The sequence below is a fragment of the Mesoplodon mirus genome (assembly GCF_964341445.2).
Source record: "Mesoplodon mirus genome assembly, chromosome: 7".
NCBI lineage: Eukaryota > Metazoa > Chordata > Mammalia > Artiodactyla > Ziphiidae > Mesoplodon > Mesoplodon mirus.
The window spans coordinates 25642389-26194743 of record NC_138983.1 but is presented as its reverse complement, the minus strand read 5'-3'; the positions used below and the strand labels follow the sequence as shown (position 1 = coordinate 26194743).

Here is a 552355-nt window from a genome sequence, read left to right as displayed (position 1 = left end):
ATAGGGAGGGAGAAGGGGGAGGGACATGATAGAGGTAGGGGATTAAGAGGTACAAACTACTATGTATAAAATAAAAAAGCTACAGGGATATATTGTGCCGTACAGGGAATATAGCCAATATTTTATAGCTTTATATGGAGTATAATAACTTTAAATGGAGTGTAATCTATGAAAATACTGAATCACTATATTGTACACCCGAAACTAAGACATTTTTTAAAAAGTGTCTTTTGCAGAGCATAAGTTTTTAATCCTAATAAAATCCACCTTAACAGTTTTTTCTTTCATGGACCGTGCCTTGTTGATATTTTCACCTCTTCCCATGAATCGCAAATGTTATTAATGGCATCTAGAATGGTGAATCCTTTCCAGAAGGTTTTCAATGTACTTTACCCAGATCCATTAGAGGAACCAATATCTATGGCAGGTACAGCTTTATAAAATGTTAAGTAATAAGACTTGTAAGTTGAAATGACTCCTTGAATACATGGGCTACAGAATGGATGTTGTTTTAGCAGGCATGAAAACAACATGAATCTCATGTACATCTCCATCAGAGCTCTTGGGTGACCAGGTGCATTGTCAGTGAGCAGTAATATTTTGAAAGAACTTTTTTCTGAGCAGTAGGTTTCAGCAGTGGACTTAAAATATTCAATAAACCATGTATAGACATATGTGCTCTTATCCAGGCTTTGTTGTTCCATTTATAGAGCACAGGCAGAGTAGATTTAGCATAATTCTTAAGGCCCTGGGGTTTTCAGAATGGTAAATGAGCATTGGCTTCAAGTCATCAGCTGTATTAACCCCTAACAAGAGTCAGCCTATCCTTTGAAGCTTTGAAGCCATGCATTGACTTCTCTCTAGCTATGAAAGTCCTAGGTGGCATCTTCTTCCAATATAAGGCTCTTTTGTCTACATTGAAAACCTGTTGTTTAGTATAGCCACCTTCATTTATCATCTTAGCTAGATCTTCTGGATAACTTGCTGCAGCTTCTACATCAGCAATTACTGCTTCACCTTGTGCTTTTATGTTAGAGATGCCTTTTTTCCTTAAACCCCATGAACCAACTTCTGCTAGCTTCAAACTTTTCTTCTGAACCTTCCTCATCTCTCTCAGCCTTCATAGAATTGAAGAGAGTTAGGGCTTTTCTCTGGCTTAGGCTTTGGCTTAAGGGAGTATTGTGGCTGGTTTGATCTTCTATCCAGACCACTCAAACTTTCTCCATGTCAGCAATAAGGCTGTTTCACTTTCTTATCATTCGTGTGATCACTGGAGTAGCACTTTTAATTTCCTTCAAGAACTAGTACCTGTTTCATAGGGTTGATGCAAAGATTAAATGATATAATATTTAATATGTAAGGTAAAACCCTGGCACATAACCAGCCTCAATAATATTAGCTGGCATTATCATTATTTCTGCATGGCTTCTGGCATCTAAGGAGTCTCCCTCTTTCTTTGCTTCAACTTATCCTCAGCCTTGGCGTCCCATTCAGACTAGGCAACCCTGATTCCTGAGAGTTCATTTTAATCCAATTACTTAAGCTGAAAACCTTGGCTGGCAAATGGAAGGGAGAACACTAGGATTTGCCCTGGTATATGTGCCACATAGAGATTTCCTTGAGTCTCATAGGTATTCAACACGTGCATACGGCAATTGCACACATGACTATATAAAATGGAGAACCGTTCATCTGTGCCTCAAGTGTCATTATCACTACATTATCAGGAAGGCAGTTTTTCTTTGAAGGCAGTAGTTCTAAAAGGGTTATCGCTGTTTTACAAATACAAATACATCATAACATCTTTATTATCCTGAAATAAAATTCATTGGTACAATAACCCATTCACACATGTAATTAAGAAAATGAAGGCCCCAAGTTGAATACAAAAGAAAAATGAAGGGAAAGTATTTTATAATAAAATAAGTATTTCAGTGTATCAATACTCAGGCATGACCACATTATGAGACAATGAGGCAATGGGATATTTGCACCTGTGCCTAGGGTCTTGTGTGTAAGAGCTATAAATGCAGGCTGCTGCAGTTGTGTTTAACTAGTGACTTGAATGTTGGGAGAACTGTGATTGTCAGTGATTTTTTTTTCTGAAATGGTGAAACATTCTTTGTGAAACTCCAAACAAAACAAAACACAGCCTTCCCTCATTTTACCTAAAAGGCGTGTTTCTAGAAAATTCAGTGTGTATTGGAACTGGGGGAAAACTCTGTATTTATATGGAAAATTAAGGTTGGTTCTAGGCTCATGTAATTATGAGCAGATATTTCACTAATATCTGGAGAGACATCAAAAGTTGTGAGGGGAACTTCCCTGGTGGCTCAGTGGTTAAGAATCCGCCTGCCAATGCAGGGAACACGGGTTCAAGCCCTGGTCCAGGAAGATCCCACATGCTGCGGAGCAACTAAGCCCGTGCACCACAACTACTGAAGCCCATGCGCCTAGAGCCCGTGCTCCACAACAAGAGGAGCCACCACAATGAGAAGCCCACGCACTGCCACGAAGAGTAGCCCCCACTCGCCACAACTAGAGAAAGCCCGCGTGCAGCAACAAAGACCCAACACAGCCAAAAATAAATAAATTTATAAACAAACAAAAATCAAAAGTTGTGAGGGACCCAGGATAATTCTTTGAAGTGGACAGCATCCTTGGCAACCATCCATTAGATCCCAGCAGGGCTTCTAATAATTATGAATTAAAGATGAAGCCAAATGGCCCTAGAGAAGTTCCACCTGCTTTGAGAACCACAGCTTTAAAGAAAATGCTATCATTATGTATGTTTTTATTATGTCAGGACAGGGGCACTGAAAAGTTCCCAGAAATTTTGTCTTCAGTATAATAATTATTTTACACCATTTATCACCACTTTACAAATGAGGAAACAGGCTCATAGAAATTCAGCTACTTGTCCCAGGTCACATGGCCAAAGGGGCAGATTTAAACAGTTCCAGCTCTTGGCCTCACCCCACCCTGCTCACTACAACCCCTCACTGGGAATGCATTGAAAACCTGTGGGTGTCTGGCTTGGGGGCCCCATAATGAAATTGCTAGAACTTCAGTCTCCTCTCTTACCTTAATTCCCTGGAAATCTCCTAAATTCTGGTTCCAGGGACTCTGCTGAGCTGTGTTTACCTCTCGTCAGTGACCCTCCCTACCTCCTTTCCATGGCCACTGGCTGCTGTTCAGGTTTTCTGCCAGAGTGACCTGGCTGAAGTGGCAGAAGGATCATCCCATCCCTCACCCTCCATTACTAGGTCACGAAGCAGAGAAGACTTTGCTTCCTGTTGCCTGCAGGGTTTCAAGGAGGCAGCTGCTGTCCTATTTGATTTGGTCTTTACTCTTGGTCACTCTCCCTGGGAGTCTGATACGGGCTCCTGAGGCTGTCTTAGAGGCTCTGTGTCCACCCTCACCCAATAGTGTCCTTCCTTTCCGTATCCCAACCATGCTAGTGTGCTCTGCTTCTCTTCCCCTCCCAGGGACTCCTTGTTCCAATTATATGACTGTATGGGAACTTAAAAGGGGGGTCATCATTCAGCGGCTCCTTAGGGGGAATCTCAGCTCTGGTGGCATATTAACCTCATGCTTCTTCAACTGGAGTTGATTGGCCACGGCAGTAATATCCCTCAAAATATGCAGCGGTGTGATGGAGAAGCAACAGGGTAAACAGGGAGTATCTTCTGGGACCCTCCATTTTTCTGAATGGTAAGTGATTTCAAATATCTGAATCTTAGGATAAATGTGGAGAATAGAATACAAAATAGTCTTGAATGTTTGGGATAAAGTTTGTGATGTAGAGAGATTTCTAGCTTCTAGATGTTCAGTATGCCTATCCTTTCCCCTACCCCTTCCCTCCTCCATCTCACAGTCAGACTATCAGAGCTACACATTCACTTTCCTCTGTCGTAGGGATAGAAACTGGGACAATGTTGGCTTAAGACATCTATAGTGTAATCAGATGTTTATGGCAACAATCTGGTCTTTGCCCCAACTCCTCCATTCTCACCCCCAAATATGTGCATTCTCAGAAGATGCCCTGCTTTACCATTCATTTTAGGGTGCCTTGCTGTGTACCGCAGGGCAGGGTCTGACCTTACTTTATATTTGTTTCATACTGGAACCAAATGCAGTGCGTTTAGTAAGTGCTCAATAAGTATTAGTTAAATGTAAAGCAATTATACTCCAATAAAGATGTTAAAGGCGAAAAAAAAAGTATTAGTTAAATATATGTATGTATGAATGAATGAATGAATGGAATGCTCTATCTCACCATTAATTCAATGCAAATTAAAATAAGGGATGCCGGGCTTCCCTGGTGGCGCAGTGGTTGAGAGTCCGCCTGCCAATGCAGGGGACGCGGGTTCGTGCCCCAGTCTGGGAAGATCCCACATGCCGTGGAGTGGCTGGGCCCGTGAGCCGTGGCCACTGAGCCTGCACGTCCGGAGCCTGTGCTCCGCAACGGGAGAGGCCACAACAGTGACAGCCCCGCTTAAAAAAAAAAAAAAATAAGGGATGCCAATTACTACCATTTTATTTGGCAAATGATTTTCAGAGGATAAAATACAGTGTTAGTGTGGTAGAAGTAGGTGTGCCGTGTAAGGTACTCTGCAGGTTTACTCTACAGCACTCAGGAGTCCTGAGTGGAGAGGAAGAACACCATGCTTATATTCATAGTGAGATTGTACAGAGTGAGACTGTACTGTATTGCTGAGGGGCAATTTGGCAACATGTGCCAATAATATTTTTGTGCTCTTGACTCAATGAATTATCTTAGGGAAACGATGAGATATATGTAAAAAGATTTGTTGATGGCTGCATTATTTATAACGAGAAAACTTGGAAACAATCAAGTATACAAAATATGGTACTGATTAAATTAATTGTGGCATATCCACACAATGGGTTATTATAGAATCATAAAATAGTATCTTCAAAGAATAGTTAATGACATGGGAAAAAATTCCATAATGTGTGAAATAGACAGAGAGAGAGAGAGAGAGAAAGTGAGAGAGAGTTTTATCTTAGGAGAAAAAAGAGGGATTTGAAGGTAGATAAAGAATGATTTTTATATTTTGCTCTGTATATTTCTTTCTTTCTTTTTTTATTGGTCCGCACCATGTGCGATTTCAGTTCCCCAGCCAGGGATTGAACTCGGGCCAGGGCAGTGAAAGTGCCAAGTCCTAACCACTGGACCACCAGGGAACTCCCTGTATATTTCTTTATTGTTTGCATTTTTTACAATAAGGAAGTGGTCATATAATATTTGCAAAAGGATATTTTTATTTAAAAAAAGATGAAAACATTTTAAGCAATAAAGGTATTTTTAAAACCAAAGAAATCAATGAAATGGTTTTAGGAGGGGAGATAAGATTTAGAAAAATAATAATAATATTTTCTAAAGTAAGAGCTCTGAAGACAAAAAGATCTGATAATATATGTTTGACAGGGCTAGGAACTAAATGTCTTTTTTCACTTTCTTTAGTGACTTCTAAAAATGAATGTGTTTTTTTTTTTTTTTTTTTTTTTTTTTTTTTGCGGTACACGGGCCTCTCACTGTTGTGGCCTCTCCCATTGCGGAGCACAGGCTCCGGACCCGCAGGCTCAGCGGCCATGGCTCACGGGCCTAGCCGCTCCGTGGCATATGGGATCTTCCCGGACCGGGGCATGAACCCGTGTCCCCTGCATCGGCAGGCTGACTGTCAACCACTGCACCACCAGGGAAGCCCATAAAAATGAATGTTTTTATAAAGTACATTTTGGTGTGTATGTGTTTATTTTGGAGCCTATTCACTTACTATAATTCTCATGAGTCCACCGTATTTTCTCAGCCATTTCAACAAATAAAGCTTTTTAGTGAACATGAAGCTGATGGCACTAAATATCAGCCATCTAATATTTAGTACTCAAGATACATATTCTGTAAAAATGTGAAACACTTTTTTTTTAAACATTTATTTATTGGCCACACCATGCAGCATGCGGGAATCCTAGTTCCCTGACCAAGGATCCAACTCATGTCCCCTGCAGTGGAAGTATGGAGTCTTAACCACTGGACTGCCAGGGAAGTCTGTGATATACTTTTTTTTTTTTTTTTTTTTTTCGGTACGCGGGCCTCTCACTGTTGTGGCCTTTCCCGTTGCGGAGCACAGGCTCAGCGGCCATGGCTCATGGGCCCAGCTGCTCTGCAGCATGTGGGATCTTCCCAGACCAGGGCACGAACCCATGTCCCCTGCATTGGCAGGTGGACTCTCAACCACTGCGCCACCAGGGAAGCCCTGTGATATGCTTTTAATGGTGTTGAATTATATCACTTAGGAGACTTTCAGCTGTAGATAACAGAATACTTAACTAAAGTTTGGTTAAAACAGTGTTTCTAAGTATGCCACTAGCATTTGGCAGGGCTGTTTCCCCCATGGGAGGATATTTAGCATCCTTTACCTCCAAGCACCAAATGCTACTAGTCATTGATTAAATCAAAATTGCCCTACACATTTCCAAGTGCTCCTAGCTGTGCTGCACAACCCCTGGCTGAGGACTACTAGCTTAAATAGTGAGGACATTCATTATTGTCATATGACAAGAAGCTTGAGAAATGGTAGTTCCAAGGTTGATGCAGTTGCTCAAAGATGTCATGAAGAACCCAGGATCCTTCCATCTTTTTGAACTCTGCTATCTACACTATGTTGGTTTTTCACCTTCAGGTTAGCTTCTCATGGTAACAAGATGGCTGCCTCAGCTCCAAGACGAATGTCCTCAAACAATTGTGTCCATAGGCAGAAAAAGGGCGATTTCTCTTCATGGGTCTCTTTTTATGAGTAAAATAAATTTTCTTTAGAGATCCCTCAACAAACTTCCCAAAAAGTCCCATAACAAGGATTGGGTATTTGCCCATGCTCCCCCTACCTGCAGAGTTGGAGACAGGGAGAGTGTTATCTGGCATTTGCTCCTTCCCTATAGGGAGGCAGGCTCGGTGGTCAAAGTGAATGGCTATTGGTATTCTAATGTCCTCAGACCTCCTGACTGAAGAGAAAGACAGAACTGTCTTCCCAGTCAAGTAAGTCTTTGTGGTCTGGAAAACACTAAAGTTCAAAAACTTACTGCTTTTTGTTCCCTTACTTCATCATATTCCCATTTTTTTTATAGTCAATTGGATTCAACGAGAACTCTGGAAGGAAACAGCATGGGGACTAAATGAATGAGACTTCAGGAGGCCACATTTTAGGCAAGAAGGTTTAATGTCTGCAGCTCATGTTTAACATATTTACTCTAGCTTTATTTTTCTCCCAGGGGTTTGAGCTGGCATAGTTGTAGTAGTATAATAGTGGCTCTGGATTATGCCCTCTGGAATATTCCAACTCTGACAATGGCGGCGATGTGGTTAAGTTTCTTCATCTACAGGCACTGAAAAAAAAACAAATATCTCTGCCCTCCTGGAGCTTACATTTTAGCAGAGAGATATACGTAATATTAAGATAGACTTAATGAAGTATGTAGCACATTAGAAGATGATTACTATAGAAAAATAGGGCTTCCCTGGTGGCGCAGTGGTTGAGAGTCCGTCTGCCGATGCAGGGGACGTGGGTTCGTGCCCCGGTCCGGGAGGATCCCACGTGCCGCGGAGCGGCTGGGCCCGTGAGCCATGGCCGCTGAGCCTGCGCATCCGGAGCCTGTGCTCCGCAGCGGGAGAGGCCCACGTACTGAAAAAAAAAAAAAAAAAGAAAAATAGAGTACGGAGATCTGGTATATTGGGTGGGGGGCAGGCTGCAGTATTGCAGAATGGTCAGAGGTAGCCTTACTGAGAAGGTGACATGTGAGCAAAGATTTGAAGGAAGAGAAGGAGTGAACCATGTGGACATATGGGTGAAGGGTATTCCAAGAAGAGGAAAGCTAGGTCCTAAGACAAAAGTACTAAGGCAGGAGAGTGACTGGTACTGGTATCAACAACAAGGGTATTAAAGTGGCTGTGGCTGGGTGAAGTGATTGAAAGGGAGAAAAGTAGGAGATAAAGTCAGAGAAACGAGGGGAGCACAGATGATATCAAGCCTTTTGGCCATTGTTAGGATTCTAGCTTTCATTTTGAGTATGATGGGGAGACATTGGAGGATTTTAAGCAGAGGAGAGACATGAACTGACAGGTTTTAAAAGGATCCCTCTGAATATTTTTCGTGTGTTGAGAATAGACTGGAGGAGAGGCAAGGGTAAAAGCAAGGAAGTCAGTAAGGTGCCTATTGTAGTCATCTGGGCACAAGATGGCTGGGACCAGGGTGCTAGTGATGGAAGAGGTGAGAAGCGGTCAAACTCCAGACATATTTTGAAGGTAAAATTGGCAGGATGTCCTGATAGACTGCATGTATGACTCCCAGGGTTTTGTCCTGAGCAATTGGAAGGATGAAGTTGCCTTCAACTGAGAGGTGACTGTAGGTAGAGCCAGGTTGGGAAGGAATATCAGAAGTTTCATTTTGAACATGTTAGGTTTGAGACGCTTGTAAGACATTCAAGAAGAGACGTCAATTAGCTGGTTGGCTATACGATTCAATAGTTTTATAAATAACTCTTAACTAAGGATACAAATTGCATGTTGAAGCCTTTAATTCAGTGCCAGGAAAATGGTAAATGCTCAATAATGTTAACTACGATGATGATGATGATGATATTTTCATTACTCACCTCTGAAGGTATTCTGACTCCCAGTTTAACCATTCCATCCCTTTAATTCAGCAAAAATAAAATTGGGTTTTATACTACTCCACCTTGATTTTTATTTATAGCACAAACAAAAAAAGTACAACATTAGAGCAAACTTTTTTTCTTTTTCGCGGTACGTGGGCCTCTCACTGTTGTGGCCTCTCCCATTGCAGAGCACAGGCTCCGGACGCGCAGGCTCAGCGGCCATGGCTCACGGGCCCAGCTGCTCCATGGCTCACGGGCCCAGCTGCTCCACGGCATGTGGGATCTTCCCGGGCCGGGGCATGAACCCGTGTCCCCTGCATTGGCAGGCGGACTCTCAACCACTGCGCCACCAGGGAAGCCCCATTAGAGCAAACTTTAAAAAGAAATTAAAGCCTCAAAATCTCACTTTCTAACTATATTGTTTTTAGTTTTCCTTTTGTCTCATTTTGAAAACATAATTTAAAATAGTTGAATCATGGTGTATGCATACATATGTATCCTGATTACTTCAAGTAACATTATCCTATAAGCTATTTTGCAAGTTGCTACATAGTTTCCATATTTATGAGCTTTAGTGGTTACAAAATAATCCGTATTTACTTGTCCCCTTTACTATTGTTGCTCATTTAGAGTGTTAACCTATCACTCTTATAAGGAGGGTATATTGCCAGTAGCAGAAGTACTGGGTCAAAAGCTATGAACATTTTTATAACTCTCAATATATAATACCAAATTGTGAAAGACTTGTACTAATTTACAAGGCCAAAGGTTGGATTTTTGCATAAGAAAAAAGAAAGAGTAAATTCAAACACATGAAACTAGAGTATTTACAAAATAGATTTCCTAATTTCCTTTTAACGAAACTCTATCCACAGATGTTTTCAGCTGGGTTGCACAGGCTAGGCTCATTTTTCTAGCTGACTTGATCTCTGTGTTACACTTAAATTTTAGCCTCGATTAGAACTTGCTTGCTGCTAGATATGGTGACTGCACTGATATAATCTTTTTGTTACTTATACTAGAATTGATTTAAAAAATCATTTTATAATTAAAAGACTCTTTGTATCATACTCTCTTATTCAGATGTTCTAGTTTTAGGTCTAATTCCAGCTGTTTTAATGCACTGGGGGATAAACAGTGATTTAATCTGGCTCCACCCCACTGCTCGGGCCTAGGTTAGCTATTCAAAGATATTTAAGAGGTAGAAGTAACTGGCTTTGCTGATTAACTGAACATCTAATTCCCCTTCCTCTTTTTTTTAAAATTTATTTATTTGGCTGCACCGTGTCTTAGTTGCGGCATGTGAGATCTAGTTCCCCCACTAGGGATCGAACCTGGGCTCCCTGCGTTGGGAGCGTGGAACCTTAGCCCCTGGACCACCAGGGAAGTCCCTAATCCCCCTCGCTGGGTACTGAAGTAAAAACCAGGCAAGCTGGTTCAGACTTGGGTTAACTATGCCTCCAGGTAACACTATAAGAGCAGGAACAGTAAAAGCCAGTATACTGGTTTATTCTGGGCACAATAATGTTACTTAACAAACTACCCCAAAACTCAGTGGTTAAATCCCCAATTATTGTCCTCCTCTTCCCTTCTCTTCTCTTCCCTCCTTTTCCTTCTTTGATCATTTCGGTGCTGAAGCTATTAGGTAGGGCTGAGCAAGGTGGCACCTATGCCTGGCTGAGTTGGGGGAAGAAGCCATGGCTGCCAGAACAGGGACTGACCAAGGCAGGTGGTGGAGCCTGAGTAAGGTGAAGAAAGTGTCTGCTTGGGGTGTGGTCTACTTGGGGAGTCAAAGCCTGAGCAGGGTAAGAGATCTTCTGCAGGGGGGAGGGGGTGGTGGCAGAGATGGGGGATGGGATACATACAGAGGGTTCATAAAATAATGATATTGAGAATAATGGGAGAATGGTTTGTTTTGAAAAAGGAAGGTACAACTATAGAAAGGGAAAAAAAAAACCACAACTAGAATAAATCCTGTGCTATTGGATTGGGGTTGGGTGTATCAATGTGAATTCATGGTTCATATATATATGTAATATATGTTTATATATATGTGTGTATATATATATATGTATATGTATGTTCTGGAATTAGATTAGATAGTAGTAATGGTTGCACAGTATAAGAATACATTATTTTTTTTAAATGGAAAGAAGGAGAAGATTTATTTGTTTTAATCATATTTTATATTATAGTTGATTTACAATGCTGTGTTAGTTTTAGGTGTACAGCAAAGTGATTCACTTATTTTTTTATATTTAATTTTTAAAATTTATTTATTTATTTATTTATTTTTGGCTGCATTGGGTCTTCGTTGCTGTGCGCGAGCTTTCTCTAGTTGTGGCGAGTGGGGGCTACTCTTTGTTGTGGTACGTGGGCTTCTCATTGCATTGGCTTCTCTTGTTGCAGGGCATGGGCTCTAGGCACGTGGGCTTTGGTATTTGTGGTGAGCGGGCTCAGTAGTTGTGGCTCGTGGCCTCTAGAGCACAGGCTCAGTAGTTGTGGCACATGGGCTTAGTTGCTCTACGGCATGTGGGATCTTCCTGGACCAGGGCTTGAACCCATGTCTCCTGCATTGGCAGGTGGATTCTTAACCACTGTGCCACCAGGGAAGTCCCTCATTTATATACATATACATATATCCTTTCTTTTTCAGATTCTTTTCCCATATGGGTCATTACAGAATATTGAGTAGAGTTCCCTGTGCTATACAGTAAGTCCTTGTTGACTATCTATTTTATATACAGTAATGTGTATTTGTTAATCCCAAACTCCTAATTTATCCCTCCCTATCATGTTTCCACTTTGGTAACCATAAGTTTGTTTTCAAAGTCTGTGAGTCTGTTTCTGTTTTATAAATAAGTTCATTTGTATCATTTTTTAAAATTCCACATATAAGTGGTATCATATGATATTTATCTTTTTCTGTCTGACTTCATTTAGTATGATAATCTCTAGGTCCATCCATGTTGCTGCAAATGGCATTATTTCATTCTTTTTTATGGCTAAGTAATATTCCATTGTATATATGTACCACATCTTTATCCATTCCTCTCTGATGGACATCCAGGTTGCTTCCACTTCTTGGCTATTGTAAATAGTGCTGCAATGAACACTGGGATGTGTGTATCTTTTCCTTTTTTTTTAACTTTTTATTTTATATTGGAGTATAGGTAATTAACAAAGTTGTGTTAGTCTCAGGTGTACAGCAAAGTGATTCAGTTATACATATATCAGTACAATACATGTATCTATTCTTTTTCAAATTCTTTTCCCATTTAGGTTGTTACATAATATTGAGCAGAGTTCCCTGGGCTATACAATAGGTCCTTGTTGGTTATCCATTTTAAATATAGCAGTGTGTACATGTCAATCCCAAACTCCCTAACTATCCCTCCCCCCCGACCCTTCCCCACTGGTAACCATATGTTCGTTCTCTAAGTCTGTGAGTCTGTTTCTGTTTTGTAAATAAGTTCATTTATATCTTTTTTTTTTGGTTCCACATATAAGTGATATCATACCATATTTGTCTTTCTGTCTGACTTACTTCACTCCATATGACAATCTCTGGGTCCATCTATGTTGCTGCAAATTGCATTATTTCATTCTTTTTAATGACTGAGTAATATTCCATTGTATATATGTACCAATTCTTCTTTATTCATTCAAATTATGGATTATTATTATTATTCTTTCTTTTTGAATTATGGTTTTCTCCGGATGCATGCCCAGGAGTGGGATTGCTGGATCATACGGTAGTTCTATTTTTAGATTTGTAAGGAACCTCCATGCTGTTCTCCATAGTGGCTGTACCAATTTACATTCCCACCAACAGTGTAGGAGGGTTCCCTTTTCTCCACACCTTCTCAAGCATTCATTTTTTGTAGACTATTTGACGGTGGCCATTCTGACCCGTGTGAGGTGATACCTCATTGTAGTTTTGATTTGCATTTCTCTAATAATTAGTGATGTTGAGCAGCTTTTCATGTGCTTTTTGGCCATCTGTATGTCTTCTTTGGAGAAACATCTATTTAGATACTCTGCCCATTTTTTGATTGGGTTGTTTTTGGTTTTGTTTTGCTATAGAGCTGCATGACTTGTTTGTATATTTTGGAGATTAATCTCTTGTCAGTTGCTTCATTTGCAAATATTTTCTCCCATTCTGTGGGTTGTCCTTTCATTTTGTTTATGGTTTCCTTGCTGTGCAAAAGCTTTTAAGTTTAACTAGGTCCCATTTGTTTATTTTTGTTTTTATTACTCTAGGAAGTGGATCCAAAAAAGGTATTGCTGCGATTTATGTCAGCGTGTTCTGCTTATGAAGAATATATTAAAAGCCTTTGAAAAGTACCCTTTAAAATGGTGAATTTTAAGTTATATGTACTATATCTCAATAAAAATTATATATGTATATTATAGACAGATAGATGAGAGAGAAATAAATATAGATGTAAATATGTGTACACACATACATACATGTATTGCCCAGCTCTGTCCACTGAGAGAACCTAGTAGCAACAAGCATGTCTAGTGACCAGATCTTGATTTTTAAATAACATCCTCTACTAAAAAGAGTTAGGGCTCCTTAAAGAAATGGCTATTTCTAGGTCTGGCACAGGGAAATTACAAGATGATCTTGGGATAGCTTATTGTGTCAGAGTAATGAAGTAGCCAAGGAATGTTAGGGACATGTCAAAGGATGCAGAGGCCAGCTTGAAGGGACTCCCATTGGCCAAGTTTGGAAAAATTTGAGCATCAAAATAAACAATGAAAGTAACATATTACAATCTATTGAATAAAATACAAAACTGTAAGTCTATATTGATATAAATCATTGAATAAACCATAAGTTTGATGAGGAATGGGACATTTGCATAGTATTCACAAAATATTTACTAGTTATTTAGAGAAAAATAATAAGTTTATAGTGGAGAAGCCTGGCAGACATCACTTAAATCAAGTGATCAAGTTAACATCATTGGTAATGGGACATATTGAAATCAGGTGTCACTGGACAGGATGAAGTAAGAAGAAAACAGCATCACTTCTGTAATGTTCCTGCTAGAGGGGAGGAGGGCATCCACATGGGTATGTGCCCTGATGGGGAGTATGGAAGCCCAAGTGTGGTGACAAAGGCATCTCTGTAGAGGAAGGCCTGGTGCAAGATGTCAGGACGAGGAGAGCATCAACTTTTGGGGTTGACCTGGTGTGCGGCATCAGAGCCCAAGGAAGGTGCAGGGGGGCAGCCTGAAGTGGGATGTTGGAGCCCAAGTGAGCTGAGGAAGTTGTCCATGCAGGGTGGGTGGCCCACTGTGGAGAGGCAGTACCTGAATGGGGAGGAAGGCTTGTGTGTTCAGAAGTGACCTGGCCCAAGGTGTCAAAACCCAAACAAAGTGTCTACCTGGAGAGGAGTCCTGGTGTGGGGTGTTGGAGCCAATTAAGAGGAGCAAAAGCCATGCCTATGCATTTCATATTCAAACTGCAAAAAAACAAAGACAGAGAAAACCTTGAAAGAACCCAGAGCGGGGGAAAAAAATCACCTTAACTATAGAATTATAGTGGAGTTTTCAACAGAAACCACGTAAGAAAGAATTGAGTGGAGTGAAATATTTAAAGTGTGAAAAAATAAAAAATGAAAAACAAATCTATGAACCTAATGAATATAGTGAATGATATAGTGATAATATCCAGTGAAATTATCCTTCAAAAGTGATGGAGAAATAAAGATTTTCTCAAACAAATAAAAACTGAGGGAATTTGGTGCAAGAAGGCTTACCCTACAAGAAATGTTGAAAGAAAATTCTCAGCCAAAGGAAAACTATATAGGTCAGAAATTTAGATCTACATAAAGAAAGAAAGAGCATTGGGGGCTTCCCTGGTGGCACAGTGGTTGAGAGTCTGCCTGCTGATTCAGGGGACACGGGTTCGTGCCCCGGTCCGGGAGGATCCCAGATGCCGCAGAGCGGCTGGGCCCATGGCCGCTGAGCCTGCACGTCCGGAGCCTGTGCTCCGCAATGGGAGAGGCCACAACAGTGAGAGGCTGGCGTACCACAAAAAAAAAAAAAAAAAAAAAAAAAAAAGAGTAATAAGAAAGAGCATTGGAAAAGGAATAAATGATGGTAAAATAAAATATTTTATTTTTCTTTTTTAATTGAGTTAATACTGAATAGATAACACTAGGTTTAAAGCAATAATAGTAAAAATGTATTGAGTGGTTATAACATATAGCCAAGTGAAATGCATAACAGAAATGTCACAAAGAACAGGAGGGAGGAATTAAGAAAACTCTTTTATAGGGTATCTGCACTATACATGAAACAGAACAGTGTGATATGAAAGTGAACTTACATTAGTTATAAATGTATATTGTAAACACTAGAGCAAAGACTAATTTTTTTTGAAGAGTTTAATTGAACAGCAACATTCACAAGCAATGAGCACATCTAGTGCCCAAATATTGGCTTCTAAATACCATTCTCCAGTAAAAGGAACCAGAATTCCTTGAAGAAATGGCTGGTTGCAGTGCTGGTACAAAAGAAGTAAAAGATGCATCTGGACTATATTATGTTGGAATGTTATATTATGCAAGGAATTGTTTGAAGAATAATAAAGACATTTCAAAAAGACACAGAAGCCAGGGTGAATGAGCTCCTAATGGCCAAACTGGGAAAAATTAAGCATCTAAATAAAATAATAGTAAAAAGAAATAATAAACCATTGAATAGGGCTTTCCTGGTGGCACAGTGGTTAAGAATCCACCTGCAGGGGACAGGGGTTCAAGCCCTGGTCCGGGAAGATCCCACATGCTGTGGAGCAATTAAGCCCGTGAGCCACAACTACTGAGCCTGCGCTCTAGAGCCTGCGAGCCACAACTCCTGAAGCCCAGAGGCGTAGAGCCTGTGCTCTGCAACAAGAGAAGCCACCGCAATGAGAAGCTCGTGCACCTCAACGGAGAGTAGCTCCCGCTCTCCACAACTAGAGAAAGCCCATGCGCAGCAACAAAGACTCAACGTAGCCAAAAATAAAAAAACAAAACAAAACAACAACAACGAAAAAAACCCAGAAAACCAAACCACGGAATAAAATGGAAAACATGAGTTCATATTATTATAAATGAATGAATTGAGAATTTGGCAAGGAATGGGAAATGTATATAGTTTCAAGAGACTCCTACAACATGTTAATTACAAAGGGTAAAAGAGTAGCTTCACAGTGAAGTCTAGTAAACACCACCTTTGTCAAGTGACCAAAGTGAATATCAACAGTAATGGGAGGGGCTTCCCTGGTGGCGCAGTGGTTGAGAGTCTGCCTGCTAATGCAGGGGACACAGTTTCGGGTCTTGGGCTGGGAGGATCCCGCATGCCGCGGAGCGGCTATTTTCAAAAGTGTCACAATTATGAAAATCCAAGAAAAATTGAGGAACTGTTTCAGGCTAAAGGAGACTAATGAGACATAACAACTAACTAACTATTGTATGAAATTTTTTGGGAAAAAAAAAAGTCAATCTGTATCTCTGAAGAAAAAGGACCTAAATTGAAATGACTGAACTTTAAAGAGCTGCTAGTCATAAACAACACTTCTGGCACTCTGAGGCATCCAGACTGCTGGTTTTAAAAGACTTTTAATGATAATTTTATATATTAGCTCTCACTGTAGAATGATAATATTGCAATCTTGCTTCTGTCTATAGAGTCTGTTTTAATAGTCAGTTAGCCTTATCATAGCAAAGTTCAGCTACCGATTTGTTTTGGCTTTGTTTACTTTCTCTAAGCTTTCTTTCGTAAGCGTTTGGGGATTTTTAAGTACTTGATTCAACAGGACTTTCTTGTATTGTGATAATATAACCAGAGGTGTAAAGAAATCAGTAAATATTTAACAAAGAAAAGAAAATGAATGAGTACACTATTGGGAAGGGCTTATGTTACAAATACTAAGTTTAAATAAAAGCCTAAATTCTTCCCATAACTCCTGATGAGTCCACAAGAATTTAATAATTGTTTTAGGGAAGGATTTTACACTGAACTTTGTGTGAATGCTAAACTAGAATTTAAATTGCCTTCAGTTTTAATGAGTAGACATTATAAATGTAAAGAAAAAAAAAAGGAAAAAAAGAGGAAGAAGGAATTTTAAAACCATACAATAATGTTGTCTCTCTAACCACAAAGTTGTGCAATTACCTTTTGTTTTTTGGGTTTTTTCAAAAGGAGTGTTGACGACTCAGAGATAATGTGTAGGCAGGGACACAAATTTCTTGAGTAACATATTTAGGAGAGTTTGTTCTCTGAAGTGTTTTAAGTCAAAAGCTGTATATATTTAGATTACAGATGACCATACTAGTTGGAGTCATAAGACTCTTTAAGTCATTGCAGGACCTCATTTCTGGCCCCATTTTTTCACTGGCCTGTAACGACTGTTACATAAGGCTACATAAAATTCAACATTAACAAAAGATAGCAACAAATATATACATTTAGGGAAACTGTCCAACATGGGAGGCACCTGATGAAAAAGGGAACTTGAGTTTGAGGAGCCATTAAGTTTCTGCTTTTTTTTTAAAAAAAAAAAAACAATACAAAATTAGGTGGTAGGCTTCTTTTGCAATGTCCAGAGTGCCTAGTACAGCGCTTGGCTTACAAAAGACTCAATAAGTACTTGCTGACTTTAGAAAAACTTCCTCTGATATGAGTCCTTAGAGACATATTTCCCAGTCCTGATTCCCTGAGGTTCGTATAAAAATAGAACATGACCAAAATGTGATGCAGAAACAAACTTCTGGAAATATGCAGTACCGGGTCATGCTTTTTTACCCTTTCTGCCAGTATCCACAGGAAAGCTACATACATGGAATTGCAGTTCCACCTTATGTAAGTTTTCACTAACACTCTGGAAACAAATGATCAGTTTAGGCATTTAGTTTTACAATTTTTGAACGTAAGAGTTATCTCTCTCTCACTTAGTAGTGCTTCCTCACAAAAAAATATTCTAGAGAGTCTGGGATTTGACTTTCAAGCTCTACTAATATTAATAAGTAAAAGTTTTCAAAAGGATTCTTTAGGCATAGTTTCGTATATTCTCTACAATAAAATTCTATGTAATAGTCATGCACTGATTAGAGAATAATTCATTCATTATTCAAAGATCTGACTCTTTAAAGGTTTCTAGTTTGAGTAAACATAATTTTCATTCAGAATAGAACAAAGCACCATTTATTTTCTTTCCAAGGCACCATTATTTTTATTTATTTATTTATTTTTAAAGAATCAATTTTATTTATTTATTTATTTTTGGCTGCGTTGGGTCTTCGCTGCTACACACGGGCTATCTCTAGTTGTGGCGAGCGGGGGCTACTCTTCGTTGCAGTGCGCGGGCTTCTCATTGCGGTGGCTTCTCCTGCTGCGGAGCGTGGGCTCTAGGCACGCGGGCTTCAGTAGTTGTGGCACACAGGCTCAGTAGTTGTGGCAGATGGGCTTAGTTGCGCCGCGGCATATGGGATATTCCCGGACCAGGGCTCAAACCCGTGTCCTCTGCACTGGCAGGAGGATTCTTAACCACTGTGCCACCAGAGAAGTCCCGGCAACATAATTTATATTTCTACGGCACTGTGGTTCAGAGACTGAGCTCCTGCAGACAACTACCTTGTTTGAAGCCCTGGCTTCACTGCCTGCTCACTGTGTTGTGAATTCAGTTATCTATACCTGTTTCCTTATTTCTAAAAAGGGGATAGTTAAATCTATCCTTAGAAAGTGATTGTCAGGATCATATTACTATATACTACTTAGCACAGTGTCTCTGACACAAAGTAAATGCTATGAAAAGTGTGTATTAAACTTTGACTGAGGTGCAAGGAAAAATGGTTTCAGTTTCCAAAGTGTTTGAAGTCTTAAATCGACTTGCACTAGCACAATTAAGTGCTAAGCTAAAAGATAACATCTCTGTGTTCAGAATGAACTCAGGGTAGGAAGAAATCTGCAACTGAAGTCCTTGGAGGGGATTTTATGGAGGAGTAGAACCTGCACTGGGCTTTGAAGAATGAGTAAGGATAATAACTTAGGACCTTGTGAGAACAGAAGCAACTTTGATCAAACATTTGTTTAATTTGAGGATTTCTTGGCAGTCATTCATATAAAACTATTTTGATTATTTTGTTTATACCAAATATTTATATGTATTTAAACTGCTTTATTTCTTTATAAATGGTAATACATAATCTAATCAGAGAAAATCCAATTAAATGGTAAATCCTTAATTACAGTTCTTTCAGATCTGAAGAACACACTAATTTACTAACTACTAATGACATAGATATGCCTTCTTCATTCATCTTTATGGAAAACTTGTATCTGTTATACCCCTGAAGCAAGTATATAATTGATCTGTTAGTACCAGACTTCACATAAGAATTACAGATGTTCAAAAAAAAAAAAGGATTACAGATGTTCAAAATCAATGAAGATATTGCTGCAAAGTTCTGTTTAGTGTTCAGTGGGCTGTAACATACTATGAACATTCAAAATATATTGTAATTTCAAAAAAGAGACATAGGAACCCAAAGCTGAAAAAGACCTGTTAGCAACGGTTTAGGCTGACTTCAGCCTTCTTTGTGTTAAAACTAGGAAACTAAGTCAATTCTCCCAAGGGCCTAAGTAATCCAGAGAGTTGCGTTAACGCTTCCAGGGGTACCATTTGATGTTGTTGCCTTCTTAATCACCAAACCACCTACAAAGTGGGAAAATTACATGTGTCCTCAAATGTGATTCCTAGGAGCAGGCCCACACAAGTTGAGAAACTGGGAAAGGATATTGCCACAACCTCTGTCAAAAAGCTCCATCTTTTTAAGAACACACTTTGCCCTATTTACGTTCTGCAGTAAGTTTATACAGCTTCCAGAACCATCCCACACTCCCAAGCTTTTCTATCACTGTGGGTACTACTCTTGTGACTCCTTTCCTCTCCAAGTAGTGCTCTGTGCTTCACACTTTCTGCTCATCAAAACTTATCTGTTCTTTGTCTTATTCCTGTAGGGTCTTGCTGCACAAGTTACCTAATTTAATAAAATAATTGTAATAGGAAATCAACAATTGCTTCCCTTCAGTATTTTACTGGAAAGTCTATTGCTAGGAGTATTCAGAACATTGAAAGCAAAGAATGCTCTGTCATTCTTAGAAATTTCTCCTCTAAATGTTGACTTGGATAAATCATTTTACCCCTAGTGAATCATGAGAGGAACAATCACTTTTATAAAGCACCAAAATGCGATGGAGAAGAGAACCACCTAGGCAAAATTTAGATCTGTTGAAATGTATTTTCAGCTTAGAAATCTATTGTTAATTTGCACAACATGTTCTGAGGCAGAATGACTTCCTAAATTTGAACTTGAAGTTGACAGAGAAGCAATCTGACACCTCTGTTGCAACCAGTCTATTTTCAACAGTCAGAAAAACAAACTCAAATAAAACTTATCTCAGAGTTTTGGGTAGGGTACCACTGAAAGAATGATGTCACTTTTCCTTTCTTGTGCTTTTAAAGCTCTATGAGGCCATTTCCTGGGAGATGTGTTCCTTTAGTTACAATGAACATGGGCAGGCAGATAGGTATCACAGGGATGTCTCAGTGTCTGAAAATTTGCAGTTTCTGATAAGAGCCGGAAATTTCTATTTTAAGTGGAGGCTTGGTAAGCAGCCCTGATAAATGTTTACTAAATTGATTTAATTACTGCTGATTTTCACATTCTGCTTTTGAGTTCAATCCTAAATATTTGACAATTTTAGAATGTGGAATTCACAACCAACAAATAAAGAAGCCATCTTTGCAAATTTCTCCGACATTTTAAAAAACAGTAATAAGCATTTTGAATTTATAGGAAGCACTTGTTTCAACAAATTGGGCTGTTGTCTCAATGGGAAGAAGCTTTCTGATAATTGGAGGTCTTGACTATATCACTTTTATGATGAAAAATGGTATAGTGCTTTAGGTATCTTTTGCCAAGAAAATAACTACAGAGTAATACTAAGACGGAATGGACTGTTTGGGAAATGATTCTTCAAAATACAAATGCTTACAGGTAACATCCTTTTAATAAATTAAGTGGCAAAAAAGGAACATACATATCACTGTGGCTGAATAAGTTGCATAATTTTCAAGGTCCAAACAAGAAAATAAAAAAGAGATGAGTGACTATTATGTGTTTGATGTCAGTGAATTAAAATGTATTATAAAGATAGTGAATATACTTTTAATATGCATATTTCAGCTCCTGTCCCCGGGTAACACATCAAGTGAGAATTAGAAGTGCAAGAGATTTATTAGGGATAAGGCCTGTGAAAGATAAAGGAGAGAGAACAGAAGTCAGCTTGTGATGAAGGTCTGACACCTGTGAGAGGAGGGAGGGAAGAACTGAGAAATGAATAGGAAGAACTTTGGGCTGTGGTGCAGCTCTGAGAGTCTTGGCCCTTCCAATGGAGAGCTGCAATACAAAGATTGCCAACCGAGGAGTTCTGTTTCTGTTACCGAACCAAACTTAGGTCTGTTCACCTGATGCGCTGCAAAGCCAATCTGCTGGTGTTGGGTTGTCGTGAAGGAAAGCACAGAGTTTACTGCAAGGCGCCCTACATGGAGCCAAGTAAGGAGACGGGGTAGCTCATGCTCAAAAGACCGGAACTTCCTGGTGGCTTTCAGGGAGGCTTTTTTTTTTTTTTTTTTTTTTTTTTTTGGTGATACGCGGGCCTCTCACTGTTGTGGCCTCTCCCGTTGTGGAGCACAGGCTCCGGACGCGCAGGCTCAGCGGCCATGGCTCATGGGCCTCGCTGCTCCGTGGCATGTGGGATCTTCCTGCACTGGGGCACGAACTCGTGTCCCCCTGCATCGGCAGGCGGACTCTCAACCACTGTGCCACCAGGGAAGCCCCAGGGAGGCTTTTTAAAGACAGTGTGGGGAACTTCCCTGGTGGTCTGGTGGGTAAGACTCCACGCTCCCAATGCAGGGGGCCTGGGTTTGATCCCTGGTCAGGGAATTAGATCCCACATGCATGCCTCAATGACGAGTTCGTATGACACAACTAAAGATCCCGTATGCTGCAACTAAGACCTAGTGCAGCCAAAATAAATAATAAATTAATTAATTTAAAAAAAAGACAGTGTGAGGGAGAGGCTTAAGGGGTGTATAATCAGCTCATGCTCAATTCCCTGATTTGTTGATGATGAGGTAACAGGATGATGTTTGGGGAATCTCAATCATCAACCTTCTGGTTCCAACTGGTGTGGGGTCTACATGCTGGTGGTCAGGAGGTGGTTAACTTTCTCCACCTGGTAGGGTTTTTGGTATCTGCAAAACAAATCAAGGATATGGCTCCGGATATTATCTCTAGCCCTTGAGGAGGAACTAAAGGTCCTTGACTTTGTTTTATGGTTAAACTATTATTATTTTGTCTTGCATGACTATTTTCTTTTGTTTCTGCATTTTCTCACTTCTCTGATTAAATTTGATATTTGGAACCTGGGGAAGGCCTAGGAGGCTAGGAGCTTTTCTACAAACAAGAGGTGGGGGCTTTGGGGTCTGTCCCTGGGAAGGCCGAGCAGGGTCCTGTTCAGTTTCACGTTGGACAGAAATGACCAGGATCCAGGCTCCAAGCTCTGCTCAGTCGTTGGCTGCAAGCTGTCTGGGGAGAGTGTGCCCTGGGTTTGGATGCCATGACAGATCCCAAAGGTGCTGCAGCTGAAGACTCTTAGCTGATGGCACTCTTCAGCAAGTTCTTTCTTGAAAGGATCCCTGCACAGTGCAACTATATGGGCGACACAATGTGCATTATATCAAACATGAGGAAGAAAATAGAAATCCATCTGAGTCAAGTTTTCCCTGTTGACTAATCAGACATCAATACTATTTTGTTAAATTTGCATTTTTTTCTTTGCCAAGATGTGTGGCTTATAAGCCAACATGCTATTCTTTGATTCAGATGACTTGCTTCATGCTTTCCAACTCTGGTTCTGGTTTTTCATCCTATGGATAAAAATTATTTTGTAATGCAAAGCGTCATTTGTCATCTCATGATAATATCTTATTATAGGTAGATTCCATGATTATTGGATTATGTAAGTTTTGAGTATTTATCTGACTTTTACAATATAAAAAATTGTTATTAGGGATGCAATTTTGAAACAAACTTATCCTAAATCTTTGCATTTCTGAATGAGTTTAATCAAAGCGCAACTCAAAGTTCCAAGGCACACTATTTAAAAAAACAAACCATAAACAACCTATTACTCCCTGTAACCATATATTTCTGTGATAAGGAATATTGTGATACTATACAATCAAAACAAAGTATAAAAATTAATTTGAGGAAAAGACAGATATAAGGCAAATGATTATATATAACTTCTGATTTCTGTTTTTCACATTCATCAAAATGGCTTCATTTCTCCTTTCAACTGACTTGATAAAAGTAAATTTAAATGCAAATGAGCTTATAAAATAAATGTATGTCAAAAATTAAATTTATTCTGCATGAAATATTGACATAAAATTGATTTTACAATTTTAAAATTTGGAGAACACCTCTTTTACACTGTAGATTAAAGGGATGTATTTCTTGGGGTGGAATAGAGAATAGGAGCTTTTTCAGGAAATAAAATATACTGAAAAATAAAAGAGGAGAGCTCCACAAGGTGAAATGGAAATTGACCAGTTTCTTAAAGACTTGCCTGGTTCTCTCCAAGCCATCAGTTGCTGCCACATCCCATCTTTAACTTAGCGGGATTCTCATGTGAGTGGGAATTGTAGCAGGCAGTCTCCTCTTCAATCCTCAAATCAATGCTGTCAATTTTTTGTGAAATCAAAGGCATATCCTTCTTAGCAATTGCTTCAAAAAATGGAAAGGACTATACAATGAAAAGTAAGTCTCTCTTCTTCTGGCCCCTACTTACCCAGGTAATTTCCTGGAGAGAGTACAAAACAAAACCCAAACCAAAACAAAAAACAAAAAACAACAACACAACCAAACCCTAAGTTATTAGCTTTCTTGGTACATATACAATAACTACAAAAAAAAATTTCATTTAGAAAATTTTAATTTCTTGTTTATTCTTTCAGAGATATTCTATATATTTGAATATATACATATACCCATAAATCTTTATCTTCCACACTATTAAGCTCATGTTATTCACATTGTTCTAGACCTTGCTTTTTTCACAGTATAGCTTGGTGATTGTTCCAGATTAGTGCCTAGAAATCTGCTTCATTTTTATTTCAATAGCTGCACAGTATTCCATTGTATGGATATGCCATAATTTAACTAACTGGATTCCTATTGATGGACATTTGGGTTGTTTCTAATCTTTTGGTATTATAAACAACAGTGCAAAGAATATACTTATACATGCATTATTTCACAAATGTATATCTGTAGGATAAATACCTTTCTCTTTTTTTTTCTTGTATCAAGTTGTTCTTTTTCTTTTTTTAAAAGTTAATTAATTAATTAATTAATTTAGTCTGCATGGGGTCTTAGTTGCGGCACGCGGGGATCTTCATTGCAGCATGCAGGCTCTTTTAGTTGTGGAATGCAGACGTCTTAGTTGCGGCATGCAAACTCTTTTTTTTTAAATTTATTTATTTGGTTGCACTGGGTCTTATTTGCAGCAGGCGGGTTCCTTAGTTGCAGCATGGGGGCTCCTTAGTTGTGGCATGCATATGAGATCTAGTTCCCTGACCAGGGATCGAACCCGGGCCTCCTGCTTTGGGAGCGTGGAGTCTTACCCACCAGACCACCAGGGAAGTCCCAAGTTGGTCTTTTTCTTAATGATTTGTAGGAGCTGTATATTCATATAAAGGAAGCTAGGCTTCTCTGTATAAGTCCCTAATTTTTCAAAGTTCATGTTAAAAGTGGGTTGAGGGAATTCCCTGGCGATCCAGTGGTTAGGACTTGGTGCTTTCACTGCTGGCGTGGGGTTTGGTCCCTGGTCAGGGAACTAAGTTTCCACAAGCCGCCTGGTGTGGCCAAAAAAAGTGGGTTCAAATCTTTCTATATTGACTTTTCATTTTCTTACTGTGAATGTACATAGTATAAGGGAAAGAGGGAATTGTGTAGCTCTCCAGTGAGGATTATTTGTTGAAGTTTCCTTATTTAAAATATTTTCCTTTATAGTACAGTAAATTATTATCTAAAGGATATATAAAATTTTTACAGTGATGGCCCTATGAAATAAAATAACTTTTAATATTTGTCTACTACCTGTGCAAACTTCTTTTCTATTTGATATTTTGTCATTTTCAGTAATTTGTCTGTTTACTGAATGCCAGCCTTAACAGCATGTTACATTAAGAACTTGAAAACATAGAAACATAAGTAAAGTTGGGCCTTTTGTAACATAATTCCCACAGACAGATGCAAAGCTGTAATACAACCCAGTATTTCAGGAGCAGAGAGAACTATTCTGTAATATTTGATAAGAGTTAAACCCTACTGAACTACAGATGCTTTTGTTGGCATTACAGCAGTTGTGATCTGCAAACCCTTAAAGCAAACTTCCAATGGAGCAAGTTAAATAATATCTAAGGAGTTAGTTTAGTTTTGACTCAAGATTTTTTAAAAAATGAAACCCTTCTATGTCCAGTGTTTACAAATTAATTTCCTTTACTTTTCAGAATTTTTTTCATTTTGACAAGAAAAGAATGACAAAATTGTCATGTATTAAGTGGTGCCATCTTCCTATGATGCCAGTTTTGGAGAACTCTTTAAAGAACAAAAACCTTTATAAAGATGCTTATCTACTTGTACAGAACACAACCCACAAGAGATTTTCTGGACTATTCCCTAATTTGTTGGATTTTTATCAAGTTTCCTGCCTATGCTCATTTACTCACACTTAATTAGTCATAATTCTCCTTTAGAAAAGGCTTGTTTTAAGAGAAGCACAACAAATGTGATATCTTTGCATCTTATAAATATCTAGTCTAGGGTTCCCTTAAGCCTGTCATCTGTTTCCTCATTTCAAAACTTAAAACAGTGTTAGGCTGTGTTTTTAAAATGTTGGGTTTGTTTTGCAAATACAGGAAAAGCAACGCTTCCTAATTTGCTTAGATGGGTGCCCGCCTAATTTGGAATTATATCAACTCAAGATAAATATTGTTGTTGTAACAATAGGAATGATCATGCTATACATGTGTGCATACACGTAGATGCCTGCGTGTGTCTGTGGTGTGAGTGTATATAGTTAATCTGATACAGGATTTTAGAGAATCAGTATGAAAGTCAATTCATTCTTTAAATATTGCAACAGAGAGACTGAACTAAAGTGAACATACCCGGTTCTACTAAGCACATTCCCTTTCTTTTAGTTATTGATTAACCTATTTCCCCTAACTGGAAAAGTGGTAGCACTTTTTGATTCTTTAAATCCTTGAGTTAGGATTTATTAATAAGAATATTTTTCATGGGAGCATGTTATTTCCTAAAATGGTGTTTTAAAATTAGTTACATATTAGTTCAGTCTTTTAGATACTTAATAGTTGCTAATAGTCATCATTTATGTTATAATTGTACTAAAAAATTAGACTACTGATCTAGCCCAAAATTCTATTCTATATTGGAATTTCCCTTATAATTTCTGTGATAAATGGCTTTTTGTTTTTCTCTTAATTAAGAGAATGTATGGGAAAGCACCTCGTACTGTTTCTGGTACAATTAAGTTTTTTCCTAAAAATATTTTTAAAATGAAGACATTTTACCAGTGGATAATCATTAACTTTATTCAAAGATTTACCATAAGGTTCTTCTTTTCCTGATTGTTTATATGTTTTACTGATTATGTGAGTAAAATATGTTTATTTTTATAAATCCAAACAAAACAGAAAGTTAAAGTGCACTATAATCCCACTTCTCAGTAATAATTACTATTAACAATTACATTTATGTAAAATACATATATATTTGAATACATATAAATGTTAATATATTATTTTTTATTTTACAGAAATAAATCATATGTAACAACATTTAAAAACAATGTATCTTAGATATCTTTCTCTGTAAATAAAAGTAGATTTTTTTCTTTCTTAATGCTGCAATGTTTCCATTGTATGGCTGTAACACAGTTAGTTATCCAAACTTTCTAAGACATACATTTCTTTTCCACGTTTTAACATTTCGGAAATCAGGATGCTGCTTATATTTTATGATCCATGATGCTTTAGAACTACTGTCCACTAGGCAGCATTTGTGACCTGGCTGTCTTTGCCTAGTTGTTTTTGTGAGTTTAGTTATAATTGTTCAAACTGCCATCACTTTAATTCAGTTACGTGCATTGTTGGTGCTATAGGCATTGTTTAATTGCTGCTTAAAATGGGAAAAGGTGGCACTAGTATTTTTCATTGAAACAAAAATTTATTGACAGAAAGGCACAGACAGAGCAGCAGGGCATAAATTTGATATTCGGTAAATATTTGTCATTCAGGAAATAACTGTAATTCCATTTTTTTTTTGCAAAGGAACAAATTCTTTATGAGATGGAAGAAAGTAAGCTACTCGTAAATAATGAAGATATGTTTCAATTTATTATGAAGATGTATGCAAAAATATTGCCTATCATAAGCCAAGCAATGCAAATGAGAGCTGGAGAACATGCCAAGTTACTGAAAATTGATGAAATATACTTCAGAGTAATGGGAGGCTGGCATGACCAATTCATACATCTCACAGGACCATTCTTAAGACATTGTGTCATAGTTTAATTGACAGCAATTTTTCTTTCTTGCTGGCCCATAAAATAATAATGATTGTTTTTTACTATCAACCATGGCTAAGATTAGATGAACCACAGTATCTACAATGACTAGGAGGTTCTGTGCTGAAGACTTTATATAAATTTTCTACATACTTTTTTCTGACTGAATTTTTAAGAATAGACTTTGTTTTTTAGAACAGCTTTAGATTTACAGAAAATTGAAAACATAGTACAGAAAGTTCTCATATATTTCATACCCAGTTTCTCTTATTATTAATATTTTACACTGGTATGGTACATTTGCTACGATTAATGAATCAGTATTAATATATTATTATTAACTAAAGTCCATGGCTTTTTCAGATTCCTTTAGCTTTTAATGCCTTTTCTGTCCCAAGGTCCCATCCAGGGTACCATAGTACACTTATTTATTATGTCTTCTTTGGCTTTTCTTGGCTATGATAGTTTCTCAGGCTTTCCTTGTTTTTGATGACCCTGAAAGTTTTGTCAATTATTTTGTGGGCTGCACTACCACTGGAAATGGTCTGATTTTTCTTCATGATTAGACTGGTGTTATGGATTTTTGGGGAAGAAAACCACAGAGATAAAGTGCCATTTTCATCATATTATATCAAGGATACAAAGTATCCATGCAATTTATCATTGTTGATGTTGACCTTGTTCACTTGGGTGAGATAGTGTTTGTTAGGTTTCTCCACTATAAAGTTACTCATCCCCACCCTCACACCTTTAGATACTGTCCTCTTGAAAGGAAGTTACTATGTGCAGCCCACACTTAAGGAATGGGAATTTATGGTCCATCTTCTTGACGATGGAATATCTACATACATTTTTTGATTCTTCTGCATGGGAAATTTGTCTCTTCTCTCCCACTGTTTATTTATTTAATCATTTATTTACATCAGCATAGACTCAGATATTTATTTTATACTCTCTTATAGTCCAATATGATTTTATATATTTTGTTGCTTAAAATGTTCCAGATTGCCCATCGAGAGCTCTTTCAGTTGGCTCCTGTGTCTCTTTGGCATACCCCTCATCAATATGGGTTTTTTGTTTTTGTTGAGCACTTCTTTCCTTCTTGGCATCTAATTGAATCCTTACAACAATTCTAAGAGGTAGGCTTTATTATCTCCTTAGTTACAGATGAAGAAATTGAGGCTTAAAGAGATTAAGTAGCTTGCCCAAAGTCACATAGGAAACAAATGACAGGATTTGAATTTTGCTCTGTCTGAAAGTTTAATAACTTTTAATATATTATGCTGATATGTTAAATTGTAGTAAATTACATATCCTTTTATGAAAAAGAATTCTGCAATCATAATTTGATGGATACATGCATTACTATCTTTATTTTGGACTAAGGGGAGAAATGTATCTCCTGGAGTCAAATACATAACTTTTGGAATCCCATAAGCCTGTGGATGTCTAACTCATAGTTCCAGTTATCTATGGCTCAGGGCTTGCCCACCCTCCTGCGGGAGTTGATTTTCTCTTCTACGGAGAGGTGACTTACTGCAAGCCCTTGTAGTAGAGTATGTCAGGCTGTAATGTTGTTGCATTGTCTTAAAGGAATATATTCCTTTCATTCATCTGACAAGGTTTTATGAGAATCTACTGTTCTGGTGGAGCTTACATTCCAGTGAGAGGAGACAAAATAAACATGTATGTAAGCAAATGAACATGATATTTTTAGAGGGTGATAAATGCTAGCAGAAAGCCAGTGTGACCAGAATGCAGTGACTGATGGGTATCCGGGAGGGGATGAAGTCAGAGAGGTAGGTCTGTGGCCCTTGGGAAGGAGCATTCGTGTCATTCTCATTTCATTGGTTGGCTTAGGAAGCTTTCGGGAAGGAAGCTCCATGGTCTCCCTGACTACCCACAGATCTTACCTCACACCACTCTTTCGCTGATCTCTTCTCCCTGGCCACACTGGCCTGGCTCTTCCTGAAATATGTCAAGCTCTTTCTTGCCTTTGGTTCTTTACATTTCTTATTTGATCAACCTAGAAGAAAAAAACAAAAATCAAAACCACTATTCCTCCACATAATGATGTGGCTCCCTCCTTCATATTATTATTTGGGTCTTTGCTTAAAGCCATCTCCTTGGATGTCCTGTTTAAAAATGCTTCCCCCCCACCCCTACCATCATGTCTCCACTCCAGTCTCCAGGCTCTCTCTATGCCTTTCTCTTGCTTTATTTTTCTTCAGAGCATTTATTGCTACCTGACATTATTTATTTCTTGTTTATATTCTGTCAGCTCCACTACAATGTAAACGCCACACATGGACACAGAGTTTGTCTGTTCTGTACATCACTGCTTCATACCCAGTGCCTAGAAAATTGTCTAGGACATAGCGGGTAATTTTATTAGTTATCTATTGCCATGCAGTATATTACCCTAAAACTCAGTGGCTTAAAAGAGCAAACATTTATTATCTCACAGTTTCTGTGGATCAGGGATTCAGGAGGGGCTAAACTGTGTCGCTGTGGCTCAGGATCTTTTAGGGGCTAAAGTTATCTGAAGGCTTGACTGAGGCTGGAAAGTCTGCCTTCCAAACTCTTTCATATGTTTGTTGGCTAGAGGCCTCAGTTCCTTGGTTTCTCCAAAGGGCTGCTCTCAACATAGCGTGAAAGCCATAATATCTTTCTGTGACCTAGTGTCCAAAGTTGCACACCATTATTTCTGCTTCATTCTATTTTTTTTCTTTTGGCTGTGCTGGGTCTTTGTTGTGGCATGTGGGCTTCCTCTAGTTGTGGGGTGCGGGGGCTTCTCTTGTTTCAGAGCATGGGCTCTAGGCACACGGGCTTCAGTAGCTGCAGCATGCAGGCCCTAGAGCACATGGGCTTCAGTAGTTGTGGTGCATGGGCTCAGTAGTTGTGGCTCATGGGCTCCAGAGCGCAGGCTCAGTAATTGTGGCGCATGGGCTTAGTTGCTCTGTGGCATGTGGGATCTTCCCAGACCAGGGCTCAAACCTGTGTCCCCTGCATTGGCAGGCGGATTCTTAACTACTGCACCACCAAGGAAGCCCTAGGATTCACTTCTTGAAGAGAAGAGTATCAAAGAATTTACGGACATATTTTTTAAACTGATGCACTGATCAATTAATATGTATTGAATGCAGGGATGTATAAGTTGGGTTATACCTCTAAACAATCACTCTGACTGCTGTGTAGAGAATGGACTTTAGTGGGGCAAGAACAGAAGCAACAAGACTGATGACAAAGATGACAGCCAATATTTATGAATTGTTTTTTTGTGCCAGGCCTTGTCCAAGCACTTTGCAGCTATTAATGCTTTTAATCCTCAGAACACTCTTATGAGGTGTGTATCATTCTATTGTCTCCATTTTATAGATGAGGAAACTGAGGCACAAAGATATAAGGAACAGTAGTGTAGGTGAAAGATGATCTGATGCTATTGTTACACCAGCTCTGACTGGGAAGATTTCAAATGCCTCTGTGTTCTCTAATTTGTGATCCCAACTCATAAAAACCCTGAGCACAAGGCATTACAGGAATCTCTAAATTGTTTGAAGACAATACCACAGACATAAAAACTAATAATTATAAATACGTACCATAGATTCTAAGTTTCTTCCAATGATATTAAAGTAGCCCATGATTTATCTCTTTTTTTCAGTAATAGGAGTATGTTGTTATGATGAGGATAAAACCATGGTATTTAAATTTTTATTTTAAATGTTTTGGGGAAAAGAAATAACAAAGTTATGGGGCTTCCCTGGTGGCACAGTGGTTAAGAATCTGCCTGCCAATGCAGGGGACACGGGTTCGAGCCCTGGCCCAGGCAGATCCCACATGCCGCAGAGCAACTAAGCCCGGGAGCCACAACTACTGAAGCCCGCGCGCCGTGCTCCACAGTAAGAGAAGCCACTGCAGTGAGAAGCCTGCGCACCGCAACGAAGACCCAACGCAGCCAAAAATAAAAATAAATAAAATAAATTTTAAAAAAGTGTAATCTTAAAAAAAAAGAAATAACAAATTTATAAACACAGGAGAGTCATGGGTGTATTTACCCTTTTGCAGATTTTATTTTATTTTTTAAAAGCCTGTAAGTATTTTTTAATATAAATTTATTTATTTATTTATTTATGGCTGCGTTGGGTCTTCGTTGCTGCGTGCGGGCTTTCTTAAGGCAAGTGGGGGCTATTCTTTGTTGCGGTGCACAGGCTTCTCATTGCGGTGGCTTCTCTTGTTGTGGAGCATGGGCTGTAGGTGCGTGGGCTTCAGTAGTTGTGGCACGAGGGCTCAGTAGTTGTGGCTCGTGGACTCTAGAGCGCAGGCTCAGTAGTTGTGGCACACGGGCTTAGTTGCTCCACGGCATGTGGGATCCTCCCGGACCAGGGCTCAAACCCGTGTCCCCTGCCTTGGCATGCAGATTCTTAACCACTGCGCCACCAGGGAAGCCCCTGCAGATTTTATAAGGCTAGTTTTTTTGGGTTTTCAGACATTTGAATAAGTGTATCTTCAGCCTCAGAGCTTAGTATATAATTATAAATCACCTGAATTTTTTTTCTGAATCTACATTTATATGTGATACATGATTTCCTATCATATCAATTACATAAAAATGACACTAATATACCATTATTTTAGTTCATTTATATTTTAAATAAAACAAACTATATATAAACAAAGTAGATTTTCCTTTACATGGTTTCAAAATATTCTGCTCCTTGTCATGCAAAGAATGAATAAATTGTCTTCTTCATTTTAAATGAAATTCTGTAGTCTGTTTGCAGATCAGATATGACCTTTACATAGTAATTCTCAGTATACTGATTAAAAAAGAATGCTTGTTTAGGTTTTGTTGCACATTTCATTTAATTTTACTGCAATGTGAACTAATTGAACTCTACATGGGAAAATATATCATTTTTATTTTTTGCTTCACATTTGATTGCTTTCCCCATAATCTCATAGGCCCTCTAATAATTTCCCCTCCTTTTTTTCTTTCCATTCTTTTCTCTGCAAATATGTTTTTTTCCCTACAAGAAAAGGAAAAAAGTATTACTGCATTAACCCCAATAGCAATTTTAGGAATAATGTTTCCTGCATTATTGCAAAGTTGTGAGCTTGTGCTATATAAAAAACAAACTATGGGGCTTCCCTGGTGGCGCAGTGGTTGAGAGTCCGCCTGCCGATGCGGGAGACACGGGTTCGTGCCCCGGTCCGGGAGGACCCCACGTGCCACGGAGCTGCTGGGCCCGTGAGCCATGGCCGCTGGGCCTGCGCGTCCGGAGCCTGTGCTCTGCAACGGGAGAGGCCACAACAGTGAGAGGCCCGCGTACTGCAAACAAAACAAAACAAAACAAAAACAAACTATGGGGGCTTCTCTGTTGGCACAGTGGTTAAGAATCCGCCTGCCAATGCAGGGGTCACGGGTTTGAGCCCTGGTCCGGGAAGATCCCACATGCCGTGGAGCAACTAAGCCCGTGTGCCACAACTACTGAGCCTGCGCTCTAGAGCCGGCGAGCCTAGAGCCCGTGCTCCACAACAAGAGAAGCCACCGCAATGAGAAGCCCGTGAACCGCAACGAAGAGTAGCCCCTGCTCGCTGCAACTAAAGAAAGCCCGCGCACAGCAATGAAGACCCAACACAGTCAAAAATACATAAATAAAAAACAAATTTTTAAAAAACCCAAAAAACTATGAAGCCCTGAAAATACTTGAACAGGGTTCAGTGTTTCAAGAAAAAGACAAGATTAATTGTTTTTAATTAATTTGACTACATAGTAATTTAGACATATGAGTAGTGAGCAAGTGACATAAATAACTATACTTATATGTACTGAAGGCAAAGCAGACATTTTGGGGGTCAATTGGGGATAAGGTAAATGTGAACTTAGTCTGAGCAGAAATTTCAGTTGCTATTTGATTATTAACTGAGAGTAATCCAGACAGTTAGGACTCTAAACTTTCTGGTTGGGGCATACCCCCAGGAAGGACTTCAGAATTTTGCATTTAGGGAAAGACAATTCTCTTCTCTCAGGGAAAACTGCCCCTCTCAAAGTGGAACAAAACTGAAAAGGATGGTCCAGACATAACACTGAATGCAGTAAAGGGAAGTAGAGAGGTTTAAGCTTGGGAGGACCAATCATTTTTGCAGTAGCAAAGGAGGAAGGGAGGCAGAGAAAGGGAATCTTGAGGAAAGGCAAACATTTCCTTTTGTAGCTCAACCCTTCCCCTTTTCTCCCTGACTTCTGGGGCTGATCTCAAAAGGGACATAGACTGAGCAATGTAACACTAAATATGTTCTCCAAGTAGCCTGAAATTTTACTAATAGACATTCTTAAACATTTAGATTCACCTAACATTTTTTCTTTTTTCTTCCAGCTTTATTGACCTATAATTGACATACAGCACTGTATAAGTTTATGGTGTATAGCATAATGATTTGACTTATATACCTCATGAAGCGATTATCAAAGAAAGTTTACTGAACATCCATCATCTCATATAGATACAAAATAAAAGAAAAAAAATTTTTTCCTGGTGGTGAGAACTCTTAGGACTGACTCTCTTAACAACTTTCATATATAACATAGAGCAGTGTTATTATATTCATCATGTTGTACATTACATCCCTAATACTTATTTGTCTTATAACTGGAAGTTTTTATATTTTGATGATTTTCATCCAAGGTGGTCACCTAACCTTCATGTTGAGCCCACCATATACTGGGTTTGCATAATCTATCTCATTTAATCCTAAACTTCTCTGCAAGATAAGCACTATTATATCAAATTTAAAGATGAGGAAAAAGACCTGGAAAGGTATGAAATGCACCCAGAGTCACACAGTTAACTTAGTAATCTCCTGATTCCTCCTTGCCCAGTCTCCTTTTGCCACTTCCTGGGAGGGTCAGAGGACAAGAAAGGGAGGCTGTATCAGCAGGGCTGCTGGGGGTGAGGGGTTGGGGTGGAGGGCATGAGTCACACTGCATACATCACAAACCTGTATGTTTATTGTGACGCCTTTCAGACATATGGCAGAAAAGTGTGCTGCCTCAACAAAATTGATATAGTAAGACAATTTTCTGACAGATGGAAGCAAAACATCATGAGAAGTGCCTTTTCTAATTCCAACAAAGGCTTTATTTGGGCTATTGGCTGCTTTGACTATTTTGAAACATAAAAATTTAAAGGATGGTTTAAATAGCATGCTTTCCTTAAGATTAAACTTGAATTTACTTGGAGGAATGGATATTTTGGTCAAAGAAAGAAGAAGCGAAGCAGCAATCCCACTCCTTGACATATACCCAGAGAAAACCATAATTCAAAAAGATACAGGACCCCAACATTCATTGCAGCACTATTAACAATAGCCAGGACATAGAAGCAATGTAAATGTCCATCAACAGAGGAATGGATAAAGAAGATGTGGTATATATATATATACATATATATATATACACACACACACATACACACACACACAATGGAATATTACTCAGCCATAAAAAAGAACAAAAGAGGGACTTCCCTGGTGGTGCACTGGTTAAGAATCCACCTGCCAATGCAGGGGACATGGGTTTGATCCTTGTTCCAGGGAGATCCCACATGCTGTGGAGCAACTAAGCCCGTGCGCCACAACTACTGAAGTCCGTGCGCCTAGAGCCCATGCTCCGCAACAAGAGAAGCCACCGCAATGAGACACCCATGCACCTCATTGAAGAGTAGACCCTGTTTGCCGCAACTAGAGAAAGCCCGTGCGCAGCAACGAAGACCCAAAGCAGCCAAAAATAAATAAATAAATAAAATAAATTAAAGGAAAAAAAAGAATGCATTTAGTAAGAAATCTGTGATTTGGGCTAGATGCTTAAGGCCAGACAGCTTAATTACAAATCCAGCTCCATTATTTACTGTGCAAACTTGGACAAGATTCTTCATCTCTCTGTGATTCAATTCCCTCGTCTCTAAAATGAGGATAGTAATAGTTATCCTTTAGTAATTAAAAGCATTCAAAACAGCATCTGGCAAATGGTAGGACTTAAAAAATATTTGTGAGGTGCACTTATATCACTTACGAATAGTATGTTCAATCAAAGCCTTTTGGAGGAGTGAACAGTTAACTTTGACTTTGAAGGGTGGTTGGGATTTCAAAGATGGGAGGGCAACACTGATGATCAATGATGGGAGGGGAACACTGATGACAAATGGCATGAGCATGGAGAAATAAAGGTTATCACTGGGGAAAGAGAAAATCACACCTTGGTAGGGTCACAGGGCATATAGGAAAAATGGAAGAAAAGGTTTTATGGAGTCCAACTGCAATGTCCCTCAGCAGCCAAATTAAGAAATACACACATTTTTAATAGGTGAAACAGTCTGAAGGTTTGTGAGCAGGGAAATGTCAAGATGAGAACAAGATCGATGGTTTATTTTATTTGTCTGTTTTGCATTTCCTTAGTTTAAACATTTTTTTCCCAATATAAAAACTATGCTACTCCATTAAATTGTATCATTAGTACATTTAACTTCTGAGAATTAAACTCCAGAAGCTCTGGAGAGGATGGAAAATGTAAACAGTGTGGGTGCTGGCAGGCCTTTCTTCTCCAGAAGCTGATGCAATGGATTCAATCAAACTTGAAGGAGAATGCAACTAGAGATTATCATACTAAGTGAAGTCAGTCAGAAAGAGAAAGACAAATACCATATGATATCACTTATATGTGGAAGCTAAAATATGACACAAATGAACCTATCTATAGAAATAATGTGCCAAGGATTTTAAGGATTCTTCAACAAAGGACACATCATTTGGGTGTCAGGTGAGTGGGTGCGTTAGTGTCTTCACCATCCTGGAGGAAGAAATTAAAGATTTAACAGAAAAACTGTAACAAAGTGATTGCTAGACTCCATCTTAAGAAGATGATGAAACTGGAAAAGCTGAAAATGTATTATCTTCATAAATTTTCTTAAGCGCTCTAAGAGGTGAAACACATGAAACATTTACCCTATGACAACCTACAAATAGCAGATCATTAATATGTACATATTATTGTGTAGGGTTATATGCACAAAGCGATGGTTACTATACCTTGGAAATTCACAAATCAAGGTTGAATTTTGCTGTATGAGATTTTCGTGCTGACTATAGTACCAAACTCCCAAATTAAGATGAGATTTGTGAATTTCCAGATTAAGATGAGGTTATTTTTATCTGTATTTAGTGGGAACCTTTTTTTTTTTTTTTTTTTATTAAGAAAGGAAACAGATCTACAAAGAGTTACTTGAGTGGGCCTTTCTATCATGCAAATGTAGGCACCAGTGAGACAATCCAGAAGGAAAGTTTTTTCTGATCCCATCTGCCCATCCCTGAGGCCCAGGTACACAAAGCTGATATCTAGGGAGAAAGTTGATTATTTGCATAAAGTGGCCAGGAGCTCCGAGGAGGGAGGAGACAGAGGCTCCCTGCTGAACCTCTCCCCTCAGAGATTTGTAGCTGGGAGCTCTTTCTCGTTGACTAGGTCCTCCTCTCCCCACTCCCCACCAAGGCAGGAAAGGACACCTAGGATCTAGAGGGAGACAGCAACTACAGCAACAAATCCCCAGTTTCTTTGAGGAACGGGAATGTGGGTTGATGACTCAGGCTCTGTGACAAAATTCCAAGGTTCTTTTGAAGAGGTATCAGCCTCATCCCCTAAGGCTGGGGAGGGCCATTTCTGCATACTGGAACCTATAGGTGCTAAATGAGGAACAAGGGCAGTGATGAACACAAGGTAAGTCGGAGGAGTACTGTCCTCCTTTGGACTAATTTTGGGGTGTGGGGGTTAGGAAAGACCTGAGAGAGAGAGAGAGAGAGAGAGAGAGGGAAGGGGAGAGGTCTTGGATTTCACATTTGGGTGATCTCAAACAACTGTGACTGTTTGCACTCTGAGTTTATGGAGTGTTTCATACTGTTTACAGAGAAAATTCATTTGTTCATTTTACAAATATTATATTAAGTTACTTTTGTAAGCTTACTGTCTGGGTCAGGGTGAGGAGTAGGTAGAAGAGAAAGAAAACCTATAAAATAGTATCTTAGATCGGGCTAAAACTTAAGGATAAAGATAAGGATAAAAAATGGGGAGTTTATGTATATAGATAGGTGGTTATTGCTGAGGAAGCCTGCATGGAGAAGGGAAATTTGACTAAGGACCTGAAAAGGAGGTGCGTGGATACTTAGGGAATGTTTCAGGCGCCTGAGGTACCTGAATGATCCAGGTACCTGAGAAGGGAAAGTGGCGTCTTTGAGGAATTGTGGGTGGAATGAGGAGACAGAAAGTGGGAGGTGAGCTCCTTGTGGGCCTTATAGACCATTTTAGGTCCATTGTACGTGTTTTTTTTAGCTTATACTCTGAATGAGATTGAAAGGAAAATTTGAAAAATACAGGAAAGTGGAAAGAAGTAAAATAGATGGTTTTGACACCAAAGCCTATAGCTTCTTTGACCATGCTGTGTCTCTCCTTAAATCCTTCAATAGCTTCCTTTGCCAGTAGAATGAAGTTCTAGATCCCAGTCTGGACCTTGCTTCTCCCTCTACCCTCATCTGCTTCTGATTTATCCTCTCACTCTGACTAAAAACTATCAGTTTCTCAAATTTGTACTCTTTATCACATTTTTTTTCTACATGACTTTTGCATAAATCTTATCTTCTGCCCTCAAGTGTTCTCTCTTTCTTTGGGCTAATTCCTATATCCTTTAGATCTCAACTTTAATTCAACCTGTGTACTTGCACATAGTCCTGTGCTTAGAAAGTCCCCAGGATTGGTTTCACACTCCTCTATCACCAACTTGAAATCCTTAATAATTTTGAACAAGGGGACCTACTTTTTCACTTTGTACTGGGCCCTGTACCTGTATGTATGTAACTGGGCCTGTTGATCATCTACTATGCACCACTGCCTCAGTGCTGAGGATACAATGGAGTACAAAAAAGATGTGCTCTCTACTTTTCATATTGGTGGAAGAGGTAGACATTAATCAAACAACCAGAAAATAAACATAAAATGGCAACTGAGAAAAATGCTACAGAGGAAAGATATATGGAAATTTGGCTTAGTCAGAGAAGTCAGGAGATTCTTCCCTGAGGAAGTGAGCATTTAGTGAGTCCTGGAGGATGAGAAATGAACCAGTCTTTCCATGGCTCCCCCCCCACCACATCCCCATTTGATTAGATTCTCCTGTTCTGTCCCCTCTTTCAACCCTGTACTTTTCTTTTATAATGCCTGTTATTATTACTAATTATTTATATGATAGCCAACTTTCTAGAGAGAATATAAGCTCACAGCGTGTCTCACTTTTCACCACTGTATTCTCAGATCATAGCACAGTGCCTAGTACATAGTATTTAAGCAATATTTTTGAATGAAAAGACTATGAAATTTTTTGGTTATCATCCTTTTATTCATAAACTTTTTTAATGTACAATTTAGTAATCTGCATTTTATTTTATTTTGTTATTATTTAAACTATCACAACATTGTTGTTTTTTAAAAAATTTTTATTTATTTTGGCTGCATTGGGTCTTCCTTGCTGGACGTGGGCTTTCTCTAGTTGCAGTGTCGTCGTGGAGCACGGGCTCTAGGTGCGCGGGCTTCCGTAGTTGTGGCACGCGGGCTCAGTAGTTGTGGCTCTCAGGCTCTAGAGCACAGGCTCCATAGTTGTGGTGCACAGGCTTAGTTGCTCCGCGGAATGTGGGATCTTCCTGGACCAGGGCTTGAACCTGTGTCTGCTGCATTGGCAGGCAGATTCTTAACCACTGCACCACCAGGGAAGCAGTAATCTGCATTAAAAAAAAAAACTTAACAATGAGAAATTTTCAATTTTTTAAAACAAATTTCATAAACTGGCTAAATCAGGGGCTTTGAAGAATTATCTGGAGGTTGGTGTTCTGAATGTATTGGAGAGGGAGAGATTGGAGGTAAAGAGATTAAGTTAGGAGACAATAGGTATAAAATGGAGGAAGACCTGAACTAATAGTGTTCATTTACTTATTCAGCTATATTTACTAAGGACTTGTTATAAATCAGCTAGTGTATTAGGCATTCACAATACAATTGTAAAAAAAAAAAGATGACAGGGTCCCTTCCTGGAACTTACTGTGTATCAATGACAGGGCTAGAAAGGAAAAAAAAAAAAATACTTCCCCTTTTCAGCTTCCTTCATAGATGTAGCAATGCTGTAATAAGGAGAATGGAAGCCTTCCATTAGGGGTGACCCAGAGAAATGTTTTGCAAAAATTCTGGAAGTTTGAAGTTCTAGTGGAATATCTTCCTTGTTTCACTGATAGATTTTTCTATTATTGTAACTTTGAGTCATGTTTTTATCCTTTTTTGGTTCTTTTAACTATTTTTAAAAAATCAAAAGTAACTAAATACTAAGTAAAAAGGAATGGCTAATATGCTGCTATCTGAGAGACAGTCAGTGTTTTGTTTTTCTATTTTGGAAACATTTGCAACTGGTTACCCTCCCTAACTTGAAGAAAACTGTTATTCGAAAATGTTATCTTCTACTGCCTCAGGGCATACTATCCTTTTCTCTTTTAAAGGTATTCTTCAGAATACTCTTCTACCAGTTTGAAAAGCAGCAGGGAGTCAAGGTGTGGAATTAAATATGCAGCAATTTGCCACTCCCTTTAGGCCCTGCCTCAGTTACTGCAATAGAAAACGTCTGGGGATAAATACTTGTGGGGTAGATTCAATCCTCCTAGTGAAGATTATGACGGGAACAAAGAGGGCGCTTCCACTCCTCAGAGAAAGGTGTTCCCAAAAGGTTAAACACTAATTCAGGACAAAAAGAAACGAATATTTAAAAAGATTCACTCTGAATGATACTTAGAAGGTCAGTTGTTTGATAGGGAAGAGAAGGAGCAAGGGAGTGCAGACCAGGGCTTGGCTATGTAACCTTGGGTAGGTAACCTAAACTTCTTTGAACCCCTGCTCTACTTAAAGAGTTTGGACCAAGGATCTCAAACGTTCTTTTCATCTCTAAAATTCTATGGTTCTGTGATTCCGTTGAGATGGGCCATTCCGTTGATCTCCTAGTCTCCATGAAGGAGGTAACTAGTCTCTGGGAGTGGAAATGACTACCTTGATGGAGAATTATCAACGCAGAGGTGGGTGAACTTCATATTTACGGGGATTTGGACCATAGAGATGCTCTTGGAAAATTTCCACGCGGGCCTTTCCCCCGTTCTTTAACCTGATTTTACAATTCCCTTGACCCTTTGGGATGGGGGAGCGGGAAGGACCTATTTCAGACTGGGATTGTTCACTTTAAGCATTTCCCCTTATTATTAGACCTTAAAAAAAGAAAGATAGAAAAAAAAAAAAAAGGCAAGAAACAGATCCCAAAGGGGTGGCAGGGGAAACTGATTACGGGATCTCGAAAGGCCTGTAAAATCCGCTTCCGCATTTTCAGCCTTTCTTTGGCGTTAGGATCTTTTTACAATATATATTTTTGGCGGAGTGGGCCTAAGACTGAGGTTCGGAACAGTAAAGGGGGCGCTGGCGTGAGGGAGCTCCGGGTCAGACTCCCGCCGGCCGCCAGGCGGGCTCGAAGCTATCAACACAAGGGCGCGGCCGCGGGCGGGCGGGCCCCGGGGAGGGGCTTCACAGAGGCGCCGCGGGCCGAGCCGAGCGGGGCCGCCCGGGCGCGGCGCGCAGAGCGGCCGGGCGAGCGGTGGCGCTGCGGAGGCGGGACAGAGGCCGGCGGGCGCGGAGGAGGGGCCCGAGAGTGGGGCGGCCGGCGGCAGCCGCCTCCGTGACGACTGCCGGCAGCGCGGCGACCTGAGGAGACCGAGCCGCGGGCCCCGCCGCCGCCGCCGCCGCCGCCGGTCCCTGTTGTCTTCCTTCTCTCTCGGCGGGGGCGTCAGGAATGGGCCCCAACCGCCGCGGGCACCGCACCGCGCGCCGCCCGTAGGCCCCAGCAGTGGGAGGCTGGCCGCCCGACCTCTCACCACCCCTTCGCCCTAGCCAAGCCGTCCCCACCCCAGATCCCCGGGAAGGAAGATGAGGGACACGGGCCCGGCGCTCAGCAGCCAGAGCAGCAGCAGCAGCGGTCGGGGGAGGGTGTTTCGCCGTTTCCTCTCAGCCGCCAGGACAAGATGGCAGCGGCCGCGGAGAGGGGCTGAGCCCGGGCTGGGTGGTGCCGCCTGCTGAAGCGCCTGGCTCCCTGTCCCCGACACGGCCCCGCACCCACCCCGGACATGCTCAGGGCTGCGGCCGCCCGAAGAGGGGAGAGCGCAGGCCTCTAGGAAGGTAAGGGAATAGGGCGAGGGGCGTACCCACCCCGGGGCGGGGGGACCGGCTCCACCGGCCGCGCCTGCCTTCGGGGGGGGCCAGCGGGCCCCTCCCCTGGACCCTCGCGGGCCCGACGCCCCCGGAGCGGCCCGCACCCGTTGCGCGTCCTGCACCCCCATCTGCATCCCCTGCGCTCATGCCCCGCGTTTCCGTCCCGGTCCCGGCGGGGTGGCGGGACCAGGCGTCTCCCTTGAGGCCTGGGCGCCCCGGGACCGAGGCCACAGAACGCGGGGGCCGCGCATGGTTCCTGCGCGCGGTGGCGCAGCCTCGGGGAAGCCGCGCTTGGGCTGGGCCAGGCCGGGCGGCCCCCGCCGCCTCCTGCCAGCGTTGCGCAACGGCTCTTCCCAGCAACTGAAGTTTTGTTTAGTCCCACATGGGGCCTCTTCCCTCACCGCAGCCTAGGCCGTCACTACGGAGACCTCTTGTCTTTCATTAAAGGGGAACAAACACAAACGCACGCACGCACGCAACTTGAGCGCCGCGGCCGATGGCTGCGTCCCTGGCTTTGTGGCCCAGTCCCCAGCGTCGCCGAGCGGCGGGTTTGGAGGGTGTCAACTCTGGGGACGTGAGTGCGTGTGATTGTTGGGGAGGAGAAATGTGATCCGCCGCTCCGCGTCCCCCGCCGCGGCCGGAGGAAGGCGTGGCGGCCGCGCGGCGGGTCTGCTGCCGGCGCCTCTCGTTAGGGTGGCGGCCGCCCGTTTTCCTTCGCGGCGCTGGGAGAACTCGCGGAAAGACTTCGGATGAGCGAGAATGTCTGTTGTCCTGTCGGGAGGGAGACGGCTGTTTTAAAATGGTATGTGGCTCTTGGCCGAAGCCTGTTGTTTCCCAATCTTATCTCTGCTTGAGGAATTGCGCTTGAAGGGTGTGTGCGTAAATTACCTTGGACCTGTTACAGAGCAGTCATAACACGTTCAGTCCTTGAACCGTGTTTTCACAACCTCTTGCTGCCCTGTTAGAATTTAGTTTTTCACCTGCCGTTCGCTGCTTCTCATTAAAAGGAGCTTCTTTTAGCAACAGTGAAGTTTTTCAGATTATCGTCCAGTTTACAGGGAAAGCTCATGGTTGGTTCTGTTGTCAGCTTTGATGTCTCTTTGGTCTAGGGCCAGAAAAGTTAGCTGGTAAACCAGCCTGTGCCTGTGTTTATGCATACCTTCTAGTAGTTTGGAGATGGGGGTGAATTTTTTTTTTTTTTTCTATTTTAGGTATCTGCTTGTTAGGTGTAGCTTCTGAAGTGGAAGGATTTATATTTAAACCATTTCAGTTTATTTCTAAGATTTAATTGCTGGGCGCTCTAAATTTTTGAGAGGTTCTCTTGATCAAATTTTTGATGCAAACTTTTAAACAGGATCTTTTTTTGTCACCCAGCCAAAGACATTTTAATACTGCATTCTCATTTGATTTTTCAGAAGCTAGGCATGCCTCACCATATGTTTGATAAGTCTAGATTCTGCTTATGCTTGCAAGTGCGGTGCTAATTTTATACAGTGAGCCATGATAAGATTTTGATAGGTCATGATTAAACTTAGTATTTAAGTAAACAAAATAAGACTGACCTTTTTTTGAAACATAGTTTTTATAGTTTTGTTAGTTACCTTATGTCTTTATATGCCACTTAAGAGAAATTGAAATGTAACCAACCAAATAAAGTTCCTTACTTTTAAATCAACAAGGTATTTCTTGGTATATTTATGGGTGCATTCCTAAAGTACAGGGAACTCTTATTTATGAAATATAATGCTCACCCTGATTGAGGTTTATTTTTCTTTTATTTTTGAAACTTGTTTTTAATTTGTGTTAAGGTAAAGGTGTGCTGATATATTTGATACTTTGGACATTTCATTGTGCAGTTTTTTTCTTGCATTTATGGGAAAATTGAATAATTTGTTCCTTAATTTTTAATACTCTAGGGACTGTATTTAAAATTTTTTTGTGGAGAACCTTAGATTAAAACTATGTTTTAGAAAGATAAAATGAGCTTGAAATCTAGAACAGAACCAGCCATTAAATATTTCAGATTTATATTTGGACATTGCTGACTATAGTAGCTAAACATGCATATTAGGCAAGCAGATCATAACATGGTGAGCCAGCCTGAGTCTATTGTCATAATATCTTTTCCATTGAATTTGTCATTATATTGCTTATAAACCAGTCAGTGGCTTCTGGGCATGGAGTTTTAGAGTCACATAAAAGTGGATGGTTTTTATGAGGTAATTCTTATTGTAAACATGCTTGAAAAGAAGTTTCAGATCATACTATTTTAATTTTTTCGATCTTCTGTCATGGGGTATCATAAAACGGTGCAAATTACAGAGGTAGATTGCTGTAGCTTGTATGGCAGGGCACATAAGTATTTGTTGAATGCAGGTTATTGAAAGCCCCGCCCCCCCTTTTTTTCTTGCAACTTAAAATAGCAACAGCTGTCAAGTGAACTTTTTGATTGAGCTTCGTTTTAAATATTTGATACATCAGTATTGAGGGAATCTATATGTAAGGGTGGAAGAGGAAAATGTAAATTTCAGAGTGCTAAAATGCTGTTTCCCAAGCCTGTTTCACATCCATTGAATGGAATACTTGTTTGCATGTTATTTTCCATTTGAATATTAGAATGACTTATTCTGGTAACTTTTGAAGTTAACTTTCTTAATATGCTTTTCTGATTGTAGCAGTTCACCACTGAGGGTGATGATATAGTACATTAGAATTGCATTATTAGTGGTTAGTTAATTCAGAGGTTTTAAAAATAGTTTCCATATCAACTTTACATACGTTTGAATTTGGAGATGAAAATGACATGGCAATATTTAGATTTAAAGGTATTCCAAGGAACTGTGAAATTTTTCACATTTAAAAATACTCCTCCAGAATTATTCTTGCCTCTTAACTATTAAAGGACATAAAGTAACTTGCTACATGATTATATTGTTGCTGCCAAAAGAAATCTTCATGTATAATTTCTGGGTTTGCAGCTGTCCTAATTTCCTAATATCTGAAGTTGAAACTCCCAGTGTGGTATGTTTAAATTGGAAGTTACTTTTGATGACAAATTCCTAGAACTTTGTTGAAATCAAGGAGCCTGTCAGTGTATTTTATTACTTTTGAAAAGGTGTTCCCTCCCGCCCCCCACCCCCACTTGCTGAAAGCTGTGTCATGGGAAACCCTTTCTGTATGATACATATGTAAGTCTAAATAAATTGTTTGAAATGTCCTTACTGGTTCTGGATTCAACTGCTTAAAATACATTTTGTCTAGTACCTTTAAGCATTTAACATAAGTTGAACATAGGGATATAGATTTGGAGTAGAAGTTTTGAATCAGTGGAGGATTTTAGGATAGCCAAAGCACTTATGTGACCGACTTGAGGAAATACAGTCCACTTCTTTTGGTTGGATTGGTATAATTAAGAGTGATTTGGGGGCTTCCCTGGTGGCGCAGTGGTTAAGAATCCACCTGCCAATGCAGGGGACACGGGTTCGAGCCCTGGTCCGGGAGGATCCCACATGCTGCGGAGCAGCTAAGCCCATGAGCCACAACTACTGAGCCTGTGCTCTAGAGCCCATGAGCCACAACTGCTGAGCCCACGCGCGGCATCTATGCTCTAGAGCCCGTGCTCCCGCAACAAGAGAAGCCACCACAATGAGAAGCCTGCGCACCGCAACGAAGACCTAACACAGCCAATAAATCAATCAATAAATAAAATTGTTTAAAAAAAAGAGTGGTTTGGGGAAGAACAATTTAATGTTAGTGTGCTGCTTCTGTAGCTTTGTCACAGCTGTTGGTTTGGACTTTATCTTAATCACTGTTAGGACCAAGCTAGAACAGATATTTAGAGGATATTTGTTATACATTTTACCTAAATGTTTGTTGAATTAGACCTTGACTGATTTAGCAGTTCATGCTGTCCTCCTCAGTTGATACTTGGGCCATGTGTCACTACACAAAGGCAACATACTGCCTAGATTCTGAAGCATACCACTGTATGCTAGGGTGTTAGAGCCTCTGCTCTTACTACTTGTGTGGAAATTAAAAGAACAGGATGAGTATTGGAAATACTATATTTTTAGGGTGGCATTTGTAGTTTGGGGACAGCTAAGTCATTAAACTGATTTACTTTGTGTTTTATATTTAGTAGTTAATGCCAAGTCAATACTTTAGAAAGCTGTCTTATTCTAACAGATAAATCTTTGAAATGAAACAAATCAACGATAATATTTTTTACCTTAAATGTATTTTCTTTTGACCCAAATAATTCCTCTAATTTTCTGAGAATTTTTCACTGCGAAGGGAGACTGAATGGGAGGGAAGGTAGGGGGACAGATGAGGTAGAAGAAGCTGGGCTGTAGTGGGGGTGACTTAATTGGATTTGGGAGACTTAGAAATCTGTTTTGATTTAAATGTTCCAGTTGCTAGAAACCAGGGTTCTCTTAGTTATAAGGTCAGTGAAATATTGTGGTAGCTATTAGCGGGGGCTAATCTTCGTTGCGGTGCGTGGGCTTCTCATTGCGGTGGCTTCTCTTGTGTGGAGCATGGGCTCTGGGTGCGAGGGCTTCGGTAGTTGTGGCATGTGGGCTCAGTAGTTGTGGCGCGTGGGCTCTAGAGCGCAGGCTCCGTAGTTGTGGCACACGGGCTTAGTTGCTTTGCAGCATGTGGGATCTTCCCAGACCAGGGCTCGAACCCGTGTCCCCCGCATCGGCAGGCAGATTCTTAACCACTGTGCCACCAAGGAAGCGCCGTCTTTTCTTTTGAAGATTAGATTTCCAGATACTTTTTCATGTTGCATTTTCTTTGCTGCTTTGTCTTTTTTTTTCTCCTTAACCAAAAAGGTTACACCTAAAAGAAGTGGAGATTTAGTGAAGCATAAAGAGAAGTATAATACTTTGCTCCTTTGAGCTCTACTTTTTCCTTTAGGTAAGGATCTAAATTGTGAAAGACTGATTATTTAGTATAACTCTTGGTCACATTGAAAATAAAGGATTGCCAGAGGTGGTCAGATAAATTCTTTATTTTATATAATTATTAATGCTGGAGCACCTTTTCTAATTGGAAAAAAAATTGTTTAGGCTTGATGGATATTGAAATAATCAAATCAACAAAATATGAGTCACTGTCTCCCCCTTTTAAAATTTTGTAGTCATTTATTATAAACTATATATATATTTTGTTTGTTTGTTTGTTTGTTTGCGGTACGCCGGCCTCTCACTGTTGTGGCCTCTCCCGTTGCGGAGCACAGGCTCCGGACGTGCAGGCTTAGCGGCCATGGTTCACAGGCCTAGCCGCTCCACAGCACATGGGATCTTCCCGGACCGGGGCACGAACCTGTGTCCCCTGCATCGGCAGGCGGATTCTCAACCATTGCGCCATCAGGGAAGCCCTATTATAAACTATATTTGATTACATATGGCTTACCAAGAAAATTGTCTTTAGAATTTGATAGAAAATATAAAACTTGGCTGCATTTGACTAGCCAGTTATTTCCTTTTAGAAATTAAAAAGAAGTATTTGATTTACTAAAAACATTAATATTAGTTTTAAATTCAACTTCTTCCTACTTTGTTGTATATTATTCATAAATTAAACAACCTGTTGCAGTTTTTAAAAAACAGAATAGTAAACTTCGCAGAAAATAACTTGCTTAGAAAATGTTTTCTCCCCTATAAAGCAATTCTTTTAAAGGCGTAAAAATTTCATTTGTGTCTATTTTGACTGTGTGTTATCTGTTTAATAATACAATAAGAGTCTTGTAGGTTTGGTAAACTATACTACTTTAGATAAATAATGCTACAGTCTTAAATAGTTAATAAGTCAGATGGACTGATAACATATTGGAAATTGAACCTGACTTTCTACAGACATTTTTTAAGAGTATAATTTAATACTTCTGAGGGCTTTAAATCTGTAATTTATTACAACTTTTATTGAGATTAAATAGGGTACAGTGACTTAAAATCACAATGAAAATTACAGGTTATATGCTAGATAACCTATTGCAGTGATGCTACGCTTCACTACATTCTCAAAACAAAAGAAAACAAACACGTTTTGAGCCAACTTGTAATCAGTTTCATCGGAGACAGTACAAGTATCTCTATAGCATATTAGTTGTAGTTCTGTATTTTAAGTTAGATAAGAATAGTATTGGGTTCAAAAGTATTAGCTTTTTAATCTGGTTAGTATGCTTTAAATATTTTTTTGTAGCTGGATCACAGACTCTGACCGCAAATAAATGAATTTTATTATGGCAGGTAAAACAATGATAAAATAAGTGTTTGAAAACTATTTTATCTAATTTGAGTGCCCATTAAGTGCAAGGTGTACTGTGCTGTGAATGAAGAGAGTAAGACATGATGATCCCTGCTTTGAGGAAGTAAATTTTATTTTTACCAGTTATTTTTACCAGTTTAGTAGTATAATTGCCTTATAGAGACGTGCTGTATGTTAATTTAAATGAAGGAGTTGGTCATTTCTCAAATATGATTAATCTAGTTCTCTTGGTCTCTCAGGGTTTTTCCTTCTGGACATGCACAATTCTTGCATTGCCTGAGAAAGTTGTTAAGGTTTGCCTTTTCTAATTATATTATTACCTTCTCAGTTTGGAGTACAGAGATCTCCAAACCTCTCTTATGCCACCTGTGGAAAGAAAATAGGTGAAAACAGCATATAGATAGAATTCCATTTTACTGTACTTTTAAAAATATTGAAATTGCTAGCTGTAACTTATTTTTGAAACCACTATTCAGAAGGGATATTATTTCTGTAGTTAATTTGTATAAATCAAAAGTCTGTTTAACTTGGGCTCCTTAAAAACAGTCGTGCAAAGGGCAAGTATTGTATTGTGTTGCTCCTATTATAGTTGTATATGATATATTCTTTTTCTTAAAATAAATAAATTTATTTATTTATTTATTTATGGCTGCGTTGGGTCTTCGTTGCTGCATGCGGGCTTTCTCTAGTTGCGGCGAGTGGAGGCTACTGTTTGTTGCGGTGCGCGGGCTTCTCATTGAGGTGGCTTCTCTTGTTGCGGAGAACCCGCTCTAGGCACGTGGACTTCAGTAGTTGTGGCACTCAGGCTCAGTAGTTGTGGCTCTCGGGGTCTAGAGCTCAGGCTCAGTAGCTGTGGCTCGTGGGCTTAGTTGCTCTGTGGCGTGTGGGATCTTCCTGGAGCAGGGCTTGAACCCATGTCCCCTGCATTGGCAGGCGGATTCTTAACCACGGCGCCCCCAGGGAAGTCCTGTATGATATATTCTTTACGAGCTTTGACAATTTGGTAATATTTTGATATTTTATATATGTGTATTTAAAATTGAATTCTTGTTTTTTTGTTTTGTTTTGTTTTGTTTTTGGCTGCACACCCCACGACTTGCGGGATCTTAGTTCCCCAACCAGGGATCGAACTCAGTCCCCAGCAGGAATTCCCAAAAATTGAATTCTGCATGGAAACCTACTTAGGGTGTTAGGGACTATAGCATAATTAGTTTGCCAATAGCTTTTTTTTTTTTTTTTTTTTTTTTACTTGGAGTATAGTTGCTGCCAGTAGCTTTTGCGTAGAAAATAGTTGGAATGCTTGCTTTGTGAGTTGCCCTAAGCCTAGTGTGGCTTTGCTGAAAGTATTTCTAGTGGCTACTTTGTAACTTGTAAAATCTCTTTAAAGTATCTCATATCTGAAGGTATATCTAGCTTGAAATTGTTTCCTATTAATCTGACTGGAAGAAAATGAAATACCTCAATTTATAACCTATTAAAAGGTAACCTAATACCTTACCTTTTGGGGAAGGGTTACGTATAAAATAGTATCTGAACTGTTCCTTGAGGACAGAGACCATGTCTTAAAGGTTTTTTTTATATCTCCTAAAGTGCCTAGTTGACATTGGGGAATCAAATATAATCATTATAAAAGTAATCAAATACAGGCAGTCTATACTCATATCCTTTAATCAAAGGATAGCGTCTTTATTGAGTAGCTTGACAGGTACCTCACCAAGCAGTTGTGAATGTGTCATAGACACATTTGACTTCTCAAAACTCTCCTCTTCCCCTCACTCCTTAATTCTAACAGATGAGTCTCTTTCTTATGTAGAGGTTAACAGGCATGAATTACTCCAAATTTCCAACCCTCTACCTCTGAGCATAACTTCTACTGCTACACACTTTGTGTTTTCACTACACTCAAGAAAAGAAATATCTCCTTCCCTCCAAGATTACTCCCTATTCTCTCTTATGGGTTTCATCCTGAATTATGTTTTTCAGCATCTTGAACCTGTCTGATACTTCAGTTTCCCCCTTTTTCTTGGCCCTTTTTCCTCAGCCTTTTGAAATGGTCAGGTATCTGGCATCCTTAAGCAGCCATCTTTTAAATGTGCCTCCCCAGGTCTGTGGACCTGTACCTTCCCTACTCTGTTTCTTCCACACTTCGTAATGTGTACTCTAGCCTCTACTTGAATTTCTATTCACTTCTTAGCTCTTGGCAGTGTAGCTCTCTGTCCATGCCACTCTAGTGAAGTCTGATTTCAGGTAATGATAATGGCTTAGTGATAATTTTTACTCTTTGAATTTGCAAGGTTTCTATGAATAAATAATATTTTAAGTGATAACATTGTTATAAAATAACCATTTTGGCATATTCATCATGTATAATTAATATGTAATCATTACTTTTATAGCTGAGATTTTATCTAGCCTCTTATGCGGTTGCCTGAAAAATGGCATGAGGTCAGTTTTGGCCAATAAGAAATTTTTAGTTATTATCTAAGAATGAATTTCTCATCAGTAAACTATAACTACTTTTTGGCCATTTTCAAATGATTTAGCATGTTTTTCTTTATGCCATGGGATCAATAGCTAGCCTTAATTTTGAACTTAAAATGTGTTAGATATTACTTAGGCAACTTCAATCTGAACTAAACTTTCTTTTTTAAAAAATTTATTTTATTGAAATATAGTTGGTTTACAATGTGTTAATTTCTACTGTACAGCAAAGTGATTCCACTATACATATATACATATATATATAGTGTTTTTCATATTCCTTTCCATTATGGTTTATTATGGGATACTGAATATAGTTCCCTGTGCTATATAATAGGACCTTGTTGTTTATTGATTCTATATACAATAGTTTGCATCTGCTAATACCAACTCCCCAATCCATCCCCCCTTCCCCCTTGGCAACCACAAGTCTGTTATATCTGTGAGTCTGTTTCTGTGAATTAAACTTTCTTTTTTTTTTTTGAATTAAACTTTCTTAATCATCTTTTTATCTTTTTATATGTTTATGGCATTAAAAAACCTCTTTAGTCAGATAAATCTGAATACGTTTTTATCATTATAATTCTGATACATATAATTGTATAGTATCCTATATGACAGTGTGGCTTTTTACACCAATATAAAAATTTTTTCTCAGTGTGTTTCTTTGGAGCTTGTTGTAGCAGAAATATTTATGTGACCCTTGCTAAATGCATATAAATCTGCAGTTTTAGTTCACAGCTTATTATATCCAACCCAACAATGTGTCACTTTAAGAAGTTAATGATTAGAGATAGTCAGAGCCAAACAGAAGCAGTTCTGATAATTTCTAAGAATTCAGGGTCCTTTCTTTGAGAGTACTTTGTTTTTTTAAAGTGTATTTTTAAAAAATTTATTTATTTTTGGCTGCATCGGGTCTTTGTTGCTATGCGAGGGCTTTCTCTAGTTGCGTCGAGCAGGCTCAGTAGTTGTGGCGCATTTGCTCCGCGGCATTTGGGATCCTCCCGGACCAGGGCTTGAACCCATGTTCCCTGCTTTGGCATGCGGATTCTTAACCACTGCGCCACCAGGGAAGTCCCATCTTCGGGAGTACTTTTGAGAAGCTGTTGGTTTTCTTTACTCTTTAGGGCTTTATGAATTACATTGTTCTCGTTTTTTCTCGTTTTTCTTAAGGATACCTTTTGTTGAATCTCTGCCCTGTCCTCCTCAAATTTTTGTCATGAGAATAAGAATGAGATCTTTATTTTTCTTAACATAGTCTAATTTCTGTTCCTTCTGTTGTTTCTCACTTGATACCATAGAGTTTCCTGAAGCACAGGATTTCTGATGCCATTGTGAAAGATCATCCTCAGTTCATAAGGTATATAATATGACATTTAAATTTTGAAACTCAAAGGTTTCTGCATTTAAAAAGATTTTTGAAGGTACTTCACTAAATTCCTAAAAAGGGACATTTATATAAAGCGGCATATCTGGCAACCAAATATGAATAGAGAAAACATAATTGTAGGGAAGAAGAAAACAGCTTTGGATTTAGCAGTGTAGGTCACATCATGACCATGTAGGGTCTTAACATAATTTGGAAAGAACAAGTAGTTGAAGTTTTTGTTCCAGTTTATTTTTTCAAGCCCTAAAATGTCTTTCATAAAGATTTTTTAAAACTAAAAGTACTAAAATCAGGCTTATACAGCTGTAAATTTTTGTCTTTTCAGCTCTTAGAAATGCAAAACTGTTGTTAGTGTGTGCCTGTGGGGGGGCAGCTACTGTTACCACTTCACACTGGTTTTTAGACTTCTAATTCTTGTAGCATATACATTACTCTGGAGTGATAGTACTCCTTCAGTAGTACTGACTGTAGAATGCTGTACAAAAGAAGAATGTAAAAGTTATTTATTTAGCATAGCCCATAATTTAGAAAAGTTTTATAGAACTTGACCTTTAATTCTGTAAATGTTCATTTAGAACTTTGAACTATTGTATTATCTCTTACAAAAATCTTATATGTCAGCATAATCTTTTCCTTTATATTGCTTTATCAACAGTGGACATTTGATCAAATTATTAATCTACGATTCATCTTCCTATGAATTGTTTCAGAGGTGTTTTAGGTTAGGAGATATTCTTCTGGTAAGGATCATTTGATCTTTGCCTTCTTAATCTTTAATAATTCAGGATTTAAAGGATTTTTATAAGAAATAAAAGTTTTGTGGTGTTTGTTTTGGGACAGATTTCCTACAAAATAGAAAATAATTCATTTGGCTTTCTAGTAAGGGAGTTATTCATAACCTAAAGATGTAAAGCTGTTTAATTTTTCTAGCAGTCCATTGGTAGGTATTGGTATTGATAGATATTGTGTGAGGAATTTAAATAAAGTTTACTTTTGTATGTGTTTTATAAACCAGATGTGAATTATTAATCTTAAAGTTTACTTCAATAAAGAGTGCTTCAGGTGAACTTTTCATTTTTATTCAACTTTTCTGTCGAAATTTCCATTTCTGACTTTTGATTTTTATATAGCTTAAAAAAAAAACCTAGAGAATTATATGCTTTAGTAAGCATAGCTCTTAAGTACTGTTTTTAATTAACTCTTTTCTAGCCTTTCTAAAGTAAAAACTTGAATTAACAGGGTGAATTCTAGCAGCTTTGAAATGTCCAACAGATCACTTTCTGTTCCAAAAGTTAGAATGTTTTGCTAAGTCAGATGAAGCTTGTTATTTAACATGCTGATTTGTGTTATAGTCAACACATTCCCTAGATGCTTTGCTCACAATACTGCTGGAAAATACCCAAGACTTTAGTGTTTTCAAATGTTTTGTGAGTACCTGAGACAGCAGGTTTATTTTATGAAGCTTTACAACTTGGTTCATTTATATGAAAAGGTTTCTTACATGAGATGTTTGAGTGTCAGTAATTTCCTGGATATAATACTGGTAAAATGACCTGTGTAATGATATAGGTATTAAAATGTCCAATGAAGAGTTAAACTTACTATTCACACTAAAAACTTATTTTCTAGTGCACCCTGTCTTTTATTTCTAAGAAGACATGCTGTTTTGTCTTTTATAAATATGCACTTTAAACAAAGTAAGTGAAAAATGGAAGTGTAACTAGATACTGCTTTTTATTGCCTGAATATTGCTAGTCATATAGTTCCATTTTCTAATTCCTATTGTAGAGCCTTGTATAGACTAGTACTAAGGTTCTCTGTCTTTCAAGAATGAAATTGAATTTATTGGACCACATAGTGAAATACTAATTTTAGCCTCTGTTGATTGAAGAAATTGCATAATGACCCAAAGCTCCAAAAACCAATGTGAATTGAGTAATACTTCTTTTTTTTTTTTTTTTAATTTTTGGCTGCGTTGAGTCTTCGTTGCTGCGCACGGGCTTTCTCTAGTTGCGGCGAGCGGGGACAACTCTTAGTTGCTGTGTGCAGACTTCTCATTTCAGTGGCTTCTCTTGTTGCGGAGCACAGGCTTTAGGTGCGCGAGCTTCAGTAGTTGTGGCTCGCGGGCTCTAGAGCTCAGGCTCAGTAGTTGTGGCTCACTGGCTTAGCTGCTCCGCGGCATGTGGGATCTTCCTGGACAAGGGCTCGAACCCGTGTCCCCTGCACTGGCAGGCGGATTCTTAACCACTGTACCACCAGGGAAGTCCCAAAGTAATACTTTTAAATTAAAAGATTTCCTCTCACTGTTTATGAGTACTTTTTAAAAAAAAATTAGTGCTGGCACATGATCCCACGGACTTGTTCTGTGCCTGAGAATTCTGGATTTTAGGTGATTTGGGCCATGCCTAAGATATTCAGCAGTTCATTTCCAAATGAGTAACCCTTGAAGAGCAGCCTTGTGCAAGAAGAACATTATTTTATGCCTGTCACTCATATACTCTTATTTTTCTGTTTAATTTGTCACTTGACAAAAATTCTAACCTACAGAAAATTTACAAGAATAGTACAAAGAATTCCTCTATATATTTTTCACCTAGATTCTTCAAATATTAACATTTTACCCCATTTGCATTTACCTTTTCTCTCTACATCTGTATTTTTTTCCTTCAACTTTTTGTAAGTTGCAGACTTGACGTCCGTATACACCTGATTTTTTTCCTAAAAGCAAAGACTGTTTTGTTTTATGCCTATGTTTTCTGTAATCTGAAAAGTTTCTCAGTCTTTGTGTTGTTTGCTGATATTGACATTTGGAAGAATACTGCCAGTTATTCTGTGGAATGGCTCTCAATTTGGATGTTTGTTTTCTTGTGCTTGGAAGTATCACAGTGACATGTATTCCTCTCAGTACATTATACCAGGAGGCATATGATGTCAATATATCCCATTACAAGTGATTTTAACATTGATCACTTGGTTAAGGTGGCATCTGCCAGTTTTTCCTTTTGATTTGTATGTATCTTGTGGGAATGTACTTTGAAATGTATGACCATGAAGGGTCTTGCAAGCTAACAAACTAGCCATGGCTGCTGGCAGAAGATAGACTCTGAGGTCAGAGCTAAAGGACTTTCGTACTCAGCGATAGTGGTAGTCAGTGTGTCAGTATTTCCTGTTTCCCCAATTCAGTTCCCACAGGGTGCTGCAAACAGGGCCCGGTGACTCCTGCACAAGAGGAGTTGTGCTCCAGGAGGGGAACCCCAGGTTTAGGAAGCTTTTATAAGGGGCCGTGAGCCTGCCTGACATGCGCCCAAGAAGGAGTCATTATCTTTTGTTATCCTGGACATGAAACAACCTGCCCTTTGCTCAGGAGGAAGACGCTATCTCTACCTTCAAGGCTGTTCAATATACAAATATCCTTGAAAGGAGACTGCAGAACAAAGGCATTCAGTGTCCCTGCTTGCAAGACATGGAGAAACATGAGAGATCCATGGTGAATTGTCTCCCAACAATAATATCCTGTTATTCTTGAAACTTTCACCCACTAGTTTTTTTTTTTTCCTTAAATTTTACTGGAGTATAGTTGATTTACAATGTTGTGTTAGTTTCAGGTGTACAGCAAAGTGATTCAGTTATACATATACATATATTCATTCTTTTTCTCACCTGCTAGTTTTTGCATCCATTGATAATTCTTGTTTGAATCAATTATTATGATTGTTGCCAAATAATTAATTTTTAATTCCATCATTCCTTTATGTTTATTAATTGCTTTTCCCTCTTTCCTGACTTATTCTCGACGTCCCTTACTCATGCCCTCTAGGATAACTTCCCAAGTAAACTACCTGAATGTAGGCCTTTTTATAAGAGTCTACATTTAAGGGAACTTGGGCTAAGTCACAAGGTACCTCAAACTCAGCATGTCAAAAATTGAGTTAATTTTTCCTCTCTCATTTCTCCTTAAAAAAAAGTTTTTTTTTGGTTAACATTTGGCTATCAGTTTTTCAAGCCAGAAACATGGTTTTATCAATTCCTTCCTTCCTTCACTCGTCACCAAGTTCTGTGGTTCTATCTCCTAGCTACCTATAGCTAACTATTGGTAATCAATACTCTCTCATTCTATTACTACTGCTTTTGCTCGGGCTCTGATCAACTATTATCTGGATTATTACCCTAGTCTTTCAACTGTTGTTTCCATTTTTTTTTTTGGCCATGCTGAGCGGCATTTGGGATCTTAGTTCCCTGACCAGGGATTGAACTCTTGCCCCCTGCAGTGGAAGCGCAGAGTCTTGACCACTGGACCACCAGGGAAGTCCTCCATTATTGTTTCTTTCCAGTTTATCCATCACAAATTTTCCTGAGTAATCTTTCTAAAATACAAATATGATTATATTGATTTTTCTATTAAAACCCTTCAGAGGCACCTCATAGCTCCTTACTATGGAAGACAAAGTTCTTCATCATCATCTTTCTTTTTAAGGTTTTCTTTCTTCTTCTCAAGGATCATCTTTTTACTTCAGCTGCCCTCTCCACTGGCTGCAAGTTATGTTCTAGAGCAGAGCTTGGCAAATTTTCTTAAATGGCTAGATGGGAAATATTTTAGGCTTTGCAAGTGGCATATGATCCCTGTTGCATGCTTTTTTTTAAACCTTTAAAAATATAAAAACCATTCTTAGCTTGTGGGCCATACAAAAATAGTCTGGGTTGGATTTGACTAACCATAATTTGTGGGCCCCTCTTCTAGCCAAATAAAGCTAATATGTCATATTTTTCATTAGTCTCTGCTCTCATATGTGCTATTGGTTTGTGCTATTGGACTGTCCCTCCTAAATAGCAGGCTTCTTCCCATCATCCTTCAAAATTTAGCTCAGATTAACTTCTTACTGAATACTTCAGTGCTCCTTCAGGGCATATGTTAATCATTCCCTTTTCTTTGCTGCCTGTGTGCTTCACACATCCTTATGTTACTGCCCTCATTAGTGATGTAGCTATGTGTATACATGTGTTTGCCTCTTGCTAGAAGGAGCTCATTGATGAAAAACATACTTCATTGCTAAATCTTCCTGCTCCTAAATGTCTTTACTTGATTTGAATTGAAAGAAAAATTTAAAAATTGAAAGAAAAATGGGATGAAATAGTGTATGGCTGATTGAATACACTAATAAAATATATCTAAAATGGCATTTTTCTAACTTTTAAAAATACAATTAATTAAAGAGGTTATTCTATTCTCTGGTAGATTTTTTCCCCTTCTTAATTAAAAATTAATGTAAATTTAGGCTATGAAAGTACAGAGAGTAGTAGAACCAGTTCCTAAGCAGCTGCCACCCTGGGTGCAAAATAGTTCCTGCAGTTGAAGTCCCTCCTTTTCCCTTTCTTCCTGGCATGTTTATCATTTCTATGCATGATTTTATACTTTTACCACATACTTACTATATCTAAAACCGCAATATTGTTTTGTCTGCTGCTGACTTTAAAATAAATGATACATGCTGTTTTGCAACTTGTTTCTTGTTCTATATTGTTTTGAGATTTATCCACGTTGATATATATATAATTTCAGTTAATTCATTTTGCTGCATGTCTTTAATTCTAATATGCACAATTTTTCCCATGTTTAACATCTTTGAAATTGTGATACATCTTAATCAGTGTCTTACTCTTATAATTGGTATTTTTTCTGTTTTTGTGGTACATAACTGTATGGTGACTGTGCTATAAGCCACAGTCATTGTGTATGTTATATGAAAAAGCCACGCTACTATATCCATCCCTTTTCTGACAATTAGGTTATTTCAAAATTTTATCATTATGCTGCAGTGAACATTATTTTACCTGTTTTGTACTTACGTGTGAGAGCTTCTCCAGGCAGGGTATGTACCTGGGAGAAGACTTGCTAGATTATAGACCACATCCATTTTCAGCCTTGCTTTCTAAAGTGGTTGTACTTCTTACCCTACCTAGTCTCTAAGAGTCTTTGCTGCCCTGCTCCTCTTCAGCATTGGGTGTTGTCCTACCTTTTGTCAGCCTGATGGGTTTAAAATGGCATCTTCCTGTATTTTTTTTTTTTTTTTTTCCTTTGTGATATGTGGGCCTCTCACTGTTGTGGCCTCTCCTGCTGTGGAGCACAGGCTCCGGACGTGCAGACTCAGCGGCCATGGCTCACGGGCCCAGCCGCTCTGCGACATGTGGGATCTTCCCGGGCCGGGGCACGAACCCGTGTCCCCTGCATCGGCAGGCAGACTCTCAACCACTGCGCCACTAGGGAAGCCCTTCCTGTAGTTTTAATTAGTATTTTTCTTATAACTAATGAGGTTGAAAAAAAAAATTTTAAAGCCTTTTGGCTTGTACTTCCTTACCTGTGAATTGCCAGCTTATACCTTCTACCCATTTTTTACTGTGTTTTGCTAAACACACTATGACTTCTTTAGATCTTTTGTCAGTTATGTATGTTGCCAGTGTCTTCTCCATAGCTGTGGCTTATCTTTACTGTATCATTTGATAAATAAAAGTTTTCAGTTTTAATCAAGTCACATTTTCCAATCTCTTCCTCTTATAGTTGGTGCTTTTTGTATCTTGTTTAAAGAAAACCTTCCTTCCTTTCTATCAGAGGTTTGTGATTTGTTAAAAATGTAACATAAATTTTAAACTGAAAGGGAAAGATCCCCCCCCCGCCTTTTATATTTATCTTCTAGAAGGAAATTCTAGCACCTCAGTTGGAGAATAATTAGAGCCTGTGGGTGTGAAATTGTTTAAATGTAATGAGGGACAAATATAGCATTATAAACTTCTCATGATAAATTCACAGGTGGTCATAATAGGATAAAAATTTGGGAAATCACTAACTGGAGACAGTTGTGTGTCTTGTGTGTGTATTTTTTTTTTTAATTAGTGAAGAACTCTCTTTTTGGATGGTGTAGGGTGAAGTGGGTAAACATACCAAAGTGAAGCAGATAGTTATCTGTTCAGTCCGTGTAAGATGTAAAGGAGTTATAAATGGCTTTACCTTTGTAGGCTGTACATGTTAAAGAACAAATAAGGAGTGACTAAATTTTGGATAAACTAACTTGATCATTTAAAAAATCGTATCCCAGAATTTGAATGTACAGTGAAAATTTATGAAAGAGTTTTCCATTGGATTTAATTAACAATTCTTCCATTTCTTCCACAAAATATGATCTGTTTCTTTGATGTTGTCAGAAAAAACATTGGTAGGTTCATATGTATTTTATTGTCATAAATTAAAGTTTGGGTACTAATGAAGGTATCTAGACTTTTCTTTTCCCTCAAGTAATTGAATCTTTAAACTTCAAACTTGCAACCTGAGAACGAGGCCAACCATCTGTTGTCAGGGATAAGTATGGTAAAGGTAGAATTAAAATATATGAAAACATTATTTGATAATCACAGTGGATGTAGCTATGAGACATTAAAAAAGTGAATTTGGGGCTTCCCTGGTGGCGCAGTGGTTGAGAGTCTGCCTGCTAATGCAGGGTACATGGGTTCGAGCCCTGGTCTGGGAAGATCCCACATGCTGAGGAGTAACTAGGCCCGTGAGCCACAACTACTGAGCCTGCGCTTCTGGAGCTTGTGCTCCACAACAAGAGAGGCCGCGATAATGAGAGACCTGTGCACCGCGATGTAGAGTGGCCCCCGCTTGCCACAACTAGAGAAAGCCCACGCACAGAAACGAAGACCCAACACAGCAAAAATAAATAAATTAATTAATAAACTCCTATCCCCAACATCTTCTTAAAAAAAAAAAAAGTGAATTTGATGTAACTTTCATAGATTATTAACTCATTTATCATTTGAACAATACGTTGAAAATTAGGTCAGTTAGTAGGAATTTAAACTTCAGTCCAAATAATACAGGTTTTCATTTGTGGTATCACCATAATTATTTCAGGAGCTGATTTTTTGGGGAAATATATACAACAAATATATACAACAAACTAACGTTAATTTAAAGTTATATTTATGAACTAATCCAAGATAAAATGGTTAAAGGGGCATTACAGTAACAAATAGTAGTGCAATTTATAGCTTTGTTCAGTCACTCTAAGTAAAAGTGTGATATTTGTTTTTAACATTCTTCTCTATATTTGATGCCTTTCAGTTTTAAAGCTCTTAAGAAAAATGTCCTTTTATCCCTCAATAAAATGATGACAAATTTTCAGTTGAAACAGAAATGAAATTCTGATATTGTTTGCATTGTGTCCAGTTACAAGTATCAAAAAAATGATTCTGAATGAAACTTTATTGTAATGTCTTAATATCCTTTGAAAATATTCATGTGCCTGAAAATATCTTAAAAATGGAAAAAATGTAACTTTTTCTAAGTATATTCATGAAAGCAAAATCTTAAAGTCTATGGATAAACCAAGCTGGAACAATTTATTATTTACATGAAACTAGATTATGGACAGTATTGTTACCTTGAGGATTTCCTTCTATCTCCTTTGATCTCTTTGCTTGTCAGACCTTATGAATCCAAGACATAGCCATTTGTACAGAAATTAAGAGTTGTGATAAAGCTGGTGTTTTCAATATCATATAAAAAATAAGTGAAAAGGTTTGAGACGATAATAGCTTGAGGCTTTCTTTATTCATTTAACTGTGTGCTAGACTTTGTGAGGAATGCAGAAGTAGTGTAAGAACGGCATCATTTCTCTTTGGCCCACTACCTAGATGAAGTAGGTTGACCCTGCTGTTTTGCAAAAGATTTTCTGCAGGTTTTTTTTTAAATTAATTAATTAATTAATTTTTGGCTGTGTTGGGTCTTTGTTGCTGTGCGCGGGCTTTCTCTAGTTGCAGTGAGCGGGGGCTACTCTTCCTTGCGGTGTGCGAGCTTCTCATTGTCGTGGCTTCTCTTGTGGAGCACAGGCTCTAGGCGTGCAGGTTTCAGTAGTTGTGGCACGCGGGCTCAGTAGTTGTGGCGCACGGGCTTAGTTGTTCCGCGGCATGTGGGATCTTCCCGGACCAGGGCTCGAACCCGTGTCCCTTGCATTGGCAGGCAGAGTCTTAACCACTGCGCCACCAGGGAAGCCCAAGATTTTCTGCAGTTTTGAAAGTCATTCTAATGATGTACAAACCTCCTTTCTTAGAATGACTAAATTACTTCATTTGCATGTGTTAATAAAAATGCTTTTGTGAAGACCACCTTCCCCAAAGTACTTTTACTTCTCTGAAGAAGTTTTGCCCTTTAATACTACCTCCCCTAAAGTGCTTCACTTCTTCAAAGTTCATCATACCTGAAATGTTTCAGGAAAAAGATTGAGAGCTACTGTATTCAGATTTAGAATTTTGGGTTCTTTTGCTCCTAAGCATCTTTAAAAATATTTTTGTGTGTTACATAAGAGAAGTGTTAATTTTGAATCTGTTTTACTAGAAGGAGAGGAACTAGAATTTAGCAAGGAATATTGGGAGTTTGTGTGGTGGGAGATAATCAGAAGGAGATGGTAGATCAAAGGAAGAGATAATATTTTGAGGACAGAATGTGAAGTGCTGTGTTGATGTGGGCAGGTCAGACCTTGGGGTTTAATTGAGCTGAGGGAAGGAAAGAGGATTATAAGAGGTGACTGGATCCAATAAAGACCAGAATAGGATGATGAGGACTTGGTAGTAGGTCAAGAAGCACTGGCTTGTGTGTGTGGGGTGTTGTTGTTTTATTTGTTTTTTAGCATGCTCACTGAGTTTTTACGAAGTACATTTCAGTCTTTTTGTCTCATGCTAATCATAGCATGCTGAAAGGCAGTTGTAATCATTGCTGAAAGGCAATTAGTGTGTATTTGTGTGATTTGACTAAAAACACATTATTCCATTAGTGAATTTAGTACTACTCTAGCTGTGTAGACATGATACCATTACTGTTTGAACAGGATGATTCTTTAGCTCTTAGCTTTGAAGCTGGTAGATTAAAGGTACATTTGTACGTTTTACCTGATAAAAGAGTCTCAACTTTATTTTTGTTTCCTGTTCCATTCTGTCTCCCTTTAAAGAGTGGTAATAAGTTCACTTTTGAAAGTGAACTGTACTTGTGTCTACTTATTTTAGTATATCCTGGAAACAGAGTTGATAGGTGTGTTCAGAAAAGAAATCTTTTTTTTTTTTATGTTAGAAAAGAAATCTTAATGCAGGGTTTTTATGTAACAGAATCAGTTGTTTACCTTGATCTAGTGTAGCTGTTTGCTGATTTCCAGTTGAATGAAAATATTCCCTAAGGTAATGTTCATTGAGCTGACTTTTTTGTTTGTTGTATTGACAGTCTTTTTTTTAAATTGTGTAGTACTGGCTATGTATTTAATGTTTTGGTCTTTTATCCCTGTTTATTATGAGATAATCTTTTAGTGCCCTGAGCCTCTCTTTAGTTAAAGGAAACATTTTTCCTGTGTTTTTAAAAGGGTTTTGTTTTGTTTTGATTTATTTCTTCTTGTAGATCTTTAGAAATCTTCAATACTGATCACATTTCCTTATTTGTATCTTAATTTAAAACTTGTTTTTAATTAATTAATTAATTAATTAATTAATTAATTAATTATGGCTGCGTTGGGTCTTCATTGCTGTCCGTGGGCTTTCTCTAGTTGTGGTGAGCGGGGACTACTCTTCGTTGCGGTGCGTGGGCTTCTCATTGCGGTGGCTTCTCTTGTTGCGGAGCATGGGCTCTAGGCACGCGGGCTTCAGTAGTTGTGGCGCGTGGGCTCAGTAGTTGTGGCGCGTGGGCTCCAGAGTGCAGGCTCAGTAGTTGTGGTGCGTGGACTTAGTTGCTCTGCCGCATGTGAGATCCTCCGGACCAGGGCTTGAACCTGTGTCCCCTGCATTGGCAGGCGGATTCTTAACCACTGCGCCACCAGGGAAGTCCCTAAAACTTGATGTTCTTAGTAATTTAATAATTTCTATACTTTTCAGTGATGGTCTGAAAGAAGGGGGTTTGTTCAGTGATCACTTGGGAATTGGTTTCTGTAGAGCTTAGTCTTAAGTGTAATGTTTAATATTCATCAGTAACTCAAATGAAAAAATACAAAGTTTACGTGTTATAGCTACTGATGACATCAAGCTCTAAGTGTTAGTGTAGCCAGTATTGATGAAGAATCAGATTTAAAAAATTGGAGATTTGAAAATCACAATAAGATACCCCTTCATACCCGTTAGTATGGCTATTGTTAAAAAAGAAGAAAGAAGAAAATAACAAGCATTGGCAGGGATGTGGAGAAATTGGAACCCTTGTGCACTACTGGTTGGAGTGTAAAATGGTGCAGCTATGGGAAACAGTCTAGTGATTCCTCGAATTAAAAATGGAATTACCAGGCTTCCCTGGTGGCGCAGTGGTTGAGAGTCCGCCTGCCGATGCAGGGGGCATGGGTTCGTGCCCCGGTCCAGGAAGATCCCACATGCTGCAAAGCGGCTAGGCCCGTGAGCCATGGCTGCTGAGCCTGTGCGTCCGGAGCCTGTGCTCCGCAACGGGAGAGGCCACAACAGTGAGAGCCCCGCGTACTGCAAAAAAAAAAAAAAAGGAATTACCATAGTAATTTCCTGGTGGTCCAGTGGTTAGGACTCCGCACTTTCACTGCCGAGCTCACGGGTTCGATCCCTGGTTGGGGAACTAAGATCCTGTAACCTGTGTGGTGCGACCTAAAACAAAACAAAACGAAAAACAAAGGAATTACCATATAATCCAGCAATTCTGCTTCTGGCTATATATACAAAAGAATTGCAAACAAGGTCTTGCAGAGATGTTTGTACATCCATGTTCACAGCTGCATTAGCCACAATAGTTGAATGGTGGAAGCAACCCAAATATCTTTTGATGATGGAATGGATAAACAAAATATGGCATAAACATGCAATGGGAAATTACTTAGCGTTGAAAAGGAAGGAAATTCTGACACATGCTGCAACGTGGATGAACCTTGAAGACATGCTGAGTGGAATAAGCCAGTTATAAAAGGACAAATATTGTATAATTAAACTTATATGAGGTACCTAGAGTAGTCAAATTTGTAGATACAGAGTGTAGAAAGGTGGTTGCCAGGGGCTAGTGGGAGGGGACAATGGACAGTTGTTTTAGTTTTAGTTCTGGAGGTGGATAATGGTGATGGTTGCACAACAGTGTGAATGACCTTAATGCCACTGAGCTGTGCACTTAAAAATGATAAATTTTATGTTATGTATGTATATTTTACCACAGTTTTTTAAGGAAAAAAAGTTAAAAAATTGAGATTTGAACAAGTAGAAGAAGAAAGTTGAGTGAGGAGAATGCAAGGCATTATTTACCTTTAATTAAATGTATTTGTGATATCACAGGATATTTTAAAGAAGAACCTGATTACATATAGGGCTATGTATAAGTTTGGCAGGAAATGATCCAGAACTTTGATATTGGCTAATAAACTGAATATAAGATAGTCAAAGTATTTCTATCTCTGCTACCTCCCTCCGTTTTCAGAAGGCCTGATATTATGTGTAATAAGAAAAAAAAAAAAAGAAGAAACCATATCTTTATGGTTAGTGGTAGTTTAGTTATCAACATTGGTTACATTGCTGTTTTGGTAATTGTAAAAGGATGTGAAGAATTTGAATAGAATTCAGATGAGTCTTAAAGTTTTTTAGAGGCTTGGAAAAATAAGGCCTATTAAAGTACCTGAGATTATTAAGCCTGAGGAATGGAAACTTAACAGTTGCTCTAACAGGAGTCTTTTTTTATTTTAATAAATTTTATTTATTTATTTATTTATTTTTGGCTGCATTGGGTCTTCATTGCTGTGCGTGGGCTTTCTCTAGTTGAGGCGAGCGGGGGCTACTCTTCCTTGCGGTGTGCAGGCTTCTTATTGCGGTGGCTTCTTTTGTTGCGGAGCGTGCGCTCTGGGAGCGTGGGCTTCTGTAATTGCAGCACACAGGCTGAGTAGTTGTGGCTCACAGGCTTAGTTGTTCCACGGCATGTGGGATCTTCCCGGACCAGGGCTCGAACCCTTGTCCCCTGAATTGGCAGGTGGATTCTTAACCACTGTGCCACCAGGGAAGTCCCTAACAGGAGTCTTGACTGTCCTTGGAGTGATTTTATAGGCAGCTCCAGCTCACAAAAGGGTGGTATTTCAAAACTTCATTTCTTAGTCAGTTGGTAAGAACAAATGATAAAGTCATGAAATATAACTGCATTAGTATAACAGTATATATTGCAATGAAAAATAATAGGCAATATGTAGTATTGTACTGAATCAGTGTTTTGGACTATGGACTTCAGCAGCTTCTTGGAATACTAACTATACTCTGTAAAATCCATAAACACCAAGTATAAGATACTCTTCTCAGGTCATGAGTTAATCTGATGGAGTGTGGGAGAAGGGAAAGACTTAATACCTGTGGTAGGGAGTCACAGTAGTCAAGTTGATTAGTAATTTAGAGTTCTTTTCTTGTGGTCTGTTATAACAACTATCTCCAGCATTACCCCCTCATCCACTTCTTCTTATGTGCTATGTAAATTATGTGACATTCCTACCCCGTGTTTATTTTCTAAAGTTTCCTTTGAGATTGGTCCCACAGAGTACAGTGGTTGGTGAGGGGTAATTACTTTTTCTAAGCTTTCTTTAGTTGGCCCTGGTTGGAACCTTTGGGCTGTTTGCCTTCCAGCTTGGCATGTTGGAAAAGAAAAGGTAGGGACAGCTGGATTCAGAAATTGCAGTAGTTTTAAAAAAAAAAATCTCTAGGTCAATTACCTGGATCTCAGCTGTTGTTCACATAACACCTTTATTTAACATGGCATGGATTGGCCTAGCGTGGTATGCATTTTATTCCCTAGGACTTCATCCTGATTTTTCAGACTTGAGGGCCCTGAAGTGGTAGGACTTGAATTTGCCTAGGGTTTTGTACAGATGAGATCATTGGTTCTCAATAGTGTGAATAGTTGTGAATCTGTCAATAAATGGCCTTGGGAACTTGTATACATACAGATACCTGAACCTCACCACAGATTTACTGAATCAGAATTTTTCTGGAGTTTTAAATATATGTTTACTTAACTTTTTGTTCTTAAACATTTTTTAAAATTATTTATTTATTTATTTTGTCTGTGCAGGGTCTTAGTGTGGCACGCGGGATCTTCGTTGTGGCGTGTTTAGTTGCGGTATGTGGGATCTTGAATACGGCATGCAGACTTCTTAGTTGCGGCATGTGGACTCTTAGTTGCAGCATGCGAACTCTTAGTTGCGCCATGTGTGTGGGATCTAGTTCTCTAACCAGGGATTGATCCCGGGCCCCTGCATTGGGAGTGCGGAGTCTTACCCAGTGGCCCACCAGGGAAGTCCCTTACTTAACTTTTTATTAAGGAAAAATGTATACATATTCAAAAGTAGATAAGATAGTATAATGAACCCCTTTTTATTCACTATCAAGCTCCTATGATGAATGATTTATGGCTAATTTCATTTTATCTGTATCCCCATCCACTTTATCTGTTATTTTGAAACATATCCCAGATATATTATTTCGTCTTGAAATTGTTTCATCTGTATGTTTTAATAGGTTTCCCAGATGATTAAAAAACTTTTTTGAACAGGTAATACAGGTACATAGTAAAAAATAAGGTGGTAAAAAGGACGTACGGTGTAAAGTCAATCTTTCTCATTGCCTCCAGTATTCTTGTTATTCTTCTCTAAGGCAGAGAAACCTACAACTTCTTTATATATGTACACGTATTAACGTATGTGCAAAAATATTGATAATATAATTCCCCTTATTAATTAAACACACATGGTAATATCTGTTGTAAAATACACATTTTTCTGAATGTTGCCTTTTTCATGTAACAATATTGGGAATCAGGTTATAGCAGGGTAAAAAGATTGTTTTCATTGTTTTTTTTAAGACTCTGGTTGGTCTGTGTATCAAAGTGTATCTAACTGATGCCTTTTGGATGGATGCTTAGGTTGTTTCCAGTGTTGTGTTTCCTTACAAACAGTGCTGCATGAGTGTCTTGTACTGTATCTGAGTTATCTGATTCTTGATCAGAAAACATATCCATTTGCAATTTTGTTAGGTATTGCCAAATTTCTTTCCCACCATCTATGTATGGTATGTAGGGTTCTCCAGGCTCACCAGTTCCATTTTTAAAATGATTTTCACGTGTCTCCTGTTTATGTTCATGTTCTTCTTTAAATCCATTAGTATATTTATAAGAGCTGTTTTAGAAACTCTTGTTTGTGAGTTTCGTCATCTGTCATTGTGTCTTTCTATGGGTGTGGGTCACAGAAGTGCTTTGAAATAAGGAGAATCATGATAATGTTAAGTTGTTGAAGATGAGGTTGGGGAGCTTCACAGTGTTAAGTGAGTTAGAGAGTGAACTTGATATGTTTAGAAGGAGTTTTTGATGTGGCTTTGCCTCATTAAAAAGATGATAATTGGTGGAGTTTTGAAACCTCCCCTGAGTAAAAGTATAGAATAGATGCCAACAAGATTTGAAGAAAATGGATGAAAAGGTTTGGAACTCCAGGATTTCAATTTACGATTTTCTCTTACACATTGGACAGCAAGTCTTAATTTGTGTAATAAGGTTTTGTAGCTGATTTCTTGCCAAAGCCAGGTCAACTTAGGAAAGTGGTAGGTTGTAACAAGAATTGTTTATGAAGTTGAAGGAGGCATAAATTTATGCCTTTTACCTGAAGTGGCATTGTATTTTCCTGCTCCTTTTACTACACCCTAGGTATGTGACTTTGAACCAATTACCTAGTCCCTCTGAGCTTTAGTTTCCTTAACAGCAAATTGGGACTAAATAAAATACTGCAAATAAAGCATTTGTTCAACTGTTGCATAGTAGGTGGTAGCTCTTATTATTTTAAATATTATATATATTACATATAGTGATGGCAATCTGTTGTTTTTGAGTTAAAGAATTGATGTTTGATTTGTTAAAATAGTAGGAGACTGCCCAGAATATGATACAGATTTTTAAATTGTGGAGAACAGAAATATTTTGAAGTTAATTCAACCAACCAACATTTATTGAAAACCAACTCTATATTATGAGCACTTTGTTTCAGATCTAGTGTGAAAGACTGTTGTATGTGCTGACAGTTACAATGTAATGTCAGGCATGTCATATCATGAATGCTAATTAGAGGAATATGTAAGCTTTTACGAGAGCACTGAATGCCCAGTTCTGCCTGGAGAGTGAGTGGTGAGTGTGGGTGTTCCAGGCAAGGCTTCAACAAGAAGGTATTGTACAATGGAATATTACTCAGCCATTAAAAAGAACGAAATAATGCCATTTGCAGCAACATAGATGGACCTGGAAATTGTCATACTGAGTGAAGTAAGTCAGAAAGAGAAATATCGTAAGATATCGCTTACATGTGGAATCTAAAAAAAAAAAAAAGATGAACTTATTTACAAAACAGAAACAGACTCACAGACTTAGAGAATGAACTTATGATTACCAGGGGGGAATGGATAGTTAGGGAGTTTGGGATTGACATGTATATACTGCTATACTTAAAACGGATAACCAACAAGGACCTACTGTATAGCACAGGGAACACTGCTCAATATTATGTAACAACATAAATGGGAAAAGAATTTGAAAAAGAATAGATACATGTATATGTATAACTGAATCACTTTGCTGTAAACCTGAAACCAACACAACATTGTTAATCACCTATACTCCAATATAAAATAGAAAGTCTAAAAAAAAAAAAAAAGGTATTGTCTCAGAAATTCCCTGGTTAGGATTCAGTGCTTTCACTGCTGAGGGCCTGGGTTCAATCCCTGGTTGGAGAACTAAGATCCCACAAGCCAAAAGAAAAAAAATGTATCACTTTGATTTGAATGTAAAGGAGTTTGCTACAAGAGTGGATGTGGAAAATGACGTTAAGTAAAGAGGACATTGTGAAAACGAACTCTATCTGGCTTACATACTTATTTTTACAATTGATTTTTTTTTTCTCCCTGAGGCAGTTCTGGAGCTTTAGGTTTATGGAATGTAACTACATTTATGTAATATATATTTTCGGTTTTGGTCATTGGTTCATAAATGATATATTGGTAATAGAATGTTTTACTTTTGCCAAATGTGTACAGTTTAAGGATCTGTACCTTTTCTTTTGGAGGGAAAATGGTTGGTATAGTGCTTAGGGCATATCTTGGCCATTGTAGCTTAGCAGTAAATATTTGTTGATTAAATGAATGCACTCAGCTGTTTAGTCCCGACCTTTCATGCAGTACACAAAATATCTGAAGTACTAAGTAACTAAAATGGAACATTGAAAATGTTTTTTTCCTCCAAGGGGAAAAAATCTTAATGGAATTTAACTATTTTTATAAATCATGGACTTGATCCTTAAATGTTTTCTTCATGAGATTTAAAAAATTAAAATTTTGTAGCTAACATGGCCCTTTTTTTCTTTTGCAGGTATGGCCTCACAAGTCTTGGTCTACCCACCGTATATTTATCAAACTCAGTCAAGTGCCTTTTGTAGTGTGAAGAAACTCAAAGTAGAGCCAAGCAGTTGTGTATTCCAGGAAAGAAACTATCCACGGACCTATGTGAATGGTAGAAACGTTGGAAATTCTCATCCTCCCGCGAAGGGTAGTGCTTTTCAGACAAAGATACCATTTAACAGACCTCGGGGACACAACCTTTCATTGCAGACAAGTGCTGTTGTTTTAAAAAGCACCGCGGGTGCTACAAAGGTTATAGCAGCTCAGGCGCAGCAAACTCAAGTGGAGGCACCTCAGATTGGGGCGTGGCGACACAGGTTGAACTTCCTAGAAGGCCCCCAGCGATGTGGATTGAAGCGCAAGAGTGAGGAGTTGGATAATCATAGCGCAATGCAGATTGTGGATGAGTTGTCCATACTTCCTGCAATGTTGCAAACCAACATGGGAAATCCAGTGACAGTTGTGACAGCTACCACAGGAACAAAACAGAATTGTACCACTGGAGAAGGTGACTATCAGTTAGTACAGCATGAAGTCTTATGCTCCATGAAAAATACTTATGAAGTCCTTGATTTTCTTGGTCGAGGCACTTTTGGCCAGGTAGTCAAATGCTGGAAAAGAGGGACAAATGAAATTGTAGCAATCAAAATTTTGAAGAACCACCCTTCTTATGCACGTCAAGGTCAGATAGAAGTGAGCATATTAGCAAGGCTCAGTACTGAAAATGCTGATGAATATAACTTTGTACGAGCTTATGAATGCTTTCAGCACCGTAACCATACTTGTTTAGTCTTTGAGATGCTGGAACAAAACTTGTATGACTTTCTGAAACAAAATAAGTTCAGTCCTCTGCCACTAAAAGTAATTCGACCCATTCTTCAGCAAGTGGCCACTGCACTGAAAAAATTGAAAAGTCTTGGTTTAATTCACGCAGACCTCAAACCAGAGAATATTATGTTGGTGGATCCTGTTCGACAGCCATATAGGGTTAAAGTAATAGACTTTGGGTCTGCCAGTCACGTATCAAAGACTGTTTGTTCAACATATCTGCAATCTCGGTACTACAGGTAGGTGACAACTATTTTTTGGTTATTTGATGTTGAATTTTTGCTGAATGAAATAATTTTGTGTGTGTATGTGGTGAAAAAGACTGCTTTGGATAAATAGAGATCAAGATAAGTTCAGTTTAGGCTTGAGGTTTTAAAAATCTAGGCATACGTAAAAAGGAACGAAATTGAGTTATTTGTGGTGAGGTGGATGGACCTAGAGACGATCATACAGAGTAAAGTAAGTCAGAAAGAGAAAAACAAATACCGTATGCTAACACATATATATGGAATCTAAAAAAACAAAAGGTTCTGAAGAACCTAGGGGCAGGACAGGAATAAAGACGCAGACGTAGAGAATGGACTTGAAGACACAGGTGGGGAAGGGGAAGCTGGGACGAAGTGAGAGAGTGGCATGGACATATATACACTACCAAACATAAAATAGATAGCTAGTGGGAAGCAGCTGCGTAGCACAGGGAGATCAGCTTGTGACCACCTAGAGGGGTGGGATAGGGAGGGTGGGAGGGAGACACAAGAGGGAGGGGATATGGGGATATATGTATACATATAGCTGATTCACTTTGTTGTACAGTAAAAACTAACACAACATTGTAAAGCAATTATACTCCAAAAACGATGTAACGAAAACCCCAAAAAACACAAGAGAAGGCAGGAAAAGAAACAAAGGACAGAGGGAACAAGTGAACTCATATTAAAAAGAAAAAAATTTGGGCATAAAATCTGCTCAAGCAGAATAGAAATTCCTACTGCAAAGTTCTGTGTTAAAGACATTGGTTATTTTTTATTTTTTATTTTTGCGGTACGCGGGCCTCTCACTGTTGTGGCCTCTCCTGTTGCGGAGCACAGGCTCCGGATGCGCAGGCTCAGCGGCCACGGAATATTCCCGGACTGGGGCACGAACCCGTGTCCCCTGCATCGGCAGGCGGACTCTCAACCACTGCGCCACCAGGGAAGCCCGACATTGGTTATTTTTATTGTTAATAGAGAACCTGAAGGAATGATAGGTGATCAGTGACGATTAAACAGAAGTCTAAATATTGAGAAAAGGTTTATAGTAATTTTTGTACATATCTTTGGGCATTTTTCAGCACTTAAGAGAGCTAGCTTTTTAATGACACATCTGATGTAACTGAACATTTAGAAAAGTTATAAAATTCAGATTAGTGATTTTAAGATTTAAACACACTTCCATGGCTGCCTCAAATGTTCAGGCCACTTTTTCATAAGTTTTATTATGGTCTTTCCATCTATGCTTTAGGTAAATGTTGTCTTGGTGTTGGTGCTATGGGTGGAATTTGAAGAAGAAAATAATTTCTGTGTACTACAGTGTCATGATTAATGCTAGCCTGGAGTACAATAGATGGTCTTGAGGGTAGCTAATGATTACTGTGATTCAAAATATTGTCTTTAGTTTGTAAATGTTTTTGAATTCATCGTCTTTTTTTTTTAAATTTATTTTGGCTGCGTTGGGTCTTCGTTGCTGTGTGCGGGCTTTCTCTAGTTGCGATGAGTGGGGGCTACTCTTCGTTGCAGTGCGCAGGCTTCCCATTGTGGTGGCTTCTCTCGTTGCAGAGCACGGGCTCTAGGCGTGCGGGCTCAGCAGTTGTGGCTCGCGGGCTCTAGAGTGCAGTCTCAGTAGTTGTGGCTCATGGGCTTAGTTGCTCGGTGGCATGTGGCATCTTCCCGGACCAGGGCTCGAACCTGTGTCCTCTGCATTGGCAGGCGGATTCTTAACCACTGCACCACCAGGGAAGTCCCTGGATTCATAGTCTTATAATTTGGGGAAATTCTTTTCATTTCAGCCTAAATGAGTTTATCATCTTGATGTATTCTGGAGCCCCACGAGCCCCAGCACAGTGGGCAGATATAGGATCTGCCAATATTGGCCATTATTAATAAGTTAGTAAATAGATGAACACATGCACTTTATTGTTGGAAATTGTTAGAACATGAGGATTATATATTTAGGCCCAACACGGGGTAGTTATTTTCTGGCATTGCATCTGCCTTTGTACTATACCTCTCACCCTGATTAGCTTCTTGCAAATATATGCCTTAGTACCCAGGACAAGATAAAGCAGAAATTAGCTACTACAAAAATCAGCTCCAAACATATGTTCTACCATTAATAGTTTATCAGAAGGAAACCCACATTTATGTCACTTGGTGATAATTAAGTTTACTAAAATATATGTTAGAAATTAGGAATATAGCCTAATTTACCCTTTATATTCCTGATGTTATAATTTTTAGTATTAGAGTGCTAGATACTGTTCTTAAAGCCTTTTATTTATTTTTTAATTTATTTTTTATTTAAAAAAATTTAAAACATTTATTAAAAAATCTGTTTTTAATTTATTTTTATTTTTTGGCTGTGTTGGGTTTGTTGCTGTGTGCAGGCTTTTCTCTAGTTGAGGCGAGCGGGGGCTGCTCTTCGCTGTGGTGTGTGGGCTTCTCATTGAGGTGGCTTCTCTTGTTGCGGAGCATGGACTCTAGGCAGGCGGGCTTTAGTAGTTGCAGCACATGGGCTCAGTAGTTGTGTATGCGGGCCTTAGAGTGCGTACGTTTCAGTAGTTGTGGCGTGCGGGCTCAGTAGTTGTGGCTCTTCGGCTCTAGAGCACAGGCTCAGTAGTTGTGCCACATGGGCTTAGTTGCTCGCGGCATGTGGGCTCTTCCCGGACCAGGGATTGAACCCGCATTCCCTGCATTGGCAGGTGGATCGTTAACCACTGCGCCACCAGGGAAGTCCCTTAAAACCTTTTAGATGGTTTAAAAGGTATTGTAGTGTGGCACTGTAGTGAGTCTTAATTGACATCTCCTGTAATTAGACTTATTTGATCCTCTGTGCTCTTGACAATTTTTTTCAATTTAATGTAACACAAGATTAGCTTTTAGTTAATATTTTTCTGGAAAAATTATTTTAATATCTGATTTAACAGCATGAGAGGAATGGTGTTGTTTCCCTCTTGCCTTTGTATTCTGTGGATTTTGTCTTAGGAGCTTTTAGAACTCAGCTAGCATATTATATAAACCCCCAGGCTCCAGCTGCTTGGGCTCTATTTTTAGTTCACTTGTTAGTAAATGACTTCATTATATTTTGGTCCTGCATTATTCGGCATATCAGATGTAGTTATGTGTGATACCTAGACTCCTTTTCGTTATTTGAAATCTTTTGGATGAGAGTAAAAAGGAGCTTTATTTTTTATACTTGAGATGACCTGTTTATTAAATGTTTCAAGAGAGTAAAGGAAATCCTTTAAAAAGCAATCTAAGACACTAAATATTTTATGATATTGGTTTTTAGCATTAGGTCTTTGCACAAACATTAGCCTCTTTTGGGAATAGAAAAATAAGCTATGAATAATTGCTAAGTACAACTAGTAGTTTCTAATTTGTTTTTATACATACATTTCAAGTAAGTAATTTACCTGAATTTCAGAAGCTATACAGTTGCTAAATTACAGGTTCTGTTTTTAGATAAAAAAATAAATGAGGCTCTTATATGTAAAAACAGTAGTTGGTGTTGCTTGGATAACAAAAATTTAAGAATGGAGTTTATGTCAGTTGGATCAAGAGTTAGAAGAGTTTGTAAATATTATGGTAGATTGGTGAAAATGTAATATAGCCCTTAATCAGCTAGTTTTTTTTTAAATTATATTATTTCATTTATTTTTGGCTGCATTGGGTCTTTGTTGCTGTGCACGGACTTTCTCTAGTTGTGGTGAGCAGGGGCTACTCTTTGTTGCGGTGTGCAGGTTTCTCATTGCAGTGGCTTCTCTTGTTGTGGAGCACGGGCTCTAGGTGCACGGGCTTCAGTAGTTGTGGCACGTGGGCTCAGTAGTTGTGGCACACAGCCTTAGTTGCTCCGCGGCATGTGGGATCTTCCCAGACCAGGGCTTGAACCCATGTCCCCTGCATTGGCAGGAGGATTCTTAACCACTGCACCACCAGGGAAGTTCTCAGCTAGTGTTTTAATGTCTAGTATAACTTTGCATAAAAATAGCAGGTAACCATTATTTTTCAGTATTTGTACTTTTTATTTGGAGCTTTGTCAATTCTGCCTTAGTTTTTTTTTAAAATATTTATTTGTTTATCTATTTATTTAAGGCTGCATTGGGTCTTTTTTTTGAATTTTATTTAATTTATTTTTTTATACAGCAGGTTCTTATTAGTTAACCATTTTATACATATTAGTGTATATATGTCAATCCCAATCTCCCAATTCATCACACTGCATTGGGTCTTAGTTGCGGCATGTGGGATCTTTACTTGCAGTGCACAGGCTTCTCTCTAGTTGTGGTGCGTGGGCTCAGTAGTTGCAGCATGCAGGCTCCAGAGTGTGCAGGCTTAGTATTTGCGGTGCATGGGCTTTCTAGTTGTGGCATGCAGGCTCCAGGGTGTGGGGGCTCTGTAGTTGTGGTGCAGGGGCTCAGTAGTTGCAGCGTAGGCTTAGTTGCCCCATGGCATGTGGGATCTTAGTTCTCTGACCAGGGATCGAACCCAGTCCTGTGCATTGGAAGGCAGATTCTCAACCACTGGACCACCAGGAAAGTCCCTCTGCCTTAGTTTTTGTTATAAACCTGATTAGGCAATAATCAGAAGTGTCTCATACTTGATTTTTTTTTTTTACTCTTTGTTTAAAATAGATTGTATTTAAAAAATGAGGGACTTCCCTGGTGGTGCAGTGGTTAAGAATCTGCCTGCCAATGCAGGGGACACGGGTTCGAGGCCTGGTCTGGGAAGATCCCACATGCCGTGGAGCAACTAAGCCTGCACGCCACAACTACTGAGTTTGCGCCCTAGAGCCTGAGAGCCACAACTACTGAGTCCACGTGCCACAACTACCGAAGCCTGTGTGCTCTAGGGCCTGTGCTCTGCAACAAGAGAAGCCACCGCAATGAGAAGCCTGTGTACCGCAATGAAGAGTAGCCCCTGCTCGCTGCAACTAGAGAAAGTCCGCGTGGAGCAAGGAAGACCCAACGCAGCTAAAAAATAAATTAATTAAGAAAAGAGAAAAAAAATTTTTTTTAATTGCTAAAAAAAAAAAAGCAGGAAGTGAAACTTACCAAATTAAATATTTTTGAGCTAATCACAGTGGGAATACACATAGCCCAGGTTCCAAAGTAAACGATTTGCATTTAAACACAGATTCATGTGTTATTCTATTTTTTTGAACTGTGCAACACAGAAACATAGTAGGGATATCTTAAAATAGACAGTGGATTGTGGCCAGAAATTGTTGACTGCTATAGATGGTGAGGCTGTCTAGCTCTTGTAGTGATATAAGCCAGAAGTACATGCTAAGGGCATTGATTTGCTCAAGGTCAGCATGTTCTAAATTCAGCTGCCTGAGTATGGTTTCTGTCAAGAACACGTAGGGCTCTTGAATGCATAAAAGGTTTTAGCAGCAGAAGGTGCTGTATTTATGAGGTGTGGTGGCAACATTCAGGTCATAAATATCTTTTTCTTCTTTTTTAAATATAGAATTTTAGCCTGTGGTTCTGAGTCATTTCAGAGCATAGAGACAGGAAAGTGGGCTGGAAAGTAACCTGTATAGTGGTTGTATTCTTTGCTACTTATTTTTAGCATTAGTTGTTGAAGTAAATGCTGCTCTTTTCCATGTGACAGTTGACAAAGAGATATGTAATGGTAAAAAACAATTCAGGCTTATCAGTTTTGGTTTAGGGCACTCCCAGCCCCTCCTGCCTTTTTAGACCCTGAAGTATCAAAGACAAAGTTCCTGTAACAAAGTTAAGGCACACAGAATGACCCATAAAAAAATAACTAGTATTTTATGTAGGGTACTTTATAATAACAGAAGATTGTGTATGTATACTGCATCCTTTTTTCAAGTGCTTCTACATATAATTCCTAGTTTGTTCCTCATGTCTCAATCTCTGTGTTCTTAGATAGACGCTTGGTGGAATTCCTATTTAACAAATAGAAAACTGAGGCTTATACAGTTCGCACAGGTCCAAGTTTACAACGCAAGATTAACACAATTTTTGTTGAGCCCTTTTTGTGTGCTGGCACTGTGCTAGGTGCTAGGGATACAGATAAAACATGGTTTCCATTTAATGGGGAAGAAAAATAGTTTGTCTCAAGAAGTTCTAGGGTGGAAGTGTGTGCAGGGTGCTGTGGGAACCCAGAGGAGAGCCCTTAGCCTAATGTGAGGGTTCAGAGAGGATGTCTGGGGAAAGATGACCCTTGACTTGAATGAGACTTGAAAGTAGAGAAGGACTTAGTATTGACTAGTCTTTTTTGTTTTTGTTTTTGGCTTGCGGGATCTTAGTTCCCAGACCAGGGATTAAACCCAGGCCACGGCAGTGAAAGCGCCAAGTCCTAACCACTGGACGTCCCTTCAGGGAATTCCCAGGATTGGCTAGTCTTAAGGAGTGTTCTCTCACAAACTCACCCTTACCTTAGAGCTCAGTATTGGCTGAAATTGCTGGCAGCTTCTTCTCTGTATCATAAAAGTTGTTTTTGCTTAGGAATCTTTATTAGACAAAAAGTTGTCAGCTGGGTTTAGTTTTAACAGAAGTTTTAACAGAAGATTCCAAAAGTCTATAATGAAGTGGTTTTCAGTGCCATACATTGTGGTCACAGTCATAGATTACTACTATATCAGGCCTTCAAATAAAAATTTTGACAGAGCTCTTAAAGTTTTTTTTTTTTAAAAACACCTTTATTGAGCTGTAAATCACATGCTATGAATTTTACCCATTTAAAGTGTACAATTCATTGTCTTTTAGTGTATTCACAGTTATGCACCATCACCACAATTTTAGAACATTTTCCTTACCGCTCAAGAATCCCGATCCCTGCTCCCCAGCACTCTTTAGCCATCTTTCCACAATCTTCCCACCTCTAGCCCTAGGCAACAAAAAATCTACTTTCTGTCCCTACAGATTTGCATTTTCCAAACATTTCATGAATGTAATCATACAGTATGTTTCTTTCTTTCTTTTTTTTTTTTCTTTTGCGGTACGCAGGCCTCTCACTGTTGTGGCCTCTCCCGTTGCGGAGCACAGGCTCCGGACGTGCAGGCCCAGCGGCCATGGCTCACGGGCCCAGCCGCTCCGTGGCATGTGGGATCTTCCCGGACCGGGGCACAAACCCGTGTCCCCTGCATCGGGAGGCGGACTCTCAACCACTGTGCCACCAGGGAAGCCCCTATGTTGTCTGTTTTAACTGGCTTTTTTCCAATTAGTGTAATGTTTTCAAGATTCATCTATGTTGTAGCATGTATCAACACTTCACTTTTTTTGTTGTTGTTGCCAAATAATTCCATTGTATAGATATACCACATTTTATGTATCCATTCATCAGTTGATGGAGACCTCAGTGAAAAGATATGTGAATAGAAAACTCTAATATAGCCCCATGATTAAGTCTTTCATTCAAAATATTTAGTGCCTACAAAGTGTAAAATATTGTGCTGGGTGCTGGTTATACATTGAGGAGCAAAAATATAGACCCTACCATTATGATGTTTACAATCTAATGTGTAGATAACCAAAAAGTAATGGGAAAAGAACAGGGAGAGAGACTAACAGGATACTTACTTTTTTTGTTTTATCTTGGTTTTTAACTTTTTACTTTGTAATAATTTTAGACATAAAAAAGTTGCAAAAATAGTACAAAGAATTATATGCAGATTCTCCAAATATAAGCATTTTACCACCCTAGTTTTATCACTCATTCTTCTTTTCTTTCCCTCCCCTCCCCCTCCCTTCCCTCCCTCCCCTCCCCTCCCCTCCCCTCCCCTCCCCTCCCCCTCCCCTTCCTCCCCTCCCCTCCCCCTCCCTCCCTCCCCTCCCCTCCCCCTCCCTCCCTCCCTCCCCCCCCCTCCCCTCCCCCTCCCCCTCCCCCTCCCCTCCCCTCCCCTCCCCTCCCCCCTCCCCCTCCCCTCCCCCTCCCCTCCCCTCCCCCTCCCCCTTCCTCCCCTCCCCCTCCCCCTTCCTCCCCTCCCTCCCCCCTCCCCCCTTCCCTCCCCTCCCCCTCCCTCCCTCCCTCCCTCCCCTCCCCCTCCCCTTCCTCCCCTCCCCTCCCCCTCCCCTTCCTCCCCTCCCCTCCCCCTCCCCCCTCCCCTTCCTCCCCTCCCCTCCCCCTCCCCCCTCCCCTCCCCTCCCCCTCCCCCCTCCCCTCCCCTCCCCCTCCCTCCCCCCCTCCCCTCCCCCTCCCTCCCTCCCCTCCCCTCCCTCCCTCCCTCCCCTCCCCCTCCCTCCCTCCCCTCCCTCCCCTCCCTCCCTCCCTCCCTCCCCTCCCCCTCCCTCCCTCCCCTCCCTCCCCTCCCCCTCCCTCCCTCCCCTCCCTCCCCTCCCCCTCCCTCCCTTCCCTCCCCTCCCCCCTCCCTCCCTTCCTTCCTTCCCTCCCCCTCCCCCCTCCCTTCCTTCCTTCCCTCCCTCCCTTCTTCGTTGCTGTGCAAGGGCTTCCTCTAGTTGTGGCAGCAAGCGGGGGCTACTCTTCATTGTGGTGTGCAAGCTTCTCATTGCGGTAGCTCCTCTTGTTGCGGAGCACGGGCTCTAGGCACGCAGGCTTCAGTAGTTGTGGCACACGGGCTCAGTAGTTGTGACTTACAGGCTCTAGAGTGCAGGCTCAGTAGTGGTGGCACACAGGCTTAGTTGCTCCACAGCATGCGGGATCTTCCCGGACCAGGGCTCAAACCCGTGTCCCCTGCATTGGCAGGTGGATTCTTAACCACTGTGCCACCAGGGAAGCCCGTATCACTCATTCTTTTTCTGTGTGTGTACACATACAGATACACAGGTATATTTTTTCTGTTGTTACAGTGTTTGAGAGCAAGTTTTAGATGTAAAGCCCCTTTACCTCTAAATAATTATAAGAGAAATGTCCTTATGTTTAGGAATACACAGTATTCTTAAACATAAGGACATTTCTCTTGCATAACCCCAGTGCAATAATCAGAATCATCATTGGTTAATATCAGTATTATTGATTTGATGAACTGTTTGAACTGCTCAGTACTATTTGATTTGAGGAAATGAAAATCAATTTAGTACTAGTAGCTTATTTATAGACTTAATTCAGATTTTGCCAGTTGTCTTACTGTTGACTTTTTTCTTGCCCAGAGTTCAAGTTCACACATTGCAGTATGTGTGTATATGTATGTGTGTATATGTATATATATATATATATATATATATATATATATATATATATATATATGTATATACATATACACATACATACATACAGTGGTATACTACTCAGCCATAAAAAAGACTGAAACTTTGCCATTGCAACAACACGGATGTACTTAGAGGGTATAATGCTAAGTGAAATAAGTCAGACAGAGAAAGACAATACTGTATGATAACACTTATTTATATGTGAAATCTAAAAAATCAAACTAGTGAATATAACAAAAAGGAAACAGACAGATATAGAGAACAAACTGGTCATTACCATTGGGGAGATGGGTTGGGGGAGGGGCAAGATAGAGGTAGGGGGTTAAGAGGAACAAACTGCTATGTATAAAATAAAGATACAGTGATATATTGTAGAACACAGGGAATATAGCCAGTAGTTTATTTATTTATTTATTTATTAGTTTCTGCTTTATAACAAAGTGAATCAGTCATACATATACATCTGTTCCCACATCCCTTCCCTCATGCATCTCCCTCCCTCCCTCCCACCCTCCCCATCCCACCACTCCAGGCGGTCACAAAGCACCGAGCTGATCTCCCTGTGCTCTGCGGCTGCTTCCCACTAGCTATCTACCTTACGTTTGGTAGTGTATGTATGTCCATACCTCTCTTTCGCTTTGTCACAGCTTACCCTTCCCCCTCCTCATATCCTCAAGTCCATTCTCCAGTAGGTCTGTGTCTTTATTCCCGTTTTACCCCTATGTTCTTCATGACATTTTTTTTTTTTTAATTCCATATATATGTGTTAGCATATGGTATTTGTCTTTCTCTTTCTGACTTACTTCACTCTGTATGACAGACTCTAGGTCTATCCACCTCATTACAGATAGCTCAGTTTCGTTTCTTTTTATGGCTGAGTAATATTCCATTGTATATATGTGCCACATCTTCTTTATCCATTCATCCGATGATGGACACTTAGGTTGTTTCCAGCTCCGGGCTATTGTGAATAGAGCTGCAATGAACATTTTGGTACATGTCTCTTTTTGAATTATGGTTTTCTCAGGGTATATGCCTAGTAGTGGGATTGCTGGATCATATGGTAGTTCTATTTTTAGTTTTTTAGGGAACTTCCATATTGTTCTCCATAGTGGCTGTACCAATTCACATTCCCACCAGCAGTGCAAGAGTGTTCCCTTTTCTCCACACCCTCTCCAGCATTTATTGTTTCTAGATTTCTTGATGATGGCCATTCTGACTGGTGTGAGATGATATCTCATTGTAGTTTTGATTTGCATTTCTCTAATGATTAATGATGTTGAGCATTCTTTCATGTGTTTGTTGGCAATCTGTATATCTTCTTTGGAGAAATGCCTATTTAAGTCTTCTGCCCATTTTTGGATTGGGTTGTTTGTTTTTTTGCTATTGAGCTGCATGAGCTGTTTATAAATTTTGGAGATTAATCCTTTGTCAGTTGCTTCATTTGCAAATATTTTCTCCCATTCTGAGGGTTGTCTTTTGGTCTTGTTTATGGTTTCCTTTGCTGTGCAAAAGCTTTTAAGTTTCATTAGGTCCGATTTGTTTATCTTTGTTTTTATTTCCATTTCTCTAGGAGGTGGGTCCAAAAGGATCTTGCTGTGATTTATGTCATAGAGTGTTCTACCTATGTTTTCCTCTAAGAGTTTGATAGTTTCTGGCCTTACATTTAGGTCTTTAATCCATTTTGAGCTTATTTTTGTGTATGGTGTTAGGGAATGGTCTAATCTCAAACTTTTACATGTCCCTGTCCAGTTTTCCCAGCACCACTTATTGAAGAGGCTGTCCTTTCTCCACTGTACATTCCTGCCTCCTTTATCAAAGATAAGTTGGCCATATGTGCGTGGGTTTATCTCTGGGCTTTCTATCCTGATCCACTGATCTTTCTGTTTTTATGCCAGTACCACACTGTCTTAATTACTGTAGCTTTGTAGTATAGTCTGAAGTCAGGGAGCCTGATTCCTCCAGCTCCATTTTTCGTTCTGAAGATTGCTTTGGCTATTCGGGGTCTTTTGTTTTTCCAAACAAATTGTGAAATTTTTTGTTCTAGTTCTGTGAAAAATGCCAGTGGTAGTTTGATAGGGATTGCATTGAATCTGTAGATTGCTTTGGGTAGTAGAGTCATTTTCACAATATTGATTCTTCCAATCCAGGAGCATGGTATATCTCTCCATCTATTTGTATTATCTTTAATTTCTTTCATCAGTGTCTTATAATTTTCTGCATACAGGTCTTTTGTCTCCTTAGGTAGGTTTATTCCTAGATATTTTATTCTTTTTGTTGCAATGGTAAATGGGAGTGTTTTCTTGATTTCATTTTCAGATTTTTCATCATTAGTGTACAGGAATGCCAGAGATTTCTGTGCATTAATTTTGTATCCTGCTACTTTACCAAGATGATTGATTAGCTCTAGTAGTTTTCTGGTAGCATCTTTGGGATTCTGTATGTATAGTATCATGTCATCTGCAAACAGTGACAGCTTTACTTCTTCTTTTCCAATTTGGATTCCTTTTATTTCCTTTTCTTCTCTGATTGCTGTGGCTAAAACTTCCAAAACTATGTTGAATAAGAGTGGTGAGAGTGGGCAGCCTTGTCTTGTTCCTGATCTTAGTGGAAATGGTTTCAGTTTTTCACCATTGAGGACAGTGTTGGCTGTGGGTTTGTCATATATGGCCTTTATTATGTTGAGGAAAGTTCCCTCTATGCCTACTTTCTGCAGGGTTTTTATCATAAATGGGTGTTGAATTTTGTCGAAAGCTTTCTCTGCATCTATTGAGATGATCATATGGTTTTTCTCCTTCAACTTGTTAATATGGTGTATCACATTGATTGATTTGCGTATATTGAAGAATCCTTGCATTCCTGGAATAAACCCCTCTTGATCATGGTGTATGATCCTTTTAATGTGCTGTTGGATTCTGTTTGCTAGTATTTTGTTGAGGATTTTTGCATCTATGTTCATCAGTGATATTTAGCCAGTAGTTTATAATAAGTATAAATTGAATATAACCTTTAAAAATTGTGACTCACTATGTTATACACCTGTATATACTATTGTACATCAACTATATGTCAATGTAAAAAAAATCACACGTTGCGTTATTTGCCACGTATGTCTCTCTAGTGTCCTCTTATCTGGATTAGCTCCTTATTTTCTTTACCTTTCATGATCCTGACACTTTTGAAGAGTACTGGCCAATTATTTTTTAGAACTTCCGTAGTTTGGGTTTGTCTGATGTTTTTGTGTTATGTGTTTTAACTTACAGAAGTGATGTTTTGTTCTCACATATCGGGAGGCACATGTTGTCAGTTCGTCCCATTACTAGTAATGTTAACTTTGATCACTTGACTGAGGTGGTGACTTTCAGACTTTTCTACTGTAACGTTTTTTCTTTGTAATTAATAAGTATCTTGTGGAGAGATACTTTGAGACTATTCATATATACTGTTTCTCATCTTATTTTCACAGACCAATTTTAGCATCCATTGATGAATATGGCCTTTAACAGTTATTAAGTGTGGGGTTGCAAAATGATGATTTTCTAACTTTATCATTATCATTCCTCTGTAAGGAATTCTCCTGTAAGGAAGAGCTTTCCTTCACTCTGTTTGTTGTTGTATAGACTTATAGATTCATATTCAATGGGTTATAATCTATTACTTGTCATTTGTTTTACCGCACAATTGTCCTAAACTGTCTAGTAAGAAGAGCCTTTTTAAGCTTGCTCCTGTATCCCTTCAACATGGCCCTATCCTTCCTTGAGAGCTTACTTGCTGACAGCACAAGATGTTCCAGGCTTACTTTGTACTTTTCCTGCTCCATGCTTGGTATTGGCCATTTTTCTAAGGACCGTTGGTTCCTGTTATTGGAGATAATGGTATTTAGGAAACAAGATCTGGATGCTAGTCCCAGATGTGCTCATTGGTACTAGGGTGTTATTGCTTTTAGGTCCTTTGAGTGGCAAAGCTAGAAGATGTGTGTGTGTGTGTGTGTGTGTGTGTGTGTGTTTGTCTGTCTTTGTGTGTATATGTAATTCTTTATCTATCTTTATATATTAAAACAATGAATTCATACTGACATGTTTAGTTCTGACAGCTCAGAGTTCATTCTGTCTTCTTCCTTTATTTATGATCTCTTCTCTGACATGAAGAAACTTGGCTCTCATTATCCACAATGTTACTTCTTTGCTCAATTCTAGAATGCACTTCAAGTAGTTTTGGAATTGCTAACCCATACCACTGCTAATTTACTAGCCGGAGTATGCATTTATTTATAGTTGTTTTATTCTTTAGCCTTAGACTTGGAGGATGTCTTCAAAGTACTGGGTTCCAAAGTTAGTTAGGTTAGTTCTTCCTCAACTCCCCTTTCTCCCATCTTCAATGTGATTATTATTTATTTGAAATATAATTAAGTTCATTGCATTGTATTCCATTTTGGGTCCTTTATATCCTTGTTTATTTATTTGACTATTTGAAACATTAACATAGTTCTGAAAATCAGAGCAATATTAAAATATTATCTCAGAAGTGTCATGCCCCCTCTTCCGTGACTCCCCTCATTCTTTCTACCTCATTCCTACCCAACCCCTTTTGGTAATCATAATCATTGATTTTTTAATTTATTCTGTGGTGTGTGTGTGTGTGTGTGTGTGTGTGTGTGTGTGTGTGTGTGTATGTGTTTGGCAGCGGGTGCAAGTAAGCAGACAAATGTCTCAGTTCCCCTTTTATAAGAAAGATAACATACTGTAGATACCTGTTTGCGCTTGGCTATTTTCCCTTAACAGTGTTTCCTGGAAATCGCTTCATGTCATTTCACAGAGATCTTTCTCTTTCTGTTTTGCTGCTTAATACCCTTTATTGTGTGTATTACCATAGTTTATTTAGCCATTTTTCTTTTTTCTTTTTTTTTTGGCTGCACCACACGACTTGTGGGATCCTAGTTCCCTGATCAGGGATTGAACCTGGGCCCTCAGCAGTGAGAGCACAGAGTCCTAACCACTGGACTTCCAGGGAATTCCTAACCATTTTTCTAACTATTGTGTATCCCAATTACAAACAATTGCAAAGAATAACTCTGTACATATGTATTTTTGTCTTGTTGGAATTGCATCTTCAAGGTAAATTTCCAGAAGTGGAATTAGTCAAAAGGTAAATACACGTGTAGTTTTGTTAAATATTGCCAAATTCTCTTCAGTAAGGACTGTATAAATTTGCATTCTAATCAACAATATATGATAGTGCCTGCTTCTCTATTGCCTTGCCAACAGAATATGTTGTCATTCTTTTAAAATTTTGCCAAGCGTGGTATATTTGGGGTATTAATTTGCATGTGTCTTATGAGTGAAGTTAAATATCTCATGTTTAAGGATCATTTTAAAATTATAGGGTGTGTGTATGTTTGTGAATTGCCTATTCATATCATTTGCCCATTTTTCTATCAAGCATTTGGTCCTTTGTCCCTCAGATTTTAAGATTTCTTTATATATGAGGGATATTAGCTCTTTATGTATGATATATGTTGCCCTTTTTTTTCATTTTTTATGTTTTTTGCCTTGTGAAAATTTTGTGTGTGTGTGTGTGGTCAATTTTATCAATCTTTTATTGCTTCTGGATTTTAAATCATAGTTAGAAAACCTTTTTTGTACACCAAGTTTAAAGAGGCATTTGCCCTCTTTTCTTCTAGTACTTATTGAGATAGTTTTTTAGCATTTAGATCTCTAATCCATTTCGAGTTTATTCTTGTAATTGGTGTGAGGTGTGGATCTAATGTTCTTTTTCCAAATAGCTAATCAGTTGTAGGGACCTACTTTAGATTGGGTGGACAGGGAAAAAGCTCTAAGGACATGATATATTAAACTAAGATCTGATGGGAGCCTGACATCCACCGTGGTTGGAATGAGAGACCTAGACAGAGGAAAGAGCACACGTGAAGGCTCTGAGATTAGAAAGAGCTTGGTTAGATAAAGAATCCGAAAGCCTGCCAGTGAGACCTCGGCCTGTTGGAGTGGGTATAGTAGTAGAGGTGTGATTGAGGTTGGAGGGTAGCCACAATATGGTTTATGTCTTTATCTCTCTGGCTGCTCTTTCAAGGGGGAAGGGGACAAGAATGAAAGTAGGAGTAGAAAAACCATTAGGAAGGAGGCATTAAAGTAATCAATCCACAGAGAAGAGGTGGTGCCAGTGGAAAGAAATCGATAGATTTGAGATATGTTTTAGTATTAATGTGTCTATTTTGTTTTTTACTAGAATTAATTTTTTTCCCTTGAGATAGATGCTTTGTTATGGTTGATATTTGTTGACTTAAATTGTGTGTGAGTTTAGACAAACACCTGACTTCCATGGCCTCAGCTTTCTCATTTGTCAAATAGGAATGTCATTATGATTCAGAGTATATTTCTATATATATATATATATACACTTAACCTGGAAAGCTCTACTAGACATGACTGCCTGAATCAGAGGAAGTGAAGTAATAGCCTTTAAAAATTTTTAAGCTAAATCATGACATTTTGTTTTTAAAGTTAAGTTATTTTAGGCTGTTTTTATAATTCCCCCAAATCAGTGGTTATTGTTTATCCCCTAGAAATGACTACTTTTTCTTATCATATATTAAGAAAAATATTTAAACAAAAACAGTGTCACAGAATACATTGTTTTGCAATTTGCATTTGGTTAACTGTATGTCTTTGGACTTTTTTTTGTCAATATAAGTTTCTGTAGAGTAATCTTACTCTATGAAACTATTTAAATAGAAATTTCATGTGTGACCTCCATTTAAATACTAATTGAACACATCAACTGTAAAGAGACAGTTATAAGGCAGTAGAGAAAAATGGGATGTCAGACGATATTAAGGAATTACTGAATTTTTTAATGTGTGATAATAGAATTGTGGTTATTATTATTAAAGTACCTCTTAAAGTTTTATATGTTGAGGTTTTTTTTTTTTTTTTTTTTTGCGGTACGCGGGCCTCTCACTGTTGTGGCCTCTCCCGTTGCGGAGCACAGGCTCCGGACGCGCAGGCTCAGCGGCCATGGCTCACGGGCCCAGCCGCTCCGCGGCATGTGGGATCCTCCCAGACCGGGGCACGAACCCATGTCCTCTGCATCGGCAGGCGGACTCTCAACCACTGCGCCACCAGGGAAGCCCCTGTTGAGGTATTTTTAAAAAAAATTTTCTGGGACTTCCCATGGTCCAGTGATAAAGAATCCACCTTCCAATGCAGGGGACGCAAGTTTGATCCCTGGTTGGGGAACTAAGATCCCACATGCTGCAGGGCAACTAAGGTTGCGTGCCACAACTACCGAGCCCTTGCACCTCAACGAGAGAGCCCACGTGCTGCAAACTACAGAGCCCACGCACTCTGGAGCCTGCGTGCCACAACTAGAGAGAACAAACAAACAAACAAACGCCCAGCACGCCACAACTAGAGAGAAGCCCGTGCAACACAACAAAGATTCCTGCATGTTGCAGCTAACACCCAACACAGCCCTCCTGCCCCCCCAAAAAAGTTAAATTTTTTTCTTTTTGCCTGCCCCATGCAACATGTGGGTTCCTAGTTCCCCGACCAGGGACCAAACCCGAATGGTCCCCGATTCAGGGACCTGAATTGGGAGCTCGGAGTCTTAACTACTGGACTGCCAGGGAAGTCCCCTGTTGAAGTATTTATAAATGTAATATACCTGGGATTTTCCAACTACTACCTAGTGGGTAGCCGTTATAATTTTAGAGTCTTTTTGTTGATGCACTGGTAATTTTTGAAGCTGGGTGGTTGGTAGATGGTGGTTCAACTGTACGTATTTGAAATTTTCTATAATAAAAAGTAAATAAATGCAATTAGGTCTTAAACACTTTCAAATTAAATGCCAAAAATAATTATCATAGTTCTTAATATCCATGGAATATACTGGTAGTTTCCTAGAGAGTGGCTTTTTTTTTTTTTTTTTTTTTTGCGGTACATGGGCTTCTTACTGTTGTGGCCACTCCTGTTGCAGAGCACAGGCTCCGGACACGCAGGCTCAGTGGCCATGGCTCACAGGCCCAGCCGCTCTGCGGCACGTGGGATCCTCCCAGACCAGGGCACGAACCCGTGTCCCCTGCATCGACAGGCGGACTCCCAACCACTGCGCCACCAGGGAAGCTCTACCGTAGCTTTTGTAATAAGTTTTGAGATCAGGAAGTGTGAGCCCTCCAACTTTGTTCTTTTTCAGAGATGAATATTTGGGGTCCCTTGAATTGCTTTTATTTATATCATCATTTTCCCCCAAATTTGAGGTCACATTGAGAATTTTTTTATTGATGTATAATTGGCACATAATATTATATTAGTTTCAGGTGTACAACATAATGGTTCAATATTTGTATATGTTGTGAAATGATCACCACAGTAAGTCTAGTTAACATCTGTCCCCATACATAGTTATAGAAATACATATTGAGAATTTCAATGTTAAAACTACCTTTAATATATGTCACAATTTAAGAATGTAGATTGACCAGTGGGTATAGTCAATACATAATGCATTTTGTCTATGTTAACATTTTGATTCATCTTTCCTTTTCAGCTTTATAGTACAATTTACCCTCAGAGCATCCCTTGCCTAGTAATACTTTCTGAACATGCTGTGTACTTTTCACTCCTATTCCTTTGTCTAGGCCTGAATATCCTTCTCTGTTCTTCCTAAGAAAATTGTATTCATCCTTCAAGGCTTAACTTAGATGTTACCTCCTGGATAGTCTTTTCCTGAACTACCCTGTAGTCATTCCTTCTGAGCTATATTTAGCATAGTAGGGTATTTATATGTGGAATAGGCACTCACTGAGCCTTAATTAGGAAATACTTACTCTTACTGTGAATTACTGGAACATAGACTCAAAATTTTAAAGTTGGAAGGGACTTTTGATATCTTCTTATACAATCCCCTACCCATACATGCATAACTTTTAATAGTATCCTAACACATTTATTTGTCCAACCTCACCCTGAGCTCTTTTCAGTAATCACAGGAGACTTCCCTTTTAAAACTAGGTCCTGCTTATACCCATGGGTACTTAAGGTGTGTGGGAGTATTTCATATAGTAGGATAAGTATAATCTTTTTGTGATGTCACTTTTTTGTGGTCTTAAATTTTAAGAAATACTTTTTTGGGGTAATTACAGGTATATTATAGAAACAGATACAGAAGTTCATAGACCTCTTTTAGATGTCTAGACTGTTCTGAGGCCATGAGTTTATTCTTCTCTATGTAGTCTTTTCTTTAAGTTTATATCAAGAGAAATTTTTTTGGGAATTACATGAAGTAAGCCTCTTTGTTTTCAGGCATCTTTCACTGTTAAAAAAATTTCCCTTTTGGTAACTAGAATTCTAACATAGACTCACCCCCACTTACATAAAGTAACTGATTCTGCTAACCATAAGAAACTTGATTAACAAGTGGACTAGATACATGTATTTTATCTGAGGAACATAAATATATCTCAGTTTAAAATCCTGAACTAAGGCTTCCCTGGTGGTGCAGTGGTTAAGAATCCAGCTGCCAATGCATGGGACATGGGTTTGACCTCTGGTCCGGGAAGATCCAACATGCCACAGAGCAACTAAGCCCATGCACCATGACTACTGAGCCCGTGTACCACAACTACTGAAGCCCGTGCACCTAGAGCCCGTGCTCCACAACAAGAGAAGCCACCGCAGTGAGAAGCCTGCGCACTGCAGCGGAGAGTAGCCCCCACTTGCCACAACTAGAGAAAGCCTGTGTGCAGCAAAGGAGACCCAACATAGCCAGAAATAAATAAATAAATAAATTTATTTTTTTTAAAAAAAGAATCCACTTGCCAGTACAGGGGACACGGGTTCGAGCCCTGGTCTGGGAAGATCCCACATGCTGCGGAGCAACTGAGCCCGTGCGCCACAACTACTGAGCCTGCGCTCTAGAGCCTGTGAGCCACAACTCCTGAACCCGCATGCCACAACTACTGAACTACTGAAGCCCACGCACCTAGAGCCTGTGCTCTGCAACAAGAGAAGCCACCGCAATGAGAAGCCCGTGCACTGCAACGAAGAGTAGCCCCTGCTCACCACAACTAGAGAAAGTCCCTGTGCAGCAACGAAGACCCAATTTAGAATAAAGTGTATTAGTATCTTGCTTAGAGGACTGTCCTTGGGCTGTCTGTGCCAAGGGACTATAGTTTAGATAAGGTCTCTTTAAGTACCTAAGGAACTAAACTACTTAGTTTAGTTCCTTAGGTACTTAAAGAGAAGTGAAAGAAGGAGAGAAAAGAGAATACGACTACTTTGCCTTGTACTAAATTCTGTCCGTTTGGAAACAGCTTTGGAATTCATCTAGATATTCTAAGTATTAAATCCTGTAAAGGTTATTTAAGACCCCCTTCAGTTCTTTGTGCCTAGGCACTTGTAACTTCTAATTTCATTTCTTCCCAATTTTCTCCTTACTTCCCTTCATCCTTCCTGAAATGAAATGAAAAATAATATGGTATTTCCCATATAATCATTTCCTGTATTTTGAAGAGCCCATACTTTATTCTCCCTAATAAACTCTTCTAAGATAATCTCTTACTTAATTCTTTTATATAATGACAAATCAGTGCTTATGATTTCACAAATGATTTCAGTAATAACGAAAAAGAAACAACGTGAAAAATATCATAGGATTTGGGTAGAACTAGCAGACTAGGAATTCTGAATTTTAACCCTAATTCTAGTACTGATTTACTTAGTATATGTGACTCGTGAGGAGGCTACTTAACTTTATATATTTGCACATTGATGGTTTAAAGCTGTATTATGATCCTCTTGCTGTATAGGTGTGATGTTAAGTTATAAGATAACTACATAAATGCTAAGTAATACTAGTACGGCGTAGGACAAAATTGTTTTGTAAAAGCTTGGTCACAGTGAGTTTGTTAATTCTGTTGATTTTAGATGTAAAATAGGTAATAAATGTAATGCCATATGAACGGCTAATCAGTAATTTTATGTCAGATTGGAATGACTATTCTAGAATTGAATATAGTAGTTATATAGAAATAGAAATAACTAACAGTATAACAGGTTAAAAAGAAAACTTTCGTGATGGTTTTTAAAATTAAGTTGAATAAAAGCCTGTAATTTCTAAGGTTATCAGTTTTTCCCCTTGTGCTATATAGCTTTGTTTCAAAGGTGTATATAGTGTCATGAATGTACTGTAATTGAATGTAATGATATCATGGATTAGATGTTGGTCCTGACCCCACACACCTCAGAATGCATGTGCCTGTTTGTTTCTGAGTCTTCAGCATTTTCCCGTGAATGGAATTCAGCACCCTGGATGTTATTAACAGAGTGCCTGCTGCCACGGAAGAGTGCCAGTTCAGTGGCCAGTGAATAATTTAGTCATCAGTTGGTGTGGCAAGATTGTATTACTTAGGAGAGAATTTAATATGTGCTAAACTTTGACATTAAAAAGAACAAATGTGTGTGTGTTTTTTTTTGATAGAACAGTGAATTACAAAAAGTTTTGAATATATTTATCTAAAACCAGTGTACTAATTAAAATTTATTTGATTTAATGTTTTTAGAATTATAATAGTTATGGATGCTCACTGTCAGAAAAAATTCAATAATACAGAAGGCTAAGAAGCAAAACAGGAACAGTTTTCCCCTTTATTGTGACTCTGCTTTATAATTTTTATATGTTTTATTCTTTAAACATTTCTCTATGATGTACATTTCATTTGTTTTCTGATAATGCTACCAGGAACTTTCTGGAAGTCCTTGGACACTTGAAGGTACATTTCCACAACATTTCTAGAAGGAGGATTGTTGGGTCAAAGGATATGTACGTTGTGCTGCTGGGCACTGCCAATTTCCTTTCAGAAATGTTGTACCATTCCAGTGCACAGTCTTACCAATAATGTGTGAACGTGTCCTTTTCCTCACATTCTTGTCATCACAAGGGTATTTCTGGTTTTTCAAATTGGTGGCTGTAAATAGGCAAAAAGCAAAATCATTTAAATTTTATCTTCACTCTTCATTACATTTTTTTTTTTTTTGCGGTACGCGGGCCTCTCACTGCTGTGGCCCTTCCCGTTGTGAAGCACAGGCTCCGAACACGCAGGCTCAGCGGCCACGGCTCACGGGCCTAGCTGCTCCGCGGCATGTGGGATCTTCCCGGACCGGGGCACGAACCCGTGTCCCCTGCGCATCGGCAGGCGGACTCTCAATCACTGCGCCACCAGCGCAGCCCTCTTCATTACATTTTAAAAAGTTTTACATCTGTCTTCTCTGTCATACATTGTACTGGTAGATACTCTTTTATGTGGGGAATGAGAATGTAAAAGTAAACAGAGTTCATATAAAAGCAGCATTTACTGACTGCTTAGTACCAGCCACTGTGCCAGAAACTTTTCATAATTACCCTTTACCCTTATAGCAACCATGATAAGTGGTAGTACTGTCTTTATTTGACAACTGGGGAATCTGAGATTCAGATACGTTAAGCAACTTGCGCAGTGGTACACAGCTAATTGCAGAGCTGTGATTTGAGCTCAGTTCAGTCTATCCATTTTACCATGCTCCTTCTTCAGAGATTTCCCATCTTCCTGAAACTCCTCTGCTGAAGGACACCGATGACTGGTTTGTTAATCACCAAATTTGGTAGATTTTTTTTTTTTTGAGTCCACATTTGGCTGGACCTCTGTCTTTCCCTGCTGTCAGTGCTTTATTTTATTGAAATGTTCTGTACTGGTTTCCTAAACACTATACCCTCAGATCCTTTCACTTCTCTGACAAACTTTCTTGTTCTTTTTTTCACCTCTTAAATGAGTACATTCTTCAGGGTTCAGTTTCAGCCCCTTTCTCATTCAATATAGTTGCCTCTTGGAGATCTTACTCTCTCCCATGACTTCAGTTTGTTTGCTTAATATCGTAAATTTTCAAATACCTTCTTGTAGCCCTGCTCTCCCTTTGAACACCTAGTTTGTTTCCAGTTATCTCCTTGGGCAGTCTCTGGATGTTACTAACTCATGTTCAAATGATTCATCTTTCTCCCAAAGTTTTCTCATCCTCCCATATTACATATCAAAATTATTAAAGGAACCATTTCCTTTGTTATTTAGTGTTGGCTGTTTCTGTGCTATGTATCTAATCATTGTATGACCAGATCCTATTGATTTTACCTCTGAAATATCCTCATATGTAAATTTTGCCATGCTCTTCTCACCGCCTTGTTCTGGTCTGGCCTTCTGTACTAGATTAGTAATTGATTTTTTAACCTATAGTGTCTGCCTCTTACTCTTCTTATCCTGCATTGTTAGAGGTGTGTTATGGATTGGTTTGAGAGATCACAGATGTGTGCACACACAGATGTATTAGAAGACTTTTTTTTTTTTTTAACTACTTTGCTCTTTTTTACCCCTTCAGTTCTGATCAGCAAATGTCACAAACTAATGACCTTTTGGAAACCTAATTGTGGTGGCATCAAGATTATAGCATGCCTTTGTCCTTGAAATAGTTGTATACAATTGGAAAAGGCTGATAAAGTAATCAAAAAAAGGGATTAGAATACTTAAAAATGTGTGGGTAAAATGTTGTACTTAGGAAGCATTTGGTAACTTTCAATAGTTTTTATTTATCGTACACCCTCTGATAACACTGGCCCTGTATATCTGTTATGTCAGGAGTCTCTCTGTGGTAAGGAGCTGTTTCATATTGTAGCGGAATGCTCTCTGGCATTATAAAATAAACGTGGATTTTTTCCTTTCCTTCCTGTAAGGCTAAGTTAATCATCAACAGTTCCTAAAGGTAAAAATATTCGTATTAAGGATGTTGGATGTACAAGCAAATAGTTAGAGGTGGAAACAGCTACATAGGCATTTAGTCCAACTTACTTTATAGAAGAGACTAGTGAAATGCAATATGCCTAAATGAGATTTGGCATATCAACATTTATAAATAACTCTTTTACATGTATGTAATGGGGTGTATTTATAGATTTTGAGTAATAACAAAGTAATAATAAATTATTCTCTGAATCTAAGGATATAGCTTCTCTGTAAATGGGAAAACATAATGGAAGAAATTGACAATCAGTGACTGCAAAAGTCATCTGGAAACAGGATATCATTTTCAAACAAAATAGTTTTAGAAGTATTTAGAAGGAATAAACTCATTGAATAAACTCATTTGAGTAATATGATGGTGAAGCTACGTAACATGACAGAAATGTATTTGAATCTTTTCAAGATTTTATTTACTCTAAATTGCTTTTCATTAATATATAAGTCCTTCAGAGAGACTAATATGTCATTGAATTAGTAACAAGATTCTAAACACAATATAGTATTTTGGATATGATGATATTCCTTTTTTAGGGCTTATAAGAAAACTTTATCCTTTTTAGTGGTTCATATGAGACATTAAATACAAAGTGTTTTCAAAGAAGGATAGAATTTAAGTAAAAAAACAAATGAAACATACTTATGTCTGGTGCTAAATAATACCACATTATTTATTCACAGGTTCATAATTTCAGCTCTGCCACTTATTGTGTCCCTTAAAGCAAGTTGTTTAACCTTTCTGAACCTCAGTTTACTCATATGTAAAATAATATTAGCTACTTTAAAGGTTCTTATGAAGGTTAAATTCCATAATGCATGTAAAACAATAGTCTTGGGACATTTTTTTTTTTTTTTTTTTTTTTTTTTTTGCGGTATGCGGGCCTCTCACTGTTGTGGCCTCCCCCGTTGCGGAGCACAGGCAGTCTTGGGACATTTTATAAGTAGAAGCTACTTTAAAAAAAAAGTGTATGGTTTAAAGGAAATTAATAATGGTAACAAGGTGATAAGGAGTCTCCGATAATTATTCTCTGGTGGCCTACATTAGGTATATGTGCTGCTTTATTCTTTGGAGTAGAAACTGTGAAATCTTAGAAATTGTGTTAATATTGGTTAATACAGACATTTTGGGAGGAGGGGTGAACTTACGTTGACGTATAAGATACAGTACACAAATTTTAAGTTTACAGCTTAATAAATTACAGTGTGAACTGACCCATATAACCACCACCCAAGTCAAGTTTATTGACTGTTTGGCTGTCCTAGTTTGTGAAGTTTCTTTTGCCTAATTTTCTTTTTTTATAAATTTATTTATTTGTTTATTTATTTTTGGCTGCGTTGGGTCTTCGTTGCTGCTCACGGGCTTTTCTCTAGTTGTGGCGAGCGGGGGCTACTCCTCGTTGCGGTGCGCGGGCTTCTCATTGCCGTGGCTTCTCTTGTTGCGGAGCACATGCTCTAGGTGTGTGGGCTTCAGTAGTTGTGGCACATGGGCTCAGTAGTTGTGGTTTGCAGGTTCTAGAGCGCAGGCTTAGTAGTTGTGGCACACGGGCTTAGTTGTTCCGCGGCATGTGGGATCTTCCCGGACCAGGGCTGGAACCCGTGTCTCCTGCATTGGCAGGCGGATTCTTAACCACTGTGCCACCAGGGAAGCCCTTGCCTAATTTTCTATTTGCTTGGCTTTCTTATTGTTCATTTGTGGTTTTTAAAGTATATATTCTCTATATGAAACTTTAGGAGAAAAATAACTTCTTCCATTCTGTGGTTTGCTTTTCACTCTCTTAAGGCTGCCTTGGGTGAGTACGTGGACTCTTTTAATACATAATAATCTTATTTTAAAATAGTTTTATTTCTCAAAAATTTCGTTTATAATTAACACCGTTTGTGTCCTATTTAAGGGATCTTCATGTATTCTGAGTTCACTAAGATTTTTTTCTGCTTGTTTTCTTTTAAAACTTTTATTGTTTTACTTTTCACATTTAGCTCTGCCATTTTTTGGGGATTGATTTTTGTGTGTAGTATGAGCTAGGGATTAATGTACATTTTTTTTCCACATGGATATCCCTTAACTGAGCACCACTTATTATTCCACTACATGGAAGGGACAATTTTGTCACAAACCAGGTGACCTTATATGTGTGTATCTGTTTTTGGATTCTTTGTTCTGTTCTATTCATTTGTCTATTCTTATACCAGTATCACAGTGTCATTACCATGATCGATAGTATGAGTCCTTTTGCTTATTCTTCAAAGGATTGTTTCTGGTCCTTTGGATTTCTAGATGAATTCTAGAATGTGTCAGTTCTACAAAAAATACTTTTATTTTTGAAGTACATATATATATATATATATATATATATATATATATATATATATATATATATATATATATATATATATATTTACCCCTGGGAATGCTTGGGGAGTTATTTTCCTTCAGCACTTTAAAAGATGTTATAGTCTGGTGTCCATTATTTCTATAGAAAATTGGCTCCTTTGATGATGGTATGTTCTTCTTTCCCTTCTGGGTACATTTAAGGTTTTTTCTTTGGTTTAAGCAGTTGACTATGGTGTGTGTGTGTGTGTGTGAGTGAAATTCTGCTTGGCCTTATTTAAATCCCCTCCCACCCCCGTATTTTACTGTGAAACTTTTCAAACTTAGAAATAATTTGAAAGGATATACAGTGAACATGCATATACTCACCACCTGGATTCTACAATTAAGATTTTGCTATATTGGCTTTATCACAGATATCCCTGTATCCATTTGTCATTCCATCTTTATTTCATGAGGCAATTCAAAGTAAGTTACAGACATCAGCACACTGTACCATTAAGCATTTAGGCATGCCTCTTATAAAATAGCTCAGTATTTATTTATGATTCTTTGTTTGGAAGTACATGTTATATACAGTGAAATGCACAAATCTTAAGCACTATCCCAGTGAGTTTTGACAAATGCACACACCTTTGTAACCCAAATTCCTATCGAGATATAGAACATTACCATCACCCTAGAAAGTTCCCTCATATCCGTCCCTCCATCTCGGCCCTTTCATTCATATCTACTGATCTGAGTTTTTTCATGACAAATTAGTTTTTCTGTTCTAGAACTTCATGTCAGTGGAACATACCTTTTTTCTAAGGTTTATGTCTCTCAACATGAGCATTTTGTGATTTATTGGTATTTTTGCTTGTATCAGTAGATCATTTCTTCTTATTGATGAGTAATTTTTCTGTCACAAGATTTCCAGGCCTACCTTATACTTTTCCCCACTCAGTTCTGGAATCAGCCATTTCTCCAAGGGGCCTTAGTTCCTTTTACTATGGGAATGGTATTTAGAAATCAAGAATTTGTTTTTTTAACAAGTAGATTCCAGGTTTTTTTGCCGAGACTTTCTATCATTTCATTCATTCTCTTGAACTTTTTTTAATCATTATTTTAAAGTCCCTGTTATTATTTCAATAACTAGGTAACTGTGAGGCTGCCTATATTGATTTTTCCTCCTTTTGTTTCTTTGCATTTGATTATAGTTCCTGTTAGGCTGGTATCTTTTTGTTTGTTTGCTTGTTTGTTTCTTTAGCACTGGACCTTGGGTATTAAGTGTTAGATAGCGTCACTCCTGTGGTATTCCTGCTGAATAGATAACCTGAACCTTCTCGTGAGGAAACATTAACTAAACACAAATTGAGGGAAATTCTACAAAATAACTGGTTTGTATTCTTCAAAAATGACAGTATCATGAGAACCATCAAAATGCTGAGAAGCGCGTTCAGTATTTTCTCCTTATATTGTTGTCTACTCTGAGAAATAAGTATGAGGAAGTTTCACTGTAATTGAGTAAAATTTGCTTTTGGCATTTATTTTGATGATTAAGTTAGGATTCTATGGATGCTGAATTGATATAAAAGGAGAGGATAGGTATCATATCCGAGAGTATCTTTCCGTCTTTAAGGCATTGCATTCTTGTCTAAAATGGAAAATTTGGCTGATTTGAGAATAAAATGTAATTGAGTATGCAACCATGTGAAGAATAAATTTTATTTTTTGGGAAAAAAATGTTGTGGAGCTCTTCCAGATAAGGGGAACTAAAGAGACATGGGTCTGGGAGTTATTTATTTTTAAGAATTGTTTATTGTAAAAGAAGACATTATTGAGACAGTTGACAAAATCTGAATAGTAGCATCACATTAATATTGATTTCCTGGTTTTGACAAATACGCTGTAGCTATGTAAGAGGCTCCCCTTGTTTTTAGGAAGTAAACACTGAATGAAGTATTTAAGGGTAAAGGGATACAGCGTCTGCATCTTAACTGTCAAATGATTCATAAAAATCATATTTGTGTGTGTATATAAAAGGATAATACAAATGTGGTAAACTGTTAACATTTGGGAAATCTGGTTAAGGGTGTATAAGAATTCTTTGTATTAGTTTTGTAACTTTTCTATAAATCTAAAAGTATGTCAACATAAAATGTTATAAGGAGGGGCTTCCCTGGTGGCTCAGTGGTTGAGAGTCCGCCTGCCGATGCAGGGGACACGGGTTCGTGCCCCGGTCCGGAAGATCCCACGTGCCGCGGAGCGGCTGGGCCCGTGAGCCATGGCCGCTGAGCCTGCGCGTCCGGAGCCTGTGCTCCGCAATGGGAGAGGCTACAACAGTGAGAGCCCCGCGCACCACACACACACACACAAAAATGTTATAAGGAAAAAAGTATGAGAAAAATAGTTATATATTTGCTGAGTTAAGTGAAATTTAAGAATTTCATCTTTAAGAAATGGCATGCTCTAGAGTGCCACCAGGTTGTGTAAGAGATCACTCACTTGGTGAGTGATCTAATCTTCTACCTGCTTGTTAATGCATAGGTATGTGGTCTTATGATTAAATAACACATTTGCAATAGTTCATAAAATAAAATGATCTATCTACATGGTGTTGAGGAGCTTGGATTTTCACTGAGACTGTGTAGGTTTGTTTATAAGCCCTCCCACTTGCTGAGAGAACTTGGAAAGTTACTTCTGTGCTTTAGTTTCCTCATGGCTACAGTGGGATAATACAGTACCCACCTCTTAGAATTTAATGAGATAATGAATAGAAAACTCTTAGCACAGAATCTGATTCCTCATTAGAGCTCAATAAACATTTTTGTTATTTTCAATAATTTTGCAGAATTTAGTCATTTATTGCAATTAAATAATTTTTGTTGTCTGATTTAGTTTCAACACACTGTATAGATTATGAACTTCTGTTGGCATCTACTGATGATACATTATGATTTTAAATATATCTCATAGTCAAATAAATTTGAGAAATCCTGTTTTTTTTTTTTTGGTTTTTTTTGTGGTACACGGGCCTCTCACTGTTGTGGCCTCTCCCGTTGCGGAGCACAGGCTCTGGACGCGCAGGCCCAGCGGCCATGGCTCACGGGCCCAGCAGCTCTGCGGCGTGTGGGATCTTCCCAGACCGGGGCACGAACCGGTGTCCCCTGCATCGGCAGGCGGACTCTCAACCACTGTGCCACCAGGAAAGCCCCCTGTATTGTTTTGTACTTCCCTCCTAATCACCTGTAGAATAAAGATTACAGCATTTATCTTATTACCTCATAGAACAAAATATTTGAAAGGGTTGTAAAATACAAATGCAATGTAAAATATTAATAATATAGTCCATTTATATGATCTGTGATAATTATACATTGACTTTTCTACATCCAGTAGCATATAAACCAATATATAAAAAACAGACACTTTCAACCTCAGTTGCTGACATGTTTTTCCTTTATTTTCCACAGATACTTTTCATATTCCTCTACCAAGCTTCTCTCTCTTGATATGTTAATAACAATTTCCTCAGTTTTCTCTCCCGTAAGATGGAATTTTGAGATCTTGCAACTGTTCTTGGTAGATAAAAACATAAAATAAATAGGGCTGTTTGTAAGTGAAATAAATTTCTGACTCCTACCTTTACAAAATATTAGCTATTGATCAGTCATAGATGTGCAAATTATTGATGTATACATCTTTTCGGACGTTGGGCTCTAAGTGATACATTTAGCATACTGGTAATGACCATTAAATCTTTGCTATCACCTATCCTCTACCTCTCAGGTTTACATTTAATAGATTTTGAAGGTATTTATTATTACTGCAGTTCTTTGTACTTGGCGCTTTGATCTGGAGGCGCTTTGATCTGGATCATTGTGCAGCATACTTAAAAGATTAAGTAGCCTTGCAATTACGATATTTTTAATTGTGGTATTTTTAGCCTATGACTCAAGCTACATTTGAATGAGTGTCTATTCTAAGAGCCTGTACTTTGATTACATTTGAACACATTGAATAGTTGCAGTTACAGTCATAAAAGCAATTTGTGTGAAAATCCAGTATTCTGTAGCGTTGTTATTGCCTACAGCAACAAGTTTCTTATCATGGTAAACACTCGTGACTTCAAAAAGAAAATATTTCTAGAAGTGATTGGCTCTTTTGAAATTTATTCGCCTTTCTGAGAGCGTTGAAGTTTTGTTGGTTGCTTTAAAAAAGCACCATTCTGCGGGATATTTAAACAAGTGCTGATTAAGCTGGAAGTAAACTCCCTAGTATATTTTAACAGTCATCCTTCTTTAAAGTTCCAGTTGTACAAATGTTCTTTCATATTTTCATAGATTTTAGTTGCATTATGATTTGGAAGATTCTTGGAGGTATTCCAGTTCCCCTGTTGTACTTCGAGGAGTCTCCTTCGTGATAGCCCCTGCAGACAGTGTAGAGCCTCTCAGGGATACTTCCAGTATTCCTTCCCTCCCCGCGTCAGAGATTCTCAGTAGGCAATTGTTCCTGGTAATAAAAGGAAATAAAAAAATTGAGTTAACACTGATTATGTAGTTTGATAGTTATAGTATTAGAAGAAAACACGAAATTCCTATAAAATTTAGGTGACTGAACAATTTTAAACATTAGTCTTGTATTGTATGAGATGCTTGTTTTAGTAACAAGTATTATGGAAATGTATACTTCTCTGTCCTTTCCAGGTTGATTCCTCAGAGATAATTGCTGATAAAACTTGGATGTGTATCCTTTGCTAGATTTGCTGTGCTTGTATAAACACATGTTTATTAGTGCCTGCATTTTATAACCACTTTAGGTCTTTGCTGTCTTTTGCTAAGTAAAGGGCTTTGCCTTGTAAGAATTTATTGAGTGCCTGACGTTATATTTATTAGTAATCACACCTACTGGATGGTCACATCTACTATTGAACTTATTTTCTTATTGCTTTTGTAAAAGGTTGTTGTAGTCATCTTTTGGAACACAGTATCTGCCAAAATAAGAGCCGTATTTTAACTGAGAAGTATCCAGCAGATGTCTGTGTATTTAACATGGAAGATTATTTATGGTTAAGATGAGTAAATGCTTAAAGATCAGGAAAAGGACTTAGTAAAATGTCAACTATAGTTCTTTTAACATATGTCAACTATAGTTCTTTTAACATAAGTGTATATCTCACATTTCCCGGTTAGCCTAAAAATCAAAGGTGATATATTGAAAGAGAAAAGAACACATTAATGATAAGTATAGCATCTCAGTGGGAGGACTTCTAGTAAGGTAAAAGTCTGATAGTTTTAGTAATCCTAGGAATTATTTATTTGAACACTTAGTAGTTAAAGCATTGATCCTGAAGCCATAACACCTGGCTTTCAATCCCAGCTGCTCGTCACACTAGCTCTATGACCCTTAAGCGCTTAAGTTGCTTATCCTTGTGTCTATTTCTTTATCTATTAAAAGGATTGGTATGAATATCAAATGGGTTAATATTTATAAAGTGCTTAGAGCATTGCCTGGTTCATAGTGCTAGGTAACTGCTTGATGTTACTTCTGTTATTTATTTTAAAGGATTTATACAGAATGAAAAGTAGGTTTAAAAAATGACAGTGAAATACTTTTTTCATTTGATTGTCCTAGAAAGCTAAAGACCAGTTAGCCTCAAAAAAGGCATACAACTATTAGGTCAGTTAGTATTTTCTTATTCTGTGGAAAATAAAACTAGAACATAACTTTAATTGAATTGTTAAAAAATACCTTCGGTGTCAATTTCTAGGTTTTCTGTTAGTTTGGCTTTCTGTGTTTCTTTCAGTTACAAGATTTTATAATTGAGATGGTATGGTATAGAGAAAGGCTTTTGGAATAAGGCATTTGAAATCTCATTTCCATCACTTTCTGGGTAACTTTGGGTAGTGTATCAGTTATCTGTTGCTGTGTGACAACTCCAAAACTTAGTTGCTTCAAAAACGATTTATTATTTCTCATGATTTTGTGGACTGACTGTACTCAATTGAGGGGTTCTTCTGTTTTACGTGGAACATTTTGTTTACCAGCATTTTTGATCTCGGAACAGAACAACAATGCTGAAATCTGTTTTTAGAACATTTTATTTAAATGAGCTAATGTGTTAAAAGTTATTTCTGTGATGCCTGGCCATTGTTAAAACTCAGGAAATGGTGCTGATTTTTATTTAATAGTCAAAACAATTCAACTGTCCCAAATGTAAAGTGGCTAGCATGTAAAAAAAGTCTCTTGGTTGATACTTGTTTGGCTCATGTGTTTGAGTTAACAAAGCTATTCACAGCAGAACGCTAACAGCTTCCACTGGTTGATCAATTCAGTGAACAAATAAATGAGTGAATGCCTACTATATGCCAGACAGTGTTCTCAGTGCTGGCAATATAGCATTGAAAGAATTAAAGCTCTTTCCCTCACGGGTTTTATATTTAGTGGGGGAGGGGAAAACAGATAATAAGCAAACATATATATCAGTTGGTGGCAAGTGCTATAGAGAACACTAAAGCAGGATAAAGGAGGAGAGGTTAGTATATGTGCTGGTGGGGGCTTACCCTTCTGTTTAAGGTGGTCAGGGAAAGCCTTTCTAATAAGATCTTTGGGCAGAAACTCAAAGTAAAATGAGGGGATCAAGTCCTGCTGTTCCCTCTGCCTGGAACCTTCTTCTAGATAAATGTAAAGGTTTTGAGGCAGCAACTATGGTTAGAGACAGTAAGGAGGCCAGTGTAGGTGGATGAGAGCAAACAAATGGGATAATGGTGGGAAATACTAGATACGGCTTCGGGCTGAATCACGTATGACCTTGGAGGCCATTGTGAGGAATTTGACTTTACTGTGAGATGGGAAGAAGCTCTTGGGAGGTTTTGAGGAGAAGAGTGATGCGGTCTGACTTGTGTACTAAATGGATCACCCTGGCTGCTAAGTTGAGAGTAGATGGTAGAGGACGGGGCAGAAGCAAGAACAGTTGGGGAGCGTGCAACGAGAGATGCTGGGGGCTTGCATTGGGGTTGTAGCAGTAAAGGTAAAGCAAAATGGTCAAATTCTGGATCTATTTTGCAGATAAAGTCAATGGGATTTGCCGATAAGTGTGGGAAGTGAGAGAAAGAGGAGAGTCAGATTTGATTCTCGCACAAATTATGGGCCTGAGAAACTAGGAGGATAGAGTTGTCATTCCTGAGATGGGGAAGGCTGGAGGAGGAGTGGGTTGGAGGGAATTATGAACATGTTTTGAACATGTTCCGTTTGAGATATCTAGTAGACACTCAGTAAGAGATGTTGAGTAGACAGTTGGATATGTAAGTCTGGAGTTGGGGAGAGAGGTCTGGGTTGGAGATACACATTTGGGTTTTAAGAATAGAGGTGGTATTTAAAACTGTGTGATTGGATGAGATCACCTAAGGGAAGTGAATGTAGTTAGAGAAGATAGGCATCCAAAGACTGAGCCTTGGGGCACCCCAGAATTTAAAGGTTGTGGAAATGCAATGGAACTGGAAAGGAATCTGAGAAGGGACCGCAGGTGAGGTAAAGAGGAGAACAGAATGGTGTCCTGGCAGTCAGTTGCATACTGTTTAAAGCAGGAGAACACAATCAACTGTGTCAAATACTGCAAGTCAAATAAATCAAGGATGTGGCAATGCAGTGGCTGATGGTGACTTTGACAGGAGCTATTTTGGTGGAATGATGGGGTAATGAAAGCCTGATTAGAGTGAGTTCAAGAAAGGGGCAGAATTGGAGGCAGCTTTTCTTAACAGTGCTTTCAAGAAGGACTGGTGTAAGGGGGAATAGAGAAATGGGTGATGGCTGAAGGAGAGTATATAAACAAGAAAGTTTTTTTTTTTTTTTCAAAATGGGAGATATGGGATAGTTATATATATATGTAGAGAGAAGGAGGGAGAGGGAGAGAGAGGTTGGTGATGAGAAAGAGTGGGAAATTGGTGGAGTGATGTACTTCAGTAAGTGAGCATGGGTGCCTTAGATAGAAGCACTGACAGATGCAAGTGGGCTAGTAGATGTGGTGGTGAGAATGTGGAAGTTTCTTTCAAATCCCCCCCTGCCCCCCAGTAAAGTTGGATGCAAGGACAAGAGTCAGGAGTGAGGATGAGGGAGGAGGTGATGGTTTGAGAAGAGAGGAGGTGTGAATTAGGACAGTGGGAGTATGAATAAATTAAGAGAATGTATATACTGTTTTACATTTTACATAGATTCTTTTACTTAGTCCTTTGGATAATTTTCAGAGCATGCTACATCAGTAAAACCCCATTTTAAAAATGAAAATACTAAGGCTCAGGTAAATTCCTTGCTGTTAGAGGGATTGCTAGGTGTCTGTTGAGTGTTTAAAATCTAGCTCTATTTAGATGATTTGCATTATTTGAAGTCAGTGCTTCCTTACCAGACTCCCAAGATTTGTCTTCCCAGAACATTCTGCAGAGATTTTTAAGTACCACTATAGCAAAACATTCTTATGAATGTTTTTACCCCAGAATTTACCCATGACCTGTGGTTGACCCCCAAATGAGAGATCACATGTTGTGCCATTCCATTTGTATGACATGTCCAGAACAGGCAGATCTAAAGAGACAAAAAAAAAAAAAAGACAAAAAAGAGACAAAAAAAAGAGAGACAGATCTAAAGTGACAAAGTAGATTTGTGGTGGCCTAGGGATGGAGGAGTTGGGGAGGAATGGGGAGTGACTGGTAATGGATATAGGGTTTCTTTTGATGGTGATGAAAATTTTCTAAAATTGATTGTGGTAATGGTTGCATAATTCTGTGAATATACTAAAAACCATTGATTGTACCATTTGAATGGGTGAATTGTATGGTATGTGAATTATGTCTTAATAAAACTGTTATTATAAGAAATGCCTTCTGCATCACCTGCCTCAAGAGAAGACTGTACTGATTTTATTATTTTTATCTTTATTGAGTTTACCATTTATTTACCTTTTCCAAGTTTGTGCTGCATTTCTGTGGTATCTTCTTTTTTTTTGTTTTTTAACATCTTTATTGGAGTATAATTGCTTTACAATGGTGTGTTAGTTTCTGCTTTATAACAAACTGAATCAGTTATACATATACATACATTCCCATATCTCTTCCCTCTTGCATCTCCCTCCCTCCCACCCTCCCTATCCCACCCCTCTAGGTGGTCACAAAGCACGGAGCTGATCTCCCTGTGCTATGCGGCTGCTTCCCACTAGCTATCTATTTTACGTTTGGTAGTGTATATATGTCCATGCCACTCTCTCACTTTGTCACAGCTTACCCTTCCCCCTCTCCATATCCTCAAGTCCATTCTCTAGTAGGTCTGTTTCTTTATTCCCGTCTTACCCCTAGGTACTTCATGACCTTTTTTTTTTTTCCTTAGATTCCATACATATGTGTTAGCATACGGTATTTGTTTTTCTCTTTCTGACTTACTTCACTCTGTATGACAGACTCTAGGTCCATCCACCTCACTACAAATAACTCAATTTCATTTCTTTTTATGGCTGAGTAATATTCCATTGTATATATGTGCCACATCTTCTTTATCCATTCATCCGATGATGGACACTTAGGTTGCTTCCATCTCCTGGCTATTGTAAATAGAGCTGCAATGAACATTTTGGTACATGACTCTTTTTGAATTATGGTTTTCTCAGGGTATATGCCCAGTAGTGGGATTGCTGGATCATATGGTAATTCTCTTTTTAGTTTTTTAGGGAACTTCCATACTGTTCTCCATAGTGACTGTATCAATTTACATTCCCACCAGCAGTGCAAGAGGGTTCCCTTTTCTCCACACCCTCTCCAGCATTTATTGTTTCTAGATTTTTTGATGATGGCCATTCTGACCGGTGTGAGATGATACCTCATTGTAGTTTTGATTTGCATTTCTCTAATGATTAATGATGTTGAGCATTCTTTCATGTGTTTGTTGGCAATCTGTATATCTTCTTTGGAGAAATGTCTATTTAGGTCTTCTTCCCATTTTTGGATTGGGTTGTTTGTTTTTTTGTTATTGAGCTGCATGAGCTGCTTGTAAATTTTGGAGATTAATCCTTTGTCAGTTGCTTCATTTGCAAATATTTTCTCCCATTCTGAGGGTTGTCTTTTGGTCTTGTTTATGGTTTTCTTTGCTGTGCAAAAGCTTTTAAGTTTCATTAGGTACCATTTGTTTATTTTTGTTTTTATTTCCATTTCTCTAGGAGGTGGATCAAAAAGAACCTTGCTGTGATTTATGTCATAGAGTGTTCTGCCTATGTTTTCCTCTAAGAGTTTGATAGTTTCTGGCCTTACATTTAGGTCTTTAATCCATTTTGAGCTTATTTTTGTGTATGGTGTTAGGGAGTGTTGTAACCTCATACTTTTACATGTCCCTGTCCAGTTTTCCCAGCACCACTTATTGAAGAGGCTGTCTTTTCTCCATTGTATATTCTTGCCTCCTTTATCAAAGATAAGGTGACCATATGTGTGTGGGTTTATCTCTGGGCTTTCTATCCTGTTCTGTTGATCTATATCTCTGTTTTTGTGCCAGTACCATACTGTCTTGATTACTGTAGCTTTGTAGTATAGTCTGAAGTCAGGGAGCCTGATTCCTCCAGCTCCATTTTTTGTTCTCAAGATTGCTTTGGCTATTCGGGGTCTTTTGTGTTTCCATACAAATTGTGAAATTTTTTGTTCTAGTTCTGTGAAAAATGCCAGTGGTAGTTTGATAGGGATTGCATTGAATCTGTAGATTGCTTTGGGTAGTAGAGTCATTTTCACAATGTTGATTCTTCCAATCCGAGAACATGGTATATCTCTCCATCTATTTGTATCGTCTTTAATTTCTTTCATCAGTGTCTTATAATTTTCTGCATACAGGTCTTTTGTCTCCTTAGGTAGGTTTATTCCTAGATATTTTATTCTTTTTGTTGCAATGGTAAATGGGAGTGTTTTCTTAATTTCACTTTTAGATTTTTCATCATTAGTGTATAGGAATGCCAGAGATTTCTGTGCATTAATTTTGTATCCTGCTACTTTACCAAGATGATTGATTAGCTCTAGTAGTTTTCTGGTAGCATCTTTGGGATTCTGTATGTATAGTATCATGTCATCTGCAGACAGTGACCCCATGCACTGTGAAAATCCATGGATAACTTCACAGTTAGGGCCCTGTATCTGCGCTTCCACCTCCGGGGACTCAGCAACCACAGATCCTGCAGTGCCATAGTGCACATCTATGGAAAACATCCACCTATGAGTAACACACACACACATGCACGCACACGCACAGGTTTCAACTTTGTTGTGTTTATTCTCGTGGCCACTCATCCTTGACATGTGCGTGCATACCTATTTGAACAGTAATGTAACAGGTAACTCCCGTCACTTGTGTTCTACTTTTTTACTTACCATTCAGACTTAGTTCCTGATTGACCCTAGGGTTTGTAATTTTGTTTACAACTTCATAAAAATAGAAAGTCCCTCACTGATCAACAGGGAGTGTATGAAAGGAAAATTGACCCATTCTGACTCAGGGCAACATTTCCTGTTTTTGAAAGACACACACCCACTTGGTAGTGCTTACATATGTCCAAGTACTGATCCACTGAAGTGGGGTTGCTTTCTTTCTTGGTACCAAACTTTGCATTCTTAAAATACTTCGCCCTCTACCTATTTATGCTGTAGATTTGTAATAATAGACAATTTCCAAACGTCTGAACCTTGTCTCAATCATGGGGCTCACACATTCTGTCTGGTATCTTCTTATTGTCAAAAGTAGAGAGAAGCATGTAGCTATGCACTTGTATGTAGAGGAGTATCATCAAGAGAATCCTGGATAGCTGTACCTTTCATTTTTACTGAGTGACATTTCTGACAGAATCATCAGAATCTGGCCCTTAGTTTTGTCGTTTCAGAAATTATTTGATCAGTGTCCTAGACTTGACCAGACCTGGGTTCTGTCACTAGATTCTCAAGAAACTGAAATATATCAGCATTATGCTAGTTTATTAACTTTAATGAGAAACGTTAGGCAGACTAAATAATCAAGTTGGCCTAAGCATTATATTCTCTGTATTTGAAAAAATAAGTTAGGAGTCATATTATGATCCCTGTTTTCTTGATGGCCATGAAATCATCGCATGAGTTAATAGTTTAATGGCATTTGCAGGGATAACCCAGGGCATCTTTCTCTTATAAGAATATATTTGTTCCTAGAACTTGACATATTGAGTTCCTGAACTGAGACATCCCTTTTCCTAACATGGCTAGGTTTCTCTGCCAGTAATTGAATTTTCAGCTTAAAAAAGTAAATAAAAATGAAATAAAGTAATTCCACTAATAGTTATCTTCTTTTCTGAGTGATGGTATTTCACTATGTTCTTAATTGAGCCATCTACTTCTAACATTCTTTTTGAGTTCTCTAGCAAAAGACCCACAAACCATTCAGAGTTCAGTTTACCCACTTAAACAAATTTTTTTTTAGCTTCCCCACTTTACCTGTATGTTATACCAGTGTTTCAAGGTTTTAGAAAAGTAAAAAAGGATTTGGTCTTAATGAATATTGATAAATTTTATTAAAGGCATATGGCAAAAAAAAGGAAACATGGCATTTTATATATAGATTGCCTTTGTTACCATATAACCTAAGGTTTTGAATTGGTTTGTGGATTTGACACTTGTCTTCTAATTGTGAGTTATTATTTATAGAGTGGTGAACAACAGGTTTAGTTATACTCTCCATCCAATGGACATGTTTAATGTGTGCCTTGCTTGTCTACAAAAATACAAATGATATCTGTTCCCTGCTATATCCTTAGCACCACCACATTATAGCTGCTCAGAGGGGAGTTAAGTTAGATGAGAAAAGAAGTAGAAGAATTTCCTTTAGGTGTAGAACAAAAGATTTATTTTAAGAGTGGTCCATAAATCAGAATCTTTGCTGTGGTCATTTATATACAAAAGTATATTTAGCCCAGAGGAATAATTTGAGAGCCAGTTAAGATACAACCAGAAAACTAAGCTTTATTCATTACTGACAGATGGATATATTATTCTTTAGTGCATAATTTGATTTTAAAAGTTTATTTTATTGTAAGACTAGCCAGCAGAGCTCTGACAGCTCTGGCAGTTTCATCTAGATTGTAAATGCTTAACGGTATTGCTTTCCCACCTTTTTACATGTGATGATACGTATAGAAAATATAATGTTTTGTGGCATGCCACGGTAAACTGGAGAGAATTTAGGCACATTTGACTCAGACTTGGTGAAGAAATTTATTACATTTTCTTTATGATATGTAGTATTATAAAATACGATACCAAAGCTTTTGGGAAGATAGTTGTGGCAGCCTTGGAATTGTGCCATCCTGATCCACTTCAAGAGAACCTCCTGCGAAGAGCAGTTAACTGACAGCCTCCAGCTGTTGTGCCTTTTGGTTATGCCTCAGTGCTCAGCAGAGGCCCCTTTGCTGCTGGGCTGCTCTCAGCCAGTGACCAAACACAGTGGGGGTCCTAGAGCTGTTCTAGTTTGATGGGGAACTAGCCTAGCAGATAATTTTTGCCTGGGGACTCCCCATTGACCCTGCCAAGATTTTCTCTTAACAGCACTGCTGTTGGAGGTTCTTTACACCCAATTCTTCCTTTGCACCTCTTTCACAGGTGTCAGAACTGCTCAAGGTCTGAAGCTCTCTTCACCTATTCCTTCTTCCTGTCCCTGTGTATCCTTCAGAGACATCTTTCCCAAGAAATTTCTTGCACATCTTATCTGCTTCTCAGAGGATTTAAACTGATGCAATAATACATAATGAATTTGTATAAAACTTGCAGTTAAAATTCTTTCTTTTTTTAAAATGAGAAAGTTGAGTTTGCTTCCATAAATACAACTTTTGAATCTTAGATTTGTATTTGAAGTGGTTTTATACAATTCCTAGTCAAGAGTTTGAAAAAATAACTCTATATTCTTGTCACTGTCTTGGCTTGAAACTTGGCTCATTCATTAAATGGTAACAAATGGCAGAAGGAATTCATCACTCTGTCTACTTGACAGAAACTCTTCTTAATTGTTAACCAGATTTCAAATAATTTTGGTCTCTTTAAGTTGAATATCCTAGATACTATCATTTTGTTAATTTTCCTTCATTACCAAATGCAATGTTGAAGTTTTCTACAGTAGCCAATTTCAAGTCCCATGAATTTTTTATATTAAATCTTTCAAAATAATCATAAAGCTCTTATACACAGCTATAGCTCAGTCTTATTAATAAGTCTTCAGGATTCAAATTAGTACATGATTAAGTATCACTAGTGAATCTTATTTACTCCATACTTTTGAAACAGGCTGCCTTTTGCTTTGAACCTTTTAAAGTACAGATTAGTATATACCCTTTATAAACTCTTGTGTCCATTTCTCTTTCTTTCTGCCTAGACTTCTGTTCTTTGAGGCCTAGTTCAAACCCACATTTCACACTGATGCTTTCTTTCCTTTGTGTGAATCAACCTGTGTTGGCATGACTTATCCGAGAAATGTTTACTGAGTGCATATTCTCTGCTACGTTCTGTGTATAAAATAGTGAACAAAAAAGGATAATATCTCTATATTGTGAATATATAAGATTGATAATTTAGTGTAACCTATTTTTTTCTCTTTTTACAATACAGTTTAGCATTTGATTTTCGCTGAATATAACTCATGTGTGTACATCTGTACACTTGCTGAGTATTTTGTCAAAAGAATGAAGACCTTTTATAACTATGTTTTAAGGTTCTTTTATGCCTCATAACATCTCCCCATGACACTTACTTGTTTTTCACAAGTACTTCTGCATTAAGAGTCTACTGAATCTTAAGTATTAATTATAGCAGAGGTGTTTAGGAGTATAGAGTCACTGGACAGATCCCAAATCTATGGTAGAAAACAATTTGTTTATTATCCTTTGAACTTATTCTGATCAGAAGAGCTGTAGGGAGGAGACGGAATAGTTTTCCCATTGGGTTTAACTACTTGAGTCTAGTGCTTTGGTTCTCCACTTTGGCCATGTATTGGAATCACCTGGGGAGCTTTAAAAACTACTGATGCCTACCTCCCATCCCCAGAGTTTCTGATTTAATTGGTATGGGGTGTGGCCAGGACAAAGGGATTGTAATGTGCAGCCAAGATTTAGAACCACTGCATTAGGAGGTAGTGACAGTCAGCACTCTCAGTTAAAAAAAATTAGCAGAAGGGTTATTTTTTTAACAGTATAAAATATACACTGAGGAATCCTGGGAACAGTGCCATCCCAATAGTAATGAGGACCCATATCTCATTGAGGGAGTTCCGACTGGTCAAGTCTGGGAAAATTAGAGCATCAAAATAAGTAATTATAGTAATAGATTATAACCCATTGAATAAAATAGGAATCCATTATACTTACATAGGTAAATACATGAATAAATTGAAATTGATTATTTGTACAGTCTCAAATTGAAACTCCACAAAATACTTCATTACAGAGGGGAAAGGAGAAACTTGATAGTGGAGAAATCTAGCAGATACCATGTTAAGTAGTCAGAGTGAATATTATCAGTAGTGGAGCAAATCAAAATTTTGTACCACCTGATAGCATGTAATGAGAAAAAAACCCCATCACTTTTTAAGCATTTCTCCCAAAGATCTATAACCCTCATCTAATTACAAGAAGACATCAGACAGACCCATACTGAGGGACATTCAACAAATAACTGGCCTGTAATATCTTATGCTAGGGTCATAGTAATCAAGGAAAGACTTGAGGGACTATGCCATATTGGAAAAGACTGAAAGAGATATGACAGCTAAATGCAGTGCATGATTCGGAATTGGATTCTTTTTCATAAAGGACGTTATCAGTGTCATTGGCCAAACTCACAGTCCGAGGCTTAGATGGTGGAGATGTATCAGTATTTGTTTCCTGATTTTGATGATTGTATTGTGATATTGTAGGAGAATATTCTTGTTTGTAGGAAATATGAAGCATGCCATTATTTGGCAAATTACTCTCAAGTGGGTTAGGAAAAAGTATTTATTGTACTGTTCTTATAACGTCTCTGTAAGTTTGAGACTGTGCAGGATAACTATGATTGTATGACTTTGTATTTAGAGAACTCTTAGAACGTTAATTTTCTTGTGGAAAAGTCATGCGAAGTAGCAACATAATTTATCAGGGAATTGTATCTTTCATGAAATAATTTTCCAAATAATCAAAGCTCTTCAAGTGCTAAAATGCTTTTTTAACTGTTTTGATGTATCCTGTACTTTTCTGCCTTTTAAGGCTGAATATATTGAACTTGGTCTTATCTGTTTGGGATAACAAATAGCCCAGTTTTTATTATTATCTTCTGAAGTAATACCCACGTCTAGGTCCATGGTTAGCCTTTGGGGTTTTCTTTTGTTTGGTTTGGGTCTTATCTTCCAGTGTCTGGCTTTAAGTTCTGTTGGTGTCATGGTGCATGTATTTTTAATTTGTCAGTTCTCTTTCTAGTGTGTTATTTCTAATCTCCTGTAGTCTCAAGAACAAGGTCTATGCTTTTCCTTTTTTTACTGTCATGTTAGTAAAACTCAGATTAAGTATAGATATTTTATCATAGCAATGTTGTACTCATAGCACCCCTTGAAGTTTAATTCAGGATTATGGCTAGGTTTCAGCAAGTTCTGAAAAGTGAAGAATTACTATAAATAGTAGATGATTTCGCTCTCATTTTACAAACTTCTCTTAGAATGTCAGATGAATCGGATAATTTTAAAAGAAAACCGCTGATTGATCGATTGATTATTATTATTATTATTTTTAATTTCAGAGCTCCAGAGATTATATTGGGGCTGCCATTTTGTGAAGCCATAGACATGTGGTCACTGGGATGCGTGATTGCAGAATTATTCCTTGGATGGCCTCTCTACCCAGGAGCCTTGGAGTATGACCAGGTAATAGAACTGTCGTGATAACCCAGTAGAATTGGTAGAATGTAAAGAAGAATAATAGACTTACAGGAATGCATTTTCCGAGATACACAATACATGTGAGACTCCTTTTAGAATAAATTGGCAAAACCTTGGATCTAACGGAATTTAAATTCAGGATCTCAAAACAGAACTTGATTTTTAAAGTGTTTTCATAAACAAGGGTATAATCCACAGGCCTGAAAACCTTTTGGGAGAATTTTTTTGGTACCATTTTTATATTATACATATATAAAGGGCTGGACTGTGTCCATTTAAATAATAGTGCTTTGCTTGGGTGACAGACATCACTTGGGTGATGACAGCTGAAGTCAGCCTCTCCCAAGGAATAAAAGTCATCATAGCTACTGGTCTTTAACCAACAATCTTTACTGGTCTTAAGTACCTCAGTCACCCTAACCCTCTTTAGTATTTTTAGCTGTTTTTGGTGGTGCTAAAAGTCTAGCTTAACATTATTGAAATGACTGTCAGTAAAATCCAGCAAATCACCTCATTACACACTTTTCATGGTAGTTTTCAGGTGTGTTCATTAGTCTCTCTAAGCTACTAGACAATGTTGTTTGCTATTTATTTGGTTTTTAATATCAAGATTCTTTTTTTGGTAATTGTTATCTTCTTCACTATTATTTGAAAGTTTCATAGCATCTCCCTTATTAGAGAGATATATATACTCAACTCATATTTTAGTAGAAAATGTTAGTCAGAATTAACAGTGGTTACATATATTTTGTCTGGCTTGTATTTTTATTTAAATGTTATACTATTTAACTTTCAAACATGAAAAAAATAGAAAGCAGAACATTTTAAAGCACACATAACTTGTAGCAACATGCCTGATTTCTAAGGTTTAGCTTTCTGTATAAAAGGGGATATGAGAGGTAGTTAATTTAGTGACTTAAATGTTGCTGAGATGACCCTAAAAGTCATTTAATATTAATTATTAAATTAGATGTTATCATTAACTTTAATCTATCCTCTTCCAATGACTTTCTACCCATAAAATTTCTCTTTTAGGCCAGGTTTTTTTTTTTAATATTCTCTACTTTCCCCCTCCATGTTGAGCATACCTCTTAAAAGACCATTTCTATAAAAATTTCCATACATTCTAGCTTCCTTCATCTTTTTACCCAATCATTAACTTTGACGCAGGTGCCAAACTGTTACTAGTTTTGAAAGAGTTAGTGATCTAGTTGGAGAGTCCCATAATCCCTTAGCTGCTGAAGTACTGAGGTACCTGTCAAATTCTAGAAATATACCTTTGGCTTTGTGGACCACAATTTATGACATGCGTAGTACTCTGGAGCAGGACACCATCTAGTGGCAATATAAAGGTCAGTTTGCTATTGTACTCTGGATTTGGACTTTACAGTTCTAGTGTTGGACAACTAATGTTGATACTGAAAGGGACCCTACAGATTATCTAGTTACTACCCCTTCACATTTTATAAAGGAGAAAACTGAGGCCCGGAAAAATGAAATGACTTGTCAAAAGTTACAGTGGTAATTTAACACAAAGTCCTGACCAAAGCTCAGTTTTTCTAAAATCTGTAATAGATTGCTTTTTTTTTTTTAAACTGGGAGGTGTTATCTGATCCAGATTCACAATATTTTCAGAATGTATATTACTTTAATTCCAAAAGGGTACAGTAATTGAAAAAAATTATTAGCATACAGCATCAATAGCCACACAGTTATCAATTCAGTGTTTTAAAAGGTATTTCCCAAAATATATGAATGCAAACAAATAGCAGTGATGTGTTTTTTGATTCCAATCTTGGACTTGATACTCATTTTCAAATATGATGCTTGCTGTAGAGGTTTTGATAAATGTCTGTTTTCAAGATAAGGACTATCCCTTTATTCCTAATTTTAAGTTGTCTTAAATTGGTTTTGGACTCTGAAATGCTTTTGTGCATCTATTAAAATATTCACGAGTGGGGTTTTTTGGGGTTGTTTTTTACTTTAGTCTATTTATATGGTTGAATTTCATAAAATTTCCTCAACTCCCTGGATTATGACCATCTAATTAAGATGTGAAAGGACATGCCTCTGTCTGTTATCTGTTTCCTATTCTGGGCATCAGCTGCCATGATATACTTGGATATCCAATTGGGGTGTTGTTGCTATTTTATTTTTTTAACTTATTCTTTGCCTTACAGTGGCAGTACAGTGGGCAATAGTAGTAACATTACTAATGAATACTTATCGAGCTCTTTTGGGTGCCAGGAACTGTCAACACTTTAACTCATTTAATGTTCACAACAACCCTGTGAAGTTTTATAGATGAGAAAGCTGAGGTGTGGGGAAGTTTAATAAGCTTGCCCAATAGTCTAACATGGGCAGTCTGAATCTAGAAGCTATGCTATTAGCAGTAGACCACCTCTCCACTACTTCATGGATAATGATACTTTCAAGACACTAAAAGAGTCCAGCTGAACCCTGCTCTAGTCTGCCCTAGCTCCCTGGCACTGGCCCTCTTCCAGACTCCACCTCTACCCTACCACTGTCAATCTGCTATTGCTCTAAGTGGGTTTTCACAGTCTGTATATTGGTTATTCAGATTCATCAACCTCCATTGGTATTCTGTCTCCAGATTTGAGTTCTAGGGAAGGAACCAGCAGCCTATGCTAGTTTATCGTAAAAATGAATTTTTTAATTTTTATTTAATTTTGGCTGCGTTGGGTCTTTGTTGCTGAGTGCAGGCTTTCTCTAGTTGCAGTGAGCGGGAGCTACTCTTTGTTGTGGTGTGCAGGCCTCTCGTTGCAGTGGCTTCTCGTTGCGGAGCACGGGCTCTAGGCGCGCAGGCTTCAGTAGTTGTGGCTCGTGGGCTCTAGAGCACAGGCTTAGTAGTTGTGGCAAATGGGCTTAGTCTTTCCACGACATGTGGGATCTTCCCGGACCGGGGCTCGAACCCTCGTCCCCTGTACTGGCAGGCGGATTCTTAACCACTGTGCCACCAGGGAAGCCCCCGTGATAACATTTTGTACAAATATTTATCTCTCAGAATATATGTTGTACAAGATATTCTTCTTCTGCTTTGCTTTTATTAATAACATTGCTTTTAACAACAGGAGTGTTCGTATATTACAAATACATCAGCATTATTTATAAAGAGTGGAAGCCCAGCCAGTTAATTTGGAAATTCAATTCAACACAAGCACAGAAATTCTATATTTTATATCTCTAGCAACAGCTTCAAAACATTATAAATCTAAAATTGATAGAACCAAAAAAAGACAAAGCCACAATCATAATTAAAGATTTAAAGCACATTTCTTTCAGTAATTGTTAGAGAAAGTAGATAGAAAAATATCAGTAAGGATATAGAGGATTTGAACACATGATTAACCAAGTTGACCTAGTGATACAGGCATAGAGCACTACACCCAATACTACACACAAAACTGCAGGATACATACATTTTAAGTGCACATGGAACATTTACAACAATAAAGACTTTCTGTGAAATATATTGTAACATCTCTTACTTAACCCTTGTTGATATGCCTTTTGTGTAACCTATATTTAACCTTGTAATATTGGTTTTTTTTCAAAGGAGGTGAAAAAGACTTAACAGTATACGTATAGTTAAATACTTCTAGGCCAAATTTGAGTCACTAGGAAAAACTTCAGACTATTTAAATTCTTTATTATGGGCTTCGTGTTCTAGCTCTTTAATCATCTGTGTCATCTCTTAAAGTCTTTCCAAGGCAATTTCTTCTTTGAATTTTGGATTCTGCAACTAGGCACTGACCATGTTGAGAATATATTTTGTCATATGTGCATTTTATTTCCTTTTGTACACAAATGTATTTACTGTGTATGTGTAGAGAAGGCTGCCCTGTGAATTGGTACTGTGCTTGGATCCCTTCCTGTCTTAATTGTAGGTATACTGTCTCATTAGTGCTATATGTACTCAATTTGACTTATATTTACTGGGGAAATATCAGTAACATTCTAGGAAATTAAGTAATATTTTTATGGATGAATGGACAGTATTTACTTGGTAAATGTTGATTGTTCTTGAAAAATGTTTGTTAGAGTTTAGGTAGAATCTTATCCAGAACAGCTGGAAGTCTGAATTTATATTCAGATTTTATTATACTTGGTAATATCAAATTATATCTTATGTAAGAAGAATAAAGCTCACTCCAGGGGTGGGGGTGGGAATCTTCAAAGAATTCTGTTTTGTCATGCTATTCAGGTTTCAAAGAGACCTTCTGAAGTTGGCTCAAGGAAGAGTTCATTTATTTATGTGTGGAGTGTCAAAAAATCCAAGAATGAGCTTTAATATGACTGGATTTTGTGAAGTCTGGAGTTGAAGGTGCTTTTAGATTCAAGGCAACACTTAGAGAAATTAATAGGCTTTGGTAGAATTTCACTCTGGTGCTCGATCTTAAATTAAGTATAACTTAGCTGCTCTTGAAGTGCTTTTATCTGTTCTGATTCTAACTTGCTACTCAGAATTTCTGCTCACTCTTAACTCTGGTTATGTTAACATGGTCATCAAACTCTAGCTCTACCCTATAACCCTTCAGCTCATCCTCCAACAGTATCTGGAATTTCTTAGTTTGCGTTTCCGACACTGTAAATCTGATTTGCTTAGCTTAATTCTAGCTGAGTTCACAAGGCAAATTTATGAATTAATTGCTTCTAGGTCAGGTCCCCACCCTTCATCCACTGGAGACAGGAGGGGCATACAGATGGAACAAGTTCTTTTCAAATGACTGGCAGGCATTACGACCAAAAATAAACTTGGCAGGTTCATTTGCCGTTTTTTTTTTTCAGTGCCATCTCAACTTCTTAGGTATATTAATTGCTCTATGGTATTCTCTTAGCACTTTGTTTTCTTCTTTATAATGGCATTTCCTAGTTTAATTGCAGATTATGTGCTTAAATATTTATTCTACTGAATTTTTTGAATAAATTTTGAAGATTGGCAACATATTTTATTGTTCTGCGTAGCTTTAGCATCTGACCCATAATAAATGCCCTGTGTATGTTTGTTGAAATTGAATTGTTGAGCACCTTTCTTACCATCTGCGATACTCTGATGCAACATCGAGGTACTAAGCTCTTAGTACTTTTCATTTTCTGTTTCCATAAAACAAGGAACTCAGGCACTTGGGGGATATGGGGTGAGGGGGAGGTACTGCACTTTAATGTAACGAGACTAATTTGTAAGGTGGAGATTTTAGTTATCATTTCATGTAAAATTGGGGATACAAATATGCGTGAACATAGACTGTTGTTAGGAGGAGCATAGTCTAGCAGGGAAAACTGACGTGTAAAAATAATTGTAATGTAGTGTTATAAATGCATTAAAATTGTTATGTTCTAGGTGTGATGGTAGCACAGAGGAAGGTGATTGCCTCTGTTTTGGATGGTTAGACATAGCTTTACAGAGGAGAATTTCTTGAATTGAGTCTTGAAGTTGGAACAGTAAAAGTTTGCCATGTGGATTCGGTGAAGTGGCAGGGAGGGGGGTAAGGAGGGAGAGGAACAGGGATGTTGATAAGTAGGGGTTAGAGAGCAGTCTAGGAAAGGGAAACTAACCCATGCAAGGTTTAGCAGGTGCTAGAGGGGGCTGGAGTACAGGAGCATGTAAAGAGCCCGGAAGAGAGAAAGCTGGAGGGCCTGTGTGCTGTGTTTAGAGATTTGGAATCCATCCTGTAGGCAGTAAAGTAATTTTATACAGGGGAGTAATAATCAGATTTGCATTTTATCAAAATGGCTGTTAGCAGTTTCTTGTTCTTAGCAATGTGAATAATGAATTGGGAGTGAGTGGATGGGGTCATTAGGGAGGCAGGTAGACTAATTAGGAGGCTTGTGAGATTGTATAACTCAGAATTGAAGAAGACCCGAAAGAGGAATGGAGAGGAGAGACAGTTATGAAAAATACTGATGAGGTAAAATTGTTACGGTTTTGGATGTTGGGTGATGAGGGCGAGGTACTTGTTGGGCATAAATTTCCGGTTTCTGATTCGGGTGGTTGGTGGTAGTCTCCAAAGGGGGAAATACATGAGGATTAACAGGTTTAAGGAAAATCAGTTTAGAATATGTTCACTTCGAGGTACCTAAAGGCCTGCCAGATGGAGAGTATCAGTAAGCAGTTGGATCTACAGCTCCAGAGCTAGAGATAAATATTTAGACATAGAATTAGGGATAAAACTATGGGCACGTGGGGCTTGTAGAGGGAAAGAAGACAGATAAAACTCTAGAATGCAATGCCATATAACAAATGGAGGAAGGCAGTTAAAGAGTGCCAAGAAGTAGGAAGAGAAATAGAAAAGAATGATGTGGAAATGAAAGGAACAGAGTTTTCAAGTTATTCACTTGAAAATGGCCAATAGTGTTGAAGAAAGATAAGGATTAATATGTGACTATTAAATGTGTCAGTTAATAACAGGACATTATCATTTCGTGAGAGTAATAGTAAAACTCCAGTTGTTGTGTGTTGAGGTTAGAATGGAAAGTAAAATATGGACCACTATTTTAAGGCTTTTAACTGAATGAGAAAAGTGTTTTAAATAGTTAAGGGAGTTTTTTGGGTTTTTTTTTTGTTTGTTTTTAGGCTGGAAGATATTAAACATTTTTGTAGATCGAGGGCAAAAATCTCATACAGAGGGAGAAATAGAAGATTCAGGAGAGGATGGACTAGTTGTATTTGAGGTTTAAAAAAAGAATCCTGTGTTCTCAAACACAATTTCAAGGAGTTAAGCCTCTGTTTATTCCCTGTGCTGCCCAGTTGTTGATCTGGGGAACAGGTATTTGAGGGCCAACTATGTACCAGACACTGTCACGGGTGTACGTGTAAGAAAACAAAACAAAGTTCTTTCCTTCATGAAATTTACATTCTACTGCAGAATGGGGTAAGAAAATACAAAGTAAATGCACAGAATATCAGATGATGAAAAAGCACAGTAGAGAAAAATACAACAGAATAAGTAGAGATAGGGGTACTGAGCAGGGGAGAGCTTGTTCTTATTTATTAGTGGGGCATGAAAGGCCTCATGAATAAGGTAACATTTGAGGTGAGAGCTGAAGGAAGTGAAACACTAGCCATGCAGATGTCTGGGGGAACAGTGTTCAAACAGAAGGATGTTAAGTTCAGAGGTCCTGAGGCTGGAGCTTTTCAGTGTCCTCCTGAGAGAGCCCATCTACACCTGTGTCCTCCTCTACTGGCTCAAACACACATATGCCAGTGATATAGACGCGTCCCCTCCAGTGCTCCCATAGCCCGAATTCACCATGTCAACTTGTCACTAAGTCAAGTAACTTGTCAGTTGCCTGTGTAGATTTCTCCAGTTTCTCCAGTGGTTTCCCAGTGTTACCTCTCAGAGTAAAATCCAAACTTCTTAACCTACTGATAAAGCCCTTTGCCTGCTAGATCAATTTCGTCTCTTGCCATTTCTCCCTTAGTGAACTTCAGTCTCTGAATGTGTGCATGTATTCTTTTTATTTTCCATATTTACTCATATTATAACCTTAGCATAAATCATAATAATTCAGATTTTTTTCCATTCCTTCAGGGCTAACAAACTGTTTGTTCTTTTTGACCCAACTTGAGTATCACCTCATCTGGAACTTTATATGACTACAATTATTTTATGTGTCTCTTCTTTGTCTTTCCATAAGGCATGTATTTATTATACCTGTATTATATCAATATATATTACACTGTATTATAATTGCTTACTTGTATGTTCCCCACTGGACTGATTTCTTAGGGCACACACACTGTACATCATTTAATTCTTGACCTAACATCTAGCTTAGTGTCTGATATAGTTGTTCAATAAATATCTTAATGCAATAAAAGAATAACTCGTCTGTTTTGTAAATTATTTTTCAGATTCGATACATTTCTCAGACTCAAGGTTTACCAGGAGAACAGTTGTTAAATGTGGGTACAAAATCCACAAGATTTTTTTGCAGAGAAACAGATATCTCTCATTCTGGTTGGAGATTAAAGGTAATTCATTTAAAAAATACTTAGAAAAACATTTTCTAAGATGCCTCATGTTCACAGATAATACCCTCTGTGCCTATTTTTCTTTCATTGCATTTTTTCTTCTTTTGAATTTTCATTTTTGACAATCCCCACCACCCCCTTTTAACGAGGAGAGTCCTTTCTGAATACCTTAGCTCATTCTCTAACCTGGCAACACAATTATTAACTCATTTTAAATAGTTGAAAAAAATTTTATGTGTATCATTTTGTGTTGTTTATCTTCCCTACCCAGTTCTACATTTATTAAGCTTTATAAGACAGGGATTGAATCTAACCACTTACTACATAACCCAAGTACCTAATTTATTCCTAGGATTAGTAAATCTTTAATGATTAACTTTAGTTATTTTGTTAAGGAATTTATCTATATGTGTAATATTTTTTGATCTGAACCTGAACTTCTCATTTTTTGTATACTTCTAAAAACTTACATTTAAAATTTTATTTTATTTTATTTATTTATTTTTGGCTGCATTGGGTCCACTCTTTGTTGAGGTGCGTGGGCTTCTCATTGCAGTGGCTTCTTGTTGCGGAGCACAGGCTCTAGGCGCATCGACTTCAGTAGTTGTGGCTTGCAGGCTCTAGAGTGCAGGCTCAGTAGTTGTGGCACACAAGCTTAGTTCCTCCACAGCATGTGGGATCCTCCCGGACCAGGGCTCAAACCCGGGTCCCCTGCCTTGGCAGGTGGATTCTTAACCACTGTGCCACCAGGGAAGTCCCAAAATTACATTTTTGATAGTTATTCTTTTGAAACTACTACTTGCCTTAGAATATTCAATATATTAGGCTGAATGTGCCAGAATTGAAGAAATAAAGGACTTACAAATGGTGGGTAATAAGATATTTTCCTTCTCTGATATATTCGATAAGACACTGGAAGAACATGAGGCTGAGACAGGAATGAAGTCTAAAGAAGCCAGAAAGTACATATTCAACAGTCTGGATGATATAGTGCATGTGAGTACCACAGTCACATTTGTCAATCTTATGCTTAAGGTGGTGGAGTTGAATGCCAAGAATGCCAAAACACGTTAATCATTTTCTACATGACGTAGAATGCTTGCTGTTTTTAAGCTTTTCAAACAAAATTGATTCTAAGGTTTCAGGAACGAAATTGCATTCATCTTTATCAAATATTTAATTTGTATTATTCAAGTATTATTTTCTTTTTTTTGTTTGTTTGTTTGTTTGTTTGTTTTTGCGGTACGCGGGCCTCTTACTGTTGTGGCCTCTCCCGTTGCGGAGCACAGGCTCCGGACGCGCAGGCTCAGCGGCCATGGCTCACGGGCCTAGCCGCTCCGCCGCATATGGGATCTTCCCGGACCGGGGCAAGAACCCATGTCCCCTGCATCGGCAGGTGGACTCTCAACCACTGCACCACCAGGGAAGCCCCAAGTATTTTCTTTAAAAAGGAAAACTCTTAACAGACATGTTTCTTTTCCTTATATCTCTCTAGAAGTGGATATTTGTTTAGTTAAAAAAATTTTTTTTTTCCTGCTTTGAATGCTCTTTGGTACCTCAAAATATTTTTGAGGATTTGTTAAACTCAATTGTTCTTTCTTATTTCAAAATAATTGTAGTTCTTTGTTCTTTCCTGTGTTGTGGGCTTTTTTTGTAAACTGTGAGACTTTAACGTATACTATCTTGTATGGCTTATTTTTATTCGATGACTTGAAATTTTGATTTTGCAGGTGAACACAGTGATGGATTTGGAAGGAAGTGATCTTTTGGCTGAGAAAGCTGATAGAAGAGAATTTGTTAGTCTGTTGAAAAAAATGTTGCTGATTGATGCAGATTTAAGAATTACTCCAGCAGAGACTTTGAACCATGCTTTTGTTAATATGAAACATCTTCTAGATTTCCCGCATAGCAACCAGTAAGTTACTCTAAATCTTTTAAAACGATTCTGGAGAAATGATAATGCTGTTTGTGGTAAACCATTGTGTTAGAAAAATGATTCAATTTCTTCATTAAATATAAGTAAACTGAGTAAAAAGAGGTTAAGCTAACTTGGCCAAGTTCACATAGACAGTAAATTGCAGAGTAGAAATAGGATGCAAATCTAAATCACATTCCAATGTTCTTTTTCCAAAGTAGCATACTGAGGATGACTGAGTGATGTCGTTTTACATGACATTCTTACCTTAATAACCAGGCATATTTATAGTTAAAGGAAGTGTTAAGTTGTTCCTCCCTCAATTTTGAGTCCTGCAAACTCCATTTTCAATTTCCTTTCACAGCATTTGCTTTTCTTGTCCCCTTTCTTTCCCCTCTGTGTTGTGGTAGGAAAGGAGGTTTTTTTTATGGGTTAGTAGAGAAGAGTATATGCCCAAATTGAGAAGGACTTAGAAGAGTTACCTTAGGCAAATCTTGTGAATTCTTTGAACCCCAGTCCTCTTTTTTATAGGCTGAAGAGAGTAAAGCAAGTGACTTAAAATAGCTTCTTTTAGTATTTTAAAAATATTGAATGAAGGAGGTGAAGGAGCAAACTGATATTCGTTATTGTGAATTACAATTAAAATCGATGTTTTTATAAAGCCCAACTAGTCTCCACACCCCCAATACTTAAAAATGTCTAATGGTTTCTGTATATAAGCACTTTGAAAATAACGTAATAACCACATACATGGTGCCATTATTTAGGGATGTGGAGATCTAGAAGTTTAGAAAAAAACTATTTAGAGTAGGGGTCATAAAATTATAACCAAAAAGTGCTCACTATTGCTTTGCCGTCTCAAGAAAATATTCCAGATATAAGTATATTCTTCTGCTTGCTTTGAAATTTGATCTTAACAGGATTTCCTGGTAGAAATACTATTGGAAATATGCAGATTAAGTGCAAGCCATAGACTTTTTTTCCTTTTGGAAATAATTTTTAATCTTAAACTACTCTAAACATTAAAAAAATAATATTACAATTACCTTTCGATTTTTCTTTTGCAGTGTAAAGTCCTGTTTTCATATTATGGATATTTGTAAGTCCCATCCGAATTCATGTGACACAAATAATCACAATAAAACTTCACTCTTGAGACCAGTTGCTCCAAGCAGTACTGCTAATCTGACAGCAAATTTTACTAAAATTGGCACATTAAGAAGTCAGGTAAGAACTTATAGTATTTGATAATTTATGCTCCTCTCTTTTTTTTTTTTAAAAAAAATGATTGCTCATTTGCTTTTGAAATATGCAGAAGTTTCCATGTCAGCAGTTAGAAGTTCCAGTGCTGATGAAGTCTTACTATGGCTGTTCTGTTAAATCTCTAATATTTCAGGGTAACAATTGGAGCATATCTACTTAAATCCATTCTTTTCCTTCACCTTTTATTCTTTCAATATGATCTACCTGCCCTTCTATGTCTCAACTCTACAAAAAGTAGACTTCAGTAAGATCAATTTCTGGGTCCATTTTTATCATAGAATTATGATTTTTTGAAATGCATTTGATTTCTACTTGTAAAGTATGTGTACAGCAATTAGAAGCCTGCTCTGTATAATGAATGCCATGTACGTCTATCGTTTCAGGCATTAACCACATCTGCTCATTCAGTTGTGCACCATGGGATTCCTCTGCAGGCTGGAACTGCTCATTTTGGTTGTGGTGATGCTTTTCAGCAGACACTGATTATCTGTCCACCAGCTATTCAAGGTATTCTTTTATTTAAATTACACTTTGAATTTAGGCATGCATTACTTTAAAATAAGTTTAGGCATCTCTTCATTAAATATACTGCATGGGTTTTGCTACATTTACTGCTACATTTGAATTTAATTTAAGCAGGTCAGTAGCCTTTAGACCAGTGATACTTCTTGACTGCAGCTCCACTGTAGTCATCAGTAACAAAATGGACCATATGACAGTTGTATTTCCTGTAGAGTCTAGCATGATAACATACCTTAGTGGAAATTAATGAACTTGGAAAGGTATGGATTGTCCTATACTGGGTATAACTGCTCCAGATGTTCATGTAAGTACTTATCTGCATGTAATCACTGGACATTACAGTGATTGAGAGCTCAGTTCTTTAAGTTTTGGTCAGAGGATTTCTTTCCTAAAATATTGTAGTCTTGTTCTTTACCCATAGCTTAGTTTGTTTGTTTGTTTGAAGATTGATTTTGATCAAATTGCCCTTATTTAGATAAAAATATCGAATCAAATCCTCAAGTGAGATGGTGACAGAATACCTTTGAAGATGCCATAAATTTTCACACCGAGGAACTTCTTAGTGGCAAAAGGGTGATAGCAGTGAACTTTTTGACTGGAATAGCTAGCATAAAGCCCTCTTTCCTAGGTCCTTCGGTAGCCTTTTGTCCTTGCTAGGCTGTAACATCTAGTCATATCTTAAAATCAAGAGATTGATTCCAAATGGGCCCGAAGTGACTCTTTGAAGCATGGTGGTAATGCTGTATAGTGTAAGTGAGAGCTCTTGATGCTAAGTCGGCCTGGGATCTAGTTCTCTTTCTTCTGTTTGCTCTGCCATCCCAGACAAGTCTGTTAACTTGCTTCAGCCTTTGTCAAAGAAAACAGACTGAATAGATACTATCTTGATTGTTTCCAGCTGTAATATTTCTGGATTCTGAAGGTTATATTTGAAATTTTTATTTCATTTAAGGATGTGAGCAACTTTTTAAAGTTTTTATTTTAATCTTCCCCACAGTGCCTAACAAAGCACCAAGAATATATTTGTTGACTTGCTTGGCTGGTAATGAGAGATGTGAAAACATAGCAGCTCTTTAGCCACTTTGGTTCTACCAGGGTAGCTTTGGTCTGTTATCTGTGACAGTGACCCATGGCTGGTTTGGTAATAAAAATACCTGTATCATATTGTCAGCACTCTTAAAGATGCTGTTGTGTTTCTTTGTTTTTCTTCAACTGTTTATTGTAGAGAAGTTCAAAGAATAATAATGTCCTTTCTCCTAGATTCAACAAGTATTAACATGGTGTATTTGTTCTGTCTGTCTATTACACATACACATACTGTTAATAGTAAGTCATAGACATTTTACTTCTAAATACTTGAGCATGCAAGACTGATGCTTTTTTGTTTTTCAATTAGTTACTACGTAAGTGGTATCTTGACAAATACATTTTCACTTAGATGAGTTTTTAATCTGTACTAATAGATTCTCAGGTTCTAATGATCTCTTCCGTGTACAAAATCAGTTTGGGGGTCACCTACCTACAGTGTGGTATATTTCATCAAGATTTGGAATAGCAGGGATTTCCCTGGCGTTCCAGTGGTTAGGATTCTGGGTTTTCACTGCTGAGGGCCCAGGTTTGATCCTTGGTAGGGGAACTAAGATCCTGCAAGCCGTGCGGCACAGCCAAAAAAGAAAAAAAAAAAAAGATTTCAGGTTTTTTTCAGAGCTACCTTCTGTTTGTACTAAAAGGCTTTGTGGACACATTTCTAAATACAATTGAGCATCATTCTTAAAACATTCAATGAGGTTAGGCAAATCTTTTATCTTTTTATGTAGCTTATAATTAATAAAAGGTTAGTAACCTTTCTGTACATGTGTTAACAACCGCAAGTGCTTCCTAACAAGGATAACAGAAAGAAAAGGAGATATTTTCAGGCTCATTAACTCATCAGATGTGAAGAACAGTAGTTTTAGAATTAATAGTGAGAGAAAGCAAAATATTTGTTCGCTTAAAGAACTAACAGGCGCAGTTGCAGCAGCATAACAGGCAGGCTCTGCAATATGTTGTCTCACTGTTTCTTATCTTAGTATAGTGTCCACTTAGAAATGAAAACTTTCCCTCTAATCCATTTTGGCATCTCTGTAGAAAATCCCAGTATTGACCTTCTTACCTTTACCTCATAATGTGCCAATCCATTTAAAAGAAACATATTTAAATGCTTATTGGGTAGCAGTTATGGTACCATTATACTTCAGATTTTAAAATAAAATTTATGTCTCTTGTCCTTCACTTTAAATTTTTTACCTTGGGTCTACACTGTTTAAGTTCATCATGCGTTTCATATATTTTAGATACTATAGATATAACGTGTAGGTATAGCTATATGGATGCCACATCCCTAATATTGTGCCATGTTTAAAGTACAGAAGACTTAGACAAGCTTTTACTTAACAAATTTGAGTGTAGGTTCTTGTATTTACTAAACAAGCATTTAACATTATTTAGCAATCTGAAAAGCTACTTATTCATCCCCTCTGGATGAAAACTGCTATTTTAGAATCAAATGCATTCCAGCAAAATTCTCCTCTGTTGTACTAGAACAGTCTTTAAACTTTTTGTGTCATGCTTTCCAGGTATCAAGCAAATGTAATCAAAGATTAAAATTTTAGCTAACCTAATAAGCATATAGAAAGTTGGGATCTGAACCCACTTTTGAATTTGATTTAAAAAAAAAGATTGTAGGAGAATTCCTCTTGTCTTAAGGCATTGATTCCAAGGAGAATTTAAGGGCAATCTTTTTTTGGGGGGATTTAAGAATTTGCTCTGTGGTTTCATCCTTATCAAAGTGAGGATGCTTTTTTCTCTGATGAGATTCTCTATTGCTGCAATATATCTACACAGCCTGGGTGTGCTTATATTCCATTCCTTGGAGAATTTGCTGATCAAGACATGCTTTTTGGAAAGGGTAAGAAGGTCAGTTTAAAAAAATAACTCATAGATCTTTGTAGATCTAATTCACATGTAGCTCTTTTTTTTCTTTTTCTTTTTTTTTTAAACTTTTTTTGGCCATGCGCTGCAGCACGTGGGATCTTAGTTCCCTGACCAGGGATCGAACCCTCACCCCCTGCATTGGAAGCGCAGAGTCTTAACCACTGGACCGCCAGGGAAGTCCCTCACATGTAGCTCTGTAGGTGGAGCTCAGAGGGTAGAACACCCTGCCAGTAGGATAAGTACCTCTGTGAAGAACATAAACACAATAAAATTCTCCTTAGAATTACCACTTACAAATATTTGTGCAATAAAAAGTGTAAGGTTATTATTCAGTAGGAAAAAAAAACGATTGTTTTTGAAAAATTTTTTTAAATGGCTGATCACACAAGGTCACTTTTATCCAAAAACTGATTATGTTTAAATGATCTGCCAGCCCATATTGAAAGTAAGTACAATACAATAGACTGGAATTATGAAGTAGTGAATTTATTTTAGTAACTCAGCTTTCTAATCTTAGGAGATATCCCTAAAATCTTGTTAGTCAAAGTTCTTAGTTGGTGTAATACTACTTTACTCTCTTAAAGTTTAGTACCATAAGACTTAATATTTGCAAGGTGCTCTTGCGATGTATGACACAGACATATTAATATTAACAGGATTAACGTGGGTAGTAATCCTGCTTTCTCATTTCCCTAGGGGGTAAGCAAAATGGAACATGTTTGTCCTGGAGTTCCAGTAGCTCTCCACTAGAAATACTAGTAGATTAAACCACAATGATAAATGCTTAGTTGTATCATCATATTAGGCAGAAAAGTTTGTTTTTTGCTTTTCCTTTAGAGGTTGAAATGAGTGTGCCATTCTGAATTTTATTGAATCATGTAAACCATCATGGCCATTGAAGTTGAAGTTGTGATACATTCCTCCTTTGATGACGTGTATAAGATCCTATCATAGTTTTAAAGAAGAGAATACCAAGCATAGCTAAAAGTTTGTATGAAAAGATGAACATTTACCTGCTAGAGGATAAGGGTGTTGAGCCAGATTCACCTTTCCGTGTCTTACCAGTGGCAGAACTTTCTAAAAGGAAAGTAAAGCTATAATAGCAAACTTTAAAGGGAATGGGAAGTTTCAAAAACAAATCATTCAACTTTATGCATTTTAAAATGGTAGAAAGAGTAGCTTTATAACAATTTTTGGAATGATGTACCACAAGGTAGATAGACGGTATCTCACTTTCCAAATAGATTGCTGTCTAATATTATGAAAATTTTATGCAGGGGATTTTTTCATAATTCTAATAAGAATTTTAGCAATTCATAAATTTAAGAGTTTTATAAGGTAACTCAGAGAAAAGTTTTTTCTTTTATTTGAGAACTGTTCTTTTCTATTTCACAGGTATTCCTGCAACACATGGTAAACCCACTAGTTATTCAATAAGGGTAGATAATACAGTACCCCTTGTAACGCAGGCCCCAGCCATGCAGCCACTGCAGATCCGACCAGGAGTTCTTTCTCAGGTTGGTAATAATTCATTATTTTTACATATGTGCTGTTCTCCTTTTACTCAGGTAGAGGCACTAATCCATTTGTGCTGTTGGAAACAATGAAAATGACCTAGATGGGAATTCGATCCTTGTAGATTATTGACTTTAACTTTTATAATTATTAGAAGATTTACTTTATTTTTTAATTATTGAATTTTCTTATTTTTTTAAATTTTTTATTTTTTTAACATCTTTATTGGAGTATAATTGCTTTTCAATGGTGTGTTAGTTTCTGCTTTACAACAAAGTGAATCAGTTATACATATACATATGTCCCCATATCTCTTCCCTCTTGCGTCTCCCTCCCTCCCTCCCTCCCACCCTCCATATCCCACCCCTCTAGGTGGTCACAAAGCACCAAGCTGATCTCCCTGTGCTATGCGGCTGCTTCCCACTAGCTATCTATTTTACATTTGGTAGTGTATATATATCCATGCCACTCTCTCACTTTGTTCCAGTTTACCCTTCCCCCTCCCCGGATCGTCAAGTCGATTCTCTAGTAGGTCTGTGTCTTTATTCCCACCTAGAAGATTGTTATTTTGAGTTAACTTGTATCATACTAGTTTTTCTTTTGTTTTTGGTTTTGTTTTTTGCTGCAACAGACATGGTCTGGTAGAACACAGCAGATGCTGGTACCTGCCTGGCAACAGATAACACCCATGGCTCCTGCTACTACATTAGCTTCTGAGGGTATGGCTGGTTCACAAAGGCTCGGAGACTGGGGGTAAGTTAAAAACGAGGGTACTTCTTTGTGAATAGTTTGCAAAATAGATATGGTAAAGTAGGGATTCAATTTTTCTAAATTTTCTCCCTAGGAAAATGATTTCACACAGCAATCATTACAGCTCAGTGATGCCACAACCTCTTCTAACCAATCAGATCACCTTATCAGCCCCTCAGCCAATTAGTGTGGGCATCGCACATGTTGTGTGGCCTCAGCCTGCCACCACCAAGAAAAATAAACTGTGCCAGAACAGGTTGGTATTGATATTTTAACTTTCCTCTGCATTTTGAAAATTAATCATTAAAATAAATTTTGCATGTACACCAAAGGGTCACTCTGTTGTATTCAAAATGACCTCTTTGATAGCTTTGTTACAAACACTAAGCCAGCTCCCTTCTCAATTTCTCAGAGGTATTTTGGTAAAACTAATGGAATGGGAGCCAGGAAGAGAGGAAATAAATGCTTTCAGTTGGTAAGATTGTCTTTATTGCCCTTTTGATTTATTATCTACCTATAATTTTAGACAGTTTTAGATACTCAGATATCACATTTACCAAAAAAAAAGACTATTTGAATATATGTAAATGCAATCTGCACTCATATTTCTAGAGGTATTTTATATATCACAGACTCATGATCTGTATGTTAGTGTGTTATAATCTTAACAAGTGAAGGTTTGCATTGTTAATTATAACAAGCTATCTTAGAAAAATGTCATGTATATATTTTGATTATAGAAATAACACATTATTCCTTTGATTGCAGGAGTAATTCATTGCAGAATACCAATATCCCACAATCAGCATTTATTTCTCCAAAGATAGTAAATGGGAAAGATGTTGAGGAAGCAAGTTGCATAGAAACACAGGACAATCATAACTCAGAAGGAGAGGCAAGAAATTGTTGTGAAACTTCTATCAGGCAGGACTCTGATTCATCAGTTTCAGATAAACAGCGGCAAACCATCATCATCGCTGACTCCCCGAGTCCTGCAGTGAGTGTGATCACCATTAGCAGCGACACTGATGAGGAAGAGACGTCGCAGAGACATTCACTCAGAGAGTAAGTGCCAAAAGCAGTTTCCTGCGATTTTCTTGCATCCTTAAATAATGATGATGGCACCCTCTGCTGCAGTGGGAAAAAAAAACTTTGTGATTTATTACTTGTCTGTTCATGTCCTTCAGAGTAAACTTCCTGAATAGTATTCAGCATGATTACTATAGCATTTTTCCTGTATTATGAGCTTTAGATTTTTGTCCATGTAGGTCACTTAACTGTTTCATATCCTTAATAAAATAATGTAAATTTTGGCTACTTGGGGAGTATGTTCTCATTTTTGACCCAATTTTCCCTTCCCTCTTTACTTAGATGTAAAGGTAATCTGGATTGTGAAGCTTGCCAGAGCACCTTGAATATTGATCAGATTTGTTCATTAAGTAGTCCTGAGAGTACTCTGAGCACCAGCTCCTCAGGGCAGTCCAGCCCATCCCCTTGCAAGAGACCAAACAGGTAAAGGAATTTCAATAGCAGTACATTATAAATATTAAGTCTACTAAAAAGCCTATGATTTCTTTTGCTGTTGTTTAAATTAGTAAGTACCTGCCAGTTTACCACAGTGACTTCTCTCTTGATCATAATATTTGAACTAGATCACCTTTTTATAAACTCAGGTTTTAAGTAGTAATTTTCTTTACTATTACAGAACAGATCTAAATGAAAAATTGAGGTTCTAATAAATGATTTTTAAAGAATCATTTTGTTTTTGAAAGGGTGAAAAAGCCACATTCTCAACTCCAGCTCCACAGACTACTATTGTAATTTAAATTTGGAATAAGAACATATACTTCAGCAAAATAAAAAGGAATGTTTTCCATAATAAAGTAATGACCCACTGTCAGTAGAGTATTTGCTGATTTTTTTCTCTCATAGTGATTGATTTGCACGGTTTCATGCGTATTTCCTTCCTACCCTTCCTTTTGGCCAGGGACATGCCTTGCCACTAAAGTAGTGAGCTTCTCCTAACCTGCATGATGTACTAACGCATTAAGAGATGAGCCATAAAAATTTCAGTGAAATACATTTGATTTTAGCTTTTAGAAATCTTTTTTTAGTGGAAACAAAATTTGAAAACTTTCAGCTTTAATTTTATTCGTCTTCTCTTTTTTCCATAATCAGGAAATATGGTTTTGAATAGTTTGGTTATAACTAAGCTCTGTGGAAGCATAAAGAAGTATTAACACATCTTCTTAGAACTTGTTTATAATGTGTTTTGGAAGTTGATATTATACATACGTATATGTAAATACACACATACGTGTAAGATGTGTATATATATAAATAAGATACAAAGATAAAAATATATAATTAAAATATACATATAAAAAGAGATGCTTCAAATTGTTAAGTATGAAGTGAGTAGTAAAACAGAATATAAATGCTGTAAAAATCCCAAGGAGTTGGGGGGTGGTAGGCAGGGCCCAAGGGTCAGGGCGAGAAGAGAAATGGGACACTGGCTAGACCTTCAAAGAGGTGGGAAAGACCTTTCAGATAACTGGTTAGTTAAAAGGACCCAAATTATTACTAAAGGCACATATATAACATTAGAATTTAATCTGACATATGCAAGCTGCATGCTTATATGTTTGTACATTTCGTTTCGGTTATCCAGAACAGTACTTCTTTTGTACTGTCTTGATGAAATCTTCTGTAATTTATAAATGGGATTTTATGAACTGCTACTAAGGATCAAGTGGGAAAGGAAAGGAGGGAAAAATAAGTGCCAAGAGTGTGTTCCTAGACAGACAGAATTAGGGTTAGCAGTCTGAAAAGAGAATTAATGTGAGAGTCTAGGAAATCTATGAAAAATGTTTTTTTGATAAGGAAGAAATTGTAATTAGGTATGAAATAAGATTCTTATCAATTTGCTGGGAGTCTGGAAATTATTTAAGTTTAGATTTAATGTTGAAAAACATTGTTCATAAAAATACTTTCTTGTTGTAGTATGTCAGATGAAGAACAGGAAAGTAGTTGTGATACTGTGGATGGCTCTCCAACATCAGACTCTTCAGGACATGACAGTCCGTTTGTAGAGAGCAGTTTTGTGGCGGATACTCATCAAAACACAGAACTGGTAACCTCTGCTGACACAGAAACCAAACCAGCTGTTTGTACTGTTGTGGTGCCACCAATGGGACTAGAAAATGGATTACATGCCGATGAGCATATGGCAAACACAGGTAAACTGAGTCCTCTCTATTTCCCTGATTGGCCCTTAAAAGGTCGTAATTTAGGAACATTAGAGCCAAAAGTCATCTCTGAATTTCCAGCTTGACCCTGCCAAATCTATTGTACAAAGGAGATATCTTCTAATATCACCCAGTCCTTGGAAACCATGAGATCTTTTCTTTTTATTTAATTTTAAGGTTCTCAAATCACTATTGTGTAAAATGTCTAAAGACCTTTCTAATTTTTATATAAGAAGGAAAAAGCAGCTACTTTCTGGTATTTTGTTGTTGCCAGATTCTGTATGCCAGCCATTAATAAAAGGACGATCTACTTCTGGAAGATTAAACCAGCCTTCCGCAGTAGGTAATCGTCAGCAAAAATTGACATCAGCATTCCAGCAGCAGCATTTGAATTTCAGTCAGGTATGTTTGTGAATTTCTGAGTCTTTGGGATTCAAATTCAGCAGTTTTCTAACTGGGGGGAAAAAGATTCTCACACTGTATAAAATCTTAATAAATTTTTCCCTTTTCATTATCCCAAGTGACTTAAAAAGTAATTGGCTTAATAATAGGATAATGATCAGATTATCCATGGAACTTGAATTTTTCAGAAAGATTAGGTTCTTAGGTTCTCTTAAAGTTTTTTAGTGTGTTTGTTGTCTTAGGCCCTTTAAATCAGAATGCACACCAGTGCATTGATGGTTACATTTCTTGTGTGTTAGTTGTGATGGTGAGAGATGCCTTATTGAGTACTTGCCATCTGGTCAGCACTGTGCTTGGCAGTTGTGTTTCCCTTGGGGGAAAGAAAAGATCATAGGTATTGGAGTCAGACCTGTGTTCACATCCTGGTTTTGCCAAATGCTATGTACAGTACCTTGGCCAGGTCTCTTCAACAAGTCTGGACCACAGTTAATGGGAATGATAGCTATATAACTGTAATTAGAATTAAATACCGTCGCGTACGTAAAGTGTTAGTCTTACATGTAATGGGTGCTCCGCAAATGGCGGCTATCAGTAGTGGTAGGAATAGACACTACTAGCAGGGGTGGTGGCAATGTTAATATTATAATAATATGCAGTAATACAGATTAAAGTGCTAATACTAATAGATAGATATAATGATCGATATTTTTCTCCACTCTGTTTATACTTAGTATAAGCTAAGATCTGAGACAACCTCTGTGGGTTATCAGTCACAGAGTATCTTGTAGTTTTCCTTTTCTCCCTTTCTTTTTTTTTTTTTCCCCCCCTTTCTTCTTGACTTATAAAATATGTAATTAATCTTTTGGTTTTGTTTTTGGATAGATTCAGCACTTTGGGTCTGGGCATCAAGAGTGGAATGGAAACTTCGGACATCGAAGACAGCAAGCCTATATCCCTACTAGTGTTACCAGTAATCCATTCACTCTTTCTCATGGAAGTCCTAATCACACAGCTGTGCACGCCCATCTGGCTGGAAATACGCACCTTGGAGGACAGCCTACTCTACTTCCATACCCATCATCAGCTACCCTCAGCAGTGCTGCACCAGTGGCCCACCTCTTAGCCTCTCCGTGTACCTCAAGACCTATGTTACAGCATCCAACTTATAATATCTCCCATCCCAGTGGCATAGTTCACCAAGTCCCAGTGGGCATAAATCCCCGTCTGTTACCATCCCCAACCATTCATCAGACTCAGTACAAACCAATCTTCCCACCACATTCTTACATTGCAGCATCCCCTGCATATACTGGATTTCCACTGAGTCCAACCAAACTCAGCCAGTATCCATATATGTGAAAATTCAAAAGAGTCTATTGAGGAAGCTCAATGATATAAACATTTGATTAAAAATAAAACATGGTATTTAATAAAGATTAACCATGGCACAAGAAAATTATTTTTGAATCATGTAGACTTGGGTGCAATTTAAACAACTTTGAGCTTTAAAAAAAAAACTCACTTTTAATGTGTTTTGCACATTTGGTATAACTTGTCTTTGGTCATGTTATCTTCTTATGTAGTAACTCTAGGCAGGTGACTTATGGGAGCAGAAGTCCAGTTTTGCTCCCGCTATTTTTTATAAAATTGCCTTCTAACTAGTGCAAGACACGTCTATATTTGGGAAGCCATTCTGTGTACAGACTTAGAGCAACAGATGCACATATGTCAGAATTACAGCATACAAATGAATTGTATTATCTGTGTCTTAGTGTATAAATGTTGGGTCACTTACCTAAGAAATTGAGCTATTGTTCTTTACATTTGCATGTGTCTTTTGCATGGGCAAAATGTTGCCTAGACTTTGCTCTTAAATGTTGTTCTAATAATCTCAGCTGCATTGTAAACCGTTCCCACACATAGTGCCTTAAATATTTGAGGTTGTTAATGTTATTACTATATATAAATGTTGAGGACTGCAGCACTTAAAGTTCAGACTTACTCTTTAGTTTCCTTTGATGGAGTAATGTTCATTTTTGGTTTTGTGTGGTATGATTTCAGGTTGTAGCTGTTTTTTCCTTACTAAGAGGGCAGCATGTTTGCTATAGCTGAATTCTGCTGTCTTGATTTTTCAGAATGATCTAGCTTCAAGAAAAGCAAGCAGGTAGTAGTGCTTAAGAAAAATTGATTCAGTATCTAATGGATAGTTGATACCTGTCACAACACAGCATTTTATATACTGTTCAGTGAAACTGCAATACAATCTAAGTTTATTTTGGGAGTGTGTGCTGTATAATTGGATTTAATAAAATGTTTAGAGATGCAGTGCAGTAGGCATGACTTTGAGTAGATAATGAAAGAAAATGCAAAATGCTCATTGATTCATGATGTGGTTTCATCCTAGCTTGGGCAAACCATGCAGTATTTAATAAATAGTAGCAGAATATTTACCATTGAAGCTTGAAAAGATGTGAGTTCTTTGTGTGCAATTTTTCATTTATGCATGTGAGAGGGTTTGTTTTGTTTTGTTTTTAAGTATTTTTACCTTGTAGTACTTGTTTTGCTTGTTGGTGGTGTTTGCTTATTTAATACATTCCGTCAGGGACAGAAATTACATGCTTGTTTTCCTAGGAAGTGCGTCTTGGGTTTTTCCCTCCTTTTTTTTTTTTTTTTTTTTTTTTTGGTGGTGGTGGTGGTGATGTTTAAATGAAGTTGCTTTTACAGCACCAAAGACTTAATCATCCATTTCCTATATAAAAGGTAGCTACTTTTTGCATAGACCTCAAGTATATTGTAGTGTAGAGGTGGAATTTAAAGGAAGGTATTAAGCAGGCTGTGTTTTAGCTTATGGGCAAATAATAAATTGTATCATTTATCTTGAATGTATCATAGATAAGCTGCTATATAACGATTGCCACTTCAGATAGCTGTGAAATTAGGTGATTAACTAGTTGTTATTTAGCCTTCTAATTTCTGTATAAGTCTAATTACATGAAATAGAAGTTGGGGTTTTGATTTTTTACTTTGCTTTTCTGTTTGGAGTGTCATTGTAACTACTGTATTGTAAATGACGGAAAAAATTGCATATGTTATTTTGGGGTGTGTTATTTGCATCAGTATTTTATCTCTATTAATGTTTGTGCTCATCACTGCATATAAAAAAAACTGGGATGTATCAATGTAACTTAATTTTTAATTTTCATACTGGCATTGTAGACACTTGAGAAAGCTGTATCTTGCAGGCTTGACTTAACTTTTTTTCCTTAAAAATCTGGAATATGATCTTATAGCATTTACTGGAATGAACAGTACAAAGCATTTGAGTGTAAAACTCCAACTGTTTTGGATTTACAGCATTTCTTTGATAAATGAATTGCATACCACTAGTACAGATCTAGTACAGCGTTGACAATAAGCTAATAATGGATAAACTTTTCTTTACTCCATTAATACAAGCAGTGTTTTATTTAATAATCATCAATGAAATAAATGTGCCTGAAAATTAATTTTAAAAATTACAGTATTAGATCATAAGATAAAAACCAGCAGTACATTTTTAGTCACACTGAAAATGAAGGACTTAATTTTCCCCACAAGTTTCAGTGTTTTTAGTAATCAATTCTATGCATTTTATATAAATAGAAATATATATATATATTACACATAAAAAGGAGTAGCCTAAGATTAATTTAAAAGATTATTTACAGATGGCAAATTTATGGAGTCACTATTTAAGTAAACTTGCTGCCCTCCACAGCCTTCTAATTTTATTTATCTGGTCCAGCAGTTTACTGGTATCTGCTCACTTGTTGGAGAAGAATCAATGCTGGCAGCGGATGTTTCAGAAACACCAAGTGCAAAGGATTGATTGATGTTTGTACCAGGTACAAAACTGGCGCAGTTTTCTTTCTGTTCAGGGCCATGTTCACTACCCTGAAACATCGTATTTTCTGTATTTCTGTTCCAAGACTGAGATGTCTTGTTAAATTGATGGTGAATGATAAACTTCAATGTTTTCATAATATAATAGTCCTGTTTGATAAAGGCGTACCCAAGTTAAGTACACTGCTCTTAACTGATTCTAATCATGTGCTTTTTATGTGTTTAAGAACATAAAAAAAGATCCAAGATCCTGCTAAAGTCTAAATTTAGCATACTGACAACAGAATTTGTACTCTCTTTAAACCATTTTTACCAGTTTTCTTTGGTTTTACTGCTTTCTTAAATAAAACACTGCATGACTTCCAAGTTGCGTATTTGCATACTACTTTAATTTACAAATTATTTTTTAATCAAATATCTTGATATTTCGTTTCTTTTCCTTCAGGGTGTTTAAATATGTTACTGTAGTAGCAAAACTTTTTCATTTAAAAAATCTCTACTACTAATTTTAAAGTTGATTTGTGTTAAGTAAAAGTTAAATCATACACTGCAAGGTGTAGGAAGATTTGTTTTAAAGAACCCAATGATATAGATTTGATTACTAAGTTTGAACTGTTAACTGTTTAACAGTTTTAGACTTGTGGCTTTCTTTCTTTGGTTTGTTTTTGCTTTTATTTCTATGCTACACTAGTTTGCCATGTAGCAATTGCACTGTGCAATATTACAATAAGGACTGGGAAAATTTTTATGGATGTAATGTCTATTACGGTTTGCGATAGTATTTCTCTCTAGTTCTCAGTGATTTAAATGTGACCAAGCCTTCTGTACTTTGTCACAAAAAGCGGGTTTTCCAGGTGACTATTTTGGTGAGTGTCAAAATAAGAATTTATGGTGTATTACTGTCGATTCACTTTGAATTAAAATATATATATTGCAGCAAACAGCTTGTTGACTTTTTTTCCACCCCAGTACTACTTACAGGGTAGGGAAGGAAGAGGTTAGGAGCATTGAGTTACCTAACTTAACATCATCGCATTTAATTCTCAAAACCACCTGTGAGATATAATATTATCTTCATTATGTAAATGAAGAAAAAGGCTCAAAATATCTAGGTAAGTTGCCCAAACTCCCAGCACTAATGAGTCGTGAATCTGAGACGTGAACCAGGCTGTCTAACCAAACCAGTCTACTTTCCAGCAGTTCTTTTTTAAACTGAGATCTGAGGTAGTGTGCCACAGTACTGTAACCACAGGATGACCAGGGCCTGCTTCCCTTGAATATTGTTTTCTTGAATATTTTTTGAGGTAAATATTTCTGTTCAATATGCATGGATGAAGAATAGGGAATTCACATGTATTTTTAAGATATAAAACATAAGACTTCAAAAGCATGTGGTTTCCAGTAGGCCAATTTAGGCTGTGCCTTCATACACCACCTTATACTTCCAGGATTTAACTTTAGAGAAACATCAGGAGGAAAGTTTCTCAGCGCCCCGCCAGAACATATTAGTGAGAATATGTATTTTCAGTCTCTCTCAGTAAACTTTTACTCGATGTATATGCACTTGGGTGTGTCTGGCTTCTTTTCGTTCAACATTTTATTTCTAAGATATATCCATGTTGTATGTAGTTGTTGATCATTTACCACATTACTGTATAGTATTCATCTGTGTGCGTATGTAATCATTTATCTGTTTTGTTGATAGACATTTGAGTTGTTTTTACTTTTTGGCTATTAGGAATCATGCTACTACAAACATTTTTTGTTCATATCTTTTGGTGTACACGTGTGCATTTCCTTTGGGTATATATGTAGGCATGGAATTTCTGGGTCATAGGGTATACAGATGTTTCACATTATTAGATACTGCAAACAATATTCCAAAGTGGTTAAATTAATTTACACTCAATGCAATGTATGAGAGTTCTAGTTACTTTACATCCTCACATGTATTTTTTGTTTCTTTCCATTTAGTCATGGGTGTCAGTTGTTCAAAATTATGTGAACATTCTAGCCTAAAGTACTGATCCCACATATAGGTGAAATCCAGATTTTGCAATTTTCTTGAAAGTAAATTGGCTTCTTGAGAGTACTAGGAAGTATTTAGCTATTTAAATGGATCTAGGAATTTAAAATATTTTTTTCTAAAGAGATTAAAAAGTCTTTGACCAACACACAGTAAACCATTCAGCCAGTACCTAGCAGAGTGCCTGTCACAGCAGGTATGTCAGGAGTCATTCAGTAATATTTATGAAGCATCTACCATGTTCCAAGCATTCCATGCTAGGCATATGTCAGTGGACAAAGCCAGAAGATTCTTTTGCTCCTACAGATCTTCTTGTGGGAGGGAAAGATTGAAAGTAAGTAAGTTCAGTTAGGGTAAGCAGAATGAAGAAAATAGCCTGATTAAGTGACCTAGAAGGAGCGTGTCAGGATATGCCTCAATGAGAAGGTGACATTTGAGTTGTGACAAGAAGAATGCTAGTCAGCCATGCAGGGGAAGAGTATTTCTGGTAGAGGGAGCAGCAAGTACAAAGGCCCTAAGTCGGATGAGATTTAATATGGACAGAACAGGAAAGTGGCTTGTGAGGTCAGAGAGGAAGTGTGTGAGTGGGCAGCGGGAGCTAGAAGACAGAACCGGAGGGGTGGGAATGCAGGCCTTTTGCCAAACAAAGGAGTCTAGATTTTACTGTGTTATGTTCATGGGAAGCAAACACCATGAACTGGCTATCGTGGAGAATGGTGGCAGGGCCGGAGGAGCAGCTGGAAGACCGGAGAGGAGGTTGTTGAAGTAGTCCAGAAGAGATGGTGGATACTAGTCTTTTGTCAAGACGTTTGTATTACAAATATTTTCTCCCAGTTTGTAGCTTTTCTTCTCATTTTCTTTACAGGGTGTTTGGAAGAGCAAAAGTTTTGAATTTGGATTAAGTCCAAGTTATTTATTTTCTTACAGTTTATGCTTTTTGTGTCCTAAGAAGGTTTTGCCAATCCCAAAGTTGCAAAGACTTTCTCCTTTGTTTTCTGCCAGGAGTTTTAGGTGTTGGCTTTTATTAGCTCTGTGGTCCATTTCATGTTAATTTTTGTGTCAACTTTTTGTTCTAATGGCATTATTTTATCTTACGAGAATCTGTACTTTTCCCTAAATGGAAGTATGATTATTTGAAGTGGGAAAATAAGATGTTAATAATTAGTATTTTTCAATCATAAAAATAATACCTGATTACATTGTACTTGGAAAATGCAGAAAAACAGTTTTTAAAACTCAAAAATGTAAGTGTTGAGGTGGTTAAAATATTGTAAGCAATTTTAGATCCTGATATTTTCTACTTCAATTTATAACATGAGCATTTTGCATGTTTTACAAACTTCAGAAATATTTTGAATGCCCAAATGTGGAATTTAGAGAGGTGACCAGCTTTGTTCTACATTGCTTATTTCCTCGGTGACTATGGAGAATCCAAAGAATTCACTTTTTCTTATCACATCGAATGTTTATACTTACTATAAACCAATTTTTAATTAGAAAAGCAAAAAGAATAGTATAACAAACACACGCACAACCTACACCTAGATTCACCAGTTAACATTTGCCACATTAACTTCATCTCTCTATATGTAGTTTTTAAGTTGAACCTTTTGTGGATAACCATGATACTTGGCCCCTAAGTACTTAAGCAAGCATGCATCTGTTTGTAAGAATAACATTCTTCAGCTGATCACAAAACTGTGTAACACCTAGCAAGATTAACAATTTATAACATCTAATTTCCAGTCCATATTCATAATTTCCCAGATATTTCAAGAGTGTCTTTTATAGCCATGTCCCCATTCCCCCTGTCTAGGAGCCAATCAAGATTCACCCATTGCCATTAGAGAAATGCATATCAAAACCACAATGCGATATCACCTCACACCGGTCAGAATGGCCATCATCAAAAAATCTAGAAACAATAAATGCTGGAGAGGGTGTAGAGAAAAGGGAACCCTCTTGCACTGTTGGTGGGAATGTAAATTGATACAGCCACTATGGAGAACAGTATGGAGGGTCATTAAAAAACTAAAAAGAATTACCATATGATCCAGCAATGCCACTACTGGGCGTATACCCTGAGAAAACCATAATTCAAAAAGAGACATGCACCCCAATGTTCATTGCAGCACTATTTACAATAGCTAGGACATGGAAACAACCTAAATGTCCAGCGACAGATGAATGGATAAAGAAGACGTGGCACTTGTATACAATGGAATATTACTCAGCCATAAAAAGAAACGAAGTTGAGTTATTTGTAGTGAGGTGGCTGGACCTAGAGTCTGTCATACAGAGTGAAGTAAGAAAAACAAATACCGTATGCTAACACATGTACATGGAATCTAAAAAAATGGTACTGATGAACCTAGTGGCGAGGCAGGAATAAAGATGCAGATGTAGAGAATGGACCTGAGGGCACGGGGGGAAGGGTAAGCTGGGACAAAGTGAGAGAGTAGCATTTATATATATACACTACCAAATGCAAAATGGATGGCTAGTGGGAAGCTACTGCATAGCACAGGGAGATCAGCTCGATGCTTTGCGATGACCTAGAGGGGTGGGATAGGGAGGGTGGGAGGGAGATGCAAGAGGGAGGAGATATGGGGATATATGTATACGTATAGCTGATTCACTTTGTTGTACAGCAGAAACTAACACAACATTGTTAAGCAACTATACTCCAATAAAGGTGTGAGAAAAAAAGATATTGCGAATAAGTGTTTTCCTTTTGAATTTTTGAATTTTATTTATTTTTTTATACAGCAGATTCTTATTATCCATTTTATACATATTAGTGTATATATGTGTATAAAAAAAGGATTCACCCATTGCCTTTGTTTATGACATGTCTCTGACTATTTCAAATTCAGAACAGTCTTCTTTTTTTTTAATGACGTTGTTTTGAAGAGTTAGGCTAGAATAGTCTAAAATCTGTGTTTGTTTCTTCATGCTAGTTGTAGCATGAATTTATGTGAAGTACAAGTTGGGTCTAGTGGTTTGATCAGGTTTAGTGTTTGCTTATTTGCAAGAATTGTAGGAGTAGTGCCTTATTGCTTCACATTAAGGGGCGCATAACGTCAGGTTGTCCATTATCGGCTATGACACTAAGATAAAGAGGTTACTAGCAAATCTCTCCATTGTCATATGTGGGGTTGGTACTGTGGCAGTATCAATAGCATTTTGCTCATTGGCTTTAGCGTCCATTGATGATTATTGTCTGAATCACTTATTACATTGGGGGTTGCAAATGGTGATTTTTCAATTATATAGTTCCTTCTACATTCTTTACCTGGCATCATTCTTCTAATAAAGGCTTTCTGCCTTTCCCCCTGTGCTCCCTTCAGTTTTTCTCTGTCTCTCTCACCACTATGGATTCATGGATTTTGCTTTATTCAATAAGGTAAAATTATTAATTATCTTCAGGTCTGTCAAATCCTTTTGACATTATTGCATTAGTCTCTGAATGTTTCCTCATTTTCTGGCCTAATAAGGTGTCTTACGCTCACCTTGTATCTTTCCTGCCTTGGATCTGGAATTAGCCATTTCTTCAAAGAGCCAAGGTTTCAAAGGACCCAGTTGAGTAATGTTTATGATACAGAGGTAGTTCTTTTGTCTTTTGTAGTACTGTCCAATTATGGTGTCATAGGTATTGCTGACCAAGAGAAAAGACTGATCTTTTCTCTTAGTTTAGCTTTAATCCTGTATCCCCATTACTCAACCTCATATCTCACTCCATTTTTGCAGAGAGATGTTGTTTGTCCAGCAAATACAGCCTACCTTCCTTAACCATCTTGTGACTCTCAGGCTTACACACTGATTGCAGTTGACCAGGGAGAAAGATGAGTTTTCACATGCATGGGAAAATTCATCTAATAAATGCCATGTTTACTGCTGTTTCCCCATTGTTTAGCCCTTTTGCCCAATGGCTTTTGAATAAATGTGGACCCTAGGATTTGAGGACCTTATTTATTAGTAAATCCTGAAAATGGTTGTGTTATATTCATGATGATGATGATTAACTTGAAGGAGGTGATGAAGTGAGAACAGGAGTTGTGCTGCTGCTTCATCATAGTCCCCATATTCTTTCATCACTTTCATCATATTTCTTATAATCATCTTGAATGCTTTTCTCACTAACTAAAACTCTGAATGCAAAGGCCGTTTTTATCTTGTATGTGCCATGTCTTTGACTCTATGTACCTGGCCATAGCAGGCACTAAAACGTTTGTTAAATAAATGAATGAAATCAACAAAAATCTGTTGAATGGAATTTAGGAGGCCCAGTTTTATTACCTGTTTGGCTACTCATTTAGGTGGTCTGGTTTTGAGCAAGTTTGGGCTTCCCTGGTAAATTGAGAGAGAGTTGCATTCAAACTCAAAAGCAGCAAGGGCTGGGCAGACTACACAAGTAAGTGAAGCAGACTGAGTGGGGACTGTGGCCAAGCAGGGCAGTAAGTCCAAAGGGAGCAGGACAGGCATGTGGCATGGCACACCCAATGTCTACCAACTTCTAGTTTTCTGAGAAAACAAATATGGATGTCAGTGAAGTATTGGCAACTAATGAAACTTTAAAAAAAGTTATGTTTGTTTTAAATGTGGCGTAGGCCAGACACAAGTCACCTGCAGGCCAGAGATGGTTTGTGGGTAGCCGGTTTGCTGGAATAGTTATTCTTTGAGTTTCCTTTCAGTTTTGACATTTGATCATTCCGTTCATTTCATTATTGCTATATTGTAGTATGGCCAGCAGGGGGAGAAAGAGTACTCTAATAATTTTTCTTTCCAGTTTGGTGGGATAACAGCATTAAAGAAAATAACAAAGTAGAGATGGGGCGGTGTAGGCTATGTCCCATGAACACTGATAATACAAAGTGAGAAATTTCTGACTTTTGTAAATAGAATTTGAAAAAGTGAGAAAGGATTCCAAGCCTCAGTGAATCCTTCAATTAATAGTCTAGTTGGTTTATCGTGGAATCAACGGGAGATATCCATTCATCCCTCCATTCCTCTGCTGCCATGTATACCTGCCACGTAGTCCAAAAATGTGTGGATTATTTCATCTCCAGCAAAGGAAATCAACCTTAGAGGGTTTGCAACCGGAAGGGGAAGGAAATGGTAACAGGAAAAAGTGACTCAGTACCTAGTTTTTACCAGAGCCTTTTATGTACATTATCTTCCTCATGATAACCCTTTTCCTGTGCCAAAATCCCTCTTTATTTTTTATTTTTTTATTCTGCAGAAGAAGGAAAAGGCTTAGAGAGGCTCCGTAATTTACTAATAAAACAACACAGAAATAAACAATGCTGAAAACAAGCCCCTGTTTGACTCTGAAGCTTTTGGATGTTTCGCCTCACTACATTGTCTAAAGCTAGCGTGGTAACTATTTAATAACTGCCTGGGGGTTGTATGTGTATGTATGTACATAAGTGTGTTATAACCTTTATTAATATAAATAATGTATGGCACACAATTGACAAGTGATGATAAAATATACGACACTTTTTATTATAGATCTCATATAGTCAATTGATCCTCACAGAAGGCTTTCACTGAGTTTTGCCAAACTCTTATATGGTTATAATTCAGCCACAACTTGACAAAATCAGGCTATGAATAAATGCTTTATTACTACCTGATTTAGCAAAGAATTGCTTATGTTATTGATGAACAAGGGTGGTTCTGACCTGAATGTTCACTGTTATTTTCTTTTACATTTAAGACCAAAGTGAAACAACAAAGATATACCTTGGTCATATATAATCATATATACACTGTTGGTCAATGACATGAGTGAACTCTTTGCTCAATCTGATGATAGTTTTCAAACACTGGGAGAATATTGCTTTCCCTCAATTTTTGGTGCTATTTATAACATACAGCTACACACACTATATACTTTTAACTGCATTAACATTTTCTTCATCACTTAAGTCTAGAAAATCAACAAAACAATAAACTAAACTCTAATTTGTAGTTGAGTTTGTAGTGTTTGCCAATTTCCATGCTATAAATATTCCCACCATAGCATTTCAAGCTACCTACATGATGTCACTGAACATAAAGTTGGGAAGAGATGTGCACCATTAGATTGTACTTCCATTAAATAGTTAACAATAGACATAAATAACATCAAGAGCACAGAGAATAGCAAAAGGTAGTGAAATAATTAGAGGTAAGTTTTGAAAACAAGCAGTTCTCCCTTTGCACAGTAGTGTGGGACCATAAAAATGACCATGCAAGCTGAAACCATGCAAAGTGATCTTAATAATCAATGGGAATAATTACAATCGTTCCCTCACCTTGAATATTTTTTGTTAAAGCATTACAAGCTCTCTGCTGCTGGTTATAAATGTATATAGGAAAATGAAAAAATAGTACGGCTAATATAATAGAACATAATTTAAGACATTAGAAACATTGAGAATTAGAATTTTAAAGTTTTATTTCTTTGTAAAATACTTATCAAGAGTTTAAACAGTGCTTGCATTCTTCTCATTGTATAACTTATGATGCATCTTTTCTATATCTTGGTGAATTGTACTTTTCAATCATCTTCCAACATTTTATCCTTTGCGCTTTGAATGTCATGAGATATCTCTGGTAACTCCTCTAATGTGAATTCTGTTGCTGGCATCACTTCCTCTCTGGGACATCGTCATCCTCTTTGTCACAACACTTTGCTAGTTTATGTTGATGAGTTTGCCTTCACTAAGTTCATCTGGCTGTATATGTAGTCTCCCAAACAGCGGCGTGTCAGCCTTCTCACAATCAGCTTTGTCTTCTTTGGCTCCATTTACATTTGATTCAAATTTGACTTCCAGAATTATCATTTTCCATTTCTCTGCTGCACTTTCATCTTTTTTGGCCAATTCCCTCTTTCCATTATCCATTTTTGTAAAATGGGAAGACAAGAAGGTAACAAAACTACATACTCTGCTGTCTGCGTGAACTGATGAAGAGATGCGCAGTGATCAATCACCAGCAGTCTTTGGAAGAGGCGATGTGATTGGTCACTGATCATGAAGCGTGTTCATTATTAACCTAGTGATTTATGGACTGAAGAGCCAACAGCGAAGTTTGTAATTTATGCCTTCACTCATAGTAAATATACTGTGGTAACGAAAACTTGGACCACATTGTTGATGGACTGGTGTTATTTAACTAAACTGTGGTAACTGAAATTTGTGCATATCGGAACCATATAAAGTGAGAGCTGCTTATATTTATTACTTTTGTTTTTAATATCATTTAATTGTAAGTTTATGAAATTCAATTTTTAATAATGAGTGTGTTTAACAACAGGTTCACAAAATAGCTGAAAATTTCTTAGCTGACTTTGGTACAAGCCAGATCCAGCACATCACTACATAACCCCATAAAGCATTTAGTACTTCCACTTTCCTCCTTTGTGTGAACAGCAGAGGGGCTGTTACTTGTTCAAGTTTATAGGCAGAATGACATATCCAAGGCTGCTATTCTTTAAACTCTCCTGATAATTTGCGTTCAAATGATCTCAAGGTTTACTATAAGCCTCCAACCTCATTCCATGTCTTCTTGGTATCTGTAAAGAGGATATATAAGAAAAGTTAATAACTTTAAAAAAATGAAACATTTATTTTAGTTCTTCTATTTCATTCCTAATTTTGTTTCTTTCATTAGTAGCAGAGAGACTATTATTAGTCAACTTTCACTAGGTTATACTGCAGTAACAAATGACCCCTAACATCTCAGTAGCTAAAAGAACACAGCCTTATCTCTTGCTCTTGTTATATATAGGTCCCAGGTTGGTGGCAGTTCTGCTCCTAGCTACAGACTATGTATAGTCCATGGATTTTCTTCATGTTTGTATCTGGACTAAAGGAGTAATAAATATTGGACATGCTCTCCTAATGGAAGAGGGAAAAGATGCAGAATTGGACCTTGCAACGGTTCCTAAAGCTTATGAATGGAACTGGCATGTGCTCACTACTGTCACATGCCATTAGCCAAAAAAGTCATATGGCCAAGCCTCATATCAATAGGGAGGGAAAAATCAGGACAGCAAGACTACAAGTCACACAGTAATGTGTGAGAAAGTATAATCTTCTTACATGAAAGTAAAGAACAGAAGCAGATCTGGTTTTTTTTTTGTTGTTTCAACTTGTGAGAAAACAGGAATAGTTTCTCAAAAATTACCAAAGGTCAAGAATTTGATTTCTAAAAATTCATTTGTTGAGATAGGATTAAGCCCTGTGTTCAATGACCTAGTGTCTTGTTACTCCAAGTATGATCTATCAGTCAGGATTAGCATCACCTTGGAATGTTTTAGAAATGCAGACTCTTGGGTGACCTCAGATCTACTTAATCAGAATCTTCTTTTTAACAAGATCTACAAATTTATGTACACATTAAAATGTATGAAACTTGGGCCTAATGGGCATCTCTACCTGGATGCCCTTTCTAGCTCTTGTTTTCTTTCCCCCCAAACCTCCCTTTCCTATATTCCCAGATCTTGGTTAATGACATCCTCAATCACCCCAGTCCAAAGGCTGAATGTTTTCCTCAATTCCCACCCCCGTCCTCCTCCTATCATTAGTTACCCCTATCAGATCCACTTCATCCTTGGCTCAGGCCTAGGAACTTGTCTAAACTAATGCTCTTGTCTGACTTCCTTGCCTCCAGCCCACCATCCTCTCCCAGCTCCAACCAACCTCCTTATTACTTGCTGTGCGGTCTTATTAAAATTCAGTTCTGACTAAGATAGTAGCAGTGGAGATGACAAAAAAATGCTTGGGCAAGGGAGGCAGTGCAAGTAAATATCCAGTCTAACAGCACACTATTCATCAATAAAAAGGAACAAAATTCTGAGAGCAGAGTTCTGCCTATCAAATTCAGTTTCAAGGCAAGTCCTTGACTATTTTCCCCCCAAGCTCCTCAGGAGGAAATCCTGGAGTTGCCATTGTATGCTAGCCTGCTTTAAAATTGTGACTATCACTTTTAGGGTAGTGTCCAAATCTCTTAGGGGGAGATTCTCTGTGATATGTCCTTGGTCTGCCTCACCAAGAGAATCCCTCGGGCTTCCCTGGTGGCGCAGTGGTTGAGAGTCTGCCTGCCGATGCAGGGAACACGGGTTCGTGCCCCGGTCCGGGAGGATCCCACATGCCACGGAGCGGCTGGGCCCATGAGCCATGGCCGCTGGGCCTGCACGTCCGGAGCCTGTGCTCCGCAACGGGAGAGGCCACAACGGTGAGAGGCCCGCATACCGCAAAAAAAAAAAAAAAAAAAAAAAGAGAATCCCTCATTGCTTTCCTCCCCATACTAAGCAGCCATATCAGCATCCTGGTCTTGTGTGAAGGTACCTGTTGATTTATAATTCCATACTTTGGCATGGCTCAGATGCCCTCTTTCTTGCCCCCATTTTGTCTGCCTGACATGTCCCAGCTCAAGTGTCACCTCCTCTGGCATCCTTCCTTGACTCAGGAAGAGATTTCATATCTCCTTCCTTATGTTGTTTTTCACCTATGGCATAAATAATTGTTTTATGATTTAATTTATCCATTGCTATATCCTGAGACCCCTGAGGGCGATGGATTTTGTCTTGCTCATCTTCATAGTCCCAGTGAGTACAACGTTGGGCACATATTAATAGTAGAGATCAATAAAGGTTTATTGAATGAATGGAGGAGTGAAGAAAAAATGATGGTTTAAATCAGACATTGTGAAGAATGATAGGATTGTGTTAACATATAGAAAGTCTCCACTCTCAGGCACTTAACAGGTACTCAAGAATGGAAGACGTTATTACTGTGCATGTTGCCTTTATTATTATTTTTTAATTATTTGGACATGCTGTGTGGCCTTCAGGATCTTAGTTCCCTGACCAGGGATTGAGCCCATGCCCCCTGCAGTGGAAGCAGGGAGTCCTAACCACTGGACCGCCAGGGAATTCCTGCAAGTTGCCTCTAAAGGGGTGATAGTTTCATCTGGTCTGAAGATGCACTTGATTAGATTTTCTAATAAAGTAGAAGTGTTTTTGGCAAACAAAAAAGGGCATTGGTTGGTTGGAGGAGCTGGCATTTATTGCTAGTGGGCTAATATCCTTGTTAGGATATGTATTGTTTGTATTACACTTCTTATAGACCTTTAAAAAATGATAGAACTTTAAAATGAAATTTTAAGTGTAAATATTCTCTCCTTTATGTGCATTGAGAAAGACTTTATATAAAAATAACATCAAAGATTTATTGAGCACTTTGTGCCAAGCTTAGTTTTTTTTGGACAGCTTTATTGAGCTATGACTTACATAACATAAAATTCACTAGTTTTAAGTGTACAATTCAATGAATTTTGGTATAGTTACAGAGTTAATCGTCATCACCACGACCTAATTTTACAACATTTCTGTCACCCTAAAAAGAAAGCGTGTGCCCTTTGCAGTCAGTCACTCCCCATTTTTCTTCCCTCAGACCCCGGTCACCACTGTGCTACTTTCTGTCTCTTTGAGTTTGCCTTTTCTGGACATTACATACATGGAATCATATAATGTGTGGCCTTTTGTGACTGACTTCTTTGATTTATCATAATATTTTCAAGGTTCATCCACGTTGTAGCATGTTTCAGAACTTCATTCCTTTTTATTGATGAATAGTATGCTGCTGGAGCACATTTTATCTGTTCACCAATTCATAGAGATTTCGGTTGTTTCCACGTCTTGGCTGTTGTGAATAATATGCTGCTACAAATATTTGTATTTGTGTGCACATTTGTTTTTATTTATGTTGGGTAGATACCTTGATATCTTGGGTTGACATGTCCAATTTTCTTAAAGAGGAATACTGAGGCACAGAGAGTTTAAAAAATTTCCCCAAGGTCACCAGTTATTAGGTGATAGAGTTAGGACTGGAACCCAGGTTGTGAATCAGTGAGATTTTCAACGGCCAATGCTAGTTGCCACCCCATAGGGCCTGAGGAAAGGGCTTAACGTAGCTAAGTTGGAACATGAAGGCAAAGTGTGCAGTGGAAATGAACTAGCCTCAGAGTGCCAACGCCTGGACCATATCCCTGCTCTGCGATTGGACGAGCCCCAAAAGCAACAAATATTAACAAGACAAATTAGCCCTTGACGGTTAAAAAACTAATTTTCTCCTCCCACTGGAGGATTTGGAGAGCAATTAGCCAGAAGCCAGGGAGTTGAAATGTCATTAATGGAAAACCAGTTCAAATCAACAAACACTGAATCTCTAGGCTGCCGTAGGGGCCACGGCGAGGACTGCGATCAGCATCACCCACCTGGGCACTCGGGGTTGGCCCTAGTGGGTGCTGGCATCACCTTGTTGGGCCTGTTGTGCTGGGCCTTAGAGTGAGCTTTGGAAACTTAGAAACATAGGTTGAAAGATGAGCGAAAAGGGAAACCAAGATGATCCACCTTTCTGCAACAGCCTCCTTTCAGGTGGCCCCTTCTCTCTAGTCTCATGCCTCCTCTAGTCCATTCTACCGGCTAGCTCCTCTCTCAGGTCCCCTCTGTGTGTGCCCACAGCACTTGCCAGGCGAGGCAGACTTGTGTGTTTACTTGTCTCCTTCACTCCAGGATGGGGACAGCGCCTTGCACACCGCAGGGCCTCCAGGACCTACCACAGTTTTGGGCCCAGGAAAGAAGTGCTTCACAGTGTAGACCTGGGCTTTGTACCAGCAGGGAGTGTCAGTAACAGAGATTAGAACTAGAGGAGAAATATCTGCTTATTGCAAAAAGAATGAAACAGGCCCAGGCATTCCCCTCCATGGCAATGGTGGAAATGTCAAGTTGAGGGCCTAAAACCACTGCCCAGGGATTGATCTCCCCACCCACCGACCCCAATCCTGCCTCAAAAATGCTTTGCACAAAAGACACTGACTTCATAAAGCTACATAGCAAAAAATTCACACATAGGTTAAGTCCAAAAGCCCTGTTTAAACAGACTAAAATTAACAAGAGGGTTTATGGTTTAAGAGGGTTGCAATTGTCATATTATATATAACAGATAAGATTGATTGAGTGCTTATTGTGTGTCAAGTGTACTTCTAAATGCTTGAAATGTATCAATTCAATCCTTAACACAACCCAAAGAGGTAGGTGCTCTTACTATTTCCAATGTTATAGACGAGATCTATAGAGATTATGGGATTTGCTCAAAGTTATACAGCTAGTAAATGATAGAGGCAGAATTTAAATCTAAGTAGTCAAGTAACAGAGTCTGTACCCTCACCCATCAGTCAAGGACTGGGATCTCATCAAGCTTCCTGAGCCTGCAGAAAACCTCTCTGGAGCTGCTCCTACTGGATGAGGATAAGGTACAAACTCAGCCTCTCTACATCTGCCTCCAGCTTAGGTCTCCGGCCTTGAAGCAGGATCTCCTCAGGTGCCCTCTGTGCTGCCCTCACCAGATACTTTACTTTTCCTTGAAAAATGCTGCAAACTCCCACGCCTTTCTACCTTACCTTTTGTGGTGCCAGCAAACTCCAAGTTTAAATGTTACCTCCTTTCACCTCTCCTCTCCCTCCAGGCAGAAATAGCCAGCCCTCACCCACATTCTCGCGATGATGGGCGATGTGCATATATGCCTCTAGCGCACACTCACTGCATCTCTCTGAGGCTAATGCCATATGTATCTGCCCCCTAACTAGATTTGAGACTGGGGCTTCTTTTTTTTTTGACATCTTTATTGGAGTATAATTGCTTTACAATGGTGTGTTAGCTTCTGCTTTATAACAAAGTGAATCAGTTATACATATACATATGTTCCCATATCTCTTCCCTCTTGCGTCTCCCTCCCTCCCACCCTCTCTATCCCACCCCTCCAGGCGGTCACAAAGCACCAAGCTGATCTCCCTGTGCCATACGGCTGCTTCCCACTAGCCATCTACCTTATGTTTGGTAGTGTATATATGTCCATGCCTCTCTCTCTCTTTGTCAGACTGGGGCTTCTTGAGGATAAGCATTGTGTCTGCTCTTGAGGCCAGCTCATCAGAGAGAAAGATTCAATGAAACATCAGTCTAACCATCAAAAGCACTGACAAGTAATTTATACCTTATCTAACTCTGGCAAATAATGTTGAAGGGAAAATCCCATTTACAATGCAGAGGATATACTTTGCTATCTCTCAGCCCCAAATCTCTGTCCCCCAAATCTCTCTCCACTTTCTCTACATGCTCACAGAGAACCCAGCTTTGGTTGGGTTTTGCCTCTCTTGCCTCGTAGCCTCTCCCCTTCTGGATCTTTTCTATCTCTTAGGCCAGCAATGTTCTCTCCCTTTCCATATGAATTCAGTCAGCCCCTCTGGCTTCCTCAGTCCTAGCCTCCCTCTCTATTTTCTCCCCACTGCAATGTGCAGAAAAGGACTGGGTTTGGTGGGGTGGGGCAGGGGAGGCTATGACTAGTCAAGGGTTTATATTTCTCTCCATCACACCTGCCTGTGTGTCCTCAGCTGCTAACTCAGAGCCCGCACATCACTGGTGCTCCTGAGACTAACTTTTCTTCCCCTTTTCCTCTCCCTCCCTTTAGGAAAAAGCCCAAATGTGTCCAAAGCCTTCCACAAGTTGGTCCCAATATTCCTTCCCCTCTCTACCTCCTGCTTCTTCCTAACAGAGTTCTTAGCTTCAAACAAGCAGCCCCAGGGCGCCACACATGCCTTTTTCTACCTCCCTGCCCACTTTTGCTCTCTTTTCTCTTTGCCCTCTTTTCCCTCCATGCTCCCTGCTCTTCAACACCTCCGCTGCTCCAAACCTTGGCATCTTTCAGTCCAACTCTGCCTGGACTGCTGGCACCATCACGCCCCATCCCACTGTCCCTGGGATCACCGCTTGTGGCCAGCACCATGCCTCCTATCTTATGGTGTTGTCTGAATCATGACTTTCTCATTAGTGGCTCAAAATGATTTTTCTGAGCTGTTTTATTGCCACAATTACACTGCAATTTTTAAAAAAAAAACAGCAGAAGTGATTTAATTGAACAGCAAGCTTAAATAATAAGAATCCCAAGAAGGTATTACTATATGTCACCAAATTTTACGTGCATGATAAGACACATCTGACTTCTGAGAAGTTACTATGTGAAAAAATGTGTGTCTTAGATGAAATATGGTGTCATTTCTATCCTACAGATGCACAGTAAGTGAGATTTAACACTTTTCCAGGCCCACTGGCTGGCTTGCTGTGCCCTGAATGCCCCAGCCAGCCGTGCTCCCGGGTTTTCACCCTTGCTGCCCCTTTTTCCTGGCATCCTCTTCCTGCCAGGCTTATTCCCTCACCTCCTTCAGGTCTTTGCTTAAATGTCACCTTCTTGGTGACACCTTCCTTCCCTCTATTTAACATTGCAACACTCTGTCCCCGATTTTTTCTTTCACACTGATTTTTCTCCATAGCTTTTATCACCGGCTGACATTTTATCTCTTACTTATTTGTTTATTGCCAGTTTACTTCCACTAGAATGTCAGCTCTAAGAGGGCAGGGATTTTGTTGGTGGCTGTTGTCTTCAGTGTCTAGAACAGTGCCTGACACATAACAGGCCGTCAGGAAGTACTGTTGAACGAATAGAGCTGGAGCTTCATCACATCAGGGACTGTGTTTTTGCTCATCACTTAGATCCCTGATGCCTCTCATAGTAGCTGGCAAGCAGTGGGCCCTCAATAAATATTAATCAATAAATAGGGGATGTGTGAAGTGCCGATGAACTAGGTAACTTGCTTCAGGACATCCAGCTTCGCGAGGAGAAGAGCAAGGAGGCCAGTTCTGCTGATTTCGGGCCCTTGTGTCCCACCGGATAGTGACTAAGTGTCCTATTTTCAGGAAGGTACTTTTATGAAGAGACTTTCCCCTGGTCTTTCCAATGCGCACGGCTTTGCACATTGTGTGGCTGCAATAAATATTTATAATGCGTTTTAACCCAGAGTGTTATTGCAACTAGGCCACAGGCGCTTCGGTTCCTCAGGGGTAAAACGGGCATTCGGGTGTCGGAGGACCCCTCAGAGAAGTAGTGAATAAACAGCACAAAGCGCTTCCCCCATCTAAAGGGCTTTCCAAAACCCAGGCCAAAGGGCTTTCTGACCTCTTCAGCACGTTGACCATGGCTCTTTACCCCGCTTTTCCGGGCCGGAGGACCCTTCCTGCAGATCTCCCCTCCTCTAGCCGAGGGACTGGTGGGGAATGCGAGGAAGGGAAGCCCACCCCTCCACCGGCCTGTACGGATGTCCGCGGCGCGCGAACAGCCGCGAGAGGTCCCCCTCCCCAGCCCGGAGCCCGGCGGGGCGCGCGGGTGCGGGGGGCGCGCGGTGGCTCCACGCGGGGATGCGCGCGCGCGCCTGCCTCGCCTCCCTCGCCCGCTCGGGTGGCTACGTGCTTTCTTTGTCAATGAGGCGCCGCTCTGAGCTGCAGTAACACTCTCGGCCAGGGAGCCGGAGCCGGAGCCGGAGCCGGAACTGGAGCCCGAGCCCGAGCAAGCGAGCGAGGAGAGCGCAGCGGAGAGGCTGCAGCCGGCGGCGGGAGGGAGGGCCCCGAGCGCGCCCAGCGGCTGCCTGCCCCCGCGGCTCGCAGCCTCGCCCCCTCAGTCTGCGGGAGCCCGCCCGGGGGTGGGGGCTCCGGGCGGCGCCTGTCCCACCCTCGCTGCACCGGGCGCGCCGGCGCGCGGCGACAGGCACCGTGGGAACCCCGGCCCGCTCCCGCCGCGGCTCCATGCGGCCCCGGCCCCTGCGCGAGTGAAGCCGCGGCTCCGCGGAGCTCGCTCCTGGCGCGGCAGCACGAGCCAGCGAGTCGCGCCGCCCGGCGCCCCCGCCCTCAGGCGCCCGCGCCGTGGCCGGAGATGCCCGGTGAGGACCGGGGCGCCGAAGGCTGGGCTCCCCGGAGCGGTGCGGAGCGAGGCAGTGGCCTGGATGAGTGAAGCGTCCCCATGGCTCGGCAGGAGGCGAAACCCCAGGGCCCGAGGAAAGATGGACCGGAGGTGCGGGGGCGCAGGGGCCGGATCCGGGCGTGCGGCCTCGGCCGGGCTGGCGGGGGAGCCGCGCGCTGCCCGGGCGTGAGGGGCCCCCGGGCTGCCGGGTCCCAGGATGCGCCGCCGCTGCCGCCGCCACTGCTGCTGCTGGGACTTCTGCTGCTGGCGGCCCTTCCGGAGCACTGCCGGGCCGACCCGGGTAAGCACTTGGCGGCTGCTTTGTGCCCACGGAGGTTTCTGGAGGAACGGGGCTGCCCGTCGGGGCCGGCACCTGACCGGTGGCGGTGGATGGAGAGGTCTTTGCGGTACCGGCGCTAGGATTTTCCCCGCCCTTTGCTGCTGCAACAGCAGGCGAACTGTCAGAAATCTTTCTCCCGGGAAGGCACCGTTGGGCGGGGAAGTAAAAAGAGGTGCATTCGCATTTTCCATCTGGACAAGTGGCAGGTCCTTCCTGGTTGTCCCCAAGGCACTCTTCATTTAGATAAAGATATGCTGTGTTTAGGACACCTGAAAAGGGATGTGTTTTAGTAGGACACACAAAGTGGGGACGTCTACTATGTTTTGGGCTCCCTGACGGATGTCCACTTTGCTTTAACTGCACGAAATGGCCCAGAGAGTTTTAGGCAATTCCCGTGTCGGCGTTTTCCTCTCTGTCTTGACAGGAGACTCCTTTTTCTTTTGGGATAGAGGTACCTAAAATAATTGCTTGCGTCTTGCAAAGGGATCGGGTGTATAATCCACTGTTTGAAGGAGGTTAGTTAAAAATAACCACGCTTGGCTCTTTTGACTCCCAAGAATCCTCAGGAAATAGATTTCTGTAATTTCTTGGACGGTTTTTAAAAATCTGTTGTAACTATTTAGGGGGTATTATTCGGCTAATGTTCTTCAAAACTTCCTGTGCAGTCAGTAATTGCCTTTGAAATAAGAATGATTACTATGGCACTTGTAAAGGGCAGGCTTTTATTTGTGAAATTCGGGGCTCTTGGTACATTTCATTTATCAAGGAATATAGCCCTTGCTTCAGCCGGTATTCTTCTGTACTTCTGTGGTTTTTAGCAAGGATTAAAGAGGACTGTTTTTTTTCCCAGTGTGCCTCGTCCCCCCAATTAGATTAAATCTCCTAATTATGAAGGAGTTCACACTCTTTTAGATAAGAGGGTTTCAGGTTAAAAACATTTCCTGTCTTCAACAGCTTAATTCAAAGCCCGTTTTCCTTTGATTCACTTAAAAGGTCACTGACGTGAGGTGTCTATGTGTGCAAATTGCTCTCCAGGAATTGTCTGTTGTGATCATAGTGGTGAGAAAGTTCAGTAATCTTTGGATGTGTGCCCGGGACCCGAGAAAACCTCCGAAGAACTTTAGCCCCCAGTTTTTATGCCTCTAGCCGTTTTCAGTGATGTGTATTTGATGGTTAAAAGGTAAGTTCTGAGTCAGACACATGTAATTACCTTAGTATTCACTGGATCAGAAACACACTTTGAGTTTTTATTTAAAATGAATCAGATCCTTAATAGTTTTGTAAACAATTTATGAGATACCAACTTTTGGATGTTCTTCATTTGAGGGCAGATACCAAATCTGCTCAACCGTTTGTAATACGTGAAATTTAGATTTTATGTGTTTATCCTATTCGGCCTGATATGTCAGATGATTTCCTCTGATTGGCTTTGATTTCTGATCTCTCTTCTGACATTGCCCCTTGGGAACCTCTGTAACTTTTCTTGGCTCTTCTTTCAGACTGCCAGAGCCCGACTTATGGGACTTCTGTTCTGTATCTTTTGTTTTTAGCCCTGATGTCCTTTTCCTTTATTCTCTTAGTGTGGCGACCCTGGGGATCGCTAGGAAAGATGCTTTGATTTAAATGATGGTAAAAATCAGTAGTCCTCTGTCTTCTTCCTTCTCATTGGAGTGACTCTTTGCGTCCTCTGTGCTTTTTGGGTGTCCTTTCTACTGTCACTCTTGATGACCAATTTCCCGTGGTCCAGCTCCCCTGTGGATCCAGAGTCTACTGCCGGGCTCCATGGTTTCCTGTGTGTTTGCCTCTGATTCAACTTCATGACTTGTTTCTCTCTCAATGGAAGAGTTAAACGTTGGGCTCCCTATCTTGCCTCCTGCCTGCTTTCATTTGTTCTCTGATTTCTACCTGAGGCAGCTTTACTGCAGGGTGAGTGAGTCCTAGACCTGATGCAGGGAGTCCCAAGGGGTTTGTGGAGGAAGCAGTGTCAGGAGGGAGGCAGGAGAATAGGTGACATTTTCCTGAGACCTTTGACTTTCAACAGACTCCCTGGTTTTGAACTTTTTCTGAGGCACAGCTGCTGCTTGATGTTGCCACTCGCTGTAGAGTGAGTCTGAGGCCAGGTTGCATGAGAAGCGAAACGCTGATTCTAAGAACCTCCTGAATGTGCTAGCTTGCTACAGTCATGTCATTTGCATGGTTGCTGCATCTTGTTTTCTAAGCAAGGCTAAGCAGACATTTGCCTTGGCTGACAAATAGGTAAAAATAGGTTGGTTTCTGGACAGTGCTATAGGACCTTTGTGTCCTGGAGCCCCTGCAGTGTGTTCCCAGCCCACCTCTACCCACTCCACCCCAAATTCTTTTTATTTAATATTCCTGAGGAATTGGGGTTCCTTCTCAAGGCTGCTGTCTTGAATATCCTCTCTCGGACTTCCTCTCCTAACTTCCATCTCCAGGAAACCCTTGCTCCCTGACTTCTGTTTTGCATGTGGGAGACTGGTGTGGAAAAGAAGGTTCTTTACAGAAGCAAGCTCTGACATCTCCCCATTCTCTTTTGCCCTCTGAGGCTCTGGGCAGATTGGTAAAGTTCAAATTTGACTTCCCGATCTTCTTAACTACTGATCTTCCATTCAGTTCATGTCAGTAAACATTTCCTGTGTGTCTTTTAGGTGCAGGTGCAGTGCTCATTCCTTTATGTGACCTGGCCTCTCTGGGCCTCAGTTCTCTTGTCTGTAAAATGGGGATAATAATAGCTCCAATCTGATTGGGTTGTTGTGAAGATTCAATAAGTTAATATATCCGAAGTGTTTAAAACAGTGCTTAGTACATAGTAAATGCTCAGTGAATGCTAGCTGTTCTTATAAAATTGACTGAATATTTACTCTGTCCAGGTGCTGTGCTGGGGCAGGGGATACAGACATGCATAAGGGTCAGGCAGTTTGTAGAAACCCCTCATGAATAGGGTGATACATGTCCTTGAACTCTGATACTGTGTGGTCAGAGCAAATAAAATGAAGGCACAGTTAATTCTGGAAGACCGGAAGCTTTGGAGGATGAGTAGATGTTGGCAGGGTTGATGGTGGCATTTCAGGCAGAGGAGAAGTAAAGGTTCTTTACTTCTGTGGCCAGAAGCACAGGATGCTATAGGGAGGAGTACCCTGGACTCTCTCACTGCCCTTGGGCTTTCTCAAGCCCTCCTCACAGGCACTCCACCCCCCTGGCCCTCCTCTGCTTCTCTCACCAACTTGTAAGTTCCTGATTTATCTTTGTTTCGCTCTTGCCTGTTACAATGTCCAGCACAGAGTAGGTACTCATGAAAGTTTCAGCCTTCTTTCACTCCTGTTCCCTTAGTTTGGATGATTCTGTTAGATGTTAGAATAATTATCTCATCTAAGTAATCCACAGAAAGTTGTTAATGACTGCTTTATTCAGGGAATGTATTTGCATTTTGAAAGAACCTCTAATTGAGCACAATATATGGGGGATAATTTTGACCTAGGATGTCATTTTTACCCCTCTCCAACATTTTATACATCATCAGATTGGAGTCCCATTCGAAACAGGTGCAACAGTTCATTTGTTCATTCATTCATTCATCCATCCATCCATCCCTCCATCCATCCATTCATTCAGTGCATCTTGAGTACCTCAGCTTTTTGAGGTTACAATAATGAAAGAAAACAAGCTCCCATTCTCATGGCAGTTAGGAGCTAGCCCAGTGCTTTCCAGACTTTACTGTGCATGTGAATCACTTGAAGATCCTGTTGCAGATTCTGATTCAGTAGGTCTGGGATAAGGCCTGCGGTTCTGCATTTCTAACAAGCATCAGGGTGATGCTGATGCTGACCCCACTTTAAGTAGCAAATGAAAATAAACGAATAAATGTAGGTTGGATGGTGGTAAGAAAAATGAATCAGGGTAAGAGGATAGCAAGAGGCTGATGTCTATGTGCATGTGTACCCTCATGCGTGTGCCTGGTTATCTAGAGTGATGGGGGATGTCCCCCATGTCGAGGTGACATTTGAGTAGATACTTAAAAGTGGATATCTGGGAAAAGGTATTCAGGCAGAGGGGAAAGCAACTGCAAAGGCCTTGAGGAGAGACTGTGTTTGGGATGGTTGGGGAACAGCAGGGAGGCCATGTGGAATTGAGTGAATAGGGAGAAGGTGGTAAGAAATGACGTTGAAGTGGGAGCTGGGCCCAGATCATATAGGACTTTTTGACAAAGTGAAAACTTGGTATTTTACTTTGAATGAGATTAAGCAAGAGGTGACGTGATCTGACTTCAGTTTTAGAAAAATGCCCATAGCTATCATGGGGACCGTAAGGTCGGGACTTCCCTGGTGGTACAGTGATTAAGAATCTGCCTGCCAGTGCAGGGGACACAGGTTTGAGCCCTGGTCTGGGAAGAACCCACATGCCACGGAGCGACTAAGCCTGTACGCCACAACTACTGAGCCTGCGACCTACAGCCCAAGAGCCACAACTACTGAGCCCATGTGTCACAAATACTGAAGCCTACACACCTACAGCCCGTGCTCCACAGCAAGAGAAGCCACCACAATGAGAAGCCTGCGCACTGCAACGAAGAGTAGCCCCCCATTGCCGCAACTAGAGAAAAGTCCGCGTGCAGCAATGACGACCCAATGCAGCCAAAAATAAATAAAAAATTAAAAAAAAAAAGACTGTAAGGTCAAGGGTGGAAGTGGGGAGACCAGGTAGGATGGCTTAGACAGTGGGGAGAAGTGGTTAGATTTGGACATCTTTTGAAGATGGAGCTAATAGAATTTTCTCATGGATTAGAGGTGGGGTGGGAGAGAAAGAGAGGAACCAATGTGGCTCCAAGGTTTTTGGCTCAAGCAACTGGAGGTTGAAGTTGCCATGGAGATGGGGAAGGTTGCAGGAGGCTCAGGATTTGGGTAGGAAATAAAGAGTTGGTTTTGGGTTTGTTAAGGTTGAAATGTTTATTAAACATCGAAGTAGAGATGTCAGATAGCCAGTTGAACAAAGTAGTCTGGAATCCCAGCCTGATATTGGGTCCAGAGATATAAATTTGGGAGCCGTCAGCACGCAACTAAGCAAGAAAGTATAGAGGAGGGGGAGATCTCAGCAATGAGACCTGGGATACTTGAGCATTTAGGGGTTCAGGAGACGGGGGACCAGCAAAAGAGACTGAAGAAGGCTAGATAGGGACTAGCAATGGATGTTGTATTTAGAGATGTGGAGATGTTTGGTGGCCCTAAGAGTGGAGGGGACAAAAGTCTTGTTGCAATGGGTTCAAGAAAGAAAGGAAGAAGAGAAATTGGAGACAGTAAAAAAGACAACTCTTTTAGTCTTTTTTATAAAGGAAAGCAGAGACATAGGAGAGGTGGGTCAAAAGAGGGTTCAGATGGGTTATAATTACATTATATTTGTACTTTCTCACTTTTTTCCAAAAGGATTTTATTTATTTATTTTTTGAATTTTATTTTATTTATTTTTTTTATACAGCAGGTTTTTATTAGTCATCCATTTTATCCACATCAGTGTATACATGTCAATCCCAATCTCCCAATTCATCACACCCCCACCCCCACCCACCGCTGCTTTCTTCCCTTGGTGTCCATATGTTTGTTCTCTACGTCTTTGTGTCAATTTCTGCCCTGCAAACCGGTTCATCTGTAACATTTTTCTAGGTTCCACATACATGCATTAATATACGATATTTGTTTTTCTCTTTCTGACTTACTTCACTCTATATGACAGTCTCTAGATCCATCCACGTCTCAACAAATGACCCAATTTCGTTTCTTTTTATGGCTGAGTAATATTCCATTGTATATATGTACCACATCTTCTTTATCCATTCGTCTGTCGATGGGCATTTAGGGTGCTTCCATGACCTGGCTATTGTAAATAGTGCTGCAATGAACATTGGGGTGCATGTGTCTTTTTGAATTATGGTTTTCTCAGGGTATATGCCCAGTAGTGGGCTTGCTGGGTCATATGGTAATTCTATTTTTAGTTTTTTAAGGAACTGCCATACTGTTCTCCATAGTGGCTATATCAATTTACATTCCCACCAACAGTGCAAGAGGGTTCCCTTTTCTACACACCCTCTCCAGCATTTGTTGTTTGTAGATTTTCTGATGATGCCCATTCTAACTGGTGTGAGGTGATACCTCATTGTACTTTTGATTTGCATTTCTCTAATAATTAGTGATGTTGAGCAGCTTTTCATGTGCTTCTTGGCCATCTGTATGTCTTCTTTGTAGACATGTCTATTTAGGTCTTCTGCCCATTTTTGGATTGGGTTGTTCATTTTTTTAATATTGAGCTGCATGAGCTGTTTATATATTTTGGAGATTAATCCTTTGTCCATTGATTCGTTTGCAACTATTTTCTCCCATTCTGAGGGTTGTCTTTTTGTCTTGTTTATGGTTTCCTTTGCTGTGCAAAAGCTTTGAAGTTTCATTAGGTCCCATTTGTTTATTTATGTTTTTATTTCCATTACTGTAGGATGTGGATCAAAAAAGATCTTGCTGTGATTTATGTCAAAGAGTGTTCTTCCTATGTTTTCCTCTAAGAGTTTTATAGTGTCCAGTCTTACATTTAGGTCTTGAATCCATTTTGAGTTTATTTTTGTGTATGGTGTTAGGGAGTGTTCTAATTTCATTCTTTTACATGTAGCTGTCCAGTTTTCCCAGCACCACTTATTGAAGAGACTGTCTTTTCTCCTTTGTATATCCTTGCCTCCTTTGTCATAGATTAGCTGACCATAGGTGTGTGGGTTTATCTCTGGGCTTTCTATCTTCCATTGATCTATATTTCTGTTTTTGTGCCATGTACTTTCTCATTTTTTAACATTAAAGATGTGTAGCAAGAGTGTTTGATTGGGTGGGCTTTTTTTTTCCAGTTATAGATAATCCAATAAAATATATTTAGACTTTTTACTCTCAATATTAATTATTAGTGCTTCAAAGATACTTGCAAGATGTCCCAAACTTGCCTCCCTTTCCTTCCCATCCTACACACGAAGTAAAGAAGAAGATTTTGGGACTAATGAGTCTGTGCTTTTAATACAGACATCAAACAGAAGTCAGATGTCCCCTCCCTGCCCCTCACCCTTCTCTAAAACCGGACATCACTGTGGAAACTGAGATACTGAAATTCTTCTGAGAGAATCTCTCAGAAGCCTACTTATCTCAAGTCTTGAATTACTAGAATATGATCTGAGAATATTCAAAATGAATGTGCACGTTTCCTTTTTCATTTTCATTAACCTTCAAGCTCTTATTGAAGGCTTTCTTGTGGTTTTCTTTCTTTCTTCTTTCTTTTTTTTAAACAAACAACAACTCCACTCTTCTCCAGACAAAAATGAATAGTTGGAATGACCCTAAAGCATTTTCGTTGCTTGACAACACATTACAGGGGATTTCTAAACGCACAGAGGGACACATTATTCTAGGTCACGGGATGGCTGCCTTGGATGGTGGCTCCCTGTGGGGACTCCAGGACCAAAGGAGCAGCTGGCAATCCAGGTATTGGAAATGTCAGTTATTGTAGCCGATAGGATGGTGGCAAGTGAGTCACACTGATTTGATGGTATTTATCAAGCACCTGGCATATGCCAGGTCAAACTCTTCCCTAAACACTGGAGGTATAGTGGAGACCAAGCCAGGCCTGGCCCCTGCCCTCAAGCAGCCTGTAGCCCAGGACAAGAAATCCTTACTCAGTGGCAGGTTGGTAAGGTACCTCTGGGTCAGGAGGGAGGATATGGCAAGACAGAAAGTACCTGCCTTGTCCAAAGAGGCTGTCTCTGCCCAGCTGCAGTGAGGCTCAGGGTGCTAAAGTTCTGACTTCTCAAGAAAAGCCAGATCTTTACTTCAAATATTGTTTTCAAATGTCACTAACAAATTCAGAGTTTTGAAATGTCATGCTGTACGAAAAGTACTCCCATGAGCCACCACCCGTCTTTTTTTAAGTCAAGTTTAATTAAGGTGTAAATTACATACAGTAGAAGTCACCCTTTTTAGGCGTTCTGCATGACGGGTTTTGACAGAAGCATACACTCACGGTTCCACAACCACAATCCAGACATAGACCATTTCCGTACTTTCCAGAAATTCCCTCCTGCTCCTTTGCAGTCAGTCTTCTCCCCCAGCAGCCCAGTACCTGGCAAGCACCAATCTATTCTCTGCCCATATAATTTTGCCTTTAACTGAAAGTCATATAAATGGAATCATACAGTATGTAATGTTTTGTGTCTGGCTCCTTTCATTGAATGTAATGCTCCTGAGAATCATGTATGTCATTGCACCTCTGGTCCTGTCCTTTTTATTGCCATGTAGTATTCCATTGCACCACAGTTGCTTAACCATTTGCCAGTTGATAGACATTTGGGTTGTTTCCAGTTTGGGGCATAAAAGGCTTTGTGTGGGCAGTTTTCATTCTCTTGGGTAAATACCTAGGAGTGTGATTTCTGGGCCATATGTTAGGTATCTGTTTAACCTTATAAGAAACTGCCACATCCTTTCCCGAAGTGGCTGCATAATTTTGTATTCTTTTTTCTTTTTTCTTTTTTTTTTCTTTTTGTGGTACGCGGGCCTCTCACTGCTGTGGCCTCTCCCGTTGCGGAGCACAGGCTCCGGACACGCAGGCTCAGCGGCCATGGCTCACGGGCCCAGCCGTTCCGCGGCATGTGGGATCTTCCCGGACCGGGGCACGAACCCGTGTCCCCTGCATTGGCAGGCGGACTCTCAACCACTGCGCCACCAGGGAAGCCCGTAATTTTGTATTCTTATGTATGTGAGTTCTAGTTGCTCCTCTGTATCCTCGTGGGCACTTGGTTTTGTCAACTTTTTTTAAAATTTAAATTTCAGCTATTCCAATAATATTTTAGTGGTATCTCGTTATAATTTTAGTTTGCACTTCTCTAATTACTAATGATGTTATTGTTGCATATCTTTACATCTTCTACGTGCCATTTATATTTCTACTTTGAAGTGGCTGTTGAAGTCTTTTGCCCATTTAAAAAGATGGATTGGGGCTTCCCTGGTGGCGCAGTGGTTGAGAATCTGCCTGCCAATGCAGAGGACACGGGTTCGAGCCCTGGTCTGGGAAGAGCCCACATGCCGCGGAGCAATTAACCCCGTGAGCCACAATTACTGAGCCTGCGCGTCTGGAGCCTGTGCTCCGCAACAAGAGAGGCCACGATAGTGAGAGGCCTGCGCACCGCGATGAAGAGTGGCCCCCACTTGCCACAACTAGAGAAAGCCCTCGCACAGAAACGAAGACCCAACACAGCCATAAATAAATAAATAAATAAATAAATAAAAAATAAATAAATAAAAATAAAAAGATGGATTGTTTGTTTTCTTATTATTGAGTTTTGAGCTTTCTTTATATATTCTGGATACAAGTCCTTTATCAGATATGGTTTTTTGCAAATATTTTCTCTCCGTCTGTGTGTTTTTTCTTTTCATTTTATCAACAGTATTTTGCAAAGAACAGAAGTTTTAAATTTTGAGTAGTTCCGGTTTATGAACTTTTAAATTTAAGGCTTGTGTTTTTTGTGTGCTGGGATAGAAATATTTGCCTATCCCAAGTTTACAAACATTCATGATTTCTTCTAGACGTTTTATAGTTTTTGGTCTGTGGTCTGTTTCACGCTAATTTTTGTATATGGTGCAGGGTAAGAGTTGAGGTTAATGTTTTTTTCATTTGGATGCTTTATTGTTCCAACACCATTTATTAAAAGGATTATCCTTGCTCCACTGAATTGCCTTGGTACCATATATTTGTGGGTTTATTTCTGGACTCTAGTCTAGTCTAGTGATCTGTACTTTTTTCCTTATGCCAGTGCAACAGTGTCTTGATTTTTCTAGCTCAGAGTTTCTTAACCTTGGCACTACTGACATTTTGGGCTGGGTAATTCTTTGTTGTGGGGGACTGTCCTGTGCACTGTAGGATGTTTGCAGCATTCCTGGCCTCTGCCCAGTAGATGCCAATAGCTACCCCCCCAACCCCAGTGTGATAACCAAAATGTCTCCAGAAATTGCTAAATGTCCCCTGCAGGATAAAATTTCCCCCCGTTGAGTTCCACTGCTTAAGCTTTATGGTAAGTCTTGAAATCAGGTAGTATGAATCCTCTAACTTTCTTTATTTTCAAAATCTTTTTGGATATTCTAGGGCTTATGCTTTTCCATATAGATCTTAGTATCTTCTCTTCCATCTCTGTAAAAAAAGAGAATTTTGATTGGGATTTCATTGAATCTAGGTCAATTGGAGAAGATTGATAGCTCAACCATATTGAATTTTTTGACCCAGGAACATATCTCTCTCCGTTTATTTAGGTATTCTTTCTTTTTTTTATCAATGTTTTATAGTTTTCAGCATATGAATTTTGTACATATGCGTTTCATGTTTTTCAATGCTTTGGTAAATAGTACTTTAAAAATTTCTTTGTTAGTATATAGAAATATGATTTAAAAAATATTAATCTTGTATCATGTGACCCTTCTAAACTCACTTTAGTTCTAGTAGCTTTTTATAGACTCTTTGGGATTTTTCTAAATAGAAAATCATGTTATCTATGAATAGAGAGTTTTATTTCCTCATTTCAAATCTGTATGCCTGTTATTTCTTTGTCTTGCCTTGTTGCACTTGCTAGAACTTCAAGTACATTGTTGAATAGGAACATTGTTGAATAGGAATGGGGAGAGTGGACATCCTTGCCCTGATCTCCTAGTCTTGGAGGGAAAACATTCACTGTTAAGTATGGTGTTAGCTGTAGTTTTGTTTTTTTTTTTGTAGAGGCCCTTTGTCAGGTTGAGGAAGTTCACTTCTATTCCTAGTTTGCTGTGAATTTTTATCATGAATGAGTATTGAATTTAGTTAAATGTAGAATTGGTAGAATTGGTATTATTTCTCCCCTTAGACCTATGGTCTTAAAAATGAGAAGATCCCTCAAGGGTTTCTTTAGTAAAATAAAAAGTGTCACGTACCTCTAGTACCTTTCCTCATTTTCAGGGCTGCCAGTGGACACTTCCTAGACATTAGAACAGAGTTTGGTTTCAGGTCTAGAATGGCCTGGGTGAGGGGAAATTGTGTTGGATGAATTCAGGAAATGGGTCACCCGTAGCTGACTGTTTGCTGTTTATCAAGTCACTTTTTGGGGCCTTAGTTTTTGCATCTGTGAACAAAAGCCTCAGGATCTTCCCTTCTTCCCTCATTACCCTGGGTATGTGTTTATGAGCCCTAAGCAGATGTTTTGCTGGGTTAGACCAATCCTTTTCTTACCTCTTCCTATATTAGTGGCAAGCCAAGTCACGGGCTCTCATTCTGCAAAGGGAAGAATTTTCCCATGGTTTTCTGTCATGGTTCCAACCTGAAGCTCAGACAAATGTTGGCTTTAAAAATAATAATAATAAATTTATTTATTTTTGGCTGTGTTGGGTTTTTGTTGTTGCGTGTGGCTTTCTCTAGTTGTGGCGAGCAAGTGCTACTCTTCGTTGCGGTGTGTGGGCTTCTCATTGTAGTGGCTTTTCTTGTTGCGGAGCATGGGCTCTAGGTGCGTGGGCTTCAGTAGTTGTGGCACGTGAGCTCAGTAGCTGTGGTGCATGGGCTTAGTTGCTCTGCTGCATGTAGGTTCTGACCGGACCAGGGCTCAAACCCATGTCCCCTGCATTGGCAGGCGGATTCTTAACCACTGCGCCACCAGGGAAGCCCCAAATGTTGGCTTATCTTTAATCTTCATTGGCTTTTAAAAATTGTAAAAGTAATATATACAGTACTTTATTAAAATCAAGTAATGCACAAGGTATGCAGCAAAATGAAAAAAGCCCTGTTGGCTCCATTGCTATTTCCTAGAGTTGTGTTGTCAAGCAAATATGGTAGGTCCTTCCAGATCTTTTTTCATACAAATATTTACATACATATCTTCACTTAATTTTTTTAAGATATAAAGGGTATAATATTTAATGCCTTTCTCTTTTCATTTACCACTGTATTGTGGCCCTCTTTCCATGTGAAGTAAATTTTGTCCTAAGAGAATTTGAACTTCTTCCTGAAACACAGAAAAGCCCTTATTATAAAAGATAACAATTTTAAAACCACAGATTGGATTCAAACCTACAGAGTTAAAATATCATCATTAGACCATTCTTCCTCTTTTCTCTACTCTTTGGCTTCCTTCCCTGGAAAATACTTCCACACATGTTTAAGGAAAATCATGGACCCTTTTAAACACCGCATAGAATGGGGATGAACACTGTGTATAAATCAATTAATGCAGATGTAAATCGGGCCAAGGAGCTGCCTCAAGCTTCAGCCCAAGGTCATTGCTGCACCTGCCATCTGTCCACTCAGGCGAGACTTTGCCTAATGCCTCCTAACCACAAGAGGGGAATTTGATTTAGATTTAGATTTATATATATTAAATCTATTCTTAGCTTGAAAGAAAACCTCCTGACCTCAGAAACACAAAATGGCTTTGGTATTTATGCAGTGCCAGTAAATAGGAAGGTCTAGGATATTTCTCACTTTACTCTTTCGACGTGAAATATGGAATTAAGTGCTAGAATGAAACCAGGACTCCTGGACCTACCCCTCCACTTCTGTCCCTGCTTGTGAATGCTGCTCCTCAGTCACTTGTCTTTTTATTTACCAAACGTCAAGAGTGAACCAAGGGAGCCTGAAGAAAAATGTGTCTGAGAAGAAAATGTGTTGCAATTAATAGTGCAGCTTCTAAGTCCTTGTTGAAAAGAGCTGAACCAAAATATCTCTAAAGCTACAGACACCATTATCAAATGGGAGTCTTTGTTTTGAAAAGAGCAAGAGGATCTGGATTATGAGCATTTTGGAATATAATTGACCTGGATGGAAGTGTATTACAAAATCACTGCCACAGAGCTGTCTTTGGCAGTTTCCTCTTGTTTTATTAATAGTGGAGGTGAACACACGAATCAACCTGGTGAATCCCAGGGAAATTAAACCTTTTTTTGAATGGGATGGAGAATGAGTTCTTGTCTCTAGTCCAGCAAGAGAAATGACATTCGAAACGAGTGTTTCCCCATTCTTTTGGCTAACGTGATATATTTACTATTCCTTACGGGGATACTCATCCTCAGAGTTTGGTACAGCACGTCACAGTTGTAGAAGTTTTCATTCTTGTTTCTTGTTTGAATCTCATATCACTCCTAAGAGAGGGTTGAGGAAGTAATTTGCTAAAGGTCACACAGTGGTCCAGGGATTTTTTCGTTAGTCTTTGATTTAGGGCACAGATTACCTAGCTACTCAACTAAAACTAGCTCAAGTGTGGGGCTCCAGGCCACAGGGAAATCTCATGTGACAGATTTGGAATAGGAATGAAATAACAATGGTGTCACGTGGACAGTATAACTCATTGATAGAAATAAGAGCTAACATTTTTGAGCATTTACTCCTTGTATCAGCTCATTTGATTTTCACAACAACCCTCTGAGGTTGGTTCTGTTGTGACTCCTGGGTTTCAGGTGTGGGGAGTGAGGCAAAAAGCAATTTAACAGTAATGTATTCAGTGTCGCACAGGTAAGTGTCAGAGGTGGGCTTTGAACCCAGGCAGTTTGATTCCATGGCTCTCACTCCACTTCATTATATTGCCTTCCTTGACAGTGAGAGGCTGAGGTTACTGGCTTTGTGTCTCCTGGACCTGGAGGCCTCTCGTCTCTCTTTTCCTGCAGGCTGGGTCTGTCCATCTGCCTCTTTCTGCAGACTGGCTTTCTCTGCTTACCTGTAGCTTCTGGGCTCCCCCATAACTAAACTTTGCAGGCGGCTTTGCTTGTTGTGGTGCTCCCTGCAGCCAGAGCTGACAAGCCTTTTCCATGTAAGTGCCCACCCTCCAGTCTCTGTCCCAGGTCTATATTTCTCAAGAGGGAAAATCAGGCTGCCATAGTCTGGCCAAAAAAGTAAGGAGTCTATCCCTCATCTGATCAGCAGAGGCCAGAGGTGAAAAGGCTGGTGGTTCAAAAATGCCCTCCTAGGCTGAGCCCTCCTTCAACCTTGGCAGTGGGTAGAGTGCAGTTTTAAATTAGGTGTATGGATAGAGCAAACTTCCCCAAATTCGTCTCTTCCCTCATGACAGTAAAAAGAGGCTCATATGCTGGCTTTATGAAAAATGACAATGACAAGTGGCCTGATTGATAGAGTTGACCAATTTCCATGGTATAAATACTGTCACCGTGGCTGATTTCAAGCTACCAATGTGACAATGGATTTGGGAAGAGATGCTCATGGTTGGCTGAGCGCCAAGATGATCCTGTCCATCTACGGACTGGATGCAGGGCAGCTTACACAGTAAGTGCAGGATGTCTCCAAGGAGTTTGAAGTGTAGGCTAACCAACTAGGTGGGCTTATAATTATGTAACAGGGAAGAAGATTTCAAGGAAGAGAGGGTGGAAGTTAGGTTTGGCTCAGGCAGCCTGAAATAACTTGTTGACCTAAGTGTGGCATCTACTAGGCACACGGGGATGCTTTCTAAAAAATTGCAACTTCCTTTGCCTGCAGCATCTCACTTGTGACATATAATGAACGCTTTCACTGACTTTAAGATGCCAGACCTCATTTTCTTGGAGGGGCATTGGTCTAGCACCGAAAGGTATAGTTTTTCCTTGCTTCTCTAAGTCAGCATTTCCACCCCGTTTGCTGGTGTCATTAATGGACTCCTTTCTTCCACCTTCCAAACCTAGAGATGCCGAGTCCACATGGTGGCCTCTTAGACATCTTTCAGCTGTGTACACACGATTAGTTTCGATTGGAAGCTTTTATTTATGACCATAAGGTCATCTCTCAGGTCGTGTAATTATGCTAAAAGCCAAGACCGGCTGGTGACTACAGCCTCTGAGAGCATGTCAGATGCCGTCACAGATCTCAAGGCCCGTCTGGGTGGCTCTTTCCCTTGCACATCTGGAGAGGGGTTGGGAGTCTTGACTTTGGTGCACTGCATACAATTCCCCCATCTTTCGCCCGATGCGGCTCCGTTGTTAACCCTGGCCCACTCTCACAAAGGGTGGTGGTGACCACTGGCAGATGGGGAAGGGGGTGTGGACAGCGTAGATCTCTCCTCAGACATGGAGTTCCGAGTGTCCTACTGATTGATGGCAGGTCAGCGTCTTTACCTATAAAAATAGCACAGTTAATTTATTCTTTTAATTTCCCCAGGGATGTAGCAAGGGAGAAATTTTACAAGATTCTTCTTTTACGTCTCATTGGAGGTTTGCCCTAGTTTGTGGATATGTTGACTTCTGAATAAGAGGACTAACATTTGCGAAACAGCTACGACTTGTTAGTTGGTGGATCAAGAGTTTTGTATAATTTAATCTCACAGTGACACTGAGAGATAGTTCTTGTCCATTTTGCTTGGAGGAAGCTAAGATTGAGAGAACATTTATGAACCTGACTTGCCTAAGGGCACTGTTGCTTGAAAGTGGTGGGGATGGGATTTGAAACCAGATTAGACTACAAGGTAAATATATTTTCAGCTATACTCTGCCGGCCGTCCCCCCGCCCCGCCCCATTTTATTAAATTTTCAAGCATACAGAAGAATTGAAAGTACTGTACAGTGAACAGACATATACCTACCACTTCGATGGTACTGTGAACATTTTGCTATTTTTGCTTTATCGTTTATCTGTCCTTCCTCTATCCATCCATCAGTTCATCTTATTTTTTGATGTAGTCAAAGTAAGTCGCAGACATCAGTACATTTCACCCCTAAATATTTCAGCATTCATGCCATTGATTATAGTTCAATATTTGTTTATACTCCTTTTTTTTGAGGTAAATTTTACATACAGAGAAATCCAGAAATCCTAAGTATATATTCCCAAGTTTTGACAAATGCATACACAGGTGTAACCCAAACCCCTGTCAAGATATAGAACATGACCGTCACCTCAGGAAGTAAGTTCCCTCTTGCCCCTCTCCAGACATATCTCTCCCTACTCACCCCCCACCCCAGACATCACAGCTTGATTTTTCTTTTCACCATGGTTTAGTTTTATACCATGCAGTCTTAAATGATGTTGCCTGTTGTTTTCAAATTGACTTTTCATTGTATGTATTAAGTCAAGACAGTATTTATTGAGCCCTTGGTATGTGGCAGGCACAGTGCTGGTACAAGGGGTACAGTGGGCAGGTAAAAGACATTGGCCTACGTGGAGAAAGAGACATTAATCAGCTCATCACAGGAATAAGTACCCTATTACCAGCAGGGGTGAGTGTTGAAGGGGGAACCCAGGGTGCTGGGGGAGGCTTGGTGAGTGATGAGGTGGATGGTCAGGAAAGGCTTTCCTGAGGAAGTGACGTTGGAGCCAACATCAGAAGGATGCATAGGAGATAACCAGGCAGGGAGGTGGGGCAAAGGGCAAAGTGAATACTGTCTTCCCTGGTGGGAAGAAGTGTGGTTTCTTCTGGAACTAGAGAGAAGGTGGATGTGGTTGGTGGGCAGGAATGGAGGGTGAGAGTGAGTGATCGACTAGGCAGAGAGCTCGCAGGGGCCACATCACCCAGGAGACAGGCCTTGGCTTCTAGCCACCATCTGAAGCCATTGCCTGGTTTTAAGTAAAAGAGTCACCTTGACATTCAGTTATCCAGCCAGTTGAGTCGGAGGAAGGGGAGATACGGACCGTATGTTCTGGAATCACAGCTAAAATTAAGTATCATTGGCATGAAGCTTGCAGCTTTTAGGAGAACACTAATTTGCATTATGATCCCATATAGATCTTCAGATGCCACATGTGAGTTTTCTCCCTCGTCTGCTTGCCTAACTAACTACCATTTAGTTACTAAATAAAGATCCTCTGTACCTCCGGCTCTTGCTTGCTCTTTCCTCCCAGTCTCCCTGCCTCCATTTCATTCTCTCCTCCTCCCTTAACTGATCCCCTTTCCACCACCTGCTCCTCCCTGAAACGGGCCCTCCTAGAGTCACCAATGACTCCCCGATTTCTTAATCCTGGGGCGGCCGTCAAATCCCCTTGGCTCTGTCATTCTGTAGACCGTCCCAGGTGGCTTCACCCAAACTCATGGCTTTAACAACTGATTATGTACGGATGATGCAAAAAAACTCTTGACTCTCTCCTGAGGGTGAGATTCATACACCCACCTGTTTACTGGACATCTCTACCCATGGCTACGGACAACCCGACATTCTCCCCTTAAAGTGAGCTCATTTTCCCTGGGGTCTTGCTCCCCATTCTGTATTTCCTATTTCAGTGAGTGTGCCCACCACTCATCTGTGGAGCCAGAAATCTGAGAATCATTCTAGATTCTTTTCTTTCTCTCCTTCTCTTCATCTAGTTGACTGCTAAAGTTGCTACTTGTATTTCTGAACATTCTCATTTTCTGTCTCTGCTGCCTTATTCCAGACCCTCTCTCTTTCTGGTCTGTGTTCTTGTCCAAGCCATACCTCCTAACTGGCCACCCAGCCTCTAGTCTTGGCCCCCTTCTAAGTAATCTCATCCTCCTTACAGAGATTTTCATAAAACATGAATCCACCCAAACCCTTCTGTGGTTCCCTGTAATTCTCTTCCACTCCACTGCTTAGCAGTCTGGGTACTTTATGGAAGAGCCACCTTCAACTCGTACCTGCCACCATAGCCAGACTTGCAGTCCCCCCAGAGCACTTGCATGCCCCTTACGTTTTATTCTTTCTGCCTGGGAAGCCCCTCCCAGCCCTGTCTGCTTGGTTAGCATCTGCACTTCCTTCCAGACTCGGTTCAAGTATTAACCTCCTTCAGGTAGCCTTTCCGGGCAGCCACTCTGCCCTCCACCGCGGGAGGGAGACGCTGTCCTCTCTACTCCCACCCTCCGTGCCCTCTGTGATGGCCTTTGGCCTGTGTCCTCCATCAGACTGTGAGCTCCTTAGAGCAGGTGTCAAAAGGGGGGTCCCAGGGCCTCCCTGGTGGCGCAGTGGTTGAGAGTCCGCCTGCCGATGCAGGGGATACGGGTTCGTGCCCCGGTCCGGGAGGATCCCATATGCCGCGGAGCAGCTGGGCCCGTGAGCCATGGCCGCTGAGCCTGCGCGTCCAGAGCCTGTGCTCCACAACGGGAGGGGCCACAGCAGTGAGAGGCCCGCGTACCGCAAAAAAAAAAGGGGGGGGGTCCCAGAAACCCTTTCACAGTAACTATAATCCATGTGTAAAAACTGTTTTCATTATAATGTGGACACACAATGTTACAGTCAAGTCTATTAGAAGGATCAATGAAATAAGTGGCTAGTGAGACAACTTGCTTAGAGCAAGAGGGAAAAATGTAAACTCACACCAGCACCGAGGACCACCTGGGCTCTGCCTCCCGCACACATGGCGGGAGACGATGCTGCCAGGGCAGGAAGTGGTGCTCCTTAGTACCCGGCTAACCGGTGGGATGACTCTGGAATCGGTGTAAGTTCTAGGGTGAAAGTGTGCAGACAACCCCTAAAGTTTGGGAACCCACCGTCTCAAAGGCTGGGGTCATGTATTTGTCTCAGCGCAGGCTCTTATACATACATGACAGACAGGGGATGGGTGTGGTGTGTATACAGGAAGGAAGAGAATTTCCCGGTATGTTCTCACTGTACTTACAAAGTCCTGGTCTATTACTTCTGGTCTTAAAACCTTTCTTGGGACTTCCCTGGTGGCACAGTGGTTAAGAATCCGCCTGCCAATGCAGGGGACAAGGGTTCCAGCCATGATCCGGGAAGATCCCACATGCCGCAGAACAACTAAGCCCGTGCGCCACAACTACTGAGCCTGTGCTTTAGAGCCTGTGAGCTACAACTACTGAGCCCGCGTGCCACAACTACTGAAGCCTGCGCGCTCTAGGGCCCATGCTCCGCAACAAAGAGAAACCACTTAAGTGAGGAGCCCGCGCACTGCAACAAAGCATAGCCCCCGCTCACCACAACTAGAGAAAGCCCAGGCGCAGCAGCAGAGACCCAACACAGCCAAAAATAAGTAAGTAAATAAATAAATTAAAACAAACAAACAAACAAACAAACAAAACCTTTCTTGACCATTCTGCCAACAAAACGTATTTGGATAGCATAACAGTAATGGTGGGATGGAGTGCAGGGGCCACAACCCAGAGGACTGACTTCTGTCCACAGATGTGTTTTCAAAAATTAAACACTTGTCAACAAAAATAAAAATCATTGAAAAATCAGGAGCTTTTCCATACAAATCAGGATTTCCAGGTTCTCTTGAAATAGTCAGAAGACTGACTTCACTGGTCCCGTATTCTAGCATGGCAACAACTGGCTAAAGTTGAGTGGTGGCACCTTCTTTAGATGGGGGGCATCTGTCACAGCCCCCACCTGTCCCACTTCAGTCATGTCTTGGCTGAGATGGGTTTACTGTGGTAACAACCCAACCCCCAAGTCTGTAATGGCTTAAAGCCCTGGAGTTTTATATCTCACTCACATAAAGACCCAATGAATACTCCTAAGTGGCCAGGAGCTCTCTACCAAGCGGTGATTCAGGGACTCAGGATCCTTTCTTTGTGTTTTCTCCATCTTCAGTCTGTGGCTTTCAAAGGCTGCTGTGCTTATCTGCATCCAGCAGATAGAAGGGGAAAGAGAGAGGGGAACAGGTCTGAAAGGGCTGTGCATCATTCTGCTCACTTTCCATGGATTAGGGCTCTGTCACCTGGCCATGTCTACCTGCAGAGAGAGGCTGGGAAACATGGGGTGGACCTGAAAGAAAAGAGAACAGGTTTGGTGAACAGCCAGCTAGTATCTGACCCAACTCATTTATTTTACCAGCATGACCTCTTCAGGCATTTGAGTTTGCCTAAAAGCTGGTTTAACAGCTACAGATTTTGGAGATAAAGAAACCTCGGTTCAAATCACTGTAATGGCTGTAATGTAATGTCAGCAGGACAGGGACTTAATCTGTTTTGGTCACTGCTGTGTACTCCGTGCCTGGCACACAGTAGGTGTTCAACAAACTTTTGTTGGATTCATGTACAGAATATATAAAGAATTCTCAAAATTCAATAATAAGGAAATAAACAAATATAAAAATGGTAAAAGACTTGAATATTCTTCACCAAAGAATGAATTAAAAATAAGCACATGAAAAGATGCTTAACATCATTTGTCATTAGGGAAATGAAAATTATTACCACAAGCTACCACTTCACACTAAAATAATTACTAATATTTAAAAAAATTTAAAACTAACAGTGTCAATTGCTGTTGAGGATTTGGAGCAGTTGAACTCATATATTGCTGGTGGGAATGGGATGTGTACAGCCATCTAGGAAATAATTTCTTATAAAGTTAAATATGCATTTACTCTATTACTCAGCAATTCCACTTTAAGGCATTTATCCTAAAGAAATGAAAGCTTATGTTCACACAAAAATACAAATATTTATAACAGCATTATTCATAATCACCAAAAGTTAGCAGCTCAAATGTCCTTCATCTTGTAAATGGATAAATAGACTGTGGTACATCCATACAGATTTACTGTATGTAAGTTTTAAAATAATGAAATATATCCCTTTGAAAATAAAACAAACAAAAAAAACCAAGCCTTTGTTGATTAGATGAATGAATTCCCCTTCTGCCCTGGGCAATGATAATAGCTACCATCTACTTAGTGCTTTTCAGGTGCTTACTTCTGTTAGTAGGCTGGGTACTGTCTCAGGGAAAAGGTGCTAAGATTTGGACATGGATGGTGGCCGCAGGATTAGAAAGAAGAGTAAAAGTCAAAATTTCTTTTTCTCTTGTCTCCCGCTTTCAGTATTTTTTGGAGCTCCCTTTCATCTATATACTGATGAGGAAATTTAATATATTTTCTTATTGGCTCACTGCTAGGGTAAAAAAAATCAGCTATTTTCAACCTCTGTAAGCTTTGGAAGACAGATGGTTGCTCCTTAAAGTAAGATTTTCCTTCCTGTATGTAAAACAAATTCTGATTATATTGTACTCAGTTGTACTTCAGATGGATCGTGATCAGCTGTCTTTGGTTTGTCAAAAAATCAGTGTCACTTTTCAAAGTCACCTTGACTTCTTTTAGCAGAATTCAGCATAGAGGCCAGAAGGTCTGATAGTTTTCCTATGGTTTGAGTTTTTGATTGTGGTACATTTGAAGTAATTTTTTGTTGTTACTGTTGTGACTCATTTATTTGGGAGTAGGTTTGAGGCTATCTGGAAGGACTTGATTGCATTTTTTCTTTTCCCATAGGAATACAAGTGAAATCCTCCATATCTTGTCATCCCTGGCACTGCATCTTTGCTAGTTATTATGGGACTATACAGGCTGAAGACCTCACCTAGAGCAATTGAAGCATTCTGGGCAGCAGGAAGTGTAATTACCTTTGTGTGAAGAATACCTTATCCCATGACCATGAGGGCATGGGAAACCCACCTTTCCACTCATTGAAGGGGGCTGCCAATGGTGCAACAGCTTAGCTGCGAGTCTCTGTTTCCCGAGACTCTAGTCTTTTGTCAGGAAACTATCCATAAGAAGATGGAAGGATGTAATAAAAATGGAGATGTATAAACACGTAACCAAAAGAAGTAGATCATTAAGATATTTACAGAACTATTGTGAGAAGAGAGGATTAATGTGGGTAGGGCTGGTGGAGTATCTGATGAGTTGGGTTTAGTTGAGGGAGGACCTTGAATGAATGTTGAAAGGAGGAGTTTGGGTGATTTCTAGTCACACTGGGCCCCTCAGGCGACACTTAAAGCAGATTAATGAGAGTGAGAGAAGGGGATTCAAACTCACTCATTCTTTTTGCTCCCTTTAACGTATCAATATTACCCTCTTTCTTTTTTCTTTTAGAAACTTCAAGTAATGAATTAATGTTGGTTTTTAGGTCTTCCCCCTTTTCCTGAATTCCATCATAATTTCTTTAAAAGTTAAGACACTTCCCTCCTATTTAGAAACTGTTGCAAGGCAACCTTTTAATAATAATAAAGGAAAGTTTGGAAAGGAGAAGTCACTCACAGAATCCCTCCATTAATGCCTCAGACATACAGATTATTATCTGGTTGGAACAAAGTTCCAGTATGGTGGTGGGTCATGTAGTAATGACAGACCCGCATCCTCTCTGCACCTGTGTTATTGGTCCAGGCTACTTTTCACCGATCTGTGGCGAGATAAGTATAGGAGCTAAAACTGTAGAGACTTTTATAGCAATTAGACATCACTGAGACACCCAGGGCAGTTGTCCTATAGAACAGGAACTAGACCAGTTTGGGTGGGATGGAACCCACACGGTGAGTCCCAGATGGCATAAGCTGGAGAACCACGAATTGATAGAGGATGGATTGGAAGGTAAAAACAAACAAAAAAACAAAGCAGGGGCTTCCCTGGTGGTGCAGTGGTTAAGAATCCGCCTGCCAATGCAGGGGACACGGGTTCGAGCCCTTGTCCAGGAAGATCCCACATGCCACGGAGCAACTAATCCCGTGCCCCACAACTACTGAGCTTGCGCTCTAAGCCCGCAAGCCACAACTACTGAGCCTGTGTGCTGCAACTGTTGAAGCCTGCGCGCCTAGAGCCTGCGCTCCGCAACAGGAGAAGCCACAGCGATGAGAAGCCCGTGCGCTGAAATGAACAGTAGTCCCCACTTGCTGCAACTAGAGAAAGCCTGTGCACAGCAACTAAGACCCAACACAGCCAAAAATAAATAAATAAAATAAATAAATTTATTTATTTTTATTATTATTATTTTTTGCGGTACGCGGGCCTCTCACCGTTGTGGCCTCTCCCGCTGAGGAGCACAGGCTCCGGACGCAGAGGCTCAGCGGCCATGGCTCACAGGCCCAGCCGCTCCGTGGCATGTGGGATCTTCCCGGACCGGGGCACGAACCCGTGTACCCTGCATCGGCAGGCGGACTCTCAACCACTGAGCCACCAGGGAAGCCCAATTTATTTTTTTTTAAAAAGTAAAAAAACAAAGTACTAGTCCTTTGCTGTGGATAGCACTCTACACTGCTGGCTATTGTGTTATCACTCACTCTTCTTCCATTCATAGCCAAGTTAGAAGCAGAAGAAAAATTCACCCATAATCCCAGCGATCTAACACAACTATTCTTAGGATTAGTGTCTTTCCTTTCATCCTTTCTTTCTTTTTTCCTTTTTTTAAATTTTTTAAGGTAATTTTAGTAGAGTTGTCTCATTCACCTAGGGCAGTTTAACTCTCAGAGGTGGCAAGCTCTTTTTTTTTTATAATTAAAAAAATTTATTTATTTTATTTATTTTTGGCTGCATTGGGTCTTCATTGCTGCATGCAGGCTTTCTCTAGTTGCAGTGAGTTGGGGCTACTCTTCGTTGTGGTGCTTGGCCTTCTCATTGCGATGGCTTCTCTTGTTGCAGAGCACAGGCTCTAGGTGCGTGGGCTCAGTAGTTTTGGCATGTGGGCTCAGTAGTTGTGGCTCACGGGCTTAGTTGCTCCACAGCATTTGGGATCTTCCTGGACCAGGTCTCAAACCCGTGTCCCCTGCATTGGCAGGTGGATTTTTAACCATTGTGCCACCAGGGAAGTCCCTTTCATCCTTTCTGTGTGTATGTGTGCCTTTTACAAATATAATTGTAACCATAATCCACCATGGTTTCCAGATCTTTAGATTCAGGTTCATAGTTGCCATATTACGGACAATTTTTGTGTTTCATCTGTAGTCTGAGTTAAAGACTTAGTAATCAGTTATGTCTCCTAATTGTTTCTCTTTTTAGGAATTTTCAGCTCCTTCAGTGCCAGTTAGTGTCTATAATATCTTAAGAGTTTTGGGGTTTTTTTTGCTTGGGCGGGGGGAGGGAAACTTTTCTTCTCTATTCTAAATATTGTTGTCATGCAGCCAGAGAACTGCTAGAAAATAATTCAAACGTCTTTACCTTTCTAGTATTCTATTCTCATTAATCCCAGGGGTTACAGAAGATGCTCTTTTTATCCTCTGCTAGTTTTCTCTGTTAAGGTGAGGCAAAATTCTCTCAAGTCACCAAGCTTACCTGGTGGTTGAGACTCCAGGCGGTGAGCTGGCCATCTGGTGAAATGGACATCACCTCCTACAAATAGGCATCTCCCATGGAGGAATGGCATCCAGAGGGCCATCGTTCTGAATCCCCCAGGCTCCATCCACTGCCCACTGGCCATCTGTTCTCCCCTACCCCAGGGTTTATTTTGGCTTTGCATGCTGACATAAGAGATCTCTTCTGAGTCACCTGTGCCCACCTTGGTCTTATTATTATTCTTTAAAATCCCTTCCTAAACCTTGGAAATGGTTTCAGATTGTACTCACTCGGTTTTGTGAATTCAGAATGACAAAGATAAAGAAGCAAGAAGGATGTGGCCATGTTTTCGTCATAGGCTGTGGCATTCCAACTCCTCTTATGTGGCTTATCTGCCTGTGGCTCAGCTTTTTGGCTCACAGCATCATAAAGCCAGCCCTTGCTGGAAAGAGTTAGCCCCACTCGTGCTAATAGGAAACTGACTTTTGATTCCTCACTCAAATCACCTTGAGGAATGATGTGTAATAATTAGTTCTGGGGACTTCTTTGGTGGCGCAGTAGTTAAGAATCCGCCTGCCAATGCAGGGGACATGGGTTCCAGCCCTGGTCTGGGAAGATCCCATATGCCATGGAGCAACTAAGCCCGTGTGCCACAACTACTGAGCCTGCGCCCTAGAGCCTGCGAGCCACAACTACTGAGCACACGTACCACAACTACTGAAGCCCGTGTGCCTAGAGCCCGTGCTCTGCAACAAGAGAAGCCGCTGCAGTGAGAAGCCTGTGTACCGCAATGAAGAGTAGCCCCCGCTCGCTGCAACTAGAGAAAGCCCGTGCGCAACAACGAAGACCCAATGTAGCCAAATAAATAAGTTAATTAAAAAATAATAATAGGGCCTCCCTGGTGGCGCAGTGGTTGAGAGTCCGCCTGCCGATGCAGGGGATACGGGTTCGTGCCCCGGTCTGGGAGGATCCCATATGCCGCGGAGCGGCTGGGCCCGTGAGCCATGGCCGCTGAGCCTGCGCATCCGGAGCCTGTGCTCCGCAACGGGAGAGGCCACAACAGTGAGAGGCCCGCGTACGAGAAAAAAAAAAAAAAAAAAAAAAAAAAAAAAAAAAAAAAAAAAAAAAAATAATAATAATTAGTTCTGAATTTGGTATTAATAGAAAAGTAATTTCTATGATTTTGACATAATATATATTTTAACAGTAATTTTGACAGTCTTATTGGTTTCTGGCCTTTAAGAGTCAATGCTATTTACAAATATGAAATTTTTACAAATAGGAATAAACCAATCAAATGTTTACTAAACATGCACGAGGTTCTAAGTAAGGCCAGTGCTAGGGGAGGTTTTCAAAGTGGTACCAACAGTGTTTTGTTCTTTTTTTTTTTTTTTTTTTTTTGCGGTACACGGGCCTCTCACTGTTGTGGCCTCTCCCGTTGCGGAGCACAGGCTCCGGACGTGCAGGCTCAGCGGCCATGGCTCATGGGCCCAGCCGCTCCGCGGCATGTGGGATCTTTCCAGACCGGGGCACGAACCCGTGTCCCCTGCATCGGCAGGCGGACTCTCAACCACTGCGCCACCAGGAAAGCCCCCAACAGTGTTTTTAAGGAATATACATGAGAACACGGTTGCATGAAAATAGCTAAATGAATATGGAAGGTACAGTATCCAGGTGCAAAATAAGCAGTATAGGCAATCAGTGTTCAAAGAATTTATCCATTTTCATTCCTCATGGACTGTGCTGTCGAACTCAGCATCTACTTTGCTCTAGGTTACATTGGGAACGAACTGGTGGGTCCCTAATGCTAAGAACCTGTCTGAAACAGCAGTGGTTGCTGAGCATCTGTGAGCTGGAACCCCATGGTCTAGGATGGTGCTAGATGTCCTCTGGGAACTTCCAAGTGGTTGATTTTCTCTAGAGCAGGTCTTACAGAATCATGCACAGCAACAGAATCTTTAAAAGAGAAGCTGGCATTCTGCTTCTGAAATATATTCTTACTATAGACAGTGGGAATTGCGGAATAAAATTACCTCTAAACTGTTCTTACTTGAATTACCTTTAACTGGAGAATATCTTTACTGAACAACTCTGTGACATGTAAGTTACAGTGAAAGTAGTAGTTTCCACTTATTCTGTCAGCACTTATTATGTTCCTCACACTGTACTGGGTACCTGACATGCTTATTATGGCATTCAATCTTCACAGTCATTTTATGAGATGTGAACTGTAATTATTCCCATTTTACAGATGGGGAGGCCGAAGCTGAGAGAGACGATGTAACTTGCCCAGGACCACAGAGCATAATGATGTTAGATCTGTACCTCTGCACCCAAGCCTGTGCTCCCGTCTGCTGCTTTGCTAAATGTTCTCTGTGATTGTACTTGCTCCCCCTCTGCCCAGCAAGCTGTAGCCCAGCCCTGAGGATGAAATACAGCAGTTTTACTTGATAGGCACATCCTAAATGCTTTACAGAGGGCTTTCACATCCGCCATCTCTGCCACAAAGAGGGTGTGTGGCTCTTCATTTCAGATTTCACATACACACTAAATGATATTTATTTCCAGGCTCTTATTATTGGGGATGATAAGAATTGACTAGATTGTGTTTTGACCCCCGTAGTGCTTGAAACTCAAGGACACTGGCAAGAATTCTAAAGAATTTTGTGGAATTCTTAAAAACTCACACATGCAGATTGAATCAATTGTGCTTTTGGTCTTGTTTGGGCCCTTAAAAAATGCACAGGACTGAGTCACACTGTGGTCACATCTAAATAAAATTTAGATGCAGTTGGATATGGTTCTGAATTTGCCCTTTGAGCTTGGCGAATTATGAATTTGTCTTGGAGACTCATCAGTTTCCCTGCCCTTGGTGACCACTATATTTCTCATGCTGGCAATATTGAAAAGAATGTTAAGGTTTCCAGCTACCTTTTGTGGAATTCACATACATTTATACCAGACAGTTGGATCTGAGATGGATATTGAGAATTTCCTGCATCGATACAGATTAAAAATGTTCAGTTAAAAACGTTCCAATAGATTTCTTATGTCATCCGTTTATTCAACAGTAATTATTGAGTGCCTACTGCGTGCCACGTTCTGTGCTCTCCTCGACCTTGAAGTCTCACTATTGCTCTTGTCCAGCTCATTTTTCACTGTAGCTGCTAACTACATCTGAGTGACCTTCAGCACTCACCTGTTCACTAAACACTGGTTGGAAGCCAGTTACCTGTAGAGATTGTTGGGTGTCAAGGCATGGCCATAAATGTCTGTAATATGGTAGGCTGAGGCTGGGGGAATCTCGGTCAAAGAAATGCCACTAGGCATTGAAGCACAGGGGGAATCCCTCAGAAGCAAAGATTCAATCAAACAAAATAAATAAATGCTGGGTAGACAGGTAACAATCACTTAGTCCATCTCTCTCATTTTACAGATAAAACATTGAGGCCTAGAGAAGAGCCATTTGGTCAAATTAAGTAACCCGTAATATTGAAGTTACATTTTAGGATGTGGCAACTTCCTTAGCTTTAAACTCCTCCAGCAGGATTAAGGAATGAAATTGCACTTTGAAACGTTTTCCTGTGTTTTGTCTGGCACCACGTGCATCATGTGGGTGGGACGCTGTTTTGAATTGTTCTGCGTTTCTCTGCTACCTTTATTCTTTCACCCTCATATAAAGCTTCCTCTCGTGTTGAGATTCCTGCCTCCCGCCTCCTTGTAGCTGTCACCTTCTGACTTTACGGGCACCTGGCCCCTCAGTTATCGAGGATTCGACTCTGCTCAGACGCTTTCCATGCCAAGTCCTGCCATCCGCGCCAGCAACATCAGGCTCCACGAGGATAACCCACCGTTTCCTCCCCCAGCTTCAAAGCTTCCGGACTTCTCAGTTGGAACCATCTTTATTTTCACTTCAGTTCAGCCACCCTCCCCTACGGCCACACCCTGCACCGCCCTCAGGAGCTTGTGCCCCCTGTGAAATCTCAGACTCTAGTATTCCCCTCTCCGTCCACCACCCCTTAGCGTTCTGGTGCTCACTCCCGTGTTCCCACTGTCTCTACTCTTCGGCCTCTCTGAGGTTTCAGCGCCCTCCACCTGTGACTTTCATCTCAGTCCATCTCTCCCATTATGCTTCCTTTTTCTTATTCAGCCACCCAAGCCCCACGCATGTCTCAGCCCCCTTGTCCTTCTGCCTTTTTCAACCTGTGTACCCTCAGCCTTGGGATAGTCCAGGCATTCACTGTCTCTGCTTCAACCCACAGGCTGCTGGAATATAGAGCAAATACAGCTGGGAGTTTGGTGTTCTTAGGATTCTTGTTTCCAGCATCCCTGTAGTCAGCTGGTCCAGCGGTGCTCACCTCTGCACGGTCTTCCTGGCCAGTTACAGTCCCTTCACGGATTCCTCATCAATTCTGCTTCTCACGCCCCATGACTCTCCTGGAGCCTTCTAACCTGATTCCAGCCTCAATTCTCCTTCTCAGTAGTTGACTTTTGTGGTACCTTCTACATTTGTTCATCCCTTAAATGTGGGTGTGCCCCAGGCTCTTCCCTAGTCTTCAAGCTTCACCAATGTCTAGGTGGAGATGACTCACATGATGCATCCCCAGCATAGTTTCTGCAACACGCCAGCCCTCTTCTTGCTCATGGACACTTCTGGTTAGATGCCCTCCAGTCACCTTGCACTCAGCCGTTTCCCAGCCTAATCTCCTAACTTGGTCCTCCTGCTCTCTTCCCAGTCCTGCTGAATGGAGCCTGTCTGCCTCGCCATGCAAGCCGGAAACCGGTCATCCTAGACTCTTTCCTTTCAGTCTGCACATCTTTGGTCCTGTCAGTTCTGTCTCCTTAATATTTCCTGTGTCTGCCCCCTTCTCCTACAACCTTTACTCGAGCCCCTGTGACCTCCCATCTGGATGATTTCTGTAGCCTTCTATCTGGTCTCCCTTCCCCACTCCCACCTCAAACCATCCTCCACAGATCTTTCTAAATCATAGAACAAATCACATCTTCTTCCTCAGCCTAAGGCTGAAAACAGCTCACAGATTTGTTTTATTTGACTGATAGTGTTGGCCCGTACCATGTTTAAAAACCATGTTCTTTTGGCTTTTCTTGTCTATATTAAACAGCAGAAAACTTCACCTGAGATCTCCAGGTTTCTGGTTTGTCTTTGAAAACCAGAAACCCTGGCCCCCTGGCTCCTGCATTCCCCCAGGGCCTGCTGGCTGGACAGAGGGACAGCTGTGCCTCTTAGATGGGGTGTGCCCTCATCAGTTAGTCACAGACTCACCTTCCCAGGTGTGTTTCACTCACTCATGTCACCCACCTGGCTCTTGCATCCTTAGTCGGTGGCCTTTGGTGTGTGGAATGAAGTTGGGTCTCCTCTAGTTGTAAGGGCCCCACCGTAGTCCTTGTCGTCTGCACCCATTGAGCTTAATTTCTTGGAGTACCTCAAATTCGGGATTCGGTTTCACACCTCTGTGTTGGCATGTATCCCTCTTCTGGTTAAAAATCACATGAGAGGCAATAATCTTTCCTGAGGATCTTGGCAACCAGCTAAGATGACAGTTTCATCCTTAATCATTTGGACCAGGGGTGGTCCATGAGTCCATGAACTCCTAGAGTATTCTTTCCTAAATTCACACACACACACAGACACACCCGCGCACACACACCACAACTAAAAGAAGAGTGCCGGGAAATAATACTTCCCATTACCACTCTGACTCCTTCCTTCCCTTTTCCTCTTTTCCCTTCATTTCCCTTCTTGCCTCCCTTTCTTCCTTTTCCTTCCAAGCTGGTCATGAGCCACCACACTGATTTCATGATCCACTAATGGATCACAATCTGTATGTTGAAAAATACTGCCTTGGGGGGTGGTGTCTATACATCCTTAAGATTACATGTTTAAATCTATTGTATACCATACCTGTGTTTTTCTGGGAGAGAGGAACCTCCTTAGCATTCAGCTTTCCAAGGGGCCTGAAGAAACATTCATAACCACTGATTTAGGTATTTTATTTTCAGTGGGATTTGACATTGCCACTTTCATGTACCCAAGCATAGAATTTAGTGATAATTATTTTGAATGTGGGCCCTTTGTGTAAGCTCTCTGACATGTCCTGTATTGTTTGTTGTTAAATGAAGTTAATATTTGCAGACTCTCAGGGCGGGCGAAATGGATCCTTTAAATCTCTTGTTCACATGGGAAGGTGGAAAGCTGGGCAAGGCACCCTAAAAAGGATTTACTTGGTGAAGGAGGTTTAATAAAACTTTCATTTAAAATCAGATAAAATAACAACCCAGAAAACTTTATTTTTTTTTTTTGGTTGATATCAAGTCATTTATTCAACAACTGCCCTTGGTAATGGGAATGAAGAAAACAGTAGTGAATAGAATACTGTTCTATTCAAATTCAAATTATGGTATTTGAATAGTATAGTGTATACTCTACTATTCAAATTCTTGCCCTCATGGCTCTTTCAATCCAGAAAAGAAGAATGAGAAATAAAAATGGGGTAGCAACAAAGCATTGAAGTAAACAATAAATATCGTAAACGCATTGATGCCAAAAATATATATTAGAAAAACCTAGGTTTATGGAAGGCACTGTGTAGAGGGATAACAGAAAAGGCATTACAAGATGACCAAAATTATTTTGAGCTACAAAATTACTTACACAGTGGTTTTGAGTAAAAATTCAAATGAAACTGCCATAATAAATTAACAAAAAATTTTCCTGATTAAATATCCTCTGGTAATGTCTTTTCTGTTATCTCCCTCTATGTTTTTTTTTTTTTAAAGCACCAGAAGCTGCATTGGGAATAGTATTATCTGTGTTCTAGCTGTCACTGGCCCTGTTTTTAGAAGAGGAAGGCTATACGTCAATAAGCTTATGGACCTGGCCTGCTATAGGGAAGCTTAATGTTTCTCAAGTAGGGCTATTTATTACGATTGGTGTGTACCGCTTCTCTGAGTGATTCCAGCAGTTGAAGCAAAACTAACTCATTACTACAATAGTCAAAGAATGAAAAATGACCACTGTGACAAGTGTTCCTTTTTTTTAACTTTAGTAACACAATTATAATATTATTATAATTTTTGGTGTGAATATAACAAAACCATGTTGCTCCCCCCAGAGACGCCTGCAGAGAAGAGGGAAGAACATAATCCAGAATCCCACGGACCCCAGCACACCCGCTGGTGGCGTTTCTGTTGGTAACTGAGTGCTGCTCTAATACGCTTGGCTTGCTTTCAGGATGGCTGGGAGGGCAAGGGGCCCCTGCAGGCTCCCACTTATGCTTCACCCGTGCACTGGCCATATGGCAACACGACTGTGAGTGTGCAAAGAAGGGACGGCTGCCGGGACACCCTGGCTTTCCATTTGGTGTCTCTGTTTTTTCAAATGATCTTTGGTCCAAATCCTGTGTCTCTCAGACAGGTGGATGTGGTCGGGGGAGGTGGGGGTGTGCTGGAAGCACACACTTATCCTCACTGACGCTGTGTTGTCATCTGGCAGGGAAATCTCAGCAAAGCTCCCCAGAGCCCTGATATTCCCGGAGGCCTGATATGTCCCGGAGGCCTGACATTTGCTCTCTGCCCTGCGCGCTTGCTTGTTTCTGAGGGCCCCCTCACCCCTGCGCGGAGGGGCTTATCTCCCACCTTCTTCACAAGTCTAACTGAAAGGCATCGGGCACCTTCCAGGGAGCAGTTACTTTGCTGCTGCTGCATCTTCTTTTTCTTCTTCTCCTTCTCCTTTTTCCTCTTCCTCCTCCTCCCCTTCCTCTTTTCCTCCACCTTCTCCTCCTCCTCTCCCCCACCCGCCCCGGGGTAACCTTCGCTTTCACGTGCCCAGGTATCAGAAGAGGTCTTCTTGCCCCTTAAGCCCTACTTAGGTGGGCTCCAGCCCCCCTTGTGGCCGCTGGTGGAAGTACAGTGCTCTAAGGTTCCTACACATTCCTCAGGGGTTGTATTCTTACCCTCAGTTTTGCCTCTGAGCTTCTGCTTCCAGCCAATGAGCTCAGATTAGGGGCTCTCTACCCTTGTTCCTCACACGTGCATCCTTAGTTTCTTCAAACAACCCACCTGGACTAAGCATTTGCAAGTACACAGAAGACGTTATTTAAATTTTTTTTTTTTAACGTTACATGCCCAGAATTTATCTTATAACTGTAAGTTTGTACCTTTGGACCGCCTTCATCCACTTCCTCTACCCTGCATCCCCCACCTAGCCTCTGGCTCTGGAAACCAGCCATCTCTTCTCTGTTTTTGTGTGTTCAGTTTTTAAAGATTCCACATATAAGTGAGATCATATGGTATTTGTGTTTTTCTCTCTGACATTTCATTTAGCATAATGCCCTCAGAGTTCGTCCATGTTGTCATAGATGGCAAGATTTCCTTCCTTTTCATGACTTAGTAATATTCCATTGTATATGTGTACCACATCTTTATCCTTTCATCTGTTGATGGACACTTAGGTTGTTTCCATATCTTGGCTATTGTGAATAATGCTGCAATGAGCATGTGGGTACAAATATCTCTTTGACATAGTGATTTTTTTCCTTTGGATACATACCAAGAAGTGGGATTTTTTTATCATACAGCAGTTCTATTTTTAATTTTTTGAGGAATCTCCATATTGTTTTCCATAGTGGCTCTACCGATTTACATTCCCACCAACAGTGTACTAGGATTCCCTTTATTCTGCATATTCACCAACACTTGTCATCTTTCTCTTTTTTAAAAAAAACTTATTTATTTAATTTTTGGCTGCATTGGGTCTTCGTTGCTGCGCGTGGGCTTTCTCTAGTTGCGGTGAGCGGGGGCTAACTCTTCGTTGCAGTGCGTGGGCTTCTCATTGCGGTGGCTTCTCTTGTTGCAGAGCACGGGCTCTAGGCACGCGGGCTTCAGTAGTTTTGGCACGTGGGCTCAGCAGTTGTGGCTCTCGGGCCCTGGAGTGCAGGCTCAGTAGTTGTGGCACATGGGCTTAGTTGCTCCGAGGCATGTGGGATCTTCCTGGACCAGGGCTCGGACCTGTGTTCCGTGCACTGGCAGGCGGATTCTTAACTACTGTGCCACCAGGGAAGTCCCTGTTATCTCTTGTCTTTATGATGATAGCCATTCTGACAGCTGTGAGATGATATCTCATTGTGGTTTAGATTTGCATTTCCACGATGATTCGTGGTGTTGAGCACCTTTTCATGTACCTGTTGGCCATTTGTATGTCTTCTTTGGAAAAATGTCCGTTCAGTTTCTCTGCTCATTTTAAAATTAGATTCTTTGTGTTTTTGCTATTGAGTTGTGTGAGTTCTTTACGTGTTTTGCATATTAGCCCCTTATCAGATTTATGACTTACAAATATTTTCTCCCATTCCATAGAATATCCTTTCATTTTGTTGATGGTTTCTTTTGCTATGCAAAAAGGTTTTTAGTTTGATGTAGTCCCACTTGTTTATTTCTGCTTTTGCTGCCTTTGCTAAGAAGACTTTAAGGAGGATTGTGGAATCCAAAGGATTTGCACTGCGTCAAGGCAAATGGCTTTAAAAAGTTCCTGCTGTGTCCTTGTTCTGAAAAATTCCCCGGCAGACTCTAAAAACCCTCAGCCTTCTGCTCCTTTCTTTCTGTCTTCCCTCTTCTCTTTCATCCCCAAACTCCTCATCAGTTTTTGCTTAGAGCTGTCGAGGTTTTCTTTGGTTGCTTCTTACTCTCAATGACCCCTGCCTATAGGGTCTCATGTTCTAAGCCCCCAAAGCTCATCAAGATTTTTTTCCCCTCCTAAACAAGAGAATTCCCTTCTTAAGGGCTGCTAAGATAATAGAAATTTCACCGTGTCACTAAATTATCTACTTTCTAGAGGAAAAAATAATATCAATGAATTCTACTCTTCTGAAATAAGGAATAGATATTTGCTGTACACACAAAATAAAGATTGAAAAGTGTCTTTTGTAGCACCTTCTTTTCTAAAACAGGCCATAACTGGGCTAATATGTTCTGGCGCTAGAAGGGAAGTTATTTCAACCAGTTGGGGGGCCTGGGGGGCAACAGGGGATAGAGAACTAAATTATGAGCTGGAAGTGAAATGCAGGGGACTTTGCTACATATCAGCTGTATATATGGCCTTAGCTTTGGGCCAGTGACTCCCCTTCTGTTTCCCTATCTGCAAAATTAGATTCAATGGTTTCTAATGTTTTCCAACTCTAAATAAATATATGTATGTATAAATAAATACATTTTAGAGCTTCCTAAACCTTTAGGAAATCTTTCTATACACAGATGCCTTGGGTGAGCAAGTTCTTCCACGTCTCCGTGTCCCAGCTCTGCATGTCCAAGGTGATACAGATTTCCCTCTGTTAGAGGGTTGGTTGCCTCACCTCTGACCCTGTCCTTGAGATTGGGTGTCCTGCCCTTAAACTAGACTCTAAAAAAAGGCCAGAGCTGCTTGCCTGGGAAACGTTTTCTCCTTTAAAATAACACAACAGTCAAAGGTTAAAGTGTAACTGATGCTGGGGGGTTGGGGGCAGGGGCAGATATCATAGCATCTGTGTTTGTTTCTTTTCTGGGGGGGAGGGATTTGTGAACCTTGGAAAGAGCCTCAAAACTGTTCCTCCGTCTGAAACTAAATCATGTCATCGCCAACGCTTGTGAAACCCCAGACTTTTTAAGGTCCTGGTGCACTAAAGTGTTGATGGTTTGATGGCTTTGCAAAAGTCCTCATCAGAGGTGAAGGTGGTGATTCATAATTGATCGCTTTCTAAAGCACTTTTTGTAGGAAAGTAAAATGGATGACAGTTCCCATTCTGAAAGTTCCCTTTAAGTTCTCTTTTTTTTTCTTGCTGGTTTTCCCGGTGATTAAAGGAAGTAGCATTTCTTCCAAGATATTTCTCTTCTCTTTTGTGCTTCACTGACATTTTTGTTAGTCCACTAATTTCACTAAGGGTAGATTCTAATGTCACATTTTGATTGTGACTTCTCCCAGAATCAAGGAAGAAGGTGAAAGAAAATCAATAAAGATCAGTTGCTAAATCAAGGTCATTCTGCTTGCTCTTTCCTCTCTGTTCTCCTTACTCATTTATTCTCTTTCTTTGGAAAACACCCCTTTGGAAAGACTTCATTTGATCATTATCATAATCTCCTTTCTCAGTTTAAAATGAAAACCCCAAAGCTTGCTTTTCTAGTGCATTGTCACCTCTTTTTTTTTTTTTTTCCGTACTTTTATTTCCATAGTGGTTTTCTGTAAGCCCTCAGGGCATTTTGGGATAAGATTTGGAAGAAAAACTCAATACAGTATAAAGTTACCTTACACCCATCTCAGAGTAGGTAAAAGACTTAAAAACAGCCAGGAAAAAACCCAAGGGAGTCTGGGCTAGTGGGGGCCACAAAGGTCATTTTGTCTTTTCTCTTGTGCTTCTGTCTACTATTGTTACCTTTCTTTTATTTCTCTTTGTTCATGGACCTCTGCTGTGTCTACTTTTGCCTCCTTCTCCTTTTTCATAGAACTGTGGGATGCCAGATTTGGAATGTGGACCATGGGAATCACTAAGACAAACCTCATTTTTTGGAAAAGGAAGCTGAGGCTTAGAGAAGGTACAATGAAAGGAGGCAGTGGATTGTAGCGGAGAGATTTCTCACAAGCTTTGGAATTGCAAAGGGGAGGGTTTAATCGCTGGCTTAGCCATTCACTCCCGGGTACTCTGGGGCTAGTCTCTGAACTGCATTGCTGGTGTGCACTGCACTTGCCAAAGGGGGACAGTAATATATTCCTCATGGAGTTATGAGGGTTAGGTGAGATAATGAATTTCGTGTTCCCAGGCAGTGCCTAGGAAATCACCCCCAAAATGGTAATTATTATCACAAACTAGTTAGAGTCAGTACCTGGATTTGTTCCTCTTTCAGGTTTCTTACCATCATGGACATTGTTAACCGTCTTGGTTCTGAAACACCTGCCTCAGTCCATCTTGTGCTCTGCTTTCCTAGGTTTTCAGTCTTCTTGGCTTTTGACTTTGAGGTTGGCTTTTCTGCTTATGACATCATCTCACTCCTTGAAATGAATACTGCATTTTAAATTCTACTAGGTTCCCTGCCCTGCGGACCCACGGATGGGCATAGGGAGTGGGTATCAATTGACTGTGTCCTTGATTTAAGATTGATGTGGGATTTGGGTCTATAGACAAGGTGGAAGGGAGTTCCAAGAAAAGGGAGCAGCATGAGCAAAACTAGAAGCAAGGATTTGCAAGACATGTTTGGGAAATAGTGAATTGCTTGGCAGGCTAGGAAGAAGGCAGTTTCAAGAAGGGGAGACCAGCCCCCTGTGTGAAATGCTGCAAAGATGTGGAGGTAGGAGAAATGAGGAAAAGTGATTGGATTTGGCTACACAGGATTCCTCTGTGAGCTACGAAAGGGCTACTTAAGTGGAGTGGAGAAGGCACAAGCCAGGTTGTAAGAGATTACGGAGTGAGGGATGGAGAAGTGCAGTGTGTTAGTGTGGACCGGGTATCCCCGAATGCTGGTCCATAAGCTTTTCAGCCGAGGTTGTTAGAAGTGAAACGAGAAATACAAAGTTAACATAGTATGTTTTTCATAAGCCTAATTTTATTTACTTTTAATGGCCATCCTGTAATCTGAGATTATAGCCTTACTTTTTTGGCTTTAAAATGCCCTTTCTTTTATGGAATGATGGTGGTTCTCAACGCTGGCTGCACATTAGAACCACTTGGGGAGCTTTCAGAAACAATGGAGTTCTGGTTCCACTTCAGACAACTGAATCAGGATCCTGGGGCAGGCCTGGTGCTGGTGTGGGTTCAGAGCTCCCCAGGTGATTCTGTTGTGCAGTCAGGCTTGTGAATCTGCTAGTGAATGATAGGATTTTTGTTGTTTTCCTTTAAGTTTTAAAAGGCCTTATTAGGCAGAATTAAACATTGGAAACCCTTTGTTCTATCACCTGTTTAAAACAAAAAAATAAGTGGTTCAACCGGCAAAATCGAGTTTATTTGGGAATAGCAGAAGAATTACAATTGGGGACATGTAAACTGTGGGGGACCCTAGGCAAGTCTGGAGAACAAGGGAAGAGTGTTCTTTTATAGAGGAAAGGGGGAAGTTGGGAGGGGCTGTTTTTGAATAAAAGTCCGTTGGAGAAGAGCCAGAGTGCAGAGGTTTGGTGGCTCCTTATTGGCTGAGTTGTCATGACTTCTCATTGGCTGGGCTGTTGCTGGGTAAGGAGAAAATCTTTACTCCTGCAAGGTGTGTAAAGTAAGCTTCTTCCTTCTGGGGAAATACAAGGTAAGGCAGTGAGTGGTGTTGCATGTGAGCTCCCCTTCCAGGGCCGTCCGACTCCATTTTAAATGAGGTTTCCTTTATTCATTTTCACAGTTCATTGCCCCACCTTGTTTGTTTTGTTTTGTTTTCATTTGTACTTGTATTTAATTTTTGTTTTACTGACTTGTGAAGTTCAAATGGCAGGGACCCAAATGACAAGGGAGAGGTATAGCTGTTCTTTAAAAGAATTATCTCTCGGGCTTCCCTGGTGGCGCAGTGGTTGAGAGTCCGCTTGCCTATGTAGGGGACACGGGTTCGTGCCCCGGTCTGGGAAGATTTCACGTGCCGCGGAGGAGCTGGGCCCGTGAGCCATGGCCGCTGAGCCTGCGCGTCCGGAGCCTGCGCGTCCGGAGCCTGTGCTCCGCAACGGGAGAGGCCACAACAGTGAGAGGCCTGTGTACTGCAAAAAAAAAAAAAAAAGAGTTAGCTATCCTAGTGCTTTTGACTGGCATTCAGTGTATTCACATTTTCAGGATCATTGCATTTGTATGAAGTAAGGCTCACTTTTGTTCTCAAGCACACATTGAGTATCAGGATTATTGAGAGAGCAAGTCGGAGACTAGACTGATGGATGTAAAGAACACAGGACATTCTCCATTTGAGTCTTCTCTTGTGGGGGGGGGTTCTTGTGTTTCAGCTGCGCCTTTTATTCTAGCTGCACACAGGACATTCTGTCCTCTCTGACCTTGAAGGTGAAAATCTTTTTACTTAAAACTGCAGCTCTGAAATGTAGTACCAGGTAAGTGAAACATTCTCCTTTCTGCTTTCTGTGCTTCTAGTTATTTTAATGTTTAAAGGTCAGAGTAGGAAACATCTTAAATGCAAAGCATTTAATTTCCATTAAAGTTTTCTAAGCTTGTGTTATAGCCAATAAAAATGATGATGTTTAAATCAGCTAATGTTCTAGTTCTTACATGAATATTTTATATGAACTACACAGGCAGAAAAATCTATATGTTTATCCAGTGTTATGTCCAGTGGCTATTGGAAGCTTGTCTTCTTGGGTTATTATATGAATAACTCCTGTTTTATGTATATATATATATAGAGATCTATCTATATCTATCTATCTATATATATATCTCCAGATTATAAAAAGAATTACATGTATTGTTTTTAGGGCTTGTTTTGTGGACTAAGTATTTGGGCTAAATCTTGCTAATATAGGCATTCCCTGAATTACTAACACCCTTACAGACTTGCTATAAATAAGACTATGTGGGCTGTGCTGTGCTGAGAGAGTGGTTAGGTTCCACCTTGGGGCAAGAAATGGTATTTCTGGGTGCTGCCTTGCCTTAGTATTAGTACTGAAGTACATAGAGTCTTATAGTAAAGGGTGTCTTAACAGCCCTCCACTTAACCAACTGGCTGCATTAATCAGTGCTGGTCGTTTGCTCTGTGACTGATGGCATAGCATGCTGATAGCTCATGGTTAGGAGGTTGGTACCTTTTCCCACCAGGAGAGGATCAGTTGTGTTTGTTCCCAAATCTGTTGATGTCTGTTCGACTTCTTGTTGTAATTTCTTAATTTATTGAAATATTATATAAACTGATTAAATATCAGTACAAACATTTCACATAGTAATCTACTATGAGATAGGTGCTATTTTTCTCTCCTTTCTACAGACAAGAAAACTGAGATACAGAGAGCTTAAATAACTTGCCCAAGCTAGTAGGTGACAGTGACAGGGTTTGAACCCAGGTAGTTCAATTTCAGCTATAGTCTTTTTTTTTTTAAATTTATTTATTTATTTTTGGCTGTGTTGGGTCTTTGTCACTGCGCGTGGGCTTTCTCTACTTGCAGTGAGCAGGGGCTACTCTTCGTTGTGGTGCGCAGGCTTCTCATTGCGGTGTCTTCCCTCGTTGCAGAGCATGGGCTCTAGGCATGTGGGCTTCAGTAGAAGTGGCATGTGGGCTCAGTAGTTGTGGTGCACAAGCTTAGTTGCTCCGCGGCATGTGGGATCTTCCCGGATCAGGGCTCAAACCCGTGTCCCCTGCATTGGCAGGCAGATTCTTAATGACTGCACCACCAGGGAAGCCCCCAGCTATAGTCTTAACTGATCCACTCTACTGCCAGGGTAATACATAATCCTGGCGTAATTGAAGGCTTTCACAGGGGAATATGAACAAGATTTTCCAAACTTATTTGAATTTTCCAAACTTATTTGAACATGGAATCCTTTTACCAAGAATACCTATTAATATTCTGCAGGGTGAATGGTCTATGGAACCTGACTTTTGTTGGATGTGGACTTAGAATAATTAATTTTAGGAGAAGATATGTTCCCTTAACAATGCTCAGTTAGGATTGCTTTGCTATCAGTTAGCACAATATATATACATATATCTTTAAAATGTCTTATGACTTTGGTCTTTAAAAGTTTTTATTATAGTACGATCTGTACAGTTAATTATCCTTATTTATTGCATAAATTATAATTTATCCTTATTAACAGGCCAGGAACAGCTTTGGGCACTGCAGAAACAAAGAAAGTGACAATTATAATGAAAAATTTAGCAATTCATCTACATGAACTGTTGGCATGGACTTCTGTGCCATACCGAGGTCCAGATACTACATGCAGAGCAGTCCTTTTAGACTGTCTTGTTGTAGAGAGTAAGAATATTTGAATATGTTTAGAGTCTCTAGTTAAGGTGTTCACATTTATGAAGAGGAAATCAGAGCAGGGTCTGACAAAGAATTCGTGTGTGAGGATATGTAAGACTTGCAATCTCCAGCATCTGGATGTTTCTGGAAACAGAATATTTGAAATTCCCTGGAAATGCTTTGGAAAACCCTGAGATAGCCGTTGGCAAAGCATTTTTTGATGTTATAATTTCTTAATTCAGTAAATGTACTACCTAGTGTTTTTATTAACTACTACTGTCAGCACACAAGCTTAGAAGTCTCTTAAAATTATAATTGGTAGTCATGAAGATCATCACTGTAAATGTGTTCTGCAACGTCCTTCAGAATCACACAGAAATTAAGCGTACAGTATGGATTTAGCATGAAGTATATTCTGTAATAGGATAATTTATGACATAAATAATCCATTGATTAGAGAATCTTGTAAAAGAACTTTGAAAAGTTGTGATAAAAAGGACAAAACATAAAATTTACCACCTTAATAATGTTTAAGTGTACAGTTCAGTAGCGTTAAGTATATTCATATTGTTTTGAAACAGATCTCCAAAACTTTTTCATCTTGCAAATCTGAAACTCTACACCCATTAAACAACAGCTTTCCATTTACCCCTCCTGCCAATCCCTGGTAACCACTGTTCTATAATACTTTCTGTTTCTATGAGTTTGGCTACTTTGGATACCTCATGTAAGTGGACTCCTACAGTACTTGTCTTTTTGTGACTGGCTTATTTCACTTAGCATAATATCTTCCAGTTTCCTCTATGTTGTAGTATATAACAGGATTTCCTTCCTTTTAAAGGCTGGATAATATTCCATTGTATCTATATACATTTTCTTTATTCATTCATCAGTTAATGGACATTTGGGTTGCTTCCAACTCTTGGCTAATGTGAATATTGTAAAAGGACTTAAAGAATTATGCATAGTTTCTATCATAGGCTAGTAATACTCACTTACCAGCCCTTCTATTGATGGATTTATAGGTGACTTCTGTTTTCCCCTACCATAAACATCTTTCACATAAGTCATTGGTTACATCTCTGATTATTTCCTTAGAATAAATTCCTGGAATAGAGTTATGGATCAAAGGGTGTGCATTTTAAGGCTTTTGGCATAAGTTGTCCAATTATCTTCCTTAAGTGTTTGGACAGTGAAAGAGGGAACCCATTTCTCCACACCCTTGCCAATGTTGAGCACTGTCATTAAAAAGCAAAACAACAGAATACCTTTACCAATTTGATAATTGAAAATGGTATCATATTGTGGTTTTAATGTGCATTTTTTTTTTTTTTTTTTTTTTTTGCGGTATGCGGGCCTCTCACTGTTGTGGCCTCTCCCGTTGCGGAGCACAGGCTCCGGATGCGCAGGCCCAGCGGCCATGGCTCACGGGCCCAGCCGCTCCGCGGCATATGGGATCCTCCCAGACCGGGGCACGAACCCGTATCCCCTGCATCGGCAGGCGGACTCTCAACCACTGCGCCACCAGGGAGGCCCTAATGTGCATTTTTTGATTACCGCAGAGAGGTTGAACTTTTTCATGTGTTTATAAGCTATCTGTGTGTGTGTGTGTGTGTGTGTGTGTGTGTGTGTGTGTAGACTCTGTTCACATCCTTTGTTCATTTCTCTACTAAGGTACTGTGTATCTTTTCCTGTGTATTTTAAGATCTCTTTATAGAGTAATAGAATTAAGTCTTTACACTATGTTGCAGGTATTTTCCCAAATTTTATATCATTTTCCTTTTAATTTTTATAGTGATTTTGACATCCGATATTTAATATAGCCAAATCAATGAGTCTTTTCCTCTATGATTTCTTTCCTCTGTGCATTACTGATAAGACTGGTGAAATATTAGGCAAAGCGAGTGTACTTTTCCCTGCTTCCTGCTCCAATTCAGAAAGACAAATGAAGTTGTAGCCATATTAGGTTAGTGCAGGACATTGTACATTTCATATTCAATCATTCATTCATTTATTCATTTGAAAATATTTATCAGGTGCCCACCATGTTCTAGGCACTGTATTAGACACTGGATGCACAGTATGTAGCTGGGTTGCATGAATAAGATGCCCATATATAACGGATTTTCACAGATATTCCCAATTTCAAAGATTCCACCCTATTGTCAGTTTTAGATATTAGACTACCTGTTCTGAATTTGGCTTCTGAATGTATGGATATCCTGTCCTTGAGTAACATGCTCATTGGGTATCCTTCTTTGTCTGCCTACGCCTGGACCCAGAAGGCAAGTACATCATCCATGCTGCAGCTGGAAGGGGGCCAAGGTCCTGCTGCAGTTGAAGGTGTGAACTCGAGGTGAGCATAGCTCGTTCTGGTTCTCAGAAGGAGTACCCTCCATTGAGGTACCCAGTGGAACAGCCAAGACCCTGTCCTCACTCCCTGGCCCACACTGCTCATGCTGGCACAGTCATTTCGCCTTTCTAAGCTACAGAGCAAGTCAAAGCCTGGGATGGGAACCTCGCATCCATAGGCTTCTTTCTTTACATCAGTGCTATGGGGAGAGCTGAGGTGAAGGAGCTGAAAACACTGATGATTCCCCAGCATGTAAAAGACCCCCTTCAAGCAGAAACCAGCCCCAGATACTACATGGTGAGGACCTATTTTGGGGTGGGGTGACCACTCCTGAACAAGGTCCCTGAAAACCCTCCGTGTGATATATCACCACCGTCTCGGGCTGCAGGACTTCTGATGATAACACTAATTGATAATCATTAGAGTCCCACGTGGGAATATTATGCCTTCCTTGGATTTGGTTTCAGGCCTTGCTCAGAGCCAGGAAATGAATTTGTAAAAATCACACTGTCGTGTTATAATTGGTCAGCTGCCTGTTCCTGAAGTGCTCGCCTTTGGGATTTTGTAGTTTTTTCCCTAGTAAGTCCTTAGAATTCAAAACAAACACTGGGTAGTTATTTATTAATAGTGACTTTATGGAGAAGAAAATTGAGGCAGCCGTGCGTATGGCTGGTAAGTGTCAGGGTGATTTTCAGTATATTTTGGTTTTATCTCCAGCTGGATGCCAGCTGGATGCCAGCTGGATTATGAGACAATATAAAATCAGAGCCTTCCGTTCAGAAAACCCATTCATCTGATCACCCTGGACACAGTTGTAATTCTATCAGGTGACATTAGAGAGGTCACAAAACTCAGAGAACCATCTAGAACTGTGCTTGCCGAGAGAACTTCCTGTGTTCTGATGGAAATATTTTATCTCTGCTCTGTCCAGTACAGTAGTCACTGGCCACATGTGTCTGTTGAGCCCTTGAAATGTCGCTAGTGTGACTGAGGAAACTGAATTTTAATTTTGTTTAATTTTTTTTTTTTTTTTTTTTTTGCGGTACGCAGACCTCTCACTGCTGTGGCCTCTCCCGTTGCAGAGCACAGGCTCAGCGGCCATGGCTCACGGGCCCAGCCGCTCCGCGGCATGTGGGATCCTACCGGACTGGGGCACGAACCCGTGTCCCCTGCATCGGCAGGTGGACTCAACCACTGTGCCACCAGGGAAGCCCCTCATTTTGTTTAATTTTTGTTAATTTAAATTTAAATAGCCACATGTGGCTGGTGGATAGTGTATTGGACAGTATAGATTTATAAAGTACTACATTCATGGTTTTCAAACTGTTCGATTGTAATTCGCTATGAGAAGCACATTTTATATTGTACTGTGGCACAGACACATGTGTATGAACACACACCCCTGCCCCCTGGCGCTACCCCCCTCGCCCCGCCGCCATCACCAAAATTTCACCAAACGATATTTGGCCTTACTACGGGCAGTGCACAGTGGTATTTTCTTTTTTAAAGGTGCTGGTTATGACTTGATCAGTTGATTTTGTGACTCATGAGTGGGTTGTGAGACCCCAGGTGAAGAACATTGCCTTACATTATCTGCCTCCCACCTCTAGCCATTTCCTCTATCTCTTTTCCTGTCTCTGCATCTGGCCCCCTTGCAGGGTCTTTGCATTTGCTGTTCCCTCTGCCTGGCGTGCTTTTCTCTATACCATCTCATGACTGCATGTCTTACATCCTCAGATTTCTGCTCAGATGCTCACTGGAGATTTCCTCTTGTAGCCGCCCTACCTTGGGAAGCTCCCCATCCCTCTTACCCTGACTTGCTTTTCTCTGCCGCAGTGTTCATCACCTGACGTATACATCATTTGTTTATTGCCTGCTTTCCCAGCTAGGATGTCAGCTCCACAAAGGCAGGGACTGTTTTGTTTGCTGGTATGTCCCAGTAGCCCGAAGAGGCTTTCAAAATAACTGTTAGTTGAATAAATGAACAGACATGGCTCCATGACCTTACTCAGATTTTTCCTTGTGGCTTGATATACTGAGAGGTTTGTGGAATTGTTCATTCGTTCCTTTGGATATGTTGAGTTGATACCAGTGGCCTGGCTTGTGTTATGGCTGCTGGGGATAGATATGCTGGAGGAGAAGGGAGACAAGTCTCTGTCCTCTTGGAAATTTTAATTGGCTTTGGGCCTCTGCTGTGTGTGGGTCCAGGAATGTTGTGCTGGAGGTTGTCTGGATATGTACCAGGCAATCAGAGGAGTAGGTGAAGATTTTGTATTTTTTAAAGTACAAGCAGCCCTTAGTAAGGCTGCTGAGAGTTGGGGACAGCACTGCATGGAGGTCTAGGAAAGTAACCGCAAACAGAATTTTACATGGAAACACTGGGGTCCTGGCGATGTGGCTTGTCTTAGCTTATGTTGTGGACTCTGTAAAAGTCTGAGACTAGAATTCAGGTCTCTTATCTTCCATGCCAGAAGCTCTCTCTGCATCTCTTTATGGTTGTCTCTTAACGTTTTCCTCTCAACATAGGATTAAAAATGGCCAACCTAAAAAAAAAATATTATTGCTTCAGGGCTGAGTGGCACGCTTTATGAGAATTGAGTAATGGGTTCAGTGGATAGCTATCTAATTATAATCATACCTTGAAATTTTTATTAGCCAATCTTTATACTTGATGGTTTCTGCTTACACTACGGATATGCCGGTGGTTCTTGAATCCATTTTGAAGGCACAAAGTGTTTCTATTCTCGGTCTGTTTTCCCTCCTCTTTTCCTTACAGTCAGATTTATTATTCCTTAGTCTTTTCCCCTGTCCTTCATAAGAGAATCATCAGGATGGTGCCATTTTATTCTCCTCTGTGGAGTGTACACATTAAATATAATTTGTTGAATGGCTTTCTTTTTTGCAACAGGAAGTCTTCAAAAAGAACCTATTATAATATTAAGGCTCCTAGTAATAAACAGTAGAGCTGGACCAGTAAGTTCAAAACAGCTGAGCAATCTCTTTATTGTGTATACTCGAGCTTTTAGCTGCATAAATTTTACAGTACATCATCTGACACTATTTGTGATAAATATCCCCCAGTGATTAAGTCATCATTTTATGATCTCATGCACAGAAAGAGCATCCACAAAGCTATTTACTCCCCATTCCTCGAGCTCAAATGGTAAGAATCCTGGTTTGTATCTGAGAGATCTTTTGTTGATTTTAGTCGAGCTGTTCTAAAGAGGTCATGCAGATTTTTACAAAATAGTTTTATGTAAGAAGTACCTTTTTAGGGAGAGACAGAGTGAGTTGGGGATAGAACTGCCTGGTAGGGAAAAACCAGAAAATGGACCCTGAAGTAAAAAAGAAGCGGTGTCTTAATGGCTGTGGTTAATAAATGTTTACAGCGAAGTCTTGAGCTGCAACTCTGCAGTTTTGTTAACATAAACGTTCCATAACCACAGCATATTTGATGAGCTCGTGGGGCAGGCGACTGGTGCCGTGAGCGCAGAAGGAACCGGGCTCCCACATGTGAGGGAGGTGCTGTCTGCAAGCATCGTTTTTTTTCACTGAGTGAATGCAGTGGTCCCAGCTGGGATTTTGACTGTTCTCGACTGATGGAGCTCCTGGGAGGGTGACCAGGACCCCTCTGGCCCTGAGGAATGACTGTTGATTTGCAGCCTCAAATGAAGCTAAAGCCGGTAGCTTATGTTTTAAATAATGGATAGTTAGCTCTGCGAACAAACGAGCCAGATCCTGCCTCCTGCCAATGCCCTCTGGAGGTGCCTGGAGAGGGCTTGGGAAGTGTACTAACTCCCTCACTGGCTTGAAGGGCACAGAAAGTCCCTCTTCTCACTCGGGGAGCTGTACCTATGGAAGTGCTGACCCACTGGCTGACTAGGAGAAAGGGAAGACACAGGGAGTGTGGGGAGAGTGGGCAGGGGGGCTGCTGCAGCAGATCACGGGGTCTGAGAGCAAAGTCCAGCTGGTGCGGAGATGGTGTCCTACTCCAGGGGCCTTGAGATGTCTGGAATCATGTAATTTCTTGCTTCTCGCAATGTGGTCTGTGGACCTGTAGCACTGGCATCACCTGGGAGCTCACTCGAAATGCAGAATCCTAGGCCCTACCTAGGCTTACGGATTCAGAGTCTGCGCTTTAACAAGATCGCCAGGCGACTCGTATGCACATTAAAGTTTGAGAAGGACTGCTGAACACTTTTTTTTTTTTTTTTTTGCGGTACGCGGGCCTCTCACTGTTGTGGTCTCTCCCGTTGCGGAGCACGGGCTCCGGACGTGCAGGCTCAGCGGCCATGGCTCACGGGCCCAGCTGCTCCGCGGCACGTGGGATCTTCCCGGACCGGGGCACGAACCCGTGTCCCCTGCATCGGCAGGCGGACTCTCAAGCGTTGCGCCACCAGGGAAGCCCATGAACACTTTCATTTAGTACCTTTACAGACCCGTGGTCAAGCAGTCAATGTTAGTGACTTATAAAGCGGATGAGTAAGTCATTCAAATACACGCTGCTTTGCAGCCCATCTCGCATGTTATAGGGAACTGAATAACAGCAACAGCAATAATAATGTGAATTTGGCTGGGAGTGGAGGTGGTGGGAATTTTGATTCAGTTTTGACCAGCACACATCATTACCGGCTTGAGCATGCATCCCAGTCAGTGGAGGGCATGTTAAAACATACATTCCTGGACCCCACCCCAGAGTTTCTGATTTGGTAGATGTGAGGCGATCTTTGAGAATTTGTGCTACTAACAAGTTACCAGGTGACGTGGCGGCTGCTGGTCCGGGGGCTACGCTCTGAGAATCACACTCTTCAGGTATAGTCTGCTCATGGCAACTGCGTGGTGCTTGTCCCTGTGATCCCTCCCCCAGGAATTCCGTGCTCTGGAGCTACCTTGGCCTCCTCTCCTGCCAGGCCTCTCACCACACCTCGTTATGACATTCTCGGAGTGTCCTCATGATCTACCTGTACCTGCAGATTCCCAGAACCTTCTGAATCAGAATCCCTGGAGGAGCACAGGATGGTTCATTAGCATCTCAGGGTGACTATTAGACACACATAAATAAACAACAATTGCCCTGTGTGTTCCTTCCCCAGTGCATTGCATCTTAGTTTCTAGGGTATGTTTTGCCCTTTTCTTGGCCCTTTGTCATTTTGCTTGGGCCACTGTTGCTCTAGAAATGGCCTCTCACACCTACTCACCTGCTAGGATTCTCCCCTCCTTCCAGGTCTTCCTACGAAGCTGCATCCTCCTTGAGACTTTCCCTGGCCCTTCTAGCTGGATGTGATCCCTAGATCATTCTTTTCTTTTAAAATAAGCTTTTATGATGAACTGGGTGATTGGGATTGACATGTATACACTGATGTGTATAAAATTGATAACTAATAAGAACCTACTGTATAAAAAAAATAAAATTCAAAAATAAAATAAAATAAGCTTTTAAAAATAAGATGCCAATCTTTATATTTTGATCAGTTGTAAGATGCCCTTTTCACCCCTCGCCATACCCCCCTCCTCTTTTTGAGTTGAATTTTTCAATATATGACACTTGTGGCTTATTGTGAGGTGTATGTCAGTGGACATTGCTGTGAAAAACAAGGAAAAGAATACTAAAAGCTTATGACTTTTTCAAAGTTAAGTGTCAAAAACCCAGTGGTACATCACACAAAACAACATCGGCTGTTAGGTATGTGATTATAGCTCCTACTTATTATAGGCTCCTGAACAACTGAGACTGTCTTATATTCATCTGTTTGGCTCCCCATATAGCTGGCTTATAGTAAGAGCTCAATAAATATTAGTTGAATGAAGTGTGATTCCTTTATCTGTGGGTGAAGTTGACACCCTTCCTTTTCTGGTTTGGCCTTTTGTTTATGTGTAGAAATATGTACCCTGCTCTGGATACTGATGAGAAGGGCAAACAGGAGAGATTCAACCAGGAGAATGATGATCTTCATTCAAACTCGAAATACATATTGACCCCCCGCCAAAGGCTGGCCTACTTCTGTAGAGTCCTGGGTGTCTGTGGGACTCGGGGTGGGGAGTGGGTGGGAGATAGGGCTGAGGGAAGTGCTACCCTTCTGGACTCTCTGTATGCAGGGCATGGGGAAAGTCTAAACTCCTCCAGTCTGGAGACCACGGGCCTCCAGTGTCTCTATCCCCAGCTCTTAGAATAGAAAACAGGCAGGGGTCAGTGCTTGTTGAGTGAATGAATGAATGAAATCTTGACTTTGAGTCTCTGGCAGGTATCAAATCTTGACCTCTTTATGTCTCATTTGCCTCATTTGTGGGGTAGGGATGTTAATATGTGATTCAACTCTATCTCAAAGAACTTTCGAGAGTCCAAGATGAGTTAATTGATCCGAGGGCACTTTTTTTTTTTTTTTTTTTGCGGTACGCGGGCCTCTCACTGTTGTGGCCTCTCCCGTTGCAGAGCACAGGCTCCGGACGCGCAGGCTCAGCGGCCATGGCTCACGGGCCCAGCCGCTCTGCGGCATGTGGGATCTTCCCGGACTGGGGCACGAACCGGTGTCCCCTGCATCGGCAGGCGGACTCTCAACCACTGCGCCACCAGGGAAGCCCCCGAGGGCACTTTTTAAAGAGTTGCATGTGTGTTATTACCTAGAGCAGAAGGGAACTCTCTCTTTTTCTTATAAACAGCTCTTCTTCTTGGTCCTCAAGGCCTATTTAAAAAATTTGTCAATTAGGGGACTCTTGGTTCTCTTGGTTGGCTCATTCTCTGATGATTTGCAGCAGATGTAGGGCAGGCATTGCAAGTGTTTCCGGGTCACCATGTGTATCAAGGGATCCTCCTGCTAGTCCTTGTTTCTCTGACAGATATGTTTTTTACTTTGTACTATAGATTTCATTGAAGAAACTCCGGGCTTAAAGGAATGATTTGTTGTGGCATTTCCTTTTGGAGCATAAGCTTTGAAACGAGATAAATACATAGGAGTCATCCGGGTGTAGCAGTGAGAGTGGGTGGAAGACAGCATTTGAACTCGGATTAAGTTTAAGTCGTGACTCCGCCCCTCATTTGCAGAATGTGTGCTCTTGGGCATGGTGGTTGCTTTTTCTGATCTCTGTGAAATGAGGTACATACTACCCATCTTGTAGCTTTTGTGAAATTTAAAAAGAAAGTATCCAGGGATTACACTTTTTTGTTAGCACTGGGTGGTGGTGGGGGGGGGGCGGGTTCAGCGCCAGGGAAAATGTTTTCCTCCCACGTTGATCAGATTTATTTTTGCTGTGTCAGGAGGCTGAGTGTCAGGTGGCCTTGGTTGGGTTAATTCCTGCTCTACCATTTACTAGTTTTAAGATACGGAGCAAAGTACTAAAAATCTCTTAGCTTTCCTCATTCTCTCAAATGGGGTTAATAACATTTATCCTCAAAGCTGTGAGGAATGGAGATGATGTATGTAAAGAGCCTTGAATGCAGTGGTCACCATAGGGTTGATACTCTTTTTCGTTGGTCCTTTGGATACGTGAGTTCTCAGATGGGACTTGGGGGCACTTAGGTGGTGAAGGGATTCTGGATGTGGCTGAGTGAGCAAGGGCCAGGTGATTTGAGTTGGGCATGTAACTAAAATTTTCCTCTTTTAAGCATTTTTGGGGATAAAATAATCTAGAATATGATTAAAAGAAAAATAAACCCTTTGGGTGCTGAGCATGGTTACACTTACTGGTGTACAGATGCTGGAATGTGGATGGAAACATCTATTTCCATCATGATCAGGGAAGGGCTGGAACTCTGTTTCACACTGAATCAAAAATGATATGAGAAAAAAAAAAGATGATATGGGTGGAGAAACCCAGCAAACACCACCCGAACCAAATGATCGTAAGTGACAGTACCAGTAATGAGGTATATGGACATGTACCCCTCTTTTGATGCACTGAGATGGATAAAACAACACCTCTGGGAGATTTTTTACTAAAAATGCACAAGCTCACTCTAATCAGGAGAAAACAGCAGACAAATCCAAATCCAGGGACGTTCTAAAAAATACCTGACCAGTTCTCTTCACAGATGTCAAAGTCATGAAAGACAAAGACTGGGGAACTATCCCAGGTCGGTGGAGAAGGAGACTTGAGAACTAAATGCAATGCGGGGTCGAGGATTGAACCTTGCAGGAGAAAAAGAACATTAGAGGTAGAGCTGGAACATTCATATAAGGTCTATGGAGTAGCTAATAGTACTTGATCAGTGTTATTTTCCAGGTTTTGGCAGTTGTATTATGGTTATGTAAGAGGTAACATTAGAGGGAGCTGGCTGAAGGGTACTGAGCTCTCTGTACTGTTTTTGTAATTTTCTGTAAGTCTAAAATTTTTTCAGAAGTTAGAAACATGATACTGGGATACCTGGCAGCTTTTGTGAAATGTGCCGTTTTGTAGAAAGCAGAGGGAGCTTCATTTGCTGCGTATGAATTTGGGAGCTAGAAACACCTGTTTACTTTTGAGCTAAAGCAGTCGAGTTATATCTTGACTGATGAAGTTCCTGGCTGTCAGTTGAAAGCAAGGTGCATTAACAGATCGGCAGAGGCCATCCTGGTGCACAGGTGTTTGGGTGCCTGGAGCGGATGGTGTCTTGGCTGTTTCACCTTTCACTTGGTTGATCTGGCAGAGCTGACTGGCTAATAATGACGATTACCTCCTTAGATTGGATGCTGTTGTATGCTAGAAACTGAGTGCTAAGTGCTTATCATCATTAACCCGCATGACAGCCTTGAAAGGCAGATGCCAGTTCCCCCGTTTTACGATACATCTCCGAGCGATTCATTTGCCCAAGATTTGCTGGACTGGAAACCTGCCTCCAAAGCTCAGACTCTGACCGCTGTACTGTTCTGCTCTCCTTCCTCTTAACGGGTGCTCCCCTGACCAGCCTAATACCAGCTCTCCCCTGCGGGGCCTCCAGACCTGGCCCCTCTGTTATCATTTATGCCTTCAATGGATAGAAAAGAGGAAAAAGGGGGGTACCAGTATTTTCTATATCCCCTAATTGTTTGAGCATAGACTAGCATTTTATGTAGGCTCTTTGGGGCTGTTAATAGGTTTCTGTGGTCAGATATATTAGGGGGGAACTTAGGGATAAATAAATTAAATAGCTGTCTGCCTTTACCCAGGCAACTGAATGTGGCTGGAGAAAAGCACTCAACCAGGCCGACTGGTCCCATCATTTTATTACTGCTAACGTCAAGCAGGCTGTTGGAGCTGCCAGGCAATGCTGTCCTATTGCCCCAGCCCACGTCCCACCCACTCCCCAGGATGACTGCATCACACCTCTCCTCCCTTATAAATCTCCACCTTTCCCAAGAAAAAACAACCAGGCGAAAGAGGATTTCCAAAAGCCCCCACCACTGCCGTGACCAAGCTGCCTGAATCCTGCCTTCTTTCCTGTTAAGGATGAACCATCTGATTCTTGTGGGAGATGGACCCACAAGGTCTTTGTGCTCGAGGACCTCCTACCGGCATCTCTCCTCCTTCTGGTTGCAGATTGGCGTGTCAGTCTACCTTCCATCTGAGAAAAGCCCTCCCTTGACCACACACACTCCTTCAGCTGCTGCTCTACGGCCCTGTTCCCTTTTCAGCGAATCTCCTTCAAAGAGTTTTCTTACAGACTGTTTCCAATTCCTCTCTTCCCATTCTTGCTTCTTTTAAAAATTGAGGTGAAATTCACTTAACGTAAAACGAACCATTTTTATGTGTTAAATTGTATAATTGAGCAGCATCTAGTACATTCACAGTGTTGTGCAGCCACCACCTCTGTCTAGTTCCAAAACCTTTCCATCATCCCCAAAGTAACTCCCAGTACTTTTTAAGTAATCATTTCCTATTCTCCCCTCCCCCTGGCCTCACGCAACTGCAAATCTGTTTTCTGTCTCTATAGATTTGCCTGCTTTGTATATTTTATATAAATGGAGTTGGACAGTATGTTGATCTTATTTCACTTAGCATACTGTTTTCAAGGTTCACCCATGTTGTAGCATGTGTCAAAGTTTTCATTCCTTTTCACTGCTTAGTAATATTCTATTTTATATGTGTAGCACATTTTGTTTATCCATGCATCCATTGATGGACAGGTGGGTTGTTTCCACTTTTGGGTATTGTGACTAGTGCTACTATGAACCTTCAGGTCTAAATATTTGCTTGAGTGTCTAGTTTTAACACTTTCGGGCAGATCCCTAGGAGTAGAATTGCTGGGTCATCTAGTTCTATGTTTCACTTTTTGAGGAACTGCCAGACTGTCTGGTGGCTTGGACAACCGGCTGCACCATTTTACATGACCACCAGCAGTGTACAAGGATTCCAGTTTCCTTACATCCTTACCAACATTTGATATTTCCATTTTTTCATAACCGCCCTAGTAGGTATGAAGTGGTATCTCACTATAGTTTTTTTTTTGTTTTTGTTTTTTTTTTTTTCTGTACGCGGGCCTCTCACTGTTGTGGCCTCTCCCGTTGCGGAGCACAGGCTCCGGACGCACAGGCTCAGCGGCCATGGCTCACGGGCCCAGCCGCTCCGCGGCATATGGGATCCTCCCAGACCGGGGCACGAACCCGTATCCCCTGCATCGGCAGGCGGACTCTCAACCACTGCGCCACCAGGGAGGCCCCTCACTATAGTTTTGATTTGCATCTCCCTAATGATATTGAACCTTTTTATGTGTTTGTTGCCCATTTCTGTATCTTTGGAGGAACGTCTCTTCAAGTCCTTTGCCCTTTTTTCATTCGATTGTTTTTTTGTTGCTGTTGTTGAGTTTCCCATTTTCTCTTGAATCTACTCGAATCAGGCTTTTCTCCTTATCATTCCACAGATTTGCTCTTATCCAGGTCACCAACGGCTTCCCACTTTGTCAAATCCAGTGGCCCATTTTCAGTCCTTATTTTTTTTTGTCCTCACAGCAGCATTTAAGGGAAGAGCATGCCTTCCTTCTTGAAATGCTTTCTTTACTTGGCTTCCCAGATACTATTATTTCTTCCTTCTTTTCAGCATCTTTTGCTGGTCCCTTCTCATCTTCATGACCTCTAAACATTACATTTTCCCAGGGCTCAGCTTTTATACCTTCTTTCTTTCTGTCTTCACTTCCCTGGGTGACCTCATCTGTTGGAGGACAGAGGAACAAAAAGTGCCCACTGAGCTGAAAAGGCATCTGGAGACTGAAAATGAGGCAGGCAGCTCCATAGAGTCAATGGATCCATTTATTGTTGGGTAATTTACTCACAGGGTGGGATTGGGATCAGGTGGACGACGATCTAGACGCATCGCAGCTGCACTCTGCACTGCTGAGGGGCCACTGGGACAATTTTATAGTTACCCTACGTACGGGGGTACATGCTTGGAAATAAGATGTGCATTCCTAAGTCAAGATTTATGATGGGTTACTAGTCTCGTGGGTACCAGGAATGCGTCAGGGAAGGTTTTCATCATTGTTTGCTGACTAGAGAGCATAGAGGCTACCTGGTCCTAATGATTATTAAACAGTATCTATTAACTGCAAAGCCCTTGATGACAGAGAAGTGATTTATTGCACAGCACAGTCCTGGGTAGGGTCAGTGGAAGGACAGGAGAAACTGAATGGGCCCAAGATGGTGTCAGTGATTCCAACAGCCATACACCATCCTTCCAAGTTGTTCAGGCCAGAAATCTGGGGGTTGTCCTTGACCTCTCTTTTTCCTCCTCCACTGGGCTCTACCTTCACAATATACTCTGACTCTGATCATGTCTCACAACCTCCAGTGCAGTCACCCAGATCCAAGCCACCATCATTTGTCAGCTGGAGTTTTGAAGTAGCCTCCTAATTGGTCTCCCTGCTTCTCCCCTAGCTCACCCCCATCTGTTCTGTGTGAAACACAGCAGCCAGAGAAATCCTGCTAAATGGTGAGTCAGATCATGTTACAGCTCTGCTCTGAAAGCTCCAGTTGCATCTCATTTCACTCTGAGCCAAAATCTTTAGCCCTGACTTCCTCTTCCATCTTGTCTCCTGTCACTGCCCCCACAACCTGCTCATACCACTCCAGCCAACGCTATCCTCTTTGCTGTGCCTTATACCTGCCAAACACACTCCTGCCTCGGGGCCTTTGCACATACTGCTTCCTCTGCTTGGAGTACTCTTCTTCTTCAAAGTCACATGGCTTTCTCATTCCTATCTCTGCCCAGTGTCACTTGGTCAGAGAGGTCTCCACTGACCACCCTATATATAACAGTAATGTCCTCCTCCCTCTTCTGATCTTCCTTTCCCTGCTCTGTTTTTCTCCTTTTCACTTATCTATTGCTCCGTATCCTCTATTAGAATATCAACCCCATGCAAGTAAGGAATTTTTGTTTTTTGTTCACTGCTTTAGTCCCTATGTTTACAACTATGCCCAGTACAGCAACATAGATAGTTAGGACTTCTCCTAGTTTGTAATATGCTACTATTCGTTAACAATCTCTAAGGAGAGGATATTTTTGCAATATTCTCCTTACTTCCTTTCTTTCTTTCTTATTGATTTATTTACTTATAGGGTCTATTTTTTTGCAAAATATTTTTGGGAAATGCTGGAACAGACTCTTATTTGTGATAGGTCATGTTTGGGGGTGATGTAGGTAGGGTGAGTGTTATATAACCTGAGTCTTTTTTCCCTTGACTAATAAAACATTTCAGTATGTGGGGAAAACCTTACTTCCAAAAGCCTGGACTTTATCCTGAGGGTGTGTTTTGATGACTCACTAGGTGTGATCTGGCTAATTAATTCTTCTTTGATTTTGAAAAGTGGTTTTACCTTTGAGTGTTTTTGCATAGTTTCATGTTTATAAGCAAAGTGTGGCATAACTTGGAAGCAGTTTCTCCTAGAGCTGTTCACCCAGTTCGTACTTGTCCTTTCTCTGCTTTTGTCTCGGTTCTCCAGATGATCTCTGCTGTGCCCTTTGGGATGTCAGGGTCCTGCAGGGTCCCATAGGCGGTCTCTGTCATTTTCTAGCCCCAGACTTCTGTCCGAAGAAGCTCTGAGAGGGCAGGGGTTATTTCTGTTTTGTTTACCACTGTAGATCCTAATGCCTAGCTCCACGCTATTCCCATAATAGGTGGCCAATTAACATTTGTTGAATGAAACTTTGAAGTAGCACATTCACTTGACCTTGCCTCATGATGACTTATTTTTAGGGCTCAGTTCAATGGATTTTCTTTGAAAATTTGCTTAAGACTTCTGTCCCAAGGGGTTTCGTATACAGAAAATTTTTGTGTAGTTCCTTCTGGGCACAATGAGAATTTTGTCCTCTGTAAAACTGTTGAGATTCTGAATGGAAATCTAAGTACCTTTTCCTCCTAGTTCCATGGTCTCAGCTCACAAACAATAATATGGGCATTCTTGGAAAGATTCTTTAGGTAGTTTGAATAGTTTGCAGTAAATAGATTTGAAAAAAAGATTCTGTTTGGGTACTTAACTTGAAAGCCACCATAATGTAAAAAGCAGCTTGTGTGATTGACATTCCCAGAGGAAAGTTGCTCTGAGGACCTGCCCATGTCATCTTTTGATTTTGAAAAGGTAGAAGGTACAATGTCAGCCCACAGTGTAGATGGGTTGGTATTTTATTTCTTAGAGATGGTCAACAGAAAAGCTGTACTCTTTCTGGAAATTGGAAAAGTAAAAGGTTACTTGGAAAAGCCCAAGATTTTTGTCTTTCAGCCTGCTCTCTTAAGCACAGAATGATGTGCCCTTCCCTTTTAGCTTTTCCAAGGGTGTTCTCTGATTTGCACAGTAAGAAGAATTGCACTGTATCTGGCTAATTAACTCTGAGTGCTAATGTCTGAGTATTAGTGTCTTAACTTTCTCTAATTAAGTTCAGCAAATTCAGAGGCCACCTGAATAGGGATGGGATGGACATTTTCTTTAGAAAGAGGCAATAAAATCAAAGGTGAGGAAGCCAATGGGGCTGTGTGTTTGGTAGTTTTTCATAGATGTCACCATAGTCACAGTGTCTCTGGAAATCACACATATATTCCAGCACGGAAAATGAAGAGACCTATGGTTGCAGGTGAAGTAACCTGAATCTTTCCAATTCTGTAGCTTTTAAAAAAACCTTTTGCTTCTACACATTTTAAGGTTTTTTAAAAAAAGGCTCAGAGGACTGGGATAGTAAATGTCTATTGGTGAAATATAATATTTATTGAGGTCTTACGCTGTGCCAGACTCTGTCCTAAGATTATTGTCTTAATTCTAAAGTAACCCTGAGGTGTTATATTAGTCTGGGCTCTCCAGAGAAACAGAACCAATAGGTGTGTATACTATACTATACTATACTATACTGTACTATACTATATATACTATACTGTACTATACTATGTCTATCCTTTATCCTCTAGCTATATCCATATCTATATCTCTATACCTGTACCTAGAGAGATTTATTATAAGGAAATGGCACACCCAATTATGGAGGCTGAGAAGTCCAAGATCTGGCAAGTTGGCAAGCTGGAGGCCCAGGAGAGCTGATGGTATAAGTTCCAGTCTGAGTCTGAGTCTGAAGGCAGGAGAAGACCGATGTCCCAGGCAGACAGTCAGGCAGAGAGAGCAAATTCTTTCGTACTCAATCTTTTATTCTATTCAGGCCTTCAACGAATAGGATGAGGCCCACCCGCATTGGAGAGGGCAATCTTCTTTATCTGGTCTACCAATTCAAATGTTATATCATCCAGAAACACCTCCACAGACACACCCAGAATAGTGTTTAACCCAATATCTGGGCACCCCATGGCCCAGTCAGGTTGACACCTAGAATTAACCATCACAGGTAGGTACTGTTTTTGTTCTTTGTAGAGATGGGGAAATGGAGAGGATGGTATAGGTAACTCGTCCGAGGTCACAGGCTGGTAGTGGCGGAGGCAGAACACAAAACCCAGGCAGTCCGGCTCCCCAAATCCTCTCCTTAATTGGTATAACAAACTGCCTTTCAGAGGAGTAAACTGAGATGGGGGAGGAAGGGTGGGGAGGGGGAAAGTAATGTGCCTGAAAGCTGCCAACTAGTTAGAGGCGGAGCTGGGATTTGAACCCAGATCTCCTGACACTGGACCCAGCCCCCAGGGAGTCCTTCAACTCCAATATGGCTTATCCTTTGTATAACAGACAACTTGTTTGTGAAAGGAAAAAAGTTAACTTTACCCCTGAATTGTTGACTTAAGCACTCAGTGTAGTAGTTCCAGCCGTCTCACCTTTTCAGCGTTATAATTTGTGTCTATAATATTCCAGTCCTAAAATACTCTCAGATGAGTTAGCCTACATGGACAAGTATGGTAATTATTTTTAAAACACTACCTTCCATTTTAAAGCAAGTCAAAGCTTTTTAGAGCACTCTCCTATATACACATTATTTAAAAAATGGATTAGCTTGACAAAGTGGATTTATTCTGGGGTTGTGGCCTTTCGTGCATGTGAATGGAGAAAAGGCTTTTACCTCCTCTCAGCCAAGATTAGAAAAGAAAAAAATGACTTGTGAGAAGATGCTGGAAGAGAAAAGAGTGTTTATTCAAGCAGCATGATCATTGGCAGGCGGCTCTGATGGAGATGGAAGAGCCCTGGACCAGGAGATGTAGAGTCATAGAAACTATGGGTGTTGAAGCCACACAGTTCTGGGTTCGAATCTTGGATCTGCTACTTACACATTGTGTCGCCTCTCTGGACCTTTCCTCCTTTGTGAGATGGGAATTATGCTTTGTACCTTACCAGATGGTTGTAAGGATGAGAAGTGCTTGTTCAGTGCATGGCACATAGTAAGCCCTCGATAAATAAGAGCTATTACAAATCCCACCACCTCTACTGGTAAGGCCTACCTTTACCAACCCTGAGAAGACCTTCAGTCTGCCTGCTCTTTCCCACCTATAGTGGCCACATCTGACTATTTATTCCCATTCTTGTCCCTGCCAGTGGGGCAGCTGTGGAGTCATCCTGCTGCTCTAGGCCAGGTGTAGTTGGAGACCACCTGTCCGTCAGCCCCTTTGTGTGTGTCCAGCTGGATAAAGGGGCCTCTTCCCTGGTTCCTGGCTTGCATTCTGCATCCCTTCTGAACCTGGCCTGCCTGGCTGGCCCACTGCCAGTTGCCTATCCTTCTCCAGCCCTGTCCTGGCCTCTTTCCTCCGAGCTGTCTCTGTCCCTGTTTTACCACTGTTGCTAACTGTTGGTGTCAAACTGGGCAGATTTTTTTTGGACAGAAAATTGTTACACATGGATTATTTTAGAAGGAGCTACACCATTTCAAGAGAGACAGTAGATTTGGTTCACTGAGTCAAATTCCTGGTCATTTCTGGAGGAAAAATCAGTTAAGCTGGTGGCTTACTGACTCCATTGGCTGGTGGCTTCATTAAACTGACCGGCCTGTTTAATCAAAACAGTTAAGCTGGCGACCAGTTTAGACACAGACATAATGTCCCGTTCCTCCTGGTTTTTACCCTGGTTTCTCCTTACCTTATGCCTGGAGTATAACAGCAGAACTCCTTTGAACACCGATCTTTGCTTTGCTTTGCTTTTGCTGGAACTGCCTTGAAAGGATCTGGAAGCTTTCATGTACGGGAGCCAAGGCTGAAGAGGTCTCAGGTGCTGTGCTGACAGGTGACAGGTGGAGGGCTGCTGCTTCCAGCAGGAGCCCCCTGGGTGCTGGACCAGAGGTCATGCTCGCCAGCGTGCCCAGGCCAAGAAAAGGCAGGGATGCAGGGGGCATCTGTGCCTTCCATGCCAACAAAAAGGCAGTTCATTAAAGCGGAACCCACGACACCCGTTATTTGATTGCATGTAACTTTTTAGAATTACTATCATTCGAACTTTTTAACTGGATTCAGTTCCAGAAGCATCACTCAGGGCTCAGGTACATGAGTCTCCACTTTGAGTCAGAAGGCACCCAGTACTTTACTTAGGCTCTGGAAAACATCATTTATGGGGTAAGAAGTGTACTTCCTCTATTGACATTTTCCCTTTCAGCTCCTCTGTGATCAAAGTGTAGAGATTTGAAAGTCCTTTAAGATGTAACCTTGGAAACGGTGATTCTTTTTTGGCACAGATCCATCAGATCCATCAGATGCTGGTGATTCTGGTCATTCCTGACCATGTTCTGCTCAGTTAGTGATTTAGAGCTGAAAAGAATCTCCACGCAGTCCTTCTTGGCACTGGCTACATTTCCGACTCTTCCGGTTTCTCCCCCTCGTATCTGAAATGGATCCTAGCCCTGAGAAGGAAAGTCTTCGTGATTTAGTTTGTGGGCCTGGGAAATCCAAACCATCACGTGCCAGTCTTTTGTGAGAGAACAGTCTCAGATTGAAGAGACTCAGAAGGTGGAAATTTTTGAACAAGACTTTTATAGAACGGGGGCTAGTAATTAATAGTCTCTCACAAAGGATTTAGCAAAATTACCATTCCCTTGAAAATCTTATATTTCTGTGTCTACCCTGAAAAATTTGATTTAAATTACGTGTAGAATTTTCTTATCCTGTGGAATTGTTGTATTAAATTACGGCAATTATAGTTTACATGAAAATGAAAGAATAAGTTATGTCCAGCGTTCCTTACTTGAGCAATTCATGGCTAGTCTGTCCAGTTTATCACTTTCATGAGTAATAAGCCCCTAGCTGGCCTCCCCTTTTTGGAATAGTTTGGACACGTCTCAAAACTCAACCAGGGTGGACTCAGAGTCCGATTGTAAGCATTGACACTTAACTGCTTAAATATTCCTTCTGACATCTCAGATCTTCCTTTCAAATCACTTTCCTTCTGAGTATATTATTTAAAAATTTCTTTAGTGAGGATCTGTTAGTATTGACCTCTATCCAGTCTTGTTTGCCTGAAAATGTCTTTATCTCACCCTTGTCTGGAGAGACAGTTTTGCTTATTCTAGATTGACAGTTATTTTTTCTTGACTCTTTGAAGATGTCATTTTACTTTCTTTTTGGATGCTGAGAAATCAGCTCAGTCTTTGTCAGTGATCTGTCTTTTCTCAATCTCTGCTTTCATTTTCTTCTCCTTGATTTTGGTTTTTCAATTTCACTGAATGGTGAAAATTTTCATATCTAGACACTGATTTCTTTTTATTTATTCTGCTTGGGATTTACTGCACTCCTTCAATCTGAGGTTTCATGTCTTCAAATAATTTTTAAAAATTCTTAGCCCTTATTTCTTTGAATGTTACCTCTACTTCAGTCTCCTTATTTTTTTCCTTTCTGAAAATCTGATTAGATATATGTTAAACATTTTCACTCTGTTCTCCCTATCACTTAACTTCTTTCATGTACTTTAACTTTTGTCTCTTTGTGCTGCATTCTGGGTTATTTCTTCAAGACTGTCTTCAGGTTCATAAATTCTGTCTTTGGCTAGGTCCAGTATGCTACTTACCTGTTTTTTTTTCATGATTATATTTTATATTTCAGAAATTCTATTTATACTTTAAAAATATTGTTAACTCAGTTGTCATCATATTATTTCTTTACACATGTTAAACTTATTCTATATTCTGTATCTGATTATTGAAATATCTCCTGTTTTCTGATAACTTTCACTCTTAGTTTCAGTGATTTTTTTTTATTGTGAGCTTATGTTCCGCGAAACTTTTTCTGTGGGAATTATTAGAACCCTGTGTTTGAAGAGTCATTCTCTAGAGAGAAAGGATTTGAAATTTTCCACCCATGGAGTAATGATAACCAAGGGCTGCTTTAATCACATTTTCACCTCAGTGGTGGTGGTTGGTATTCTTCTAAGTCACATTGGTCGTATGAATTCTGGCCCTAAACCTATGTAAGTGTGGGCTTTTAGTTAGAGATTTTCAAGAGAGACTTTTTTTTTTTTCTTTCTTTCTGCCTCTCTAAGAGCCAAGGCCAGGATAGGTAAGTCTTCTTCTAAAGGACAGTTGTTGTGTTTTTTTTGTGTTTTTTTTTTTTTTTTTTTTTTTTTTTGCATCATGATCTGAAGTTGCTTCCATTTGACTATTGTGGTGTTTTGGAAAGCGGTGTTTGATCTGGCCTGTGACCAGTATCAGGCCCCAGGCTTTGTTCTCAGGTCCCCATACTAAAGCAGTGTGTAAAAACTCAGGCTCATGGGTTAGCACGTGTACTTGGAGCAAAGGCCAGCAGCTCTGCATTCCATAGTAAAATTACACTTGCTTCTAGTTTCCGGCTTCCAGCTATTTTCCTTACTTTATTGCAACCTTAGCCATGTTTTAAAACAGATTTAAAAAGAATATGTTAGGGCTTCCCTGGTGGCACGGTGGTTGGGAGTCCGCCTGCCGATGCAGGGGACGCGGGTTCATGCCCTGGTCCAGGAGGATCCCACATGCCGCAGAGCGGCTGGGCCCGTGAGCCATGGCCGCTGAGCCTGCGCGTCCGGAGCCTGTGCTCCGCAACGGGAGAGGCCACGACAGTGAGAGGCCCGTGTACCACAAAAAAAAAAAAGAAAAAAAAAAGAATATTTTATCCCTTTCTTAAATGATCTGTATTAGAAGAGGCCTCTCCACCCATCTAGTTGCAGAAACAAAGGTTCTGCATGTTTTAGGCAGTGTTTTAGATGTTTGGGATACAGCAGTGAATGAGCAAGACAGTAAGACCCCATTTATCACTTATATTTAAGTGGTGGTGGAGAGAAGAAACAAATAAAAAATACCTAAATTAGTTTCAGATAGTATTGAATACTATCATCTTTTAAAATATTCACAGTGACCCATGCATGGGATTTGGTCCTGTATCTCTTTATGTATTTGTGTATTTAATCACCCCATCGTGATGCTGTTAGATAAATCTACCCGTTATTCCGTGGGAATTGAATAAAACCACCTCATTATTAAGTAATTGGTTAATTTAGTGATAAGGACAGCATGGTAGAGAAGCCCTTGAATTTGGGCTCAGAGGTAGATTGCATCCACATCCAACTAAAGCAGTTGCCCTAATGTGATTTGTTAAGATAGGTATGAGATTGAAAATGACATTTTAATGACAAGCTGAGAGCAGTCTTATAAGGCATGAATGCAGCTCTTCTCTGCAAGTAAACATTTTAAAGTCATGTTTTCATTAACAAAATATTTTGCCTCATTTTTATCAGTGATATAGACAGATTAAGGAATAACAAATAATTAGTACCTTCAAGCATTCATCCTAATCCGTACCTCTTTAAAGTGGAAACATGGAGAGGAGAGAAAAAGCTGAACATGTTTTTTTCTTAAGTAATGAGATGATCAATACATCTGATAATACAGTTGATGAAAGAGATTTTGATCATCCAGTGATCTGCTTTGGGGTCAAATGCTGTTTGAGAGAAAGCTATTTTTTATAAGAAATATCTCAAAATATCAAATCAGGAAACCAGGAAGTGAGCTTGGTTTACTGAGCCTCTTTCGTTTGATTTAGAAACAGGCGCCACTAATGAGAAATGTCAAGAAATTTTCAGAGGTGTAAATGGCGAATGGATGAAATGCTGCACTTTTCAAAGTAGTTGATTTTGCTTGGCACCCCCAAATTGATTTTAATCCACTGGTAGAGAGTCTTACTTTTTTTTGGTGCCATGGTCCCCTTTGGCAATCTGGTGAAGTTTATGGATCCTTCTCAGAATGATAGTTTTAGTACTTAAAACAAAATGCATAGAATTAAAAGGAAACCATAAATATTGAAATATAGCTTTATTCACAGACCCTTAAGAGATATCTAGATTATTAACCTCTGTGACATATTTAAATACCTCTCTATTCTTGATGGAAAAAGTAGTTTATGACATGACTGATTTCCTCAGTTTTCTTAAAAGCGGAAATGGAGCTGGTATAAAGAGGCACTGTTAAGTCTTATCACATATATTTGAATAAAGCATTTCTGCTGTGGTAACAACATGGTCCCTTGGAAAGGAACTTCCTAAGTTTTGTACCCATCTGATTTCTGTAAGATAAGAAATGAGTCAAGAAGACCAGTGCTACCTAGGGCTATTGACATTATATGTTAAGGATGACCTCAGAAAACAAACAAAATCAACAAGGGAAAAACAAAAGAAAACAAAAAGGAAAAATAAACAAAGTCAGTTTATTTGGAAAGCTGTGATTTACTTGTTAACTGCCACAATAGAATGAAATATTGTTTATTCATTGTGCTTTTCAGTATCAAAGAAAACATTGAAGTGCTTTAAAACATTGGAAGCAATCTAATTGAACATCCTTACAGGATTGGCTTATTATGTCATATGCGTAAAATAAAATCCTATGCAGCCATTAAAAAGAATAGAGGGGCTTCCCTGGTGGCGCAGTGGTTGAGAGTCCGCCTGCCAATGCAGGGGACATGGGTTCGTGCCCCAGTCCGGGAAGATCCCACATGCCGCGGGGCAGCTGGGCCCGTGAGCCATGGCCGCTGAGCCTGCGTGTCCGGAGCCTATGCTCCACAATGGGAGAGGCCACAGCAGTGAGAGGCCTGCGTACCGAAAAAAAAAAAAAAAAAAGAATAGAGATACACGTGCTCTCATAATGAACTCTAAGATAGGTCATTAAATGGAAGAGGAAAGGTGTAGATGAGTACACTGTGCATTGTCATGTGTTAAGATCTCGCCATTGATAAATCCTGCAGCAATGTTTCTGCAAAGAGATACCGGTAATTGGTAACAAGGATTATTTCTGGGAAGGGAACTTGAGGTCTGGAGAGTAATGGGGAGCTTGACTTTTCTTTGTGTATCTATTTGTATTGTTCGAATGTTTTGCCACGCGCTTGTATCCGCAGTTCTAATTAATTCATTTAAAAAATGAACTGTCCTTCTAGCAGCTATTGATATTGAAATGCAATTAAAGCACATAAAGAATATGTACTAATTAAGCCTGTCAAATAACACATTTCATTAACTACTACACTATTCTGTGCACCAAGAAGAAAGTCTCAACAATTAGGTCTGCTCCAAATAAGACCGACTGGTTCTTGAGTTCAGGGTTCAGAAGGCGAAGCCCGTGGTTCAGGGTTTCCCCAGGCCCTCTGAGTGTCCTCCTGGGGCCTGTTGCTTTCCTTACACCTCTCACAGACTGCTTTATAGCTGTCTAGTTCTCTTCCCCTCTCCTCCCTGGTCTGTGAACTCCTGGAGCCACGTGTCTCACACGGCCTGGCATGGAGCAGGCCCACAATAAATGGTGAAAGAATGATTCACTCTTGATCTTGCCAGGAGTGAGGTCTAGGGATGCAGAAATAGGTAGTAGGCCCCGAGTCTTCCTATAGTGGAGCAGGTGGCACAGTCAGACCCCATGGCTTGGTGGTTGTCAGCTGGATGGGCGACAAAGGGAAAGGTGGAGGCGATGAAGGGGAACCAGGAAGAACTGAGTCTGGTGAGGAGGGCACCAGTCCTTGGCATCCCAGTTTTATCCCCAAACCTCTGCCGTGGGGCTGGTTGCTGGTGGAGGAGACAAAGCCAGCAGAACAGTGGGAGCAGAAGGTGGGAGCGAATCAGAGAGAATTTGGATAACAGCAGTTGTTCAGTGAAATTTCACAGTGCCTTTCAAGCATGAAATTCAATTTATATTTAGAATTTGATTTTAATCCAGAAGGAACACGCAAACTGGTTGATACTAAGACTCTGGAAGAAATAATTTTTTGTGCCAGTTATTGAAAGGATTAGTAATCAAGTGTGACAGGGACAACTGGTCATGCTCATTCATTTATTCATTCATTCATTTATTCCATGTTTATTGTTGAGCCATGGTGCCCCACGAGGGACACAGAGATGGATTAGATAGGTCCTCTTCCCTAAGTAGCAGATCATCAAAACATACTTTTGCATAATGATTAAGAATGATATGTTGAATTCAAGTTCCTGGGTTCAAATCCTGGCTCCATTACTTGCCACCTGTGTGACCTTGAGCAAGTTGTTTAATCTCTTTGTGCTGCAGTTTTCTTATTGTTAACATGATAGTAGTGCCTATCTCATAGGATTAAATAAACTACTACTCTCTATGTAGTTTGTGGAACCAAAAGCTTCTTACGAGGTAAGAAAAGTATCTTCTGGTAGTTGCTTTTTTTTAAAAAAAATTAATTTATACCCCCTTCACCCATTTCTTCCATCCCCCACTCCCCACCCCTGGACCCCTGGAAACCACCAATCTGTGACTATGTGCTCGGTGTTTCTTTTTTCTTTTTAGATTCCACATATAAGAAAGATTATACAGTGTTTGCCTTTCTCTGTCTGACTTATTTCAGTGAACATAGTGCCCTCTAGGTCCATCCATGTTGTCTCAAATGGCAAGATTTCATTCTTTTTAAACGGCTGATTAATATTCCTGTGTATTCAATTTCTTTATCCTTTCATCCATTGATAGACACTTAGTTTTTTTCCATATCTTGGCTGTTGTAAATAATGCTGCAGTGAACATGGGGGTGCATATATCTTTTCAAGTTAGTGTTTTCATTTTCTTTGAATACATACCCAAAAGTGGAATTGCTGCATCATGTGGTATGTACTTATGGATACAGGCTGAACCTCGTTGGTGGGAGTGTGAATTGGTACAGTTTTTTCGTAGGAGACTTTAGCAATGTTCTGACACTTTGACCCAGCAAGTCCACTTCTAGAACTCTACTTTATAGCTATACATGCACATGTGGCCATGGCTCTCTGGTCAGTCACGGGAATCTCCATATTGTTTTCCATAGTGGCTTCACCAATTATAGTCCCATCAACAGTGCACAAGTGTTCCCTTTTCTCCACATCCATGCCAACACTTATTTCTTGTATTTTTGATGATAGCCATTCTAACAGGTATGAGGTGATACCTCATTGTGGTTTTGATTCGTATTTTCCTGACGGTTAACTATATTGAGCATCTTTTCACATACGTGTTGATCATCTATATGTCTTCTTTGGAAAAATAGCTATTCAGATCTTCTGCTGTTTTTTAGTTGGATTGATTTTTTTTTTCTATTGCTGTTGAGTATGAGTTCTCAATATTTTGGATGTTAACCCCTTATCAGATATATGATTTGCAATTTTTTTCTCCCATTAAGTATGTTGCCTTTTCATTTTGTTGATGGTTTCCTTTACTGTGCAGAAGATTTTTAGTATGATATAGTCCCACTTATTTATTTTTACTTTTGTTGCTTTTGGAGTCAAATTCAAAAAATTATTGCTGAGACCTATGTCAAGGAACATACCACCTATGTTTTCTATAGGAGTTTAATTGTTTCAGGTCTTATGTTCAAGTCTTTAATCCATTTTGAGTTAATTTTTGTGTATGGTGTAAAATAGTGGTCGAGTTTCATTGTTTTGCATGTGGCTGTCCAGTTTTCCCAACACCATTTATTGAAGAGACTGTACTTTCCCCACTGTATATTCTTAACTCCCTTCTCATAAACTAATTGATCGTATATGCATGGGTTTATTTCTGGGTTCTCTATTCTGTTCCATTGACCAGTGCGTCTGTTTTTATGCCAGAATTTTATTATTACAGCTTTGTAGTTTAGTTTGGAATCAGGGAGTGTGATTCCTCCCTCCACCTTTGTTCTTCTCTCTCAAGATTTCTTTGGCTATTTGTGTTTTTTTGTGGTTCCATACAAATTTTAGGATTATTTGTTCTATTTCTTTGGGAAATGCCATTGGAATTTTGATCGGGATTGCACTGAATCTGTAGATTGCTTTGTGTAGTATGGACGTTTTAACAGCATTGCTTCTTCCAATCCATGAGCACGGAATATTTTTGCATTTATTTGTGTCATCTTCAGTTTCTTTCATTATTGAATTGTAGTTTTCAATGTACAGGTCTTTTATCTCCTTGGTTAAATTTATTCCTAGATATTTTATTCTTTTTGATGCAGTTGTGAACGGGATTGTTTTCTTTATTTCTCTTTCTAATAGTTCATTACTAGTGTATAGAAATGCAACAGATTTTTGTCTATTGATTTTGTATCCTGCAACTTTACTGAATTCATTTATTAGTTCTAACAGTTTTTTGATGGTGTGTTTAGGGTTTTCTATACAATACGTTATCTGCAAATAGAGACAGTTTTACTTCTTCCTTTCCAATTTGGATGCCTTTTATTTCTTTTTCTTGCCTAATTGCTCTGGCTAGGACTTACTTTTATATAATGTAATCTATATAATTATATAGTAATTAATTTTTTTAAAAGCATATCAGAGGAGGCATCCTTTGCAGCTATCAATACTGCTAAGCTTAAAACTCCACTAGTTGATAGATGTTTTTGTGCTGTGGCTGTAAATGAAACATGACTACCAGAGTTGCATGTCCTTCCTATAATTGAGCTTTTTTCTCAATACTGTAGGCATTTATCTTTTTTTTTTTTTTTTTTGCAGTACGCGGGCCTCTCACTGTTGTGGCCTCTCCCGTTGCGGAGCACAGCCTCCGGACGCTCAGGCTCAGTGGCCATGGCCCATGGGCCCAGCTGCTCTGCGGCATGTGGGATCTTCCCGGACTGGGGCACGAACCCGTGTCCCCTGCGTCGGCAGGCGGACTCTCAACCACTGCGCCACCAGGGAAGCCTGCATTTATCTTTTAAACTATATTTCCTTGCTTCAATGGCAATGCCTTTAGTTTTTCCCTGTAGACTTGACCTGAAACATCTTGACTTGAAGATGTTTTTATGTCACATTGGTACTAGATAGAGCCACAATCCAGGATATTTTACAGTGAAGGAGGTTGCAGGTCTGTGATGAGGGTAGGTTGAATCAGATATTGTTTATACTACTGTACTCTAGGGCCAGCTTGAGATCTTTTTTAGGTTATTATTTTCTCAGTCTTCTTCTTCAGGGCAGAAATGTTGGTATGCCTGGAGGTGCTTTCTTGTGGCCCCCTGCTTGTCCCTTGTCTGTGAACTTTAGGAAACAGCTGTACAGAGAAGACTGAAACCTTTATAGATTTCCAGGTACTACTGCATTTATGAAATTCTCCTCAGTGGCCACCATGCTCAGGTAATCTGAAAGTATGAATACCTTTGAAAAACATTTCAAAAGAAGAAACTTGGCCCCAAGGATTTTCTCTGGTCCCCGTTTTTTTCTTAGTAACTCACTTTGATTTTTTTTTTCATGTTATCCACCTCTACTCACACTTAGCAATGTAAACGTTCAGTATCAAAGAATAAGTCTTAAATGTTACAGAGGCAATTAATTTTTGGTTCTACTGAAAAAGTGGAACTCAAATTTGATCTTAAATTGGAATAAAAAGTTAACAGTAATTGTCTCTGGGTGGTGTGATTAGGGATATTTTTCCTTCTTTCTACTTTCATTTTGCCCTCAAAATCTCAAAAATGAACATGTACTATGATTTTACAGTGGGTTTAAAACCAAGACACTTGGGAAAATTTGCTTTTCGACATTTGCGCTATATGTGATCTCTAGGCATTTTTGCAGAATGGATCCCGATTCCTCACTCCTTTTCCTCTTCGGAACTTAGTTTTCAATGTCAGTAATAGTGGATTGAGTGATGGCTTCAAACAGCAGAAAAGGATTCTCATTTATTCACTAAAATTTGCCTGGAGAAGGTTAGCAGGGCAAGGCAGAGCCAAGCAAATGAGACCATGGGGTCACCGGAGACTGGGGCGGGCCACCAAGGAGGAGACATTTATTTCCACCCCATTCCTCTCATTTCCTATCAAGGAAGTTCAGAAACAACCATTTTTCTGTGACTCTCTGTTGCTGATTATTGGGCAGTTTTACCCTGGCACATGTCTGCCGGTCTGCTGATGTGCCTTTCAGGTGGTGCTTTTGAAAAACCATCTCCTGACCATCCCCTCTGAACTCAACGGTCGCATTCTCCTCCCACCAATATCACAAACATCAGGTGGTTTGTGGGCACACTGTCTCTGCCTGGCCCTGGGTAACCAGGTGACTCTGTGATATGTCAGATAAAGTCCTACTCTGGAATAAAAAAAAAAAAGTAGTGGATTTGAGCAAAGTAAGACAGCCTTGAAAACACATCCTAAATATTTGACTAGCTCACCAATTTTCAACTCCTTTGCTCTGATTCCTGCAGAAAGCACATACAGGTGACAAAAATAGATGAAATCAGTCTTCCAGCCAACCCACCAGGCATAATATATTACTGTTTGTCTTGAGCAAGTAGCTATTTGCAAAGCTGCTTCAGTGTGATGTGCCTTAATGGTACACTTGTAGCTTTTCCTTGGATGAGGATTTCAGAAGTTACTCAGGGAGTCTGGTAACTGGATACCTCATCAAGTTATAACCTCAGAAACGTCTTTACCTTGAAGATGAAGAAAAATATAAGAAAATCCCCTGATACACAACCACTTGGGTTGAAAACGGGCAAGTAATGGGCTTTCAGTCCAGGCGTGAGCAAAGAAACCATCCTTAGAAAACCCTGAAGGGAGCTCTCTGTGCCGTTTCTGCGTCACAGGCTGCGGTGCTTTGCTCATGTACAACATCGCAAAAATCTCCAGCCCTGCAGAGTCTTAATGGTGCATCCCTGATTTCTGTTTTCCAGAAGTATACTGGACAGGATTATAAAAATTGCAAACTCTCCCAGAGGGAGTTCTTAAAATTTCAACAATATGGAACTGGCTGTCTTCACAAAGAAACGGGACCCCTGTGTCCTTGACTACATGATGAAGAAACTGGACCTCAACCGATGGGCAGCTAGAGTTCCAAGAATTTCTGAATCTTAATAGGTGGTGTAGCTGTAGCTTGCCGTTACGCCTTCCTCTGGAGGAAGGAAGCCCGTTCCCACAAGCAAATCTGAGGAGCCCTGGGGCCTGGCCTTCAAACTTGCTCCCTTTCCTTCTAGCCTCCCAATCTCAATTTATTCTTCCCAGGCTACACTAGCCCTGAGCCCAGTGTACCTACCACCCCACGCAGGCCAGTCCTGCTAGTAGTAATAAGACAATATAGGTTTTTTTTAAATTAATTTTTTTGAAGTATAGTTGAATTACAATGTTGTGTCAATTACTGCTCTACAGCAAAGTGACTCAGTTATACACACACACACACACACACACACACATTCTTTTTCAGATTCTTCTTCATTATGGTTTATTCAGGACACTGAATATAGTTTCCTGTGCTATACAGGACCTTATTGTTTATCCATTCTATATATACTAGCTTACATCTGCTAATCCCAAACTCCCAGTCCATCCCTCTCCCTCCCCCGCTACCGCCGCCACACTTGGCAACCACCAGTCTATTCTCTATGTCTGTGAATCTGTTTCTGTTTCATAGATAGGTTCATTTGTGTCATATTTTATTTTACTTTTTATTTATTTATTTTAAAATTTATTTATTTATTTATTTTTGGCTGTGTTGGGTCTTCGTTGCTGTGCGTGGGCTTTTCGTTGCAGTGGCTTCTCTTGTTGCGGAGCATGGGCTCTAGGTGCACGGGCTTCAGTAGTTGTGGCACACGGGCTCAGTATTTGTGGCTCGTGGGCTCTAGAGCGCAGGCTCAGTAGTTGTGGCACACGGGCTTAGTTGCTCCGCGGCATGTGGGACCTTCCTGGACCAGGGCTCGAACACGTGTCCTCTGCATTGGCAGGCAGATTCTTAACCACTGCGCCACCAGGGAAGCCCTGTGTTATATTTTAGATTCTGTGTGTAAGTGATATTATATGGTATTTGTCTTTCTCTTTCTGACTTACTTCACTTAGTATGATAATCTCCAGCTGCATCCATGTTGCTGCAAATGGCATTATTTTGTTCTTTTTTGTGGTTGAGTAGCATTCCACTGTATATATGTACCACACCTTCGTTTTTTTTTTCTTTTTTTTTTTGCGGTACGTGGGCCTCTCACTGTTGAGGCCTCTCCCGTTGCGGAGCACAGGCTCCGGACGCACAGGCTCAGTGGCCATGGCTCACGGGCCCAGCCGCTCCGCGGCGTGTGGGATCTTCCTGGACCAGGGCACGAACCCGTGTCCCCTGCATAGGCAGGTGGACTCTCAACCACCGCGCCACCAGGGAAGCCTTGTACCACACCTTCTTTATCCATTCATCTGGGGATCGACATTTAGGTCGTTTCCATGTCTTGACTATTGTGAATAGTGCTGCTATGAACATAGAGGTGCATGTATCTTTTTGAATTATAGTTTTGTCTGGATATATGCCCAGGAGTGGGATTGCTGGGTCATATGGTAATTTTATTTTTAGTTTTCTGAGGAACTTCCATAATGTTTTCCACAGTGGCTGCACTAACTTACATTCTCACCAAGAGTGTAGGAGGGTTCCTTTTTCTCTACACCCTCTGCAGCATTTGTTATTTGTAGACTTTCTAATGATGGCCATTCTGACTGGTGTGAGGTGGTACCTCGACAATGTAGTTTAAAAAATTTTTTTTAAATTTTTTAGTTTATTTTTGGCTGCGTTGGGTCTTTGTTGCTGTGCGCGGGCTTTCTCTAGTTGCAGTGAGTGGGGGCTACTCTTCATTGAGGTACGTGGGCTTCTCATTGCGGTGGCTTCTCTTGTTGTGGAGCACAGGCTCTAGGCATGTGGGCTTCAGTAATTGCGGCACGTGGGCTCAGTAATTGTGGCACATGGGCTTACTTGCTCCATGGCATGTGGGATCTTCCCAGACCAGGGCTCGAACCCGTGTCCCCTGCATTGGCAGGCGGATTCTTAACCACTGCACCACCCGACAATGTAGTTTTTAAACACACACACACACACACACACACACACACTCTCTCTCTCTCTCTCTCTCTCTCTCTCTCTCCCTCTCTCTCTCTCAAACGCTCAGGTTTATAGATAAGTCATTAAGTTTCTTTCCAACAGTTGTCTTTGTGAGGGCCTACTGTGTGCAGTTGACTGAGGATTCAAAAAGGAAGAAGGCGTGAATTTTCTCTCAAGGAATTCATAGCCTTAGATGGGTAGATGGGACCTCCATGCAAATAGATTTTACAAAGGTGAAAGTGGAAATTGCCCCAGGGAAGGCGTAAAGTGTTATGAGTTTGGCTCTTGACTATTTACAACAGGACAACACAAACAACCAACCTGGGTATATTTATAAGCGTTCACAGGCATAAAAAAATGTTTATTTTCTTGACGCTTCTTTATCATATGGCCATTTTCCCCTACATTATTTCTATTTATTGCACACATTGTGGTAAATTTATCATTGTGCATAAATGTCATTAAATTCTGCTCACTGTCTACTCTTGAGTTAATTTGTTTGCTTTGTAGCCAAAGGGTTTATGAGGAACTTTTCTGCTCTTGTCTGGAAGAAAACAGAAATGTCTCACTTGTGAGGACTCCTCATCCTCTTTTATCCATATGTCAGCTATGTTTCCTTTCCTTGGAAGCTGAGTGAGCTTCTCTCCAGAACTTTCCCAGTTGTTTGTTTTTTTTTTAAAGATTTATTTTTATTTATTTTTGGCTGTGTTAGGTCTTAGTTGCAGCATGCGGGATCTTCATTGAGGCATGCGGGATATTTTGTTGTGGTGCGCAGGCTTCTCTCTAGTTTTGGCATGTGGGTTTTCTCTCTCTAGTTGTGGTATGCAGGCTCCAGGGCGCGAGGGCTCTGTAGTTATGGCGCACGGGTTCCAGAGCACGTGGGCTCTGTAGTTTGAGGCACGCAGGCTCTCTAGTTGTGGCGCGTGGGCTTAGTTGCCCCGCGGCATGTGGGATCCTAGTTCCCCGACCAGGGATCGAACCCGCCTCCCCTGCGTTGTAAGGCAGATTCTTTACCACTGGACCACCAGGGAAGTCCCCAAAACTTTCCCAACTTTGAGAATTGAACTGGACACTCTGAAAAAACCTCAAAAGCAAGGCCCTTCCTCCCTCTTGTCTCCAAACAGCCAGCTCTTGCTTCCTTGCCACTCTTTTAGGCTTTGCTGGGGCTCCCCTAGAATTCAGGAGCAACTAGCTATCGTTTATTGAGTGCCTACCACGTCCAAGGCATTTTACGTATATTTTCTTTGAATTCTCTCGCTTTATCGGATGAAGAAACTGAGGCCAAGCAGTCAAGTAGTTTGACTAAGATCACATAGCTAAAATTTGGACCCCAAACCCGACTCCAAACACTGTTGCTTTCCCCATTGTGCTGTGCTACTTCTAAATCAAAGAACCCAGTAAGAGAGAAGATACTTTAGTCCAAAGGAGAAAAAAAAAATCTCCCTGACACACAGACTTTAAAGATAGTCTTCATTTATTTAGCTTTCTTTTATTGATAATCCCTTTATTGTCCTGCCCTTCTCCTCATATCCAAGAGGCAGGTGAAAGCTGGGAAGAAACAGCAGGAAAAGGAGGTGTGCATCATAACCATCCCACTGCAGAAGGAGAGTTTGTTCTACCTTTTTCCTACACTAGTAACCCCGTGGTGATTGGCTGTCGATGAGCGAGTTTTACCTCTTGTCCCATAGTTCAGCCTGTTGGGCATTTCACTGAGGGCCTCTCACCCCTCTCTGAGTGTCTTTTTTCCCCCTTGTGGATCTTCCTGCTTTGCAGGGTCCTGGAGGCTGGGGTGAGTGAGGTGGGTTGTGGGACCAATGCCTCTGTCTAACCTTTTTATGAAGCAGGAGTTTTTCCTGTATGCTTCCTACTGCCCAGTCTGGTGACTCAGACCTGGCCAGGATATACTCATGCTGAAGCTAAAAAAGGAATCTTTCCAGCCGGACTCACTTTTAAGATGCTGTTGATGACTCTGTTTCCTGGGAAGCCACGTGCGTTCTCCGAGTGGCTCACATAGTATAGTGCTGCTCTTTCAGGTCGCAGCTGGATCCTTGCAAACGTCACAGGATACATGAAGAAAACAAGATACTGGGAGTGTCAGTGAATTGCAGAGCTGTGAAAATTTGCAATTTCGGGAATGAGTCAGATTATTTCTGGAAAAGATATCTGCAAGGATGGGCGGGGTGGGGGGGGCCTCTAAATTTTTCTGGAGAGGGTTTTAGTTTTAGCTTGCTCCACATTTTAGGATTACTGGCAAGGGTAGGGAATGGAGGATAAGAGTTATTAAAGTAAGACTGTTGCAGGGGGAGCTTCTAGTTCATCGTGAGTTCAAATGTGACTCAGCAGTGTGAGATAGCTGGGTAAGAGAGCTAATTCACTCCTAGGGCACCTTAATAGAAATACGATACCTTGAATCAGAGATGTGATTGTTCTCCATACTTGGGGATGCTGTGGAGAAGCTCCTAGAGTACTGGGTTCGTTTCTGGAATTTCAATTCTGTTTTGTCTAGGAAATTCTAGAATTCTAGAATCTTTCTAGGCTTTCTTTGGCTCACTTTTCTGAGCTCAAAAAGCAAGAGTTGTCAGAGGTGACAGGCAACTGATCGTATCAAGAATATAATTGAATATGGCCAAGTGGAGTCAGTTTCAACTTAAATTTTGAACCAGTCAGATAAAAATAGCTCAGAAATATTAAAACTTAATCACCATTGAGCATCTTCAGTTTCTGCTTTGAATAATGTTTAACTTTGAAAACTAGTTTTACTCTGCTTAAACTTTATGAAAATAAACTCAGAAGTAAAATACAGTATCGGTTCATTCAACATCCAATTGATCCTTTCTTGGTGGATATCGCTGTGCAAAATATCGTAAGGAACACAAGTAAGAATAACACATTCTTTCCTCCCTCTATTCCCCGAGGTTTTTACTCCTCTGTTACCAAAATGTTTATGTTCTATTTTGGGAAAGAGGTAATACTGAATAAAAAGTTAAATAACAATTAAGGGCAAGAATAAGATCCTTTCCAGTAGAAAATAAGACCCACCTATATGCAAGCAGCAATTATGCAAGCTCTCTGCCTAGAATCAAGAAGTAAGAATTCAACCGTAGGGGCTTCCCTGGTGGCGCAGTGGTTAAGAATCCGCCTGCCAATGCAGGGGACACGGGGTTCGAGCCCTGGTCCCGGAAGATCCCACATGCCACAGAGCACCTAACTACTGAGCTACTACTCAACTACTGAGCCTGTGCTCTAGAGCCTGTGAGCCACAACTACTGAGCCCAAGTGCCACAACTGCTGAAGCCTGCATGCCTAGAGCCCATGCTCCACAACAAGAGAAGCCACTGCGATGAGAAGCCTGAGCACCGCAACAAATAGTAGCCCCAGCTTGCCGCAACTAGAGAAAACGCACGTGCAGCAACGAAGACCCGGCACTGCCATAAATAAACAAACAAACAAACAAATAAATTTATATAAAAAATTAAAAAATTAAAAAAAGAAGTAAGTGGAAGTGTCTCTGAGCTGGTGAATTAGACATCAGGAGGTCCTGGCATTACAACGGAAGTTTACTGAGAACTCTTCATACCCTTGTTTATACCCTAACTATTCTTAATTTACAAACATTTCCAACTATAGTTCTACCATCCTTGCAATGTTGGCAAATCAGAGGCAACAATTGAGATGGTAAAAGAGGCTACCATTGACACAGGCAACTACCTTTTGGAAACAAGGTAACCAATAAATAAATATAGGCAGATACCCTGACAGTAATAGGGCTTGACATTGACAGCTAGGCAATAGATGTGACAGAAAGCTATAAAAATCTCTGCCTAGGGTAGGTTTAAATAGCCCCACTGAGCCCAGTGACCCTGAGGGCTTCATTGCATTAAGGTGCATTATAGTAATTGATGTGTTTCTTCTGAGTCTAATAGCCTGTGTTCATAACCATGACCCTGAGCCCTGTGGGAAAGATTCAGTTATTCTCAGTGGATGCTGTTTAAGAAGGTATGTGGGTGCATTGTATTTTTTTCTTAAATAATTTTAGAAAGATATTCTAATGTCTAAAGCAGTGGCATTGTCATAGAAGAAATACGTTTTGAAAAGAACGGAGAAATAAGATGAAAAGGAATTGCTGCTTTAAAAAAAGTTGGAAAGCCATTTGACAAAAAGAAGGTTTAGTGATTGCTGCTTAGTTTTCCAGAAACCTTGGTCAGCCACGGGGACTCATTCTCCAAGGGAATTCTCTGGATTGCCAGCAATAATAAATGCTATAGAACTGTGCTGTCTAATAAAATGGTAGCCACAGTTACATATGACTATTTAAACTCAAAATTAAGAATTCAGTGCTTTGGTTGCACTAGCCACATTTCAGGTGCTCACTGGCCACCTGCGACTAATGGCTACCATATTGGACAGCATGGATATAAAACATTTCCATCATTACAGAAAATTCTTTTGGCCATCACTGCCATAGAATGTCAGGAGGAAACAAGGCTTCATATGGGAATTAAAACAATCATATAGACACCTTTCAGTCTTAGTTTCTTGTTTGGCTTTGGCGTTTGAGTTTTTTTTTTTTTTTTTTTTTTTTTTTCCTTTTGCGGTATGCGGGCCTCTCACTGTTGTGGCCTCTCCCGTTGCGGAGCACAGGCTCCGGACGCGCAGGCCCAGCGGCCGTGGCTCACGGGCCCAGCCGCTCCGCGGCATATGGGATCCTCCCAGACCGGGGCATGAACCCGTATCCCCTGCATCGGCAGGCGGACTCTCAACCACTGCGCCACCAGGGAGGCCCTGGCGTTTGAGTTTTTGAACTAAAACTTCATTGCAGAATTCCAGTTAGGTTTGGTTCTGTTAGAATTAGTCAGAAAAATGCTGTTTCTGAAATGATTTCATGAGTATAATGCTTCTGCATGGTTTTAGAGGCAGCTAGAAAAGTTTTTTGAAAATATGATGCTTCTGAGAGTCCTTTTTCTAAATGCACAGAAAGTTCTGGAAAAATCACAGAGTTCACAAGGCTCTTGGTTAATTCCATGCTAAGTCATTGGTGTATTTATCTTATTTTTTTTAGAGTTATTCTGCAAGATATATATTGGAAGTAATAGGGAAAATAATCTCAGCCAGTTTTTCCAAATAGATTTTAGGGAGCAAAATGTTGTTTCTTCTTCACAAATGTGTTCAGCCAAACACTATTATGTTTTAAGTTACCTGAGAAGGAAATGTTCACCAGCTCACTAGTGGTCCAATCTGTGAGTGATGGTCATGATAAAGAAGACTTCTCTTAGGAAAAGCAGCAGACCAGTAAATTGTGGGGAAGATAAAGGTATTCAATTACTGACCAAGACGGGGCGGGGGTTCTCTTTAGCTGGCTGATAGTCGTCATGATATATGTAGATTTAAAATGAAAAGAGGAGAAACTAAAGTCAGTTTAACAGGTAACTTATAATTTGAGCAGGGAACAAACTGACTTTCTCAATCTTAGAAAACTCAAATCGATGACCTAATTTATTTTTCCCCCAAGGGCAGCTGATGCTCTGTTGGAGGTGGGCGTCACGAGAATGTTGTAATGTCCATGCGTGCCTTTAGCAACCTAGGTATTTTATCCATGTGCATTAATGAGCACATATTGGTTTATTGAATGTGCTGAACTTGGTAGGGCACATGTAGGAAATAACTTAGCTCTTTCTTATATCCCTTAACTTTTCTAGCCATTCTCAGGTGATAAGCCAGTAGTCTTCTTTCCCATGTATTAAAAACATCCATCCAATGTAACATCAAAATCCAATTAGGGGCTTCCCTGGTGGCGCAGTGGTTGAGAGTCCGCCTGCCGATGCAGGGGACACAGGTTCGTGCCCCGGTCCGGGAAGATCCCACATGCCGCGGAGCGGCTGGGCCTGTGCGCCATGACCGCTGAGCCTGCGCGTCCGGAGCCTGTGCTCCTCAACGGGAGAGGCCACAACAGTGAGAGGCCTGCGTACCACCAAAAAAAAAAAAAAAAATCCAATTAAAAAAAATTTTAAAGTCCGATTTAAAACACTCAATTAAAAACTTCTCCCCACCCCCAACTCAGGCCTCCCTTGGTCTTCCCCTCTTGGGAAAGAGGGATGTGTATTGGGTTTCATGTCTATTTCCTGCTCCCCCTTATCCATCCCTTAGCTGCTGTAGTGAGGGGATTTGGGGGTGGGGGAGAAAGTCAAGGATCAAGAATGAGGAACAGTCTTACCTGGTATTGTAGTTTGATACAGAACCTTCTGCGTTGGCAGAGGGACAATTGCTGGCTCATTGTGAGGTGCTTTTAGGGTTCTCTGGGCTCCCCCATTGCTGAACTTTCTTATTTTTCCAAGTAAGGACAAAATGTAAGTCCCCTCTCCAGGGGAGGGGGTGGAGTGTGTTGAAATATGCAGCACACTGATAACTCTCTCCGTAGAAAATATCTTTGCCCTCCCAATGAATTCTTCACTCTCTCTTAAAGAGCCTGGAGGTGGGTGGTAGGCTCAAGGTAGCAGAACTGGCAGCTCAGTCTCTTGGCAAGTCCTGCCAAGCTTGTCCAAGGTACGAGGGATCTTAACATCTGTTGAGTAGTTTTGCTTCAACCACTCTGAGACCACAGAATAAGTGGACTTTAACATCCTGTTATAAAAGCATCTGGACCGCTCAGCCAGGAGGAGGCCTAGGTCAGCGGGCTTTTCAGTTGTGAACCCTGATTGCCACATACTTGGTAACAAACCCAGGAATTTATGGCATTTCAGCTTAATGTGGCCACTGCTCACAAGGCTCTAAGTCTCTACTGGGGGAAAAGACTGATAAATACAAGCTCAGTCTATATTACAGGTATTCCATGCTCATCTAGGTGTTTCTACAGCCTTCATTTAATAAGCATTCATTGAACCTCCTGGATTTGTGTGTGTGTGTGGGTGGGTAGTCAGGGATGACTTCCTGGAGGTGATGATCTCTTCTGAGCTAGGTTCTGAAAGAGGAGTAGGATATGCCTGCAGAAATGAGTGGTACCAACCTTAGGCCTGGGCCCATTCTGGCCCTCCTCAGTCTGTATGTCTCCATGGGGCAGGGGCTATGCAGGGTCAAGGAACCATGCCCTCCCTTCTAGAGTCTAGAATCTGCATCAGGCTCTGGGTGCCCAGGACTCTGGAATTCCCTGTGCATGTCTGTTTCCATGGCCTGTGTGGGCTTCATTCCTTCCTCGCAAGGGCAGCCTGTGACACCAGTGTGTGCACCCATAGGCCTAAGAGATGACAAAGAAATGACTGCTCCGTGTGCTGAGATAGAAGGATTTGTATATACAACCCAGCATTTCCATTAGCGCGAGGCCCCTTGTGCTGTGGGATGGAGCTGGGAGTGAGAAAAGAAGGTGGGCCGGCTGAGATCCAGGAGCTGAGGGCCAGAGTGAGAATTCTGTATTTGAAGCTGGCCTTCTAGGTCATTACGAAGGAAGCAGTAATAAGATAGGATGGAACATACTTCATTTAATAACTCGTCAGCTTGATTTATAGCTTTAAATATTTACATTTATGGCATGCAGGCCTCCGCTTGTACTCCTGCCCCAGGTTCTGCAAATGTTAGGAGTGGGAGTGGAGGTAAGCATGTTAATTAGGGCGATTGGATGGCTTTAGATCATAGGGGATAGAAGATAGCTCTAGAGTAATTAGAAAAGAATCCTATTTAGGAGGAGATCCAAGAATCAGATGAATTTTAGGTGAAACCTGCCGTTAAAGGAAGCTTAGTTTGGTGCGGGGGGACCGGCTGCAGGGTATCTGGGGGCAGCTGTGTCAAAGTGGGCCTGCCATGAATGCTTACAGATGCTGTCTGGAACAGAGCAGGGATTGGGAAAAAATCACAGCTTGGTAGCTTGATGTTTGGCTCTGTTTGTAGGACCTGTAATATGCAGAGCACAGACATCTGAAAAAGAGGGTGATCTAAGGAGAAAAAGGGCAGGTGGCCCCTACCCAGGTGTGTTTTTCACTAATGACTGTGCTGATCAAGTGACAGGAGTCACTGTCCTGGTGTGGTCGGATGAGAGCTCAAGATGCTCACTGGTGCTTTTGTCCTCCATGGGGAGCTCTAGATATTGGCTTGGCCAAAAAGTTCGTTCGGGATTTTGGTAAGTGGTCACAAAATCCCGAACGAACTTTTTGGCCAACCCAGTAGAGTTAGGGAAAGTGTAGAATTAACAGGGTTAAACTCGAGAGCCCCACACTTAGAATTTGGGAAATGGAGGCATCTGAAAGTGACAGCTGGGATGGTAGGAGTGGCAGGATGAAGAGTTTCAAGCTTTTAAACAACATGTTTATTACTTCCATTGCTTTTTATAATCCCCAATTCCCCAATTTTGATTGCAATTACCAGCTGCTAGGAGATAGGCTTTTTTAATGGACTGCATTTATAAATTTGGGCATTTGGGTGCTCGTGGAGAGTTTATTTCAACTTTACAGCAGACTGAATTGAAAGGATGCAGAGCTTCACCCATTTAGCTCAGACACAGCTATTTCTAACCTTGTTGGCTGGAGGGGTAGGATGGGAATCCACATCTATATTTACTTGGATCTATACTCTGATGCCACCCCTTCCGAGGTCTGCTTCCTCCGTCTGCGTGTATGTGTTTTGGGGAGAGGAGGTGGGCACGGCAGGGCTTTCCAAAGGGTGGTTTGTGTCACCCCCTTTGGAAATGATCATATACATTTGGAGCCGTTACCCGGCAGATCTGTCATCTAATGTCACTTTGCCTTTGGCCACGTGGCTGTGCTCTGTCCCACACATGTCCTGTCTCATGACGCTCAGCCCAGGAGGGTTTACTGCGTGCGATGGTGTGCTGTTAGCAGCATAACATAGTATTTTTTATTTGTTACTATAAAAGGGGTGAGGAGTTGAAAAACCAGTGTCCTAGAGGATGCGGCACACGCCTCCTGATTCATGGCCTCCATCAGAACCATCCGTCAGTCTTTTTCCTTTTCTCCTTGTATAAATAGCCTTCATCGCACCTGCTCCTTTTATCTTTATTTCTTCTCTCCCTTAGCAACCCACAGCCTATCTTTTATGCTACTCACCACACTCGTGCTCTTCGTGGCTACCTTGGACGGACCTGTATTGCTCAAACATAGCAAATAACAATTAATCCTAAGTGCTCGCTGGCCTCAGGGAGGGACCTCAACTCCACTGAAGTGGAATTAGACAATTGGCTTTTCATTAGTACCTCTTGATGGGAGCCGGTGGGAGCCCAGGGATTGAGATGGGGTGGGTGGGGACAAGGGGAGTTGGGCAAGCACGCACGTACCTGATTTTGAAATGCTGCAGAACCAGTCACTACACACAGGGCAGTCCAAGTCAGCTGCCTGGCATTGTGAGGATGGGGATGTGGGATGGAAATGAAATGCCATTGGCTGCACTCACATGGTTGTGTATATGTATATGAGGTGAGAGGTAAGGGGTTCCTGGTGTATGGGAGCCATCTATTGGCTTAAAAACATGGAGTGGTATTGGGGTGCTGACAGACTCAATCATGCCTTCAACTTGCTTGAGTACATGATTATTGACTATATTTGGATTCAGCATCAATTGTGAATGTGTGTGTATTTTTCTGCCTGGTACCTGGTTACATATTGTTGGTCGCAGGGAGATTTAGGCATATTGAGGAGGTTGTAGGTCTTGGGGTAGCATGTTTAATTAAAAATAATTCCCTTACCTATGTGCTCCTGTGAAATAAATAGACAAAAATCCTTCTTAAGGATTTACATTTTGTTCCTTGCAAAGATTGGTGCAGGCAGGGATGGTCCTGAGGGAAATGGGATTCCTGGTTTTGCTGTATAGGACTATTAAAAATGGATTTGCATGTATGTATGTTTATAGGCAGAGAAAAACCTTCTGGAAGGGTAAACACTGAAATGCTACATGTAGTTATCTCTCCCCAGTGGGATTAGGGGAGGCTAATTTTCTTCCTTTTATTTAGTCTCTATTTTTAAGGTTTTTTTTTTAGAGTGAAATTGCTTTGCTGAGGTATTTAAAAACAGGTTGAAAAAAAAGCATTAAAAATTGAGTTGGGGAGTTGATTTTTCATATATATGATATATGATATGATATCTATGATATATATGATACATGATATGATATATATATGTATATTTCCCTATCTCTAAAGAGTAATCAGTTTTACATCATGTTTTCATAAGAAATTGATTTTTTTCCCTTGGTAGAAGAGAAAACAAAACGTTCTTATAGACCACTCTTTCAATAAAGAGGAAAATTGACACTTAAGTAAAATTTAGTAGGCTGCTATAGTAATAGTATCTATTGTTTACGGTGTGCTGGGCATTTTACACGTATTATTTCCAGTTGTTTCAGCAACACTACGTGGTAGGTGGTATCATCTGCATTTTATAAACGGGGGTACAAAGAGGTTAAGCAGCCTGCCTGAGGCTGCATAGCAGGTGAGTGCTGAGCTGGGATTTGAGCAAATGCCTGACTCTAAACTTCGGTTCTTCCCATATGCCAGGCTGCCTTCCTCAGTAGGAAGGCATCCAGGATCACTGCAGTGCATCTTGTAGGTGTTTGCTATGCCTCATGATTACTGTTTGTCCCCAGGCATCTCATTCTACCTCATGCCTGAAAAAAATGTTCACACCTGTGCAACCTCTTCTCCCGAAGGGCCTGAGGGTTACTACTGCTAAATAAATTATCTGTTAGAAAAACACAACTAACGAAATAATAAAACCTGCCAACCATTTCTAGAGTACTCACCATGTGCCATACATATGGAGTCTTTTATATGAATTGTCTCATTAGGTTTTTACAACGGCCCTGGGAGGTAGATATCATTATGATCTTCATCATTTGCAGATGGAGAAATTGAAGCATCAAGATATCTCAACTTGTGCAGGAGCGCCTGGCTAGGGAGTATTAGAGCTGGTTTTAGGGTCCAGACAGTCAACTCAGTGCTACGTGCTTTATCAGGACAAGATGCTGAAGAAAGTGTAGGCTTCCTTCTTGGGGCTCACAGTGGCTAAGACTCTGTTACGCAGAAGCCAAGGATGTGGAGACTTTCTGGAGGAGAGGATGGTGTTTGCTGAATCCCAAAGAGTGTCTGAGTCATTTAGTGGCTAGCCAATTCTTAATTCGTAAATGGACCACCATATGGACAGAATTTATCAATCAGCAAAATTCTTCCCTCAGGTTTTTGCTGGAAAATATTCTGAACCATCTAATAAACCAGCTGCCGGTAAAAACTGAATGGAGAACAATAATATTTAGGGAAGGTAACTTAAGGAGCATATTCTCTGCTTCTCTGGATACATTTGGTTCCATGTATGGGTTGTATTAGACTATGAGAAGGTGACATTCTTGGACTACATGACTTTATCCATGGAAAATTGTTTTCATTAAGCTGTGTTTTTATATAAGCCTTCTAATTGTTTTTGAAAGTTTTAACAAAACTATCTGCATATACCCCTTATGTAATATTTCTAAGAAATTTTTCTCTGAGTTTTTCACTAGGAAAAGCTTTTGCTTCCCTGAGAAGCTATCGTGTTTCTTCCCAAATAATAAGAATTGTGTAATTCAACCTGTGTCTGCCTTCACTGTGACTGCCAGGAAACTCAGCAGTAGAGATACAGTGTATTCGGTGATAAGGGGCCTGAGCTCTCTGGTGTCAGACTTCCTGGGTTCAAAACCTGATTCTTCCACTTACTGAAGTTTCAAGTTTCTTAACTTGGGCAAGTTTCTTAACTTTCCTGTTTTTCAGTTTCCTCACCTATAAAATGGCAGTGGTAATGCCGTGTTTCCTTGGTTTTCAGCCATGGTTTTTATGTTTGTTTGTTGTTTATGTTTGTTTTTTGTTTTAACATCTCTGAATTGCCTTAGTTTAACTGGCAGTTTTTCCTTTCTTAATGATGCCTTATATGCGGTGAAATATGGTATCTTTCAACCACGTGGTTATTATAAGAACTACATAAGGTGACACACATCACGTAACACATGAATATCATGAATGTTATGACCTTTTTTCACGCTCACTCCCAGGAACCACAGTCACCCTTATTGTTGGTTCATCTGCTCTTCTCTTAACTGTTCTCTTCCTTTTATTTCCATTTTATTCCTTTTGTATTATCAGTCCCTTTTGAAAACCAGTGTAAATGAATTGCAAAAAAGTAGATAGTGTTGTAAGGTGCATTAATTATAACTACCACCAACTGAAACCACCCCCAAATAAATACCAACCTCTTGGACAAGAGAACAGTCAAGTCCACAGGCACACGTCCTTCTATCAGAGGAAAGGAAATATCGACTATCTGTTGTCAGGCTAATCCCAGGAACACCACTGAAAAAACAGCTCAGTTAAAATCAATGATTATTTTTCTGTTTGATAGTTATTGGTCGCAGACAGTCTGAACCTCTTTCTAATTGGCAGAACATGACCTGGAAAGACTTTTATGTTATGTTGTATCTGTGACACCTTTCCTACATGCTTTAACTTCTTTGCTCTCTAAATAATAACTTTAAGCTCCTGCTCTTTAGTGGTTCAGTAGCTACTGAAATGAGGATTGGCCAATTTTTCCCATTACAGACAAGGAATTTTTTTAGAAGTTGTCTTCCACTTGGCATTAGGTACAGGTCTAGAACCTCTACTTGGTTCTCCCCTTGTACGGTAGTTCTGGAACACTGTGCTGGTGCCAGGTGGCGGGGGGAGGGAGGACAAACAAAATTGAAAGGGGCAGAGTTTTATTTGTTCAGTGCCTATGCTGTGCCAGACCTTCGCTTGGCAGTTTACGCACACAGTCTCACTTGATCCTGATGATAATATTGTGAGCAGGTATTATTATCTTCTTTTTACAAATGAGGAAACAATCTCAAAGTGGATCAACTTGCACAAGCTCACACAGCCAGTAAGTGATAGATCTGTGATTTAGATCAAATCCTGCCTGGTTCCGAAGTCCAGGATCTTTCCATTAATACTTCCCGAGGTCCCTGTCCTCTGTCACTTGTTTGTTCATTCATACTTTCACCCGCTCATTCAGGCACTCAGTCATTCATTCAACCAGCAGACATTTATTAATTGCCTGCTCTGTGTCAGGCACTGTGCTGGGCCCTGAAGATACAAAGATGAATAAGACTTGGTCTCCCCTCTTATGTCCCAATGGAGAACACAGACAAGCCAACAGACAAGCCAAGACACATGGTAGACATGCGTGCGTGCAGAGCCCTGTGTGTGTGTGTGTGTGTGTGTGTGTGTGTGTGTGTGTGTACAAGCTAGTTGAGGACCCCTGCACCTTTTTCCCCCTAAACATTAACATTTACTGGTCAAAGAAGTTAGCAGTCCCATCTCCCTGTCCCTGCCGTGTCTCTTTAAATTCATTCTCTACACTGCAGCCAGAGTGGTTTTCCAGACGCACACCTACTTATATCACTTTCCTTTTTAAAACCCCTGGATGGCTCTTGATAGCCCCAGGATAAAGTCCAGACTTCCTAGCAAGGCTTACTAGCCCCTTCTTGATCTTCCCTGCGTCTCCCTCCACCTTGCAGTGCTTGATTCGGCTGTCCGGGATTTCTGTGATGCTCTTAGAATACAGTCCAGACTTATAATCCTGCATCTTCCTTCACCCCCAAGTCTTTGATCCAGCACTACAGAACTTCTTGCAGATCTAAGAAATCTCAGGGGCTTCCCTGGTGGCGCAGTGGTTGAGAGTCCGCCTGCCGATGCAGGGGACACGGGTTCGTGCCCTGGTCTGGGAAGATCCCACATGCTGCGGAGCGGCTGGGCCTGTGAGCCATGGCCGCTGAGCCTGCGCGTCCGGAGCCTGTGCTCCTCCACGGGAGAGGCCACAGCAGTGAGAGGCCCGCGTACCGCAAAAAAAAAAAAAAAAAAAAAAGAAATCTCAGAACACGCTCTGCATCTCTGGGCTCTGACCTTTTGCCCCAGGTGTTCTCCTCGCTTGGAACATCCCCACCTCCACCCCAACCCCCTCTTGACCTTCTTGTCTTCCTTCACCATTACCTCCTGTGGGAAGCATTCCCTGACCCCAAAACCTAGGTCAGGGGTCTCTGCTTTGTGTCCCCATCTATTCATGCATGACCAGCATTTATCACATAGTTTTACAACCTCCTGTAGACACATGTCCTCTCTGTTGGCCTGTGAGGACCAGGAGCTTGAGCTTGTTCTCTGCTGAGTCCTCAGCAGCTGGGACCCTGACTGGCACATATTAGGAGCCTAATAAGCATTGTTGAGTGAATGGATCAGAAATTTATATGCCAACATGAAGAAAACAGAGACCCCGTTTTCTTTTATGCTAGTATGCACTGAAAAATGTTTAGCCTTTTTCTTTTATTTTTTTCACAGTCTGATAGTTAATATTATGTGTCAACTTGTTGGGTCATGGGATGCCCAGATCTGGGTGTGTCTGTGAGAATGTTTCTGGAAGAGGTTAGCATTTGGGTTGGTGGACTGAGTAAAGCTGCCCCATTGTGGGGTGTGTGTGGGGGGGTTGCATCATGCATCTGCTGAGGGCCTGATGGAACAAAAAGGGGGAGGAAGGGAGGATCCTTGCTCTGTCTGGCTGATTGGGCTGGGACATCGATCTTTTCCTGCCCTTGGTGCTCTTGATTTTCAGGCCTTCAGATTCTCACAGGAATCTACACCATCAACTCTCTGGCTCTCAGGCGCTGGAACTGGGTCTCCAGCTCACAGATGGCAAGTCATGGGACTTGGCAGCCTCCATGGTCCTGTGAGCCAGGTCCATATAATAAACTTCATATATATAATATATAAACAAATATATTTCTATCAACATATTTAAATGAATAATACATTATATAAATAATATAAATATATTAAAATAAATACAAATATATTTGTTCTGTTTCTCTGGAGGACCCTGACTAATACACGTGGCTAAGTTGATGGACCTACACCTGATATGCAAATACACGAACAAGTGCAAGTTGAAAATTGTGGAAAGCAGCAGCAGTGAGAAGAAGGGATGGTGGTCTAGAATTTATTAAGATGAGAAGGCTGGTATCTTTTGTTCTATAATAGAACACATTGTGATTAACAAGTAGGAAACAGAATGCAAGCGCACCCACACTAGTGAGACAACTGAAACATTTCTAATAAAAAAGCATGTCCAGGGCTTCCCTGGTGGCGCAGTGGTTGAGAGTCTACCTGCCGATGCAGGGGACACGGGTTCGTGCCCCGGTCCGGGAGGATCCCACATGCCGCGGAGCGTCTGGACCTGTGAGCCATGGCCACTGAGCCTGCAGAGAGGCCACAACAGTGAGAGGCCCGTGTACCACACACACACAAAAAAAAGCATGTACAGCAGAGAGAGTGACTATGGAGCAAATGGAAGGCTCATTCTTGAGTTTGAAGGAGGAGCATAGGAGTGGTACCTGCTGCATTAAATCAATGGCAGGGACAAAGTGGGAGGGCTCCAGGGGACATGGCCTGGCCACCAGGAGCTTAGTAGGTTTGCTTGATTGGAGTTGAAGTTCCACTTGGGAGAAGGAGAGGTTGGTAAAAACCTTGCTGAAGAGTCTGGGCTGCTGGTTGGGTGGTTTGCTGTGAATACCCTGGGTATCTGGACGGATAGCAGACTACTGAACATTGGACCATGAGAACAGTACTGCCATTTCTGCATTTTCTTTTCTTTTTAATTTTTATTTGTTTACTGAAGTATAGTTGATTTACGTTTCAGGTGTACAGCAAAGTGATTCAGTTATATATATATATATATATATATATATATATATATATATATATATATATATATGTTCTTTTCCAGATTCTTTTCCCTTATAGGTTATTATAAGATATTGAATATCGTTCCCTGTGCTGTACAGTAGGCCCTTGTTGTTTATTTTATATATAGTAGTGTATATCTGTTAATCCCAAATTCCAAATTTACCCTTCCCCCTGCCCTATGCATTTTCTTTATTGCTTTCTCTGTCTGGGCAGTATAGTAGATTCCTTTTTTCGTTTGTTTCTAGATCAGCTTTAATGAAAATCTACTGTGGGTTGAGAGATGCCACCTTTATTTCAAGGGTGCAAGGGAAAGACAACGGTGACCCTCTGCAGCGAGCAAAGTATAACACCTGGAGTCTGGCTTGCTTGTCTCATACTATCCCAGAGTTCAGGTGAAGGAGAAGGTGAAAAATTCTGCAGTTCAAAAAGAAAAAGAAAACAACAACAAAAAATCCAAACCAAAAGACTTGTCTTTTGTGCTCCTTTGGAGTAGGGCATTGAGCACTCACAGCCACCTTGTCGTTAATTCCCTGGATGTATCTACAGCCTTCTCCAGACAGCCACATTTTTCCACTGACGAAACATTTAATTCTCAGTGACATTTCTCCATCATTATAAATAGCAGGGAATTTTCAGTCATGTTTTAAGTGCCAAAGCTTTTTTCGCCCAGTGGGGCTATAGCAGTTTGAGCAGAGCCATTTGGATCCTAAAACAGATCGACTGGCTAGTATTACACTTGGCTCTTCAAAGAGAACTGCTGATTTTAGCACATTAGGAAGTTTCACAGGGGTATACATTTTCATATTTTCCTCCTCCAGTCAGGAGTTTCCATGGCACCAAAATTTTTGTGTAGCTGTCCACACTCTGGGATAGCTCCAATGATCTCTAAGGGCGTCACACATTTTGAAAAAAATTATCAAAAAGAAATTAGTTTCAATTCACAGTAGTTACGGAAAATTCCCCAGCCCTGACAAAGAGTGTTACAGAGTCACCCAGCTAGGTCATTCCAGACCTGGGACTCGCCTGTGTCCTCAGGTCCATCACTGTCACATTATCTGGAGTGATGCGTATTGCCCGGGAGCTTATCTTCCTCTGCTGTTCTGCCCCGTATCCCTTCCATTGTTCCTCGTTTATGTACTGGTGAGTGATATGGGTTAATAAAACTTGGGAGAAAACATCATGTATGCAGCACGAAGATTAAATCTGGTGAGTGTTGATTAGCATTCTCAGTACTGCTTTAAAAATATATACTGTAATGAACTCTTCTCGGCTAAAATATGGCGTTACATGATCTTAATTCTGGTTTCTGTGCCGTCGTAATCTACGTGAGTAGTATTGCTTCCTGGTCCTGGGTAGAATGAGGATACTGAGCTTACTTTCTTTTTAAAATGTTGTAGGAACATCAACAAATCGTTTTTTAAATATCCCCAGGAAGGTAGAAGTAAGTATAGAAAGAGGGAGCGTTGATGTGCTCTGGGTTGTATTGGGTCTGGGCAGGAGTGGTCCTCCAGTGAAGTTTTTTGGTTTGTTTTTGTTTCTTAAATAACAGCTTTATTGAGATATAATTTACACGTCATAAAATTTGCCCATTTAAAGTGTACAACTGAGTGGTTTTTATATATTCACAGAGTTGTCCAACCATCAGCACTCACTCATTTTGCAATATTTTCATCACCCCCCCAAATAAGCCCTGTACACATCAGCAGTCACTCCCTATTCCCCCTTCCTGTCAGTCCTAGGCAACAACTACTTTCTGTTTCTGTGGATTTGCCTATTCTGGACATTTCATGGGAGTGGGATGACACACTGTGCGGCCTCTTGTGTGTAGCTTCTCTTACTTAGTGTGCCATTTTCAGGGTTTATCCATGTTTCAGCAAATATCAGAACTTCGTTCCTTTTTTATTGCTGAACGATGTTCTGTATGTGTATGTAACCTTGTTCATCCATTCATTGATTGATGAATTGGGTTGTTTCCACTTTTTGGCAATTGTGAATAATGGTGCTATGAACATTTATGTGCAAGTTTTTGTGTGGATATATGTTTTCAGTTCTCTCTAGGAGTGGCATTGCTGGGTCATATGGCGACTCTATGTTTTCTCATATGAAGAACTGCCAAACTGTTTTCCCAAAGTTTCCAAGGCACTGTTTTACATTCCCACCAGCAGTGTATGGGGGTCCCAACGTCTCCACATACTTACTCATCAACACTTGCTATTGTCTGTCTTTTTGATTTTAGCCATCCTAGTGGATGTGAATTGGTATCTTATTGTGGTTTGGGTTTGCATTACCCTAGTGGTTGATCATGTAGAGTGTCTTTTCATGTGCTTATTGACCGTTTGTATGTCATCACTGGAGAAATGTCAATTGAAATCCCTTGCCCATTAACATATTTTTAAATAGGTTTTTTTTTAAAGAGCAGTTTTAAGTTCACAGCAAAATTGAGTGGAAGGTAGGAGAGTTCCTACACACCCCCTGCCCCCATACACACATAGCCTCCCCAACTATCAACATCCTGCACTAGAGTGGTACATTGTTACAGTTGGTGAACCTGCATTAACACAAAGTCATTATCACCCAAAGTCAGTAGTTTACGTTAGGGTTCACTCTTGGTGTTGTACATTCTAGGGTTCACTCTTGGTGTTGTATATTCTATGGGTTTTGACATATGTATAATAACGTGTATTCACCATTACAGTATCTATCATACAGAATTGTTTTACTGCCCTAAAACCTTTTCATGCTCCACCTATTCATCCCTCTTGCCCCCCTAACTCCTGGCAATCACTGATCTTTTTACTGTCTCCATAGTTTTTGCCTTTTCTGAAATGTCATATAGTTATAATCTTACAGTTAGCCTTTTCATATTGCATCTTCCAAAGTGGCTGCACCATTTTGCATTCCCACCAGCAATGAATGAGAGTTCCTATTGTTCCATATTTATACTAGCATTTGGTGATGTCAACATTTTAGATTTTTGCCATTCTAATAGCTATATGAGGTATCTCATTATTGTTTCTTTCATTCATTTTAAAATTGATTTATTTGTCTTTTTTGTTGAGTTGTAAGGGTTCTTTATGTATTCTGGATATAAATTATATATCCTTATCAGATATGTAATTTGCAAATATTTTCTCCTATTCTGTGGGTTTTTTTTCACTTTCTTGATGGTATCCTTTGAAGCACAAATGTTTTTAATTCTGATGAAGTTCAGTTTATCTGGTTTTTTTGTGGCTTGTGCTTTTGGTGTCATATCTAAGAAACCATTGCCTAATTCAAGGTCATGAAGACTTAGTCCTATATTTTCTTCTAAGAGTTTTATAGTTGATGCTCTTACATTTTGATTGACGATGTATTTTGAATTAACTTTTATATATGATATTAGATGGGAGTCCAACTTCATTTTTTTAATCTTACTAAATAGTGATTTATTTATTTATTTTAATATCTTTATTGGAGTATAATTGCTTTACAATGTTGTGTTAGTTGCTGCTGTATAACAAAGTGAATCAGCTATACATATACATATATCCCCATATCTCCTCCCTCTTGCGTCTCCCTCTCACTCTCCCTATCCCACCCCTCTAGGTGGACACAAAACACTGAGCTGATCGCCCTGTGCTATGTGGCTGCTTCCTACTAGCTATCTATTTTACATTTGGTAGTGTATATATGTCCATGCCAGTCTCTCACTTCGTCCCAGCTTACCCTTCCCCCTCCCTGTGTCCTCAAGTCCATTCTCTACATATGCGTTTTTATTCCTGTCCTGTCCCTAGGTTCTTCAGAACCTTTTTTTTATTTTTAGATTCCATATATATGTGTTAGCATACGGTATTTATTTTTCTCTTTCTGACTTACTTCACTCTGTATGACAGTCTCTAGGTCCATCCACCTCACTACAAATAACTAAATTTCATTTCTTTTTACGGCTGAGTAATATTCCATTGTATATATGTGCCACATATTCTTTATCCATTCATCTGTTGATGGACACTTCGGTTGCTTCCATGTCCTGGCTATTGTAAATAGAGCTGCAATGAACATTGTGGTACATGATTCTCAACTTCATTCTTTTACATGTGGATATCCAGCTGTCCCAGTACTGTTTGTTGAAATTACATTCTTTCCCCTCGAAGGTCTTGGAACCTTTGTAAAAAATCAATTGATCAAAAAAAATAAGTCAATTGATCATAAATGTAAGGGTTTATTTCTGGACTCTAAATCTTATTCCATTGAGCTGTAAGTCTATCCTTGTTCCAGTATCAGTCTCAATTATTGTAGCTTTGTGGTAAGTTTTGAAATCAAGAAGTGTGAATTCTTTGGCTTTTTAAAAAAAAACATCATTTTGTCTATTCTGGGTCCCTGCATGGAGTTTTTATTGCTAGAGTTCCATTTCCACTTAAGATTTTGGCTTCAGGAAGAAGGGGGCAGGGTTAGTGGCTGACGGAGAGGATAATGACTGAGCATAAAGTTGCTGCAGTGTGATTCAGTGCTTTGTTCCGGTGTCCATGGTAACACAGGTGCTTCAGTAGGTTTCTTACATTCTGAGGGAAACGTCTTTGAACACCACTACCACCCCCCCCAACTTTTCATGGCTTAGAGAAGCTGAAAGCCCTTTTTAAAACTTCTTTGAACATCCTCAGACTCATGATCCCAGGGTCTCCCCTGTCTAGCACCTGCATCTGGGTGGGCCATCTCAGATTCTTTCCCCGTGACACCTTTGGTGACAGACTGAGCCACCTCATTGGTTCTATAAATCATGCAATCATGCCAAGCATTTTGCAACTTCGGTAGACTGCCAATGAAAATTGGCAGCTCACTTGGAGTAGTTCTGCAGGGTAGGTAATATTCTTCCATCTCAGTCACCCTTTCTTCTCTCTCTCCTCAGTCCCTTCATTCCAGATCTCCCCCTCCCCTTCTCTAGTGCTTGATGCTCAATTATACAGAACAGCTTTCCTCTTTCTTAGATGCCTCATTCAGGCTTTGAAGATATAACTTCTAGCCCGAGGAACTCAGCAAAACCTTTATGCAACAGCAGCAGATCTGTCTCTAAGAGGGGTTCTCCTCGCCACCTGCTAAGACAAGAAAACCTTTCCCATCTCCTTTCATATGTTAACTCACAGCAAAGTCTGTCAGCTCTACCAGGGAATTTGTTAGGCAGGTGCAGATCTGCCATGAGCTCCAGTAGGAAGGAACAGGGAGCCAGGTTTCTGAGGTCCTTCCTGGGTCCAACATTTTCGGAGTCTGTGAATCCTTAGATTCCTTATCAGAGCCTCTTCAACATTTTCATGAAAGCAACCAGACAGTGGCTTAAACATTCATGGCTTTATTTTCTTGTGTAAAAAGTCCACAGTTAGGCAGCCCAGAGCTGGCATGCAGGCTCCTTGCATCCTGCTGCTCTGATGTCCTTAGAGGACCACCTCGGGATCCCAGATGGCTGCTTGAGCACTCTGCTTCACGTCTACATTCCTTTCAGCAGGAAAAAGGAAGACAAAGACAGGGTGCCTTTTCCCTTTAAGGAGACTTCCTGGAAGTGACAGACAACACTCCCACCTACATTTAATTGACCAAATCTTAGTCATATGGCCACACAAAGGAGACTGGGAACTGTAATTCCAAGGACCATGTGCCTAGTTAAAAGCAGAGTGTTCCAATACTTCCTCTGGACTTGGTGATAACACTTCACTTCCCAGAAGGCTGGACTTAGGCTCATGAGGCTCTGTGGGAACTGGTGTTTAGGGCCTTTGGATTCCATCATGTGACCAGGAGCAAGAGTAGGGGCTGCCTCTGGAGGCAGACACACTGTAATTACCAAACCGGAAGCACGGTGCAGGGTATAAAATAGGGCCACAAGAAATGTTTGTTGGAAGAACAAAAGAACAAGTGAATTTACTGCACCTACAGTTCAGCCTTGTATGGCTGTGGTTGTAGTGTCCTTTGGGGGCTTTTTTGATGCTGTTTGCTTTAACCCACCAAACTTTTATTGAGCATCTATTACATGCCAAGAAATCAAGAATTGAGGGGAATCAAAGATGAATAACCATGGTGCCTACCTTCAGGGAGCTTCCATCTAGTGGGAAAGACAGGAAGCAAACAGAAATTTCAATGTCAGTATCCGGTATGAGGAAACACATAAGAGGGGCACCCAACCCAATCTCTGGAGAACAGGGGATAGACACCTCCTGGAGGAGGTGATGCCCAAGGCAAGTCTTAAAGATTGCTTAGGAATCATCCCAGCGTTGAAGGAAGGGAGAGAGAAAAGCATGTGTGAAGGGTCATTGGTGAGAGGAACTGTCAGTAGTTGGAAGTGACCATACTATAGTTATCTTCTCAAGGCCCCCGTTTTATCACCTCTCTCCTTCGGCCATCAGTGTTCTGTAATACCCTTTGCCTAAAGAACGTGGTCCCCACTTCCGGTCATGGCATTCAGGGCTCCCCACCCTGTTGGTCTCCTACCCATGCTCCTTTCTAATCATACCGGTTTGGCCCCCATTCCTTGAACATGTTCCTCATTCCCACATCTTGGCTGATTATATAATCTCTGCATACAGTAACTTTTCCTAGCTTCTCCTCTGGTCAAGTCTTACCTCCTTTTGGGAAGTTCTAACTAAGATGTCACCTTGTTTGTGAAGCCTTAAATTTGTCCTGAATTGGACCTGCTTTGCCTGTCTCCCGTGGCTCCAGGACTCACGTTTCACCATGTCGTGCTGATCACCTTCAATTCTATTTTTATTTTTATTTATTTATATTTATTTATTTTTATTTATTTATTTTTTTGCGGTACGCGGGCCTCTCACTGTTGTGGCCTCTCCCGTTGCGGAGCACAGGCTCCGGACGCGCAGGCTTAGCGGCCATGGCTCACGGGCCCAGCCGCTCCACGGCATGTCGGATCTTCCCGGACCGGGGCACAAACCTGTGTCCCCTGCATCAGCAGGCGGACTCTCAACCACTGCGCCACCAGGGAAGCCCCTGAGTCATTTTTATGTCCGTGATTCTTTACTAAAAGAGCGACATGAAGGCACAACCACTTTAGACTCAAATCTGGGTTCGATACTCCACTTAAGCAGGAGTGATGTGCCTTGGGGAAAGCCTCTCCCCTCCCTGGCTTCCCAACTTGCTCATTTGTACGAGAGAGATAACAATAATCACCACTGCAAGGAGTGGGTTGGATGATTAGATGAAGTAACATAGGTGAAGTGTATTTCATAGAAACCGGCACATAATAGGGGCTCAGGAATACTTAACCAAATGAAACGGGCTGCGACCTGATTGCTGCTGTTTGTTTTGGTCCTGTTTTTTCCAGGCCGGGGGTCTTGGGGCCTGTCATCCTCATACACAGTCTCATGTGAGAAATGGTGTGGGCATTCTAATTATTTGGTGCCGTAGACTTTTTTTTTAAATTAAGGAGGGCTGCAAGATTTTACATTTTCAGGGGAATATCCAAGGGAATTGAAAGCCAAGAAAAATATGCATCTTCAGGGCATGTGTTTTTTTTTGGGTTTTTTTTTTTTTTTGCGGTATGAGGGCCTCTCACTGTTGTGGCCTCTCCCGTTGCGGAGCACAGGCTCCGGACGCGCAGGCTCAGCGGCCATGGCTCACGGGCCCAGCCGCTCCGCGGCATGTGGGATCTTCCCGGACTGGGGCACGAACCCCTGCATCGGCAGGCGGACTCTCAACCACTGCGCCACCAGGGAAGCCCCAGGGCATGTGGTTTTGAAAACCCTGCGTGTGTGGATTTGCTGGTTGCTGCTGCAGAGCTGTGAACATTGAAAGCTAGGAGAGTGAAGAAGCAGTTGTGTCTCATTCTCCTGCAATGATTTTCTGAGCAGAGAGGGTCAGGGCTCCATATACTCACTAACCCATAATTCCTCACCTCCTCTTCTCCTGCCTGATACAGCCCTGATCCATATAAGCAGGAGACAGTTTTATTTTGTTTTGTTTTTTAAGAGACAGTTTTTCTTCTTCTGATTCTGTGACTGTTAGTGTACGGATATGTATTTATTTATGTTTTCCTTAGCCTTGTTCAAAATCAGAATTTGCAGTGGTGAGCTTGTAAATATAGCCTATCTCTCTGTAGTTTAGTTGCTGTTAAGCAGAGGTACATGTCAGAATTGCCTGGGAAACTTAAAAAAAATACAGATTCCATGCCCCCTCCACCCTGGCCCTCCGTGGGTGGTGATTCACTAAATCTAGAGTGGGCTGGGGCACATCTGGCAACTTCGCAAAGTCCCCAGATGTGTCTATCCCTGGTTGAGAAGCTTTGCTCCAGATCACCCAAATGGTCTTTTAAAATCTGGAAACCCCACACAACTGGCCAGAGTGACAGCCTGTGTGAGAGATGGCAAGTTTGAATGCCACTCAGGAAATTTACTACTGAGCTGAGGTTGGCAAGCTGCCAGGCTGTTGGCTTTAAAGGGAACGAGAGTCTGCAGTTTTGTTGAAAGAGAAGTTTCCTCTGCAATCAGGGGACTCGGCTAATGAGCATGCAGACCATGCTGAATAGGGAATAAGGCATTTAGAGGAATGAATGGGGGTGTGTGTGTGTGCTCATTGAGAAGGCTCACCCCCATCTCTCAGTGTGGGCAGCAGAGAGGCTGGGGCCAGACGTTGGACTAGAGAGAACCTCAGGTCTAGTAAGCCAAAGTCAAGTTCAGAGAGGTTATCTGAGAAAAGGAGGAACAGGTAGATGCTATAGGGCCAGAGTCCTGAACGCTTTTGATGCAGTAATCTTTTAAAAACATGAGTCAGATCATGTCACCCCTTTGCTTAAAACTCTCCAATGAATTCCCATTGTGCTTAGAATGAAATCCAGACTCCATACAATGGCCTGCTAGCACCTACCTGCCCATCTCTGCGTGGCCGGTTCCTTTTCATTGTTCAGGTCTCAGCTCAGATGTCTCCTTACGAGGCCTTTCTTGTGCACCTCCTCCCAATGTCACTTTGAAATGCATTACCCTGTTTTATCTTTGCTTTTTCATGGAATTTATCACCACATAAAAATCTCTCATTTATTTCCTTACTTGTGTACTTACTGGTTTGCTTCTCTATCCATCTCTTCCATTAGAATGCAGGTTCCACGAGAGCAGACCTACGTACCTGGTTCGATTCTGCATTCCCAGCACCTGGAACAGTGCTAGCCACAGAGTGGGAGCTCAGTAAATAAGTAATCAAGTGAATGAATGAACGAGTGAATGCAGATTCCAGATCTCAAGCCAGTAAGCTGGAGTCCAGACTGTAGTTCTAGCAGCTCGGGGTCAGCAACCAGGCCAAAGGCAGTCACACATCGGAGCTGAGAAGGGAGCCCAGTCAGCTCTGTCTGTGTAGGAGTCTCCTTACAGCCTCCTCAGTGGGACCTGAGCCCAAGGGGAGGAAGAGTGTCCACTGGGTAGATTGGCCCCCAGTGCACTGAGGAGGGAGCTGGGGAGTCTGCCTCTGACACCTCAGAAAGGGTGAATGTACATTTAACAAGACGTAGAAATCCAGTGAAGTGTGAGTCACACCAATGTTCTCTCCGACCTTCTGTCCAATGTGATGGAACACAATGAATTTTACGATGTAAGATGTTTAATGTGGGGTTTTTTAGAAAGGCGCCATGATGATGAACAATTTGTGGTGGAGTGTGCCTGGGAGGGGTGCCCAGGGACACATACACACCCATGCACACACGCACACGCAAAGAACTCACATCCCTTTCTGCACAATTCTCTTTGGCTAGGTCCTCACTTTTTGAGCTGCATTAAGGTGCCACTTGCTTTGGAAACCATTGCCCCAGGACCATGGGAGGTGCTCTGATTTGCAGTCCCTTTGCCTGAGCACATCCTACCCTCCCAGGGTTGTCAGTTACCTGTTCCCTCTCACACCCCCAGGACTGCAAGCGCCTCAAAGGACTGTGTTGTTTGTCTTTACTTCCCTCACCAAGCACAGTGCCTGACCCACAGTAGGTGCGTAGTAAATGTTGGTTAAATGCACAAACACATGCACACACGTGTCACTGCAGGAACATAGTTTGGCTTTGTCTCAGTTCAGGGAAACGGAATAGTTCCACGGGCACAGAGCACTTGATCTGCTAAAATAGCTCGTGGTTTGGAAACCTGCAAAATACAGGTCAGACGAGCAGGCCACATTTGGACAACAGGCTGGGGTCCAGCCAGAGAGGGTGTTGGCTTGTCCTAGAGAAGGGCAAGGCTTGAGTTTTTCTCTGGGCTTTACTTTCCTAGCATAAAAGGGCACAGAAGGGGAAAAATCCCCAACAGTATTAAAGCCATTGTCTTCAGCAGCATGCAGATCCCTCTGACCTTGAACTCACTGATGACATGGTATCAATTGCACCTGCAATCCCACGGCAGCAGCTGCTAGCAGAAGCCATGCTAACAGGGCTCTGAGAGAGAGAGTTTTGTTCCAGCCTGACCAGCACAGCTGGCTTTGCAGCCTCAGCCTGGGCAGGGGTTTCTGTAAAGCTGTGTCTTGCAGGGATTGCAGTTTTGTCTTGGGAAAAACACAGATTGGCCTGAACTGGTTGAGGGGAGGAACAGAGAGAAAGAGGTTTCTCAGGCTTTGCAGAGCTCTTATAACCACATGGAGCAGATTTTCTGAGTTGATGGGCTTTGCCTGCAGAAGGCTGCATAGCACCAAGGGAAGGCGGGTCGGGAGTCCTCCGTTTCCGTCCTCTGAAGAGCCGGTCACAGAGAGTAATGGCATCTTTCCCATCGGATTTTTTATTTCGTCCTTCAGGTAAAGAGTAATCTGTGATTTTGCCTTAGGTGGACTGATAGAATGACCACAGTCCCAAGCCTTTTACTCGAATCATCTCATTTAATCCACACAATATTATTATCCCCATTTTCACAAATGAGAAAACTGATACTTGGAGAGGCTAAGCAGGTTGTCCCTTAAAGCCACTGGTTAGTAAATGACAGAGCCCAGATTTGAATCCAACGCAGTTAAAGGTGTATATGGGATATATACAAATCTGCAGAACTTCAGAGTTTTCTTTCTCAGCAGTGAACCTTATAATGTCTTTGTCCTCTTTGCCTTTGTTTGGATAGAGAGGAGATGGCCAAGGTCTGTGGATTTGCCAGCTGGGGTCTGGAGCGTCTGGGGGTGTCCCGGAGTAGCTGTCAGCTGCCCTGTGGCGACTGGGGAGGCTCTGAGGCCAGGCCAGAGGGCATTCAAGCCACACACAGACCACCCAGGAGCAGCCACCTGGCCTTTCTTCCTCTGGGATTGGCCAGTGTTAGGAAGAAAAGCCAGGATATGGACTTTACAAATGGCTTGTTGAGGGATGGGGTTGGGGGGCTTCCAGATTGAGAGAGGTTGGCAAAGAGTGAAAATAACTCTTCAACCCAAAAGTAAGGCAGCATTGGGCAGGAGGTCTGGGCTACACAGATGACAAGCTGGTCCTTGAAGTGGCTGAGCCAAAGAGAAAGGCTAGGAAGTGCCAGGAATAGAATAGGGAATCAGTGGGAAATTTAAAAGTTGAATTAGAAAACCTGAAAGGAAAACAGCGTTGGGGGATATGAGAAGGCTCTCAGTTGTACTGGCATAATAGATCTTGTGATTCTCAAACCTTTTCTCCTGTTGTCAAGAGCATAACCTTAGGTCTGAACATTGAATTGAGATGTGTGTTTTTAGCAGAATGGTTGGGAGGGAAAACAAGAGCCAATACTGGCCCAGTTTGGTAGAGAATTAGACTTATTTTAAAAGAGAAAAAAGAAAGAAGAAGAAAAGATAGGACTGTCAGGACCAAGCAAGGGTGGGAGAAGAGAGCTGAGAACTCTACCCAAGGTCTCCATTTAGAAGTTGTAATATGTTTAGCAGGCAGGAACTTGTTCCAAAAGACTGGGCTACAAGAGACATCCTGTTAACTTATTTTCCTAAATCAAGTTAAATTTAGCTGTAGGTCTCCACTTATCAGGGTTGGAGGCAGGTTCTTTTTTTTTTTTTTTTTTTTTTTTTTTTGCGGTATGCGGGCCTCTCACTGTTGTGGCCTCTCCCGTGGAGGAGCACAGGCTCCGGACGCGCAGGCTCAGCGGCCATGGTTCACGGGCCCAGCCACTCTGCGGCATGTAGGATCTTCCCGGACCAGGGCACGAGCCCGTGTCCCCTGCATCGGCAGGCAGACTCTCAACCACTGCGCCACCAGGGAAGCCCGGCAGGTTCTTATTAATGGTGTGTATGTGTGGTTTTCAACAGCTTTATTGAATCAAAATTCACACACCAAACAATTCACCCTTGAAAATATATAATTCAGTGACTATACATTCAGAGAGTTATGCAAGCATTACAATTTTAGAACATTTTTGTTACTTTAAAAAGAAACCCTGTATTCATTAGCAGTCATTCTCCTACTTTCCCCCAACCCTCCCAGCCCTAGGCAACCACCAGTCTACTTTCAGTCTCTATGGATTTGCTTGTTCTGGACATTTAAATAAATGGGATCATACAATATGTAGTCCATTGTGAACTGGCTTCTTTCGCTTAGCATCATGTTTGCAAGGGTCATCTATGTTGTAATATTTATCAGAACTTCATTCCTTTTTATGGCTGAATAACAATCCATTGTGTAGGTATGCCTCACTTTATTTACCCAGTCGCCAGTTGATCTTTGGTTTTCTCCACCTTTTTTGCTGTTACGAATAATGCTGCTGTGCGCATGTGTATAAAGGGGTTCCTCATAAGTTTGGGGGATCTCTGGTCTTCAGTCCCCATGAAGACCACAAGATGCTCATTTCCCAAATCTGTGTGGCCCATTTGAAAGTTAGTGGTTCTTCTATTCTCCATATCCTCTTAGATCCCCCTGCCAGACTCTGCAAAGGGATGGCCACTGTTTGCAAGGCTGGCCTTATGGCTCTGTTCCCTGGCAGCCATGTGCCACTCCCATCAGAAGCCCAGCTACCTCCTAGGATATCACGTGGAAGGAGCAATCTGCCTTTGCTGCTACTTAAAGGACAGGGCAGCAACACCATCCTCCACTAAATCTACCATCACCAACATATTTTTTTTTCCTGTATAATTGCACCAGCATTGAATTTTGCCATTTGTATTTATTTTAGTTTAATGTGTGCAGTTATGTCTTAAGTTATTTTAGTTTGTTTTGCTATAATGCCTAGGGATGCTACATTTCTCTCTCCTTTCTTTTTCTCTTTCCTTTCTTTCTCTCTCTCCTTCCTTCCTTCCTCTCTTTCTTTCTTTCCTTTTTTCTTTCTCTTTTTCTTTCATTCCCCTTCCTTCCTCTCTCTCTCTCTCTTTCTTTCTTTCTTTTTCTTATGTTTACATTTCCTTTGGGCTAAGTGAACCATCTCCTCTGGCCCACTTAATGAATACAGTCTGGGCTTTTTGTATATATTTATATCAGTTCTTTTTTTTATATCAGTTCTTTATACATACTATTTTTGAATAGTGAAGTTTTATCAGTTATGTTTGTCCTATTTCCACATTACTTTTTATTTATTTATTTTTCAAACCCATTGATCTTTTCTCTTTTATTTCTTTAATAGTAAGACCATTCTCTCATCTTCATTTTTCATTTCTAATATAATTCTGGTAGTTCTAATACATAATCCATTGCCCTGTTTGAAATTTATTTTGTATCACCAGGACCTAAGGTACAACGAATCATTTTTATTTAAGTTGGCATTTAACAATAGTTATTTTTTTCACTTTTGTATTGCTTCTAATATGTAATTTTTTTACATTCCTTTAATAGTTTGAATTATGTTTCTGAAGTGTATGTCAGACCAGTGATACTTGTTTTTTTTTTAATGCATTTATTTATTTTTGGCTGCGTTGTGTCTTTGTTGCTGTGCGTGGGTTTTCTCCAGTTGCAGCGAGCAGGGGCTACTCTTCATTGTGGTGTGTGGGCTTCTCATTGTGGTGGCTTCTCTTGTCGCAGAGCATGGGCTCTAAGTGCACGGGCTTCAGCAGTTGTGGCACATGGGCTTAGTTGCTCTGCAGCATGTGGGATCTTCCCGGACCAGGGCTCGAACCCGTGTCCCCTGCATTGGCAGGTGGACTCTCAACCACTGCGCCACCAGGGGAGGCCCCAGTGATACTTGTTTTTAATAAAGCTCCATACAATTTCGATGACTGCGGCTTTATAGTTTACAATCCAGTAGGATGGATCCACCCTCATTTCTTCAAAAAAAGTCTGTTATTCCTTATTTCTCCAGATGAGTTTTACTCATCTGTCTGGTTCTCGAAAGTATTCCAACAGGTCTTAGTAGATAATGGATTAATTTGTATCAACATAGGACATGTAGTCATCTTTACCAACTGAACCATCTCTATGCCCTTAGCTCTCCCCTTTAAGCCCGTGGACTCATCCCACGTCCCCCATAAATGCCCAGCCCCCTACTTCCTCCTCTTTCTCTCAGAGGAAGTTGGAAATTTACCCTTGGAACAGGAAACATCACTCCATTTATTCAAATTTTCTTTATTTCTCTTAACAGAGTTTTACAATTTTCTTTAAGCATTGTGCATCTCAAGTTAAATGAATGTGCAGGAATTAAACATTTTATATTATTATTGCAAATAGCATTTTTCCCTGACTTTTTATTTTTAAGCTGTCTGGCACTAGTATAAGCAAAGGTTATTGATTTTTGAAGATTCATTTTATATCCACAATTTTGAGTAAGTCATTTTCTGGTTAATTTTCTTGAATTTTCTAGGAACATAAACACATCATCTGGAAATACTGATACTTCTATTTTTTTTCCTTCACTATCTTTGCACTTTATTTTTTCTTAAATAGTTATCTACGAATATTTCTAGAGCTAGGTTAAATAGAGATGGTAACAATGGGGCATTGCTGTTTTGTTTGCAGTGGGTATAAAACTGATGCTTCAGAGTAAATATGCTTAGCCCTTCCACTAGACTAAGACAGAAATTCTGTACCATTAAAAAAAAATTATTTATTTATTTATTTATTTATTTATGGCTGTGTTGGGTCTTCGTTTCTATGCGTGGGCTTTCTCTAGTTGCGGCGAGCGGGGGCCACTCTTCATCGCAGTGCGCGGGCCTCTAGCTGTCGCGGCCTCTCTTGTTGCGGAGCACAGGCTGCAGACGCGCAGGCTCAGTAGTTGTGGCTCACGGGCCTAGTTGCTCCGCGGCATGTGGGATCTTCCCAGACCAGGGCTCGAACCCGTGTCCCCTGCATTGGCAGGCAGACTCATAACCACTGCGCCACCAGGGAAGCCCCCTGTACCATTTTTAAAAAGAAATTAATTAAAAATTAATGCTGAATTTCACTGAGTTCCTTGTTGGCACACTTTAATAATTATATGTATCTAAGGACTTTCTTTGAATATGCTACATTGTAAAGACAGTTTTTAAAATTTGTACTAGATTTACATGACTGGGACAAACTCTACTTGGTTATAATGATTTTATCTTATTTAAATTAATTAATTAATTAATTTGATAAGTAAGAAGTGGATTTATTTAGAGAGAAACACACTCCACAGACAGAGTATGGGCCGTCTCAGAAGGCAAGAGCAGCCTACTTGGTTATTAATGATTTTAAATGTCAGTGTTTCCCTGATGTTTTCATAAGAGAGGTAAACCACTACCCAGCTTCCTTCTCCCCATTTCCTTCCTTTGTTCCTTCTCCCCCGTCCTCTTTTTTCCTCTTTTCCTCTCTCCTCCCTTTCCCTCCTCTCCCCTTCTCTCCCCCCTTTCCCTCCTCTCCCCTTCTCTCCCCCCTTTCCCTCCTCTCCCCTTCTCTCCCTTCCTCTTCTTTTTCTTCCCTCCATTTGTCCTTCCTTCATCCCTTGCTTTTGGTGGTGCCTTTGTCAGGTTTGGGAGTCGAGGCCTTTATTTCATAAACTAACCTAGTTTATGAAGGTTAGTTCTAGAATATGAGATACCGCCCCCCCCATAATAAGTAGAATATGAGATCCTTTATTTAATAAGTGGGTTGGAGAAATTTTCCTGTGAGTCGAGTAGTAACAAATATCTTATTTGAGGGGTGGACAAGGGGATTGGAAGTTGTGCAGGAGAATCCTACATTCTGGGGTGCCCTTTAGGAGATTGATATGCCAGCCTTGAGTGGAATGACTTTGGTGAGATATGGATGGGTACACGATTCAGGGGTTGGATACATTCACCTAGAGAGAAGAGCTGATCTAGAATGGTGGGCATGACACTTACACATGGTGAAAGACACATTGTGAGGGTAGAGTTTATTCCGTTTGGCATACAACTGAGCATGACAGGCAAGGAGGCAGGACAGGCACATGTTTTCTGCTCTCAGACCGTCTCTGTCTCTGGTAGTTATCCTTCCAACCAAAGAATTAGCTTGGCCATTTGGTCTTGGTCTTTGGGCCTGGAGAATAGTCTTCGTGGTCAGGTACTGTCCATGCTCTGAGGGCTGCATGTGGCTTCATTTGCAGGTAGGTCCTTCCCAGATCCTTCTCTTTTCCTAAATGTGAAAGGTAGACTCTTAAGGTTATTCTTACTATTTCAACCATAACTCTTAATTTTAGAGGCAGCTCATGGATCTTCTCTTTGAATTTCAAGTTTAGAAAGCTGTTAAGTGCAAGTCTCCAGACCTCTCTTTGACTTCAGTCCTGCACCTAAATCTGCAGCTTTGTTGATTGATATCCACATAGAAATTGTCTTTCACATGAGGACCTTTGTCTTTATCAGTGCCCTCTTATGATCTCAGCATCATTGCATTTGTTTTCCTTTTTTTCTGTTGGTGCCTGTGTCGCAGGGTGTGGATCTTCATTCTGTTTCCAGTTATGGCTGTTCCTTCTGCCTTGGAGGCAGTGTGGTGTGTTGATACGAGCAAGGGCTCTGCCTGGGTTCCAACACCAGCTCCAGCACTTAGAGTCAGAGTTAAATAACTCGGCCAGTTATTTATCTCTGGTGTAACATGACGTCTCCAACTCTGTGATGAGAATCATGACCACTCTTTCCATAGAGCTGTGAGAATGAGCTTATCCATACGTAAGGCTTTGTACAGTGTCTGATAGAAGGGAGTGTTCTGTAAATACTAGCTGTAGCTTTATTGTTACAGTCTACTGGTGTGGTAAAGCTATAAATTAGGTTTTCTGTGGTTCTGTGTGTTCTCTGTTAAAAAATTCTGACTCTGATTACGATGTGCGTGTGTGTTTTACCCCACATCACCAAGCAATTGGTGATGAGCTGCCGTTCAGCTCGTTGAAAAAAAAATTTAACTCTGACACCAGCTGGGTTTCCTACAATTCAACTCAATTCAACACTGTCTACCCAGATTCCACAGGTGAAGGGCTCAGTCCCACAAGACTCTCCCTGCTTCAGATGCCAGTCACAAGTCCAGGTTGTTACCTGTGCTTCTGACCAACTGGCTATAAATCAGAGATATGTACCACCCCCTCCTTGGGTTTGATTAATTTGCTAGAGAGGCTCACAGAACTCAGGAAACTCCTTTACTCACTAGATTACTGGCTTATTACAAAGAATATTAAAGGATACAAATCAACAGCCAGATGAAGAGGTACATAGGGCGAGGTCCCGAACAAAGGGGCTTCTGTCCTTGTGGAGTTTGAGGCCAGACATGGTGGCATGTGGAAGCGTTCTGTTTCACCAACCTGGAAGCTCTGGGAACCCTGTCCTTTGAGTTTTTATGGAGGCTTCATTGCATAGGTATGATTGATTAAATCATCAGCCATTGATGATTGATTCAACCTCCAGCCCTTGTCCTCTTCCTGGAGGTCAGTGTGGTGGGACTGAAGGTTCTAACCCTTTAATTGCACCGTTGGTTCTCCTGGCAGCCCCCATCTTTAGGTGCTATCCCAAAGCCATCTCGTTAGCATAAGAAAAGACACCTTTATCTTGGGACTTGGGAAATTCCAAGGGTTTTAGGAGCTCTGTGCCAGGAACAGTGGATGAAGACCAAATATACATTTCTTATTATAAATCATAGTATCACACCATAATATCAGTGTTTTACCCCGCCCTCCCTTTTTTCAGTCCCACTCTAGAGTCTAATTTTACTCTCGTACCACTACTTCACTGCCCAGTCTTGCTTTGATAATTTATTTCTTCCTGCATCTTTTAAATAAGTAGTCATGTGCCATGCTCCTACTGACCTTCAGAAGGCACCAAGCCAATCAGGCCATTTTAAGGATCAACTGTCAACTTCCCCTCCCCTATTTGATCCCAGTATGCTTGGGTTCCTTTTTCATCTCTCTGGGTCAGGCTTTCCTCACCCCCTGACTTTGGCAGCTGCCATTGGCCCAGCACAGATCCAGCTTCCTTCTTTGGCACTCATAGCTCAGCATCTTGAACCTTACAACCCAGGTTGGGACTTAATTTGTTACTGGAACCTTGGTGCTTCCCATGATCAGGTAAGAGCCCCCCGTTCTAATGCAGCCTGTCTGTTGGAAAACTTGGACCATAGGGAGGAGCATTTGGTCATCTTGCCAACTTGCCCTTTGGAGTCAACAAAGCTTTTGAGGATCTGTGTCTTTTAAAATTGGTTTTGGAGCATACCTTGCTTGGTTTTATTATTGTTTCTGTTGGTTTAAGATATTTGGCATTTTTTTTATTTTGGCCAGTTTGGTTTGGAGGGAATACCCTGGGGATGCTGCCGTTCAGTTCGTTGAAAAAAAAATTTAACTACTTACGCATTTACTTTATGTATGAAATTATACTCCATATAATTAACTTAACTAAGTCTCTATAATAAGTGATATTATACTGAGAACAATGTTTTATTAAAGGCTAATAGATGATCTTCGATAGGAGAGACACCGTAACAGCTTTTCATTTTGTCATCTCACGAAGGACAAATTATCCTTTGAATCATTGCCTATATCTAGCAATTCTTTTAACATCTTTCAAATGTCAAGGTCTTTCCAGATTAAAGAAGAAAAGAATCTATGAATAACTCAACCAAGGAGCTGCCTGCAAAACTCAATTTCTGCTGGTGATTAGGTATGTCACAGAAATCTGGTTACTGATGATGGAGCAGGTATTCTCAGTCTTGTACGAGCCAAGACTGACTTTGGCCCATCCATTCCTAACAGCTTTTTTTTTTTTTTTTTTTTTTTTAAATTGGAACCACTACATTACTGTCATACACTTTGTGGACCCATGAAAACAAGTGGCTTTAATCATTCTCAACAGAGCCTGCCCGTGATGAATATCAAGAAATATTACATGGATCTCCCTAGTAATTGATTATTCACTTCATCAGAAATAAATTGCATTTCTTCACTATGCCTTGACCTGTAGGAGGCCCACTAATGGGGAAAAGATAACGTCTAATAAAGAAAAGGCTGGTTGTTTTTCGAGATGTCAAAGTGTCGAGGTCAGTTTCCAGCAAGGATAGGGTCATTTGAGAAGATTATGAGCCATCTCTTTTCTTGGCTCCAGCTATAGCTCATTTGCAAGATTCTTGCAGACCACAGAGACTGATTTGGAGGGGTGGGGCTGCACGGTGGGAGGGTGATATGTACTGACCAAAAGGTGCAGTCCACTAGATGGAGGCAGTTTGCTGTATGAAGAGCTCTGGAGGTAGGGACTGTGGTCTATTGCTTTTGTATCCTTAGCAGCTGACACACAGAAGGTCTTGCCTGTTCATTGAATGGCTGAGTGATTGCTATGGGGCTTTGGGAAATGGGATGTTCTAGCAAAGCTCTAGCATTTCAGTGTTCGAAGCTCTTCTTTCCCCTCTTGTCCTCAAAAGTCCATGAGCTGAAGCATTGGTTTGTAACTATGAATGCATTTTAGAATCACTTGGGAATGGTAAAAAAAAAAAAAAAAAGTGACACTTGGGCCCATGCTCAGAGATTCTGATTTAATTAATCTGGGGTAGGACCCAGGCATCAGCTTTTTCCAGAAGTTTTCTCATGTGACACTAATGTCCAGCCAGGGATGAGGACCCCTGGACTAACAGAAAGACCAGTGTAATGGTCTGAAGTTGAAAACCCAAGATCCTGTGTGTTAGACTCCACAGTTGAGCAGGGGTGGTTGGGGAGCCTGCTAATGAGTAAGAACTCTGTGTCCTCTCCGTAGCTGAAATCTTGGAAATTAAATCTAGAATCATGTTTTAGAGGAAAGATGATTTTCAGGGGGCAGAATGATAGAGTAATCCAGGAAGTTGGCTGTGAAAGACTTAGATTCTGGTCCATCTTCTTATAACTAGCTGTGATCTTGGCCAAAACACCTAACATCTTGGAATCCCAGCTTTCTCACTGGTGAAACAAAGACTTCAAATTTTAGAATCTTTCCAGTTCTAACTATGGTTTGGTAAAGGTGCCTTTTTGTGCTGACCCACTCCCGCAGTAGTCAGTCTATGATGTTTGTGGTGCCCAACCCCAAAGAGACTGTTAGGAAAGTGAGTTACACTGATGTCATAATTATTTACATTCCCTGCTCTAGTCTATGGACAGTTCCTGAATGTGGATAAGTCCATCTACAGGTATGTTGCCCCTCAACTTTCTTGAAGAACAAACATTAAAGGATGGCAAAAGGACTAAGTCTAATTATTTTAGTTGTCAAAAATATTTATATTGATCAAATCCTGTATGTCTAATGGGAAGGAAGGCCAAAGTGGGCAAAGCAGGACATTTTGGGCAGTTGAAAATTATAATTCATATGTCCTATTTAATCTTAATAGTTATCAATGTTTATTAATTGTTCGCCATGTACTAGATGCTGTTTTAGGAACTCTATGCCTGTCTTCTCATTCAATACTCACAACGACCATATGAGGTAGATTCTGTTATTATCCCAAATTTACAGGTATGGAAATTGAGGCACGTAAATGTTAATTAATGTGCCTAAGGTTACTATCCAGGAAGTAGCAGATCAGAGTTTTGAATTCAGGTAGACTAGTTCCTAACCACTAAGTCATATTGCCTGTGGAATAACAGCTTTCATTTCTATGATGCATTCACGTATAAGAGCCTGTCATCTGCCTGAGAGCCCTGTGAAGTGTTATTCTTATCTCCATTTTCAGGATCGGCTCAGAGAGTATGAATAATTTATTCAAGATCATCCAGTTTGTGTGCAACAGTGCTTGGAGTTGAACTTGGTCCTGACTCCAGATCTGGTGTTCTTTGCATTCTCTCTAAACATTTGCACATCACTTAACAGTTTATAATGCATTTCTACATTTGCTATGTTGTTAAATGTTCACAACAACCCTATGAGATAAACTGTGAAAAATGTGAATGTTGTACTGCCCAGCTGTAGTTAGGTGACACACTAGATGCTATACCAGATATACCCTGAAATTGCTGACTTAACACAATATCAGTTTATTTCTCACTCATACAGTGTCCAGTCAGTAATGAAGGTGATTCACTGCATGAAGTCATCATTCAGGGGCCCAGGCTGATGGAGGGGCTGCCCTCCTCATCCCATGATCTCCACAGTTACTCCATCCCAGCAGCATACTGGGGAAAGAGTGGAGGATCCCACAGGAGGCTTTGATGGGCCAGGCCTGGAAGTGGTATCTGTCTCTTCCAACTACATCCCATTGGCCAAGACAGTCCATGGCCACTCCAAACAGAATGGAGGTCTGCAAAATGTAGTCTAGATGTGTGCTCTGGAATGAAGGAAATTGGGTTTGGTGAACAGCTGGCCAGATTCTGCTGCAGTAGTTAAAAATAATGAAAACATCAAATATTACTAATTCTTGCTATATGCCAGGCACTCCGTAATCTCAACAATTTACAAACATTATGTCAATAAATTCTCATAACCGTCTTTGAGATAAGTTACTACTTCTTACAGATGCAGAATTTGAGAGACATGAAATCAAGTGACTTGCTCAAGGTCAAAGAGATAGATGATAAGTAGCCAATCTTGAATTCAGGCCCAGGTCTCTCTGACTTTGGAATCAATACTCATAACCACTCTGCAAGTTTTACATCTTCTTAGGGCAAGTCAGGAGAGTGGGGTTCCAGTCCCACTTTTGCCATTAATAGTACCGCCCAGGCCTTGACTGATGAGGCAGCTAAGCATGTCGGGGAGCACTGATTAGTTTCCCTCTCTTATCCAAGGCCATTAAGGGTCTGAGTCTTGTGTGGCAGTTGATAGAACTACTTAATTTACTTCAAATTAGTCAGGCTTTTCTAAATCCTGCAATCCTGCATTCAAGCAGATGTAAAAGTCTTTTCCCTTGATTATTCTGGCACATTCTCCTTGCAGCTCCAGTTAGGGGTGTTAGCAGGGACCCAGGTGCCTGGTTTTTCGTTGACATTTAACACAAAGCTTTTCAAGTTCTTATATGCCCACGCATCACCTGGGATCGTATTAAAATGCAGATTCTGCTTCAGCAGGTCTGGGGTGGGGCCTGAGAGTCTGCATTTCTAACAAGCCCCCAGGTCATGCCCACCTTGCTAGTCCATCAACCACGTTTTGAATAGTAAGGATCTAGTATTTGTGTAGCAGAATCAGCCTGCTCCCTCCTCAGTTTATTTTGGCACTTTGTTCCTATCTGTCACTTCACTTGTTATATTGTACTACAGCTAATGGGATAGATGGCTGTCTCCTCAACTAGAATCTGAGTTTCTTGAAGACTAAGGCCATTTATACTTGAAACTTTTATGGCTGGCTTAGTGCCTGATTCATAAATAATTGCTGGATCCATGTGTTGTTTTTTTTTTTTTGCGGCACGCGGGCCTCTCACTGCTGTGGCCTTTCCCACTGCGGAGCACAGGCTCCGGACGCGCAGGCCCAGTGGCCATGGCTCACGGGCCCAGCTGCTCCGCGGCATGTGGGATCCTCCTGGACCGGGGCACGAACCCGTGTCCCCTGCATCGGCAGGTGGACTCTCAACCACTGCGCCACCAGGGAAGCCCCATGAATCCATGTGTTTTGAGTGGACAACTAATGACTGCAAGTGCGAGTATGGAGCCAGGCTTCATGGAATCCTGCTCTTGAGGCACTGTCAAGGGCATTACCTCTCACCCTATAGGGTGCTATGTGAAAACGGTTAGTTGGCCATCTGCAGGTCCCACAGGGCTTTTGATCCTTTTTGGTTCCTTCACTGTTCGTATGACAATACAAAACAAATGGAAGACCAAAGAGTAGAAGGATACATAGGGAAATTGTCTGGCTAATGTTAATTTGGTGGGTGTGGGAGGAGGGATCTGGAATACACAATCTATAATGTTCCAAGCAGCCAAGGTTGACTAGTTATAGTTCCTATTTGGCTATTTTCTTGTAGGTACTAGGTTTTGAATGTGGGAGTACTTTCCAAACTAAAAAAAAAAGATCACCATAAAATATATATCTTTCCTCAACAAATCCCTTTTCACATTTTTCTACAGAAAAATCTGTTTTCTCTAAAGAAACAGAATCTGAGGGCTATAGCTGTCTGAAAATGGGATGGTATCGACCCATTTTGTAAAGACACTCCTTCCCCCCAAGTAGTGGACCCTTGAGCTTATCTGAGGCGGCTGGTTCCTCCAGTTCTCACCAGTGACAGACCACTGACAAGAAAAAGAGGACATGAACATCAAGTGTTAGAGGAGAGATCTAGTTTCCGTCCGAGGTTCAGATGGCTTAGAAACAAGATCTGTTCGTAGAAGGTGAGATCTAGGAAGGGAGTCAGAATAGGCAAGGAGAAGAAGAAGATAACATTTCTGAAAGATTGTCAGGCTAAGCCTTTCTGTGGATCACCACAAAAGTCTGCTGGGACCCGTGGTACCTCTGCCCAGGAAGGCACATACACTCACAACTGTGCATATGATTGCAGCGAGTTCAGGTTGCCTTTGGGCCCCAGATTAAGGCCAGGGTTACCCCTTGGAGTGAAGAGACATGAAGACTAGGGTATGGATAACTTGGGGCAGGATTTAAAGAGGTTCTGTCTCTCTCTCATCTATTCCCAAATGGAATTTCACATGGGTACTAGTTATGGACATGGTTCTACCTTGTGTTATTTAGGCTGTTCAGAGAAAGTTTAGCTTCTTTTCAGACACTGATACAATCTCAGAGACGAGCAGAAATGTCAAGAGCCTTGATAATTGTGCTGCATAGGTCACGGCATTAGTTCTGCTCCTTTAGCAAGATTGGATTTTATTGTCCCAGGCATGGGTACAATGTTTCCTATCAAAAGCTATTCCAGGGACTTCCCTGGTGGCGCAGTGTTTAAGAATCCGCCTGCCAATGCAGGGGACACGGGTTCTAGCCCTGGTCCGGGAAGATCCCGCATGCCGCAGAGCAACTAAGCCCGTGCGCCACAACTACTGAGCCTACGCTCTAGAGCCCGCGAGCCACAGCTACTGAGCCCAAGTGCCACAACTACTGAACCCGGCGTGCCTAGAGCCTGTGCTTGGCAACAAGAGAAGCCACCGCAAGGAGGAATCGGAGGTGCAAGTCAGACAATGAGGATTCCTGTTCTTTCTTTAAATTAGAAATCGTGACAACTGCATGGACTTCCGCTAAAAGAAAACACTCTGTTTTCCTGAAAATGAACATAAACTGCATCATGTCCCTCTCCCCACCTCCCCCGCCCCCCGCCCCCCGCCTTGTTACTGCAAATGCTAACGTTAACCAAGCTGAAAAACAGTTACTCCAAACAGCATTGAGAACCATCCACCAGAATGATTGGTATTCATCTGATGACAGTACTGCAGGCAGATAAAATAATGAACAGAGTATGTGGAATAGCTTTTTTTTTTTTTTTGAAGGATATTTATTTATTTATTTTTGGCTGCGTTGGGTCTTTGTTGCTGCGAGCAGACTTTCTCTAGTTGCATCGAGCGGGGGGCTACTCTTCACTGCAGTGCGCGGGCTTCTCATTGCCGTAGCTTCTCTTGTTGTGGAGCATGGGCTCTAGGTCTGTGGGCTTCAGTAGTTGCAGCACGCAGGCCCTAGAGCTTGTGGGCTTCAGTAGTTGTGGCATGTGGTCTCTAGAGCACAGGCTCCGTAGTTGTGGTGAACGGGCTTAGTTTCTCCACGGCAGTGGGATCTTCCTGGATGAGAGATTGAACCCATGCCCCCTGCATTGGCAGGGAGATTCTTAACCACTGCGCCACCAGGGAAGTCCGACATCAATATTATTTAAAAGCTTTAAAATCTCCCCCGATGATTCAAGTGTGCAGCCAGGATAAGAACCACTGCCAAAGAGGCTGTTCCGGAGTCTCCAGACCTGCCTGCCTGGTTTCCCCACCTAATTCACCTTCTTGTTGAGTCTGTGAGTTACTAAAAATCTTCTTTTAAATCCTCGGATTATTTAAATTAATCAGAGTTTGTTTTGTTTCTTGTAGCAGATGACCCCAATATTAAAATAAAAAACAGTCATATGAATATGTTTTACTCTGAACCCAATGCAAGTTAAGCCACCTTGCCAAGAAACCCAAAACTAATGGATTTGACAGCTTAAAGCCAATAATTACTCTTCCTTTCCTAATGGAAAAGCCAAATCCACTCATGAAAGATAAGCCCATTATTCCACCAACACAAAGACTGGGGATTTGCATGGTATTAGGAAAATTTTTTAAGAATCCCTGGAAGGCTTAAGCAAAAGGACACTCTAAGTACCAACATGCCCTCTTTGCCTTCTCTACCTGCTAGAGATAAATTAACATGTAGCCAAATAGCTACTTGCTGGCAGCAAACGTGTGAATCAGGGACTTTGCAGGCACTCTTCAAAGGCAGTTGGCAACAGGAGGGCTTTCTGGACCTTAAAAGAGTTTTTAAGTGCCTTAGATTTTCCAGTTGGCATCACAGAAGAGGAAATTGTATCTTTGAGAATGAGGGTGATAAGTGGCCAGTGAAAATGGAAAATTTTCCAAAGGCCAGATTTCATTTAGATTGTGTTGCAAATCCGGAAAAGAGCCACTTTGGCTTGATGCTTCTCCCCTGGGTACACAGCTGAATTTCAGGCTTTGGAACAAAGGTGCAGAGGCATCTCATGCAGCTTTCCTGTGAGAAGAAAGAATTTGTGAATATTTATCTGCATTTATAGTCACATCGCTTTTTTTTTTTCCCAGCAAAGCATTTTTATTTTTTTAATAGATCTTTATTGGAGTATTATTGCTTCACAATACTATGTTAGTTTCTGTTGTACAACAAAGTGAATCAGCCATATGCATACATATGCCCCATATCCCCTCCCTCTTTTTTTTTAAACATTCACAGAATATATATTTTTAAAAATGTATTTATTTATTTTTTACATTTATTTTTGGCTGTGTTGGGTCTTCGTTTCTGTGCAAGGGCTTTCTCCAGTTGCGGCGAGCGGGAGCCACTCTTCATCGCGGTGCGCGGGCCTCTCACTGTCGTCGCGGCCTCTCCCGTTGCGAAGCACAGGCTCCAGACGCGCAGGCTCAGTAGTTGTGGCGCACAGGCTTAGTTGCTCCGCAGCATGTGGGATCTTCCCGGACCGGGGCACGAACCCGCGTCCCCTGCATTGGCAGGCGGATTCTTAACCACTGCGCCACCAGGGAAGCCCCTCCCCTCCCTCTTGAGCCTCCCTCCCACCCCTCTAGATCATCGCAAAGCACCAAGCTGATCTCCCTGTGCTATGCTTCTGCTTCCCACTAGCTATTTTACATTCGGTAGTGTATATACGTTGATGCCACTCTCTCACTTTGCCCCAGCTTCCCCCTCCCACCCTGTGTCCTCAAGTCCATTCTCTATGTCTACATCTTTATTCCTGCCTGGCAACTAGGTTCATCAGTACCATTTTTTTTTTTTTAGATTCCATATATGTGCATCAGCATACAGTATTTGTTTTTCTCTCTCTGACTTCACTTTGTATGACAGACTCTTGGTCCATCCACCTCACTACAAATAACTCAGTTTCGTTTCTTTTTATGGCTGAGTAATATTCCATTGTATATATGTGCCACATCTTCTTTATCCACTCGTCTGTCGATGGACACTTAGTTTGCTTATGACCTGGCTATTGAAAATAGAGCTGCAGTGAACATTTTGGTACATGTCTCTTTTTGAATTATGACTTTCTCAGGGTATATGCCCAGTAGTGGGATTGCTGGGTCATATGGTAGTTCTATTTTTAGTTTTTTAAGGACCTTCCATACTGTTCTCCATAGTGGTTGTATCAATTTACATTCCCACCAACAGTGCAGTAGGGATCCCTTTTCTCCACACCCTTTCCAGCATTTATTGTTCTTAGATTTTTTGATGATGGCCATTCTGACCCGTGTGAGGTGATACCTCATTGTAGTTTTGATTTGCATTTCTCTAATTAATGATGTTGAGCATCTTTTCATGCGCCTCTTGGCCCTCTGTATGTCATCCTTGGTGAGATGTCTATTTAGGTCTTCCACCCATTTTTTGACTGGATTGTTTGTTTTTTGATATTGAGCTCCATGAGCTGTCTGTATATTTTTGGAGATTAATCCTTTGTTATTTCATTTGCAAATATTTAATCATAGTCAAATATTGAAGCAGAGTCTTCAGAGTCTTGATAGGAAATAAATACATTCTTTATTCAGTGTGAAGAAAGGAGAACTATGCCTTGTTGTAAAAAAATTCACACACTTCTAGTCCTTGGGGATTGTTGTCATGTGTATTAATGGCCTTCTTAGGCCACTTGCAGAGATCAGAAGTTGGAATGTGGTTGTCACTTTAAAACTCTCCGGTCTCCTTTCACCCATAGACAAACAACCCCTGAAGTCATTGGACTTCCTTATAATATCTGGGAATAGGGGTGTAGGATCCCAGGACCTCTGGTTTGGGCAGCACTGGAGGGGGTGTCAGTGGCAGCCATTGATGTAGTGCTGACAGCCCTTCTGAAGCACTGTTTTAGTCTAATGCATATCTCAGCTTACTATGCCCAACGTACAGCTTTGGCATTCTACTCCCAGACATGTTCTTCCCATTTCGGTATGGATGGCATCTTCAGTGGGGATGTCTTCTCAGCATCTCCACTGTCACTCCTTATATTCAATCACCGTAAACTTAGCCAGGCCACTGTAATAACTCCCAACAGGTTGTCTTGCTTCTACTCTCGCCTTCATCCCTCCGACACGGCAATCATTTCCTCACTATACAGCCAGAGTGATCTTTTAACATGCAACTCAGATTATATCACTCCCTCATTTAAAAGAGAATAGCTTTTAGAGTAGAGAATAGCTTTCCATCTCAATAAAATAAAACTCAAACTCCTCATGGTGACCATAAAGCCCTATGATCTAATCCCTGCCTTTTTTCTAATCCTACCTTGTATACTTTTTCCCTTTGCATCACGTTCCAGCCACAGTAGCTCTCTTCCCACCCCTTCAACACACTAGCCTCATCCCTTCCCCAGACCCTTGCAGTTGGTGTTCTCTTGGCCTAGAATCTCTTCCCCAGCTCTTCCCATGCCACTCTTTCTTATGACTCAGATCTTAGTGCCAGTGTCACCTCTTCTGAGAAGCTTTCCCTGACTACCCAGTCTAAGGTAGCCTGCCTCTCTTCAGCACCACATTCTACTTTCTCTTCTTCATAGAATTGAACACTTTTGTGTCCTATTCAATTGATTTCCCCCACTAGAACCTAAATGCCATGACAGCAGGGACTTTAAAAAAATTCATTGTTGTGTCTCCAGTACTTAGAATATTGCCCAGCACAAAGTGGGTAACAGTAAACCCCAAAGTAAAGCTTAATATGTAGCCCCAACATTCAAAGAGTAACTTAAATTGCCTCACCTTCATGTGCAACTTTATTAATAAGCAGGTGACATTCTTTTGAGGGGGGGTGAACTTTTTAATTTGTTTTTTATTTTGTTAATTTTAAAAAAATTTTATTGAAGTATAGTTGATTTACAATGTGTTAATTCCCACTGTACAGCAAAGTGACTCAGTTATTCATATACATATATTCTTTTTCATGTTCTCTTCCATTATGGTTTATCAAAGGATATTGAATATAGTTCCCTGTGCTATACAGTAGGACCTTGTTGTTTATCCATCCTATATATAATAGTCTGCATCTGCTAATCCCAAACTCCCAATTCTTCCCTCCTCCGACCCCCTCCCCCTTGGCAACCACAAGTTGTTCTCTATGTCTGTGAGTGTGTTTCTGTTTCATAGCTATGTTCATTTGTGTCGTATTTTAGATTTCACATGTAAGTGATATCATATGGTATTTGTTTTCCTCTTTCTGACTTACTTCTCTTAGTATGATCATCTCTAGGTTCATCCATGTTGCTGCAAATGGCATTATTTCACTCTTTTTTTATGACTGAGTTATATCCCATTGTATTGTATGAGTATCCCATTGTACCACATTTTTATCCATTCATCTGTTGATGGACATTTAGGCTGTTTCCATGTCTTGGCTATTGTAAGTAGCGCTGCTGTGAACATAGGGGTGCATGTGTCTTTTCAAATTAGAGTTTTGTCTGGCTATATGCCCAGGAGTGGAATCATATGGCAACTCTATGTTTATTTTTTTGAGGAACCTCCATACTGTTTTCCATAATGGCTGTACCAATTTACATTCCCACCGACAGTGCAAGAGGGTTCCCTTTTCTCCACACCCTCTCCAACATTTATTATTTGTAGACTTTTTAATGATGGCCATCCTGACTGGTGTGCGGTGGTACCTCATTGTAGTTTTGACTAAGCAAGTGACATTCTTTTTGAGAAAACTAAAAAATCATTATTTCGGCTCATATAAAGCCCAGTTGTCTTGTGGCCACGTTTAGGTATGATGTCACTTTCAAAGAAACATTACTCCAGGACCTCCCTGGTTGTCCAGTGGTAAAGAATCTGTCTTCCAATGCAGGGGACGCGGGTTGGATCCCTGGTGGGAGAACTAAGATCCCACATGCTGTGAGGCAACTAAGCCCACATGCCACAACTGCTGAGCTCACATGCCTCAACTAGAGAGCCCACGCGCTCTGGAGCCCGGGTGCCTCAACTAGAGAAGACCCGCACACCACAGCTAGAGAGAAGCCCACTTGCAGCCACAGAAGATCCTGCGTTCTGCAACTAAAACCTGACGCATAGAAATAAATAAAGAAAAGTAAATTTTTAAAAGAAGAAACATTACTCCATCCTCCAAAATAATCAAAAAGGAATTAGAATCTTTACTGCAGTCTGGAGTTAAAACTCAAAACACTTCTCAAATATCTTCTTTCTTCCTTTTATTCCTCCTTAGTATCTCTAAGGGTGGAGGGTTGCAATCTATTTATTAATACTTTCCTTTTTTTCCAATTTACATTGTAACAATAAATTAAATAATTAAACAATTAATTAATTAAACAATAAATAAATAAATAAATGGAACATTTCTTTCATCACATGCTATTAGTCAAAGCAATTATAAAGCCAGCCCAGATTCAGGGGGAGAGGAAAGAGACTCCATCCATATCTTGATGGAGCGTGTGCATACAGGGAGGGGAGTAATTGTCGGCAGCTGTCTTTGGAGATAATCTGCCATAGTGAGAAAGCGCCCATTCCCTTCCTGCAGAGGGGTTGATGGGAGGGGATAGACTCTTCACACACAGTGCACTTCCTACAAGACCACCACTCGTAGCTCCTAGTCCTCTTCTTACATGAACCTGTGAGGGAGGTAGGAGGGCTGGTTCTTCATCCTGATGACTCTCAAAGAGCCCTGTGAGGTAAGGCACGTGTTTGACTCTAAAGCTGGTATCTCTTTGAGCTTACATACGAACACTCAGAGCCTTTTATTTTTCTTCTTCTTTCTTTCCCCCTGAACTATTGCACTGAGCAGTTAAAAGACAAACCCCTACTTGACATTCTGCCGTATAGAAAAGATCTTCCTCTTTACCCCATGTTAGCTTCTTGGTTATTTTCTCTCTCCAGCTTGTTTCAACAAGTAGCCTTCTCTATCCAAACTCAGGAACTGAGTAGATTAAATTACTTGTTAAATAAATCCCTACCATCTGAACTTTGATTACTATTTTGATGACGCTCAGAGAGCAGCTAATGCACTGGGTGGCATCCCTCACTATCCAGACCTGTATCCAAACTCTCATAGGTTAATACTTATATTTCATATATTTGGGTATTTGGGGGTGGGGGTGGGGGAATAGGGAGTCTGTATTCTCACTCTAGAATGTAGGCTTTATTGAAGGCGGAGTCAGTGTCCATCCTAGCCCCATGGTTTATTTAGCACAGCGCCTGGCATATAACAAGTACTCAATGAATAGTTGTTGATTGAATGAGTGAAGAGAAGGTTATGTGCAGAGGCTTAATGCTCCCTGAACCAGAGTGAACATGCTCGTCTCTCCATTTTGGTTTTGTGCAGTTAGATTTTGGACCAACTTGTAGGACCTCAGAGTTATCTCATCTCTATTTCCTCTTGTTAGATCTAGTCAGGATTTAAATCTAGAGCTTTCCGGCTCTAAATATAGTGCTTCTATGGTGCTGATATGAGAATTAAATGAGATAAAGTATGAATAAAGCCCCCAGCACAGTGACCGGCATGTAAAGGCACTCAGTTTCCTGATAGAGAAGTCAAATTCATTCCCCATTAATAAAGCAAACAAACAAGGAGCACACATGAATCATTCTCCTTTGAAACTCAATGCAGTTCATAGCAAAATAAAGGAATTTATGTGGGTGTCTTACTTAGCTCCAAACATCTGCATTCCTCGTATTATGAACCATAAAGTGGAGCATTCTAAATGCCTTCAGCGCATTTGGAAGCTGTTGCTGTTCGTGGTGCTGAATCGCTGTTGCCCGGTCTCCCTCAGAATAATATTCTGAATATCAGGATGAGGAATGGTAACAAAGAAGAGAAGGGGCAGGAACACAGAGAGAAAGCAAACAAAATCTGTTGGAAAGGCCTGTTTGCTTACAGAAATTTCCAGGGAGAAAAAAGTGAGGCCTTTGTTTGCTATTCTTTTCAAATACAGACGTCATTCGTCATTCAAACTTGGGATCAGATAGCTGCAAACATATTTTCAGATAAACCCCCTGCTCTCCAAACTCTTGCTACTGGTACTATTATAAAATCAGGAATCAAACAGATTTGTAAAACACAGTATCTCTCACAGTTCAAACTTGCTATTTAATCTCAGAAATTTAAATAATTTAGGTAACGAAAGACAGTTGTAATTGCAGTTCATTTATTCTAGTAATGTTTACTGAGCCGTCTGTGTCCCGGGGACTGTACTTGGCAACCAGACATAGAGTAGTGAACAAGAAGGATGAAGTCACTGTTGTCATGGAGATAACATTTTTGTGGGAGAAGACTAAAGATAAATAAATATAAATAATTTGAGATTCTAGTAAGTACTATGAAGCAAATAATCGGCAGTTATCAAGAAGGAAAATTATCTTTTTTCTCGGCAGTTGTATGTGTATGTGTGGAGGATATTGTATATAATTGATAATACTAACAAGGACTAGCACTTATTTAGCGTTAGGTGACAGGCACTATTGTGAACATCTTACCTGTATTCACTCATTTAATAATTATAACAACTCTATGATGTGGCTACTGTTTTTATCACCCCCCTTTTATAGATGAGATGGCTGAGGCACAGGAAGGTTAAGTACTTGTCCAAGGTCACATGGTAAATCAGGGATAGAGCTGAAATTTGAGCCTAGATAGTCTGCTGTCAGAGTCTACTCCAGAATCTGAGATGCCCAGAAGCCAGTGGTGAGAATGAAAGGAAAATGGTAAGAGAAGGAAGGATAAGAGCAACCTCCTCAAGCAACCTCTCTTGGGAGAGGGAGGCCTTTCCGAGAAGCTCATGCAGAACTTTGCATCTTGCTTTTGCTGAGCTTAACCTTCCAGTCTTCATGAATCAGTCTTCATTTTCCCCTCTTTTTACATCTGTGATTCTATTGCTGAGACTGGATTCTTAGTGAGATTCTGCTCCACAAGCTTCTGGATAGAGCTCCATTCCATCACTCATGAGAAGTCTTTTTTTTTTTTTTAATAAATTTTTAAATTTTATTTATTTAGTTTTTGGTTGCGTTGGGTCTTCGTTGCTGTGCGTGGGCTTTCTCTAGTTGCGGCGAGGGGGGGCTACTCTTCATTGCGGTGCACGGGCTTCTCATTGTGGTGGCTTCTCTTGTTGCGGAGCACGGGCTCTAGGCACGCGGCTCAGTAGTTGTGGCACACGGGCTTAGTTGCTCCGTGGCATGTGAGATCTCCCCGGAACAGGGCTCGAACCCATGTCCCCTGCATTGGCAGGGGGATTCTTAACCACTGTGCCACCAGGGAAGCCCTGAGAAGTCAGTTTTAATCAGGAATTTTTATGTTACTACCTTCGGTCTCTGAGAGGAACTTCAGAGATAGGGAAAAAGTCTTAGGTCAGTTTGGTTTATGAAAAATTTTGTATTGAAAGCTTTAAACACTTCTTTAGATCATCCATTTTTCCTTTATGTGAAGGCAACTTGGTGATATCTGAATCTAATTCTCTCTAGTCTGCCCTCAGGCACACTCACTTTAGGAGTCGTTTTTAGTTTCTCAAGTTGACCATGTAAGCTTAGTTCATAGAGTTTGTCCTGGAGTTTTAGTGTTTTATTCACAAAACCATACAAAAGGTGATATCTAATAGGAATATTGGTATCTTCAACTTTAAATGTTCATGAAACCTAACAAGCAGATGCCAAAGACAGATATATCAAAGAAATAGTTATTTTTATTACCAGAACATGCTTCATGGAGTATAATGTGGTCTCATGGAAAGAGCATGAGCTTCTTAGTCAGGGAGACCTGGTCCAAACCTCAGATCTACCACTTGTGCGTTGTGACCTTGAGAAAGTAATAATCTTAGAACCTTGATCATCTTGTGTCTTAAAATGGGGATAACCTCATACAGTTGTCTGTCAAGGTCAATTGGAATCAAGCAGATAAAGTTCCTAGCACAATGCCTAGCTAGTAATTGATAGCTGATTTCTTTTTCTAATGCAAACTTTGTATGAAATATATACAACAGAAAAATGCACAAACCCTAGGTATACAGCTTGATGATTTTTTTTTCAGATGAACGCATCTATATAACCACACCTAGATCAAGAAACAGAACATTACTAGCCCACCTGAATACCCCCTTATGCCGCTTCCAATCACATCTCACCTTATAGATAAATTTTGAATGTTTTTGAAATTCATATAAATGGAATTATAGATTAAATTCTCTTTTGCGCCTGACTTCTTTTGCTCAGCATTATGTTTGTGAGACTGAACCATGTTGGTATGTGTAATTGTGATTTGTTTATCCTCCTTGCTGTATAGTATTACACTGTATGAATATATCACAATTATTATTATTATTCTTTTTTTTGCGGTACGCGGGCCTCTCACTGTTGTGACCTCTCCCGTTGCGGAGCACAGGCTCCGGACGCGCAGGCTCAGCGGCCATGGCTCACGGGCCCAGCCGCTCCGTGGCATGTGGGATCTTCCCGGACCGGGGCACGAACCCGTGTCCCCTGCATCGGCAGGCGAACTCTCAACCACTGCGCCACCAGGGAAGCCCTGTATCACAATTATTAATCCATCCTGTTGTTAATGGGCATTTAGGTGGTTTCCTTTTTATCTGTTATGGACTTTGCTGCTAATTATCATTCTAGTACGTGTCTCTTGGTGAACATATGTAGGCATTTCTATTGTATATGTATATTTTTTATTGGGCATATTTCTAGTAGTGGAATTGCTGGGTTATAGGATATGCATATGTTCAGCTTTGGTAGACACTGTCAGTCAAATGGTTTTACAAAGGGGTTCTACTTCTTCTTTTTCCTTCTACAAAGGAATATATCTCAAGGTTTTTTTAAATAAGTGAGTTAGTAAGTTTACCATATTAATCTATTTGCCAAAATTATATGGATAACCTGCATCTTCAGTAATATTCCCATTATATAAAGTGAAGTATGTCTGGGTGTGTTTGTAACTTTATTTCTGAGAGTTCCTTTTCCTGGGAATTATTCACTCTGCCACCAAAAAGTCATCTGACAGTTTCAAATATGGAAGGGCTTAAACTGGTTGATTTTCAGTAGTAGTTTCAGTGTTCATGCCAAGCTTTTCTCACCTTTCAATTCTGTGAGTGTAGCCCTTGAATTATTTACTAGCTCTCACTGAGTCTTGGCTTGCAGCAGGGACAGTCAACAGAATACACCCGCTGTCATTATTCAGCTCAAACAACATTCACAAAAATTCTGCCTTCAAAATGGCCAAAAGAATTGTTATTTTGCAATCTCCCAAGTTATGTAAGTTCTCCCCTTCCGATTTAAGAAGTTTGATGCTGGCTTCCATCTTTACTATCCCCGTCATTTATTGCTTGCCTCTTGTGGACAGAGAGCACAGAGTGAATTACTTTACATGTGTTTCATTTAATTTTCATAGCAAGCCCATCAAAGAGGAATCATCACAGATTACTGAGCCAAGGCACAGAGAGGTGTTAAGATGCTCCACAACAGCTCCCAGGTGGTGGAGTCAAGGTTCTAACCACAGTGCACAGGACTCCGAAGTCAGAGCTCTTTCCTTCTATCACACATCTTCACATCTCTGTATCCTTCCCTCAGAAGTACTTAAATCACAAAGAACAAAACACCCCATGCACAGAACTGCCTGAAGCGAATGTTCTGTTCACTCAAGTTCATTAGCTGGTTGTGAGGAGACTCTCCAGTGAATGCATTATCTGTGCTTTTAGTCAGTAAAGGCTGAAAACTCTGCATCTGTGAACTTTTTGTCTCTCTTCTCTCCTTGCCAACTAGCGCAGTTATTCTGCGGCCAACACAGCCTTTCTCTCCTATTCCTGTTACCTGATACCCCATGCTCGATTTGCATTGGATTCCAAATCAATTGTAAATTTTTAGCAAATTGTAAATCCAGGCCACCTCCCACTCCTGCTCTGCACCCCCTCCCCATTCCCCTCTGTTTATCTTCTATTCCCACTGCCATCAAATTGAGCCTTCACCTATTATGTCTGCTCATCCTCTATTATTTCAGGTCTGAGCAAAGCAATGGAGACTTCCTTTCTTGTACCATCTGTGCTCTCTAGGAGGTTAATGTAGCAATATTTGTGACAATTAGTGAAAAGGAATCTTCTCTTTGATTCTTCCCACTTGTAGCTACAGTTCTGGGTTTGTTTTTTTTATGGCCAGATTTTTGGCATCTGGGAATATGATTCCAAGATTACAAAATCTTTCAGTGGCAAAGGGAAAGATTCTAATGTTCGACCTCCACAAAAATAATGGCTTCTATTTATTAAGCTTCCGGACCTGGGATCGAACCCATGTCCCCTGCATTGGCAGGAGGATTCTTAACCACTGCGCCACCAGGGAAGTCCCCATATGACATATTAATTTATCAACATGACAACCCTATGAATTCTGTTATTCCCATTTTACAGATGAGGAAATTGAGGCAGAGAGAGTTAAGAAATTGACTCATGGGGGCTTCCCTGGTGGCGCAGTGGCTGAGAGTCCGCCTGCCGATGCAGGGGACACAGGTTCGTGCCCTGGTCTGGAAAGATCCCACATGCTGCGGAGCGGCTAGGCCCGTGAGCCATGGCCGCTGAGCCTGCACGTCCGGGGCCTGTGCTCCGCAACGGGAGAGGCCACAACAGTGAGAGGCCCGCGTACTGCAAAAAAAAACCAAACAAAAAAAAAACAAAGTCAAGTGAGCTCACATGTCATTACAGAGAGGAACTATTGCCTTTGTTAGGTGGCCGAAAGGGGCTTCTCTGGAAGTGAAAGTTAATGTTCATTTTTCACAGTGAAGTATAAAAAGGTCATAAGGAGCGATAAAATTTTCGTAGTGTTTATGGTGTCTCCTCTTGCTTGGCCTGTGCTTTCGATTGCATTTAAGGCAGGAGGTATATGATTTAGGGCCTTAGCTGATCTGCATAATCCATTAAAACATCACTTTTTTTTTTTTTTTTTTTTTTTGCGGTACGCTGTCCTCTCACTGCTGTGGCCTCTCCCGTTGTGGAGCACAGGCTCCGGATGCACAGGCTCAGTGGCCGTGGCTCACGGGCCTAGCCGCTCCACGGCATGTGGGATCTTCCCGGACCGGGGCACGAACCCGCGTCCCCTGCATCTGCAGGCGGACTCTCAACCACTGCGCCACCAGGGAAGCCCCTATTCTAAACTCTTTTAATGCCATGTCTCCTTTAGTCCTCACATCAGCTATGTAAGGAAGGTATTTCATAGGTGAGAAAATCGAGGCAGAGAGAGGTAAAGCGACTTGCCCAAAGTCACACAACAAGTGTAGTGCTGGGATTTTTATCTGGGTCTGTCAGGTTCCAAGGCTCATGTTCATATCCACCGAGACGGAAGAGAAAAAAGAAAGCTAAGGGCCTCCCTGGTGGCGCAGTGGTTGAGAGTCCGCCTGCCGATGCAGGGGATGCGGGTTCGTGCCCCGGTCTGGGAGGATCCCATATGCCGCGGAGCGGCTGGGCCCGTGAGCCATGGCCGCTGGGCCTGCGCGTCCGGAGCCTGTGCTCCGCAACGGGAGAGGCCACAACAGTGAGAGGCCCGCATACTGCAAAAAGAAAAAAAAAAAAAAAAAAAAAAAAAAAGAAAGCTAAGAGAAAAATTGCACAGGGTTGAGAAATCTGAGCTCAGGTCAGCTTTGTCAGTGTCACATTGGCTCCAGCCCCCTTCCCCCACTGCACGCTTGATGATGTGGTGCAGTTGACGTCAGGACACAGAGACAGAGACTGTCAGCAGCGCTTTCTCCCAGGCCTCCCCAACATGGTGGCCAAAAGTGTCAGCTGGGAAGCTTTCCTCTAAATTTATAGTCAAATTCATCAAGTGTCTTTAAGAAAAAATGAATTTCAGATGTTATATGGTATTGGGGACTGTACTGAACTGTTCACAGATAGACTCCAAAAATGGGGTAAAATGAAAGTAAATCAAATTTCTTCCAACTCAATAGAAAATCTCCTGGTGACCTGGAGTCTTATCGGAGGGATTGACAGTTTTCCTCACAGGGGTTGGGGTGGAGGTGGATTGCAAATGTACAGAAAGTTTGGATGGTCGGAGCCTTTGGGTGCTGGTGACGCTCATACTAGCTGAACCAGAGATGGGGGTTTTATTGGAAGGCCGCCAGGGGTACATCAAGGAACCCCAGAAGAGAGTACCACCGGGCTTGGTGAGAGAAGAACCAGCAGATGCAGGGCCGCCATCTCTGTTTCTATTGTCTGTCTCTGCCTCTCTCTCTCTCTCTTTCTCGGCCCACCGCCCCAGTTCTCTCATTTCTGCTTCTCTCTGGTCCTCTCCTTTACATTTATCTGAAAACTTTCTCTGGGTCCGTGGTATTCAATACAAATAGCCAACCTGAAAGGGCAGCATGGAGTCCAGTGCCCGCCCCCCCCCACACACCTTACTGAAGCTCTCCGTGGCCCAGGGACAGCTTGATTGCTGCAAGGTCAGGTACAGTTAGCTCCCCCTGGGGCAGGTGTCCACTCTTGGACACCTGAGTGTCGGCAATAGGGGATGATAGCAAACCAGCTTCGTGTTTTCAGGAGAGGGCACTTGCTGGCAGAGGGACTGTGCACTGGACAGAAGCTCCAAATGGTGTCTTCTGCAGCTGGACAGAATAATGACTGTTTATTGGTCATTTACCTTGTACCAGACTCTCTACCGTCTGAAAAGGAAAATCGAGACTGCCTTGATCATTCCATAGTATTTTACTCATACCCCAATCTAGGGCATCTGGACAGGTCCAAGGTCCAAGGAGGTAAATGGCAAAGGCAGATTCAGTTACAGCTCTCTTTGCTCCAGGTACAAGGGTTGCTCGCTTGGAGAGTTTGGTTCGTGTTGCAGCGTGAGCTGCACAGCTGCCCCTCGCCGTTCCAGGTACCTCTTTTGAGGCATCTGGGTGACTTCAAGGTTGACAACCGGGAAAAGCTCCAGAGGTTTATCATTTTAGAGGTTAAATGTTACACGTGGTCTTGGAGTCAACTAGAGGAAGAATAAACTCAGCAAAACTAGAGTAGTATTTTATGCAAAATCACTAAAAAATTCAGAGATAATGAAAATTTTAGTCTGGAGCATTCGTTTCCCAGAATGTGTGGTGGAAGCCGCACACTGATCAACGCTTTGCAAATCACATGAGTTTTACAGGTCTACACTGCCTGATGCTGGCCATGGGGACATATCAACAGGATCTTCCCTCCACCTTCTCATTTTCTATACCAGATTTGGAGGACTTCAGTGAAAACCCAATCCTTGCAAAAGTGAATTGTCTTTTAAAAAGAGTTTATCTCTCCCTACTTTATATCACTTTGCTTTCCTACGAGGAGGCTTCGGAGCAGTCTTTCAACAGGCTTTGCCTAAGCGCTCACTGGCACTTTATTTAATCATAGTTTTATGAACTCTTCATATGCCACCAGCCAATTTTACAGCCCCAGAATCTTGCTTAGGAGACAGACACTGCATTTTCCCACAGTCGATTTTAAAGGCTTTACCATCTGGGATTTTTAGTAACTTGTGACTAGCAAACGGGTGCCATGTTTTCAGGACTTTGCAGCCTAAAAACTCTAGGGTTGTTGTGCAGAAATGCCTGGTAATAAATAAATGACATGTTTCACATTCGTTTGAAAAGCTAACCATCAAAATAGATTTTAAGTAGCTGATATCTTGTTTAATTTGATTTATTACCTTAGCGCCTTACTTGGTGGATAAAAGTACATTATTGCAAAGGTTACCATATTATGTCAGATTTTCTGAGAACATTTGACCTGGAAAAGGATACTATTTCTCATCTCCTCCTCTCCACAGCTGTCACTGTGTTCATAGAAAATGGAAACCAACCAGGGTTAGGTTGACTTGGCTGAGGTCATATTTGCTTGCAAAGAACAGAAGCCACCTGAGCTAGTTGAAGCAAAAAAGTCTTATATTTTGGGAATCATGCAAGGGTATGTCACAGAACACAGTGGTCTGGAATCCAGCTGAGTCCCCCTAGAATGTGGAGCCAGAGCAGCTAATCTGTCTCTTTTTAAGATTACATGGTCTCTTGCCCGTGAAGCTCCTTGCAGCTGTTTCATTCTTCTCTCTCTCTTCAAACCAGCATTCTCTGTTTTGGCACATATGTGTGCCAAACGTGGCTTCCTGTTCTGTATCACTTCCCTAGTCAAGCACCCAACACAGAATGACAATGGTCTCCAGGTCCCAGTTTCAGATTCTGGGGGAACAGTTCAGTTAGCCCAGCTGTGACTAGTTATCCATTCCAGGTCCAAGCATCTGTGACCACATGACCAGAGATCTGCTCAGATGGGGCTATAAGAGCTGATGCTCAGGGATGGAGCAGGGGAGGTGATACAAGTAGGTTCTCTCAGGTGAGTGGTGAGGAGGAAATTGTCAGTGTCTTGGACCCACTAGGTGTGGAAACAGCTAATTTGCATACCCCCTGTAGCCTGGAAGTCATATCTATCCTCTGACCCATCCCTATTAATCCTGCTGATCTTTTCCTCTCTTTCATTTGGTTCCACAATCATTCTTTAACTTCCTCTCTTTGCTTCTCCTCACTTCATTTTCTCTCCCCTGTCTCTTAGTTGATGCTTCAGGAAAGTAACATGATGCATCTGGTGATAGAAAGCACACGGTCATTGGGAATCCAAGACCAGCCTCTAATTCAGACTTGCCCAGAGCTAGACCTTGGCCAAGTCACTTAACCACCCTTGGCCCTGGTTTCATCTTCTGAAAAGGAATGGAGCTAGGCTAGATGCTGGAAGAAATCTTAGAGATCACATTGTCCAGGCTGCTAAATATCTATCTGTCTGCTAATGCTACCATTGTGCAAATATGGCATCTGTGGCAGATATTACTAATAGATTCCAGCATGCTTCCCTGCTGATCCAGAACTGTGCTTAGAATCCTTCACAGCAGTCTGGGCAGCCACTACCAGTCAGTTGGAGGCAACCCACCTTTGAGATGTGACCAATTAGCCATCTATCTCTAAAGCAAGAAATCAAGGCTCAGATGTCTACCAATTTTTCTTCCTTTTATCCTTAGAGGGATGGGATGGATATATGAAGTCATTATTCCTAATTTCCTGAAACTCTGAGGAAAAAATAAATGCCCTCTTCTGCCCTTTTCTTCCTAATATTCATTCAATCCAATCCATCCAGTTCAGCCTTTAATTTCTCCTATGGCTGAAAAATTGACAGTTCTTTTAGCAAAGATGTGGAATAGGCCACATTTGTCTGAGAGCCTCAGAATTACACTGTCTCACTTTGCAACTGTGTGGTGGAAGGCAACAGTGAGCGTTATTTTACTTCTTGAAAATATGTTTTCTGCAGTTATATTTGGACTGAAAAAAGATCCTTGCATTCTCAGCTCAAATTATATTCAATGTTCCTAATTGCTGTTACCCTCAAATACGATATTGAGTGAGGTCACATCTTCAATTCACATTTCTCATCTATATTTACAAGTGAAACAGCTTTGGAACATCTGCTCTGCCTACCGAACACTCATTTTTGCAGACGATGCAGCTGTAATGGCTGGTGGCAGAATTGTTTCCTCGACGACAATGCTGGGAAACATCTCTCTCTCCCTTTCTGCCTTTCCTGCTGGATGCTGTTTTTTTAAGTCGCCTTCTGGAGTTCATTTCCCCAGGAGAGACGGGTTTAAACTTCTAAGGTAGCATATTTCAATGATTTCTGCTGAAAGGCTGCCTCCTTAGAATAATTACTGATGGCAGCTTCCATGTGGTTAGGGTTAGGACCACCTTATGTAACGGCCTTGAGGTGGGGGAGCTGTAGGTCTAGAAAGGAGACTAATTGTAAGTAGAGGGATGAAAGGAAACTTTTCCAAAGAAGACCAGACCTGGGAGAAAATGCCTGTCTCCAATGCATTGGAGCTGGGAGAAAATGCCTATCCCTAATGCATAGGAGTCTAGAGCTGGCTTCCTAGTAAAAAGAATCCTTGCTGTTGGTAGAGAATCTGGCCGTACCCCTTTATTCTTCCTTGGAAAGGGGTAGTGCTCTAGGTGAATGAGGAAGAGTGGGGTTACAGTCCATAAAGACTGCATTTAAATGCTTTTTTGTTGTTGTTATGTACTTCCCATTTAAAAATATTATAAGGTAATAACAGTGAGGACTTAAATGCTTTCATTTCTGGAGCCAACTGTCATTTGCAGGAACTTCAGAGGACAGAGGTATATGTTGAATTGCACCGTGAGTAGGTGCTGACCCAGTTCAGACTGTGGGAACTCTACAGGTTCAAGGTGACACATTGTAACGTCACAAAAGGAATGGAGGACAGAACCTGGAGATTAAAAGATACCTAAAAGACATAACAAATTTTTGTTTGTTTTGGGGCAAGATTATATATATCTAGGATGATGAAACTATTAAAAAAATAATTTCCTAGATTAAATCATGCCATAATTAATGGGCTCTTCTAGATTATCAGTTTTACCCTCTCATGTTACAGAGGAAGAACCTGGGACCCAATCAGACAAAGTAATTTGCTTCACATCTAAGTGGGAGAAGGTAGGAGAACCACGGTCAGAATCCAGATGCCCTGGCCCGTGTGTGATGTTTCTACTACTCCCCCTGAGTATGACCTTTGTCATACATTAATTTTATCTTTGAGTTGATTGAAATAGATAAAATCAAAGCAGAGCCAAGTACATATTGGAGACTACTTTGTGTTAATCTGTTCTGTTACTTGCTTTTCAAGCAAAATTGGCTATTTGTCCTTTATATAGTGGCTGTAAGTAAGTAAGCCCAGGAGCTGCAGCATTCTCTGACTTTCAGGTTTAGAGCATAAAGTTATTCTTTTACTTTCTACTTGTTTTGGTATTATAAAGTCACTTTCAATGTTCAGCGCTATTAAAATGCTCTAAAGTTGCAATTAAAGCTATTAAATAATCTTTACCTTTGTTATTAAATTTCTTTTTTTCCCAGTAGTTCTTCCAGCACTGATTTAAATTACATATTTTCACATGTAGCACTTTTTCTTGGGGAATTCATTCCTATATAGACTGGCTGTTTTGAAAATGGGAACTACCTGATGTAGGTTGGCATGAAAAATAACTAGTTAAAATTTCAGAATTCTGAATAAAGATGTGTATCACTACCATGAAAACAACTTAGCCAACAAATTCAACCTTCTGAAATAGATTTAGGATTAAATTATTCAATATTTCAATATAGTTTGAGAGAAAATAGATTTTAATGAAGTCTCTATAATAGAGATGTTGATTTCTATATGACATATATTTGTCATTGATTATTTCTATTTTTGAAAAGAGCCAGGATTTCAGGATCACTTACATGTAATTAACAACCCAACCATTGTGCCACAAGAAACATTTAATTTCTCTTGGTATTTGTAAAGAGTGAACAAAACATGCTACTATTTCACTGGTAATCGTTCTAACAGTTATTTACTGTGAAAATAATAGTGTTAACAATTCAGGGTAGAAGAGGGAATTGTATGTTATTTATTTTGCCGATAATAGTGTATGTTTTTAACTTCAAGAAGCTTCATATTGATACGAGGTGGCAGTTCGCCAGGAACACACAGCATCTCCCCCCTACTCCCACCAGATGGTGTGTAGTCAGTCATTCCTAGGCTTCTTCTGGACCAGAGTGGGAACTGTGTTGGATAGGCCAGGTGCAGAGAGTACCAGCATTCTGGTTGCCTCTTGTGGGCAACCCTTGTTCTGGCCAGACTCTGTTGCTAGTCACAGATTGGCCTGGAGGAGACTGGAAAGATAAAGGAAAATCCATTGCCAATACTGAAAAATCATGTCTAATGATTCTGCTTAATACTAGGTAAGCCAAGGTATTGGGAGAGAGAAATGGAAATTCTGTTGAATGGAATAAACTTAAACTTAATACAGATAGATCTTGCTATTTTATACCAAATGAGGGAAAATGTAGTCTCAGAAATGTCTAAATTATAGAATTCTTAAAAAATAAATGCTATCTTGATAGGACCACATGTGTAAACACTAAAGGCAAATAAACTATAAATGAACTAACACAACACTGTAAAGCAACTATACTCCAATAAAAATTAATAAAAAATAATATGAACTATAAATGGAAATTGCTATGAACATATTGGCTATCTTATTGAATTTTGGTGCTTCTAAAGGGTTTGAAAATTATTTACTTAGAATAAATATTTTCTTTTTTATCTTACAGGTAATCGGTTTGATCATTATTCAGTCCTAATAGAGTTGATCAATAATTTTTTCCTACAAGAATCTGAATTAGTATATCCTGAAATAGTGATACTCATATTAATGAAGTTAGACTTCTGTAGTAAAACATATGCCTACATCAGTCACCAGTGAATATGAATTAAGAGTAATAATATTTGTATTAATATTGGCTACTTATTCTGCTTCTTTGGTCTCCACATAGATACTTGCAGGTTTTTAGTGTCTAATTGTAAGAAAATCATCAGTATCCATGAAGCATCACACAACCTTTTCCAGTAGAGCACTTTTTTGTTTGTTTGTTTGTTTGTTTGTTTGTTTTTCGGTACACGGGCCTCTGACTGTTGTGGCCTCTCCCGTTGCGGAGCACAGGCTCTGGACGTGCAGGCTCAGCAGCCATGGCTCACGGGCCCAGCCGCTCCGCGGCATGTGGGATCCTCCCGGACCGGGGCATGAACCCGTGTCCCCTGCATCGGCAGGCGGACTCTCAACCACTGCGCCACCAGGGAAGCCCTAGATCACTTTTTTTAATGTCTCCTGTCAGGGGGGAAAACAGTCAAGTTATTGATATTATTATTTTACCTAAATTAAATTAACTTAATGCCCCAAGAAGGCATTAGAGCCAATCAGTATAATAATGATGGTCCTTTACATTAGTGACAGTACTTTACAGGTTTCCTAGTGGTTACCCTTGTGTTATCTCAGTGATGTGCATCAATAGAAGAGTTCATGAATAAATCTGATAAGGTATACTGGGAAACAAGCAAACAGGAGCAGAATTTGTCAGCTATGTAATGACCAAGAGTATGTTTTCTGATTCTTTCATGGATTCAGTCCACCCATCAGTGCTTCTTTAGTTTTGCTGTGTGTCTGAAATTGCTCGAGGGCAACAACTTTAAATTCTGCAGTGATCTAAGCTAGAATTCCAAAGTGTTCTTCAGTTGGGATATTAAGTGGTATCAAGCAAAAAAGAAGAAGAAAAAGTCCTACAGTCAACCAGCTTGAGTATTTTCTAGATGAAATAGATCTTTCGTTTATCGCACACTTTTCAGAGTCTTTAGTGTATATGTTTGCACTGTGAATCTCCCACAAGAAATTTCCTGAACTGTTTTGAATACAGAACTTCTTTTCCCTCAAATCATTGCATGGGACCAGTATTTATTGGAACAGATGTTGGGACCTGGTTGTCTTTCCTTTTTCTCAGGTTTAAGAATGTCAGGTTGTCTGGATGTCCGTAGGATTATTTTCTTATCAATATAAAAAAAAAATCCTGTGAGATACAAGATGAGTGAGAAGGACTCTGCCTATCATGAACAGCAATGCAAATGGTACAGAGTTGAGGTTGCACACATTGAGTCCAGAGTTGGGCCTAGGGTCACACTATTTGGTCTTTAAATGCAGTGGAAAGTTTTACATTCTCCTTTTGTGTGTATGGATGTTTTGTGCATGCACTTGTGTGTGTGTTTGTGTTGACTGTCACCTTATAAAATTTTTATTATTTATTAATTGATAATTTATGCATTACGTAATTTATTATTATATACACATACATAATTTTTATATAACTGCACAAATGTATCTTGGAGTATACATAGATTTCTATTTTTCATTGTTGTTTTTTCCCGCCCCCTACATAGACACATTTTTGCTTGGCTGCCTTGTATTCACTTACATATTTTGATCATTGCTTATTTGTTTAGTATATCCATACGGGATTTGGGTGTTAAAGCAGTACTGGTTTCATAAAATAAATTGGGGACATTTTCATATATTTCAAAGGCCTGAATTAGTTTAATAACATTAGAATTACCTATTTTTTTTAAAGTTAGATAGCTCTCAGCTGAATATATCTCATTCTGGTGCCTTTTTTAGTAGTGGCTCTTCTTTTTGTATATTAATTTGTTTAGGTTTTTCATATCTGGTTTAATTTTGGTTATCAAAATTTTTCTCATGTAATAAGTAAATAAATATTAATAAATACATTAATTTTAAAATTTGAGATAAATATGTGAGAAGCTCTTGTTCTGTCTCTGCTTTCTTCTCTCAGAGTCTCAGCGATAGTTGTAGTTAGATTTGTAAAGAGTCTTATTGGGAAAGTGTTCACTTGGCAACTATGCTGAATAAATCATCTTCAAAACCACATTCTCAACTGTGGAAATAAGCAGACTTCAGGGGAGAAATCTAATGCAGAAGCTCTGTGAGTCTTACTAATGCCTAAGAAAGCCAGATGGATTATTCAGGTACTCACTGGAGAATTACGGCTGGGGAAAAGGGATTCATTGTAAGGAAAGAAAACTATTCCTGAGAAGATAGAATAAATTTACCCTCAAAAGTGGGAGTATAAGAATTTATTTTTATCATAGTTTAGAAAAAAGATATGCCTCTGAAACCTCTCAGTTGGATTTTGTGCCCCTTTATGATAATCATAACAAGTAACATTTTTTTTAACATCTTTATTGGAGTATAATTGCTTTACAATGGTGTGTTAGTTTCTGCTTTATAACAAGGGGCAGGACAGGAATAAAGATGCAGACATAGAGAATGGACTTGAGGACACAGGGAGGGTGCAGGGTAAGCTGGAATGAAGTGAGAGAGTGGCATGGACATATATACACTAACAATGTAAAACAAGTAACTTTTTTTTTTTCTTTGCGGTACGCGGGCCTCTCACTGTTGTGGCCTCTCCCATTGCGGAGCACAGGCTCCGGGCGCGCAGGCTCAGCGGCCATGGCTCACGGGCCCAGCCACTCCGTGGCATGTGGGATCTTCCCGGACCAGGGCACGAACCTGTGTCCCCTGCATAGGCAGGAGGACTCTCAACCACTGCGCCACCAGGGAAGCCCCAAGTAACATTTTGACTGCTAACCACATACCAGGTTATGTTTCAAATACCCTACATGTATTAATGCATTTAAGCCTCAAAACAGCCTGTGAGACAGCAATTCCTACCATCCTCATTTTAGAAAGGAGGAAACAGGCATAGAGAGGTACTAAGTTGCCTAAATTTACACAGCTGGAACAGGGCCATCAGCTGCTCTGTCCCCAGGTCCCACACCCTAAACCGTGACCTTTGACCACCTTCCCAGTGAGATCACAGTTTTTTTTTTTTTTAATTTTAAAAAATTTTATTATTATTTTTGGCTGCGTTGGGTATTTGTTGCTGCACGCAGGCTTTCTCTAGTTGTGGTGAGCGGGGGCTACTCTTCATTGCCGTGCACGGGCTTATCATTGTGGTGGCTTCTCTTGTTGCAGATGGAGCACGGGCTTCAGTTGTTGTGGCTCGTGGGCTCTAGAGCACAGAATCAGTAGTTGTGGCACACGGGCTTAGTTGCTCCGCGGCATGTGGGATCTTCCCAGACCAGGGATCAAACCTGTGTCCCCTGAATTGGCAGGCAGATTCTTATCCACTGCACCACCAGGGAAGCCCTACAGTTTGTCAATCTTTGTAAAACAGCGACAATCAGATAAAGCATTCAATATATATTTGTGGAATAAATGTTAAGTGATTGAGCAAATAAGGGAGACAACTGGCTGTAATACTAAGCAGAAGGGAAGTACTCTAATAGAGCTAAAAATGAAGAGTTGTGGGAACAGTGCCATCTTAATTATGGGACTATCACTTAGGAGTGGTTTACATTTAAACCTTTCAACATGGGGTAAGACTAGTAATATGTTGTCTTTTTGCTCAACTCTCTAAGCTCCTGTTACTGCTTTTCTCTAGGTCCAGAATTTCCTAGATCTCCAGTATCTTGCCTAATGGATTTAAATGGTCTCAACTCCCCTTAAGGCCATCAGAATGAAATAGTAAAAATTAATACGGAATTTGGAAAGGTTTGCCAGTAGGATTGCCCTAGTTGTGAAGGTCAGTTACTGGTGGCTAATTGTGTCTTCTATCATTGAGTTAGGCCATCATGAAGTTTTAAATTTATACATGACCCTATCCGAAAGATCAGAAGGATGCCAGGGCATAGGGGTAGGAGAGAAACTCCAAGTCCCATTGGTTTACTTCTCTCGATGCAGATGATCTTCTGTGTGTATGGTGTCCTAGTCCATAAGAGGAGGTCATTGTATCTGTCCCATCTGCCACATATGGATTTTGATGACAGAATTGGAAGGAGATGAGGCCATTATTTATAATACTGAAAATTTATAAGCAGCCTGTATCCTAACAGTTAGGGGATGGTTAAACAAATTATGATACCACATCTTAGTGGAAATAATATACAGCCTTATCCAATGTGGAAAAACGCCTTAATATAATGTTAAAAGACAAGAAGTAGGTGCAAATTTGTATGTGCAGTGTGATCACCAGTCTGAAAAGCAAGCTAACCCAAACTTTCCCAAGAATGAAGTCCGGAAGTACAAGTCACCACAGTATGAATCCTAGTTTTCTTGGTGTAGCTGGACATGCACATGGAGAGGGCTGAGGGCAGCACGGGGTTATTTTTCTTTTCTACTTTTCCATCTTTTCTGAATTTTCTGTAATGATCACATATGCCAAGGTTTTAAAATACTGAAAATGAAATGTATTACTGTTATAAAGGGGGAAGATCAACTTTATTTTTAAACCTGTTTCACAAAGGATTTGAAAGCAATAAACTTAAAAAAAAAAGAAAACGGGTTTTCCTTGGTGGCGCAGTGGTTAAGAATCCGCTTGCCAATGCAGGGGACACGGGTTCGTGCCCCGGTCTGGGAAGATCCCACATGCCGCGGAGCGGCTGGGCCCGTGAACCACAACTACTGAGCCTGCGCGTCTGGAGCCCGTGCTCCGCAACAAGAGAAGCCGCAACAGTGAGAGGCCCGCACACCACGATGAAGAGTGGCCCCCGCTCGCCGCAACTGGAGAAAGCCCTCGCACAGAAACGAAGACCCAACACAGCCAAAAATAAGTATAAAATAAATAAATAAATTTTTAAAAATTGTAATATGTTAAAAGAAAATAGCTGTGAAGGAGCTTTGAAAGTTAAAATGCTTCTGTCGAAGCAGTAAACAGAACCTCTGTTTGCTGGCATCACTTCAAGGAATGGCAATTTGATTCTATTAACTGGTGCATTTCGTCTTAAAAAGCCCCAGGAGAAATCATCTTAGGCAAAGACATCCCAGGCGCCAAACTTCAGGACTGGGGGGTCTGGGGTGTGGGGTGGATGCTTCAGCATAGCAGTGATGCTTAATCCATCTCTTCTGACCTTCTGGGAATCGAAGCCTGACAGGTCTTGGTGATTTAGAGCTGTGTTCCAGTAATGTTTGTTAAAGCAGCACCAAGCAGAGAGACTCATCATCAGACTCAGGAGAGGAGGGCAGCTACCATGTGGGCTGGAGGATGGAGCCCACCCCAGACCTGGAGATGGAGCAAGACCTACTCCTCATGTGGAACAGAGAGCCTTGGATCTGAGGTCAAAGGGGTTGAGTCATGCTTGGCTGTAGGGTAACTCTCAGAGCGACCTTGGCCAAGCCAGCACTTGACCTCCCTGAACCCTGGTTTCTTCACCTGTAAAATGGGGATAATAACCTTTATCTTCTACCTCACAGGGACTGTAAGGAACAAGGTGGGTTGAGGGTATGACAATACTGTGCAAACTGGAACGGGTTCCACAGATGTGTGGGATTGTGACAGTGCATGATATGCAGGCATTTCTAAGTTCTGACTGGCATCCAGATCCTCTGAGGAGGCTTCTGAGTACTTCCATGTCGACTCTGGGCTCAACAGGTAATAAAATAACAATAACAATACTAGCTAGCCGTATAGGAGCACGAGTACCAGGCAGTGTTCTAAGGACTTGACATGTATCACCTCATTTTAATCCTTAAAACAATTTCGTGGTACTGTGGGTGCCATGAAGTAGGGACTGTAATTGTCTCCTGAGGAAACTGAGGCACAGAGAGGTTAAGTAACTTGTCCAAGGTCACACAGCAAATAGAGGAGTGAGTGGAATTTGAATCCAGGCAGTCTAACTATGGGACCTGGTAGAAAGCCTCAGCTATTTTTCTCTGACATACAAGGAAGAAGAGTTTGGGATATTTATTAATTGGTTGCCTTAGTTTCTTACATTTAAGGGTTGTTGGGGATCAGGTTTGCTTTCCTTTAAGTGCTGCAGGGAGCAAACCTGCTGGTGAGCGGGGAGCGGGACAAAGTGGATGGTTTCTTGACCTTGGTTGGAAATGCAGCCATGCCTCATCACACATTAGGCCGGCTGTGGAAGGCTGTCTTCCCCTCCATGTCGCCAGCAGTCAAAGAAAGGAACAGCGCTGATTGGGAAAGGACTGTGGTGGGGTTACAAGAGTGGTTTTGAGGAAACCAGGAAGCAACCCAGGGAGGGCAGCGCAGAGGCCCTGTGAACCTGAATGAGAATGCTCCTTAAGTAGCAGACTCTGAGGGCTTTGGAAAAGAGGTTCTCTGAAAACAACCATGACCAGGGGACTGACACAGCCCTGGGGACTGAGGAAAGAGGCTCAGGTGAGAAGCTGCATCAGCAGAGGAGTCTGCTGTACCTGGGGGCTTCTGTGAGGTTAAAGTGTGCCCGGTGCAGGCAGCAGCATTGCAGCCCGGCTCTGCGTCTTATATACAGGTAATATGGGGGCCTCAGGAAGACAGAGGCCTGAACAATCCATCATTATGCATCTCCGTGTTCCCACGTGGATCTCTGAGGTCTGGGGAGACTAGGGAGGTCGTTCTCACCATTTTGACATTAGTCAGTGACAGACTCTGCCTCCAGACCTGGCCAAGCCTTTCTTAACTTTTGATGTTTCATTATGTTAATGATCTGTTTCTGGACTCTTTTCGTTGAAGGCTAAGTTTAGCTGCCCTGGGACTCTGCACACTTGCTGAGCAACAGAAGCACTTGATACTTAATCTGTGCGTGCAAGCTTGTGCACTTTATTATTAAGTCTGATATTTGGACAGGAGTGACATCTCTTTCCTGAAGCTCTGAGAGTCATGGTTTTATTTAAACCTGGCTCAGATAAGCTTGGTTTAAAGTGCGTGCTTGTCGGTTGTCTGCTGAGCAGCATTTGTGGAACCACCCATCCTGGTTGTCTGAGGAAGGGAAGAGCTGACTCAAGTTAACTTTTCTTTTCATTACTTTGAGGGTCTTCGTCTTGCTTGCTTTCACTCGTTTGCAACATAAGTTGATCTTTGCTCCTTGTCTTTCTTCATCCAGAGCCTCCTTAAATCTCTACCATCTAAACTACTTCCCTTTACAGTTCTTTAGATTACCAGTCCCTTTGTGGGAAACACTGTCCAAACAGAAGGTAATTGTTGGCTTGTCCCTGGAATGGATGATGTTTGTAGATGCTCAGAAAGGGTAGCCAGCCTGGGGCTTGTGCAGAAAAACACCACTGTCTTTCATCTCCCTCTGTAATGTGTGGGACTTATCTTTGCTTTCTGTACATTTTTTGAAGACTGTTGCCATATTTTCAGCAAAGAATAATCCATTTATTCTAAATAGAAGAAAGTTATGGAGGAGTGGAGATTGGAGAGTCAGCAGGAGTTCATTGAGAAAAATAAGAATTCAGTAATTTGATTAGAATGGTGTGGCTTTTTTTTTCCCCTGAAAAATGGGATTTAAACAGAAGAGTACACCCCGTTTCATAGCAACATTCCAACATGTCTGGCGCTATTTGCTGCTGTGGCTTTGTTTCTGCTCTTGCAAAGCCCTGTGTTCTCTTCAAATAACTTCCTCCGAGTCCCAAGTACTGTGTTAGAATTGTTACTTCACAGCTGTTCTCTGTGATAGTCCGAACAAACATATTAATTTGTGCTCCTTTTTTGCTGTCTTGAGTACACCTTCTCGCCATCCTTCAGGCTACACTTCAGCCATGGTACCTCGTGCTCCGTCTCTTCTTCTTCATTCCCTCGGCACCATATACCCTTCCACAGCGTGTTACTGCCTACTTATATCAGTTTTCAACTGTTGTGTAGTCAACTACCACAAACTGTACAGCTTGAAACAGCACACATTTATGATCTCACAGTTTCCATGGGTCAAGAGGTTGAGTATAGCTTGTCTGGGTCCTTTGTACAAGGTCTAATAAAGCTGCCGTCATGGTGTCAGCTGGGCTGTGTTCTCATCCAGAGGCTTGGCTGGGGAAGAATCCACTTCCAAGTTCAGCCAGATTGTTGGCAGAATTCATTTCCTTGTGGCCGCCAGATTGAAGGCCCTGGCTTTTTGCTGGCTGTCAGCCGGAGGCCACCCTCAGCTCTGAGCTGCCACTTGTAGTCCCTAGAGACCACCTGCAGTTCTAGAGGCCATAAACAGCTCTTTGCCACACAGGCTTTCTCAATATGGCCTCTTAATTCATCAAGCCATCAAGAAGAGCGAGTCTGCTAGCAAGATAGAGTCTAATATAAGGTAAGATCATGAGGGTGACGGTCTGTCACCTTTGCCATAGTCTCTTGGTTAGAAGCATGTCACAGGTTCTGCTCATACTCCAGGAGAGCGGTCACACAAAGGCGTGACCACCGAGAGACAGGGATCGTGGGGCTGTCTTAGTCTGTCCAACATACCACCTCTACCAAGCTTCTACTTCACTTCCTTCCTGTGAGTGTGTTTTAAGCCCTCTGTAATTTGGTGTTGTCCTACTTCTTGTAATTTACTTTCCCTATACCACCTACCTTTCATTTCTCCTCAAAATTTTTCTTCCTTTCTTCTTTCTGTGATGCATCTTTAATTAATACAAAAATATTTTTTAATTAATTAATTAATTAATTAATTATTTTTGGCTGCATTGGCTCTTTGTTGCTGTGTGTGGGCTTTCTCTAGTTGTGGCAAGTGGGGGCTACTCTTCGTTGCGATGCGCGGGCTTCCCATTGCGGTGACTTCTCTCGTTGGGGAGCACGGGCTCTAGGTGTGTGGGCTTCAGTAGTTGTGGTGCGCAGGCTCAGTAGTTGTGGCACATGGGCTTAGTTGCTCCATTGCATGTGGGAACTTCCGGAACCAGGGCTCAAACCTGTGTCTCCTGCATTGGCAGGTGGATTCTTAACCACTGTGCCGCCAGGGAAGTCCAATACAGAAATATTTTTATTAGCAGAGACAGAGTTCTAAAATCTCATGTGTAAAGCAGAAGTATTTTTTATTGAAGTGAAGGCTTCTTAACTGTCTTTTTGGCTTCTGAATCCTTTTGAGAATCTAATCAAGGGTATAGAGACTCACTCCCAGAAGTGAGGGACACAGCCCTGTACTGTTTCAGTTATTATTTCTGCACAGCATACCACCCCTAGCTAAGTGTTGTAAAACAACAACCGTTTTGTTGTGCTCATGGTTTCAGGAATTTAGACAGAGCACAGAGGGGATGGCTTGTCTCTGCTTCTTGATGTCTGGGGGTTCCATAGGGAAGACTCAAACAACCACAGTGATTCAGATGATTGGGGGCTAGAATTATCTGGAGGCTTTTTCATTCACCTGTTTGTGCCTGGGCTGGGATGACTGGGAAGCTTGGCTCAGCTGGGACTATTGACTGGAGTACTTGTGCGTGATCTCTCCACATGGCTTGGGCTGCTCACAGAGCAGGGTCTGGGTTCCAGGAGGAACAGTGAGGGAGGGGTATGGAGGGGAGCATTCCAAAGACCAAGCAAAAGCTGCTTTTTATGATGGTAGCCTCAGAAGTCACATGGCATTATTTCTGCCACACTCTAATTGGTTTAACAGTCTCAAGTCCACCCAAGGGATGGGGACCTAGACCCCCACCTCTCAACGAGAAGCATATTGGAGAATTTGCCATCATTAAAAAAAAAGAAAAACCCACCACATACACAAACACACACATTTTTTTATTTTTAATTCAAGTTTTTATCAAATACCAATACTTCATAGAGATGCAGGGCATGACCATACTATATTTCCATATTTTCCACAAAAGTGTGAGGGATCACATGTTGCCCACGTTTTCCTTTTTGCCTCCCATTAGTGAATCTTTTTTTTTTAACATCTTTATTGGAGTATAATTGCTTTACAATGTTGTGTTAGTTGCTGCTTTATAACAAAGTGAATCAGCTATACATATACATATATCCCCATATCTCCTCCCTCTTGCATCTCCCTCCCACCCTCCCTATCCTACCCCTTTAGGTGGACACAAAGCACCGAGCTGATCTCCCTGTGCTATGTGGCTACTTCCCACTAGCTATCTGTTTTACATTGGGTAGTGTATATATGTCCATGCCACTCTCTCACTTCGTCCCTGCTTACCCTTCCCCCTCCCCGTGTCCTCAAGTCTATTCTCTACATCTGCGTCTTTATTCCTGTCCTGCCCCTAGGTTCTTCAGAACCTTTTTTATTTTTAGATTCCATATATATGTGTTAGCATATGGTATGTGTTTTTCTCTTTCTGACTTACTTCGCTCTGTATGACAGACTCTAGGTCTGTCCACCTCACTGCAAATAACTCAATTTCATTTCTTTTTATGGCTGAGTAATATTCCATTGTATATATGTGCCACATCTTCTTTATCCATTCATCTGTCGATGGACACTTAGGTGGCTTCCATGTCCTGGCTATTGTAAATAGAGTTACAATGAACATTGTAAACACACACATATTTAAAGGAGTATACTGTCTTGAACTCTGAGAATTGAAAGGGACTGAGAAGGATTATCCATTTCAATCTCCCACCCACGGCTCAGCTCCTCTTTACAACTTCCTGTCATCACATACCTGAACCACAGCAGGTATTTCCTTACTAGTCTTCTGTTGTCCACTCTTGCCCATTACAGTCTGTTCTTCACTCTGTAGCCAGAATGATTGTTTTGAAACACAGATTTGCTCCTGTACATCACCCACCCTCAACTCCATTCCCTCCCACTCCTCTTTGAACTAAAATCTGTGACACTTCAATGGTCCAGTCATCAACTACCTCTTCAGCCTTATGTCATGGCCACTCATGTTCTACTTGATCTTGCTATGGTTACATTTTTAGTTCTTTGTACTACTTATGCTTCTTCCTGCCACGGGGCCTTTGCATATGCTCTTCTCTCTGCATGGAATGTTTCCCCTACCCTCTTGGCTTGATTAATTTCTCCTTATTTTTTGGCTCTCAACTTGATAGTAACTTTCTCAGTGGTGTGCTTTCTGACCTCCCTGATCAGGTCACATCCTCTTATTGCATGCTTTTAAGGACTATGCATCTTTCATCTGTAACATGTATCATTTTCACATTTGTGAGAATGTCTGATTTAACTCCACATCTCCCATAAGACTGTGAGGTCCATGAAGCCAGAGACCATGTATGTTTTTTGTTATTTATTCTTTATGCATTTATTCTTACATACAGATGTTATAACTATTATTTCCTAAGTATGAAATAGTTTTTTATTTTAGGAGTGAAAAAAATTTAATGCAGCCTAAGAATTTATACTTTCCTTGCTAGCCTACATTCCTATTGTAGCTTATAATGAGCTCCAGTCAACCCTACCTATAGTTAACGTAAGCTATCCTTAAAGGGAAGCTCCCCCATTCTGTTCTTGTCTAGGTAATATGTGGATTAAGGGTAAGCCTTTATACTTAATCCTAATTTATGTCTTCCTGCAACAATAATTTCAGTCAGTTGACATGTCTTTGAAGCACGTTTCTCTGGAATTCTTCATATCAATTATTCTTTTGAATTTGCTATCATTTGCTAATTCAATGAACATGCTTTCATCCTTAGCTTTATGTATATTGGTGGAGTTTTTTTAGTCACCAAGTTCTGAGGTCAAATATGTTTGAGAAATATCCTAAACATATTTCAGAAGTTAAATATACTTGATCAATTTTGGCCAAAGTTTAATTAAACCATCCAACATCAATTCATGGAGTTTACACTGCATCCCAGGCACTTATGTTTTCTTGATTATGGGACTTCTCAGCCTTTATTTAAATGTTGATATACATGGGAGTATGCCCATTTAAGTTCCAAATCCACTCTGATACCAATTTCTGAATAGGTTAGGGGAAGTTAGGTTATGCTGCAGTAACAAATAACCCCCAAATTGCAGTGATTTAAAAGAGCAAAAGCTTATTTTTTGCTCATGCTACCTGTACACACTTTTACAGCAGAGGGCTTTTGCTTATTATAGTCCCTAAAGGACTCAGGCTGGTGGACCAACCTACAAACATTTTGAAGATTACTAGGTTCCTCCTCATTCTTCTTCATAACAGCTTACTGAGATATAATATTGCTAGGGTTTTTTTTTTTTTCTTCAGAGAAAGCAAATTCTGGAGAGTCTTGCTCCAGCATTGGTTATAAATATTCTAGACCAGAAGTGACACTTGTCACTTCTGCTCACAACTCATTGACCAGAACTAGTCACATGGCCCCACCCAACCACAGAGGTATCCAGGAAGTGCAGTCCTATTATATGCTCTGAAGGTGGAAAGCCAGAAATATATGGTGAGTAACATTAGTGACTGTTAGGTGTGTGTGTAGTATACAGCACTGCTCAGAATTGTTAGCTTGTTGAAACTTTTCTTCATGAGGCATCTGGGACACTGTGTTTTGTAAGGGATAGCTTGGGAAACACTGGGTTCTAGTCTAGAAACAACAAGGTTTAGCAGAGGCAAGTCCACTAGAGACTATTTCTTTACTTCAGCCTCCTTTGGCTGTGGCCATTCAGTCAACTACAATCCCCCTTGTATTAATCATCCAACACCCACTTCCCCTTCCTGTTTGTAAGATTTTTATGAAAGAGTTTGTAAAAAATATTTCTGAAAGCAAAAACTGCTTTGCCTGTCACATCCTTTTTGACTTAGAAGGGTACTTACTTGAAAACGGTTTAATTTGGTTGACTCTTGAATCCATGAGTTGAACCCATGGTTGACTCCATTTCAATGAGAGTACAAAAGAAGAAATCCTACATAGATTTCATCTGACATGCCAGTAATAAAAATGGATTCTAAAGTGTTAATGGAAAATGCCAAAATGCAAACACTACATTAGATGGATGTTATATGCACTCATGTAAGTACCGCCTATATACATAACCAGACAAGACTGCATGACAAGTGTGAAGCTGAGTCTATCTAGGAGATGAGCATCATGAACAAGAAGGACTGAGGCATGACAGTAGTATCAGCCTTCCATGTAAAGTTGCAGTCAAGGGAGCATGGATACTTCCTTAGGCTGAGTTTGGTAACAGAAACACACTTTTCATTGCAAACCATGAGGCAGTTCCCAGGGAGTGCAGATATTTTAATGAAAGGCTGTGTAGACTTTTTTGTCCTATAGCTGTATATACATTTGGCACTTTTCCTGTAAAAGGTGCATTTTTGCTAACAGAGGCCGGAGGAAGCTTTGGGTCCTGCAGGTAAGGGCTGTAGTGATTTTGATCTGGCGATAAGGAGACAAAGAGGCTGAGCCTGGCTTATGAAGGTGGCTTGCCCAGGAGAAGGGGTTGGTTCTCACTTGCAAAATTAAATGAACAAGGCCGTCGACTGCTGTACTATTGGCTTATATCCTGATGTGTTCTAAAAATGACTTACGGCTAATTCCTTGGGTATCTGTAAATCCCAAGAATGGGGAATTTTTAAAACAAGAAAGTGAAGAATCAGAAAGGAAAGTTATTTTTTTGTGTGTTAATTCAGAGTAAAAGACATCGTTTGTCCTTGCTTTTTCCATCTTAAAAAATGAAACCGAAAACAATATTTCAGAAAATCATCACGTTTATGCTTTTGTGACTCAGAGTATGTTTCATATTCTAAAAGCTCAAATATTTGAAAGCTTCAGCTTTAGTTGTTTGGTTTTCTGGTGGCAGGATACAACGGGGGTGGAGTGAAGGCTAGAACTGGTTTGGGAGAAGCAGTTGGGAAGAAGACACTGCAATGGGAGTGAGGGAACCTCGCATCTGGACCTGCTTCTGTCCCTGATGGGTTATGTGGCTTCTGGCAATGATGTCTCCACTCTGGACCATAGTGTCCTCTTTTGTTAAACAAATAAACAGAAAACACAGGGACTTAGAGCCTGTAATGACCGCGCACTTGTTTAGTGATTTTTTTTTTTAAGCATTTGTTTGGTGCTTTTCTGCTTGGGGAGCCCTTCCTCCCACCTCCATGATTTCCTCTGTTCCTCCCAGCCAGCCAGCGGGGCAGTTAGAGTGTGCTTGTTGCCCTCACGCCAGCCACAGCAATCCACAGATGCACACACAGCTGCGGGTGGCTAGAGGGTGCGTGCGAACCCAGGTCTTCTGACTTCAGCTCTTGGTATGTCTGCTTCTATCAGATGGTTCTAACGTTTTTTTTTGGCCAATAACATAGAAAGCTCTAGGAGTACCTTTTCTTTGTTATTTTTAATTTAAAATTACTATTTAAGGGCACTTAGCCACCTCTGGGGGGTCATCAACACCATCGGCACCACTGTGGAAAGGGGCATCAGAGAATCCTCAAGCAGGATGTCGTTTCTCTTCCCAAGCATGGAATTCCCAGCTTTCTGATCAGTTATTTCCTTGCCTCCTTTCCTGCGGAGTCACCTTTTTGCCCCGTCACCTCGCCTTTCTGCCTGCAGTTTTGCTCATTCGTGCTGGTTTCTCTGCAGGTACTGGGAGTGACACCAGCCCTCATGAGAGGTGTCTCTGGTCCTACATGGGATGTGAATAGTTTTTCTCTCAGAAATAGCCTAATTTGAAAGAAATCCCCTTTGCTGTTTGACATGGTGTGAACAATAGCATCAGGAATCCTTTTACATCCAACAAAATAAATATGTCTCCTTGGTGCCATGTTCCCAAACACAGGCAACCTCAGTTATTGTGCTTGAGATGCCCTAGGGTCTGAAAAAAAAGATTTGCATTCAGATACACAGTCCTTTCCTTTTGCATTTTGGATTATTGGATGGGATTTATGTTGGTGTCCTTGGCCATGGCAGGGAGCCATGTTCATCTTTGATTTTCCAGGTTGTGAGTTTCACAGTCCAACCCTTGTAGGTGGAACAGAAAAGAGATTTAAAATACACAAGTATCTTCCACATCTTTGCTTAAACGTCACTTCATCAGAGACCACTTCTCACCAACACTGCCCTGTAGGTTAGCTGCAGCATCTATGTGTTTGTAATTACCTAAGTTATCGTTTGAATGTGTTTAATGAGTCTTCTGTGATGTGGTGGAAGCTCTGTGAGGTCCGAGCGGTGCCTGTCTGGCCTACCCTTCTCTCCAGGACCTGTGATGAGCCGACGCCTGACTGCTTGATCCTTTGTTTCACAGGAAGGGACAATCTACAGATCACTGTCACCCCAACCCCCGTGTCATTTCCTCATGGGAAATTGTTACGGATTTCACCAACATGGCCCTTGTCCGAAGTCCGGTCTTCCTCAGCGGTGGACAGAATGCAGCCTGTGCCGGGACGGTCCCCTGACAACACTAGCTGGCCGCAGTCTGTGCAGACGCCTCCGCCCAAGACACACCGCCAAGTTCGGGCCCATGGGGACTTCTCTCCTTCCCCTTACCAAGGCAGTGGACATAGTGCCTCCCTTGAGCCTTCCAAGGATTCTACGGAGGCCCTGGTCCAACCAAGACCTCCAGGGGGAAAAGAAGCAGCCGCCGTGTCAGGTTTGCCTCACACCAGCATGCTTCCCACACTGTCCCCTCTCCCACCAGTGGCGTCCTTCCGTGCTGGCCTCCCATCCCGGCCACCGTGGGTAGGGACTCCTTCCATGGCCGAACTGCATTTCCCGAGGGCAGACGCTCTCCCCTCATCTTCATCTTCTTCATTGTCTCCTGACTCACCTCATTCCATCATCTTTTCTAAGCCAGCAGAGCGACCCACCAAAGTGCTTTTATTCCCCCAAACAGCTCCAACTGACTCATCCTCAAGTCAGAGCATAGCTAATCCCCTAAACCCATTTGCTGAGGAAATGAACCACACTCCATCCAAAAATGCCCAGGACTTAATAGGCATCCCTCGTCTAGGTTTTCCTGGATCCTCAAGCCCAGCAGAGGGTCCTCACTCAGCAGTCTCTCACACACTTGAGTTTCTGAGCTCTGTGGCCGACCTGGCCCATCTGTCTCTCCCTCCCCTAGCTCCCGGAAGTCTTCTTCAGCTTCCAGGTGGAACACCCTCATCATCGATGTTGGAAGGGGCTCCAAGTCCTGCATCCACGCAGCCAGTTGAAGCTGAGGTGGCCGAAAGAGCACATAATGGGGTGTCTCTGCCAGCCTTTAAGAGCACCGTGACCCATGAGGCTGTGTCTTCACCTGTCCAGGCTGAAGAATTGGTGGCAGTGGGAATGATCAGCCGAAAGGCAGCCCCTGCTACTGCAAAGGACTCTGCTCACCCCCTGCATTTGTCAGCAGCTCCAGAGAATTCCAAAGGGCCCGCCCTTTCAGCAGAATACACATCCTCCCCTTTGGTGCCTTCTCTGCCTCTCACCCGAGCCAGCCGAGGGCAAGAAATCCCTTCTGGTGAGGTTCTCACATCCCCATCAAATGGCGCAGTGGCAGACTTCCCCTCCATGCCTTCTTTCCTCCAGCTGGCAGGGAATCATGCCTCTCCATCCGCCATGCCCCCAGTGCCAACTCCTCAAGAAGCAGGAAATTATGGATCCTCTCCTACTGCAGCTGCAGACTTGCTCCTCTCAAGCACATTTCCTAATCTTCCTTCCACGACTTGGACATTTCCCCTGCAGAAAGAAGGTAGCGGAACAGCTGTTTTAAAGAAAAACAAAAAGGCAAATTTGACAGTTGCTCTCCAGACCCTTTCAAGTAAAGAGAGGCCAAGTCTTCACGCTGTGAGTGGAGTCACCTCTGATTTTATCACTGATCGGGTTTCTTCAGACATTACGCCACCAAGAACAAACCTCTTTCCTTCAGAATTATCTCCATCTTCCATCCCCTTCACACAAGCCACCCAGACTGTTTCCCCATCTCATAGCTCTTCCAACACCAAGCCAGATACTTACACAGCTGTGACGGACCATTCTGGGTTGCCAGTTTCAGCTTCCAAACAGGTGACAGCATTTCCCTCCTCCAATGAGGTCTATGATTTCTCAACAATGGGAGACATGAAGAAGCCAGCAATCACAGATGTTTTCTGGCATTCTCTTGCAGCAGAAACTGGATCCCTTTCAACAGAACCAATGATAGCTGGCTTGCTGCAACAAACAAATTATGATGTGAACGGGCACACAATTAACTCCACAAGTTGGGAAACTCACTCAGCTTCAACTGCTCCTCCCGGTGGTTTAAATTCTGCTGCCAGTACAATAAAATCTCGGGATTTCAAAGATTATGTTGGGCTTTTAGCGACTGCAGAAGGCTTTAGCATTCAGGATCCAGTCTCTGGTAGAAGCACTAACCAGCTCGTCCAACAGTCAGACGTTACCATAATTGGAAACCATACAGACTTCTTGTCCATAAACACTAACAACTATTCCAGAGACTTTCAAACAGCTGAGGTTGAAGATGACCCATCCATAAGTCAACATTCTATGTCTCATCCCCATCTACGGCTGCCTGCCCATCCAACACACTCTCCTGTGCTGACCTCTCCAAGTCTAACTTCCACAGCTAGCTTATGGGAAATGCTTTCAGATGGAATGGATACAGGTTTCCAAATTTCTGGCAACATCTATCCACCTCCGGTGATAAATGCTTCCCCACTGTTCCAGAGTATCCCGAGATATCACTCTACTGCTGAATCTCCTCCTCTATCAACCAGTGCCTTATTCAGGACCCCATCCAAAGCACTGCCGGCTTCTCAGCGCCCCGAGAAGTGGACAGGTGCAGCCACTAATGCAGGTAGTTTGTTTCCTGGTACCCCCCCCCCAAAATAGGTGTGACTGCTTCTGGGGCCAAAGCATCTTCAAGCTCAACACAGATACCCAGCTTTGCTCAGAAGGAGCAGATATACCTGATTCCAGGATGGTGAATGAGTTAGCAGTCCAGATAGTCAGGCCCCTGATCTTCTGCCAACTGATTTTTTGGAAAGTATTCAGAATTTAAGTGTCCTTATTTCCAACCATAGCTTTGCTCTAAGTGGCATTCTCATTATGGTTAATCGACTTAACGAACCTAAAGCTGTTTTGCCTAAATTCCAGTGCTCAGAGACTTTTCACCCCAGCAAACCCATAAGTTACGTCCATTCATTCCCACAGTGGTGGGTGCATTCCAGACCAATGACAAACTTCGCTTTTCTCTCTTTGCAGTGGACTCCTCGGTGTCGCCCAAGGCAGAACCAACAGCAGCAACCATGTTGTTTCTTCGGAAATCAAGTCCACTGGGGCTGTCTGCAGCCCTGGTTGCTAAGGGCACCGGCAGCAGCCCTTCGGCCGTGGCCTCGGGATTAGTCAAGAGCAGCTGGACCACTGCTGTAGCTAGAAACGTCACAAGCAACACAGCATCTGACCCAAAGGCGACACCAGGGGCAGCCCATCCAGCCTTCTCGTTCACGCCGACCTACATGTTTGCAAGAGCAGCACACACCATGAGCACTCCCACGGCCATGCAAGGGAACACGGGCACTGCCTCTGGCCTGTTGTCCACAACACACCTCCCCAGGAAACCACAAGCCATGTACACGGGCTTCCTGAACCCCACCAACCCAAACATGCCCAAGGTGTCCACCGCACGCCCGCTGACAATCACGGCAGCCTTGACGTCCATCACTGCACCAGTAAGGGCCACCCGGATGCCGCCTTTGTCAGCAGAAAACACAGACGCTGCTCTTCCCGCTGTGTCCACGGCCATGGTCACAAGTGGCAAAATGGCATCCAACCTGGAGTGTCATATGTCCAGGAAGCTCCTGGTGAAGACAGGTAAGAGTCCACTGTCCTGATTTGACTTGAAAGCAGCAAGTGCATCCTGGCCTCAGAGGTGTAGCAGAATTATTAGATTTCTTTGAGATCAGTGGTTCTTAACCGGGGGGGGGGATTTTGCCCCCCTGCCCAGCTACCAGGGGACATTTGGCCATGTCTGGAGATGTTTTTGGGTGTCTGCAACTTGGAGGGTAAGGAGGGTGTTACGGGCATCTAGTGAGTTAGAGACCTGGGATGCTGCTAAACATCCTACAGTGCACAGGACAATCAGGCAACAAAGAACGATCCAACCCAAAACATCAGTAATGCCGAGGTTGAGAAGCCCTGATCTTTATCAAGTGACAGAGGAGAGGGGCATCATGTGACATGGATTCTAGTCCTGGGATCCATCCTGATATCAGAGGCCCCTGGGAAACCAGTTCTGCCCGTGAGTCTGAGAAAGCAAATGTACACCAAAGTTTGCGTGTAGAGACGTCAGCGATGTCTCACATGCGTGAATGATGTGATCGGTAAAATACAGAATCTTGGGGAGGGCTACAGAACTCAGAAAGGCTTTCTGTCATGTATCTCCTCAACCAGCAGATACTAACAGTACAGCTACCGTACACTATGTTGGCGCCCAAGATTTCTTCTGATGTTAAAAAGGAGACCTTCTTGAAAAAGTCGCATAGATGCTATCTTTTTTAGCCCCCGCCTCTGATTTGCAGCAGATGGGCCAAGAAGGCACAGGATGCTTTTAATAGTGTGGTAATGTCTGCTATAAAAAGCATTAGACACATTATTTGAAAGAACATGCCAGTGTTGAATGCTCATGTCCCGCCTTCCTCTTCACCCCGCAAAGAATTAAATGAAATTATCTCTTGAGACGTATCTTATTCTAAAATGGGAAATTGTGAAACTAGGCAGAGCAGAAAGCACAATATCTTTTTCAGTTCCTCAAGCAGTCATGCCATCTGGTTTTCCACATCCCAGCCACCTAGGTGCGGAAATCTAGAACATTCTCCCCTCCCTCTTCTTCACAACCTCCCTTCACCCCAGCCACCCCCAGTCAACGACCGGTTCCTTCCAGTTCTACCTCCTAAATACCTCTTCCCTCCACCCTCACTGCCGCTTCCCTGGTTCACACCATCACCATCGCTCACCTAAATTTCTGAAACAACAGCCAGATTTCTCTCTCTGCCTTCAGACTTCCCCCACCCTCCAATCTGTTCTCCAGTCTGGAGTCCAGGGAGCCCCCTAAAATACATGCCTTTGCTTTAAACCCTTCATTTCCCACTGCCCCAGGACCGAGCCTGATATTGTAGGCTGAAAAATTCACTTCTCTCCCCTGGGCCTTTGCACTTGGTCTTCCCTCTGCTGGGAGTGGCAGGGGGCAGTCCCTCCGGCCTTGGCCTGGCTCACATCCATCATCCTCCAAGACTCAGTGGAAGCAACAGTTCCTCCTGGACACGTTCCCTGATCCCCACCCCCTTGCCCAGGTCAGGGCTGGTTGCTCCTCCAACGGCCTCCAACCACATGCTAGGCTTCCCTTCACATAGCACCTGTCATGTTCAATCACAAATGCCTCTTCTCCATGTCAGATCTCCATTCCTGTCTCTGTCCCACTTGTGGGGTGAGGACTGCACCTCCTGATGCAGGGTTGATTTAGGCTGTTTTAGGGCCTGCAGTTAAGGATGTTCGCAGGGATGCTGTTCCAGGAATTTCCTTGCATGCAGACTGGTCAGGGGCAGGCAAGACTTAGCCTGGCTTTCAGAGTCAGAGGCAGCGTTTGTCAGAAGTGAAGTGCCACCAGCATGCTGGCTCTCTCTCCACTAGGGCCACACGAATGGCTGGGGCCTTCTTTCCTTAGGACTTGAGTGGGACCAATGGAGCTACTGCCCCATTGGTTGGACCTGTGCCCACTAGCTTTGCTCAGAACCTGTAGGAGGTGGGGGTAGCTGGGGAGGAGAGGAGGGCTCATTAATTAGGAGGTCTGCTGCCTTACGCTGATTGCATGCTTCTGTTTCGCCCCACAGTTCTCTTTGTGACCCAAAGGAGGGTGCAGATCAGTGAAACCTTGAAGCTTAATGTAGCCAGAGGGCTCACACAGGCATTGCGGAAGGCATTTCACCAGAATGACGTCTTGGCTCATGTAAGCCCCCTGCTTTTGTAACCAGGCTCATCTATCTCTTCCTCCTGGGTCCAGAATCTGTTTAGATTGTTTTCTTCCTCCCTGGGTACCATAGCCACAACAGAAGTAGGATCTTTCATCATTTGGGCAAATAGTAATGCATGGTAGCTGGAGAAGGTCAAATTCTGAGATGGAAAATTGAGGATAATTGCCTTATGTCTAGATTTTTTTTTTTTTTAAGACTGGAGGTTCTGTTTTAAATTGTCCCATTATCCTGTTGTTTGGGGAAAGTATTTAATTGTATCAGTGTAATTTTGCTGAAACCATCCATTGTGTTTTTCCTTTATCTTCCTCACCATTGTGAACAATTAGTGATTTATTTCTGGACATTTAAAAATTACTCTGACTTGTAAACTGAGTCCACCTTTGCTTAAATTGCCAGCAGCAGATAGGGAAGTAAACATTTTTTTTCTCTAAACACTTTAATGCCAAGAACTATTTAACAACCACTAGGTGATTTTGATGGCATATCTAAGTGACGGAAGGCTTGCTTTACACCCTTTTGGTTTGATTCCAAGTTTTAAAGCAGTAAATGTGATCAGCAGTCAGTGGACAACCCTTTACATCACTAAAAAATATTGCTCTCGCTTCCTCCTTTGATGCTTTGTGCCCCAGCTGCATTCAGATTAGGGGTCCTTCCCCACCACCACATGAAGGACTAGGAAGGAGATTGGGTACACGGTTTATTGGTCACTGTTAATCTCTTTTATATAATTCTGAAAAAAAAAAAAGAAGAAATGCTCTCCACGAGAGGCATCTGTGGTTTCTGCACCAGAAACTTTATTTGAAAGTTGAAAATGTGCATGCTTCTATGTGGTTACCTGAGACAGTTTTCACTAAACCTTGGTCATTTGCAAATTACCCTCACAGCTTTTGCCTTTTTTGCATATCATCACAGACCGCTGTGACAATTAGTCCATGTTAGTTTTTTTTTAAAATCAGCTTTTATTTAAAAAACACTTAAGATTGGGATCGACATACACACACTACTGTATATAAAATAGATAACTGATAAGGACCTGCTGTATAACACAGGGAACTCTTCTCAATACTCTGTAGTGACCTATATGGGAAGGAATTTTAAAAGAGTGGATATATGTATATGTATAATTGATTCACTTTGCTGTTCACCTGAAACTAACACAACATTGTAAATTGACTATACTCCAAAAAATTAAAAAAAAACACTTAAACACGTTTCTTTTGAAAGGATGTTTGATATTACCACCATAAATGGCAATCAGGATCATTTGCCACAAATAAAACGTAATCATAAAAAGGAGACTAGGGAGTTCCCTGGTGGTCTAGTGGTTAGGATTTGCACCTTCACTTCCATGGGTCAGGTTCAATCTCTGGTCAGGGAACTGAGATATTGCAAGCCGAGCGGTGTGGCCAAAACTTTTAAAAGATAAAAATAAAAATGAAAATAATGGGAACAGTCTGTTAAATTCAAGCTAGACATTGTTGCTTACAGAAGGCATTAAGGCTGGGCTTGGTGTTCCTTTGTTTGTTTAAAAATATGGTTAGCAAGGATTAGAGAGGTGTTAAAAGTCAATTATCCTCAAACTGAGACCTGCTCCTTGAGGTAATTGGAAGGACTGGAATGGGAGTAACTTTCTTGCTGGGTGATTTGGTGGCATTTGGTGCTGAGCCCATGTTCCATCCAGAAAGTCACCTAAAGTCCTATCTAAAGTCACCTTGAACACTGCCTTTAGGTAACAACGTGCTGGGGAGCACACAGTGTGGAGGAAGCAAAGGCATACCCAGCCTGCTGCAAAATCAATTGTCTTGGTTTCTTTGGCAAATACACATGACACTCCTAATGGAGATGCAAGAATAAGGGGGAGGAAAGCAGGTGTTAAAAACACCCTGAACTGCTGATATAAAACACTAAGGAAACAAAAGAAAGTAAATAAAATCGAAAGTCTCAGAATCTTCCAGCTGGGTCAGAATGATCTCAGATCATCAACATCCCTTAGGACTCAGCTGTAAGAGAAACTCTCCATGGCCCATCCCTGCCTTGGTCTTGAACCAGTCACAGGCTAAGAATGGAGTGAAGTCTGAACAGTTCTTCTCTCAGCTTCTAAAGAAAGGAATTTGGGCTTCCCTGGTGGCGCAGTGGTTGAGAGTCCGCCTGCCGATGCAGGGGACACGGGTTCGTGCCCCGGTCCGGGAGGATCCCACATGCCGCGGAGCGGCTGGGCCCGTGAGCCATGGCCGCTGAGCCTGCGCGTCCGGAGCCTGTGCTCCACAACGGGAGAGGCCACAACAGTGAGAGGCCAGCGTACCGCAAAAAAAAAAAAAAAAAAAAAAAGAAAGGAATTCACCTCATATACTACCTGACCCCTGTCCTAAAGGGCCTCCACTTAATCTATCACTTCTGCCTTTTAATGTTTATAAATGATGAGAAATATGATACAGCTGTTTTTTCCAGCATTCCATTCCCTGGAAATCTCTTTTGCCTGCCGTCTCCTGCCTGCCTTCTTGGGTGCTAATTGATGCTCACAGGATTATACTGAGGCACTTAAAGAATAATAATTTCAAAAAACCCACACATTTAATTCTATTCCAGAATTAAATTAAATATAGATTGACTCCTGTATCCATAGGTTCAATATAAACTATATTTTGTTGTATTCTTGTATTTTGAGACTTGACAATCCCCGTAGGCTTATGGGATTGTTAGAATATTTGTCGAATGGGAGTGTCCTATTCCTCAGCCATGCTGAGTAACAGTTGTGGTTCTAAGAAACACCAAGAAGAACTTAAAGTGCCACGGAAATGAACACTGAGTTCTGTGGGTCCATTTGTTTTGTAGGTGGACATTCTGGAATATTCTCACAACGTCACTGTTGGTTATTATGCTACCAAAGGGAGGCTGGTCTACTTGCCTGCTGCAGTGATTGAAACGCTGGGCGTTTATGGGATCAGCAATGTCACTGCAGATCTGAAGCAACACACCCCAGCCTTGCAGTCTGTGGCAGTACTTGCCTCCCCGTGGACTCCCCAGCCTGCAGGCTACTTGCAGCTGAAAACAGGCAAGTAACTCAGAAGGAAAGGATTCCTATCCATTCTGGGATCAGCGGTGGTCCCAAGAGGACACCTGTTTGAAAACTCCATCACTGGCAGCTCTGTTATTTCTTAGAGTCATTGTGTACCTTCCTCCAAGGGCCTTGCTAATCAAATGTCCAAGTCCCCTGCACAGCAGCCTAAACTTTTCCAACCTGGATTCATTAGAAATATTCCTTCACAGGAGTCTTTCTTCCCAATTTATATAATTATGAGTATATTGTACTTGTGAGCATCAAATACTGTATTTTTTTTTCCTGTATTACCAGTGGATACTGAGGAGAGTTGAGCGTCCATAAAATCTGTGCTTTGCAGCAACACGTTCCAGATGCCCCTGAATCAGAATCTCTGAGCTTAGGCCTTGGAATCTTTCTTTCAAACTCCCTGGTGACTCTGATCCTGTGGTTTGTAAGCCACAAGAGTAGAGGAACCACTGAAATTGAAAGACTCAAACAACTTAGTCATGCAGGCCAATTGATTGTTTGTTTCCCCGCCAAAGAAACAGAATACATGATCACTCTTAAGCCATTTTGTTGTCTTGGAGCAGATGTCTCCATATGCCAATCAAATGAAATCACAAAATCCTTTGCATTGGAGGGAATCTCAGGTTCAGTCCCGCTTTTAATTCTTCTATGTTATAAATCATTTTAAAAGTCACTTCCAAAACTGCAACTGTCCTTCTTATTTGTCTGATTTCTCTGATGTAAAATCATGCCGTTTTATATCATGACTGCTATTAAGTTCAAGGAACTAAGACACAGAGCTTTGGTGAGCACTGATATATTACTCTCATTCTAGTGCTACAGTTTGTGAGCCAGTCGGACAACATACAGTCCTGCAAGTTTGCTCAGACGATGGAACAGAGGCTACAGAGGGCCTTCCAGGACGCCGAGAGGAAGGTTCTGAATACTAAAAGCAACCTGACGATTCAGGTAAGGAGGAGAGTGCTTCAGCTGTGTAGTTGACAGAGACCAACCGGAACACAAATGTTGGCAAGAAGTGATTTGGTCCTGCATTTCAAAGCAGGTGTAACGTAACTTTGTACTTCGGGCATGTGATATCAACAGGAGAAGGTGCCACTTTGGGGCCACTGAGTTGAGTCAGCCTAGCAATGATGAGGATGTCTGGGGTGTGGTGGTCATGACAAGGGAGATGCTGTGACACTGTGTACCTGCTGTGATTTGGGATTTTATATTTATTTTCCCAAGCCTTTCTTGGGAAGGCTTAAAGCTTCCTTAAGCCTTTCTAATACATTTATTATTATTATTATTTATTTATTTATTTTTGCGGTACGCAGGCCTCTCACTGTTGTGGCCTCTCCTGTTGCGGAGCACAGGCTCCGGACGCGCAGGCTCAGCGGCCATGGCTCACGGGCCCAGCCGCTCCGCAGCATGTGGGACCTTCCCAGACCAGCGCACAAACCCGTGTCCCCTGCATCGGCAGGTGGACTCTCAACCACTGCGCCACCAGGGAAGCCCCATTTATTATTTTTAAAAAATGAAGTAGAATATACTCTATAGGTCAAATGTCACATATAAAATGAATCATTTCTAAATAGCTAACTCACCAAGATTTGCCTATTCTGTGATTTTCTTTGAGCTGTTTTCCCGGCATCCACACGAACAATCACCTTATGTTAGACACACACACACACACACACACACACACATTTTAGGGTTTACTATGTGCCAGGACTGTGCTCAGTGTTTTATAAATGTTTTGCTACATAATACTCAAGACATCCTTCTGAGGTGTTATTATCGGCATTTCACAGGAGAGGGAACTGAGAGAAGGGTAGGAAACTTCCAGAAGGTCACACAGTTGGTAAGGGATGGAATTGAGACTTGAGCCAAAGCCCATACCCTACTCTACCGTGGTCTACTAGCACCAATGCAATGCCGAAACGGGATCCTTGATGAACTGTTTGGCAAGCATATGCATTATCGTACAGGGCAGTCCCACTCCTGGTATACTGTGTGTCAGCTTCCTGGATTTACAGTAGACATGCTACCAAAGGCGTCTCTCAGACCCAGTTTTTACAATGATACTGATAACATCTCACTAAAGACAGATGCTTCTTAATCATATTCATCCAGCCCCCAAATTTCTCTAATTAACTGTACTAACTAATGTCTCTGTTTTTACTGAATTAAAGCCTTTGCAATTAAACCCAGTGGTTTTAAAATTGACATTTAGCATAAGTGAATTATCAGCAAAGCCAATATGATGTGGAAAGCATACATTTTAATTTGAATGAGCAGTCGTCCTTTTCTAGATTCACCCAAAGTATATATGGAAGTATCTCATTATGATCTGGTTCATATTAGACTAAGATCTAAAAATATGTCACAGACATAAGATTTATGTAAGGAGTGTGACTCAACTCCTTTTTCTTTCTGATTGCATTTATGATCCTCACAGGTACATGAGTCTTATTGGAGCTTGGCAGTGGAACATATTCTAATTATATTCAAGAAGCACAGACTTATCAGCCAGCTTCTCTTTATCAGGCACTGGAAGGGACACCAAGATACATAAGCTGCCCTTGGCCTTAAGAAGCCTCTCTTGTATTGTCGTATGATAGTCAGGGGCCATGAGATGAAACTTTATAAAGCAAGTAACAAACATTCCTTGGAAAAGACTACGATGGGCAATTAGATAATTGCATTTAAATAGATTTTAGATGCTCTCGAACATATCCACAGCTTTGGGTGAATTGTTTTATTAACCCTCTTTCACTTTTTGCCTTGGCTGGCAGGAAGCCCAGAGCCAAAGTTGTTGTGTGGATTTAGTAACCCTCTAGGCCCCTATATCATGCATAGATTGCTACATGCTAATCATCCCCCCAGGGTTGTCTTTAATCTGTTTTTTCAGGACCTGGTTTTGTAATTAATAAATTACCATTTTATTGTATTAAATGTAATTTGTGGGGCACCTTGGATCTTTTGTGGAATAAGACCATGTAAATATTTAATTTGTTCAGAGAGTCATCGAAAAAGTAACTTAATTATTTTTTACTTGTATAGCATAGATATTAGGGGCTAGAGTATAGTAGACTCAGTTAGGACTTTTTGATTATAAGCAACAGAATCCAAGCTCACAGGCTTATGCAAAAAGAGGAAGTGATTGGGTCATGTAACCAAAAGGTTCACAGCTCCTTACTTCAGGAACAATTGGATCCAGGTGCTTACATGATTTCTTCATGAAGTTCTCTCTTCATCTCTTGGCTTGCCTTGCTCTGGGTGGCATCATCCTCAGGCCCCTGGCGCCTCCAGGTTTGCCTCATCCTTATTACTTACAGTCTCATGGATCCAGAGTGCCTTTTTTGTGTCATTCCAGTCAAAATCCTGGATTAGTTTTCATTGAACCCTCTTGGATCATGTGCCCATTTCTGGACCAGTAACTGTGGTCAAGGATATGAAATATCCCAGTCAACTAAGTCTGGCTGAGATGCCCACTCCTGGAACCTGAGTGGGACAACTGCACCCAAAGCACATGAACTGATTGGAGAGGAGGAGGTGTTTCCACAAGGAGAATTGTGGTGCTGACAAGGAAGAAGGGAGAATGGATACTAAGAATGAAAACAACAGCTTTCCATTCTGTCAGCATTGTGGGTCTAATTAGCTAAATGAATCACGGCATGAGTGAATGGGAAGTAAGAGATACGGTCAGAACCCATATGCGTCTAAGAGTAGAGGGGTAATGGGAAAGTATCCCCTGCAAGGGACAAGGCATGACTATCAAGGAACAGTGCTATGACCTTGGTTTCAGGCCTGTGGATCTCTTCTTATTTATGAAGTTGTTGTTAAGCAGCCCCCAAGAATGGTCACAATTTTCTTAGCTATAAAAAAAAAAATGAGTATAGTAAAGAAAACACAAATAAATGGAAAGACATTCTGTGCTCATGAATTGGAAGACTTAGTATTGTTATGATGTCAAATACTACCCAGAATGATCCCTATGCAATCCCTATCAAAATTCCGGTGATGTTTTTTGCAGAAATAGAAAAATCCATCCTAAAATTCACCTGAAATATCAAGGGACCCCGAATAGCTGAAACAATCTTGAAAGAGGAAAACAAAGTTGGAGGTCTCACACTTACTGATTTCAAAACTTAGTGCAAAACTATGGTAATCAAAGCAGTATGGTACTGGCATAAAGACAGACATATGGACCAATGGAACAGAATAGAGAGCCCAGAAATAAACCCTTACATATATGGTCAAATGATTTTTGATGAGACCATTTGGTGGGGGAAGGGACAGTCTTTTCAACCAGTACTACTAGGAAACTGGATATCCACAAGCAAAAGAATGAAGTTGGATCCTCACCTAACACCGTATGCAAAAGTTAACTCAAAACAGATCAAAGACCTAAATGTAGGAGCTAAAACTGTAGGACTCTTAGAAGAAAATAGGGGAGAAAAGCTTCATGACATTGGATTTGGCAGTGATTTGTTGATATGACACCCAAAGCACAGGTAACAAAAGAAAAAATAAATAAGTTAGATGTCATCAAAATTAAAACCTTTTGTGGCTCAAAGGACATAATCAAAAGGCAACCCACAGAATGGGAGAAAATATTTGCCAATCATGTATCTATAGGGGGTTAATATCTAGAATATGTAAAGAACTCCTACAGCTCAGCAACAGAAAAACCAAACAACCCAAGTAAGAAATGGGCAAAGGACTTGAATAGACATTTCTCCAAAGACGATATACAGGTAACCAATAAGCACATGAAATGATGCTCGACATGACTAATCATTAGGGAAATGCAAATAAAAACCATGAAATACCACTCACACCTATTGAGGATGGCTATTATATTTTATTTATTTATTTATTTATTTATTTATTGCGTTACTTGGGCCTCTCACTGTTGTGGGCTCTCCCGTTGCGGAGCACAGGCTCGGGACGCGCAGGCCCAGCGGCCATGGCTCACGGACCCACAGGATGGCTATTATAAAAAAAAAATAGAGAATAATAAGCATTGGTAAGGAGAAATTGGGATTCTTGTGCACTGCTGGTGGACGTGTCAAATGGTGCAGCTGCTGTGGAAAACAGTATGGCATTCCCTCAAAAAACATAGAATTACCATATGATTCAACAATTCTATTTCTGGGTATACACCCAATAGAATTTAAACCAGGGACTTGAACAGATATTGGAACACCGGTGTTCATAGCAGCATTATTCACAACAACCAAAAGGTGGAAGCAACATAAGTGTCCATCCGTGGGTGAATGGATAAGTCAATGTGGTACATACATGTGATGGAATATTATTCATCCTTAAAAAGGAGGGAAATTCTGGCACAGGCTACAACATGAATGTACCTTGAGGACATCATGCTAAGTGAAAGAAGCCAGTCACAAAAGGACAAATACTGTATGATTCCACTTATAAAAAGTATTTAGTTTTGTCAAATTAATAGAGAGAGAAAATAGAATGGTGGTTTCTAGGAGCTAGGAAGAGGAAGAAATGGGGTGTTATTTAGTAGGTACAGAGTTTCAGTTTGGAATGATGAAAAAGTTTTGGAGATGGATGGTGGTGATAACTGCACAATAATGCGAATGTACTCAATGCCACTGAACTGTACACTTTAAATGGTTAAAATGTAATGCGTATTTTACCACAAAAAAGTATGAAACTAATATAATGTTGTATGTCAGTGATGTCTCCTCAATAAAAAATTCTTATCTGAAAAAATGTATAAGTTACCTGATCGAGTGTAGTATGTACAGAGATACCATATTGCAAGCTCTTTGGGATCCAGTGAGATTTAGTTTTGTTGAAAAGCAAAAAACTAGAGTGTTCAGAATAGAGATAAAGGTTGCAAAGTTATTTTAGTTATTATTTTTTTAGGTCACAGTGCAGTGAGGTCTTTTGAATTATTCAGAAAGAGGTGCCTTTTTTCTAGGTACCTTGGGAGAGGCAGGAATATCTGTGGCTAAACCACATTCCAGAAATACTGTTGGAGAGGAAGTAAGAGTTGACCAGAAAAGTTGACTCCGTATGTCATTAATCATGGGACTCTAGGTACTGTGTTAGAGAATTTAAAAGGAACTTCCACTTATGGGAGAAAGTTCGAAATAACATGAAGAAGCTACTCTTGACGGTCTTCTTCAAAGTAAGGTTTAAAAGGAGCGTTGCAGTGATATTTATGTCTGAGCACACAGAGGTCTGGGACAGACTGGGTATCTGTTTCCGGCAGAAAGAGAGGACACATTCAAATGAAGATAATTTGAGGAAAGTCCAAGGAAAAGGACTTTGTAGAAGTGTGGGTGGGCTCTAGGGAAACCACAGGGACAGTGCAGCTGCCAAGGCTGTGACAGTTGGGGCTGATGCCATGAGAGGAGCGAGCAGTTGTGGGAAGCCTGAGGCCAGAGCTGCCCAACATGAGCTGTGACCTCACAGGAGGGAGTCCCTGGCACCAACTCTCTGACCTCACTCTCCTCCTTCTCTCCCACATCCTCCTGAGCTCCCTGCAGCTGAAGCCAGGGGTCCAAGGAGCCCATTGACGTGGTCCACAGGGGTCTGCCTCGGGGGGCGCTGAGCAGGATGAGGGCAGGGTGGCAAACGGATCTGGAGGGGGAAGGGGGAGACGCCCAGCACAGAAGCCCATAAAGAGTGTCTCACCAGACGGAATGCCTTCCTACTGCATCTGTTTTTCAAATCTCATCTGTGTGATATTTTTATGTATACATTGACCTATAAAAGTCTCACTTCCTCATAACTAAAAAACTGACTTAGACAAGATTTGAGAAGAAAACCACACCATCTCATAGTAATATTAACATGTTTTACATTGAATTAATAGACCACAATGAAATGGAATCTCTCTCTAAAGAAGCTGTTTTCTATTTCTGAATTCATTTTGTCATCAGGTTCGGTCACGCTGTCCATGACTAGGTTGATGATGGACGGTGTGCATTCCCCGTCCTTTCAACTTTAAAACCCCCAAAAGTTTGACTCAGGCTTTCCCTGTCTGAGCAGTTGAGTCCTCCTTAAATTTACCATTCCTATGCTCTATTGTGTATTTTCAGAACCATAAAAGTAGCCTGAGACCATTTAGCCCCTGGAAAAGATACACACAGCAGTGGTTAAAACCCAAAGTCAGGCTGCCTGGGTTGGAATCCTGTCTCTGTCACTTATTAGCTGTGTGACCTTGGGCAAGTCCCTTGATCATTCTGGGCTTCAGTTTCCTCCTCTGTAAAAGGGAGTCATAACAGGATATACCTCCTAGGGTTGCGGTGAGGATTAAATGAGATCATGTGCCCTTAGCACGATGTCTGGCATGTAAGCAAGCAATCTGTAAGTGACAACTATTGTTATTCTTATCTCTTCCTCGCTCTCTTCCCACCTCCCTTTCATTCCTAACCTCAGCTTCTCCTTAAACTTCTCCTCCCACGGCCTCCATGAAACAGACCCTCATCTTATTTGGCATGTCTCCCTCCCCTTTCCTCCTGTGTCGATTCAGATGGTGAGCACGTCCAACGCCTCCCAGACAGTCACCTTGGTGTATGTGGTGGGCAATCGAAGCTCCTTCCTCAACGGCACCGTGGCCAGCAGCCTCCTCCGCCAGCTCTCCGCTGAGCTGGTGGGGTTCTACCTCACCTACCCGCCGCTCACCATCGCTGAACGTGAGTATGTCCACGTCCTACAGGGACTCTGCCATCTTCTCCGGGGCCCTCTCTGTTTAGCAAACCTCCGTGGTGCCAGGCCACATGCTAACTCTTTTGTCATTATATCGCAACTGAAACGTGATCAATGGGGATTGAATTGATGAAAACTTTATTACACGTTGAAAACAGCACTAGGTGCTTTTACCCTTCACTAATATCATATCTCATTTAATTCTCACAACTACCCTATAAGGTAGGTGCAAAATTAACTCCATTTTGCAGATGGGAAAACTGAAACTCCAAGAGTTTTAACAAGATGCCTACTCTGACATAGCTAGCGAGACATGGAACCTGGGGTTTGAACCCAAGCAGTCTGCCTTCTGAGCTTATACCACTGCCTGGTATGGCATCTGTCCTCGTGGCAATCTGGGTTGCTATGGTTTCCTCCACTTCTGCCATCAGCAAATGTTCCTGGGCCTTCAGCCCTTGCCCGGGCTATAGATATTATAATGCAACTCATGTGCAGTCAGCATCGTGACTTCACTTGATGAAGTCCCCATAGGCTTGTGGCCTCATCTTCCTCTAATGCTTCAGTTACATAATCCTCATTACCATGCAGCAGGCATAGACTTTGAAGACGATGCAGCCTACATTTTGTACCCAAACATTTACTCGGTAGCCAAAGGAAGTGAAGATCTATGCTCTTAAATTTAATCATTGGTACATTTCTAAAGGTCACTGGGCAAGTTTTTTTTTTAAACACGTATCAGCAAAATTGTTTCTATTTCCTTCTTTGGTTGCTTTATATATTGTAGATAAGTGAGATAATGTGTGTGAATGTACTTATTAGCACATAGTAGACACTCAGAGTTTTTGTTTGTTTGTTTGTTTGTTTGTTTTGCGGTACGCGGGCCTCTCACTGTTGTGGCCTCTCCCATTGCGGAGCACAGGCTCCGGACGTGCAGGCTCAGCGGCCGTGGCTCACGGGCCTAGCCGCTCTGCGGCATGTGGGATCCTCACGGACTGGGGCACGAACCCGTGTCCCGTGCATCGGCAGGCGGACTCCCAACCACTGCGCCACCAGGGAAGCCCCAGAGTTTTTTTTTAATGTTTGTTTAATGACAAGCTTTTGTGACTTTCCATATACTAGGGAAAGATGCTTCTGGATTTTATGGAAAAGATGATGTCATAAAAGATGGCATTATGTCACCTGGCAGCACGTGAAGAATTTCCTTTTTCATTATCTTGATATTCTGAGAATAATAACAATAACACAACTATGATTTATTGAGTACTTACTATGTGCCAGGTACTATGCTAAGCCTTTTACATGTATTAACTCTGATGGTCACCACACCTGTAAAGAAATGGTACTGTTACATTTGGCTACAAAACTTAGTCTTTGACACTGGAAAAATCCATTCAAGAAATAATTATTCCTAAAAATGTTATGATGGTTGGATAATTTTTAAAGAGAAAGCTATTGTTAAGATAGGTTCTAGCTGTAGGTCTTGACAACGGAAGTGTTTCACTTAAGAAGGTTTTGATGGAAAAACCGAAAGCAGACATGCAAAAGCCCTTTACTGAGTATTTTAGTTTTCTGAATAGCAAGTTTCAGTCTGTATGTCCTAGAGTTCCCAAGAATGATAAAGCAGGATTTAGCTGCTTGGTATTTTGTCAGCTATGTCTATTTCTCTGAACAATATTTACATATAAAACTTGTGAAAGTAATTTGGTGTGTTTCTTGTTTGTTTTAGCACTGGAATACCCCAACCTTGATATATCAGAAACAACCAGAGACTACTGGGTAATTACAGGTAATCTCTTCTTTCATTTCCCCTTTCACCCTATCAGGTTGGTTTATTTTTCTTTTCCTTTCTTTCTTTCTTTCTTTCTTTTTTCTCTCTCTTTCTTTTCTTTCTTTATTATTTTTTAACATCTTTTAACATCTTTATTGCTTTACAATGTTGTGTTAGTTTCTGCTGTATAACAAAGTGAATCAGCTATATGTATACGTATATCCCCATACCTCCTCCCTCTTGTGTCTCCCTCCCACCCTCCCTATCCCACCCCTTTAGGTGGACACAAAGCACCGAGCTGATCTCCCTGTGCTATGTGGCTGCTTCCCACTAGCTATCTATTTTACGTTTGGTAGTGTATATATGTCCATGCCACTCTCTCACTTCGTCCCAGCTTACCCTTCCCCCTCCCCGTGTCCTCAAGTCCATTCTCTATGTCTGCGTCTTTATTCCTATCCTGCCCCTAGGTTCATCAGAACCTTTTTTCTTTTTAGATTCCATATATATGTATTAGCATACTGTATTTGCTTTTCTCTTTCTGACTTACTTCACTTTGTATGACAGACTCTAGGTCCATCCACCTCACTACAACTAACTCAATTTTGTTTCTTTTTACGGCTGAGTAATATTCCATTGTATATATGTGCCACATCATCTGTATCCATTCATCTGTCGATGGACACTTAGGTTGCTTCCATGTCCTGGCTATTGTAAATAGTGCTGCAATGGACATTGTGGTACATGTCTCTATTTGAATTTTGGTTTTCTCAGGGTATATGCCCAGTAGTGGGATTGCTGGGTCGTATGGTAGTTCTATTTGTAGTTTTTTTAGGAACTTCCGTACTGTTCTCCATAGTGGCTGTATCTATTTACATTCCCACCAACAGTGCCAGAGGGTTCCCTTTTCTCCACACCCTCTCCAGCATTTATTGTTTGTAGATTTTTTTATGATGGCCATTCAGACTGGTGTGAGGTGATACCTCATTGTGGTTTTGATTTGCATTTCTCTAGTGATTAGTGATGTTGAGCATCCTTTCACGTGTTTGTTGGCAATCTGTATATCTTCTTTGGAGAAATGTCTGTTTAGGTCTTCTGCCCATTTTTGGATTGGGTTGTTTGTTTTTTTGATATTGAGCTGCATGAGCTGCTTGTAAATTTTGGAGATTAATCCTTTGTCAGTTGCTTCATCTGCAAATATTTTCTCCCATTCTGAGGGTTGTCTTTTCGTCTTATCTATGGTTTCCTTTGCTGAGCAAAAGCTTTTAAGTTTCATTAGGTCCCATTTGTTTATTTTTGTTTTTATTTCCATTTCTCTAGGAGGTGGGTCAAAAAGGATATGCTGTGATTTATGTCATAGAGTGTTCTGCCTATGTTTTCCTCTAAGAGTTTTATATTGTCTGGCCTTACATTTAGGTCTTTAATCCATTTTGAGTTTATTTTTGTGTATGGTGTTAGGGAGTGTTCTAATTTCATTCTTTTACATGTAGCTGTCCAGTTTTTCCAGCACCATTTATTGAAGAGGCTGTCTTTTCTCCATAGTATATTCTTGCCTCCTTTATCAAAAATAAGGTGACCATAGGTGTGTGGGTTTATCTCTGGGCTTTCTATCCAGTTCCATGGATTTATATTTCTGTTTTGGGGCCAGTACCATACTGTCCTGATTACTGTAGCTTTGTAGTACAGTCTGAAGTCCAGGAGCTTGATTCCTCCAGCTCCATTTTTCTTTCTCAAGATTGCTTTGGCTCTTTGGGGTCTTTTGTGTTTCCATACAAATTGTGAAATTTTTTGTCCTAGTTCTGTGAAAAATGCCATTGATAGTTTGATAGGGATTGCACTGAATCTATAGATTGCTTTGGGTAGTAGAGTCATTTTCACAATGTTGATTCTTCCAATCCAAGAACATGGTATATCTCTCCATCTGTTTATATTATCTTTAATTTCTTTCATCAGTGTCTTATAGTTTTCTGTATATAGGTCTTTTGTCTCCTTAGGTAAGTTTATTCCTAGGTATTTTCTTCTTTTTGTTGCAGTGGTAAATGGGAGTGTTTCCTTAATTTCTCTTTCAGATTTTTCATCATTAGTGTTTAGGAATGCAAGAGATTTCTGTGCATTAATTTTGTATCCTGCTACTTTACCAAATTCATTGATTAGCTCTAGTAGTTTTCTGGTAGCATCTTTAGGATTCTCTATGTATAGTGTCATGTCATCTGCAAACAGTGAGAGCTTTACTTCTTCTTTTCCGATTTGGATTCCTTTTGTTTCTTTTTCTTCTCTGATTGCTGTGGATAAAACTTCCAAAACTATGTTGAATAATAGTGGTGAGAGTGGGCAACCTTGTCTTGTTCCTGATCTTAGAGAAATGGTTTCAGTTTTTCACCATTGAGAACGATGTTGGCTGTGGGTTTGTCATATATGGCCTTTATTATGTTGAGGTAAGTTCCCTCTATGCCTACTTTCTGGAGAGTTTTTATCATAAATTGGTGTTGAATTTTTTCAAAAGCTTTTTCTGCATCTATTGAGATGATCATATGGTTTTTATCCTTCCATTTGTGAATATGGTTTATCACATTTGATTGATTTGCATATGTTGGAGAATCCTTGCATTCCTGGGGTAAACCCCACTTGATCATGGTGTATGATCCTTTTAACGTGCTGCTGGATTTTGTTTGCTAGTATTTTGTTGAGGTTTTTTGCATCTATGTTCATCGGTGATATTGGCCTGTAGTTTTCTTTCTTTGTGACATCTTTGTCTGGTTTTGGTATCAGGGTGATGGTGGCCTTGTAGAATGAGTTTGGGAGTGTTCCTCCCTCTGCTGTATTTTGGAAAGGTTGGTTTATTTTTAAAAACTGCATGCCATTCAGTGATAGAATTGGCATCTTTTCTTGGGTCCTGTCTTATACGCCAAGGAGTTAATTCCTTAGGACCAGAAGTGGGTGGAGTAAGCTGAGATAGGAAAAGACAGCACGCTGAAGATGAGGGTTAAATAACCAATTCAAAACAGCTACGTTGAAAGTCCCACCCAGGAGCCTCCTCTTCGCAAAATACGTACCCATCAAAAGGTGCAGCATTAAGCTGTGGACGTCTGGGACATGTCCATGTGAATGGTTGTCTATTCGTTTAAAGATCATTTAAAGATCATAGGATTTTCTGCACTGCTTTACAAAACCCAAATGAAAGTCAGAGGAATGCCAGGCATGCATTTTTCTCTCTCCCTGGTTCCCCTGCGCTGATCCTGGTGGAGCCCGGGCATGTCCTGACAGTGAGGGTGGATGGAAGTAAAAGGGTGTTTGGGTGGCAGTTTCCTTTTTTCTTCTTTGACATTTCCCAGCTGAGATGTATGAAACAGCAAAAAATTTTTGCTTGTGTTTTTCAAAAGCCAGACAGTAGCTCTGAAAATTAGAGAAGAAAGGATTGGAAGCAGAGAGAGAGGACAGATGCTTTCAGGAGGAAAAGTGACCAGCCGGGCCATAAAGGGTGATGCCAAAAGCTCAGCTTCTCTGTAACCGGTGCCACACTGAATCTCGGAGATGGAGTTTTGGGTGAAGTAGAAGAGGATAGCTTCATTGCTTTGCCAGGCAAAGCGGAACACAGCAAGCTCCTGCCTCGAAAAACTATGTGTCCCAACCCGGGAGGAGTGTGCAGGGTCTGCATGCCTTTACTCTTGTCTCAGGTGGTCGGTCTCCTAATCTTGATGAGCTTCTCTGGTCCCTTTAATCTTGCCTCAGGTGGTTTCTTGGCTGCTCCTCCGTTGATTAGTAACTCTTGGAATCTGCCCTTTGGAACTCAGGGAAGGTCATGGAGGCTGGAGTCTTGCCTACAAGAAAGGGGGGACAAAAAGGCTTCTGTGCCCAGGAGCCCCACAGGGTCCTCCTCAGTTTCAAGGGGAGGGACGGAAGGGTGTTACTCTGCTAGAGCTGCCGTAACAAAGTACCCCAGGCTGGGGGAGCTTCAACAACAGGAATTTATTTTCTCATAACTCTAGAGACTGGAAGTCTAAAATCAAGGTGTCAGCTGGGTTGTTTTCTTCTGAGGTCTCTCTCATTGGCTTGTAGATGGCCATCTTCCCTCTGTGTATGTCTGTGTCTTAGTTTTCTCTTCTTTTTGCGGTACGCGGGCCTCTCACTGTCGTGGCCTCTCCCGCTGCGGAGCACAGGCTCCGGACGCGCAGGCTCAGCGGCCATGGCTCATGGGCCCAGCTGCTCCGCGGCATGTGGGATCTTCCCGGACCCGGGCACGAACCCGTGTCCCCTTCATCGGCAAGCGGACTCTCAACCACTGCGCCACCAGGGAAGCCCAGTTTTCTCTTCTTATAAGGACACCAGTCACTATAGGATTAGGCCGCACCCTGATGACCTCATTTTATCTTAATTGCCTCTTTAAAGGCCCTATCTCCAAATACAGTCGCATTCTGAGGTCCTGGGAGTTAAAACGTCAACATGTGAGTGGTGGGAGGACACAATTCAGCCCATTACAAGGAGGGAGGAAGATTTTGCAAGTCCTGGAAGATGTGCCTGAACAAGCAGCCCCTCCCAAACCTCCTTCCCCTGCCTGTCTCCTCCCTCCCTTGCTGTCCCAAGCAAACAGTAGATGGGCTGCTGCCTGGAATACTAACCAAGGAGCTTGGTGAAGCCTGCTCAAGATCTCTCCTAAATTGCAGAAAATTGCATTTCTTTCTCCCCTGCAAAGCCATGGATTTGTAGAGATTATTTTACCTGCTAAGAAGGCCAACTAAAGAAATGTTTAAAAAGGAAACAACAACAACCCACCAGAGTTTATGCTCAAGAGAGACAATGCAACACATGTTGGAAACCAGCAGGTTATGTAACATTTACAAAATCACCTTTCCTGCACAGGAAATGCTGTTTTTTAACTTGTAGACATTTCCTCCCTTCTCTTCACTTTTTTTTTCTTTTTCTTTTTTTCTTTTTTTAATTTTTATTATTATTTTTTTAATTAGTTTCTGCTTTATAACAAAGTGAATCAGTCATACATATACATCTGTTCCCACATCCCTTCCCTCATGCATCTCCCTCCCTCCCACCCTCCCCATCCCACCCCTCCAGGCGGTCACAAAGCACCGAGCTGATCTCCCTGTGCTCTGCGGCTTCACTTTTAAGGTTTACATTCAGTGGTCGAACATCCTGTCCTTGACAGACTCCTGTCTCATGCTTTCCTCATGTACCTGCGTCTTGCCCTGCCTCTGTTTTAGTGACATAACCTTAATAAAAAGCTCCATACATGGTCTTGTTTTCAGGATTCTTCTGGGACTTGACCCCTGCCCACTCACCTACGTATCCAACTTTGTTATCACTGTTGCTGCCTGTTGGTAATCAGCATACACTGTGGTACCCATCACTGTGTTTGGGGCTGATTGGATCAGTTGATTCGTGCTTGGGGGGGAAGAGGGGACAGGTCCAGGTCTCAGGATGACCCTGCTGCCTTCCCTTTGGCCCATAACCACTTTCTAGACCCATGGGCGGCCACCACCAACTTTAACCATCTTTTCCAGAAGGGGTAGGAGATTAGGAACTGAGAGATGAAGACAGCACTTGTTCAGACCTACAGTCCCTCGAATAACCTGTCTGCCCAGATATTCATCCTGGGCATCCTGTCTTCTGCTCATTGCTAACAGCCAAGAGGATTTGAAGCAACTTTTCTTCCTGTAATTTGTATTATAAAAGCCTAACATGTTTTCATCTGTTTTCCGACTAAACTTATATTAAATATGTTTTGGCACACTATCCACTTCTCCCCTCCCTGAGTGTGGGTCCCGCCGTGGTGGAAAATCACTGGCTTAGGGTGACTCCTGCAGCCCCTCTTTACAGAGTACCCAGGGGCTACCCTGCTCTCATGGATCCTGCAGTCAGGGGTGTATATATGAGGCGGGGTAGAAATGTACAGACTTAATATTGCTGCCTGACAGAGGTGAGAGCCCCTCTTACGTTTATTCATCTGTCTTTATTTCACCTACCAGAGTCAAAATATCCCAGACCCAGCAATTACAGGATTTCTTCTGGTCTCAGCTCTGCTACTGACTAACCTAGTGTGTCCTTGAGCAAGTCAACTTAGACCCACTAGGCATCACATGCTCACCTTTAGAATCAGGAAAAGATGTGAGCTGAGGACTGAGGTTCTTTTGGCTCTGAGTATGTGAGATTCAACCACGAATAAAACAACTTAACTTGAGTTCACTTGGCCTGATCGTTGGAATCTTAGAGCCCAGTGCAATTGTAAACAAAGAAGGAATGAGAGACCAGTGATGTTACAGTCACCAAATCTTCTGGACAAAGCTCGTAGGAACACAGCAGGGACTTGCCCACCTCCTCTGAGCTGAATCAGTGGTGGGTAAGGGTGGGTGGCCAGGGCCCTGGCTCATGTACTGAGGGGCTGCAGTCTTCCTGGGCCCCCGTGCCAGGGTCCAACCCCCACTACTGCTTCCGTGTCTCTGTGAGAGCTATGGGCACACACCTCTTTCCACTCCCTTCCAGGCGGGTAGAGAGGTCCAGGAGGCTGAGGTCCCCCGTGCTTCTCAGGGGAAAGGAAAGGAGCTACAGTCCTGGAACACAGCTCTGTGTTTTCCAGGCAATTCCTTCCTCTGGTGAGGATGTGTCTAGTGAAGCAGAAGGCGCGTTTGAGCAACAACAGCTACTGTTTATGGGCACCCCCCTCTCAAGTGCTTTATGGCACTATGCTGGAAGCATTTTTTTATAAAGTATACTGTTTTTTGCAATGATACAGTCAGGAGGAGCTTATGATAACCATGTTTTCTGATGAGGAACTGGGGCCCAGAGAAACTAGGCAACTTGCTCAAGACACTCGGTAAGGGGGCATCAGGATTCAAACCCAGGCCCCTGGCTCCAACCCTCAGCTCTTCCCCAGCTGTCTCCTGAGAAGGACACATCCTCTTTGCAAATAGAGCCACGAGGCATGAGGAAGCTGCCCAGTTGATTCCATGTAGCTCTGTGGCAGGTTCCCATGGCCTCCCGTACTTCACTGGAGGTATTTTTTCTCAATTTTAAAAACTGTGGTAAAATACACATAAAGTGTGATTTACCGTTTTAACCTTTTTTTAAAAAAATTTTATTTATCTATTTATTTATCTTTGGCTGCATTGGGTCTTCATTGCTCTGCCCGGGCTTTCTCTAGTTGGGATGAGTGGGGGCTGCTCTTCGTTGCGGTGTGCGGGCTTCTCATTGCAGTGACTTCTCTCTTTTTTTGTAATATCTTTATTGGAGTATAATTGCTTTACAATGGTGTGTAAGTTTTTGCTTTATAACAAAGTGAATCAGCTATACATATACATATATCCCCATATCTCCTCCTTCTTGCATCTCCCTCCCACCCCTCTAGGTGGTCACAAAGCACCGAGCTGATCTCCCTGTGCTATGCAGCTGCTTCCCACTAGCTATCTGTTTTACATTTGGTAGTGTATATATGTGCAATGGCTTCTCTTGTTGCGGAGCACGGGCTCTGGTCGTGCAGGCTTCAGTAGTTGAAGCATGCGGGCTCAGTAGTTGTGGCTCGCGGGCTCTAGAGCACAGGCTCAGCAGTTGTGGCGCACGGGCTTAGTTGCTCCACGGCATGTGGGATCTTCCCGGACCAGGGCTCGAACCCATGTCCCCTGCACTGGCAGGAGGATTCTTAACCACTGTGCCACCAGGGAAGCCCTTAACCATTTTTAAAGTGTACAATTCAGGGGCATTAAGTACATTCACAGTGTTGTGCAACCATCACCACTTCTTTGATGTCTGCCCTTGCATCATCTCTGGGATTCCTGTAAAGTAACCCATGATGGCATCCCTCGACCATCCTGTGTCCCCTCTCTTGCTCTTGTCCACCAGTTAGGAGAGACCAGTGTAGAAGTAATCCTTCAGCAGTTGGCGCCGTCCTTTTATGGGAGGGGGGTGTCTTTGAACGCGCAAGAACACGGGCTCTCCTTCTGGGGTCAGGAGGCTGGTCAGCCCTTCCTCAGCCTGACAGCTGTGTCAGGAGGGTTCCAAGGGGCCACAGTGGGAAGTGCAGGAGTGTTTTATCTTTGTTTGCAGGAGTTCTGCTGAGCTGGGAGTCCCTCATGAGGGCCCTGGAAGGAAAGCTGCTTTATGCCCTCCGTGGGGATTATTTAGCATTTGTGGTTGCAAAGAAATAATTTCTAAGACTCAGCTGTGGGTTTTATTTTTCTATTGATCGGTTTAAACATCGTTCTCAGTATCTCGTTGTCATCCGTTGCATGTTCTGGCCCTGTTAGAATGCCATCATAATAACAATGCCGTCTTTATATCCAAGCTATTGCCAGATCCCAGTAGACGGGTGGTATTAATGGTCCTTGGCTGGACTGTAGTAAGACAAACTCTGCTAAATGAAAAACCTTGTATTACATTCCCAGCCCATGTAAGTTTTGGTCTAAGAAGGTGAGAATTGCTTTTAGCATTTTTGTTTTCAGGGATGACTGTGTTTAGAGGGAGTGTTTGTGTGTTTGGGAAGAAGTGTGCTTCTCCCCAAGGGTCTCGGAGGAAGGGCTGGCTTTGGGGGTAGACAGCAAATGGCAGTCGCCCCCATAGTAATTGACCACAGCAGTCCTTGGATGGCTCTGATGTTCACTAAATTCTCTCCCATGCACCAGCCATTGCCTGGAATTCCATCACCAACGCCTTACCCATTGATTACAGATACCCTGGATGTGGATGAAGCCCAGAAGTGAAGGGGGGATGGAAAGACAGGGTTTCATTTGCCTTCCGCACACCAGGCTCTATGCTAAGCTGCTCTATACATCTTATTTCATCTCAACCTTAAAGCCCACTAGAAATATATTTGCTGTGATGTAGCCCTTCTTATTCCGTTTTACAGAAAAGGACTTGGACTCTGAGAGGGCCGGTGGTTTGCCCAAAGTCCCCCAACTGGCAAGGGCCAGCACTGAGAGAGCCCACTCTTTGTATCCACGATCCTGCTCTCAAGTGAGAGAGACTCCAGGGGCCCTGGGCAGCTTTAGGGGTGAGCCCTGAAAGGACCCCATTGAGGAGAGAGGGATGAGGACACCGAACAGGGCGGTTTGCCCATGCGGAAGGGGCTGAGTTGCAGGATGGAGCTTAGATTTCTCACCAAAGCTGTTGGGAAGGAAAAGTAAAATCAGGGTAGCGCTGAGCCAGGGCTTCTGAGTGGGAACCACCAAAAGTCCAAGTAGTTGTACCCATTAGCGATGCTGTATTCCCATATGGACTCTGACAACACGTACTTTCTTAAATAAGGTTGGGACCTAATACAGCAGCGTTACACCTGTCACAGCTTGTGAAGGACAGAGTGCATGCTTTGGGGTTCCACACGCTTGGGTTTGAGCCCTGGCTTTGCTGATTACTAGCTGTGTGACCTTAGACAAGTCACTTAACCTTTTCAGCATCTCGAACAGGTCAATAGCGATTCCTAACTCCTGGGGCTGATGTGAGGGTAAAGTGAGGGAAGGATAGCCAAACCCTAACATGGGGTCGGGCCCATGGCCCTTAGTGGCTGGTGGGGGCCAGCGGTGGCGGCTGTGGTTCTGAGTCAGCAGGCAGCCTCTCCTCTGACAGCCCCTCTGTGTCCTGTGTCCACAGTGCTGCAGGGCGTGGACAGTTCCCTGGTGGGCCTGCACAACCAAAGCTTCGCCCGGGTCATGGAGCAGCGCCTGGCCCAGCTGTTCATGATGTCCCAGCAACAAGGCCGGCGGTTTAAACGGGCCACCACCCTGGGAAGCTACACCGTGCAGGTGGGTGTGCGCAAAGTCAGGGGGGTCTTATAAGAAGGGTGTGGAAATGTGCTTCCTGAGCCTAAGAAAACCATGCTGCGTGCCAAGGAGCACTCACGTTGCAAGCTGGTGAGGCCGGTTAATCCACACTGCTCTTAGGTTTTGGGAGGGGGTGACAGTCATAGTCATCGAAATCATGAAGGAGGGTGGGAGCTGCTCTCCCGACTACTAGACTGTAGGGAAAGGAGGTCTCGGAAGAAATGCTGCCCACGTGCACATAGTTATTAAACAAAAGGCTATTAGTAGGCAAGGGCAACTCCTCTGCATCCTGTCCTGGAGGCTGGATGACATCCCAGCCTTCAGGCCTCTCAGCACCATGACTGTGATCAGCAGAGACACCGATCAGCCTTACAGGTGTGGGGTTCTGTTAGCCTTGTCGAATCCGTTTCAACAGATAGCGCCCTCTACGTTGATAATGGACACGTGACCACACAGGGATTCAGGGTAGGGAGCTGTAGCAGACACTAATGGTGCCCCGCCCAAACCCCCTTATAATTTCTATGATGAATGCTGATGAACTTCCAGCATCTCTTTATTGATGGGCTGCTCTTGAGATGCCAGAACGTACTTTGCCCAGCCACGGCTGGCCGGAAGTGTCTGGGAATTCACCAGTGGTGGAGGTATAAATACCACAGCTCTCTTGCTTCTTGGCTGGGAGGATTCTGAAATGTCTGCTTTAGGATCATTGCCAGAGCTTTCCCACAGAGAATTAAGCTTTAGTTTCCCGCTCTGGTGACTGGCTTCATAATGCATCCCTTGTTAGCTCCCTTCCACCCCCTGTCAGTTCCCTGCATCTCTCCAATAAATTACAAGCATTCAATTCATCTCAGAGTCTGCTTCAGAGGGAACCCAGTAGCCATCCTGAGGGTAGAGGCTCTAAGCCTCTCTAGATTCTTTATCCAGTTCAAGCAAGAGTGGGAGTGTCTATAGCATGTTCTGGCCAATCCACATATCTTGAGTACCACTAATTTCACCAAAAGAGAACCCATTTCTAACATTTGTTATGCTAATTAACAAGCTCTCTTGAGCAAGGTATCAAATTACAGAAGTGCTTCTGGTAGTTGCCTCTAGGAAGTGGACTTCTTATTTTCTGGGATCTAGTCCACTGCCCCTGGATTGGTAATTGACCACATCTAGTGTGTAACTTAACCCAAACACACATGCGTGGTGTCTCACTGTCTAAGAGGAAGCTTTAAAGGAAATTGCAGACATTACCACAGTGTCTGCAGATCATGTCCCCAGGCAATCTTGGAAGTACAAACAACCCATCTTCTGGAACACACTTCCCTGTGTTAGTCAACATCACGCCCCTGAGGGAGACTCCAGGTCCCCCGTTCGCAGCTGGTGAATTTGGCCTCTTGTCCTATTGGATATTGCTTTGGTTCTAAAAACCTTTGTGGTCTGAGACAGCCTTGTCATGAGGTAAAGCGATAGTTAATTTCATGTGCCAGGTTTGTGATTTCCCTTCTGTGGGTCCACATGAGCCCTATAATTCACACTTTTCCAAATGACAGAAAGGAAGTTGCTGGGATTGACAGTTGAAATGGGATTTGCCTCAGCTGAAGGGGAGGAAAGAATCACCCTACACTCCTGGTGTTATTTGTAAACCTAAGAAACCCAGCACATTCTAAGTGTCTAAAAGAGCCCAGTGAGATGCTGTTTCCTCTTTTTTTTCTGAGTACTCAGTGTGCTTGGTCCCTTTCGTTGCCTGGAAAGCCTGAGTGAAGTAAGTAGGGGTTTATTTCTGCAAATCCCCAATTTACCGAGGCTGTAGACCACCTTCCAACATCATCCTTGGAGAAATTTGGTAAGAAGAATTTGCTATTAAATTGAAATTGAGCCAAGTTATTAGATACTTGAATGTTCATTCACCTTGTACCTGGTTATACTAACGCTCTCCCTACCTCCTCTCCCACTGGGGACAAAAATAACACCCCCAAGTTTCCCAAATAAAATTCACTCTACATAGCTTATATCATCCTTCACCCAGAGAAGTCTTTCGTCTTGGCTCAGATCATTTGTAAAGATGAGCCACCTTCATGAATATGGAGATTTTAATGTCTAGAATCTAAAGATATTTCTCTAGTGGATGTATGCGAAAAACTGAGTCCAAAGAAGATATACATATGACCAGTAAGCATTTTTAAACACTTAACTCTTGTCATCAAAGTAATGCAAGTTTTAACTACCACAAGATGCCATTTTCAAGATGAGTAAAATGGTACTACCCCGTGTTGATGAGGATGCAGTGAAGTGGGCACCCTCAAACACAGTAAATGGATATGACCTTGCTGGAGGGCAGGTGAGCAATTCAGACAAGAATCTTTTAGATGGTCACAACATTACTCCTAGAAATTCATTTCGAGGAGATAGAGGTGAACACAAAGATGAAAGGGTAAGAGCAGTGTTTCTCAGAGGGTGTCCAGAAAATGACTCTATAAGGTGCCCAGAGGCAAAGGGGCTTTCTGGCCAGGTCAGTTTGGGCAAGGCTGCATCCTGTAGAATGTTCTTGAAGATTCCAAAGGCATATTGGCATACCAAAGACTCTAAAAAAACCTGCAGGTAAAGAAATCTCCTTAACTTTCTTCAATATACTGGTTTCTACATTTAAATGCCAATAAGACCCTTGTTTATAATAATATCTACATTTCCCCAACATTTTATTATAAGCATTTTCAAACTCACAGAAAAGTTGAAAAAATTATGACGTAAGCACCCATTTACTCACCATCTAGGTTCTACAATTAACAGTGTATTATGTTACTGTTTTATATTTGATAACATATCATTTCCATACCGTAGATCAGTTTGGACTGTTCTAGAACCTCATATAAGTGGAATCCTACAGTATATTCTCTGTTGTATAAGGCTTTTTTGACTCTGTAGTGTTTTTGAGATTCATCCATGTTGTTCTTTTATTCAGTAGTGTATTCCTTTTTATTGCTGAATAATATTCCCTTGTATGAAATATACTACTGTTTGTTTATCCATGCTTCTGTTGATGGACACCTGGGCTTTTCCCAATTTTTAGCTATTATAAACAAAGCTTCTATGAGCCTCTTCTGCAGGTCTTTCCATGGCCATGTGCTTTCCATTTCTCTTGGGTATGTAGGAGTGGAATTCCTGGGTCATAGAGTTGGTGTATGTGAGTTCTATGAGAGACTGCCAGACCTTTTCTCAAAGTGTACAGTTTGATTCTGCCACTCCCACCAACCAGATGTGGAGTTACCCCACCTCCTCATCAACACGATGTGGTCAGCCCTTCTTATTTTAGCCATTCTGGTGGTTCATAATGATGACTTGTGGTTTTAAATTGAATTTCCTCATTGAGCATTTAAAAAATATGCTTATTGGCCATTCAGATATCTTCCTTTGTGAAGTGTCTAGTCAGACTTTTTTAAAACCCATTTTTTATAGGGTTGTAGTAATATTTATTTTAATTGTTATTTATAGCATACACACATAGGAGCATACAAATATGTAGAGTTTAAAGAACACTAGTAAAAAAGAACCCACAACCCAAAGAGTAAGAACATTACTGTTACCTTATCCCAGAAGCCTTTTCTGTGTCTTTTCTGATTATACATACTCACTTCCTTCCCGTCAGAGTTGACTGTGCTTCTGAATTTTGTATTAAATCACACCTGTGTTTTCTGTATAGATTTTACCATCCTCATGTGTATCCTTAAGTAGTACATCATTCGGTTTTGCATTTTATATTCTGTAATTTGTTTCTTTTGCTCCACATCAGGCTTTTATATTCACCCATATTGATACAAAGAGCCATAGTTCATTTACATGACTCTATAATATTGCATTGGGTGACTGTACCATAACTCATGTATCCATCCTTCTGTTACTGAATTCTGAATTTTCAGATTTTTTTGCTATGATATGAACAATGCTGCTATAAACATTTTTGTAACATCTTTTAATATCCTGTGAAACTCGTAATCTGTAATGTACACTTTGGAAAATACTATATTACGCCATAATGTTTATCGATGGTTAATTACACTAGTAAAAAGTTGAAAACAACCTAAATGTTTAAAAATGAAGGGTTAGTTAGGTTTATGAGACATGCATACGGTAGAACATTATGTAGGTTTTAAATTTATATTTTATGTATTTATAATGACTATCAATTGTTAGTTACAATGCTGAAAAGTGAGTAACAATTTAAGTGTTCAACAATAAAGGATTGGCTAAGTTTATGAGGCATGCCTTGGAATGCCATGTAGAAATTAACATTTATGCTTTTGTTATATTTAAGCCCACTATGGATGCAAGTAAAAATGGCAATATATAATACTATACAGAGAGTATGATAAATAATTTTTTTAAATGATAAATCAAAGGCCTGTGTGGAAAAAACAAAGAATAGAAGCAAATACTCCAAAATGGTTATAGTAATTAGCTTGTGGTGGAAGGATTCCAGACTGTTTTTATTTTATTTCATTTCTCGATGCTTTTTTGTATTTTCAGATTTCCTGTAGTGACTATGTATAACTTGTACAGTGAGAAAAAGCAACAAAGGTTATTTTAGAAAAAGAGCTTTGAGTCTCCAAGTACTGCTTTTATCAGAGTTCTTTTGAATGGCAGACATATAAGTTCATTTTTTTTTCCTCTCTGGCAATTGCAGGAATTTGAAATTAGAAATCTTGTTTGAGAATAACCTAACATGCCCTGAATTAATGTGGAGGCCTAGTTTCAAATGAGGCCAGAGTTCTCTGGAGGCTGGAAGACATCACCATTTCAGCGTTTCCTTCTCCAGCCTGAAACTGCTCTTTCCAGATGTTTATATTTTCAAAACCCTTTTCTCCTCACTGCCTCCCTCCTCCAGCCATAGCAGGGTTTCTTGAGACGTTGGTGTTAGGGAGGTATGCGAAGGGTGATGTCTAAAATATACGTCATGGGTCCACTTAGCCACGGAAGGCTTCGCAGTTGGGAGACAGCCTGCTGATTGCCCAGGTGATTGCAGAGTTGATGCAAGATGCCCTGTAAACATGGCCTGTCTTTTTCTGAAAGATGGTAAAGATGCAGAGGGTGCCAGGACCCAAGGACCCTGCGGAGCTGACTTACTACACCCTGTACAATGGGAAGCCTTTGCTGGGGACTGCAGCTGCCAAGATCTTGAGCACCATTGACTCCCAAAGGATGGCCTTGACCCTGCATCACGTTGTCCTTCTGCAAGCTGACCGTAAGGGGATAACCTTTCCATTCATTCATTTTTAAATTTTTAATAAATTTATTTATTTATTTTGGCTGTGTTGGGTCTTCGTTGCTGCGTGCGGGCTTTCTCTAGTTGCGGCGAGTGGGGGCTACTCTTTGTTGCGGTGCGTGGGCTTCTCATGGTGGTGGCTTCTCTTGTGGAGCGTGGGCTGTAGGCGTGCGGGCTTCAGTGGTTGTGGCACATGCGCTCAGTAGTTGTGGCTCACGGGCTCTAGAGTGCAGGCTCTGTTGTGGCGCTTGGGCTTAGTTGCTCTGCGGCGTGTAGGATCTTCCCAGACCAGGGCTTGAACCTGTGTCCCCTGCACTGGCAGGCAGATTCTTAACCACTGCGCCACCAGGGAAGTCCCATCATTCGTTATTTTTAATACCAGTAAATGTTTCCTGAATCACTTGGATGTTATTAGACCCAGAGCTAAACATACTTCTGTTCTAGAAGGTTCTCAAATCAACCAGTTGTTTCCTGTGTTGTTTGAAGCAATAAGTTTTGGGTAAGGGATATGTTTTGGCTACTAGGACGATGATAATACTGCTTTTCCCCAGGTCCTATCCTCTCTTCCTCCTCAGTATAATCTTGTGAACAGTTAGACAGATCACCACAGCTGAGATGGTATATGTCTGCTGGGGAATTAAAGGTAATTTCATTCAGTAAGCTTTGTAGAGTCCTGCATGAACTGTGTTCAGTGCTGGAGGACATATAGAAGTGGGCAAGTCCCAATCACTGCCTTTAAGGAGCAGAGAAGGTGTTTATGCAGATATAAAGGCATAGAATGCAGGAATGCTTTGAGGAGACAATGTGATAGATACAGGGCTCAACCGAGGGACAGATTGCTCTGGAGCAGCATCCGGGAAGGATGAACAGAGAAAGGATATGAAACATAACAGCTGCCTCTTTGAGGACCCTCCCCTGGCAGCTACTATGCTTGTTGCTTTACGTAGATTTTCTCAATTTCTCTGGGGCAACTTTATTCAGCTCCAAATTACAGATGAGGAAACCTAGGCTCAGAAAAGTTAACTAACTTGCGCAACATCACAGAACTAGTACTTGAGTTGCCAAGATACAAATCTGGATCTGTTTGACTTCAAAAGTGTGTTCTTAACTGTATTGCATGCTACAGTTTCAGCAGAGGGAGAGGAGGATGTACTGTCCAGAAAGAGGGAGCAGCAGAAGCAATAGAAGGGAGGTGAAAAGTACCAAGGGTGCTTGAAAAAAAGGAGTTCAAGTTGCCTGGAGTGCAGAAGCTTGAGGAGGAGATGATGGGATTAGAAACGAGCATTGCTTAGGAGACTCAGGCGTTGGATGGCAGGGGAGGGAGATTGTACATGATGTGATTGGCTGTGGGGAGCTGTTGGACATTTCTGAGCAGGGGAGTAGTATCACTGGAAGTATCCATTATCTAGGGAGGTTAATCTGTCGGCAGTGTCCAGGATGAGAGGGGGCAGGACTAATGAGGCTCCCTGGCGGCCCAGGCACTGGGGCCCCAAAAAAGGGCTGTGAAGGCAGCAAGGGGAGAGAGGGTTGATGAAGATGAGAGCTTGTGTGGTAGAAATATTAGATTCGACAGCACACCGAGCATACAGGGCCTGGAAGGTCCTCTCCCGTTGATCTCCTAGTTGGTGTCCACGTTCCTTTAGGAACCTGACGCCTGGCTCATGGTTTTCCTCTCCTCCTCGTCTCCTGCCTTCGTCTGGAGTAGGTGTGGCTTCCACAGGGATGGTCCAGCCCACATGTTGTTACGGCCCTCACTTCTCGGCCAGCACATCCTCACGGACACACCTTTGCCTGGAAATGATGGTCACCCTCTACAATCTTGTCTTTGAAATGACTTTTTTTTTTTTTTTTTTTTTGCGGTACGCGGGCCTCTCACTATTGTGGCCTCTCCCTGTTGTGATCCTCCCGGACCGGGACACGAACCCGTGTCCCTTTCATCGGCAGGCGGACTCTCAACCACTGCGCCACCAGGGAAGCCCCCTGAAATGACTTTTTAACCAAGATTCTCCTCCTTTGCGCCTCTGTCCTTCCCTCCCCGTGGGCTCTGTTCCATCTCTGGGCAGCTCAACTACTAGCTTCATCAGTTTTACTGCATCTTCTTTATGTGGGTTCCCCAGGGCTCCATTCTCGGCTCTTTCTCCGTCTCTCCAGGTAGAGAATGAATTGTAGAGGACTGGGGTGAAAACCATTGTAGGTGCCCAGGTGAGAGGGGAAGGTGTCCGAGGTGGAGACTCAGAGAAGTGGTTGGATTCGGGATATGTTTGGAGACAGAGCTGATGGGCAAGGTAATGGAGTGTGTGCATGGCAGGAGGGGGGGCGCTGGAGGACTCAAGGGTGACTCCCAGGTGTTTGCTTGAGCACTGGTTGTGGTGTCATTTGTTGAGATGCAGAAGGTGCAGGAGAGGAGGAGGCTTAGTGGGGCTGCAGTGGCAGTGGGGGGGATGGAGTTGAGAGTTTGCGTTTGGACATGTGAGCTTACACATTCAGGGAGAGCTCAGGAGATAGGAACTCGGCAGTCAGCAACACAGGTGACATTTAGAGCTAAGGGAGTAGGTAAGATTAACCAGATTTGCCTTGATCGAGAACTAAAGAGAAGAGGGTAAAAATTCAGGCCCAGGGCATCCACATGAGGGAAGAACTGGAGCCGGCAAAGGACCCTGAGAAGGAGCATCCGGGGAAATGGAGGAGGTGGTGTCTAGAAATAAGTGAAGAAAGTGAATGTCCCGGGAGGGAGGGAGCTGCTGCGTCATCTTCTGTTCTGGAAGGATGGAGATGAAGTGAATTTGGTAAACTGGAGTTCGGTGGTGACCTTGGCAGGAGGGGTTTCCAGGAAGAGGTGGTGGAGACAGCTTGGCTGGAGTGGACCCAGGAGAGGGTGGAGGTGGGGAAGCGGTGACAGCAAAGGGAGAAGATTAATGGGACAGTTGCTGGAGGGGCATGTGGGAGATATTGGGGTATGTTTGAATATTATGGGTGACTAATAGCAAGGGAGAAATTGACGATGCAGAAGAGAGACGAACACTGCAGGGGTGAAGTCCATACGTGCTCGAGGGGGTGGCACAGGTGGAGGGTTCAGACTCAGTGAGGAACAGGGACGGATCAATCTTTTGCACCAGGAAGGAAAGCAGAGTACAGGGATGTGGGTGTCGGTCCGGGGGTACACTTGGTAATGGAAGCCTGAGGATGCTTCTGTGGTTGTTTCTGCTCTCTTGGGGCATAATGAAGTTGGCAGCTGAGGTTGAGATTGTGTGTGTAGGGGGGGCATTTGAGCAAGTGCAGTAGTACACACTGAGCATCAGCAAACCGATGAGAGAAACACCGTGAGATTGGCAAGGCTCCCCTCCTCCCGGGTCCTCACTGCTATGTTCAGACCATTTCTTCTATTCTTTCAAAATTCTAGATGCTTTGAACTGCCCCTTCCTCACTGTAGTCACCTCTAGAACCCAGGCTGACCCCCATCATCCTGGTTCATCGTCTCTTCCTCTCCATCGCTTCTCCTGTCCCAACCCATCCTCTACTTTGAGGTCAGTTCCTTGACCTCCTCACATCTACTCTAGGCCTTGTGGTACTTGGGAAGGGGCACAAATGGGAGAGCTGGCCTTATTTAGAGCAAGAGGTGAATGGAGTGTCAGGAGGAGAGGTAAGGGGACTTTGCTGATGGAAATGGATGGGAACAGTGGAAGGTCTGAGAGCATGGGCAGGAGAGAGCAATCCCATCCAATTAGAAGGCGCATGGAGCCTTCTGGAAATGAGAGTCGAGGGGTCATCTAGGGGTGACCTTAGAGGTTTGACTGGCTCGGAGAGCCAGGATTCAAACTCTGTTCTGCCTGGCTCCAGAGCTGCTAGCCCTCAACCCTACTTCTTTGTTTCCTTCAAATCCACCTGGCTCTCTCGGTTCCCTTCTAGAGTAACTCACAAACTGTTTCCTCTTCTCCATTTCATCATTATCTCCTCTTGGACTTGGCAGGTGCTTCCCAAGTGACTCAGCCTCAGCCTATTTGCCACTAGTGTACCATCCACACTGTAATTAGAGCCATTATAATAAACACAGGTTCTGGTTTACATCTACTCCATTTAAAAAATATTTGGTGGCTCTCTGCTGTTCACAGAATAAAATCCAATCTTCTTAAAGTGGGTCTTTGAAGCCTTTCACAACAGGTGCTCAGCAAATGTTCAGGGCCCTTGACAACCTGGTCTCCAGGCTTCTTTCCCAGCCGTACGGCTACTCTTCTCTCCTTCAAACCTAATGCTTCAGCCACACGGGTAGATTCATTCTTCACATTTCCTATGCCTCTGAAGCCTCCCCTGACCCCTGAAGCATGACCCCTCCCCGAAGTTTCCCTAGTTCCAGGGGCCTGCATTGCCCTTATCACACTGGGCAAATGAGTTGTTTTCTCGCTTTTCTCCCTCATGAGCTCTTTAAAAGCAGGTACCCCATCTCGTTCCTTTTTGAATATCCAGCCCCAGCTACTGCCTGGCTCTGTCTTTGTGAAGGCAAAGGACCCACTTTTGCTAAATGCCTCTGCCAGGCCCTGAGTGAGGCACGTGGTTGGAAGACACCATAGCAGAGCAGTTGAGAGCAGAGCCTTTGTAATAAGACCGAAGACAAATGAATGACCCTCTGACCTATATTTTCCTCATACGTAAAATGGTGATATCAAAAACACTGACCTGGTAGAGCTACTGGGGGATTAAATAAGATAATTATTGCATATAGAGGGTTTAGGACCATTTACTACGTGTCTATTAGGCACGTAGTAAATGGTAGCTGAGTGTCTCATTTATCCATAAGGTAGAAGGACTCGAGGAGAGGCAATGAAGAAGGAAAGGAGATTGGAAGGTTAAGAGCCTATATAATTCAGAGAATAGGGTGCTTTTAATGAAATTAGAGAGGGGGTTAGAGTGGAGAAGCACTTTTAGGAAGGAGAAGGTGATTTATTCAGTTTGGGCCATGTGGAGTTTAGGTGATGAGCTATTAAGGGGTGCCATGGGGGTATTGAGGGCTGAGGTTAGGAAAGTTGTTGGAAATCCAAGCCTGGATCCCAGGAGAGAGGCCAAAGTTAACACTATGGATTTTGAGAACATTGTAGATACAGGATAGAATTTAAATCCTGGAGAAAATTCGAGTCCTGGAGGGAGTATAGCTAGATGACAGACCCTGGGAAATGCCTCCATCCCAGGATCAGATGAGGAGGACACTGAGGCCAGTGAAGAATAGGAGAAACAGAGAGGTTTTCAATCCCATCTTCTCCTAATAGCTTTGAAATCAGCCTGAGATGTGAACCTGAGGTCAGCACTTTGAGTAGAGAGTCATGGTGTGGAACAGACACCTTGTCCCTCTGAAGGTAGAGTGTAGCGTTCTGTGTGTTCCAGTGTCTTCTAAATCGCTAGGTCTAGGCCGATGTGCGGTGCCCTACAGTGGAATATATGTTGCCCACTCTACCCACGTCATCTCTGGGTAATGGGGCAGCAATGACTTCTAAAGAAGCAACTGCATTCCCGATGGAGGTTTTCATCCACTCCCTTTGCAGGATCTGGAGTGAGAGGCCCCTCAGAGAGGTTACCCAGCTGATGGAGTAGGGAAAACTCTCCCCATGCAGAAGCAGTCCAGGGCGGGAATTGGTTAACCTTACATGGCCATCAGAAATTTATCTCAAAAAAATATCACTTAAAGAAAGCCACAGACTGACCCTTTGGTGAAGGGAACTCTCATTCATTCCTTCAACAAATATTTTTTGAGCACCTGTTATGTGTCTGGCACTGTTCTAGGCACTGGAGAGACAGCCGTGAGTAAAGCAGGCAAAACCTCTGGCCTAATGGACCTTACATTCCTGAGCGGGCAGGTTAAACAGACAAAATAACTGAATAATATGTTAGATGCTAATAAGTGCCAAGGAGAAAAATCAAGCACAGAAGGGGCTAGGGGATGCCGAGGAGATAATGGCTGTGATTTTAAATTGTTGGGGGGTTGAGAAGAGGATATTGAGGAAGTAACCTTTGAGTGACCACCTGAGGATACCTGGGACAAGATTCCAGGCAGAGGGGGGAGGGTTTGAGAGCCAGCGAGGAGGTCCCGATGGAGGAGAGCAGCAGCGATGAGGTCAGAGGTGCAGAATAGGGGCCACGATCAGTGGAGCCCCATGGGCTGCACCCAAGTGGGGTGAGAGCCACGGGAGTGTGTGGGCAGGGGCAGGATGGGCCTGGGCTCTCACCAGCTGCTGGACCCTCCCCTGCGTCCACTCACAGCAGTCACGAACTCTGATGTTTTGACAGCCACAGAAATGAGCTGGGAGCTTTTTCGAATGGATTCCTTCTCCTTTCAACATTTGCTCCACATGAGAATAATTCATTCTGAGTTTAGGTTATGTGGACCCTTTGACTTCATTCCCTCTGACAGATACTTTGTGTGTGTGTGTGCATGCACACGCACACATGCACACACTTCCATTCATGTGTGTTAACTCAGAACTGACTTAAATTGTATATTTCAGAGAAATGAATTTTTTGGTAAAAAAAAAAATATCTAACCTCCCCGGGGCTCAGTTTCTTCATCTGAAAAATGGGTATGAGAATCTTGACAAAGAGTGTATCCCAATGCCTAGCACACGGTAGAAGCTCAAGAATGTGTTGTCTCATTTTCCTATCCTTCCTCTGACATTCTTGTAAGTTAAATAACCATTTGTTCCTTTTCACCTCTGTACATGACTTTGTAGTTTTAGATCATTATGCCAATGAATATACTGGGTTTGGATGACTTCAGTTGACCTAACTTTACTATCGCTTTGACTGTTAAATGAATTTATTAATGTACATAGCATAAATTTGTTCTCTCCCCGTTTAAATAGAGGTGAAAGGATTTTCCATACTGCATCAAGAAGGCACACCTCTATCAAAACAATAAAGCTGAGTAAAAGCAGAACACATGTAAATATTTCATTCTTGCTAATGAGAAAAATTATATACATATATAAATATATTTAGGGTATCATGTTCTGATACACTATACATTTTTCTCCATCAGGATAGAACAACATAGCCGAAAAGAGGCATATTGATATTTTTCACAGAAGCACTGAGCTTTAAAAAATGTTAATGGCCTAAAACTCACATATAAATACTGAATTACTAAAAGCAGCAGCAATTACATGTTTAATGTCAACAGGAGCACATTATCTAATGAGCTGTTTTCAGAAGTTAATAATGCGATTAATCACTGATTGACAAAAACTGTGGAAAAGAAGTTCTTTTGTACTAATAGTACTCCCAAGCCAAGTGCTGCCTGAGGAGAGGTAGATCTTGGTTAATGAGGTGCCAGTTGAAATCAGGGGGTGGTCGAAGTCAGAGAAAGATCAGCTGGCTCCTCAGGCAGGCCCTCACCATGTGGCACTTACTGGTGGGGTCTTTGTATTCCAGAGTCCAGTCCTCAGCTTTGTGGGTCTAGTAGCCCCCAGAATTAAGCAGGATCAGGAGGACCAACTTATGCTAACCAGACTTATAAGAGATTGATATATAAACCAGATTGAAAGTATTTAGTTTAAAATATAGATTAGAACTACCAAGGAGAGGGGATTTCTTTAACTGGCTGTTACTCTATCCTTTGTGGAAATCTGTATGGGGAGCCAAATTGCAACAGGAATAATGGTAGTTCAGTTACACATTCATTCAACTTTTAATTGAGCACCTACTATGTGCAAGGCTCTGTTCTAGGCCCTGGGGAATGCAGCAGACAAGGGACAAAAAACCTCCCTGCTCTCTTAGCGTGTACATTCTAATGGAGAGGCAGGGGGTGACAGATGGTGAGCAAATACATATGTATCATGGCAGATGGTGATACGTACTTTAGAGCCTCACCACTCCAAGTGTGGCCTGGGGGCCTGCTGCATGGGTACCCCCGGGATGCTCATTAGGCATGTTACCGAGTCCAAGCTTGTACTGCTCACCACACAACAGGCCAATAAATTGAGAGACGAGTTGCTGGGGCCAGGAATAGTGACTTTATTTGGAAAGCCAGTAGACTGAGAAGATGGTGGACTTGTGCCCCCAAAGAACATATTACAGGGGGACCCATCCCAACCCACAGAATCAGAATCCACATTTGAGCAAGATTCCCAGGTGATGGGCATGCACATTAAAGTTTGAGAAGCACTGATTTAGAGAAAAATTAAGTAGGAAGAGGGGGATGGAGAGTGCTAAGGGCAGGGATTGTTATTGATATTTTATAGAGAGTACAGGGGAGGCCTCACAGATATGGTGACACTTGTTCAGAGCCCTGAAGGAGGGAGGGAGGGAGCCACGTGGATATCTAGGTGAAGAGCGTTCTACGTAGTAGAAGAATAAGCTGGTGCAAAGGCCCTGAGGCAGGAGCATGTCCTGCATGTTTGAGAAACAGTAGGAGGGAGGTAGGCTGGAGCAGAGTGAGTTGAAAGAAGAGTTGTAAGGGCAGAGAAGTAACTAGATGGTTGGTCGGGCAGATCACTTAAGGTCTTATAGAAATTATAAGGACCCTGGCTCTTACTCTTAGTGGGGTTGGAGCCTCTGGAGGGTTTGAGCAAAAGAATGTTGTGATCTGAATTTTTAAAGGATCACTCCAGCTTCTGTCTTGCAAATAGACTATAGGGGACAAGGGAGGAGCCCATTGCAGTAATTCAGTGAGAGATGTTGGTAGCTTGGACTATAGCAATAGAAAGAAGTCATATATTTTGAAGATGGAGGTGACAGGGTTTGTTGCTCAATAGGATACTGAGTGAGAGTAAAAGAGACAGGTCAGCATTGATGGCAGAGTTATTGGTCTGAGCATCTGGAAGGAAGGAGTTGCCGTTTGTTGGAGTGGAAAATATCACAAGAAGAACAGGTTTGGTTGGGGGGTGGGGGGATTGAGAGTTGGCCTCTGGATATATTAGAGACATTTCTTAAGTATCCAACTGGAGATTTGAGTTGATGGTTGGATACAGGAATCTGGAGTTCAGAGTAGTAGTCCTGGTTAGAGGTATAAATGAGCATCACAGCACAGACGGTTTTTAAGCCTTGAGTCCATGAGATCATCTAGGGAGTGGGAGAGAAGAGAGCTTGTGTGGTATTAACAGTATCACCAAGCTCAAACAGCCAGCTGCAACCATCTTGCCCACCAGATAGACCTGCCATCCGGCCAGGTTACCCATGTCTACTGGTCGGGGTACCCTCCCCTGGCGTGGATAAATCTTTGTTTCTCTTATTCTAGATTTTCTGCAGACCCCACTCCCTTCCGATAACTCTTGATTCCTATAAACAATTATTTTGGTTACTGTTTTCTTTACTCCAGTCCTTTTGATTGGACTGAGATGTTTTCAAAACTTCCCCACCTGGGATCATGGGGGGAGGACTCATTCATCTCACATCAAAGGCTTCTTCTTTTTCTTACATTTTCCTAACCCAGCTTACTAAAAAGTTGAAAGAATTGTACAGTGAACACCCATGTGGCTACCACCTCGATTCCACAATTAGCGTTGTACTATATTTTAATAATCGCATCTCTGTTCATCTATTTTTCCATTCATCTGTTAATCCATCATATTTTTTTGATGTATTTCAAAGTAAGTTGCAAACATCAGTAGACTTCAACCCAAAACACTTCAGTATGCATATCATTGCCTAGAGTTCAATATTCGTTTGTGATGTTTTAGATAAAATTAACATGCAGTGAAATGAACAGCTCTTAACTATACCATTTGATGTTTTGACAAGTGTATACACCTGTGTGACACTAACCCCTATCATGATGTAGAGCATGACCATCAACCTGTTGCCCTTTGCAAGTTAATTAATGCCAGCCCCACCCTCCTTGAGGCACCTACTGTTCTAATAACACATTCTTCCTACTGACAGTCACTTTCGTTTCACTCTGGCTCTGAGAATAGCTGGATCGTTTTGATTAGACAAGGCATTTCCATGCCTCCCCAGCCAGCCATCGTGGGGCGGGGCAGATCCGTCCACTCAGGTATGTTTTATTTGTTGCTCACTCAGCGGGTGACTTAACTACGATATTTAGAGTCATCTCTCTGTGGCCTTTGCCGCCTGACTGCCCCACTGTGCTAATCCTCAGATTGCTTCTCTCTTCTTCTCTTTTGACTCACGGACATTACCAGTGGGGAAACTTGATACCAATCCATCTTCCTCTTCCTCCTCTTAATCATAGTGAAGGCTCACATTTCTTGAGCACCTACTACGGGCCACACCAAAGCACCACATGTACCTTGCCTCTCTGATGCCTTGCAACATGATAGCCCCATTTTACAGATGAGGACACTGAGGCTCAGAGACTTTGAGTAGCTTGCCAAGGCAAGAGCCTTTCTGAGCCCAAACCCTCTCAACCATCTCACGACCTGGGACTGGAGGGCATTTATCTCCTGGTTGCTTTCCCCTTCCCCGAGCTCCTTGTCATGTGCTTCCCCCACTCTTCCCCGCAGCCGTGGTGAAGAACCCGCCCAACAACCTGTGGATCATCGCCGCGGTGCTGGCGCCCATTGCCGTGGTCACGGTCATCATTATCATCATCACTGCCGTGCTCTGCCGGAAGAACAAGAACGACTTCAAGCCAGACACCATGATGAACCTGCCACAGAGAGCAAAGGTACGAGACGGGAGCTGTGAGGAGAGGGGCAGGAGCCCTGGCCCCTTGGGGCTCCACCTGCCTTTTCTCTCTTGGCTCTTGAGGTCTTTGCAAGTACCTTCAGAAGCATCCTCATGAGTCCTCATGTTGAAGGAGACCCTTTATTTACTTATTTGAATGTTTCAAAAATTGTGGTAAAATATACATAACATAAAATTTACCATCTTAAGTCACTTATAAGTGTACAGTTCAGTATTCTTTAGAATATTTGCATTCTTGTGCCACCTTTATTTTTATAATGAGGACACGATAGCTAATGCTCATCTAATGCTCACTCTTTGCCTTAAATGCTTCTCAGGGCTTTGCATATACCAGCAACCCCTAATCTTCCCAGCAACCCTTTGAGGAAGAACATTATTTTACGGATGAGGAAACAGAGGCACAGAAAACGAGTTGCTAGCTAGACCTGAAAGGGGCCTCACAGGTCATCTGATCTGACACCTTCCCTTTTACAGAGAAGTGACTTCTTCACAATGGCACAGTTAGTAAGTAGCAGAACCGATAGTAGAACCAGGTCTCTTGGCTCCTAACTCAGGGCCCTTTGGGGCACATCAGACCCTCAAAACTTTCCTTCTTCTGCTGGCCGGAGTGGCTGATCTTCAAAGGCTGCATGACGGGCGAGCTACAGAAACTCGGCCTTGCAGCCATCAACCCCCAGTTCAGTGGCTCCCCTGAGGGCCGGCCGGGAGCCCCGTCCACTTTCCACAGCCTCCATAGGGCTGTACCACCCATCTCCAGTGACTGGAAGGGGAATGAACCGAGGAAATTCCAAAGGCTAATTCTCCAGTCACATAGCTCCCTTCACAATAGTCCCCGAAGGGACTATAATAACCTGTAATATCCAGTGTTTAAATAATGCCTTACAATATCCTGGGCTCTCCTAGGTCTGTCACCTTGTTCGCTCATCACAGTAGCCCTGTGAGGTAAGTTGTAGTCAGGGCAGCATTTATTATTTTCATTTTACTGCAGAGAAACCCAAAGGAAAGAGAGACTGTGGGACTTACTCCACAGCAGTGGGGGAGGTACTCAGGCCCATATCTGAGTCTTTGGGCTCTGTCTACTTTCTATCCCTTCCTGAACTCTGAGATTTGGTGGGTAGAATCCTCTTCCAGCCCTGAACATCTGAGCTTTGTCTACCTGTGTGCGAATGAAACAGCAAATGGAATTTCACATCCACTGGAATGCGTGACGTGGTGATTGTCCTTGCTGGGAGTCAGGCATGTCTAGTTCTTCCTGGATGATCATACCTTGCTTCAGCAAAAGAAATCAAATGAATTTCATTGTTTATTAAACCGAGTCACCTGTTGAGAAGCTGCGGCTTGCTGAGACACAGTCTAGTGAAGAGCCCAACCCCAAAGAATGTCATTCTGTGTCTGTTGACATAAAGCCACCCGCTGCCCGGACACAGCATGATGTTGGTAATTACCCAAGCAGTGAAAAATGAAACTATTCCAAGAAGGGGTATTTCATTTCCATCTTAGCTTGGTTACAATCTGAGCCTTGCAGACCTAACAGTAATTACCAGAATCTAATTGCAGCTGAGTCCAGGAATGCAAAACACGCCATACTGAGGTTGTAAATGCCATCTTTGTGTGCTAGATGAGGCCAAAATTTTACTAATTTGCCGAGATGAGTTGGGCAGCACATGATTTCAGCATATCTTCTGGCTGGAAAGCTGTCTGAGGCTGGAACAGATTCATGTGTGTGGGTTTTCATAGCCCCTTTTATGTCCCTTCCCGGTGCATTGTGCTTCAACAGATACCCGGCTGCTGTGGAAAATCAAGCAAATTTATGTTCCATGAGATGATCGAGTTCACTTGTGTGGGGTGATGGTGGTTGTTTTCTCCCTCGATGAGACTGGGCTACGCACTTGATTTCCAAAACCCTTTTATCACAGGACACCAGCGGGGTGGAACTGCCTCTTTCTTACCGCAGTCCTGCCCATTGCAACCCGGGGACACTGCAGTGTTTGCAAGAGGAGAGAGCTGCCTGCATCACTTCTCACAACCTTTGTGTGTGAGCAGAATTCATTTAACGCCAAGGGACCAGGCGGGATGAGAAAGTTAGCTTTCGCCACCAATCCAGAGACCGGGAGGGTGGTCTCCTAGTCTCCAGGGACACCACTGTGTCTGTAAGGATGCGGCTGCGGTGCCAGAGGACGTGGCTGGGGATCCTTGCTGAGCCCCACTAATAGACTTAACATCCTAAGAGGAGGTGAGTGTGGCTGTCCCGGGAGCCAAGGCTCAGCCGTGCACGCCCACACCCTTCTGCAGAGACAAGGTACCACAGATGTAACCCTATTACCATTGCTGTCATCCGGGCTTCGGCAGGTAGAAGGTTGAGAAAATGATCAGAGCAGCAGGAGGAGGGCCAGGCGTCATGCCTTTGTCACCTCCTTTCTTCCTAGTTCACTTTTTCCCTCCTCTTTGTCATTGGATTCATAGCGTTCTCCCAGGTTTTCCCTTCAACTGAAGAGAACATGATCCCCTGGAACAGGCCACCTTAAGAGAAAGTTGTTAGGGCCATATCCAAGTGCAGAGTGAGCTTGGAGGGCCTGCACTGGTTGGCATGTCCTTCTGCTTGGGATGGGTCTGCTTTAGTCGCCCCCTAAAGATGCCCAGCTGTCTCCTGTTTCTCACATATTATCTATATGACCATACTTAACCTCTTTGTGCCTCAATTTTCCCATCTGTGAAATGGGGATGATAACAGTATTCACTTACAGGTTGGTGTGAGGATTAAGTGAGTTATGTGAATTACTTTGAGTGTACCTGGTACAGAATAAATATTATATATAAGTTGATGTTTATTATTACACATGCTTTCTTCTTAAAAGATCTGGGTAACATGTTTACCTTTGAAATTGTTGGAGATTATTTTGATTTGATAATTTTACACAACTCATTAAAGCAACTATAAATGTTTCATGATGTTGTATTAACGGTGTTAGGGGTCACTAGTGTGTGTCCCGTGGGCAGTGAGTTAATCTCAGGTGATTTTCAAGTTGGAGGTTGCAAGACCACTATCCTGTCAGTCAGAAGAGTAAGGTACTAGTCTTGAGTCTTTCACCACTTAGCTGTGTGATGTTGGCCAAGTCACCAAACCTCTCTGAGCTTTTGTTTTCTTACCTATAAAGTGAAGACTGTGCTGTTTGCCCTGCTTTCCCCATGTGCTTGTTGTGAGAATGAAATGAGGTATCAGTGTTTTGCAGGCTGTAAGTACTGAATATGTACAGGGATTGTTATTATTAACCTAATAACAAGGCCCGCCTTTTAAGCTTGTCATTCCTTGATGTCTCCCTGCTCACCCACCGTCAGCCCAGTCCCCTGAAGTATCTAGCAGGTAACTTCAGCCCAGTGTGAAGGGTGAGAGGCCAAGTTCAGAGAGAGTGAGGATGAGGGGGGCAAGCCAGAGCTAGCTCGTCCTCCTCACTAGGTTCTTAGGTCATCTTACCCGCCAGTGCAGACTCCCAGTACCTCACACACAGGCCAGGAGTCTCAACACAGGAGCCAGGCCAAGTGTGGTAGAAGATGCCCAACCAAGATGGCAGGCTGCAGAAGGAGAGGAGGGGCCGTGGGAAGAACCATCAAGCAGTGGTTGGGTGTTCTGGCTCTGGGTCATATAGTACTGGGTTCAAATCCCGGCTCTACCATAGACCAGCTGTGTGAGCCTGGGGAAGTTGCTGAACCTTTCAACCTCAGTTTCTTCATCTTTAAAATGGGGAACCATAACAATACCTACCTCCTTGAACTACAGTGAGGATGAAATGACATAATTTATGCAACATATTCGATACTGTACCAGTAATATCAAGTGAAGCTGAAACTGTGAGCTCCTTGAGGGTAGGGGGCCAGTTATTATTCACCTTTATGTTTCCAGCACCAAGCTCAGTCCCTGACACAAGCCAGTGCTCAATAACTAGAGTTGGAACAAAACTGAATAGGATAATGGGAGGATGGGGGTGTGGCAGAAAAGGGACCAACAGGAGATGAGGCTGGGCCCATGGGTTCAGACAGAATGTGAAGGGTCTTGAGTGCCTTGCCAAAGGGTTTGGGTGCCATGGAGCATTTTTAATGAGGGAGTGACGATGACCTGACATGGTTCTAAGGGAGGTAACTTTGGAGGCTTGTCAGGGGTGGGCCTGGAAAGGAGCAGAATGGAAGTAACAAGACCAGGGCAGGGTCAGTACAACAGTGGACCTGGAGAGAAAAGGTCAGCTTCCAGAAACATTTCAGTTGAATTCAATTGGTGATCAGTTGTTTGTAGGAGAAGCAGGTGAGTCAGTATTCTAGGAACATCAGCACATCACCTGAAGGCTCCTTTGTATTTCATGTACCACCAAGGGAGGGGAGGGAAATGAACAAACACTATTTCAGAAGCACATTCCCAGATCTTAGCATAGAATTTTAGTGGTTACCATGTGGGTCAGCGTGTGAGTGTCTCAGAGAAGAGGGGCCAGTGACCACACCTCCCAGAGTGAGTTATCCAGGGAACTGTCCGTGGCTATACTACAGACAGCTTGAAATAAGGAAGCTTTGCTGGATTTAGCAATAAAACTCCATCCTATTCTGAGACACTATTTGATGGGTTGGGCCACGGTCTTAGACCATTAAATCTGGCTGGAGCCTTCCTGTTACAATTCTTAGCTAAGTAACCTGCTGAAAGAGGAACTTATGATCATATCAAGTGCTGACAGAACCCAAACAATAGAGGTGAAGTTTCATCCCAAATTTTCTTAAGGAGAATCCACTGATGTCCATTTCACCTGGCCTATGATTTAGTAGGCAGGAAAGTAGTATTAACTAATATTGATTGAGCACTTGCGGTGTGTCGGGTACTTAGCTAAATGCTGGACTTGAATTTACTTATGTAATCTACACAGCCTCCCTTTGAGGGTAGTTAAATATCACTCTCACAGACGTACACATTTGATCCTGCTCACGCTGTTATTCTTTCCATTTTACAGGTGAGGAAACATGTGCAGAGAATTTCAGTAACTTGCCCGAGGTCACCCAGCTAATACATGTCAGAGCCAGGATTTGAATCCAGGCTGTCTCCTTTTGGAGCTGCTGATCTTAACCTCCCCATCTTCCTGCCTCAGATCTGTGTTGTGCTGTTTTGAGGTGTCAAGCAGAATAGAGACACGCTCAGGAACTGTTTAAATATGCTTCTTGGTTTTTCATTACCCCACTAATAAATGTCTGTTGGGTTTTGCTCACAGCTGCCCTATTCACTTGGGATTTCAGACATTGTACAACAGAAGCCTTGCTAATTTTTCAGTAATAAATTATAGGAGAGCCAGCCTGCTTAAGGGAAAGGTCTGGATTAAAGAGTGATTCCATAAATTCCATTTTATTATTAATAATTGTACTACCTCGCATGTGGTAGCACATTACCCCCCTCTGTTTTCAGATCTGTGATCCCCTTTAATACCCAAGGGTGGCAGAGGTAAAGCAGATATGATTATCTTCATTTCTCAGATGAGACAACTGAGATTCAGAGTTCAAGTGACTTGGCAAAGCCACACACCTGCTATTACACAGGGTTTAAGGGATGACAAAATATTCCTAGGTAGGAGAAGATGCGGGACCTGTTTAATGTAGCAATTAAGAGCTTCTAATTAGCAGTATCCTGTGACTTAAAATAAGTGGTCTAAAATCCTTGAAAGTATTTGTTCTCACACACATATTTGCATCTTGTTTATACTAGTCATTTTTCTGAGTCTCATCTATAGCGATTCTGTAGCTAGGTGGAATTAACACGGATTTTGATCTTGCAGGGACAGAAATTATGATGGAGATTTATGTTAACTCTTGTTCATCAGAAAGCTAAGTATGGTCCCATCACATGCACTTTCCCACCTGTCTTCTCTTAAAGCTGCTGTGAGCGTCTTGCTTTGCCAGAAACGTGACTGCAAATCTGTTTCCTCTTTGCAGCCTGTGCAGGGCTTTGATTATGCCAAGCAGCACCTGGGCCAGCAAGGGGTGGACGAAGAGGTCATCCCCGTGACTCAGGAAACGGTGGTCCTCCCACTGCCCGTTAGAGATGCTCCTGCCTCTCAGGAAAGGGATGCCCCTCAGGATGGAAGCACTATCAAGACGGCCAAATCCATCGAAACCAGAAAGAGGTAGGCACGGGGCCAGCTTCTGCCTCTCTGTGTCAGCAAGAGAAATAATTGATGGGGAGAACAGCTGAAGCCCTCAAGTTAATTCCTCTGTTCTCTTTAAAAATTCCCCTTCGTGCTTGTTTTGAATATTTGAGGAGGAGACTAAGGGAGACGATAAGAATCACAATACCTGCTTCTCATGAGCCACTCATTGTAAGGTTTTAGATGCCTGATCAACCACAACGGAAGAGGTTTAGCTCTTATATTTATGATAGCCAATTTGGCACTGATGTCACACTTATATTTTTAATTTATCTGAAGAGCAGTGCCTTTGGTTCAGGATAGTTGTATTTTATCTGGCAATTTCTCTATAGAGCTTATGATTTTAGTTCAAAAACCATTTATTGAGTTTTTACTATGAACAGAGCACTTTGACAGGCATTGGGAGGACTACAAAACGGTTTAAGATTGATTCCTGACCCCGAGCATCTGCTGATGGAAAGACAGAAAGAAATTGCTGGAATACCAAACGTGATGGGCAGGTGCCCACAGTGGAGTCTGAACCAAGTCCTGGGGAAAAGGGAGGAGGAAGAATTTAATTCTGATGAGGGAAAACGTCGTGGAGGAGGTTATGTTGTAGCCAAGCCTTGAAGGGCAAGTGGGATGCCCATAAGTGGGAAGAGATAAAGGCATCCAGGCTGGCAGAGCCAGGAGAGATATGGACATCCATGCTCATTTAATCATGAGTGTCTCTGGGGCTTAGAGCTCACAGTGCTTGGGATATAGTGAAAGATGAAACCGGAAGATAGATGAAAACTGTGGAGGGTCTTAACTGCCAGCCTAAGGAGTTTGACCTTTATTTTCTAGGCGTTGGTAAGGCACTGAAAGTTCTTCAGGAAGACAGTGATGTCCAGCCTGTATCTTAGAAAGACTACTCCAGCGGCAATGTGAATGATAGATGGGAGAGGTTAGGCTAGAGGGCAGGAGCTTGTTAGGCCTTTGCAATAGGCTCACAGAGAGGTAAGGAACTCTCTGGCCAGCCCTGTTGTCTGGCTAAACCAGCTCCCATTGCCAACCTTGCCTGGGACCACAGTGGCGGCTGGAAAAGCTACATCCTCTCTCCCTCCTTCCCTCCCTTCACCTAACATATTTATCGATTGCTTGCTGTCTACTAGGCACTAGGGATACCCCAGCAAACAAGACGAAGTTCCTCCTTCCGTGATGCTTACAGTTTGGTAGGGAGAGATAGACAATAAACAAATAGAGAAATAGAAACATAGTAGGTTGGGCGGTGATGAGTATCGAAGAAGAAAACCAAAGCATGGTAAGGGAATGCAGAGTTGGAGAGGGGAACATGAGGCTATTTTAGCAGGAAGCTGGGGAAGGCCTCTCTGATAAAGTGACATTTGAGGAAGACCTGATTGAAATGATGTGTAAGCCTTGAGGTTATCTTATCTCGCAGAAAAACTTTCCAAGCAGATGGAACAGTGTGTACAAAGCCCAGGGGAGGGAACTTCTTGACTTGCTTAAGGAAGAGCACAAAGGCCAAAGAGGCTGATATGAACTAGGGGGGAAGTGGTAGCAGGGGGCCAGAGGACCTACCTGAGGTTGAGCATGTCAGGCTTTATAGACCAAGGTCAGGACTTGAGATTTTGTTGTGAATAAAGATCAGGAGTCATTGGAAGATTTTGAGAAGAGCAGTGATGGGATGTGACTTGCAATTTTAAAGGTTCACTGTGGCTGCCGTGTGGAAATAGACATAGAGAAGCAGAACAGAAGCAGAGAGACCCATTAGGAAGCTATTGCAAGAGTCCAGGTGAGAGATGGTGGTGTGGACCAGGGCGTGGAGGTGGAAGAAGTGATTGGGTTCTAGAGATGTTTAGAAGGAAGGGCTGACAAGATTTGCTGATAGATTGTTGTGGGGTATGGAAATAGAGAGGGATGAATTTGCCATTTATTGTGCTGGGGAAGACTGGAGGAGAAGTTCGTAGGGGACGATCAAGAGTATGGATGTCAAAAAAAAAAAAAAAAAAAAGAGTATGGATGTCGTGCTTCCCTGGTGGCGAAGTGGTTGAGAGTCTGCCTGCCGATGCAGGGGACACGGGTTCGTGCCCCGATCCGGGAAGATCCCACGTGTCGCGGAGTGGCTGGGCCCGTGAGCCATGGCTGCTGAGCCTGCGCGTCCCGAGCCTGTGCTCCGCAACGAGAGAGGCCATAGCAGTGAGAGGCCCGCGTACCGCAAAAAACAAAAAAAGAGTATGGGTGTGGGTATGTTAAGTTTGAGATGCTCATGAGACATGCAAGTGGAGATGTTGAGAGCTCCGTTAACCATATGAGTCTGGGGTTCAGAGGAGAGGTCCAGAGTAGAAATATAAATGTAGGAGCTGTCAGCGTTTGGTTATAAAAAGCTCTGAGACTAGATGGGCACCTAGGAGAGTGTAGATAGAGAAGAAATCAAATAACTGACCACTGGGACATTGCAATGATTAGAGGTCCAGATAATGAAGACGGATCAGCAAAAGAGTCTGAAAAGCATCAGTAAGTAAGGCACAAGGAGAGCGAAGCAAGAGTGGAATCTGAGAAGCCAAGAGAAGAGAGTCATTGCAGGAGGAAGGAAGGATTGTTTGTATCAAATATATAAATTTTGCACTGGAGTCAAGCAGCAAGGCTCTGTGCTTTTCTCTAGGAGATCTTGGTACTTAAGAAAGAGGTATAGAGAAACAGGGATGGATTTCAGCTTGTGTGGGAAAGAATGTTGAGGGCATGTGTATTAATTATCTGTTGCCCTGTAACAAACCACTCTAAAGCTTATCAGCGTAAAACAACAACCATTTATTCTGCTCATGACTTTTGTTGGGTCAGCAGTTTAGTCTGAGCTCAGCTGGGTAGTTCTTCTAGTCTGAACTAGGCTTGGCTGATCTCAGCTGGGCTCACTCATGCATCTTTAGTCAGGTGGAAGGCCTGCTGGGCTGGCTTGTTGACGACAGCCTTGTCTGGGGTGGCCAGGTAACTGGGACCTCTTGACATGTGGTCTTGAACCCTCCAGCAGGCTAGCCCTGACTTTCTCACAAGGTGGTTACAGGGTTCCAAGAGCAGTAAGAAAAGAAGCCCCAAACAAGCTTCAAGTCTCTGCTTGTATCATGTTTGCTACTGTCCTGTTGGCCAAAGCAAAACACATAGTCAAGTCCGGAGTCAGTGTGGGAGGGGACTGCCCTAAGCTTGGTTACTGGGAGGTGTGAACAAATTGGGACCTTAACTGCAACAGTCCACCTCAGCATGAAGTTGAAACATACAGAGAAGCGACGGATGATTTATCTGAGTTGACGGGCAAGTAGTATTATCTATAGTAATTATTCTCATTATGATCTTTGCCAAGTACCACCATAAAGGCATGTTAACAGTTTATCACCTATTTAGAGGACACTGAAAAGAAATAAGAATTACTAAAATTAGAATATTAACATAGCACTGCACTGCCAGGAAGAATAGAAACTTTGCCACCCATTCTAGTTGAGTGGTTTAAATTGTGCAAAGATTTCTTTTAAAAAATTGTTTTAGAACAAGCTGTTTTTTTTTCTTGAATTTGCAAGGAGTCTACTCTTGCTAATCAGATTTAAATACTTAACCTCAGATTTTTATTAAGAAATATTAGCTTATGAAACAAATACAAATAAAGAAGACAATGCCTACCCTGTTGAATGATTTCTCCGTTTGCTTCATAATTTTACCATAACAATATAATTTTATTAAAGACTGGCTATATCATTGCCATAGCTGTGGGAGAAACTTCCCCTCTGTTCAAGTTCAGTTGATCACAGGAATCTCTGATCATTTAGGAAGATTTTAGGATGCCACATCCAAGAGCAAGCCCATTACGCATCTATGTTTCTAGCTTCCCCAACTTGCCACTTCAGTTTCCTCATTCCTGCTAGAGCAGGACTGCATGACCCTTCAGAATGGGGCCGTTAGATGGTCCAAAAAGTTTTGCAGGTGAAAAATAGGGGAAGCCAGTGATCTGGTGGTCATTAAGATATCTTTAAAAAATTTGTTTTAAAACTGAAGGAAAAATGAAGATTCAGACACTTGCAGACAACCAGATGATGTTTCAGGTCCTTTTCCTCATGTAGGCTTTTGGTGATGGCTATTTTGTTGTTCCATGACTGGAATTAATGAGCAAGGATAGAGAAGCAACAGCCATTCGCAATGGGTACTTCAGTGCAGTGATTGGTCATGATTGTTCAGCAGTTGATTAATCCCCACCCCCAAGATTGTTCTTCCAGGATCCATGTACACCCATACTCGGAATGGGGACTATTGAGTTCAATAGACTTAAACTGCAACCTCTCAGGTGACACTTACTTTCAAAGACATTTTTGTTACTGTCATGAGTGGACACACACACACACGCACATACATATATCTCACTCTCTGTTTTTGACCAGAAATTCTGAGTTGACAGGTCCATGTAAACATAAGTCTATAAGCTGGTGCAAAGAATAAAGCCGAGCTGGGTTGTTGTTTTTTTTTCCCTCCAGAAATGTGTTCATTCATACCGTTCCTCGGAGCAAGAGTAATAGCCAGAAAATCGTTTCAGGATTAAATGAGGGAAAGGGTATGCAAATGCTTCAAAAACCATTAAATATTTTGTGCATGTGAAATAGGTTGCAAGGAGCCTTTCCTTCTGGACCTCAGTGAAAGCCTCTTTGTGCCAGTGAAGCCAGCGGGAAGAGTAGGGATCATTAACTGTGAGGTTCCGAAAATGATCCAAAGGTGTGTGTGTGTTCGCACACCCAGCGCTCAGTGATCAAATAGTTAATGCCTCATTCATATTTTCCCGAACTACATTCTTTGTATTACTTTTCTGGTGAAAGAGATTGTGGCCAAATAAACTGGGAAGTGCTGAATTAAACACAACAAGATGAGTCTCTTTCTGACAGGACTGATGAGAGCCTTTGATATGCTGATGTGCTGTAGGAATATCCAAAGAGGGAGTATAGTAATTGACATCTCCCAGACTCGTGCTTGTCTGTGCATCCTTGGCGGGGAGCATCTCCCGTGGCCGCAGCAGTGCTCTGTGGAACGCTCGTGGCTAGCTCTGCCCTATCCCACAGTTGTGAGCGGGCACTTTCATTGTGCATGGTTTTTAGGGTGCTAAAGTGCACAGAAGTGTACAGGACTGAGAATCCCAAATTCCCAGAGGATGAGAGGGGGATGGGAGGAGGAGGAAGAGGAGCTGGATACGCAGCTTCCACTTAAGAAGCTGCTTACTTATGGGTCAAAGGTTGCATTTTTTAAAAAATTTTATTTTATTTCTTTATACAGCAGGTTCTTATTAGTTGTCTATTTTATACATATTAGTGTATATATGTCAATCCCAATCTCCCAATTCATCCCACCACCACCACCACCCGCTTTGCCCCCTTGGTGTCCATACGTTTGTTCTCTACGTCTGTGTCTCTGTTTCTGCCCTGCAAACCGGTTCATCTGTACCATTTTTCTAGATTCCACATATATGCGTTAATATACGATATTTGTTTTTCTCTTTCTGACTTACTTCATTCTGTATGACAGTCTCCATCCACGTCTCTACAAATGACCCAATTTCGTTCCTTTTTATGGCTGAGTAATATTCCATTGTATATATGTACCACATCTTCTTTATCCATTCGTCTGTCGATGGGCATTTAAGTTGTTTCCATGTCCTGGCTATTGCAAACAGTGCTGCAATGAACATTGGGGTGCATGTGTCTTTTTGAATTATGGTTTTCTCAGGGTATATGCCCAGTAGTGGGATTGCTGGATCATATGGTAATTCTATTTTTAGTTTTTTAAGGAACTGCCATACTGTTCTCCATAGTGGCTGTATAAGTTTATATTCCCACCAACAGTGCAAGAGGGTTCCCTTTTCTCCACACCCTCTCCAGCATTTGTTGTTTGTAGATTTTCTGATGATGCCCATTCTAACTGATGTGAGGTGATACCTCATTGTAGTTTTGATTTGCATTTCTCTAATAATTAGTGATGTTGAGCAGCTTTTCATGTGCCTCTTGGCCATCTGTATGTCTTCTTTGGAGAAATGTCTATGTAGGTCTTCTGAAGGGCTGCATTTTATTCCAGTCAGTTTTCCATTGTAGGGGCCAGATGCCAGTAAGTGCTGAATTTGGACAATTGACGTCAGAACAACAAGGGATTTGGTGAACCTCTGCATAGCTGCTTCCTGATTGTCTCCCACAGAGGGGAAGACAGTGGGTCTTTAGCTCAGCCCACCCACAGGCTGATGTGATCCAAGGAGCATGAGCCTTAGCAGGGGTTCCCAAGAGCCCATTTTCCCACAGGTTCCAGAACACCAGTGAGTGGCCCCAATGGAAGGCAAGAAGGCCCTGTGGCTTACCCTGTGTAAGGCCTGCCTCATCTGGGACATTGTAGGAGACAGAAAGGGAAGGGGCTCCGGCCTGTGGCGAAAGCTCCTACCCGCAGGGGGAGCCCTGGCTTCCAGGGCTGATTCACCACTCCCAACTCTGTCCTGGACAAAACACCTCACCTCCTGAAATTCCTCACTTGCTAACAAAGGTGACAGTCACCACGTCAGTGAGTTGTCATAAGGATGCATTAACAGTTTGAAAGCATTCAGCACAGTCCTTGGCACATGGTAGGTGCTTGTGATGGGGACCTTTTGGAGAACATGGGTGGTATCTTCATATCTCTATACACCTGTATACCTGACACAAATCCCAGCACAGAGGCGGTGCACATAAAGTCTCTCCTGAGTGAATGAATAGCTCAAATTGGTAGATTCAAATGTAAGTCGTTGCCAGTTAGCTTGAGTGGCTTAATCTTTAGGAGTCAAGCTATATTCTGTAAAGACACCAGCCGAAGAGAACCATGTTTTATGCATGTCCCTCAAGATGCCATGTGAATCAAACACTCTGCAACGCTATCCAAAGTGCTGCGATTTAAAAAGAGGGCACACTTACAAATGCCATCACTGCCTTGTCCCTAGTCACTGGGGGTTCATGAAAAAGAGATGGGAATGGAGGGCTGCGCTCGTTGAACTTCTCTGTAGAGCCCGGCACTGGTAAACACACTTCACAACAGCCAGGTCCTTAACCCATGCTGTGTGTTGGGTGTGTTTTTTTCCTTTTCCTGTATCGTGCCTTCTTTGTGGATAAAACCGGAATGAAAGGCTGCAGACACAAACTGTGCGAATAAAATAACCTTGAGAAGAGGCTGCTGTAGTTGAAACTTACCGTCTCCCTGTTGCTATGGTTACCTCCAGCAGGTCGCCCAGTGAGAGTGGCTCTGTCATCAGCAACGAATCAGGGAAGCCCAGCTCGGGGAGGCGCTCACCCCAGAATGTAATGGCACAGCAGAAAGTGACAAAGGAGGAGGCATGGAAGAGAAATGGTGAGAAGCCTTCCCTGCCAAGCAGCACCCCCAAGCCCAGCACACACGTGCGTGCACACACGTGCACAGGCTCGCACACCAGTGTGCTTTAAACCACCGCCCACTCTTCTCTCTACTGTGTCCCACAAAAGTCGTACCTACCTCTTGAGGTAGTGCCTTATGCCCTTCCCTGAATTACTCTGTTTCACTTCCTCTGCCCTCTGTGCTTATGGAATTGTGCAGGGCCTGAGGAAAACCCTATGCAGATTGAGCTGATGTTTGCTTAGAGATGTTTCTCATTTGGGGGTGAATTGCCTTGATTTGTAGCACCAGGTCCACGAGGGTGGCAGGTTTCTGAAACGCTGCTTGTCTTGGAGAGTCCCTTCATTTTCTTGCCCTGACTTGCTTGATAAGTTTCAGGGCTTCAGTCTGTGCCAGTGAGTCCAGATATTACAAATGCACCTCTCCCAGAAAAATCAAGACAGTACTAAATATGTCATCATAAAAATCAGCCTGTGCTTGTCTTTATTCTCCAGGGGAACTTAACCCTTTAGTTTCTCCCTCGTGCAGATCTTTTCACCACCTATAAAGGATTGGTGTTGGGGGTTATTTACAAGTTGTCAGCGCTGCCTTAGTGTGCTGTGGCACCACCTGGAGATCTCATCTCTTAGACATCGTTATGCAGCCTCCTTCCTCCTCATCCCACTTTCGTTCTGAGCCTCATCTCCACTCCGTCCTTCTGTGTGTGATGCTGGCTTACTAAAGCCCAGATTCAGGGAACCAGTGCTGCCACTCAGATCAGGGAAAATTCCTTTTGGATATCAAGGCGTTGTAGGTGGAGTCCTACAGAAATGCTGGGTGAAAAGGCAAACAATCTGGCGCTCTGGTTAGCTGTGCTTCCCTTTTACAGGAATTTGATGAAGTGTGGTTCAGGACTCTCCCTTGAAACTAGTGCCAGAATATAATTTTGTTTTTGAGCATCACTTACTTCTTTCTTTTTTCTGACCAAAAAAGAAAGAATGGCACAATGGATTTGTCTTCTGCATGGAAAATGTGGTCCCTGTTCCCATTTCCAACCATTATATAAAGCATTTCTTTAAACTGTCAAACTGATTTGATTCTTTCATTTTTTCTTTTTCTGATCCCCCCATGCCACTCAGAGACTGTGCTTTCCACACCAGAATCAGGGTGTGACCTGTGGGGTTTTCCTGGAATATCACCCTACCCGGGTCCACTAGAAATTCTGCCCATCGGCAGTCTGCCAAGGCAGCTCACAGCGGGCCACAGGAGCTGTGGCTTATAAAGGGAGATGTGAACTTAGCCACTTTCTCCTCTTTCCTCCCAGAGTGAGATGCTAAGGAAGGTGGTCAGAGGGAGTGAGGCAACCCAGAGACATGTAGTGAAGCCATAGGGGAAAGTTGTTTTAACCAACTGCGGTGACTGCCATTGCCTCTAACCGAGATGCCCTCCTACACCCATCACACCCCTCCTTCCCTCCTTCCTTTATATTCTTCCCGGAAATGTATAAAGTCGAGTCAAAGTCCATCCTCCCCCAGATACCCCATCACCCACCCCAGTCCTCAAATGGCCTTGAATAACTCAGTGTGTGTCTCTCTCAGACTTTTTTTACTATGCATATGACAACACACATGTATCAACACATGTTTTTTGTTGTATTGCTTTATTTTATTTTGTGCAATGGGATCAATGTACATACTGTTCTGTGCCCTTTTTCTTGCTTAAAAATATGCAATATACAGGCTCCTCTGTCAGTAAATACCCACTGACAAGATGATGCCTTTCCCCGTGCCCTGCATTTAATCTGTAGAAGAGGAGGGGGCGGGGTCAGTTTCAGACCCCATCACTCCCCACCCAGTTGGTGTGGCATTGACTTGCCTAAATGTTCCCACTGATCTTCCTTTTCATGTTTTCCCACTCTCTCTACCTGCCTTCTCATTCTGTTTAGGTCACTTTGATTATTTAAATATCAGGTTCAGAAATAACAACAGCCGGGTGCATGAATAAAATGCAATTACTGTACCAGGTTGAGGTTTTAACTTGTTTGTTGTATTAAAAAGCCATCCTTTCTCCAAGTTTACCGTGCTTCATTGCATTTTATTTTTGCCAGAAGTAAACCCAGTGAATTTTCAGACTTGGTCACTTCTCTTTGACCAAACGTTCTCATTCAGTGAGGTTTCACTTTGAAAATTTCAACTAGAAATGAGAGGACCAACTCATTTAATGCAAAATTCAACAGATGCTGAAGCACATCAGGATTCTAGACTGGACCTTCAATGGAACCTACACTTGTCCTTTTTTTTATCACAGGGCTCCACTTTATCACAATACTAGGTTAGAGTTCACCAAAAATATCAATAGCATATTTTATTCTATTAGAAGATGAACAGAAGGAGGGAAGGAAGCAGGGAGGGAGAGAAGGAAGAAAGGAAGGAAGGAAGGAAGGAAATAACGTTGAATGGAATTGTGGAAAAACTAAAAGGTGTAGTTCCATCCCATTGTCAGCTTGCAAAAAGTACGTGATTGTGTGAATGTAGCCTCTGAGAATAGATTATTCTCTTGGTATGGAATAATCAGAAGTTGTTTTTATGGCTCAGTATCCATTCTAGAGGTTAGGGTTACTGAGGTTAATTAATAAATGTTCATGTACCAGGCTATCATTCTAAAAGTCTTCTTGTTTTCCACCAGGTTTGTTGCATATGTAGCTTCTAATTTTCTACTTTTTTGTGAAGATAAGAACTTTAAAAGGAAAAGACACTATTCCACTAGCAACACGGCTGGGGGTGTGTGGGGGCGAGGTCCTTGTAGCTCAATGGCCTTGTTAGTTACCATAACTGCAGGCAGTTTTAGAGTCTGTTTCAAGGTGATGTTTAAATATAAGTGGGAAAGACAGATGCGAGAGCTAGGATTTTGAAAGCAGAACAATTTGGCATTCTCTCAACTAAATACAGATACTTAAACTTCTGAACCCAAACCAGTGTCACCTTAGAAAGAGTGTTTTCCAGGAAAGAGTTAAAAATGAGTTCAAGGTGAGAACATTGTGTATTTATACCTTCAGTCATTTAGAAGAAAGAACCTCCATAAACCCTTAAGGGTGCACCTTCCTTTAAGACCCCAAGATTTCACAGCCAGGTTTCAGAATCTAATCACACCTTGCCTCCTAGTTCTCGTGGGGCAGGTGGGACAGGAGGACAAGCATCAGAGAGCTTGGAGGATGAATCACTGCTTTCTTAGTAGGAGCCCTTGAGGATTTGTCAGAAATATTAGCTCAAAAACAGTTTCAGTTTATTCTTTCTCTGCCTTCCCAGTGAGATGAAGACTCACTTATTATTTGATAAGCAACACCAGAGGGCAGTGATCCTAGTTGTAAATTATTTGTCTTTGAGCTTTAATAAAGATTCCCCAAAAAAGAAAATGTTTTGTTTAAGAGCATTTTCTGCTTCACATGGGAAGATTCTCCCCATGCCAGTTCAAACATAAGGGAATGAAATCTCCCTTTCCAGCCTGATTTACTGAAGTTCACACCAGCCATGCAAATAAAACACAAATAGGTACAGGGTGGATGCTTGGGGGCATTTACCGTGATGATGTGATGATGTTCTAGGATACTTCCTCAATTTCACTGTGGCCCTTTTCTTTAGCATTGTCCCATGCTTTTTTCTTTAGTGACAAATTATGCTTTAAATATGCCCACGAACCTGCTGTACTCACATAACATTTTAATGTATTAATATTTAATGCAATGCCTTTTAATGTATTTTTTCCATACAGTCCTTTTGGGGGGAGGATAACTATTTTGCTCTTAAAGAAACCTAGAGGAATTATTGTGCAGATCTGAATATGACTTTGAGTGATAGTGGAAAGGAACTGCAGTTTATACAGTTTCCAGGGTGTTCTTTTCCTGTCTCATTATAGTTATACTCCCCCCTTTCCCTCCATGGGGTGAGGAGTAAGGGTGTCACAACCCAGAAGCAATAAGAATGCGAGGTATCATGTCTTCAACCTCGGAATGGTTAACTTTTACATGTTTAATTGTTCTGCAGGTACTAACAGCATCTCTTTTTCCAAGTCAGGAAATTTTAGTCATTCCTTTATTCATTCATTTATTCAGCAAATCCCTATTGAAAGCCAACTGCATGTGAGACATTGCTAAATGCAAAGGCATGAGCCTTTAAAAAGATGGGCAAGAATGGAGCTCTTCTATTCTAGTGGCAGGGGGTGGGAGCTGATTAAATCAATACAACAAATCACTAGTGATAAATGCATTGAAGAGAATACAACAGAGTGATGAGGTGAGTTTTTTTTCGATTGGTGGATAAGGAAAGTCTTTTTTAAGCTGCAACTTGAAAAATAAGAAGGAACTAGGCATGTAAAGATCTGGAGAAAGAGCAAATGCAAAATCCTGGAGGTGGGAACAAGCCTGCTGTGTTCAAGAAGGCCATTGTGGCTGGAACAGAGTGGCTCAGGGGAGAAGTGGGAAATGAGCTCAGCAAGGTAGCCAGGGCCACATGGTACAGGACCTTGTAGGTCACAGTAAAGACTCTGGATTTTATTCTGAGAGAGAGGAAGCCTTCAGAGGGTTCTGATCAGAGGAGTGCTGTGATCTGGTTATCTTTTGAAAAGATAATCCATCCTGGCTGCTGGTGGAGTGTGTATTTTAGAGGTAGGAGGACAAGAGTGGAAACTCAGAGGAGGGGCATTGTTTAGGAAGTGTATTGGTTACTTATCACTGTGAAACAAATTACCCCAACATCTAGCAACCGAAATGACAATCTAAATTTATTATCTCACGTAGTATCTGTGGGTCAGGAATTCAGAAGTGGTTTACTTGGGTGGCTCTGGGTTCAGAGTATCTCATGAGGTTGTAGTCAGGATATTGGCCTGGGCTGTAGCCATTGAAAGGCCTCGCCGGGCCTGCAGAACCCACTCATAAGATGGCTCACTCACATTATTGTTGTCAGGAGTCTCAGTTTCTTGCCACATGGACGTCTCCATAGGGCTCCTTGACTGTTTGCGTAACATGACAGCTGACTTTCCCTAGAGGGAAGTGATCCAAGAGAGAGCAAGGTGGAAGCAACGATGCTTTTTTATGACCTAGCCTTGGAAGAGATACATTGCCATTTCTGCAATTTCCTGTTTTGTTACACAGGTTAATCCTATGTGGTTGTGAATATCGGGAGGCAAGAATTACTGGGTGCCATATTGGAGGCTGGGTTTCATAGGAGTTGTCTGGTGGGAGATAATGGTAGGAAAGCAAGAATTGCCCAGCAAAACTACACTCTCAAAAGATATATGCATCTGGTAACACATCTGAATAGAGATTTTTCTCTGTCATTGGCTTCTTGGTGGCCTGCTATTTACAAATAAGTCCACAGAACCCAAAAATACTCCAATTATAACCCATGGTTAGACTCTGAGGTGTTTTAGCCACATTGCAAAATAACAATTTACTTGGCTTAATTTGACAAATCTTCTGTGATTATGATAAGTGACAGAATGGTACAAACTATGTTTCTCAATAATTTAAATGACATCCCAATCTCTCGAGACGGGAGGAAAGGTGAATACACTTCTATTACGTTCATATTTCATATAACACCTATTTTGCTCCTAAATTGCCGGCTGGCTTGGTTGTTTGAACAGGCTTAATTTATCTCTTGCCGAGCCATGTTCAATAAACTGTCATTCGTATAGTTACTTAATGGGGATGTGCTTTAAGAACAAGTAAATCAGCAAGATACCGCTGGCCCTCCAACGTCCTCCGTCAGCTTAGCTATGGAAGTGCAAGCAGATGGCTGTCTTTCAGCAATCACAGCAGAATCCTCTGTCAGAGGGGAGAATTAATTTAATAGAGTGTAGGTGGAAATCGCTCTACTTAATTAGGGGAGTCGTCTGTAGCTTTAAATTCATTTCTCTGGTGGTTATTCCTTACCTTTCTTTTGTTTAAGACACATGAAAGAAACCAAACCCTAGTCATTGAAGAAGCAGTCTTTAGAAAGAAAGAAAAAGTTTCAGGAGCAATTACTGTGGCTGGTTGACCAGGGAAGGCTCGTGACCTTCACATTATGCCAAAATGGGTAGCTTTGGTGCCAGAGACTAAACTGAATGCTGTTATTCTCTTGATCGTCATATTTTAAGAATAGTTGCCAGGTTTGGCCAAATGGCACTTTTCCCATCTCCGACTCAAACATAGAGAACAAATTTACTTTTTTTTTTTTTCAAGTGTGTTCTGTCACAGTTTTGAAGGAATGGTTTTTACTTTTTGAATTCAAACCAGTGGAGAGGTGAAGAGTGTAGATCTTAAATTAAAAAAAAAAAAAAAGAAAGAAAGCCATGAGCAGGAGTGAGCCATTGGCACAGAACCAGACACTGTCATTCCTGAGGTCATTTTGAGTAAAGTCAATGTCCTTCGGCTGTGAGCCTCTCATATACCCCCCCACGATGGTGTAGCTTCCGCACACCAGAAAATCAATGTGCTTACGTTGTGCTTTAGTGCCGGCGAGTGACGAAGAGGAAGGAGCAGTCCTCTTTGACAACTCTGGCAAGGCGGCCGCTGATCCCTTTGACACGTCTTCTGGGTCTGTGCAGCTCATCGGAATAAAACCCACAGCCCTCCCTGTGGTGCACCCCACCTCGGACAGGAGCCAGGAGCCGGTTGTACTCAACGGTGAGGTAAGCACCTGAGGACCAGAGCAGGAGAGAGCGGGTGCAGCCAGGCCTCCGTGGATGCGGACTAAGGAGTAGCACCTGGGGGGGGTGGTCCTGGGTGCAGGTTGCATCCAGGTGTACGGGGCTCTGGGGGTCATTTTTACCTCTGCATGCGCGGGCCTCAGCAGAACTAATCAGGACACAAGTCACCCCAAACCAGCTTGCTGAGTGATGTTTTCAGAGCATTTTCTACCTTCATTAGAAAGCCCAAAGGGGACTTTTTAAAAACTGTAATTGTGAAGAGAAACATAAATTCTGCTTCCCCAGCACCTCACCCACACAGCCTGCTGTCTTTCTTGATACTAAACTGGTCAGGATGGCACGTCTGTTGCAGTGGTGGTGAGAGGCACTTGAATTGATAGGGGACCAGAGGAGATCCAGACCGGTATGTGGCCCACTATCTAGGCTTTGAAGTGACTTTTACTCCTTTGAGCAAGCTTGAAACAACCCTTTGCCTGCTTCCAGGAGGATATCGATGGATATCATGATATTAATCAATTTTCCTAAGTCTGAAAAAAATTATTAATGTACACGAGAATAATGATTCCACCAAAGATAAACAGATAGATGGATGGATGGGTGGGTGGGTGGATGGATGGATGGAGATAGATAGATAGATTGATAGAGGCAGTTTAGGGGAGAGCAAGAGAGTAAATTGGGTAAAAATTATCTGCCATTTCTCCATCTCCTGCAGCAGAATGGTCACTGGGCTGAAGATGTTTATGATCCTTTAAGGCCATGCATATGGAACCTGCATGTGAATATGTTACACATGTATGCACACACACATGTACTTTCATATATTTTTCTCTGTTGTTAAGCTGTCAGGTTGGCTTTTCACTTCATTAGTTTATACCCAGCTATGGTTACCTGCATCAGGAGGGAGACTGCCTAAGCTTTAAAGTCTCTTTACCATCACACCTGGAGGAAAATGCGACAGCCCCATACAGCTGGGTATTGTAAGCGCACTTTAGCCGCTTGTCTGCATCCCCCATCCAGGCCACGTATAAAAGCCTGTTACAGACCTGATTCAGGAAGCTCCTCTGGTTTTCTGGACAGAAAGACCGAACTGCCCAGAGGTGTGATGAGTTGAGGTTCATCAACTTTTAAAAAGAACTTAACTGGGAATTCCCTGGTGGTCCAGTGGTTAAGACTCAGTGCTTTCACTGACGTGGCCCAGGTTTGATCCCTGGTCGGGGAACTAAGATCCCACAGGCCACGCGTCATGGCCAAAAATAAATAAATAAAAATAAAAAGAACTTAACTGGTTGTGGACTTATAGAGCACCTCTATTCCAACCCCATTTTTTTTAGACAAAGAAACTGAAGCCAGAGGGCTCAGGTGGCTTGCTCAAAGTTGCACTGCAGGTTATTGTGACAGCATGATGTTCAGGCCCCCTGGCTCCCTGTCCAGTGCTCCTTCCCTCTCTTTGACTTCCTGTGGCCCATTAGTGATAAAAAGCATTGTGCTTGAAAGAGTATGGACTCTCCAGCCATGCTGCAAGAATGTGAATCCCAGCTCTTCTACTTACTATCTTTGTGACCTTAGGCAGGTTAATTTATCTGTGCCTCAGTATCTCCATCTGTACAATGGGACCGTTGTGAGGATCAAATGAGTTCATACATGTAAAGCACTTAGAAAAGTGCCTAGCATACAAGTACATTATTATTACTGTCATCATCATCATTAGTCAGCTAACGAGCAAGGATTCACTGATCATGTACTTTATGCCCTTTGGCCCTATAATTTGGGAACCTGTATATCTTCTTAAAGCCAATCACAGCCAGTGAATCTTTCCTTGTACACAGTTCTGCCACTGGACATGCAAGCCCAGTGATTAGAGGCCTCTGGGGTTTTCACTAACGCACTGGTAACTGCTCTTCATTAAGACCCTCTGCCCAGTATGGGCCCAGATGATGGCTGCCATGCCTTGATCTTTTCATCCCAGCTTAGCCATATGAATGTCATGGGGACAGATTCCAGATCTCGGCTAAATCTAACTTACCACTCGCTTTTTCTGCCAGGCCCATCACCCTGTCACAGGAGCACAGATGAGCATTTTCCCTGTCCAGAAATGGATGCATGTTACACTTTGGTAGCCGAAGGAATAGACCTTGCTGACATGTGGATTGAAAAGGAGCCCTGAACTGTTCTCTGTAATTTACTGCCTTGTGGCATTTGAGGCAGATTGTCTTATAATTTTCCTCTTTCTCCTCTTACGGGCAGCTTGTATAAGTGAAGAAAGTACAGCCTCAAAGCCATAAATTTTCCTTTTACGAATTATAGGTAACTCTTTGAAATATTATTTTAAAGAAAACATAATAACAGCAAAGTTCAGAAAGTAAGAAAGATCACTGTAACTTCACTACCCTAATATATCCTCTGTTTTCATTTTTTCCACCTTCAAGCTTTTGATCAAACTCATGTATATTTTAGAACCTCATCATAGACAGACAACTTTATATCTTGTATCTTAAGCATTTGCTGTGTTGCTGTTGTCTTTCTGACGATCATTGTGAATGACTTGATTGAGTAGGTACACCATTGATTGGGAAACTACTCTCCCATTGATCAAACCAGGTATTTTTGGTTTTAGTTCTCATGCATGACTTTTTAAATTTTATTTTATTTATTTTTTTTGCGGTACGCGGGCCTCTCACTGTTGTGGCCTCTCCCGATGCGGAGCACAGGCTCCGGACGCGCAGGCTCAGCGGCCATGGCTCATGAGCCCAGCCGCTCCACAGCATGTGGGAACCTCCCGGACCGGGGCACGAACCCGTGTCCCCTGCATCGGCAGGCGGACTCTCAACCACTGCGCCACTAGGGAAGCCCTCATGCATGACTTTTAAAAAGTTTTTATTTTGAAAATAATTTTAGATTTACAAAAGAGTTGCTGTAATAGGACAGAGAATTCCTTTACCCAGCTAGTTCTTTACCTGCTACCCCTACTGTTAACGTTATGTAATCATAGAATAATGATCCAACCCAAGAACATAACATTGGTACAATACGATTGACTAATGTGCAGATCTCATTTGAATTTCACTGATTTTCCCGCTCCTGTCCTTTTCCTGTTCTGGACTCCAGTCCAGGATCCCACAAGGCATTTCGTTGTCTTCTGAGTCTCCTCCAGTTTGGGACAGTTTCTCTGTCCTTCTTTGTGACCATTTTGTCTTTCATGACCATTACTCTTCTGAAGCCAGTTACCATGTAGAATGTCCCTCAGTTTGGATTTGTCTGGTGTTTTCTTACAACTGGATTGAGGTTATGAACTTTTGGCATAACTATGGGAATGTTGTGGCCTTTCGTGGGCATTGCATCAGGAAGTACTTGATACTGATATGTCTGATTACTGGTGATGTTAACTTTCATCTCTGACTTTGAACTTCTCTTGGAATGTTGTTTCAGGAGAGATTCCAGAAATGGATTCCTGGCTCAGAGCATGTCATGCTACCTTCTTCTCTTTACTGGTTTTCTCAGTGGCAGGCAGAATGAGGGAACAATGAAAGATTTGTGAGATGCCACCAACCTAAAGATATCATCAGGGCCCAGGTTGGGGAGATCTTTGCAAGAGTTAGAAAAAGTATGTCCCTCAGTCTGTTTCTTCAAATGCTGTAAAAATAAAGCACCTAAGATGCAGCCTCGTGTTAGTGAAACTTGGGCTTCGTACGTTGGTTGATATGTATCTTACCAGTGGATGAATTCATGGCTAGGATAACCTAGCAGTGTGGAGTGTCAGGACTGGAGCCTCTGCTTGCACATTGAACCACATCCTGGGCATTTGGGAGTTTATCTTAGAGGATGGGCTATAGTTACTCAGGCTCATGACTCCAGAGCTAGCTGCACGGATCCTCGAATGGGCTTTCCTAAAACACCACACTCTCACCACAACTTGTTGGCCAGACACGGCTAGTGCTATGTCTAATGCTCAAAGCCCCCAGGTGTTGGTTTGCGTTGTTATAGGCTGCTTCTCGCAACTGGCTTGCCCCTTCCTCTTTCCCTCCTGAAACAGGAGCCAGAAAGGATGCAACCAGAGTAACTCTCACGGGCAAGAGGAAGGAACAGGGACATTCTAAGACTTCGGTGCAGCCTGTGGCCTGTCGGCCTTCCTTTGTTCGTCCTGCCCCTGCCCCAGCACACCCACTCCCACAGTGCTGCACCCATGCCGCTCAGCCCAAAGCCCCCTCACTGCCCCACTCCACCCACGTCTGCTCACCTTAGTGCTCCCAAAGCTACTCATTCCCCTTCCCCTTCTCTCTGTCAAGCTCCCTCTCCCTTACTCTTAGATGAAAAGGAACCCCAAACAACCCACATTAGCGGTAATAACATTTTAAATTTTATTTATTTATTTATTTATTTATTTGGCTGTGTTGGGTCTTCGTTTCTGTGCGTGGGCTTTCTCTAGTTGCAGCGAGCGGGGGCCACTCTTCATCGCGGTGCGCGGGCCTCTCACTGTCGTGGCCTCTCTTGTCGCAGAGCACAAGCTCCAGACGCGCAGTTGTGGCTCACGGGCCTAGTTGCTCCGCGGCATGTGGGATTCTTCCAGACCAGGGCTCGAACCCGTGTCCCCTGCATTGGCAGGAAGACTCTCAACCACTGCGCCACCAGGGAAGCCCAGCGATAATAACATTTTAAAGTCATTCTCAGTGATGGTCATGTTGCAAGCATGCCATGCATGTGAACTCATGCAAATCCTCACAACAGCCCTACGAGGGCAGTAGTATTATCTCCCTCTTCACCTAACGAATCTGAGGCACAGAGAAGTTAAGTAATGTGCCCAGGGTCACGTAGCTAGGGAACGACAGAGCTGGGATTTAAACCAGGCAGTTGATCTGGTTCCCAGAACCTATACCCTTAGCCACAGCTTTATGCTGCTCCATCATTAAAATGTAAATGACTGAAAGCAACAGTATTATCCTCCCAGGTGTGTGTTTGCATATTAACCCAGTGAACTCTGGTGAACATTTCATGAAGAGTTGGGAATGAGTGAGAGACAGAGATTGACTTTAAAAGGAGATTCTTCCCCTGTGTTGCTTGCAAGTAAGTTTGGCTCAAGTGGGGACCCTGCTCCTATGCTTACCTGTGACAGTGGGGGGAACTGGGGGAAAGAGGGGAGCAGTTCCCTCAGCAGAAGGGAGTACTGCCGGCCTTAGTTTTTGGAGTCTTGATGTTCTAGCAGATTTTAAGTTAATTATCCAAATAGAAGAGCCTTAAGAAGAAAAAGAGCTTAATCTAAAGTATCGTCAGCAGCATGGGCAGTGAGTCAGGGATTCATGGGCCCGACTGGCCAGAAGCCCAGCATCCCAGGCTGTGGTCCTTGCTACCTAGGGGACTTTCAAGTCCAGGAAGGACACAAAGGGGGTAAGACAGCCATACCCCTCCCTCCCTCTGTCCCCCGTTGGCATTGGCTGCAACAGTGAGGAAGCTCCTGTGCCACGTCCCGGGGGCCTCCGGGAGCTCCTCCTCTCCTCCCTGGCCTCGGCACCTCTGCATATCTCACGTATCTCAAGGCCACAGCCTGTCTCCCTCTCCTCCCAGAGCTCAGCTCAGCCTGACTTGGGGGTCAGGCCTCAAGTTTCTGACCCCAGGACCATTGGACCTTATGCCTTCTTGAACCCCCTAATCCTTTCTTCAAACATGCTGTTTTGTAGCAGTCTAATATAGAACACAGACGGGAGCATGGAGGGCTGCCCTGTTGGTTGGGGACCAGACCCAACAGCTTAGCTGTCTTCTTTTTTTTTTTTTTTTTTTTTTTTGCGGTACGTGGGCCTCTCACTGTTGTGGTCTCTCCCGTTGCGGAGCACAGGCTCCGGACACGCAGGCTCAGCGGCCATGGCTCACGGGCCCAGCCGCTCCGCGGCATGTGGGATCTTCCCGGACCGGGGCACGAACCCATGTCCCCTGCATCGGCAGGCGGACTCTCAACCACTGTGCCACCAGGGAAGCCCATTAGCTGTCTTCTTGCTGCCTCCATACTTTCCTGGCTCCTGAGGACTCTCCTGGAGCTCTGGGGCAACAGTTCTTAACCCCAGGTCCCTGGACTTGCTGAAGCTATTGACTTTTGGAGGGCAAGACTCCTAATTCTCATAAGATTCTCAGCCAACCTTCCAAAATGACACAAATCCATGGAATATAATTTGAAAACCAGTGCTCAGTGCCAGAGGTTTCTCACCCAGGTGCTGGACCAGAGTCAGCTCTGGGACTTTTTTCAAACTACAGATGCCCAGGCCCCACTCTTGAAGATTCAGATTCAGTAGGTCTGAGGTAGAGTCTGGGCCTCTTGATTTTTTGCCAGCTCTGTATCCAGCACCAATGCACTGCCCGATGACCGTTGCCTTGCACATCTTCCCAATGGAAAGACCCAACTCTGGCAAGCCCACACCAACCTCAGCCCTCAGCCATTCTTGGGGTGGAATCTACCAGTCCAGGGGCTTAGACTTTGGACCTTCTCATCCTGAGAGGCAGTGTACATGGTAGCTAACTGTGCAGACTCAGAGCTCTGACATGGGCTCTCCAAGGTCAAACCCTGACCCCACCACTGATTATCTGTGGGGACCATGAGAAAGTTCCTTAATCTCATCTGTAAAATGGGGAATGAAATAACCTGCCTATGGGTTGTCATGAAGGTTAAGAAGACTTCACTTCACACCCAATAAGTCACTCCAGTGATTGTACCTCGCTATAAGGGGAGCTCTTACTTAGTTGGCTAGGGATCCCAACTCTGCACTTTACTAAGTTAGCCGTTTTGGGGCTTCAGTTTCCTCATCTGTGAGGTGGAAGTCATCCCCACACTTACCAGACTTTCCATGATTGTCCCTTGAAATTACAGCTGTGAAAATGCTCTCTACATTATACATGATTATACAGATGTAGTCAAGTCCGATTACCAGCTGCACTAATGGTTCTCCATTATTGTTCAGTAAGTGTGTCAGGCAGATTTCACCATTCAGCTCTGTTTGTGGGAATAACATCCTCGTCATTTGTTACTTACTTAGCACAGTCATCTGCTTGTATCTTTGACAGGTAAGCTGGAACTGGTTGGCAATAGCAACCATGCCAGGCTTCTTTCAAGAAAGCTATAGGTTGACAAAAATAAGCTCTCAAGTGCAGGTCGATAGAGTGGGAAGACCTTGGGAGCAGGGTGTCTGCTCCCCTTTCCCACCCCATTCATCTCAACTCTACTCTTTCAGGAACTGGCTGTCTTATCCAGCTGGACACCAGCCAGACAGCCAGGGGAGGCCACTGGGCTGCTCAGGGCTGGAGCTAGAGTCAGAACCCCAAGTCTAGCTGGGTTGCCAAGTCCGAGTCTTCCACACAGGGGAACCGAAAGGGTTTAGGCGGGACTGAGGCCCACACCACAAAGCTGAAAGTGCAGAGTCAGGCCTAGACCTGAGTAGACTCGAATAGATGGGCAAGGAGGCCCTGAGGGAAGGTCTCAGGTGACTTAGGCAAGTGCCAGGCTCCACACTGTTTGTGGTCCACTCTTGAGGGCTGGTCTTGGCATGGGACACAGGTGGGTCTGGCTGGCTCAAAGGACCAGAGGTGAAGCCCAGGATGGCTTTTCCAGGAGTTGTGACTGTCTGATGAAGCTTCCTGTCTATGGGCTGTGCCTGGTCAGGTGTGGGCCTGAGACTATCTCTCTCCCCAGGTGAACAAAGCCCTGAAGCAGAAGTCAGACATCGAGCACTATCGGAACAAGCTGCGCCTCAAAGCCAAGAGGAAGGGCTACTACGACTTCCCTCCGGTGGAGGCGAGCAAGGCTCAGATGGAAAGAAAAAAGATGTTTGAAAAAGCCCCCAAGGAAATCGAGCACGTTTTGGATCCAGACCCAGAAGTGTGTGCCCCCTTCACTGAGGCTAAAAACAGGTGCAGTCCCTAAGGGATTCTCTGAAGGTCGCTGTACCATTAGTGGGATGAGGGCAGGGTGTGCCTCGGGCAATACAGTCTGGGTCTCTGGATCTGTGTGTTACCTTAGGACTATCATCTTTGCAGGCTGCTGGTCTGGGCCACACTGGTCTGTACGAACAGGAGTTCCACAGTGAGTCTGGAAGAGAATAAAATTGAAGCCATTCAAAAAAAATAATTGTGCAAACAACCATAATTGTCCTTTAGCTTAATGATGTTTTCATACCTGTAGCTGTTTCAGAGCTGGGTTCAGATATAATTATCACCCACCTGGTTATGCAACTTCCAGATCAAGGGACAGTGTATTCGTCAATTATTTTAATGGCTCTTGCATAAGAAAAACAGAACCCATGCCTCGCCTTTTCATTCAGCTTCAGTAAGTATTTACTGCACCGCTACTTCAGTCTCCATGCTGAGTTCCTCTTTCATTCATAGACTTGTTCATTCACTTGCCCTTTGTTGTCACCTGCTCTGTATTGGGCACCATGCATGATCCTGGATACTGTCATGGTCACATGTTCATTCATTCAATTCGTTCAAAATGTTATGGTGGACAGGACAGCCCAATCATTGCTTTTGTGGAGCTTAGGGTCTGATGGGAGAGAAAGATCACCACCCCAGAAGCTCATTGCTCACAAGTCCAATGGGTGTTTGAAATGTGAGCTGCTATGACAGTCGAAAAGGTGGGTCTGGCCTAGCAAGAGACGGGTGGGCCTGGTGGGTGGAATTGGCATCTCTCCAAGCTTTGCGGCTAATTCAGCAGGGAGTGGCCTCACCTACTGGGAAAAGGGGTAGAGGTCAGCAAAGCTAGATAGGCCCACCTCTCTTCTTTGCCTTCCCTCTGAGGTACTTCCCCAAAAGCATTTTCATGATTTGAGAACATCTCTTTCAAATACTCCTTGGCAGTGGCCCCTTGACTTTGAGCTGCCAGTGCTCCAACCCATCCTGTAGCCTTGGCAGACATACCCTCTTCAGAGGTCCCCGGGGAGGATAGGATGGTTCCTGGCCTGAGTGGGTATTTATTCAAAGCCAAAATGACTATGTGGCTTAGATGGAAGCCATAAAATCAAGCTGCTACATGTTATGAATGGAATCACCATAATTTATTTTTAATAATGAAAGGGGAGAATTCTAAGCCAGTGCTTCATTTACCAGGCTTCTCATTAGGCTTGGTGGGGATAACAAGCTGTTGACCTAAAATCACACTGTGATGGGATCACAACGTATGTGCCACCAAGTTGATAACTGTAGGAAAAAAAGAGAAGAACATACGTAGATTTTACTGGGAGGCTGGGGCTTCTTTAGCTTTCACTTTATACTTTGGGGCTTTTTACTTCAGGGGTCTTTTATAGACTAGGGTGGGGAGTTTTTTTGCTGGGTTTCCTGCTGATACTTGGAAAATGAATCAAAAGTCCTGTACAAGTAAGAGGAACTGAGTTTGGAAATTATTTGAGAAATGAACATTTCCGTTAAGGTATTTTATAAGGAGAATGAACAAAACTTTTTTCTGGAAAGGTGTGTCTCCACTGCCTAACAAAAGGTCAGGCCAGATTCTTAAGGCCCTTTGATGGCCTGCTGATGCTGGGATTATATAGGTAATTTTTAGGAAATGTCTGTTGAAGAAATGATTTAATTAAAATTTTTGACCAGTTAAGGGAAAAATAGAGATAAACACAAATCAGGTTGAGGTGGGGGGTAGGAAAGGAGATGGGGTCAGCAAGAGACTGGGACGAGAAGAGCAAGATTAATAGAGAAAAGGAGAGAAACAGAGGCTCTCGGGTGCTATTCTTTTTTTTTTAAGTTTTTTTAAAAAATTAATTTAATTTATTTTTGGCTGTGTTGGGTCTTCGTTGCTGCGCGCGGGCTTCCTCTAGTTGCACTGAGCAGGGGCTACTCTCTTTGTTGCGGTGCACAGGCTTCTCATTGCGGTGGCTTCTCGTTGTGGAGCACGGGCTCTAGGCGCATGGGCTTCAGTAGTTGTGGCACACGGGCTCAGTAGTTGTGGCTCATGGGCTCTAGAACGCAACCTCCGTAGTTGTGGCGCACGGGCTTAGTTGCTCCGCAGCATGTGGGATCTTCCTGGACCAGGGCTCAAACACGTGTCCCCTGCATTGGCAGGCGGGTTCTTAACCACTGTGCCACCAGGGAAGCCCCTCGGGTGCTTTTGTCACACCCCACTGTTGACTCCAGGCACTGTCCACTGCTACCTGCTGTGTGTGTCACCTGTTATCACAGGTTAGACTTGCCTGTTAATTACTGTTCACAGTTCAACTTGTTAGAGGTTCTGCTCTCAGTGACCTAGCCCCTGCAAGGCACAAGTAAGGGGCTCATTCTCTTGGCCAGAGGTAGCATCAGTAACCAGAATCTTACCCTGAGACCTAAATAAATCAAAGACAAAGTTTAGATTCCAAATGATGACTCATCCTGATACCCTTTAAAAGAGTTTTCACAGGGCTTCCCTGCTGGCGCAGTGGTTGAGAGTCCACCTGCCGATGCAGGGGACATGTGTTCGTGCCCTGGTCCAGGAAGATCCCACGTGCCACGGAGTGGCTAGGCCCGTGAGCCATGGCCGCTGAGCCTGCGCGTCTGGAGCCTGTGCTCCACAACGGGAGAGGCCACAACAGTGAGAGGCCCGCGTACCGCAAAAAAAAAAAAAAAAAAAAAAGAGTTTTCACAGCTTTTTTTTTTTAAGTCAGAGCACACCCCCCTTTTTATGTTATAAACTCTTACCCAGAGACACAGAGTATGTAATACTCTGTGTGCAGGTGCTGTCGGAGGCCCCCTACATGTCCCCTCAGCCCCCCTATAGGCCAGCAGCATCCTTCATCTGTGACTCTGACATGAGCCCCCGACCAGAAGTGTCAGGTAGTTAATGTGCTCAGGAGCAGCTGTAGTCACTGACAGATGGGAACTGATGGATAAAGACCCCTAGCAGAAGAACTATACACTGTTGTAATAACCACGTTGTCTGGTTTCTGTGTTTGATGATTTGACATCTGGGACCTTTCCCCTGGAGAAACTGCCCCTCCCAGGGCTGGCTAGCCTTTTCTTAGGGATAGTAAGTCTCACGTGCGAGTGCACTTGTGAGACACAAACCAAACAAGCTAGAGCCCAGACTCCAGCTGCCTCTTGCACACAGGGCTTTTGCAATCTGAGCCCCCAGTCTCCCTGCCCGAATCACCCTGGCCAGGTACCAGACAAACAGGGACGGCTCCCATGTCCCAGAGTCTGCCAGAACCTTTCAAGTGAGCCAGTCCTAAGCCTGCTTACCCTGCCTTGCCAGTTCTTTCCCATGAAAGCCACAATAAAGGCTCTTGCCCACATTTTCCCCACCCTCCCACTGCCTTGTGACTGACCTTTGTGCTTTCCATGTGGCCCTCCATAGTGTGGCATGCCCTTTCCTCTTGAGATCTGTGAGTATATGAGCTATCTTTTCAATGGCAGTCATCTCCTGATCTGTTGGTTTTACCATACCTGAATAATAATGAAACCTACATTTTATTTTATTATTATTTTTATTATTATTATTTTTTTGCGGTACACAGGCCTCTCACTGTTGTGGCCTCTCCCGTTGTGGAGCACAGGCTCTGGACGCGCAGGCTCAGCGGCCATGGCTCATGGGCCCAGCCGCTCCGCGGCATGTGGAATCTTCCCGGACTGAGGCACGAACCCGTGTCCCCTGCCTCGGCAGGCGGGCTCTCAACCACTGCGCCACCAGGGAAGCCCGAAACCTACATTTTAAAACATCTGTCTCCCACACTTCTCTAGTGAGTTTGAGCCCCAGATGCCCAAAACACTGATCTGCTCTGGATCATATCCTTTATTGGCCTCCTCTCCTTCCCTCTCTCATTTTCCCACTTCCCAACTTGTGCTTCCTGGAACCCTCTCCCAAATAAACCACTTCTACTTCTACTCAGATCATCACAGAGCTTGCTTCTGGCGGAACCCAACCTAAGGCAATAACCTGTAAAGACAGAGTTTCTCTGATAGAAGCAGGGCGACCTCCTCCTTCTCAATGGCTCTAGTCCATCTTTATGGAACCCTAGGGTTCTGTAGAACACAGTTTGGAAACTACATTCTTAAACTATAGTGGTTAATCCCAGGCTCCAAAAAAATCCAAATAATATTTATCATTATCCTCCCAGCAGTATTTTCAAAGGTTAAAAAACTTACGTCTCAAGTTTGCAAGTGTCAAAATTTGTTAACTTTTAAAGAATATAGCAAAAATACCAATAGGAAATGAATATACCTAATGGAACTCTATTTGATGAAAATAAGTAATTTCTGTACCTGAAAGCCTAATTTATCTCGAAGTAGTTGCTTGCACATCAGGCACACATTGGTGATCTGGTCAATTGAGATCCATGTCAAACAACAGTCTTTAAGCTGTATATAAAAGAACATTGTCGGGCCTCCCTGGTGGCGCAGTGGTTGAGAGTCCGCCTGCCGATGCAGGGGATACGGATTCGTGCCCCGGTCTGGGAGGATCCCATATGCCGCGGAGCGGCTGGGCCCGTGAGCCATGGCCGCTGAGCCTGTGCGTCCGGAGCCTGTGCTCCGCAACGGGAGAGGCCACAACAGTGAGAGGCCCGCGTACAGAAAAAAAAAAAAAAAAAAAAAAAAAAAAAAAAGAACATTGTCTTTGATGGAAAAGGAGACTGGGGTGTGTGCCAGTGTCTAAGGGCTCACCCCTGTTCATGGTTCTTCAAAGGGCTTACACAGTCTCACTATTGTATTTCTAATACTTCCAAAACAAACTACTTAAATGTCAATTGCTAATCCTAGTATTTACTCCTCCATCACCTTTATTAGTAATTGGCAATCTCAGGACAGTTGTGAAGTCTGCTTCTTCAAAAAATGATTTGTAATTAGGTCAAGGGTAAGAATTCTTTGGAATCTGCCTTAACGTGTGAATCACTCAGAACAGATTCTGTTTCACAAGGTTGTGCTTCTTTCCTAAAGGAAGCCTCTAATTGCAGATAACTGTAGGGCACATTTGGTAACACTAGGTGGTAAGCTCCTATATGAGTCAGGATTCTTATGGATGTAAATGATGGAAAACCAACACAAACTGGTTAAATAAAAGGGGAATTTACCATTGAACAGGCCAAAGCTTCAGGAGATATAGCTTCAGCTAGATCCAAGAGGTCATAGAATGTCTTCCATGTTTACCTTGCTGTTGCTTCACTCTTTGCTGGCTGGTTTACAGGCAGCCTTTTACCTCATAGTGGCAAACTGGTTACCAACAAGTCTAGGCTTATATCCTATCTCCTTAGAAACCTCAGTGCCAAGAGAATGCCTCTTTGCTGGTTGCCGTAGCAAAAGCCTTCAGACTTAGTCTCATTTGACTAACTCAAGTGCCCACCCTCTGACCAACTGTTATGGCCATGGGGTTGTGATGCTATGACTGTCCAGCCTGAGTCACATGCCTATCCCTGGAGGAAAGCTGGCCCCCAAAGAACATCCTAGTGCTCTTACCTAAAGAGGGTTGTCCTGGGTGCCAGGCAAGCAAAGACCACAGAGGCTCTCTAAACAGGTATAAGCTCCTCATGGTGAGGGAGTCGGTCTAATAGTGTGTTTTATTCCCTAGACTAATTGCAAGGGTAGTGTCTTGCCTTGGGAGTTCTAATGTCTGTTCTAGACTAACAGTGTGTGAGTGTCATGCTGTGACAAACTGTGTGGGATCATGAAAAGGTATCTATATGTCCCAGGTTTCTTCCATAGTCACTGGGAATAAATAATGCAACCTCTTTACCTTCAACCCACGAATGGATAGAATCTTAGAACCGAGACACAAAATAGGTGGTGTTTGGGGAGTTCTCTGAAGGCAGATGCTCTGAAATGCAAGTTATTTACAGAGAGAAACTTACTGTTGGATGAGAGGGAAATAGCCAGTGATTTTATCCCACCTTTGTGGGATGAACCCTGCAGGATCATGTGAAAGTCCCTGCTGCTAAGAGTTGACTCTTGTGCAAGAAGAAAAGCACAGCCACAGCCCTCACTATGTTACTGTTTCTTTCCCCCTCCTCAAAAAATTCCTCTAATGACAAGTGGAAAGAAGACAGTGATGATGCATTTCCTAGTGGGAACTGAGTGGAGCCTCTGCACATGCTACTCCCTGGGACTGAAATGCTCTATGCCTAGATTGGCATGTGGCTGGCTCTGTTAAGGTGTCTGCCGAAATGTCACCTCTCCAGAGAGGCCTTCCCTGACCATCCTATCTAAAGTCATCCCCCATCCTATCGCCATCTGTCACATCACCTCGTTTTTCTTCCTAGCCCTTATTTTTCTTGTAAATTATCATGCGAATTGTCTGTCTCCATTATTAGAATGTAAGCTCAGGAGAGCAGGGCCATGTCTGTCTTGCTCACTGTGAATCTTCATCTTCTACAGTGCCTGGTACATAGTAGCCACTCAGTAAATACTGAATGATGAATGGATGGATGGATGGGCCCCAAATTGCCTTTTGGTTTATAGCTCCTTAGCCCAGAAGGGAATCCACTGTGGTAAAGGTAGAAAAGAAAATCTATCAACACTTGTGTTTGAGAAGCTCATTAGCCACAGCGTTTGTTAACGCATCATGGAACCCTGCATGTGAAATCAGAAAGATGAAAAGGAGTAGGAGGCTGCTAAGTCAACAAAGCTAACAAAAGCAAGTTTGTTCTTCCAGCATTAGCTGTCCTAGAGGGTCAAGGGAGAGCCCCTGGCCTTGCCATCATCAGAATTTTAGATGAGGTTGCAGTGTTGCAATTGATTATAGTTACCTAGTTTCCATACAAAAGAGCATTTACAATTCAGCCAAATGGTTATAGCATCTGGAAGAAAATTCTTTATTCTACTCTTTCTATAGCCCCTGATGGCCAGGGAACAAATACCATCAATTCTGAGATTCGTGAAGCAAATCCAAACCCTTCATTGGTTGCCTGTAGTTTGGATCAGTGGAGAATTCCATCTGTCAGGGCATTTGCTGCATCATAACAGTTGTTGAATTTTCTTCAGGCAACAGATGAAGAACTCTGTCTACCGGAGTCGGCAATCTCTGAACAGCCCGAGTCCGGGGGAAACGGAGATGGACCTTCTGGTGACTCGGGAGCGACCTCGGCGTGGAATCCGTAACAGCGGATACGATGTAAGTCTCTGGTGGGCCGAGCTGAATACAGCTTTGCTTTGTCCTGAATGCAGAGGGGAGAGAGCATCCTATAATGTTTCAGTTTACTGCATATTTGTGGAATTTTAAAATGCACTAAAATGGTTTCTGTTTTATTATTCCTTATTACCTATTTTGCAAAGTGAGACTAATTGGAATGTGTCAGAGTAACAAATTATTGCTCAAAGGAGCTCAATGTCTAAATTCAACCATTTTATGAATAGTACATTATTGACTTTAAACTCAACAACAGTTCTAAACATCCTTAATTTTTTCCCCTTTGTCCTTACAAACTCAGTAGGAACTATGGCTGTGGGTTAGAATTCATTTGAACATAGGCTTCTTTTAATCCATAGCACCGTTGAGAAGTTGGATTTGTTCCTGATTTCATAACTCCTCAATATGCCATGGAAACAATGAGATTTCCAACAGAACGATTTGGTGATTGCATATGATGAAGCACCTGCTTATGTGCAGGGATGCTCCAAGCTGTAAAAATGCTTCTAATCCCATCAGACGCCCCCAGGCGATGACTTACAATTTGGTGCCTCCTCTCACGTTGTTTACATCCCGTCACATGTAGTTGCTCTCATGAGCTCACGTGAACAATACTATGCTGAGATGTTCAATAATGCTTCCTTCTGCCTCAAGGTTTCAAATGGCCTTGAATATCCTCTTATGTTCTATGGAAATGTTTCTTTCCCTTTCTCCTAAAATGTTTCTCTAATGACAAATAAAAAATTTTCTGTAACAAGAGTTATGATTCAAATATATCCAGATAACGTTTTGTTACAATTGTGAGGTTGTAATTTGAAAATGACACTTGATTTCTTAAACATCCGGTGCTAATTTGAAGGCAATAAGATTTCTCCACCCTCAGGACTGGTCATTGTTTGCCACAAAAACTTAAAGTGGGAGTTTTTAATGGTCCAATTAGAAACAGAGATATTATACCTAATTTGAATTCTAATTACCTTCCTTAACATTTAAACTTGATATTTGTGTTGGTGATGATACCCTTATCTTTTATTTCTCTTTCCTTTCTTATAGAAAACCGTTTGATGGTTTAGTTTTGTAAAATTCCAGATGCTTTGGGCAAATCTTTTTTTCTCCTCCAGATTAAATTATTCAATGTTAAATTTTCTCCTCATACAAATACTTCTTATACTAAACTTGATCATCAATTTGATAATCAGCCTGTGGTTAAAAATAGGGCGTTTGAAATTTCCAATTAATCTCTCCCTACTAACAGTGAGTATTCTTCCTGGATGCTTGTAGTTTGGGGAATTTCTTCTTCTGCTCGGGACTATTCTGCTGAGGTATGATAGGATTCTTAATTTATTTCAGGATTTGTATTAATAGATTTCTCATGAGGTCCTAGACACAGACATTTTTACAGTTTGAGGAAACAGGCCAGAGGTTTCCCTATTAGTCTTGAAAAGAGAACACTGCAGGGTATTTTTTTTACCACTTTGCCAGGACTTGCAGTACTCACCTAATACTCTTGGAATGTTGTGTAGAACAGTAGAAGGAGAGGGACGATTTTTTAAAGGAGGTTGCTCACCTCTCACAAACATGTATAAATATTCCAATTACTGATTACTTTAGGGGAAGCACACTTCATTTCAGTAGATATTTTAAAATATACAATTCTTTGAAAAGTGTGTGTGATCACAAAAACAGAAGCAAATATAAGTTTCCTTAAGAGAAGATGATCATCTAGGGAACAATTTTAGGAATTTAGACTGTTGATGCTGAGAATGAAATTCTTTCTTGTATCTCCTCCTGAGCCTTTTAATCCCATGAGAAGTATTTGCTATCATTTCCTGACAGCACACACTAGACCAGGCCCTATTCTAGTCTTTTTGCATGTATAATCTCATTGAATTTGCAGTCACCAGTCAGGTAGGTGCTCTCATTATGTCCGTTGTACAGATGGGAAACCAAGGCTCCAAGCAGTTACATAATAAGTTTACCCGACTCCAGAGCCCGTCCCCTTAACCACCACAATACGACCTGCATGTGCCCTCACAACACTGTACAGCTGTCTTCTCATAACCTAATATATGCCCTGTATTTCTGATCTCTATAAGATGTCAGGTCTCACAAAATTCTTGCATGGATAACCCACACAAGCAAAAAATGGACCAGCAGATAAAGCAGAAAAATAAGAGTCTTAGTTTTAAACAACGCATGCATTCGTTTTCTGAATCTTGATTTTCCAAAAGTCCTGAATCACTCCTGGCAAAAGAATCCATTAGCTCAACAGTGAACAGGTCATTCAGTTGGAAACACGTCATGCTTCCTACTGGGTCTGGGGATCCTGAAGCCAGGCCAACATTTCCAAGTCATATCTGCCAGATTAGGAAACACCAGAGGGACCAGATCCTTCTTTTTTTTCTTTTGAATTTTTGAATTTTATTTTATTTATTTTTTATACAGCAGGTTGTTATTAGTTATCCATTTTATACATATTAGTGTATATATGTCAATCCCAATCTCCCAATTCATCACACCACCACCACCACCCCCTGCCACTTTCCCCCCTTGGTGTCCATACGTTTCTTTTCTACATCTATGTCTCTATTTCTGCCCTACAAACCGGTTCATCTGTACTATTTTTCTAGGTTCCACATATATGTGTTAATATACGATATTTGTTTTTCTCTTTCTGACTTACTTCACTCTGTATGACAGTCTCTAGGTCCATCCACATCTCTACAAATGACCCAATTTCATTCCTTTTTATGGCTGAGTAATATTCCATTGTATATATGTACCACATCTTCTTTATCCATTCATCTGTCGATGGGCATTTAGGTTGCTTCCATGACCTGGCTATTGTAAATAGTGCTGCAATGAACATTGGGGTACATGTGTTTTTTTTTTTTTTTTTTTTTTTTTGCGGTACGCGGGCCTCTCCCGTTGCAGAGCACAGGCTCCAGACGCGCAGACTCAGCGGCCATGGCTCACGGGCCCAGCCGCTCCACGGCATGTGGGATCTTCCCGGACTGGGGCATGAACCTGTGTCCCCTGCATCGGCAGGTGGACTCTCAACAAATGCGCCACCAGGGAAGCCCTGTGTGTCTTTTTGAATTATGGTTTTCTCTGGGTATATGCCCAGTAGTGGGATTGCTGGGTCACCTGGTAATTCTATTTTTAGTTTTTTAAGGAACCTCCATACTGTTCTCCATAGTGGCTGTATCAATTTACATTCCCACCAACAGTGCAAGAGGGTTCCCTTTTCTCCACACCCTCTCCAGCATTCGTTGTTTGTAGATTTTCTGATGATGCCCATTCTAACTGGTGTGAGGTGATACCTCATTGTAGTTTTGACTTGCATTTCTCTAATAATTAGTGATGTTGAGCAGCTTTTCATGTGCTTCTTGGCCGTCTGTATGTCTTCTTTGGAGAAATGTCCATGTAGGTCTTCTGCCCATTTTTGAATTGGGTTGTTTGTTTCTTTAATATTGAACTGCGTGAGCTGTTTATATATTTGGAGGTTAATCCTTTGTCCGTTGATTCATTTGCAAATGTTTTCTCCCATGCTGAGGGTTATCTTTTCATCTTGTTTGTAGTTTCCTTTGTTGTGCAAAAGCTTCTAAGTTTCATTAGGTCCCATTTGTTTATTTTTGTTTTTATTTCCATTACTATAGGAGGTGGGTCAAAAAAGATCTTGCTGTGATTTATGTCAAAGACGGTTCTTCCTATGTTTTCCTCTAAGAGTTTTATAGTGTCTAGTCTTACATTTAGGTCTCTAATCCATTTTGAGTTTATTTTTGTGTATGGTGTTAGGGAGTGTTCTAATTTCATTCTTTTACATGTAGCTGTCCAGTTTTCCCAGCACCACTTATTGAAGAGACTGTCTTTTCTCCATTGTATATCCTTGCCTCCTTTGTCATAGATTAGTTGACCATAGGTGCATGGGTTTATCTCTGGGCTTTCTATCTTGTTCCATTGATCTATATTCCTGTTTTTGTGCCAGTACCATATTGCCTTGATTACTATAGCTTTGTAGTATAGTCTGAAGTCAGGGTCCAGCTCCGTTTTTTTCCCTCAAGACTGCTTTGGCTATTCAGGGTCTTCTGTGTCTCCATACAAATTTTAAGATGTTTTTGTTCTAGTTCTGTAAAAAATGTCATTGGTAATTTGTTAGGGATTGCATTGAATCTGTAGATTGCTTTGGCAGTATAGTCATTCTCACAATATTGATGCATCCAATCCAAGAACATGGTATATCTCCCCATCTGTTTGTATCATCTTTAATTTCTTTCATCAGTGTCTTATAGTTTTCTGCATACAGGTCTTTTGTCTCCCTAGGTAGGTTTATTCCTAGGTATTTTATTCTTTTTGTTGCAGTGGTAAATGGGAGTGTTTCCTTAATTTCTCTTTCAGATTTTTCATCATTAGAGTATAGGAATGCCAGAGATTTCTGTGCATTAATTTTGTATCCTGCAACTTTACCAAATTCATTGATTAGCTCTAGTAGTTTCCTGGTAGCATCTTTAGGATTCTCTTTTTATAGTATCATGTCATCTGCAAACAATGACAGTTTTACTTCTTCTTTTCCAATTTGGATTCCTTTTATTTCTTTTTCTTCTCTGATTGGGGTGTCTAGGACTTCCAAAACCATGTTGAATAATAGTGTCAAGAGTGGACATCTTTGTCTTGTTCCTGATCTTAGAGGAAATGCTTTCAGTTTTTCACCATTGAGAATGATGTTTGCTGTGGGTTTGTCGTATATGGCCTTTATTATGTTGAGGTAGGTTCCCTCTATGACCACTTTCTGGAGAGTTTTTATCATAAATGGGTGTTGAATTTTGTCAAAAGCTTTTTCTGCATCTATTGAGATGATGATATGGTTTTTATTCTTCAATTTGTTAATATGGTGTATCACATTGATTGATTTGCATATATTGAAGAATCGTTGCATCCCTTCGATAAATCCCACTTGAACATGGTGTATGATCCTTTTAATGTGTTATTGGATTGTTTGCTAGTATTTTGTTGAGGATTTTTGCATCTATATTCAGCAGTGATATTGGTCTGTAATTTTCTTTTTTTGTAGTATCTTTGTCTGGTTTTGGCATCAGGGTGATGGTGGCCTTATAGAATGAGTTTGGGAGTGTTCCTTCCTCCACGATTTTTTGGAATAGTTTGAGAAGGATGGGTGTTAGCTCTTCTCTAAATGTTTGATAGAATTCACCTGTGAAGCCATCTGGTCCTGGACTTTTGTTTGTTGGAAGATTTTTTTTTTTTTTTTTTTTTTTGCGGTACGCGGGCCTCTCACTGTTGTGGCCTCTCCCGTTGCGGAGCACAGGCTCCGAACACGCAGGCTCAGCAGCCATGGCTCACAGGCCCTGCCACTCCACGGCATATGGGATCTTCCCGGATCCCATGTCCCCTGCATTGGCAGGCGGACTCTCAAGCACTGCGCCACCAGGGAAGCCCTCTCTTAGCTTTTGCTTGTCTGTAAAGCTTTTGATTTCTCTGTTGAATCTGAATGAGATCCTTGCCGGGTAGAGTAATCTTGATTGTAGTTTCTTCCTTTTCGTCACTTTAAGTATATCATGCCACTCCCTTCTGGCTTGTAGAGTTTCTGCTGAGAAATCAGCTGTTAACCTTATGGGAGTTCCCTTGTATGTTATTTGCCGTTTTTCCTTTGTTACTTTCAATAATTTTTCTTTGTCTTTAATTTTTGTCAATTTGATTACTATGTGTCTTGGCGTGTTTCTCCTTGGGTTTATCCTGCCTGGGACTCTCTGCATTTCCTGGACTTGGGTGGCTATTTCCTTTCCCATGTTAGGGAAGTTTTCGACTATAATCTCTTCAAATATTTTCTCAGGTCCTTTCTCTCTCTCTTCTCCTTCTGGGACCCCTATAATGCAAATGTTGTTGCATTTAATGTTGTCCCAGAGGTCTCTTAGGCTGTCTTCATTTCCTTTCATTCTTTTTTCTTTATTCTGTTCCGTGGCAGTGAATTCCACCATTCTGTCTTCCAGGTCACTTATCCGTTCTTCAGCCTCAGTTATTCTGCTATTGATTCCTTCTAGTGTATTTTTCATTTGTTATTGTATTGTTCATCTCTGTTTATTTGTTCTTTAATTCTTCTAGGTGTTTGTTCTTTAATTCTTCTAGGTCTTTGATAAACATTTCTTGCATCTTCTTGATCTTTGCCTCCATTCCTTTTCTGAGGTCCTGGATCATCTTCACTATCATTTTTCTGAATTCTTTTTCTGGAAGGTTGCCTGTCTCCACTTCATTTAGTTGTTTTTCTGGGGTTTTATCTTGTTCCTTCATCCGGTACATAGACCTCTGCCTTTTCATCTTGTCTATCTTTCTGTGAATGTGGTTTTTGTTCCACAGGCTGCAGGATTGTAGTTCATCTTGCTTCGGCTGTCTTCCCTCTGATAGATGAGGCTATCTGAGAGGTTTGTCGGGACCAGCTCCTTGACATGGTAGAAACAGAAGCACCAGGAAGTTGATTTAAGTGTGAATTTTTCAAAGGTTGCCTGCTTTAGAGTCCCAAAGGAAACACCTGCATGTAAAAACAAATGAATAAATAAACAAATAAGCCAACAAACACACTCTTCATGGGCAAATCTTAGTCCCAGGACTGATGGCAGCCTGGATTGTTTCAGAATTTTTCCACTGAACAGGAAAAGTGAGGGCCTATGGAAGGAGAGACTCTTAGCTCCAGGGGGTTTGGGAATCCCTGTGTTTTGCAGCAAGAATTCTCAACCACTTTGCCACCCTAACAGATAAGGAATGCCACACACTCCTGGCATTTACTGGGGCTCACCTGGATAGTAATTTTCAGGAGCAGGCACCCCTTTTAGAAGAAGGCATGATTTTAGAAGGATGTCCAAAACTGATCCGTCCTAACAAGGACAGATCATATCTTTAAAGTAACTTTGAAATTAATTGAAATTAATTCCTCCAAGTGCAGAAAGTGGGTAGAAAAGATAATGTCAGCCTAATATTTCAAAACAAAAATAACTATTTCAAATTATTTTTTAAATGTTATTTTCCAAATGAAAGTCATATAGAAAACAATGAAGCAGTGGGGAAAGGAAAAGAAAATGCCCCAAATTTGACTTCTCAGGCAGACTAAAGACCCAACTGTTTTTTCCTACATCAGCCAAATTGTTAACCCCTGTACGTGGATGATGCATCAGTCTTTGCTTCCAAAAAGCAAGTAATAATCAAATCATTCCCCAGAAATAAAAACGCACTTCCTCAACCTTGATTTGCATTTGGACTTCAAAAACCTATGACAGGAATAGGGTCAGCTATGTGCCTTGGCCACGAGAGCATCTCTGAAACAATGGTTTGAATTATAATGTTGAAAATGAGTGCTGACCTCCCAGAAGTAGAGAGCTTTACAGGCGTTTCCCTTAGTTTGTCTCCAGCACCTTGTCCGGAATTCCACACCCTGGCAGTGCTCAGACCTTAACAAACATGTGGGCAGTGAGTGAAAATGTTAAGAAGGATGATTGATCCATTGATGCGTCTCAGTAGAGGTTCTGTCGAAGGCTGTGATGTAGCCATCACCAGCACTGTTACAACCTTGGGGGAGATGTTTTGATATGTTAGCGGAAACCAGATGATTTTACAACTAAAGAGTTTGTAAACCTACAAAAAGGGACGCTACATCAGGCAAGGTTCAGCTGCAGAAAACAGAAAACATCAAGCCTTTTTTTTTTTTTTTTTTGTGGTACGCGGGCCTCTCACTGTTGTGGCCTCTCCCATTGCGGAGCATAGGCTCCGGACACGCAGGCTCAGCTGCCATGGCTCACAGGCCCAGCCGCTCCACGGCATGTGGGATCTTCCCGGACCGGGGCACGAACCCGTGTCCCCTGCATCGGCAGGCGGACTCACATCGAGCCATTTTAAACAGACAAAAAGGGACTGTAAGGAATTAGGTGCTCCCAAAATTATCAGAGGGCTGGAGGAGTGTTGCAGGAAAGACTGAGAACAAAACCACAGGGCTGGCCCTGCAGAGGGGGCCACTGCTTGTGCCCCAAGCAATAAGGTGAGTGAAGTGGGCTGCCCTGGAACTGCTGACCAGCAGAAAGATGGGCCCTGCCCCATTCCCTTGGTCCAAACCACACACTAGTGCATTTAATTGACAGAACCTAAGTCTCAATCACAGCCAGTTCCTCCTGGAGGGCCCCAAGTGCATGTTAGCTGTGAGCCTTCGAGCTATAGGAAAGCGTGCAAAAAAGAGGTTGCCAAGGCCTGGTCCAACATTCCTACTGTGGCACGGGGTAAAAGCAAGATAGAGAATTACCAGGCAGAGCAATATTTGGGAAGCATTTGGGGCAGCTAGTGGAGGAAAGCATAGCAAAGAGGAAGATGGAAACACCGCTCAGAGCTCAGTACCCACCCAGGCTACAGGCTGGGCGCAGTGTATTGTGTGTGACGGGCTGTTTATCTTGCTGGCGTCTCTCGGCTGACAATGAAGCCAGTTTCCTTTGTTCCAGGTGAACAGTGGTTACTGGAAGGAGGCCAAGGGATTGGAACAGTTGTTTTGACGGCTTCCATTTTCAGGGAAATGAAATATGATCTGGAAGGCCCCTGACTGCCTGAGATAGCATACAGCACGTCTGGGGCCTTCTCAGTAAACTTGTAAATCCTATTATTAATGGGAGTCTCTCCTGCTCACCTCTCCCCTCCCTCCCCCAGTGTCTTATGGCTCTGACATGATAGTTAGAGACCAAGGCAAAGCACAATGATGCCCTGGCACTGCGTGATGTGCCCAGTTAAGGGTACAACCAACTTTTGCTTTCATTGGGAAGCAGATGGTTGGATTTGGGGGTTTTGTCCTTTACCAGAAGCAACCCGCCGTTGCCCTCTGAACTAGGTGCCCTGGGTTGGCCCTGACCCCAACACCATCGCCTCCTAAGCATCCCACCTAGAACTGCCTTATAGAGGTCTCCCATCTCAGCCTTTCATTTCTTTCTCCTGCCTCTGCCAGGTAGTTTAAGCTGCTAATAAGCCTGGCTTGATATGTTCTCTCAAGTTAACTTCTAGTATGTTTTAACAGGGGCCTTTAATCCCAGGGAAATATCTGATCATGGGAGATCAGGCTCCCTGGTTGAGGCTGAGGCAGAGGCGGAGGTGTTTGGTGGTGAAGTGAGCCCTTTGGTGTAGTCCAGACCTCAGCGGGCTGGTGGCTGCCCACAAAGATGCTTGTTCATCCCACAAAGATGGAGGCCTCTTGGCAGGTGGAGAGCAGGAAGTAGATTCTTGTTTGCAGATTTTGGGGGTGGAAGGTCAGGTTTCAGGACCACGTAGTGACCCCACTTGGTGGTGCCAGGCCTGCCCTGCTGAACTTCCCCTCCCGTGCCGACAGGATCCCACTGGGCAGGAGACAAACAGCTTCCCTTCCTTAGTGAGCACTCAAGTGCCATCTGCCTGCCTGTTCTCTCTGGTTCCCTGTGCTTTGGACGCTGCCTGTTCCTGCTCTTGGTACCCGCCCACTCACCCTGCCTCTTCTGAGCTCTGAGACCTCTTAGCCTCTTGACTAGGGCAGCCACTTACTGCAGGCCAGCGTCCCCAGCATGCTCTTGGTGTGGACACCTGTAGGGGAAGGGAAGGAAGCAGGATTGGACAGAGTTAAAGGTCGGGCTATGGTACAGGAACTCCAAGCCCTCAGCTCACCCCACGGGGAGCTCTGTAGCTCACATGGCCCTGAAGAGCTGTCCCGGGTTTTCGAGAAGCGTCTGGGCTCTTATCCTCTAGCACTGGCCAGTCCCGAGGTGTCCTTGGGAGAGGCAGCTCTCTTTAGCCAAGGACAATTCCCAGCGAGAGAGTTGCCACTGCCGGTTCCCACTAAATGCCCAGGGAGAGCGAGGGCGATTCCCTGTTGATACGTGAGGGCTGGCGGCATGCCCAGCAGCTCGGGCAGGAGCCCTAGAGTCCTGAGCAGCACAGCACCATCCACCCCACACTAGTGCCTCCCAGCCCTGGTGTTCCTTGGCCCACTGTGGCCCTTGAATTCCTGCAGGAGCCGAAGGCCAGGGGACAAATGAGAACACCCCTTGGTAGTTGCTACTCCTTCATTTCCTCTGCAAACATTTCTCACGTGCAGTGGAACCACTGCATTATATTGCGTTTAACATACGCAAAATCGGTAATATAGACCCTGTAAGACAAAGGAAAGAAATTTAAATATTGCAAAAAAAATAGCTTTTGTCTGTATTCTGCTCATATCATGCATTACAGGTGATCTGTTTTTTTTTACATATTGTCCTGTAAGATGGTACACACAGGCCATGCATGCTGTACCATATGGACGATTTAAGGACTTCTCAAAGGTTTCACTACATGATTTTTCCCTTCTCTGCTGGCATTGGCATCTAAGCCCCACATGTGACTACCTGTGTGAGGCTCTATGGAGAAGAGAAAGGTAGATTAACTACTGCTTGCCCCGAGGTGCTTTTGCAGACTAGTGGAAGAGACAGGTAGAGACATATGCAGCCGGTTGTGCCAGTGAACTTGGATGGGAACAGGAAGTCCTCCTGAAGGTCTCTTCCTGTCTGTCCCACGGCTGCCAGAGGAAACCTTCTAAAACACATACCCTTGTTTAAAATCCTTCAGTACCTCCTCAGGGCTTGGGCATAAGACTCAAACTCTAAGCTTCCGGCTCAGGACCCATCTGCTCGGGCTGGCCTGGGCACGCCCTCTGGCTACTGCTGCTGCTTCTAATCCACCCCTTGGTTCCGGCCCTACACGCCCTTCCCAGACTTGCCCTGTGATCTCACATCTCTGCATGTGCTTTGCATGTGCTCCTCCCTCTGCTCAGAACATCCCTTCCCTCCAGCCTAGGGCAGGCCAAGGTTTCTCAACTTCAGCACTATTGATATTTGGGGCTGGATCATTCTTTGGATGGAGGGCTGTCCTGTGCATTGTACGATGGTTAGCAGCATCCCTGGCCTCTACCCACCAGCTGCCAGGAGCACCTCCCAGTTGTGAGAGCCAAAAAATGCCTCCAGACATTGCTGAGTATACCCTGGGGGCAAACGTGTTCCCAGTTGAGAACTGCCTATGCAGGCAATGCTTTCAGACTCGGTTGAACATCATCTCCCTGAGAATCTTTTCCTCGACCTCACGTCTGTGGTCTGACTTAAATGCCGTCCTTCGTGTTCCAGTAGCACCTGGGACTCACCCCAATCAAAGCCCTTACTCCCCATTCTCCCTCTGTGGGTTTATATATATTATTGCCCCCGCTGCCCTCCTCAAGGACAGGAATCATGTCTTATTCATCCTGGGAGCCTCAGCACTCAGAATAAGAACCAACGCATATTAGATGCCGTGTCTCTATTTTTTGAGCAAATGAACAAGCAAGTGTCAACCAGAAGTGACTCCGGAGCTGAGACTTGAAAATAATGGTGCAGATTTAGCTCTGAGCCAGATAAACCGTTGATTTGACTGGCTTATCAACACTGTAGACAAATGCATGTTACTGTTTGAAGTTCAGTCTAAATGGTGGTTATCAGTTAGGATGCTTTGGCTAAAATAACAGAAAACTGAACCCAACTCAGACTGTTTCTACTCATTAAGGGCATGTATTGGGTACAGTAAATCTGGGCCTGGTCTGATTGATGCTCCCGTTCCCTTTCTCTGCATTATGCAGTGCTGTCCCCCTCATGCTTTGGGTTCATCTACAGGTTGATTCTCTCCTGTAGGAAATGGCTGCAGCAGCCTCAGGCCTTGTGTCTACATACTGCATTGGCCAACGCAAGAGAGAATATCTCTTTTCCCAGCCATGAAACGAAGCTTATGGGTTTTACTCTAACTGAGCCACCGTAGGTCAAGTGCCCACCCCACCCCTGTATCAATGCAACGTGGGGAGGAGGAGGCTTATACTGATTGATTTAACCCAGTCAGACCTCAGCAGCAGAGCTGGGACAGGCTTATTAGTCCCTGCCAGCTCCCCCCCCTCCCCCCGCCAGAGCTCCTGTCTGAGACCCAGGGAGAGGAGTGGATGGATGCTGAGGCCATTACAGTACCTGCGACTTAAGGAACATCAGTCTTTGGGCCTTTTAAGGGGCAAAACCAGCACAGTCCTCCATGTCACTTGTCCCTCCAGTCTCAGTTGTGGGACAAACACCTCTTTGGTTGACCGTCCATAAAAGGAAAGATCGGCATGGCGATAAGCCCATGACCATTTCTCCCTGTGGGCTTGGGGAGTCCTGGCTAGGTTGTGTTTTGGAGACGGAGTGACCAAGAGGGATTTTGTGGGTCTGTCTGGCTTTTTCAAGAGGTGGGAGGAGGAAGAGCAGATTTGAGTTGGTGACAGGGAGAACCTGTTTGGCTGCGGATTCGCGTCGGCTCTCAAAATTGAGCCTGAGTCCCCTTGCTGCCTGCAGGGCCAACTCAGCTAAGAAGATGAGAAGAAGCAGGTGATGACTCGTCTCAAGAGCAAAAAGCAAAATAGCTTCCCACGAGAGAAAGCCATTCTTGTGTGTTTACTTTCAGGTTGATTTTTTATTTTATTTTTAATTTTTTAACTTTTTATTTTTTGTGTGGTACACGGACCTCTCACTGTTGTGGCCTCTCCCGCTGCGGAGCACAGGCTCTGGACGCGCAGGCCCAGTGGCCATGGCTCACGGGCCCAGCCGCTCCGCGGCATGTGGGATCTTCCCGGACCGGGGCACGAACCCGTGTCCCCTGCATCGGCAGGCGGACTCTCAACCACCGCGCCACCAGGGAGGCCCCCAGGTTGATTTTTGAAAAGGTATTAGTCATTAGTTGACTCTGGCTCATGTATTGTTCTCAACATGCACAATCAGTACTGTGTAATGGTTATGCTCATGGCCTCTGGAGCTAAGCTGGGTTCACAGTCCAGCTTGGCTAGACACTGGCAGTGTGAAGCTGGGCTAGTTATTTCACCTACCTGCTTTAGTTTCTCCACCTGGAAAATGGGCATGCAGGTTGAACCTGCCTTATAGGGTTGTTGTGAGGATTAAATGAATTAATGCAGGTAAAGCACCTAGAAGATGCACAGTGAACATTAGCTGTTGTACCTGTGGCTAACAGATTCCATGAGGGAGAGAGGGATACTCTTTTTTCTGTTTCTTTTCCACTCTAGCACTTTAGACATCGCAGGACTGCTGTGAATTGTCTCACCCACTGTGATATTGTGATTTATAATAAGAAATAGATTATTTGGTCTTAGTCCTTGTTGCTGGCCTGGAGCTCCAAAACCCCTTGGGATTTCCTGAGTGATGGAAGCATTAAATGTCCTTTATGTTAATGAGGTGACCTAGAAAGCACCTAAGGATGGGGGCTGGTTGCTGGTGGAGCCCACCATGTGATTAAGGGTTGGAACTTTCAGTCCCACTCCCACCCCCTGACCTCCAGGAAGGGAAGAGGGGCTAGAGATCGAGTTCAGTTTCCAGTGATTAGTCAATCGTGCCTATGTAATGAAGCCTCCATTAAAAACCTAAAAGAACTGGGTTCGGAGAGCTTCCGGGTTGGTGAACACGTGGAGACTGGGGAGAGGGGCACCCTCAGAGAGCGTGGAAACTCCTTGCCCTTCCCCATAACTTGCCCTATGCCTCCCTTCCATCTGGCTGTTCCTGATTTATATCTTTTAATAATAACCCAGAAATCTAGTACATAAAATGTTTCTCTGAGTTCTCTGAGCCATTACAGCTGAACCTGAGGAGGGAGTCGTTGGAACCTCCCATCTATAGCTGATTGGTCAGAAGCACAGGTGACAACCTGGACTTGCGACTGGCATCTGAAGCGGTTGGTGGGGTGGGGTGGAGGGCAGTCTGGTGGAGCTGAGCTCTTAACCTGTGGAATCTGATGCTTTCTCCAGGTAGAATCAGAATTGAGTTGAACTGTAGGATGCCTAGCTCATGTCGAGGAACTGGATGTGTGGGGAAAAACTCACACATGGTGATCAGAATTGTACACACTAAAGAGAGGATTGTATTCCTCAAAGAGTGCCTTTCTCCAGCATGATGGGGCTAGAGAAGGGCTTTGTAAAGGGTGCCTGAGACCTTCCCCCCGTTGCCCCGACACAGGCCAGACCTCCAAAGGTGACCTCTAAGAGCACGCTTTGCCAAACCCGGGGTTGCCAGTGGTTATAACTTGGTAAATGTGACTTGCTCAGTAATTGAATTTCCCCTGCTCTGTGGAGGGCAGCAGGTCATGGGGAGAAAGACAAGAGGATGGAGCCGGTTCCTGAGACTCCTGCTTCAGGATGAAGATGTTTTGCTTTGGGAGCAGTGAGTAAAGCTGAGACTTGTCCATTTGCTGAGGACATTGGACACCTTCTTTTACCCTTTATTGTCCATTCCCATAATTTCAGTGTAATTATGGGTCACTCTTTGGAAGATGAGAAAGAAAAAGAATGTCCCTCTTCTTTAGAAATCTATGAGAGACCCTGTAAGGTTTTTTCTACTCACCTGAGACAGCAATAGCATGCTGTTTTCATGTCCCTGTAGCTTGGAAGTGATTGTGGGTCATCCTTTGGAAGGCAATCAGAGTGAAACTTGAAATTTTGCTGAGATTTTTAACAAATTCTTTTCGTACAACCTGTTGCAGAAGAGAAATCATTAACCATTATTTTGAACCCCCCTACCTGTTCTGAGGGATACCAATCTCCCTCTATTGTCAGAGAAGGTTTTGAGATGTAGGCTCAGGAGGAAGCTGACCCTGTGTCGTGATAGCTCTTCTCCTCACAGGGGAAGTGAAAACCTCCTGACCTTTGGTTTCCACAAGTGGCTTTGTAAATGTCTCTGCTTACTCAGTGACAAGCAGCACTTGCAATGGGGTTGTAACAGCCAGAGCAGACATTGAACGGAGAGAAGCAGTAGTTTTGTGTTGCCCAAGGGACCCTGTTGGTGGAGAGAAAGATGGTCATGGAGCCAGATCAGTTCATCATGGCCATATGGCCCAGAGATGTATCTTGCTGAAACCCACACTTGATCTTGGGGCTCTTGCTGTGAAGATGCAGAATTTGCTCAGAATCTGTTCTCCATGTTAGATAGAGCTGTGGTTGGCACTGAGTTGACAATCAGGGCTCTGGGGCAAACTTTAGAGAGAACCTTCAAATTTTTGTACTTCAGAAATGAAGTGCCTGGGTGGGGCAAAGTGCTGTTGCACACACTTGTGTGTCCTAGAAAGTATGACCTTGTAAGACATCTGTCCACTTCGGGGCTCATAACTCAAGAAATTCTAGAATAAATGGCTTCCAGAGTCCTTCATCCTTCCTCTTCAATTCCATTCTAGATAAGACTGCCTAATTCATTTTAGACATTTGGAATTGTCTTTTACTGTTAAAGACTTTTGAGCAGAAATTCTCCAGGCTTCTTTTAGGATTAATTTCCATCCATTCATTCATTCATTCAATAAGCATTTATTAAAGTTCTACTATTTGTCATTCTGGGATGCAACAGGACACATGACAAAGTCCCTGCCCTCCTGACACTTATATTCCAGCAAGGGGAACAGATAACAAACATGTAAGCCCATAGATATACAGCACAATGTTAGAAACGCTATGGAGGGACATAAACAGGGCAAGGCGATGGAATATTGAATATAGACTATAGAAGAACGTAGAAAATATAGAATATCAGGAGGTGCTCTTCATAGGTTGACCAAAGTAGGGCTCTCTGGGGAAGTGACTTTTGAGCAGGGACCTGAAGTGAGGAAGCCAGCCAGGCTGACCCCCAGGGGAAGAGCATTCTGGGCAGAAGGTATAGCAAGTTGAAGGGCCCAGAGGAAGATGCATGCTTGAGGAGCTCAGAGAACATCAAGGAGACCATGTAGCAAGATGCCCTTTCTTGGTAAAGGGTCTCAGCTCTGACTCCTTCCCTATATCCCCACATGTCACTATCTGCAAGTCCTATCAGCCCTCTTCCAAAATGCATCTTGAACTCAGCTGCATCGTCTTTGTCCATGACCACCCTAATCCAAGCCCCTGCCATATCTCTTCTTGCCTGGATTATTGCAAGAGCCTTCTAACTGACCTCCCATAAATTCCAATCACATTTCAACCCTGCTTAAATTTCTTCAACACTTTCCCATTGCCCTTTGAAGACAGTCCAGCCTTCTTACCATGGCCTTCAAGACCCTACAGGATCTGGCCCCTGCCTGCCTCTCCAGCCACATCTCCTGACACTTGGAGCTTCAGCCACATGGTCCATGTATTTATTAGTCCGCTCGGACTGCCATCACAAAGTACCACAGACCTGATGACTTAAAACAACTGACATTTATCTTCTCACAGTTCTGGAGGCTGGAGGCCTGAGATCAAGGTGTTGGCAAGGTGACTTCCTTCTGAGGGCTGTGAGGGAAGGATCTGTTCCAGGTCTGTCTCCTTGGCTTCTAGCTGGTTGTCTTCTCCCTGTCTTCACATTGCCTTCCCTCTTTACATGTCTGTGTCCAAATTTCCTCTTCCTATAAGGATGCCAGTCATATTGAATTAGGGCCCACTCTAATGACCTCATTTTAACTTATCTCTGTAAAGACCCTATCACCAAATACAGTCATGGTTAGGACTTCAACACAGGAATTCGTGGGATCAGGGTAAGGGTGGGGACACAATTCAGCCCATAACAGTTACTTTTCTCTTCCTCAAATACTGTAAGCTTTTTCCCATCTCATGACTTTTCATAAGCTTTCCTATGATCTTCACATGGCCACCCCATTTTCCTTCAGGTCTCCATAAATGTCACCTCTTCAGAGAGGCCTTCCCAGCATCCCCATCAAACCAGCTATGATGCCAACCCATGTTGTTTGTTTCATTAAGCCAAATTTATATATGATAACGTGTACGGGTCTTTAGTGTACAATTGGATGGGCTTTGACAAATGTGTATACCCTTGTAACCACCAGTGCAATCAAAATGTAGAACACTTTCATCACCTCCGAAGAGTTGCCTCATTTCTCCTTTCAGCCAGTCTTTACCACCACGACCTCAAATAGCAACCACTTTTCTGATATCTACTATCATAGTTTTACCTGTTCTTGAACTTCATCTGAATGGAATTATTCAGTATGTACTCTTTTGTGTCTGACTTCTCTTGCTCAAAATTTATCAATGTTTTTGCATGTATCAGTAGTTCATTTTTTTGTTACTGAGTATTATTCCATTGTATGAATATACCACTATTTATCCATCATCCTATTGTTGGACATTTGGGTTGTTTCCAGTTTGGAGCTACTAGAAAAAAACTGCTGTAAACATTTTCACATATATGTTTTGTGAACATATGTACTGTAGTCTAAATGTGTGTGCCCCCCTAAAATTCAAGCTTTGAAATTCTGACCCCCATATGTTGGTATTAGGAGGTGGGGCCTTGGGGAGGCGAGCAGGTCGTGAGTGTGGAATCCGTGAATGGAATTAGCGCCCTTATAAAAGAGATTCCCCCAAAGCAACCTCGCCCCTTCCTCTATGTGAGGATACAGTGAGGAGTGTGCATCCTGGAAGAGGGCCCTCACCCAGCCACGCTGGCACCCTTGGACTTCCAACCTCCAGGACTATGAGAAATCAATTTCTGTTGTTTATAACCCACCCTGTTTGTGTTATTTTATTCTAGCCGCCAGAGCAGACTAAGACAAGATGTTTTTATTTATCTTGGATAAAGATGTAGGAGTGGAATTTCTGGGTCCCAATATAGGTGTATGTTTAACTTTTTAAGAAACTGCAAACAGGTTTACAAACTATTTCTGCTGTTTACCTTCCCATCATCATTGTGACAGTTCTAATCCTACTCCTCAATCTCACCAACATTTGTGATTAATCTTTTTAATTTTAGCCATTCCAGTGAATGTGAAGTGATGTAATTTCCCTAATTACTCATGACGTTGAGCCCTTCTTCATACATTTATTGAACATTTATGTACCTTACTTAATGAGGTGTCTATTCAAGCCTTTTGCCCAATTTTTAAATGACGTTGTCATTTTGTTATTTATTTGTAGGAATTCCTTATGTTTTGGATACAAATCCTAATATTTCTCCTGGTTGGTGGCTTGTCTTTTCATTGTCTGATAAAAAAAAAAAGCTGGTTTTTAATTTTGATGAAGTCTTAGGGCTACAGAATGTGTTCTAGGACCAGGCAACATGATGGAATATTTTCCAGAAAGAAGATAATTAGGGTTCCTAGCAGGGCTATAATTTCCTTCAAGTTTTTTCCCATGGTGTGTCAAAGAGAAGCTGAAGGCACATGAATACTTAGGCACTTTGTGGGCATTCCTAGGTGTGCGAGACAGGTGTGCTCTTTTAAACAACGTTGAAAGGATCGCAGATGTTTACTCCGTCCGGTGGGCACCCTAAAGCTCAAGCCCGGAGGCCCGTGTGTTCAGGTATGGAGAAGAAATGACCTTAATTTCTTCTAAATTCCTGTGGCCTTTGCTGCTGAGGATACTTAGATTACCAGCTCAGGTCTTTGGTCTCCTTACTCAATAGAAATTGATAAGAGACCAGACTAGGAATTCAGGCAAGGCTCTCTTGGGACTCGTGCTACAGCAGGAGGGCGTGAGAACAAGAAACACGTGCCCTTGCTCACGTCCTGAGGTGGGGGGCATGAGCTGGTTCCTTAAGTGGGGTGAGGGTGAGGGTGGATCCAATCGGTCGGGCAGGAGGCGTAGCTTAGGTTGGCCTGCCCACCCCGTTGGTGGTCCCGTGTGCAGGAATCATCCGCAGGACCCTGCTTTTGCTCCTGGCACCTCAGAAATGGTTTGTGTCCTTTTTGTATCTTATTGTTCATCATTTGCCCCAACTTCACATGTGTGCAGTTATTTTTAGTCCCTTATAATTTCTTTGTATTCTGTTGCTGGAGATGTTTGTCCAGGTGCAAGCACTGCAGCAAAAATTCCCAGGTCTCAGCCTAGCTCACTTAACACCATAAATATCCAAAATCTTAAATATGGGCGTTTCCTCTAACCCAGTAATTCTACTTCTAGGAATTTAACCTAAGGCTAAATTTATGGTTATATGTGAAATTTTAATCACAATATACATATTTCAGCTTTGTTTCTATGGTAAAATATTGGGAAACCACCTAAAATAGTGGATAGTTAAAAATAGGTTGTAGGGACTTCCCTGGTGGCGCAGTGGTTAAGAATCCACCTGCCAGTGCAGGGGACAAGGGTTCGAGCCCTAGTCCGGGAAGATCCCACATGCCGTGGAGCAACTAAGCCCGTGCGCCACAACTCCTGAGCCCATGTGCCACAACTGCTGAAGACTGCACGCCTAGAGCCCATGCTCTGCAACAAGAGAAGCCACCGCAATGAGAAGCCTGCGCACTGCAATGAAGAGTAGCCCCCGCTCGCCGCAGCTAGAGAAAGCCCGCGCACAGCAACGAAGACCCAAGGTAGCCAAAAATAAATAAATAAAAATAAATAAATAAATATTTAAATATTTAAAAAGTAGGTTGAAAACTCGATATAGCAGTATGCTATGAACTCTTTTAAGGTTATTTCCTATAAATACATATTTTTATTGACATATTTATTTGTAATATTGTACAAAAGATTTCCAAATATTATATATAATTCTATTATATATATGTAAATCCATATATATTCATATATATAGGAGGATTTTTATATAATGGGACATTCAACTTATATATATTTATAAAATATATATGTGTGTGATTATTCTGTTTATAAAATCATGACCCAGATGGCTCTGAGAAAGTATCTAAACTCAAAAGAATTATGTTGACAAAAGTAGATTTTAACTACTTCTACTTCTTTACTCATATTTTCATATATTGATACAAGAAATGCCCATAATACATTTTCAACTTCCTTAATTCCTTTCCCAGTCACATGCTTTATTGCTGCTTTTGCATCTGTCTCCAAAATCCCACTAAAAAAATCCTGCCGCCCACTCCCCTTCTGCCTCATTGCCCTCCCCCACTTCCTGTTCTCCATCACAAAAGCCAGAGAATCTTGTGGCAAGTGGTGAACTCTCCTTGGAAGAGGAGGAGGGAGAAACTGACGTGGGCCAAGTCAGCATTCTTTGTAGCTGCCTGGGGTGGGGTGATGGGTGAGGTGGGGCAGTAGAGAGGAGAGTGTCGGTAATGTGCCACCATTCATAATCTTCAGCTTATCTCATATGCATAGAAGACATCTGGAAGGGCATGCACAAAGGTCAAAATGTTAACATTAGTTATCTCTGGTGGTAAGATTAGAATGGATTTTAATTTTCTTCCTTTTGCTTATCTGTGTTTTCTAATTTTCTACCAGGAGCAGACATTCCCTGATTAACTTTTTAGAATTTTTATTGAAGTATATCTTGATCAATTTATAAAAATCATTAAAAAAAAAGTTCCCCAGTGCTTCTCTGGAGTATGAGGTTGGAGAGGCTAGTATGATAAGCTCCAAGTTAAGGAGGTTTAAAAATATATTCTCTGTCCCAGATATTCCACTGACATTTGTACCCAAGGCAGCCATCAGTCAACACTGGGAGATGTGTCTTTGTGCCTGTCTCCCTCTTTTTGTCAAATAAAAGCAAAAGGTATTTTCAAAATTGTACAAGTTAGGAAGAAGGACTTGGAGCAGGTTAGGCCAGTTGACACATACGCCTTAACTGGAAAATGGGTACAGCCATACGGCCCTCAGGGATTGGTGAGGGACCACAAGTGGAAAACCCAGCACAGGGCTAGCATATCACAGGTCCTCAAGTAACTTTGAGCACCTGCTCTGTTCAGTTCTTTTGCTTAACAGGCAATTACTGGTTTCAGCTTTGGGCTAAGCTCTGAATTGGAGGCTGTGGATATAACAAAAAGACACTGCCCCAGCCTTAAAGGAACCCCCAGCCTGTGGGGAGGAGGAGGAGATAATATGGGAGCGTCTGCCAGACCCTCTTCTAAGCACTTGATATTTGCTTACAGTAATCAGTAAGGTAGATTTTCTCAATTATTATTTTATAGTCTGTCCTTCTGGTCACAGATATCTGTTTGTCCCTCTGCCAGAGCCAATATCTGTGGTACGGTAATGGACCTATTTATGTACGTGGTGAGTAAGAGCTTGGGTGCTGGGAATCAGGCTCTCTGAGTTCAAAATGCAGCTCCATCAATTATGGGCAACATAGTTGATCTTTCAGTGCCTCAGTGCCTTCATCTGTAAAATACGGATAGGCATAGTTGTTGCCTCATAGATTACTGTAAGGAAAAGAGGATCCATATAAAGCACTTATAACAGTGTCTAGCACATAAGCTGTTAGTAAGTGTTAGCTGCTGTGACAACTGTTGTCGTCATTTGTCTCCTTCTATAGACTGGGAGCTCTCTGAGGGCTGGGACACTATCGTATTTATTGTTGTATCTGCAGATCCCAACCCAGGGCCAAGCACGGGGTTGAAATCGATGATTATCTGTTAAGTAAAAGAACAAACGTATCGCTACTCATATATTGATATTTTGAGGTAGGGAAGGAGGTGATACAGAGGGTGGGGAGGGATTCCCCTTATGAGCGGACATCAGATTCCCCCCAGGCACAACAATTGTAGGAGGAATCTGGGCTCTCTTAGAGCAGATAGCATCCAAGAAATCAACGTCATTCACAGTAAATGTGAGAACCAGAAGGGACTTCCCCAGACCATGGTTAACACTCCCATTTTTCAGGTGAGGAGACTGAGGCGTAGGGAATTCACGTGGCTCGCCTGTGGCTCTGCAGTGTTGGGGGAAATCTGTTAGGGAATGAGGGCTCTTTATCTTAACCTCAAGTTCTTTCTACTCCATGGGCAATTGACAGAATTTTTTATTTTGGTTCCATTTCACAAAGCTTTCTTGAATGCCAAGTGTCTTGTGCTAAGTTCATGAGCGACAAGTGAAATGGGCTCAGAGAGCATCCAGACTTGCTCAAGATTAAATAAGCAAATCAAGTGTGAAGAGGGGAAATCCCAGGATATAATGCGAGCTCATGTTTTTTCCATCTATAGATAGCAGGAGGCTAAAAAAGCAAGTGAGAAGAGTGGGAAGAGAGGAATTCTTTAGCACCAACCTGTTGAGGTCATACTTGGGTTATGACTCTGGCCCTCCAGTTAAAGGGAGCCCCCTGCCCACGCAAAATGAAAACTCGGGGCAGGGGGGAAGCGCAGGTTGATTTGCGTTGGGGTGTTACGGGGTAGATGCAATGGGATTCTGGAGAATGTCTCCACCTCCCCAGCCAAGATAGTATCTTCCCTGAGCCTTACTCAGAGAACCCCTCCCTGAACTCAGTACAGCCCCACCCCAGGGCTCCTGGGAGAATGGGTGAGTAGGAAGTTGTTGCTAAGAAATATATTTGTGCCCCGCTGAAGTCACAACTATAAATTCACAGGATAATCGATCCACCGGTATGACTGGAAATGCATAGCCCAGCTCAGGTGTGGGGAATCTCACAGCCGTCCTCAGCACCAGTAATCTTCCACCTGGGAGTGGTTTAGCACTAAGCATCCATTATTCATCCGGGAGACTGGGGATGCGAGGAGGAAGGGCCGTGTGTGGGTAGCAACCAGCATTGCCAGGGAACTGTGAGAGGTAACGGGGTGCGGCAAGATGTGCAAGGGACAGGAGCTGGGAGAGCAAGGCTCTGCCATTGCCACCTCTGGTGGACATTGGGTAAGTCACTTAACCGCTCTGGCCTTGAGTTTCTCATCCGTAAAATGGGGCTTGAATTAAATGGTCTCCTAAAGTCCCTTCCGGCTCTGAAATTCCATTCAGAATGTTCTAAGCGTTGTAAGAAAATTTTTTTCAGAAGTTGCATTCACTACCCTAGAAGGTATCACTGGGAACACGTTTCCTGGAGAGCGATTTCAAGCCTTTCCCTAAAGAACCCCGATGCATAAGGGCCCCGGGGCGTCCCCAGCCCAGGGTCTGGGGGCATACATCCAGGCATGAAATGTCTTTGAGTTCTTGTTTATTATTATGAAGGTAATTTTGCACTCCATAATCTGTTCTTGCATGCGTTAATATAAAAATAGTATTCTGAATTACTGTTGATGTACGTTGATAAATCTAGACTTGCAGGTCCACAGAGAATCTTGTCTTTTGATCTTGAACTATAGCCAAGCCCTAATTCTGTGTGATAAGATTACAGGAAATGTTTAATTTCTTTTTCATGCTTTCTGTATTTTTTATTTCTTCTCTAGTGCATGTGTATTAATACCAAAGAAAAGTACATAAATGTTTAAAACATGAAAAATAATGTAGTTCTGACCTTCCACATCTAGATTTTTTTTTTTTTTTTTTTGCGGTACGCGGGCCTCTCACTGTTGTGGCCTCTCCCGTTGCGGAGCACAGACTCCGGACACGCAGGCTCAGCGGCCATGGCTCACGGGCCCAGCCGCTCCACGGCATGTGGGATCTTCCCAGACCGGGGCACAAACCCGTGTCCCCTGCATCGGCAGGCAGACTCTCAACCACTGCGCCACCAGGGAAGCCCCACATCTAGATTTTAAGGAGGGAAGGGGTCCCTTTAATGAATGGGTTCCCTGATGACATTTTCTTGCTGTGCTCATTCCTATATGTTCGAGTGCTTTATTCGTGAGAAATAACGTGTGGTTGAATGAATAAAAGTAATTATAATGACAATTATGATAACGACAAAAGCTACTATTACTGTGTTTTTACCATGTGCTGCTGTTCTAAACTACCTCTATCATCTTGTTCAGTCCTTATAAAACCTTTTGAGGCAGGTCTTATTGTTATCCTCATTTTACAGATGAGGAAACTGAAACATCATAAAGTTAAGTAACTCTCCTGGTTGGAACATCTTTTCTGCCCTTTTACCTCTTGGATCGTCTTTTAGAGCTGGTCATTGCAGAAGCATCCGCCCTGCACGGTAGCAGCTTGACTGTGTTACCCTAACAGTTCCTCATCTCTTGGCTTTGCCCGAGGCTTCTCTGCACTATTCTGTGGGACACCTGTGGGACCCCATTCTGCCCACCTGGCTCCTGCACAGATCTCAGAGTTCAAGGACAGTCTCTAGAGGAATTATCTGTATATAAATGTACGTCTCAGGTTCTGCTTTTTGGGGCAACCTAAGCTAAGACATTGCTCTAAGTCGCACAGCAGTTAAGCTGTGAAACCCAGGTAGGAAAATATTCACTCTATGTAAAATAATTATAAGCACCCAGAACCAGGATATAAATACATCAATCTTTTTAAAGGGGCATGTGTGCACGGAAGAGGAGTGTACACACAAAATCAGATAGGTTTAGGAATGGAATAACTACGCCAAATGTAAATGGACTTTTTTGATTTTTTTTCCCTCTTGCTTATCTGTATTGTCTAACTTTCCTAAAGTGACAGCTGTTTCTTGTGTCATGGATGGGGAGCAGGGTGGCAAACTGATCTATGCCAGTTTATTCACACAGAACCCTCAGGTTCTTTTAGCAGATAGCGGTAGCCATGGACATACTTGAAGTGGACGTGGGTTAACTAGCCTCTGCAACCTCACTATCATATTATCACAAAAGCAAGTCTCAGACCAAAATCTGCCACACATGCAGACTTATTAAATAAGCATTCATTAGCAGGCAAACATAAGACAGTCCAGGCAGCCTGCTCTGGAAGCTGATCAAGTCCTAGCTCTCTGCCCATCTGAGTACTGCAACTGCTCCCCGAATGGAAAGTTCACTGGAAGAAGGCAGATGAACATTCTAGAGCAGTGGGTCTCAAACTTGAGCAGGCATCAGAATCTCCTGGAGGGCTTGTTAAGGCACCGATTGCTGGGCCCTGACCCCAGAGCTCCTGACTCAGGGGGCACTACGCTTTGAGGTCTGGCTTTGTTATTCTCTCTGATGACTGGCATCAGGCAACCAGCAATTCCCTCAATGGCTGGGGGACCATTTAGGGGGTTAGTCTATGGTCTAGAACACCAGCCCCTGGGGTGTAGACTACAAGATGCTCTAGATTCTTTTACCTAAAAGGCCTAAGGGTGGAGAATGTCTCTGAAAGGTTTTAGAGGATACCACTAATGTCATCAATGAAAAGCCATTTCTCATCCTCATTATGCGAATTAGCAAAGCCTGATGCATTCCTTAAGGTCCAGAAAACTGAAGTTCACAGAGATAGTTGTGTGTGTTCACATAGATAGTGTGGCCTCACTGATAGAATGCTAGCTGACTACCCCTGTAGTGTGAATGCTGGGAGAGGGCGCCTAGGGTCTAATATAAATTAGCACAAATGCCTAATGACACGCACCTAAACAGAACGTTTTAGAGTAAATTATAGACATCATTAATGGGAAGGAAAGTTCATTAACAAATTGATGGGCATTTGTTTGGTCCCACAGACTGAGCCTGAAATCATAGAGGAAACCAACATTGACAGAGTGAATGAGCCCCGGGGCTACGCCCGGTCGAGGCAGGTGAAAGGCCACTCGGAGACCTCCACGCTGAGCTCGCAGCCCTCCATCGACGAGGTCCGGCAACAGATGCACATGCTGCTGGAGGAGGCCTTCAGCCTGGCATCCGCAGGACACGCAGGCCAGAGCCGGCACGCAGAGGCCTATGGCTCTGCCCAGCACCTGCCCTACTCCGAGGTGGTGACCAGCGCTCCTGGGACCATGACGCGGCCCAGGGCTGGGGTGCAGTGGGTGCCGACCTACCGCCCAGAAATGTACCAGTACAGTCTGCCCCGGCCGGTAAGTCAGACATCCCTCCGCGTGCCTGCCCTCATCAGGTCAGCTCCGGCCAGGGTGTTCCGACAAGGGTTTCAGAGCGGGGACTTTCCTGATGAGCCTCCTTGGGATTTGGAAACAAACTTTGCTGGGCTTTCACACGTCCTCCACCCAGGATCCAAGCCTAAGCCTTTTAGTCCTGTGGACACAGACACACAGGAAGCCCTTATGTCCGACCGTAATATGTTTTAGAATGACTTCCCTTTTTTATCCCTTCTGTGAAGGGCTGACCTCACTCTTCATGCGCTAGTTGCTTTCTACAACCCTACGTTTAAAGGCCCTGGTTTAAATGTCAGAACGTGTTGCAGAGCCCTATGTTAGGGGGCCGTGTAGCCTGGTGGCTCCCAGCAGAGGCTCTGGAGGCGGTTGCCTTGACTTTGTATCCCAGCTGACTTTGTAACTTGGAGACTTAAATTTTCTACAAGTAAAGTAAACAGGTAAGAAAAATAACTGATATCCTAGGGTGGTTGTAAAGATTAACCAAGTTGATATACATGAGGTACTAGAAAAATGCCAGGCACCCAGTAAATGCCATAGAAGTTTCAGCCATGATTATCTCATTAAGTAGTAACTGTACTTCAGTATCTGAGAAAGCATCCAATGACTAAAAGCTTCCATGATTTAAACAACCACTTTAATTAGTTTGCATATAATTAGTTCATCTTGCATATAATTAGTTCATCACCATAGCATCTACAGATATCTTTTTTTTTTTTTTTTTTTTTTTCTTTTTGCGGTATGCGGGCCTCTCACTGTTGTGGCCTCTCCCGTTGCGGAGCACAGGCTCCGGATGCGCAGGCCCAGCGGCCATGGCTCACGGGCCCAGCCGCTCCGCGGCATATGGGATCCTCCCAGACCGGGGCACGAACCCGTATCCCCTGCATCGGCAGGCGGACTCTCAACCACTGCGCCACCAGGGAGGCCCTACAGATATCTTTTAAAAAAGACGTAGTTTTATAAGCCACAGACCATAATAGGCAATGCTTTGTATATGTATAGATTCCACCCTTGCAATACTTCATGCCCTATCCCCAAGGGTTACTCATTAATAGAGCTTTATAAGTTGTCGTTGTGATATGTAATTACCCAATAAAAGCTAACATTTATAGAGTGCTTCACTGTTACTAGGTACTGATCTAAGTGTCATGTGTATGTTAACTCATTTATTTAGTCCTTACTACAAGCCTCTGAGACAGGTACTGGTTTACTAGTTTTATCCCTATTTTACAGATGAGGAAACTGAGGTTACACAGCTTGTTCAAGTCACACAGCCAGGAAGGGGCAGTTCCAGGACCCAAAGCCAGGCCATCTGGTGACAGAGCCCATGTTCTCAACCTGCCTTGGGCTGTTCCATTGTCTCTCCATCGTATTATTTCTTTCATTTTCAGTAGACTATTGGGGATACCTATGGGCTTGTGGAGCCTTTTGATAACTCCAACCACCCCACCCCCCCAAAGCACACACACTACAGTGGCACTTAATAAACTGCTGTTATGCTATGGAACTACCTAATCTACACACTATTGTGAATTTCCTTATTCTTTGCTCCAGATTCCTCCTGACCAGGTCCCTGAGATGTCTCCCCTTCACACTTCTCCTAATCCCCTCAGTCTCTCTTTCTGTCGGTGCTCTCTCTTGGAATGTCAGTCTCTGGCCCAGCCTTTCCCTGTTGATAAAACTCTGTCAGGAGAGACCAAAGTTTATTTCAAACTGAGCCTTTGGGGCAGGGACACTTGTGCTTGAGTGCGGTCATCATCACTGCAAGGGTTGGTCCTTAAGTCGGCAGGTGCAGAATTTCTATTTTGTCTGTTCACTCCAGGGTGATCAGATCATGCTGATTAAACTCACAAAAACTACTTTATTATTAAGAATATTAACTTACAAACCTGCAGTGAGATGCTGAATGATCAGGTGGGCCAGAATACTTGTTTCCTGGTCTTTCCTGTTAATGGTCTTTCATTAAGTAAAAGCCAATTCAGGGGAAGTATGACATTATCAGAAGGAGAACTGGTTGGTATTGGAGTCATCTTCCTCAGTCTGTAATATGCAAACCCCGAGAGCATAGTCAATAAAGGAAATAGAGTGAATGTGGGACATCTTTTTTCACATCCCATTTTCTGAGATATGGGTAGAATAAAATGCAAAATTCTTAATATAATGTTTAAGTTAAAATAGAAGACTTCGGGGCAATGCCCAGATCTCAGGAATAGGAGTTTGCCTCTGCCATCACGGAACTTTTCTGAATCTGTTCAAGAAGCACTGCCTTCCAGAAGAGTGTCAGCAACTCTGGGGCCACCACTGGCCATGCTCTCATCAGATGAGATTCCAAATATCCTTTTTTCAGAAAGAGTTAGAAAAATGCTCACTGAGCCTGGCAAATCTGTTACTTTAAAATACTTTCCCATGATAGTCGTATTATAGTTTCCACAATCACAGTTTTCTTAACTAATTGCCCATTAAATTGGTACTCTTCTTTATGGGGAAAGAAGGGATTTTCTCACTGAGATTTAGAAAACACTCTAATCTCACCACATTTATACCTACCTCTTAAAGTGGCTGTCCCCTGGGGAGAGTTACCTGTATCCATTCTATACTGATCCACACTGACTTCAGTGTCGTTGGCCCATTCTTCCTGATTCCAGACATTAACCGTGTCCCCGAATTTTCCCTCAGCCTAGAGTGGAATGGCACTCGCCAGCTGAATGACGTTAGCCAGTGATCATAACTCTGAGTCTCAGATCCCTCAGCCATAGAATGGTGGCGAGAAGAGGGCTGCAGTGAGGAAGGGATGGTAATTCGTGTAAAATGCTCAGCACGGTCCTGGCATTTAGTAAGCACCTAACACGTGTTAGTGGATATTAATCAGAGTGCTTCATATGGAGCCTAGCACATCAAATTACTGGATAAATGGTAGTCATTGTTATAAAAATATTCTCTTCTTTTCCCTGGGTTCCACTAGTTATCTCCCTTTCCCTGACAGTTCTGAGATTATATCTTCTTCTACTCTGTTACATTCTTTTAAGAGCATGCTCTGTGCTCAGGGAGGCTTCACTTCTGCTTAAAGATGATTCTCAAGAATGACTGGGCCCCTCTAGCTGGAGGCCAGATTCTGGGAATCTGTGAAGAGATCTGGGTTTCAGAGAGAAAAACTTAAATAGCTGGGTTGAGTCTTCCAATGACAGGCAAGAAGATGCCACAACCCACATCCATATGCCTCAATTTAACAAAACCATCTAAAAATGTCATTGTGGGAATATGAAAACTTGGATGGTTCTGTTTGTTATAATTCAGGGTTGGCAGTTGTGCCAGGAAGGGCAGAAACATTAGCATCATATACTTTAAAAAATGAAGCCACCAAAAAAGGGGAATGGACTGAGCAATAACACAGCAGAGAGATGGACCGTCAAACTGAACAACATCAAAGGCAGTTCTTTCGTTATTAAGGTTTCCTTTTGCCCACAATAATGAGGTCCTTATTTTAACGAAAAGAGAAATGGCTAACAATACACAGTAGCAGTGATGATTCTTAACCCAAGTTCTTGCCAAGCCCTCTGTGCTATGATAATGTGGAAATCAGTGGACAGGGTGGCAATTTAGAATGATAACTGTGATTACTTTTCAGCTTCCAAAAAGGAAGCACTCTGAGCGCTGCTGTAGGATAGTGGGAAGCTGGTGGTTCTCAATGCACTCAGCCAGGCTGACGGCATTTATATCGTGGAGAAGGTTACTGCTGGCAGCTGGGGATTTCTGCCCTGCAGTTCAGGAGACCCTTGATCATATTTTACCCCTTGAATCTGGGAGGAAATTGGACTTGACACCTAATGACCAATCCAATTTTGCTAGCAGCCGTAATGAGTCTGTGCCAAGAGGAATGAAAACACCCTACAGCCTTCCTGTTGGTGTCGGGGATTCCGAGAAAGGGATGGGGTGAAAGCATCTTCCCCTCTAGAGGCCTTACAGATGCAACTAATCGTGATAATAATAGCACAATACCAGCTGCCCTCTCTTGCGCTCCTGCCCTATACAGGACGTTAAGCTAAGTGCTACTGTCTTTTTTGACCTAACACCCACCCTATGAAGTCAACATTACTACCCCCGTGTACTCCATGGGAAACTGAGGCCTGGAGAAGTGAAGAACCTTGCCTAAGGTGACACAGCTCTGAAGGGCAGAATGGGGTTAGAACTCAGGGCTCTCTAACTTCAAAGCCCATGCTCTTTCCACCCTCTGGCCAGGTGATCCAGAGGATGTCCTAGCCTCTGATGAGGACTCAAATCTCCTAAACTTCAGAGTGTGATCTTATAAGGAAGCTTAACCAGTTCGATGGGATTTGGTCCATTCCTATCATTGCCCCTTGTAGGAGAGACATCTCCATAAGGATGGAATTGAGAATATTACAGCCCGTTTTCCTCCTCTCCCCTCAAAAACAAAGCAAAACAAAACCAAAAAACCCCTTCTGAAACCTTCATTAATGATGAGATATGCAGGCATACCAGGCAGGAGTTTGCATCCACCGCAACACTTGGCTTCAAGAAATGTTGCATTTCTTGTGTTTCTCCAAATCAAATTTGAATCTGTTCTGAGCTGCCATCTGGCCAAGTTTGGTGGGGCGGGAAAGGAAGGGGGGAGGGGGAATGGGAATTCAATGTCAGTTATTGCACAAAAGTCATTGACAGTTTGCTGAAGGTGGAATAGCGGGAGAGGGTCTACCCCAAGCAGTGTTGATGGGTGCTTAAGGATGAAGGGAACCCACCAAACCGAGAAGGTATCTGGAGACTGAAAAATGAGGCAGGTAGCTCCATTTAATCAATGGATCAGTGTATTATAGGGTAACTTACATACAGGGTAGGATGGAGCGGATGGCGATCCAGAAGCATTCACAGGCTGCACTCCACACCACAGAGGGGCCGCTGGGACAATTTTACAGCTAACCTGGGGTATGGGGGTACGTGCTTGGAGACAGGGAGTGCATTCCTACGTCAAGACTTACGGTGAGTAATTAGTCTTGTGGGTGCGGGGACTACATCATGAAGGGCTTTATCATTGTTTGGAGAGTAACAGAGCATAGAGGCCACCTGGACCTAATGGTCATTAAATAATATCTATTAACTACAAAGCCCTTGATGGCAGAGAAGTGATTTACCACGCAGTACAGTCTTGGGTAGGGTCAGTGGAAGGACAGGAGGAACTGAACGGGTCCAAGACGGCATCAGTTATGCTGGCAGCCAGACAATGGAGCGTTGTCCAGCTCCCAGGAGTCCATGAAGGTAGGTCGCTCTGTATTACCTGGGACAGCCTGCGCTGGGGCTCTTTGCCTTTGGACTGCCCCAAGGAAGCCCTGCTTGAAAACCGACAGAGTACCCAGCGTCTGGCAAAGGCATACCCCTCTAAGCTTAATCATTCGAGTGAGTAAAAACCAGTTTGTACAGGAAGATTGTGGAAAGGGAGAGAGGGAGGGAGGAGAGGAGTATGTAGCTCAGCTCACAAACTCAGGTGTGCAAGACATGTCAGTTTATTTTCCTGTAACCTTCCAGCGCCAGAAGTTCAGTCTCAGTTCAGGGTTTCCCTCCCCATCTCTGATTAAAGCTTAGTGTGGAGGGGGGAGGGGAGGGGAGGGGGAGCTACATGGTGCAAAGCATGGTCAGGGTGGGGAAGAGGCTTCAGTACTTGGTCCCAGTTTGCTCTCATCTAACTACTCATCTGGCTGATGTCCCAGAGAGCTGCTTGTTTCCATCTAGTCTGCAGGTGTTAGTCCAGGTAGAGCACAGCTATATTCTGGTCCTCCTGCTTACAAGCTCTCTCCAGATCCCTCCTTCCCCTCCTCCCGTGCTTGAGCCTTCTCTCTCCCTCTCTCTCTGCCTCTCCCCTCTCCCCCTCTCTGTCTCTTTCACATGCACGCGCGTGCGCGCGCGCGCACACACACACCCTTGCCCCTCTCCCCTCTCTAGCATCTTCCTTATATTTATTCTCTCCTCACCTCCCCATCCCCCTGTGCTCCCAGATTGAGGCGCTTCTCCAGACCCGTCAGCATCTAAGCTCTCTTCTTCCTAACCTAAGGGTGTTTAGAGGGCAGAGTGGTCTAAAAGTACTTCACTTCTTCCAAATCTCTTGTTTTGGCATCAGCCTTCAGCCTTGAGTGCTCTAAGGGCTTAGGTTTTTGATATTCAAAATCCTAAATGCTTGCAATTCAGTAGCTTGGACTTTTGAAATGCCAGTAAGAGTTGGCTCTTGGGCCATCTTTAGTGGGGGTAGCCTTCCTTCCCTGGGGCAGGAAGGTGCGATGCCCTCACTGCTTGGGGCAGGGGAAGGGCCCTGGATTCAAGGAACCGTGGTGGCAAAGTCTTGGTTACTACAATTACTATATCAAAATATTATCTTGTCTCAAAAGGAAGAGAATGTCATTTATTGAGTACCCACTATGTGCCAAATGTCATATTAACATATAAAATGAGTCTTCTGAACAGCCTTTGAAATGGGGGTGTGATTCTGTTACTTTCATCACCTAATGAGAAAACAGACACAGAGAAGGTAAGTTACTCGAGGTCAAGCAGCTGGTAAAGATCAAGCCAGGATTCAACTCCAGTTTTTTGTTTGTTTGTTTTTGCTTTTTTTAAATTGGAGTATAGTTGTTTTACAATGTTGTGTTAGTTTCTGCTGTACAACAAAGTGAATCAGACCCAGTTTTGTCTGACTCCAAACCCCTGCCCTCTGCATCACACCACCCTTAGCTCAGAATTGTGAGATAACACCCTTAACTGGCTATGTGATTTTGAACAAGTCAGTTCACCTGTCTGGGCTTCCATATCTCCCTGTGTTAAGGTAAGAGGTGTGGTCTCCTGCTCTTTCCAGCTTGAATCTTCTATGATTCCCAGGGCCTGGAAGCCTCAGTGTTGCTCCATCAGTAACTCCTGTTGAGCTGACAGATCAAGATAAGCACTGAGTTTGCACCATGGGGTCAGTCTTCAATTACAATGCCCTCTGTTTTCAACTAAATAAGAACTATCTGCTGGCAGATTCTACTTTGTGCATCAGAATGTAAAGTTATTTGTAGCTGCATGCAGACTTAGACACTTGTTGTGCCCGGAGCAGTACTCGCAGGGTCAGCACAGTGTGGTGGAAGGGGCACCTGGCAGTGGAACCCAGCATTGTCAGCAGGACAGGAAAGATTGGCACATTCGCTCTGCCCTGAGGCTGACTTGCTGTCACAGGACAAGGGCCTCCAATGAGGGTGGGGGCTTTGGCCTGTTGTTCCTCATGCCCCGACCAGTGCAAAGCCTGAGAACCCTGACCCGTTCCTCCGTCTGCAGCCTGCCCCTTTGACTTCTCACCCCTCTAGTGCTACCCCTTGAGGTTGATCTTCATCAGATTCCCCCTCTGGATGGATGCACATGCACAAGGAGGGTCCAGCACACAGTGGGTCTCACCCGGGCTCATTCTCCACTGGGTTTGCTAGAAAGAATGGCTCTGACCCACCCCCTCGGCACCTGCCCAGGGACATCAGGGCTGGAACTTTGAGCAAACTGTGGTCACTTTCCCTTCTACTTTTTTTTTTTTTTTTTTTTTTTTTGTGGTGCGCGGGCCTCTCACTGTTGTGGCCTCTCCCGTTGCAGAGCACAGGCTCCGGACGCGCAGGCTCAGCGGCCATGGCTCATGGGCCCAGCCGTTCCGGGGCATGTGGGATCCTCCCAGACTGGGGCACGAACCCGTGTCCCCTGCCTCGGCAGGCGGACTCTCAACCACTGCGCCACCAGGGAAGCCCCTTCCCTTCTACTTTTACAACCAAACCTCTGAGCCCGAAGAGTGGCCTATTTTTGTCACATCCAGGTTCCTTCCACCTCAGAGACCTGAGAGCTATTTATAAAGACTGCCTACAGTTCTGAGTGTGATCTCCTTTCTAGCCAGAGGACAGGGATCCCAAAAGATGGTGTCCTTGGGGGCCAGACTGGGCCCCTCACGGCCACTGTCACAGAACTGGAAACTTGGAACTAGGTAACAGTTTTGAGCAATAGCTTCTAGTGAGATCCTAGTCACAAAGCAGCCCGCAGGGAGCCAGGTTCCAGACACATGGAAAGGGGAGCCAGAATGCGAATCCAGGAGGACTTAGAACTATGGGGAAACCGCACAGGGGGAGGTAGGAAGACACTGCTGGGGGGATTTTCCTCAGCCATTAGCACAGGGCACAGGTAGCCTTTCTGCTTTTTATGTGGTCTCTGTGGCTGCAGGGAGCCCCGAGGATACAGACCAAAGGAGACCTTGATCTCCTGTGTAGTCTTGCTTTGTACCTGGAAAAATCATCCAAAGCAGGAAATTCCCTTGGTACTTGTCAAAAGTTCAGAACTTTTAATCAGTTCTTTGGGGAACTGTTACAAGACAGACATAAAATGCATTTTCTTGGCTGGAAAACTGTGTTGGCTACAGAATAGGCCTTCCAAGAACCAGGGATAAAAATAAGTTGTCTGTCTCCTCTACTGATATCATGAGAGGCCAGAAGAGAGAAGAGGGGCTATACACCCCTTTCTCTATTTTGGGAAAGACATATCCTTACTTGTTGGTTTGTTGATAATAATGGAATGCAAAGCTGGAAGGACCTCCGGGACAATGATTTTCAAACTCTGTAAAACCATAGGGTTCAGGGAGGTCCCCAGGGTGTCATCATGCAGGTAAGCAAAGGGCCAAAGTCACCTAGGCATCCCTACCCCCAACTTCAACCAGAGCAGTTCCGCTTTAATCTGGTTATGTATTCGGGTCACGTCAGAATGGTTTCATGGCTAAATAAATGTTTGTTTGGAAGCTCATGAACTACTCCAATGCCGTATTTCACAAGGAAAACCAAAAACAGAAAAATGAGATGCAGAGAGACTGAATGACATGTCCACAGAATGTGAATGGCTGAATCAAGATGAGAGCCTTGGTCTCCTGACTCCTGGCTCACTCAACATTCATTCAACAAATAGTTATATAGCAGTACTAGGTGCAAAGCACTTTGCTTGATGAGGTGGGAGAGCCAGGATGAGAAAGATGTGCTTGCTGAACCCCAAGGAGCTTAGGATCCAGTGGAGCTTAAGATTTTGGTTCCCTGAATACTACCTTAGCATGTATACTGGGTTGGCCAAAAAACATCTTATGGAAAAATACAAACGAACTTTTTGGCCAACCCAATAGTTTACTGATGCTAAAAAGGAAAATGCAGCATGGTGATGTAGCTTTCCATATTGATTCAGCCAGTTCCTCTAGATTTGGGCAATTGTTTTTTTCATTCTTGTTCTGGAAAATTACTGTTGATGACACATTTCTAGGTTGACAGTTATTTTCTTTGAGCACTTGCATACCATGGTCTTCTGGGTGCTGTTGAAAAGTCATCTGTCAGTCTAAATGTCATCCCTTTACAGGTGATATGCCTTTTTTTCCTCTGGCTGCTTTAAGACCTTCTCTTTGTCTTTGGTATTCTACCATTTCACTACAGTGTATGTAGGTGTGTATTTTGTTTTATTTATCCTTCTTGTTATATATTATACTTCCTAAAATGATTAATTTATTTCTTCAGCTCTGGAAAATTCTTAGTCATTGCTTCTTAAAATATTGTTTCTTCTTTCTCCAACTTTTCTCCTTTGGGACTTTGATTAACTGCATGTTAGACCTTCTTATTCCATCCTCTGTATCTTTTACTTCTCTTTTATATTTTCTATCTTTTTTTTATCCATTTAATGAGTTTCTTTTTATTTTATTTTTTGAATTTTTGAATTTTAGTTTATTTTTTTATACAGCAGGTTCTTATTAGTCATCGTGGTACATATATACAATGGAATATTACTCAGCCATAAAAAGGAACAAAATTGGGTCATTTGTTGAGACGTATGTTTTCTATCTTCTTGTCTCTTTGTGTTTCATCCTTAGTAATCTCAATTCCATTTTCTAGTTTATATTTCTTTCCATCTGTGATAAATCTATTACTTAATTCGCCTATATTGAGTGTTTTATTTCAGTATTTTTTTCACTTCTAAAAGTTCTATTTGTTCTTTTTCAAATCTGCTGGATCATTTCTGATAATGTTTCTGTCTGGTCAGTTATTTTCTTAAAACATTTCTTACCTTGTTACTTTCTATTTTGTATCTGGAAATTTCAAACTCTAAAGTCCTTTAAGGTCTAAATTTCTTGTTTTTTCTAACTTTCACTTATGTTTTCTGTTGTGTTTTCTGATATTTGATTATGAGCTCCTTTTTGCTTCATCTCAATCTGTGCCAATCCCGAGAGCCTAGATTAGGAATATCTCTTCCAAAGAGGACTTACAATTGCTTCTGCCTGAGCCTGGGAGCATTGCCAACCTTCCTCCCTGGGAGGAACCAATGTTAGCCCCTTCCAGGTTGGCTGAAGGGTCTCAGTTTCACCTGCCTCACCTTGCCCTGTCCCAGGCTTGATCTCTTAATTGATTACCAGTATGGCATTTGTTTTCGAGGCAATCCCACCTTTCATATTTGTTTACTACTCATTGTTTCTACCTCTGATTTCAGCTCACAGTTTTTATTTTAGTTTGCTGAGATGTGAGAGGGATGGGGTGGGTAGTGGGTGGAGTCCTTAAGATTTTCCTTATATCCTGCAATTCCTACATGCATTAAAAGCCAGGTTTTATCCAGGATCTACTTGTTATTTACTGGGTAGGCCCTTATGAGTAGGTAGTCTGCCATGATGCTGAAGGGAGAAGCCCTCATTCGGTTTAAAGAATCCTGTTTATGGATTCTCTCTGCTGCTGCTTTCTGTCTGGATGCCTTCAGGTTTAAAGCCCTATGATCTTGTTCCTCAAGAGATCTGGCAGGCCTTGATACCTAAAGAAAAAAATGAATGAGAAGCACAAGCCAATCTTTGTCTTCGCAGAGAGCATTTCTAGATTTTCTCCTGCTCAAAGAGGCTGTGGCCTGGCTGTCTGGTCCTGTCTCTGACCATTTTCCTTTTCTCCCCTCCTATGTTGATTAAAGTCTTCACTTTTGTGGCATTTCTGATCCCTTATCTTTGAATAGTGCTTTATAGATCACAAAATACTTACACATACACTCTCTTGCCTGATCTTCTTTGCACCCACCCCCTCTGAGCAAGGTATCCTTGTCCCCATTTCAGAAGAAGACACTGAGGCCCAGAGAGGTCACCTGACTTGCTTAGGGACATAAAGTCTATTCATCAGCAAATTAGAGCCTCCACCCATATTTCCTGACTCCAGACCCATTACTTTCGGCCACTAAACCCACTTTCCATGAGTCAGAAAGTAAATGCAATCAGTGATTCATTCCTTATCTAATATTTATTGCTCATCCATGGTATAACAGGCAGTGTTCCAGGCGCGAGGATGCAGCTGAGAATAAATCTCTTGCCCTCATTACAGTCTAGTTTGTGGCAGATAATAAATAAGCAATGATATAATACCAGAGTGACAACTGCTATGCCAAAAAATAAAACAGAATATGAAGACAGAGTAAATGGGGCTAACAGGGAATATGGGGCTGGATGAATGAAATGAAGGAAGGAGCCACAGGAAGGACTGGGAGAGAAGCATCCCAGGGGGAAGGAGCAGCATGTACAAAGCCCAAGGCAGGAAAGAACTTGGCAGATTCTAAGAACAACTGAAGGACTCTGTGACTGCAGTGGCCCAGCAGAGGGGAGAATGGTGGCAGATGAGATAGAAGAGTGGGCGGGGGAACATGTTAAGGGAGATCGAAGGGGAAAGTTTGAGGAAAGAAGGAAAGTCTAACCCTCGGAAGTTTGCTTCCCTTTTAAGTAAGAAGAACCTGTGTGTTGATGGACACCGGGTTTTAACACATCTCCCTCTATTTGCTCGTCTCTTTCACAGGCCTACAGGTTTTCCCAGCTTCCTGAAATGGTCATGGGCTCTCCCCCTCCACCTGTGCCTCCACGGACTGGCCCAGTGGCTGTCGCTTCTCTCAGGCGGTAACACATTCCTTTCTTTGCCTTATTTGGAATATTTGCAGAGGATTTGGTCCTGTGTGCCCCGCCCTGACAGATTTCCTTCCTGCCCTGCCCCATTCAGGGTGCATCACCTGTACAGACAACCATGTGCCTGGGACACCCCAAGTACCATGAAGGAAGGAAGTGGGGGGCCACAGAGGGTTGACCTACTTTCTTATCATTGAAAACTGAAAGTCCTGTAGAACCCACAATTGAAAAAACCCAAGGTCAACTGCCCCATACCTTGACCTTGAACATCTAAAAATTACTCCAACTTGGGCTGTCACAACAGCTGCCTCAAGTCTGGGCGCCTCCTGCCAGGTGTGTGCACCCAGAAGGCCCTTTGTTATTGAGGGGTAGTGTCCGAGAGGCCAGGGTGCAGCATGTCTAGCCTCCTGCCCTAACTCTTGACTTCCAAGATGGAGAGGATGAAAGCACACGAACTTGGATAGGTCAGCTGTGAAACATATATTCAGCATTCTCTTTGCTCTGTAATAATATAAAAAGCACATGTTTTAAAAAAAGATAGACAAGAAACAACAGCCAAGAGCCCTGGGGGAGGTTGGAATAGTCATCATGTCCAAGGCCAGGAGAGACAACCGTGCCCTGGGGCCTGTACGGGCCACTGCCCTGGCCCTCCTACCATAGCTTCCTCCAACATGCTAATCATACACTATTTGTGGGCCACAGGTCTGAACTTTGTCAAAATGGTGAAAAGAAATGAGTTTTCCTCAGAAACGACCTGCCTTCACTTCCAGCAGTTTAGGATGCCGAGCTGTGTGTAGACACCACCCTTTGACCCCAGTCAAGCTCAGGGAGGGATGGGAGGCAGCGGATCAGGGTTCCACCCTAACCTGCTGTGTAACTCCAGGCACATTGCGTCCCCTGTCTGGCTCCTGTTTCCTTATCTGTAAAGTGAGGGCAATGACCTAAATGACCTCAAAGGCTCTGGGAGTCCTCAAAGGTGGCCAAGTGTATAGAGCAGAAGCCAGGGATTTTCCTAGGATGGTTTTCTAAAGGAGTAGCAGATGCCTGGAAAGAGCCTGTGGGAAGCCAGGGCTGTGGGAGTGAGCAAATGGGAGAAGGAGGGACGGAGAAAGGGAGACCCTACACTGCTGAGCCCCCAGCAGCCCACCCTGATGTGTAGTTTAATCCTCACAGCCTGTGTTTGACCCTCCCTGGGGAACAGTTGCTCCTGGGGGTTCTGGATTGGAGGAGCTTTTCAATCAGTCGTTTGAGCTATGTTTGCTGAAGGCCAGCACCTATTTCTTTCTTTTTTTTTTTTTTTTTTTCGTGGTACGCAGGCCTCTCACTGTTGTGGCCTCTCCCGTTGCGGAGCACAGGCTCCGGAAGCGCAGGCTCAGCAGCCATGGCTCACGGGCCCAGCCGCTCCGCGGCATGTGGGATCCTCCCGGACCGGGGCACGAGCCCATGTCCCCTGCATCGGCAGGCGGACTCTCAACCACTGCGCCACCAGGGAAGCCCCAGCACCTATTTCTTATTTCTTATCTCAACCACCAATCTCCTCTCATGTCCTTCTGCACCGTCTGCCATCCTTGCCAAATATCAGGAGGTCACTGCCCTCCTTATGAACCCAGAGGGTTAGACCAGGGAAGAACCTTTGAGATGGAGGCATCCTCCCCTTTCATTTTACAGATGAGGAACTGGGGCTCAGAGACAGGAGGCAGCCAGAACCCAGGCTCCCGATGCGCTCCCTTACCGCGCCTCTATTCTGCTCTTAGTATGACAGCCTGCCTCTGCTTAGAGGGTGGCCCTGTGGGCTGGCAGCCTTTGCCTCCCTCCACTTTAATTTTAGGAGAGCCCGAAGTGCCTCTACCACAGGGAAGACAGAGACTGGCTACAGCACCCTTTATACTAGGGGGAGAGGCCCGTGCCCTCACCCCAGCCCCCTCTTCTTACATGGCTTTCTGAGCCATAAGTGAAGAGAAGTGTTAAATGCGCCAGATTCTCTGCTTGCCTGTGGAACTTAAAAAAAAAAAAAGTGTTCTCTCATTCATAATGCCAGAAAGTACTAGGCTCCTGCTTCCGGGAGCAGCCTGAGCTTCCCAGAGCCTAGGGCTTCTTGCTTCCTGCCAGTAGCAGCAGGGAACGCGGTCCCCGCAGCCCTCCAGGGTCTCGTCCCGGTGTCAGGAGGGGGAGTGGCGGCGCACTCCAGACGGAGCCTTCCCATTGGCTGCCGATGATGTCATCACCTGCCAGGTCGACCATCCCCAGCTAAGACCCAGCGCTAATTCTTGGCTCATTTTTATGTGGAAATTAAGTGTTCTACTCCCCAGAGACATGAGAGTCACCCTCAGGGGAGCACTGACCTTGACTATCTAAAAATGACTCCACCTCGGGCCACCGCGACGGCTGCTCCAGGTCTGGGCGTGTAGGCCCCCTTTGTTATTCGGGGGCAAGCCCAGGCCTGAGGACCCCGCCGTCGTGGGGCTTGGAGGCCGAAGCCATCCCCCGGCCGTGATCTGCCCCGCGAGCCCCGCCTCGCCCGGCCGGCCGCGGTCCCTGGAGACGGCTAAGGCGGCCCCTCTCCACCCGCAGGTCCACCTCGGATGTTGGGAGCAAGACCAGGATGGCCGAGTCCGCGGGGCCTGAGCCCGCCCAGCTGCACGACAGCGCCTCCTTCGCGCAGGTGTCCCGAGGCCCTGTGTCTGTGGCACAGTTGGATCAGTCGGCTTTAAATTACTCAGGTGGGCAAGAGGAGAAAGGCCTGGAAGAAGCCCGCGCCCTGCGCCAGCCCCCGCGCTGTGCACTTTGTCCTCCCCGCTCTCCACCTTCTACCCGCCACCGTCAGGAATCAAAGCAACTGTATTTCTGGATCCCCTCTGGACTTCAGTAGCCCTGGCTAGAAGAGCTACTGCTTTTATTTCTTAAAAAGATCTGAACTCTGACAAAATATTAAGATAGGTTACGGTCAGGGTGGATGTTCACATTTTGCCAGACTTAAGGCCTTTTAAAAAATGATTATATATATATCTTTAAAGCGTTCCAGATACAACTATCCACTCCCAACTCATTCCCCTTCTCCCCAGAGGTAATCACAGTCTTTAAGTCATGGGCTTTCACTACGTATGTATATCTATACAATGGTATATGTTAATGCTTTGTATATTTTAAATTTACATAAGTGATGTTAAGCTATACCTTTCCTTTTGCACTTTGTTTTCTTGGCTTAACATTGTTTTCAGAAGTTGTCCAGGTTGCTACACACATGTTGATCTAGTTCATTTGTTCACACTGCCATATGGTATTCCATTATGTGATATGCGACCATTTAGCCTATCCCCTAGTGAGAGACATATTGGTTGTTTCCAGTGTCTTGCTATTACAAACAATGTCAATGAACATGGAGGTTTGAACATGCCCCAATGGGTTTTGTCATTTATCCAAACCATACCTTTTAGGCTAAAACTGCAAACACTCGGTTGTCAACACTTACTAAAGCATACTGTGTCCAGAAATGCCACCAGTGAAATCTATTCCTTTAGGTTCCTCTTCTTGGCTCTTGAAAAATACCCATTCTCTTGGGAGGAAAACACCTGGCACCCCAGTAGGTCAGGGGTGTTGGGATGGGGATGGGGGAGTTGGTGAGGGCTCAGCAAGGACTGTTGAGCCATCACTTCTCTAGAAAGCTAGGTCTGAGTCCCAGCAGGTGATGCCTCCACTACTGTCTGGGCAGGTGAGCAGGGCTGGGGCTGCAGGTGGAGGTGTGATGCCTTCCCATCAGCCCTTCCCCCAAGGCCAGTGTCCTCCCATTTCCCAGCTTCCCCCAGCTTGTGCATATGTCAGCCCAGTGGGCGAGGTGCCTAATCTCGCCCGTCCATCTCCTCCATGCCAGGTAATACGGTGCCGGCAGTATTCGCCATTCCAGCTGCCAACAGACCCGGCTTCACCGGCTACTTCATCCCGACGCCTCCCTCGTCCTACAGGAACCAGGCCTGGATGTCTTATGCAGGAGAGAATGAGCTCCCGAGCCAGTGGGCTGATTCGGTGAGACCCTTGCTGATTCCCTCACAACTTTACCTGCTTGACACCCTTCAGGGAGAGAAGGGATGTGAGGCTGAGACTGAGTGTTTTGTTATCTCAGGCCCCCTCCCACCAACCAGGTGGCTAAAATCAGCTATTAGAGGAGACAGTGCGGGGAAGGGAGTGTGATGTCCTTTGACACAGGAGCCTTCAGTCAGATTCCACCTCTTTCCGGAGGGCGCCCTTAATCAAATACAGTTTTATAATAACTACCATTTTTTGAGTACTTTCTATGTGCCAGGCACTATATTAGATGTTCTATTTATGTTATCTTATTTAATCTTCATGAGACCTATCATGTAGGTATTATTCCCCTGATGTGTCCAGCAGTCAAACCTGCATCTTTCTGGCTCCAAAGCCTTTACTAAATTTGTTCCTTTCAGCTTTAAAATCCTGTGAAAAGTTTAGATGCAATACCAGAAAATGAAGTATTAGAAACCCAAGACTGAATTACTTTGCATGTAGATCTAAAGCTTTCTGCCCGTCTTCCAGCTGAAGACTGTCTTGGCATGGTCTCCTGGTTTCTTCCTTCATTATATTAGTAGGAGTTTATGGCACAGTGGACCTGGCCCAGCCTGGACCAAAGAGGGGCAGCAACCAGATGAACCTAGATATTCACACCCAAACCTGCGTCTGAGCCACCTGTCAAGCACTGCCAAGTGAAAAACAAAAAACAAGCAAACAAAAATAGCACAATGATGGCCTCTAGAATGAGTTGCTCCACTCCCTGTGTGAGATCATCCATCATGGATAAGAAAGGCAGGCTGTTTCCTAGGGCCCTGTGGTGCTGTGTGTCATTTTAGGGTTTGGTCTCAGCATTTGAAATACATCCTAGATTTAGGAAACACATTGACGCCTGTGTCATCTTTTCTCTCTGTCCAAACCCCTGGGGTCCATACTTTCTACCCCTACAGGTTCAATTCAACCTCAGCGTTGCTGTCTCTTCTTGTTGTAGTGATGCCACATTTAAACAACATCATCAGGGTAAAACTACCCTACGTATATTAATTTTCCTAATAATCAAAGCTATTCCTTTAATTTCCAAAATATTTAAAAATATATGCCACCTGAATTTTTAAATTCTGGAATGAATTACATCCTTCTCCCTTCCTTCTTTAAAAGAAAAATATAATTTAATTAGTCTTTAACACATGATTCAGCATCATTATTATGGCTCACTGTACTAAAATGACATTTGTCAGATGGGCTCTGACGGTTTGTAGGATTATTGCCCCTATGTCAGGCATCTCTAAACTATTATAATTTTTGGAATTATTATAAGGCTTAGTATGTTTTTTCTTTCTCTGACCTTGCTCCCGGCTCACACCTTGCTCAATTTCCCCACTTTCAGATATATACTCACCTTTAAATATGCTTTTCCTAATGCTCTGTTATCTGCAAATGAGGCATGTCTGAGCTCATTAGAGTTGTTTGTAGAGCTGGAGTAAATAGTCTCTGAGAGAGTAACTGGAGGGCTTCCCTACTGTTCAGTCTACAAATCTTAATGCGGGAGTGTATGGCATCTCTTTTGGTTGTTTGTGGGCCTTTTTTGCTTCCTTTGTCATCCTCAGCTCTTCTAAATAGCTGAACTCACCGGGTGTGAGTTGATCAGTTCAGAGGTTATTCACCTCCATAATTCCACTTGCAGTCTAAACATAATGTGTACTTTTCAGAAAGTAGTTGATACTTGTGCTAATTAGACAGTAGACCTGCAGCTTTGTCAGCTCACCCTCTGCATGCAGGGTGCACTGGGTGCTTTGCAGGAGTCAGCAAAAGTATTTACAAAACCTTGTCCCTTGCCTTCAAGATACTTACAGATAATACTTAGCCAGGCTTATGGTGACATCCAGATACCTTTGGGTTCATGTTGCCTTAAAGATGAAGGAAAAGGAGCCCAGCAAATAAAAACTTAATCTTTTGGACATGATGACTTGATCACCATGCCACCCCCCAATTGTGAGGGAGTGCTAGTTTCCTATTAGTTGTTTTTAAGAGGAAAGTGATGGCTGCAGCCTAAATGGGTCTTTCCTGGAGCCCCATTACCACCTTCAGTTAAGCAGGGTGGCATGCCCATGCGTGGAGCACAGCAGCCAGGAAGCAAGCTGGGAGGTCAGGTGCTTTATTGAATTTGAAATTCAGCACAGGAGGCTCAGAGGGACCAGATGTTGGCTTGAGAAAGATACTCCAGTGGGGAAAATATTCACCCTCCACATCCATGTGAGAAGAAAAAAGCCCCCACCATCATTTGGATGTCTGACCTTCCTGATCCCAGGTATCCAGATATTAGGAGCTAACTTGTATAAAATCACCTGGACCTGGCTTGACAAATAGGTTTCATCCTTGGTGCTGGATGGAGAGGGATTGAGAGGGGGTTCCCAGGCTCATCAGGAAAGTGTGCTGTGATCAATAGGTGATGCCTGCCACAGGCACTGGCTAGGGAAGGAGTGGTGTTTGCCAGCCCTGGATTTTGGCCCGCAAGGTGCGGTGGCTCCCGCCTGCATCTACTGTAAGGGAGGAAGAGTGTGTCCTCTCCTCATCTTCCCTGCCTCTGAGTATTACCCTGAGGCCACTCCAGTGGCGTCAGGTGTCCCTGGCCTGTCCCAGCCACAAGCACCAAGTTGCTTAATGCTGCAGAACTGGGAGGTCTCAAGAGTTGGACACTGACCCTCAGCTCCAGCTGAACTTGAAATGCAGGGAAAGGGGACATGGCAGCTTCCTTCACAAACATACGGCACCACTTGGTCATCCTTCGGTGATTTTCAAATTGTGCCGCTCAGAACCCCAGGTCTGAGACACTCCCTACTGTGTACCATGCACAGTTCTGGGCACTGGTGCACAGTGGTAAGCAGGTGAGACACAGTTCTGCCTTCACAGTCAATGCCTGAGACACGCGATGGTATTGTGAGTGATAACTGTTATGCTAGACAAAGTGCATGGAAGGACCTTACAGGGAGCTCTCAGCTAATATAGGACTGGGGAAGGTCTCCCGGAAGAAAGGGAATTTGAGCTGAGACCTGACAGGCAAGTCCCATGTCCTGGCCTTAGCTCTCTGTTAGCCTCCAGTCACCTGTGCGTTCCCAGCTGTGTGGCCCAACGGCTGGGACAGTCCGGCTCTGATTTTCCTCTAAGATGCAAGTGAAATATATTTGCTGCTTTGTCTTCCTTTACCAGATCTTGTAGGGAAATTAAAGCCCCAAACTTTGGGACATCCATCCCATCACTTTTTCCCTCACTCGGGTCCTTCCCGACTCTTACCTGGTCCGTTGAGGTAGCCTCAGAACTTATCTCCTCTCCACCTCCAGTGGGTCCACCTCCAGAGTGTCCTTCCTAAAATACAGACCTTTCCTCTGCCTGACACCCACTGGTGGCTCCCAGGCCAGGCCTTCTCCGGAGGGGTTGTCAGAACCTCTGGCAGGGACTGGAGAGGCCTGCTTTCCTGCTACACATTCGCCCGTACAAAATTCTGAATCCTCACCCAACCCCTTCCCACTCCATCCTCACCAGCGCCCAAACAGACATCTCTGTAAAGAATGGAAACACACTCAATTCCTTAGAAGTGCCATAGAAAACTTTACTCCATAGCCTGGCGTTCAGCAGCTTTTTGATCTGGCCCTGACTGCCTGTCTTCCTGAGCTCCCCTCATACCCCACACACCCTCTCTGGTCAGACCAAATCACTGAACCTCCCTGGGTGCACCTTCCTCTGTGTACCTCCAGGCCTCTGCATTGCTTTTCCCTCTGCCTGGAATGCCCCTCCCACCTTGTCTTCTGAAAAACAGCCTCTTCATCTTCCAGACTCAGCTAAGCTGCTCCTCCCAGAAAGCTGCCTGACTCCTTACATGTGTCCCATTCACGGTAGCACCCCATACCTACATCATCCATGGGCATTTATCTTGCAGTGTTGCAGTTAACATTATGGGATATAAAGGCCTTTTGTGGATTACCATGGAACAGCATCCCCTTTTATGACACTGCTTCTGTGGGAAAGTTGATCCTGAATTCCGGATCATTGCCCTGTCCTTATTACTATAAGTGTCCATATATGAAAGCATAGAACTGTGTATCTTCCACTTTTAATGAAAAGAGAAATTTTTTTCAAGAAGCCAAGATCATATTCCAGATCCAAGACAATATAGTGCAGTGACTAACTCCCAGCCTGGAGCTGCATCTCTCAGTGGCTTGTTAGCTGTGGCACCTTCAATTGAGGCACTGTTTGCTTCAGTTTCCTGTTCTGTAAAATAAGGGTAACAATACCTACCTCCTAGGTTGTTGTTCTGAGAATTAAATGAGACCACGATTGGAAAGCCCTTAGCACAGGGCTCATTCAGTATTAGCTGTTATCATCAGTGATAAATCCCTGAGTCCTTTTTTTATAAAAATATATAATTAAAGTCTAATTTTTTGAACATCTTTATTGGAGTATAATTGCTTAACAATGTTGTGTTAGTTTATGCTGTATATCAAAGTGAATCAGCTATACGTATATATATATCCCCGTATCCCCATATCCCCTCCCTCTTGCATCTCCCTCCCACCCTCCCTATCTCACTCCTCTAGGTGGTCACAAAGCACTGAGCTGACCTCCCTGTGCTATGCAGCTGCTTCCCACTAGCTATCTGTTTTGCATTGGGTAGTGTATATATGTCCATGCTACACTCTTACTTCGTCCCAGCTTACCCTTCCCCCTCCCTGGGTCCTCAAGTCCATTCTCTATGTCTGCATCTTTATTCCTGCCCTGCCCCTAGGTTCATCAGTACCGTTTTTTTATATTCCATATATATGCATTAGCATACAGTATTTGTTTTTCTCTTTCTGACTTACTTCACTCTGTATGACAGACTCTAGGTCCATCCACCTCACTACAAATAACTCAATTTCGTTTCATTTTATGGCTGAATAATATTCCATTGTATATATGTGCCACATCTTCTTTATCCATTCATCTGTCGATGGACACTTAGGTTGCTTCCATCTCCAGGCTATTGTAAATAGAGCTGCAGTGAACATTGTGGTACATGACTCTTTCTGAATTGTGGTTTTCTCAGGGTATATGCCCAGTAGTGGCATTGCTGGGTCGTATGGTAGTTCTATTTTTAGTTTTTTAAGGAACCTCCATACTGTTCTCCATAGTGGCTGTATCAATCTACATTCCCACCAACAGTGCAAGAGGGTTCCCTTTTCTCCACACCCTCTCCAGCATTCATTGTTTGTAGATTTTTTGATGATGCATTCTGACCGGTGTGAGGTGATACCTCGTTGTGGTTTTGATTTGCATTTCTCTAATGATTAATGATGTTGAGCATCCTTTCATGTGTTTGTTGGCAATCTGTATGTCTTCTTTGGCAAAATGTCTATTTAGGTCTTCTGCCCATTTTTGGATTAGGTTGTTTGTTTTTTTGATATTGAGCTGCATGAGCTGCTTGTATATTTTGGAGATTAATCCTTGTCAGTTGCTTTGTTTGCAAATATTTTCTCCCATTCTGAAGTCTGTCTTTTCATCTTGTTTATGGTTTCCTTCGCCGTGCAAAAGCTTTTAGGTTTTATTTCGTCCCATTTGTTTATTTTTGTTTTTATTTCCATTTCTCTAGGAGGTGGGTCAAAAAGGATCGTGCTGTGATTTATGTCATGGAGTGTTCTGTCTTTGTTTTCCCTCTGAGAGTTTTAGTGTCTGGCCTTACATTTAGGTCTTTAATCCATTTTGAGTTTATTTTTGTGTATGGTGTTAGGGAGTGTTCTAATTTCATTCTTTTACATGTAGCTGTCCAGTTTTCCCAACACCACTTACTGAAGAGGCTGTCGTTGAACAGACTATCCTGTTCCATTGAGCTATATTTCTGTTTTTGTGCCAGTACCATACTGTCTTGATTACTGTAGTTTTGTAGTATAGTCTGAAGTCAGGGAGCCTGATTCCTCCAGCTCCAATTTTCTCTCTCAAGATTGCTTTGGCTATTCGGGGTCTTTTGTGTATCTATACAAATTGTGAAGTTTTTTATTCTAGTTCTGTGAAAAATGCCCTTGGTGGTTTGATGGGGATTGCATTGAATCTGTAGATTGCTTTGGGTAGTATAGTCATTTTCACAAGGTTGATTCTTCCAGTCCAAGAACATGGTATATCTCTCCATTTGTTTGTATCATCTTTAATTTCTTTCATCAGTGTCTTATAATTTTCTGCATACAGGTCTTTTGTCTCCTTAGGTAGGTTTCTTCCTAGGTATTTTATTCTATTTGTTGCAGTGGTAAATGGGAGTGTTTCCTTAATTTCTCTTTCAGATTTTTTGTCATTAGTGTATAGGAATGCAAGAGATTTCTATGCATTAATTTTGTATCCTGCAACTCTACCAGATTCATTGATTAGCTCTAGTAGTTTCCTGGTAGCATCTTTAGGATTCTCTTTTTATAGTATCATGTCATCTGCAAACAATGACAGTTTTACTTCTTCTTTTCCAATTTGGATTCCTTTTATTTCTTTTTCTTCTCTGATTGCTGTGGTTAAAACTTCCAAAACTATGTTGAATAGTAGTGGTGAGAGTGGGCACCCTTGTCTTTTTCCTGATCTTAGTGGAAATGGTTTCAGTTTTTCACCATTGAGAATGATGTTAGCTGTGGGTTTGTCATATATAGCCTTTATTATATTGAGGTAAGTTCCCTCTATGCCTACTTTCTGCAGGGTTTTTATCATAAATCAGTGTTGAATTTTGTTGAAAGCTTTTTCTGCATCTATTGAGATGATCATATCGTTTTTATTCTTCAGTTTGTTAATATGGTGTATCACATTGATTGATTTGCGTATGTTGAAGAATCCTTGCATTCCTGGAATAAACCCCACTTGATCATGGTGTATGATCCTTTTAATGTGCTGTTGGATTCTATTTGCTAGTATTTTGTTGAGGATTTTTGCATCTATGTTCATCAGTGATATTGGCCTGTAGTTTTCTTTTTTTGTGACATCTTCATCTGGTTTTGGTATCAGGGTGATGGTGGCCTCGTAGAATGAGTTTGGGAGTGTTCCTCCCTCTGCTATATTTTGTCTTTTTTTTTTTTTTCTTTTTGCGGTATGCGGGCCTCTCACTGTTGTGGCCTCTCCCGTTGCAGAGCACAGGCTCTGGACGCGCAGGCCCAGCGGCCATGGCTCACGGGCCCAGCCGCTCCGCGGCATATGGGATCCTCCCAGACCGGGGCACGAACCCGTATCCCCTGCATCGGCAGGCGGACTCTCAACCACTGCGCCACCAGGGAGGCCCCCTCTGCTATATTTTGGAAGAGTTTTAGAAGGATAGGTGTTAGCTCTTCTCTAAATGTTTGATAGAATTTATCTATGAAGCCACCTGGTTCTGGGCTTTTGTTTGTTGGAAGATTTTTAATCACAGTTTCAATTTCAGTGTTTGTGATTGGTCTGTTCATATTTTCTATTTCTTCCTGGTTCAGTCTCAGAAGGTTGTACTTTTCTAAGAATTTGTCCATTTCTTCCAGGTTGTCCATTTTATTGGCATATAGCTACTTGTAGGAATCTCTCATGATCCTTTGTATTTCTGCAGTGTCAGTTGTTACTTCTCCTTTTTCATTTGTAATTCTGTTGGTTTTAGCCTTCTCCCTTTTTTTCTTGATGAGTCTGGCTAATGGTTTATCAATTTTGTTTATCTTCTCAAAGAACCAGCTTTTAGTTTTATTGATCTTTGCTGTCATTTCCTTCATTTCTTTTTCATTTCTTTCTGATCTGATATTTATGACTTCTTTCCTTCTGCTAACTTTGGGGGTTTTTTGTTCTTCTTTCTCTTATTGCTTTAGGTGTAAGTTTATGTTGTTTATTTGAGATTTTTCTTGTTTCTTGAGGTAGGATCGTATTCCTATAAATTTCGCTCTCAGAACTGCTTTTTCTGCATCCCATAGGTTTTGGATCATCGGTTTTCATTGTCATTTGTTTCTAGGTATTTTTTGATTTCCTCTTTGATTCTTTCAGTGATCTCTTGGTTATTTAGTAGCATATTGTTTAGTCTCCATGTGTTTGTACTTTTTACAGTTTTTTTCCTGTAATTGATATCTAGTCTCATAATGTTGTGGTTGGAAACGATACTTGATACAATATCAATTTACTTAAATTTACCAAGGCTTGATTTGTGACCCAAGATATGATCTGTCCTGGAGAATGTTCCATGAGCACTTGAGAATAAAGTGTATTCTGTTGTTTTTGGGTGGAATGTCCTATAAATATCAATTAAGTCCACCCTGTTTAATGTGTCATTTAAAGCTTGTGTTTCCTTATTTACTTTTTGGATGATCTGTCCATTGGTGAAAGTGGGGTGTTAAAGTTCCCTACTATTATTGTGTTACTGTCAGTTTCCCCCTTATGGCTGTTAGCATTTGCCTTATGTATTGAGGTGCTCCTATGTTGGGTGCATAAATATTTACAATTGTTATATCTTCTTCTTGGATTGATCCCTTGATCATTATATAGTGTCCTTCTTTGTCTCTTGTAATAGTCTTTATTTTAAAGTCTATTTTGTCTTATATGAGAATTGCTGCTCCAGCTTTCTTTTGATTTCCATTTGCATGGAATATCTTTTTCCATCCCCTCACTTTCAGTCTGTTTGTGTCCCTAGATCTGAAGTGGGTCTCTTGTAGACAGCATATATACAGGTCTTGTTTTTGTATCCATTCAGCCAGTCTATGTCTTTTGGTTGGAGCATTTAATCCATTTATGTTTAAGGTAGTTGTCGATATGTATGTTCCTATTACCATTTTATGAATCAATTTGGGTTTGTTATTATAGGTCTTTTCCTCCTCTTGTGTTTCCTGCCTATAGAACTTCCTTTAGCATCTGTTGTAAAGCTGTTTTGGTGGTACTGAATTCTCTTAGCTTTTGCTTGTCTGTAAAACTTTTAATTTCTCTGTCGATTCTGAATGAGATCCTTGCTGGGTAGAGTAATCTTGGTGTATGTTTTTCCCTTTCATCACTTTAAATATGTCCTGCCACTCCCTTCTGGCTTGCAGAGTTTCTGCTGAATGATCAGCTGTTAACCTTATGGGGATTCCCTTGTATGTTATTTGTTGTTTTTCCCTTGCTGCTTTTAATATTTGTTCTTTGTATTTAATTTTTGATAGTTTGATTAATATGTGTCTTGGCGTGTTTCTCCTTGGATTTATCCTGTATGGGACTCTCTGTGTTTCCTGGACTTGATTGACTATTTCCTTTCCCATATTAAGGAAGTTTTCAACTGTAATCTCTTCAAGTATTTTCTCAGTCCCTTTCTTTTTCTCTTCTTCTTCTGGGACCCCTATAATTCGAATGTTGGTTCATTTAATGTTGTCCCACAGGTCTCTGAGACTGTCCTCAATTCTTGTCATTCTTTTTTCTTTATTCTGCTCTACGGTATTTATTTCCACTATTTTATCTTCCAGGTCACTTATCCGTTCTTCTGCATCAGTTATTCTACTATTGATTCCTTCTAGAGAGTTTTAAATTTCATTTATTGTGTTGTTCATCATTGTTTGTTTGCTCTTTTGTTCTTCTAGGTCCTTGTTACACCTTGTATTTTCTCCTTTCTATTTCCAAGATTTTGGATCATCTTTACTATCATTACTCTGAATTGTTTTTCAGGTAGACTGCCTATTTCTTCTTCATTTGTTTGGCCTGGTGGGTTTTTATCTTGCTCCTTCATCCGCTACATATTTCTCTGTCTTCTCATTTTGTTTAACTTACTGTGTTTGGGGTCTCCTTTTCGCAGGCTGCAGGTTCGTACTTCCCATTGTTTTTGGTGTCTGCCCCCAGTGGGTGAGGTTGGTTCAGTGGCTTGTGTAGGCTTCCTGGTGGAGGGACTGGTGCCAGTGTTCTGGTGGGTAGAGCTGTATCTTGTCCCTCTCGTGGGCATGGCTGCGTCCGGTGGTGTTTTTTGGGGTGTCTTTGAACTTAGTATGACTTTTGGCAGACTCTCTGTTAATGGGTGTGGTTGTGTTCCTGTCTTGCTAGTTGTTTGGCATCGGGTGTCCAGCACTGGAGCTTGCTGGCCATTGGGTGGAGCTGTGTCTTAGTGTTGAGTTGGAGATCTCTGGGAGAGCTCTCGCCGATTGATATTATGTGGGGCTGGGAGGTCTCCGGTGACCCAATGTCCTGAACTCGGCTCTCCCACCTCAGAGGCTCAGGCCTGATACCCAGCCAGAGCACCAAGACCCTGCCAGCCTCACGGCTCGGAAGAAAAGGAAGAGAAAAAAAGGGGAAAAAAACCCAACAAACAACAGATAGAACCCCAAACCAAATGGTAAAAGCAAAACTAAACAGAAAAAATCACAGAAAGAAACAAAAAACAACAACAAAATAGAAACAAACAGTCAGAACCCTAGGACAATGGTTAAAGCAAACCTAAACAGACAAAATCACACAAAGAAACTTACATATACACACTCACAAAAAGAGAAAAAGAGGAAAATATATTTTTTTAATTTAAAAAATAATAAACATTTTAAAAAGAGAGCAACCAAACCAATAAAAAAATCCACCAATGATGACAAGCACTAAAAACTAAACTAAGATAAACATAAAAATCAGAAACAAGTCAGATGCAGAAAGCAAACCCCAAGTCTACAGTTGCTCCCAAAGTCCACTGCCTCAATTTGGGGAACATTCATTGTCTATGCAGGTGTTCCACAGATGGAAGGTTTATCAAGTTGCTTGTGGGGATTTAATCTGCTGCTCCTGAGGCTGCTGGGAGAACTTTCCCTTTCTCTTCTTTGTTCGCACAGCCCCCGGGGTTCAGCTTTGGTTTTAGCCCCAGCCCTGAATGTAGGCCACCCTCAGGCGTCTGTTCCCGCCCAGACAGGAGGGGTTAAAGCAGCGGCTGATTAGAGCTCTCTTGCTCACTCAGGCTGGGGAGAGGAAGGGGTACAGAAGTCATAATTGTAATTCGGGGCGAGCCTGCAGTGGCAGAGGCCAACATGACATTGCAACAGCCTGAGGTATGCCATGTGTTCTCCTGGGGAAGTTGTCCCTGGATCTCAGGACCCTGGCAGTGGCAGGCTGCACAGGCTCCTGGGGTGTGTGTGTGTGTGGGTAGTGACCTGTGCTTGCACACAGGATTCTTGGTGGCAGTGGTGGCAGCATTAGCATTTCATGCTTGTCTCGGGGGTGTGAGCTGATAGCTGCGGCTCGCACCTGTGTCTGGAGCTTGCTTAGGTGGTTCTCTGAATCCCCTCTCCTTGTGCACCCTGAAACAATGGTCTCTTGCCTTTTCGGCAGGTCCAGACATTTTCCCCTGACTCCCTCCCGGCTATCTGTGGCATACTAGCCCTCTTTAGGCTGTGTTCACGCAACCAACCCAAGTTCTCTCCTTGGGGTCTGACCTCTGAAGCCCAAGCCTCAGCTCCCAGCCCCTGCCCACCCTGGCGGGTGAGCAGACAAGCCTCTCAGGCTGGTGAGTGCTGGTCGGCACCGATCCTCTGTGCGGGAATCTCTCCGCTTTGCCCTCTGCAGCCCTGTTGCTGCGCTCTCTTCTGTGGCTCCGAAGTTTCCCTCCCACCCACCCTCAGTCTCCGCCCGTGAAGGGGCTTCCTAGTGTGTGGAAACTTTTCCTCTTTCACAGCTCCCTCCCAGAGGTGCAGGTCCCATCCCTATTCTTTTGTCTCTGTTTTTCCTTTTTTCTTTTGCCCTACCCAGGTACATGGGGAGTTTCTTGCCTTTTAGGAAGTCTGAGGTCTTCTGCCAGCGTTCAGTAGGTGTTCTGTAGGAGTTGTTCCACATGTAGATGTATTTCTGATGTATTTGTGGGGAGGAAGGTGATCTCCACGTCTTTCGGCTCCTCCATCTTGAAGGTCTCTCCCGCGAGTCCTTTGACATCCATAAAGAACAACACTTCTTTTGGCTAGATGGTGCTTATATTAAAAAGGTAGCCGGGTAGATTCAGATGTAGATTCAGGTATGTGCCCACTATTTGCATACTGTTTAAAACACGTATTTAATTCATCCAACCAGCAGATCCAGTGAGTCCAAACAGACTCCAGCTTTTGTATCTGCACAATGGTGCGTTGCCTTCATTTTCTTCTAAAACCTCTTTCCTTGTCCTCAGTCCCCTCCTGCTTTGGTATCGAGTGCGTCCTATGACTTGAGCCGCTTCCTGACCCCAGGTCCTTGTCTTCTCTCCCAACATGCTTTGTAGGTCCCCCTCCCGGGGTACATCGAGGCTTACCCCCGGTCCCGGTATCAGCAGAACTCGCCCTCCAGGCTCCCTCGCCAGTACAGCCAGCCAGCCGGGCTGCACCCCAGCTTGGAGCAGGCCCCGCTGCCCTCCGCAGCAGCCTCACAGCAGAGCCTGGCGGAGAACGACCCGTCCGACACGCCCCTGACCAACATCTCCACAGCAGCCCTGGTGAAGGCCATCCGGGAAGAGGTGGCCAAGCTGGCCAAGAAGCAGACGGACATGTTTGAGTTCCAGGTCTAATGCCTTCACCCACTTCCAGACTCTGAGGAAACAGTCTTTGGGTTTCTCCAGCCTGGCTTGATGGGTCTGGAGGCACAGACGATGTGGGAGTCTTTCTCACCCTCAGTTTCTAAAAAGGTGAACAGTGGGGCTTCTGGGGAACAGGAAACTCTTGAACAACTGGATGCTTGGCTTATTCAACTGATTGTATGTCAACAAGTCCCCATGTGGGACCATATGTTTGATACTCTGTTACATTAACTCTTTGAACTGCGGGTGTATTTCCCTACGGAGCCTTAGCCACGAGAGATGCTCACAGATCTGCAGATTCCTGTCCAATGCCATATTTTAATAAATCACCAGAATGGGGAGAGCACAGCTCTATCTTCGGTGACCTCTGCATGTTAACTCTATTTCTGTGTTAAAGGCAATGCAGGCGTGTGATGAAGTCCCAGACTGTACTCTCTCTCATTCAGCCATGACTGTAATCGTTGCAATCACCTCCCATCTCCAAGGGAGACACTGACTCCAGCCAAGAAAGCTGAGTCCTTTTCTTTTAAAGGTTCATATTCAAAGTCAAATAAATTGGATGAAAATCAGTACTGTCAATGACTGCACCTATGAATAGTCCTGACTCTTTTCCCCCTGCAATTAATTCAACAAAGGCCAAGAAAGAGAGAAGATGAGAGGGAATGGTGGATTCATGTTGACAGGTTTTTGAAAAGGTGTTGTCATTTTGGAAATAGAGTATTCTGCAAGTTGGGCTCTGGCTGGAAGAGAATCGGTGCTAAGAGCTTTTAAGGTCCTACAAAAGAAAAACAGGTTTTCTTTGCCCTGCAATGAAGGTGGCCTGAGAACGAAGCTTCTCTCTTTTTGGGGACAATAGATACATCGACTTTTACAAGGAAACCTCTGTCTCTTCAGCAATGATGTCCAGCATGTGCTGCCCAGTGATACAAAAGGAAATAGTCATTGATGCCTGTTAGAAGCAGGAACAGTGGACCCAGTCTCCCCAGGCTGCAGCCTCTGTTTATAGAAGCTTCTGAATGCAGAAAATCTGTTGATTTACATTTAAATGTAAATAACATTTTTAAAGGTGTATGGAGTTAGCCAGTCCCCTCCCGCACTCCTTCCCATAGTTAGTTAATAGACATAGGAGGACATTTGCCAAAATGGCAGGCTTCTGACCTCATGACCATGATGTTGCAAATCAGCCTCCCTGGCATGGCACGTGAGCCTCCAGAGCTCTGGGTGGACAATGCCTCACAGCCCTAAGGCACCAGCTGCTGGCTGTCAGTGCAAAAGCAAAACAGCTACTGACTTCAGGTAGCCCAGGGGAGGGGACACCCTGGTGCCCTCACCAACTTTGGGAGCTATGCTCAATGTCGGGGACTTACTTGGTATCTGTTGGAGAGTGAGGTCCTGTCCTGCCTTCTCACCCATGATCCATCTAGCTTCAGCTTGTATCCATCCCCTCTGAGTCCATCTTTCCATTCTCCTCATGAGTTTCTTTGGTCTTTATTGAGAGAAGAAGGTGGAAAATTTAAAATTGAGAGAAGAGTAGGAGTGGAATTGATTAGAGTGGGAGAGTCAAACTGTCAAAGCACAGACTTTTCAAAGAAGCTGTTTTTACTTCCCAATGGCAAATTGCCCTTTCTGGAATGTTCTGGAGATGCTGTGTCATGGAATCCCCAAACAAGCCTCTTGTCCTGATGATATTAGGTAGTGTCCTTTTGGTATGCTGGTTGATCTTTCATAGTGTTAGTTTTTTGTTACTTAAAAAAAAATCAGCTATAAATAAAATGTATTTTTGTAATTTCCATGTGTATATATGGTATATTTCTACCAATGGCCGCTTGTTGTAGTCCAAAACCTAAATCAGTTTGCAAAACACTGTGGACAGTGCAAGATTTTACTGACAGATTAACACAATGCCTAAGTCTATCCAACTAGGTATTCTGTGCACTTGAATGAACAAAGAGCCAAAGAAACTCAGCCTTTTCATGCAAACGGTATGAGTCTGATCAAGTCAGCTACATTGTCCCGCCTTATCAGTGATATGAATATTTCATCAGTGCAATGATATCAACCTGGTACTTTGTCTACTTGGTAAATGCCTGGAAATACTGTATGTGAAAATGAAGTTCCAAGACCTTAGGGTAATTTAAGTGTAGGCACATGCTTTCAAGACAGTGTCTTTTTTTTTGGATGTACCAGTAACTCACAGAAGAGGAGAGCCTACAGTGTGCAGTGGTCTGGCTCCAGCTGGCTAAGAGGATGCAGAAAAATCATGGTGAGCTGTGTAGAACCCCATGAAATACTGAGTCAGTCAATGGAGATGGCCAAAAATACAGCATGCTAAATCAGACACTCTTTTAAACGAGGTACTGCAGGTTTAAGAGCAGTATATGGGAGGAAAACCTTAAGTTGAGAAGAAATCAAATCTGTTTGTGTTGTCCCACCAATGTGAAGATGGCCGCCATTGTTTGATATTCTGTGACTAAGATGTAGTCCCTTTTCTGAAGAGTCTCCTGACCTCATGGAGGTTATGGATACCTGGACAGCTGACTCTGAGAAAAGGCGGGTGGTCAAAAGTGCCCTGTGGAAGTGAACACAGAGTTCCACGCAAACCCAGAGGCTCTGTGTCCCTCATGACCCTCCAGACAGTTGAAGAAGCCACAGAGGACATTGGTGACCTCAGAGAAGGAAGCTAAAGTCCGAAGAAGTGGAGTGACCTGCCCGAAGCCTCCAGCCCAAGCCCACTGACTCATGATCGGGCTTGCTTTCCATTTCACCATGCTGCCTGCACGCTTGCCTGCAACACGTTTCTTGAACTGTGCTAGGAAGTTCAAAAAGTAGACAAGGGTCATATGAGGGACTATCTACGTTCTTGTGAAGAAAAAAGATAATTGAATATGTAAAGAACTTCAGATAAAGTGTATGAGGACAATGCATTTGTGGCATAATAAACATTTTTCAGAACTAGATTCAACGTGAGTTTTCTGCATTCATGAAAAGAAAGGCATTTTGGCTTTTTCCAGAGAGCGCCGTCAAGGAAATGGTGTTCTCTACTGCTGTTCAAGACTTCAGGGGTGTGTTCTTCTCTCAGTGCCATGGGTCCAAACAGGCAGGTGGGGAGGCCACAGCAGCTTGTCACTGAGAGGTAGCCAATTCTGCACTTTGCATTAGGGGAGGCGATCCCGTGGTACAGGAACGTAAAAGTCTGTTGCATGCCTTGGTACCTACCATCCAGGATGCATTGGTACCTGTGGAATAGGAACTTGCCTCTTTCAGGGTGTGCTATGGACTGAATGTGTCCTCTGCAATTTCTATGCTGAAATCCTAACCCCCAATGTGATGGTATTAGGAGGTGGGGCCTTGGGAGGTGCTTAGCTAGTGAAGGGAGCCCTCGTGAATGGGATTAATGCCCTTATAAAAGGGACCCCAGAAAGCTCTCTTGCCCTCTTTTCTGCCACATGAGGATAAAATAAGAAGTTGATAGTCTGCAGCCCAGAAGAGGGCTCTCACCAAGACCTGACCATACTGGCACCCTGATCTCGGACTTCCATCCTCCAGAACTGTGAGAAATAAATGTCTGTTGTTTGTGAGCCACCCACGCTATGGTTCTCTGGTATGGCAGCCTGAGCTGACTAATGACTGAGACAGGGTGGATCATGTAGGAATCAATTCTCCGGTGCCAGAAGAAGTTATATTGTGCATGTGCTAATTTAAGAATTCAGCAGAAGGGCATGTAATTTCTGAGCATTCTTGACGGAAGAATGGGTAGGATATTGTTAGATTTGTGATATAAAAAAAGAAAAGAAGACTTCTGAGAGTACGGATGGAGGAGGAGAAAGATTTAAATACCTGACTAAAATAAGTGCTTCTCTAACAGGCAGAAATTAACAAAATAGATCAAAAGATTTAAATACCGATTACCAATAAATAAGCTCCTTTTCTCTACGTAACACACAGGCACTCATTGTTTAATGAAAAAAAAAATAACGGGGGCTTCCCTGGTGACGCAGTGGTTGAGAGTCCGCCAGCCAATGCAGGGGACATGGGTTCGTGCCCCGGTCCGGGAAGATCCCACATGCCGCGGAGCGGCTGGGCCCGTGAGCCATGGACGCTGAGCCTGCGTGTCCAGAGCCCGTGCTCCACAACAGGAGAGACCACAACAGTGAGAGGCCCGCGTACCGCAAAAATAAATAAATAACAGATATTATTTTAAAGTTTGAGAACAGAATTTAAATGTAATCCACTCCTATTACACATCAGAAAGTAGTTTGGACTTTTCTAACAAAATACAGCCAAATACGCTTAGGGAAAGATAGTAATTTAGCAGTGACTGACTTGGGTCCCAGTATTAGAAATTAAATGCGGCCATTTAGTCCAATCTTGAAGATATTCTAGTCAAGGACCTTTGTGAGGACCAGAAACCCATTCACACTTGCTCAAATGTAGAGACTGACTGAGCAAATACAGGCAGACCTCAGAAATATTGTGGGTTTGGTTCTAGACCACCACAATAAAGCAAATATCACAATAATGTGAGTCACATTAATTTTGGGGTTCCCAGTGCATATAAAAGTTATATTTACACTATACTGTAGTCTATTAAATGTGAAATAGCATTATGTCTAAAAAAATACATACCTTAATTTAAAAACACTTTATTGGTAAAAAATGCTAACCATCATCTGAACCTTCAGCGAGTTGCAATCTTTTTGCTGGTGGAGCGTCTTGCTTCAGTGTTAATGGCTTGTATGATCAGGATGGTGGTTGCTGAAGGTTGGCATGGCTGTGGCAATTTCTTAAAATAAGGCAACGATGAAATTTGCTGCATTGATTGACTCTTCCTGTCATGAACGATTTCTCTATAGCTGCAATGCTGTTTGATAGCATTTTGACCACATTAGAACTTCTTTCAACATTGAGTCAATCCTCTCAAAACGCTGCTGCTGCTTTATCTTCTAAGTCATATTCTAAATCCTTTGTTGTCCTTTCAACAGCCTTCACAGCATCTTCACCAGGAGTAGATTCCATCTCAAGAAACCATTTTCTTTGCTCATCCATAAGAAGCAACTCCTCATCCGTTAACAGTTTTATCATGAGATTGCAGCAATTCAGTTACATCTTCAGGCTCCACTTTTAGTTCTCTTGCTGTTCCCACCACATCTGCAGTTACTTCCTCCACTGAAGTCATCCATGAGAATTGGAATCAACTTCTTCTCAACTCCTGTTATGTTGATATTTTGACCTCTTCCCACGAATCACAAGTATTCTTAATGGTATCTAGAATAGTGAATCCTTCTCAGAACGTTGTCAATTGACTTTGCACACATCCATCAGAGGAATCACTATCTATGAAGCCTTACAAAATGTATTTCTTAAATAATAAGACAAAGTCAAAAGTACTCCTTGATCCATGGGCTGCAGAATGGATGTGTTAGCAAGCATGAAAACATGAATCTCATTGTACATCCCCATCAGAGCTCTTGGTTGACCAGGTGCATTGTCAATGAGCCATACTATTTAAAAAAAAAAAATCTTTTCTGAGCAGTAATCTCAACAGTGGGCTTAAAATATTCATTAAACCATGTTGTCAAACAGATGTGCTGTCATCTGGGCTTTCTTGTTCCATTTATAGAGCACAGGCAGAGTAGATTTAGCATAATTCTTAAGGGCCCTAGAGTTCTTGGAATGATAAATGAGCATTGTCTTCAACTTTAAGTCACCAGCTGCATTAGCCTTTAACAAGAGAGTCAGCCAGTCCTTTGAAGTTTTGAAGCCAGGCATTGGCTTCTCCTCTCTGGCTATGAAAGTCCTGGATGACATCCCCTTCTAATATAAGGCTGTTTTGTTGTATGGCTGTTAGCATAACTGATGCCATCTTGGACGCTTAGTTTCTCCTGTCCTTTTACTGACCTCACCCAGGACTGTACTGTGCAGTGAATCACTTCTCTGTCATCAAAGGCTTTGTAGTTAATAGATACTGTTTAATAATCATTAGGACCAGGTAGCCTCTATGCTCTCTAGTCCCCCCAAATGATGAAAACCTTCCCTAATATAATCCCGGTGCCCATGAGACTAGTTACCCATCATAAATCTTGACTTAGGAATGTACATCCTGTTTCCAAGCACATACCTCCATATTCTAGGTTAGCTGTAAAATTGTCCCCATGGCCCCTCAGCAGTGCAGAATGCTTCTGGATCGTTGTCCACCTCACCCCACCCTGTGAGTAAATTACCCTATAATAAACTGATCCATTGATGACATGGAGCTTCCTGCCTAATTTTTCAGTCTCAAGATGCCTTCTCAGTTTGGTGGGTATTTTTCGTTCCCTCTGTCCTCCAACATTCGTCTACATTGACAGTCTGTTGTTTAGCGCAGTCACCTTCATTAATCATCTCAGCTGTACCTTCTGGGTAACTTGCTGCAGCTTCTACATCAGCACTTACTGCTTCACCTTGTGCTTTTATGTTTTGGAGACGGCTTCTTTCCTTAAAGCTCATGAGCCAAACTCTGCTAGCTTTCAAGCTTTTCTTCTGCAGCTTCCTCACCTCTCAGCCTTCATGAAATTAAAGAGAGTTGGGGCCTTTCTCTGGATGGGGCTTTGATTAAGGGAATGTTGTGGCTGGTTGGATCTTTAGACTACTAAAACTTTTTCCAGATCAGCAATAGGCTGCTTTACTTTCTTATCATTTGTGTTTTCCCTGGAGTAGCACTTTTAGTTTCCTTCAAGAACTTTTTCTTTGCACTCACAACTTGGCTAACTGTTTGGTGCAAGAGGCCTAGCTTTTGGCCCGTCTCAGCTTTCAACATGCCTTCCTCTCACTAAGCCTATTCACTTCCAGCTTTTGATTTAAAGTGAGAGACATTAGACTCTTTCTTTCACTTGAACATTTAGAGGGCATTGTAGGGTTATTAATTGTCCTAATTTCAATATTGTTGTATCTCAGGGAATAGGGAGGCCCAAGAAGAGGGAGAGAAGAAATGGGGGAACAGCTGGTCAGTGGAGCAGTCAGAACACACACAACATTGACTAAGTTTGTCCTCTATGTGGATGTGGTTCATGGCGCCCAGAACAATTACAATAGTAACATCAAAGATCAGCGATTCCAGACCAACATAACAAATATAATAATAATGAAAAAAATTGAAATATTGCAAGCATTACCAAAATGTGATACAGAGACATGAAGAGAACAAATGCTGTTGGAAAAATGGTGCCAATAGACTTGCTCGACACAAGGTTGCCACGACCCTTCGATTTATAAAAAAAATGAAATATCTGCAAAGTGCAGTAAAGCAAAGCGCAATAAGACCAGGTGTGCCTACGCAGGGCCATTTCATGGAAACAAAACAGCCCCCGATGGGGAGGGATGGAGACCGCCGTCCTCCCACTGGCTTGCTCTCTCCTGTTCTCTCTCCACACGGGCTTTCACCTCTGTTTTTCTCTGCATACCTGCTCCGTTCTCCTGCTTCCCTCGGCCTACTGTCCTTCTCTGTTTTCTCATTAGTGTGTATGTAGCTGAAAATCCACCCCAGGACCCACTCTGCACAACTTTACCCTTTCATTACCCACCCTTATCTGGCTGCCATCTCTGTGCCCCCAGGGCAAATTCTTGAGACTCGGATTGGTCCAGTTCATCCACCTACGATGAGCCACCCTTGGGTCAGGTGCCTATACAATCAGCTGTCAGCAAGGAGACAGGGTCATGTGACATAAGCATGGCCCCCCTGGACTGACCCTTTCAGTGAGGGCTTTTGCTGAGGGCTTGTACCCAGAGGAGGAAGCATGAGTGGGCAGGTCCTTCAAAAGCCTGAAATTAACCACTACCCCCAGGATGGCAGCCAGCAGGTGGACAGTCCCTGTGGACACTACCACGGAGAGGCGAGGGCACCCTCAACTCCCACGTCGGGTGAGAATGCACGTGCTTGCAGACCTGCCCACCACTCCCACCCCAACACCTGTCCTATTGAAAATGCTGCTGGGTCTAGGAAGTGACTTCTGACTGAGGCCCAGTTAGCACAACATCTTGCTTAGCAGATGATAAATACTTGTAAATTGAAACGAATGATCTTAGCTCAGGTGATGTTAATATGGCTCCTGGCCACACACTTGCATGATGTGAAAACTGATGAGCTTCTCAATAGAGTCTTTTGAAACAAAATTGGTCTCTAGTAAAATTGATATTATTGTGGTTCTTCCCTTCTAAATATTTAATAAGTTAATGTCCCAAGAATTGAAAAGTCTCTTGATTTCTTAAGGTGAACTGTTATAGAATCCTAGCCTGTGATAAGTGCTAAAATGTAGGGTGTTTCTGGGAAGGGATATTTAGGAAGTATCGATAGAATTAGTGCCAGAAACAAATTCTTTTAGAGGATATTAAGTTGCTTTGATTATGCAGGTTTCAAAAACAGAGAAGTTTGTGATGGGGCAGGATTTGTCTTCTTAGGACAGATCCACACTTTAATGAAAGCCATTATATAATGAAATCTTGAAATTGATTATCTTCATTCTCTGACTTTGGCCAGACTTTTGTGAATTATGGAGGGAAGCCATCAATGAATTTTACATATATTAACTGTGGCTTCACTTTATTTTCCCCCATCTCTACCTTATGACTAAACTGGCCCCCTCCAAACCCACACACAAACTGGGTCGAGAGGTGGTCTGACCGAATAGAATCAGAGGAATATCGTTGGTCTGGAAGTTTTGAGAAAAGCAGAAATAATCAAGGCCTTGACAATTCACGTTAAACCAGTCTCTGGTTCCTCATCTGTGAAATGGGTATAAGAACTTTTGCATTTCCTACCTCCCGTGGTGGTTGTAAGGAGCACGTGGCATAAAGTATCCGAAAATGCTTTCAAAAGTATATTTGAAGATGTTCTTACTAAAGTATTAGCTTCATAATTCAGTTTCATCCAGCGAAATGTTTTAGCTCCTTCCATCTACTGAACTAATTTGTCACATGTTCTATAAAATTTTTAAAGTATTTATATTCTGTAAAATAAAAATACAAAGATGATCCTAAGTTTGGAACTGCCCATAAAAGCCAGCCTCACCTGGAGCTGTGCTTTGCTGTTGCTGCCTATGATTTGGAGGACATGTAAGTACTTGTGCCTGCGCTTTCGCTCTGGGGGGTAAACCCAGGCCAGGAATTCTCACCAAACATGTTAGACATGCTGGGCAAAGGCAAGTACTGAACAGGCACTTGACTATAGCTGTTGTAATGTGATGCTTTGCTTCCTAATTAACTTTGTACGTCCTTGGCCTCTGCCAGGAACAGTGTTCATATGCTATTGGAATTTTTTATGGTAAAATAAAATGGCAAAGGCTTTCATGCCCCAAAACCTGCCTGCACCTCATTTTGCCTACTCCAGATGGTGAGATGGACTCACAAATCAGTTGCACAGCAGTACCCGCTGGGGGTTGTTAAAGGACAGTTGTGGGTCTGGCAGACCCCCTGTGGTCTCAACCTGGGGCATGAGCTCATCAGGCAAAAAGAGCTCACCCCTGGCCATCCACAGGGTCCTGAGAAGCAGTTCCAGCCCATCCACGACTGTATTCCTGGGGCAGATGGTGTCCAGGGGCAGAATAAGCCAATGTTTGCTTACATGCCCTTCTCAGAACATAAAGAAGTCCCATCCAGTGCTCCCGAGGAGTTCAGGGATGCTGTTAGTCTGGGACATAAACTCCCAAGACCACCTATTTCCCCATTGCTAGTCCCAGCAATTGTGATGCCAGCCTTATATTTAGACCTAACCAGAGACTATGTGTTATACTCCATGCTCTGCCCTTTGATCCAAGCTGGTTGGACGGGAGGCATATCTGACCCAGGAGCCACAGATTCATAGGCCACCAAAAACAATGTGGCTTAGCACATGGGGCTAGGCCAACCAGATTCTCTCTCCAGGAAACACCAAGAAACAGAGTCTGTTAGCAGCAGGTGTTGAAACTGAATTGTCAAGACTCAGAGGCCATGATGGGCTGTATTCAATACAAAGATCTAAGAAATCAGAATATTGACTAAGAAGTAGCCTTGAAGCCAAGGAGATTAGAGATAAGAAAGTCTATCTTCTGTATTAAAAATAGACCAAAAACCCAACTCTGAATGTTTCAGAGGAGTCCCTATGCCCTAATGGAGAGACACGACCCTGGGCTTTTGTGGCTCCAGTGAGATTTGGGTGGCAACCTAGTGATGTTCCTCACTTCAGCCTAACTGCTGAAGCTTTCTGCAAATACTCAGAAAGTACCTAGAGACCGAGGGAGTGATTCTTCACTCCACTCTGCCCCTCTGTAAAGAAAGCTCAACTATGTACAAAAGACACCCCCGAAGCTGCTGTCTTGCTTCAGTGACAAGGGATAAACTTAGAGCCTCTGCAAAATGCTGTTGCAGGGCTCGCCATGGGGTGGAGAGCACGGCAGAGGAGAGGACCGGTGGGCCCAGGAATGGAGGGCTTCCCTGCTCCCGCATTTGCTTTTTCTTTCCTCCGGGACTCTGGCTGCTCCTAGCTCTCAGGACCAATGACGTGACCAAATGGAAGGAAGTGGTTGGTACCTACTTCCATCCCAGGAATGGCTGACAGACACAGCCCCAGGGAGCTGGAAAAGGCACATGGCAAAGCCAGCCCCTCTTGCTGGTCCCCATTAGAAATAGGAGAGCAAACTTATTCCAAAGGATGGTTTCCAGACATCTTTTAGGAAATGTCATGCATCCAACTCAAGAGCTCTGGAAGCCAGAAAGGATGTGCCTAGGAAGGAGTATGGACCCAAGTAATGAAAACATTAGTGAGAGTGATGGTCAGTTAACTGTAAAACGTACACAGATGGTTAGAGGGAAACACAATTGCTTTGAGTCTCTCTATGACCTTTTGGAGGTACAGTTATGACAAATACTGGTTGGCACAGCTGGGTACTTCATTTTAACAACATTCCAGTTCATATTTGCACATAGACAAGCCCACATTTAGGGAGAGGTCATCTGACTCCTCGGAACTGAAATAAAGTTTTGTTAGCGTAACGGTTTCACCACCTACCCCTCCTCCAAGCCAAAGAGCTCTGGCTAACCCTTGAAGGGAAAACACTGCAGGTTATCTGGTCTCTGATATGGGCTGGTGTGCTTGCTCTGGACTCTGCCGGGCCTTCACGGAACATATAAAAGGGCCTGCTTTGGCCCCCAGTGCCCACTCTGTCACCCAGCTCCTGGTGGCTGAGGCCTACAGGAGCCCCACAGGGCCTGTGGAAGCCACACCTCTTGAAGCCATATTCCCAGTGATGCCAACATAACCTAATGAAAAGTCAGGCTACCACCCAGATGTCTTACCTATGGGACATTTAGAAACTATTGGATTTGGGACATAGGGTTGACCGATAAGTCATCTGTTGGACAGGATTTCTCATGCTTCGGCTGGTGGCAAAGCTGGAAACTGTTTGCATGGAGTAGTCCATTTTCTAGATCAAATTTGGCAGCATCAAGAGAAAGGGAGTGGATAGTCTTAAGACTGTGAAAACAAAGGGTTGCCAAATTGCCCGAGTTGCTTCATACATTGCTTCATGTATTCAGGTGCTTTGGGAACTAAAAGTTTGCTTCTCTCTAATTTAAGGTTTTGTCCCTAAAATTGGAAGGTCCCAGACAAGCTTTCTGTGTCCCGGGGACCAACTCTTTTAATGGTCCACGTAAAAGAGAACCAAAGGCTGAGACCAGAAGCCGTGACCTGAGCAGATACGAGGCCTGGAGAAGGGCTGCAGGGCTGTCTTTCTGCCAGGGATGTGCATGTCTGTTGATTGTTAATCTTTCATTTAACTGGAACTGTACAGGGAGCACTGATAGAAGCTTCCACATAGCCATCCATTCAGTCCTTCATTGGCTGAGCAAACTTTCCTGAATTCTTACTATGCATCAGACGCAATGCTAGGTGATCAGGATTCAGCGGTGAGCAAGACACAGCGCCTCCCCTCACAGAGTTCACGGTCAAGGGAGACTGATTCTTGAGACACAAAGCCCAACATATGAAGGACTCACCATGCATTCAGTGATTTTTCTACCTCATAAGAGCCAGTCGAATGAAAACTGAAGTCCCCTTCTTTCTGGAAACATTTAGGTTTAGAAAATAACAGACTCTGCAATTGCATCTTCTGATTAGGCTACACACAGCTTTCCTTCCCAAGGATCTTTAACTGATTAGTAAGGTACCCACGATATACCAGTGGAGATAGAGAACAAATTGCCAACTGCCAAGAATCAACAAGTATTTGTTGATTTCAGGAACCATATATTCAGTACTTTACAAATGAAACCACAGTGCACCAAACACTCACTCTGCATTGTTCATATGAGTAAACTGCCATTCAGAATGTACTGGATTATTAATGAATGGGCTTGGGTTTTTATTCAGCCTCTGAAATATAGTGCTCTGTGGAACAAATCTAAACAGGTGAACCAGGTAGAGCTCTGCAGTGATACCATTTCTTTTTCTTTTTTCTTTCTTTGTGATACCATTTCTTTGCTGCATTAGCCTGTTTTCTTTAGTTGAAATTGTGTTTATCTTCTCCTGGAAATTTTGCATATGAAATAAAGCACATCGTCTTGCTGGTAATTTTCTTTCCAAGGTGTTAGTGGATATATGTGTTCACATTTTGTCTTTTCTCTTACTTACTAGTTCTTTCTCCATTCCCCATAAGGAAAAGATTTTAACAAGCGTTTACAAATTCTCATAATATTAGAAATCACCATGTGATGAACTGATGTCTCAACTGTTTTTGAAATTATAGGATCCTAGACTCTTTTAATTGGAAGAGAATTTACTGGGGAAATGATCCAGGTTTCTACCCTGCAATCAACCCCATGACCTGTGGACACTATAGAGGCCTACCTGGTCAAAGATTAAGCAGAATTAGGACTTCAGCCAGGCAGGTACTCAAAATGAGGGAGAGGGGAATGAATGGGGAGGAGATGGAGGGTTTTAAATATAATTTAGTATTTAGGGGGAAAAAGCAATGTAGTCACCACTGAGTGGGAGTGGAAGAATTTCCTTGATTTTAAATCACGCATGGAGTGAGAGGACACCAAAATATTTTCAGTTTGGGGTCTGAAAAGTTTTACTCTAGCTCTGAATCTATGTCAAGGCCACTGTTATCACACTTTAAAGGGATGCCCATGTTAGGATTTGGGGCCATCCAGACCTAGATTGGAACCTCACCTTTACCACATTCTACTTGTGCTCCTCTGGGCAAGTCATGTCCCCTCTCTGAGCCTTATCTGTGAAATGAAGCTGGGATCTAGTCAGTGAAGTGACTATAGAGCTGGAAGGAGAGAACACAGAGTTTACAATTGCAGGGCACTCTACAAGCATGATGGACTATTGTGATTGATTAGCCTCTGCTTGAATACTTCTAGTGTTGGGAAACTCACTATCTTGCCAGAGCCGAAGAATTACCCATTGATCCACCAAGAGTCACTGCTATGCTCAGCCCCTTCCAGCCCCCAACTGTGGACAGCCTCCCTTTTCAACAGCTCAGGACACCAATAAGCGCCCCCCAAAAGAGGGTGAGCTCAGGACACCTAGGGAGAGGTGGCTGGTGCTGCGATAGGAAAGGCTCTTCATCACCTGGCTGAGGTGAGACTAGCTGGAACCGGCTGGAGATCTCCCACAGATTCCACGGTCCCATCACTCCCAGGGGTCATTCTTCTGAGCACCCAAAAGACTCAACTCACCCAGGGCATACCATTCTGGTCCTAGCAAGCAATTTGCAAAACACCTGAGCTTAGTGCATTTAAAGGTCTGGCAGCAAAGATGGTCGGCTCTGTAAGAATGACATGGAACTCATTACCAGAATCATATGGTAAGCCAGAGGAAAATAAGATTCTATTTAGTAAAACTCCATGAGACTGCTCATGTAACTGCTCAGGGACAGCGTTGCTAAAGTGAAGTTCGCCTGTGCTGGATTCAGGAGAAACCTTGCCTGTCCTTATCTTGGAGTCCAGACTCTTGTCAGTTATGACATTTGCCCACACATTCTCCATATCAGCTGGCTGAGGTGGGCTGGAGGGGAACAGGGAAAATATAATAAACTGAAGCCGGTCAAGAAAACATGAGCTAAGGGTTTAAGTGTTTGGGCTTTAGAGCAGCTTGGCCACAGCCTAGCTGTACACTTCTTGGTGCCCCTGTAAGTGGGGATGAGGACATATTCCTCATAGGTTCAGGCTATAAACATTAATGAGATGCTATAAGTAGCGTGCTGAGCCCAGGATCTGGCACAGAGAAATACCTTGATAACTAGTTCTTGATAGTTGGTATCATGTGATGTTGTGGCAGGGCTGGGGAGAAACTCCCAGAGTGTCACTAACCCCCAGTGGTCTCTCTTGTACTCAGACCCCAAGACACCGTTTCTGGTGCTAGAACTGGTCTCGTCAGAGCATCTTTGCTCTGTTCCTAAAACAAACTATAAAATGACATCAGTTCTTGAAACGCACCTGTAGTAAACTGTTTCTTTGGGATGGATGGGGAAGGATGCAGTGAGCAATTCAGATCTGGACGCCACCCTCTTTCCCGTGCAGAGGGTCACACAACCTTTTTCTGCAGGAGGCCTGATTGTGTACATGCCCGCGCGCGCACATGCACAAACACTCCACATCTTGGACAAGCGAGCCTGTCCTGATTGTCCTGTGACTCTTCCCAAGTCACTTCCAGGAGGGATAAAAAGGGAGCCTAGATTCCTGGAGGCTTACACAGGGAGGAGCTGCTACTTGGAGGGAGCGGGTGGGCTCAGCTGCCAACCCACTGTGTCACCATAGGCAGTGGCTTCACTTCACTGGTTTGTAAACAGATACCATTTTGACCTGCTCCCATATCAGTTAATGCTGGAAACCAAGCCAACATTAAACCCCAAACTTCCCTCTTTCCAAACTCAACACAATCTAATCAATTAAATAAGGGGGAAAAATATATACATATATATCTAGACCTGAGCTGTCCAGTATGGTAGCCACTAACCCCATGTGGCTATTTAAACTGAAATTTAAATAATTAAAATGAAATAAAATTTAAAATTCAGTTGCTCAGGTGTACTAGCCACATGTCAAATCTCAATAGCCACGTGTGGCTAATGACTTCCATATTAAACAGCACAGATACAAAACATTTCTGTCACTGCAGATAGTTCTATTAGACAACATAGATCTGCTATGGATGGAAACATGTTCTCCCCCCTACCCCGCCCTGCCCCACATACATACGTTGAAGGCTTAATCCCCAGTGTGTTGGTATTTGGAGATGGAGCCTCCGGAGGTTTAGGTGAGGTCATGAGGGTAGGGCCTTCATGGTGCTATTAATGTCCCTATAAGAAGAGGGGGACACACCAGAGCTCTCTCTCTGTCTGCCATGTGAGAACACAGCAAGAAGGTGGCCAACTGCAAACCAGGAAGAGAGCTCTCACCAGGAACTGAATTGGCCAGCACCTTGATCTTGGACTTCCAAGCCTTCAGAACTGTGAGAAATAAATGTCTGTTGTTCAAGCCACCCAGTCTATGGTACTTTGTGATAGCAGCCAGAGAGGACCAATGCAGATAATAAGTATTAATGAGTTCAGTCCAGCTTCTTTTATTCATGTGAACTGGGCTTTTCACCTTGAAACTGGTTCTAGAAAAATATTTTCCCTAGAAGAGGGGAAGATGGCGGAAGAGTAAGACGCGGAGATCACCTTCCTCCCCACGGATACACCAGAAATACAGCTACACGTGGAACAACTCCTACAGAACACCTACTGAACGCTGGCAGAAGACCCCAGACCTCCCAAAAGGCAAGAAACTCCCCACATACCTGGGTAGGGCAAAGCGGAGAGATCCGCACATAGAGGATCGGTGCCGAGCGGCACTCACCAGCCCGAAAGGCTTGTCTGCTCGCCCGCCGGGGCGCGCAGCGCTGGAAGCTGAGGCTCGGGCTTCGGTCAGAGCGCAGGGAGAGGACTGGGGCTGGCGGCGAGAACTCAGCCTGAAGGGGGCTAATGTGCCACAGCTAGCCGGGAGGGAGTCCGGGAAAACTCTGGAGCTGCCGAAGAGGCAAGAGACTTTTTCTTCCCTCTTGGTTTCCTGGTGCGCGAGGAGAGGGGATTAAGAGCGCTGCTTAAAGGGGCTCCACGGACGGGCGCGAGTCGCGACTGAAAGCGCGGAGCCCAGTGACAGGCGTGGGACGCTGGGGCTGCTGCTGCCGCCGCCAAGAAGCCTGTGTGCGAGCGCAGGTCACTGCCCACACCGCCCTTCCGGGAGCCTGTGCAGCCCGCCACTGCCGGGGTCCCGGGATCCAGGGGCGGCTTCCCTGGGAGAACGCACGGCGCGCCTCGGGCTGGTGCAACGTCACGCCGACCTCTGCCGCTTCAGGCTTGCCCCGCACTCCGTGCCCCTCCCTCCCTCCCGGCCTGAGTGAGCCAGAGTCCCCGAAGAGGCTGCTCCTTTAACCCTGTCCCATCTGAGCGAAGAACAGACGCCCTCCGGCGACCTACACGCAGAGGCGGGGCCAAATCCAAAGCTGAGACCCAGGAGCTGTGAGAACAAAGAAGAGAAAGGGAAACCTCTCCCAGCAGCCTCAGAAGCAGCGGATTAAAGCTCCACAATCAACTTGATGTACCCTGCATCTGCGGAATACATGAATAGACAACACATCATCCCAAATTGAGGAGCCCGGAGTCAGTGCTGTGCCTCTGAGGTGGGAGAGCCAACTTCAGGACACTGGTCCACAAGAGACCTCCCAGCTCCACATAATATCAAACGGTGAAAATCTTCCAGAGATCTCCATCTCAACACCAGCACCCAGCTTCACTCAACGACCAGCAGGCTACAGTGCTGGACACCCTGAGCCAAACAACTAGCAAGACAGGAACACAACGCCACCCATTACCAGAGAGGTGGCCTAAAATCATAAAAAGTCCACAGACACCCCAAAACACACCACCAGACGTGGACCTGCCCACCAGAAAGACAAGATCCAGCCTCATCCACCAGAACACAGGCACTAGTCCCCTCCACCAGGAAGCCTACATAACCCACTAAACCAACCTTAGCCACTGGGGACAGACACCAAAAACAACAGGAACTACGAACCTGCAGCCTGCAAAAAGGAGACCCCAAACACAGTAACATAAGCAAAATGAGAAGACAGAAAAACACACAGCAGGAGAAGGAGCAAGATAAAAACCCACCAGACCTAACAAATGAAGAGGTAATAGGCAGTCTACCTGAAAAAGAATTCAGAATAATGATGGTAAAGATGATCCAAGATTCTATTTCCCAGATCCAAAATCTTGGAAATAGAATAGACAAAATGCAAGAAACAGTTAACAAGGACCTAGAAGAACTAAAGGTGAATCAAGCATCGATTAAAAACACAATACATGAAATAAAAAATACTCTAGATGGGATCAATAGCAGAATAACTGAGGCAGAAGAACGGATAAGTGAGGTGGAAGATAAAATAGTGGAAATAACTGCTGCAGAGCAAAATAAAGAAAAAAGAATGAAAAGAACAGAGGACAGTCTCAGAGACCTCTGGGACAACATTAAACGCACCAACATTCGAATTATAGGGGTTCCAGAAGAAGAAGAGAAAAAGAAAGGGACTGAGAAAATATTTGAAGAGATTATAGTTGAAAACTTCCCTAATATGGGAAAGGAAATAGTTAATCAAGTCCAGGAGGCACAGAGAGTCCCATACAGAATAAATCCAAGGAGAAATACGCCAAGACACATATTAATCAAACTGTCAAAAATTAAACACAAAGAAATCCTATTAAAAGCAGCAAGGCAAAAACAACAAATAACACACAAGGGAATCCCCATCAGGATAACAGCTGATCTCTCAGCAGAAACTCTACATGCCAGGAGGGAGTGGCAGAACATAATTAAAGTGATGAAGGAGAAAAACCTGCAACCAAGATTACTCTACCCAGCAAGGATCTCATTCAGATTTGATGGAGAAATTAAAACGTTCACAGACAAGCAAAAGCTGAGAGAGTTCAGCACCACCAAACCAGCTTTACAACAAATGCTAAAGGAACTTCTCTAGGCAAGAAACACAACAGAAGGAAAAGACCTACAATAATGAACCCAAAACAATTAAGAAAATGGGAATAGGAACATACATATCGATAATTACCTTAAATGTAAATGGACTAAATGCTCCCACCAAAAGACACAGAGTGGCTGAATGGATACAAAAACAAGACCCATCTATATGCTGTCTACAAGAGACCCACTTCAGACCTAGAGACACATACAGACTGAAAGTAAGGGGATGGAAAAAGATATTCCATGCAAATGGAAACCAAAAGAAAGCTGGAGTAGCAATTCTCATATCAGACAAAATAGACTTTAAAATAAGGACTACTAGAAGAGACAAAGAAGGACACTACCTAATGATCAAGGGATCGATCCAAGAAGAAGATATAACAATTGTAAATATTTATGCACCAAACATAGGAGCACCTCAATACATAAGGCAAATACTAACAGCCATAAAAGGAGAAATCGACAGTAACACACTCATAGTAGGGGACTTTAACACCCCACTTTCACCAATGGACAGATCTTCCAAAATGAAAATAAATAAGGAAACACAAGCTTTAAATGATACATTAAACAAGACGGACTTAATTGATATTTATAGGACATTCCATCCAAAAACAACAGAATACACATTTTTCTCAAGTGCTCATGGAACATTCTCCAGGATAGATCACATCTTGGGTCACAAATCAAGCCTTGGTAAATTTAAGAAAATTGAAATTGTATCAAGTATCTTTTCCGACCACAATGCTATGAGACTAGATATCAATTACAGGAAAAGAGCTGTAAAAAATACAAACACATGGAGGCTAAACAATACACTACTTCATAACGAAGTGATCACTGAAGAAATCAAAGAGGAAATTAAAAAATACCTAGAAACAAATGACAATGGAGACACGACGACCCAAAACCTATGGGATGCAGCAAAAGCAGTTCTAAGAGGGAAGTTTATAGCAATACAATCCCACCTTAAGAAACAGGAAACATCTCGAATAAACAACCTAACCTTGCACCTAAAGCAATTAGAGAAAGAAGAACAAAAACATCCCAAAGTTAGCAGAAGGAAAGAAATCATAAAAATCAGATCAGAAATAAATGAAAAAGAAATGAAGGAAACGATAGCAAAGATCAATAAAACTAAAAGCTGGTTCTTTGAGAAGATAAACAAAATTGATAAACCATTAGCCAGACTCATCAAGAAAAAAAGGGAGAAGACTCAAATCAATAGAATTAGAAATGAAAAAGGAGAAGTAACAACTGACACTACAGAAATACAAAAGATCATGAGAGATTACTATAAGCAACTCTATGCCAATAAAATGGACAACCTGGAAGAAATGGACAAATTCTTAGAAATGCACAACCTGCCAAGACTGAATCAGGAAGAAATAGAAAATATGAACAGACCAATCACAAGCACTGAAATTGAAACTGTGATAAAAAATCTTCCAACAAACAAAAGCCCAGGACCAGATGGCTTCACAGGCGAATTCTATCAAGCATTTAGAGAAGAGCTAACACCTATCCTTCTGAAACTCTTCCAAAATATAGCAGAGGGAGGAACACTCCCAAACTCATTCTACGAGGCCACCATCACCTTGATACCAAAACCAGGCAAGGATGTCACAAAGAAAGAAAACTACAGGCCAATATCACTGATGAACATAGATGCAAAAATCCTCAACAAAATACTAGCAAACAGAATCCAACAGCACATTAAAAGGATCATACACCATGATCAAGTGGGGTTTATTCCAGGAATGCAAGGATTCTTCAATATACGCAAATCAATCAACGTGATACACCATACTAACAAATTGAAGGAGAAAAACCATATGATCATCTCAATAGATGCAGAGAAAGCTTTCGACAAAATTCAACACCCATTTATGATAAAAACCCTGCAGAAAGTAGGCATAGAGGGAACTTTCCTCAACATAATAAAGGCCATATATGACAAACCCACAGCCAGCATCGTCCTCAATGGTGAAAAACTGAAACCATTTCCACTAAGACCAGGAACTAGACAAGGTTGCCCACTTTCACCACTCTTATTCAACCTAGTTTTGGAAGTTTTAGCCACAGCAATCAGAGAAGAAAAGGAAATAAAAGGAATCCAAATTGGAAAAGAAGAAGTAAAGCTGTCACTGTTTGCAGATGACATGATACTATACATAGAGAATCCAAAAGATGCTACCAGAAAACTACTAGAGTTAATCAATGAATTTGGTAAAGTTGCAGGATACAAAATTAATGCACAGAAATCTCTGGCATTCCTATATACTGATGATGAAAAATCTGAAAGTGAAATCAAGGAAACACTCCCATTTACCATTGCAACAAAAAGAATAAAATATCTAGGAATAAACCTACCTAAGGAGACAAAAGACCTGTATGCAGAAAATTATAAGACACTGATGAAAGAAATTAAAGATGATACAAATAGATGGAGAGATGTACCATGTTCTTGGATTGGAAGAATCAACATTGTGAAAATGACTCTACTACCCAAAGCAATCTACAGGTTCAATGCAATCCCTATCAAACTACCACTGGCATTTTTCACAGAACTAGAACAAAAAATTTCACAATTTGTATGGAAACACAAAAGACCCCGAATAGCCAAAGCAATCTTGAGAATGAAAAATGGAGCTGGAGGAATCAGGCTCCCTGACTTCAGACTATACTACAAAGCTACAGTAATCAAGACAGTATGGTACTGGCACAAAAACAGAAAGATAGATCAATGGAACAGGATAGAAAGCCCAGAGTTAAACCCACGGACATATGGTCACCTTATCTTTGATAAAGGAGGCAGGAATGTACAGTGGAGAAAGGACAGTCTCTTCAATAAGTGGTGCTGGGAAAACTGGATAGGGACATGTAAAAGTATGAGATTAGATCACTCCCTAACACCATACACAAAAATAAGCTCAAAATGGATTAAAGACCTAAATGTAAGGCCAGACACTATCAAACTCTTAGAGGAAAACATAGGCAGAACACTCTATGACATAAATCACAGCAAGATCCTTTTTGACCCACCTCCTAGAGAAATGGAAATAAAGACAAAAATAAACACATGGGACCTAATGAAACTTAAAAGCTTTTGCACAGCAAAGGAAACCATAAACAAGACCAAAAGACAACCCTCAGAATGGGAGAAAATATTTGCAAATGAAGCAACTGACAAAGGATTAATCTCCAAAATTTATAAGCAGCTCATGCAGCTCAATAACAAAAAAACAAACAACCCAATCCAAAAATGGGCAGAAGACCTAAATAGACATTTCTCCACAGAAGATATACAGACTGCCAACAAACACATGAAAGGATGCTCAACATCTTTACTCATTAGAGAAATGCAAATCAAAACTACAATGAGATATCATCTCACACCAGTCAGAATGGCCATCATCAAAAAATCTAGAAACAATAAATGCTGGAGAGGGTGTGGAAAAAAGGGAACACTCTTGCACTGCTGGTGGGAATGTGAATTGGTACAGCCGCTATGGAGAACGGTATGGAGGTTCCTTAAAAAACTACAAATAGAACTACCATATGACCCAGCAATCCCACTACTGGGCATATACCCTGAGAAAAACATAATTCAAAAAGAGACATGTACCAAAATGTTCATAGCAGCCCTATTTACAATAGCCCGGAGATGGAAACAACCTAAGTGTCCATCATCGGATGAATGGATAAAGAAGATGTGGCACATATATACAATGGAATATTACTCAGCCATAAAAAGAAATGAAATTGAGCTATTTGTAATGAGGTGGATAGACCTAGAGTCTGTCATACAGAGTGAAGTAAGTCAGAAAGAGAAAGACAAATACTGTATGCTAACACATATATATGGAATTTAAGAAAAAAAAATGTCATGAAGAACATAGGGGTAAGACAGGAATAAAGACACAGACCTACTAGAGAATGGACTTGAGGATATGGGGAGGGGGAAGGGTAAGCTGTGACAAAGTGAAAGAGCGGCATGGACATATATACACTACCAAACGTGAGGTAGATAGTTAGTGGGAAGCAGCCGCATAGCACAGGGAGATCAGCTCGGTACTTTGTGACCGCCTGGAGGGGTGGGATAGGGAGGGTGGGAGGGAGACGCAAAAGGGAGGGGATATGGAAACATATGTATATGTATAACTGATTAAATTTGTTATAAAGCAAAAAAAAAAAAAAAAAAAAATATTTTCCCTGTGCAAGTAAAACGTGGCTCTCAGCAGGTGACCACCTGCATCTTCTGAGAAGGGCCTGATGTTGCACCTGTGTTTATTTTTGCAATGAATGCCTGCAGTGGCCACAGTGTCTCCTCCTCCCTAAAGATTTCCAAATCGCATTTTCTTCTAGATAATAAAGAACAAGCTGATAAATATCAGCCCTGGATGTGAGGGGATGGGGGCTGTTTCATCCCAAGTCTAAATCCATGCTGTCACCTAGTGGATTCCCCCGGCCCCACATGAGAGAAACAAGGATTTTGTGTTAATGAATAGAAACCTTGATGCAAATTTACCTGGCAAACCCTCGGAATGAGCATTAGCTGTGTGTCAGGCGGTGAGCTGAGCAGTTCACACACATTATCTCAGTTAATTCGCAACACAAATTATCATGCACATTTTCCATGAGGAAAAGGGCTCAGAGAAGTGAAGAACCTGCTTCACTGGCAGAGCCATTGGATAAATAAATGAATGAACAAATCAGTAAAGGCATGCAGGCTTAGTTTATGTGCACTGCATTCAGATAAACTCTGCAGAGATTCATAATCCTGGGGGAGTTTGGGAATGGATAGGTGGAATAGCTAACATTTATTCCCCCCCTGGAGGAATCCTCCCTCCGGCTCCCGTAGAATCATCCACTGATTATAGGACCTTTGCTGTTCTGTCTCTCCTGGCACCTGACTTGCGACCTAAGCTCAAAGCCAGCTGGCAGGCCACTCCCATTCTGCTCTTAGGAACTGGAACTGGGAAAGAGTTCCTGTGAATGGGGAACCCGAGTGACTCTCTAGGAGGAAGCCGATCAGAAAGGCAGGAGGTGCACAGGTGTGTGGAGTGAGAGGGAGTTAGGAGGGCAACTGCCTGGGCTCCTGGTAGCTTCCAAGCCCTGGTGCCAATTGGCGTGAGGCTTATGACGGGACATGTGGTGTGTCTGCAGATGCTCCCCAGCTCCAAGGAGCTTCTGGTGGGGCTGCGATCACAGGACCCTGGCCACCCCGCCCCAACATGGACAGAGATGGACATGCAGCCCAGACGAGCCGATCACATTTGCTCTCCAAGGAATGTGGTTGAAGCTGAGTGTCCAGTGGTAGCACCTCATTCCTTTCCTCCTAAAGGCCTGGACGCCTCCTTAGTTTATTTCTCTTGAGTAAGTTTCTACTGTTTGTAACCAAACAAGCCTACTGGCATCTGCTCTTGTTATTTAAGTAAACTAGTTTGAGTGGCCTCTTGCCTCTCAACCAGAAAAGCCCCTAGAATACGTGAATCTCCAGCTGTGCGTCACTGATGCATCTGTGGATTCCTCTCCAGGCACTTTCCCTCCAGTCGCCACACAGATGGCTCCTTGGATGTGCTGACGCTCTGCTATGGACGGGACAGAAGGCCTGGGCGATGGCCAAAGCTCTCCCTTTGGGGCACCACCTCCAGAGGGGCCAAGCCCTTGACCTCACCTGATGTGGCAGATGTGATGCTGCCTGGGAGAAACGTGGTTGGCCCTCTCTAGAAAAGAATCACCCTCTTCCCCAAACTGCCTCCCAGCCACGCTCACCCACTTGCTACTTTTTGTGGATGGAGCTCTAGGGCCCTGCAAATTCAACGCTTCTCCCTCCCTGCTGGTCAGGCCAACCTCCCGCTCAAACCCCGAGGCCACCACCCCTCCCTGTACTTGTAGCGCAGCAGTGAGGGCTGAGCCCTAAACCGGGAGGCAAACAGTCATGACGACTCCAGCTGGGGGCAGTTCCCCACCTGTCACCTTGTTTGTTGTCCCCACCCAACCATCCCATGAGAGCAATGTCTCCATTTCCCAGATGAGGAGACAGGCTCAGAGAGGTTAAGTAACGTCCCAGATATAACGTCCCAACATATCTGGTTGGGGACGGAATCTAGATGCCGTTGAAAGGCAAAGGCACCAGCACAGCCTTCACCTCCAGCGAGAGGGAAGTCTTTAAAGCGGTGATTACATCTCTTCTGCTCCTGCTCCGAGAAGCCAGGCCCCCGCAGGCGCTGGATCCGGCCTGACCCCTTTGGCCCTAGAGTGGGGCACAGGTTACTTGGCTGAGGGAGTGGCAGGTTTTCCCATCACACTTGAACTCTCTACTTCCCTCAGGACTGACAGATCCATTGATGAAGCCGTCATGATATAAACAGTCGGTTTCACACTCTGTCAGCTTTCCTGTTCCATCTTGCTCAAACCAGTTACCACTGGAGAGGATGTACTTCAGTCCCTCACCCACAGGCTGTTCCCTCTCCGCACCCTCTGCCCTGATGTCCTGAGAGTACAAGTTGCTAATCTGATTGGCCGGAGTCCAGGACATTCCCTGGGCCCTGCATCACCAGTGGCCAAGCTTACTCCATCTTAAGAGTCAGTGCACCTGTGCTCCCTGAGCGCCTGTTACGAGGTAAAGCCAGCCTTTGTGAGCAGGCATGACCAGGTTCTTCTTTCATAGTTCTTCCATGTTGGTAACTAAGTGGGCAATCAAGCTGAAGGCAGCAGGGAGCTCCCATCATACCCTCAGCCCAACTTTGAATGCTCCAAAGCAGCTTTCCCTCTAGCTCCGCTATAAATTTTTTTTCCTGTTTATCTGGTGGTGTACTGGTAAATGTTTGACAACCAACTCTTTATGGAGGTTGGGAAGGGTGGAGAGGACAGGAACAACCCTGATTTGTACATTTGCCAATTTCCGTAGTGTAAATACTCTCATTGTGGCCAGTTTTAAGACATCAACGTGACATTATTAGGAAGGAATGTAACATTAGCACAATGTTCTATAGTATTTCTGCTCTACAGACCCAAGAGCCATAAATAATTTCCAGTGTAGGTAATTGTAAAATGTAGCAAAATAATTAGGGAGTGCTGAATTTTGAATATTTATTACCTTAGTTTTAAATATAGTCTAATTGTAAGTTGATATAGTTTAATTTTTAACAATGGCTGTATTTAACAACCAGCTTACAAAATTCCTGAAAATTTAACCACTGGCTCTCACGAGCTGTTCAAGCTGGCTCCAGCACGCTACTCTATTATTCCTCTGCACAGGGTGCTCGCTCAACTGGGACCCCATCCTGTTTTCATCTGCCAAGCATCCTCCTCTTTGGGGAACAGCCTCTTCCATTCCATTTCATTCTGGAGGGGCTGACAATCACAGGACCTGCCTTCCCCACCATCGTGATAACAGGATCTGTGACCAAAGCCATGGGATGAAGGGATAGGTGACAGGGCTGGGTGTGGGCATTCCTGGGACCTTGGCTGTGACACCATAATACCGTCAACCCCATTCTCACTTGGGAAATTGTGGGAAACAACTCAGCTGACCCCCAAACTATGTCCTACCAGTATTGAGCCTAATGTTTCCTTCTGATAGCTCACTAGGGCTTCCCCTGTACCTGCGCCCCATGCCGCGGGACAGCCTGGGTGAACCTTGACAGGCCTGAGTTCCAGTCCTGGCTCTGCCATTCCCTAGCTCTGTGCCCAGGAGCAGCAGGGGTGGCGGAGGGGGGTGGGTGTAAGCTACCTCACCTTTCAGAGCCCCTGTTCCCTCATCTGTAAAACATGCCAAGAGCGGTTCCTATTTTACAAGGTGCTAGTGAGAATTCGATTGTTCACATCAACTGCCTCCCTCTGTGTCCAGTATGCACTTAACTGGTGGCCAATTTTCGAGCCTGGAGGGATGGGGGCGGGGGCTATTGGGGCTCTGGAGAGGAAATGGGAAACAGGGCCCCACTGGACAGCTCTGTCTCCACCTGAGCTCCGCGCTGGGTTTTCTTGATGCCTAGTTTATTCTCATTTATTCTCATTAGAGTCTCTAGCTCCCCTCTCTGCACTTGCCAGCCTGCAGTTTTCTAGAACAAGGGAGCCTCTCTTGTAACAACCAGCCTGGGGCACTGGGAATCTGGCTTCTTCCTGGAGAGGGGAGACAGGGCCTGGAATGCCCAGGGTGGGCAGACTCCCATGGGTAGAACAGAGATTGCAAACTCTGGGGGGACTGTTCAGCCTTTATATGTCCTGCATTGGGTTTTGGAAACACCGGAATTCATTGCTAAGATTTACAACCCAAGAGCTTTTGCCTGACACTGGGCCCACACTCCTGGCTGGGCAGCAGTGGCTGGAACTGACCCCGCCGTCAGGCAGGGGCTCTGGGGCTTGCCAGCCTCCCCCTGGCTCCCGGCACCACACCCAGGGTGTCCAGCTGGGCCTCAAAGGCATGCACATTTGCATCCTCAAGCTAGAGGTCGCTGCACAAACTTAGGGGCAAGTGTATGTAACATCCAGGGCTCCCACCACCCCATCTACCCATCTATCAGCGTCTGCACCCTTATACCGCAGATACAACCTCCCGCTATTACAGATAAACCATCTCTGCTTCCATCTAAAGCCAATTCCTCTGCTGTAAACTACACCCAACCCCGCTAGTTCACTCAAGGATACCATTCCAGCAATTCCTCATCTCTCTGAAACCGTGGGTTAAATCCATTTCACCTGCCTTCACTAATCAAGGTCGTTTTAAGACTTGCATGTCCTCCAAGCAGCACAAAGCTTAAACAGTAAGATTTTTGCCTGAGTTTTTGTCCAGAAACTTGGAATCAGCTGTGTCTAATTCGATCTGAGTGGGTTAAGACTGGATAGGACCACTGACCCTCTAACTGGGCCTGTGCCAGTGTCCGCTCAGTGACTTTTTTTTTTTTTTTTTTTTTTTTTTTTGCGGTACGCGGGCCTCTCACTGTTGTGGCCTCTCCCGTTGCGGAGCACAGACTCCGGACGCGCAGGCTCAGCGGCCATGGCTCACAGGCCCAGCCGCTCCGCGGCATGTGGGATCCTCCCGGACCAGGGCACGAACCCGTGTGCCCTGCATCGGCAGGCGGACTCTCAACCACTGCACCACCAGGGAAGCCCCCGCTCAGTGACTTTCTGACATCAGAGGGCTAAAACCTCCACCCTCAGAACACGCAGAGGCCTGTAGCCGAGTTACACCCGAGCAGAAGGACAAGTACCGCACCTTTTTCCGACCACCTTCCCATGCTCCCCACGCCTCCGGCCGCCCTGAGTCTTTATTCACTACCCCATAAATACCCCAGCCCCTTACCTTGGGGGGCAGACCAGGCCGGACCTGAGGCTTGTTCGCACAGCTTCTCATCTGGCTGCCTCGCAAATCAGCCCTCTCTTCGCTGCAAACCTTGGCGTGTCAGCATTTGGCTTGCTGTGTGTCAAAGGAGCCTCTTCTACCTCGTCAGTTTTTCTCACTCTACTGGGTCATTCTCCAACAGACCACAAACGTCTGGTCATTTACCCCTTCTTAAAAAACCATTCTCTCAACCCCGCTTACCCTGCCGGCTCCTGCTCAGATCTCAGCTTTCCTTGAAGCTAAGCTCCGTAAACAATCATCTACACCTGCTGTCTCTAGTTAGTCTGCTCCCGTTCTCCCCACAAACTACTTCAGTCAGGGGTTAACCCCCATCGCTCAACCAAAACTGCTCTGGGCAAGATCGCCGGTACTAAATCCATGTTGCTGAATCCAAAAGCGAATGCTCAGGCTCCTCTCACTCGGCCGAGCAGCATTATTTGTCAGAGCCGGCGGCTTCCCCCTACTACACCCCTTCTTAACCTGTCTTCTAAAATACCCGGCTCACTGCTTACTCCTATTCATTCTCCAAACTTGATGGATTCTTTGCCTTTGATCTACTGTGCTGCTGGCATAGTGAGGGCACAAGGGAGTCTGGATGCCAAGCACCAAAACGTTACATTGGATGGAAGATTTTGTTCTATCAACTACGTTACCCTTTGCATGCTCCTGCGCTGAGCTGTGGCTCCTCCTGGCCGTAGAGGCAGCACCTGGCAGAGGAGCGGCGGCCACAGCGGGTGCCCCATAGGGGGACCCAGCAAGGGGGAAAGGGCAGAAATGCTGTACCATCGCTTCTCGCTTAGCTGAATGATTAATTCCCACAGCCTCCTAGCTGCTTTCTCTGCGTCCCTCCTTACCCTGTTCTCAACATAGAGCAAGTCAGATCCTGTCACTCGTCAGCTGAAAACCCTCTAACTACTTCCCATCCCACTCGGAGTAAAACCCCAAGTCCTTACCATGGTTTGTAAGGTCCCGCTCAAATGGCCCCTCTCTGTACTCGTCCCTACCACTCTCCGCTCACTCCTGCTCCAGCTGCTGACCCTCAAGCATCCCACCTTCAGCCTTCGCACCGGCCCTTCCCCCTGAAACATGCCCGCAGGGTATCACCTGGCTGTCGCCCTTAACCTTTGTCAAACCTTGTTTAGATGTTCCCTCTTCAAGAAACCCTGCTTTCCTCCTACCCTTGGGACCATCCTCATCCCTACTCTTTTTGTTTTCCCCTTAGCCTGTCATCTTCTGATACCATATTATGGTTTACTTATATTTATTGTCTGCACCCCCAGCCCCAAGAGCCTAGGAGGGCACCTAGCACATAATATGCACTCAAATATTTCTTGACTACGTGAATTTCTAGGAAGGACCGTGGCTTTGATCAGATTATCAAGGAGTTTTGTGCTCCAAAAACCATTTAAAAACTAAAAACATTTCCAAGGACTAAAGCTGCTGGAAACAAACTAACCCCTTGTTCCAGTCCTCAAAGATCCTTTCCGAGCAGGGTCACGGCAACAGGTCCAAATATATGTTGCCCTTGGCTTTTCCCAATCCCCCCACCCCGACTTGGCAGTGTTGGGGATCCCCTCCTCTCCTGAATGCTGGCTGGGCAGCAGCTTCCAACCCCCGTGAGAGTGCTTCCCCAGCAGCAGCACAGACAGGAGAGAGACCATGAGCTTTACCTCTCAGGTGGGCACTGTATGTAGAGTTTGTGCTGAGAGCAACGAGAACAGCAGTAAATACAGAACAAAAAATAACGATCTCTGAAATGACAACAAACGGGGCACATTATCTAAGCACTAACACCTAAGGAGGCTGCTGCTTAGGCTCTGGTGGGCAGCTCCTCCGGAGAGAGAGGCCGACTTCTTTCCAGGCTGCCTCGTCTTCAGGGAGAGAGGCCGACTTCTTTCCAGGCTGCCTCGTCTTCAGGCCTCGTAACTTTTCATCTTTCAGCGCCTTCAAGAATTTATCTGCAGGAGGGCAAAACAAACTTAGCTGTAGGAGACATAAGGGCTTTTTCTAACACTTCCAAAGCAAGCTCTGGGAAGCAATTGTGTGCTCCATACATGAGGCCCAAACCCATTATGACCCAAGGTGGGTGAGGGGAAAAAAACCCTAACAGCCAAAACACGTCAAAGTGGAGAATAGGTGGTTGAGAAATCCAGGACTCAGAAAAACCCAAGTATTCCAGGAGTTTTCTCCCCGAGGATGTGAGGAAGGAGACATTACAGGGTGCCTGATGAATTGGGGACCATTCCTATGGCCCCATGGACCTAAACATGTCTGTTATTTCACAATAATGGGGATGGTCTTTCTAGAACCATCTGCCCTTTTCCAGTGGTCAGGGGCTAGCCTTAGCCAGGCCAGGTGTTGAGAAAGACAAAATCTGTGGAACAGCCTATGGCTGTTTGGTCCTTCTGGGAGTAGAATATTCTACAGTGCAACTTGGTCTTTCTGGGATTAGAATTGGGTTTAACAACTTTACTCTCTAACAGCAAGGACTCAGTCTGCGCACTAGAGGAATCCTGCCCACATCAGCACACCTGGTTTTCTCTGGTCTGCCCAAGACTTCAGACCTCAGACCAGATGGCAGAGGCGAGGACCCTGGTGAAAGGGCGGCCAGGGGTCACAGGAGGCAACCTTCCAGCACTGAGAAATTGAGGACCCCAAAGCTCCTCAGCGAACATCCTTGGGCCTTCTGGGTCTTACACCTCCCCCTACAGATCAACTGACCCTCACCTATTTCCCCCTCCTCCCATTGAGGACCCCAGTTTAAGAAAAACACTAAAAGTCAGGTCTCTAGAGACAGGGGCTGTGTATCTCGGTGGGGTGTGTGTGTGTGTGTGAAACTCCAGGGTGTTAGTGTCACTGTGCAGGAGGCTTAAAGTTCAACTTGGGGGTTGTGATGGACAGAGTTCCAGGTTTAGAGGCTCAGAGTCCAGACTAACAAAAGGGCTCAGGACGGAGGGAGGTTGGAATTTGGGGCAAAAGGGGCCGTGAAGTCCAGATTTATGGTGAGCAAAGGAATCGGTTGAAATCCAGGATGGAGTGTCAGGGTTCTGGGGCATCGGTTTGGGATCAGGGGTTCCTGGGAGCTGGAGTCTGAGCCCAAGGCCACACTGTGGGTGAGGGGCTCAGGGGGCCTGGAGCCAAGGAGGGAGCAGAGGCAGGCTAAGGGTGGGCTCGGCCGAGGTTACACACAGCGCTGGGAGTCGAAGCCGTCCCCAGTGATGGTGAGCAGCTCCAGCTCCTTAATCCGGATCTCCAGCTCGCACAGCTCCTCGGGGTGGGAGGCAGAGGCTAGCCGGGGGGTCGTGGGGCCGGGGGCCAGGGGCGAGGCAGCCACCTCGGGCCCCGGCGGTGGCGAGTAGAAGAAGCGCAGAGGCTCGTAGGGGGTGGAGGCCAGGCCGGAGGGCCAGGGCGGGGGACAGGGGTGCTCACTGGGGGAACCCAGGCCGGGCGACGGTGGCGGCAGGGTCGCTGGGGCCAGGAGCGCCTGGGGCAGAGGCTGGCCCCCAGCCGCCCCGCCCGCCGGCGCCTCTCCCGCCTTCAGCGGCGCGAAGAGCTTCTGCCAGATGTTGAAGTCGCTGAGCGGGGACGAGGAGATGCCGCGGTCATAGAGGGACGGGAAGTAGAGGGCCGGGGCCGGCCGCTGGCTCATCGTGGGGCTCTGGCTGCCGCGCCGCCCCTTCGGCATCTTTTGAACGGGAGGCTGAGTCGGAGGAACCCCGTGCCGGGACACGCGAGCCCTGGCCCCGAGACACCCGGGTTCTGAAGTTCCACAGGCCACGCCCCGAGGGAGAACGGCCCCCACCCTTTCGCCCGGCCCCGCCGCAAACACTCGAGATTCTAAAGCCCCGCTGGCCGCGCCCCAGAATATGACCCCGCCCACCGACGCGCCCCGAGAGTGAGAAAGGCCAGCGGAGCAGCTGGAATGGGAAATCCCGCACGTGCGCCCTGATGTGCGGCCCGTCCCCTCCGGGCGCTCCCCCAACATCCTCGATGACAGCAGCTCCGGGTCCTCGAGATCCCGCCCCACGACTCCTCCTACCGCCCCTAAATTCCGCAAGCCTCACTCCCGAGCTATTGAACCCCTGGCGCCTGCTCTCGCATCCCGCCATAACTTCATGCAAAAGTAGGAAGCTGGGAGCTGGTCAGAACTCCGAGAGAAAACTTTCTTCAGTCTTCCTCTCCTTTTATAGGGAGAAAAAGAATTCCTAGAAACTTGCCCCCTGCCCTAGCAGACTTCCCTTACCACTGCTCATTGCACAGAAGTTTAGGGGCGGGAGTGTCTGACTTTTCCTCCTCCACAAGGGAAGAAGAGGGTAGATGGGAATGGCTGTTAGAGCCAACCCATGTTTCTACCAAATTTCCCAGTGTTATGGACGATTCTGGAAAAAAGGGACCCTGGTATGGATTTGGAATAGATCTGAACTAGGTGTCTTCAATGAAATGTAGTTTAGTTCTCTTCCTAACATTCATTATCAGGAACTAATAGGCAGTAAACGAACCACCAAAAGGAAATCCTGCAGAACGGCCCTCGAACAGCTCAGCTATTCTTTACGGTGACTTGGACATACTGTCCAAGGGACATGCCCAGCTCATATAGATGAGTAGTCTGTACTAGTCATAGACTGAGTGTGAGTAAATTTCCTTGAAAACGTCTGCCTAATGATATTGATGTAAATGAACAAAGATGGGTGGGGGCCAGTTTAGACTGTTGGCCAGTCAAGATCTGAGTCTGTACCAGCTCCACTAGCAAATGCTGTGTGTGTGTGTGTGTGTGTGTGTGTGTGTGTGTTTGGCAGCAAAGCAGAGAGAGTCAGATATCCAAGGTGGACAAGTTGCTTGACTTCTAAGATGGATTTCTGTAAAATAAAAATAAGAGAACCAGGCTGCCTCATAGGGTTGTTTGTGATGATCAGATGGAAGACAGAATAGTGTGGGTGAAGCACTTGTAAACTTAGAAACTCTGTCCAAATGTAAGGAGCAGCAATCCCCACTGAGGGGCTTGTCTGAAGCTGAGAAGATTTTCCTTCCCACACTTACCTGTAAGCTCCTTGAGGGCAAGGGTCCAGCCCAAGGATCCTATAATGCTGAGCATATAATAGGACTCAATAAATATTTGGACACTTTTAAAACAGTGTTATGTGTTGTGGGAACTGAAGGGTTCACAATATACCACCCCCAAATATGCCACTTTGGCATAAGGATTATTTTAAGTTGGCAATTGAAAAAAGCAGACACAGGAGGAACTTCGTCCTCTCCTTTTACGGCCTAAAAGCAGGCCATAAATTTCCCTTTGTAAAGGTAACAAAATTTCCTTTGTAAAGAAAATAAATTTCCCTTAGTGAAGGTGTTCCCAACACTCTCTCCCGTGCCAGGAAGAAGAGATGACTCTTATTACTGGAGATGGCACTAACTTGAGCCTGCATAACAGACCTTACCAAACAACCCTTATCTTCCATAAGTTTCCCCCATATACCTACCTTCCCACTATTTACCTAGAAATTAAAAGGCCTAGAAATCCAAACCCCTTTCCCTTTGTCTTATCATTTGTTCGCAATTTAACACCCTTTGTTGAAATGGTTTCTGAGCTCTCAAGCCTAAATAATTCTTTGGGTTTTCATTACTTTTCTGTAAGGCCCACATATGCATACATAATAAATCTTTTCTCCTGTTAATCTGTCTTTGGCTACTTTAATTCTCATGACCCAGCTACTGAACCTAAGGGAGTAGGGGAAAAGTTGTTTTTTCCCATTCCTACAGTAGTAGGAACCATAGTAGTGGTAAGAACCAGGGTTTGGGACTCAGACCTGGGACCGAGCCCTGGATCCACTATGTGTTTGGCTGTGTAGGTTGAACCTTTCTGAACCTGTTTTTCATCTATATAATGGGAATAGTAATGGTACCTAATTGCTTGGATTGGCAAGATTAAATGAGACAATCTAAGTACCTGGCCGTAATACCTACTCAGTAAATGTTAGCTCTTGTTATTACCTATTGAAGATCCTTAGAATGGAAAGAGATTTTGCATTATGTTTTTTATAGTTTATTTTTATTAAACTAGTATTTACTACTACTAATATTATAAAATAATAAAATAATAAGATTAAAGAATATTATTAAACTATTATTTTTAATTAATTAATTTTTGGCGGCGTGGGGTCTCTGTTGCTGCGCACAGGCTTTCTAGTTGCAGCGAGCGGGGGCTGCTCTTTGTTGCGGTGCGCGGGCTTCTCATTGCGGTGGCTTCTCTTGTTGCGGAGCATGAGCTCTAGAGCACGGGCTCAGTAGTTGTGGCGCACGGGTTGCTCCGCGGCATGTGGGATCTTCCCGGACCAGGGCTCGAACCCGTGTCCCCTGCATTGGCACACGGATTCTTAACTACTGCGCCACCAGGGAAGCCCACATTATGTTTTTTACATGATGTGATATAATCACATGTTTTTACTTGTATTTATCCATTCAAAGAGAAAAGGCTTCCAGATGTTTTTTCTTAACCCCAAGATAATCTAGACAGATTTGATACTGGATGGCTTGCTTATAACACAGTGGTATTAGACAATGGGTTAAAAAGGTTGTTTCCTCTAACAAACATACTACAAGAAAACTCAGACGCCACAATGAACAAACACTGAGATAAACCCCAGTTTGGAGGTGAAGTCCATATGGGGTCATAACAAACCATGGTAGTTAAGGCAGAACCCTACCGATTATTTCTGCAAACAAAGGTCTGGGAAATTCAAGTTGCTAATGAAAAGATGAGCAGGCTTGCATCCATTTTAAACAGAACTTTTCTCTCCCTGGGGTCTAAAGCTCTTGTATCACCTGCCTCTTCCCCAAAATCTCCATTAAGTGCCATCCTGTTGGGACTAGAGGGATACAATTCCTAACACCCCTGCCCCCTGCCTGCATTTGCAACCAACTGAGAAAGACAACACAGGAGTCCTTTTTTGCTGATAAACGTCAGCTGGAGGATGCTGCTATCGGTCTGGCAACCAGGTGGGCTTACTGATACTGCACCTCTCAGGTGAGCTCACCCACCCAGCGCAAGGCCCTCTGGGAAAACCACGGGCCTTGTGTGCACGGAAAGGGCCTTTACTGGCATGGTGAAGAGCTGGCCAAGAGCCGACCTGGTCCTTTCTCCAAACTCACTAAGCAGGGCAGTCCTTCCTCCACTCTCTGGAGAAGAGGGGCCAGGAGGGTCACTCTTAAGAACCATGACACAGCGGGATGTAAGTTCCTCCCAACACTCTGATTTAAATTTTCTATTTAACCCAGGCTGCCTCACTGCAGTTGGGGTTTGTAATTTTCCATTGCCACAGCCCTCTCCAGAAGGTCCTGGGAGTACCTGGGGTGCTGTTCGCCTGGTTCCCTCCATCATGGGACTGCTGGAGATGGTACAGAAAGCCTCCCCTGGGAGTCCCCTTCCCCTCCATCACTCTAACTCTGCATCTAGACACACTGCTGGCCATCACACCTTTACTAGGGTCTCTGCCTCTTGAGGGGTGTGTCACGATTTGCCATGCCTGCCTTGGCTCCGGGTGGCTTTTAGGGACACGCAGTGTTTGTGGCTTGGAATACAACGGAGTTTTTTATGAAGAGAATGTTTGTGTCCCACCCAAATTCCTATGCTGAAATCCTAACTCCCAGTGGGAGGGTATTAGGAAGTGGTTAGGTCATGAAGAAAGAGCCCTCATGAATGGGATGAGTGACCTTAGAAAAGAGAGCTCCCTTGCCCCTTCCACCACATGAGGGCACAGGAGACAGCCACCTATGAACCAGGAGTGGGGTCTCACCAGACACCAAATACACTGGAGCTGTGATCTTGGACTTCCCAGCCTCCAGAACTATGAGAAATAAATGTTTGTTGTTTAAGCCACCCAGTCTATCGTATTTTTGTTATAGCAGCCTGAACCAACTGAGACAAGAGTCGTGTTTGAATCAGGACCCCTTGTGACTCTGCGAAAGTCATGCTACCTCCCTGACCCTCCATTTTCTGACCTATAAAATGAAGATAATATCTACGTCACAAGGTTGATGTATTTGATGAAAATATGTATAAGCAGTACCTGGGACACATCACGGGTGCTCAATGAGGTGTGACTATGATTAGTATTCAGTTACACATAGATTCCTTAATTCACCATTAGGTCCTGGTGAATTGATGAGAAAAATGGAGCAGGGGATCCCTCCTCGAAAATCAAACCCACTCCAGATTGAAAAGCCCTACACCCTAGAAGCTGATTCCCCGTTGTTTTGATGAAGACAGTGGTAGTGAAACCGCAGAATGCGTTTCGGGACTTAGTAGAGCATAGGTTCTCCTGTCTTGGCACAGAATTCAGCGAGAGGCAGAGTGACAGGTAAGGAAAGAGTTTATTAGTAAAGGACGCTTGTGAGAAATACAAGCTGGCAGGCAAGGGAGTGACACCCCGAGAACTTAGTGGGCTACAGTTTTATAATGAAAGGAAGAGTGGAGAGGGGGGGAAGAACATCTTCCTCATTCTTGAGTAGACATCAAGCTTCCATCATTAGCTCCTCCTCCACAGAAGGGTGTGGGGGGGCGGGGTTTCTTGTCCCTCTATAGTCAACCCCGAACCGTCATGGTGCTGTGGAAATGAGCAAAAAGGTGGTAACATATAGTAAGATATGGTAAATCATCTCAGGTTTCGGTCTAATGCCACCTTTCTCCTATATTTCTGCTCTTACTACAAGCAGAAAACTCCCTTTCTCAAGGATCATTAACTTGCTGACTTCAATGGGCGTGATGTAGGACTCATTCCACAGTTGTTTTATTGTTTGGGGGCATGTCTCATGCTTCTGTGGCATGGTTTTGTTGCCAAGCATGTCTGTGTGGTTTTGTTGCTAGGCAAGCCTGCTTGGTTTTGTTGCTAAGCACGCCTGCTTTCTTGAGTGATCATGAACTTACAGGGGTCTTCCATACTGTTCTATTTAAGATCCCCTTTGGGATGAACTATTTAATCACCTACTTTGTCCCTTTACTCTGTCCCTATAGTAGTAAACACATAAAGAGAGGCTACTGTGTGCCAGGTACTTGTCTTCACTAATTTCATCTTTCTGACAACCCCTAGAAGTAGGTGTTGTTATCCCCATTTTCCAGGTGAGGAAACTGAGGCACACAAGGTTAAGTAACTTACCTGAGGTCCTGTGGTTGGTTAGCATCAGAGCTAGTGTTCCACACAGGCAGGCTGGCTCCAGCGCTCGGTCTCTTCACCACTCCCTGCTACAGCCTCCCAGCAGTTCTCTCAGCCCTCAGGCAAGGCCACCTTCCCGCCCTCTGGCTTCCCGTCCTCTTCCTGGCAGGGGGCTGGCATTAACTGGAAGTTGTTTGTGCCACAGTTCAAGGGCCCAGCTATTCTCGGAAGCATGGAACAGGCTTTTCTTTATTACTCATTTGAAGTAACCATTGTGTTGGTCTGAACCTGGGGGTGGGTAGGGAGCAGGCATTCCCACCTCCCTTCCCAGCACCCACGATTTCAAGAAAGTTTCTAAAAAATGCAGCCCAGCCCTTATTCTTGTTTCTCTTGGTGGATGTGTTCTTCTGCATTTGCAGAGTAAGTAGTTTTTAATAAACTGAAGCCTGGGAGGTAGATTCCCTGGCATGGAGAGTACAGGGGTTTGGAAGATAAGAGCTGAGTCTAAGTCCCATCAACCAGCATGAACTAGCTATGCAACCTTGGGTGAAATAATTTTCACTAACACTTATTGTCCACTTACTGTGTTTTCATGTATCCTGACAGTAACACTTACCGGGGTAGGTCTGTCAGAATTTTCTGTTTACAAGCAACAGAGGTTGATACTGAGGATTTACACAGAGGTCTGTGAGACGGCTCATGGAATTAAAAGCTTAAGAATTAGGTTTAGGGCTTCCCTGGTGGTGCAGTGGTTGGGAATCTGCCTGCCAGTGCAGGGGATATGGGTTCAAGCCCTGTTCTGGGAAGATTCCACATGCCCCGGAGCAACTAAGCCCGGGTGCCTCAACTACTGAGCCTGCGCTCTAGAGCTTGCGAGCCACAACTACTGAGCCCACGAGCCACAACTACTAGAGCCCGTGCGCCTAGAGCCCGTGCTCCACAACAAGAGAAACCACCACAATGAGAAGCCCGTGCACCGCAATGAAGAGTAGCCCCCGCTCACCTCAACCCGTGCACAGTAATAAAGACCCAACACAGCCAAATATAAAAACAAATAAATAAATAAATTTATTTTTTAAAAAAAGAATTAGGTTTAGAAGGTGCAGAGAACAGGGCAACTTTTGGGATCCAGGTAGGAGGAAGGAATCAATAGCCTGTTCAGTGTGGCCAATGGGGTGGTAGATGTTATTGGCTGGCTATTCTCAATGACTGTTTTTAACCCTTTTTTCTTGCTGCCTTCCCCTACAGAGGCTGGAAATTCTGCCAGCCCCCTTGTAGCTAGGGGTAGCCATGAGACACAGTTCCAGTCAGAAGACATGAAGAAGATACCTGGGAGCTTTCTGGGAAAGATTGCACTTTCCTGATAAGAGGGACAGAAACAACTGAAGCTTTCGCCTCATCTCCTTTGCCTGCCTAGAACCCAGATGCAATGCTGGCACTTCTGCAGTCACTTTGTGATCAGGAGGGAAAGACCAAAAATAGCACAAATATCCCAGCCCAGACATCACTGAGCAGCTAAAACAACGCTAGTGGCTGCCCACCTCCAGATTATTTATGCAAGAAAACCAGACTCTATCTGATTAAACTACTCTAAATTGGGTTTTCTGTTACTTGTACCTTTCCTGAGACTCACAGCTTCAACCAAAAAATTTTTATCAACCCTTGCATAATTCAAGACTCAAATTCCCGGAGAGAACATGCCTGTCTTTTGGCTAGAGGAGGGCAGACCAATTTTATGAACAGTTCCACCAAGACTGCACTTAAAGGGTGAAAGTAATTCCCCAAAAGGTAATTACGGCTCTGTTACAAGAGGGGAGGAGGAGAGATGCCGAGTGGCCAAAAATCAAATGTCCTTTACTGTAGGTACCATTGTTACAACTGATGACGATACAGAGGCTCAGAGTGGCGAGGTAGTATGCTCAGGACCTCAGAGCTAGCCAGTGATAGAGGCATAAAAAGGACTCTTTACAACTATGCTGCATATGTACGGCTTTTAAGTAAATGTCTGTTGCAGCAGGGTTTTACTGTAAACCTAAACTAAAAAAAAAATCTCAAAGCTACTTTATTCACATAATATATGCATTATTTCCAGTCCAATTTTTAGTGTACTCTTAACTGCTTCCTATAGCTCAGGGAGGAGGGGGTTTAGTTAGCAACTGTCAGTTAACCCTTCTCACTCGTAGTGGTCTTCATCAGGGATGTCTGGTTGCAAAGAACAGAAACTTTCTCAAACTAGTTCAAGCAACCACACTAGTTCAAGCAATCTTACTGAATCCAAGGGCAAGTCACCTGTCCCACCGAGTCACCAGCCCCACTGTCCCACTCAGTGAAATTGGCAGGGACTGTAGTTTGTAAACATTCTGATGGGTTTGGGTATAGGCAATACTATTGCATAGTTACTGAAAAAAATTAAATGAACTCATATAAATACAGTGCCTAGACTAGTGCTGGCACACGGTTAAGCCCTCAAGTTGTGAGCCACTATGCTCCCTGTTCAAAAATTTGGAGCCAGTCCCATTTTGTCTACCCTAGTAGAGTTTACAAATTACAATGCTAAGGTTCCAGTTCTGGTCATAGCACCATAAGCCAACACTGCTCACATACAGGATCAGCATGCTGGGGTTGGCTAACTTGCACATGGCCGATAATAGCAAGGGTGGGAATAGCAGCACCCCCAGGGAAGCTGATCACAGGAAGGAAGCTCCCTACTCCACAGTCAGAGTCTTGAGTTTCCCAGGTCAGTGCACTCGCCCCCTGTAGGGATCATGCTGTCCTGCCCCCTCTCCCAGAGGCTCTGGACTCCCCAGCTGCCAGGTGGGAAAAGAACATCCTTACCTACAAGGGATCCTTGTAGACACTGACCTGTAAGTTAAGTACTGTGGTCATTTATTTTATTCCAAAACAACATGTGCCTATGAATAGGAAGCTTTACATTTATTTAGATAAATAAACAGTTTATGATGAATAATCCTCTAAGAAAATGTTAAAGATCATCTCTGGTCAGCTTCTACTTTGGTCAAAGCCAGAGGTTAGTAAACACACTGTGGTTCCCTGTAGATTCTGAGACCCCTGTAGCTTCAACAACCCTGTGCTCCAGGTAACTTATGTTTTTATTTTAGTCCACTTCCCACCTGCTGGACACTACAGATGCATGACCTCAAGCCTCACAACAATTCTCTGAGGTAGGTGTAGGAAGCCAGAGCTCAGAGGTGTTCAGAAAACTTGTCCAGGGACTTCCCTGGCGGTCCAGTGGTTAAGACTTCACCTTCCAATGCAGTGAGTGTGGGTTCGATCCCTGGTCCAGGAGCTAAGATACCACATGCCTCACAGCCAAAAAACCAAAACATAAAACAGAAGCAGTATTGTAACAAATTCAATAAAGACTTTAAAGATGGTCCACATCAAAAGAAGAAAAATCTTTAAAAAAATAAATAAAATAAACAAAAACTTGTCCAGAGACATAGCCAATTAGTGGAAGAGTCAGGATCCAAACTGAGGCTACCAAAGTCAAACTCCATGCACTTAACAGCTACTATCCTGAAACAAAATATTTACAAGAATCAGTGGGCCTCTTGAAACAGACTGGCAAACACAGTGTTCTGAAATTACCTCCTGTTTCTGGAAAGGTCTAACTAGGTATGTAAAGCTCACACCACTGGGTAATCTAACTGTCAGTAAAAAACAACTGTACTTAATATTTTCCTTTCTAAGAAAAGGCAGGAATTGATTCCTTCAAAGCACAAAGGCACGAGGGTCCCATTCCAGGTTTCTTTCCGGAGTCAGACTGGAGTACATTTAGAGCAGTACATTTAGGGCAGCTGAGTGGCTGACCTGGGGAATTGAGTGGGCATCCTAAACTTGCCAACATATTAACCTGGTGACCTTGAGCAATTCAGCTAACTTCCCCAGATGAAGTTTCCTCTTAAGCAAAGTGAGATGATGACAGTACAGATAAAAATACTCTGTAATGACCTATAAGGGAAAAGAATCTAAAAGAGTGGATATAAGTGTATGTATAACTGATTCGCTTTGCTGTACAGCAGCAACTAACACAACATTGTAAATCAACTATACTCTAATAAAAATTAATTTGAAAAACTACATGTAAAACACGACGCATAGAACCTCACACTAGAAAGCACCCTTCATCTCAGTGCACAGCATGTCAGTACAACCTCCAGTCATCTCTGCGCCTTCTCAGCACATCAGCATCCCTTAGAGGGAACTATGAGCATTAGTCAAGATCTGTTTGGAAGCAGCAAGACCAATGTGAGCTAGTTGACTTTCAATATTGATGAGGGACTTACAATGTGCAGATAAATAATCTGGCCCTGCTGAGGGTTCAAACTCTCAAGGGGCCCAAAGTCCAAAACATGTGGGCTGGCAGGCTCTTATTTTATCAGGACACACACTGCATGATGTTAAGTCACGGGGCCAACTGCAAGGACACAAAAGTAGACCTGTACCTCGAAGCTCAGTACCTCCCAAAGTTGGACACTGGGCCAGTATCCTTCAGGACATACTATGAGTTCCACTTATCTACCCACTGGGTGTACCTTGCATCTATCTATAGCTCATCCCCCAAAAGAGATGATCCAATGGGGTTATCACCACCCAATACTGAATCCAAGACTATAGACTCTCCAACTCATCTGGCCTTTGCAGTATTGCCTCCGGGTCCAGACATCTAACCCTTAGTCTATGGTATCAGTCATAGCAACTATCTGCAGAAAGAAACCTCGAAGCTTAAGGCCATTTATATGACCCTTGCTGATTGACTCCCAGCAGCCCTCTCCCCAGCTCCCCATTTAGCAACACCCAGATTCTGCCTTAGAGAATTACCCCCTTCTCAATGTACTCTGGCCCCAAGGTGGGCACGAGACCCAAGAAAGCAGTCAGTCTCACCCTGGCATCTGAATCTTGAAAGAGATTTCTGGAACTGCCCAACTCCTGGCTTTTTTTTTTTTTTTAATCTCTCTGACTGACTCTTCTGCCCTCCTCTTCCACTTTTAAGGGTGTGTGTGATTACATTTGTTTCACCTTCTCCCTATTTTATTTTATTTTTATTATTTTTAAATAGCTCTTTATTAGAGTATAATTGCTTCACAATACCGTGTTAGTTTCTGTTGCACAGCAAAGCGAATCAGCCATATGCATACACGTCCCCATATCCCCTCTCTCTTGCGTCTCCCTCCCATCCTCCCTATCCCACCCCTCTAGGTCATCCCAAAGCACCAAGCCGACCTCCCTGTGCTATGCTGCTGCTTCCCACCAGCCATTTTACATTTGGTAGTGTATATATGTCGATGCTACTTTCACTTGGCCTCAGCTTCCCCCTCCCACTCCACATCATCAATTCCATTCTCTATGTCTAACTCTTTTTTTTTTTTTTTTTTTGGCGGTACACGGGCCTCTCACTGCTGTGGCCTCTCCCGTTGAGCGGAGCACAGGCTCCGGATGTGCAAGCCCAGCGGACATGGCTCACGGGCCCAGCCACTCCGCAGCATGTGGGATCTTCCCGGACTGGGGCACGAATCCGTGTCCCCTGCATCAGCAGGTGGACTCTCAACCACTGCGCCACCAGGGAAGCCCTCTATGTCTAACTCTTTATTCCTGCCCTGCAACTAGGTTGATCAGTACCCCCCCACACCTTTTTTTTTTAGATTCAATATATATGTGTTAGCATACAGTATTTTTTCTCTTTCTGACTTACTTCACTCGTATGATACAATCCAGTTCCATCCACCTCACTACAAATAACTCAATTTCATTTCTTTTTATGGCTGAGTAATATTCCATTGTATATATGTGCCACATCTTCTCCATCCATCCATCTGTTGATGGATATCTAGGTTAGTTCCATGTCCTGGCTATTGTCAATAGAGCTGCAATGAACATTGTGGTGCATGTCTCTTTTCTTTAAATTTATTTTATTTATTTATTTTTGGCTGCTTTGGGTCTTCATTGCTACACACGGGCTTTCTCTAGTTGTGAGCAGGGGCTACTCTTCGTTGTGGTGTGCAGGCTTCTCATTGCAGTGGCTTCTCTTGTTGAGGAGCATGGACTCTAGGCACGTTGGCTTCAGTAGTTGTGGCATGTGGGCTCCAGAGTGCAGGCTGAGTAGTTGTGGTGCACAGGCTCAGTTGCTCTGCGGCATGTGGGAGCCTCCTGGACCAGGTTTTGAACCCATGTGCCCTGGATTGGCAGGTGGATTCTCTTTTTTTTTTTTTTTTTTTTTTTTTTTGTGGTACGCGGGCCTCTCACTGTTGTGGCCTCTCCCGTTGCAGAGCACAGGCTCCAGACACACAGGCTCAGCAGCTATGGCTCACGGGCCCAGCCGCTCCGCGGCATGTGGGATCTTCCCGGACCGGGACACGAACCCGTGTCCCCTGCATCGGCAGGCGGACTCTCAACCACTGCGCCACCAGGGAAGCCCCATGTCTCTTTTTGAATTATGGTTTTCTCAGGGTATATACCCAACAGTGGGATTGCTGTGTCATATGGTAGTTCTACTTTTAGTTTTTTAAGGAACTTCCATACTGTTCTCCATAGTGGCTGTATCAATTTACATTCCCACCAACAGTGTAGGAGGGTTCCCTTTTCTCCACAGCCTCTCCAGCATTTATTGTTTCTAGATTTTTTGATGATGGCCATTCTGACCGGTGTGAGGTGAAACCTCATTGTAGTTCTGATTTGCATTTCTCTAATGATTAGTGATGTTGAGCATCCTTTCATGTGTTTGTTGGCAATCTGTATATTTACTTGGGAGAAATGTTTATTTAGGTCTCCTGTGCATTTTTGGATTGGGTTGTTTGTTTTTTTGATATTGAGCTGCATGAGCTGCTTGTATATATTGGAGATAAATCCTTTGTCAGTTACTTCATTTGCAAATGTTTTCTCCCTTTCAGAGGGTTGTCTTTTCGTCGTTTATGGTTTCCTTTGCTGTGCAAAAGCTTTCAAGTTTCATTAGGTCCCATTTGTTTATTTTTGTTTTTATTTCCATTTCTCTAGGAGGTGGGTCAAAAAGGATCGTGCTGTGATTTATGTCATGGAGTGTTCTGCCTATGTTTTCCTCTAAGAGTTTTTTTTTTTTTTGTGGTACACGGGCCTCTCACTGTTGTGGCCTCTCCCGTTGTGGAGCACAGGCTCTGGACGCGCAAGCTCAGTGGCCATGGCTCATGGGCCTAGCCACTGTGTGGCATGTGGGATCTTCCCGGACCGGGGCACGAACCCATGTGCCCTGCATTGGCAGACGGACTCTCAACCACTGCGCCACCAGGGAAGCCAGTCCCCTTTTTTCTTGATGATACTGGCTAAGGGTTTATCAATTTCGTTTATCTTCTCAAAGAATCAGCTTTTAGTTTTATTGATCTTTGCTATTGTTTTCTTCATTTCTATTTCATTTATTTTTGCTCTGATCTTCATGATTTCTTTCCTTCTACTGACTTTGGGTTTTCTTTGTTCTTCTTTCTCTAGTTGTTTTAAGTGTAGGGTTAGATTGTTTATTTGAGATTTCTCTTGTTCCTTGAGGTGAGATTGAATTGCTATAAACTTCCCTCTTAGAACTGATTTTGCTGCATCCCATAGGTTTTGGGTCATTGTGTTTTCGTTGTCATTTGTTTCTATGTATTTTTAAATTTCTTCTTTAATTTCTTCAATGATCTCTTGGTTATTTAGTAGTGCACTGTTTAGCTTCCATGTATTTGTGTTTTTTTACAGTTTTTTTCCTGTAACTGATTGCCAATCTTATAGCATTGTGGTCAGAAAAGATGCTTGATTCGATTTCAATTTTCTTAAATTTTCCGAGGCTTGATTTGTGACCCAAGATGTGATCTATCCTGGAGAATGTTCCATGTACACTTGAGAAGAAAGTGTATTCTGCCACTTTTCGGTGGAATGTTGTATAAATATGTATTAGATCTATCTGGTCTATTGTGTCATTTAAACTTTTGTTTCTTTATTTATTTTCACTTTGGATGATCTGTCCATTGGTGTACGTGGGGTGTTAAAGTCCCCTACTATTATTGTGTTACTGTCGATTTCTCCTTTCATGGTTGTTACCATTTGCCTTATGTATTGGGGTGCTCCTATGTTGGGTGCATGAACATTTATAATTGTTATATCTTCTTATTGGATTGATCCTTTGATCATTATGTAGTGTCCCTCCTTATCTCTTGTAAGTCTTTATTTTAAAGTCTACTTTATCTGATATGAGTATTGGAGTATCTGATACTCCAGCTTTCTTTTGATTTCCATTTGCATGGAGTATCTTTTTCTGTCTCTTCACTTTCAGTCTGTATGTGTCCCTAGGTCTGAAGTGGGTCTCTTGTAGACAGCATATATATGGGTCTTGTTTTTGTATCCATTCAGCCAGTCTGTGTCTTTTGGTTGAGGCTTTTTTTTTTTTTTTTTTTTTTTTTTGCGGTACACGGGCCTCTCACTGTTGTGGCCTCTCCCATTGCGGAGCACAGGCTCCGGACGCGCAGGCTCAGCGGCCATGGCTCACGGGTCCAGCCGCTCTGCAGCATGTGGGATCTTCCCGGACCGGGGCACGAACCCGTGTCCCCTGCATCGGCAGGCGGACTCTCAACCACTGCGCCACCAGGGAAGCCCTGGTTGAGGCATTTAATCCATTTACATTCAAGGTTATTATCGATATGTATGTTCCTATTACCATTGTCTTAATTGTTTTGGGTTTGTTTTTGTGGGTCTTTTTCTTCTTTTGTGTTTCCCACTTAGAGAAGTTTCTCTAGCATTTGTTGTAAAGCTGTTTTGGTGGTGCTGAATTCTCTTAGCTTTTGCTTGTCTGAAAAGCTTTTGACTTCTCCATCGAATCTGAATGAGATCCTTGCTGGGTAGAGTAATCTTGGTTGTAGATTTTTCCCTTTCATCACTTTAAGTATATCCTGCCACTCTCTTCTGGCCTGCAGAGTTTCCACTGAAAACTCAGCTGATAACCTTATGGGGATTCCTTTGTATGTTATTTTTTGTTTTTCCCTTGCTGCTTTTAATATTTTTTCTTTGAATTTAATCTTTGTTAGTTTGATTAATATGTGTCTGTGTGTTTTTCCTAGGGTTTATCCTGCATGGGACTCTCTGTGCTTCCTGGACCTGGGTGACTATTTCCTTTCCCATGTTAGGGAAGTTTTCCACTGTAATCTCTTCAAATATTTTCTCAGACCCTTTCTTTTTCTCTTCTTCTTCTGGGACCCCTATAATTCGAATGTTGGTGCATTTAGTGTTATCCCAGAGGTCTCTGAGATTGTCTTCAATTCTTTTCATTCTTTTTTCTTTATTCTGCTCCTCGGCAGTTATTTCCACCATTTTGTCTTCCAGCTCACTTATTTGTTCTATTGCCTCCATTATTGATTTCTTCTAGTGTATTTTTCATTTTAATTATTGTGTTGTTCATCTCTGTTTGTTCTTTAGTTCTTCTAGATCTTTGTTAAACACTTCTCGTATTTCTTGTATTTCTCATTCTGAGATTTTGGATCATCTTTACTCTCATTACTCTGAATTCCTTTTCAGGTAGATTGCCTATTTCCTCTTCATTTATTTGGTCTTGTAGGTTTTTACCTTGCTCCTTCATCTGTGACATATTTTTTTACTGTCTCTCTTTTTTTTTTTTTTTTTTTATGAGTGGGATTGTGTTCCTGTTTTACTGGTTGTTTGGCCTGAGGCTTCCAACACTGGAGTTTGTAGGCTATTGGGTAGAGCTGGATCTTGGTGCTGAGATGAGGAACTCTGTGAGACCTCACTCCGATGACTATTCCCTGGGTTCTGAGGTTCTCTGTTAGTCCAGTGATTTGGACTCAGAGCTCCCACCACAGGCGCTTGCCCCCGACCCCAGGCTTGCAAATCAAGATCCTGCAAGCCACGTGGGGTGACCAAAAAAAAAAAAAAAAAAGAGAGAAAGAACAAAGTAAAAAATAAAATTAGACTAGGAGACTCACAGATATGTTAGCAAGAATGTAAAAATAAAAATACAGATGAATCAACAACTGGAAGGTACATCAGTACCAAAATAGTAAAAAAGAGGAGGGAAAGGAAAAAAAGCGGGGGAAGGCCTTGGCTGTGGAGGGCGGGGCCTAATCAAGGGTGAGGTTTGGGCAGTGGGCAGGGCCTATGCTCAGGACCCACAGGGCTGGAAAAGGCCCTGGGGGCTGTGGGGGGTGGGGCTTAGGCTCAAGGAACAGAAGGGGCCCAGGCGTGCCCCCCACCCCCATCTGAGGGCAGCGGACCTCACCTGGGAGCCCAGCAGGCTTCCTGGCTCGAGTGGGCGGGGCAAACACCCTCCTCTCCTCTCCTGCTCCTCCAGTCTGGGGTCTGGGAGCACCCCTCCCGCCTGCCTCTCCTGATCTCCCTGGCTTCCCTATGTCCCCAGGTCCAATGCAGTCGGGCGGGGGTGGGGGTGGGGGTGGGGGATGGGGGAGCCTTGGAGGGCAGGCGACCCGCCTGGGAGCTCAGCAGGCTCCCCGTGCCCAAGTGGGCCAGGCAATCGCCCTCTGCTCCTCTCTGGCTCTTCCCGGAGAGTCCCTCCCACATGCCTCTCCTGATCTCCCTGGCCTCAGGGGTGCTGATCTTATCTGCTCCACTTCTCCTCCCCGCTCGGTCCCCCTACGTCCTACTGGTTCACTGTGGGGTTCCTCCTGTCTCCTTGGGGGCGTCAGAGTACCCACCAGCGGCCGGCAGATGCCCTATTTGTGGGGAGACGCTATCTCCGCATCTTCCCACACCACCATTTTGACTCCTCCTTTCTGGCTTTTTTTTAATGTTTTAAATTTTTTGGCTGTACTGCATGGCTTGCAGGATCTCAGTTCCCTGACCCAGGATTGAACTTGGGCCACAACAGTGAAAGCACTGAATCCTAACAACTAGACCACCAGGGAATTCTCCCCAACTACTGGTTTTTTGCAGTCTGGTTGAATGCCCCTTCAAAGTTCCCCCAAATTCATTTTCTGCTTAAGTGAGTCAAAATTGGTTCTTGTTCCTTGGAACTAAAAGGCACTGTATGAAATGAGCCACTTTGCTGTGGGCATGGTCAGTACTTTCTTGGGCAGAAAAAGTTCTATTGAGGAAAGAGTCACACCTAGTATTTTGTCTTTGAACAGAAGATTAAAGAGGATGTAAGGAAAAGCTCTGAGCCAATAGGGAACACAGAACACCAAGGTAATGCTAGGTTTTGATGAGGAAGCCTCTATTAGTCTGTGTTTAAGTAATGGCATCAACAGAAGAAATCTGATACTGTCCAAGATCTCTTCTTTCAGTTGCTACCATTGGGCGTGTCACCTATGTTGTTATCCTTTGGGCCAATCACCACACTCATGCGTTTGATGAGATTTTATTTTCAGAAAGGCAGTATTCATTCTGGTTTGTCCAACAGATCACGTAATCAAGGAGTTTTTTTGGTTCTTTTTAATGTTAATAAATTCCACTCTCATCGGCAAAAGTCAGACTATGCTGTTAAATACAGCCAAGACTGTAAGCATACAAATGTCATTGTCTACTGGATCTTAAATTATTCACCAGTACCCACAAGAGGCAAAACTTTGTCCTCCTGAAAAGGTGTATCACTTTTTAGGAAACCGGTGGCGCTTCTGAAAGCCTCAGTATTCGTGATTACGCTAACAGCCCTTACAGATGTATTTTACACTATCTGTGCTGACTCAGCGAGGAGCCAACAGGCTGGATGTCGGCAGGTAAAACACATCCCTGCAGACCTGTTACTGTTCATGATGACATCTGGAAATCTCAAATCGTAAACCCAAAGGCTCTTCCTTTTCCATTCATGCATTATACACACACATAGGAAGAGTTTTCCTACCAGTAACATTTAAAATAAGCACCCTTAATAACTGCAAGTCACAAGTAACATAGAATATTCAAATGTTTAATTTTTAACTGTGTGTGACAAAGCTAAGACAGCCTACCATTCCAATAAAAAAGGCGGGGAGTGGGAGGGATAGTTTTAACACACCATTAATTTATGCTACTGAGTTTTTCTACTGAAAGACAGCAAAGAATACAAAATTTAGGGACAGAGGAAAACTCAGGTTTCAGCCTCTGGTACCTCTCTAAAGGTAAACCTTGTGCTTCCGTGCCCTGCCATCTGGAAAGCTTACCTCCTTCCCAGCCAGACACCTTCTAGCTGAGAATACAACAGTCATTAAGAATCTCATTGTCCCTGACAGCCCACACCTGGAACATGCACCATGCCTACCTGGCAATACAGGGGCCATGAAAGGCGAGAATAAAGCATGCCTTGTGAGAGACTGTTGAAAAGGAGCCCCCTGCCCCAGTCACCCAAAAAAGTACTGATCACATTAACTACATCCAAGGAACCAGAGGGAAATAGCTGAGGACTGCAGAGAATCTACTCGAGCTGTCAGTGCAAAGAACAGAGTAAGAAGCATGCAACTTTACTCAAATCACATGCACTTCACTCAAACTCTTCCCCTCCAACAGGTCTTCTCTGCCAACAGAACTGGTCTTCAGGGTCCCTCTGAGTTCCTCTCTCTAATCTAACTTGTTCAAGCTAGTTTTAGTCTTTCCCAACAGGATCCAGCTGGAAAATATAAAGCCTTTGGAATGCAGCAGCACAGGAAATAAGGAGTATACAGAAACAGGAGATTTAGGAGAAGCCCTCCTGGGGTAGATTTACAGACAAAAGCTCCAGACTGACACCAGCAGCAGGATGACCAGCAGAGCTGTTTTCCCTGATATACTCGTCCCGTCATTTTTGTTACACAGGTTCTCCTGGCAGCAGCGGTACTGAAGCTCCTTCTCCCCTAAGGCTTTCGCAATGGCTTCGAAACTGCAACGGTCAAACATCCAGCACTGGTAGTAAGTTTTTGTTGGCACTGTGGGGGAAATACACACACACAAAGATAAGCAATCAAGCAGGTAAAACTCTGCACCTGTCTTTAAACTCTCAGTTCTACTTCTTAGAACTTATCGTGGGGAAATAGAGATATTTGGGTAAAAATATGCATCCCAGTTAGCTTATAAAGGGGAACAATTAAGTAAATAATGATCCAGCTCTGAATGGAACTTTTCCATAAAAGCAGAGTCTCATCAGAGCCAATACAGTTGTGTGTATATGGAAGGCAACAGGCAATCATACTAATGTTTGAGAGAGTTACCAAGATTTTTAAACACATGCCCTCTTTGATCCAGCAATCCCACTTCTAGAATTTACTCTATGAAGTTACTTGAAAAAAGGTTAAGATATATGCTCAAGAATGGTCACTGCACTACTATCTGTAGCAGCAAGAAACTAAAAGACAAACAGTTGGTTAATAAAAAAGCACTTGGGTAAATTATGGTAGAGTTCCACACAACGAAGTTCCATGCAGATAAGGAATGCCACAGGACCATGTGCATTGACATGGGAGGAGTTTGAGGGTTTTTTTTTAATGCAGAAAAATAGTTAAATTGGACTTCAACAAAATTAAACTTTTGTGCTTCAAAGAACACTATTTTAAAAAACTAAAAAGACAAAACCCACAAAAAGTGAGAAAATGTTTGCAAATCATATATCCGATAAGAGTATAGTATACAGAATATATGAAACACTCTTACAACTCAATAATAAAAAGACAACCCAATTAAAAAGTGGGCAAAGGATATAGATACTTCTCCAAAGATATACAAAGGGCCAATAAGTGCATGAAAAGATGCTCAACATCATTAGCCATTAAGAAAATACAAATCGAAACCACAATGAGGATCAATTCACACCTATTAGGATGGTTATAGTCAAGAAATTGGAAAATACCAAGTGGTGTCAAGGAAGCGAAGAAATTGGAAACCTCAAATATTGCTTGTGGGAAGGTAAAGTGGTGCAGGTATCTTGGAAAAGTCTGGCATTTCCTCAAAAGGTTAAAAATAGTTACCATATGACCTAGTAATTCTACTCCTAGGTAAATATATCACCCAAGAGAATTGAAAACTACGTTCACACAAATGCTTATACACGAATGTTCATAGCAGCATTATTCAAAACAGCTAAAAAGTGGAAACAACCCATATGTCCATTAAATGGTAAATGATAAGCAAAATGTGGTATATCCATTCAATGGAATATTATTTGGCCATAAAATGGAATGAGGTACTGATATATCCAATCACATGGGTGAATATTAAAAACATTATACGCAGGGACTTCCCTGGTGGCGCAGTGGTTAAGAATCTGCCTGCCAGTGCAGGGGACATGGGTTTGATCCCTGGTCCAGGAAGATCCCACATGCCGTGGAGCAACTAAGCCCGTGCACCACAACTACTGAGCCTGTGCTCTAGAGCCCATGAGTCACAACTACTGAAGCCCGTGTGCCTAGGGCCTGTGCTCTGCAACAAGAGAAGCCACTGCAATGAGAAGCCCATACACTGCAACGTAGAGTAGCCCTCGCTCGCTGCAACTAGAGGAAGCCTGTGAGCAGCAACGAAGACCCAATGCAGCCAAAAATAAATAAATGAATAAAAAATTTTAAAAAAGAATAGATTATACACTTTAAAAAAACAAACAAAAAATTATGCTAGTGAAAGGAGCCAGTCACAAAGGACCACAACACTGTATGGTTCGACTTATATCTAAATGTCCAGAATAGGCAAATCCATGGAGACAGAAAGTAGATTAGTACTCCCTGCCAGGGTATGGGCGAGGGAAGAATAGGGAGTGACTGCTAATGGGTATGGGGTTTCCTTCTGGGGTGATAATAATGTTCTGAAATGAGTGGTGATAGTTGTGCAGAGTTGTGGATATACTAAAGGTCACTGAATTGCGCACTTTTGTTTGTTTGTTTGTTTTTCGGTATGCGGGCCTCTCACTGCTGTGGCCTCTCCCATTGCGGAGCACAGGCTCTGGACGCGCAGGCTCAGCAGCCATGGCTCACGGGCCTAGCCACTCCGCGGCATGTGGGATCTTCCCAGACCGGGGCACGAACCCATGTCCCCTGCATCGGCAGGCGGACTCTCAACCACTGCACCACCAGGGAAGCCCTGAATTGCGCACTTTAAAATGTACTTTGGAACTGAGATATGTGAATTATATCTCAATAGAAAAAAAGCCTAGATGCAGAACAATATGTAGAATGTGATCCATTTGTATAAAGTATATGTGTGGGGGTGAGTATACTACTTTTCTCTGGAAAGATTTCCAAGTAATTTAACAGTGTTACCCTCACGGAAGACTATCTTTCACTTCTACATTTCTCTGTAGATTGAGATTTAAAATAAAAAGTCACTGGATGAATTTATTTTAAACATAGCTTAAACTTCCTTTAAAAAATCATTAGATTATTCAGTAAAGCAGGAAAATTTCCCAAAAGAACATGCCATCATGGTCCCAATTTTTACACACAAAGGAAAATGCAGGCCAAAATATACAATGCCAATTAGCTTAGAGTGATTTTTTAATATTTAGAAAAATTATGTTAAATATTTTTAAAAAGTGAGAGTTGAGAGAGAAGAGAAGATAGTTAGTTGTGCTAGATGCTGGGGACACACAGATATAGAAGGTTGGTCCCTGCCCTGGAATCATTTTCATTTCTTCTGTGTTGGAAAGAAAAAAATACAGATGCCCATTTCCTTATTTAAGGCCAGTAACGAATTTATTCTATTTCATTCACAGCTCAGAACAAAACGTCTAAGTTTATAACTGCAGGTATAACTGTTCTATCCTCCCCCTCAGAGGAGATGAGTGTTTGGCCTGGATTTTAGTGAAGTTTGGTCAAGTGGCAGAGGCCAGATAAGAGTGTTCCAGTGACTCTACCTGCTTGGATCATAAATATTTAAGTGGATGCTTCTAATACTGTACTAAAGAATGCTGTTGAATAGGACAAGTTACTGTCTTACGTAGTAGTAATCAGGCTTTGGAACTGGGAAAGCATTAAAGTCACCAGAATGTTAATTAGGGAAGCCTAACAGCTTGGGAAAAGCAGATAGTAATTTATTAATAATTGCTACCAATTAATCACTTACTATGTGTCCTGCAGTGAGCCAAGCACTTTACTTGAATGATCTTATTTGCATAACAACCTTCAATGGTGAGCTTCTCACCAAAGCCACTATCAGAATCACCCAAGTAAAAGTGGATCATATCACAGAGTCACCGGAATGTTAAAGGTTCTCTCTCTGCTAGGCACAGCCTCCCCACTCTCTTTGAAGATTTGCCTTGAGTCTGCCTTTACCAAGCAGTAGTCCCCAGTTGCCTTAGGCATCCTTCAGTGTGTCCCTTATTTGAAAGGCCATTACAGAAATGATTGCTTGGCACTGTCATCAAAGGCTCTGCCAGACTCTAAGTACACGGTTTATATTTCCAGGACCTAGCCAGGACGCCAGTAAATAGTGGCTGAAGTAGCACCCATCTGTCTCTCTTCTAGACTGAATCTTCTATCACGCACATTTCTCCACTAAATGCCCCACTGACCCTGGGAGATAAGTATTCCTATTTCACAGCTGGGGCGAAAATGTGGCTAGATTAATTAAATAATTTCTCCAATGTATGCCTGGCCTTTGATTCGTGTTTATGACAGTGTGCCTCGCCTCTCCCAGGCTGATGTCAATCAGAGTCGGAGGGGCATTTAGATGTTCTGTTACTATCTGCCTTACTGTAAGGTCTGAATATCTGTATTTCAGGAACTGCTGTTACCACATGTCTAGCTGAAGTTTTGGGACCTATGTTCACGAGAAGAAGAAAACTATTTAAGATTCACAATATCCTTAAAAAAATAGATTTTCTACTTGAGAGGAGTTTTAGATTCACAGCGAAATTGAGCAGAAAGTACACAGTTCCCATAGAGCCCCCGACAGCCCCACCTCCACCCCAAACAACCTTCCTCACTATCAACATCTCCCGCCAGTACATTTGTTGCAACTGATGAACCTACATGGACTCATCATCATCACCCAAAGTCCATAATTTACATTTGGGTGCACTCTGGGTGTTGTACATTCTACAGCGTTTGACAAATGTATGACATGTGTACATCATTATAGTATCACACACAGTCCTAGCTTCGTTGCCTGAAAAATCCTGTGCCCCACCTATTCATCCCTCCCTCCTCCCCCACTTAACCCCTGGCAGCCACTGACCTTTTTATTATCTCCTTGGTTTTGCCCTTTCCAAAACATCACATAGTTGGAATCATAACGATGTAGCTTTCCCAGAGTGGCTTCTTTCATTCAGTAATACATATTAAAGTTTCCTTCATGTCTCTTCATGGTTTGATACTTCATTTCTTTTTAGTCCATTCTCTGGATGTACCACCGTTTATTTATCCATTCATCTACTGAAGGACATCTTGGTTGCTTCCACGTTTGGGTAATTATGATTAAAGCTGCTATAAACATCCGTGTGTAGCTTTTTGAGTGGACACAATTTTTTGACTCATTTAGGTAAATATCAAGGAATGCAACTGTTGAATCTTAGGGTAAGAGTACGTACTGTGTACCGATTTATATTCCTTCCAGCAATGAATGAGAGCTCCTGTGGCTCCATATCCTCGCCAGAATTTGGTGCTGTCAGTGTTCTAGACTTTGGCCATTCTAATAGACGTGCCCCATTGTTTACATTAATCATTTTTACAAAGCATAACAGTTCATTATAAGATGAGTAAATTCTGGGGAATCTAATGTACAGCATTATGACTGTGGTTAACAAGATTGTATTGTCTATTTGCAATCTGCTAACAGAGTAGATCTTAAGTGTTCTCATCACACACAAACAGGTAGCAATGTGAGGGGGTGGATGTGTTAATTAGATTGATTGTGGTAATCATTTCACAATGTATATGTATATCAAACCGCCATGTTGTACACGTAAACATATACAGTTTTTATTTGTCAATTATACTTCAACAATGTTGGAAACAACTAAAATGAAAGTTTAACCATTCAGGTAGGAAACAATGGGATTTGTTCTCTAGTCTAGTCTACTTCCCTCTTTCTTTCTCTCCACCTCTACCAGCTGACACACCCACTTCATCAATAAAAAACAGAGGCCGGAAGAACTTACTGGTGGCAAGACAGAGATCAGAGGTCAAAGCTTCTAACTGATAATCTAATACTTATTCTACATATAGTATTGCCTTTATTCTCTCATTTGGAAATTATACTTTTTGTAGTGGGGGTTCAAGAGACACAGACAATCAGGTTTAAGAAGAAGGTCTCTGAGCTCATAGATAATTGGTGCTCAAATATTTGTGGAGTGAATGACTATTCTCTCTGGCACCCTCACTATGCTTTCTACATTAACAATGAATTAATAGTCCCAGGTGAGGCAGAGGAACTGTCCCCTACAGAATCGAGGACCTTACATGTAGGCCTTGGAATCTGAGCTGTATTCCAGGAGTTTATATCAAAATTATGAGATACTCCTGTTCTTTAGACAGGATCATTCTAATTCGTCCTTACTTATTGAGGGATTTTTCCTCTCTGGGGAAGTGAAACTCCTCCTCCTTTCAATCAGCTTTTTCTGAACATGTGGGTCTCCCAAGCCTTTTATGAGTTTACCTGATGTGCTTAGCATTCCTTGAGGTGGACACTGGGAAGAATTTACATAGAGGGTATGAGTGAACTAACTTGAAGGGTATTTTTACTTTTATCTCTTAGAGATGGAGGTCAGGGGGTTGACCTTGTACACTAACTAAGCAGGTCCTGAAATAGCCACTCCTCACCAGTATCATTTCCACACACTGATTCAGTCCAGAACCACAGCCAGCCAAGAGCAGAGGGCATGCCTTTGCTGGTTTCTTGCCTCTGTCCACCATTTCCTAAATTCTATTTTAATAGGATTTATGGAGGAAGCGATTCCATAGTCTAACCAATTTGGAAAATGCAGATTTGACAAAATTTGTCAATGCTGACAGTTCCCTACCCCAAGCCCACGAGTTCCTTGTCCTCTGAGGCCACCAAGCCTCGGTACCTACTGTTGCCTTTCTTGGGAACACCCTTCCTCTCTTAGTCCTCTTACTTCCTACTTATCCTTTGAGCTCAGCTTGAGTCCCCTCAGGACTCTGTATGTATTAAATTCCCCACGGAATGAGACACGGGTATAAATAAAGACATCTGTAATAGCTACACAGGCCTCTTTCACAATTTTCATCATCTCCTTTCTTCATCTCTGTACCCCGATCTCCTAGCTCAGGCTCTGGCACAGGGCAGGCTCTGAAAAGTTTGCGGGGCAGCCAGCGTTGATGTTAAGAGCACAAGTGTTGGAATTAGATGGAGTCCCACGTTCAGATCCTGAGCTCGTTCCTTGACCTTAGTCTGTTGCTTAATCTGAGTCTCAGTTTCCTCATTTACCAAACGGGAATAAAATATTACCCCGAGTGGTAGATGGGAAATATTAAATAAAAAAAACAAATGGAAAGTGCTTAGCGCCGCACACAACTGGTGCTATTAAATGATAGCTATTGGGCTTTCCTGGTGGCGCAGTGGTTGAGAGTCTGCCTGCCGATGCAGGGGATACGGGTTCGTGCCCCGGTCTGGGAGGATCCCATGTGCCGCGGAGCGGCTGGGCCCGTGAGCCATGGCCGCTGGGCCTGCGCGTCCGGAGCCTGTGCTCCGCAGCGGGAGAGGCCACAACAGTGAGAGGCCCGCATACCGCAAAAAGAAAAAAAAAAAAAAAATAAATGATAGCTATTACTTGTTGAATACGAGTCTAACAAGAATGAGAGCGGCACAGATCTCTTCCCAGGCTCTCTTCATCCCATTGCACTCAGGAGGAGGGGGAGGGGGAGGCTCTTACCGGCTTTAACGATGAGACAAGTATCTTGATTACGTGAACAATTGACGGCCGTATTGCAGCCATTAGCTGGGTTAACACAGCTGTAGCACTGCAGGCTGTGACCTAGGATCAGGAAGAATGCCCGTCAGGACCTGGTAGACCAGCAATGACTCACCCTCCTGGCAGCAGAAGCAAGCCCACCAGCTCCATTAGTGTGGGTCAGAGGTCAGCAACTCAGCGTGGCCTTCCTTCCCACATACATCTGCAGCAGATATATTTTCCCAAGCTCAAACTGCAGTTGCAGGAGCAGTTTTTTGGACCCTGAGGCAAGTGCAAAGGGAATTTCCAGATTTCAAAATCCATTTAACTGTGCAATTGAGAAGCTTTCTCCTCCTTTCAACCGGAAGTGATTAATCTGCAATGCAATGACATATTAAAAGGAATCCATTAAGAGGATAAACTAACAGAATTCTATAAACACCTTCCAAGCAATGAATATGCTCTATCACATAACATTCTCACGGGCTGCTCATCGGTATTTGGCTGTGCCTATCTGTGTGGAGAGAAGCTCCAAGACGAGATGCATGAAACCTCATTACAGATCAGTATTAACAGATGAACATTTGCAACCAACTTGATGATGGGGAACACTAACTTTTGAATCCCAAAGTAAGCAAAATGTTATTCTCCCAGCAATAATTCCATTCTTCTCAGTAGTAGATCTGTATTAGAAATAATTGTACTCAATTATTACATTTTTGAATTCTGTCAATTAAAAACTTGGAGAAATTTGTTTTCTCTCTTATTTATATAAAAGCCTACATAATATCCTTGATTTTTGTCTCTTGGCCTGCAAAGCCTGAAATATTTACTATCTGGACCTCTGCAGAACAAGTCTGATGGCCTCTGGGATAAGGCGTCCTCACTGCAGCTGTTCTCTGCTGAGGGAACGACCCATCGCCAGAAGCAAACACAGTCAAGGGGCAGGCAGCAGCCATACACTTTAAACCCATGTGGGTGGGAAGACGTGCACAGTGACACTGAACACGAGGGTCGACTCATATCAGAAGCAAACGCCTCTGGTTCTCCAATTTGAAAAATGACTACCGCTCCCACTCATGTTCTTAGGATTCATCTTTGGTGGCTAGACTTCAAGTTTCACTGGATTATTTTCCCTTCTCTGTTTTTATAACAATGGTGATGGAAAAAGATGAGTCATACTCCACATTTGTGATGGGAAGAGTTGGAAGCAAGTTTTCCTGATTCATGTGGACATACTCTTTTCTACAATAAGAGATCACCTTCTCCCGGCCACATGGCTTCTGCCACGTAATCAGTATTTGGAAGTACCTATCGGTGTGAAAAGACATTTTCAAAGATGAAATATGTAAAATCTCATAGAAGAATGGCATGGTTTAACCAAGACGAAATGTGGGTTTTAGAACCCAACAGCTGACTTTTAGTTCTAAGGCCAAAGTCTAGGTTCATCACCAGGGAGAGGAATTCTCCAAAGGCCAGAAGTGGCTCCTCACTTCCTGAGCACAGATAGGAGTGAAGCTCTCTATAACTTCTTTTTTTTAAAATTAATTAGTTAATTTATTTTTTGCTGCGTTGGGTCTTCATTGCTGCAGGCAGGCTTTCTCCAGTTGTGGCGAGCGGGGGCTACTCTGTTGTGGTGCGTGGGCTTCTCGTTGCAGTGGCTTCTCTTGTTGTGGAGCACGGGCTCTAGGCAAGCGGGCTTCAGTAGTTATGACACACGGGCTCAGTAGCTGTGGCTCGTGGGCTCTAGAGTGCAGGCTCAGTAGTTGTGGTGCACGGGCTTGGTTACCCTGTGGCATGTGGGATCTTCCCGGACCAGGGCTCGAACCTGTGTCCCCTGCACTGGTAGGCGGATTTTTAACCACTGCGCCACCAGGGAAATCCCTATAACATCTTAAATGGCCAGGTCAAACCTTCAGACAGAGGAAAGAGAGCTCACGTTTGGAACTTCTGTGAGGCAGAAATATTCACAGCTAACACAGTGTTCAAATACCTAAACTTTCAATCTTCAGAGAATTGCTATAAGAGGCAGGCTCAAGGATCTCCATCCCCATTTTTCAAGAGAAAACTAAGACTAAGATATTAACTAACTTGTCAAAAGTCATATGGCTACTAAGAGGAGAGCTGGGACTCACACCCAGGTGATCAGTTCTGAAGCCCACGCTTGGTTTATTTACCGTGATGTTCTTCTAATTGTCCTGAGTAGGAAAGAGAAGAAACCAGGACCAATTATGGGGGAGACCAGGTCAGGGGCAAGCAATAAGTCAGTGGCTGTTTGATATTCTAGCTACTTAGCCGGGGTGGAGTGGATCTTCTTCACACTCCGACTCCCTCAGGAAAGACCTAAGTGCCCCCGAGACCTGTCACAGAACAGCTAACAGCGCCAAACCCAAGCCTGCTCCATAAACAAATGTAGACTGCTGGAAAGCAGGTATGACCAGGCTATTCTTACTACAGAAAATTCACTGGGTAGAAGAATTAAGACAATAACGTATGTTGTAACATAGCGAACCACATTACAAACCTCTGTGACTACAATCAACAGACATGGGGAGGGAGGGGGTCGTGACTTCTGTCTTTTCTCAGAAAGGGAAAATTTGTTCAAACATGCCCTTGGGCTACTTTGTTCTTTGCTTCAGTTTCCTCAACTGTAAAATGGGCATAATCGTACTGAGCCCTCACAGGATGGCTGGAAGGATTAAATGAGCCAGGGTCCGGTACAGGCCCTAGTACCTAGTAAGCGTTCACCATATGGGAGCTACTAAAGCTACAAGCTCTAAGACGTGCTCCAACATGCAGATGCCTCTGTAGTGCCCACTGCATGGCTACTTCCTTTTCTGCCTCCTGTCCCCACCCCTCAAGTAACAGTTAGTAGTACCAACATGACATAGGCAAAAAATGGCCTTTGATGTTTACAATGAAGCAAAGCAAGTAACACAGGTGTTCCTACTGTTAGAGGTAACTAGGATCTCCAGCAGGCAGGGAGGGGTGGCCCTGTGAAGGAGCTGGGGCAGACACTCTGGTGCCAGGCTTATTTGGGTTCAAATTCTGGCTGCACCACTTTGGTGTGATCTTTTACAAGTTATTTAATCTCTTTGGGCCTCAGTCTTGTCACCTGTAAAATGGCAAGAAAAATAGTCCCTGCTCCACAGGGTGGACATGAGGATTAAATAAGTAAATACATGTAAAATGCTGAGAATAGTGATTGGCACGTGAATGCTATGAGCAGCAGCAGCATTACATGGGAGAAGCCCAGGGCGGGCGGCTGGGCTCAGCACTCTAAAGATGGCATCCATCGGTAGCCCCAGCGGCTGGTGGTGAGTGGGGTGAAACTCAAGCAGCTCAGTGTAATCGCTCCCCACAAAAGCAGCTCTGTCACCCAGGATGAACTGTAACTCAGGAAGGTGCTCCACTCAGGGTAGGGCCGTAACACAGGAAGGAGCAGCCACACCACCCTGGACCTGTAATACTGATGGCAAAAGAACCGAAGCTCGGCCCGAGGTCTGTGGCATCAGCTTGGTCTTCCTGAGGCCTAAGAAAAAGTTTAGGGCCAAGGCGGCCTACATGATCCAGATCCATGTCCCTCTGGACCACTCACCTACATGGCAGACGACAGCCAGGCTGAAGAGGAGCCCAAGCAAGATGAACCCTCCTTTGCTTCCCATAGTGACCGGCTACAGGTTCTGGAAGGAAGGAACACAAAGCATTGTCATGAACCAACAGGTGATTGCCGGGTATCTCAGAAACCAAGAGTTGGAAGGCCTGGGGGCTTCAGGAAACATGGGAAGGAGTGAGCAGACCAAGAAAGCAGGGAACCTCCAGGCTGGGTGCAATGAACCGAGGGTGCTCTCAGGTGGGGCAGTTCTTGGTCCCTCCCTGGCTGAGACCTCAGCTTACTGAAGAAATGCTGCCGGGCCTGGTGGGAGGGGCAGCTGCAGGGAGTCAAAGCACACCGGGCCCACCCCAGCTCCCACCTACAGTAGCCGTGCACCCTTGAATAAATTCAGTTCCTCTGAGCCTCAGTGTTCATGACTGAGCAGTGGGACAGCACTATCTTCCCCCTCAGGGTCGCTGACTCAAATGAGAATATGAACAAAGTACGTAATGCAGCACCTGCTGTTTCAGCTCTGCAGGCCCCACCCCCAGCTGCTGGCTGAATTGAGCCTGAGCCCAGCGAGGGCCACTTCTCCAGGCCACGCCACTAAATGCATCAGATGGAAGGGGTAACTCTGGAGGGCACCCGTGTGCATTCAGAACAGGAGGCAAAGGCTTAGCGTGCACAAAATCTCTGGTTCCCCACCTCCTCCTTAATCACTATGGAAAAGTATGCAGGGGTTCCAGGGACCTCTGATGACAAGTCCCCATTACATTAATGCCTAGATGTGTGGCACTGAGCATCAGGGGAGAAGAAGGGAGGGCTGAAACACCTTGAACCCTCCTTTTACCTGAGCAGGAGGCCAAGACACAGGGAGGTTTTTCTTTTTTTAGACTTTATTATTTGTTTTTTAAAGATTTTTTTTTGATGTGGACCATTTTTAAAGTCTTTATTGAATTTGTTACAATATTGCTCCTGTTTTATGTTTTGTTTTTTTTTGGTCCTGAGGCATGCGGGATCTTAGCTCCAGGACCAGGGATCGAACCCACACCCCCTGCGTTGGAAGGTGAGGTCTTAACCACTGGACCGCCAGGGAAGTCCCCACAGGGAGGTTTTTAACTTGCCTAAGTCCAAATCATGAGCAGTAGATCTAAGGAGTCTACCGACGCTACCCCGACTTCCCTGAGGCCATCCTCCAACAAACAGGCAGCAGCTGCTCCAAACCAGGGCGGCTCCACATTCTATTCTCCTGGGCCGCACAGGCCAGGACTTCTGCCCGGTAGACAGACACAGATGGGGCTCTTGGTGGGTGGGCCCTGCCCTCCTCTGGGTTGGAAATGGCATCTCTCACACCTTTGAAAGTCATGTGATGCTCAGGAGTTGGCTGAGGAAGGCCAGGGGAGAACTGGGAAGCGAACAGGGCAGGGCCTGGCGTTGCCCAAAGACGAAGCCATTGAGTAAGCCACGCCCGGGAGAGAGACAGGTCGCTTGCTGACATGTGGGAAAGTGGGGAGAAAATCTAACTGGGCCTGGCCTTTCTTTACAGGCTGAATACCCCCCACTTCCCTCTGGCACCTGCAACACCTACCACAGCCTACTAATGCCCCCCGCCACCGGGCTGACCCTCCCGGGGCGTAGCTGCCCACAGCACCCCTGCGCGGTGAGGACCTGAGGCTGCCCGAGGCCAGTGGTCAGAAGCTCAGACTCTGGGCTGGCAAAGACCTGGACACAAGGTCTGGCTCTGCCACGGCTACTGAGCCTCATTCTCCTCACCTATAACAGGGGGCAGGTACATGGGCGCTTTCCCACACCAGGAAGTTGAGGTGAGATAAGACAAGTTAACTATGTGCTTGACAGTCACAGAAAAGTGGTGGCTGTCACCGGCTTCCTGCCTCACCCTGGAATTCCTTCCTGACCACACCCAGACTTCCTGCCCGAAGTCAGGCACGTACATACCTCCGGGTCAGACTACTGGCCTCTCCAGGCTCTCTTGTTCCCTGAGCCTGAGAGGTGGAGGCAGTGAGGTCTCTGCATCCTAATAGCTCAGGGAGAGGCCCCAGCCCCTCCTGCCAGCACCTGACGCCCCTGCAATGCCCTCTGTCGGGAGCCAGACGGGTCAAGGGAGAGAATCACAGCATTCCCGCGCCACCCACCCCCCAGCCAGTGACCCAGGCCCAGCACACCCCAGCTCCCTGCCTGGTTCCTCAGGCTCGGGGGCATCTGGGTAGAAAGGGTGATTCACACACTCAGCTTAGACAGGCCTGGGGCTGGGAAGAAGTGCTGCAAGAGAACAGGAGAGGAAGGCACCCATCTGAGGTCGCTGAACAGGGATGCGGGGAGCATCAGACTCTTCCTAAAAGTTAAGAACATCTGCTTCCTCAGGTAGCCCTATTGGAGGAGGAGGGAGGGACCTCCTGACTGGGGCGGGTAGGTGCTGGGAGGGTGCCAGGCTGGCAGGAGCTGCAAGCTCCAGGAGACTTCCCTCGGAATGGTCCTTGGCATGAATAACACCATTACAACAAAGAGGGTGCAGTGCAGTGAACTCGCCCTTGATGACAAGCATCAGAAAGAAGGGTCTACTGAGACAGGCTCATCATCTCTTAACAAAAGACTGCGGAAACGGCACAGTGAACTGGTCTAGGGACAGGCTTTCTCGTCGACCGGTGAACAAAGCCTTGAATATTTCTGGCTCTGCCACTTATTGCCGTGTGTTACTCAACCTCTGGGCCTCCCTTCTTCACCAAGTAAACACAGGGATAATCACAGGTACTGCACAGCATGGTGCCTGGCCAAAGAAGGCCCTCAAAAAGCAGTAGCCACCATGAGTATTACTGGGAAGTCACGAGGTTCCCAGGAAAAGAAAATTGGGCAGGGAGGGGGTGTTGGGTGGTGAAGCGTGGGGAGGGTCGACAGAAGGTAGCATCAGGTCAGGAAGCTGGACAAACACTCTGGACTGGATGGGCAGGGGAGACTGCAGCCCCCAAACCTAAGGCCATCCATCTGGGTTGGATGGGGAGTGTCAAGACTGAGGTTTAAGTCCACAGGACTGGCTGGTAGTCACAGCGGCTGTTTCTGTGACTTGGCTATGGGAAGGCCAAGATGGCAGAGAGAGGAAGTGATCAGTGTACGGATGTTGAGCTGTTCAGATCGGAAGACCAGGTCTTCATTAACCACTACTAAGATATGAATTTCCAAGAGCGATATGTTGCTATGAAATGGCAGGGGTGGGGGACAGAAAATAGCTGATTGTTTTAAAGCTATTTTATAAATGCCCCCAAAATGCTGACAGTAGTAAACACTAAGCAGGATTATTTATAATCTCATTTCTCTTCCTGACCTTTTACTTTTTGCCACACCTCCCCAAATAGTCTATAATGAGCCAAGCATTATTTTTATAATTAGAAATAGGAAACTCCGCACATTACAAAACTTTCCCTTAGTAGTCATAAATCACCTGTCTTCTGGCAAGTCTGTTACAGAATTAAAAAAGAGAATTGAACCTCATGGCTTGAAACTCTTCCCCCTAGTCTAAAACATCCTCCGTTTTAAATTTTAAAATGATGCCCATAAGTTAAGTGTAGATCAGATGGTAGATGAACCAAGAGAGCTGCCATTACTTTTTCAATCCACCCAACCAAACGCTTAGATGCAAGATGCATCCAGAAGACCTCATCACTCTTTTCTAAACATATTAAGACTCATTTAAATGGATTTAATTATTGGAAACAGCCCAAAGTCATTCTGCCTCCCATCCAGGTACTAACCAGGCCCGACCCTACTTAGCTTCTGAGATCAAATGAGATGGGGCGCATTTAGGGTGGTATGGCCGTAGACCCAAAGTCATTCTGGAAAAGGTCCACAGAATAAAATAGGTGAGCCTATTGGAAAACACCATTTGGGAGTCATAGGACACGTCTGGAGCCAGCCTTAGGAAGTCTGGACAGATTTTCCTGGGTGGCTCTGAAGTTGACTCTAAAGGAAATTCCTTCAGGGGCACGCCAAATAGGCTTTTCACCAGAGGAATAAGTAACAGTCAAGGATATATAAGCATTGTTTAAAATAGTAAAAATTTGGTAACATACATTTCCAACAAGAAGATGAGTAAATTATGGTACACTTCCATGGTGGGGAACTACACAGCCATGAAGAGTAACAGACATGGAAGGTTATCCACAACGTATTAAGAAAAAAAGCCAGTTTAAAAATAGCTATAATTTTATTACTTTGTCTTAAAAATATATATATATATATACACACACACACACACACATACATACATACATACACACTCGTATAAAAAAATGCTTGGAACACCTTCCAACTTTTCCGAACATTTTGGATTATGTGATTAACAGCATGGTAGAATTATGAGCAGCTTATTTATGCTTAAATATATTTTCTTAATAATGAACATTTTTATAGAAAGAGCTCTCAACATGAGTGAAGAATATTTTAATGTACTTATGTGTCATTTCACTTGCAGCTTAAGTTTTTATTTTTCTACTACTCCACCTGATTAAGTATTAAAAATATATACCACCTTTCAAAATTTGCTACATTGAGGTAAAAAATATTTCATGTATATATATTCTCCTATGTCTAAAAATAGTTATTTTAGTCACACCCTGTATTTGTAAAAAAAAAAAAAAAAAATGAGGCTTGTGTTATTTTCTAGTAGTCCTGAAAGACCTCTATTCTAATCCCACTCTGCTGTCAATTTATATAACCTTAAAGCAGTCAACTACTTTACTTCAGTTCCTAATTTGTGAAGTGGTAATAATGATTTTATAGAATGATAAAATATAAAAATAAGACTTGAGGGTTTTAAAGCTCACTATGGGCTAAAATGTTACATGGCACTTTAAGGAACAGATAAATGCACACACAATCCTGGGGTTACTCTGTCCTGGGCTTAGACCTGACCTGGAAATAATATTTTTACTATTATGTGCCAGATTTCTGAATTTCTTCCAGTTTATAAGGACAGCAAAATAAACAGCTGTAAAAGCCAGGAGAAATGGTTGGGAGAAACCAGGGCTGTCCTATTTGGAAAAGTACAGTCAGAGACAGTAACCATCTTCAAATACGGTAATGGCCACCAAGGAAGAGAGGGAGAGGTTATTCTGTGTAATTTACAAAGACAGCATTAGGATCAATTAGGGAGGCATTCTGAGCTTCCTAAGAGCAACTGCTTGCTATCACTCCACCCCTTCCTCCCTCCCTGCCATGTGCCAGGCACTGTGCAAAGTGTCAGCACATGTGGAAATCAATTCCCTTGGTGAAATGTGAAAAACTCCCCATCACTTGGAAATGTTCACACAGAGAGCAGAGATCACAGATCAGAGATGATGCAGAAAGATGCCAGCAGAAAGCAGCAAGGGGTTAAAGCAAAAGATCTCTGAAGTACTAGAGATTCTCATCCTACAATAAGAACCAACCTGATCATTATTTATTCATTTCCATCCACCTGAGATGTAAGGTGAAGCTACAAGTTGCAAGGTGATTTACAAATACAGGCATCCCTAATCAAGTTCCTGAAAATGTTTTGGGTAGCCAGTTTATGGATAGTGCAAGTCTATATTCCATTATTTTAAATAGGAAAACAAAGACGTGTTGCTGTCCATCCAAAGACCCCAGCCAGTCTCCCCAAATATCTATTTATCTACCTATCTATGTATCTATCTATCCATCTAAACAATCCAAATAAATGTGAACATAAAATATTTAACACACCAATGACCCAACAAACTGAAGGAATACATCGGTGCGTATATTTACTCTATGAAGTAAGTACAGTCTTGGCACCTACCCCCCAGTCATCTCCACAACGATCATTTATGAGCCCACTGTGAGCTGAGCAGGTGCCATGCTAGGCACTGGGCTACAGTGACTGCTGAATCAGGCGAAGCCCCACTCTCAAGAACCTTACAATCTAGCGGAGGTGGACACCAACTAATGGTAAAGACCAGGAAGAAAATAAAATAGGGTAACAGTACTGGTTCTCTAGCTTTAGTGGGCATCAGAATCACCTGGAGGGCTGTTAAACACAGATTGCTGGGCCCTGACCCTATAAATTCTGATTCTGCAGGTCTTGGGTGGGGCCCAGTTAGAAATTAGCATTTCTAACTGGGGACCACACTGAGCTGAAGATTCAAAGAGTGAGATGGACTTTGCCCACCCATGGGGATTCTGAAGACAGAGCAAGGGGGTCACAGCTGAGGCATACAGGTGGCCTCTAGAAGTGAAGAATGGTCCTTAACTGACACTCAGACAGGAAATGGCACCTCAGTCCTCCAACCCCAAAGACTGTACTGTGTCAATAACTTGAATGGTCAAGGGGACAGATTCTCGCACAGAGCCGCCAAAAAGGAACACAGCCCTGCTGACACCTTGATGTGAGCCCAGTGAGGCCCCGGTCAGATTTCTGACAGATGGAACTGTAAGATTAATAAATTTGTGTTGTGTTAAGCCACTAGGTTTGTGGTGAGTTGTTTCAACAATAATAGAAAATGAATACACCAACCTCAGAACTGGTATGTGGCAGAGAGGCATTTAAACCCAGGTCTTAGCTCTTAACCACAGTTAAACTCTCTGGTGGGGAAACTTCTTGTGAATTCAGCTTCTGAAATAAATTGGTTAACACAGGCCACCAGAGAAGAGATTTTACATTGGCGACGTTGCCACAAGACTCACAGATGCCCAGGAGTATAGTTTCTGTTCCTGGGAGCCTGGAGCCTTAGAGGCTGATAAACTTTAAGGCTAGAAGTATTCTCAAAAATTAAACCCAACGTTCCTATTTTATAGGAAATTAATGGAGGCCCCAGGGGATGAAATTACCCGTTCCCAAGGCAACAGGTTAGTTGCAAAGACACACTGGGTGGATCTTGCTTCTATTTACCAGAGGCCAGTAACTCACAAGTAGCTTAACATTACCTAGAGGCCAGTAGTGTTAGTGGCTTGGGGCTTTGCCTCCTTATCACCTTGTACACACACAGCCAGGCAAGCTGAGAAGATCACTGATCTTACACAAAGATCACTCAGCTCAGAGAAGTCATTACATCAGCAAGTAGAGACAAACAGAAAGCCATCATCATAATGAACAGCCCCTCGCAGCTACTCTGAGGTGCCAGAGACAACCTCAGAACTCTCTAAACTACACAAATCGGAAGCTTCCTCAACAAGGAAGGGCCTTCCTTGCAATTTGTTCCAGGAACTCAAGTCTCTAGTTCTCCAAAGAGGGCCCTTGTCAGACAGCTTCGTCACGGCCCTGCCCTTTGAGATTGTACATGGAGAGCCAACTGCGTAGTGAAGATATCTCACAAGATATAGGGTGTAGTAATAACATGTCCTCCGCTTTGGAAAATCTCAAGCACATCTGGGCTTGGTTTTGTTTATGGCGTTTTTGTTCGTGAGGTTCTTCTGGAGCTGGCCCAGAATTTTTAATGCATTTCTTTTCAAGAGCTTGTACCTGCAGCTGTCAAAGCTGAATTCCATTAGACACCCGCTCTCCACACTCTAACATCCATTTTTATTTGGACTTTTACCTTACAAGCTACTCAGCATAATTCCTTATAGTTTTCTGTTTGAAAATACAGAAGCCATAGTTTCACACATTCGGTCCGCAGTCAGGCACCTCCCTCAATTAACATTCTGAGCTGTATGTGCCTTCCTTAGAGAACTGGGAGTAAGCTGCCCCCTACGGGGAACATGGGTACTGAAACAATAACAGCCACATTTGTTCTCCACTTACGAGGCGCGCACAGAGTCCTTTCCACGAATTATCTCATTTAGTCCTTATAACACCCTAAGAAGTAAGGCCTGTTATTTTAGCAGTAAGAAAATGAGGTTAAATAGCACGCTCAGCATTACGCAGCCAGTAAGAGCAGAGCCAAGACTCAAACTGGTGCCAAGCCCAGGCCCTTGACCACACATGAACTTCATCACTTCTCTGCAAGCAAACCATGTCAAATTTTACTTATTTTAGGAGCATTCCAGAGCCATCATCACCGACAGATGAAGCTAGACAACGGAGAGCAAGGTGGTAGGAAAGAGCTGTTTCCCTGATCTGTGATTCTCAGAATTGTACGCAATCTTCGGATTATCTGGCCTGTATTTGAGGTCTCTCCCTCCTTTTCAAGAAATGTCTATCATCACAAGCAACCTTGATATGGTGTGGGCTATGTCTCTAGGTTTGTAAAATGTATGGGCTGATTTGTTTAGAATGAAATAGAATTATTGCAGTTGAGAGTGGTGGGCAGGTCTCAGCTGGAGCCCCCTGATGTCCTTAAAAAACTGGCCAAGAACAGGATTTTTAAAAGAATCAGCTGGCTACGGCAGGAGGCACTTTAAAAGTGGACATGAGGCATTATAGGAAGGAAGGAAAGCACTGGTCAAAAGGAAAACCGGAGGAAGCCTGGGCCAGAGCCTTCACTAGGTGGCAACCAGGCCAAATCGTTATTTCACAAAGACTCCGAGGGCACGGACGAGACCCGAGTTTCAGAAGTCACACAACTACTGCCAGGGTGAGTCACAAACCCCAGCTCTTCTCCGTGTGAGTTCTGGGATAAGGGGTGAAGCCACATACGTCAGAGGAGAAATGGAACGTTACCTGGTACATTTCCAGGATCCATGGAGAAAACCACTACTTAACGTTTCCTTAAAAGTCTGCCGTCAGACTCTATGAAGGGTGCGGCCCAAGCTGGCCCAAGCAAACTAAAACTGGACTTAAAATGTCTAAGTCACGACCCTACCCTGCTGTTTAAAACTCAAAATTTAAACCTCCAGAGGAAGAGAAGAATGTCCATAACTTCCAGGGATGGCATTAACCTCCTTTCAAGGTGCGATGCGCTTTCTTTTCCCTAAACTGCAAGAGCTTCCCTTCAGATTCAAATTTCTAAACAAATACTCCCAGGAGAATGGAGGGCAAGGCCCGCGGAATGGGGGGTGTTTCGGAAAGCGCGCCCGCTCCCCCCTTCTCGTTGGTCGTATACAAAGGAATCGCCGGGAGGCTGCGGGCCGCGGGCCGGGGGACGGGCGCCGGATCTCGCCGCCTCTTGGCGCGGAGGCCGGCGCAGGGTGGGCACGGCCCTCTCGGACCCTCCAAACCCCCCAGTCCCGCGATGGCAGGGGCCCGGGCCCAGCTGCCCGTGGGCGCATGCGCCGGCCCAAATCCCCGAGTGCCGGACTCTCGGCGCGGCTCCGCTCCCCTCCCGGCCCCCAGACCTCACCTTCCAGCCCCCGTCGTCCGCTTCTGCGCGGGTACGCCTGCTAGCGTAGTCCAGTCCCTTTTTATCGCCTACGGCTGGGGCGGGCTCCGCCTCCTCCCGCCGGCCCCACCCCGCCCAGGCTCCGGCCTTGCCATGCGCGCCGCAGTTTGCCAGCGAAGGTCACCGGACCCGGCGCAATTGCGGGCTCCAGGCCCCGGTGCAGAAAAAGACCTGTGGCCAGGACTAGATTAAGACCTTTATGATAAAACACTGAAAACGGAAAGTTTATGATGTTCTTCCTCCGATTTGTTATCGAAAACAAAAACAATATGAAACTCCAACACTTATGAATTTTCCTCCTTTGTTGAAAAAAATATGAAAATGTTTTTCAAAATGTTTGTGTGCCCTTGCCAAGCTCCCAACTGGCCCGGCTGTCGGGTTAGCCAGCCTGGCTGCAGCCTGAGGCTCCTTTCTGCTCTCGGGCTCTGGTAGCCTCTAAGTACCCTTCAGCCATAGTCACCTCTGTGACTTGTTTGGAACCGAGATGAAATTCTGCTGTGGGTTTTTTTTTTTCGGGGGGGGGGGCGGGGCGTGCCCTGCAGCTTGTGGGATCTTAGTTCCCCGACCAGGAATGAAACCCACAACCCCCTGCAGTGGAAACCGGGAGTCTTAACAGCTGGACGGCCATGGAAGTCCCTAGAACATTATTTTTAGGTGAAGATGTAATCTGAAGTTTCTGGTTATCACTTTGTCATTACCCACTGCAGAACCGGCTTAAAGAGCGCCATACAAGGGGGAGTGGGAAAAACAGGCCAAAAGTACAGGTCTTTCTCCAAGAGATTGACCTCTGTTGGGGACTGAGACTCTCTGAGGATCAGGGTAAGAAGGTATTGCATCTCAGGACTGCTCATGTTGAATCGGGAGCGGAGGAACCGATGACAAAGTTCAAGAAGGGGAAATCATATGACAACTGATCATGACACGTGCCTTCTACCATGATCCTCTGATGGCTTTGGGATGTCAGGGAATGAATTTCATTTGGTGGTGCCTTAATCTTGGTTTTTCTCTATACAAACAGGATTCTCAAATCAGAAAGATTTGCTTTGATATTTAAAGTGTGTCTGCTTAAATCAGCTAATACATGTGTTTCCTATGATAGCTTGTTTACAAAGCTCTTCCACATGCATTTTCTATGTATCCTATAAGCTCTTCCCTCCTTTAAACTCTCTTGGGTTCTGAGATGCTACTCTCTCCTGGTTTTGCGTTCAGTTCCTTGAACTTTTGGTCTTGAGATTCTTTTCCATTACCCCCTCATAATGTGGTGTTGCCAGGGTTGGACTGAGAACCATGGCTGTATGTTTTCCCTGGGAGACTATAGTGCACCCACTGTTTTACCTTGGGAATACAGTTGGCCCTCCATATCTGTAGGTTCGGCCAACCAACTGCAGAATATGCGGTTACCAAGGGCTGGCTGTATGACACCATTTTATATAAGGGACTTGAGCATGTTTTGGTATCTGTGGAGGTCCTGGAATAAATCCCCTGCAGATACCGAGGGATGACTGTATGTATGTTTGCAGATGATTTGCAAATCTTTATTCTCCAGTCCCGACCACTCCCTGGATCTTCATATTCATATCCAACTGATTACTGGACAACTCCATTTCTATGTCCCACAAACACCTTGAACTCAAAATGTGTCCAAATCTGAAGTCATCTCCAATGTTCCACTGCTTTTCCTGCAATTTTTTTTTCATAAATGAAGCCCCGTACCTGGAATCAACTTCTATTTCTTCCACTCCCACACATGCAATCACCAACTGCTGCCTATTTTATCATTTAGCTACTTCAATTTCATCCTCTCTTCACTCTACTCCTACTGATACTGCCCTAATTCATGCCTGTAGCATGTCTTACTTGGGCCATTACCATTCCTTCATACCAGGTTTACAGGCTGCCCGCGTTAATACCTGCATCTCTTGTCCCTTCTCTACTTTTCCTCCTGCTGGAGACCTGGCTGGTTTACCTCTCTCCAGCCTTATGATTGACTTTTTACTTTCCATTTAATTTTTCCCTTTTCTCATCATCCTTCCTGGAATACAATATGACTGCCTTCGTTATCTTGCAGTCATGAGGTGACCTTAAAGATTAAAGTCTGCTACGAATGGTAGAACAGGAAGATGGAAGGAACCTAGAATGTTGACACCATTGGGCCACCTTATCAGTCCTGAGCTAGTTACCTCCTACTTTTCACAAGAGAAAAAAAAAACCCTAAGCTATTTAAGCTCCGGTTTATTTACATATCTGCCTCATCCTGATACATCAAGCTTCAGACAAATGAGTAAAAGGTAAGTGGTGCTCTGAAGGTACCTAGGAGCCAGAAATGGGCTTCGCTCCACCAAAAGCATAGTCTGACCAACTGTTAGATCCCTTTTCTGTGTGAATACACATTCTTGCCAATGAAATAAAATGCCTGAGGTTGTTATCAACTAATCAATCACACCTTAGTATGAAATAGAGACCATTCATTCAACATACTAAGAGAATGAATTCTGATGGAAGGATAAGCAAGCCTGAAGCATTCTGAGGAGCAAGGATTGGATGGGGTGGCAGGGAGATTTGGAACATCATGAGTACTCTGTGAACTGAGAGAGGAGAGGCCATTCTGAAAAAAGAAAGATGCAAAGAATGGCAAGGTATCCTGGCGCCAGCTTTAACTTCCAACGTTAACTAGTTTTAATTAAATCACTGCTTTACCGGGGAAGTTTATTTTTCAAAAAACCAGTGGGTTGATTAAAAAAAAAAAAAGTATAGGCATAATAGATTTGGGAGCCTATTTAAAAAGAAATAAGCAGGAAAAACTACTTACTCCACTTCAGAACATTCTGACATGTGCCAGTATGAAAGACTAAGTTTGCCTTCATGGTCTCTGATGGCAGCTGCTTAATCCTGTATATACCTCCCTCTTACTACAGTTTTCCCTACAAAAGAACTGTTCCTGGGGGAATTAAGAGGTGGAGTACATGACAGAGTATCGTCAAAGCCAGGAAATGACTTTGAATGGGCCTCTGGCAATAGGCCAATGAGTTTTGATCTCCTCTTCCATCTTAAGAGCAAAGGCTTATTAATATTCGTTTATGGGAAATAGGCAATTATACAAAATACAGGATCGGAACCAAAATATGTTTTCAAAATGTGAGTTTTTGACACTTGGAGGATTTCATTCCAAACTCTCAATTATATAATTACAAAAAAATCCATGTTTTAGAGAAACATACTTAATCTTAACTTAAAATTCATGTCACTTATCACAAAGTTAGACAGTCAAGTATATAGAGGGGAAACAAAACAGAAGCAGTATTTACAAATTTAGACTACATGAGATATTGTGAAGAATCTTTTGTTAATAAGCAACACAATACATATTTTTACACACTACACTTCAAAAATGATGCATCTGTGAACAACATGATAAAGGTCATAATGTTGAAGACTTTAAATTCAAGGTTGGCAGAGTTGAAGACTAAATTCAAGGTCAAAGTCATACTGATAGACTTTAAATTCAAGGTTGTTGTGATGAAAACTCTAAATTTAAGGACAGATTGTCTAAGAAAGGACAACTAGCATTCAAGCTATTTAGTCAATTAGTTCCCTGTGAGTACAAAATATATAGGACTCACTAAATGGATTAGCCTAATTACAAATTCTGTTCATTTCTAAATAACTTATAAGTCTTTTCACAGAATCATTCAGTCACACAGTTTCTCTCTATCCTTGTGTAGGTATTTCTGCTTCATTTAAAATCCTTATTCTACTCCCTCCCATTTCCATATTTTTATAAGTATAAAATATCTTTAAACAAAAAAAAGTCTGTTCCTTAGCTAGAGAACTATTCTCCCACTGACTTCTAGAAGAGGAAAAAAAGATTCCCATTTCCTCCTCTACCTCAAAAAAACTAAGCAAACTCAAACAATCCAGCTCCTAAAGTAGTGTCATATAGAACCCAGGTCCTGGCACAATATTTCATGCTAGTTTTCCTGCTATAAGCTGAGAACAATTTAGTTATTTACATTACTGAGAAATCTATTTAACAGGCTGATTCACCCCAGGGCTTCCATCAGCAGAGGCTTGCTAAAAAAGGCGAGAGCAGCGGCGTCTTCGAATGGGAACATCAAAGACTCTCCTCCGTCTCTCCTCCTCGTCGTCTTCATCAGATTCATCCATATCTGCCGAATCATCATCATCGTCTTCCTCCTCCTCCTCTTCTTCTTCCTCTTCCATCTCTTCATATTCATCAGGACCCATTTCCTTGAAAGAGAAAACAATCTTTTGATAAGAACTTCCATCATTTTTACTCTTATTTAATATAAATTCTCATTTACCTAGAATCTAAACAACTGGGCATGCCAAATATGATTTTTTATAGACTTCTCAGAGAATGTTTATAGATTTTTAAAATAGAATTTTATAGTCTTTTATACATTTTCATAATGCACATGCTGATGCAAATTCTAGAGTATATATTCTATCACAAGTTTTAAAATGCTCAATGTGGTTTTAATGGTAAATATATTTCATCAATATAGTACTTATTTTTTACATGGTGGTTGGTAATTCACACAATGTAGCAAACAGACCACTCCTAACAACCCAAGATAAAATTTTACTGAACTTATTAGTGTACTGAATAACAATTCTTTATTAACCTACATGCTTACAGAAAAGAGGATCTGAAAATATTACTAAGGTGTGACCTCTACTGGTAAGTTTTATGTACTGTCAACAGGAGGTCTAAGAGATTTCTATTAAGCTCCTAGTATAAAGACAATCAGCATCGGTAGCCTCTGCTTTTAAATTAATTTGTTGAAGGCTCTCGGAGTAAGGTGGTAGTGATGTTGAACATCCAATACATGAACATCTCCTGGGAACTTCAGTTCCTTTTAAGCAGTGTCTCTAATTGAGTCTTGACCCATTCTGATGTTGGTTTTCTCTCTTACACATTTGAAGACTCAGTGAGAGGACCTACTGTATTGGACAGAATCCTGAACGGCAAGGAGGACCTAGCTGGTAATGTGGCAAGTATTGGGAAACTTGGGATGTGAGGGCAGCAAAAGTCCTTCCACCAAGGCTTTTATGGCATTGCATATGCAGCATCCCGCTACCCCGTGATCGAGTCTCTAACCACTCTCCCCTGTTCACTGCCCTCCAGCTACACTGGCCTCCGTGCAGTTCTTCAGACATACCAAACACATTAGTGCTTCAGCACCTCTGTACTTGCTGTTCTTCTGCTTGGAACACCCTTCAACCACACATCCACCCAGCTCCCTCTACTTCTTTCAAGTCTGAACTCAAATGTCACCAAGGCCTTCCCTGACACATCTTTATATCAGAACAACCCAACAGTATACTTCTTAGCTCCCTTACTCTGATTTTTCTCCAGAGCCCATATTACTACTTGACATAAGTGAGGAGTGTGTATTTGCTACACTTTGTCTCTTCCAACTAGAATGTAAATTCCAAGCCAGAGATTTTTTTTTAATCTCCTCCACTTTCTTCTTTTTTAATTTTTATTGAGGCATAATTGACATACAACATTATATTCGTTTCAGATGTACAACATAATGATTCAATATCTGTATACATTACAAAATGATCCCCACAATAAATCTAGTTAACATCCATCACCTTACATAGTTACAGGGCTTTTTTCTTGTGATGAGAACTTCTAAGATCTACTCTCTTAGCAACTTCCAAATATGCAGTACAGTGTTATTAACCATAGTCGCCATGCTGTACATCACATCCCTGAAGGCAGAGATTTTGATAATATCGTTCACTGCATTTTCCCCAGCACCTAGTAGGTACTCAATAAATATCTGTTGAGCAAGCAAATTAATTAACGTGGGGGAAAGGAAATGTCCTTTAGAATTTGTCAAAGGAACTGTCACTTGGGATTTATTATAACACTAACAACAACAATCAGAGAAAATATACATAAATATATTTCATTACTTTTATCTTTTGATTTTTTAAATCTGAGAAATAAAGACTTTAAAATTCAGTAGAAGGTACAAAAGGGGGAGAGGATTAAAGCTTAGGAAATTCTGAAACATTAAATCCAGGTAGTATGATTATTAATTATCTTAAGGAAAAAAACAGAAAAACTGTTAAAGAAATCAATGTAGCTAAAGAGGGAGATTGCTGATGATCTCAGACAAAAGTGTACACATACAAACAGTAGATGGAAAGAGGAACACACAGACAAGAATGGAAATAAATAAGCAGCAGGAGCCTCTAAAGTGTCCAAACACCAACTACCTAGACCAAGAAAAGGCTTAAGACCAACCAAAAAATGTTTTATAGCAACATTCAAAGTATAAAGCAAAAGGAAGTATTAAGTATGATAATATATGGTTAGTGGACAAATAAGGGGAACAACTCAACTTCCATATCAAGAAAACTAATTTTTAAACAGGAAAGGTACAATACAAATAAACACAATACAAATACAATTCCCACTGCCTCTTTCATGTTGATTAGAAATAAGTCCAGAATTCTCATTTCATTTTATTGAGTTCTCATCCTCGAGAAAGAGAAAACATTTTCCACAAGGCAGTTCAAGATTTTATATGCTTCTTTGTGGTTGGGAGGAAACTAAAACTCTTAAGTAAGAACATAGTTAAGAGAGGGTTGAACATGTAATGAGTTTATTATTGTAATTTGAAATTATAAATTTAAAAATTTAAAACTTTAAAAAAGGAGTAATATTATAAAACTTCTCAGTTTTAATTTTTAACATGATAAATGTCATATAACTCATAAAAGCAGGAGTTCTTTGGAGTCCTCAATAACTTTTAAGAGCTGAAGGGGATCATGAGACGGAAAAGTCTGAGAACTACTGTCCTTAAGTAAAGACTACTCTATCCCCACCCTAACAAACATTAAAAACAAGCCTCAACAGGATCGACTGACCCAATAGTAACTTAACTGCACAAACTACCTGTGTGAACAAATGTCAACACTCTTTACACTTTAGGTCAGGAATATATAGCAACTTTAGGGCAAGGAATATTGCCATATATAGAGATTTTATAACAATAAAAGAAGCACTTCATTAAAAACATGTAACAATCCTAAACATATTTGCATATAATTAAAATACATGAAGCAAATTAAAAAGAGAATAAAAATTCAGAATTAAAAAAATAGACAAAACTGTAATTATAGTTGGAGATTACAACAATCATCTCTCAGAGAACACACACACATTAAAAAGATCAGTAAATATATAGAAGACTTGAAAAACAGTCAACCAATTTGACTTGCCATTTATAGAATTAATATTCCCCCAAATATCAGAATATACATTCTTTTCAAATACACAAAGATCATTTACCAAGATAGACCATAATGCTGGGCCATAAAACATTTAAAAATATTGAAATTATACACAGCGAATTCTCTAACCATAACAAAACTAGAAATCAATAACCAAAAGGTAACTGGAAAAGCTCCAAATGTTTGGAAATTCATACATTTCTAGAAAAGACATAGATCAAAATTAAATTACAAGGGAAATCTGAGAATATTTTGAATTAAATGTTAATAAAAATAATGCATCAAAATTTGTGAAATGTAGCTAAAACAGTGCTTAGAGAGAAGGTCTAAAATCAATAATTTAAACTTCTACCTTAAGAAGTAAAAAAAAAAAAAAAAAAGGAGCAAATTAAACCCACAGTAAGTGGGAGAGAAATAAAGATAACTCCAGAAATCAATGAAACAGAAAATGAACAAATAGAGAGAAACAGTGAAACCAAAACTTGTTCCTTTAAATAATCAATAAAAGTGACACCCCCCTAGCTAAGATGATGAACAAAAGAGAAGATGTACATTACCAATATTAAGAACAAAACACTACATATAACTATAGCTCTTACAACCATTAAAAGGATATCAAGGGAATACTGCAAATAACTTTTACGGAAATAAATTCAACATTTAGACCAAATGGACAAATTCCTTGAAAGACACAAAATTACTGAAAGTGAAACATGAAACAGAAAATATGAATATTAAAGAAATAAAATTCATATCTCAAAGCGTTCCCACAAAGAGAACTCCAGCCCAAGATGACTTCACTGATAATTGTATCAAACATTTAGGGATGATACCAATCTCATACAGAAATGGGGCTAGTCAAAAATGGAAGACTGTTATAGGAAGTAGCAAATTCACAGTATTGGAAATATACCACTGGGAGGGAAGCTAAACTTCACTTCCAAACCCAGGCTGTAGATTCTTTTCACCAGAAATACCACAAGTATAATGGCCTAAAGTCTCATCATCATCCTTCTCTTTCCAAACTGGAGTTGGGAATGTATCCACTCTAAGTCAGATTAATATCATGTCTATCTTCCCAGACTTACACTAGACCCACCCATCGGGGTCATCCCAGGAGCTAGAGGGCTTTTTTTGAACATTTGACACCTATGACTTGATGATATTCTGGGTATGCAATTCATAATTTATTCCTATTGTATAACTCAAGTGTCATAATTTTCTTTAATCATTTTATAGCCTGTAAGATTGGGGTTACTGCTATACCTGTCACCCTAGAAATGAGATTTCAAAAATACAACTAGTTGACTTAGGAAATGATCCCAAAGAGAGACTACTAAAAGTGCAAGTCTACCCATTAAATCTTCTTTGTAATGATTTTATAGGATATTTGTATTATTTTTTAAAATTGGGAGTTTTAGCAAAACCACTGTAAGAAATTGCTTTCCCGGTCTTAATGAAATAAAATAAAGGCGATTCTAACTGGTCTAGTGTGGTGATTCTCAATAGGCAACAAAACTGTTTTGGGAAACTGGAAAAGACACTGAAACTTTGAAACCAATAACTACTTTATATGATACTGTAATGGTGGATACATGTCATTATACATACATTCAAACCCACAGAATATGCAACACCAAGAGTGAACCCTAATGTAAACTATGGACTTTGGGTGATAATGATGTGTCACTGTAGGTTCACCAGCTGTAACAAAGGTACCACTCTGGCGGGAGATATCGATGATGGGGGAGTCTATGCATGAGTTGAAGCAGAGGGTATATGGGAAATCTCTGTACCTTCTGCTCAATTTTGCTGTGAATCTGAAACTGCTTTAAAAAATAAAGTCTATTTAAAACAAACAAATAAAAACAACAACAAAAACACAACAGTAGAGTTACTCTGATTGAAGAATCTGGAGCCTCGTTTACTTACTGTCCATCCCCCCCAACATATTCACACATCTCCCCCTCCCCCCAAAGATACTTCCCTCAAAATCTCTAGGGTTCTCTGAAATGCCATTTACAAACTATCTGTCTGGGTAATCAACAAAGACCCTCTGTGGAGTTCATTCTACAAAGTCATGTATAATCAGCACCAGAGGAAAATTTAACCTACCAATCGAGCTATAGACACCCTGAATGTCGGACATGCCATATGGAATCGGGGAATGGCAACATTAAAGATCTTGTCTTTAAAGTAAAGGAAATGGAAGGTATAATATCCTTCCATATAGCCTGATGTTGTAGAGAATGTGGTACAACTTGTATATTCATATACCCGGCCTGGGCTGATGATTGGAAATTCACCTGCAGAGAAAACAGTAACAATAAATTAAAGTAGAATACTTAGTTCTTCATTATAGCAAACACGATATGTCCTCTTTAAACTATATTAAAGAAAATGCATAATTAGAAAAAAATCTAAAAGGGACTATAAATAATGTTAATATTTTGGGATGGGATTATGAGTGTTTTGACATTTTTTTTGTACTCTCCTAATTCCCTATAGTCTGTTGGGGGGTGGAGGGGTGATATCCAGTAGAATGAAAATTAAAAAAGGAGAGGGGGGCTTCCCTGGTGGCGCAGTGGTTAAGAATCTGACTGCCAATGCAGGGGACAAGGGTTCAAGCTCTGGTCCGGGAAGATCCTACATGCGGAGCAACTAAGCCCGTGTGCCACAACTACTGAGCCTGTGCTCTAGAGTCCGTGCGCCACAACTACTGAGCCTGTGCTCTGGAGCCCACAAGCCACAACTACGGAGCCAGCGTGCTGTAACTACTGAAGCCCGTGTGCCTAGAGCCCATGCTCTGCAACAAGAGAAGCCACTGCAATGAGAAGCCCGCGCACCGCAACAAAGAGTAGCCCCCACTCGCCGCAACTAGAGAAAGCCCGTGTGCAGCAAGGAAGACCCAACGCAGCCAAAAATAAATAAAATAAAATTAATTTATAAAAAACTAATTTAAAAAATAAGGAGAGGCATTGAGGACACAATCTTTAAGACCCTGGTAATAAAAAGTGTCACATATTCTAGTTCAAACAGAGATAAGGATAATCTAAATGTTTAAATGTAGCAAGAGACTAAAACATAAAACTCTGAAGATGCATCTTAAGCATTCAGCCGAGACAAAATGGCAGTCACAAGGGAAAGGTTTTACACCAATAGACGAAATGACAGAAAAAGAATTACAGCTTTAATAAAATTCTTCAATATCCAGGAAAAATTCCTTAAAAACACACATAAATATGAATTTATTTGTGGCAATTAATTAAAACTTCAATTTAAACTGAATTCTACATATGCTTAGGACCAATAACAAAAGCGCATATCTTAAATAATATTATTTTCCTGAAGTACACATACAAAACGTGAAAAATCTGAGGTCTCAGAAACTTATGATAATCATAATTTTTTAAAAAGCCAAATGTCAATGGTAATCAGAGGCTAGAGATGATTGACATCAAAAAACAATAAAATCTGTGCTACTAAGTTTAACATTTCTTCTGAAATTTCAAAAAGATGACCAATATGAAATTTATTTTCTCTTTCTTCCATACACCCTGTAACCCTACAGAATATGATAATGAATAATTATCCAGCTAAAAAAATAAAGCAGTTAAGAAGGAAAAGCAAGAAACCTGTGTAAACTACAGAACGGAAATTCAACCCCTGAATAATTGAGTTTGCTATAATTTTAGAAAAGTTCATGTTTCAGGAACTAAACTGATAAAATAATGACCTTTACACATTATATTTATGAAGCAAAATATTGTAGTTAGGAGAAGAATTCAGAATCTATGATATCTTTCACACTGAAACACAGCTATTAAAAAGATGCAGTCTTGGGCCTCCCTGGTGGCGCAGTGGTTGAGAGTCCGCCTGCCGATGCAGGGGATACGGGTTCGTGCCCCGGTCTGGGAGGATCCCATATGCCGCGGAGCGGCTGGGCCCGTGAGCCATGGCCGCTGGGCCTGCGCATCCGGAGCCTGTGCTCCGCAACGGGAGAGGACACAACAGTGAGAGGCCCGCATACCGCAAAAAAAAAAAAAAAAAAAAAAAAAAAGATGCAGTCTTATCCACTAACTACATCATGCATTTGCCAAGCTATGTATCACATATATACTCTCCAAAATGTTTTAGAAGCAACTGATGTATAAACCCAAATCTTGGGACACATACCAACTACTCCAGGTCCTTGAACTTCTTCCACATCACCTTTAGCATTTGTTATTCTCCAGTAGCGACTGTCTAACTGACATGCCTTCTCAGGAAGTGCATCTTTTGACATTTCAATCCTGGAGAAGAGAATGGAGTGGTAGAGACACGTTGGTTTTTTCTGTTTAAGAGCTACAGTATTTTGAGCTGAGCCAGTGAAAGGGATTTCCAAAGGAAATTAAGAAACCCAACCCAAAGTCTGTGTAAATCATCTATTCCTGTAAGTTTGCAAAGATACTGGCCTAATTAGCTGGACTCCCCCACAGAAATGCTTTCATTCAATTTACACACTTGACTTTCATTTAGGATTAACAATAGAAAGGACAACATAAAAATTTACAAACACTGGTGACAACAATCTTTTGCTGTTCAAATAAAGACCAATGTGGGAAACACTTTCTAGAATATGGTGCCATGAAAAACTTCTGTTCTAAAAAATGGAGTCTTTTTTTTCACGACAAGGCTATACAGCCCTTTTCTCCATTAGCTTCTAGAAAGCTCAGAGCAAAATGTCACTGTTTCGTGCATCTACTATTCAGTTACTGGGGTTATACCTTGACTCTGTTTTCTAATACTATTATTTCCCTCCTTTTTCTGAGACTCTGCTGACTCTTATTTTCATTTAGAATACTGTATAAGCACGTGTAGGTATTACTATTTTAAGCATATCTCAATCCTAGGCAGGATTAAATTAAATAATTAAAACAACATTCATCTGAATATGTAAAACTGGACATATCAAAGGCTTCATACAATACCAAAATCCTAGAATGCTTTCTGGTTAAGTATACATTATTATTATTTCTAGTATGTATATATGCATGTATATGTATTTTTAAAATATATATATCATAAAGTATTTAAAAATACATCTAAAAACAAAGCATTCTTAATCCCTTAGGGCAATGAGTTATCTTTACCTCACAGTACAGAGTACTTCTAATTAAAGTGTATTTAATATTTGTTTTTTATTTAACCAAATCCAGGGCTTGCTCAGCACTATGTCTAATATACAGGCTGTACTCAATAAATATTTATTACACTTTTAATTAAATATAGACAGGCAAGATAAAACTGAAATGCATCGTTTTATCTTGGGCAATTTCATAGCTTTCAGAACGCAATATAACTCTAATACTGATCTTTCATGATGATTACAGCTTAGTGGTCCACCTCTCAAAGTACCTGGCACAGAGGTTGATACAAACTCAAGGTGCTTTACAAACACTATATTGTAGAAAATTTGTTTGTTATCCACCTACCTCCACACTTTAGCAAGAAGCTGCCTTTCAGAATGTGTTTTTATATCATGTCAAATGGGGTGATAACAACACATCCATAAGGTATATCCCAAAAGGCGACCCCATTTAAAATTCTCACCTGATTCGGTATGTGAAGAAATAGTGGGGTGGATGTACAGAGCTAAGTTCTGGCAGAAACGATGTGGAAACGGAAACTGTGATATCCCCAGTCGTTGCTACACACTCTGCGTCATGAACATATCTAGGTAATTTTAAAAAATTAAACATTTTTTAATCAACAAACGTCAATTCTGTAAGATAAAAGATTTAAAGATACAATGCAAAATAGTATATTTTACTTTATGATAAAAACAAATTTAAATCATATTTGGCACCTTAAAGGTATAGTTATTAAGCTTAAAAGAACAAACAAACTAGAACACCTTGAAGACTCTGAATCAATAATGATAGCAGTCAAGGTTCAACCAGTGGTTGACCAGTGGTTCAAATAATGGATCAGTAACTAACTTGGAAACTAAAAAGAGCTTATTTCAGTCTTTAGAGCTAAGGAAACTTTTGGAACATCTGAAAACCCAGCTATGCCCTATACACAGTGACTCTGACAATAAAAATGTGTTAGTATTGTTATTCTAGAGGCCTCTAATGTATAATTAATGTATCATTTCTGCCAACTGGGCTACTGTGAACCAACCTCTAGTTCCATCTATAATACCTGAATGTTCCATTTAGAGATAATGACTAATATTTTCCAGGAGCTAATAGTTACTGACTTGCTATTCATAGTAAATCGGTTATTGGCAACAGCCTCTCACTCCACCGCCAAAAAAACCACAACTATGTAACTATTATAGTTACAGCTTCTAAATCAAAATCAGTTTTTTCTCTTCATTCTTCAAGATGAAAAAAATACTGGCTGTTCAACTGTTTGGATGTTTTGGCTTTAAAGTGAGAATAAAATAGTGAGATTTAAGATGAGAGGTTCTGTTATTAACCTTCATGGGAAACTTCATCTCATGATCTGTAACTGATGTTTTTTTCTGATTTATAATCATTCCAATCCATAAAGCCCCAAGTGAATACCTGAAAATCTGGTCTCTGATGATAGGGAAGCCACCTGATACAACATTGTTGACATAAGAAGTAAACCAGTCAGTAAAAGTAGCACCTGTAAAAAAGGAAGGGGAAAAAAAAAGAGAAAAGGACAAATAGTTTTTTTTTTAATTTATACAGGAAACAAGGGGAAAAATGACAATTTCTCTATGCTTAATAGTGGTATCTAGTGATACCAAAACTAGAAAATTTATATATACAATTCTATTAATCCTTTATTAGGTAAATTTCTATCCTCAGTTCTATCAATCTTATTCCAAACTACCTTGCTAGGGAATCCTCCAACTACCTTCAAACTACTTTTTACACTTAAAACTAAATAGTTGACTTTTAAATTTTAATTTGTTCTGGTACAAGAATGAAAAGGCTTCTGTCTATAATTTCTGGAACATATAGAACAAAGGAGATATAGCTATGTCTAGGAAGAAACTACAGAAAAAGTATCAGCACCTATCCTCAGATGATCAGGGTACATCCCTGGTCCAGGCACATCCTGACTCATGCACAAAATTCTGGCAGAAGCCAGGCTCAGTCTGGACATCTAATAGGGGTATAGCACTGTGGAGTTCTGGGCATCAGGCCAATCCCAAAGTAGCCCAGTTGCATTACTACAGATTCAAATGTACAGCGGTCCTCCATATTCTCAGTGACCAGCTCAATGCAGAGAAGAATGACTGAGATAGTCCAGTCCAGGCCATCTATCCATGACCTAGTGATTGGATCAATAACAAGTATTTACATGAATTATGTTGCCTCTTGTAGGTAATACCACATAACTTTCTCAGACCCCCATCATTTACTGTCAATACAGCTCAGTGCCTAACACATACTAGTCCCTTAATCAATGTTGTTTAATGAATTTCTTCATAATCTTGTTTCTATTAACCCAGTTCCTGCACTCTGCCACACTGAAAGTCAGATGCTAAATTTATAGTATGTATTTACTTATAATTCTATTTAGGGAATGACTGAAGATACAGTTTAAGCTTGAGTCTGAGAGTATACAGCTTTAAAATTTTAAAGGTATCAACTGACAGAAGGTAAACTACAATAGTTTACTCTTTCTTCAATGCCTATTAATGGCCCACTCTGACCCTTTATTTATTAAATGCTACTTTATTCAAATGATCACTGATCATCTTCTATCCACTTTGAGCTAGATATTAAGGGGCCACATGAATGTTTTTAAATTCATAGAAGGTACAATTTTCTGTTTTGAGAACTAGCAGTTTCCCTGCAGAGTTTAAAAAATCATTTTGTAAATTTCATTAACTAAAATGTTATGTAAGAAAAAAGACATTTCTTATGATTTACATTTAAAAAGAAATTGGCATGGTGTATTTTAATGTGCCTTAATTTATTACAACACATACTGAAGTGTGTTCTTTAAAATAAGGATAAAATTTTCCATGCAGCCTTCACCAGTAAACTTATCTGCACATAGATTCCAGTTTTCTTAAATATGTATTAATAATGCACTGAATATCAGGAGATTCCATCTTATGTTTTACCAAAAATTCCAAGAAAGTCAAACTTAGTTGAATTAAGATGTAATTTATATGTTCTACAGTAGTTTACCTTTTAAAGTAAGCCCATATCTTGCAGCTCCTTTGAGAGTATTGGGGTTTTGTCAAGGTAGTGTAAAGGCAGATCAGATGCTTTCTCATCTTTCCTCCCAGCACTAACTTCCCACCTCATTTCTTCCAGTGCATCTCAAATCTTTTGCTTTACTCTCTCATTCTAGGAGAAACCCCAACTCCAAGAAGAGTATTCTCAGACCTTAGTACTCTGCTGTAGCGGTGGGGTCTTCCACACCATGTCAGACCAGCACCAAACTAAGACTAAGAAACTCACAGAGCCTAGCCGGCAGCTTATCTTAGAGCTCAGGCAGCCTTTAGTTTATAAACTGAGCAGCACCACTGGACTAGAGCCAGGACGATCATGTTCTCAGAGTATGTGCCACCCAGAGAAGCCAAAGAGGGCAACGAGCAAGGGTGTAACCCCCAGAGGGTGCTTAACTTAGATACCATAGACCACAGGAATCAGGGTTAGCTGAAGGCTAGGAATCAAGCTTAAAAGTGTTTTATAACTGACTGCGTAGGGGTGAGAACTTCTTGATATTGTGAAGTATGTCACAAACCCAGAATATGCCGTAGTTTGAACACACAGAGACTTATACTCTGTTCAAGGTTCCATTTAGGAGATACAATTAAATACAGATACCTTGGCCTGCAAGATTCTTTTACTATTAATATATAATGATGTTTAATATGTTCCAGAAATGCCTTTAAAAAGCAGAATGGATAGTCAGGAAGCTTCTCGTTTTCTTCTACGTGAGCAAAATCTAAGCAAAACAAGAATGGATGAACAGCAAAGGGGTGAGCTGCTCTTGAATACAAATTGAATTGTTCTCAAAATCCTATGAGAAATATGCTTTTAAGGCCAAGAAAAACCAGGTGTGCCAAGCAATTTATAAGGCCCAGTTTATACTGGTCTCTGAAGACTGCTGGTCTGAGGTCTCTGGTGTGACATCAGTATTTTACTATAGCACTGGCACCAGAAGAGAAAAAGTATAGTTATTTTATGTATCTATATCTCTAATTATGTATTAATATGATCAATGGAAAATGCATGTGTGTGTAAGGGAACTATATACACATTCTTAGCAGTTCTATACATTTCACTGTTCTACAGCAGAATCCTAAGAGCACAAGGTTGTTTATGGCATGGCTTTTTTCCAAATGGAAACCCAAGTCAAATAAAGTACAAGGGCTATTCTAATGAGAACCTAGTTATAGTACTTTATGAACCAGCAAGCTTTAAGAAATACAAATATAAAATTGCCAGTTGATCAAGTAACAGAAAAGTTTTTACCAACTTAATTTTTTTTGACCAAAAAGAAGAGACTTTTCTCTTACCTATGATAAACATGTCAATAGCAGCTGGGTTCCGAGCCATTTGGTCCTAGGTGAGAAAAAGAATATTGTAATCAAGGAAAATACATTTTACTTAATTCCCCATTGTTCACTACCTGTATCCTTCCCTGGGGACAAGACAAAACAGATAAAAAGAACTTAAGTGCTCTAACCAATACTCAGACATTCCTCACACTTTTCAGTTTCTGCTCTTATGATTTCTATATTTAGGCTCTTCCTATTAGTTACAATGAACTAATAAATTATCCTTCCAGAAAACAATTAGGACATTAAAACCGTGAGAAGACACATGGCCTATGAACCCAGAAGACAGGGCTTTGAATTCAGTCAAGGGACCTGAACAGTTCTAGATTAGTCTCTTCTCTCAGTAAATGGAGAGATCAAGTCATCATCCTACAACCTTACAGAGCTATCAAGTCAAAAATGAGATAAAAGATGTGAAAATGCTTAGAAAAAAAATTAAAAGCTATGCAAGCTCTTTAAATAATTTAAATGTTATATGGAGTCACATGTCTCAGATAACTATGAAAATTTTTTTTTTACATAAATTTATTTATTTATTTATTTTTGGCTGCATTGGGTCTTCGTTGCTGCACGCGGGCTTTCTCTAGTTGTGGCGAGGAGGGGCTACTCTTCGTTGCAGTGCACAGGCTTCTCATTGCGGTGTCTTCTCTTGTTGCGGAGCACAGGCTGTAGGCACACAGGCTTCAGTAGTTGTGGCACGCAGGCTCAGTAGTTGTGGCTCACGGGCTCTAGAGCGCAGGCTCAGTAGTTGTGGCGCATGGGCTTAGCTGCTCCACGGCATGTGGGATCTTCCCGGACCAGGGCTCGAACCCGTGTCTCCTGCATTGGCAGGCGGATTCTTAACCACTGTGCTACCAGGGAAGCCCCTGAAAAATATTTTCTATTTAAGTTCACATCTAGGCAAAAATGAAAGCAGAAGGTCTGCAACTGAGGAATGACTGAGAACTGAAGAAATAAGAATGAAACCAAATGCCATATTTTCTGTGCTTACATTAAAATCATAACAAAATCCTCTTTAAAAAGATCTACATTTTTCAACAACTCAAATACCTACTGAAGAAAGAGTTTAGAAAGTTTCTATTGCACTCAGAACTTGAATCCAAAGTGAATGATGATGGATGATGTCCAAAAGCTAAAGTTAGAAATTTATATTACAATTAATCACTTCAACAAAAAGCTCATTCATTTTTCTTTTTTTTTTATAACAGCTTTATTGGAGTATAATTGCTTTACAATGGTGTGTTTCTGCTGTATAACAAAGGGAATCAGCTATACGTATACATATATCTCCATATCCCCTCCCTCTTGCGTGTCTCATTAGTTTTTCTTAAACTTAAAATGTCCTAATACAAATCACAGCTTCCCTCTGTACGCACAATAGCTTGCATTGTTTGTCCATTGGTGAAATTTTCTTTTAGCATTCCATGCCATTATACCAGAATATTAGACCTCTAGTTAGATCCGTCTATAATCAAATTGCATAATGCTCTATACCCATTCTACAACCCTGAAAATTCCTAATGCACATTTTATACACCCATCAGAACACATCTTAAAGGCACATTTAAACATGCTTCCTACTTACTGGACATTGGTAGAAGACTTCATTTTTGTTTCGGCCCTCCGCAGCTTCCACTGCTATGTACTGACTCAAACCAGTATGTATGCAAAAAGTTAAAGGTAGACAGTATTTCAGTCCCTGTCTCTGCTGGAAGCCTCCAGCAGCCGTGTCAACGTCTAGCAAGTCCTCAGAACGATAGTGATTAGACAGCGCCATGCTTCCCAACAACCTGAGAATATAGACTCAAAAATTTAGTCAACTGCATCTTTTTGATGAATAATAATTTCACATTGACAACTTTATAAGAACGATTAACGTCAATTCTAAACCAGGAATACCCCAAACACTACAATTTCTGCATATATTAAATTCAAACTCTTGAGTGGAAAGATTCTGATTTAAATTAAAAGCCTAAAAGTCTAAACTGTCTAAATGCCAACCTTTTAAAAAGTTTTACTGCTTTCAAAAATCTATCTTACCATAATTTGCCAGTGTTTTGCTATATATGTATATATGACTAATTTAATGTTTAATGTCCTCTCTGATACCTTTATCTTGATACAACCTTTAGCTTACACTATCCTACCAGGCAGTATAAATGGAAATCAGCTTAATCCTTGTTCAAATTTTCATAAACTTGGGATGTATGGGGTCTAAACTCATACGTATGAGAACAACACAGGTGTCAGTCCTTGATGAGAGTCTCATCCTAAGTCTCACTGTTTGGGCTGTGGGCAGATAAAAATCCCTGTGTTGGGGCTTCCCTGGTGGCGCAGTGGTTGGGAGTCCGCCTGCGGATGCAGGGGACACGGGTTCGTGCCCGGTCTGGGAGGATCCCATATGCCGCGGAGCGGCTGGGCCCGTGGGCCATGGCCGCTGGGCCTGCGCGTCCGGAGCCTGTGCTCCGCAACGGGAGAGGCCACAACAGTGAGAGGCCCACGTACAGCAAAAAAAAAAAAAAAAAAAAAAAATCCCTGTGTTGAAATCATGATCTGTTTGTCATGTCAATTCTGAGCAACTCTTAGTATAGTTCTCTCCTGTTGGTTCTTGAAATATGAAAATTTTTCCATTTTGTCAAGTTTCAGCTTGACAGGAAAACAGAATAGAAAAAAACCCCAGTGATTTAGGCTTATCTAGTCCTAACTGCCCAATATTTGACTTCTGAATACTACCTTGTAACTTCAGTATGACCACCTCCTAGATTCCCTGTACTCACTCAACTCTGATCTGAAATGGTAACAGAGCCTCATATCGTTCTTCACACACAAAGAGATACCAAGTTCTAATAAGAACAATGCAAAGTTCTCCCTAAATTCCTATCAGTATGTCACAAGTGCAATGTCTCTGAAATACCTTAATTTCATGAGGGAACAAAGGGAGTAGAACCATTCGAAGCACATAGCTTTAAAAACTGTGAGTAAATTTGAGAGCTACTGCATGGTCTGCTTTTACCAAAAGGTTCCACAGTGAATACTTCATATCGTTTAGAAGTAAGTTTAAAATAGGCCATTCAATTATAGACTATGCTTGAATAGGACAAAACTAATATTTTCTTTAGTTAAGTGTATGTAGCTCTGAACAAATTACTTTTAACATGTATGATTCATAGAACTTATATCAAGCTCTCTAAAATACTTTACTTGGCCTGTAACAGGATAAACACTTCAAGGATTTGGAACAGGTTTAATTAAATTTTAGTTAAATTATACTCACACACACATCTCCTCTCCTGTCCTGTAGGCCCACCCCAACCATCTCAACTGTAAAGATGTGTTGATAGAAACCATGTTTTTGGGACATTATCTATTTTGGTAAAGTCAAATTCAAGCTATAGATTTTGTCTTATGGATTGTTATAAGGAAGAGGAGGAAATTCTTATACTTTTTAATCTGTTAAGAGTAACTACAAATACAATTTGTTTACATTCTAGAAAATAACTTGTATCATTAAAAGTAACTCAAACAGTGAACATCTCACCCAGGAACCACTAACTTCTGCCCATTGTGGATACGATATGAACATCGATAATCATCAGGAAGCTTGCAGCCAATCTGAGCTTCCACAGCATCTAGGTCTTCCTCTCGAGCACCCTCTGCAGATGCACAAAAAAGCAAATTATCAAGAAACCATAAGCCTTAAATCTAAGAAGAAATGCAATCCATCTGCTAGCCAATGATACAATCTTAGAGCAAGTGAATTCTGTCCAAAATGTACTTGCTGAAATACAGGGAAATGAACTGAAAATTCACAGAAATATTATATCACTTTAGATTAGCTCTGACGTTTGAAGCACTGAGGAAGCAAATTTCTCAGTTTCCTCTCCATGGGGAAAACACTGGCACTAAGCAAAATATGGAACGGCAGGCACCAGTGAAATCCACAATAGTTTTTTCACAGTACAATACAAACTTTAGAGCATATCTCATTTTTCTTAATCTAATATACTCAAATTTCTCTATTTAAAAAACTCTCCAGAAGTTCTCTAAATGGATGTTGTTCAATAGTCTTAACCTAGTCTCTTAATGGGAAATACAGGACATAGGTGTAGGTTCATGCTGTGAGGAGGCCATTACCTTGAATTTGATTTTCATGTTTATAAGCTTGCCATATATTCTAGCTTTAAAAAGCAGTAATTACAAATACTAAGAGAAGAGATTCACTCCCAGCAATGGCCCACCAGGTTGTTGGACCAAACATTGTGCTGAGAACTAGAAAAACTGAACAACAGAAAATTGGTTTCAAGGCTTTTGGAGAACCTCAAAGACAGTGAGAACTGGCAGGGTTGGGGTGGGGGGAGGTTGGTCCAGAAGAACAGGGAAACTGAGAGTTTAGCCAGGGCTTTGGAGCCACCTTGTCTTTGAGACAATTGCCACTTCTGAAAGCAAACATGAGGCTGAGAGGCCGAGAAGATGAGCAAAGCTTTCAGCAGTACCACAGGGTTGAGAGAATTTTCCAAAATTGATGAAAACATCAAACCATAGATTTAAGAAGCACTATAACCCCATGGAGAATAATTACAAAGAAAATCATTATCTAGACACATTACTGGAAAACTGCTGAAAATCAAAGACAAAGAGAAATCTTAAAAGCAGCCAGAGAAGGGGAAAAGCCACAGTCATCTTCAGAAGAACAACAATAAGACAGCTTCTTAACAGAACAATAGAAGCTGGAAGAATGGTCTCTTCAAGTGCTGACTAGAATTCTATATCCAGTGAATATATACTTCAAAAGTGAAGATGAAATAAATATAGTTTTTGACAAAAAAGAAAAATCTGAAAATATTCAGCAATAGCATTCCCTTTTTAAAAACAAAACAAAACAAAAAGGAATTCTTCAGGCAGAAGAAAAATTATCCCAGATGGAAACATGAAGATTCAGGAATAAATAAAGTACAACCAGAAAAGGTAAATATGCAGATAAATCTAAAATAATATTGAGCATGTAAAATAATAATAATGTTTTCAAGGATATAAAATATGTTAAAAATGAAAATCACAAAACTATAATACAAAAGACAGGAGGGAGGTAACTGAAATTAAAGTATTCTAAGGTTCTTTCATTGTTCAGGAAGTGGTAAAAATACTAATTTACAATAGACTTTAAGTCAGAGATACATGTTTTAATCTCTAGGCTAATCGCTAAAAAAAAAGATAAATAAGAAAGGAAAGGGAGTATGGAATAAAAGATAATTAAGAAGAATGCAAAAAAGGAATACCTGCTCAGGTGGCACCAATATAAAATAGAAACATGGTATATTTACACTCAAATGTATTAGTAATTACATTAAATATAAACAGACTAAATAATCTAATTAAAAGACAAACAGACCAGATGAAAAACAAAACACAATCATATACAAGAGGGATATCTTAAAGATGTAGATACAGAAAAGAAAGCTAAAATAGCTCTACTAAAATCATACAAAATAGACTTTAAGGCAAATAGCATTATTCGAGGTAATGGAGGACTTTTTGTAATGGCAAAAAGGTTAAATTCACTACACAGGTATTATAAGTTTAATTTTGTGCATCTAATAACACAGCTTCAAAATATATTTTTTAAATGACAGAATTAAAATGGAAAAAAAATATATCTGTAATCATAATGGGTGTATTAGTTTTCTACTGCCACAATATTAGCCGCTTAAAATAACACTCATTTATTATTTCACAGTGTCTGTAGGTCAGAATTCTGGACATGACTGAATTGGATCTTCTGCTCAGGTCCCACAAGGCTGAAATCATGGTGTTAACTGGGGCTGCTAGTGCACCTTATGCATCTTTTGCTTGGGGTTCTCTTCCAAACTCACTGGTTGTTGGCAGAACTCAGTTCTTTGTAGTTGCAGGATTGAGGCTCTCTACTCTTAGAAGCCACCTGCCATTCCTTATCACCTGGCCCTCTCCACAACGTGCCAGTTTGCTTATTCATGACCTGTAGGAGATACACCCAGGCTTTGAATCTCTCTGACTTCTGGAAGGGCCCAGTTCCTGTTAAGGGCTCACCTGATTGGGTCAGGTCTGCTCAGGATAATTTCCTTTTTGATTAATGATTAATTCAAATGTAACTAATTTGGGACCTTCATTACATCTGTAAAACCCTTTTGTCATCTAATATGACCTAATCACAAGACAGAAATCAATGATATCCATTGTACAACTCACACTCAAGGGGAAGCTATCATTATACCAGGCACGTACCACGGTGGGTGAGAATCTTGGGACCTATCTCAGAACTCTGCCTACCACAGTGAGAAATTTTAACATACCTCTCTCAGTAACAAACAGAACAAGGAGACCAAAAACCTCATTAAGAGTACAAAAGATGTGAACAAGATCAACAGTTTTGCCTAATCATATATATAGTACTAAATGGCAAGAATGGCAGAATATACATCCTTTTCAAGTATACATGGAACATTTGCCAAGATAAATTAAATGCTGGACCACAGAACAAATCACAATAAATTTCAAATGACTGAACTCATATAGAGTATATTCTCTGATCATAGTGGAATTAAAATACAAATTACATTAAAAAGATTACTAAAAAAGCCCCCGATGTTTAGAAATCAAGCAATACATTTCTATATAATCCATGGGTCAAAGAAGAAATCACAAAATATTTTGAACTGCATGTTAATGAAAATACAGCATATTAAAACTTGTGGGATGAAGTTAAAGCTACATTTAAAGGGAAATTTATACCCCTAAATGTATTTGAAGAAAACAAGGAAGGCTGAAAAATCTATGATCTAAGTAATCATCTCAAGTCAGGAGAAAAGTGACAGTAAACTTAAAGAGAAGTAATCAGAGAAATTAATGAAATAAAAAATAAGATATTAACATAGAGAGGATTAACAAAGGCAAAAGTCAGTTCTCTGAAAAGACTAATAAAACTGATTAGCCCTTACCTAGCAAAACTGATCCAGAACAACAGAGAGAAAGCACAGATAATACAAGAAATGGAAAGGTGAAATCACCAGAGATCCAACAAGCATTACGAAGAGGATAATTATGAAAAACTTTATGGCAATAAATTAGAAAATGTAGATCAAGTAGACAATTTCCTAGAAAAACACAACTTATCAAAACTGACAGGAGACTAGGCAGAAAATCTGAGTAGTCCTAAATCTGATAAAGAAATTGAATCCTTAATTTAAAACCTTCCCACAATGAAAACTCCAGGATTGAATGCCTTCACTGGTATACTCTACTAATCATTTAAACAAGAAATAAGACCAAGCTTACATAAACTCTTCCAGGGAACAGAAAAAGAGGCAACACTTCCCGACTCGTTTACAAGGCCAGCATCATCTTGATACCAAAACCTGACAAGAACATTGCAAGAAAGGAAAATTACAGGCCAAACTCTCTCATGAGCATAGATGTAAAAACCCCAAATACTAGCAAATCAAATCCAACAATACATAAAAAAGATAATACATTCCAAGCAAAGTAGGTTTATTCCAAGAATGCAAAATTGGTTTAACATTCAGAAAATCAATCAATGTAATTCAGAGCATTAACAAAATGAAGTAGAAAAATCATATGATAATGACAAGGCTGGAAAGGCATTTGATAAAACTCAATTATCTGTTTAAAACACAAAAAACAAAAAACCCTTTTCCCAAACTAGGATCAGAAAGGACTTTCTACAAGATGCTAAAGAGTGTCTACTAAAAATCTACAGCAAACATCAGCTTTAAAGGAGAAATGTTGAAAGCTTTCCCTATGCAGTCAGAAAGATAGGGATACTCACTATTATCATTTCTATCCAACACTGCACTGAAGGCTCTAGCCAGTTCAATAAAGCAAGAAAAATAAAGAAATGACATATAGGGATTGGAAAGCTAGAGATAAAACTATCATTCTACACCCTTAAAGAAATGCAAATTGAAATCACCACTACACACCCACTAGAAGGGCTAAAATAAAAAGAAAGACAACATTCAAGTGCTAGTAGGAATGTAAAGTGGTAAAACCACTTCGGAAAACTAACAGTATCTTCTGAAGTTTAATACAAGCACACTATACAACCCAGCAAACGCAATCCTAGATATTTACCTGATAGAAATAAGCTCATATGTACATCAAAAATGATTTACAGCATTATTTGTAATAGTCAAAGACTAGAAACAACCCAAATACCCAACAACAGTAGAATGAATGTATAAACTGTGGTCCAATCATATAACGGAGTATTTATACTGTAACAAAAATGAACAAAATACTGTTACACACAACACTGCTGAATCTCACAAATGAAACAGAAATAATTCACGCAAAAAACATACTTAATCGTGTCAATTATATGAAGTTCAAAAAGAGAGAAAACTACTCAGTGGCATTAGCAATCAGGATAGTGGTTACCCCTGAGAAAGGCGTAGGGTTCTAGGTACACATAATTATTCTACTTCTTGACCTGACGGGTGTTACAATGGGCATGTTCACCTTGTGACAATTCACTGAGTTGTACACTTATGATCTGTGCACATTCCTATAGGTTGGTTAACATCACTAGTGATAGGCTGTGGATATCACATACCCCCAGCTATGTGATGAGACACCACACCTCGCTGGTAACCTGAAAACACATTACTCCAGTCTAATCGTGAGTAATACTTTAGACAAAGTCAGTTTGAGGGACATTCTTCAAAATACCTGACCAGTACTCCTTCAAACTGTCAACGGTGTGAAAGACAAAGAAAGACTGGGAAGTGTCCACAGACCAGAGGACACTAAGGAGACGTGACAACTAGATGCAATGTAGTATTCTGGATTGGATGCAGGAATTGAAAAAGGATTCCACTGATGGAAAATCTGGTGAATTCTGAACAAAGTCTAGAATTTAGTTAGTAGTAAGGTGCCAGTGAAGACTTTAGTTTGACAAATGTCCCGTGGGTTGGTACGTTAGGGGAAACTGAAACTGGGTGAGGGGTGTACAGAAATTCTCTGTACTATCTTTGCAACTGTCTTGTAATCTAAAATTAGTACAAAATGAAAAGTTTATTTTTTAAAAAGTTCAATACAAAAGAAAACAAGCTGAATAGCTGCCTGAACCAGGAGGTGAATGAGAAAAAAAACACTAATATTTATATAGTTAGTGCTACACGTTGGACATTTAACATGTAACATTAAGAAACCAAGAATTTCTTGAAAAGAGAGAGCAAGGCAGAAAAAAAGGTAAAATAACAACAAGCAAACATGGCAAAAGATAAATATAAGGAAATACATTTAGAGGGGCATCCTACTATAATAGAATTTGGGAGCCAGACAGACCAGGGTCAAATCTCAGCTCTACCAATTACAGCTGGCTTTCTATATCCGGATGTGGAACTCAAGGATACAAAGGGTCAACTATGAGACTTGAGCATCTGCATATTTCAATATCCTCAGCAGGTCCTGAAACCAATGCCCGGTGGATACCAAGGGATGACTAGACTGACTGTGATCTCTGGCAAGTTATTTCATCTCTTTAATCCAGTTTCCTCATCTGCAAAACAGAAGATAATACCACCTACCTAAGAGAATTACAGTGAGGTTTAAATAAGCTTCATGTGCTTAATAAAGTGCTTTCCTGGCATACAATAAGCGTTTATGTACTTCCCTTGCCCCCAGCCTATTTGTATGCGGAAGAAGTGAAAAGGTTACTAGGAGCCAAGAAACCTAGATTAGAGTTCTATCTCTGTTACTCACTAGCTACGGGACCCTGAATAAGTCACCTAAACTCTGAGCCTGTTCCTTCACCTGTAAAATGAAAGGGCTGGTATAAATCAGGGATCCACAAACGACAGCCTGCAGGCCAAATCCTAGACTGAGGCCTATTTCCATAAATAAAGTTTTCTTGGAACACTGCCACCCCATTTGTTGTTATATTGTCTATGGCTGCTTTCCCACAACAGCAGAGTTAAATAGTTGTGACAGAGGCCATCTGTCCCTCAAAGCCTAAAATGTTTACTATCTGGTCATTTAAAGAAAAAGTTTGCTAATCCCTGGTCTAAATGATCTCTAAAAGTCCCTTCTGACTTTAAAATTTTAAGCCAATACTTAAGGTTAATATGAAATTCAAAGATATGTGATATATACCATGAGATAGATTGGTAGAATGTACACCAATATACTATAATTTCAAGATACTTAATAAAAATTTTCCCAAACCCAGTGGCTATTTGCTTTCCAAGTTTCCTTCCTATCTGTGATCTCTATACCCTTGAAACTGAGTCAGGGACTATGGCCCCTGAGATGAGCAGCTAGTTTCCTGATTCAGCCCTAAAACGCATAGGTCTACATTAATAGAATCCCCAGCTTTCTAGATATCAGAGCCTTTGTCCTATTCCAATTCATGGCAAAGACCCCAGAGAACTGGCACCTGGGAGTAAAACACGGGCTGACAAGGAATTAATTCTCTGACAACCTCACCTTCAACCATTAAGTACAAAACAGTGAACAGGGAGCCTGGGAATACCAACTGAGTGTCCCCTCAAAAAATTAAAAAATAAAAAAAATAAAGAAAAAGGAAAAAGGAAGAAGCTGCTATGTATCCTTAGTTTCTTCCTTTCCTGGCAGCTCTGTGTCTCAAAGGAGAACCATGTCTATATTCCCATATTCCAAATATTCTAATATTAGACTAGCTCTCTAAGACTCCTAACACATTCTAAACAAAATAGTATAGGTCTTCTCTCCCTTCAACAGCTGGTAAGACCACATCTCTGGAGTCAGCCCTATATCCAAATCCTGGCTCTGCTCTCCTTTGTGATGGCAAACTACTTACTTAGCCTTCTATGCCTCAGGTAGCTCACCTATAAAATGAGACTAGTAATTACCTACCTCATAGGATTTTGGCAACTTAAATGGAATAATATACAGTACTTGGCTTAGTACCTAGCTTTGTGTTTAATAAATGACAGCTATTGCAAACCCTGACATATTTTACTTATCATTACCAAATACCTATTTTCTGAATTATTTTCCTCTTGAAATTATTTAACCCCACACACCAAGTGGATAATATTTTTCTTTTCTTCCAAGGAAAAAACCTATTAAAAATATTAATCAAGGGTACTTTCTTTCAAAGCTGTACTCTCTCTGCCAAATCATTCTTTCTTCTACCTCCTAGCAATTCAGTTTTAAGTACCTGGTCATGCAATCATGATTTGTATGAAATTCATATTTGCATGGAAACGTACAGCAGAAATATGAAATGTAAAAGGAATGCCGTTTCAAAAGAGTCCTTAGTTCAAAAGGTAGACGTTTGAGAAGAACTGATCCCAATTTCAGCTTAGCAAAACCAAAACACATAAAAAATTCCTTTTAGTGGAGAAACTTGAAAAAAACTTGGAGGCTAAAGCAGATGAGTAGCAATATATCTGCAATCAATTTATGTATTTCTTGGGCATAAATTTAAAAATCAAAGTAATGGGAAATAGCTTGCTAATATTTCTTGCCAAAATTGGAAAATAATAGTATAGTAGAGACAGCATAGATTCTGGGGTCAAACAGACCTCAGTTCAAACCTTAGTTTTCATTACTCTGTAAATGTCAAAATAGGGACGAAAGTTTTCCCTACCCTATTAGGCTGCTCCTACATGCTTGAAGACCCGGTCTGTAATATTTGGTCTTTCAAATATTAGACTGTCAAATAAACATTTACTTGTACTAAAAAGAGTGAAGAGGGTTGATACAGAAGGCAATTTTTTTTTTTTGCCTTATAACAAATTTAATCAGTTATACATATACATATGTTTCCATATCCCCTCCCTTTTCAGCAGGCAATTTTTCAATTAAAAAAAAAAGTCTTTTAAAAGAAATTACAAGTTATCCTCAAGCAACTATAACATTACTAGTTTCTTTATGTAAAACAAATGTAAGGATAAAAAGAAGCTTTGACTTCTAATAGGCATGTGGATGCTGAGGTAGGCAAAAATAGGGCAAGCACTAGAACCAGGGTCGTTTTAGCAAACTAGGCTTTCTATGTGCTTGACCAAATGTGAATGGTGAATTACAGATAATGTTGGATTAGCACACATGATAGAAACCCAAAGGTATTTAACCTATTTATACTATGAAACTAAAACGGGGAAGGGAGACCCTGCACTCCCAATACCTTTCAGAGATAAAACCATACGAGGACATCTGGGTTCCAAATATTTCTTGAGATCATCCCAGGCCTTTTTAATAGCAGCATAATGGTCAATATATCTTCCTACATCAGAGTAAGTATCAATGAAGAGGGATTTCCAACACTGGTTCTTCTGTGTTTTCTCTTCCCTAAATAGATTTAAAAAATAAAATTAAAAATCTTTTGAAATGAAATTAGCATATATTTTAGACACTTATACCAACATACGTTATTGGGAATTTGTGGTTACTTTTGTCTTCATTTTCATTTATTGTAGCTACAAATGAAGACTAGATAACAAAAAGTGACACATACATCAAAAAATTTAACAAGTTACTGCTGGCATGGTGGGATTATGAGTCACTTATTTTCTTACTTTCTACTTATTATTTTTTCTAAGTTTCTAATCCTTGATAAGATATAATGTGAATAATATATGGGATATGAATTTCAACTTACTCCTAAAAACATACCAGTTACACAATTTTAAACATATATTTAATTTTTCTATTTTAGAGAATATTTAGAATCTAATGATACAATAATATTAATCTAACTTATCTACATTGGATTAGCTAGAGAATCATATAGCATATCAAAGGAATCACACGATTCAACATTCCTATTTGGTACAATTCCACAAATATTTACTGTCTACTTAGCTACTGGGGACATTAAAAGTAAGGCACATTTTTTGCCTTCAAAAATGTATAATCTAATCAGGGAGAAAGAAGGAAGTATAAATTTAAGAGTCAGAAGTGGTACAGGATAAGGCAGCCAGAAAGGGCCTTAAGGTAACATACTAATGAGGTTGACCTTAACCTGTAGGGAATGGAGAGCCACTGAAGAGTTTTAACAGGAGAGTTAAAAGAGCAGAATTGTGGTTGTGGTTTGGGAAGGGTGTACGCTAGAGCCACAGAGATGGACTGGAAGGGTTTTGCAGCAGTCTTGGTAAGAGATGATGAACTGAGCTAAAACTGTGGTGGCTAGACGAAATGAGAAGAAAGATTCAAGAAATATACAGGGGCTAAAATCAGAAAAGCTTGGTAATTGAATGAATGTAGGGATGGAAGGAGAAAAGAGATCTAGAATGATTCCTGTTTTGGCTTCGAGGGTGGGATGGATGGTACTGCTATGAAGATATGAATGCAGGAGGATCAGGTTTAGGGATGGGGAAAAGAACAATTCAGGGTGTTGTATACATGTGCGTGCGTTTTTCGGGGTGGGGGCAGTGGTGGAAGGGAAGTATCTTTTTATTAATCTAAGTAACATACATATATATTATTAAAACCAAAAAGTACTGAAGAACGTAAGATGAAAAACTAGGCAGTCTCCTGTTCTAAGTCCAACCTCTCAAAGGAATCTTTAGTTATTTCTGGAAGTTATCTCCATAATTCTAAATGTTTACGCCTCTAGTTCTTGGTTTATCATTTTATGTCTATCTACTGATAGTCCAAAGTAAAAGACCAGGATACAGCGATACTTAAAATTCCCTCTTCCTCATCCTTCCTCCTCCCAATGTTTGGAGGCTCTGTTATTAATTTTTCATTCTATTGAGTAGCTTGCGGCTTTAAATAATATATTTAAACCTCTATTTCTTGCTTCACCAACTTCAGTCACTACCTGACTCCCCTCAACCTACGAAAAACATACTAGCAATCCTACCCTCTTTCATCTTTCCCAACTCCCACCTTCTGTCATCTACCCTTTTATTCTATCAAATTTATTAACATTTACTGAATTCAGTGAACCCTGTGGGTCATCCAATGGAAAGATCCAGCAGACGGCTGTGCAAAGAAATCTGGAGCTCAGTGGGAATGTTAGGGGTGGACACTTGGGTTTGGGAGTTAGAAGCATACAAGTAGTCTCTACAAAGTGCAACAGTACATGCAGGAGACTTCACAGAGAGAGAAGAGTAGAGAGCCAAGGGCAGCAGCCTGGAGAACGCCTGCATTTACTGGCAGGCACAAGAAAGGCCACCAAAGGACTTAAAGAGACAAGGGTTAGAGAGGAGAATCAGGATAGACTAGCATTAATGGAAGCCAAGGGCCAAATTTCAAGAATACATTTCCCAAATACTCACTCAGATATCAGCCAGTATTTTTTGCAATGTCTTCTCCACAGTGGATCGTGGCTTGATAGCTGGCTAAGTCTTCGACTGACATAGCAACAACTGGCAGTAACCAGATTCACGGTTAGTATAAAAGAAAACAAGAAAACAATTTAAAAGTAAAGATGAAAATATTCAATGTTAAGTTTTATTTTATTCCTTTTGCTTTTCTGCCACTATCTACCTTTATAACTGCAAAATAATCTTTTCTAAAACCTGTTTAACATGTTAGCTAGTATAATTTCCTTGTGAGTAGTGAAATCTTAACTATTTGAGTTCACAAACCACAAAATGTCTACAATTGTAATTTTCATATGAAAGTCTATAAAACATATAAACCATTGGAGTTAATTTCAAATCAAAGAGCTTTCCTATATTTATTATTGGGGTAGTAATCATTTCTACATATAGAAACGTTATTCAGGTGTAAACAAAGTGCTTTTTCTTTTTAAGATCTGTGAGACATTTGATATTAAATATACAGGGCTTTTGTTTGTTCTAATTTTTTCTTAACAGAAAGAAATATTACAGCCAAAAACACTTTTTAACTATAGCAACTATTGGAAAGCCCACCTATAAAAGGTGTCAGATTCTTAACAATTCTGATTCAAGATCCATAGCTGTTCAAGTTAGTATCAGCTGCTCAAAAATTTGGAATGTTAGAAACAAATAATTTTCTTTTTACACAGAGATTTCTAATACAATAGTGCTTGAATCCTGTAAATCCTACCCTACATAATTAATTTGCAAAAAGAATGAACTTAAGATTTAAAAAAAGTGCATTTCTATCCTTTCAGAAGAGAAATCACAAGTTATAGAAAGTAGGTATAAAACATTTCACTTGGGCAATAGCTAATCAATTAAGGGAATCTTAAATCACATGGGATTTGTCAAGGCCATAAGTGGGTCATGTTAAAAAACAACTGATGGTAAACAGATTAGCCTTTGTTCATTTTTCAGATTTTATACAAATATAATTCTCATCCTTTTCTGCCAAGCTCAGGAGATGCCCAAACTAACATTTGCAAACATAGGAATCCTTCCAGTTTTGTGAATTCAGAGTCCATCACTGTCCCAAGAGTTAACATAAAAGAATCTCTGGAATATGCACCAAAGGTGATTTCTGATGCAAGTCAAGGATGAAAACTACTATCCTAGAGCTTCTGACTCAGTTGGCATGGAGTGAGATCTGTACCTCAGGCATGTGTATATTTAAAAAGTGCCACATGTAATTCTGATACACAGTGAGATTCAAACTATGCAGTTTATATTATATAATGATCCCAATGGACTAATTCAATCCAACCCAATCCAGTTCAGCAAATACGTACCATAACCTTCAGAGCTTAGCAATGGGCAGGACACCTGACAAATTTGGGCTATAAACTACAGGAAAGAAGTTGCAGTACACTGGAAACTTTTCTGTGGATAAAATTCTACGGCATTTGTGTCAACATTCCTGGCCTAAGGGATGCCCAGATAGCTGGTTAAACATTATTTTAAAAAAAAATATTTATTCATTTATTTATTAGCTGCATTGGGTCTTCGTTGTTGTGTGTGAGCTTTCTCTAGTTGTAGTGAGCGGGGGCTACCCTTCGTTGTGGTGCGCGGGCTTCTCACTGCAGTGGCTTCTCTTGTTGCAGAGTATGGGCTCTAGGCGCGCGGGCTCCAGTACTGTGGATCGTGGGCTCTAGAGCGCAGGCTCGGTAGTTGTGGCGCACAGGCTTAGTTGCTCCCCAGCATGTGGGATCTTCCAGGACCAGGGATCGTACCTGTGTCCCCTGCATTGGCAGGCGGATTCTTAACCACTGCGCCACCAGGAAAGCCCCTAAACATTATTTCTTTTTTTTTTTTTTTTTGCTGTACGCGGGCCTCTCACTGCTGTGGCCTCTCCCGTTGCGGAGCACAGGCTCCGGACACACAGGCTCCGCGGCCATGGCTCGCGGGCCCAGCCGCTCCGCGGCATGTGGGATCCCCCGGGATCGGGGCACGAACCCGTGTCCCCTGCATCGGCAGGCGGACTCTCAACCACTGCGCCACCAGGGAAGCCCAACATTATTTCTTGATTGAGATGTTGCCAGAAAAGATTAGCATTTGAATTGGTGGACTAAGTTAGCCAGATGGCCCTCCCCAATGTGGGTCGGCACCTTCCAATCATCGAGGGCCTGAATAGAACAAAAAGGCAGAGGAAGGTTGAATTTGCTCTCTGCCTGACCGCTAAGTTGAGACACTGATCTTCTCCTGCCCTTGGCACTCCTGGTTCTCAGGCCTTCAGACCCAGACTGGGATCTACATCATCAGCTCTCCAACTCTCAGCCCTTTAAACTATACCACCAGCTTTCTTGGGTCTCCAGCTTGCATTTGGCAGACTGTAGGACTTCTCAGCCTCTATAATTCATGAGCAAATACCTTATAAAAAACCACACACACACACACACACACACTCTCTCTCTCTCTCTCTCTCTCTCTCTCTCTATTGGTTCTGCTTCTCTCGAGAACCCTAATACAGTATTCAACTCAGTTCACTTCCACAAACATTTATGAGGGATCACTTCTGTTTAAAATGTTGATTACTACCAAAAGCATTTAAAATAAAATCTGATCTCCTCACCTTGTTTTACAAGGTCCTGCATGATCTCACTAGTCTCTTCTCAAGCCTCTCTACCTGTGAATCATTCCCTAATTCCTGCAACACCAGTCTTCTAGCTCCTCCAACAGGCTATGCAATTGTCCAATCAGCTTCTGAAAACACCGTTCCTTCTGCCAGGACTGCTCTATGTTATCCGTCATAGATAGCAGCTCCTTCCAATTTGAATCAATTCCTTAACAGACCAACTGGTTCACTTCCTTCATAGCACACAGTAGCTCTTGTAATTACGCATTTATTTGTTTTCCATCTTGCCCGTTAGACTGTAAGCTTATGAGAGGGGCCTTGTCTGTCTTGTTCACTATTGTTTCCCCAACATTTAATAGGATGGCACACAGCAGGCACTCAAAAAAAGAAAATCTGTTGAATAAATGGTGACTGCAAAGATAAGCAAGACAGTCTTTACATTTAAGAAATGCATAATCTATCTGGTACGGTAAATACCTCTCCTTCTGCAGAGGAAGGAGAAAGGTAGAGATTGGACTCAGGAGAGGGGGTCCTTAAAGGAATTACACCTTGCCAGGTTCAGAAGAAGGGGGCATGGCATTCCAGGCAGGGTCAGGAGTTTAAGCCACAGAACAAAAAAACCACAAGTGTGCTGGCAGAGGTCTATTTGGCCAGAGTAGACTATGCCAAATAATAAGGGCCTTAAATGCTCCCAGAAGTTTAGGTTATAATCTGTAAATAACAAGGGGCATTATAGGTTTTTAAGGAGGATGACAGCCAGATCTGTCTTAGAAAAATCACTCTGGGAGCAATGTGGCCCACAGATCAAAAAGCGTGTGTGTATGTGTTAGATTTCTAAAAGGCTATTGCAACAGAACATTTCAGATGAAAATAGTTTGGAACTGTAACAGCCTTTTCGAAAGAAAAAGATAAACTTTATTACAAGCCTGAGTAGAGAAAAATTTGTTTTCTAGAAAAATAAGAGTGTTACAGGTACTAATATAGATAGCAGCCAGAAACTGGAATTATCCCTCTGTCATCACTTAGCTAGATCAAGCAACAGCTACCAGTAACTTCAAGAAGGCTGTATTTCTAAAAGGATCCCTGACAACACAGGGTACAATCAGCAAACGACTAAAATCCAATGGTTAATCAACAAAACAAAACAAAACAAAACAAAACGAATCTCGCCTACCTATCCTTAAGAGGGCGATTCTGCCTCCTTTGCAAATATATGTGGTGGCACAAGAAAGACCCATGCCACCAGCTGTCAAGAGTGTAAACAGCGCCATTTCTTCCACCATCCCAGACGGTCCCAAGCGCTGAAGTAACTGGGCATTTAACCACCCCTACCAGCAACCGGTGTTTATTTTTGGAACAGATGCCGGTAACTTGGGAAACCCAAAGCATACAGGAGGGAAGATGGTCACCTGTACCGCACCACCGGAAATCAGTACCAAAACACAAAATCCAACATGCAATCGTGAGAAGGAAGGCTGAAAGCGAAACAATTATCTAGCACAGAAGTCCGAAAGTGAGCCCTGCCAGATATTACGTTGCTGCATAAGTCGCACCCAGGGGTCAGAGGGTCGCCTGGCTCCTCTCCGGCGTCCCACCTGCCCACTTTGGCGCCTGACTCTGCAGGCTCCTGGCCCAGGCAGAGAAGAGCGCTCGGCCCGGACGGGGACTTTTCCAAAGCGGCCAGGGCTGCCCTTAGCGGGCAAAGACCACGGTGGCCGGGAGGTGCGGGGCGCTGGAGTCCGCGCGGCGGCAGCGGGGAGCATTTGGCCCCCCTTCCAACTGGGCCTCGCCAAGGCCTGGGAGAGAGAGCTGTTGTCGCTCCTCAGGCCTGGGACCGGGACGGGAGGAAGACCTCAAGGCGGGGCTCTTTCCGCCCCGGTCTCGCCCCTGCCCCCGGGTGGCTCTGCAGGATCAGGGCGGCCCTGGCGTCACCTCCTGGCTGTCACGGGAGTCCAGGTCCTATCGGCGAGCCGGGCCTCCGTCCCTCTTGCCTTACGCCTCCTCCCCCACCCGTGACCCCACCCCTGCCGTGCGCATCGTCCCATTACTTGATTAGGTCCCGGTAGTCCAAGAAGGATAAGATAAGGAGCAAGGGATCGGTGGGCAGCGATTCTAGGGTCAGGGGCGCCGACTCGGTCTCCACGGCCGCCATCTTGCCTGGCCCAGTGCAGGCCTGGCCCCGCCCCGGCCCCGCCCCCTCCGCCACCGCCCTCGCCGTTCCCTAGCCGATCACACAGGTTTGTTGTGTAACCGACAGGATAGCCCCGCCCAAGGGGAGGCCGATGGGCGGCTCCCTGGAAGGCTCCGCCCACCGCCCTGAGGGTCAAGGGCCCGCGCGGTGGCGTCCGTCTGCGTCTCGAGTACCTCTTCAGCCAAGCTGCGCGAGCTCTGCGAGGTGCCCACATGCTCACCCTTAGATCTCCCGGTCTCTCTCCTCCCATTCTGGTCCCTAAACTTGCCCAGCCCGGACCCCTATGAGACTTTTTTTCTAAATCTGCTTGGGTCACTCCAGACCTTCTTGCGAAATTTTACATCCGGTATCCTCGAAGCGTGCCCCTAAATCTCCCAGTAAGTTCTCTCTCTGCCCTTGGCCCCCAAATCCATCGCTTCTCTTCGTCTTCCGACCTAGAAATTCCTCGTTTCTCCCTTCAGCTTCCCTCGCCCGGCGTGTCCCTTGCACAGAGCGGGAACCTTGTCCGCTCTGTAGTGGGCAGAGTTGGGAATCAACTAGAGGCTCTTCTTCCAAACTAGGGAAATGATCGTCGAGGGCATAATTTTAACACCCTCCCAAGTAAACGGTGCATGGGCTCTGAATCTAAGGGTCAGCCGCTCTCAATTAGGTTGTCACGGTTATTTTTCAGCCTATTAGGGAAATGCAAAGCGTATATTAAATGGATTTTTTTTTGCCAAGATTTAATCTCGGAGGGTTAAGTACTTCCGGTGTGAAGGGATGGGTTGAGACCCGGCTGGGCTTGATTGAGGCACATGATGGCCACTCTTCAGCTTAGACAAGATGGTATTAAAATGGGGGTGGGAGACGTGTCATGGATTGTGAGCTAAGGAATACATCACTTATCAGATTTCTTCTTTTCCGTTTCTTTCCAAAGGCAGTATGGTGTAAGCAGCTGTGGGGAGTCCGGTCAGACACGAACTTCACACATCTGTTATTTACTAGAAGTGAGATGATGGACTAGTTAACTATACCTAAGTTCTATGAGCTTGTTTACTCTAAAAACCAACCATTCCCTAAAGTGGTTTATGGATGCTGATAAAGATTTGTGTAAAGTGCCTGGCTAGATATTCAATAAATGTTAATTTCCCAAGCCTAAGTATACATCCATCACTAAGTTTTCCAAACTCTTCCACATCCTGGAGAAAGTTTTCTCCTAACTATTTGGAAAAGTGGAAATGATTCTCCCATCCCACTCACCCCCAACAGTAAAACACTCCATTTCCTCTATTCACCATGCCATTAATGCTTTATAATTATGGTTTTGTCTAATTTTATAACCCCTCTCCTCCCCCTCCCCCACTGTATTAATTACATTTTTTATTTTCTGTGTCTTATGATGTTTTGACATCCTAAAAATCCTGCTGGCTGGGGAGAGACTGCCCCCCTCCCCTCAGGACTAGCTGCTTCCTAAAGATAGCAAACAACTTACATGGACGCACCTCTCATATGCAAGCCAACCACCCCCTTTATCTAACTGTCACACACCGAGCCACTATTTCCCCTGCCTAAATTGTCTCAGGGCTAGGTACCAGGCAATGAGAGAACACCTCTATATCCCAGAGCCCACCATTTATTGTTCAAATTAGCCAATCCCAAGCTGTTTACTCTGCCCTGCCCAGTGCAAACTCCAATAAAGGCTCTGGCCTAAATTTGCCTCTTGCTCCTGCTTCTGCCTCCTGACCCAAACCTGATGCTTCCACTGGGAACCTTCACAGTGTCGTGTGCCCCTTTCTCTAGGGAAATGTAATAAAAATCTTCTTTCAATGGCACTGATCTTGCCATGTCGTCACTCAGTCACCTTCATAAACTAAAATCCCACAGGTAAAATGAGAGCCACCCAGCAAAAACCAAAAACTAAAACAAATCAAAACAAAACAAAACGCTCTGCTTACATCTCTGTATTTCCAAACTATTTATGCACATATTTAGAGCGTTAATTGAACTGGATTCAGGTCAGTTGTTCCCTGTTTGTCTCTCTCACCAGGCTGTAAACTCTCAGTCTTTTTCATCCTTGTAACCCCAAGGCCTTTCTACAACAAGTAGAAAGTTTAAGTTCAGGTTGAATGGATGAAGACAGAACTGTCATTTCTGTTTACAAGGGAACCTTGCCTGTTGATATAGGTAAATGCTTATAAAGGCATTTGATTCTAATTCATGTTTGTCTATTTCTCCCTCAGATGGGCTACTTTACTTGTTTTAAATCGAAAAACTGGTAGGAGTTTCAAGTAGACTGCATTTGCTTCTGCTATCCTATGGCATTTTCCTTCCCTTTGGACTTGGCCCAGTTATGACCTAATGAGAAGAACAGAAGTGTGAAGTTAATCTACCATGGCCAGGATTAAGGTGAGGCAAGATTTGCGCTCACCTGGGGCACAAAATTTAGGGGAGTACCAAAAACCCAATAATCAAGATGATGCTAATATTTTAATACAATACTTTAAAAAAATTAATGCAAAAACCCATGATGAACAAAATCTTAAACAAAAACGAGATCCCACAGTGCTATGCAAGCCATATTGGAGCCTAAGGCAAAAGGAAAAATATATGTTTTTATGTCTTTTCAAATGGTTATTTTTTTCCTATAAGGCCAGGAGGGGGTGCTCAGGCAGGGGACTTGCTTCTCCCATGTGGCAGGGCTCAGAGCTCTTGCCATCCTTGGGGAGTGGCATCAGGTTGCTGGCGCCTGCTGTGACAGCCCACACCTCCCTGGGGAAGTGGTCCCAGCCCAGGCTCCATTTCTCTCCCCAACATGGTAGGAAGCAGGTAGAGGAAGCTGGGGGAGCAATGTAGCTGAGCAGGACCCAGGACAGCCCTTTCCTGGGCTGTGGCTTCCTGTTACCACCCCCCATACCCCTAATCATGGCTGGAAAGGGGTAGGAAGAGGAAGCCGGGACTTGGCTATTTGGGTCCCCTGGGCTAAGGTTGAGGGTGAGGACTCCATAGCCTTTGTGCCTTGGTGGGAGAAACAGTTTCTCTGAGTCTGCTAATTGTTTTGGAAGCTAGTCTCTAAAGGGCATGGAAGGATTTCACCAAAACAGAATTTGCTTGCCATTAATATTCCTATGGCAGATCAGAAAGCACAAGGTTCTGAAAGAAGAGTTCATGTGTGGCATAAAAAAAGAGATTTCTCTATTCTCTCAGGAATAGAGATAATACCTGAGAAATAAATATACTTACATGTTCTCTTTAGAAGCCCAGTGTCGCCTTCACTGGAAAGCAGTTTTTAGCGCACAATGCCTACCTCCTTACACATGATTACACCTTAGCTTCAAGGTTCCCATTGGCTGTTTTGGTAAATCCCTCAGACATTCATTCATACCTTATCACATGCAGGGGTCTGGGCTCAGGACTGGAAGGGATCAAGACACAGTGCTGTTCCTGCTTTGATGCAATTACTCTTTAGAAGGTGAGAGATACACCTGTTTGCTCGGGGAGAGACAAATCCACATGGCCCTGCAGTCTGTTTTCTCCCTCGTTTTCATGGTTTAGCAAGTAGCTGCATCAGCAGATCTGAGTTTGCTGGCAAGCAGGACAGACAGCAGACACTGAGCTTTAGAGGCGCTTGCTAAATGGTGTAAATGGTGGCCAGGGGCCCCCCATGTGTAAAACACCATAGTTTAGGGTCCTTCTCTATTGACCACTCTCTGGGATGTGTCCAGTCTTCTTCTGCCCAGCCTAGGTGCGCCTCCCAGTGGGACAATGAAAGCTGTGAATTGGGATGGGGAGGGAGGTGGGGTGGAGTGGGAGTTCACGTGCATTCTCCTCCTTCTCTGCTTGTAGACCCACCCTGAACATTGTGTGTTGACACTGCATGGCCTTGGTGGCATGCGTCCTGGGCCCATGAATAGCAGCTGCACAAAGGTCAGACTCCACTTTGTCTCATGCTCAGTGTTTTGGGAAAGGGCCTTGACCATTTGGGCCTCTCGGGCAGGAAACATTCTCAGGGGGTCCTGGCAGGTTGTAGGGCAGGCCTGGGACTGGACCATGCAACCCTTGGTGTCAGCTCTCCTAGTTGTGGTGAGGCAGATGAGGCGGTGGGAGGACCAGCATGGGACTGCCTGACACCAGCTCCCCCAGACAAGTGCGTCATCCAGAAGAAAAACCGGGCTGCAAGGCTGCTGGTGATTGGTCAAAAGGAGGGCCTCTGCAGAGCCCAGGAAAATTCAAAACTATGCGTATGCTTCACGGCTGAAAGCAGGGAGAAGAATAAAATTACAGGGTGGTAGGGAGGTTAGGGGCTGTCAGTGCTTCTCAGAAAGGCATCCAGCCTGATGGGTTGATGCAAAAATCTGGAAGGGATTTAACTGTTTCTGTGGAACAAAAACACAGACAAACCCATGGCTAATGAGAAGCCTAGAATGAAGGTAAGATTTAAACGCACAGTTCCAGCAGTCACACAAACAAGGTTCTGGGACTCCTGCTCCTCCCGTAGGCAAGACTTTAAATATTCCTGAATTTGCTGAGCATATGTCTGTTGTTTTGTTTTGTCTGGAACATGCTTCTTGATTTCTTGCAATCTGTATAATTAATATGAATTTTCTGGACACATGGTGAAAGGACCTGCTTATTGGATGCAAAGTGTCCCCTATTGGTGGCTTCTAATATGGTGAATACTGAAGGTGTGGCCAAGAATGGCCTGTAACCCCAAAGCTTACCAAGATTGCATCATGGAAACAACAGCTCCTCCCAGGGACAGAGAAAAATGCAGTATGTTATACAGGTCAGGGAGCCAAATACCGCCATCCAATTCAATAGCCTGCAGGGCTGGGGAAGCCACTAGTGTTTGGAGTCTTATGGTGTCCTTTGGAGGCTTATGCAGGTCAGTTTGTCCACTGTTGTTCCTGTAGTGCCTGACAGACATCATAAGAGTGGCTGAACCAGTGATGCTTGGTATGTGGGCTTGGATGGGCCAGTGTTTTTTTTTTGGTGGGGTGGCAGGATACTTTCCAGGAAGAAAGAAGGGAAAATTCAGTCTCTGACCTATGCTCATCTCTGTGCCCTGGGAGGCTGATCTCTATGACCTCCTTCACCTGAGTTCTCTTGTCATCTGGCTCTGGTGGGTTTCAGCCAATGGAAAGCATTGGTCGGCAACTGAGAAGGGGGGGAGAAAAGAGAAATTAGGGTATTTCTCTGTGTAGACCAAACTTTTTGGTGCCCTCTTTGAAGTCTTTGGCTTGTCCCGCTATCGTAACACTATTCCTTCCCATTGCTCTTTCAGGCTTGGAGACATCTCCCCCCTGTTTACTAATCCCTGGGCACCTCACCATCCCTTATTGGTTCCCTCATCCTGCTCATACCTCTTACGTGATCTCCTCATTGAATTCTGTTCAGTAATGTCCCTTTGAAAGTTTTGTCTGTTTTGTTGTAAGACCCTGACTGATATCATTTGCCTTCACCCACCCAGGCAAGCAGTACTGTAAGAAACTCCCCAGTACATGATCAGTGGGTTGAACTCAGGCTAAAACAGTGAGAACTGCTGCTTGGGGCCAAACATTCCACTATATTGATGACACAAGCACTGAGTGTACTTCCTGCATTCCATCATGTCCCATCTTGGAAAAGTTGATGCGTTCAAAAACTTTTGGAGGTGATGGATATGTTTATTACCTTGATTATGGTGATGGTATCACAGGGGTACGTATATGTCCAAACTCTTCAAAATGTGTACAGTAAATATGTGAAACTTTTGGTATATATCAACTATACCTCAATAAATCTGTAAAACAAAAAAAAAAAAAAGAAGAAGAAATGATTCTGCCACTCATGGGAGCTTCTTGGGTGCTAGCCATGGGAATGGAGGCCCAACCCCTGATTGGCCTATTTTAGAAACAAGACTCTCCATACCTAGGAATTTCACTACAGCCTTTATATACCAGACAAACAACTGCAGGTGGGGAGGGGCCACATGTGGCAAGAAGCCTGGAAAGTGATCCAGTCATCAGTAAAGCAAACCTGTGCTGGAGGCCTCCTCTCCTATCTCCTTCCCACTCATGGAATCACAGATATCAGTGTTCAATCTCAAAACAGGCTATAGACTGTGGAAATGGGACTCTGCTTTCTCATCAGCCAGGTCTACAAGAACTTCCTTCTGTTGCCAAGCCTGAAGCTAGCCCATTCTGGAAAAACAGACTGTCAGTGAAAAGAAAATGACTCTGCCACCTGACATTCTCAACTTGCATTGAGTCCTATACCATCTGAACTGGAATACCCAGAAAGTTCTGTAGTGATATAGAAATGGTCCCTCCAGTCAAGGCCCAAGCCTGTTTCCTGATACCTCAGCCAACTTCAGGAACAGGTGGCTGCCCACCCGTTAGACACAGAGAGGCCCACCTACTGTTAAACCTAAGCAGTTGGCTCACTGGGGACCTCTTCAACAAGACTTCCATATGACAAAAAACATGGCTCACTGATGAAATAGCTTGCTTCTGAGATGGGCAAACCCCATGGAATGCCACAGCCGTAAATTGTGGAGTTCAGCACTAGACATGCTGAACAATGGGTTAAACTTCAGATGCTATTCTTGGCTGTAGGGCACACTGCCCCAAGATGGACAGAAACAAACCTTTACACAGTGTGTCCATTAGGGTCCTCCAAGAAACAAATGCTGGGATAGGATTAGATTCATGAGCGATGCACTGCAGTTGTGAGTGGGGGTTGTGAGGGATAAAAAATAGGGAGTGAGAACAGGCAGAAAGAGCCTCAGACCATGATGCAATTCTGATGCTTGGGAAAAGAGAAGGTGGAGGAAAGAGGATTGGGAAGGAAGAATCTCAGACTGGACTGCAGCTCTGAGAATGTCTCAACCAGGCCGATGGAGAGTCCTTGAGCCAAAGCTGCCCACTAGAGTAGTCCAGAGACCCACAGGATTGGCCTGCACTAACACCCCATTATGGTCAGGCCTGGACTGGGAGCACCCCAGAGGAAGTGTGACCTTGATGCAAAAACATTGTGGGTATCAAACTGGAGTTGTCAGTTAATGATGCTACCTGCAGCAGGAGATCTGAGCTATTTCCATGGCTGTCACACACAGAACATCCCTAATGGTCTAGCAATTGGTCAGGCCATTGGGCCACCCAAAGACTGAATTAATAGAGGCATACCAAAATGGGGCATCCCCTGTGGACATAGTTATGAAGTGGCAAAATCTAGAGGAAAACAACCTACTTAAAAAGACTGATGAAGCATATATGGGCTTTGTGTCTATCCATGGCAGCCCAACCTGCTTTCTTGAGTGATCATTAACTTACAGGGTTTTTTTTTTTGTTTGTTTGTTTTGTTTTTTTTTTTTTACTTAAAATCTCCTAGTGGGATTAACTATTTAATCACTTACTTTGGCCCTTTACTCTGTCCCTATCACGAACATATCAGAGCAGGTAACTCAGCGGATACTCAGAGTCTTGAAGTCACCATATTTAGCACACATACCCATATACTACCACCACCACCACCATCACCACCTTCAACAACAACAAAAAACAAAAGAAAAAAAAAGGCCACCAGGAAACCTAGTTAAATTTGAATGATTTCTAATTGCTTACGTGCATATACATTGAAATAAAAGAAAAATATCACATGGGACATATTTATACTAAAATATTATTCATTCTCTATCTGAAATAAATTATAACTACATAAGTGACCTACCTGTTTCTTTAATTATATTTCCCTGGTGATTTGGGTCTCCCTAACATTTCTTTGTGTTGCAGAATTTGCATGTATAAGTCCTTGAATTTACAATCTGTTTCATTTACATTGTAAAATAGTTTCTACAGTGGTCACATCCAGCTTATTTTGTTCTTTTGTCTACTGAACGTCCATTAATGAGAAAATACGCTCAACAATTGCATTGTGAGCTGGTGTGCTGACGTGTAATGGCTGTCACCGACTGGCTCAATTTCAGAAGTTTGGGGGCTATCTGTGATTTGTTAACTTTCCATAGTGTGGGTTATTGGAGTGAGGCTGTCATTGACTGGTTGATTTTCAGAACACAGGTAATCTCTAATTAGTGGTGGTTTCTTGTTCATGACTTGGGACTTTGATCAAAGAAAAATCTTTCTCTTTCTTGAGGATAAGAAGAATCAGTACTTTAATTCTCAAACCTCCTTTTTGGTCTCTTCTAAGTCAAACCTGCAGGACAGACCATGTGGGACTGTCCATAACTATATTTGTGGAGGTACGATTTTCAGCTGTGTTGCATTTAAGTGACTTAAGCTTCAATTACTATAGCAAAAAAATACTCTAACTGCTGATACTTGGTAATTTATTGGAAAAGAAAAGCTGTCTAGAGGGCATTGAAGGCATTGGGGCAAAGTCAGTACAGAATACAGAGCACAATCATTAAACACAAGACATGTCATATAGAGGAGTCCGGGCAACCCTACTCGAAAGGGTACCACTTGATTGGTATTGGACCTTTGACAAGGACAACTTCACAGCTAGTGATTTGGATCCTGAAATGGCATCCTGGGGCTGGGGATCAGAGTGCCTAAAGACCTCCGGAGAGAGACATGCAGGGGCTGGAAAACAGCAAGAGACTCCTCCGCCCCTCCTTCCTTCCAGTCTCCTGCCAGTGCTTCCCAATAGGCAGTGCCTAACAGGGATCCAGCTTGCAGAAGCATCAGGGAAGTGTCATTTTCAGTCTTACAGGCCCACCATCACTGAATAGGAAACATAAGGGCAGCCACAAGCTAAAAGACCAGAGGTAAATAATTAACACAAGGAAGAATTAGTCAAGAAAAAAAAAAAGCATCCAAATCAGAAAAGAAGTAAAATTATCTCTGTTTGCTGATGACATGGTATTATATATAGAAAACACTATAGCCTCCACCAAAAAAGTGTTAGAACTAATAAGTTAGTTCAGTAAGATTTCAGGATACAAAATCAATATACAGAAATCAGTTGCATTTCTATACACTAACAACAAACTATCAGAAAGAGAAATTCAGAAAACCATCTCATTCACAATAGCATCAAAAAAGATGAGATACTTAAGAGTAAATTTAACCAAGGAAGTGAAAGATCTGTACACTGAAAACTATAAAACACTGATGAAAGAAATTGAAGAAGACACAAATAGATGGAAAGATAGTTCATGTTCATGGATTGAAAGAATTAATATTGTTAAAATATCCATACTACCCAAAGTGATCTACAGACTCAATGCAATCCCTAGTAAAATTTCAATGGCATTTTTCACAAAAATAGAACAAACCTAAAATTTGTATTGAACAATAAAAGGCCCTGAATAACCAAAGCAACCTTGAGAAAGAAGAACAAAACTGGAGGCATCACATTTCCTGATTTCAAATTGTATTACAAAGTTATATTAATCAAAGCATTATAGTATTGGCATAAAAACAGACACATAGATAAATGGAACAGAATAGAGAGTGCAAAAATAAACTAATGCATTAGTTAATTAACTAATGGTCAGTTATCTTTAACAAATGCACTAAGAATATACAATAAGGGATAATAGTCTCTTCAAAAAATGGTTTTGGGAAAAGTAGATATCCCCATGCAAAAGAATGAAACTAGACCACTATCTTACACCATACACAAAAGTCAACCAAAAATGGATTAAAGACTTAAAGGTGAAACTGTAAAACTCCTGGAAGAAAACATAGGGGTAAGCTTTTTGACACTGGGCATGGCAATGATTATTTGGATTTGTTATCAAATCAAAGGCAACAAAAGCAAAAGTAAGCCTGTGGTACTACATCAAACTTAAAAGCTTCTGAACAGCAAAGGAAACCAAAAAAAAAAAAAAAATGAAAAGGCAATGTGTGGAATAGGAGAAAACATTTGCAAGCCATATATCCAATAAGGGGTTAATATCCAAAATATACAAGGAACTCATACACCTCAATAGCAAAAAACCAAATGATCCAATTAAAAAATGGACAAAGGACCTGAGCAGACATTTTCCCAAAGAAGGCATACAGATGGCCAACGGGTACATGAAAAAGTGCTCAACATCACTAATCATCAGGGTAATGCATATCAAAACCACAATATAATACTACCTCACACTTGTTAGGGTGGCTCTTATCAAAAAGACAAGCAATTACAAATGCTGTCAAGGATGTGGAGAAAGGAGAACCCTTGTTCACAGTTGGTGGGAATGAAAAGTGGTGCAGCCACTATGGAAAACAGTACGGAGGTTCCTCAAGAAATTAATAATAGAACTATCCAGCTATCCCACTTTTGAGTAAAAATTCAAAGGAAATAAAATCATTATCTCAAAGAAGTATCTGTAATCCTATAGTCATTGCAGCATTATTCATAATAGCCAAGGTATGGGAACAACCTAAGTGTCTATAGATAGATGAATGGATAAAAAAGTGCAGGGTATATAATGCAGTGGACTATTATTCAGCCTTAAAAAAAGGAAATCTTACCATTTGCGACAACATTGATTAACCCTGAGGGCATTATGCTAAGTGAAATATGCCAGACAGAGAAAGACAAATACTGCACGGTATCACTTATATGAGAAATCTAAAAAAAAAAAAGGTTGAATTCATAGAAACAGAGAATAGAATGGCTGTTGCCAGGGGTTGAGGGGTGGGGGAAGTGAGGAGAGGTTGGTAAAAGGGTACAAACTTTCAGTTATAAAATGAATAAGGTCTGAGAATCTAATGTATGACATGTTCATTATTGTTGATAACACCGTATTGTATAATTTGCTAAGAGAGTAGAATATAAGTGTTCTCACCAAAAAAAAATTTTTTTAAAGGTGGATTTGTAAGACGTGTTCATTAACTTGATTGTGGGACTCCTTTTGCCATGTATATCAAGCCAGCATGCTGTACACTTAACTACAGTTTTGTCAATTATACCTCGATAAAGCTGAAAAAAATAAAATAGGAAAGATAAAAAATAAACACAAATATAATAAAAAAGAAATGCATAAATATTTTAAAGGATTCTCCTTATATTATTGTACAACTTGTATTTTTGGAACAGATTGTAAACTTTTTTCCTTCTTAGGAAACATTCATCTACATTATCATTATTAATGACTAAATGTATGTTCCTTAATATGAATGCATCATATTTTACTTAATCTCCTATTATGAGACATAGACAATTTCCAATTTTGTTATAATAAAAGCATTGTGATAAATATCCTTGTACATTCATTTTTGTGAATTGTTACAGTTACGTTCATAGCATAAATCTTAGGTTTGGAATTGCTGGGTCAAATTTACAAACTTTTAAATAGTTTGTCACCTATTTCTAAAGGACTCTCAAAATAGGCTACAGACAAAGCACTGAGTTCAAGGTATAGAAGTAGTACAGACCCACATTCTCTGACCCAAATATAGTAAAATCAGAAACAAATAATAAATGTATATTCTCAAAGCCCCACCAGTTTAGCCTCAAAAAGCAAATAAATGAAAATGTCCTCTAAAAACCTCTTTGGTCAAAGAAGAAATTAAAGGAGATATTACAGAATTATTTGACAGTAATGACAATCAGAATGACATATAATAAAATTTTTTATTTTTCTGCCAAAACTTTACCTAGAAGCAAATTAAAAACCTTAAATATTTTCTGTATTAGACAAGGAAGAAAATATTTATTTATATATATATATAAATTAAGGAAAAGTATAATGGAAAGAATTAGGAATAGAAAATAGTGGAATTGACATGTCAGTTCCATATCTTGCTCTATGTGTGTGTAAGTGTTGGTGCATTTCTGTGTGTGTGTGTATTCACATGTGCTCAAAGGAGCAGGGAGCACCATGGAATCTTCCCACATTTTGCTGACAGTTCAAGAGACAAGAGAAACCTGACCTCACTTGCAGTGAGATTAACTGGGATAATGTCAGTGTCAGCAGAGCGTCATGAAGGCACAAATGTGGAAGTGACTAATTTAGCAGTGGGCGGGTCAGTGAAGGAAAGCGTCCTAAAAAATGTGACAGCTGAGTTGAACATCATGGGATGGTTCAGATTTTGCCAAGTAAAATGCTTGTAGAGAGAAAATGAAGCCTAGATGTGTGACTGTTTTCAAGGAGCTAGAATTTTTTTCCATGCCTAATCCCATTCATGGGATTATTAACGATGCAGCCTTATCATTTTTAATTATATGCTTTCTTTTAAAACTGT

General features: G+C 42.1%; 5 protein-coding genes across 11 annotated transcripts; 2 read left to right on the top strand and 3 right to left on the bottom strand.

Annotated features, from left to right (window-relative positions):
• Positions 1–41073: 41073 nt before the first annotated feature.
• On the top strand, positions 41074–137983 carry HIPK3 (homeodomain interacting protein kinase 3). 3 transcript variants are annotated; one of them, XM_082627302.1, is made up of 18 exons: positions 41074–41685; positions 65922–65969; positions 69252–70347; positions 112441–112564; positions 120456–120575; positions 121485–121571; positions 122306–122490; positions 123558–123717; positions 124137–124260; positions 128641–128762; positions 129392–129513; positions 129605–129766; positions 129923–129985; positions 130279–130575; positions 130882–131022; positions 132514–132749; positions 133033–133160; positions 134043–137983. In XM_082627302.1, exons 3-18 carry the CDS (start codon positions 69254–69256, stop codon positions 134517–134519), a joined length of 3642 nt encoding a protein of 1213 aa, XP_082483428.1. In that variant the 5' UTR covers positions 41074–41685; positions 65922–65969; positions 69252–69253; the 3' UTR covers positions 134520–137983. The 3 variants fall into 3 exon arrangements, with proteins under 3 accessions (XP_082483428.1, XP_082483427.1, XP_082483429.1); XM_082627301.1 differs by lacking the exon at positions 65922–65969 and having other exon boundaries at positions 41075–41685; XM_082627303.1 differs by lacking the exons at positions 65922–65969; positions 129923–129985 and having other exon boundaries at positions 41075–41685.
• Positions 137984–154967: 16984 nt separating this feature from the next.
• On the top strand, positions 154968–435113 carry KIAA1549L (KIAA1549 like; the record flags this gene model as incomplete). 2 transcript variants are annotated; one of them, XM_082627296.1, is made up of 21 exons in its annotated part: positions 154968–155208; positions 301928–302272; positions 304867–305475; positions 307491–307606; positions 310464–310683; positions 311513–311646; positions 318197–318359; positions 320099–320158; positions 329726–329877; positions 334945–335116; positions 345580–345743; positions 351719–351909; positions 359165–359292; positions 365783–365961; positions 373646–373863; positions 380902–381031; positions 406309–406659; positions 418530–418627; positions 421205–421353; positions 422502–422653; positions 434832–435113. In XM_082627296.1, the coding sequence occupies 21 exons, from the start codon at positions 154968–154970 to the stop codon at positions 435111–435113; spliced, it is 4254 nt and encodes a 1417-aa protein (XP_082483422.1). The 2 variants fall into 2 exon arrangements, with proteins under 2 accessions (XP_082483422.1, XP_082483421.1); XM_082627295.1 differs by having other exon boundaries at positions 301928–304441.
• Positions 435114–464290: 29177 nt separating this feature from the next.
• Positions 464291–466195, bottom strand: LOC309808193 (uncharacterized protein C11orf91 homolog; the record flags this gene model as incomplete). The annotated part of the gene is made up of 2 exons (XM_082628220.1): positions 464291–464468; positions 465700–466195. The coding sequence occupies 2 exons, from the start codon at positions 466193–466195 to the stop codon at positions 464305–464307; spliced, it is 660 nt and encodes a 219-aa protein (XP_082484346.1). The 3' UTR covers positions 464291–464304.
• A 17335-nt stretch (positions 466196–483530) lies between these two features.
• Positions 483531–504327, bottom strand: CD59 (CD59 molecule (CD59 blood group)). Its single transcript, XM_082626708.1, has 4 exons — positions 504244–504327; positions 495020–495104; positions 491404–491505; positions 483531–484516 (listed from the first exon to the last, which is right to left on the bottom strand). Exons 2-4 carry the CDS (start codon positions 495084–495086, stop codon positions 484314–484316), a joined length of 372 nt encoding a protein of 123 aa, XP_082482834.1. The 5' UTR covers positions 495087–495104; positions 504244–504327; the 3' UTR covers positions 483531–484313.
• Positions 504328–507403: 3076 nt separating this feature from the next.
• Positions 507404–540175, bottom strand: FBXO3 (F-box protein 3). Of its 4 annotated transcripts, none has more exons than XM_082627648.1 (12): positions 540055–540175; positions 535366–535455; positions 533268–533431; positions 524643–524757; positions 522690–522894; positions 521063–521108; positions 518115–518199; positions 517153–517275; positions 515737–515852; positions 513676–513866; positions 509908–510098; positions 508421–508530 (listed from the first exon to the last, which is right to left on the bottom strand). In XM_082627648.1, the coding sequence occupies exons 1-11, from the start codon at positions 540156–540158 to the stop codon at positions 509955–509957; spliced, it is 1383 nt and encodes a 460-aa protein (XP_082483774.1). In that variant the 5' UTR covers positions 540159–540175; the 3' UTR covers positions 508421–508530; positions 509908–509954. The 4 variants fall into 4 exon arrangements, with proteins under 4 accessions (XP_082483772.1, XP_082483774.1, XP_082483775.1 ...); XM_082627649.1 differs by having other exon boundaries at positions 508449–508530; positions 509913–510098; XM_082627646.1 differs by lacking the exon at positions 509908–510098 and having other exon boundaries at positions 507404–508530.
• Positions 540176–552355: the final 12180 nt, after the last annotated feature.

Coding starts and splice junctions, on each gene's coding strand:
- HIPK3 (XM_082627302.1), top strand. CDS start 69,254: ATGGCCTCACAAGTCTTGGTCTACCCACCGTATATTTATCAAACTCAG. Junction 123,718..124,136: donor TTGGCACATTAAGAAGTCAG/GTAAGAACTTAT, acceptor CTATCGTTTCAG/GCATTAACCACATCTGCTCA. Junction 129,514..129,604: donor CAAAGGCTCGGAGACTGGGG/GTAAGTTAAAAA, acceptor TTTTCTCCCTAG/GAAAATGATTTCACACAGCA.
- CD59 (XM_082626708.1), bottom strand. CDS start 495,086: ATGGGAAGCAAAGGAGGGTTCATCTTGCTTGGGCTCCTCTTCAGCCTG. Junction 491,506..495,019: donor GGCTGTCGTCTGCCATGTAG/GTGAGTGGTCCA, acceptor TCCTGATCCTAG/GTCACAGCCTGCAGTGCTAC. Junction 484,517..491,403: donor TTGTCTCATCGTTAAAGCCG/GTAAGAGCCTCC, acceptor TTTCCCCCACAG/TGCCAACAAAAACTTACTAC.
- FBXO3 (XM_082627646.1), bottom strand. CDS start 540,158: ATGGCGGCCGTGGAGACCGAGTCGGCGCCCCTGACCCTAGAATCGCTG. Junction 535,456..540,054: donor GACTACCGGGACCTAATCAA/GTAATGGGACGA, acceptor GGTTACTGCCAG/TTGTTGCTATGTCAGTCGAA. Junction 513,867..515,736: donor TCAAGGACCTGGAGTAGTTG/GTATGTGTCCCA, acceptor TTTTCTCTGCAG/GTGAATTTCCAATCATCAGC.